This window comes from Amblyomma americanum, chromosome 7 (assembly GCF_052857255.1).
Source record: "Amblyomma americanum isolate KBUSLIRL-KWMA chromosome 7, ASM5285725v1, whole genome shotgun sequence".
Lineage (NCBI taxonomy): Eukaryota > Metazoa > Arthropoda > Arachnida > Ixodida > Ixodidae > Amblyomma > Amblyomma americanum.
Window position 1 is genome coordinate 3,565,551 of NC_135503.1, and position 525,613 is coordinate 4,091,163.

Here is a 525,613-nt window from a genome sequence, read left to right on the forward strand (position 1 = left end):
AAGGGGGCGCCTTCCTTCCCGCTGCGCCGTGGCCCGGCTGATGCATACGCGGGCCGACCTGCGCTGGCCCAGATATAATGAGCACCGCAGCCCAGTTGTGTGCAGCGGCGTCTCGGTGTAATGGCCATGTGCCCAAGACGGGACAGCATACGCTGAATTTCACACGAAGAATACAAGAAGCGACGACCAACAGGGCCTTGCATTTATGCCGTGAAAAAGTTGGCGCATTCGGACACACTACTCAGCAAGCATTACCAACTACGCAACTCTGTTGACATCGGAGGGAGCTGAACGGACTGCACGCTTGTCCTGTACGTTACTTAACAATCTTGCACAGTGCGATACAGCAGGCCTATGCATATCGCCACAGCCCCGTGTGGCATTGCCGGAGAAACGGGAGTTGTCATGGCTGAATGAGCAAAGGAAGAGTAGCGAGCATTGTCTCGAGTGGACGAAGAGAAGACGAGCCGGGGGTGAGCGGAATAAAAAATACGCCCCCGCACGGTAGCGCTGTCGAAGCCGCGCTGTCCGCAACTGGCGGCACAGGGCGGGCGGCGGCCCATTCAATTTGGACGTCGGGGCAATACGCTGGCCTCGATTACTAACGAGCCGCAGAGACAAAGGAGACGAACACGGCGCACACGCAGACCACGCCGGGAGGTCAGCCGGGAACGACGCGTAATGGGCGAACGCCGTGGATTAACCAGGGGAGGGGGGGGGGGGGGATGCTCTCGCACGCGCTGTCCTTAATCTATACGGGAGGGGCCTGCAACACCAACAGTCGTCCATTACAGCCGCCCGAAGAGGACACAGCCACGAGGGGTCACGAAATAACCCGATCGTCTGCGGTGCCGGAGCGACGATATACTCTGGCCGCAACGACCAGCACTGCAGCTGAAGGAGAACAAACCTTGCCTACTCGTGCCGCCATCGGGTCCATGAGAAAAGCGTTTTTGGTGCAGGGATCAGAACATGCCTGCTTCATCGTCATCAGCCTGACAAAGGCCTCTCCCATGTCCCTCCAATTAGCCCTGTCCTTAGGCCCCGGCTACGGGAACGCCAACCGCAGAAACTTCCCGCACAGGCGAAACGGAATGCTCAAGTGCGCACCCGACGTCAAAACTGCGCACCGAAATATCCCCTCGATCAACCGAACGCGGCACCCCCGCACACACACGCTCTTCCCAACTGACCCGCAACGGCTGCAAACTGAATGCACTGTTCCGGTTTAACACAGTTTTACGTTATTTTTGGGCGGGGTCAAGCCAGACGGAGCAATAACAGCGCCGCGCCAGTATGCGTTCATGCTTCCCTTGTCACCGGGTGAGAGCTCAGGTCGACTGTACACTGGAGACAGCCGTCGACCAAAAATGGTGCCGCGCCAGCATTCCCCAGAAGAAAGGAATTGAAAACGCCCTGTATACGCAATACAATTATCATTTAGGCACACTTGAGGGCGGGCATTATAGCATTGCATGAGAAACTCTCCATGATTCGACCACGCCTAGAGCGAATACTTTCCGCGAGAACGAGGCGGCTTCAGCTATATTTCTTTTCGTGAGCAATGCCAACTCGGCGATTTCGCCGATCGTTGTCTGAAGCCTGCTTGAGCTTGAAAACAGCAGAGCCTCGAACCGAGACCAACGTGAAAGCCGAGATGCCAGCGCACCTAATCCGCATTTCGCCCAACAATGCTAAATCGTCCAAGTCTGTCGAAGCGTCAGGGGCACCCGGAAGGACTGTACTCAGTATCCCAGTGCGGCCAATACCATGCAGCAGCCGAACGGGGTGCCGCTTACGCAGAGTACGCAGCTGGGCGCATGCGTTTATACAGCACTGCAGCATACTTGATCAGGGCCCGAGGAAAGCCTTCCGCAAAGTGCGGATATTGGTAGAACTCTTTGCCGCGGTAGTCCTCACATCAGCCGAGTGAAAATGCTCGAAGGGAGTATCGCTGATGCACTGTCACCTATAATGGGCCCAAAGCGGTTCTGCGAACTTTGCTGTCCCGACGATGCGTGGTATTTGAAGAGAAAGCTGCACCGAATACAGGGTGGCCAGGTTATCTGCACTGTCAGTAATATATATACAAAACACACACGCAGTTCATCATACAGCCGCACGGTTCATGTAGCATCCCAAAAGTTCCAAGGCCTACTTTGACTCGAAGCTTGCGAATTGTCCTCACGCTTGAAATTCATCCTGCCTCCCGCTCGTGGCTGAATGGACGCAAGGTATCGGGGTCCGACCGTGGTTTTGTCGCTGACAATTTGCACCGCGGCGGAAGCACTGACCGAGTGGCACGGTCGATTGTCTTCGACACTACCTTTCGATATTTTTTTGTGTATCAACGTTAGGAATCGCTTGCCAAAAATGAAAGTAATCGGTATGGAAAATACATTTTTAGTGTACCGTGTATATCAACGATACCAGATATTCGTAAAAAGAAGTTGCGCCGATTTTTAGGCTGCTGTGATTGAGACTTCGTGCCGGCGGCGCATCGGCAGCGCAATGAAACAAAGGGAATAGTTCGGAAGAGACGACGCCAGTGCAGTTGGCCTCGGTCTTTCCTTCAACGTTCGTTGTTTGGCAGATGCATGCTGCGCTTTTGCACACGGTGACAGCAGGGAGGAGGAGACAGTATGGAAAAAACAACACCCCTTCACCCCCACTGAATTTGCGGTGGTTGCCAATAGAAATGGAAGACTCTCGCGTTCATGCCCAGGAGCTTACAGGACATTTGTCGCTTACATTGTAACCACGATAAAAGTGACGCACTTTTCCACACGCGGACAATGGGGCCATCAGTGCCGGCAGCGTCAAATGCATCAGCTGACGCATTTTTTTTTTCCTTTGAGAAGCAACGCTACGACAAGGCGTATACAGTTGTTGTCAAGAGGCGCTAGTGAAACTTGAGTTTCCTAACTATGTCTCGAGGATGCTCGAGTCGACGTGGCTATGCTTCACTCTTATCCGTTGATAAAAGGCAGCTTCATAAAATACAGCATGGCAACGTGCTCGCGAGGTTTCTGTAGAGAGAGACTTTCTTTCTATTGCTTCGCTTAAACCACGGCCGCATCGTGGGCGTCTTTCAGACCAGCGGTTCGAGGAAATGCTGTTCCTTGCTACCGTTAAGTTAAAAAAAAAACATTGAAATAACAGAGGTCAGCAAAGTGTGCTCTACCTAATAAACGCTGTTCAGAGATTTCGTTGTTTGTTGTTTTTCTTTTAGCTTTTAACGAATATTGTTAAACTTCAAACGTCTGGTATACATTGTGCAGGTGAAATACTTGTTCGGCATTCCTAAAATTAGTAAGGAGCTTGCACTATTTAGAAAAGGAAAAGAGAGAACCAACCGGTAAAATACTGTCGTAACAAACGAAGAGTATTACAAACAGGTTCAAGTTTATTTGCGTAGAACAAGTGCTCAGAGGCCGGACGCATGAAGAACATTAGCTTCTAAAAAATTTGCTAGCCTGCTTACAGAAACAATTGTATCAACGTCCCCCATGGCTTCACTCCAATGCTAAAGTTTTAACGAGCTGCGCCTACAGTGTAGCTTAGTTGAATCCGCGCGGTCGGATTCGTTTAAAACGTTTTCAAATAACAGTGCGCTATATCATATACACTAAAAATTGCAGAACAACGGAGGAACGTTTTAACTTAGCTTGTCATGTTACTAGTTTTATTAATATTGTCGATTTCAGTGCTGTATCGAAGTATCGACGACAGAGTATCGATTATCAATACTGGAAATCAATTTTTGTTCGATACCGCGCATCGGTACCGGAAATACTATTTTTTGAGGATATCGTGTCGGAGATGCTTCTTTCGTGTATTAAGCTCAGCCCTGCTAACTAACTGAGCTTCCCGGAAACATCATAGGCACGAGCGAAGCTCGTCTCGCCTGTCACGGCTTTGGAGGTCGCCTGACGATGCTTGGGACAGGCTTACCCCGATCTGTCTGCACACGTAGTCCAGAAAGGCTGCCCCAGCGAACGCCCCGGGGGCTCATTCGAAGGTGTCTGATAGGTCCAATTCGCTGAGCGATTGCAATCTCTGGGCGCAGCTCTCCCCGGCTACAGTGGCGTGCGCAGAGCGTGGGCCGCTTGATCGGTGCGGCGGCATTGTTGCTGAGGGGCCCACCCCCATTGTTTCCCCACGGGTCGTCGGACCTTACGGGTCTCGCAAGCAGCGCCTGCAGCGCCGCCTGGGGTCCGCTCCCAGATTGCGCCACTCAAGGAACGCTGCCAGGACGTTGATCCGCCCACAACCTGCTGCTCACACGCTTCCTGCCTCGAAGGACGTCGACACCATGTGCAGTGAGGCTCGGGTGCACGCCCAAAGGCTTTGCGTCTTCGCCCACAATGACCCACGGCCACGAGAGAAATGCAAACACGTGCACTGGATCAGGAAAGTGAAGGCGCGCTGGCAACGAGGCGTCGATACAGGCCCCATTATTCTCCAGTTGGCGGTCGATGCACCGCCATGACCATTACATCTAAGCGTCTGACAAGCTCCCTAGCATAAGCAACGTCATCAGCCTCTTATTCCTCGTCCTTCTCTCCTGCAGGCGGATCGAGTAACGCTGCAGGCGTCCCCTTCTGCCCGTCGTTGCAGAGCCACCTTTTTGCAGGACGTCGCCTAGGTTGCCAAATGAAATAAGCCAGGACTTTGCGCACTGGAGGGGCGGGAGGAGATGCAGCGAGCATCAGCCGCGTCTCGAGGAGGAACAAACTTTTGCTGAAACGACTGTAGTTGTACCCTCCAGCAGCAAGCGCTCAACGAGGTTGGCACAGCCTGTGTCGTGCTGGCCGCGAGCTCTTGAGCTCAAGACAGCGGAAGCTGCTTGAGTGCTGTCACGCGACCATGCACAGATGGAGAAGCGCCTACCCCCGCCGACGACGGGTCAGACCGAGCTGGGTGACGCCCCTGCTTCTGATTCAGCTGCCTATCATCCGAGGCAGACACTCTGTATCGTTACCTGCGTTGTGCATGATCGGCCTGCAGCAGACGCTACGACGGCCAGCTTGCGCGACTTGTCGAGGTCTCTTGTAAAGACGCGTCTCACCCGCGCTCTCTCTGTGTAACCCCCATGCACATAATTTGAAGTCCCATTGTCCTCTCTTCCAACTAATAAAAGGCCTCGGGCTGTTCCGTCGATGCAGAGCCTGGACCCCAGCCTCAACGACTCATAACAGTAGGTTCCGGCTCATGAGTCAAGCACAGAAATGGAATGTAGATGCCAACTGAGACCGCCTGCAGCGTCTAGAGCAGTTTTCAAATGGCACGCGCTGCAGGTTGCGGGTCCGTTCCAAAGTTAAAATTCACGTCACAGGCCATCTCTGCGATGACTCGTGACGACCGTTATTGAAGGTGTTTTGCGATCGTTCCCCCTTTGATATAGCGACCCCTTCATAACTTTCAACGACCGGCCCCGGCGGCCCCACACCACCAGCGAAGAACTCCGGCTGCTCCGAGGGACGCCAAACCGAGCGAGCCCTGCCGACTGTTCGGTCTGCACTGGAGCACCGAGTCGACGCTTCCGGGCGCAGCAGAGGGGAGCTGCCACTGCGCGGCCTTTTTCGGGAGGGGCCGTCGATCGAAGTGGCTCGAGGGAAGCTTCCGTCCGTGCCTCTGCAGGCGTCTCGCGGCGCACGATCGGCGGGCCGTGCCAGCAGCTGCCCCGGATCGCTCCAGGTCGTCTTCGGGGGCGACGGAGGCAAGGGGAGAGGAGCCCGGCCCTTTGAATTGGGACCAGGACAGACGTTCAAGCGGGTAAATATCGTCGCAAATTGGGGCCGCACGCCGCCGCAGCTATAGCACAGACACGCGCGTTCGAGGAAGCGACGCGCTGACGTCACGCCTCAGCCGGCAGAGCTCGCCTCTGATGCCGCCGCCGTGCAGCTGTGCACGCCCGGGAGCACAGAAGGCAGCACACCACGACAGATTCGGGCGCACGCAACCCAAGGGGAAGAGAAGAACACTTCTGGCCAGTTCCGTGCAACGGTGCGCGCAGCTCACGGCGGTTGACTGCAATACGCGGCTTCGCAGAAACTAGCGCCGGCGGAGTCGAGCTGGCTACCGGCGCACTCGTCAGGGATATACCACGTGATTTCACCTTCACCAGCGTGACCTGAGGGTTGTCACTAACGCCCTTGAGGACTGCACACATGCGTGCACAATGTATGGAGCCGGGCTAGGCGGGCGCGACGCCTTTGAATACCGAAAACAAACGTAATGACGGGATAGCAGTCAAGACGAGAAGAAAGCCTCTTGAGCGCTCGTGTTGTGTGCATCTTGCCTTCTGATCTATGGCCACCGTTGTTCCAGCACCTCGATTTGAGTGCGCGGAAGCGCGTTCAAATCACTTAACGCCCTCGAAGGGCGTTAAGCGGACTCTTAAAAGGCACCAAGGTTGAACTGAAGTAGTCGGCCAGCTTGTCCTGCTATTCACTTCTTAACGGTGATCACGGAGTATTTTTTTCGCTGTGTACATGACACCGGTTCGGATCAAGTGGCGGGGAATTTTAGAGTGAAAGCTCTACTTCACGGCCAAAGCTGCAAAGCCGGGCCATCGCTGAAGCCTTGAACGTGACCTTGGATAAATAAATAAACGAGATAAATATTGCCGCGCCTGGGATTCAAACCTGGGCGACGGCGCGAACAGAACAGCTTCGAAGGCCACTGCACGAGTGCACAATGTTATCGTCGCAGCCTATCGCGCCGCGTGTTAAACTTCGACACACTCAGGCGCTGTGCATTGTACATCGTCGTCTTCATCAGCTTCCATCTGTGGCGCGAACAGTTTAGCCTCGATCAGGGCTTAATCTGAGTCTAATGTCGTCGCAGACGTGCCGACGGCCCAGCAAAGCAAAACCATGGGCCAACAAGGCTGAACACATGTCTATTCGGTTTAGCTATGTAAAAAGCCTACCATTTTTTTTAAATGCAACTTTCTCATCAATAAATGGGTATCCGGAGAAACATCAGCCTAGCCGGAAAGAGCCGTAAAACCGATTTTTACTAATGACAAAAATTGGACTTAAATTGCAGCTATCGATGCAAGCTAACGTCATTCTGTGCCCCCTTACAGAAAAAGACAGAGGTGGAAACATACTATCGCGGCAGCGGAGCAAAAATTGGATTTTCGCTTTGTTAATAATACTAAAAGGCGTAAATACTGATGGAATTCAAACTGTGCCCGTAAATATGTTTTCAGATAATACAGCGGCCGTGCCTCTAATCTATAACCTTGCCTGATCAACAGGATGCTTCCCCAAACTGGATCGGGTATCAAAAGTCAGTAGTTTTGTAAAAACGAATGAAAGAATGACATGTCCAATTATAGACCGACCTCCATTTTGCAGTTTTTTTTTCAGAGGTGTAGAAAAAATAACCTGCAAGAGAGTACCCAAATTTGCAGCATATTCCACTTACTGTGTTCGACCCACTAAGGCTTTCTTCAAGCGAGATCTACCAGAACAGCTTTATCGGCACAAGAAATAATTCTTGAAGCTTCTGAAAATCGAGAGATACGCAGTTGGAAAATTCATGCCCTTTTCAAAGGTCTTCGGTCGCCTCAGTCATTATACACTACTTCAGAAGCCTGAACTGTGTGGCATATGTGGCAAACAAACTCCTCCTCCTCGAATCTCATCTCGGTTCCAATGTACTGAAATAGGGAAATACGTTTCCTCATTTGAGGAAATCATTATAGGTGTCGCGGAGAAGATACACGACCATTACTCTTTATCCTCTACATTAAAGACATCGCCAACATAAGTGACGCTATAATGCGCAATTTATGCACTCGAAATCAGTATACATTTTCTTTAAAAAGCAGTACTATACCGACTCCCTAGTCCCAATCGTTAACACCGTTAATCGTTAGATGGTCTGAAATGTTGGAACGAAGTCCACTGTCCATAGCTGTAAATGCGAAAAAAAAAAGAAAAGCTGTTATTTTCCACTCGCGACGTCAGGATGCCATGTCAGAATTTCAGTTGAACAAGAAAAAATCTATTATAAAAATTCTAACTAAGGTTAAAACACTTGAGTATTTTTAAGCAAGAATATAAACTGCGACGCTCACGTTGCCGTGTGACCAAGGCAACAACAACAACAACAACGTTGGCCCAGTTTTACGTCGTCCAGGAAGTGTTTTGGAGCGCTAGAAAAATTTCGCTCCTTTCTTCCAACGTCTATAAAAATTATAATTTACAAGCTGCTTCTACACCATTTAAAGCAGTGTTTTTTAGTATGAGACAATACAACACAGGCCATTGTAAAGTGTATATATATGTATGCTGTAAAAGAAAGCTGTCTGACACAAAACGAATGTGGACTTCCGTGCTCATAAAGATGAATTGATTGGTTTCTTTCCGATCTCAGCAGCTCATGATGAACACAATTATTGTGTACCAATTAGATACAAAAAAAAATGTATCCGTTGCTATACAAGCATTTCGAAGTAAATCTGGTGCTTTCCGTTCTGCCGTACAGAAGCTCGATGTCGCGCTTTGCTGTTTCACATTTACTAAATAAATTGCGAAGTAGATAAGTGCGGAAAAGAGTAGCCCACGTGACATTCGTGACCATTCGACACACTAACTTTTGCACTCTACTTAACATCTGCGCTTAGGCAGGCTTGCATTTTCCAGTTGTATTTATGCGCGTAGCTGAACTTTAACGAATATATTTTCTGTCCCACCACGACACCATGCATATAAGCTTGCTGACCTGGTTTGTATGCGTATTGTCTCTTCTTTTTCTAACCCTCTGCACCAGCACTGTTCAATTATTGTGCTCAATTTATATCCTTTCATACCCAGCTAATAATATGTTCAAGCAGACATTAGTTATTCAACGCGCTCTTTCATGTCCGTTGTGTTTTGACTTGTACAAGAGGAACCAGGTTCCTTTGAAATGAAATTTGTTTCACATCTTTTCGTCCGGGCCTACACCGGCAGCATCCTGAAGTAAATAAAGACGACTGGGATGGAGTTCTCCTCAGTCTCCCTCCAGGAGGACACGAGTAAAGGACCTGAGCAGCTCGTTTAAGACATATTCACTAATAAATAGAACAATCTTTGAGACCAAAAAAAAAAGCTTAGGGACTACTTTATTACAGGTTCGTTCAAAACAGAGGGACAAGAGAATAACAGAATAACAGAACACACACACACACACACACACACACACACACACACACACACACACACACACACACACACACACACACACACATATATATATATATATATATATATATATATATATATATATATATATATATATATATATATATATATATATAGAGAGAGAGAGAGAGAGAGAGAGAGAGAGAGAGAGAGAGAAAGAGAGAGAGAGAGAGATTTAAGAGAAGTGGGCACTTCTACAAAGACACTTTTATTCATCAACGTTTCGACCGCGGTGCGGTCTTCTTCAGGAAGACACTTTTATTCATCAACGTTCCGACCGCGGTGCGGTCTTCTTCAGGACTCAGTCCTGAAGAAGACCGCACCGCGGTCGGAACGTTGATGAATAAAAGTGTCTTTGTAGAAGTGCCCACTTCTCTTAAATCTTTATTCTGCGGAGCCAACGCAACCTACGTTCGTAACAATATATATATATATATATATATATATATATATATATATATATATATATATATATATATATATATATATATATATATATATATATATATATATATATATATCGTAGCACACTTTCGAAGTTATGCACGTTGCGAGTACAGCCTAACGTTGAAGATATTTGCCAGCGCTGCATCCAACCACAGGAGGACGTGTGACGTCCTGAATTATGCTGCCCTGTGTCTCCCTCTCACAAGGCGGTTCACTCGCCATAAACTCACTCGCGCTCTAAAATATAACAGAATTGAATCGGTTTCACGCAGGCGCAGCAGTGTGTGTCCTCCTCCGCCGTTGAGCACACCTACCATGTTTAGACACCTCTAGCTTGTGAATGGTGTCAGAGAAACACTGACACCTTGTGCGCCTGCAAGCACGCAAGGTTGAGAGGTTTTTTTTTTTCCTGACCAACTCTCGCGCACCTGCCGGAGTGAAATTTTGGCGCTCTGTGAGCCCCTTCCTGCACAACGGCGCGCGGTGCCTGTTCGGCAGCGTCGCCGTCAAGCGCAGCCTAGCAGCGCGAGCATCGAACCTAGCGCCCCGCTCGGCAATGGAGCCGCGAGTTTCTCATCTCCTCTGTGTCGGTCGGCGCCGGGAACCCACGGCGTCAGTTCGTTCCTCTAGCATTCCCTCTGCCAGATCGCGTGCCGCGATTGCGCAGTTCGGTGGCGGCTCCGCCGTTAATGCGCCGCGCGAGTCCCCGACAAGTTCGGTCGCGTTCACCGACGCGCCTCCGCCGGCTCAACATTTCGGGAATGCGCGCGGTGCGAATCAGATCAGCCACTTGGAAAAGGGCGCGCGCACTGTCGCCAGGGCAAATTCGCGGCGTTCCTGCGCGCGGCCGCAGATTGCCACGATAGCCGCGGCAGTGTTATCGAGAGCGGACAGTGCGAATGGGGTGAACCGCTAATAAATGCGCGGGAGGCACGCGGAAAGAGGAAGGCCAACGTCAGCTCAGTGGTTTGGCTTCGGGATACCTCCGCCCGGCGTTCTCTCGGTGCCCTGCTCCGAGCACTGGGCCGCGGTTTCGAATTTGGGCCAGCTCTGCGAAGTTATAACAGCCCACCTGCACCGAACGGTTCAAGTCATTTCGGTGCTATGGGACACATTTATGGCTCCTTGTGAACGCCGGCTCTCCCTGCATTTCGCACCCGTCTCTCACAGCCGATCTGCGCCGAAGGAAGCGAAACCGCTTCTCCTGGAAAAGTGGGTAGAGCCTCATTGCAGCGAGTCTCATTGCAAGGGATCACCGCGAAACTTGCGTCCCACAGCCACCCCGCCGCCGTATCACAAACCTTGCCTCACCATTTTACTCACTGCGGTCACTCATATAGCCTTTACCTCGTTTTTTTTCTTTCGTCCTTCGCCAAGATGCACCGCAAATACAGCGCATGCCACTCGCGTGCTGCTCAGAATGCACTGCCAACACTCCTGGTTGTTAAAGCGTAGTAACCACTGTCCAGTGCCTCCAGGGGACAGGCCGAGGTAATGCCTATTTGTTTCTGTTTGTTCGTTCGCTCGTTTGTTTGCTTGCTTGTCTTTGTTTTCCTCGGTGCCCACAAAAAGCATTCCTGTACAGGTTGCGCTCTGCACAGTCAATAAACGCACAGCATGGTTTCGCCCGTCGGGCTACGTGTTTTTGCCGCATGTTCAAGGTCGCTCAGCACGGTCGCATTTGCGGTTTCCTTTTCCGAACTTTGTTAACGACCTTTTCTAGCGCCTCCAGCGGTATAAAAGTCAAGCCGAATTAATAGTTTTTGATAACGAGAGGCACTGAATCATCCTGCATGCTCAAGGCGACACCAAAAAGGAGGCAAAGGAGAGTTCTCCTCCTTTCCCGATCGGTGGCGTTCAGATATCAGAATATTACGAATGCTGCAGTGGCACTCGTACGTGCTTAGCTTCCGCACATCGAGAACAGAAAACTGGACGAGTTGGAATGGATTCATCTTTAAGCAGCGCGAAACACAGGACGTAGGGGAAGAAGCACGAGACGACACGAGCGCTCGTGTCGTCTCGTGCTTTTTCCCCTACGTCCTGTGTTTCGCGCTGCTTAAAGATGAATCCGCACATCGCCCAGATGATGCTTTAGCCCAGGGCATCTCCCAGCAAGCCGCGCTGCGTCTATACAATGCCGCAGCTTTGGGGGCGGTGCTCTATGCGCTGCCGCTCGTCACGGTGCGCAAGCCGTGCTGGAAGAAGCTCGAGCTTCAGCACCGCAAGTCCCTGCGCGTGTGCCTAGGCCTGCCCAAAAACTCGCAGTGCGCCGCAACGTTGGCCGAGGCAGGAGCGTGGCCCCTTGAGCTCCAAGCAGCGCGCAGGGCACTGAACCACATCGACCGGCTTCACCGCGCACCGGACGGCAGCTCGCTGCTGCAGCGTATGCGCTCGCACCCGCGCTCACGAATGGGCGCGGCGCTGCTCGAGTATGAGCAATTGACCCAAGGCCCACCCCCCTACGGCTCCTGCGCGCCCTGGCCTGCTGCCTCGGAGGTACAGCGAGAGATCGTCGGCATCGCGGGAAAGCGGAGCACACCCCTCTGCGCTGTGCAGCAGCTGGCCAGAGCCGTCATACACGAAGAGCTCCAGGACCATCTCCTCGTGTACACCGACGGCTCAGTGGCCCGCGACAGCTGCTCCCTTGCTGCGGCGGCCACCATCCCCGCCCTGCGACTGCACAGCCAGCAACACGCAACCTTCCTGGGCTCCTCCACCACGGCGGAGTTGATGGGGATCCGGCTCGGGCTGGACCTGCTGCTCACCCTCGGCCCTCCGCCGCCCAGGAGTGCTCTGCTGTGCGACTCCCGCGCCGCCCTCAGCCGCCTGCAATCTAACGGCCGCGGTACCCCACTAGTGCGGGAAATTCGCTCGCGCATCGAGCGCCTCGCGCAGAGAGGTTGTGCCGTGCGTGCACAGTGGGTGCCCGGTCACTGCGGCATCGCCGGCAACGAAGAAGCTGACGACCTCGCGACCGCTGCACACCAACTACCTGCCAGCGATCTGCCCCTTGCGCTGGAGGACGTGCGTGCGGCCATTCACGACCATGTCCGAAAGCAGCACCCCAACCCACGCATCGCGGGAGGTGAGCGCATCGACAGTGTCACCGGCTGTCGCGCACTTACACGGTCGCAACGTGCAATGATCCTCCGCGCGCGCATTGGCTGCGTGTGGCCCGGGGAACGACGGGTGCGGCACGGAATCGCGATGAGTGATGTGTGTGACGGATGCGGTGCAGTGGAAACACTAGAACATCTGCTCCTTCGCTGCTCCGCGTTCGCCGATGCTCGTCGCGATATGCTCGCGGCCTATAGGGCGCAGGGCATACTACCAGACTCCATCAAGACGCTATTGTGGCCGCAGGGCAGTGCGCGCACTCGTGAGCGAACTTTGGTGAGCCTCTGTGCATTCCTCGAACACACGGGCTTGACGTCCCGTCTGTTCTCCGTCAGGTAGTTACACGCAGTGACCGAACGCTCCGCGAGTTCTACCTTGAACGATTAATAACTGGACGCCCCACTCCAGTTGTAACCTACACAATGCTGTGCGCGTGTGTGATTTAATTCCTCTAAACTGAACTAATCACGCGCACAACCTGGACACATTACTTATTGTGTAAATAGTTTGTACATATTATTTCTCCCCCTGTCCTCTATTCCTGTCCCCTCACCTCTTTCATTTCATTTCTCCATTCTGCCTGCTGTCCTTTATTTCCGCTGCCCCAGCTCAGGTGCTTCAGTATCGATGGCAGATGCCGGGGCTAGCAAAAATCTTTTCCTTCCTTTTTACTATTATTTTTAATAAAACCACTACCACCACCACCGCATTACTCAGGCCTGCTTGCACAGGGGCGCAGGAAAATAATCACAGACGACCAATGCGACTGATGCGGTAGAGTATGCGTTAGCATTAGTGTTCGCCCGCACGGAGCAGCCTCTGCCGCTGACGGCTTCAGACCGTGCGCACGGGTGACGTGATCCAGTCACCGTGAGACACACCGTGCCCTTTCCGCTCTCTGCCAGACATCGCCTCGCCCACTTTCCTTCCGTTACCTTGAAAGTGAAGACGAAAAAGAATTCCCTCCCTCCGCTTTTCCACCTGTCCACTCGCACTCTCTTCTTGCCTCGTCTGACAGGAGAGAGGGGGATTTCCCTCTTCACTTCGCCACCTTGCCAGCCGACGGATGGACATATCTTTCCAATGTGAGGGTTTAATGCTAACGCATGAAAAAAAAAATTGCGGGACGATCAGACATTTGATGCGACGATTCTGCGAAAGCAGTTCGATGTACAGTACTCACGGATTGAAATAGGACATTCGGAGCGCGTGGCCGTCGCTTCATGGAGCGCCGCCCGTAGACGCTCATGGAACCAAGGTGGTGCATTGTGGTATAGCGTGAGAGGGAGAACATCTACAAAGCAGAATTGTTCCTTCCAGTAGCCAATCAGCCGGCCTGTGGTTTACCACATGCCTGCGTGGCACTGCAAGGCTAGCGCTCCGAATGTCCTATTTCAATCCGTGAGTACTGTACATAACCTCGACGATACTTTAATGCTCTGTTTCTAAATTGAGGTTTCGCACACACGGCATAATTTTTCTGGAGGGCGAAGGTAGGTGCGTGAGTTATAGTGGGTGTACGTGCGGTGGGCACTTGTGGGCAGCCCCCTAGCTTGGGGCTGGTGCGGGGATGGCTGTCATTCCCCCTGAGTCTGTTTCGTACCACTGCTGCGTAGCCTTCTAGTGGGGAAGGATTTGTGGATGGTGCAGGTATAGGTGGGCCGGTGGTGGATGGCGCCTCTGGAGGGTGAAAGTGAGCGGGGTGGGGAACTGGCTTGAGGGTGGCGGTGAGTGGGTGGGCAGCAGTTCTGGGCACGATGCTTCGAGAAGTACCTTCGATACCGACACCCTATACTCTCAATAATTGCATTTCCGATGCCGGTGCAAGAAAACCGGAATTGATTTCCAATACATATACTCAATACTGTACCATCGGTACTTCTATACATCGCTGAAATCGACAGTATTAATAAAGCAGGTAAAATGAAGTGAAGTGTATTCGATACAGTGCACTGTTTTCGAAAGAGCTTTTTTTTATTTCATACCTCAAAGGTTCCTGGTAGGAAGCATTCCATTAGATTAAACTAACTCGTTATTGGTTTAGGCTAATCCGGCCAAGCAGATTTCTTTGATCTCCACTGACGGCGCAGTTGGTTTCTTTAGAACTTATAGCAATTGTATGAAACCATGGCTACGCTGAAACGATCACTTCCACAAGCAGCCTAACGCTCTTTAAACCTGTGCGTGAGCACTGGACTACCTGAGAATAAGCATGAAACTTTTTCTGGCGCTTTTCGACTGCTATACTGCAGCCTTTAAGGGGTTGCCTCTGCCGCTTGTGCTAAATGGTTCGCCTGGGAAAACCGAGCGCTTTCCAAGATCGGGCGACGCGGCGGAGCAACTCGGAGGCCCACAAGTAGCTTCCGGACATCTGCTGATATAACATGTCATGTATGAAGTTAAGACACTATATAATACCCTTAGTGAACATCAGTGTTTTCTTTTGAAAGTTCTAGCTACAGCTTCACAAGGTATAGCTAGGCGTCGGACTTTTCGTTTCAAACCGAACAAAAAAATTATAAAAGTAAGCCGAATTCAAATTTCCGAATTCGGTTTTAACCGAAAGACGTCGGTATCCTTGACATACACACCGCAAATAGCTGGCCTTCTAGTAAGGCGCACACTCAGTCAGAGGAGAAAATTAAAAAAGTGCACAAGTCACGGGCGTGGTGAGACGGTGTACGTTAAGCTGCGCAGCTATGTGCCTCTGCAGACATCGCACGCTAACGCAGTGGTGTCCACTGTCATCATCCCATTACGGCAGTTACTTAGTTAAGCATGCAGGCTTCTCCTCTGTATCGAAGAACATTTAAAACCATGCATAAGCGTCACGAAAAAGTCTCATGTTCTTGATAACGCGACAGTTAAGCGACAGTTATATCTCCATCGTCAACTTGTAAACCATAGGGTGCCTCGATGCCCGCTTGACTCAGGGTGAGGACACCCTATGTAGCACCCCGCGCCGCCGTTTCCCCCTCGCAGCGGCATGTTGGGTCACACGCGCCGGTCGCGTATGCTGCGCGCTATGCATGCGGCGTCGTTTTTGTGCGGTTGCGTGGCGACTGCAATGATGCGAATAAACTGGAAATTGACGCTACATGGTTGCTTCGCTCGTGGCTGCAATGTTCTGCCAGTTTTGAATGTTTTTTACATGATGCAGTCGCTGCGAATGCACGCCGATCGAAAAGTTATGACTGGCCGCTGCGTTCCCCGCTCACTGGCTACACTGAAAAAGAGCCTGCGGTTATTGGCGCCTCCTTCGTAGTCATAATTTACGGTATCAGGGTCGCCGAATGCTGTTGGATTATGCTGCATTTGCTGTTCTAACGTAAAAACTGTTTACTAGATACCAAATTTCTCAGGTGTGCCAGCAGCGCGGAGGATGATCTGCCGAACATAACTATTTTTTGCGTGGTTAACACCCGCTTGTCCAACATTAACTGGGATGACTTTGTCTTATTACTCCGCCATATGTAAAGGATTCCAAGCAGTAATAGGAAATTTATTTTCCAAACGATCCGTCGCCGCACTCTTCTGGGGTGGACAACTGAGGACATGTCTGAAACAATACGTTCATATTTTCTCGTTTGCTGAAGGCTTGTTCCGCAAAAAAATTATGCACATGGTCAGAGTTTCCCTCTGAATAGTGTTGAATAGACGTTGATAGTACGATGCGACACCTTGCTGATTATTCAGCAAGACTTTTTCTTGGAAAGAATTAAAAAAAACGGTTCAGTGAAATTTTTAATTGAATAAGGCAGCATAGCAACAACAAATTTCAGTAGCTAAGTATACAAAAACGTTAGTTTTTTCTTCTGTTCAAAGCATGAAGGAAAAACAATAAAAGCGACCGATTCACAAAGAAACCTGAAAAATTCAACTCCAGGTTACGGCTTCATTTCAATGCCAGTATTCACGATAAACTCAACTAAGGGGAGTAGGAGCAACACAGGCCGCCTTTCTCGCTTCAGCAGAATTGTCTGCTCCAGTTGCCAAAAGACGCTGGCTTGCCGCCTTACTACATAGTCGCTGGCCAAGGCAGTAGACCTCTCATTATGTAATGGTCCGGGCTAGTTGTAGAAAGTGGTTTTATTAAAATTATAAAAAGGATGGAAAAGATTTCTCCTAGCCCCGGTATCTGCCATCGATGCGGAAGCACCTGAGCTGGGGCAGCGGAAATAAAGGATAGCCGACATAATGGAGAAATGAAATGAAAGAGGTGAAGGGACAGGAGGAGAGGATTTGACTCATGTTGAGCAGAAAGACTCGCGGAAGGCAAGCTCTCATCCCCGCTGCTGTCGTCAAGAAAGAGAAAAAAAAGTAAGCTCCAGGGCATGCCTGCCCAGAAGCACGCGTGACGAATTTTACTTATCTCGTGGCTATACACCTCCTGCATGTTTGCAAACAAACGAGGTGGCGCTGCAGTCGCTAGCGGGCTCGCAGTAGGCAAAAGGCCAGGGAGTGGCATCGCGGAGAGGTGCTGAGTGCGGGTTTTCAAGGCTTGTAGGCGCGTTTTCAGTTTCTGCGAATCACAGCAGTGGTTGATGCTTTCAACTTAGTAATTTCTCGAAGCACGCGAGCTCGCGTTGGCCACGTGTGGTGTATTCAGAGAAATAGTTCGCCACTGTGTATTGTAAGTATGGTAGGTAGTAAACGGAAACCGTTTCTGCCGTTGATTTCCACGCTAGGCATTGAATAAAGTAAGAAGTTTTTGGCACTCTGCTCTAGCCAGAATGATTTTACTTCGGGACAGTAGTGAGAGGAAGTGCTGGCGTTGTTTTGGCGGAGCAGACATGCGCTCACCATCTGCTGACATGCGTACCTGCCGTGCTGTGCGAAAGGGGGGGGGGGGGGGGGGGGGGGCAGCGTCGTGTCCCCGATCTCCTGTGTCTCGCTTAAGCGCTTTTTTTTAGCCGCGGGATCACGCACCAGCCAGGCCGACTTCTCTCTCCCCTTGTTAAACTGGTCGATTTGGTGGAAATTTTTTATTTTTGGAATTATTTTCTTTCTTAGCCCTGGGGTCTTCTGTTTCGTGACGAAAAATTATAGCAAAATATTCAGCAGAAATTTATAAATTACTTTTTTTAAATGTGTGGTCGTCAAAAATCGTGAGGAAATTTCTTTGATTTCTTTGAGGCTTTCTTTGAATTCAGTGCCGCATTTCTTTGACCAAAGCGCAAGCGAAGAGGCCAAAGACGAGGGAATAAACATTAAGGTTCGTTTTCTGACCTTTCACATTTCCTGCGATTGGCATCACTCACACCTTCGTAATTTCTTAACGCATGAAAATAGAAATTGAGGCGCGTAATAAATCTCTCGATTTTTTTTTCCTACACGTGCAGTACTATATATTAGTTATTTTGTAAGAAACGTTTTCATGTAGCTGTGGATGCATAAGTACTGATCATCTAAAAAAGGAACTAATAGCGTCATATACAGAACAGCGCTTTGTGAACATGCTGGCATAAAAAAAATTTGCTCTCTTTCGACTCAATTATTTAAGACCTTGAGGTAACTTGACGAAGGTGTTAATTATAATTACCCAAGAACTGCACCAGGTATAGCTAAAAATGAAACGCATTACCGCAACTAGCGTAGCAATTTCATATTTGCACCAAATTTAGTTACATATCGCATGCATAAATAACGAAAACACTTTTCATTGCCGCGCCCCCTCTCAATCTCGCCACGTGTCTGTTGGTAGCACGCCTGCGGCTGCTTCTTTCCACACAAACTTCGCGATCATGGACTGCATCATGGAACATGACACATGCATGTTGCAATGAAAAAGCATCTGGCTTTTAGCACACTTAAGGTACGCTATTCTAAGCCCGCCACGTGACCGCGCAAGAACTTACCAGACTTCTTTCTACCCGGGTCAAATAATTACGTCTGTCATATTAAGAAACTCTTTCAAGTAAATAATAAATGTAATAAAACGCGTCATTAAAGCGCTGTGGTGTCTTGTCTCGCTTCGTCCCCGTCTTTATTCGCGCTGTATCGCATTAACCAAAAGAACGCATCCCTTGGGGGCGAGTGAACCTGCCGGCCCAAAGTGATAAATGCGTGTGCAGCTACATATGTGCTTTTTTTTTTCCTTGCGCAGTTATAAGCGCACTATGCTGATGTTCAGGGGAATGGACGCAGTAACTTGCATGCTATTAAGTACATTGAGGGGCAATGCCGATCGACTCCCAGACTTCGCGCTTTACTACCGTAGCCCATTCCCTGTTAGCCAGTTTCGTAATGCGGTATTTATCTGCGAGAAATCCATCGAGGCTAATTTAATGGATTATTCTTGCTGTTCTGATATTTACGTGCTGTGTTTCACTCAGCAACACAGACTCCTATGGTGGGTGCATTTGATGGCCACCGTATTCCGATGGCGAAAAGTGCGGAGGCTTGGAGTAGCGACACACAAAATATATCTTTTAATTTGGTTTTGTTGAAGTGGACAGGCTGGTCATTACGAGCTGGCATTGCCTTGAACCTTCCCAAAACTGAAGTCAAAATTTCACGGCGAATAAGCAGTGGTTATGGCTATCACGCTCTTGTGCAGAGTGAATCACATACGCGCACAAGTTAATTGTAGACTACGAAAGAAAACCACGCAGTAGCAGATTCAACAAAGGTGACCGTTTCACACATTTCTTGAAAGCAAGACAAATTATAAAATACTGTGAGTAAATTTTGTGTTACCATTAAACAGTGAGACTCCTACACAGTTCAATGGTCTGTGTCAACAACACCCCAAACACGAGGTGAGCAGTGTATGTCAAAATCTTCTGACAGTTGTTATGCTTTCATATATTTATCTCTTATATACTGCCACTGCTTTGTCGCAGTAGCAACAGAGCAGCAAGTTAATGCCCAAACATCCTCGAAACTGTCGTAGACAGGAAGGCTTGATATTCTCATTAGAACTGCCCGAGTGGCAGTGCTTGGCGATTATGAAACTCCAGCTCTAAATAAGCAATTCTGACTGTTGGAAAAGCCATCGAGATGTAGAGTATCCGGGTGTACAGATAGCGCTGGAAATGTTACCACCGCTGTGAGAATGTCACGAATGTTCGCAAGGCGCCGAATTTCTCAGCAGATGAGCTGCGAAACATGACATATTTTAGCTTAACTAACTCCGATTCACTGTTTGAAACATCTCTGGTACCACCCTTTCTTGTTAGAACACCAGGTTTGCGGATTTTCACGCGGTAGTGGCAGTTTTGTCTTCCGAACGGCCCGCCGCCGCATTGCGCTCTATGCAGCCGAACGGGAGAGTGTGAACCAACATGTTGCCGTCGCGGGCAGTGTCCTCACACTGAAAGCGGAGGCGAGCGGGCATCGAGGCACCCTAGTAAACCACGTGACGCCCCGCCCTCTCGTAGAACCTATGGCAAAAACCCAATGATAAAAATGGCAACAGCACAATGATAAAAACCACTTACAAATCAACTTGTATTGGTGTTTTTACCTATATGTTCCATCGTTTAATTTCTGCAACTTTTTTTTGCGATAGCATTTTCTTCTGTAAGCACAGCTATAGGCTAAGCGCTCTACAAGTACCAGAGTCGCCTTGGCGTGTTCCTAACGCTGAAAGTATACAAGGGAAAACCACCTTGAGAAGACAGACGCCTTCCATAGACCTTCCATGTGCTGCGAGAAATGCACGGCGTGTGCCGAGATTCCGATCTGTACTTGTAATTTTCGCCGAGGCATGGAAAAGCGTGCGAAGTTTTTTCAATGGCGAAATATCGAAACAAGAGATCGACTCTGTCACGGACAAATAGAAGGTTTATTTTTCACGGGCTGTTAGAGCCCCAAAGCGGCTATCACCCGGAGATCATCACGCGAGCGGCCCGCTGGAAGCATCACGCACCATTCGGTTCGCGGGACTGGAAGTAGATAGAACGAAAGAGGCATGGAAGACAGTGCGAAACTCCGGCCAAGTTTCCGCCGAGTCACGCCCGCGAGACGCAATGCTCCCAGAAGAAATGCGGCCGTCGGCTGCCACCGCAGAAAGAGGCGCCTGTTTAGCTTAGCATGCGCAGCAGTTGCACGAGCGAGGAGGCTCAGGTATTTCGGGAAGAATGCAACCTTGGCCGGAGCGAAACAATCAGCCAACCCAACCGAAAGCATCCTCCCCCTTGTTTTTAAGATGCGCGCACTGCTGTGGTGACTGCTAAACATAGGCGCCACCTCCGCTGCCTCTCGGGAGCTCTCTTTACACTCGCTGCGTTTGTCAGGCGATGTGATGTGAAGCCAAGTGCAGTCCACTTTCTCGCACACATGTCCGCAACGTGTGGACTCCAGACGGCGGTAAGGGGAATATCTGAAGCCAGCGACACTCGGCGGCCATCAGCAATTAACCCGCACAGAAACAAGCCTCGCTAGAGCTTCGATGGGTGCAACACCACGCAGGTTGCGTTTTGGTCGCACTGGCGACGGGAGCGTTGGATTTACTTTACTGCAAGGAAGCGGCAAATGCGAGTTAACGAAAGCGCTTCAGTATGCGCCCGCCGCGGTGGCTCAGTAGTTAGGGCGCCCGGCTAGTGAGCCGGAGTGCCCGGTTTACAACCCGGCCGCGGCGGCCGTGTTTCAGTGGAAGGCGGTGGTGAAAACATTATACGCTGCACTGGAATAGTTTTTAGGAAAGAGTGGAGGGTTCCACCCCTGCCTTGCTTGGGTGGTGGTCCTTATTCCAGGAGGTCAAAATTACTACTGCGCCTCTTTCTTCTTTCACTGCCACCTTGCCCCCTTTACCCCAGGGCTCGGTTGAGGTGTCCACCGAGTAGTGCGAATTGTTACTGCGCCTTTCATTTCCTAAAAACTAGCTTTTCTTTTTAACGTGGTAGCATTTTGGCTGCCGTCATACAGTTTCCGGTATGTCCACAGCTTAATTTCCTGACTGGTGAATTGGCGTCACGTGACCCTGATGAGGACAAATAACCCGAACTGAGAAATCAGAGCACCACCAAATTTGAAATTCAATGATCGGTCAATTGCGAGATGATGTCATCAGGGTCACGCGGCCCGACAGGAACCATACAGATAGCAAGCATACAGGTCACGCGGCCTTGCGGCGTCGGCAGAACCTGGCCACCATGCCACGTGGCAACCTGCCCACCGGGCTGTGAGCTACGTGACCCCCCCCCCCCCACCCCCGGCCCGTGAAATGTGGCAATGAAATTAATTCAAATAAATTCAATCCAATTATCGCCAGCCATCGTGGCGCTGCGCATGAGCTATATGGGAGCTCGGGAAAAGCAACCTCGGTTTCACAAGCCCCACCGGTGGCTGTGATTGGAACAGCCACCATGCATGCCAGGGCAGTTAGTGGTACTGAACTCCCCGCGATCTATGAATGCGATTGAGGGTCGGGACGTTATCACTATCAGGTAGCCCAATCATAGGGCACCGCATTGTTTGAAAATTTGAAGACCCTCAAAATTTGGAAGTTGGCAACTCCTAAAAATTCCAACTAACCCCCAAAATTTTAGAAGTAAGCCCAACCCAAAATGGCTTAAGATGAATTAGCCGGGATTAGTTCGTGGATTAAGGTGGATTAGCTCGTTGATTACTATAACCTTGTGAGATAATCTAATGGAAGGTACTCGAACATTCTAGAAGATGATGACTCATGCACATCATATAAGGACAATGGATCCGTTTCCAACCGGAGTTATGGCGGGAAAAGCACAAGAATATTAGGTATACTCATCATAGACACCAAAGTAGGCAACCGAAATACTATCGCAGTTTCTTCTTTAAAAATGTAGTAACCCCCCCCCCCCCAAAAAAAAGTTGTTTTTTTTATTTTTATTTTTTCATGCACATCGATCCATTACAAAGACGGCTTGTTTGTGTGTGCGTGTACCTGACGAACGCCGGCGTTCAGAGCGGCGCTGAGTTGCATTCACTCGCACGTAGCAAGCCCGAACGCGGACCACAAACTCGGCAACAATCAGGCCCAGCGGAAGTGACGCGCTCGCGAACCACGCCGTGACGTAGGTCGCTAGGAGCGCCGTCATGGATCGCAGGCGTAGAACTGCCGATTGAAGTGTTGTTGACCGGGGGCAGCTTTGCTCGAGGGCTGCACGCTGAGGAAGCACTGCGAGAACGAGAGGCGCCGACGCTCTATTTAGGCTGCTTGCCAGGCCCGCTGCGCCCTCGTCACGTGCCAGTGAAGCTGTCGCCGCTAAATCCGTGCAGCGAGCAGGCTCCGCCGTATACGGGAAATCAAACTTAGTGGGTTATAACCCTTGCCGCTCTTCCAAGGCTGCGTCCGCTTCGCTGGGAAACGGCGCAGCAAACGCGTCGGCGCTAGCTGCACGTTTCGCGCAGTTTGCGAGGCATGATCAGAGACGCCCATGCCTGGCGCTGCTTTTCTGCCCCGCACCGAATTTGCCGTCCGAGCGCGCCTCGCACTACCCGCGACGCTGCACGGTTCAACGTTGAGAGCGGCGCCAGCAGCTGCACCGCTGCACCACAGTGGGGGAGGGGGCGTGACGTCACCAGCGCCGAACGACGTGACGCAGCCCATCTGTCTTCCCCCTCTTCGCCAGTGGAACAACCCAGGAAAGTATGAAAGTGGCTGCAACAAGAAGAGAGTGAAAACGAAAAAAAAGTTTGGAGTTTGGCTGGGATGGGGCGAGGAACTGAGTTTAAAGAGAGAGCCGAGTACGAACGGGGGCAGAGGTGCAGCGGAGGTGGAAAAAGTGTGAAAGCTGTTAGTCCAAGGATCTCAGCCCGCTCGCTTTACGGTCCGAAAAATCAATACTGGCTCGACGAGGTGCTATAAGGGCGCCCGTTCACCGCGGCGCGCATCGGTGAGGAAACAAAACAGAGGAAAAAGAAAGGCACGTGTCGGAGTGGGGAAGAAAGTCAGGAGTGAGTGAGAGAGGGAAGCCGCAGCCAGCGCTTTTCGCGATCGAAGCAGTCTGCCCCGCAACGACTCCAGTGGTGAAAAAACAGCGCACAAGCAGACACAGACAGAAAGAAGGGGACAAGCGCTTGTCCCCTTCTTTCTGTCTGTGTCTGCTTGTGCGCTGTTTTTTCACCAAGATGCAAAACCAACTAGCCCATTCAGCTGCTTTACTGACTCCAGTGGGTCAGCCATTTCACTGAACCAAATGTGCATCTATTCACGTCGGCAGTATGGTCAGCCTTTCGCCCAGGTGTTTCGGTAAGGCCCACGTGATGGCAGACGAATTTGTGGATTGTAAAAAAGCAATTAGCCAGATTAGCAATTGCGTACACCTCTCTGTCTTTCTGGAGAAAGCGCTTTTCTCGTTCTTCCTCATTAAAAGTCTCTTTCGTCGCCATCAGGCCACTGTGCACGACAAGATCATTGACCACATGACGACTGCGTGGTGAGGAATAAACGCCGGCACATTCAGCAGGCGAAACCTAAGAGGGGCAGCAGCGCAATGAAAGGAAATTCACAGGGGCACCTATCACCTTTTTTGCTTGAAATGCGACCCCATTAGAAGCTGTGGAAGCTGTCACATCGAGCTTATGTCGTGCTTTCCCGGTTGCCTTTGCGAACCTCTACGCACGTCGGTCTGCCATGCGTTTGCATCGGCCATAGTTATTTCCTTAGCGCACACACAGCGACAGCATTGCATCTACGCAGCAAGCATCGTAACGTGTGCTCCGAATGGCGCTATCAGGAGCATAGAGAGATAATTCCGTTGGCCACTTGCGAGCATATATGGTCCATGCTCGACGGGTTCTCACAGCGCACCAGCCTTTCTATCGTCTCCTGCGCTGTTGCCACGCGCTGAGCATGCGCCACCTAGCCCAGCTAAATGTTCCAGCTGCCGTCGTGCAACGTATCAGACCGGGCTCCAATGGAATGTAAACAAGCGGGAGGTATTGGAGTGCAAATGTCGGGAAAATACAGTGAAAAGATCGACCCGCCGGCCTTGCATTCCTCACGTAGCACTAGCTTACCGCACAGTCCTTCGGCGCTACTCATCGATCCACTTGGCTTTGCGCCCTGCCTATGCACCGTTGCTGTAGGCCGGCCGCCGAGGGCAATGACGAAGCTCGCAGGCGTCGTCCATTTCCAGGCAGCTTCTACATACGAGGCCAAAAAAGCGCACGTACGAATTGCCGCTAACCACCAGCATATAGCGTCCACAGGATGTCAACGCAAATCCTGGAGTCTGGTGTGCGCCAGCGGCTCCACAAACTGCGACAGATTATCAAAAGCTAGGCTTTCATAAGAGGTCTTTCACCTGAAGCACTTCGCAGCAGCTTTCCCCGCAGTCGCGACGTTATTCCGTTCCCGCGGCTGATACCAGCCCAAGGAGAGACGACCGCTTTGCACGCGAAAGCCCGACGAGCACGCGTAAACAAAGCGACGCGAAGACAGGCCTCAGCAGCACTCATTGCCGTATTTCCCGTGAACCTTCGCGCGTCGACAGTTTTACGATAGTGGCTTACACGCCCTTCAGCGAAGCCCGCCAGGAATTAAGAGAAGAAATGCTCGTTGCAGTACAAAGATGCCTTCTGCGGCATATATTAATGCGAGTGACGCCAGTGACGATAAGAGTTAATGGATATCACCTCCCTAATCTGCTATCCGCTGATGACAGGACCAATCGCAAAGCATGATCCATGATCTAAACAGACAAAGCACAACGGCGGACCTAAAAATTAATTCGCAGAAAACCTAAGTAGCGTTCAACAGTGTCGAAAGGCAACAGCAGTTGACGACAGGTAGCGAGACGCTGAAAGTAGTGAAGAAATACAGCTATTCAGGGAAAGTAGTGCCCGCAGATCCGAATCAAGAGTTAAAAATATATGTGTGTGTGCGCGTGCGTGCGTGCGTGCGTGCGTGTGCGCGTGCGCGCGAGAGAGAGAGAACCGAAACGTCGTAAATTAAATCATGTTATGTTTTTTTCTATTTCTGGTGACTGCATATACAGGGCGTCCCAGCTAACATTAGCCAGAGTTTAAAACTTTTTCTATTTCTGGTGACTGCATGTACAGGGCGTCCCAGCTAACTTTAGCCAGAGTTTAAAACTATATATGCTGCGGCACTTTAAGACGACGCGACCAAATGCGTTTCTGGCTATTGTATGGAGCAACTCACACTATTTTTGCATCGTGCTTAATTGCATAATTAGTTGAAATTAATTAACCAACTTCGCAAGCAATGAAGATAGGCGAAAAAGTTTAATGACAAAGTTGTATAACGGCCCGCGAAACGTTCAATTTAACAGTTTTTAACCACCCATCTATCACTTATCGGCTTTTTTTCGCTCATTGCAAATGTCCGCGAAATGCAAAAAATTCCACGTGACAAGCCCGCTTGCGCGCCGCGATTGCGTTGTTCTCATACGTTCTGTGTAGGAACGAACAGATCATTTAGCGCGGCGTGCTGCTGCTTAAAAAGGTGACAGGGCTGCGACGCAGGCGCCGGCTGTGCGATTTACGCGAGCGCAAGCGATAAGGACTGTGTCTGCTTGTCGCAGCCAGCTGCTGCGTCACTGCCCTGTCACCTTTTAAGCGGAAGCACACCGGGCTGAATGATCTGTTCGTTCCTACACAGAACGTTTGTGAGCACTGCAATCGCGGCGCGCAAGCGGGCATGTCACGTAGTATTTTTTTTTGTGTGTGTTTCGCGGGCATTTGCAATGTGCGAAAAAAAAAAAAGCCGATACGTAATATATGGAAAGTTAGAAACTGTTCAGTTGGACGTTTCGCGGTCTGCTCTACAACTTTTTAATCGGGCTTTTTTCGCCTATCTTCGTTCCTTGCTAAGTTGGTTAATTAATATTGGCTAATGTTACAATTAAGCACAATACAAAAAAAAATAGTGTGACTTACTACATACAATAGCCAACAGCATGCATTTGGTCACGTGGTCTTAGAGTGCCTCAATGTATTTTAAAACCCTGGCTAAAGTTAGCTGGGACACCCTGTATATATATGATACTAATTATGTACACTGATCACATGATACCAAGAAAAGTACAAGTGTTTCTTCACCACATTTTTACTTATATTTTTCCTTCTGTCCACTTATTTCTGCACTCCGTTTCTCGCTCACCTGTTGTGTGTTCAACCTCTATAAAAAGGGAAAACACCACAGAAAACAAGTCACTCTTGAAAAAGATCGGTCCTCCGATCGAAACGTCGAGTGAAATAAAAATGTTTCCTTTAACGAAGCGTATACTGCGCTATATACTCTTTAAGCAGTCAAGCACGTCATGGTCTCGCAATATATAACAGCTGTATCTTACCGGTACTCGCCTATGGGCCTGAAACGTGGAGGCTAAACGAGAAGGGTTGAACTTAATGTGAGGTCCACGCAGCGAGCTATGGAAAGAGAAACGATAAGTGTAACGTCAAGGGACAGGAAGAGGTCAGAGTAGGTGAGGGAACAAACGCAGGTTAATGGCATCCTAGTCAAAATCAGGAGGAAGAAATGGGCTTGGGCAGGACATGTAATGCGAAGGCAAGATAACCGATGGTCCTCAAGAATAACGGACTGAATTCCAAGAGAATGCAAGCGTAGCAGGGGGCGGCAGAAAGCTAGGTGGGCAGATCAGATTAGGAAGCTTAGGAAGGGAATGAGGTGGCACAGTACCGGTTTAATGTGACAGCTATGGTAGAAGCCTTTTCCCTGACGTAGTAGGACGCAGTTAGACGGCTGCTGCGGATGCATGATTACTACGATTATGATTTATCACGTTTAAACGATAAACACGGCCTCCCTGCCGCTGCTCCGGATGACAGGCGACTTCGTTCAGCCACCAGTATACAATCGAAGATGTGCAGCGAAACGAGAGCAACTAAGCATGAGTGCGTCCGGAACCCCTCTGACGTCGCCCAGAATGGCCGAAACCATAAGATGAACTGCGGCGTCGAGAGAGCGTGGCGCAGCGCTGCTCCGCGAGGAGTGACGCGTAGCCCCTTTGGCAGCTGCAGTGGAATGCTTCCATTGCGGCAATTCTGGAACCCCCTCCCTCGCTCAAGGTTCAACAGACTGTGCACGATGCATTCCTCTCAGCGGCCGCCACAAAAGACGGCCGTGGTGCACCGTCGCTGCAGCCCAAGCGACGGCTGCACCCCGCGGATTTCTCATCCTCGACTAACTGTGCGCTGGTCAATCGCCACAGTTGCTACAACCCAAGGCGTCAGCCAATCACGAGCCACGTTCACGCGCAGCTGACGCGATCCCTGCCACTTTCTGCGATGCAGACCCATTGTAAGTGCAGCGGTGGTAAGATGTACATGACATCGTGCTCACCGATTTGGAGCAGGCTTAGAGCCATTTATGGGCTATTTCGGACCACTTCTGGAGCAGGCTGACGGCATTACATGCGACTGAGCTCTTTTTTTTTATTCGCAACTAAATAGTTCAAAAACTGCATGAACTTTTGTATCTCGTTGTCCAAAATTACTTAGAAAGAGCGCGATGGTTCTAAAGAATTTTGCTCGAGTTCATGAAAGAAAGATAGACAAATGGCAGCTGATACAAACAGTAGTTGAACTAGGTTAGCCGCTATTAATTTCAGTTGAGAATAACAAGAAAGCACATGATGGGGACAGAGTTTGATGTGCATTGAACAAAGCCATTGAACTTCGCACTAAAAACACCCCATAAATTACTGACAGTATTGGTAAACCATTTGCCGAGGCATTTGAATGGTTTATTACTGAATGTATAAGAGTAAACATAAGTTCAAAATGATTCACGGGTGGTAATTCGCTTGCAGCAAATGTAGTGACTAGTAGCAAGGTGGACTAGAACTATAGCTACTACCATACAAAGCACAAAGACCTTGCCGCTAATCATTAAAAACATGAATAGAGCCGCGTGAGGGCGTTCGCACACAAACATCACTTTAACGAAGATTCAGTTGGTTTTAATAGACTGAAGAGCTCACTCAACTGTTTCGATTCGTTCCAGCACACAGGGAAGCTTAGAGTTTAGAAAATATTGCCACTCTCTGCCTTGCACATCATGTCCCTGGCGGCCAGACCTTTGACTATAAGCTCTTGTGCACTTGTAAGTAAAGCTTTGAGAGACGACAGTCGGTGCACTACGAGTGAAGCAAACTGTCGTGAATAAAGTATTTTGATAGTATTCCTCCGTTGAAGTCGAAGAGTAATCAGCCCGATTATTCTGCGCGCCGACTACTCGCGGCATTTCACAGTTTTCGCCAGAATCAGCCGCTGTCTTGGGACATACTGGAAAAAGTTTTGTGAAACTCCGCCTCGCAATTAACTGCTATTCCTTCCAGCTTAATGAAAGCGAGATCTAGGTAGTCTAAAGCGACCTTCATGTCAACAGAGTGCTCTGCAAGCACTCGGCCAAATGATGTGTTAAGCTTAAGAAAGTGTCAGTAAGACATAAGAGCAAGTTGAAAGAGCATACTCGATGGTGGAGAGCAGACGCGGTGGAAGCGCTCGCGGATGCTTCCATGAGCTTTTCCCTACTATTTTGGGCAATGCTTCACTGAACAGTGAGACCGCCTGGAGGCGTTGGACCCACCTCTTTTCACAACACCGCTGTAAGCGGCAGAAGGATATCGCGGCGTTCTGAAGGTGCCTCTTCAGGACTGCAGCTTTTTTAGGCGATCCCCTGAAGAAACCGCGAAATTCCTTGATTGCGCCGAAGACACGTTGAATGTCTAACATCCGGGGCGCCGCTCAGGCAGCGACTGAGGGAGGCGATTAGCAGTGCGTGTACAATGCAGTTGGAAAATCCTTGCGAATGATCGCCTGCACTCCACGGAATGCTCCTCTCGCCACCGCCGCGCAGTCGCAGCCTCGGCCTTTTATGCCTCTCAGCTGCATAACAAGCTCACTTTTCAGCCTATGAGCTAAGCCAGAACTTCTTCCACAGCTACAAAGGACAAGAAATTCTCTTGAGTGCACAGAGTGTTGGGGTCAACGTATCGCATGCACAATGAAAATTGTTCTGTTTGAGTTACGTCTGATGTTTCGTCTGCTAGCATGGAAAAAAACTTTGCTTTGTTAAACTCTCTGACTATTTTATCGTGGATTAGCTTTCCAATAATGGAAATGGTCTCATTTTGTGCATGTGGACTTGAGTAGATCGCTTTGTTTCTAGCTGCTCCAAAGTGATCAGACAACACGGTGTCCCCTCCATTTGCTAAGCAGCATAGAAGCGCCCTGAAGTTGCCGTCGTTTTTCATTGGCTCTTTAAGGGTACCCTTGTCGCCCCCGAGAGCGAGCTCTCGTCTTTCGAACAGCACGATATACATAGTCTCGACGAATGGACACAGATTCGCCTTGCTGTCCTAGCTCACACATGTCCTTTACTATACTAGATGACACTATCCACTTTACCCCTCATCACACCAAGGAAGATTTGCGCTTCAATAGCAGCCCTCTTGTCGTAACCTGTCCCCGAATTGTTTTCGAAATTTTCAATCGCATGTTTCCATTTTCTAATGGAGTGGTCACGAGTCTTTTGCACGCTTGCTGAGCACCTGTACCAGCTTCAGTTTTAGCGCGAAAAACCACGCAAGTTTCACAAAATTCCCCCTTTTGAACATAAATAAACATGCCACTTATATCGTTGAAGCCAGTAGGACTGAAACTTGCGTCTTTTTGACATCTTTAGACATCGAGAACTCAAAGTCGCAGCCAGAAGACGGCGTCAAGCAGACTTCGGAGTATGCCCGCTCTTCGACATGACCAGGAGCGTCTGTGGATTTAACATTCAGTCCAAAGTCATATATTCACTAACTGGGGTGGCAGTTTTTTCTGCCTCTTCGGCGCTTGATGCGATCTCTCGGAATCGCTGCCTGTCACTGCTACTTTTCCTCTGAAGAAGTAGAAGCTCACGGCGAGCTAGGCCGTGCCTCCCAGTAAAAAAAAAAAAAAATGTGTTCAAAATTAGCCCCAATATATCTTGCACCGTTTAGTGCATGTAGGCATCGTTTAAAGGCTTTTTTGGGCTGCGATGCTCATGCATGGATCACCCAATAAGTGTTCATGGCCTGACCGCTGATCGCCACAAGACAGCCGCATGTGATTATCTTAGAATACAGTGTACCAGTTTTCTGGACACGTAAATTGTGCCTTTTTATACAGGTTAGAGCATTTCAGATGATATCATGCAAAGAATAGATTATCAGTATTTTCGATTTACCAAGTAATATTGTGTCACGGCTTGATGATCCGTAATAACGGATCTGCAAAACATCGAAGCTGAAAAACTTGATCTCGAGAGCTGGACTCCTGCACTTACGGGCGCTACTGTTGCTGCCAACTTTGGGAAATAGCGAAAATTTACGGCGAGAAGTTGCCTTAAGATCTATAGAGGGAATTTTTAATTACTTCACCACATAAAAACCTCACGCATGTGCGCTGTCTTCGGTGTTGCACGGAAGAAAAATAAATGGCCGAATACGTAGAAAATGCTTCAGATTGAAGCTTCGGCTGTATATCTTGAGATGCGCTAAGCTATGACGCCCATTAGAAGGGGGCGGGATGCTATAAGTTAGGTTTATTATTAAATTAATATTATGATCCGCATAAAAAACAACTGCTCGCGTTTGAAAGATGTCCCATAAAATTGCTTTCTTCATAGGTACAAGTTAGGCTGAGGCCTTGTAGAAAAGTCTCAGTAGAGGTGCTGCGTAGTACCATGTAAAATTTTTCAATGCTTTAACTCTGTCATTTGATAATGACCTTCAAAATTACAAAAAAAAAACTTCCTGCATAATAGGTGCGAGAAATTTTAGAAGATGATTATATTTCTGAAATTGCCAAGAACATCTGAGCGCACTCCGCAGCATCAAAATGCCCGAAGTAGACGGTTCTCGCAACTATATCCTTAACGTGTTCTGTCCTCCCGTACCTTATCGTGTCAGTAATCGGCCACGGCTGGCGTGCGACTTCACGCAGGTCAACCTTCCCGCCAACCTCTCCTCCCCAGCTGAAAACCGGCGGCTGGCAAACGCGATCAGTGCAGATGCGGAGTGGATCAGTTGGCCTGCTCTGCAGACACTGAGCGAATAACTCTCGAGGCAGCGCTGTATGCGAATTCCATCATGGAAGCCAAGGGACCGCAGCTTCGGCCGAAGGGTCACTGCTTCGTCACATGTTTCCGCTTACCGTCCCTGAGCGGGGCGCTCTTCTATCGATCCCTCTTCGCACTCCTCCCGAGGAGTGCATATAAGACAGCCGGGCATTAAGCAGCGTCACCCTTAGCCTCCCTGCTTTTTGCTTTCCACTGTCGCCCCTTTTACGTCACGGTTGGTCAGAACGAGATAGGTACGAGCAGCGGGTCGATCTGAATCCAAGCCGAGTTGTACGCGCGCCGGTACGGTACACGTTCGCATACGAACGTTGCCTGATCGCAGAAGTCGCCGCTGCTCGACCTCGGTCGCGCGGGGACCCGCCAAGCACGCTTCGTTAGCGCGCCGCGGCGACCATGGGCAAAGCGCTTCCGCTTGGGCAGGTGCTCCGCAAGTCTGCGTAAAGGGAGCACTCGCGCAGGGATGTGTGCGCTCGACTCGCCCAGCGCGCCTCGCACGTGCGCCGTGCAGCATGGGACAGCAGCTGCGCCCTCGAGATATATGCCGCTAACTCCGCGCCGTGCGAACGGCAGGAAGTTGAGGGGGCTTGCATAGCACATGCCCGGAAGCAGAGAGGCACCCGGTTTCGAACGAACCTTTTGTACCAGCGGACGCGTGATGGCGGAGCGCGAAGCGATAGAGAGAGGCGGGGAACAAACGCGGCGGTGTGTATACGTGGACGAAGGCGTGCGTGCGAAAGATGGCCGGGTCTGTGATAGCGACGTAAAAGTTCATGAAATTTTGAGGCGCTTGAAAAAAACTTGTTTTTTTTTCTTTTTTTCAGAAAAAAAAACGAAAAAAAAAACATTACGCAAAGAGTTGTACAATGAACAACATGTTTATTTCTTGAACATTGAAACGAATATAATTCTTATATTTTTGCACGCCAAAAGTCCCAACCGAGATTTCTGGTTGAACATCTACGCGGAATTTCGCAACAGGACGTTCTGACCGATCGTCATAGACATACCAATCTGAGTCCGTGTCCGACTGATTTCCACCATGCAGACAGGCCCATGCTTCGCTGTGCAGCGGACAAATCCTTCCTGGCATTTAGATTAGTACGCACGTATACAAGTTTTTGCACTCGCTCCCCTGTGAGGCTGTTGCGCAGTTTAGTGCGCACATTACCAAACTCAGACCAGTTCCGTTCACATGCCGCAGAAGATGGGGGAATGTGGAGTACGCGACAGGCGAGGGGGTTCAAGGGTTGACTGGAGCAGAGTCCTTGCCACCATGTGGATGGATCCAAGTGTTTCGCAGAATCCCAAACTCCTTTTCTTGACGAAATTCCCTTGCAGGCTCTGTATTCTGCGACGTTAGAGAGTAGTTTCCGGACGTCCAGCGATCGGTGCACTGCCTGGCCGGAAATCCAGTCGAACGTGACTGCAACCTGCGCGCCACCTGGGCTTTTGCCGCCATACCTTGGGTCTGGGAGGTTGGCAGTGATGTGGGTGGGTCGTACACAGAACTCCTCACTCTCGTTGATCACGTGCATTACTTGAGCCCTTTCTTCCTGCGTCAATGCGCTAGTTCCCAGCCACGCCACGACTTGCGTTTTAATAGACTGGAACACTTTGTACACGTCCGACAACAAGGCCTTGTCAGATTCAAGCGTAGTAATCGCCGAGGAGACTGGTGTCACCAGATCTAAGCAGCATCGCAATTGCATCCAAAACACGTCCTCGTCCAAGACTGCCTGCCGTATCCATTTGTTCACCCCGAGTTCTCCCATGATTACAGTCCGCTGCAGTGCCTCCTTGTTGTTGAGAAGGCTTTGTATTGACAGGGTGAAGCCACCCCATCTTGTCTTGCTAGGCAGTTTGAGTGTTGTGAAATTGCCTTTCCCGCACCTTGACTCCTGCTTTTGTTGGAGCGTAGCAGCAACTACGCGAGTGTTTTTCACATATCCGATTATTTTTCTGGACGTTTCGTGGACCTCTTACAATACATTTAGGCGCATGAGGTCGTTGAGGAGCAGGTTCAGCCCATGTGCTGAGCAACTAATGGTTGCAATGTGCGGAAATTTGTAAACAACTTTATTGCATGCTGCCTGCATATTGCTCGCATTATCAGAAACCAGGGCAATTACTTTGCGTGAGCAGGATGTGTTGCTGGGCTTGTTGGTTTGACAGTCTGAACATTGTAGCGCTGGCAGACGACAGACGAAGGAAAGACGAGACACGCAGTGCGCTGAGCTAACAACTTCAATATCAAAGGAAGGCGATCGGCACGTTTTTGTACAGTGACTCAAGACAGCAGTGATTACAGGGCGCATGCGCAATTCAAAGCCAAAAAACACAAGCAAGAAAGCAGGGGCAGTGCGCAGGCGCATTTTTTGAATCCACACCATGCAGAACCAAAAGACATATGGGTGCCCGACCCACTCCGGTTGTCCAAACATCAGGCACACCCCCATTCAAACCGAAATCAAGACGTGGCAGCGAAGGGGACAGGGGGCGGTGGAAGGGGCGCAATAAGAACTCTTGGCAAAAAAAAAAAAAAGAACTATCTACACACACCGGCAGCCCTGTGCGGCCGGCGATGACAGGGATAAAAAGAACAAAGAAAAGCAAAAGGTAAAAAAAAAACGCGAAACAGACATTAAAATCGCGGTAAACGGCGTGAAGACATGCATACTGAGAATGGGATGAAAGGGTGGTTGGAATGCGAAAACAATTAACAGCCTAAAAGCGAGCGATGAAAGCCAACGAAGAACACGGCCTAAAAAGATGTTGTGCTAGCCAACAAAGAACACGGCCTAAAAGAGGATGAGGGCTAACCATAAAATCGACCTAAAAGAGCAAAGCTAAGAGAGGGATGAAAACTAGAAGAAAGGAATGGAAGTGGCGTCCCTAAAGATATTTAAAGAGTAGTGGCGAAAACAATCGGCTGTGAAAAGGAGCCGCGTAGGGAACCACGGCACCAAGAAATTAAAGGGAATCGGAGAGAAGCTCAAACTCTCTTTCCCAACAGGGCTATTGAGGGTGTACTGACGCAGACGTCTTGTTGCTTGTTAATGAAACCGGCCTCAATTATCTCCCGAGTGAGTTGGTTGCTGCTCTTTGCCAGAATTTTTGTTGCCTTATACATCGGAGGGCGACAAGGACTGCAGTCACGAACGTGGATGGCTAAGTTGCTGGACTTACAGCTGTGTTCGAGCAGTCTTTTATTAATGCATCGACCTGTCTAGCCGATGTATTCCCTGACGCAAGATAAACGGATGGAGTAAACAACTCCTGTGCAGCAACCTACGAAAGGATCACGATGCCGAACTGTGCATTCGCGAACTTTATGCATGTCTTCACGCCATTTACCGCGATTTTAATGTCTGTTTTGCGTTTTTTTTTACCTTTTTGCTTTTTTATTCTTTTTATCTCTGTCATCGCCGGCCGCACAGGGCTGCCGGTGTGTGTAGATAGTTCTTTTTTTTTTTTTTGCCAAGAGTTCTTATTGCGCCCCTTCCACCGCCCCCTCTCCCCTTCGCTGCCACGTCTTGATTTCGGTTTGAATGGGGGTGTGCCTGATGTTTGGACAACCGGGGTGGGTCGGGCACCCATATGTCTTTTGGTTCTGCATGGTGTGGATTCAAAAAATGCGCCTGCGCACTGCCCCTGCTTTCTTGCTTGTGTTTTTTTGCTTTGAATTGCGCATGCGCCCTGTAATCACTGCTGTCTTGAGTCACTGTACAAAAACGTGCGGATCGCCTTCCTTTGATATTGAAGTTGTTACTTCAGCGCACTGCGTGTCTCGTCTTTCCTTCGTCTGTCGTCTGCCAGCGCTACAATGTTCATAATTTGCCTGGTTGCAGAGACTCACTGACATTACAGATCCCGCTGCTGATGTAGGCCGCGATTTGCCGATGCGTGCCTGCTTCAACCGATTTGTAAACCACAGGCTGCGGTGTTGCGATGACGAAGTTCACAATTTACTCGGTGCGAATGTTGGTCCACCCATCTGTGAGCACGGTAAGGCACGTCGAGTTGGTAAGAGCCTCTTCTACGGGAGTTTTTGCTCGCTGATACTCAGCGTCAAACGGGGGGCCGCTCAAAAGGTACCGGCTAGGCGGTGTGTATGAAGGCCGAAGCATCTTCAAAGTAGCGAGCCAGTGCTCATTTTCCGATAGAGAGAACGGCGTGTTGTATACACAGCCCTGGCCAAGGTTTCATAAATTGTTTGTTGCATTTGAGGCGTGATTCTGTCGACGAAAGAGGAGACGCTAGCGGAATTTTTCATCGAAGAAGGTTCCAGCGAGAAATATACTTCAACAGGGTGAGTTGTTGGGCTAGTTGGTGTTCGGATTTTACAGGCATATTTTTAGCGCAAAGGACGGGACGAGATACAGACAAGACGAGCACGGGCGCTACTGACAACTGCTTTATTGAAGAAAGATCGAGGCATATAAATACATATCTGGCCTGCGCCAGCGCTACCTAACAAGGAACTTGGAATCACAGCAGATGACGCGATAGGAAATTGATCTCAGCATTATACAAAACGACAGACGTGTCACTAACGCAGTTCTGACCCCCTTTCCTGATAAAGAAAGCTTCCAAAGTTTCACGGGCAGTTTTTTGACAACTTCTGCCAAGGATTGAAGCACTCCGGAACCGTGGCTCACACTTGGTGCAAGCAATGCAGTGGGCAACTAAATTGGTGCGTTCCTTATTGTAGATATCTTTAGCATGCTCCCGGAGTCGATCGTTTACGCAGCGCCCTGTCTGGCCGATGTACACCTTGCCACATGACAGGGGAATCCTGTACACGACGTTCATAGCGCACTGCACAAACCGTTTTTCGTGGTTCTTATGACAGCCCCTTTTTTTGTCTTCGCAAGTAATGCGGCGGCTCAGCTGAGCAAGTTTCTTAGGGGCTGAAAAAACCATAGGCACGTCAAACCTATTAGCCACCTTTTTCAGGTTGTGGGATACCTTGTGCAGGTACGGTACCACTTCCGGCTTTTGCTGACCATCCATAGTCTTTGCTGCAGATGTGCGCTTACCAGGATTCATTTTCTTGAGGAGCGTTTCCGCGACTGCCATCACGACCGACCCAGGGAAGCCGGCTGAAAACAGCCTACCCAATTGATGCTCAAAACTTGCCTGCATCTCATGGACACACGACTTTCTTAGCGCCAAATCCAAGCAGAGAGTTGCTATGCCTCTCTTTACTATTTTCGAGTGAGAGGAGTCGTACGGCAAGAGCTCTTTTTGTGCTCGGGGAGAATACGCCCAGCAGACGTGCTTTTCCCTGAACATAAGCCTCAAGTCTAAAAACTGAAGAATCCCTTCGACTCCTCTCATTCGAAAATAGTAAAGAGAGGCATAGCAACTCTCTGCTTGGATTTGGCGCTAAGGAAGTCGTGTGTCCATGAGATGCAGGCAAGTTTTGAGCATCAATTGGGTAGGCTGTTTTCAGCCGGCTTCCCTGGGTCGGTCGTGATGGCAGTCGCGGAAACGCTCCTCAAGAAAATGAATCCTGGTAAGCGCACATCTGCAGCAAAGACTATGGATGGTCAGCAAAAGCCGGAAGTGGTACCGTACCTGCACAAGGTATCCCACAACCTGAAAAAGGTGGCTAATAGGTTTGACGTGCCTATGGTTTTTTCAGCCCCTAAGAAACTTGCTCAGCTGAGCCGCCGCATTACTTGCGAAGACAAAAAAAGGGGCTGTCATAAGAACCACGAAAAACGGTTTGTGCAGTGCGCTATGAACGTCGTGTACAGGATTCCCCTGTCATGTGGCAAGGTGTACATCGGCCAGACAGGGCGCTGCGTAAACGATCGACTCCGGGAGCATGCTAAAGATATCTACAATAAGGAACGCACCAATTTAGTTGCCCACTGCATTGCTTGCACCAAGTGTGAGCCACGGTTCCGGAGTGCTTCAATCCTTGGCAGAAGTTGTCAAAAAACTGCCCGTGAAACTTTGGAAGCTTTCTTTATCAGGAAAGGGGTTCAGAACTGCGTTAGTGACACGTCTGTCGTTTTGTATAATGCTGAGATCAATTTCCTATCGCGTCATCTGCTGTGATTCCAAGTTCCTTGTTAGGTAGCGCTGGCGCAGGCCAGATATGTATTTATATGCCTCGATCTTTCTTCAATAAAGCAGTTGTCAGTAGCGCCCGTGCTCGTCTTGTCTGTATCTCGTCCCGTCCTTTGCGCTAAAAATATGCCTGTAAAATTCCAGCGAGACACTGGAGCTCTGGTACTCACTTGACGAGACCGCCGAGGAACTTCAGTTGGCTTGTTTTGGGCTGCGACGGCATACACCTCCTTCACCTTTTGAGGGAACTTTTTGTAGGGCACAAGAGATTTTTAGCGAGACGTGTAGCGACAAGGAAGCCATGTGACGCGTCACGGTATTTGCAAAACGCTTGCAGCTTTTTGCCTGCAGTAAGCGAGTGTCATGCATTAAAATGTTTCCACGCCTGCGATCGCGGACGAACCATAGCGAAACTTGCAATACAGTCACGCCACGACGAAGTACAGACGGTGGAGACCAATAGTCGAAGTTATAACGTTTCGGGTATGTCGAAGCGTGAAGAAACACGACACGCCATTTGAAAACGGCAATGGCGATCCTACGCCGGTTCGGTCGCGGCCCTCCAGAGAAACTAGAACTCGAGAGACTCGTTTTCGCCGCCAGTTCTGGTTTCGGTAAAGCGCCCCGATGCCGGGTTGCAAGAAAAATAAATCCGTTGGGAACTTTTCGTTTTTTTCATGGTCACTCTGATTGAAAAAAAAAACGAAAAAAGCTTGTTTTTTTTAAACCAAATTTTCAGTGTTTTTTTCGCCCCTTCACATCTCTAGTCTGTCAGAGCGACTCGGTCGACACCGAAGAAGCCAGTGGCAGCAGAGGCGGAGTGGCGAGGTCGGAAGGTTTACACTATGTCGGGCGAGCTAGGGCACGAGTACCGCGAGAGGGAATTCCATTCTCCAGAGGTGGGCTCAATTTCTATAACGGCGAGGATAACGGAAACTTGGTTAAATGCCCGCTGGAAGCGCGGTTCACATGCACGTGAGACTTTCAGGCAATGCCTCTGCTCTTCGCTCGCGTCACTGTCGATCTCGTCCTCCTGCCGGTCGTGTTCTCAGCTGCCGAGCTAACAGCACAGCTGACTCCCCTGTCGGGTACCGAGGCAGGCCGCGCTCTACTCTGTCAGCTAGGCATCGCCCCCATCACCCATCCTACCGAGGAGGTTCCCCTACCTCCAGGCCTACGCTCCCATCTCATCATCCTTCCAATCCCTAAGAACGTGCACCCCGAGCACGACGGAGAACGCAGGACAGCCCGCGCCTAAGCTGTACAGCAACAGTTCCGAGGTAGCGCACGTGGAAGCAGCAGCGTACTCGTCGGGCTCCCGCATGGTTCTCGCCGTCGCTAAATATCAGGCCCGACTAATCGCATCAGGATGCGTCACCACAGACTCATCGGAAATTGCAGAGGAAGCGGCTATTGCACTCGCTCTCATCTCCACCTTTGAAACCAAAATTATCTCCGACTCAAAATCCGCCCTATCCAATTTCGCCAAAGGCCTGATATCGCGCACTGCGGCTCGGCTTCTACGCTTCTGGCACCTCACCCACCCGTAACTCTTATATGGACCCCCGCACACGCAGGCCTCCCGGGTAACGAGGAGGTTTACTCCCTCGCCCGAGGTCTCACTTTCCGGGCCGGAGTTGGACCTCCTCCGCCATCCCGGGAGCGTCTGCTTACGTTCAGAGACATTCTTACTTACTACCGAGTATACCCGGCGTGTTTACGCACCGCCGGCTCCCTCCCTAACCTTAACCAAGGCCTCCCACTGGCGCCGACTCCAGACCCGAACGCTCCCTACCCTATTCTCCTTCATGCCCGCTACCCCGCTCAATTCCTCCCCTCCTGTAAGCTCTGCGGGAAACCGGGAGGCTTTCTTCACGTCCTCCTCACATGTCCTACCTTCCCACAACCTCCATCCCCAACCACGGCGGAGTCATACTGGGAGACTCTCCTGGCCAGCTCCGCTGCTGCTACCCAGCGCCGGATAATTATCGAGGCCCTGAAGAAATGGATAGCCCTCCAAGGGCTGCCCTTTGCCCTGTTACAGGGCAGCCCCCTAAGGGTTTCTTCGGGCCATGTTGGGGTTCCCCCCTGCCCCCCCTGTATTGCTTGGCAATAAATGTTTTCCACCACCACCAGGAATCTGCTCGCGCAAGAGAGCGCTTTTCCAAGCGCGACCGCAGACCAATCTCGCCGCGTGCGAGCATTCCGCAAGGCAGCGAGTTTTAACCAGAACAGGCCAGGATGCAATGCATGAGAGGCCTGGGCGCTTTCTGGCGGACTGCCACTATCCAGCAGAGAAACTCGGCATGACGGAGAATGGCACCTCAAGGTGGAGCAACACGAAGTCGGAAGTCATGCTGCGTGGCTGCTGTAAAGGCTCCTGTTAGCGGTCTTCCTACGGTAACCGAGCTTCACGTCTCCTTCCTCGGCAGGCGACAGCGATTCCCTACTGCCTGAAGGAAACCTGCCGAGCCATCCGGGGAAAGCAAAATGTTTTCGCAGCAGCAGCAGATATTTACAGCGAGGTTAAAGGAACCCGCTGCGCCGTCACCATTCCCCAACCACGCAGACTCCGCAAGTCGTATACGCAACAGCCTCGCTCCCACGCAAGAGCCAATGGCCCTCTACGAGTGATCCCTGCGTGGAAAGTGCTGCATGCCGCCATGTATCCCTAAGCGCGCGCGCCTTAATTCGGCGCAAGTAAAGCCTGGACTCCATGTACGCGAAAACTCACGCGAACGCAAAGGCGACGGCGGCAAGCGACGAGCGACGCCGTCGCGCGAAGCAAAATGCATGTGTCGCTTGCCGTGTCGCTCGGATCTGCACCCACAGAAAATTTCGCTCGTCGCCCGGAAGTCCCCCACGCGACTGGCCAATCAGAGCCCCCCAAAGCCGTTTCCGGTTTGTCCGCGGTTTCTCACGGGTACATCTCACGAAACCCGCCCGTCGTCTTGGTCATCGCCACCGTCGAGAAAATATTTGGTTTTGTAGCTGAGAGGCAGACCCGCATGATTTAAATAATTAAAACAATCTACTTGTTGGGTGCGGAAGGCTAACAGCATTTGGAGCGGGCTACGCGAGCGGGCGTACTGGAGGGAGAGATGCGTGTCGAGCCGCGGGTACCGGCGCTCGATCCACCGTGCCGCTGCGCTCCAACTTTGCAGAAACACTCGCGGCGCGCATTCTCAGTGGTATATTATAGTTAGCTCACTTTACAATCAGGTTGCGGCGACAGTTTATGGGAGTGTTTTTACTAAGCCGGAGTGCACAGGCACCGAACGAAAGCACACCTCCCCCGTGAACCCGTGATGTGACTTCGTCTCCGCAAGCACGCCTTTGGCTATCTCCACTGCCGCTACACCGCTGCCGTAGAGGAAATATTCCTTTGGCCCTGACTATGAGGCACACACAAAATTTTAAGCGAGAGAACAGGTTACGGGCGTGTTTCTAAGCTTGAGTGCGCAAAGCACGGAATCCGCTGCGCACGTCGCGGGTTCGCGTCGCCTGCCGCCTTCGCTTGCATGGAGGTTGCCCACAAGCGACCGAGCGAACGCCAGCCGTCGCCGCCGCCGTCGCCTTCGCGTTCGCGTGAGTTTTCGCGTACATGGAGTCCAGGCTTAAGTCAGCCCGGCTTCAGGGCACCGCTTTTCGCGCGAAGGCCGCATCCAGCGGCGGGGCCGGAGGCTACGCGACCGAGACGGCGCAGCCGCCAGACAAGCGGCGCCAGCTGCGACGGGGCGAAAACACGCCGCAGCGGCACACACGTACGTACGTACCGATAAGCTGGAATCTGCTCGGTCTCCGGCCCGCTTTCTTCTCGCCCCGCGGCAGCTGCGTGACCCTGACCAACTATGGCGCGAGAAAAGATTTCGACGACTTCCTACGGCCGCCACCCCGGGCAATGCGTCTTCCCGTGGAGCCACACCATTCGTGCAGGCAGTGTTAAAGGGAGCATGCGAGCCCGTGGCAATGAGGCCTGACCTCTAAACACTGGAGGCCAAGTTTTAGAACTTTTTCATGCCAAGCTTCCGCAATGCTTTCAAAATAAGCTGGCACGAAAGCACTATTCGCGAGCCAACTCAACTTCAGGGGGCACTGCGAACTCTGGCAACATGGCATGAGTTGACTGCCACGCATAGATCGTCGTTTATGAATGTAAGGGCGCTGCTTGCTTGTGCTGTTTTGTGGGGGATAATCGCATTTTTGACTTAACTTTACATTCTCTAAAGGCACCAGAGACTGTCAGGCAGAATTTGTGGCGACGGCGTGGCTGTCGACCCTCGCAAAATCGCGCTGCCGGACGTATACGTCCTTACGGAATCTGCCGGGGAGAAGCTCCTGTGTCGCCGATGTCTGTGACAAACGGAAAGAAACGTGTTGGAGCCGTGCTTATCCATTACTATAGGTAATAACCGTGTCGACTTTCCCACTATTTAGCAGGAAAGCAGCGCCGCGCTCGCCGTAGGCGACTCTGTTCGTCGCGCTTTTTGTGTGTTGCGTGAGTTTCCGGGTTCGAACCCGACCGCGGCGGCTGCGTTTCTATGGAGGCAAAACGCTAAGGCGCCCGTGTGCTGTGCGATGTCAGTGCATGTTAAAGATCCCCAGGTGGTTGAAATTATTCCGGAGCCCTCCACTACGGCACCTCTTTCTTCCTTTCTTCTTTGACTCCCACTTTTATCCCTTCCCTTACGGTGCGGTTCAGGTGTCCAACGATATATGAGACAGATACTGCGCCATTTCCTTTCCCCCAACACCAATTATTATTATTATTATTATTATTATTATTATTATTATTATTATTATTATTATTATTATTATTATTATTATTATTATTATTATTATTGCCGCTAACTTCTTGGTAGCAGTCGAGCATGTCAAGTCGACGGTGGGCTGTGTCGAGAAGGGGCAGCAAATGAGCCCGGACGTGAATGTGTGCAACGCGATTACACAAAGATAAATATGTTTTCGAAGAGATTCAGCCTTGTGCGTGGATAGATCGCTCACAGTGCATTTTCGCCAAATTAGTCCGACAAAATTTTTGAGTGATCGATCTGTCGGTTGCCTCTCTCGGTGTCGTGAGTTTGCCTGCGCTAACGCTAAAGCCGAAATGGCAACCCTTCAATGAAAGTTGAGAAAGCGGAGGTGGCGGAGGCCAGTCTAGATCATGTACGCCGGCGGGTACCGTGACAACGCGAACGTGATATTCTCCAAAAGTCGGTGTGCTGCATAGCCTTCGCGTGTGTGTGTGTGTGTGTGTGTGTGTGTGTGTGTGTGTGTGTGTGTGTGTGTGTGTGTGTGTGTGTGTGTGTGTGTGTGTGTGTGTGTGTGTGTGTGTGTGTGTGTGTGTGTGTGTGTGTGTGTGTGTGTGTGTGCGTGCGTGCGTGCGTGCGTGCGTGCGTGTGTGTGTGTGTGTGTGTGTGTGTGTGTGTGTGTGTGTGTGTGTGTGTGTGTGTGTGTGTGTGTGTGTGTGTGTGTGTGTGTGTGTGTGTGTGTGTGTGTGTGTGTGTGTGTGTGTGTGTGTGTGTGTGTGTGTGTGTGTGTGTGTGTGTGTGTGTGTGTGTGTGTGTGTGTGTGTGTGTGTGTGTGTGTGTGTGTGTGTGTGTGTGTGTGTGTGTGTGTGTGTGTGTGTGTGTGTGTGTGTGTGTGTGTGTGTGTGTGTGTGTGTGTGTGTGTGTGTGTGTGTGTGTGTGTGTGTGTGTGTGTGTGTGTGTGTGTGTGTGTGTGTGTGTGTGTGTGTGTGTGTGTGTGTGTGTGTGTGTGTGTGTGTGTGTGTGTGTGTGTGTGTGTGTGTGTGTGTGTGTGTGTGTGTGTGTGTGTGTGTGTGTGTGTGTGTGTGTGTGTGTGTGTGTGTGTGTGTGTGTGTGTGTGTGTGTGTGTGTGTGTGTGTGTGTGTGTGTGTGTGTGTGTGTGTGTGTGTGTGTGTGTGTGTGTGTGTGTGTGTGTGTGTGTGTGTGTGTGTGTGTGTGTGTGTGTGTGTGTGTGTGTGTGTGTGTGTGTGTGTGTGTGTGTGTGTGTGTGTGTGTGTGTGTGTGTGTGTGTGTGTGTGTGTGTGTGTGTGTGTGTGTGTGTGTGTGTGTGTGTGTGTGTGTGTGTGTGTGTGTGTGTGTGTGTGTGTGTGTGTGTGTGTGTGTGTGTGCGCGCGCGCAGGCACTGTGCTTACGCAGGCACTGTGCTCAGAAGCGCACCAGTGCTCACATGCGACTTGAACGACATACGTCGAAACACATGCCGACAGAAGCTTACGGTAGCAGAAGTCGATTGTCTTCATCGTGGGCCTGCGGGGGCATAGGCTATTGTCTTACTTTAATGAAACTTCACATATTTTTGGTGATGAAATTAAAGAAATAATTTTTTCACCGATTTCGCTTGGTAACCCCTTTGTGCAGCTTTGTGTAGACAGGTTACACGCCCTGATGCTTTGTCGAGGCTTTCTTAGCACGTAGTTTTATTTTATGCATTTTCTGCAAACCCTAGTGCTGCTTCGTTTACAGCTAACAATTTTCACTGCTGTGATGATGTTTTTCTTTTGAACAGTGCAAGGCCTGTCATCCATGCCCAGCCACTTTGTTGGAGGTGCCTATAGTCGGGTACAACTTAAGTCTGCAGTGAATTTCTACCCACATTTAGGACCGGCGCACAGAATTCCTCCACGTCAAAAAGTAGTCCGTTGTTAATACTTCTCTCGTAACCTAAATAAGGAGCTAACCACGAGAAAATAGTTATAAGCTCTAGAATTTTGATACCTGGTTTGTTTAATAAAGTCAATCATTAAACATCAGATTTCGTTTACTTTTGCGACTGGCTAGCGGAATAATACAGTACGCCGCGGATCGGCGTACTGTACTGCTGTTTTTTAAGTTGTATCCTACTACAGGCACCAAGCTAAATAGCTCATGCAGAAGGCTGGAAGGCATCCTCCAGAGGCATGTATGTGAAATATATAGCACACAGAGTGTGGCAAGAGACAAATCCAGTCGGTGACACGCAAAATTCTCTGGAGGGTGATCCATAACAGCGCGACAGACGGGACAAAGAAGAGGAGACACAACACACAGCGCTGGCGACTGTCTCCTCTTCTTTGTCCCGTCTGTCGCGCTGTTATGGATCATCGTCAGCACCAACTCGCCCAACAACTGGTTTTGTTAATCTCTGGAGGGGCTCAGATATCAAAAGACCCCCTTCATTGCAAGTATTGCTTGTACATCTGTAGTCTGTGCAACTGCTGTTCATGCAAAATTCACATTTCTTCTTTGTCTTCCGTCCCTTTCGCGCTGTTTTTTCCACCCAAAATGAACGCATACCAACTCGCCCAACTTTCCATTCTTTCCAGGCCCGAAGGCATTACAGAAAGGAGTGGTAATGGTACATAACATAAACAGTGAATATAATGCAATATTATTTTACAAAACAGCAGAAAATACAGCTGTCGTGAAATTGTTAATGTCAGAAATGGCAGCGATGGAGGGAGGAATGTCGTTCCAGTCTGCGCTAGTTTTGGGAATAAATGAATTATGACACACTTTTGTTCTGAAAAATGGGACAGCAACTTTAAACATGTGGTCAGAACGGGAGGATATGTATGATGGGCGAGCAAAAAGATGGTCCTTTAACGCAGGGCTGTGATGATACATTCTATGGCAAAGACAAAGTCGAAAACATTTACGGCGCGAAGAAAGGTCCGGCAGGGCAAGGGCGCTTTTCATGGAAGTAATGCTGGCGTGACGGGAATAGTTAGATAAGATGAAACGTGCTGCGCGGTTTTGAATGGACTCAAGTGTGTTTATTAGTGTGATTTTACTGGGATCCCATACTGCGCATGCATATTCTAGCTTTGGCCGCACTAATGTTTCGTAGAGTGTTAGTTTTATCGGCAGAGGCGCAGCATAGAAATTTCGACGGAAGTACCCAAGAACCCGGTTAGCGTTATTAGTGACGTGTTCGACGTGCATATGTTATAATAGATTACGTAAAATATGAACACCTAGGTATCTGTATGAGTTGACGAATTGAAGGGAAGTGTCGCGAAGAAAGTAAGTGCGCGTGTTGTCGGGGGTGTTAGTGCGACGCGATACATGCATTGTTTTACATTTGTTAGCATTTAGTCGCATGAACCATTCATCGCACCAATTAGATATGCTTGTAAGATCTTCTTGAAGCTTAACAGAATCAGTGCGGTCAGTTATTTTGCGATAAACGACGCGTTCATCTGCGAAAAGCCTGGCAGATAAATGGGAAATGCATTTAGGAAGGTTGTTAATGTAGATAAGGAAGAGAAGAGGTCCCAGTACTGATCCCTGGGGTACGCCCGATGTTACGGAAAGGTGAGAAGATGAACAGTCGTTAGCAGAAACGTGCTGAGTTCAATTTGACAGAAAGCTTTTAATCCAGTTTAGAACATTTGGATCAACGTTAAGCATGCTAAGTTTAAAAATTAGGAGATCATGTGAAAGAGTATCGAAAGCTTTCGCAAAGTCCAAAAACACGCAGTCTACATCGAAGCTCATGTCAGCATGGGTAAATAGGTCATTAGTAAAACATATAAGTTGTGTTTCGCATGAGAACGTCTTTCTAAAACCGGGTTGTTCAGCCGCAAAGAGTCAGCTGCTAAGAAGGAATTAGACTAAAGAAAATTGACAAGATGAGAATATATAACATGCTCCAAAAGTTTACATAGAATACTTGGGAGTGATATAGGGCGATAGTTATGGGAGGAATGAGTGTTACCTGATTTAGTGACCGGAACAACCTTGCCAACCCTCCAATCGTTTGGGGGTACTGAGGCGCCTAGAGACTGTGAAAAAAGCATCGAAAGCATAATTGCAGAATAGGGTAGAGTAATTTCGAGCATTTTACAATTGACTGAATCTTCACACGATGAAGAAGATATTTTCAGGTTTTCAATAAACTTTGCTGTGCCGGCCCAATCTATAGAAATAGAATTCATTGGCAAGTAAGAGCAATTAGGTACAGACGGAAGAGCAGTGGAAGCACTTTGGAGGAAAACGGAACGAAATTCATCTTTTAAAACGGAGCAGCACTGGTTCGGAGGAATCGGGACATTGTCAGAACGGGCTAGTTTGATTACTTTGATTGCTTTGCCACCAACAATATTCCAGAATTTGCGTGGATTAGATTTTAGAAGTGATGGAATGGTGTTATCGAAATAAGTGAGTGAGTGAATAAACTTTATTGCTCTAATAAAGGAGTCTTGCTGCTTGCCCGAAGATTGCCGATGTCTTCCAGGCTGAGCGTGGTTGGCGCCCTATAGTCCAAGGCACCACTGTCCCTGGCCATCCGGCATGCGTGGCTCACTAGGTCTCTTTGGACCTTGAGCTGGCTGCTCGTTAGCCGGTCCTCCCACTGCTCCGCATTTGGCTCTTTGTTACCTCGGAAAGCTACATTGTGTATGCATTCCCATGTGATATGATACAGCGTGGGGGTTGCCCCGCACCACGGACATGTGTCCCTATACTGCTCCGGATACATCTTATGTAGAATGTGAAGGTTGTGGAAGGCTCCTGTTTGGAGACTTCTCCAACATGTCGCTTCATATTGTGTTAGCAGAGGATGTGGCTGGGGATATTTGCGTCTTCTGCCTTTGATGAGGTTGAGGATAGCTGCGTACGTGAGCTCTACCGTTATCTCCGGGCCGTCCGAGGCGTTTGACGCACCAGCTCGGATAGTAAGCTCGCGAGCTAGCTTGTCCGTCTTCAGATTGCCTTCGACTCTGGCGTGTCCTGGTACGCAGTAGATCCTATGTTGGATCTTTTCGTTGGTTCGCTGTGTTTTCAAGAGAATCCTTAGTGCTGTCTTGTTGATTCCTCCTACCATGTAGCGTCTGCACGGTCTGCACGCTTCTTGGGAATCTGTTATGATTGTGAGAGATTTGTTGGTGCGATAACCCTCGGCTGCCGCTAGAGCTACGGCGATCTCCTCTGCCCCAGTTATCGTCCCATCTCTCGTGGATGCGCCGCTGATGAGGCCACCCTCCTTTGTAGTGACAACCGATACCGTTTTCTTGATGCTTTGGCTACGAGTCCACGGGTACAGAGTGATGTCAGTGTAGACTACCTGATCTTGTGTGGCTATCTTCGCCTCTACATATTCAGCCCTTGCCTGTCTTCTGGCTGCGTGTAGATTTGTATCCATATTCCTGGGTATAGGGCTAGCCTGGTAGGTTCGACGTATTTCGTCTGGGATCTTTGCCTATCTATCCTCTATGTCCAGGACCCCCTTATAGTTCAGCCTTCTTAGGAGGGCCCTCCCTGTTGCCGAGTTCCTTTGGATCTGTGACATGACTTGTGCCCTGCTTAACTCGTCGAACGTGTTGTGCAGCTCCAGTTCTGCCAGCTTGTCGTTCGACGTGTTTCTGGGTAAGCCCAAAGCTGTCTTGTAGGCTCCTTTGATTAGGACCTCTGCCTGATTTTCTTCACTTTTCATCATGCTGTGATATGGTAGTGAGTAAGTTATTCTGCTGATTTCTAGGCTGCTCACCAGCTTTAGCGTGTCGCCTTCCTTCCTGCCGTATCTTCTGTATGATACTCTGGTTATCATACGGCAAACTTGTTCCGTTGACTTTTTAAGGAAGCCAATCGTGTGGTTGCATTTGTCGTTGCTCTGTAGCCACACGCCTAAAACTCGAATGATCTCCCTTTCCGGGATGATCTTGCCCTCTAGCTTTATCTCTATTCTTGCATCCGTCGGTTTCTTTCCTATCCTAAGGATTTCCGATTTTTCAGTTGAGCAGGCTAAACCACTTTTCTTGATATATTGCTCAACACAAGTCGCTGCTTCTTGCATTTGTTGTTCCATCTGCCCCAGAGATCCCTGATTCGGCCATACAGTTATGTCGTCCGCGTATATGGCATGTCTTATGCCTGGGATGCTTTCCAATTTTCTTGCCAGGCCAATCATGGTTAGGTTGAAAAGGATTGGCGATATGACCGAGCCCTGCGGCGTGCCTTTGTTTGGAGCGTCTATGGTCTCGCTTCTTATATCTCCCAAGCCCACTGTGGCCGTTCTTCCTGTCAAGAAAGATCTTACGTAGTCGTGGAGTCTCTTCCCGCAGTTGGTGTTGTTGATGCCTTCCATTTAGCCGCATGGCTGACATTGTCGAAAGCACCTTTGATGTCGAGTGCCATAATTAGATTTTCTCCTTGTTGCGGGGCGTTGGCAATAACCTCGTGTTTGAGTTGCAGCAGGATGTCCTGCGTTGACAGGTTTTCCCTGAACCCAAACAGGCTATGAGGATACAGCTCGTTATCCTCTAGATAGTTTTGAATTCTTTTGGTCACAATTATTTTGTCTTTTTGGCATTTTTGACTGCGATAGCGTAATCTCCGTGAATGTGATGATATGCAGCCCATTCCTTAATAAAATCCTGAAAAGCAAACCTATCTGCACCCCAACCATGGTTACGTGGACAACGAAAGATGACAGGGTATCTGTTTCATACAAAAATGTCAAGAAATAGAGCCACTTGAGACGCGACAGATATCAATTCACACCAGTTCCCTTTCATAGGGTGCTCTCCTCATGGCATTGTCCGTTCCTCGTGTATGTGCTGTGAGGGGCAAGAGATGGTTTAGAGACCATGTGACCAATGAAGCCGCGAAATTTAAAAAAAAAATTTTGAAGCACGACTTGAACGACCGGCAGGTGACGCAGCTCGCCTTAACACGATATAAAAGAGGCCACTTCGCTTTTGCAGTTCTGACTTTTTTGCTGTATTAGTGAGCATTATGAGGCCGCTACATTCCAGACATTGAAAGACTTGAATGATAAATGATCAAATGTACATCGCACAAGTCATATGTCACAGTTCCTCCAGAAAGTAACGTATTGGGCATTCCTATTTGACACCGGCTTTCACACAGACAGTTCATAAACTATTAAATAGTCACTCACCATCCTGCAGTGTAGTATATCGTGCAGCCACATTGGCAAATACTGCTTAAATTTGCCCTAATGTACAAAAATTGTAAACTATGGCCACAATGCACATAAGAGTTAAATCTGTACAGCATACAGTGAAGCGCCACCAGAATGAATGCTTGTTTACCAGTTGTACATTTTCTGGAGCCTCATGTCCACGATGAATTGTATCTGGTAGGTTTCGGTTTGGTTTCATAACTTGAATGACTGATGCTGTCAAGAAGGCTTCATGTGGCTTTATGAAAGCTCCTATCACTATACCACAGCCCGCATTTCATATCTCATTTAGATATTTAGCTTATTGCTTTCAGACCAGTTGCTGCTTGTACTCTGTAGCTCTGCAGGGATTCTCATAAACAAGGTTTTGTGTAGATGTTCTCTAATTCATTCATTCGAGGTTTTACTCTTCGTAGATGTTCAACAGTGCTGGGGGAGGTTGGTACGCATTTTCTACCCTAGGCGATAAGGGCGATAATGTTCTGCAAATGAATGTGTGTCGTGGCTGTGAAGTAGTGGTTAGAATGGTCGTGATAGGCGAGTCCCACAAGACGGCAGTTTCATTTTTCAACAATTAATGCCACTTCGCACTTACCGTGAACACTAGTGTGATTTATTTATCTACTCTGGTGTTTGATACGAATGACATCAATGACACTGAATGGTACTGTTCCCTTCCTGCTGAAGACTAGGAGAGGGCGATGGTGTGTTTGGCATAGCTGTTTGAAGTGAAAAATTGTGTGTCATTCTTCTGTGGTCTATATAAACATGTTTCATGCATAGCGTCAGTGTGAGTACGCTTACTCATGGAAAAACAACGAAATTCCTTCTCAGTGCAAGCTCATTATAATGATGCTATGGCTGAGGCAGAAGGATCGACATTGCTGTAAAAAGATAAAATTCAATATAATATTCATGTGCACACCAACTACAAGCGAAGGCATGAAGCGCAGCTCCAGTGGCGGTGCAATGACTATCTGGGTAGCAGACAATAGCTATGTTAATAGCCTTGTCAGTGTGTGTGTGTGTGTTTTGCATTTGATGTAAGCTCCACTCTAGAGCAAGCCATAACACATGCTTGTGAGTTATGCCGCACGGCTCATATATTTTTGCTCTGATCATACCATTTTATTTTCTGCGCAACTCGAACATTGCCACACTTGCTGCTGTTGCCTACTAGCCTTGGGGAGGAGTAAACTAAAAAAAGTGAGACTAGTGCAAGGAGCAATATGCAGGCGCACCATTATATGTACAGTACGTCCCTATCACGAGGAAACTGAAACATCAGTGCCTTTTTATGACAGCGTGCAATTACACGGAAAGGATTTCCTGACGGCTTTCTCAACTAACTCGCTGCTGAGCCTGCGTGGAATATTAGTCAGAGCTTAGCAGGTCTCAGCAGCAAGTGCGGCTGGGCATGAATGTCTCAGCAGCAAGTGCGGCTGGGCATGAATGTTAAAACCCCTGTGCATGTGGATGATGCATGTGGACGCACATCAAATCTAGAAGGAGCTCCTCCATGCCAACGTGGCACCTCCTTGCGAGCGACCAACGACGCATACATGCCTTCAAGCGCGCGTCTCTGCTTACCCGCCGCTGTGTGTGCGGACTTGGCTCGTAGGCGTACGTGCGCCGTTCGCGGGCCTTACTCGGAATGAAGGCACTTGTGCAACGGTTGCCGTGCCGGCCGGTCGTCGCTTCCTCGCAGTCCACGCAATACAAATACCGGGTTCACGCCTCAATTGCATGCATTTACAGTCCGGCGAGCAGCCCCGAACAGGCGAACGATTGCGCAACTTACCCATGCATGTCGCAGTAACACGAGGGGCCCAATATTGAGCACGGTGCCACTCGCCCGTGAGAAAAGATGCGGCGAAAAAAGCCGACAATCAAAGATTGCTCCCCTACAAGCGTTCAGTGATAGCTTTAATTTATAGCACGAGCTTGACGTGCGCTCTGATCCCAGCTGTAGCAGTTGTTTACGCGTGCCGACGTTGCGATAGCAAAGTCGAGTACGAGCACAACAGCTGCGCAGGAGTTTCTCACCTCAGTAACTTTAGAGGAGATATTAGATACAAGGAAAGACGAAATCGTACGACCACAACTGGCAAAAATAGTACTGCCGATGGGACTTTTTCAGATCCGCGGAGAATCGCAATACGGGCAATCCTCCGGCGCCGATCGTAAGAGCACGAAGGAGATTTATGAAATGATGTGTCACTGCGTTGGCAAGGGCTGTTCAACGGTGCATATTTGCTTTCCCGTTCGCATTTTTCGGTTCTTTGGCGGCTATATGAGCGTTTTGCTAACTTGTTTCCATTAGGTGGGGAGGGGCGTCTGATACTGGACCTCCACTCTTCGTTTCTTGCCTGCACCGGCAGGTGCCGCATGGAATGGTTAATTCGTGAATAGGAAGTGCCTCCATTGTCTACAACAGCCACAGAAGTGCGCCAACGACGCGCATCTCCACGCTAGTCCACGGACTCGCGTGTTGCCTTTTGTATTGCTTCCACCGCTAGGTACGTGCACACTTCATTTTGCGAGGCCATGGGCCCTTACAAAATTTCTTTAGACAGTCTATAGACCGTGCATAGACTTCTGTCAATAAAGTATATGGACTCTCTATAGACAAACCCTAGAGAACAGTCTATATATATAGGCAATACAAATCCTTTAGACAGCCTATAGACAATCGATAGATTTATGGCCATACACTTTTAATACACTTTTGTCTATAGACTATGAATATACAGAAATAAATATCTTCGGGAAGGCAACAGTGTCTGTAAGAAGTCTATAGACTGTCTATAGACAATTTTTGTAAGGCGGGACTGCGTATCACTGCGGTGAGGCGGCAATTTCTTTAAATGTGACGGCGGCATATGCTCTAGTCCACTCGTGAAAAAGGAAGTTTTGCTAAATCGGGAACGACTAGACCGCCTGGCTTGGCCTCGTGGATGAATAGCTGGTTCGTTGAATAATGATCTTCGTGAAATGGGTATAATCGAGTCTGCACATTTTTGGACATGTTTGCTCTTTTCGGGATCTAGTGGGTCCCTGCGAAAGAGGGATGTTAACCACTTTCAGGTACGCTTTCTTACACCATTCCCGCCCCTTGCCCCCTGCAGACCCGCTGCCAACGCTGGTCTGCGGTCTCCTCTATTCCAGCCTTTACTGCCCTCGAATAGTTGCATCATCATGCCCTTGTTATCTGGTACTGTGTTATCACAATAAACGCAGCCTCCCACCACTTGCACTAGCTACCAGCGCCATGTAATTGAGTACCCCACGCTAACACGTGACCCCTGAATGGACAACGCCACGAGGCAACCACTTCGCTCTTTTCGCCGCCGAGGAACAAGCCGTCGTGGGCCTTTGCCAACTTGGGCTTTGCAAACGCCAGCTTCTTCACACTTCACTCCGACACCGGACCAGGAGCTCCATTAAAGACTCCCTCTCACCTTTCTCATCTAGGATCAGCGACGGATCTACGCAGGAATGCCTGTCCGTCTTCCTTCATTAATTATTGGGGCATTTCACGTAGGACTTTCAAGCGAGCGCCACGGTTTGTTTGCTTTTTTTTTCATTTACTGCTCGCTCCATTATGCGCAAACAGGAGAAAACATTCCAATGTCTAGCACAGGTCACAGCGTGTAGTACGCTCCGGAACGACGCGTCACATGCCTTCGACGAAGACCATTCTGGGCGTTTGTTTGGGCGGCTCCTTTCAGACGCCTGCCTCAGTCCTTAGCTCTGCCGTGCACGCACGCCCACGCACCCATAGTGACGCGCTCTTTGAAGAATTGAGCTAAAAACACAACAAAGCTGCCGCGCGCTGTTGTGTTAGCACTGAGCTCCATTTAGACGGGCAACGCACGTGCGTATAAATACGAGTCTCCTGACGTCGTCGTCGTCGTGAACACGGAGGCGCAGCGTAAACAAGGGGCGTCACGCGGCCTGTGGCGCCCCCTGGCGATGCTTCCAGCGCCTGAGAAGGGGTATTTTTGGGGCGAGTACCCCACGCGTCCCGAAAAAGGAGAGCGCGACGTCGCCTTCGCGGAATTCGCCCCGGCGGCAGGCGCGCACGCGGACGCTTCTCGGTCGGGAGAAAAATATCCGTTAGCGCATGAAGACAGTGACGGGGACATAGACGAAAAAACAGCGCGCGCTACAACAAAGCCTAAGAAGCGGCAAAGCGGCGGTGAAACAAAATAGCACATGGTGACAGCACAACGGCAAAATGAGTAGTAACGGCTACCTCTGAAGTGGAGGAAAAGCCACGCGACAAGGTGTAAGGCCTTCTGCCACAAGAATGTGCCCACGTGCATTTACTGACTGCACGCAAGCGCTGCTTTGGACAGAAGCGTTTGTTCCGCTACTACATGCCATCTGTGCAGGGAGTGCTCGCCTTCCGTGCAAGGCTGTAGACCCGCGGCCTTTCTCCGCTGCGACTCCGAGCGGCAAGAAAGCCGCAAGAAGCCCCGCAAATTTCTGGGCTCCTTACAAAGGGTGCACCCACTGCCACGGAGAAGCCAAAAGAAGAATGCAAGAGACAACAAACTGTGGTGTTGACGGACTGTTGATAATGATACGGCGTCTGCATTTAGTGGAAGCCCATTTTAGGGTTCTCGATTGCATTAATGCGCTTAGCTTGTCCACAGTAGCATGCACAAGACTGGCGTTGCCTGTACGTCCTCCGACTACTCCAGAGTTTCAGGCTGCTTTTCATCCACTGGACATATAACCGGACGAAAATCTCGTTATACAGGGTGTTACACCTAAGACTTTACACAATTAAAAAAAAACTTTTTCAGTTACAAGAGCAATTTTTTTGTCAGCGGCGTAATACATCCGAATAAAGCTTAGGAGTGCTAAGCAGCAGGCCGGTTAACCAATAGTGAATAGTGAACTTTTTAACTATTACAGCTACGCTGCTTAATTGCTGAGTGGCGTGTAGTCCACCATAAGTAACATCCGATAAGTTTTTTTAAATTTTCAAAAACGCGGCTACCCTCGGCGCTGTGGCCCAATAAATTTTGGCTACAACGCGCGAAAACACATGCACTTTCTAGAAGCTTGCAACCTCTCCAGCGCACATAAGCGCACATAACCTCTCCAGCACACAGAAGCAAAGCAACCTCTCCAGCGCACATAACTCGTCGAAATAGCCAAAGGTTGACCACATCTTCAGTGCAGCCCGTGAAGGCCTCGCCCGACTACTGCGAACGTTCGCGCAAGCGTTGCGCGGTCGGCACGTAGCTTTCGGACAGCAGGACGACCGAACACTTCGGAGAGGTTGCTCTTGAATGTAGAGAGATGTGCTCCGTGGTTTCACGCCTCCGGTAGCTGGCGCACTCTTACGAGCAGCCTTTGTGGCCAGCTGCTTGCGGGGGGCCTTGGATACCAGAGGTTGGCAACGGTGGTCAAATAGAAGATAACGTTGTTCAATTTCGTACCGTCGTCTCACTTGTTATTGGCGCTCACCCGCTCGCAGGATGTAAGCCAGTCTTCAGCATCGTCGTCCTCAGTTCCGCTGAAGAGGGCAGGGCGCCGCGGGCGGAGGGAACCGGAACTGCGCGGCCCACTTGCAAGGCTCGCTGGTTGGCGTCTGCGGGCGTACCGGGGGTCGGTATGTAGGGTGCGGCTGCGGAGTTCCAGGGCGAACGGGGCACCAAAACTCCACCAAGTGTAAGAGTGGTTTATTTAGCAACGCTGTGGCAGACGGAAGCAGCTGTGAAGCACAGTCCGCCGTCGGTCAGGCTGAGCACGGTCTCGCCCGGAGCGACGGCAGTGCGGCTAGGCCCATCTTCTTCAAGGCACTATGCTTGAAAGACTGGCGATAGAATACAATTCAGCGAAAACACATTCTGAGGATACCGGGTAAACATATATTCTATGCGCAGGCCAATTGAAACTCTCCTAAGTAGTTTCTAAAGGACTGTTCTCTGCAGTAGGTCATACCAACGAAACTACCGACTTCGTCATCAGCAGTACCACCTCTTGTGCAGTTGATAATGCAGCTACACTATAGGGGGGGTGCGTCGATCGACAGAGTGTGCATTAAGCTTTCGGACGATTCCTACATTGCGCTGAAGAAGAACGCGCAGAATGCGCGCGCGAACGTAGCCCAAAAATGCGGCATTCGCTCACACTCCGAAAAGTGCTCTGGCGACAGCGGGCGCCTTCCAGTGAGCGAACGGAAGTGGTAGGGGGCACTTTCATCCAGTGGTAGAATAGTTCAGCCACAGCGAGCGCAGTCGAGGAAAGTTTGTGCCCTCGTAAAAAGCGGAGTGCGATCGAGGAAATCGTACGACATTAAAACGTCATGCCAGATGGCGCCGCGAGCGCGCAAAGCGCAGTAACCGTCTCACATATCTCGGTGGACACCCGAACCGCGCCGTAAAGGAAATGATAAAAGAGAGAGGGAAACGACAAAGCGCGCAGCGCACTCACTCTCCTGCCCGGTTGCCATGGTATCGGCGCATGCGCACAACTTTCCTCCCGCATGTACCATGGTGGGCGCATGTGCACAACTGGCGTGTCGCCTGTACCGCGAAATGCTCGACTGGTAGCCTGGTGTAGCTCCCGCTGAAAAAATGTCTGTTTTTTGTTGGTTTTTTTTTTTGGGGGGGGGGGGGAGGGATGGCGCAGTATCTGTCGCATATCGGCGGACACTTGAACCGCGCCGTAAAGGAAGGGTAAAGTGAGAAGTGGGTTTGAGTAAAGGAAATGGCGGAGTAATTGTCTCTCATATTTCGATGGACTCCGGAACCACGCCGTAAGGGAAGAGATAAAGGAGGGAGTTAAGGAAGAAAGAGGTGCCGTAGTGGAGGTACTACTACTACTGCTAATGGGAAGAAAAACGGCAGTGTCTTAGCTCGGCTATGCCAGGATATGCGTAGCGAAAGCAAATGTGAAACTCCCCGGTTGGCCTTGTTCACATATTCCACAACGTATGAAGCACAGGCATAAACGTCCAGCATGACCTGTAGGTCCATGTTTGATTTCAGCACCGAGGCTATCTAAGGATTAAAGGGGTCGCGTCACTCTTACGCCTATTCTCTGGGCTAACGGCACGTTGTTCTTCGGTTTCTCGAGCCCGCCGCTGAAGTCTCTTGGTCGCATTCCTTCGTTCATCACGGGCCGTCTTCAGCGAAGCAGGACTCGGGTCTCTCCTCCGGCTGCTGTCGCTGCTGCTAGCGGTCGAGACACCGGACGTTAAACGTGCCTGTCTCGCGGCGGTATATTCACGGCGGCGTTTAGCCAGTCGTTCGGCGCGCTGTTCGTCTGTTTCCTGGGCGATCCGTTTCCTCTTCATCTCGTTCCGCTGTCGATTCCAGGCCTCCCCCAGCTTATCAGAATTGTCGCCGTCCATACTGTCGCCTCAACTGTGGTTGCGGCGCACGCCAGTTCTCCTTTTCAATCCTGTGACATCTTATCCCATGCTACTCTCGCCTCAACTGTGGTTGCGGCGCATGCCAGCTCTCATTTTCAATCCTGTGACATCTTATCGCATGCTACTCTCGCCTCAACTGTGGTTGCGGCGCACGCCAGCTCTCCTTTTCAATCCTGTGACATCACGCATGCGACGCAGCTGTCGAAGCGAGCGGAGACGTGCGCAACGACGAGGAACTCGGTGTCACGTCCTACCAAACAGCGGCGGCGGCGAGCGGCGCGGTGTGACGTCACGTGCCTCGATGGAGTACCGCCAAGGTGAAATTGTGAGTTCGCGGTCAATAAAGCTTTCGTTTTAAAAGTACTGGCCACATCGGAGAAAGCAGGGACAATCAGCGAGAAACGCCGGTCTATACGCGATATCAGCAGACTGGCTGTCAAGTGTTTATCAGGCCAGCGATCGCAGCGGCGCTTCTTAGAGTTGTCGCATTGCGCAAACAAGCAAGGGTTCAACCAGTGAAGAGATTATGTAACATAAGTATTGCGCAGCTCGCGTTTTACGCAATACCCTGTTTGTACACAGCTATGTAAACAAGATTACTGCTGGAGTGCAGTCGTCGTCATCAAAACATTCCTGAATAAATTTCGCGCACACGCCGTGAATTCTGAATGGCGTACTCTTATCTCTAAGCGCTCATTTAGCGAAGTGCACGAGCTATTTGCTGAACAAGCAACGGAAAAGAGCGAGCAGCAGATATAGGAATCAACAACCACAGAGCCGAAGCAGGCACGCCGCATTGATGTGGACGGGTTGATGCGATGGCGACGGCTTTTGGTCGGTGGGACCGTGTTCACGTTTCCAAGGCATTAGAAAATCTCGAATGCTTTCGTGGCACTCCGTCGACTCGTCGAACATCGTCCGAACGGAATGCCGTTGTAAAACAACACCGTGTAGCAGCGCAACTTGTGCAGTCGAGTCGAATCACTCTGGGTTCGAAGACGTTTGAAACGCCCAGCACGCGCGCAAAGCACAGTGAGGAAGCAAGCGTCGCCACTTCTCTCTACCGTTCCCCGGCGGCGCTACTGCTCTTCTCCTCCCCGCTCAGCACGTCTGCTCCTGGTCGTCCACAGGAATAGAGCGCAATCACTCACTCGGTTCACTCACTCAAACAGGGTGCATTCGCTCAGTGAAACACTTCACTCATTCAGCCAACCTCCAAACACCATGCACACATCTGCGCAGCAGAGAATCAGCAGGCGATTTCGTGCTCCGATGAGCATGAATTCCTTGGTTCTGCCCTGCAGCAGCACCCGCAAGAATATTCTTTTCCTTTTAATTCGTTTCCAGAGCGACAACCGGCTCGTCGTCCTTTGAGGCGCTGCACAGAAGGCAACTCTCGCATGGTACTCTGAATGAGAGCGCGAGGAACAGAGCCGCGAAATGAATGCAATTCTGCGGCGCCAGCTGCGCTCATTGCGTTAACCGGCGAACGGCTGCTGCTCCATTCCGGGTGCGATGACAGCCAGCATCTGTCAACGCCCCTGCGCGCAGGCTAACCGAGAGAGACACCAACTCATCGGTAACTACGCCGCTTTCGGCTTTGACAGCTGCTTCCAGAAGACGTGCACGGGTAAGATGCGCAGCTGCCAAACCGTTAGACGGCCGCCGGAGGCCACAGTGCGCAAAATCTCCATTCAGGCTCGTTAATTCGCAGCTGACTCTGCGTGCGTTCTTTCCATCGGAAGAGCCACAACAGTGGTCAGTAACGCGTTCAGTGACGTGGCCGCAAGTAGCCCAGCGTACTGCCACCATCACGTCGCGCTAGACATCCAAGTAGAGGGAGTGAAAAGTTCCATTACCTGTTCCCTCGCGCTTCAGGCGGTCTCGTTCGTTGAAAGGGTAACAGCAAGGAGTTTTGGGGTGTCTGCCTTAAAATATGCCTACAGGCCTAGTAATCATGAAAACGAGCCCGCACACCAGTGCTCAGCGCGAATATTAATTACAGGCGATTTTGTACCGGCAGCTTCGGTCAGCTCTGACCCTGACCGGATCGCCGCTAGGGGGCCAACGCGAGCGGATGCCTGCAATGTCGGTTCCGGAAAACAGTACGTGCTACTCCTACCCAATCGCTCCTACGACCGCTAATCTGCACGAAAAGCGACATAAGTGCCTAAAGAAGACAGGGAAGTCGCCCATTCCGGGCAATGCCCCACCTTTTCTGTGCTAAGAACGATCATCGGGCCGAGGCGCTCAGCCGCCGAGCTAAGCCGAACTCGGACTACGCGTCACCGCCGACACCGCCGGCGACGCCAGCCGTTATCATGGAAGTAACGGTTGAAGGCCGCACCATAACCGCACAAGAACTAAATTCCAACGACTGGACGCCAGTTCTGTATAAGGCCTACGCCTCCCGCCCGGTCAGCTCGCCGAGACCGCCTTACCGCTCCGAGAACGCTTCCTCCGACGCAGATAGCTCGAACTCCAAGAACGCGGCCCGCGACGCAGCAGCCGCAACGGGCAGCAGAAAGACGCCAACCCGCCTACCGCCTGCCACAAAGGAGGCTCGCCTCACAGAGCAGCGCAGCAAGCAGATGCCACCGCTCCCACCCAACGCTATTCGAGTAGTCGTTCGCCCGTGAGGTGAACTACCACTGCAAGACATCCCAACATCTCGACTCTTGAAGGCATTGCAGACCCAGCTGAAAATCATCCCGCCGGACGACTTCTGCCTGCGTATCCACCCGACCAACAATACTTTCACCATGGCAACAACACACTTCCCAGCAGCCGAGCTTCCCAAAACGCTGACCCCCCTCACAATTGGAGACCACACCTACCCGTCCGCAGCTTACGTGGCTCCCCAACCGGGGCTACCAGAGGAGTGATCGCGAACGCCTATGATGATGAGACCTCGACTCAACTCTATCAAGACCTGGTCAGAAGAAATCCGGAGTACAGCATACTAGCAGCACGCCGCATGGGAAATACGCACTCCATCTTTATCACATTCGGCGCAACTACGGTCCCTCACTCAATCAAAGCACTGGTAGCAAAGGTCCGTAGCTCAGGGCCCCCACGCCCTCGTTACCGCTCCCTCCCCTAAAGACTCTCATGATGGCAGTTCCAAACCGTAATCTTACACTCTGGCAGTGGAACCGCCGGGGCTTTCGAAAGAGGCGTCACGTGGTCCACGAAATGCTGCCCTGCGCTACGGGACCCGGCACCCTTGCCCTGCAGGAACCCTCAAACACGCTTACGTTACCCGGCTATACTGCTGCTCTGTCCCCATCCCCACAACCTCTAGGCTAGCATTTCTAGTTCGTCACTCAATCACCACCATCTCCCATTCCATAGTGACTGAAGGTATTGATCACCTTCTAATTGAGTTTGTGCCGCAACACGCTCGAGCGAACAGTCTCTTCATCCTAAATGCATATAGCCACCCTAAGTGCCTACAAGGTAACTTCAAACGCCTCTTTACACTTGCGAAGCGCATAGCCAACAAGTGCCCTTTCCTCGTCGTAAAAGACTTTAAAGCGCCACATACGGCCTTTGGTTACCCACACGACTCACCGAAAGGACGCCAGGTTTGGTAGGCCGCGCAACAAGCCGGCCCCTCCTTGCTCACCAACCCTGCCTTTCCTACACGCACGGGAAACAGCGTCTGTAAAGACACTAAACCAGGCTTCAAGTTCGCACATCGCCTTCCTAACGCCACATGGTGCAACACACAAGATAATCTAGATAGCGATCACTGTATTATCGAGATTCTCTTAAAAATTCAACTACATCGCAGGCCTCCCAGGGGCACCACTTTCACAAAGTGGGACTCTTTCCGCTCACTAGAGCAGCCCACACTTTCGCCCCCATCACGGTCATCACCGAATGGTCCAGGCAACGACAAAGCGATGTCCGATCCGTAACTCGCCCCCTACAAGAGGACTGCCCAAGCGACACAATTGACTCCCGCCTCCTACATTTATGGGAAGCTAACGGAGGCCTAGAGCGACGTTGGCAAAAGCAGCGTTGGAACTGGTCACTTAAGCGCCGCCTCGCCGGTCTTAACAAAGAGATAGAGACGCACACATCGATTCTTTCACCCAAGAACTAGGAATCACTATGCAACAAGATAGGTGGTAATATGAGTATACCCCTGATCTGGAACCCCTTTAGGCACTTAATAGACTCCACTCACTCTAAGACTACCCAAAGACACAACCTCACCAAACTCATACATACTTCCGATACACCTCCAACGGAGCTCCTCCAAGAACTTGGCAATCAATACTTCCCCGCATAACCTCCTGTAACACACCCCGACTATGCAGGCCTCCCTAACGACCATGTTGACCAACCCATTACAGAAGCAGAGGTTCAGGCTGAACTCCAGAGACTTAACACGTCCTCAGCCCCGGGCCCAGACGGGATACATAACAAGGCACTCAGAAATCTCGAAGCACAATCTATTTCCGCACTTACCCAATACTTTAATGAGTGCTGGAAAATAGGTACCCTCCAACCACAATGGGAAGAGGCCAAAGTCGTCTTCATACCCAAACCTGGCAAACCTCTGCTCATCTCTAAGCTCAGATTCATCTCCGTGACATCTTTTGTTCGCAAACTCATGGAGCATGAACTCCAGACAAGGCTTTGCCAATACTTAGAAGGCAAAAATCTCATGCGCACTAGCATGTTTGGATTTCGTCCTGGGTTTTCCACATTGGACGTTTTTCTACAGTTAAAACATCACATTCTCGACTCGCAAACCTCCGACACCAAAGCTATTCTAGAGGTGGATCTCACTAAGGTCTGATAACGTTGCACACTCAGCTATCCTCCAAAACCTTACGACCCTGGGAGTCGGCACGATGATGTACAACTCATCCGAGACTTCCTCAGCCACCGCTAGCCGCGCGTACTTTCGGCGACCACTGCCTCACAGATATCACGCAGGGAGCACGGTGTACGCACCAGGGAGCCGCCCTGTCCACTATTCTCTTCAACATAGCACTCCTGCACCTACCTCGACAGCTAGCTCAAATCCCTAACATCCATTTTAGCCTCCACGCCGACAACATCACGGTCTGGGCAAACCGCGGCAGTGATGCCGAAATAAAAAAAAAACACCTACAATTGGCCCTAACCACCATCGACACATGTGTACGGGAGTACGGCCTGACCTGCTCCCCTTCAAAATCCGAGCTCTTTCTCTACCGGCCCAAACAACACTATTCAGTCAATGCACCCATCTCCCTCACCCTAAGTACCCACCCCATCCCGCTAATAGACAAAATCCGCGTGCTTGGGCTAGTTATTTAGTCTCATGGCGCGCACGGAGAAGTCATAAAGACACTCCAAACACACGGTCAACAGACTGCCCGACTGATTCGCCGCATAGCGAACCGCCGGGCTGGCCTCCGCGAGCGACACACCACTCGCCTCACCCAGGCTTACGTCATAAGCCGCACCACATATGCCCTTCCATACCTACCCCTCAAACAGAAGGAGAGGGACCGGGTAAATGCGCTCCTCCGAAGTTGCACGAAAACTGCTCTACGTACCCCCCCCCCCCCCCAGCACATCAAAACGACTCTTCAAACTCGATGTCCATAACACGTTTGAGAAACTCAAAGAAGCTACCTTCACGGCTCAAATATCCCGCCTATCCAACTCAGAGGCTGGCCACACTTTATTATCCCAATTAAACCTCACCCCAACTACACACCCTACCAAGGGGGTCCCCCTTTCTCCTATCCTCCGCTCTAACCTTAACGTACCCCCCTTACCCAAGAACATGCACCCTGAGCGGGACAAGGACCGCAGAGTAGCAAGGGCTCGGGTCCTCCTCAAACTGTATGGCGATGACAATGAGGCGGTCTACGTGGACGCTGCGGAGTACACGTCAGGCTCCCGTATGGCCCTGGCAGTAGCCGACACTCAAGCAAATCTGACTTCCAGCTCAATAATCACCAATTCTACCACAGAGGAAGAAGAGGCCGCCATCGCGCTTGCTCTCATTTCTACATCTGCCACCAAAATTATCTCTGGCTAAATCTGTCATTCTCAACTATGCCAATGGCTACATATCTCGCACTGCTGCTCGTTTACTACGCTTCTGGCAGCCCTGGAGCCCTATAAGCCTTATCCGGACGCCAGCACACGGCGGCCTCCCTGGCAACGAGTACGGTCATTCTTTAGCCCGAGGCCTCACATTCCGGGAGAAAATCGTGCCGCTTGTAGGGGCCGAGAAGCGCCTACTTTCCTTCCGTGATATTTTCTCGTACTACCGGGAACAACGAAGGGAGTACATACCCCCAGCCACATCCCTCAGCATAGCGCAAGGACTCGGACTGCTCCATACCCCATACTACTATATGCCCGATACCCTGACGAATTCCCCTCGTCATGCAAACTTTTCGGCAAACCTCACACCGTGCTCACATGCCCCACCTTCCCTCATTCCCCATCACCGACCGTGGCGGAGTCTTACTGGGAGACTCTCATGACCGAAACTTCTCAAGACTTCCCTCATCCTCCATCACCGACCGTGGCGGAGTCCTACTGGGAGATTCTCATGACCGAAACTTCTCAAGACTTCCCTCATCCCCCATCACCGACCGTGGCGGAGTCTTACTGGGAGACTCTCATGACCGAAACTTCTCAAGACTTCCCTCATCCCCCATCACCGAGCGTGGCGGAGTCTTACTGGGAGACTCTCATGACCAAAACTTCTCAAGACTTCCCTCATCCTCCATCACCGACCGTGGCGGAGTCTTACTGGGAGACCCTTATGACCGAAACTTCTCAAGACTTCCCTCACCCCCCATCACCGACTGTGGCGGAGTCTTACTGGGAGACTCTTATGACTGAAACTTCTCCTCAAGACTAGCACCGGCTCATCTCCAGCGCTCTGAGAAGGTCTGCTTTCCAAGGGCTATCCGCTTTGTAGGGGCGCCTCCTCATAGTGAGGGAGCATCCAAGTATCATGTAGGGGGCTTCGTCCCCACCACTGATTATCGTTGGCAATAAAAGTTTCCAGCACCACCACCTGACCCTGACCATCACAATAAATGGGAAAAGAACACCCTGACGTCACTCGCACCTAACGCCTGCGACTGAGACTTGCTACAAGGCATCTGCTTGCGCCCATGAAACAAATGTATCATTTGTTTGCGTTCGAAATTTTGTGTCTGCACCCTTTTATATATACTCCACTCGCTCTAGTGACAGGACGCTTCGAGCCTGCTTTCAGCAGTCATTTCGGAAGCCGCCAGCGACAGAATGGGTTGGGAATGGACGAACTTTGCGATACCTTGCTGCAAAGAAACTTGGTGAAATTGAAAATTTGTTTTTATGGAAAGGAAATATAGCAGTATCTGTCTCATATATCGTTGGACACCTGAACCGCGCTGTGAAGCAAGGGATAAAGGAGGGAGTGAAAGAATAAAGGAAGAAAGAGGTGCTGTGGTGGAGGGCTTCGGAATAATTTCGACCACCTGGGGATCTTTAACGTGCACTGACATCGCACAGCACACGGGCGCCTTAGCGTTTTGCCTCCATAAAAACGCAGCCTCCGCGGTCGGGTTCGAACCCGGGAACTCCGGATCAGTAGCCGAGCGCCCTAACCACTGAGCCACCGGGCAGGTAACTTGGTTCTGCGCTGCTCCGGAATGTCTAACAGAGAGGCCGGGAAATAAATGAGCGCCCACCGCGCACAGTAGGCACTCATCTCAGAGCAGCGGGCTTTGATGCGTTCATGCAGGCTTTCTGCAACCTGTGCGGCAGTACTCCAGCAGATGGTGGTGGTGGATCCTTTGGGATATCTTGGGGAGAATATTTTAGACGCAGGTGGTTTTGCCATAAGTTGCGGGAGCACTCTTGGCGTCTAGGGGGAGGAGCAAAGGTAGGTTTCGGGGTGGAAAGAATCCCTGCGCTATTGCCCAGCCTCGGAACACGACACCGCCTCATGGTCTTCGGTGATTTACCGTGCCTCGTCGCTCCCCGCCACGGTGGCTCAGTGGTTAGGGCGCTCGACTACTGATCGGGAGTTCCCGGGTTCGAACCCGACCGCGGCGGCTGCGTTTTTATGGAGGAAAAACGCTGAGGCGCCCGTGTGCTGTGCGATGTCAGTGCACGTTAAAGATCCCCAGGTGGTCGAAATTATTCCGGAGCCCTCCACTACGGCACCTCTTCTTCCTTTCTTCTTTCACTCCCTCCTTTATCCCTTCCCTTACGGCGCGGTTCAGGTGTCCAACGATATATGAGACAGATACTGCGCCATTTCCTTTCCCCCAAAACCAATTATTATTATGCCTCGTCGCTCCCTCGCAAATGACATATGGCCGTCCTTTTTCTCGACTCGCATCTGGCACAGAGAAAAGCAGGCGGCCATCGCAGCAACAGTCTGCGAGAGCATGCGTGCCTTCGGGTACCGACAAGTCCTCTCATCTGTTGTTGCTATCGGCCTCCATAGCACACATCCACGAGAGGGGATCGCCCACGGATCTGGCGATCATTATGCATCGTATAGGGAATGAAGATCAAAGGGCCGACTGTTTATGCTCTGCTGCGTAACGCGCTAAACTCATCGCTGTCCACGTGATGCTGCCTGTCTTCCGCGTAGGACTGAGAGTCGCAGTAAAGTCTAAGACCTGATGGGTTCGTGGCAACTTGGGCAACCACAACGATCGCAACGGGGGCACCCTCACGTACCTGGAGGTGTGAACGGCTGTTGACGGTCTACGCTTTGAATTCGTCGGGCAGGTATCGGTATAACAGCTTTCTCTGTAATAAAAGATGAAAACTGTCAACGGCGAAATAGAAAGTAGCAATTAAAACTAAAAATGCAAACAAATAACTTGACAGAAAGCTAAACAAACGAACTTCTGCCGGTCGCCCTCACACGTTTTTTTGTCCTTCGCATTCTTTTCCTCCGTGGTGCTCCACGCCGTCACCCACTTATTGCCCCCCCCCTTCACCCGGGAGTGCGAGGCGAGCCCCGCGAGGAAGAAAGAAGCCGCCCCATCGCGGCGCCATCTCCTCAGCAATCTGGAACGCTCCTCCTACACGCCAGGCGGCCGCTCCGCTAATCGCCGCCGCTCATCGCCAGATTGCGGAACGCGCCTTCGATTCCCTGTTGTCGCCACCAGTCGAGGGACTTCCTCCGTGACGTCACAAGCGGGCGTAAATCTACCCCACATCTGCGCGCACTTAGTAAGAGCCTCCCCCCCCCCCCCCCGAGGCGTCCGACACGCGTTCCCACTGCAAAGGCAGCATATATGATGCGCGCTCGGTCATGGGAGAAATGAAATTTGTTTTTTAGGAGAGGAAATGACACAGTAACTGTCTCACATATCTCCGTGGACACCCGAACCGCGCCGTAATATAATTAATAATTGGTTTTTGGGGAAGGAAATGGCGCAGTATCTGTCTCATATATCGTTGGACACCTGAACCGCGCCGTAAGGGAAGGGATAAGGGAGGGAGTGAAAGAAGAAAGGAAGGAGGTGCCGTAGTGGAGGGCTCCGGAATAATTTCGACCACATGGGAATCTTTAACATGCTCTGACATCGCACAGCACACGGGGGGCGCCTTTTGTGTTTCGCGTCCACCGAAATGCGGCCGCCGCGATCGGGTTCGAACCCGGGTACTCCGGATAAGTAGAGAGCCGCTGGCGATTTCAGCTGGTCGTCACCGGTTACTCTACTACAGTCACGCACTAGAGATCTCAGCTTCTGCCACCGCGCATTATGGTGGTGGTGGAAAGCATTTATTGCTAAGCAATACGAATGGGGGGGGGGGGGGGGGGGGCAGGGCAGACTCTCTCACATAACACGAGGCACCCCTTAGGGGGCTGCCTTACAGGGCAAAGGACAGCGCTTGGAGGGCTATCCGCTTCAGGGCGCCGGTAATTATCCGGCGCTGGTCAGCAGCAGCGGAGTTGGCGAGTATAACCGCCGTGGTTGGGGATGGAGGGGGGTGTGGAAAGGAGGACACGTGAAGAGGAGGTGAAGAAAGTTCCCGGTTTCCCGTAGAGCTTGCAGGAGCTGAGGAATTGATCGGGATAGCGGGCATGAAGGAAAATAGGGTAGAGAGCAGTTCGGGTCTGGAGTCGGCGCCAGTGGGAGGCCTCGGTTAAGGTTAGGGAGGGAGCCGGCGGTGCATAAATTCGCCGGGTATCTCGGTAGTAGGTAAGAACATCTCTGACGTGCGCTCCGCTGAAAACCTTAAAACAAAGTGGGCAAGACGCTAATCTGTCTATGTCGAAATAAAGCTTCACTCTAGCTTCGTCTCACTGCGGCAATCCATGTTGAGCGTGTCATCAGGGAAGTTAAAAACTTCAGGATACTCCGTGCTGTCTTTCCTAATGTTTGGCAGAGAAGCTGAACAAGATATGGAAAATTTGTTGTTATCTCAATAATTTCATGCATGAGCCCATTCTAAACCGATGAGCGATGGTGGAGTTTTTAATGTTTTGTATGTTTGCATGGTCTACTGTAACGCAGGAGTGCTCAAACTTTTTAGCGTTCTCAGTTGAAGAAAGACCAACTTTATTTGGCTAAAATGCAGTCGGCTTCTAACATGTTTCATTAATGTTTTGGCCAGCTTCGGTCACGGAGCCTGTCTTGAAAAGATTTGCTTTATGGGGGTTTAACGTCCCAAAGCGACTGAGGCTATGAGGGACCCCGTAGAGAAGGGCTCAGGAGATTTCGACCACCTGGGGTTTTTTAACGTGAACTGACATTGCACAGTACATGGGCCTCTAGAATTTTGCCTCCATCGAAATTCGACCGGTGTGGCTGAGACTTCAAAAGGTTCTGGCCGACATATTTAAAAGGGGTACGCAAACTGCACAGCACCTGAACAAATACTTAAATTCAGTTATGACTGGCTGTATACTAAGATAGCAGTAAGCAGCTACAGCATTAGTCCCAAAATACTTAGCTAAGGCGGATAAAGACATGCATGAACATAGGTGCTTGGGGAATCTAGGAAGTGCTCCAAGAAACCAGAGAGTTCCACAAAACGCAGTTTGAGAATCCCTGCTGCAGTGCAAGGCATTGAACTTGCGTTAAAGTACGCTACTTCATGCACAGCAGACTAGAGCAGCATTTCTTGCTCTGCTGAAGTCTGAAGTCACTGTACAGGCTACATAGGGCTGCAATGTCTTATTTTTGTGTCAGTGTTGTGCAAATGATTTGAGCATAGAATGTGGCAGTACTATATCCGAGTCCTGACTTGAAACCGAATGACCAGTCTCATTGCTGAACTACACAGACAAGATGGAAAGTTGATGTTTGTAGTCATTGTCTTTTCTACCACAGATTGTCTTTCCTAACTTTTTGGAATGAAATCTGTAAAATGAATTTCCCTTTGTCATTGTTATATGTGTTAGTGACGTGCTCTTATGTTTAAAAAAAATTGTGATATGTATATGTATTGTACATTTGTATATGTGTGCACTGTACATGTAAAAAATTTGTATATGTATGCGAGTATTTCATGCCAATGAAATTTGAGAGCTTTATTATCAACTCTTATGTAATGTCCTGCATGGAACCCTTGAGAACGAACTTATATGAATCAATGCTATCGCACTCAATATCAGCTGCAATACTTTAGATGCGGCAGGTTTGAGCTTGGTCGTCAAAGCAGTGCGAGCCCAGTGCTGCTTGGAACTTGTGCATTAACCCCTAAGGGCAGAGTTCAAAGTATGCTGAATGTGCACTTTGGGCGCTCTCTATGACTAAACATTGATTTACTGTAAAGCATAAGCCTTCGTTGGTTCACTCCACCTATGTTACAAGTCGTATTGAGTGAAAGAGTACGTACACTATGGAGAACACACTTGTCACTTTGCAAAGATTTTGCTTGCAACTTTCAATGTGGTTTCCTTACAGAGACCAATGTGAGGTCACTATCATCATCAAGTATAGTTAATGTTGAAGTATGTAGCTGCCCAGGTTCCTGGGACTAAAAGTGCATTATGAATGTGTTCAATGACAGGGCAGCAAGACGTGTGGTGCTTGACATTTACTTTTTGCACACCGATTAGTTGCTAGTTGCACACACATATAAATCGGTGGGGGCAACACATGCACATGGTCATAATGATATTACACAGAAAAACACTTTCTTCCTTTCTTCATGGAGACTAATTCCATACAAGATATTTAAAAACCAAATATATGTAAGTATGAACACATGCCAAAGCATGTTATGAATCCAAGCATCTTTGTCCTGCAGAGCAATGTAACTGAAATAAGTCATTGAAATTCGCACACAAGCACAGTGCTCTTGGTAGTTCTTGCAACATTCCAGAAGACATGGCAGCATTTTGGAAATCCATAGCGAGCTGTCAAAAGTGATCCTCTGAAAAGTGCAGTTTGTGCCATTATCAACCACAAAATCACACCAGGAGAGTCCATCAAAGCCATTTGCCCCTGGACCTGGTAAAAGTACTTGTGCGTTGGTTTAAGAACTCCATTCTTCAGGTAGAATGCCGTATTCACAGCATTTTCTCGTTCATCACCCCGCTCCTTGGCAGCTGAGAGGGTCTTAACTTCAAGGAGACCAAAATCTCCTCCCTCCTCTACAACACGGTCAGGCGTTGCACCAAGAACAGGGACACCAGGGTTGACACACAACCCACGACAGTAACTCCTAACTGGCACTGTTCTCTTCCCTATGTAACGCTGCACGGCTGAATCTTCATTCCATAAACCATCAGCCATGTATTTGGTCTGCATCTGGCTAGACCCGAACAGCCTCTTGAAAAACTTCTCGTCAGCTGGCTTCTGCCCTGACACCACATATCCGAAGTGTGAAGCAGTCAGGCGCTTGGATCTCTCGAAGTTCCATGTTGTAGAGCCGCTTTGCATCCTAGTCGCTGCTCAAGGGCCCATGAGTCTTCTAAAGTAAGCTCACAGGAGCCGAACTTGTACCCTGCTGGCACATGCTCAACCTACAGGGATTGCACCGGTAACCTGATTGGCATCTGGCTAAGAGCCTCCTCGTGAAGTGTTCTTTTCACTGGTACGAGCAGAAAGTGGTTGTCCTCCAGCGTCTTGCATAGCATGGCGTTTGGAATATTTTTCTGTGTCTGATGCATTCTCTTAATATGGTCTTCTGTCACACTCAGATTTCTTCAGTCAGATGCCTGCCAGCTTTCATTGGCATATGTTTCACAAAACGTAGTTGTGAGAACTCGCGTGTGTGCACGTTGGCCTTCTTACACCCAGTACCCCATGCTCTGGGTTTGTCTGTACACGACTGCGTGTCTCGCACGTAGGCTGCCCCAGAGCGCTTCAGGTCTAGTACAAACCATAGTAATGCAACTACATGTTTACAAACACCTGCAGCTCCAGCCCGGCAGTTGCGGGTTCCTTCAACCACAGTTTCATTTCACGAGAGTACAGCAGCAGTGTTATATGATTTTGCCAAAGAGAACGATGCCTCCACGGTTGCTTTAACAAAAGTGGACCTGTCAGCCTTGCAAATAAGAACATTGCGAACCTTCGCTGATTTAAACATCCTGTATCCGCTTACAGTATGTTTCTGAGCACCATGTGCATTCTGATGTGCCAAGATTTCTTGCTCTGAGAACCCATCCGGCACGTCTTTTAACTGCTTTGTCCATGGTCTTTTCGGTAACCTTTCTTGAAGAGGAATTGCATTATGAATGGTTCGTAGTGGTACCTGCACCATGGGTATAAGCAAGTGTCAAAATCTTTTCCTTGGCACTCCACATATAAACAGAGCATGCAAGCATACACAGCTGACCATGGGATCACCAATGCGATCTTGAAATAAAAGAGTATTCACACATTGTGTTTTGTTCAATTGTGGCAAGCATGCTTGAAAAGCAACGCTGAACACGCCTCGTTTACTACGCGCGGCCGTGAAGAATGTTGCACATGGACGGGCTCGGTAAACCACTAGCTAACTTAAAACTCTGAGGCCGCCCTAGTGCAAAGTACTGGCGCGTCCATGTTTTTCAGGTTAGTCAAAACATCAGGCCCAGTTTTTTTTTTCGACCGCGTTCGCGTTACTTGTAGCCACCGAGGCACGTTCACATTTTGGCTGCGTCTATCTGCACTCCATAGTAGTAAGAAATGGAGACCGCGACCGAGATTGTATGAGCTGTGAAACTCGTTGAATGTGGCACAAACAGCAACTGCTATCTGTGTCGAGATGCTATGCTCAGCTACACAGAATGTAAAAGTGCTGATACAAGAGCTTGGTTGTGCTTCGTACTTGCTGCGCGCTATTGAAACAACACTACAGACAAGAAAATGCGCTGGCACAAACTAAGCGCCAACTCAACTACTTACTTCTTGTAAGATGTAGTACGTTATTAACGTATGCTCTGTCCAATTCTTTCGACCATAAACTTGTTTCAGAGTCGTCCGTAGAATAAATATAGATTAAATAGCACGCTGTAACCAAAAGACTCAATGGGCAGTGCTCGATAACGACGTATTTTGCTAAAATACAGCGCATACGTTCTCGCAAGAGGGTTTCGCACTGTTGCAACTAACATGAATGTACTGTACGCTACGTACTACGCCTGCCGCCGGTACAGCCGCACAAACTTGGAAGGTTCGCGACGCGCGACCAGTAAATAAATGCACTGTTAGCGCGTGCTCGCCGGCAAAACACGCCTGCTAGCCGTAGGATCGCGCTCGTGCCTTCTGCAGCATAGATATATGAAACGCTGACAACGGTGTTGCTATGCAACGTAAGCTGCGAGCGCGCGACACTGGCACATGTGTGCGCTTCTCGTGCGCTCACGTGCGAAAATACTCGCTTCGCGCTCGTAGCGTCGGTTGCATAACCACAGAAAAGTTGTACGGCAATGTAAAGATCACTTGTGCGGCGCAAATATGCAACAAAAGTATTACTAGCGCTCCAAAAAACGTTTTTTTTTTTTTGCCTGCTGTTGCACGGCGTCCATAGCGTACCACTGCTCCGGCGGATCCTGTCCGGCAACCTTGCTCACAATTCCCAGCCTGCTTTGGAGGTCGCCGCAGTTGAGGCCCGCGGCGTCGCACGCGTCACATGTGTTTTCGGGGACACGGAGCCGCTTGCACCACTGTTGCTGCACTGTATGAAATAGCAGCGGACTTGGGATATCTCTTCGCCCGTTCCAACGGGTCGACTCTGCCACGAGTGACTCCGCTGTGCTGTGCAACTTTGGTAGGTTCCCATCTTGGAGAAATGTACCTCATGTTGGATTGGCCACCGCCTGATGAAGGGGCGGAAGGTTATGGGATTCAAGGAGCGTGCTGAGCGAGAAAGGACGCTCTGGGACCTCGCGACGAGGCTCATCCAGTCGTATGAACTCTGCTATTTCTTCGATATATAAGTAAGTTTCATAAATATGCAATTAAACCCTCTCGTTTTCGTTTTCCCAAACTTGAAGCTTCAGTCTTCCCTCAGTCCGAAGACTCAGACACGCTACCAAATGCAGCCCGGGTTCGAGATGGAGCCACGACACACGCAAGGTGTTGAAGAAGCCGGCACATCAACGCAGAACACTGACCCTCACTCAGCGAAGAACGCATCGGAGGCGCTCTTCAGACGCGGCCCAGGCTACGCATAAACATGCACCTGCAAAGGGTTCCTGCGATGGGTGAGGTTTCAATTAAGGTCGCCCGTGCGAGTGGCCAGCTGGCCCTAATGCATGCACATAGCAGCAGCCAGTCTTGACGCCTGTCCGGGGCTTCTCTGCCTCTTATTGACACCTGCGACACGTATAACCCACGCTCTTGCTCAAACCAGCAAGGAGTGCGGGAAGCATAGCGCTGCGTGTCTTCTTCGCTCTCGAGATGCGACTCAATTTTAAACTAGAGTTCCCACCCTCCCGTGGCGCCGTTACATTTGGCACGCGCTGCTCATCTTCCGCTGACGCCCTTGTACGAGTTGGCACTCGCTTGTTTCCTTCAACATGTGGAAATATGGGGAAACAGCCTACCGCACCCCTCCCCCCCCCCCCCCCCCCCCGCACTCCCACTCCGCGGAGGCAGCGCTCCCGCTCGCTAACTGCGGAGGGGTTCGTGCTCGAGAGACAAATGGAAGGGACCACAATAGCGTTAACACTCGTATGCTATTTATTACACTTGCAATTAATACGCAGAGCGAGCCAGCTAGCTACAAAACATCAACGAGGCATTCTTTGGAAGTAGAAGGCAACGTAAGAAGGACTTCCGACTTACCGACTGGAGCAGGGGCGCGACTTCGGAAGTATCGGCGGCGAACGTTTGTATGCCCCGACAATGGCGGCCGGGTTTTCCCGTGCGCGCCGCGTTCTTTGGGCAAGGCCATTCCCTAGCATTTGCCGAGGAAGGTGCCGAGAGCGCGCGTTTGCTGCGCGCGCTTAGCTGCCTGGAACCAGAAGTCCAGCGGCAAGGCACAACGGATCCCCGTGCGCCTGCCGCGGAAGGTGACGAGAGCGTGCGGCTGCAACCGCTCACGACGCTGACTGGATCCCGAAGAGACCCTGTCCGGTCCCGCAGAACTCTGCGTAACCTATGAGGTGGCGCTCCCGTCGCCGTTCCACTTCCCCCCATGAGGGAGACTTCCCTCCTCTCCCAGCCGGAGCTTTCCTGACGCACACCGATGGAGATGGTCGGCAGCGTCGAAATGGAGGGGGGAAACAGGTTTCCACAAACTTTACCCCCTCGCTCCAGTTTTTATCTTCGACGACGGCCGAAAGTGCCCGGTATCCCCATAAAGGCGCCGCCAGTGGTCATTAATGAAATAGGGCGCGCGCACAGCGCCTCAGGTACAAAGGCTGTTGACCAGTGTTATGCAGTACGTGTACAAGCCATCAAACCGCATATTCAACCCTCACCGGACCTTGATGCAGGGGACTCGCCATAATTTCGCCGTGGCTTCAGGTTACAGTGGAAGCAGTCAGGTCAGTCCTGGAGGCCCAGCATGGTCGATGACCCTCTGCAAACCACGTGCTCCCACTGTGCTTCGGGCGACACCACTCAAGAATGTGTTGGTTTCTATACGGTATTGGCGGCATTCTCTCGAGCGAGAAAAGAAAGAAAGAAAGAAAGGAACGTCGCTTAGCAACTCGAAAGCGCTCAGCTGAGCGAAGCAGCCGAGTCTCTGTTCGTGAAGCCGCAGGGAACAAAACTAAAACGGCGCTCCCCGCCTTCTACAATGGCGCACCAAAACAGGGTGTTTCACGTCTTCCGAGTGCAGTGTGCGCCTGCGCATGCGATGCAAGAGACGGGCTTTTTTATCGTGGGAGGCCTCTTGTGCCACAAGGGAGGTGCGGCACGTAGAAACAAAGTGAAGCAGTATGCCGTGAGCTGCTTTGCAAAACAGGACTCTCGCCCAACGCAATTTGTTAGGCGACTCCGCTGTGAGTGAGAGGGATTCCCTGTAACATCCCGCGAATCAAAGCTCGATCGTTTTTTATCCGAATGAGAGATAAACCAGGCAGTCCGACGGAAACCCGCGCTAGAGGCGCTCTGTGCTCATACTCACTAGTCGGGACCGCGACGACGCGCTCACGTTTTTCAGAGAGAGAGAGAGAGAGCTGTTTCATTTCGCTGCACTGGCCGCAGATTCAGCCGCAGTTGAAGCTGGACCGCGCCCAAGACGGACACTTGCATTGTCCGGCATTTCCAGACGTCAGCGCCAATTCCACCGTTGCAATATCTAAAAACAAACAACTGCATCGCCTAGCAGGGTTCGAACGAACCACCTTCGGCGAAAACAGAGCGACCGGCAGGAATTATTCATGTTTAAACGTCACTTCTCCTCCAGTCACCAGGTGTGCTGAAGTAGTTGAAAGCGACACAAGTGCAGCGGCACACGAGTCATCAATTCTGCACACACGCATCTTCAGTGCAAGCGATCGCTCTGCTGTGGACTTGAACCATTTATTTCGAGCAGCGACCACCACAAGGTCAGACCCCGCGCACGCTTGGAAAAGAGGACCCCGTTGGCGCATTGTAAAGGTCGCCTTGGATCGTCCTAATTCTCACTGATGGCGGCCGGCGATGGCCTTCTGCTGCGCGGTGATGCAACGGTTGATGAAGCTAAAAGAGCGTCTAACTCTGGGCCTGAAGGCTCGCTCTAACGGCGCCTGCAGGGCTAGCTGACACCGCAGCTCTGTGGGTCACCAGCTCACTTCTGCAACCAGGAGGTAGAAGCGGAGCGGTGCACATCTTGCGTAGATATACGATCTGTTCCACCATCTGTCGGGGCTGCAGACTCCTGAACAATTAACGTACGCGCACTTGGTAGCTCAGCATATATACAAAAAGTGCCTCAAAATGGCTCAGCGCCATTATTCGCAGAGTTTCCACGCGAGACGAGGCAATGCAGCTGCCTCTGTCGTAGCTTCCGCTTCCTGTTTCTCAACTCGATACAAAACAAGAATGCCCCGCTCACGCGCAAGTCCTGGACCTCCGCCTGCATATGCGGCGCGACAAGAGTTTTAGTTTCACGTACGTAGAGGCTTCACGTACGTAGAGCTCTTACGGGTGACCAGTGCGCATGCGCCGAACGCAAAGGGTGTGCGCGAGTCTCACGTACGTACGCGAGATTCGGATTTTTACGTTGCGCTGTTTGCGTTGCTTGCGTACGTAGCGTTGACAAACATGGCGGCGCCCTGCCCGCCGCTTCACAGCGATAACAGATTCGTCGCTAATCCCTCGGCGCGATATCGTGTTCTAAACTGTTTTATTCGCCTCCGATTTGCATATTCTTACCCTAGCGTAAGGTTTCAAGCGACAAATAGCTTTTGTTTTTCAGACAGAAGGGCGATTTTTCAGCTGTTAGGCCTGGCGAAGTAGCGTTCGTCGTCGTCATAGCAGCGGTCTCGCGAGATCTCGAACTGAGAGAGCCCCAAACCAGCCAAACATAGTCAAACCGCCTAACACGAGGACAGACCGAATTCTTGGATGATTTAGGCTACAACCAGTGTCCTTGATTCTTAGTAGATGGCGCTAGGAGTAACGCGCGGCGTGCTCGCGTACGTGTTTCAACCGACCTGCGTGCAGGCAACGTAGACTTCTCACGCTTGCGTACGTGAACCCTCTACGTACGTGAAACTAAAGCTCTCTAAGTCTGTGCATTCCCAAGCGTGCACCCGATTTGGATTTCGCAAACTTATCGCCAGTACTCGGATAAACGGGACGAGTCTCACAGACGCGTGTCCAGGAAGCTGCTGGCATGTATGCTATATACGGGCGCTCGGCTCGGACGTGGCGCGCCTGCTGCTGGATGAGATAGTACTCGTCTGGCTTCGCTTATCACTTGTCCGACACATGGCCTTTGTTTTTTAGTACGATTCTTTTAGTAGGCTTGTTCCTGACAGTGTTTTCTTTTTATTTCTAACCGCCTAAGTTTACAAATCTTGGAAAGCGTTACATGAATCAACCCTACGCGAGTTTCATTCCCTCCTTCCGATACACGAGGCAAAGGCTTCCCTGAATCGGTTTGGTTTATGGGGGTTTTACGTCCCAAAGCAACTCAGGCTATGAGGGACGCCGTAGCGAAAGGCTCCGGAAATTTCAACCACCTGGGGTTCTTTAACGTGCACTGACATCGCACAGTACACGGGTCTCTAGACTAAATTCGCCTGCATCGAAATTCGACCGCCGCGGCCGGGATCGAACCCGCGTCTTTCGGGTCAGCAGCCGAGCACCATATATCCACTGAGCCACCGCGGCGGCTTTACCTGAACCGGGAAGTTCAACTCGCGTACAGCTGACGTGCATTCGGTACAGGGTGTTACATCGAGTGGTTCTAAGACTCTTAAAACTGGCGAGTTAGAATTAAAAAGAAAATATTGTCAGGGTCCATGTGAATGCGCCTCGCGTACAAGCATCGTCTCTGAATCGACACTCCTCACTTTCTCTGCTGCGCAGGCCCGGGAGCCGTTCGCGCGCTCCACATGGATGTGGCTGAAGGCTGCATGCACACGATCAGAAGGGCAAACCCCTTCAGAACTCGTGTCTGGCAGCAGAGAAACTGCACTATGCTGAGGCTCGTTGTAATTGCACAGATGCGGGTCCGCCCTTTCGCACAGATTACTATTTGCCGTCCTGTTTTCTTCCGAATCCATGCCTCGCGCTTGCGTTCGGCTACGCGTCGCACTTCTGGCACTCGGAAGTGGCCACCGATACTTTATTCCTCCGCTGCTTATTCCGGACAGAGGCTTGGGAGCGACTAAATGCCCCTTGCCTTTGCTCCGAGGCAGTGGTCCCAATCAGGTTCTGCAAATAACCCTCGCCGCGTGGGTGGGTGGGTGGGTAGTCAGTCCTGGCAGCAGCACTCCACCCAGGGCACTAATACAGGTCGTCAGCCACTCTCGCCTACCTTCAGCGAAACAGCTGAACATGGCGCCGCAATTATTCAACCCCATCTCCGCATTCTCCAATAACGCCTACTCCTGATGTAATCGAATCGAACACAAATACGCCACGTGTATGATTGCAATTGCTGCGTTCTTCCCGCGACGTATCGCCGGCCCGCACGCGCGCGCAGAAATAACCTCTCTCTTCCTTCCCACTTCCGTATTTCCCATTCTTGTCATTGGCGGAGCCTCACCACCGACGCCAACAACTTCCTCACTGAGAGGAAAATAGAGGGCGCTCAGCCAGGAGGAGGCTTCCGTCGACGGAACGGGCAACTTCCTGTTTATTTCCCCTCCGCCTCCTTCTGCTTTTCCTCCAAGACTGGCCGCTCGGATCGAGCTTGCGCCGGGAACATGCCCGTCGCGCGAAACAGCCCCGCTCGACTCCGCCGGGTGATCGTGGCTCGGATATGCCCGACTTGGTGAAGATAGCTTGCACGTCAGCGCGCATTCGTACTGCTCACTTCACACCGGCAAGACGGAAAGAGCGGTTTCTGTGCGAGCAGTAACTACAAAGGCGCTGGAAAGACACTATGGAGACGAAGCCGTTCTGAAGGCATTCGAAACGTGACATGCGCACAGTGTTCGTGCTAGAAACCGGAAGACATTTCTGCAAGTGTTAGCGGGCTTTTACAAAACTTTGAGTCGAAACCGCGTTCGCCGTAAAAACTCGGAAGCTATTCTGAATAGCATGCAGCGCCAGTTCAGAGAGAGGAGATGCTAGATTGTCGAACCTCTCGCGATACAAAACAAGACAACGACATACGAATAATAATAATTGTTTTTTTGGGGAAAGGAAATGGCGCAGTATCTGTCTCATATATCGTTGGACACCTGAACCGCGCCGTAAGGGAAGGGATAAGAGAGGGAGTGAATGAAGAAAGGAAGAATTAGGTGCCGTAGTGGAGGGCTCCGGAATAATTTCGACCACCTGGGGATCTTTAACGTGCACTGACATCGCACAGCACACGGGCGCCTTAGCGTTTTTCCTCCATAAAAAAAAAAGCCAAAGAAATCACTGAGTGTGCAACTACTACACTTATGCTAGTGTCACCACAGATCTCCACTAGGTGGCTGTATGCCGCGTTCCCGCTTTCCGAGGCGAGCGCGAGTGGAGCCACCGCAAGTTGGACCGCATGTCCCGGAAGTCGGGTGTCTGCTGGGTATTTGAATGCAAAAAAAAAAAAAAAATCGTGTTTTTCTTACTTTCGTTCCCAGTTCCTTGCGTTGTTCGCGTGTAATGTCTGCTGCTATATCAAAGGAATCAGCAAGCTGAACGCAAGAAATACGAGCATTGTTTGGATAACCATGTAGTTTCAGGGAAACCGACAAGAACAGACATGCAGGTCTGACCCTAGCGCGGTATAGGGGTACGTATACATGATACACTACGTTCTAGTCTGGTTCTTGTCTTCCGAGCGTAATTAGGAGCACTAGCGGAATGACGATGAGGCTACGGTCGTCTTAAAACCAAATTTTCGCGCAGCAATGAAAATGCGAACGATGGCAGAAATCGTGACACTCGTCCCACGAAGAGCCGCTCGTTATCCGCCGGCTGCTGTTTCAGTTTCGAGTAGCAGGCGGCCGATCTCGTCTCATCGTTGGCTTATCACCCTACAGGACGTCATTTACCTTCCAGGCGTGCTTTTAACCCAATTCCATAGCGCAGCCACTTTTGACAGCGGCACCTTCAAGAAGCACGAAAAACAATTTTCGGGCTAGTCATTACTGAACATACATGGAGATGCACAGCGTGAGAGAAAGGACCGACGAGAGAGACCAACTGCAGCGCGGGAGAAATTGTGGACGAGAAAGAGGAATGGCTTCATCATGAACTAATCGCACGCACAACCTGTACGCATTTCTTATTGCGTAAATAGTTTGTGTATATTACCCCTCCCCCTATCCTATCTTCCTGTCCCCTCACCTCTTTCATTTCATTTATGCATTCTGCTTGCTATCCTTTATTTCCGCTGCCCCAGCTCAGGTGCTTCAGTGTCGATGGGAGATGCCGGGGCTAGCAAAAAACCTTATCTTTCCTTTTCCTTATTATTTTAATAAGCCACTACTACTACTACTACTACTACTACTACTACTACTACTACTACTACTACTACTACTACTACTACTACTACTACTAAAGAGGAATGGAGGACAAGCGCTCTTGGAAGTCAGCTGCACCAAGCATCACGAATAGAAAGCCCATTCAGGAATAATTTGCTACAGTACGAAACAGTACATTTGATACACTCCGTCGAAGAAGCAGTCTATAGCATACCTTTTGGAGGCGCTGATGTGAACCAGAACACCGTCGGCATCTCAAGTTCGATCGAAGCATAATTCTGTGAAGCGGTCATTGCAAAGTCGGCTGCCTGGTTTCCACCTTCCCAGACTGATGGTATAAGTTAGAGCGCGACAAGGGGCATCGCAACAAAGAGCAGGGTTGGTGACGCACAGCTGAGAAGACGATCGGCTCCGTACCTACAAGTGACGAAGGATTAATTTCGGCCACGTGGGGCACCAGGTGGCCGAAGCTAATGCCAACTACCGTGCACTAGCACACGGGCGACAACGCGTTTCGCCTCCATCGTACCGTCACGTAGAAGTGACGCCGTGCAGGAAGAGAGCGAAAAGGGTTTCCAAGCGAAGCTCTTTATTAGGGCGCCCACAATGGACTGAATCACTCGGCGTAGCTGATAGCGAACTTTCGAGATACAGGCGTGCAAAGTTACCACGACATTTTGGAACAACGTGGAATCGGCTCCGCCCGGATGCGATCAATCGAGATAAATCTGGCCGCGTCTTGCAAACAAAGCGACAAAGCCGCGTGCCGGCAACTTTGAAGAATGAACAAACACTGCAAAGTTTCGCCGTAGTATAATGGCGCGCATTTAGCCTGTTTCTAACCCTGCATCTTCTACGGCGCTTGCTCCATGCATGCGCTCCGTGCGTAAACTCCACAGAGCGTTGAAGTGTTCAATGAATGAATGAAAAATACAAAACGGCCGACGCATGCACAAACTGGGAGCGTCTATGGTAGTCATTTTCTTGCTTGTTCTTCGGCACATGCTTTTTCTAGTGTTATTCACATGCCGTCAGCAGCAGACGGGTCACGTTCACTGCAAAACAGCGCACGGGCTAAACCACAATGTATTCCTCTGGGCCAGACGTAGACAAGTCTTGCCGGAGCGTTGGCCGAGGATTGTTCATTTTGTGCTGTGCAGAAGGCACACTGTGTTCGGCTAATACTTCGGTGCATTTTCTTGGAAAACTTGGGCATCGCTTGTTGCTGTTGATCCAAACAACAAATGGCTCACATCGAAGGATCGGCCGAGATGGTATCATAGAGATCGAGGCTAACCAGCCGAAGAGCTTTGGGACGAAAAATAGTGAGAACACGCAGCTGTCGCTGTGTTCCGGCTCACACACTGTTCCTCGCTGAGCTACAGCATCAGCTCGGCTCCGCTATCGCCGGCGACTGCAGCCGACGATATACGCTGGCCCAACACATGCGCTGCTGCGTCGGCCGACTGCGTCTCTTATCGGCCAGTCTCATGGCGAAGCGACGCAGAGCCATTACGTGCTGCAGGAAATGCCCGCGGCGAGTGATCTCCCGAACACGATCAGCATTTTAAAGCGACAGCGTTAACGGTGCCGTGTCGCCGGCGTCGCTTGCCGTGAGCGAAAAATCCCGATGGAGGCAAAGGATTAAAAGTTCGGTTAACTTGGGTCTAGGTGGGAATGGAACCAGAGGCTTTCAAATTTCGAGGCAGACACTTCAGTGCACGCAACTCATAAACCACGGAGGCTCGTTGGTACAAGCTGAATAAAAGTGGACCTATGCTGGATGCGTTGTGGTCTTTGATGTAGTGAAACGTCTTGTTGGAGACATGTACTGATGCTTAGACATGAGTATGCAATTATCAATTAGACTGCTGAGTAGGGAAGCTTAATCGTCCCCCGATTTTTATTGTATTGTATTCCATTGTAATGTACTGTATTGTACTGATCTGCAGTTGCAAGAACTGTCGGAAGCTGCACTGAGCAGCTTCAGTGCCTCCAGCAAAATGACTGTAGGGCAGACAACGAATTAATACGAACCATGATGGGAAATAGCGAAGGCTAATGTCACTACCTGAGGCATATCCGGGCACTACAGAAACCTTACCGAGAAACTATCCAGGGCTGTGGTGCGTGCGGGCTCAAATAAGGGCTCTGAAAAACTGGAACTGGGGTAACAAAGCTCTGCATTCGCCGTCTGTCTTTCTTCGGTCGGGTATAAGCCCGAGAAATGCTTGGGTTTAGATTCTGCAACTCGGTTTCAATTGGGGAGGTATTTCCCCTGCAGTGCAATTGACAGTGCTGACGATGGCGACCTTCAGCGCTCAAAGCTGCGCAACAGAAATCCGAGCGACTCCCTTGGGCTGGGCATTGTGCAAAGGGATCCGTAAAGCTTGATTCGTCACCCCGCAGTGCGACAACAGCTCGATCAAATCGCAGTGCAGCAGTGATCGCTCTTCCGACACGTGCTTCACAGAAACGCGACTCTTCAGAGGCTGCCTCTGATTAACGCCCCATGACTATCTTCGAGCGATAGGTGATTGCTGATTAGACCAGCTTGTACGCAGCACGGGGTTATGGCCATCATGCAGGGGGCAGCACTCGCTGTGGACAGGCAGCATTGCCGCCAGTGCCATGCATGGCTGCCGCAGCAAATGCGTTGAGAGAGTCGCGCCAGGTCCGGGCGGCCATGGGAAAGCTTCGTTGCAGCGAGGTGGCGGCGGTTTGGACCAGCGGGCTGACATGCCCAATTACCCTTTACTTGACATTGTTCCGACATTGGAACGTATAAAATCCAACCCTTTATTTGCCTTCAGGATACAGCTTTTTTCGATATTTTTGTTTTCGCAGTGATCGGCAAATCATCGCAACTGTAATATTTATGACCTTTTGTAGCGATAGCTACATTGCGGTAGCATTTCAAGCCGCCTACAGCGTGGCGGCAGCACGTGACAGTGGCGGCGGCACGTGACCAGCCACGTGGTGCGGAGAAGCTGCTGCTGCCGGCGGCACCGAGCTGCACCGGCGTAACCGAGCTGCTACAGCTGTGCGTATGCGCCGTGTCAAATGGGACGAAGATGAAGATGAAGGAACGCCCAGTGAAACGGAGGGGCGGAAGAATGACTTTGCAATTCAACTGAGCAAGTTCCACTCGGCCGGCTGTAGCTATCGCGTCACCCCAGGTTTAACCAGAACTAAACCACCGCCAATTTGTCTTTAAAGGCTGAATTGTCACTGTAAAATTGACATATTTTAGCCGTTGTCAGAGCCGAGTGTTTGTTGAAATCAACAAAACATAACAAAAGTACCGACAATACGGTTGCTGATTGCGTGAAAGAAAAATGTGTGCCTTTTACTGAGTTTTCGTCAGCTTCCCATATTTCAATGTGCAATTTGCTTATTTCTCTTTCTTGCTTAAAACTGTGCCCTGAATTTATTTTGCGGTTTTTTTTTTTTTTGTGCCCATGCGCCCCCGTCCCCTTTCGTTTACTTTCCCGAGATGCACCCTGCAGCAGCCTCGCCTCGAGGAGGGGCGCGCTCCGAGGCTATCCCTGGTTATTTACTGTAACTAACAAGGGAGGGCGCCGGTGTCTCAGCGACACTAAAAGGCCCCTGTATGTTCCAGTACAGAGACCTTGAGCGCCACGGACGATGTGACTGCTGCGCGCGGGGAAGACGACACACAAAAAAAAATGAAAACTGGTTGTTGGGGAAAGGAAATGGGGCAGTCTCATATCTCTGCGGACACCTGAACCGCGCCGTATGGGAAGGGATAAAGGAGGGAGTGAAAGAAGAAAGAGGTGCAGTAGTGGAGGCCTCCGGAATAATTCCGACCACCTGGAGACATTTAACGTTCACTGACATCGCACAACACACAGGCGCCTTTGCGTTTCGCCTCCATCGAAACGCAGCCGCCGCGGTCGGGTTCGAACCCGGGAACTCCGGATCAGTAGGCCAGCGCCCTAACCACTGAGCCGTCGCGGCGGGTGAAGAACGTCATGCGACGAAATCTGACGTTGCCTGGTCACAGCCCGTCGAGACGACAGCCACACACTGTTACCGTCGCTTTGCTTCGGACAGCTCATTTGAGGACGTTAAAAACTTTGTCCTTGGCGAGTTCAAGAATGTGCTATTGCAGATTGCTACGCAGGAATTAATCTGAGACAGGAAATTGCCGCAAATAAAAAGAAAGAATTCGACGTGCGCCTGAGCAGTTTCGCTGCTTTTGTGGCGGCGCGGGCATCACCCAACCGGCCTGCCCCGTCCGTAGCTCCTGCACGAAGCCCGCTTCCGGCGTTGGCGTGCATCTCAAAGCTGAGTTCGTTTCCGACCAACGTACTAGGAAACATATTACGCAGTGATGTCGACAATGTTCCAGCTTGTTGTATGCCGCAGCCACGCATCCAAATTACTGGAATCGTGAGTACAACACACGACGCGCTTCTCCGTTTGACGCGCACTTGACGAGGATTGTCCTCTCCCCCCACCCCTTTTTTTTTTCAACGAACGAGGGGACTTGGCCCGTAGCTTTGAGCACAGTCTGGGCCAGCCAGAGTAGGCGTAGCGAAGCGCGCACACATCATCAGCCAGTGTTGCTGCTCGCCACATTCGAAATCTGTTTCTGCCCCGCGGTTGGCCCATTTCTCGCACCCTCTGGCGGAAAAAGCGGCCGCGTGTCTGGCGTTGTTGACGTCCAGCGGGAGCGAGTTCAGTACGTGGTAAGAGGAGACGCAGTAACAACAATGCAGCTGTTTGCGCAGTCTGCTGCCGCGGGACAGGAAGCCGGGAACGGTCAAGCGCGGAAACTGGCTCCGACCGGTCCGCCGGCACCACGCGATGCGAACCGGTTGCTCGGCGTTTCCCCGCGTCTCGCCCAACGCGTGCAGCGCCGCGGACGCTACGCCGAGCGGCCACTCTGCTGCTGCGGGTGCCTCGAAAAATCGACGAAACGCCCACGCTGCTAAGCCAGTCGTCGTTCAGGGAGCCATCGCCATCAGCAGCATCCGTTGCAGGAAGATATCCCTCCGAACAACCCAGCTCTGCCACCTTATCCGCGCGAAAGTTTCGCGGCGTGATAACCACGCCGCGTTAATTCGGACGGTTCGATTTTCAGCCTCACGGTGCTACTCTGAAGGGCCGTGTGTCCGGCTGTTGGGACCAGGCGCAGGTCAATATTGAGACGCTCCACGCGCCTACCAGAAACCTACGCAGTCCTTCCGAAACTAAATGGCGCCCCCGGTCTGATCAGAGGTGGTCCTCATCCTAAAAGGAAACTTTAAATAAGTATTTAACTCGCTTCCTCTTTTTCCTGCTAAAGCCGTCACCATACGCTCATCCCTGCCAATGACACCTTTCCTTGAAAAGCGCTTAGAAACACCGGATACGTCACAGAAAAAGATCTGGAAAGAGGGTTGACGAGTGGTCCTTTTCACCAGAGGCTCTTCAGTTGGTAATTACCAACTTTTCCTGGCTTCTTTTACATGGCAGTTTTGAGCAGAACCGCTCCTAGTTCCCTCCCCTTTTTCAAATCTGGCCCCTGAAAGAGAAAAATATTGTCAACGCGCGGCCCGTGTTGTGAGACCCGACCCGTGGTGTACGCGCTGCGCATGCGCCACGCCGTCTGTTCTGGAAATCAACGCCTGCTCAGGATGCCGTCAGCGCTAGGTTTCGCAACGCTGCACGATACTCGTGGGATGAGAGAGAGGACGGCCTCGCAGTTTCCTCCTCGTCCACGCAGCTGCGGCAGCAGGATCGTTGAACGCGACCCCGAGCGGAGGGCCGCGTCTGGCGCTGCCGCTGGGGAGAAATTCCCACGTTTCGGGGATCTGACAGTTTGCAGTGGGCCGTCGGATACGCCGAGTTGATTGCGTACGCGACAACAATGCCCATAGAACCTGTTTGAGCCTCAGCCAGAAGGGCCCCGGGGTAGTGTCGAGTGTGCAGATATCTGCCTTTTACATCATTTTACAACCCGCCGCGGTGGCTCAGTGGTTAGGGCGCTCGACTACTGATCCGGAGTTCCCGGGTTCGAACCCGACCGCGGAGGCTGCGTTTTTATGGAAGAAAAACGCTAAGGCGCCCGTGTGCTGTGCGATGTCAGTGCACATTAAAGATCCCCAGGTGGTCGAAATTAGGTCTCCTCGATTTGGCTGCACTTTCCGCACTAGTTCACAAAAGTGCCGTGTCAGTGTAGTGCCAGTTCTTGCGGCGCGAGTGTAGCCCGACACTAGTGCTCTCGGTGCAGCGGCCAAATCAAGTGCAAAAGTGCAGAAACTTTCGTCTGCTGCGGCCATGTACGTGTTGGTGTTTGTCGCGTGTTTTCACATATGCGCGAGATTGTGCTAGCTGCATTGCACGCTGTGTATTTGCTCAAAGTGGCACATCTCGTGGAGCGGCTATGAACTTTGTTAATTCTAAAAGTAGCGAAGAATTTGACACCGTTCTTTCCGTTGCGTTGTTTAAAGGGGCGCAGGCCGGTCGACCGTCACTGATTCAACGGGTACTTGGAAGAGGCAACAATTAATTAGACAGGTTATTCAGACTACCGCTCGAGACGATCTTTGACAGCCCATACGCGTGATTCAGGCTGCTTTCGTCCTATCGAAAAGAGACTACGGTTGTCCGCAAAGAGTTGCCTGATCTATATTTGAACTCAATCGCGTTCACTTTCGGCGGGCGGTGACGGCGACCTGACTGTCAGAGGCTAAGTGGCAGGCGAAGGTGTGGGCTGACAGCGACCTCAAGCCCAGTCGCTGTCGTAAGCGGAGGTACTGATGTCGCAGCGAGCCACAAACGTTGCGATCGCCCACGTATTATAAAACATCTCACAATCTGCCTCTTATGGAAGCGCTCCATCGTGCTGCGTCTATAATAATAATTGCACACAAAAGAGAAATGGTGTAAGCAACGTGCGAGGCTGGACAGAAAGATGCGAACCCATACGCAGTACGTACTTCCGTACGTGCGCCATGCCAGCCAGTCGCTTACGCGCGTACACAGACACGCGCACACGCGCGCGCATACACACGTATACGCGCACTGTCATTTCAGCTGTTTGGTACGTGAGGGCCCGGCGCAGATGCCGCGTCAACGCCGCTCACAAAACAAGTGGCCGCGGAGCCGTCTGCTACGGAGCGCGCCAAGCACCTTGCACTACTTGCACGAGAAGAGAACTCGCCGGGAGGCTAGTGCAGCAGTGCAGAAGAACTCGTGCAGCACGAGGCCAAATCGAGTGCCGAAGTGCAGGCGGCCCTAGCTGCACTGTCAAATCGAGTGCGAGAGTGCCGCGCTTCCTGAACTGGTGCAGAAAGTGCAGCCAAATCGAGGAGACCTATCATTATTCCGGAGCCCTCCACTACGGCACCTCTTCTTCCTTTCTTCTTTCACTCTCTCCTTTATCCCTTCCCTTACGGCGTGGTTCCGGTGTCCAACGATATATGAGACAGATACTGCGCCATTTCCTTTCCCCAAAAAACAATTATTATTATTATTATTATTATTATTATTATTATTATTATTATTATTATTATTATTATTATTATTATTATTATGGTGCGCGCTCGGTCATGGGAGAAATGAAATTTGTTTTTTTGGGAAACGAAATGGCACAGTAACTGTCTCACATATCTCCGTGGGCACCCGAACCGCGCCGTAGGGGAAGAGATAAAGGAGGGAATGCAAGAAGGAAGGAAGAATGAGGTGCCGTTGTGGAGGGCTCCGGAATAATTGGTGACCACATGGGAATCTTTAACATGCTCTGACATCGCACAGCACACGGGGGGGCGCCTTTTGTGTTTCGCGTCCGCCGAAATGCGGCCGCCGCGATCGGGTTCGAACCCGGGTACTCCGGATAAGTAGAGAGCCGCTGGCGATTTCAGCTGGTCGTCACCGGTTACTCTACGACAGTCACGCACTAGAGATCTCAGCTTCTGCCACCGCGCATTATGGTGGTGGTGGAAAGCATTTATTCCTAAGCAATACGAATTCGGGGGGGAGGGGGGGGGGGGGGAGAGACTCCCTAACATGGCATGAGGCACCCCTTAGGGGGCTGCCTTACAGGGCAAAGGACAGCGCTTGGAGGGCTATCCGGTTCAGGGCGTCGGTAATTATCCGGGGCTCTGGTCAGCAGCAGCGGAGTTGGCGAGTATGACCGCCGTGGTTGGGGATGGAGGGGGGTGTGGAAAGGAGGACACGTGAAGAGGAGGTGAAGAAAGTTCCCGGTTTCCCGTAGAGCTTGCAGGAGCTGAGGAATTGATCGGGATAGCGGGCATGAAGGAAAATAGGGTGGATAGCAGTTCGGGTCTGGAGTCGGCGCCAGTGGGAAGCCTCGGTTAAGGTTAGGGAGGGAGCCGGCGGTGCATAAGTTCGCCGGGTATCTGGGTAGTAGGTAAGAACATCTCTCACGTGCGCTCCGCTGAAAGCCTTATAACAAAGTGGGCAAGACGCCAATCTGTCTATGTCGAAATAAAGCTTCACTCTAGGTTCGTCTCACTGCGGCAATCCATGTTGAGCGTGTCATCAGGGAAGTTAAAAACTTCAGGGTACTCCGTGCTGTCTTTCCTAATGTTATGGCAGAGAAGCTGAACAAGATATGGAAAATTTGTTATCTCAATAATTTCATGCATGAGCCCACTCTAAACCGATGAGCGATGGTGGCGTTTTTAATGTTTTGTATGTTGTGCATGGTCTACTGTAACGCAGGGGTGCTCAAACTTTTTACCTTTCTCAGTTGAAGAAAGACCAAATTTATATGGCTAAAATGCAGTCAGCTTCTAACATGTTTCATTTATGTTTTGGCCAGCTTCAGTCACGGAGCCTGCCTTGGAAAGATTTGCTTTATGGGGGTTTAACGTCCCAAAGCGACTGAGGCTATGAGGGATCCCGTAGAGAAGGGCTCATGAGATTTCGACCACCTGGGGTTTTTAACAAGAACTGACACACAGTACATGGGCCTCTAAAATTTTGCCTCCATCGAAATTCGACCGCTGCGGCTGAGACTTCAAAAGGTTCTGGCCGACATATTTAAAAGGGGTACGCAAACTGCACAGCACCTGAACAAATACTTAAATTCAGTTATGACTGGCTGTATAGTAAGATAGCAGTAAGCAGCTACAGCATTAGTCCCAAAATACTTGGCTAAGGCGGATGAAGACATGCATGAACATAGGTGCTTGGGGAATCTAGGAAGTGCTCCAAGAAACCAGAGAGTTCCACAAAACGCAGTTTGAGAATCCCTGCTGCAGTGCAAGGCATTGAACTTGCGTTAAAGTACGCTACTTCATGCACAGCAGACTAGAGCAGCATTTCTTGCTCTGCTGAAGTCTGAAGTCACTGTACAGGCTACATAGGGCTGCAATGTCTTATTTTTGTGTCAGTGTTGTGCAAATGATTTGAGCATAGAATGTGGCAGTACTATATCCGAGTCATGACTTGAAACCAAATCACCAGTCTCATTGCTGAACTACACAGACAAGATGGAAAGTTGATGTTTGTAGTCATTTTCTTTTCTAACACAGATTGTCTTTCCGAACTTTTTGGAATGAAATCTGTAAAATGAATTTCCCTTTGTCATTTTTATATGTATTAGTGACGTGCTCTTATGTTTCAAAAAATTGTGATATGTATATGTATTGTATATTTGTATATGTGTGCACTGTACATGAAAAAAATTTGTATATGTATGTGAGTATTTCATGCCAATGAAATTTGAGAGCTTTATTACCAACTCTTATGTAATGTCCTGCATGGAACCCTTGAGAACGAACTTATATGAATCAATGCTATCGCACTCAATATCAGCTGCAATACTTTAGATGCGGCAGGTTTGAGCTTGGTCGTCAAAGCAGTGCGAGCCCAGTGCTGCTTGGAACTTGTGCATTAACCCCTCAGGGCAGAGTTCAAAGTATGCTGAATGTGCACTTTGGGCGCTCTCTATGACTAAAGATTGATTTACTGTAAAGCATAAGCCTCCGTTGGTTCACTCCACGTATGTTACAAGTCGTATTGAGTGAAAGAGTACCTACACTATGGAGAACACACTTGTCACTTTGCAAAGATTTTGCTTGCAACTTTCAATGTGGTTTCCTTACAGAGACCAATGTGAGGTCACTATCATCATCAAGTATAATAAATGTTGAAGTATGTAGCTGCCCAGCTTCCTGGGACTAAGAGTGCGTTATGTATGTGTTCAATGACAGGGCAGCAAGACGTGTGGTGCTTGACATTTACTTTTTGCACACCGATTAGTTGCTAGTTGCACACACATTTAAATCGGTGGTGTCAACACATGCACATGGTCATAATGATATTACACAGAAAAACACTTTCTTCATTTCTTCATGGAGGCTAATTCCATACAAGATATTTAAAAACCAAATATATGTAAGTATGAACACATGGCAAAGCATGTTACGAGTCCAAGCATCTTTGTCCTGCAGAGCAATGTAACTGAAATAAGTCATTGAAATTCACACACAAGCACAGTGCTCTTGGTAGTTCTTGTAACATTCCAGAAGACATGGCAGCATTTTGGAAATCCATAGCGAGCTGTCAAAAGTGATCCTCTGAAAAGTGCAGTTTGCGCCATTATCAACCACAAAATCACACCAGGAGAGTCCAGTCAAAGCCATTTGCCCCTGGACTTGGTAAAAGTACTTGTGCGTTGGTTTAAGAACTCCATTCTTTAGGTAGGATGCCGTATTCACAGCATTTTCTCATTCTTCACCCCGCTCCTTGGCAGCTGAGAGGGTCTTAACTTCAAGGAGACCAAAATCTCCTCCCTCCTCTACAACACGGTCAGGCGTTGCACCAAGAACAGGGACACCAGGATTGACACACAACCCACAACAGTAACTCCTAACTGGCACTGTTCTCTTCCCTATGTAACGCTGCACGGCTGAATCTTCATTCCATAAACCATCAGCCATGTATTTGGTCTGCATCTGGCTAGACCCGAACAGCCTCTTGAAAAACTTCTCGTCAGCTGGCTTCTGCCCTGACACCACGTATCCGAAGTGTGAAGCAGTCAGGCGCTTGGATCTCTCGAAGTTCCATGTTGTAGAGCCGCTTTGCATGCTAGTCGCTTGCTCAAGGGCCCATGAGTCTTCTAAAGTAAGCTCACAGGAGCCGAACTTGTACCCAGCTGGCACATGCTCAACCCACAGAGATTGCACCGGTAACCTGATTGGCATCTGGCTAAGAGCCTCCTCGTGAAGTGTTCTTTTCACTGGTACGAGCAGAAAGTGGTTGTCCTCCAGCGTCTTGCATAGCATGGCGTTTGGAATATTTTTCTGTGTCTGATGCATTCTCTTAATATGGTCTTCTGTGACACTCAGAGAAACTGTGGTTTCTTGAGTCAGATGCCTGCCAGCTTTCATTGGCATATGTTTCACAAAACGTAGTTGTGAGAACTCGCGTGTGTGCACGTTGGCCTTCTTACACCCAGTACCCCACCCATGCTCTGGGTTTGTCTGTACACGACTGCGTGTCTCGCACGTAGGCTGCCCCAGAGCGCTTCAGGTCTAGTACAAACAATAGTAATGCAACTACATGTTTACAAACACCTGCAGCTCCAGCCCGGCAGTTGCAGGTTCCTTCAACCACAGTTCCATTTCACGAGAGCACGTTAAAGATCCCCAGGTGGTCGAAATTATTTCCGGAGTCCTCCACTACGGCACCTCTTTCTTCCTTTCTTCTTTCACTCCCTCCTTTATACCTTCCCTTACGGCGCGGTTCAGGTGTCCAACGATATATGAGACAGATACTGCGCCATTTCCTTTCCCCCCAAAAACCAATTATTATTATCATTTTACATGGCTCATGGATACGGAAGCCCGGCCCACATCATTCCAGGGGAGGATGGTACACGGCCGCAGTCATTCACGAGGGAAGACAGGTGAACGGTCTCACTTTTAAGGCACTTAGCACAACCCACGCGGAGGAGGTAGCTATCGCCCTAGCGGCCTCCCATGCTGAATCTAAATTCATCATATCTGACTCGCGAGGGGCTTGCCAGAATTATGAACTGGGCTGGATAACGCCAACAGCGCAACGAATACTTCGGAGAGCAGCTCGGGATCAGGACCCCACGACCCGATTTGTCATTTGGACTCCAGGCCACCAGGGCCTACCAGGGAATGAGGCCGCCAACTCGGTCGCCCGCGCACTCACTAAGCGGGCCCTCAACGTAGACCCTACCGATCTGGACCAGGACTCCTATCCCCTGTTGACTTTCAAAGATATCTCTGCTTATTACCGGGACTCGCACCGTCAGTACACGGCTCCTCTCAAGGGGCTAGGGAAAGCGGACGAGAGAATACTGCTTATACTTTTTACTAACACTCTACAGTGCCCGGAAGTGCTCAAACATTTCGACACTTCTTTCTCTGGCCTCTGCTCTTCCTGTGGGGAGGTGGCTGGCACTTTCCACATGGTCTGGACATGTGAACACAGTCCTTCTCTTCCGCCCCTAACCCCTTCCCCTACCGGAGAGGACTGGGAGGCGGCCCTGCTCAGCTGCCTGGACCTACCGGCCCAACAAGCTCTAGTTCAGCGAGCTCGAGTGGCGGCCCAGGCCAATGGGGTCCCTGAATAAGGGACTCCATCTAGTACTGTAAGGGGGAGCGGCCCACTAGAGATTGCTCCCCACGCAACCTCTCTGCAATATTCAAATAAATGCTTTCACCCCCCTAACCACTGAGCCACTGCGGCGGTATTTCAATTGTTTAAGGATGCGGTTTGGCACCAAAAGAAGAGTGGCTTGGCCAGGGGCTCTCAGTGCAGAGTAAAAAGTTGAAAATTGGTTTTTGAGGAAAGGAAATGGCGCAGTATCTGTCCCGCATCTCGGTGGACACCTCAACCCCGCCGCAAGGGAAGGGATAAAAGTAGTGAGAAAAGCAAGGAAGAAAGAGGTGCCGTAGTGCAGGGCTCAGGAATAGTTTCGACCTCCTGGGGATCTTTAACGTACACTGACATCACATAGAACACGGAAATTGAAAATTGGTTTTTGAGGAAATGACGCAGTAACTGTATGGAAGTTAGCAGCACTCACCTTGCTAATTTGTTAATTTTATGCCAACTAGCGAACGCAGCAAAAAACATTTCGCAAAAAGTGAGCTTGGTAGACGTTTGGTAGCACGTCTTCCGCCAATTTTTTGGTGACAGATTTTGCCACCAGCAATGTCTATGTTTTTCCCAGATGTCTTGGGTCATGGACACCGTCGAAATACAAACTTATTTCATGATACCTAGGGTGTTGATTTGATAAATGCCGGTTTTTTTAATATTCGTTTTTAACTATTTCGTTACTTTGTAAAAAAAAAAAATTCCCAAAACATTCGACCAACACTGTTCCCACTTAGAGTTATTGATTATTTCGCTCTCGCCTTACCATGTATTCTAGCCATCCCAGTTATCTCGGTTGGTAGTGCGACTGATCCGGCGAAGCAGTAGTCCCAGGTTCGAACCCCGGACCAGGACGAATTTTTCTTTAAGAAGTTTCTGTGGAAGTTGTATAGCTTTCCTTTGTAGCCGTATGGCTTCACTTCGGTGGATGCAAATAAGTAATTTGCTCCCTTATTAAAAAAAAAAAAATGAGACGTACGTGTAACAAATCTCCTATTCGTGTTTTCCGTTGTAAAACTAAGGAAATTGCTTTCTTGGGGCCTGGATATGCTATTTAGACCAAAAAATTTGCAATTGGAATGATAAATGGAGCCTGGAAGGGCTAGAGAAATCTAAACCAGCACGGCTGACGCACCAGCTTAAGTCTCCTGCAGCCATTTTTTACGACGACAGCAGGTGTAAAGGAACTTCAGAGCACATTACTTAACTGCTACAAGAGATCTGCAATTCGCCGGGCATCATACGTACGTCGGCATTTTAGCAATGCGGACGACATCTGCCGAAAGAGCTGAGGCGTCCTGAACATGTCATTCATTGTTATTTGCAGTAACAAGAAGATCATCGGGTTAAATAGCGCTTTCCTTTCCAAGTGAAAGCCGAACACCACAAGGCCGACCTCCGTGAACAGATTAAAAAAGCTGAAGCACTCTTAGCGTTCACAGAAGAAAAGGGGGAGGCAGAAAAAGTGCAATACTGAATGCCAGACAGTAAAAAAAAAAAAAGACTTGCGCAGTCGACAGGATTCGAACCTGTGCGGGGAGACCCCAATGGATTTCTAGTCCATCGCCTTAACCACTCGGCCACGACTGCAACGACGGGAACGCGGTCGCAAATGTCTATGTTATGCACGTAGCACAGTAAACTACGCATTTGTAGTATTGGTTCGATTTGGACTTCCTAGAGAAGAACTTGTGTTGCTCTCCGAAATAACAATTCCTCAGCTACTTCAGTACTTGAAATACACGCCGCTGTTGAAAATTAATCCCCAAAGACCGTGGCACTGCGAAACACACAGCCGAGAACTCCTTTAGGCCTCGGGTTTTCTGGTTTTCATTCGACGAGTTGCAGGAACTTTCGCAGTAATTGTCCCGCGCTGAGTCGCTTATTTGAGTTGGCTGCCGTCTTTATTATGAAGTGGCATTCGCAGTGACAAACCAAGTGAACGCGCAGCCAAAATGTACGAGAGATTTACACACAAAACAGAAATAATGTGAAATTTCTCTACGTCTGAAGTATTAAATGTTACGAACCGCGGAAGCTTTTTCTTTTTTTATTGCAACATTTTCAGTTTTGAAGAGCTCTAAACAAAAAATGAAATGCGCGAACAAAAAAAAAAAAGAACGCAGCCGACAGGATTCGAACCTGTGCGGGGAAACCCCAATGGATTTCGAGTCCATCGCCTTAACCACTCGGCCACGACTGCCGCTTCAACGCGCATACCAACATGCTCAAGCAGTGCCTTCTGGCCCACGCCTTGCGTTCAGTAATCTATCTGCAGTATTATGGACAGTTTCTTTTCTTTTGTCCTGTCGTGAGAACATGCTGGAAATAACTGGATATGAGTGCAGCTATAATCACTAGCTCTAGTGAGCGCACATACACTAAAAAAAAAAAACGCCTCGCAAGCGACTTCTTCGACAAACCTGTGCAGCAATAAACTCGAGGTTGCCAGAACATGTGGTGAATACAGACAAAAAAAAAAAAAATCTCAAAGTTCTCAACCCCGCAACTACAGAGGAAGAAAAGAAAAGATGAGAGAACGGTGAATGCGTGCGCGCTCTCTCATCAGACACGTGTTTCTGTCATGCGAATCCACCTTGGGGTCCTCAGGGCATCAATTGCCACTCCGTGAAACCGAATTTAGTGCATATAAAATCGTTATAAGGCAAGGAGAGGCGCAGTACAGTCTCACTCTAGTTATGGTTGTTTTTGAAGTGCAGACCTCAACTAAATATTTCTAGGGACCATACTTCAATCGCGCCGTAAGGGAAGAGAGGAAGGTAGGAATGAAAGAATAGAAAGAGGTGTCGCAGTGGAGAGCTGAACCTTGGCCAATCCCCCTGTGTCGGTATGCGCCATGCTTACTAAGGAGTAGAAGAAGAGAGCTCCAGAGTAGGGTAACAACAACAATTTCGACCATCTGAGGATCGTTAACGTGCACTAACATTGCACAACACGTGAGCGCCTTTTGCATTTCGCCTCCATTTAGACATGGCCGCTGTGAAGGAAGGGTGTTGGTGTAACACGTTTGGTGTAACATGTGGTGTAACACAGCCTTTATATTAGGCGTTTAACAGGTCCTGGGCCAAGGTGACAGGTGCGTTGCAGGTTCAGGCCCCGGGAGATGAGCCAGATCGGCCACGGTGGGGGTGTGGGGAAAGGATTGGCGGGGGTCCGGAAGGCCGAGTGGCACTGTGTAAGGCAGTGTTCTATACCTGCACATGTGTGTAGACAGTTTGAGGTTCACACTGAGGTGTGGAAGTGTACCGGTACAAATAAAGTTTGGCTGGTGTATGAATTAAGGAGATTAAATTGTATTCGGCGAAGAATGCGAGCTCCACGGATCGATAAGGCCGAGTGTGGCGCTGTTAATTCAGCTAAGTCCAGTTTTTACTGCGTGTAGTAATCGTCGACAGCGAGTCTGAAGCCCTGACTGTGTGCACCCTCGGTGGGCTCGTCCATCGGAACCTCGGCGCCCGGTGAATAGTACCGCAGGCAAGCCGGTGAGCCAGCTTATTGCCGGGAATCCTCATGTGACCAAGGATCCACCGAAGGGTCACCGGTCGTGGGCTCAATGCTGTGAGAGAGGCATCTAATGCCTGTCGGGTAGGGAAGGGGGGGGGGGGGGGGGGCTCTCTCGTGAAAAGCACGCAGAGCTGCCTGCGAGTCTGTATAGACTATGTATGCGGGTGCAGGCGTAGGTTGGTGAAGCGTGTGACGGCATCGGCGATCTCGTGTATTTCTAGGGCGAGATAGGGAGGTGTATGGACCGGCTCAGTGCGTGTGCGTGCGTGCGTGTGTGTGCGCGCGCGCGGAAAAGACCTGTTCTCTATAGGATGTCAGTAGAAACCTGAGGTGGGAGTCCTAGTGTTGCTTTATATAGTGTATTGAGGGCCCGGATTAGTTTGTCTTGTGTGCCTGTGAGGGGGGCAGTAAGGAATGTAGTATATGAATTTGTTCAGGGCCAACGCTTAAGCAAGGCGGCTGGCGTGTGTTAATGAGAACGGCATGTTTTAAAGGGGCTCTGAAAGGGACTATAATAAAGTTTCAGTATGCCCGGAATGTTAAAGCACGCCGCTTCACGAATATTATCCATCAAGAATTTTTTTAATGCGGTTTCTAGAAGCTGAGTTATCTAGGGCCAAATTTTGAATTTCAGCGTCTTCGCGCCTTTCCCTCTCCTCTCGTCACTTTTTGCACGCTGGAAGGTCGGCACTCCTCCGCCGGCCCCACATATGGGAACAGAGCTTCCTGACTCGCCTGAGCTACGCGGCTTCACGGTAGCTGCCTGATGTCCGAAAGAATCTAACCAATACCCACCTCACGACTTGTATACGCAGGTGCGAGCGACGGAGGAGGGTGCGAGCATGAAAAAGACGCCGGGAAGGGCTCGCCAACTTTAGCACGTGATTGTGGGTCCTCTGCTGCGTGTAGAAGTGTATTATTTTACTCAGGCTTTCACGACAACACAATGGAGTGATTGGGCGAGCACATGTGCTCTGTTCGGAAGGCGTTTCAGAGCCCCTTTAAGACTATGCGGCAAAGTGTGTGATTGAGTGGCATGTATGTATGGCCTGATTGATGGCAGACGTAAAAGTCAGTGGCATTCCCACGACGCGACAAGGGTCGATGAGGGGGATGCGCTATCCGGCCAGGGTGAGGGAGATGGAGGGGTTCATCGTCCGTTGATATTTACTGCGTGCTACGAGTATAGAAGATAAGATTATCCGGAGCGGGTTGCAGGCTCGCTCGGGAGAAGTGTGTGGAAAAGGTGTTAAGTGCCTGTTGGAGTGTGGGTTAGGCCTTTCCCGGTGAGGCAGTGGTGACCTTCAAGGTGAGACCGTCTGCACAGAAGAGGGAATGAAGTTCGGGAATGTCGGCTAGCTAGGGGAGAGAAAGGCACCTTACGGAGTGCCACGGGTGAGTGGGATGGGATGACAGCTCGTCAAAATAGCGGATACAGGCGGAGCGGTGGGAAAAAAAAACTATGGTGAGGATGTGGCCGTGTAATATGCAGACTAAAGCCTTGTGCATGCCAGCTGTTATTAAGACTTTGACCTGTGCAGCGTGTGGGGCATTTGTGTTAGAGAGGGTGTGTTGAAGAAGGAGGAAAAGGTCTTGGGTGGATAGTGCTCAGCGAAAGCAAATGAGAGTGGGGGTGACGTAGTCAAGGTGGGGAGTAAGGCGGACAAGAACCATATGTGCTCCATGAGCTTGTCCGCACAGTAGGTGACGGAAATAGGACGGTGGTTATTGATGGTGGAGGGTTTATTGGGTTTGGTATGAATGAGACCAGGGACGATGTCCAGTCCACTGGCAGGGTGCCAGAAGTCCAGGCATCGTTGATGTTACAAGTGAACGGCTTGAAACTACAACAGGAACCTAGAAATTCATGGTCTACCGTCAAGTGAGGATGAAAATTTACTCCACAAAGTTAATTAACTGACTAAGGACATCGGTCTTGATGGACTGACCAACGCTGATGCAAAAGGCCTGCATAGACTACCGAAAAGAAAAAACCTGCAGTGCTTGTTCGCTTTTGTATCGAGCGAGACCACCGGATGTCAAAAAGGAGTGTTCTGGGGTACAGTGATTCCGAAGCGTTCTCTCTGGACTACCTTACAGCAGAAAATAAGAGGCTGCTATGGGCTGTCAAAGGACAGGCAAAATAAAATGATTATCAATGCGCCTGGCAAAAAGGTGGCAAGTTGTTCGTGCGCAAAGCCTCAGGCAAACGGGCTATTCGCATTCAGTGCGAAGGCGACCTCGATAAGATAGTATGATTGGAGACGTCCTTTTCGAAGCGTCACCTGTTTATTTTCCTTCCGCACAAAGATGGCTAACCTTTCCGACATGTATAACGATAGCCTGTCCTTTAACTTTATCCTGCAAAGTCCTTCTTTCAACCCTAATGGCAGTGTGTCCATTTCTCATGTGATTAGAAGCTTGAAGAAAAACAGTTTGACATAGAAACATCTTTAGATTCACTGGATCACAAGTTTGATCTCTTTGCATTTACGGAGACATGGTTCTCAAGCGATCATGATACTTTAGGCATGCAGGCAGGCAGGCAAACATATCGATGGATACCGGTCTGGAAGTGTTTACAGATCGCAGCGAAGAGGTGGCGGAATCTCACTTTATGTAAAAAATCATCTTCATTACGATGTTATACCTGAGGTGTCAAAAATAACCGTCCATCATGAGTCGTTGACTGTCAAATGTTGTGGGTCCATAATTTCTACAGTTTTTCGTCCGCCTTCTGGCAGCCTTGCCGACTTCATTAATCAGAAGTCTGCTGGAATATGCATCTGTGTTATGTATGCCTAATGTCCAGATTGGTGACTTTAATATCAATGTGGCAGTACCAAGTTCTCAAACACTGTTGTCCCTTGATGTCATTGCATCTTACCACTGTGCCAACGTTATCCACTTCACGCGAACAGCACTACGCAGTGAATCGCCAATTGATTTATTTGTAACCAGTAATCCTCAAACCGTTGTTTTTTAGGCATTCCGCCATTTGAGTGATTACTAGCCGATTTTGTTTTTTCCCACGCGTACACAAGGTAAACAAGTGCAGCCACGAATTCCCTGTCTTTTAAAGGAAAATTAATCCAAACACAATAGCTGTTTTTCGGGCCTTGATAGAATCAGTGCAATGGAAGCACGTTTATAACGAGAAAAATACTAGCTTGTTTTACAACTTCCCTTCGCGCACAATAGACTGCGGCGATGAAGCCTTACATTTGGTTCCGCTCAGAAAACACAGAAAATCCAGGAAACCGTGAGTCACTCATGAGTTATGCACACGGATCAAGGAAAGAGATAAATTATACAACACATTTATTCGCTCGAGAGATGTTGCCAAATTATCGTAGCATAAGGAGGTTCGAAGCAAGTGGAACTCTGATCTTAAAAGGCCAAGACTGAGTTTTACAAACGAAAGTTCAGTTCAATGTCTTATGATCCTCGGAAAATCTGGAACGAAGTCAGAAGTCTTAATGGAAACACTAACAATACGATCCCTAGCACACTAAGATTTAATGGTAATGAGTACTGCGATACTCCTCTAGCCGGAAAAATTCAATGGCCATTTCTTGAATGCCGGAGCACCACATTTCTTGCGGTGCTGGTCAAGGAGTAGAAAAATACATACGTGTCGAGAGCCGAACCTCGATTTTTCTGGACCCTTGTACGGAAGTTGAAATTTTCTCCTTCGGCACGTTTTTTAAAAAAAGCACAGCGGCTAGGGGACGACGTCAAAGCCGAGCCCATTATAGCTGTCGGCGATATGCTACGTGCTCTATTGCAACGTATTTGTAATGAGGTTTTAGTTTGCGGTCATTTCCCTAATTGCATGAAAATAGCCAAACTAGTGGTTATACACAAAGGAGGCCGGTGTGATGACACAAACAAACCACCGACCCATCTGTCTTGCCTGCGTTCTCAGAAGGTTTAGAGCATCTCCTTAAAACGCGATTAGTTAGGTTCCCTGAAGCAAAAGAAAGTCCGCGCTGAAGAGCAGTATGGTTTTCGTGTAAAAATTCGACTGAAATAGCATTACTGAATGTTAAAGAAAAACTGCTGCATAATTTTGAGCATAAACTTTTTACTATCGGAATGTTTTTAGATTTCAGAAAGGCCTTCGATTCAATTAAGCGTCATATTCTGTTCCAAAAACTCCCATTTTGTGGAATTCGAGGCGCAGCTGTGCTCCGGCTGATCCGCAACTATTTATCCGGAAGATCCCCATACACGTGCATCAATGGTTTTCGTTCTCATCTTAAAGAAATAACATACGGCGTTCCACAGGGCAGTTGCTTTTTATCATCTATATTAACGGCATTGCACATGTTCCACTCACCCCAGAGCTGACGACACCAGTTTGTTTTTCTCGGACAACAATTTGGGCGCTCTTGCATGCCGGGAAAATACGTGGTCGAACGAATTACTGTCATGGCTGAGTGCAAATCCACTGCAGCTAAATGTTCATAAAACGAAATAAGTCGCTTTTAAACCTAGAAATAAACCTGATGACACATTAATCAATGCTAAATTCAATGACACTGTAATAAACAGGGTATGCTCGTTCTTGAGTGTTCACTTGGAGGAGCACTTGAGCTAGACGCCTCACATAAAAGGATACACGCGAGTGTATCTCGATCCGTTGGCATGCTGCACAAAATTAGGCACTTAATCCCTGTTTGGTTAAAGAAACAGTTTGCACCTCGCCCTTATCCAGTCTCATATTTTACTAGTTTGGGGCTCTACCACTGAGGCTAACATTGACAGACTTTGTTATTCTCCAGAAACGAAAAGGCTGGAGTGGCTGGATCACACGGCCCAGGCGTTTGAACTGCACAATTCGTGCTTGAAGTTTATACGAGCTGAACCTTGCCACATACATTAGAAATCAAGCTATACGAGATTCATCTAGAACATACGACTTGCGCTTGCCCCAGTAATACATGCATCATGGGAAACAGCTTCAAATTCAAATTCTTTATTTATCCAAGAAAACACAATAAAAGTTTCTTTAAACTTCCCGCTGTGAGAACAAGTTATGGTACCCAAGCAATGATGTACTTAATCGCTAACTTTCTGAACACCCACCCATATTTCCCAGATACAATAATTTAGAATGCCTGGGGGCTTTAAAGAAGCCTTACAAACTTGCATGCCGTCTTATTCAGTCACGAGTACTTTGTCTCCTTTTATGCCCAAAATGTATACACGTTCAAAACTTGCGTTTTGTGTAGTTGTTGGTGTTTTTTTTAATTATTTATTTACATTACCATTTGTATAACGATTTAATCTATCACTTAAGCACTTGCCGACCAGTGTGTGGGTGACAGGGCCCGTGTCAGGCAGAGAGAATCTGCCTTTAGCCCTGTTATACAAGACCAATTGTGTCTGAAATATTCTTCCAAACAAATAAATAAAAATAAAACTATCACGCGAGATGATTTGTCCTATATTTGTTCGTTAGGTATAACAAACGCTAGTCAATAGTTCATTGTTCACGTCGTTAAGAGGATTTGGCCGGCTAGTTGGTTATGAAGCATCTTGAAGTTAGCAGCGCAGTCTCAGACATACACAGAGGACGAAGCAGGGGCAGAATAGAATAATATAAAGCCGCAACGTACGAAAACAAAACGTGCATGCACGGTTACCCAGCTCCCGCACTTCTAAATTTAAATAAAATAGGACGACGCCAAGTGACAGCGCAATTAAGAATTACTTGGATGGAGACTATGCACGAAACTAGTTTGTTACTAACAATAGGAAAAAGAAAAATTGCCATAAAAAGTATGCAATTTTTGTTTTTAGCGTTTACAGCTTTTTTTTTTTGCAAAGTCTCATGCGCTCAACAGGAAGTGCGCGAGAGCCCCGGTATAGTGCCTAGAATCCCAGGTGCAGCGTTGATGAAAGCAAATTAAGTTAGTGCCAGGGAGGGTTCCGCCTTTGCCAATGATGTCTTCATCATCGCCATCAGCCGCAAAAGTGGCAGTGTTCGATATCTCCAGCCTCCAGTGCGATACAAACAATGCACAATACTTTGATAGCTCACTCACAGCATCGGGTGCTCGAAACAGAGCATCATGCGATCGCAATATCTGAGTTCGTTATAATCGGGTTAAAAACCAAGGATGTGATACAAGAAGAGCTCAGCTGCAGTGGAGGAGGAGGAGGACTTTAATGAATACAGGAGAGATCTGCCTGCATGATTGCCGGCCTGGCATGCTACTCCAGGTGAGGGTGAAAGAAGAAGAGAAGAGGATGGTGAAAGAAGGAAAAGAGAAAAGGAAAGGATGAATGGTGAAATCAAGCACACTCATGCGCACACAATTGTCAAAGAATGTCCACCAAGCCTGTGTCTTAAAAACACTAAAAATGCTTCGAAAAGGCCCTTTGGACATGCGTCATTTTAACGGGGGCATGACTGTTCGTTCAGCAGCGGCCAGCTTGCTCACTTGGTTCTCTAGATGCGAAAATAATAAAGCCTCGCAATGACTGCAAATTTTACCTTGTGCCGCCGACGTGCAACGGTCTTTCTCAGCTTACCGCACGCATCACCACATGCCGAGCGCCGTAGCTGAACAATATGCTTCATGTATAGTGGATGGCTCCACCGTAAATCTTAACAGAGGCGCTCCAAACGTCTCGTCCGCGTGACGAAACTTTCACCACGCCAACGCTTCACGTGCCGGATAATGATTCCTTCAGATTTTTTTCTTTTTAGTTTGACAACGCACAACCCGTTTTGTTCGCCACGCGTCGCTTCCTGGAAGCAGGAGTGACTCGATACCAAGAGTGCCATTCCTAAACCGTTAAGCGGAGAAACGAGTTTATTGCGAACCCAGCAGCTCCATCCGGCTATATACCGCGCTGCTTTGTTTGCCGCCCTGGAAATATGGGGAGCGGCGCTCGTCCCATGGTTGACACACCGAGCTGGCCGCTCACGAGTCCGGGTCACTGAGTGGGCTCACAAGGTCGCCGAGAGCCACGGGCTCGAAGTCATCTAGTATAGTGCCCACTAGGATTCAGTGCTCACAATAAACGTTTTCCAATGAATTAAGCCACGTGAAAATTAAAACCAGCACCAGCCACCGCAAAGAACCAAAGGAACCAGAAGCGCCGCACTAGGAAGTCTTTCGAAGATGCACAAGAATGAAAAAGCATGCAATATTTCACATTGGAGGTTACCAAAACAAGGCATCTTGTCTGAAAGCGCACATAACTTGCCATCCTCAGTCTCTGTTTCCGTTTTATCTGTCAGCTTGGCCACACGGAAGAGAGGATACATCCGCACAATTTGGCGCCGAAGCCGTAACAGCACCAGAGAAAGACAGCACGCGGGCGGCGGCTGCTTCGTTTCCGTGAAGGCCTTGGTGACCTGGAGCCCAAACGAGAGATCGGTGCGCGGGATCCGAGCCTCGGCTACAATTTTGGTAGATACGATAAGCCAGGGGAGTAGCCCAACCTTGCTCGACGTTTCGACAAGCCCCTCGCGAGTCGGTGGTTATGTATTTGGAGGAGGAGTCGGAGGCTGCCAGGGAGATGGCAACCTCTTCTGCGTGAATTGCTGACTGGGCCTTGAAAGTAAGGGCGTCTACTGTTTTGCTCTCGTGGACGACCACGGCCGTGTGCCATTCCCTGCGGTCCGGGCTGGAGGCATCCACGTAGAAGACTCCTGGTTCGCTCCCCAAATGGCTGTCCAAGGCTTCCACCCGCGCCAGGCGCCTGTCATCATAGTCTTCTTTGGACATGTTGGTGGGTAGAGACCGCACGTGGAGGGCACGTCTCCAGTGTACGGGAAGGCGGCATCTCTCCTCTGCGAATTGGGTGTGCTGGATGTGAAGACGGGCTAGAAGGCGGCGACCCGACCTGTCTTTGTAAGATGAGTTGTTGAGGTGGGTCTCCCGAAGCTCCCTGAAAGTGTCCCGGCATTTACCACGGCACCCGAACGCCGACCAGGACTGCGATTTCAATCCGGTTTACACTTTTCAGGAAATATGCGATCATTACAAATCCTAGCACCAAACTCTTCCCGCCCCGTGCAAAGGGCTGGGGAAGGCCAACGAGCGGGTACTCCTGCGCCTGCTCACTAACACGATGCTGTGCCCGGCAAATCCAAAGCATTTCAATCCTCAATTCGACGGGCCGGTGCTCGCACTGTTGGGAGGTGTCTGACACCAACCACATGGTGTGGACCTGCAAGCAGAACCCATCCCTACCCCATCCGAGACAACTGGGAGGCGACCCTGTGCGGCTGCTGCACCCTCGGGGTCCAAAATGTCTGAACGCAGCGCGCCCGGGCAGCGGCAACCGCCAATGGGGTGCCTGACTAGGCATCCCACCTAGTGGTTGTAAGGGCGTGACCCTTCAGGTTACGACCCCCAACACCTCTATGTTTATATAAATTTTATCACCACCACCACCCACAGCACCAGACAGTACGAGAAGAGCGCGGACAACGTTATTCAAGAACGAAACTTCAGTGCGGTCAACTTGATTAGTTAATACCCAGACAACTCCTAGCCGAACAAGACCTTCTGGTTAACATCCCTTCCACCCCCCCCTCTCTCTTATCTGTCTATATATCCCAGCGGAACTGTAAGGTAAATACTAAATTATTCACGCAGAATCTGAATTATTTCCATGAATTGTTCAAGTCACGGCAAGTGGCAGACTTGCTAGACGCGAAGTCAAAGCATAGAGCAGAAATCTCTATGGGTAAAAGCGAAACTTACTGGGCCTCGGTCTTGATTACATGGTGGTTAATATTACGGTGGTCGTAATGCCATAGTAGACGATCACCTGACGATGATGACGTTGTAAACTAGGAAGCGCAAAAAACTGGACGACGGACAGAGTAAGGGACACAAAAAACAGGTTCACGAGCGCTACTCAAAGCCCCAATGTACGTTGGGGTTTTGAGTAGCGCGCAATTTAAAATTAAGAGCATCACAATACTCCAGTAAAGTGCGCGTTATTGCTAACGAAAGGTTGAAAAGCACAGCATGAATGCGTTTTTGAAGCAGGGTACTCTCTTTCCACTGAAATCATTTGGAAAGTCGTGTGGCTTACTGCATACGATCACATGCGCCGCTTGGAATACTTCGTTTCGCAGTGACTGGGGGCTCCCACCACCAGCACGTTTTGCCTCCTGGAAAGCTTTTTTTTTTTATGGAGTGGTTATTGCCGGACAACAGTACACTCTGATTGGAGTATATCTTGAGCCAGGCACGCCATTTGATGCTTTGAGACTTGAAGACTTGATAGCAAGGACGCCCTCTCCGCATATTATTTGCGGAGACTTCAATGCTCATAATGAAATTTGGGGCAGCTCACATACATGTGCCCGAGGTGCCAAGCTTGCAAAACTTCTCTCCAAGCATTCAGTTCAGCCATTAAATGACGGCAGCATCACCTACCTCCGAGGCCCGACGACTACCAGCAGCATCGACGTGACATTTGTCACAAGTTCATTCGCCCACAACTTTGGCTGGTGCACTGATTTGGAGACACGTGGAAGCGACCATTACCCAATCCTCATATCGGCTTTCCATGCGCAGAGGAACCCAAAGAAATTCCTTATAAAATCTACAGACTGGGACGCATACAAGGACGCTGTAAGCAGAGGAGTTACTGCGGCAACTCGCAATGAGGAATTAGCATCGACAATTGCGTATTGCCTGAGGGCGAGTACACAACTTACAGCTAAAAATGATAACCTACCTTCAAATGATGACACATTCCAAAGGCTTTGTGCTATACGCAGGCGAGCTGAAAGGAAAGCTCTGCGCACAAAAAGCCTCGATGACCTACGTGCATGCCGACGGGCACAACGTCACATTCGACGCTACATGGATAAACTCAGTCGGCAAAAGTGGCGTGACTTTTGTTCTACGCTGGATGTGCGCAAACCAGTAACCAATATTTGGCGGATAGTTAGAGGTATGCGCACGCCACTTCAACAACTCCACCCCTTCGCTGCACTCTCCCTTCACGAACAAAAATCTATAAAAGAAGTCTCAGAAGAATACTGCAAGCTGCTGTCGGCAGGGTCAGGGCATTCGACACTCTCCGCAGATGGTCAAACAGGCATCCCAAAGGCGGCAGTGCCAGCGTTAGACCTGCCTTTCACAATGGAAGAACTATCCACAGCTATCGCGGAGACAAACAGGCACACGTCTCCGGGTCATGATAAGGTGACCTATGACGCCATTGCAAAGCTACCCCACACCTCCCGTCTTCGATTCCTGGAGTATTAAAATTCTTCCTGGATGGCTGGTGAGGTCCCCACGGAATGGAAGCTGGCGAAAATCGTGCCCGTTTTGAAAACCTGTAAGCAGCCAACAAGCTACGCATCATTCCGGCCCATTGCCCTACTGAGCCGCGTAGGTAAGCTCATGGAGCGCATGATCTGCAAGCGCATAACTTGGTTCCTAGAAAGCCGAAATGAGTTCCCCCAAGAAATGAACGGGTTCCGTCAAAACAGGTCTGCGACTGACAATATCATCGCCCTCGTCTCATCAATTGAGGAGTACCTTCATGCTGGGTACATCCCAGCAGCCGTTTTCCTAGACATCAAGGCCGCTTTTGACTCAGTCTTTCACCATGCAATTCTCGCAGCCTTTGGCAGTCTTGGCCTTGGAGGAAGGCTATACAAGTGGATTGGGCATTATTTAAAAGAACGACAAATTTTTATTACCACTCCAAACGGTCCAACACGCTTTCACGCAGTGGAGAGGGGCGTACCACAGGGAGCGGTGCTCAGCCCTCTCCCGTTCAATATTGTCCTTATTCACATAAGAAGACACCTTCCGCGAGGGGTCCGCATAACAATTTATGCTGATGATATCTGCATCTGGACCGCGTCACGTTCGCGCTATATTACCCAGCAACGTCTTCAGAGAGCACTATTGCACATTTCGATGTACCTGGCTTCCAGAGGTCTTCGTCTCTCGCCAGAAAAGAGTGTTGCAATGGCGTTTACAAGAAAAACGATGACCCGATATCCGCTGCTCCTAGGCGGACGATCGCTGCCATATGTACGATCTCAGCGATTCCTGGGTGTTGTAATCGACTATAATCTGTCATGGTCACCTCAGATCAAAAAAACTCCGTGCGAGGATTACTGCAGCATCGCAAGTGTTCAGGTTCATGGCGGGAACAAGGTGGGGTAGCAACTGCCGATCAATGCTTCTGCTTGAAAAAGCCTACGTTGAAGGAACCTTGCGCTACTGTCTACCAGTGCTTCAAAGATTATCTACATCAAGCAATAAGACTCTCAATGCCGCACGGAACAACTGCCTGCGAATATGTCTTGGCCTCCCAAAGGGTTCCTCTGCATCAGGAACAGTAGCGGAGGCAGGATGTCTCCCACTAGAGGTAATTGCCGCCCAGGAAACTATGCGTACCCATCTCCGCCATGTCCTGCAAGGGAAGAAGCACTTCCTACACCGTGTCCACCTAACTCACAGCAACTCTAGCTTTGGCCAGGCAGTGCAGCTCCTGCCCCTTCCTACTATTAATCAGCCTCAGAAACTACTACCTCTGGCCTTTCCTCCATGGACACTCTCTCCTCTAAAGGTGAAGAAGTCTGTTCCAGGTGTGAATGCAAAGAGCCGCATGCCACAGGCAGCACTTCTGCAAGCTACTCTCGCCTACTTAATCGAAGAATATACGCAGCACACCCATATCTTCACCGATGGTTCAACTACTAAAGAAACTTCTTCTTGTGGCCTTTATGTGCCCTAACAGGCCATGCCCTTTCTTACCGGCTGCAGCGGAGGACCTCCTCTACAACAGCTGAGCTTCACGGCATTAAGGAAGCTGTTTCTTACATTCTGCGCCGAACCGCCGGCCGTTGGGTTATCTTCACCGATTCAAAAGCATCTCTGCAGATCCTGGCCAACCTGCTGAAGAAAACGAATCACCAGCCAGTTTCCCTGGACATTGGGTATATCCATCATTTAGCTATTGCCGCAGGCCACTGCATAACATTTCAGTGGGTACCTGCTCACTGTGGCATTATGGCTAATGAAAAAGCAGATGAAGCGGCCCGTAAGGGCCATCAACATCAGAGATACATTCGAAGTTTTCTCACGAAATCTGATGCGTCCCAAATGGCTAAAAGTTTTGCGTACGAAGAAACGTATCGGCTTTGGAGTTTGCCGACACATCAGTACCAATTTCTTCACTCAATCGACCCACATCTTAGATCAAGACTCTCACCCAGAATTCCTCGACAACTCGAAACACTTTATCACCGACTTCGTCTGAATGCTGCATATACAAATGGCCTGCGATACTGTTTTGGACAAATGAACAGTCCGCATTGTGACAACTGTGCTTCGATAGAAACTGTGGAACATATCCTGCTTGAGTGCCCTGCGTATGCTAACGAGCGTGCGTACTATGAACATTGCATGCAGAAGCTCTGCCCAGTGCCCCTAACAATGGACAAAGTTTTAGGCTCCTTAGCCTGCTTCAGGCAACAGAGACTTGCAATGAACTTTCTTTTTACATATTTAAAAGACATTGGACATCTCGATAAGCTCTAAATTCACTTGCAGGTTACCTTCATGCATTCTTCTTGCAGTGAACTTCGTCAGCCCATTCGTCGGACTATGCACTCCATCATTCCATAGGTTACATCAATACTCGCCACTGCATCCTTAGTACCCATTTCATGGCTGCATTTTATCTTCGTTTTTTTTCCACCTCTTCCACGCTGCTCTCCTTCAGTCTTCATCTCCCAAATTCCCCTCCCTACGCAGAGTAGCATGCCAGCGATATTGAAACGCCGGCTAAATTCTGTTTCTTCATTAAAGAGTCTCTCTCTCTCTCTCCCTAATAGGTAGAGACGTCCCCTGGTTTGGCGCTCAGCCTTCAAAGGGGTCACGTCTTGTAGACGATGGCCAAGAGTGACCCTGAGCACCGTTGCCAAAGAGGATAATGGGCGCCCTTTCCCCAGCATCATCATGGAGCGCCTGTCATGGGTGTCGCCGGGTGCCTACCAGTAACGGGCTAACCCTGCCTTACGCCCGGCCCGTCGTGTGGGGCTCCAACTCTCGGAACCCTCCCAAGCCAATAGTGCAGGAGGCCCGCAAGTCGGAGCATCAGGCATGGTCTCTGGGAGTGCCAAAGAGCCACCGACGGGAAACCCACTCGCCTAAAGAGCTACAGATGTCCTCAGGCCAGGTGCTCGGCCTATAGAGTCACTGGATAATTATCCCGTGACTCTAGCTCGGCTACTCAAGGGACGCCATCTGGTAGAGGGGTCCATGGCGCTCCCTTCTACGGGGTTTGTCGGGCCTCCCTGTCCAACCACGGTTGACAAGGACGTGGGAGGCACTTCGGTGTCGCCGGGTGCCTACCGACGAAATAGGTACGAGGGCGCTCCCGACTCCTCGGTCATCACGGGAGCTCAACCCTCGTTGAATGACCCAGCTCGTTCTAAGAAATTCCCTTGTTGGTTGTAAAAAAACAGAAGTGATGGCCTTGCGGTAGAGCACCCGCCTCGCATTCGGGAGGTGCTGGGTTAGATTCCCAGTGCCGCAGGGTATACCACCCGGTTTTCTAGTGTGAAGATTTCTCCCGTCCTGGTACTCGGCTTTTCTGGGGTGAAGTACTTGGGAAAGGGGTATTCGACCAAACCGTTGTAAAGTGCACTTGTGGCCACTTTAGGCGCAAGCCTTACTTGCCCCATTAAGCGAAAATCCGCGCGCACGTGGGTGTGCGACACTCGACGGTACCCATAAAAGGCGGCGTCCACATGCAACCTGTCAGGTGGCGGTTAAATTAATGATTGGTAGCGCGAGGTTCGTCGGGAAGGGCAACCTGTATCTCACATTCCGTCGGCGGCCGCGCCTGCCATCCCAGGGCAGTGGCGCACCGCTCAACCGCTGCGCCAGGAGTGGCATGAGAACTGCCAGGCATCTGTAAATGTTACGTAAAGAAAGACCAATTCTAAATATATGGGCGTCAACCCATTAGCTATAGCGTCATGCCAGGGGCGTAGCCATCAGCCCCCCCCCCCCCCCCCCCCCCCTCCCCGAAAGTTTTTTGAACTGTCACGCACCGCTGACCAAAACCACCACCAGCGCCGGGTCATTCTGGATTTTGTCACCTACAATGCCTTTTCCGGACAAGAAAAGACATTCCGGCGCGAACGGGCAATTACGAAAATGTATGACTGTCCATACCGCAGAAATTTCTCCCGTTAATTGTAATAGTTAGCATCATGATCAAAATTACCATGCGAATACGAAAATTCTTGCCACCTACAATGCCTTTTCCGGACAAGAAAAGACATTCCGGCGCGAACGGGCAATTACGAAAATGTATGACTGTCCATACCGCAGAAATTTCTCCCGTTAATTGTAATAGTTAGCATCATGATCAAAATTACCATGCGAATACGAAAATTCTTGAGGACATCAATAACCGATTTTGATAACCTTGCTCATTGAAAGCCCTGTCCAAGCGGTGTTTCCCAACCTACACACTCGTATATTGGTTATTTAAACTTGCGGCATCATCCGTGGTTTTCGTTTGTCCTTTTCTTTCCTCTTTATCTACCTGCTTTCACTTTTCCTTTGAATCAAAGGTATACCCTTCTGTAATTATGGGTGCAGAATAATTGTCGCCGTGCAAGCAGTTAAAAAATACACCCTTTCGTATTGATTTCTGCATTGTTCCTCTATTATTCTAACCATATTGTGCTGTCGCGACCGCATCATGGCCCAAGTAAATATCGCGATTTCTGCTGTCATAGTTTTGTTCTTGCCTGGATCGTCTGTCTTTCCGTGTGTAATGTTTACTACCCGCTATTGCGCAAGATGTTTATTTGCCCCGTTTGACGCATTGTATACAGTGACTTTTGCTTAGATATGTAGATTTATGGGAAACACATGTATTTAAATATCTTGTTGCGAAGTTTTGTGCATACATACAGTGACTTGTTTCCAGTGGCACTTTCTTGTCCTTTATCAATTTGTATCTTCGCATTTCTAATACTCCGTTTTATCTTTGCACTTCTAATGTATATTTTGCAGAACTCCTCGTTTATACATGTGCTCGCTGTTGCGAATAAAATTACGGTGCAATTACTCGCAATACATGACCGGTGACAGTTACTGCTGTGCAGTACACTGGAATGAAGGACAGCGTCATTGAGACTTCCCTGGCCGTTGGACAAGTACAAAAATCTAAAGGTTCTTGAACGACAAAGGTTCATTAAAATGTTTGTCCTCTGCTTGCTCATTTCATGTCCTTTACGTTTTTCCTATCAGCGCCATGCACTGCTTTGCTGGTTTCGGACTGATAGTTTTAGACTTAGTGCGATATTTTCTTTACTAACTAAATACGCAAAAACATGGAACTATTGGTATCAGTTATGTCTGCCACGATTTTTTAAGACATACGAATACATTCTTTTATTTAACGAATACATAATTCACTCGTCTAGACAGCCCCCCCACCCCCGAACAAAATTTCTGGCTACGCCATGAGTCATAGCCTTAAGGCGGTGCGCAGGCCGCGGTAGGGCGGCGACTGCCTAGCTAGCGCGTATATCAGAAAGGGCGCGGCGGTGCAACGGCATCGTATACTTGAAGCAGTGCAGACATAGAATCGCCAGCTGCGTGACGTCGGGTTACATCGCCTTACCTAACCTAACCTGTGGGTTTTTGAAGGCGCAGGACCCTGTCCCAAGCCATCCAACCCTGTGAGGTCGAGCACCAGGCTATAGCTTTCGCCGAGGGTATACAGTAAGCGCGAAACACGAACGGCCGGGGTACGCACAGCGAAGCAATTGGTATTCGGCCGTCGCGCACCTGCGGGCCGCTGGCAGGCAACGCACATACGTGCCCCAAGCGCATGGGCCTCAGGAGATCCGGTTTTGTTTAGCAAAGGATGCGGAGTTCGCGAAGGTCGTGCCTTTTCCGGCCTGACGCGGCGATCACCGCGGGTATACCACGGACGCGTCGGATATTGCGCGGAGCTGCAGACGAAACAAATGCCAATGCCGTGCACGCGACGGCGAACCTTGAGGAGACGTCGAGCTCGGCGGCGGAAAACAGCAGCTGACTCCTCCGGTAAGCGGGGATACATGTGCCGAAAAGAAACGTACGCTGCCATATACTTCGATTGAAAAAAAACCGGTGTTATGCTCAATTAAGCGAAGAATTTTGAGATTCTCCCGACACAGTATACTTTTCCAGTGCACTGTAATTAATCACGACCAGTGAAAAGGCTTGCTTCTATGCCACAGATCAACAGGACAAAAAAAGTAGTCCCACACTTTCTTTCCCTTTCCTCAGGGGGTAGTGGCTGTGGTGACTTGTAAGTGCACAAGCTTCAAGGCCCAGTTGACGTTCTTACAACGGATGGCCAATTCCCAGGACTGCAGACACACCCATGTCTCAAGCAACCCTGAGTGACCAACTTGTTGGACACGAGTGTTTTTGCTTGCAACACTGTTTGCACTGCAAAGGTGACATACTATTTTATCGGTGCATGGCACAATACATGGTGCAGAAAAATTGTTGTAAATAAAAAGATTACCCCTCAACACGAGTGACAGTAGAGGTGAGGAATCTTCTATATAAAGTCTCATATCGGCAAGAGGAGCAGTCTGAAGCCACTAGCGTAGTTAACATGCCTCCTTTTGGCGTGGCATGAACTGGCAATTTTATCGAAGTAACATGCACGGAACATAATGGGAAATTACTAATTTGCACAGTTGACAATAAATGACACATGAAAGTGCAAGCATGTGGCCCACATAAAATACTGCATATAGGTCGAGGTCCACGTACTATTCCAATATACAGAAATACTTTTTCGGAATGAAATAACAGCGCAGAAAGAGACACTCACGAAAAGGCCGAGAAAGACAAGGACACGGGCTACAAGCAACCAGAATAAACACTTGTTCACATTTCTTCACTTGCCCACAGGAGGAAACCACATGTTTTATGTTTTAACAAACAGAACCATGCTTAGTGAACAATAAGCAATTGGTTACCCATACATGAAATGCTAGACTTGAGCAATGACACATGAGAGATGGTGCCATTTAATTTTTCCTTTGATGTTTTATGTATGGTGAGAGTACGGTGGAAGATATTGGGCGAGTACGCAGCGGCCTGTACCGCTCTCAGATAAAGTCCCCTAGTTTCCAGAAGCGCCACAACACAAGATGGCTGTTCGCTTGGTGGCCCGGGCCGTAGTGAGAGGCAAAGCTTTTTTATGGGGAATGTGCGCTTTGTGAACGCCATTTTCCTAAAACCTGTTGCCGATGGAAAGAAGAAAACACTTTTGCCGCTTTGTTTCTGTACCGCTTCGTTGCCAACTGCAGTTTTGTGAAGCAGCGGCTTTGCGCTGGTTTAGTTGAAGGCGATGAGTTCTGGCAGGTTTTTTGAACCTGCTACACGAATAAGTGCCACACTCAGCTTGCTTAAAGTGCCACGACGATGCTGCTGGTGACAGCGCCATACGAATGGCTTTTGTGACGTAAACGAGCCATGCGATATCTGCATGGTTGCTATCGCAACGAGACAGTTCATTTATGTTTTCTTTCTTCTGGTGAAGCTTCACCGCTTCATCGACACTGACGCTGCAATCAGCGGCTCGGTTCGGATGACGCGGCTGGTACTTTATCTGGTAGCTTGCAGCCAGTGCGTCGCCCGCACAGCGTCCTCACCTATATGGTGAAAGTGCATGGCTTTGAAGGTGGTATAAAATGAGCTAGGAACGCAAGCCCTCGTTTATTAAAACGTGCAGATACCTTGCAGATGGCTGAGGCAGCAGGCTGGTATTATCACATTACATTCACTGCCACTAATACGATGTGTGTTGTACATACAAGAATAAAGGCTGCTCAGTTCAATTGAGCCTATGTGCTATACTGGTCCGACACAATTCAAGAATGAGACAGCAAATGCCCCTCGAAGGAAGCATCCCACTGCCATAAACTTTTTGTCTTAACATCGCAGTCAACTATACTGCATTTGCTAGTGCGCAAACTTCCGTGGCAGGTGCAAGGCAGCTGATCGTCACTCCCTCACAATAGGTCATTGCCACTGCTTGCACAGCCGTGGCAAACTTGCTTTGTTCTTGTGTCAGACTATAAGCCTCCACTTTGGGCTGTTGCAGACCAGTTCCACTGCCATCTCTACGATGCTAGCACGACGTGCTTTTTACAGCGCAGTGAGCAATACAGCAGCACCTAGGGAACCCTTAGTGCAAAGGTCTATAGTAGGCCCTTGAACATGATAGCATACACTTTTTTTAATTTGTTATCGTTGGTATGTATAGAAGCACCTGCAAGTAGGGTAAGACCAAAAACCCATATATTTTCAGTAGCTGGAAATGCTGTTAGGTTGAGAAGTACACAAGGTCATAAAAAATATACAATGCAATCACTATTTGCAGAAGCTAATATCACAGCTGTACATGTCAACTATAACCAACATCATATCAGTCACCTTAGCTGTGCAGCCAGGAATGTGCTTAGATGCTGTACATTAAATCATACTAAACGTCAGGAAGCTTTAACTCGATACAAACTCATATCTAAACATAAATGCAGTTCAAGCCAAGGTTGCCTCTTACACTAGGAAGAGTCGCTATACAGCCCAGTTCAATGAGTATATACAAAGCACCACATGCTAGGAATAAATACCAAGATTATCACGTACAACCAAGACGTGACGTCCCTCAACAACCAGTGCCACTTGTTGTGATAAATGGAAAACAACAATTACGGTTGACTAGAAAATTTGCATTACAGCATGCTTACCCACGCCACATCAGCTATGTCAATGACTCAAAACCATTCAAGTTTGCTAAAGCCACTATACATTTTTGGATAATAAAATTTGCAGACATCTCATGCCAGGCATTCAGAATTCCATGCCAGTTACACAAACGTGATGTCGGTCACACTTCAAGCCTGTTTAAAAAAGATTATTTTGGGACACTAAATTATGAAAAAAAAAAGTGTTGTTCAGGATTTTCAAAGGCGTCATGATAGAAAAAGCGTGAGGCTGCAGTAATGCTATGATGGGTAGCAGCATAACTATATTATGTTTTATGGTTTGGTTTATGGGGGCTTAAGGTCCCAAAGAGACTCAGGCTATGAGGGGCGCCGTAGTGAAGGGCTCCGGAAATTTCGACCACCTGGGCTTCTTTACGTGCACTGACATCGCACAGTACACGAGCCTCGTGAATTTCGCCTCCATCGAAATTCGACCGCCGTGGCCGGGTTCAAATCCGTGCCTTTCGGGCCAGTAGCCGAGCGCCATAACCTCTCAGCCACCGCGGTGGCTAATATTATGTTTTATGAAGGTTAGCGACATAACAATGCACTTATCTGAATAATTAAATGTTTTGAGTTTGGCAGAACAGCAGTTTACTTACAACGAATGTGTTTGCAAAACTTCATGCCTAAGTAATGCAATTGAATTCTCAATGTGACACTAAATGAATGACCTTAAAGGTGAAGAAGCTGGGCACTCAGCGCTGTTTGCTCTGCCTATGTGGCATGAATATCGCAAAGGCGTTGCCCGCACAGTGCCCTTGCCTTTGGTCCACAGCAGGAGGAGAGACTGCAAGAAGCAGAGAGCAGATGCCATGCAGATACAAAGCCATGACATCAGGTGGCAGCATGCCATTCCAAGCATCATATGAATCTTTTGCTAAACACGACAACCGCAAAAAATCTTGGCTAAAGTAACCTAAACACAGCCTAAAATAAAATAACCAGTGTCACAACAGCTGCCGGTTGAATAACAACCGGTATCACTTGATGTGGCTCACCACAAAGACCTTCCTTTGTGTTTTTCATGGTGCCAACTCACATGAGCTGGCAACAACATTAAAAAGCCACAATGAGCACAGCGACAGAAAAACCCCAACATGGTATCCAAAGGTTCACCTAGGCGGACTGTTAAAGCTCTCCAGTTTGCATGTTACAAAACAAAAATGCACAGAGATGGGGGATTTCAATTATACACTCTTCTGCTTCCTTCCTGTACACAAGTGCCGATGCAGGTCTATTAATGGTGCAAGTGTACTATTTTCTATAGCAATTAAAATGGTGCAAATATACATGAAAGTATTAAAAACCAAAACCTAGACATTTTTGAAGACACCAGATTATATGTGAAGGCTGCTTTAAAGTCTCTTACCAAGAAGCAAACAATAAAAACGGCCAACTCAACAAGACAGTGCAAGTATTAAAAGGCAAAAGAAAGACCTTAAGTTGCAAACATTAAGTCACTTTTTATACTCCTGGCATTCTGATGCTAAAAAACTTGTAGAAGAACTCTCTGTACAAATTACCTATCAAATATGCCTTTAAGTCGGCAAACATAGATTGTAATTATCTGACATGAGAATTAGTATTACTGATTTCTGCAATGTCCTCCTTCTATAACTTAATGACCACCAAATTATTCTTTTGTTTTTCAAATGGGACAGCATACGATGAAACTGTATGCTGAGTAGGAACACAATACAACTGGAAAAAGCTGTTGTCACATCCCTTTTGAAAACTAGCAGTTATCAATTACAAAGTGATAATTTTCGCAAAAATACCATCGCCATTTTCTATTCTTTTCCATTTTTTTCTTCCTCTCACACATGTAAGATAAAAAGAAAATGCCTGAAACAGCTGCCACGCAGCCACAACAACCACACACAAACTTAACATGTGCGTAAAAACAGACATACTACGTGCAGAAACAGCCAACCAGACAGCCGACAAAAGAAGCTGAAATGGAGGGTACCCACAAGTTCCCCTTCTGACTAAATTGTCTTTTTCTGTCCCTGTACTAGCTGCACAGCCAGATATCACATGGGAACCGGTCTGTACACAAACTTTGTGAATGCAAACATGCACACAGTGGAATTTTTCAGCTTTGGTGGCTACTGTCCCTCTCCAGGATTGCCCTCAAGGCACATAAAAGCATAGGTCTGTCTTTAAACTTCAAGCCTAGAAGCCAGAAGCGGCTGCCAGCAGGTCCATAGCTGACAGTTCGGCTTTGCCGCCCATGCTAGCTATGTCCGCTCTTCCAGGCACAGTGGACTGGTGCTGCAGGGTCTCCCCCTGCAGAACCCGCTTCTCACTTCCCGCTCTCACACTGGATGCAGCCGCTGCTGCTGCTGCATGCGAAGTGGGCGGAAGGGGGGCCTCGCTCTGCAAACATGGAAACGGCATGCTCAGCAGCAGCGCAGTGCTGGATACAGCTGACAGCAGCCCCTGTGTTATTAACAGCAGAGAGAGAGTGTGTGCAGAGATTTTTTGAAAAATAGCACAAAAAAAGGCACGGACAACACAGATGTGGATGGGACAATCGTTGTCCGTGTCCTTTTTGTGCTATGTTTTCAAAAAACTGTCACCAACTAGCCTAAACCAAGCTACTATGTGCAGAGAAACAGAAAAAAGGAAGAAAGAACAGACAAAACTTAGGAAGAAACATCAATGGTTAAACCGTTGGTTGCTGACATCAGAATGGTCCGTGGAGACAGCCAAGACAGAAGCAGGGCAAGAAGGCGGTTGACAGGAAACGTTACTTAAAAAGAAGGCACACGCACAGGACAGTGACCAAACAAACAATGCTCCATGACACTATACAGCACCACACAGGACTTTAACCAACAGAAATCTAGAGCCTCGAAAAAGCTCAGTTGTGCCAGGCAGCTGGAACAGCTTTGGTTTTAACAGTGGTGGGTATGGCACCGAGAACTTTGCAGCAGGCTTTGTAGTGAGGAAAAAGTCATATGAACTGCTTTCTTAGGCTTTATAGAAAATTTTGATGCTAAAAAAATGGGGCAACAACTGGATTTTTATGTTCCTATATAGAGGTGTGTTCTGACTGCGACCAGAAAAATCAAAATGCCTCAAAACACACAATAAGCAGAACACAAAATGGAAACACTTACAAGCACGAATTCAGAATGTTATAATATTAAGAATGTGACGAGAATCTCAACATCACCTGCCAGCAGCAATACCCCACCCTCCTTTGTTTAACAACCTCTGAAAGGATTGTGTACCTACAGCTTGAGTCAAAACTGCTCAGCTGTTTCCAGGTCGAAATGGTTTTGGAATTTCATATACCCCAGTGGGTGAATCACTCTGCATTCCAGCACAACAATACTTCCTGGACAGCCACCTCTATACAACTCTCCATACGAATAGTCAAACTTCACAGGTGGTGTTTCTGACGCATGCCAATGATGCTGTTACAAAAAAACTCAACCAAAAATTATCAAGGATGACTGCCAGGCCAACTCTACACGGAGACAGGGAAAATCGATACATGTGAAGCCCGGGACGGCAGACAAATGAGTCAGCATGAGCGCAAGGCTCGAAAAGAATATAGAATACAGCTGAGAGTGGCTAACAACAGAGTGCAGCGGCACTGGTGCTAACATCGAAAGATGATGACACATAAGAGCAGCACGCCACAAGGTCAAACAGCAGGAGCATAAAGCTAAGGAAGAGGCAGAGCATCTTGTTTGGGATCCCCAAGAAAAAGCAAAAACACAAAGCCGCTCTGAGCTTGCCCCTCTTTTTTTTTTCCTTTCTCCATTACCTTAATTCATGCGCCCAGGTTTCATTTTCTACTTATCAGCATAACAGTGCAAGGCCCATTCAGTTCAGCTCCAGAGCCAAATAACACATTTAACAATGCCATACCGTTTTGGTTGAGTTCTGAGCACCTCCAACATTCTCTCCACTCTCATTCTTGGAGTGAAGCTTGATATGCTGCATGATAAAAAAGAAAAGCTGTTATCACTTTTACTATACATAAGCCAGAACAATCAAGAATAAAACATTAAACAGCTAGAAAGATTAGGGTGAAGAAAAGTCAACAACAGAAACGACAGGACAAATGCTTGCTGCTGTTGCTTCTTCATCGCTCTTATTTTTCATGCTGTTCAATGTTTCATGGTGTGTAATAGACTAGCCCAGATCAAGACATTAATCAAGAATGCTCCATTTTGAAGAAACTAGTGACCAAGCTTGTTTGTTCCACAGAATAAATGATTAAATGGGCAGTGAAGAAATATATCAACATAAACAAGAAGCTACATTAGGCCAACAAATTACCTTTGCAGACAATGCCGACACTTTTTTTTTTGCCCCAAAAGATTATTGTTCTGAGAAAATCCTAATAAATGAAATCCCCAATTTAATTTTCTGTTTGCACTCCGATGAAACACGGATAACATTACATCATTTTTATGAAGTGCCTCCTTCCAGGGTCTTTGGTGAATCAGAGAAAACAACCAAACACAAAAACAACGTGCCACCACAATACTTACCAACAGATGGTACCACCTTTCATGCTACGAAGCAATCTTCTCAAGCCATCACAGACTAATCATTAGAAAAAAAATTTGAATGATCCTCACGCTTGCACTTTTTAAGTAGGTTTTTAAGCTCATTTTCACTAAATATGAAGGAGTGAAAATGTTCGCCACAAAATGCACAATATTATAGGCATTCAATTTCAAAATTTTCGCTCCCAGAGGTTTTTCAGGTTAACACAATTGCTTACACTCTGCGACACGCTGAAAGAAGGGCTGGTTGGCCTCGACACATTATAAAAGTTAAAAAAAAAACTTTTCTTCTTACAGTGAAGATAAAAACAGATTATGCCAGCACTGATGTCATTCATATAAACATGGGCTGCATCAGCTGCAGCCCACATTTTCATGGCTTGTGCTACACTACTGATTCAGTGCCCTCACTGCGAGCCAACAAGACTCAAAGTTAAGAGTTGATTAAAGGAATAAACTGAAGAGATCAAATGCCACTGTTACCAAGGAAAGCATACATACATACTGCATAAACGCGTGTAAGGGCCATACTTCTTTTTCCAGATTTGAGGGCCAATTTTTGGGGTGCAGCTTATACACGCGATGTGTGAAGAAAATTTTTTTAAAGGAAAAAACGCAGCAATCAGGGAATGAGCAGCATTTATTCTACGTTCAATTGTCTCCCATGGATATTCCGACTCCAAGCTGGTGCTGTGCTTTGGTACATGCTCATTCCACAAGAAGTCGCGCAGCATGTCCGCTGTCAACGCATAGCCGTTGTTCCGCGGTTCCATCACTTAGCAAAGCAGCTCTTCTTCGTGCAGGAAACTTCCACGGCTTGCCTCGGAGAGCGCGCTTTTTTCAGCTTGTGTTCTTCAATGCATCCTTTTGGCTGCATCATCGTCGGGCGCACTTCTCGGCCACGCACGCTTGCAGTGTTCGACAGCAAACTCCCAGCCGTGTAGCTATTAAGGTGCTTGCCCATCGTGCTAAAACTGCAACGCTCGGCGGCGGCATGCAAACGCCACAACTACGGTGAACTAACAGGCTAACCCACTACCACAGCTCCCGTGCCTTTGACAGCCACAAAAGGATGGATATATGAATGGTAATGGCTTTACCCTTTGTATCGGGAGGCAGCTTGCGCCACCTAGCCTATACTTCCCCCCTTGTTAACTGATTTTCTTTTTTCATTTTCCTTCTATTTCACTCTTAAAACGCCTAGTTTGACTATCTTTTTCCTCTCCAAACTCACCCCTCTCTTGATTTCCTCCACCAATCTTCCAACCTTCCCTTCGTCAATGTCACGCTTTTTTCATCCACTCGCCCATCCTTCCCAGAAAATCCCAGCGCGCTCTCTGTGTCTGTTGCTGTTCCATCGGGGAGGGCTGGGCAGAGCTTTGCGCACTTGAAAACCATGTGCTCTATGGTTTTCGTTTCCGTTTTACAGACAGAGCACAAAATATCCACTTCTTCAAATTTGGACCTATACATTTTCGTTCCCAGAGCCCATGTCCTAGTTTCAAAAAGCAATGAACTGACACTCGAGTTATCAAATAACCGCTCTCTTTTAATGTCCTGTTTTTGTGTCCTTTAAATACCTAGTGCAGATTTTTCCCGCCTTGTTTCTTTCCACAACTTTCTGTCTCCTTTACCTTCGCTTTCACACTAGTATTTTGCTGAACCCTATCTCTCACCTTTAAGTACTTCATTCTTAGCTTTCGGGTTCTCTTCGTCCTTCATGTATAGATACTTGTACACCTTTTTTGCCCGCCTTGTTTCCTTCATTTGGGTTAGTCTCTGATCATATTTCAGTTTGCTGATTGCCTCTTGAACCTTGAACGACACCCGGCCCATACCTCCATGGACTCTCTCATTCGGAATGTTCCCATGTGCTCCCAGAGCCTCCCTTCCTACACTTCTTTGTCTGACTTCTAGACTTGACTGTATTTCTGATTTCATGCACAGGACTGAATTTCCAAATGTGAGGCCTGGTACCACGATTCCCTTCCATACTGATGGAGCTGGTTATACTGGACAGCGATGAAGGTGATACTTATGCCAATATGAATAGCGGGAGCTCGTGGCGGAGGAAAAAGTTGATGGCGATGACGATGAACCGCAGCCTTGGGCGCCATCCGTAGGCGGCACCTGAATGTTCCTGTGCGCATGCATCGCCTCCGCGATCAAGCGCTCCGTTGCTCGCGGGTGCGGCCCTCACACAAGTTTATACGGTAATTATAATACTCTGACTGAAAGCAGACATCTCCTTTTTCCACTTCTATCATGGAAAAAGCAGAACAAGACTAAAAAGGCAGCACACAACTGCCGAGGACAAAATCCAGGATTTCCTGAACACACTCTGCCTTTCAGTTTCCTCCTTCAAGAGTACATGGTAAGGCTAGCTGGTTTGTCATCTCATAGCGCGAAACAGTGCAGCTGCAAACAAAGAAGAAAAGGATGTTGTCCTCTCCACTCTTGTCACACACATGTGCTGTTTGTGAATGATGTGCTGATTAGGTACAGTAGCATGGTAAGAGGCATCTACTGCTTGACTGAGAAAATGTTTCTTTAGCCTTTAGTGCGTGGCCTTGCTCCTGGTGTGTGTGAGCCTCATCTGACGCCAAACTGTGAGCCACCATGTTCACACACGCACACATACAGTTGTTACCACATCAGTGTGCGTGTATGTCATGAGTAATAAACAATCAGGCGAGGACCAACCTTATAGCATGCCGACATCTCGGCAAACGTCTTGTCACAGTATTTGCACTCAAAAGGCTTGATGCCGTAGTGCCGGTTGGTGTGCTCGTTGAGAGACTGTTGCCGTGTGAACTTCTTGCCACACAGGGTGCAGCCATAGGGGCGCTCGCCAGTGTGTGTTCGCTCGTGACGCAGCATGTCGGCTGAAAGTACAAGAGGAATGCCATGTTTGAAATGACGATGCACGCTAAGCATGCAACAGTTGAGTTCCCAGCTTAAAACATTACTCTTGGTGCCACTGATTATTGCTTAACCTCTTAAGTCACTTTGTACACAACTGGGTACACAGCAAACTACCACCTTTTTTAAGAGCGGGCTGCACCAGCACTAGTTTTATTGTTTCGGACGAATTTAACATCCTTCTTGTCACAAATAAGATGTTTTTAGTGTCATATCATGAATGCGTAGTTTCACAAAACAGTGAGCTGATTAGCACGTTATCTGCCATTTTTATGCAGAAAGGTTTTACTGCGAGTGAAAGCATAGACTATTCTTGCTCAACATTGATCATAATGATCACAGAGTGATTCAACGATCCCTTGAATGCTTACTTGACAAATCCAGGCATTTAGATGTTACTATTTTTAGCCAGTGTAACGCTATGTATGAAATTTTGCACATCCTTGTTTCACACTGGAGAAATAACACATTCCATTTCTAGAGGTCTATGCTGTTTAGACGGGAAAAAAAATTGTTTTGGATCAAAACAAAAAATGACGCCTGAAAGGGTTAAATTACCAAATAAAGCACAAATCCAAGACAAAATTATTACTTCAATAGACGATATGCGAAGCTGCTTGGCAGTCTGGCAAAACCGGGCCCACAGCTTCCAGTTTCCATCTTGGCTCGGTCAAGCTTGTTGAGCTGGTGCATTATTTGCTATGCGTGCTTTCTTGATACCGGTGTAGCTGTCATGAATATCATGACTGGAATTTCAAAAGCCAAACTTCACCCGCTGCCCCGCAGCTTGCACTGCTCATCTTTTACCAAATGTAACTCCTTTGAGTAAGCACCAACATGCTCCTACCACGTTCTTTAGCTTCGCTTGTGGGGACCTGCCCTGCAGCCCCCTGAGTTTGCTTTCCCGCGAGGCACCGTGCCGCAGCAATCTCACCCCGAGGATGAACGCGTTCCCTTGCCAGTTACATTAACTGGCAAGAGAGGGCGCCAGCGTCGCTGCGGGGGAGACTGCTGAAGCCCGCCCGCGGGAGATGGGATCTCTTGGGCTGGGATAATCGCCGCGATCGGACGCGTCGCTCGCGGCTCCGCTCTTCGCCGACGGGGCGAAGAAGCGACGGGGAGACAGGCTCCCGTACTCGTCCCGTCCGGCCTGCGGAGTTTATATCCCTTGCCCTAGCGCGGGCGAACATTCGCTCGGAACCTTGCTGGTGAGTCGGACGTCCTTGATTCATTAGCGTACCTTGTTGCTAGCTGGCGTTATTGTTTCTGTAGCAATAAATGCCTGTTTGTGTCAGCCAATGTGTCGTTCCTTTGTTCCCCCAGAGCAAGGCCCGCCGTGGTCGGCGAGCGCTCGGTAGCGTACGCGATCACGGGGTGGGGTCCGGGCGGCTTTGAACCGTGTCAGCCGCGATTGAGTGGGGAGAAAGTACTTATCTCCCCATGTCAACCCCACATCTGGCAGCCCAACGTGGGGCCTGCTCTTGGAACATTGGACGACTGTCGGTTCGGTTCGAGGAACGCTCTTTGTCCGGACTTGACAAGTGCTAGGCCTAGAGTGAATTTTGATCGCTAGGACCTGCGGCATGCTTTCTTGAGTGCGAGGTGTATTGCGCTGCAGCATGTTTGAACTTTTCGACATGCTCAGCACATTTTTTTTCCCTGGAGTTTCTTCGTGAGAATGACTTGGTCCGCATCGAGGGAGTTCGAGGCCTAGCGCCCGCGGAGTCGCCGAGCCCGAAGCGAGTGAGTACGGAAGCCGCGTGGGTGGTCCGAGTTTCTGTATATATTTTCTCTACTATCTCTTTTTCGACTCTGGGAGTCGCGGCTCCGGGAGCCGGGTGGCCTGGGGCCACGGGTGCCGCTACGAGCTCGCTGGTATTGCAGCTCGGCACCGGGCGCTCCGACACCGTCCGATACGGTGGGCGCCGACCGCTCAGAAGCTGCTTTGTGCAGTGAGCGGGGTAGGACCACCCCACAAAGCTGATGTCTCCTCGCGGCTGCGCGCACAAAACCCGTTTCGGGTCTTTGGTGTGGTCACGGTCGTTGTCGGAGTGGTCGTTAGGCCTGAGGCTTTTCGGAGCTGCCTGCACCACATTAAAGGAGACATGACCACCGGACCGTGACGTTGAGAGGGGGCGCACTTTGCTGCCCGTCCGTTTTTTTGTAACCTCGCACGAACTGAGCAGTCTCGTTCAACTCAAGAAAGGGCTTTGTTCACTCGAACTTTGCGTTTGCACAGCCGCCGACACGTTTTGCTAGCGAGTTAGGCATTGTGCCACGAGGCCCTTGCGGATGCCGTTTCCCCTCCCGTGACCTACGTTAAAGGCACGCCGAGAGCGTTTCGACAATTTTGCAGATCCGGTGGAGCCACCCAGGCTTGCTGACCGGTGCATATCGTCTCGCTGCCACCTGCTGCGACGGAGCGGCCTGTATCCTGTTCGCCGCATCCATCCGGGGCAGCTGTGGCGAGACCAGTCAGCAGTCACCTGCGGCTGCTGCTGCCCTGGCGACTACTGCAGGATCCTGGCCTGCAGTTTTCCCACCGGCCTTCGATTCGCGGGCCTGCGGACACGGTAGTCCGCGGGCCATACGAGTCATCCCAGCTGAGACCTTCACGCCGCCTTCGGAATACCGCGGAAGTCTGCGTGGACGCTGTCGGCGTGACCTCAGCTGCAAGACGTGTCTCAAGGACATGAAGACAAGGAGACTCCTCCATAGCATGTACTTTCAGGCGCGTGGGTCTATTTAAGGTTGGGGGGATGTGGGGACCTGCCCTGCAGCCCCCTGAGTTTGCTTTCCCGCGAGGCACCGTGCCGCAGCAATCTCACCCCGAGGATGAACGCGTTCCCTTGCCAGTTACATTAACTGGCAAGAGAGGGCGCCAGCGTCGCTGCGGGGGAGACTGCTGAAGCCCGCCCGCGGGAGATGGGGTCTCTTGGGCTGGGATAATCGCCGCGATCGGACGCGTCGCTCGCGGCTCCGCTCTTCGCCGGCGGGGCGAAGAAGCGACGGGGAGACAGGCTCCCGTACTCGTCCCGTCCGGCCTGCGGAGTTTATATCCCTTGCCCTAGCGCGGGCGAACATTCGCTCGGAACCTTGCTGGTGAGTCGGACGTCCTTGATTCATTAGCGTACCTTGTTGCTAGCTGGCGTTATTGTTTCTGTAGCAATAAATGCCTGTTTGTGTCAGCCAATGTGTCGTTCCTTTGTTCCCCCAGAGCAAGGCCCGCCGCGGTCGGCGAGCGCTCGGTAGCGTACGCGATCACGGGGTGGGGTCCGGGCGGCTTTGAACCGTGTCAGCAGCGATTGAGTGGGGAGAAAGTACTTATCTCCCCATGTCAACCCCACACGCTTTGGCGCTGGTGGTGGCAAGGATCGGCACCGGAAAGTGGGTTGGAAAGTCAAACTTTGTGCCGCTGTCATTTTAATGCGCCGGTTTAAGCATCTCGCATTATCATCGATATTTTATTCTGAAGTGGACGCAAATTCATCCGGTGGGGTAGCGATTGGTTATTTTGCGCTGAGTGCACAAATGTGTTGACCAACTTCTGTGACAGTGCGAGCTGTCATGCGCGCCGACAGTAGCAACTGCGTGCATTGCAATATAATCGCACAAGACCTTCGGACAGCTGCATAATGCCATTCCTTCCACTGCAATGCGCAATGCCCATCTGGTGTTCTCAACATAACTGTTTCAGAGCCCGGCGCCGTTGCTAGTAAAATAAAACACTTTGTAGGGCAAGTTGGTGCATAGCTTCCAGAATTCAAGCGCAACAAGGACAGCTTATAGAAAGGAGAACGACGAGACATGCACTTCCCGTCGTTCTCATTTCTATATGCTGTCCTTGTTGCGCTTGAATTCTTGAAGCCATTGCGAGTGTTGATTTAATGAGGCCGGCATACCCCTAGTTGAAACTGTGTCTTACATTAGACGCAGTTGTAGTGAATATTGCACTGTTAGCACTCGATATTAACAAGAAGAAAAGAGACATATATAATTCAAAATTATTGCAAGCAAGGATGGAGATTTTTTTTCATACTTCCTACTTGCGATATTAAATTGAATTGCATTTTTATTTTGCAACACGGCGTAGCTAAGAAAGCCAGGGAAAATTTTGCATAAACTGCTTGAGAGATCCTGAATTCCTCTTTACACAACAACATTGACAGTAGCGTGGATCCTTCCCTCCTACCATGACGAGTGCATTCGATTAGAAAAAGAGCCTACAGCACTAGGTGCATGTATAGACTCGATACGCTGATTGAACTGTGCTTGCAGGTGTGAAATTTGCATGTTTGGTTGCTTCCAACACATAAATGACTTGCTACTAAAGCTGTACAAATGACTTTGTTGCGGCAGAAGCTGTTGCAGCTTGCCACAATGATAATAAAATCAGGCGGCCTAAACCTTTTTCGGCACACTGCCGTATACGTACTTTCTAACTTAGGACTGCATCCTTCCTTCACAATAGTATAGATACATTATTTACTAATTAAACAAACTTCAGTCACCGCGGATATCGAATGCACGGATCCTGAAAAAACTAAAGCATTCACACATTTTTTATACATAGTGTGTATTACGTCTCAAAGGCACATTAACGCGCAAAACATGCGGGCACGATCGCACGACATTAGAGGAAAACAGCACGTGAGACATTGCAACAGCTTTACGATCGAGAGAGCTCCACGCGTTAGTTGAGTCCTCCTACATTCGGAGGTGAGTTCAAAAAAAGAAAGGCAGGAGCTGGGACATTTAATTCGATTTAATAGAGAAACCGGCCGCACAGGACAATAATTCGAAGTTTCTAAGAATGCTTGGAGTGTGTAGATCGAGTTCCCAGAGTAAAAAGACGAGCTCAGAATCCTCTTAGGTGCACCTTTAAAGAGGCTTTTTCAAAGAAGGTGCCTACCCTTGGTGAGGAACCTGGATGGGCAGATGGTGCAGGAGTACCGTCGCAGCCCCTGGTGTCGCTGCATGTGTAGGCGCAGCTGGGAGCGCTGGCGAAAGGCCTTGCCACAGTGCTCACACAGGTGCGCCTTGTGGCCCAGGTGCACCGCCATGTGTGTCTGCAGCACTCCAGACTGAGCAAAGCGCCGCTGGCATACCTGGCACCTGGTTCAGCGGGCAGACAATGTACCGGCCACAAAGCCACTCTGGGTCTCTTCTGTCAGTGGCCCAGTGCCACTATGCACTGAGGCAGATTACCTCACCTCAAAATATTCAACAGTCAGTGAGAGTAAATTAGAGTAACCTCTTTCAACACTCACTGGTAGGGCTTCTCTCCCGTGTGCCTTCGCATGTGGGCCACCAGCGTTTTCTTCTCGGTGAAACACTGCTCGCAGTGGCTGCATTTCCAGGGCTTGACACCCGTGTGGGTCTTCACGTGCCGCTTGAGGTTGCCCCTCGTTGAGAAGCTGGCACTACACTCGCCACAGGCATATGGCTTTTCCCCAGAGTGAGACCGCTGGTGGACTGCGTCACCAAACGCATTTCATGTCAACTCTGAGCAACCTCACATGCACTCCTCCAGCCTTCGAGCAATGATCATCCACTCCAATCTCACCAGAACGCCAGTGTGTAAATGTGTGCGATCCATTACGTGCAATCTCTTCCAAGCAACCTGTCACTGAAGAGCCACAGCTCATGCCACTGAAGCACTGCACAACCTAGGACATTTTTCACGATTTGTGCATCGTGCTCAATGGTAGACCACATTTGCTGATGCATGCACTGTAATGGCAAAGCGGCAAATTGTACCTAACACTAGCCAGTGACTGCAGTTGTCCCAGTAACCAATACTACACTGGTACACTGCTTCAACAATCTTTGTGGTGCGAAAAGGAAGGCTAAGTCTGAATGAAGCTTATTCAAAAGGAGTCAGCATGTGAAGTCTTGTTCTCTTGAGCACACACATGAACTGGCTTTGAATTGCTTAGATGACAATAAAGTTTCAGTTCGAGAAAAAAATCTCGCTAGTGCATGTTGTACTTCCACACTCATAACAGCCACATTCATGAATCGCTTTGGTCAGGCAACTGTGCTCCTTGTCCAGCCCAGCTGCCACTCCAAACACTTCCAGTTTGTAAACATGCTTCAGGTAAAGCTGCCACTGAGACCACAGTACCCTCCTACAGAGTGAAAAAGCGACTCATATGCCAGCCCCATCTGGTTGACACTCTTGTGCAAGACATACAATGGCAACATCAATGCCATTAACCCGAAAGAAGTTCTCCCGTGCAGCATGAAATACAGTCTTGGTGCTGTCCACTGTTAGGGAAGCGATTAGAGCAAACCAAATGCTAGACATACCTCACTTTATCTACACATGCCAACATATGTTAATTGGACACCTCACAGTACAAACACCATAAGAAATGGGGCAAGAGCACAGGAAGTATGCAGGTCTTTGCAGATGTCTCCACCCCTGACTCATGCAGAGTCATTCGATGAGTTAGCAGTAGCACAAACCAGAGTTTTAGTTCCACATCTGTGAATACTTGTGTGCCAATTTTTGACCGTGAATAACCTGAACCACAAAGCTAAATGAGATCAGACTGAATGGGAAGCACTTACCAATTAGGTTGTTTTTCGTAGAAAAACAAGCACTGCACTCTGTACACGCAAATGGCTTTTCATGAGTCCACATGTGGGCTGCAAAGAAAAGAGGAAAAGAGGAAACTACTGTCACAACTACCACCTTTCAACACAAGGAATGAAACTGACTGCCAGCCTCATTCACAGGTGCCAGGTTTACAATATGCAGGCTGCATGCAAGTGAGGAACTTCAGTCTTAACTTCAGGGTTGCTTCACAGGAGCACAACCGCCTGTAGCACTGCTTCTGCTCATGGCTTAAATTCTCATTTGTGCCCGTGAGTACAGCAGACAGGCATAACCATGTACTTTCTGTACTCTCATTCTCAGAGGCACAAATTACATGAAAACAACATCCACCATGGTTTTTCATATACAAAGATAACGGCCTTATTTGTGCAAGGTAGACTGTAACCCATGCAACTTAGTGCCAGTGCTTCCTGCAGCCTTATGCCACTCATAGTATGCCCATAACATGTGCAAAATTTCACTGCATATCATGTTTTTTGTAGAAGTGTTACCTGACGCAAGCAAACAAAAAACACTTGCTTGTCAATGAAGAATTGTTTGGCAGCTCTTTCAGGCAGATTTTGCACTGCTTGTCTTTCCCTTCCCTGGTTTTCTTAGGTCGCTTCCTGGTCTGAATCACTATCACTTCAGTTGTCTCAACGTTCTGGAACCCAACCACCAGGCTATCATTACTGGGAGAAGCACAAGCAACAAGGGCAAAGCAAAAGAGGAAAGACATTTTCACCAATTGCAAGAAAAGAAAAACAAGGAATACTGCTTGCTGACATCACATTCACTAGTGATGAATGTATTTTCATTTAGTAGAAGAGTCAGCTGTCACGAAGAACACAGGTCCCTCCAAAAGACACACACATGAAAATGCATAAGCGTAGAAAGCATAAATCATTACCACAACACGCTATGGCATGCCACTTAAATTTCATACTCAGCCAGCATGGTGCAGACTTTTAAACATCAGGGTCAACTGCAATCTATTTGTAGCCTTCCAAGGCGTACGTGCTGACCCACAACTAAAATACCAAGTCAGAAAGGTGCATCAGCTAAAGCGAGAACACAAAATTTCTGCATGTTACATTAGCTTTTTGTAGTTAACAACTTAACAGCTCTGCAAGCGCCTCACCTGAGCACCTTGCAAGCGGCCATCTGGTGTTGAAAGATCAGCATGGCCTGGCTCACTGAAAATTGTTGCTCCTACAGCCCTTTTGCCACCTAGAGTAGCATTTCTTTTGATGTAGCCTTTCGGAGCAGCCTTCTTTGCAGAAGCACGTCTTTTCCTTTGAGGCTTTGCTTTGGGCGCATATTCCAGGCAAGACTGCCACTCTTCAGACTCATCCTTGTGCTCTTGAAAGCTTGCTGTCTTGCCACCTATCTAGGAGTACAATAAGGAAGCAGCAAAACAAGCAAAAAAGCTGACCACATGTAGCTTTCCATTACTAGTGGTCACATTTTCGTGAATGAACCCCCATTGCAAATACTGTATGAACTTTAGGCAGTTGAACTATTGTACTGTCCTATTTGCAGTTTCTCCTAAAGGTGTTAAGAGTGGCCAACCAAATGATGAAACATGAAAACATGAAACATGACCTGTGGCAAAAAAAGCAACACAGCATGCCTATGTCTCAAACGAACAGTAAAGAGTTGCAGCATTCCAGACTAAATGAAAGAAGAACCCACACCATTTTATCTCCACAAAAAAAAAAGTGCAAGCATGACAGAATATGCAGTGACAGTTCGCACCATCTGGTGGTATGCAAAGAAAATTAGTCCTGCTTCCACACAGTGTAGCTGCCACATAAGCGCTGCACTGCAACTCATCCATTTAACACACTGAGTTTGGGTCACTGCTTTCTACCACAACTATGATAATACGCAGGCCAAGAGATCTTAAAGCTACAGCCACAGGTGTACCAGTGAGCTGTTAAAAGAGATTATGGTACATGTGATTATCGGTATACTATAGTATGCCATCACAGTAGTGACATCACCCATGATAAATGAGAACAAGGGAGGAGAAAGCCTCAGGGTGCTTGCCAACATTTCGACAGGAGGATTTGTCTTCGTCTGGGTAAAGTGTTCATCATTGGTGGGGTTTAAATAGGGTCTTCACTCCGAGGAGCAAGGCCCGATGAGGGGGAGAGGAGGTGAGTGTGAAGGGTATTAGGTTGGGGAGGGTAAACCTTGTCCAGGCATGATGGCTGCTGAAGAGAATTAACCGGTTGACCTCCAAAACTGTAAAATTGAAAAGGACAGCTCAGCAGAAAAGAATCCGGGGGACTAGAGCGTGGAGAGATAGCGAACATGGGCTTGAGTGTGTCCAGCCACAACAGGTGGCTTGGTATGACTGGCTGCATTGAGCTGAAAAACTCAGATAAAGGAATTAAGCAGCATCATAGTAGAACAAAATATTGAAGGGGGGGGGGGGGGGGGGGTTGGCAGAAAGAAAGAAAATTGAAGGACATGCACTCGCAGACTTTTGGGGAGGAGCCCTGGGTCCATAGGGTACAGCGTTGTCTACTATACTGTGGTGTGTGTACATGCTGGAAAAAGGTACAAGCGTTGGGGAGCAAGTAAGATATGCCACTGCCTACGATCACGAACACTGAAGACACCTGCTGGAGTAAAGGGTAGGTGCATGAGCCTGTGGTGGAGACAGAGACAGAGCTGTGAAAGACCAGCCAAGCCAGCTCTCGGACTGTACACTGCGCTCAAGTGAGAGATTGTGCACTCTCTTCGAGGCTCGGGCAGGGGTGCTGCACATGAAGAAGTGGCAAGCACGGATTGCCGGCCACGACAATGCAGACATCATGTGTGGGATGTACGGGCGGGAAGAGTAAATCATTAAACATGTTGTTCTGACATGTCGATCGCTCCAACCCTGCCAACGAGATGGGTGTACCCAGCCACAAGCACTGGGTCTCGAATTTGGACAACCAAGAGGGAACAATGGGGCTGGCAGTGAGGTGATCGAACAGGAAGCCATTTCCAAGGCCAGGGCAGTCGAAACTACAAAACGGCACTTTGAAAACTGGAATAGGCTTAAATATTAGGCGGTGTTGACGACATGGCAGGACAGACTCTGCCATAGCATCTCAGACTTGGCTAAGGCGTTTCTTTAATGTTTGCCCGTTATAAAGGGATAAGCCCCATATCCAATCCAACCCAAGGAGAAAATAGGGAAGAGTTCAGAGAAAGCACGAAATGCAGTTGGAGGGAAGGAATGCAGACGCCAAGGGTTCCTGAGACATGATAGCAGGAGGTGCAGGGCATAAGGTAAAAGTAGAAGAATAAATTGAACGAAGAGAGAGAGAAAAAAAAGGAGGGGAAAAAAGGTGACTGAAAGAGGGGAAGGAAGGATAGGGTGATAGAAATGATAAAGCGGCATTATGAAGCACTGGGAAATGCTCTCATCATGTGCACGACCTTTTTAAAGAATTACACAAGTGCCGGAATGTACCTGAGAGATTCTAAGTTTCCTCTGGATATGCTGATCCCCGCAGGTTGTAAGATTTTAAAATTTGCGGATTGAAAATTCCTCTCTGGTAGACTGAAGAATGAACAGTTTAAGTTCATCGAAATTGTGACCGCGTTGATTAAGATGTTCGGGACACTGTTCTGCATCCAGTGTCCACATGTTGTGGGCTCTGAGAGCGATAGAATTAAAACTGGCCGCATCAGTTTGGTGAACATGTGTTGACCATGTGTTAGAGGCTGTAGGTAAATTTGGAATCGGGTCTTTTTTTATTTTCAGTGAAGTACTATTTACTAATATGCATCATCCAAGACGTCATCACAACAACATCCATTGTATTATCCAAGACACCAGCCATCATCCAAGACGCTGTAAGCAAGGCATATTTGTAGGACAGGCAACACACCTGAAAAGAATATGTACTGACAACAACTATTTGAAACATCTCCACTCATTAAAAAACACCCTAAGTGATAGAAACCATCCCTAGAACTGCCTTAATAATGCTTTCCAACAAGCAACCCCTCTAAAACGAGGTCAGGCATTTAAATACAAAAAGAAGTTAACAATGAGTGGCCTCCTGCACTTATAACGAAATATTCGAACGGCCTTCCAGATATAAACAATATTCTGTGGAAATACCACCCCATTTTAACTAGCAACGATCGACTAAATAAAATATTTCCTGGCGCACCAAGGTTAACATACAGACGCAACACAAACCTGAGATATCCTAGTACTATGCTAGGCTCGATAAAAACCTCCGCCAACAGTAAGCTCATGCTCTCGACCTAAATGCAAGACATGCAAGCGTTTACATAGCGGCACTGCTGTTGGAACACAGCAAGCTACTTCATCTTTGATATAAATATTAGCTTTAACTGCTCGTCGTCTGATGTTATCTACATGCTGCAATGCTCCTTTTGGCAGAAACAATATAGCGGAGAAACCGGGCAATCAATGAGCGCCAGACTAAATAGCCATCGAGCTGACACAACAAAGAACATACAGAAGGTAGTGTCTGAACATTTTAATCAACATGGTCACAACTTTGATGAACTTAACGGGGCCCCGAAACATATAATCAGTGCATTGTATTGCCTCTTGGTTGCATAGAATGAGTTATAGTGATGCTATTAGCATCGGTCGTACCGCGTATACTCCCGTTTTTAATATTTTATTAGCTCGCAAAAACAAATTCATGGCGCTGACGAAGTCACCATACAGTGGCGGTTTTTAGCAGTGGATATGACATCACTTAGTGGTAGCTTTATGATTGGACAAACAGCAAATATACTTCAAATTGGGTTAATAACTAGAGATACGTTTTGTCAAGTTTTTGTGTTTTATATTACATCAACAAAACCAACTTGTTTGCCTTAGATAAGAGCGCTGTAAAGCAAGTAAAACAGATATACGCCACCAGAGGCTCTGGCTACATTTAGCATCGAAGGACTTTGCGCTTCTCTGTAAACATCCTACGACCTAGCACACAACACTTATGGCTACTCTCTATGTATCTAAGGACGGCTTTGCGGAACCGATCTGATTGAGCCATTGCACAACGTTCGTTTCGGTCCCGAGGAAGGATGCAAAGAAAAAAGCCATTCGTTTCACAGTTAGCAGTCCGCATCGTGAGCTTGTGGAGGATCACCGGGCGGCAACGCCAGATGGCGCCACATTCCCGTCAACAGCGTGCGCTCCTTGCTCGCCGTGACCAACCAGCGTGCTAGGAGCGACAGGCGATGGTAGCCAGTAAGCAGTAGCGGTACGCGCCTTTCCCCTGCCTTTCGCGCTTTCTCTAAACTCACCCCCATTTTCTCCTTTTCCTTCAATTTTTCGCAGAAAAGGCGGTGTCGTCGGTGTCGGCCGTGAGCGAAAAATCCCTCCTCCTCCTCCTCGCAATGTACACCACTGCCCCAACAGATAGCGCGCGACAGCAGTGCCTCCCGCTCATCTCGTTCGGGCGCAGTGGGGCCGTGCGGGCACGCGGGAATCGCACGGTGAGCGGCAAACGACGCAGCGCACATCCAAAGCACGTTCACCACGAAGCTTGCGGCTTGCTGCCCGTTCGCTCGGCGCAGAAGCTATGCTGGCGTTCATGGCATCGGTTTTGTTGAGAACGATGTGCCGACGAATTACGACTGCAACTTGAGTCCTGCACGTTTCGGCAAGGAGCCTGGCAGCGCTTCTACGTGGTTGGCCGCTCTGCGCGTCCATTTCAACGTACATAGCAGAGTGATTTGTCTAACGGGCAAGGCGTCGCGCCGAACGGGCGATGGCGTTCCGTGGATTCCCTGGCAGTGCTGCAACACGCTGTCGCGTTCCACTTTTAAAGGCGAAGCTTAAGCGTTTTCCAATTTTTTAAAATGCCCTTGAAGTTGAGGTTCTGCCGTAGAGTGCTCCCAGAATGACGTCATCCCCAGGAATGGCGTGAACTCAAAAAAATCTCGCTTCATGCAATTGTGCTTCGTCTGCAGAAGATTTTTTTCAATGCATCAAGTAGCAGTCACTTTGATGACGATATTGCATCATCAAATTTTGATCATTGGATTTTGAGAACAGCCATTTTCATGCACCACTGCCCTGTTGATATGGTTGATGACAAAGTCAGCTTGCCAAAACAGTTTCACCCTTAACACGATAGGAACTCCATCGGTACTGCCAGCTGTTGACAAAAAGAGCATAACAGGGGACCTTCTTACTTTTTTCTGTGGTTTGCTGAGCCAGGACAGAGCAAAGTCACAAGTGCATACCTGACAGGCCGACATTACAATACAAATATTAATTTGTTTTTCCTTGCAGTCATGCCAAAAGCATGTGTGCAGCTCGTCACACATGTCACATATGCAATAGAGAGAACAAATAATCAAGTAACACCTTATATGACAGAAGACAAAGGTGGGGAAATGAAGTGCTCGTAATGATATACATATTAAGGAAGCTAACAGTCATCAAAACCAAGAAAAGCGTAGGGATTTTAAAAAAAATTTCCGATGTTGATTAATGGTAAACTGGTAGCGTACGTACGTTATGGCTAAAAATTCATTGCAGCGGACAGAGTATTCGGTGAGTGCCACATGGGTCATGGTAGAACAGCGAGGGCGGCAGCTGAGTGAGAACCCTCATTTATTTATTTATTTATTTATTTATTTGTTTGTTTATTTATTTATACCGTCTGCACAGGCCAAGGCAGGAGTTGCAGTTTTGCAAATACACATGTTTTCGGAACTATATGCACGTGAAATACAACAAAAATAAAGAAATTACAAACACTTTGAACATTAGCAATTCTTGCATGCAAGTGCCAGCACATGATATGACAAAATGCTGGGAGACACAAATGTAAGCACACAAACGAATATTTGAAAAGTGCACAAATCATCAGTCTCAGTGGAAAACTTTCGATGTGAAAAAAAAAAGCCATGTGGCCAAAATAACAAAGTACAAGCAATTGTAACAAAGAGCAAATCCCACTGACAAACTTTAAAGGAAAAGAAACAGAGAAGCAATGCTCCCAGAACAATTAGAGCATGACATGTATCAAAGGCTGGTATGCAAAATATTTTTATGTACTCGTAGAATATTCCCACAGTGAAGCTTCAAAGCCATCAGCCTCAGAATTTATAAGAATATCATTGGGTAATTTCTTCTAATCATCTATTGTTCTCACGACAAAAGGATAACAAAAAGAATCTGTCCTGTAAGTCAATGATTTGATATGTTTGACGTGTTCTGCCCCTGACTCGGTAGAACTGTGCTATAATGAATCTTATGAGGTTTATTTTGTAATAGCCAAGTAAAACATCATAGAAGAAAACGATCCTATAGTGTTCCATTTTCTTCTTAACAGTCGTTAGTCCAGCCTTTTTCTTAAAGGTGCACTAAAGAGGAATCTGAACTCTCCTTTTTACCCCGGGAACTCTGGGCATTCTTAGAAACTTCGAATTATTGTCCTATGCGGCTGATCGCCCTAATTAAATTGGATTAAATGTCCCGGCTCCCGCCTTTTTCTTTAACTCAACGCGGTAGGTAGGAGGAGTCAACCAACGTGTCAGCCAGTCCTGTGGCGACTTGCCGCTCTGCCATCGGCGCAGTGACGCGTAAATCAAAGAGTCCCCGTGTATTTTTGTTTCCGTGGGCCTAATTCGTGGCTATATTGTCTGTGACTGAAACTGTTTATTCACAGAAACCTAAAAAACAAAATAAAGCAAAAGTGCAGCCGCCACTGGACTGCCTGAAAGGCACTCCACCCATTGGTTGACTCCACCTACCTACCGCGTTGAGTTGAAAAAAAGACAGGGAGCCGGGACGTTTAATCCAATTAAATTAGGGCAATCGGCCGCACACAGGACAATAATTCGAAGTTTCTAAGAATGTCTGGAACGTGTAGATAGATATCCCGCGGTAAAAAGACGAGTTCAGATTCTTCTTTAGTGCACCTTTAAGTTCTGAAACTTGGGAAAAAGGCTGGACTAACGATTGTTAAGAAGGAAATGGAACACTACAGGATTGGTTTCTTCGATTATGTTTTGCGTGCCTATTGCAAAGTAAACCTCGGAAGGAAAACCATACTAACTACGGCATCAAGACTCGACAGAACCGAGGTCCTAGTTAGCTACTGAGGAGACAAATGCACAGAAAAGAGGGGGCTCGCTATGACATACATATTAAGGAAACCAACACTCATCGAATTTACTGAGACACTTCATTTAAAATCCTGCACATCATATACCTTCATCATGAGATGGATTCTTCATTTACTAAGACAAACTGTGGGCTGATTTCTGAAAATAATGTAAAATTATTTTCAGTCAATGGCATGTTAATTTTGCACAAGAATAATTTTGATCAGATTTCAGCTGAATTGAACCCTATACTTAAGCTGTTCAGAGGTTATTGAAGCTGGCAGCACCACGTATTAATACTACCCACAGCAATCCACGAAACATCATTAACTCAAGGAACACTAGGCTTAAGACTACAGCCAAAATTGGCTGCACAGTTGTGCCTAACAAGCATGCAATTTGAGCTTAGTGGTCAAATCAATGCTTAAAGTCACCACATGAAACAGAGGTACAGCCAAGGGCATATGTAATAGGAATGGGCACCCAAGAGAGATATTTTACATAAGAAAACCATGCAAAAGCACAACTTTTGGACCAAAAAGTAGATTCAAATAGGATGCCACCCCACCCAGCCGCCCCCTCCAAGAGTGACCCATAAATCCGCCCCTGGGTACAGCTCTCTAATCTTTCATTTCACGATATCACAGTAACATTGACCAGACGGTTGTTCAGCATCCAATGAAGGACCACTGTAGCGAAACACAATGAACACAGCAGGCCAGCTGAGCAGACGACCCTGTGCATACTCGTAATTCCCATCTGTTTAGCCACTGCAGTCCTTCATGGGATCAATGGTCTGGACTCACGCTGCCATGATATTGGTGAGAAACTGGAGAGCTGTACAATTTGAAAAGCGATTCGAAAATGCACTATCAGAGATTCGCACCATGCAAATACCTGAAGGACACTGCCATAGTCTTGTTGCGGTAGAACCCCGGGGCCATGGCTCTGCTGGGGTGCAGCATCAAAAGAATCCGGGTCATCAGCTGCCTGGGTGGAAATGAGGAGAACAGCCGAGTCCTTAGGCAACGACTCTGGGGTCACACCGAGGTTTTCATGCTCCAGTGGAACAGCTCCAAAATTTGCTTGTGTAGGTGGCTGGGTGGGCCCCACTTGCTCCAGCTCAGCAGACAAGGCCAACAGTTCTTGCTGGTGACCTTCCGAAGCATCAGCTACATCGAATCCTTCGATAGCTTCTGAAAGCACCAAAACATTCGTAGGATGTCATGACTCCAATGACACGGTAAACATAAACCCTATAGCCATTAGTCGAAAACGAGATTCCTGTAAATGCAAAGCTTAGGTCTACTTATTTTATGGCAGCAAACTGCTCTCGCTTATTCTCTGAATGTGATAACCTATCTTCCAGCAATAACAAGAGTCATTAGCTGCTGCCTGCAAACATAACAATGATGTGAAAAGCATGCAAAAAAAGTGTTTTCCAAGGGCAGCAGCTATTCAAATTCATACTGCACCCTGGGAAATCTGGTGTTCTCAGGAGACCAGTGAATGGTAAAAAATATAAAAATTAACAGAAGTGAGATTTGCTGTGGCTGTGTCCATTAAAAAGTAGGTGAATAACAGGTTGCAGCAGGTTGTGCATGCAGTCCAATAACATTCCTCATGCCTTAGCTTACTCACTTCCACATCCCCTTTGTATCGCATGCATCATGTTTTCCTTCTGTTGTTTTTGCCCTGGATGCACTGTAGTCTTTTAAGCACCAGATATCAAATTTTCCATTTATTCAAATAAGGGCTCGGGGAACCCCAATGTCTTACAAAAGGTGCTAAGGGACCCCACATGCATTAGCTTCAATGCCTTCCTGCCTGACATGCAGGCACAAAAGGGCTTTTACATTCATGGCCTCAAGTACCCAAATCCAATTAATAATGACTGGCTGTGTACTGAAACAGTATGCTATGAGCAATCATGATATGATCAGACTCAATATAAGATGGGTAGTGAAAGTTGGGGGTTAAGGCATGCATGGGCTTAGGTGCTTGGGGAGCCAAAAGCGCTCCAAGGAACCCAACGGTTCCACAGAACCAAGTTTGATAATGCCTGATTTAGACGCTTGTAGCTTGTAGCCAAACCCACCATGTGCAGACAATGCCAAGGTATATGAAAGTGCAGACAAACAACAGTTGGGCTATTAAGTTCATCATTTGCGAACTCGCCAACTGTGCCTCTCTGCCACAACACCGTTCACTGCTTTACAGCCGCAAGTTAACCCAATTAAGTGCTTTAAATTTCATAGACCAGACCTTCTGTAACTGTCAAAGCCTGCACATGATGTCATAAACATTTAGAAGTATGCTTAAGAGGTACTACAACCTGGACAGTTAAATGTAAGCAAACGCCTGCAAGGCTCGAATGCAGAAACAATACATCAAGAGCCTTCAGCAGCATGAAATGGATATTACCTTGGCACTAACCTCACACAAGTACATGCTGTAAATTAGGGACAATCTCACTTCTAAAAACCATAACTGTACAAACTTGCAAATGGACATTTGCCCAACTCTAATGAACATATTATAATGCCTGAAATCTACAGGATGCAGTAAGCATTCCTCACCTGTGTACAAGCTTTCAGATCTATATGCATGAGTTTCCATGTAGGGTTGCGACATCTTTGCTTGTGCTTCTTGGTCATCTAGAGTGGCCTTCAAACACAATGGATGAAGTGTTAAGCTAGCAAAACAAAGCGAAACAGCAGAATTCCAAGCTAAGCCTGGCACAATAGGTATTTACTAGCACCACAAAGAAAGCATGGCAAAACATTTTGTGAATTTTATTTCATCAAAAAGATGTCAGAATTAGGCATTATTGGTTGTGTTGTGTAACTATTTCATATAATGCACCTGCCCACATGAGCAATACAAAATTGGAGGGGGCATTTAAGCACCACCTTAGGGGTATGATATGATGCGATAGCGTCAATGGGTTAATGCCCATATATGCAGAATTGGTCATTCTCTACCTAACATTCATAGATCCCTGGGAGTGCTCATACCACTCCTGGCACAGCGGTGCAGCAGTTAAGCGATGCGCCACTGCCTTGCGATGACAGGGACTGCCAAAGGGCAGGGCTTAAGCAACCCAGGATGCTCTTCCCGAGCAACCTCTTGCAATCAATCATTAATTTAAATGCCACCTGCCACGGTGCACAGTTTGTGAAGACGCCACAAGGTTATATGACCTAGGTGGCTCACCTGCCTCCAAGGTTGCTCCTCTGGGTAGTTTTCACAGATTTTTCGCTCACCTTCACCTAATTTTCGATCTACTTGAGCACTGTTTGACCGTGTGCTATGTGTATTAGATGTGTTTTATATGTAGTGTTTTTACAGTTTGTTTTCTGTTCAGTTTCCACATTTGCTGTCTGTACAAGATGTATGGTATATGCTTGCAAGTTTTGTGTGAAATTGCATCCCGTCTACCGTTACTCCTCGAAAGGGCATGAGCCCCTGTCAGGCTACGCCTCTAGCTCCTGCTTTATTGCGAGTTTACCTCTATAACAAAGTAATGAATAAACTTCAAACTTCAAAGTGTTTCCTGGCCATGCTGTAGCACAAAATTTAATGCACAGCCAAGCAGTCAGGAAAAGGTAACAGCCACCATATCCAAAAACAAAATTTAATGAACGATATTGCAGCAATGCTAGAGTGCCAACTGCACAAGTCCTCGCTGTGCAGACGATAAATTTGCCAAGTTAAATTAACGCTGAAACAGTTTAAACCGTCCCGCCGCGGTGGCTCACTGGCTTTGCAATTCGGCTGCTAATCCCAAGGTCACGAATTCAGTCCCGACCACGGCGACCGTATTTTGGTGGAGGCGAAATATAAATCTGCCCACGTGCTGTGCGATGTTATGTTAAACCCCAGATGGCCTATATTGATCTGAAGCCCTTGACTACAACGTCCCTTATAGCCTGTGTGTCACTTCGGTACGTTAAACCCTACAATTAACAATTTACATATTAAATTGACTACTCCTTGCCAGGCACAGCAGATGCGTGTTAAAAAATTTTAGCTACGGCAAACCCTGCAGGCCAAGATTCTGAGAGCAGCTTCGTACCACACTGATGTCTTCACTGTGCATGTTGAGAGCCAATGCATTGATGTCAGCAGCACTATCATTCACGATCTGTTGTAATCTCTCCGAGACAACATTCCAGAACTGCACAGCTTTGAGCTTTTCCTCAGCCACCATGTCTGGAACCAAAGCTACGGATTCTTCAATCTGAAATAAAGTTGGCAAGTATGCACTTGAACGCCGCTGCCACAAGAGGACGAATTGTCGTCGGTAAAATTGATAATTTACAAAAAAATGTTGCGGATGCTAAAATCGTTTCACTCTATAGCAGTCATGCTGCACACTTATATGGCTGGCAATTTAGCATTGCTAAGCACGAAATATTGAGCGAAAGCACGGTTTTTTGCAGGCGCACACCACCGCCACGTACCTCAAAGCGCGACTGACTGACCCAGGGAGCCAGTTACGCGCATTTCCTTTACTCAATGCCAACGCCAATGAACGCTTCTGCCACAACGTTGTCACGCTCACGGAAATATTTACGCTACGCTCTTGATACAAACCCACAAACATCGCAGCATCTTGCTCGGAGCTTACCCATCGTAGTGCTTTCGCACCAAAAACTGCAATACGATCAGTAGCACTGACAACTCATGGAAGGAGGATCGGGGAGTTCGACGGCAACGTTTGAAAACTCGAGTTTTTAGCGCGCGTCAGAGACCCAACGAACGAAACCCACCCCGTTGCTGATGCGCTCATCGCGCGGAGCGACCAGGAAACCAGGAGCAACTAGTCCATATCGCATTCCATAGCAGATGGACATCGAAGTGGGCACAGCGCGTCATGCAGCCAGCTTCGCCGCTGTTTAATGGCGCGTTCAACGGCGTCAGCTAGAACAATACATACACCAAATCTAAATCGGCAAGGCAGCGTTTTGCTCCGAAGTTCGCGTCACTTGCGCCGAAAACAGCTTATTGACGGCAGCGGCCATCTCACTGAACATTACTACCGATCACCTTGGAACGCATACGTAGTACACTCCAATGCTCTCTCTCTCTCTCACCTTTGCTTTGAACGCAAGCAGCAAAGATGATGCTCGTTGTACTGCCATATCGACCGCGTGGAGCACGGCTGGTCAGTTTTTCGGCAGTTTAGGAGTGTGGTTTTGGTGCCGTATATCAGTCCGACAGTGCTTCCGCCATTAAACAGAGTTTGATCCCCCTAGCGGTTTGCCCTTGCCGATCGGGATCGGCGGTGAAAATGTCGCAGCTGCCGAGCCATCGTCGAGCATGTGTGCGATTCTGCAGTTTGTATGCGTCGCGTGAGAGTCCCTTGTGAGCAATTTTCGTTACATCATCACCGTCGCTTAAATTGTGTCTGGAGTTGTGTGTTTTGACTGTTTTCGTCCGCTCGAGACAGTCATGTCAACAATGGCCAAGTTCTGCCTCGCGGGCTCCGTCGCGGTGTCTGCAGGAATTGTTTTCTATGTCCACTTCAGGCAAGAAGTCGAACGCAGTCAGCTTCACGAAGGTGTGATCAAGGACTTGGAACGACAAAGGATGCGACAGATAGAAAACATCACTGTTCTGCAGAAGCAAAGGGACTTGGAAAAGCAACTGTCTCAAAACGATTAACCGCACTACTTTTGCTCTTCTAGTGAAATACAGTCCAATGAGCACGAAATGTCATCGAGGAGTACATTCACGGGTGCGTAACGAACGTTTGTTTATTGTCAACAATCATCAATACAGCAAAACAAGGTCACCCCTAGGAGGGCGCTTTTCACAGCAGCAACAGATTACACTCAACGGATGGTTTTAATTTTTATAGCAGATAAACCACAATTATCATTTCATTCAAATGCAGTGCTTAACATGGCGGCGCTGGCTAGCGCACTATTCTCGCATAGTTTTATTAAGCTCTGAACACAAACACAAGTGGAACGCTCAAGCTCTTGCTAGTCACAGCTCCTCACTTGCATGTGTGGCCAAAGATGAGTCATTTACATCATAATACACATGAAACATAACACGTGCACATATATACGTTCGAACCATGAATACTGATTGAACACGTCTACAAAAAAAAAAAAGACATGGTTGTGCTACCATTTCTGGGCACATTACAGCTTACATCAATTACAGATATGGGACCTGAGAGGTAAATTTTCAAATCGAAATTTATTTCTCTGACCTGTGGTCATCACCAGCTGTCAAATTTTTGCAAAAGCATGCCATTTTATAGAGTGACAGTGTGTTGTGTGAATGCAAATAGCAGTACCTGGCTCCTCCAAAAGAAATGGAACTTGGGCACTCGCTTTGTTGAGAACTAAAAGCATTCGAGTGTGAAACCTGAACCCATATAAAGCCGAATGCCGCTAAACAGGCTCTTGCGCAAAGGAGACCATAAAACGCCTTTTGTGTAAGGTGTTCAACAGCTTGGGTAGAGAATTTTTTTTTTTCCAAGCCAGCTTCCTCTTCACATCGTGAAAAACATCAAGTAGCTAATATGCTGAAAACAAAAAACCAGTATCGCAGCATAAAGTACATTTTACATAACAAAATGCAAAAATGCGCCTATTATATGCAGAAAATTAGGTGTAGAGAGGTTGGAAAACTGTTCTTTTGTGTTATAAGTTGTCATGCAATAACTGATATATGAAGGGGTGCTGATAAGTATTCAGCCTTACTAGCCTTATCAAGAAAAAAATTGAGCCAGGAGGCTATAAATTGAATGGTGTACTACTTGAAGGATGCAGCGGTAGAATAGAGGTAGAGCATCCACCTCACAAGCACGAGGACCGGGGCTCAAATCCTAGTGCCACACAATTCTCCACCGGAAAAAAAATGAAAAGTTAGCGCGTAGATGGAATTGCATAACCAGGCCTGGGGCACAGCCTGGTCTCGGTGACCAGAACCGACAACGCACTTCCTCACCAGAACAGGTTCAGCCACCTTGGTGTAGTACTTGACCACAACCTCCTATATGAACAAACCAATTAACCATCGACCCTCAGTCCCGAGCGGCTGGGAAGCAACTGACCAAGTCTGCGATCAGATCTGTGGTGCAGCAGAGGGTGCCAAGAATCTCTCGCTCCGGATGGCCGCCATTGGAAACTGAACCTTGCGACGTTTAACACCAAAACCTGATCCAGTGAGGCTAGTCTGGTAGTGCTGTTCTAGGAATTAGCAGGTATTAAATTGGATGTCATAGTTCCTAGTGAGGTAAGGACAGATAAGGCGTATACAGTACTAAAGGGCGGGCACATACTGCGCTATTGTGGGTTAGCGGACCAATGAGAACTAGGGGTGGGATTCCCCATCAACCAGGATATAGCTGGCAACATAGAGGAATTATACAGCGTTAACGAGAGGGTGGCAACTATCGTATTTAGGCTTAATAAGAGGTACAGATTGAAGGTGGTGCAGCCTATGTGCCTACATCCGGCCATGATAACCATATTGTTGAAAGCTTCTATGAAGACATGGAATCGGCAATGTGCAAAGTAAAACACAGTACACTGTACTGATGGGCGACATTAATGTGAAGGTAAGCAATAAGCAGGCTGGAGACCAGGCGATAGGTGACTATGGCATAGGCTATAGGAATAGCAGGGGGGAGTTACTAGTAGAGTTTGCAGATAGGAATAATTTATAGATCATGAATACCTTCTTCTGCAAACGAGAACAGGAAGTGGACATGGAAAAGCCCAAACAGTGAAACTAAAAATTAAGACTCCATACCATGTGCTCACCGTGGCATGTGAAGGATGTGGAGGTCCTTGGAAAGGTGCGTTTTAGTGACCACAGGATGGTGAGCTCTCATAGCCTAGACTTGAAGACGGCATGGAAGAAACTAGTGAAACACAAGCCCATTAATGAGTTGGCAGTAAGAGGGCAGGTAGAGGAATCCAAGATATTGCTGCAGAACAGATATTCGGCCTTAACTGAGGATGACGACCTTAATGTTCAAGCAGGGAACGATAATCTCGCAGCTATCATTACGGAGTGCATGTGTGCAAAAGTAGGCAGTAGTATGGTTAGACTGGATGCTGGCAAGCTCTCTCGGGAGACAAAAGATCCGATTAAGAAATGCCAAAGCATGAAAGCATCTAACCCCATAGACAGAATAGAACTGGCAGAGCTATCAAAGTTAATAAGCACAAGGTATTCGACATTAGAAAGTTCAATACGGGGAGAATTGAGCATGCTCTAAAGAATGGCAGTAGCCTAAACATAGTAACGAGGAAGCTAGACGGAGGCGAAAATCAGATGCATGCGTTAAGAGACAAAAATGGCAATGTCATTAGAAATAAATGATAGTTCAAGTAGCCGAAGAGTTCTACACAAATCTCTACAGTAGCCAATGTAATGAGGACGTAAATGAGAGAGGCATTAAAGCACAGCAATCTTACATCCCGCCAGTGACGAAAGAAGAAGTAAAGAAACCTTAGGAGCAATGCAAAGGGTAATGCAGCTGGTGATGATCAGGTAACAGAAGATCTGTTTAAGGACAGAGGGGAGATTGTGCTAGAAAAACTAGCTGCCCTGTAGATGCAATGCCTTATGACCCCAACCGCACCAGAAGCTTGGAAGAACGCAAACATAATCTTAATTCATAAGAAAGGAGATGCGAAGTACATGAAAAATTACAGACCGATCAGCTTGCTGTCTGTTGCCTACAAGGTATTTACTAAGGTAATCACTAATAGAGTCGGGGCAACCTTAGACTTTAATCAACTAAATGATCAGGCAGGCTTTCGTAAAGGATATTCCAATATAGATCATATTCACACTATCAATCAGGTGATAGAAAAATGCGCAGAATATAACCAAGCCCTACATATAGCCTTCATAGATTACGAGAAACCATTTGACTCAGTGGAAACCTCAGCAGTCCATAGTCATACAGTCATTGCGGAACCAGGGTGTAGAAGAGCCTTATGTCAAAATACTAGAAGATATATATAGCAACTGCACAGCTACCATAGTCCTACAGAAAGTCAGCAATAAAAGGGCTTCAGGCAGGGAGACAATCTCGCCAATGCTATTGACCGCCTGCTTACAAGAGGCATTCCGAGGCCTAAATTGGGAACAGTTGGGGATAAGAGTTAATGAAGAATACCTAAATAATCTGCGATTCACTGATAACACTGTCTTGCTGAGTCACTCAGGAGGTGAACTGCAAAGCATGATCAGTGAGTTAGACAGGCAGAGCAGAACGGTGGGTCTAAACATTAGCATGCAGAAAACCAAAGTAATTAATGTTCAACAGCCTAGCAATGGAACAGCAGTTAACTGGTAGCAAGGAGCTGGAAGTGGTAAGGGAATATACCTCTACTTAGGGCAGGTAGTGACCGCTGATCCGGATCATGAGAGGGAAATAAGTAGAATACGAATGGGGTGGAGCACATATGGCCGCTTCTCTCAGATCATGAATAGCAGTTTACCAATATCTCTCAAGAGAAAAGTATACAGCAACTGTATCTTACCAGTGGCTATGGGGCAGATATGTGAAGGCTAATGAAAAAAGCTCAGCTTAAGGACAATGCAGCGAGCAATGGAAAGAAAAATGACAGGTGTAGGAAGAGGCAAAGTGGGTGAGCGAACAAACGCAGATTAATGACATCCTAGTCGAAATCACGAGGAAGGAATGGGCTTGGGCAAAGCATGTAATGCGAAGGCAAGATAACCGATGGTCCTTAAAGGTAATAAAGTGGATTCCAAGAGAAGGCAAGCGTAGCATGGGGCGGCAGAGAGTTAGGTGGGCGGATGAGATTAAGAAGTTTGTAGGGATGCGGTGGCCACAGCTGGCACAGGACAGGGTTAATTGGAGAGGCATTTGCACTGCAGAGGATCATTTGACTGTTTGTCTGTATTCAAAGCTCAAAAATTAACTATCTATGATTATAACTTATTCTTTTTCGCGCTGCACAGCTAACTTGTCAGCATCTCCCAAGACATTCAGTGCAGAAGAGCATAAGACCACAATCAAGTTTCTGTTTCTCCGAGGGAAAGATGCAAAGCGGATTCATGATGAAATGTCACAAACTTTGGGCAACAGCGGCCCTTCATATGCAACAATTGAACATCTGTAAATTTTAAAACTGGTCATTTCGCTGTTGAAAGTGAGAAACCCGGTAAAAGGCCTGTCTCAATCTCTTTGCCTGCAAATGTGAAAGCCATTCATGACATGATCATGGAGGATTGCCGAATATCAGCCAAAAGTATTGCTACATATCGGGAGATATCACATGAAAAAGGCGGTGCCATTATTCGCAACGACTTAGGAATGACAAAACTTACTGCCAAGTGGATCCAGAAACTTTTGACAACCGAACAGAAGAGGAGTGAGTGGCTGCTTCGGAGCATTTTGCAAGAAATGAGTCAGATTTCCTGGAGAAAGCAGAGACTGGTGATGAGACATGGATCTACTGTTATGACCCAGACAAAAGAAAAGTGTAAACAACGGAGACACAGTGGTTCCTCCAGGCCAAAGAAGTTCCATGTGCAAAGGCAACTACTTTTTGGAATAAGAAGGGAGTTCTGCTCGTGGACTGCCTCCCAAAGTGTTCAACCATCAATGCAACCTATTACTGTCCGTTATTGGAAAAGTTGAGGCAAAATATTAAAGAAGAACATGGAGGAAAGCTCTCCAGAGGTGTCATCTTGTTTCATGACAATGCGCCGTCACACATTGCAGGTGCCAATATTGCAAAAATGGCCTCCTTAGGATTTCAACTGATGCCCCATCCAACTAACCGCCCGACCTGGCTCCGTCGGACTGCCATCTATTCCCGAATCTCAGAAAGCACCTCAAAGAACAACAGTTGGAGAAAGTTTTGGAGGCAACTAATGCTGCGAATGGGTAATTTGACCAGCAGTCGGAAGAATTCTATTTTCAGGGACTCAAAAGGCAGTAGGAGAGATCTGGCAAGTGAACTGACATCCTGGGGGAATATGTAGAAAAAAGTGTGCAGTTTGATCTTCCTAGCTCATTTTTTGCTGGGTAGGGCTCAGTACTTATCAGTACCCCCTCGTACTTGAGAAACTACTTTACACAAATGCAGCATTAATTCACAAACATGACAAGACACCAAAGTACTGTACTACCACTGTTTATTTGACAGTGTTGCAGGAGGATACCGTATCACCCTGCAGCAAGAAGTAGAGCAGAGCAAAAGAGGCCAATAAGACTTACAGCTACCGACTGCTGTGTTGATCAGAGAGGATTCCTCTCTCAGCTAAACCACTGTCTTGTTTGTGCTCCAATTTCACACACAGGTGGCATTTGCTGATCAACTCAGTTTTATACTACGTCTGGGTGTTGCCCCATTTGGTCAAATTAGTTGGCATCTACAGCAGCACACACAAAAAAAAATCACAGGATGATCAGACATGTGATGCAACAATTCTGCAAAAGCAGTCGGGTTTACCCTCCATGATTACTGATGCTTTTACTCTAATGTTTTTACTGTAAGCTAAGGCTTCACACACAAGACAATTTTTCTGGAGAGTAAGGTGGACTGAGGTGGTTGCTAGGGGATAGAGTAGGGTGTGTGGTACTTCTGGAGGGCAGCTGCCTTTCCCACTGGGTTTCTTGTGGAAGGTGGAGGTGGGTGGAACTTCTGTAAGGTAGAGTTGGATCGATGGGGTGGAGGCTTCACTTCAACAGACATCCGGGGAGGGGGGATGACCAGGTTAACTACAGCCTTTCAGCAGATTCCATAGCAGTGTGCCCATTCCCCTCACATGGAAGAGGAGGCGGCACTACTGATGCACTTTTTTTTGTTCAGTGTTTCTGCACACTGTGTATACTTCTAATTCTGGCCAAACAGGCAAGTACCCTACCTAAATAGTATAAAACAAAACTGACCAGCAAATGCCACCTCTGCACAAAATTTGAGTGCAAGCAATCTATAGGCTTAGATGAGAGCAGCATTCTTGGCATCTCTCTGAGCAAAGCAATGGTCAATATGGGGACTGTGTGAATAAACTGCACTGAGACCAGCAAAATATTTCAACCTGTCGGAGTGCCCGGACATGGCTTTATACAGCGCTAATGGATCTGGGCATTTGGCCTTCTATTGCAGGCAATGCAAGTGCATAACTCAGCTTGAGGACATAAGCATTTTGCACATGCAGAAAAATAAATAGTAGACAAAACAATATGCTTTAGTTTAAACATGTTTGCTATTAAAGAATAGAACAATAAGTGCATTGGCATTCCTTGTATTGCCTTGATGGAGAATGAAAGGTACCAAGAAGCAACACCGTATAAAGTCATGCTCTAGCACCCCAGAACATGAAAATTCTTTGCTGGTCTTGCCATGATTTAAAATCACACACACCTGATATCTGCATGACTTGGAGGTGATCTGGTTTCTTCCTGCAGCATGACACTGTAGATCCAATGAACAAGCATTTGACAGCGCAGTGTTTTGCTTCTTTTGCTGTGTGTTCTAATGCTGTTTGCAGAAACAACCTTATGCTGCTGTTGTCAGGTATACATGCACTAGGCACGGACCTGTTACGGCTACTGTGTATTGCTGTCTCGTAACAACAAAAGTGAATGAAATGAGTTCAGTGCTGGGCGGCATCTACGCGACATTTACATTCAAACTATACGTATGCTTGCCACTTACACTGAGTTTGTCCTGCCCACAGCATGTAGTATTTGCATCTGTTTGCAAGCCTGCATAGAGCTGGTGCGCTCACATAGCTTACAAAAGCAGTGCTGAAGAACTACCTTTTCAAGCACAGGTTTCATGACAGCATATGGAGGGCAGTGCAAACACAAGAAATAACCCAGCCAAGCTTTGCTTGCTGTCACATATGGAAGATGTCACATACATAAGACCAAACAGCGTGAAGTAACCATGGTTCATAACTATTGTATTCTTCTTGCACTTGAGAGGAAGCAGCACCAAGGCCTCTTCCCAGTACAGGTCCTGAGGCGAGTAAACTGAATTTCTTTTGCACTGTTCGAAAAAAGGCCTCCATGCAAAACACATTCTGTACAGTCTAGGAGATGCCTCAGAGGAGCTAGCCAGGACTAGCAAACTCAACAGAACAAGAAAGCACACTGGTCGAACTTGCTCTGCACACACACACGCACACACACACGCACGCACACACACGCGCGCACACACACAAAAAAAGCAATGAAAGGGAGAGCAGCCAAATCCAGAGAGCAGCTGCGAGTGCCACTTTCCCCGGTAGCACAACCAACAGTGTGCTGTAGAGTTCCGCGCCTGCCTGCTGTCTGGAGGCTTTCTAATTATACACAACGCTGAAGCACAAACCACACGAAAATAAGATTAGCTGTTGTTTCAACATAATACATGGCATACACTACTCCTTCCTCACTGCTATTCTTATTACACATCAACAGAGTGAAAAGATTTTGACTAGAATGAGACATGTCTAACACAGGAGAGTTTCATACCATGTAACAGAAAGAAACACGGGGGTTTTAAAGCTGTCTGTCACCTCTCCGTCATCTTTTTTTTTATTGGCAGAAGCAATAAGATAATCATGGGCATTGATATAGCCCCTGTAGGACAGTTTATATGATTTTTTAGGCACCAAACTGAAAGCAGCAATGACAACAATTTCAACGACACCAAACTGATGTCATCCTCTATGTTTCAAAGAAGGATAGTGGCGATTCTAATCCAAGGTTTCAAAACTTCCCTCACGGTACTAGAGGCAATATCAAGGTATTCTGGTAGCGGGCTGGCTATACTCAATAACACAAGGAAGTATGCAACATTAGAGATTGGTACGTTCATCTGTGAATAGTGCTGCAGCTTTGTGAAAGTAAAATATAGACGCACACACCTAGTACACAGACCTAACACATTTAAATGCATACAATATAGTAGCAGCTACAGGCCCTGTACTGAGATTAGAGAAGAACAATGTCTGCTGTACATATATCACATGGTCCTACACAGAGACAGGATGCATGTTCACCTGCCTTCTAAATTATGCTCTCAAATAATGTGACTAGCAGATTCTAAAGAGCTGTTCACATTGCCATTTAAGGTTTGCTACAGGCAATGCAATACCTCAACACGTGCCACCTTGAAAAAACCCTCCACCTTTTCTTTTTTTGCTTCCCTCAAACACTATACGTAAACACACCTTCCAATCAGTCAGCATCACTGTACCGTGGCAAGCACTCCTGAAGAATGTATCTCTGCACTAGATGAAATGCACTCAGACAAGCTTGGGTCATCCTAATACCGCAAATCAAAAGAACCTCACACATGAAAGATCTGTCCGAAGGCAACCTAAAAAAATGCTTTCCAACTCACTCAGACATAAATTTGAGCCCTTGCCACTTCTGCATCTCAAATATGTCACTCCGAGCATCATGAAAACAATATTCCGTAACTGCCTGCCTTCCTTGCTTGCCTGCCAAGAAACCTAGGTGCTCCCACTAGCACACTGCATAAAATGCCCAAAACAGCAGGCTTTTTTGAACAATGAATGGGAAGCACCAAAACTGACAAATTTCTGTCCAAAAATGAATAAACCACCGGAAAATAACTGCAGCATTCGATTATCTAAAAGCTATAGGCAAGTTATAAAAAAAATCCTCGACAGAACATGCATTAAAAGGAATCTTGACAACACAGATTGATCCGCTCTTTAGGGAACAAAAGCAAGCCTTTTGCTCTTTCGTTAAATGGATTGTGGATTGTAGGGTTTTTATGTCCCAAAGCAACTCGGGCTATAAGAGATGCCACAGTGGAGGGCTCAGGATTAACTTAGGCTACTTGGAGTTCTTTAACATGCGGTGACATCACACAGGACATGAGCGTTTTTGTAGTTCTATTGTAAGCTATCTATGTAATTAGACCCCCCTAATCATGATAACAAAGTAGGATAACAACAGGGCTATGGAAGGGAAAATGACAGGAGTAGCATTAGGAAATGGAAAGAGGGCGGCCTGTATTAGAGAACATCTGTGCTGAAAGTCGGCGCAGACAATGGATCTAAACAGCATGTGTAGTAAGCTGAACAAATAATCAATGGCCTTGTGGGAAGGGAAACATAGACATGGGTAGCAGAAACGTTATATGGGAATGGGAAATTTACTTAAAGTATAGCCGTGCCTGACAAAGGAAAGGGCTAACAATCAGTGAGAGAAGAGTGCCCTGCAGTAAGCCTAGTCTGGCCGATGATGACAATAAAAAAACAATCGTGATTACCAAGACCATAGACACAAAGTGATGCCACAGCACATCAAGGACTTTAAATCACTACACTTTGTTCCCTTGCGTCCATTCAATGAAATCACACCTGCTCCCAGTTCAGTAAATGGAAAATGGTGAATAAACGTGCTTAGCCATTAGATTACATGATAATCCACATTTTAGCCAAATATACTAAGCACTATGAATATTAGCAGAGCTCCTACAAGCTTCCCTCGAAATTTTCTACTGCTTTCCTGTGCCTGTTTGAAAGCGTCATCGATAAGGTGGACTGTCACGGATAACAGGTGCTGATGGGAGCAGAGCAGCAGAGAAATGATGCCAAGCAAATGGAGCTAGCTGCAAGCCTGAATCAGCAGTTACCTGCTTATGCACAGAAGGATATGAAAAGTGCAGTCACCAGACGGAGCATTATGAGCATCGCGCAATGCCAGTACAGATGCATAGCTTCCAGCACAGCAGGAATGATGTGCAGAAAGGGAATGAGCTCAGAGGCACCAGACGACAGTTTCTGACTGCTTGCTCCAATGACACAAATTGCTCTAGAAAAATTCCTGCCGCAAGTAGAGGCACAAGCTGTGCCCCTTCACGTTGAACGTATTTTTGCAGTTCTCTTATAGGTGATACCTTGGGGCACCATTAATGTAGACAAAAAAAAAAAGATAATCGAAAACTGCCCATGAATCTTGAAAGGCCTTGACTTCAGTTCTCCCACTGCAGCGCCATTTCACCTGCAGACAGTGCAAAGTCCTCAGAACTCTGGACACTATTTCAGCAAGAATGCAGAGATATCTCCTCAGACCCAGTAAAAACACAGGGAAGCACATTCGTAACACGCTCAATTCAAGTCACTGCTCCAACTATAAGAGCAGACTGGCATTAATGCTTCTGCTGCTAAAGCTGCTCGTAATTGGGACTCACAATTCGCACAAAGATGGCACATGGTTGAAGACTTTGGCCAAAAGCAAGTTCATGGTGCCTGGTTAATTCAAATAAGACTGAAATACCGTAAAAATCGGAATATAGGTCGAACTTTTTTTTAAGAAACCATGGCGAAAAGTCGACCCAGTCTTATATACCAGTCACTGGCGAAAAAACTACGCAACTCTTGCAACAATGGGCGGCTGAAGTCAGCAGCCTCCATCAGCATCGCCACCAGCAGCAGTGCGGCGTGGCCAGTGTTACTAGAACCAATTCAGTTCTCAAACTGCGCTCTGATGCGCGGAACTGCCACCGTGCATGCGAATCAGAGGCGCTGCAGTCGCAGCAGGCTTCACATGCTCAGGCCAGTCACGCTAGCCATGCTCTCGACGACGCGCAGCAGTCGGCATTGTCGAACCTTGGCGTGTGTTCGGTGCTGTTGTGTTTTATCACTGCTGGTCTTATGAGTTGGTAGGCTTCGTGTGTACTCAGCGAAACCATGCCGACGTGGTGAATATCGGGGTGACAAAAGCAGCTCAGACCGGCATTTCTTTTTTGCTCCAACCTACGAAGGACTTCTCTCCGCATGGAACAGGGAAATTCCACGAGCAGACAAGGCCCTTTCAGCAAAATCAAGAGTGTGCGATCTGCAATTCCACGAACAAGACATCCTGAAAACATACATTCACATTATTGGAGGCAAAACCGTAGAAATTCCTCGAGGCAAGTGGAACCTTGTGAAAAATGCCATCCCGAAAGTGTTCCCTAATTTGCCATCATATTATCAAAGCCGCCAGAAGAAGAGAGACGCAGGAAAAGGTGGGAAAACACCAGTCTAACCTCTAAAGCACACAAAGAGCATCGGGATGCCCAGTGCGTTGAGATTCAAGCGCCATTTCAAGGGTCTCCCGCTGTTGACTTGCAAGATGTAAGTGTTGATGAACTGAAATATGTCGAGTTGCCTCCCCGCTGGCGCATGATCACACATCATGACAGTGATGACGAACACATTGCATTTTTCACTATGGAAACCTCAGAGTATGCTTTATAAGTTGAAAAATGTGTTGTCGTGAGCAGTGACAAGTTGGCGAGAGCAAGTGCCTGCGGTCGTCCAGCGAAAGCTTTCACTAGTGTGGCCGTCCACACACTGGGTGATCTGGCGGCTCTCTTGAAGAATGTCGATAAGCTTCATGCATGTGACAGAAGTCGAGGTCACTGCATGCACTGCAGTCCACTCAAATGCAAGGCGCTGTCACCACAACCAATGTGTTCACATTGCCAGATCCGAAACAGAAGACTGCTGAGAGAAAGCACTCGGAAGAAAAGTGGACTTACCCGAAAACATAACAAGGTGAGAAATTTGCAGAAGGTTATGAGAGCTGCAGCCAAAATAGTTTCCTTCATGCAAAACATCAAGGAGTTGCAAGATCAGCTCACAGCTGAAATGTCCAACTCAGTTGACAAGGCATTGGGTTCACTGCCACCTCTTCAGCAACTGGCATTTCAAACTTCACTGAATCAGTTGAAAACAAAAGGCCCTAAAGGAATGAGGTACACCAGAACATGGTCCGTGAGCTGCCTGCTCCTCTGGATAGCAAGTCCAAAAGCCTACAACATGATCCGGAACATGAAACCGCTTCCCTTACCAATGTGTAGGCGACTGATCCAGATTATTTCAGGTGTACCGAGTGACTATGGCTACAACGAGGTTGCCTTGAAGACAATTCAAGCATTCTTCAAAAACAAGTCCAGTGTTGAGAGGCTTGGCACACTTATACTTGACAAAGTCAAACTGAGAAAGTCAGTTGACTTCACCAAGTCAACGTATAAATTTGATGGATTTGTTGACTTTGGAACAGTGTCGGCACAGGGCACTGCTGTGGCAGCTTACCATGCACTTGTGATCATGTTTGTACCACTTTTATCATATGCGGGTACAGCCTGTGGTAAGTTTTGCTACTAGAGGGGCTGCTCCCGGCTTTGTTCTGGCAACGATAGTTTTTGAGTCTGTACTGCAACTAGAGTGGCATAGTGCTTCAATTATTGCAGTTGTAAGTGATGGAGCCGGCAATAACTGGTCAATGTGGACACATGTAGGGGTGTCAGGAAAAATCGATCGGGTGGTAAACAAGATCCCCCACTCATCACTTGAAGATTGACGCTTTCTGCACTTCCTGTGCAACGTGCCTCACATCATGAAGTGCATGCGGAATAACCTACTGAATCACACCTTTGCAAAGGTATGAAACATTTGTGTTCTCATGCACTTTTCTGCGTAACTGCATCCTTTTTAGTTCTTTAGTCCTTATTCGCTGCAATGCTTTTATTTATTTTCTCAGACTGGCACAGATCTGATAAACTTCAGTCATTATCGGCTACTCCATGACACTCAAAAGAGCAAGCAGATGAAAATATTGCCAAAACTCGCTGCATCCCATGTAAATTCAGGGAAGTTGGAAAAAATGAATGTCCGGCTGGCAACTCGGGTATGGCACCAATATCTTTTTTTATCCCTGTTGAGCAAAGTCTTTTTCCTTTCACAAAAGGAATTATTCACTTCGATCTTTATGCATCTTAACACATACTCTTTGTACAATTTCACTTGTTCAGCCGAAGCATTGCCATTGGCATGACGTAGGAACAGCACCTCTCGCTTTTTCAAGACACAGTGGGCACAGAACACTTCATTCTCCGCATGAACAACTTGTTTGATGTGCTGAATGCAAAATGCCTTGTTGAAGGAATTCGCAAAGATTCTCCAAAAATACAGGTGAGGCAAATTCACTTTGGTTTTTACATTATCTAGACCCCGTGATTATTCAGACAAGCATATCTTGCTTCATTACAGGTAATTAAGGATTTCCTTAAGAAGCTACTGAGAGGTACAGCATTATGGAAGACACAAGAATGTTTGCCTCACAAATGACTATGGAGCCTCTCAGGGTGACCTTGTTGTCAGTCTCGGACATAATTGCTCTACTCCATAATCAAAATGTTGCATACGTGCTCATTGCGAAACTCAACCAGGATACCTTAGAAGTATGTGTCCAAATGCCTTTTTCTTGTGAATGCCTTATTTGTCCAATCACAAAACAGATGGTTGCTGACATCATACTTCTATGGTACAACAAGCTTAAAAGTTTGTTTTTTTTCTATTCTCGGGCTCCTTTGGAGTGGTGAGATGCTTTGGAGGCCATGAAGACCATCCGACAATAACTCACTTCGGCCAGATTTTTAGGCTTCTCAGGCTCTACACGCCGCTCAAGATGGCAACAAAAGGCAATTGCTTAGGCGAGCCGGACTCGATCCTAGTTGCTGTTGATGAGAGCTTAAACAGCATGAGGCTGGCTGCACTTGCCAAGAAGCAAGCCCCGTGAGGAAGAGTTAAAGAAGGTCATCAACCAAATTGGCCTTCAAGAGCCAAATCAAGAGCAACGACTGAAGACAGACTCCAGCACAGCTACAGCTGTCCCACTTAAAAGAGAGTGCCCTGTATTACACTGCAGGGTACACTGTAAAGAAAATTCGGATATTCACAGCTTGTGAAAACTGCCTCATGACCTGTGAGTCAACACATCATGTCCCGCCAGCAGTCGTACTGACTGAAATGCACTCATTCAAGCCTGGAGCTCTACAGGACCCATCGGATGCATTGACTAGTATTGTCAATGGCACTGAATGTGTGATAGAAAAAAAGGCAAAGTACCATGAGGTGTTTGGAGATAAGTTTTGGTCCGTTTTAGAGGAACTGTCAAAAAGTTATCTAGTTCAGGTTAGGTGCAGTATTCATTACGAGGAACTGAGTGCTCATGTGATGAAGTTTCTACTGACCACACGTATGCATTTTTATACGAGGTTCCTTCACCAACATGAAAACTCCAGTGCGCAAGTGAAGGCAGAGAGAAAGTGAGCGAAGCTACAGTAGGAACAGCGTGAAAATGCCATGAAGTTGTGCACACCATGCATGGTGTTGTGTAATAAAATTGTGGTATGCCCAAGGCTAGTGTTTTTATGTACGTGTCCGCATGTTATGCATGATTCCTGTGAAAATGAACGTGCGCATAGTGCTCAGTTCAGTAAAAAAAATGAGAGCTGAGCTATTGGCCTGAACTCTTAGAATTTTCTGCAAGAATATAACTGCGAAGAGCGGGGGCTTTTAGTTTGTATCCTAGCACTAGCATGCTTGAACAACACAAGGTAAGCAGCATGCAAGGTGAATACTGTATATTCTCACTGTTGCTTTGTTCTGGCCCTCATCCTTTGTTTTCGTGGAGGTTTGTGTGCTATTGTACAAACTGATCCAGCACGCTATACTGCGGTTTCCTTCACAAGTTCTGATTCTCTGTGACCTTTGCCGTTGACTTTTGAAATCGCGCTCGTTTGCAGTCAGTGAATACGAACTCGAAGGAGCAAAGCACTGCCCACTGCGGTGGCTCAATTTGGGCGTCATGAGATCTTTGGTTCAGTTCCCGGCTGCATTTCTATGGGAGCGAAATGTAAAACACACTCGTGCGACATACAAAGCGAGTCCACTTTGTTCAAAGTTAATCAGGAGCCTCTCACTATAGAGTCTCTCATAGCCTTAGTTGCTTCAGGTAGTTAATCACCGCAATTAATCATGCAACCAAACAGTTGGTTCAAGCAATGCATGAATGGGACAGATTTACCAAGAGGCATCTCACCTGCATGCAGATGCGCCTCATTCACGGTATGAGCGCAGGCAAATGAGCATAAAATTTGTGCCTATTTGTTCCCTTCTCAACGCACTCAAATATGCTCAGCTTGCTGGTCAAAAAAGAAATACGGACCATTGGTCATATTTTATAAATAAAGCGTGAAATAAGGTTCCTTGCCACAAAACTACTCGTCCACCGAGCAGACGACGCGAATGAGTTGGAACCTGTTGCGACACTACTGACGTCTTTCGGCAAAGCAAAATATGTGCCATTTGCTACGCATGGATCTTATGGGGAGTTCGACAACTCCGGAATGGCGACATTGTGGCACCGCCATTTTGAGTTTCCGTTGTCGCAATGTTATTTTGGTTATAGGCTACCTTTTCACCTTTTGTTTAAAAATGAGTGGAAGCCGACAGAAATTCATCATCACCTTCAAGGAAAACGCGATTGAGTACACGGAAGATCACGGTAACCTGGTGGCATAGCGTGAATTTGGTGTATCCGAAAAGAGCATTCGGTACTGGCGGAGGCAGAAGCTGCATATTACAACTTGCAGCAACCAGAAGAAAATGTCATTTCGTGGGTGGACTGAAGCGTATCCAGAACTGGAAGGCAAGGTTGCGGAACTCATCTGGGAGCTGGATGTAAGCGCTGCCTGTGACTGCCGAATGCATCCACGTGAAAGCGATAGAGATTGTGCGTGCCTCTGGACTCACGAGGGCGCAATTCAAGGGCTCACAGTCCTGAGAGTGCAGCGATTTATGAAGAGGAAAGGCTTTGCACTATGGCGCCGTACTTCTGTGTGCCAGAAGCTGCCTGAAGAATTCGAAGACAAGTTCATCGAGTTTCAGCAATATGTAACTTCGCTCCGGCACCAGCGCGACTGCGTGATGGGACAGATTGGAAATGCCAATGAGACGGCAGTGTGGTTCGACATGCCCTCAAGCCAGACTTTTCTGAGAAAGGAGCTGAGCAGACCAAGCTTCTAACAATGGGCAACGAGCACTCACGATTGACTGTGATGCTCGCATGTACAAGCGATGGGAAGAAGCTGCTCCCTTTCATCATCTTTAAAAGGAAAAAAAGCTGCCAAAAGAGGAGTTTCCACGTGACATCATCGTCCGGGGTAATGAAAATGGTTTTATGAATGAATCGTTAATGCTAGAGTGGATCCGGCTCATCTAGAAGCGGTGACCTGGTGCTCTCTTTGAGCGAGCGAACATGTTCGTTCTTGACTCGTTTCGAGGCCACCTCACAGCCAATGTACAGCGGGCCCTGTGCGATGGCAAGACGGGTCTCGTGGTCATCCGTGGTGGACTGACATCTGCGCTGCAGCCACTAGACACTGTACTAAATAAGCCATTTAAAGATAGCCTGCGACGTCCACTGCTTGCGACTGTTTGTGGCTGGGTGTCGTCGGCATGGAAATCGCTTCCCGGTGAGGTTGTGCACAAGCCTTTCAGAAAATGCAGCATAAGCAACGCACTGGATGGCACACAGGATGATGCTCTATGGGACATGGGCAGCGAGAAGCACTCGTCATCAGACTCGAGTTCGGACGACTCTGATGGCTTGCAGTAACGCTTGCGTACTTAGTGCCTTTCTGTGTACTGTACACCCGGCCAATTTTTTAAAAGTATCGCGCGACCATCGACCCCCGTGTTTGTCGGCACCTTATCATCACGGCACGGAGCGGTGAAAGAAGCGAGAGTAAGCGCATGTATCTCGTTCGTTTCGCCACTCAGCGCCATTAATAAGGTGCTGACAAGCATACGCGTCGATGGTAGTGCGATACTGTTAAAAAATTGGCCGGGTGTACATACTACGTGCCGCATTTAAATGAAAATAAATACTGTCACCAATGCAACCAGTTGAGTCGCATTTGTTTCAAGGTAAGGGTGTCTTTCGGTACTTTTGCCATTGAAAAAGACCTATATTCCAGTTCGACCTATAGTCTGGTTTTTATGGTACAACATTGTTTGTGATCATGCCTGAAAAAATTATGTAGAATTTCTCACGTGATGGAACTGTAGCATACCACGCGTTCCTAAAAGCAGAAACACCCATCAGCAGCACGTAGGAATGAAAGGATCATGGAGGGGCTCTGACGTCACCTTTTTCAAAGCCGGAAGTGAGGGCTTCGTCACGCCAGTTGCCAGCAACCCAACCAATCAGCAAGCCAAGAGCGACAAACACCTCTGTTGCTATAGCAACATCTAAGCATGCACTTTGGGCAGCAGCTACAGCGGAAAATCTCTGTCAAGCTTGCTGCAGGTGCTGTTATCATGACTACGGGCCAAAGAATCTCGGAATTTCATGTGAAAAAAGCATGTTCCTTCCAGCACGCTTTCTGCAACACAATTCTGATAGCCGACGCTTCCCCCATATTTTCCGTCCTCCACACACCGGTAAGGAGAGGGAGCTTTCATTAGCTGCGGGAAATTTATACATTTGGCCCAGCACTACGACAGAAAACATAACATTTCTAACAAAGCATCATACCTATATCAGCCAAAGAAGGCCGAGCAACACAGTACAATGCAGCATTATACAAGCCCACTGCCAGATGCCACCTCTGAGCAAGATTTGATTTAAATGGATACTGAAGGGAAACATTTAAATCCAGCTAGATCAGGAGATTAGAGTCGCAAGAAAGCAATCATGTCATTTTGAGAACGCAGCTTAGTTAAGTCGAGAAATTACATGAAAGCAACAAAAAAAAATGTAACAACACCTCTAGCAAATTCCGGTAGCAGAGCCTGCTGAAGCATTTCCTTTGCTAGCCACAACAGGTTCACTGCTTTCTCAAGCGACATTGTATCACAGTAGGCTGAAACAGGAAGAAAGCAGTGCAGAGGGAAGTGCCGAGATGCGAGAACGCAGTGTTACTAGCTTTACATGCCACCCGCTAGGCCTGCGCAAAGCTGCCAGGCGCAAGCTCCCAGTCATTTACACTCTTGCCATATAGTGACACCACCCTGTCTCAAAAAGATGGCTTCACCGCATGAACAGCAGTGCCACCTGTTGATACATATTGCAACAGGAGCGCATCTGATTGGCGGGTCAAGCAGATTCATGAAGAGCCGTTGTTTTTATATCGTCCCACTGCTTGCATTGCAAGCTGTTGGAGTTCTGGCGCAAGTTTTTGCTGCCTCATTTGTTTCCCTTTAGTATCCCGTTAAATCTAGCAGCAACTTTGAACTGGAAAAGTGTTTATATCATCTCCACTGATGACAAAACAGCATGTACTTAAAAGGCTGCCATTTTGTGGTGGTTCAGACGCAACTCAGCACACATTTGAGGAGTTACCTCGTCAGGGCCTCAAAGATGCGGCCAGCCTGAAAGCTGATGTCTTCGTCCGCCCTCAGGACGAGGGTCCGGGTCTTGGCCTGTAGGTGCTCCTTGGAAGGGGCACCCCACAAAGCGGCATACAGTGTCTCAGGCGCAGCAGCCCTGTACTCAGAGGGCAAGTCCAGAAGGCTGAGCTTTTTCTTGGCAGCACAGCTGACAATGTTTGCCAGGTAGGTCAGCACCCGAAGAGTCACCTCCCGATTCGAGTCCTCCAGCAGTGAGAACAAATTCTGCGGTGCCTGTTGAGCAAGAGACGTCATATACAGCTTTAAGGAAGCATGACATATCTCGATAATAAGCACGAAAAATAAGGCAAAGGCAGTGATATAAGAAGCACTAAACCTTCTGGCACGGTTCTTAAACAGGCTCTGAAAGGGGCTTTAATAAGGTTGCATTATACTTGTGTTGTTAAAGAATACCACTTCACTAATATCCTCCCACAAGAATTTTTTTTTTATGCACTTTGTAAAAGTTGAGTTATCTGTAGTTCTGGATGTCACCATCTTCGCGCCTTTCCCTCTCCTCACACCACTTTTTGCATGCTGAAAGGTCGGCACTCCTCTGTCGGCCCCATCACCAGGGGCGGAGCATCGTGACCCGCCGGAGCTATGCTGCATAATGGCTGCGTCCATTGTAGCTCCCTGACGTCTGAAAGAATCTAACCAACAGCCATCTCTCAACTGGTATATGTAGTAACAGTGTGTCAGAGAAGGGTGCAAGCATGAATAAGTCACCGGAAAGGGCTCACCAAGTTTTGCGCGTGGTTGTGGGTTCTCTGCTGCATGTAGAAGTGCATTATTTGGCTCACTGTGTTCATGACAGCACAACGCAGTGATTGAACAAGTTGATGCGTTCTCAAACAAAAGTAATACCTCAGCATGACATAACCAAAGATTGTCCTCATGCAAACACAATCGTGTGAGAGACTATTACAAAGCTAACTGCACTCATGATTGAGGCCAATGGAGGCAGCTTACTGTAATGATAGAAATCTGGAATGTACAAACAAGGGTTCACTTTAGAAAAGGGTAGGCTCAAGATGTAAAACACTGAATGCATGCAACTACAACTAGAAACAAGGATGGCACTGCTTAAGTGCAACCAAGTTGCCATGTCTGCATGCAAAGAAATGTCTTGCAGCTACTTGCAACAAAGTTACGGCCTTCCACTGCTAATGCAGAGCAATCAGGCCTTATCAATATAACCACCAACGACTTGAATTATGGATAAAATTTGGGGGACCAATCTTTTTCACTGTATCTTCACCTCTTTAAAACAGAGCTTGCTGTTCGGACAATAGGCAGGGTTAAAATACACCAAATCCATAAAAGACCAAGTATTTTAGCGCGCTAGCACTTGTAGTGGCCATTCCCCACATTTAGACGTTTTTTGCGTGTTTGTCTGAAGCCTGCTTTGTGGCAGGCTGCCCACCAAGTTGTGGGCAACCTGCCTAGGTTGTGCATGTGTGCGTGCATGCATGCAAACGTACACACACACGTGGCAACTTGCCCATCAGATCGTGAGCAAACTGCTCACTGTGGCAGGTGTGGAAGTTCAATTAATGACTGGTCGCGAGAGCTTGCTTGGGAAGAACAACCTGGACCTCACAAGCCCCACCGATGGCAGCACCTGCCATCACTGCGCCAGCAGTGGTATGAGAACTCTCAGCAATCTATGAATGTAAAGTTGAGAGTTACCAATTCCACATATATGGCCTTTAACCCATTAACGCTATCGCGGTATACCCTTAAGGCGGAGCTTAAGTGTCCCTCCAGCTTTTTTTTTCCGTTTCATTTATTTTTCTTTCATCGCACTTCGCTGGCATCAGTCGACGGATGGTTTTTGCAACAATAGGCCCTTTAATTCATCTGCATTAAAAATGTGTTGATCATGAAATTCACCCAATGGCTGTAGGGAAGTGATGTCACTTCTGGTAACACCTTCTAATACTATCACACTGTCAACACATAAGGCAATGTAGGTGTCCTTGCAAATTTCTTGTCTTGTTTTGGGGTTCTATGCATTACAGTGATGAGCTACCTGGTCGATGCATCTTTTCATTTTCCATATTGTATGAGTGACTGTGAAGGAAGCTCCCACAACAGCTGCTGTGACATTGAAACAGGTTTAGCAGCTGTCAGCCAACAGGGTATAAATGTGTACTACCATTTTGTGAAATGTGAACAGTTGCAATAGGAGGCACGTCATGAGACAGCATCATACACTTCCTGTTAGGAAATTCTAACTGCACTGCACGGCATTTTGTTGCGATAGCTACATTACAGTAGCATTTCAAGCCTTTAGCGTGGCGGTGACAGCGCCGCCACGCTGTCACGTGGTGCAGAGTAGCTGCCGGCGGCGCAGCGCCATGGCTGATCACGCGGTTTGTCATGTGGTTGGTCACATGACCAGCCACGTGATGCGGAGCAGCTGCTGCTGCCAGTGGCGTGGCGCGCTGGTGAAACCGAGCTGCCACAGCTGTGCGCATGCGCAGTGTCAAGCGGGACGAAAATGAAGAAGGAACGCCCAGCGAAATGGAGTGGCGAAAGACTGACTGCAATTCAACTGAGCAAGTTCCACTCGGCCAGCTGTAGCTATCACATCACTCCAGGTTTAACCAGAGCTAAACCACCGCCAATATTTTTTAAGACAATGGCGACCGAGATATTGCGCTTGGAGCTCCAAAGACTGTTAAGTTTGCAATCTACTGTACACTTCTATGCAATGAAGCAGACCGCATTCACAGTGTTTTTTCTTAATAATCTTTTTCCTCTTCTTGCTTTATGCACATTTTTTTAGAGAACAAATGTGCCTAAATTGAGAACACACAGCTGTATTTTATTATTGTGCTGTGTATCGAGCAAACCTGTCTTGCCACATTTTAGCCCACTACATGACATGCTGCATTTGTTTGGTTGACTACAAAACATTGAAAATCAAATTGAAACATTAATCCTATGTTCTATACTGTGGTTTTGGCTGTTCTCAAGTATGCACATATTCAGAAGTCAAAATATGCAGCTACTACTGACTAAAATTTTTTTCAATGCATTTCCACAAAAAGAGAAGAGAAACAAAGAAGCTTTTTTGGGTTCCGCACCTTGGCTGCCAAAAGGAAGGGAACCATGCGGGAGTTGCAAGACAGATTCACGAGGAGCTTGAGCGTCTGCAGCCGCACGGCATCATCTGCCGTCTCAACCAGAATGCAGAGGTGGTGCAAGCGGCCCCGAAACGCCTCATGCGTATCATCACACAGTGCCAGGTTGGTCAGGCAGAGCAGCGACACCATCTGCAGGTAGCAGCCACCATCCCGGGATACCGCTGCAGACAGCAGCAGTGGAATGCAAGGCTGCAAGGGTGACCAGCCCCATTGATAATTAAGCGTTTCACACACTGAGAAGCACCTTGAGCCACACCAAAATGATTTACACTTTGAGAAACAAAAGAAAAATTTATCCACATCCAGACTGCCACAACAGCTCCAAAAACAAGCGTCTTTCACGCACATCGAATGGCAACTAAGGCTGTTAAGGCTAGAAACATCAAGTTGTAAACTCCCGACTGACTCCTTTTTCACAGACTTATACGAGACCTAAGCACAATCATCCCATGAAACTGGCTGCCAATCACTGAGAGTACTAGTGAAAAGAGCCAACAAAACTGTCAAAATTCTAGACATGCTCTGATACAAAGCAGAAGATCATAGCTGCTGTGGCATCCAAGCAACGCCCAATTAGCACTGTAACTGGTTGTACAAGCCGCACACATATCAAAATAACTCATACTGGAAATGTTGCTGAGTTCCCCATTCACCAAAACCATGACAGGAGCGCAGGTGAAAGCAGTGCTTAATTCTGCTGCACGTATCTGCTGCATTCTGGCCATGGCAGCTCTCTCTCTACCCACATGACTTAATTCCTTGTTATTCTTAGTGCGCAAAGAATGTGAAAGACAAATACAAGGATAGGCAGTACAGGTGTTAATGTCGAATAAAAGGGTTACTCAAACATACGAAGAATATGTACCTGTTACAGTGATGGCTTCGTATGAATGATGACACTCTCTTGCTCAACCCAAGCACTTTTCAATAAAAGTCATGCGTTATCTAATGTGCTCAACTTGCATCAATTCTTTCAGAATTTTCAACAAAATTTATCCTATTAGCTTCATCACTTTATCTGCACAACAGAGTCCTCCTCACTGGATATGGCAGCTAGTATACTAGCATCAGCCGAGTAAAGCATGACTGAATACTTGCCTATCCTTTTGGATCTCTCATAGGCTCCCTGTGAGTATGCTTCTGTGCTGCATCAAGAAAGATTGCTAAACAAAAGAAGATGCACTTGCCTGCAACAGTGTCTGGTTCCTCTCGTTAACAGCCATGTTTGCGATGGCCTGTGTTGCTGCCACCTGCACTGCAAGGCAGTCGTGGTCCAGGAGGTCCTTCAGCAGTGGCAGGCACCCAACATCACACAGGTAGTCCTACACGAGGTCAAGGAGTAAACACAAGGTCACACCAAGGCCGGGATAGCACCTGCCCCACAGTCTCTTGTTCAGCATAAGTCACTACAGGTGGCCAGGTAATGAAATGTAGTTTTAAAACTGTCACGGAACTCTGCATATTCAATTTGTCCTGTCTTTCAGTTCCCACTTTACCTTGTAATTATGCTTCTGCCTTATTGTATAATGCTCTTGTTTTCTTTCTCCAGCTATGTACAGTCATGGAAAAAAGTTCGCGGGATGCTGATTCACGGAAAAAAATTTACTGCTGCGTTGCCTCGCTAGCCAGTCAGATTGTATTTCCTAGCAGATGGAGCACACCTGTCTTGTCATGCTTCTATGTATTTCATTTACCTGCTATGCCTAACTGCGCCACACTAAATTTTTTTCGCGAATCCGCATCCCGCAAACTTTTGTCCATGACTGTAGTCTAACCGGTGCATCAGATTTATGGCTCCCATCAGGCAAAGTACATCTGCCCTTTGCTCACTATCCAAGAAATTGTTGTCTCAATAAAGAAACATCAATAATATGTTGGCTGAAGTGCTGTGAAGTCTCAGGAAAAAAAAAATTTCTCAACTGCTGTGCAAAACCAGACAAGTAAATTTTAAATGAAAGCAGTCATAAGTGCAAAACAGCAATGAAATGCTGTGAGATTTGTTTTTCAGGCTTAGCTTTTCACAACAATTTCACAATAATTCACACAAACCTTCAAATGTACTTTTAGAAGATTTCGGCTGATGTCACAGGCACCTGGATATTCAAATTCCGTATATGCGACAGCATAAACTGTTTGTGAGACTGAATTTTTCAATACAGTTGCTACATAGATGAGTTGGTAATAAATTATCAGGGGTAGCAGCGCAAAAGACGGGGACAGGGAATTTCACTGCAGTGCTCATCCTGTGTTCTTTCTTTCATCCCTGTCTTTTGCGCTGCTACCCTCAAGACTGACTTTTTCCCGAACTGCAGACCATTCATAGAGTTATACAGTAGACTCGCATAATTCGTACTTTTAGTTAATTCAACAAGTTTCAAAATTTTGGTTATCTGGCTATATTTACAATGCATTTGAAAGCTACTTAATTCAAAATTTGATCTCTATTAAATTCGGTTAATTCAATCTTTTGTCTTGCTCTAACAGTCCCGCCATGCAAAAGAGCAGCGAGTGAGGTCAGAGATGTCAGGTTTGCAGCTCTACATGAACTGAAAATCCAGCCCCCTCTACCGGTTAACTCTGACGCGGTCCGAAGGGCAACCGTGTCGATCGGAGTCACCCCGTCGCAACATAATTTCTTTTTCTGAGCTTTGCTACCAGCCTGTGACGATTACGGTTGCTGGCCACACATCTGCGAGCTAAGCCCAGCTGTGCCCCGTTCGGATTTGCTAATTGGCACATTGCTGGCCCTTTTTTCTTTATAGAAGGCTTCTCATTCCGGCACAAATGTGCGTTCCCTTCGTCCTCGCATCCGTCTGCATGGTCCTGTGAGTTGATAATGCGCGCTCATCACGAGCTGCTCACTGTGTGGTGAAGCCTCCTGACTTACATGGACACCGCCGCCTCTGAGGGGGCTTCACCACTACTGCATTGCACCTGTGAAGGAGGTCGTGGAAGAGCTTATTATTTTAAAGCATTTCTGCTTTGATATTCCTGACAGGGGACATGCAGTACACCATGAAGGAATTCCTAAAAATCACCACTGCCACACAGTTTTCATTTAATAGCAGACCACCATTGCCTATTTTTTCATCAATTAAATTTGCTGTGGTGCGAAACTGTTTCTAGGAGTTTTTTTGAGGCCATGCGACCTTTCTCCCAATCTCTTGAGGTTTTAATTAAAGGGGCTGTGAAAGGGGGTCTCAACAAAGATGCGATGTGCCTAGGATGCTAAAAGGCACCGCTTCACTAATAACCTTCAGCAAGAAATTTTTAGATGCGTTTTGTGGAAGCTGAGTTATCTGTAGTCAAAATTTGAATTTCCGTGCCTTTGCGCCTTTCCCTCTCCTCTCGTCACTTTTTGCACGCTGAAATGTCGGTGCTCCTCCGCCAGCCCCTCGCACTCGCCCCCTCCACTGGCTGCCGAACCAATGATAGCAGTTTGCTGCTGACGTAACGAGCGCGGATGCTGATGTAATGAGCGTGGATTTGGGCAAAAGCCCAGCACCGCAGGTCGCCGCTAGGCGCGGAAGCGGGAGTTTTATAAATTGTATTGAAAATTATTCGCTCGCTTTTTATGGTCATGTACACGGCATTAACGCTCGATGGCCTGTACTCTACATATTGCGAACATTTTATAGACAACCACAAACATCCTTTTCAGGGACGCTTTAATGTGGTTTTGCTCTGTTGCGAAACCAGTACATGGATAGATGGTCGATAGCGTTTTTTCAACCATACTCGAGTAAACAAATCGCTGCCTTTCAACAGTATTTTATGTTCTGCTACACATTTTAGCTACATCTGCATAAAGAAATAGATCCAAAATACTATTTTTATGCATAGATATCCATAAGATCATATTAAGGTGTGCTCCTGATAATTCAAACAAAAATCTCTGGTCCGTTAAAGTATGAATTAATGAGTCTACTGTATTTGCAGTACCCAGACACTCTCTACAGCATTCATAAAGCTTCAATTTAGTATACTCATTTGGGAGTATGGGAAATAACTGAGGAACACTGCTGTGCAGGCTATTCTAATAGTCCACTCTTACACTTTTTTTTTTTTCGGTTTTGTGTGACAGGGCAACTGCATAAATGTCTAGTGTTGGCCTGAAGAACTTGTCTGAATGGTCTCTTCCAAGCGCCAGTTCAACAGTAAGCAATGGTCAAGACTGCGGGAAACTTCATGGTATTATATCTGTCTACAGACCCACTCACCCATCTACCATCACATATGCATGCTCTTCTATCCAAAGCATGAAATCATCTGCACTAAACCCCTCACCATAAGCGCAGTCACAACGTGAAGCAACATCTTTCATTGAAGCAATCATATCATGCCAAGACCAGGGAGCAAAGAAGGTACAAAAAGGAAGGCTTGCTCTCTGGGATGGCATGACAGTGTCAAAAGTGGTTCTGAACGAACTGCACACTTCCAGCATCTACTAGTGATAAACAACCATACCTGTGCATCTGATTCATCTCTGGTGGTGCTGATTTCACCGCAAAATATTTCGTAAACATTTTTACCAACGTATAGATATTACAACATGCCCGATGGCCTGTTCTGTTATTACACCCACAGTGAAATTCAGCAAGGGAAAGCTTTGTTCCATGCAACTACCCGTTACTACTGCATGTGCTCCGCACACTGGTGCCTTCTTTTTAAGCTACCCTATCTGGCAGCCTGCTTTCCCTGACAATCAATGCTTCCTCTCCTGCACATTCTTCCTCTAGGGCTAGGACACCCGCATTTAAAACATCTCCAAGTCCTGCTTTAACGCACTAACGTTTAAGGGGGTCATGTTGCAGAAAAGCCAGCGCCATCATCAGCGTTGCTAGCCGTGAGCGAGAAATCGTGATGGAAGCAAAGATTTAATAAACTCCACAAAAAGGTCTAAGAATGTTCAGATTGATGCCAAATTTCTCAGGGAGGCTCCTGTAACCAAAGGAAAGTAATTGAGCGGAAAAGAAAATTGGGTCAATTTGGGTTTGGGTGGGAATCAAACCTAGGCCCTTCGGACTGCAAGACAGATACGCTACCCAAAGGCCACGAACACTCATTAGTTCATGCTGAATAAAGGTGGACCTAGTCAATGCGTTGTGGTCTTTGACGTAGTGAAGTGTCTTAAAGACATGCACTGATGAGTACATGAGTAATTATCAGTATGCTAATAAGAATTAGATCGCTGTATGAGTGTTCAGTAGGCAATGCAGACGGGACCGGGTAACGCTATCATGTCCTACTCTTAAAGGTGAAGCTTAAGCGTCCCCAAAGTTGTTTTCACATTCAACGAATTAAATTCTCTGCTATAGCCTAGTGGATAAAGCAAAGGTTTCATGCACTACAATGTAGAATTTTGTGAGGGGAAAAAGCAAACTGCAATAGCTACTAGTGCACACTTGCATGCAGCTCTCAAGAGAAAATGACTATTGTGCAGCTAGGTCAGCATATACTCTTTAGCCGTCTAGACGCTCAAAGTGGTTATTTTGAATAGAGTCACTGCTTTATAAAGCAACGCCTGGCGGCAGTACCGGGCATTAATGAATTTATAAGGTGCATAACATGCAGTAGGCTTCGATTGCGTCGCTTGCTACACATGAACTAATTTACGTTTCAATGAGCCGCGTGCATCGAAAATGCTTTGCATCACAGTGGTCTATCGTAAACAAAACAGACACAGCAGGAAAAGTTAAGCCAATAAGAGTAGACCAAACTCTGACACATGTTGCACGCTGATTCGCACAGAATTTAATTTCAAAACAATCCTAAGCAACCTTTTTAAGCTGCTTCTGGCTGCACGCCTAGGAGGAGGCATTTCCTGAACCGGTTATATAATATTAGTGCCAGCTATAGTTTTCCTGCCGTACAGCTTTAGTTCGGGTGCCAGACAGGCAAACTTAACATCACTTAAACTTAGATCAACCTCGGACGGGTAGTTGCACGCTTGACAGAGGCCTTGCAAGGTCTCACTACACGGCAAAGAAAAAGCTGCATTCGAAATTAACTTTTGTGTGCGCAGGCAGCTTGCTTCATGCCAACGCCGCTAAACCTGCCCTTTCACGACAGAAGTTTCCTCGTGACAACTGGAACTGTGAGCAATAGACTGTAAACAAATTTATTTTCGCGAGGACCTAACTTTCTAATTTTTTGCGAATCACAAAGACCTCCCGAAAAATTGTTCACGCGAATAATTTGAGAAAAAGTAGCTCTAAGGGACGTTACACCTGTGCTTCGCATAATTTAGTACTCGCTGAAAGACCATTTGCTAAATCCCAGGACGGCTGACTTACAGGATGGTTTTTTGCCAACAAAAATCCTTGTTTACAGACTGTGCTTTCATTTCCTACTCTGTCCATAAAAAAGGGTTAGTGCGAGTGGAGGTGCGTCTGTCACCCTTCAGTGTATCCCTTTTCGAAAACGAGAGGGGAATGCCCTTTAATCTGCCTGAACCTGAAGTCCGGCGGCTGCCACCAGCTTTCAAGATCAAGAGTAAAGGGCAGTTGTCGAAAATGTACAATGGTGCATTCCTTCAACAAATAGCAGGCTCTACTTGCTTCATGCATTCACACACCCACAAACACTCTGAACAGAAAAGGGGAGAGAGCTAGTCACTAAAGATTGTTGTGATGCACTTAGCAAATGATACTACGATCGAGTGTCACTCACTGAAAGTGACGCAATATTTTCTCACGTGTCAGGAATATAGCAGACGCAACTGCCCATATCATGATCAGCAAGAGCCTGGCCAAGCCCACTGCAGGGCAAAGGCCTCTCCCATGTGTCTCCAATTAACCCTGTCCTTTGCCAGCCAGCTGTGCCCACCGTATTCCTGCAAACTTCTTAATCTCATCCGCCCTCTGTGAATTCAAATGTTCCATCTCAAAGACACAATGCACTACTCCCAATACGAAAGAATTCGATGCAACGTGTTTGGTATTTTACGTTTGTAACGGGGCTTCGAACTGTTTCAACGATAAAGCATGTGGATACCAAAATCTCTGTTGTCCACAGTGCGATATTGGTGAACAAGCTAAATAAAAACTATTCAAACTGCAAAATGTTAATGCTTACAAGAAAATGGGTGAAGCGCTATACAATAGCGTTACTGTTACCGGAACCGCATAACTACGTGTGGCATGTATAAAAAGCACCATAGGTATTGTGGCTTACTTCGCAGATCTCCGTGTTGTCATTTGCCTTCCAGTCTTCATGCTTCACTTTCGCCTCCCACGCTATTTTCCGTGTCTCATCCCGTGGAAGACAAAAACATTGGGCGCCTGACTTTGCCAAGCCAGCACACAATTGAACCCAACAACCCGGCATGGTAGTTTTCACGATATCACTGTTCAATTGCCCAGCATCCAGCGCACAACACAACAGCTTCGCACACTTTGCAGCAATGGCACGAAAAGCGACCTGCCCTAAGATGGCGACTGCGGAGAAGGCGGCGGCGCAGCACATGCCAAAGGGTGTCACCACCCAGTACGGCGGCGCTAGCATCAAGGCACTGTACAGTCAGAACCTGCCACATTCCTTTGCTCTCGCCATACCCTCCTCCTTCCACTGAGGGTGGTTGCCGTGGAAACCACCCTCCTGCGCTCGCTCATCTGGTTATACTGACAGCCTACTACAAAGACACCGACGCCTGACCCAAGGCACGGGTGCGTAACAGTTGCAAGGTGTGAAAGAATGTGCTACTGGTGGAAATGTAACCCATGCCTTCCACATCCCATGCTGTTCTCAACCAAATGAACCATGGCAGCAGCTGTCTTGCTTTCTACTTTCGTGACCCTTTATATGCAGGTTATATTTTTTTAGAAATTTTGGGGCTCAAAATCAGGTACTACTCTTTGAGTTCAAAATTGGGCACAAGTCGTGCTTTAAGAATTAACTATGTACACTCACTTTAATGCAGCATACAAAGTACACTTTTTTTATTACTGTCACAAGTACTCTATTGAGTACTCTATTGAGTACTTGTGACAGTAATAGCAAGTTGCATTAAGAAAATGTTTATCAAACAGCCTTCTATTTCTCTCTTATACATAGCTACGTTGCCCCTTTCACTACCATCTAAATCCACATCATTTGTTTCCAAGCTAGACAGCCCCCCTCTCTACGTATATACTGTGAAAACATTCTTTTAACATCACAGCTACCATATTACATGGACATACAGCAAAACATTATGCTAGTACTCATATTCTCGGGGCTTGCTTTTAGCAAGTACCTTTCAAACTTATCCTGTAGTAGTCATTATCCTGTAGTGAAGGCACACAAGGGACAACAAATGTTAGAGGACATTTACAACCATAAGCCACCTTAAAAGGGGTTAACTGTCTGCCAGTTTTCTTTATGGCATTGTCTGCTTTTTTGTATCACAAAGAAATGTTTTAGGAAAGTCTTGTTTTAAACATCGACTAGGTTTAGTGTGACAGTAATGAAATTAGGTCAGAACACTGTAATCGGCAACAGCAGGGTTTTACCCAAAAACCCCTCACGCGAATGGTTACTGTGTAAAGTTCAAAAACTACCCACTGCAACGTTAATAAACGAAAATTTTGCTATTGGTTACGCTTAATCTTGAACAAAGGCACAGCTGCTACACACCTGATTAATTGTGAATGCTGCACAATTGGACATCGTTGTGAGGGTCTTGACGAGAATGTCTTCGTTTCTTGACGTCAATAACGTCCTGAGACACTTGGCCTCATACAGGGTCATCACTCGTGCCTTGTTGTACAGCCCATGAAGCACTTCTTGCAGGAGCTCGTCAGTTTCCTTCACAACTGCACAGTAGAGAGACTTCTCTGTGATGTGGTTTGCACTCAGGTCGTTGCACTGCCAGTGCTGAGAAGCACGGGATGATGACCGGCTTGAGTTCTTCCTCTTCAGTGGTGAAGTTGGACTTGTGTGTACATTTTCAGCCGAGCGACTCAGGTAGCTATTATTGCAGCTTTTATCGGCAACTGGGCTCAAAGCCTTCGGTGAACCCCATGGGGAATTTTGCAAGCTCCGCGGCTTGAAGATGCGTGCAAAGTACTGATCGTCAAACATGCGAGCTTTGAGGTTCAGTTCACGCACTTTGTTACGGACAGACTTTGGAATGAAGTGCAGCTCTGCTGGAGAGTTTGTAATGTAATCCTCAGGAGGCACGCTCAGGTCAGTCTGACTGGAGCGGTGGCTCATGTCATGCTCTGAAATCCAAGATAAGAGTGAAAGACTTGAGGGATCACTATGACATATACGTGCGCCATTTGCACATAAAAGGCATGCTGCAATAATTGTATTCTAGAATACAAATCATCTTGTTTTGGCCAAAAAAAAAAGCACACCTGATTTTTTTTAGCTTGTTGACACACATTCACAACAGCAAGCCAGGATTAAAACCACGTTTCTTCATGTAAGCTGTACCCTTGTAAGCTTCTTCACGTGCTCTGTAACATGCTGGCACATAATGAAGCCGAGGAAGCTCCCCTGTACCTTTATTAATGTGAATTTACCAAACAAATACACAAAATGACAACAAAATGGGCGAAATTTATGCGCTATGCAGTGAATGTTATGCTGCTTGTGCTCGAAAAACATACGTGACAGGCTGCGGATTGTACACGAAACCAGAACACCATCCAGACTTGAGCTAATATTTACAGCTAAATAATAGCCACCCGATTCTTGGCCGATCCCCCAGTGTGGGTATGTGCCATCTTTTGATAGGCTAACAACAACAACAACATAAATAATTAAACGCAACTCACAACATACCTGCCTGTTCTCCTTTGTGTTTTTTCTTCTTTTTCAACTTCACCAGTTTACGCGATCCTAGAGCAAGGACAAAAAATTGCCTTATTCAACAGCTCGTACAACACATGCATTCTCACAAAATGTCAACAATTGAATCGGCATGGCATATGCGAAATGCGATCATGAAAAGTGGTACGTAACGACGTGCAATCACTGTAACCAACACTACAAAGCACAAATCATTGGACCTTTTGTGATCTCAAGCATGCGCCGCGTAGAAAATGCAGCGAAGAATTAGAATGAATGTAAGAATTCTACCACACGACGCCTTAAGTACTATAGAAAATATTGACGTCCAGCGCACAGTTATCGATTATCTCCACGCAAGGTCACTCGTTTTCTAGGGCATTAGTCCGCCGAGCACAATTTTCCGGCAAAGATGCTTTCGTTTATATAAGTGCAGAAACAAATATCTGCACCATCGATATTGCTAGAAATAAGCAACGGCACACAACTGCTCATTTACACTGCGCGACAGATCGCAGTTCTAAAACACACGGCAAAAGATCTAATGTACTGTGAAAGCGTCGAATGACAACCTTCTCAATGTAAACCTATGCATAACACAAACCTCCACATTCGGACAGATTAATTCTCAAGCAGCAGTTTAACACAGATTAATTGCGCGAGAAATGTGCCAGCAAGCAGCAACTCCAAAACAATCTCGCCTGTTACAGCATCCACTCACCCTTGTCGTCTCGACCGTTGCCCTTAAAGCAAAATGCTGACTTCAAAATCGAGTAACCGACGTAAGCAAAGCCAGCAAATACAGCTGAACACAGGGCTACTCGCTTTACCGCAACATCTTCGCTAGCCATTTTCGCAGTGCGCGAAAGCAAACCAAACGAATCAAACTCGAGGTGCTCGAGGCTCGAGGTTCGAGACTACCTCTGCGAGTCGACGATGGCGCCCCCATTACCAGGAGTTTCGATTTCGGGTTAGCCGCGTGCGTCTGTGGCCACCGTGCCAACCGTGCCACAAATGGCATCTTCTTCGACAGTAGCATGAAAAGAATGATTTCCGCGCTGGTGCGACAGGCTGAATCGCGAGAAAGCCGATTTGCGAGCTGACCTAGTCCCAACCAGCAGCCCGGGCCCGTCTTCATGCCACACAACGTGAATCGCGGCAAAGAACCGAAACGTAGCATGGACTGTAGATAGCAGTGAACTTTGAAGAAACAGCTGCTAGGACGAGTCAAAACACATGGCCAGGCTTAATTCCTGAAAGACAGGAAATCCCTGCTGCCCTACACTTCACGATATCCAATTCATGGCGCGCCGTCGCGGCCGGTGGTCGACAGCTTCAACTGCATGTCTAAATTTGATGCCTATAAATTAAGAATAGCATGCAAAACGTACGTTGATAGCATTGGAAATTTCGAGCGGTAGAAACCAATTGGAAGCTTGCAATGAATGCCTTGAATATACTGCTGCATGCAAGAAGACGCCAAAGATGACGAATGGGTCTATCGAGCGCGAGATTGGAAGAGGAAGAGGCCTTCCTTCCTTCCTTCCTGGAAGAGGAAGAATAATTAAGCTGAAACGCGCGGGCACTCTTGCTGGTTGACCAGTAAACCGTTTTTCTGTAAGCCCTCCTCGGGGTTCTACCGAGTCGCGACACTGGTGGAGGTGCTGGGTGCGCATAGGACTCCTTCCGGCAGTGTACAGCAGGTCCTGCGGACATCGACACGCGTCCGTCGCGCAAGCCGCCGCCGTTTAGGCCTTGTCCCGGAGTACAACCATCTACCGGGCGACTCTTCAAACGTCAAAGCTCGCCATGTCTCCCAAGCCACGGAACCTTCGACCCCTACGCCGGTGACTCTTCACAACCCCAAGGTGCCAGAGTGCTTCCGCTTGAACGCGTTTGAAGATGTGGAAGACTGGCTCGACCAGTTTGAACGAGTGGACAAGTTCAACCAGTGGAGCGCGGACCAGAAGCTTTGCAACGTTTATTTTGCCCTTCAGGATAGTGCTAGAACTTAATTGGTTTGGATCGAACCCAGTCAGAAAAAAAAACATCGGAGCCAATTAACTTCCAATTGGTTCCAATTGGACCTGTTCATTTTCCAGCTGGCAAGTGTGCCAACTATACTCCACAAGTACGTATATCAGTGCAACCGGGAGATTTTTGAGTTAACTTCTCGATACTTTTTTTAAAAATTTCCTTCTCTCAAAATTATTTGCTTTCTTATCAATCCTCAAAATTAGTAATATATTCTACTCACACAGCTTTGTTTCCTTGATTTCCAAATCAATTTCCTCATGCTCAATCAAATTAAGGATTTCCTTTTCACTCACAATCATCTTAATTGATAAGCCGGTTGAGATTCACTTGGATTAGACATTCCCTGTTTGGACCTGCACCAAACCCTGGCCAATCCCCCACAGTGGGTATGTGCCATCATCTTTTCAGGCAACAGCAACAACAGCAACTGGACCAGTTTGGTTTCCAACTGGCTCCAATTGGAATGCTGTTCCAAATGGATAGTCCAAATGGACTAACCAGTTGGACCAAGTAAGATTCCAATTGATGAGTCCAATTGGTCATACCCATTGCATCCAATTGTTCTGCACAGCTGCACCCCCAGTATCCATATTATTGTTTGAATATTTGGTTCTTTTAATAAGAGCTATCAGCAGTTTAACCTATACTAAAGTGTATTTATCATCTCCATCACTACTGCGGTCAAAATTAAATTAAATAACTGCGCTCAGCGGGCAAGCGCCACTGGCCCCAGCATGAGAGCCATATAAAGGGGGTATATAAGTTGGAGCAGAAGTATATATTCTCCGGCCGGATGTATATATTGAGCTAATATATGCTACTAGAGTCTGAATTTGTAGTGTTTCTCATGTGTGATGTATGCGTGTATGAAGGCCTTGAATTCCATAAAAGTATGCTAATTGCAATTCCGCAGTAAAAATGTTGATTTGCACCATGCAGACACACTATATATAGTGTCTCCCTGCAGTCCCCACAAATCAGTATTCCTTTAGCCCAAATAATACTGCAGAAATATTTCTCACTCTACGTAAGTTCCGAAACATAATTGTGAGTCATATTTTTGTTGCGTCAGTTGACTCGTACAAGTACCTTGGTGTTGTGTTTTGGGATAACGTAACAGCAATCTTTATTCTCCTGGGTTACACGTTGCACAGGGCCGGCGCTGGCCGTACACACACACAGCACTTGCTGGGGGCTTTCTGCGGCGGTGGCGCCGTCTCGTGCCACGCACTCATACACGCACACACAGGCGCTGGGATGGTGGCGTCATCTCTTGCCACACACTCAATACACATACACAGCACTCCTCCTTCCTTAAGAAGGTTATCGGTAACGTAGGGGCTTGTGAACAGTTCTAGTTGAACGTCTCACAGATGGCATCGCCGCAGCCTCCCAGATGCTTGCGGTGCTGGCTACTTCTTCCTCGGTGCTTGCAGGTGTACCCGCTGTACTTGGTGCTGGAGTGGCCAAGTGCTTTTTCACTTGGTTGTTGTGACGGCGAACTTTCCCTTGAGGGGTTGAAACCGTTACCATCGAAGTTCCGTTCGTTTCATCAACTTCGCCCAACCACCATTTAGCTCCTCTGCCGAAATTGCGAACTGCAACCTTGTCGCCTTTCTTGTATTTGGGTCCCTTTTTCGTCTCTCCGCAATGCCTCTTGGATTCTGTCAGCAACTGCTCGGGTGCACTCTCATTCTCCCTTCTAGGAATGCAAAGATCCAGCTTCGCTTTCATTGGGTATGCCAACATCAGCTCAGATGGTGACGTTCCATTTGGGCGGGGTGCTCTACGGTACATAAGCAGCCATCTCGCTAGCCGGAGCTTGAGATCTCCACCCGTGGTTTTCTTGAGGCCGTCCTTTACAGTTCGAACTGCTCTCTCAGCCAAACCATTTGATGCTGGATGGAAAGGAGCTGTCCGTAGGTGCTTAATGCCATTTTCCGAAAGGAATGCCTGGAAAGCTTGGCCAGTAAATGGGGTTCCATTGTCTGTTACAATGCACCTTGGCAGCCCAAACCGTGCAAAAATATCCCTCAAATGCTCTACAGTGTTTTCCGCTGTTGCACTTGGCACGATGATAACTTCAAGCCACTTTGACTTGGCGTCTACAAGTACAAGGAGCATTTTACCTTCAAATGGTCCGGCATAGTCCAGGTGCACACGTTCCCAGCATGCACCCGGCTCAGGCCATGGCACTGGTTCAGACTTTGCTGGCATTGGAGAATTCTGCAGACACTGTGTACACTGTCGAGCGCACTTTTCGATTTCAGCATCCATACCAGGCCACCAAAACAAAGACCTTGCCATGCCTTTCATGACAACCACTCCCTGGTGCGTTTCATGTAGCAGTTCCAAGATATGCTTCTGGGCAGGAGTAGGCACCACGATTCGGTTACCCCAGTACAAGAGATTTCTGTACGTGTTCAGCTCATCACGTCTTTGCCAGAATGGCTGTAGGGCTTTGTCCGGGGTGCTTTGTGGCCATCCGTCCTTGACCCACCGCAGCACTTGGCTTAGGGCTTGATCACAACTCGTGTAGTGCTGAAGCTGCTTCACTGACACTGTCAGTTTTTCCATGCTTGAGACTGAATTCACCAGCTCTGGTGGTTCAGGTGGATCAACAAAGAGCACTGCCAGTGGTAGCCTGCTCATGGCATCTGCATTTCCATTGAGACGTCCAGGTCGGTGCTCAATAGTATACGTGTAGGCACCAAGTGTGAGTGCCCAACGCTGGATACGTGAAGCAGTCATGGCTGGAATTGCTTTATCTTCACGGAAGATGCCGACCAGTGGCTTGTGATCAGTGATGAGGATAAAGCTGCGACATAGCAAGTAGTCTCTGAAGCGTGTGACACCAAATATAATGGCTAGTGCCTCCTTTTCCAGATGTGAGTAGTTCCGCTCCGCAGGTGTGAGAGTTCGAGATGCGAATGCTAGTGGGAATTCAACCCCTTTATCACGATGTGAAAGCACCGCACCTACACCATACGGCGAAGCGTCACAGGCTAGCACGAGCTCCTTAGATGGGTCATAGTGTGCCAACACTTTTGCCTCCATGATGGCTTCCTTGCTTTTGACAAAAGCTTTTCGTTCTTCATCTGTCCACCTCCAGTGACTGTTCTTGTGAAGCAGTGCATACAACGGTGCTAGTAGTGTGGACAGGTTCGGCAGAAACTTTCCGTAGTATGACAGGAGTCCAATGAAGGATCTCAGCTCACCAACGTCCTTGGGCTCGGGCGCTTCAATGATGGCTTCTGTGTTTTTCTTTGATGGTTGAAGACCAGTGGCATTGATCTCGTGGCCCAAGTAAATGAGGGATGGTTTGAAAAACTCACACTTTTCCTGTTTGAGCTTCAACCCTGACTCTTTGACTCGTTGCAGAACTTTGCGCAGATTCTGAAGGTGCTCTGCGTCAGTTCTTCCTGTCACCAAAACATCGTCTAAGTAGACTGATGTGCCTGGGATGTCACGAAGGGTTTCTTCTATTCTTCTCTGGAAGAGGGCAGGTGCTGATGAAACACCAAATGCCAGACGGTTGTAAGCAAAGAGACCTTTGTGTGTGTTGATGACCAGTAGCTTACTGGTTTCTTCATCAACAGGCACCTGATTGTAAGCTTCGCGGAAATCCAACTTGGAAAACTTGACTCCGCCTTGCAAGGATGCGAATATGTCTTCAACTTTTGGCAATGGGTACTGTGTCGTTACCACTGCTGGATTCACACCGATCTTATAGTCTCCACAAATCCTGACACTTTGGCCATCTGCTTTGAGTACTGGTACAATCGGTGAAGCCCACTCAGAATGGTCCACTGGTGTGATGATGTTTTCACGTTCTAGACGCTGAAGTTCATTTTCAACCTTGGCCCGAAGTGCGTAGGGTACCGTGCGAGGTCTGAAGTATCGTGGCTGTGCATCCGGTCGAACGTTGATATGCACCTGTGGTCCTTTCAGTGTCCCGCAGCCTGGTCTGAAGATCTCTTCAAACTCCTGCAGCATTTCTTTCACTTTCCCTTCAGTGGTGCTTTCGAGCTGTGTCGCATTTACTTGGCGTGGTAGCAGGTCAAATGCTGTAAGCCAATCCCTGCCGCACAGGTTAGGGCTCTTGCAGGCTACTACAAGCAGTGTCTGCTGACATGTAGTCTTGCCAAGACATACGTCAACCACCAGCGTTCCCTGCACCGGTATTGTTCCACGTATGCAGTTCAGCTTGATGTCTGTCCGTGAAAGCTGCGGCAAAACACCTTGGTGCTGCCGGTAAGTATCTTTTGAGATTAACGAAACGGGAGAACCTGAATCCAACTCCATTTCCAGTGGCACTCCATTGACTATGAATGTCACTGTGATTGGCTTCAGGGGTGACTGTGCACGCAAAGAATGCAGGTAGTACTCAGGTGGCTTCTCGGTCGACTGTACTGCATTCACTGCAGTTGCGCTCAACTTCTTCCCTTTCTCAGCACCAGACAAACAGTAGTTCGCCAGGTGACCTACTTTGTCGCACTTGTAACACCTTGTGTTGATGTGCTTGCATTCCGGGGGCCTGTGATCACGGGATCCGCAGCGTACACACGGCCTGGACTTCTCTTGGCGTCCGGGTTTGATTTTGCCTTTAGGCTTCGGGTCTTGCCCTTTTTGGCCACCGAGCCCTTGCAGGTGCTGCTTTTTCTTGTGCTTGACATAATTCGCTGAGCCTTCTTGAACCGGGGAAGTCGGTATGTCCGCGTGGCCCTTTCGCAGCTCGTTTGCGTTGAGTTCCACCGCCTCTGCCGTTCTAGCAATCTCCAGCGCTTTATCTAGGGTGAGGCTCTTCTCAACTAACAACCGTTGCTGCACGGCTCTGTCACGAATTCCACACACAAGTCTGTCTCTCAGCATGCGGTTCAGCGCCGTACCGAAGTTGCAGTGTTCCGCCATTTGCCGGAGCTCGGCGACGAACACCGCGACGCTTTCATTCTCGAGCTGTACTCTGGTGTGGAAGCGATAACTTTCGGCTATTTCCGATGGAGCGGGGCTGAAGTGGCTGTTGAGAATAGCCATGAGTTCAGTAAACTTCTTTTCTTTAGGCTTTACGGGCGCTAGCAAACTACGGAGCGTCGCGTACGTGCTTGTGCCGACCGTCGACAAAAATACCCACTTTTTCTTATCGTCGTCTTCGATGCCATTTGCCTTGAAGAACGCATCCAGCCGTTCCGTGTATGACGACCACGGCTCTTTGTTGTCGTATTCTTCGACTCGACCAAACGTCGCCATGTTTGCGCGGGAACGAAGCGTGCTTCACTTCACTGGCTACTGGCGCAAGTTCACTTGCCTGCGTGCATCACGATGCGATGTCTTCGCTTGCGTCCGGGTCACCGCTATCCCATCCTCGTCGCCAGTTGTTGTGTTTTGGGATAACGTAACAGCAATCTTTATTCTTCTGGGTTACACGTTACACAGGGCCGGCGCTGGCCGTACACACACACAGCACTTGCTGGGGGCTTTCTGCGGCGGTGGCGCCGTCTCGTGCCACGCACTCATACACGCACACACAGGCGCTGGGATGGTGGCGTCATCTCTTGCCACACACTCAATACACATACACAGCACTTGGTATCCATTTAAGTAAAGATTTAACCTGGTCTCTACACATTCACAACGTCACTAATTCAGATAATCAAATTCTAGGGTATTTACGTCGTAACCTTTCCTTAGCCCCCTGTTCCATAAAACTTCTTTCTTACTTGACATTTGTACGTTCTAAACTAGTGTTCGCATATGCCGCGTATGATCCCCACTATGCTATAACCTTATCACCACGCTCGAAGCGGTCCAGAACAGCGCTGTCAGATTCATTTGCTCGGACTACTCTTATCACACTAGCGTATCAGCACTAAAATCACAGCTCCATCTTCCTACTCTGGCCTGTCGCTGTAAAATCGCCCGTCTTTCTTTATATCATAAATTTTATCACACTTTCCACCACGAACCTCCCCCTGTCGCGCACGCGCCCATCGGATTTCTCGTCACAGTCATCCTAATGCCGTCTACCCTGAACAAGCCCGCACCGAAACATATCATCAATCTTTTTTCCTTAGAACAGCCAAAGACTGGAATGACCTTCCGTCCGAAGTGGCAACCATCATCAATCCCGTTCGCTTCAAATCCGCCATCGAAGACCATCTGTATTCATTCATTTAAAACCCTTTTGTTTGCCCACCCCTCATATAATGTCCTTTTTGGACCCTTGAGGAAATAAATAAATAAATAAATAAATTACGTGGGTGCAGTAACTGCCTAGCCAAATGGGTCCAACTGGTTGGTCCAATTGGTAGGGTGGCTAAAACACAACTGGAACCGATTGGTCCAATTAGAAAGACCAATTGGAACCAGTTGGAATGTACAATTGGTTCCAATGTTTTTTTTTTTTGACCGGGAAACCACACGAGGCCAGCTTAATTCTATGTGGAATGGCTTCCGCCACCAGCTGGTGGACACGTACTTTTGCCAGTACTGATCGAAGAGAGAACTCTGCGCCAGCTGCTTGAAGTGCGCATCCAGAAGCCGAATGAAGGCGTAGCTGTTTGCCGGAAGACATGGCTCGCCTTTTTCGCCGTGCCGACCCCGACATGAGTAAGCAATTATAAGGCATTAACTCATGCGTGGTGTCAAGTAGCGCCGGCCGCAGCTGCAGTACGTGTTTGCCGTGTTTTTGCGCAACCCACCTCTAACCGTCAGTGAGGTCGTCAAGGACGCTATACAGCTATAGAGCGAGCCCTCCAAGAGCGGTGCATGCTGCCAGTACAGAAGAGCGTGTTGTCGGGCAAGTTGGCTTTGCATGATATGGAAGAAGTTAGCGCAAAACTTAGACAGAGACCGAGAAGAAACACACAAGACGAGAGACGAGCGCTACTACCAACTGTTTATTGGGGCGTAACACCCGGAATACATAGCCATGCAGACAGTTGGAGGCACACACGTCATACACCAGCGTTGTGACAAGGCAAAAGCGTATCCAGAAACGCACATTCAGAAGAATAAATCTGCAAGGAAGGATCACTCGCGCAGCGATCAGATAGCCTTTTGATGTGGAAGAGCACAAGCCGTGCTGTAACATTGGCGCTCCTGCCCAGAATCTTAGTTTTCTCAAAACGTGCCCTACACGTGCGGTCACAGGAAGAAATATGCCGTACAATATTAGCCGTTCTGTCGTTGTTTTCTAAATTTATATCATGCTCCCGTAGCCGGTCATTAATGCAACGGCCAGTTTGACCTACATAAGAATACCCACAAGAAAAGGGTACACTGTACACCACCCCTGTAGCGCATTTGACATAAGAAATGCCATGTTTCTTTTTGCAGCCACCCTCACAAACGCCAGTAATGCGTCGGCAAAGCTTTGAAAGCTTGTTGGGGGCAGAGAAGACTAAGGCACCTGGTGACTGCCGGCAACCTTCTTGAGGTTGTGTGACACTCGGTGAACATTTAGAACAACCACCGGCTTTGATGTCGAGAAATCTGGACTTCTTTTCTGAGCGCCTTTTTGTCTTTGCAGGAGGGTTTCAGCGACGGCAGAAATAACCGGACCAGGGAAGCCTACCGCCAAGAGGCGGGAAACCTGATTATTGACACTCTCCTGCATGCTATGAGGGCACGACTTAAGAAGGGCAGACTCCAGGCAGAGTGACGCAATAGCTCTTTTCACAACTTTCGAGTGTGAAGAGTCGTATATCTCAACAACTCTTTGTTGGCACGGGGGGAGTACATCCAACACACGTGGCTACTACAGAACCTAAGCTTTTGGTAATAGTTCAAAGAATTCCTTGTCGGTCTTTTTTTCGGCTAGAACGCATAAACCAGATATGCCGTTTAGGACTATTGTAAGTGAGAAGGGATCATGGCAACACCATGTCAGTCGATTTCTTCTTTCCAAGCTTAAACCTAATGATCCCTTCTGGGTAAAGAAGTCAGCTGATGTTGCCGATTTTTTGAAAAACAGCGATCAGATATGTTCTGCCTTTTCTATCGACATTGAAGATTTGTTTTATTCGATACCACATGCTGAGTTGTTAGCCTCTGTTAGAGAGTGTATCGAAAGCTCGGGGGACAATGCCGGCATTTCAACTGATAATTTTCTAAAGCATTTAGAGTAATTGCTTGAATGTTACCTTTATCTTACATGACAACCAGTTTTATCTGCAGCGCAAAGGTATATGTATTGGTTCTTGTGTAGCGCCAATTTTATGTGATATTTTTTTAGCTTTTATCGACCGCTCATTGGAAATTGCCTTACGTGATGGATCCGGTTTTAAAAGTTTTTAGATATGTAGATGATTTTTTAGTCTTTTTAAGGGCTGGGACCTTTACATCCCTCGACCCGGTTGTTTCACAGATTTTAACTGTTTTTAATCAATTAGGACGAGGGTTAATTGGTTTTTACACATGAATTGCCTGATAATCAACAGTTAAGGTTCCTGGACTTAAAGCTTAGGTTCTGTGGTAGCCACGTGTGTTGGAGGTACTCCCCCCGTGCCAACAAAGAGTTGTTGAGATACGACTCTTCACACTCGAAAGTTGTGAAAAGAGCTATTGCGTCACTCTGCCTGGAGTCTGCCCTTCTTAAGTCGTGCCCTCATAGCATGCAGGAGAGTGTCAATAATCAGGGTTCCCGCCTCTTGGCGGAAGGCAATTCCCTGCATGGTCCGGTTATTTCTGCCGTCGCTGGCTGAAACCCTCCTGCAAAAACAAAAAGGCGCTCAAAAAAAGAAGACCCGATTTCTCGACATCAAAGCGGGTGGTTGTTCCATATGTTCACCGAGTGTCACACAACCTCAAGAAGGTTGCCGGCAGGCACCAGGTGCCCTGTCTTCTCTGCCCCCAACAAGCTTTCAAAGCTTTGCCGACGCATTCTGGCGTTTAAGTGAGGGCGGCTGCAAAAAGAAACATGGCATTTCTTATGCCAAATGCGCTACAGGGGTGGTGTACAGTGTACCCTTTTCTTGTGGGTCTTCTTATGTAGGTCAAACTGGCCGTTGCATTAATGACCGGCTACGGGAGCATGATAGAAATTTAGAAAACAACGACAGAACGGCTAATATCGTACAGCATATTTCTTCCTGCGACCGCACCTGCAGGGCATGTTTTGAGAAAACTAAGATTCTGGGCAGGAGCGCCAATGTTACAGCACGGCTTGTGCTCTTCCACATCAAAAGGCTATCTGATCGCTGCGCGAGTGATCCTTCCTTGCAGATTTATTCTTCTAGTTGAATGTGCGTTTCTGAATACGCTTTTGCCTTGTCACAACGCTGGTGTATGACGTACGTGTGTGCCTCCAACTGTCTGCATGCTCGGCTATATATTCCGGGTGTTACGCCCCAATAAACAGTTGGTAGTAGCGCTCGTCTGTCGTCTTGTGTGTTTCTTCTCGGTCTCTGTCTAAGTTTTGCGCTAACTTCTTCCGCCAGTACGACTGACCCTTCAACGGTCGCCGTTGTTGTTGAATTGTTGAAGGGTCAGCGCAGCTGCGCTGACCCTATAGGGTGAAGGGCGGCGCGCACTGCAACCGATAGGACCACTCTTCGAGAACTCATTCGAGAAATTGTCCTTGAGGAGCTGCAACGAAGTACTTCTACGAGCGTTCAGTCACCCGAGGCCGTCGCAGCAATTGTTAGAAAAGAGCTCGCGGTACTCCCTGTCGCCGTCTGCACCATACCACGAGTCTCACCTATAGTTGACAACGCGGCAGCCATTTGCGAACCATACCACGTGCCACAACCCGACAGCAAAACGGCCATCATTACTGCACCTTACGACCGAGCCGCAACCCGCGAGCTGCGGAAGTCCTTCGTCGCCCGCCGCCAGATCACGCGCCCCACCGAGCTCACCGAGCTGTCAGCAGACGCGATTCTTTCAGGGGCCTCAGTGGGCACCTCCCGGCCCCTCTCATTGCAACCACGCTGAACTGACCTGTGGCGCTCTTACGACAACCGACCACTCTAGCTGCTGCTTCTGCGGACAACCTGGCCATGTGTATCGATCGGTACTGCCGCTATCGCCAAGAGGGGCAGACCTTTCCTCCTGGTTCTGTTCGCTGCCATTTCGACGCTGGCCGTGCCCAAATCGAGGACCCGCCGCTCAGCAGGGAAGCCGACTCACCGGGCTTCCGCCGCCGCTCAACATCTCCACAGTGTTATTCTTCGCCGACGCGACTCGTAGCGATGCTGACGTTAGCGGACGGCGGACCCCGAGCCCTCGCCGGGGAAACTAACAGCCGCAACCTCGCCAGGGGAAGTTGCAAAACCGGTCGAAAAGTTTCAAAGCACTCACTACCGCCGCAATTAACTACGATCGCAACCCGTGATCCTGCCGCCGCTGATCACATTGACACTGCCGCACTACCACCGAAAATACCGCCGAAAATACCGCATCAGATGAGCAGCCCCGACGACGAAACTGACAACGCCGACCTTACCACACTTCCGCCACAAATGCCGAAAGAGACGCAACCCAGACGACGTTGTTGGCGCTGACCTCGCCGTTTGCATTGATGGGCTGGAGGTACACTGGATACTGGGGCGGATTTTTCAATTATTAGCCAAAAACTGGCTGACACGCTGCGCAAAGTAAAAACCGCAAAAGGACTGGGCCAGTAATAAAAAGTGCTGGGGGTCAGCTACTGGCACCGACTAGGAAGCTTGCACTGCCCGGATAGGAATAGGAAACTCGGTGTTCGTTGGCAGCTTCGTTATTCTCTACTGTTGCAAAGACCTCATCTTGGGCATAGACTTTCTGCTCCTTGGGGCTGTAATCAGCATTCGGGACAACGCATTGCCTTCACTAAAAACATGAAGACCTGGGTTATGCGGAAATACCACTGTTGCCCTTAAGCGTCGCCAATGAGACGGTGACATTACCTCCGCGATCATGCTCTCTTGTTGAAGTGAAGTGCGATGAGCAGTCACCCCGATACTCAGCCAAAGTGTTTCTATAGCTCGAGGGCTAGTCAGTTTGGCCAATGGGCACACCCAAGTGCTCCTTACAAACTTCAGCGACAAGCGTCAGCAAATTCCGAAAGGCACAACGTGGCCTTTTTCGACAGCTTCCCAAGTGCGCAAGATTGTTTTGTGCTGCAAAAGGAAGGATCAGTGAGCAAGGCGCCTGCAACCATCATCGATGTGAGCCCAAATGTGTCGTCTTCAGAACGAGAATGCCTTTTGGATCTCATAGATCACTTTGGAGACTGTTTTGCTTCAGAATCGCGGATTGGCCAAACGCCTTTGATCAAACATCGAATTATCACGGATGAAGCGATTCGCCCGATTCGACAAAATCCTTACCGTATGGCTTCGAAAGAACGCGAAGCCATTCAGCACCAGGTGGCCGAAATGCTTAGAGACGACGTTATCCAGCCGTCACAGAGTCCCTGGGCTTCCCCCGTGGTAATTGTTAAAAAAAAGGACGGCAGCTTACGGTTTTGCATTGACTACTGCAAGCTCAATCAAGTGACCAAAAAAGACGTGTACCCTCTCCATCGCATCGATGATTCCCTTGACCGGCTACGAAATGCACGTTACTTCTCTTCAATGGATTTGAAAAGTGGATATTGGCAAATTGAAGTAGATGAGAGGGATCGCGAGAAGACAGCATTCGTCACTCCCGATGGATTGTATGAGTTTAAGGTTCTTCCATTCGGTTTATGCTCGGCACCAGCAACATTTCAGAGGCTGATGGACACTGCTCTCGGGACTCAAGTGGCAAACATGCCTGGTGTATCTTGACCACATGATCGTGTTTTCGGCCACCTTCGAGGAGCATCTACGCCATTTGCTAGCTGTCTTTCGGGCAATACAATCTGCGGACCTCACACTAAACACTAAAACACTGAGAAGTGCCATTTCGGTTACAAGGAGCTGCAATTCTTAGGACATGTCGTTAGCCAAGAAGTTGTCCGGCCTGATCCCGAAAAGCTTGCCGCAGTCGCGAAGTTCCCAACACCTACAGACAAAAAGACGTTGCGGCGCTTCCTGGGGCTTTGCGCCTATTACCGTCGATTTATTGCTGGCTTCTCACGAATTGCCTGGCCATTAGCTTCACTGACATGCGACAACGCTGTCTTTCGCTGGGGTGAAGAAGAGCACCAAGCTTTTAGTGAGCTCAGGAAACGTCTACAGACGCCACCTGTCCTGGCGCACTTTGATGACGACGCCCCTACCCTGCTTCATACCGATGCGAGCAATGTGGGTTTAGGTGCTGTATTGGTGCAGTGCCAGGATGGTGTGGAGAAAGTGATTGCTTATGCCAGCAGGACTCTGTCTAAAGTAGAAGCGAACTACTTGGCAACAGAAAAAGACTGCCTTGCAGTGGTATGGGCGGTTATGAAATTCCACCCTTACTTGTACGCTCACCCCTTTCAAGTCATTAGCGACCATCACTCTCTCTGTTGGCTGACGAACTTAAAGGACCTTTCAGGGAGACTCGCGCATTGGAGCGTTCGGTTACAATAGTTCGACATGATGATTTATTTACAGATCCAGAAAGAACAATGCGGATTTTGACTGCCTTTCGCGAGCACCGGTCAAACCCTCCACCATGACCGATGAGGACACTGCTTTTTTAGGAGTCATAGATGACGCAACTCTTTCTCAACAGCAGAGAGAGGACCAGGAATTACTCCCTCTAATTGATTTCTTGGAGAAGCGAACTATGGATGTGCCTAATATTTTCGCAAGCAGCCTCTCTTCATTCTTTCTTCGCAACAACATAATTTACAAGAACTCCGGTCCGGGGGGGAACAGCAGTCATCTACTCGTCGTCTCAACAACTGTTCTCACGTAAGTCTTGCAACAAGCGTGCCACGACGAGCCAACCGCCGACCACTTAGGCTACAACCGCACGGTGGCTACAGTACAGCGCAGATACTACTGGCCGAAACTACCGGTGACAGTGAAGCACTACGTATGGACGTGCGTAGACTGCCAATGTCGTAAACCACCCCCTGAAAAACCAGCCGGCCTTCTCCACCCTCTTGAAGTGCCAAAGACACCTTTCAAGCAAATTGGCATGGACCCCCTCGGACCATTTCTGAGGTCTACTGCTGGGAATGAATGGATAATTGTCGCCACTGATTATCTAACTCGCTACGTGGAGACAAAGGCTCTGCCCAGGGGCACCGCCGCCGAAGCAGCTTGGTTCTTCGTTGAGAACATGGTCCCCAGACATGGCGCACCGGCACTCATTATAACTAACCGAGGAACTCCATATACGGCCGAGCTTTTGGAAACCGTTCTCCGCCTCAGCGATACCAGTCATCGTAAAACGATGGCCTATCACCCTCAAACCAATGGATTGATGGAATGCCTCAATAAGACCATCGCAGGCATGCTCTGTATGTACATCGACGTGGACCACAAGAATTGGGATGAAATTCTTCCCTACGTCACGTTCGCCTACAATACGGCACAAGACACTACTCGCATGACGCCTTTCAGCCTTCTTCATGGGCGACCAGTGACAACTATGCTGGATGCCATATCGCTCCCGAATGCCGACGGCGACGATGTCAATCAGGACGCCGAGGAATTCGCACAGCGCGCAGAGGAAGCTCGCCAACTAGCGCGTGTGCACATCAGAATTCAGCAGGAGTATGATGCACGACGCTACAGTCTTCGCCACAGACATGTCATGTATGAACCTGGCGACAAAGTGTGGGTCTGGACGCCTATTCACCACCGTGGACTCTCCGAAATACTATTATGGCGATACTTCGGGCCCTATATTGTGCTGAGATGTTTAACCGACGTAACGTATGAGGTGGTGCCAGACGGGTTATCCACATCCAAGCGATGCCAGCAACAAGTTGACGTTGTCTATGTTGTACGTATGAAGCCATACTACTCGGACCGATCTTGATCTCCTACTTCCTTTTGTGACCATCGAGACTATGCTTCCTGAGGAGGGGGGCAAATGTCACATGCAAGAAGGCACCAAAGATGATGAATGGGTCTACGAGTGCGAGGCTGGAAGAGGAAGAAGCTGGAATGTGCGGGGGCTCTTGCTGGTTGACCAGTAAACCGTTTTATCTGTAAGCCGTCCTCGGGATTTTACCGAGTCGTGGCGATATGAATATTTATTAACACAACAGTGAACTAATGAGGTCTTTGTTAAAAGATGTGAGTAGCTAGCTTTATCTGCTGAAAATTGTTTTAATCATATCAACCATCACTGTGGCATGAATCAATGAAACAACTTTGTTCAACGGACAAGCACCACTGGCTCCAGCAGGAGGTTCTCATGAATGGGGCCTATATAAGCTGGAGCAAAAGTGTGTTCTGTGGATATATATATATTTGACCGTGTCTGTGTTCCTTCTGCGTGAATTTGTGCACTTGTTTGTCTTCACTGCTCTAAAAGCATGGAATTATAATTTCAATTCCCATGTAGAAATTTTGGCTCTAAGCATGGAGCATGAAGTCCTGGGAGCAAACCCAATTGGTTTGACACCATTCGAATCAAACTGGAACCAACTCAATGTGAAATCAACCAATTGATTCGCTGGTTTTAATGCCAAAACAAGTGCGCTGATGATAAAGGCCGGGAAAGGTCTATTGAATCAGACCAACTGGTGTCTTCCAATTGGAGTACACCACTTGTTGCCTGCCCATTGGAGCTGACCATTTGGTCTCAGCTAATTGGAGTGGTCCAAATGGTATTCTCCAATTGGTGCTCTCCAATGGTAACAAAAACACATTTGGAAATATCTAATTGGTGCCTATTGGTAATTTCCAATCACATGCACTAACTCAAGTGAGTGCAAGTAGGGCAGTTCAATGTATTGATCGAACGAGCTGTTATGAACTGCGCTGCACGCGGCTTTTATAACGTGCTTCGATTAAAGCAGTCTAGACACACTATACCTGGATGCACGTGCGCCACTCACCATGTGCATTGAGGTGCTTCATCATCACCATCGTTTATTTTATCTTAAGGGCCCTTGATGGGGCATTATGAGGGAGGGAGACACAAGGTGATCACAGGACACAAATAAATAAAAGATGAAATATAAATATCAGTGCAGTGCACAAAAGTAAAACACAGTTGTGTGTTGTGACAACATATATTGTAAGAAAAGCTTCGGAATAAACAAGGAATCCAGTAACTAATATTCCTGTCACACGGACACTGTAAAGGTACTTTGAACTAATGCTTCATTACTCTAAGGACGAACGCGCGCTGCCACACGGACGCGCCAAAGGACACCTAGCTCAAAGAAGCTTCGAAACAAGGCAGCTCGAGTTCGTCCTTTGAGGCTTCAAGGGAGTACTCTCTCTCCCAGCGAGTTACAGCATAAATAAATTGAAGAAAGAAACGTTCAAGTTTCGTTTTATAAATTCACTTCATAAGATTAGTAGTGTTTTAAAATATAAGATCATTTGTTTTGTGGCAGTCTCACCACGCCATGCTCTCGTTCCAGATATACGAGCGAGTTGGGCTCAGTGTGGCCAGCACTGTGATGTTATGCTCTGTATTTGGAAAATCATGTCATTATTGCAGTTAAAATTGCGTTGCTTTAACATAATACGGTTATAAAACTAATTAACTAAAAAATGTGACATTTATGTATTTACATGTGCAGTGAGGTTTGCAATTTAAATAACGCTTTTCGCCGATGAGGGAGCTAAAAACTTCTTGCGAAGGTCGTTCCGCGACCGTGTAGCACGGACGAACTCCCTTGAAGTAGTGCTCCTTTGGGAGCGTAAAGGAGCATTAGTTCAAAGTGCCTTTAGAGTGCCCGTGTGACAGGGGTATTAGTCAATAAGAGGTCATGGTAAAGGAGCTATTGACAAAAATGATGTTAATAGCTGTTTAAATTTTGTGAAATTTAGTTCAGTGGCACAACATGGTCAGGATTAAGTTTGTTCCATGCACCCATGATAGCAGTCGGTAGGGATAATTTATTGAAGGTGTTAGTTGAATTTTGTATCTGCTGAACACTTAGCTTAAGAAATGAGCTGTCATGCAAGTAGAGAAAATTATAATATAGGTAACGAAAAGTCTTGATACCTTCCGTCGAGATGCCCAGGGTGCTAGACCAATGGAAGAATGTCTTTACTTCATTCTTAATTCTAATTCTTGTGCTTACATTTGTATACCCAGTATACCTTTTGCTCTCCAATTTTTTGCCCTTTCCTGCAACAGCCTCTGAGAGGGTAACAGCATAATCTAAATGAATAAATAGATTTGATGTCAGTAATGCCCTGCCTCGAGTTATACTATTCAGGTGTGATAAAACAAGCAGCCTGATTGTGTATCTTTTCTAGTGCCTTGATGGGGATCCAAAATAGCTGATACATACTCTAGTTAGTGCAGAGGAAAGTTTAAAATGCAATTTTTCTAACGGCAGATGGTGACAGACGATCACCTAATGAAACCAAATGATTAAGAAACCTTTGTGGAAAGTGACGAGATTGATGTGTACTCTGACCGGGTTGTTTGACGCGCAATATTAATAGGCACTTACATGATTCTGCTAGAGGTAGTGCAACTGTGCATGGCACGTATGAATAAGGCATGTCAGACCATTCAGGTGACATGTGCATGAATTTGCATTTTGATACATGCAGCTTTATGACCTACATACAACACCAATTTTGAATAAAGTCATCCTGCAACGATGACTGATCGTTTTTAGTAGAAATGTGGTGATAAAGGATACAATCCTCAGCAAACAAACAGATGTACGATGAAATTCCAGCAGGAAGGTTGATGATGGTGTGTTGCGAATTATCATTCAATAGTACTGAATCCATGAAAGACAATATCAGCGAGTCCAGGGAAAGACAAGAAACTTCACTCATGAGGTGAGCTTGGGGAACATGATCAAGGCCCTTTGAGAACAAGGCATGTGATGCCTGAAGTGGAGGTCAGTTGCGAACTCAATGAACAGCCCAAAAGAAGTCCGCGTCGGTTAGCGACAAAAAAAAAGTTGCTATCGAGATGCTTTGCTGTATGGGAGTAAAGCGCATGTTCTAGAAATTTGCATTGAATGCACGTCAGTGAAATGGGACAATAATTGGATGGACGAGTGCAGTTGCCTAGCTTGAATGCGCGTACAATTCTGCTTATTATCCACGGAATTTGACTTTTAGAGATAGACTGCTTGAAAATGATTTGCAAGATACGGCTTGATATTTCTTTATTACCTTTAGGAGCATTAGATAGCTTTAGATTGTCAGCGAGTTTACTAATTCCTTCGACTGAAACACTAAATGGTGGTGGAAACACTAACTAGTGACATCCAGATTTAAGTATTTGGGTGTCATAATGACTAACAATTTATAATGGAATTTACACATTGACAATATTTGTTCTTCGGCCTTGTGTAAACTATATTTTTTGAGACAAACTTAAGAACTCTCCACCTAACGTAAAATTGCTTGCTTATTATTCTATAATTAGACTTAAAACTTGAATACGCATGCATTGTTTGGGACCTGTTTACTAAGCAAAATATAAAATGTCTCGAAAGGGTACAGAGGAAAGCTTTGCGATTTATCTATTCAAAATTCTCTCGATATGACTCCCCTTTACAAATGATGCTTGATAATGGCATTGAGCTTTTTGAGCAGTGAAGGAAAAATCTAAGATTGCGGTAACTTTCCATGCTTTTTAATGGAGATTTAGCAATAAACTCATCATATCTGTTTCGTTCAACGTCCAGGCTTACTTGACACCATCATCTGAATTCAGTAACCCCTTATATTGCACGACGGATGTATTCATTTCCATTGTTTCTCCGAACTATAACAGATTGGAATGACTCGTTGCTGCCTGTTTCCATTGATTGATGCACTGTTTGTTTGTACTCTTGTTTTTACCACCTTGCTTAGATCTGAACGAGGTCTACAGTATGGAATAAGTAAATATAGAAAAATTTGACAAATTTAAGCTTTTCAATATGGATGGTGCTGGTAAACTTTATTAAATAAAGAGGTTTGTGCCCCCCCCCCCCTGACTGGGAGGGGACCTTAGTCCAAGGCTCCTATGGCCTTAGCTGTTGCTACACCTACTGAACCAGCTGTCTTTGGTCCTCTAGGCTTGAGCTGGACAGCACAGCCTCCCATTGCTCTGGCAAATGTGGGTTTAGGGTTTTCGGGGCAGCCTGAACGCTTTGGCAAACCTATGTAGTGTGATACAGTGCGATGCACATTATACCCAGACACATGCCCCACATAGCGAGCATGTGTTTGGGTATAATGTGGGGTGTATATGCTGTAAGAGGCTGTTGTCTGGGCATGTGTTCCACTGTAGCTGCCTCCGAGCTACAGCTTCTTCCCATATCAGCTTCTTATGTGGTGGTGGGGGGTATATTCGCTTATTTAACTTGTGGTAAGTAAGGATCTCATTGTACTGTTGTCGAATCGGCTCTAGGGCCACAGAGTCTTCTATTGGGGCCCGGTTAATGACACTCCAGGCAATGGCATGCATGCTCCAATTACCGCAGAGACATGTGGCCTGGTGTCCGGATGAGTAGAGTTTTAGAAAGTTGGCAGTTTTGAGTCGTTAAGAACAAAGGTAGGGAGTGAGTTTGCTGGTATGCGGAATGAAAAAAAAATGAAAATTGGTTTTTGAGGAAAGGAAATGGCGCAGTAACATACCTCTGTGAGGGAAGGGGTAAAGGAGGAAGTCAAAGAAGAAAGGAAGAAAGAAGTGCCCCAATGGGGGTCTCTGGAATAAACGGGCTCAAATAAACGGGTCCCAAAGTCGGGCTCAAACCCGGGCACACCGGCTCAGTAGATGGGCGCCTTAACCACTGAGCCGCCGTGGCATGCTGGTGCGCGGCCATTTGCGTAATTTCTACATGCCACTTGGGAGTCTGAGATCACGTAGATTTTGTCTTCCGCACAGCTAGAGGCCATTGCTAGAGTGATGGCTGTCTTCTCTGCTTCTACAGATTTGGAGGTTCATATTGTGATAGCTGACAGCATCTGCAGGGAGTGGACGACGCAGGCAACCATAGTAGGTCGGGAGGAGTACTGCGCTGCGTCTGTGAATTTGACGTTGGTGAGGTTTCTGTATTTTGCCTGAAGAAATTTTGTTCTTGCACGCCTTCTCTTTGAATGATACTCTACATGCATGTTTCGTGGGATTGGGTTGAGTTTGATTTTTGTCCCGAGGTCAGACTCCACTGCGACTGTTTGACATGTTACCGTTGTGTTCCGAAAGATTTCCTGCACTCTCGAGAGTGAAAAGAGATGAGAAATACGTATTCATTGCATCAGAATGACTGTTCTTAGGAACTTGAGATCTGTCTTCATCTATTAAAGAAGTACTGTTAAGCGATCACTATGATAGGGAGTTAACAAATTCCATTTTTTTGGGGGGTTAATATAACGGATGCTAAGTCTTGGCTGTAAAATTTTCCTTTAGTGCTCCTCAACAAATTAGTACAATTTTGACAAAGTACTTTTCCCATTTAGATGTTGAACCGAATTACTGGCTTCCCTGCGAACTTGTTCTCATTGCATTTTTTCCTGCTGCATAATGTTCTTCAAGAAAACTTTGTGCAGACAAAATGGGACAAAGGGGACAAGAGGTACAGACGAGTGCAAACTTCCTTTCGCCCCGTCCCATTCTATTTGTGCAACATTTGTGCAAAGAGGAGAAGAGGTACAGATAAGCGCAAACTTCTCTCTTCTCCCCTTTGCCCCTTTTTGTTTGTGCATTTTCCTTGAAGTGTTTCACCAACTGGCTCAACAACCTGTATTACTCAACTTTCTTCGGAAGTTTGTAAACTATAGTTTTCCAGCATCACCGCAAATACGAATTTCGGGTACACAGGATTCGATTGGTGAAATAACTCCATTCACGTACAAACACCAGTTCTCAGTGATTTATCTGTTGGAAGTGGACTGTTCAAAGCAGTGAAAGAATGTAGCCAGGTCATCACCGATTTTTGAAAAATTGACTTTGCTACAACGGCAGATACTCTTTACAGAATATTGTTGAGAAGGAACAGCAATGGAGTTGTTGAACACTATGATCGCTTAGCCCATCGTAGCATTCAACACCTCAACTAGCCCATCGATGCATGACAATAACTCGATTAACTCTGGATCAGATACAAGAGTTAAGATCAAGAGGTCGAATCAAGCCACCATGACAAATTAAAAGCATACTAAATTGCAGAAGCTGCGAGGAATGAAAAGGGCAAGTGCAATACCAGTCTGTTATCTTTTCTTTTTCCTTGGCTCAACTGACAGTAAAAGTATTTTTTTTGGGGGGGGGGGGGGGGGGGGGGGGGGGCTTTTTCATGAGGAGTGTATGCAATGGCTTGATGAATCCGAGTTCTAGAAGAGAAACAAACGACAGATGCCAAATAATAAATACAACACACTTTAATTTTCATGACTGACATGTCACTTGTGCTGCAATGGACACAATACACTTTCAAATAGACACAAACACACAAAAGTGCTAGAAAAGAAGCTAAAAAAAAAAAAGAGTCATCTGTGTAGATACCCAATAGCCAGTACAACTCAAGTCACAAAGGCAAAATCAACAATCTCTATGTTTCTTTCAATTTTGTTATCTATGGACACACAAGTCAGGTTTTGTAGTGCCATATCACAAACACTGCTTTAAACAGCTTATTGGAGCACCAACATATTGAGAGGGTACAGCTTAGGAACCATGTGATGAGGTTCATAAATTTGGTAATGCATGATGAAAGGTTTAGTAAGCTGGTGTGGATTAAAAGAAAAGAAAAGTAATGGTGATAGGTTCCTTGCTTCCCTCACGACCATTAACAAGCCCCGACATGGTCTCCTGTGCTGAACCGTCCCCCAGCTGTGGGCAGGAGGTGCCAGGACAAGCCACCACACCATTCCATGGGTGGTTCTTTCCCACTGTGGCCACTTTTCTGTACTCGGCACCTATCAAGACCTACAGCCTTCTGCCTAGTGATGGCAGAATGCTGACACCCACTCAATGGGTTTCTGGGTGACAGAGTGTGGCAACAGTTTCCAGCTTCCCCAAACAACCAGAGAGATTAGGGAGGCCTTGATTCCAAACTTCAGCACCTTGGACGGTAGCGAAGGCTCTGGAACACTGCAAAGAATGTGCAAAAACTACTTTAATGAGTGCTTATTTGATTTGACCTTTATTCAACATCAGGTGACGTTGGGTGCACAGGCAAAAAGCCAGAAGGGCTTGACTAGGCCAGTGCAGTTTATGTAAAGGATGAGTGACCGCAGTTCTCTGCCTTGAAACCTACCCCCTCTACACAATCATTCTGTAGTCCTATAAACTGGTTCCGATCATGAATGCAATTTGCCACGGTATTACTGATGGGCAATCGCAACACGCACAAGATACAGAAAACTTTGGCTTTGCCTGCAAACCTTCTTTTTATTACATTCTGCAGCTTAGCATACACTGATTGGCAACACCACTGATACCAACTCTTAGTATTTGGAAAAGACGTTGGGCATGTTGGTATTGGGTCCTTTTGATGGAAGGACAACTCAAAAAAGGATGACACACACGACAAGCACTTCCCAGCAACAAAGAAACGTTAATACAGGGCAAGAAAAACAAGACAAAGAAACTAAGGAACAAACACAAAAACCATTTCAAGGAAAATCTCGCTCCCCATCAGCCCAAGGGATGGCTTGCTGACACAATGATCATCTTGGAAATGTAGAAGGCTTCTACAATAGCCCAAGTCTTCCGATCTTGATGAGTAAAGATTACAGATGTTCCACGTGGGCTTAATAGGCTTTATCTGTTTCCCAGTGTTTTCACACATGAAATGCAATTGTGAGTGCTTGTGCCTCCCCACCCGCCCCCCAAACAATGGCACAGGCCTTGCATGTCATGTGTGAAAACAGCAAGGGGGGGGGACATATAAAACCTCTGATGCTCACCTGGAGCGCACATCTCTAATCTTTACAATTCAGGATCAGAAGACTGGAGATTGTAGAAGCCTGCTACATTTCGAATACAAATCACTGTGTCAGCACTGACGGGGAAAGAGATGACAGGAAAGAGATCTCATTTTCAGATTTAACAGCTAATCTTTGGCTTTTATTCCTTAGCTTCTTTCGTTCCTTAGAATCAGTGCAGGTTCTCTGGAACAATTCTGACAGCCTCCATTGGCACCATCAGTCACCCTACTTGCCATTATGATGGCAGGCCGATGCACCACTGCCTGGTGCAGATGCTGCGGCGGACAGTCCACTGAATGCACTCAGATAAGTGGCAAGTGCCATGCTGCATTGCCGTCTGCATGATTAGCTTAACTGCCGTCACGGTGGTCAAGTTGGCCCTGCTGTTTAGCTCACTTCAGGTCATGCCCACAACAGACCAAACACAGCCAAGTCAGAGAGCGCCAACAATGCCAGCCCACTCACCTCATTATGGGAGGTATGTCAGAGTCGGATACCTTGTCCCAGTTCTCCACGATGCCGGGGACATGGCCAATGCCCACCACGCCAACCACGACAGTCGGCTGCATCCCTGCATTCAGGGTTAACGCACCACATTCAGCCCACACACACACACACGCACAAGGTCCTGTCTAAGCTGCCTACGGGTGCTTCGAAATAAGAATGAAAGGGTGAAGAATTTAGTTTTGTAACCGTGAGGTCTGCATGGTAATCTCGCTTGAAAAGAGCAAACTGTGTATGCAGAAGCAGTAGCACAAAAACCCCAAAATAGAGTTCTACTGCTAATGAACATAAACTTCAAAGTATGTTTCCAATAGTTTAACGGGGAAAAACGCAGTTATGGCCCACTAATATTCTGAGATACTGTATTTACACGATTGTAAGTTGACTCAAATGTAAGTCGACTCCCCAATATCGCATGTAAAAAAAAAACGCTTGGAGGTTGCTTAAGCTTCGTCTTTGAGAGTAGAATGCGATGGCATTATCCAGTCGCCGCTGCTTATCCTCAGCTGCATACGAGCATGCCCGTGGGCACATTCCAAAACTAAAATATATTAGACCCGTGCCACGCGTGCACAAGAAATGGCAGTAAATGGTTAAGGCTTTAAGTTTGTTAATGTAATTATTTTTGGAGTTGGTGCTACACGTCCACATTTAATGTAATTATACGAAGGTCACAATGACGATAATGCTTGCATTATTAAAGAATTAAGTTGGGCTAGTTGGTGCTTTTGATTCACAGACGGCCATGTATCTCGACCATGCGCAGAAGCACATAGTATACCTTCTCATGCGTGTGTAATAAACGGCAGTTGAAGTCTAGCGTCTGTCCTGTGTGTTTCTCCTCTCTGTCCTTTGTGTTTATTAACGCTAGTAATATGTCGCCGTCTGTGAATTAATGCTTGCAAGGCAGTGAAAAATTTTGCCTTAATATAAACAGTGGTAATGAGCACAGTATCTCGGGAATGTTATTCAAAGGCAATATAAAAGTTATTTCGCAAGAAATTGTCATTGTTCCCAAATCTTAGACATGAGAAGGCTGCTGTGGTTGCGAGTTTGTGCCAAAACTGCAAGAACTTCTCCACAGACAGCATAAAGGGCAAGAGGAGGAGGAGGAAGATGAGGTTGTTAATGGCAGGAAATTTTAGCCTTGTACAGCAATGGCACCAGTTGCTAGGACAGCGGGAAGTAGAGAGTGGAGCTGGGCTACACATTTTAGTGTTGAATTTTACCACACGCTGGTTACAAAGTACAAACGCCAAGCTGCAAACCAAGTTGGCTCTTTATATCAGCTGCACTGCATTCAGTGCTCTGCTAGAAAAACGAAAATTGATCTCTACAAAGCACTGAAATACAACACTTCCGAACTCGTAACTATCAAAAACCCACGGTACAAAAAGCAGCCCCAATATCTGCAATGCTAACAAAAAGCAACCATTAAACCAGCTGCTTGCGATGCTTGCTAAAGACAAAGATAAAAATTAGTGCAAAAATGGTACATGAAAACTGTTGCACCAATAAGGGTCTGTTTAACCTTGAGTCAAAAGTGAATATGTCTCAACAGTGAGAGACATCACAGAGGATGTAACCACTCCTCTTGCATTCCGCCCTGTGTGAACACAGACTGCCGCGTTTCTGTTACAAAGATCATTATCTCAATCATGCCATTTTCCACGCGCACCTATTTTCCCACTCTCCTCAGCACTGCTAGGGTGCTGGAGGGCACAGATCCTGGTTCAGCAGGGCATACGCGATGTCCTCGACAGAAAAGAACGTAACACCCCGACCAAAAGTCTCATGTGCAGAAACCCAATGTTTTGGGGCTGGCTTGGCTCCTTTTTCAGAGTTGACAAGAGATCTGTCCCTGTCTGGTCTACTGCAACAATTCCAGAAAAAGGATCATCGCTACGTGGAAGTCACATGTGCACATGCACGTTTGTCCTTCGTGATGCAGCAGGGTTCCGTACCTGCTACCCTGCAAATGTCCATTAGGCGAATATGACTCCCACCTGCCCCCACTCAGGTGATCCACAAGGCCAATTCGCCCTTTCCTAGAATTGTCGCAATAGACTCAAGACATCAGTATGTATCTTGTCAGCCCTGAAGAAAGAGCCAAGTTGGCCCCATAACATTGGGTTTTTGCTCATGAGACTTTTGGGCATTCTTTTCTAATTCACCTCCTTTCCAGTCAAACATCCCCCCACGGTGCTGTCTTTCTTCACTGACAATGCACTTACTAGCGGAGTCATTTCTTTTCTCGCATAAAAGACTGTTCAGTTTATTTGCACTACTGCTAGGCATATGAGGAGGCTGCAAAAAAGTGGCGTGCAGGATTTACTGAACACTAAATTCAAGAAACAAGGACAAAGAAATGCCTCAAGGAGCAGAATGCAAATCAATGAACTTATGCAGCAAGATAAGAGTCAATGCTCTCAATCGTAGCCACGAATTTATCAACAGTGCACATGCATTCTACCATAATGTTACCATCCTGTCCACTCACTCTGATGACTGCAGGAGGAAAAAAATGAACACGGGACTGCATTACTTTGAAACTGCTATGAAATTAATTGAGGAACTGCTGTGCAAAAGGACAAGAACTTCGAACGAATCACTAACAACACACACAAACGCAGACCCGGACAGACAAGTCGCCGCGGCAATGAGACAAGCATATGAGATTGCTGCATAGGAAAGAGCCCGTAAAACTAGAAAGGTGGTTCAATGTTGCCGCGAATATTTCCAGTGTTTGTTCGTTTTTCAAATCTGCCGCTTCAGGCCTGCCAGCACTGTATCCATTCTTCGACACGGCGCCCCCGATGTGCTCATCACGGACAGAGGAACAGCATTTACGGCGGAACTCACGCAATCCATCCTGCGCTACAGCCAAACCAGCCACCGGAGGACAACTGCATACCATCCGCAGACCAACGGACTGACCGAGCGCCTGAACAAAACCATCGCCGATATGCTCGCTATGTATGTCGATGCCGAACATAAAACCTGGGATGTCATCCTGCCTTACGTCGTCTTCGCCTACAACACCGCAGTGCAGGAGACCACCCAGATGACGCCTTTTAGGCTCGTCCATGGCAGGGAGGCCACGACCACGCTAGACGCAATGCTGCCCAACGTTACAGAAGAAGAGAACGTCGACGTTGCCGCCTACCTTCAACGCGCAGAAGAAGCTCGAAGGCTTGCCCGATTACGGATCAAAGATCAGCAGCGGTCCGACGCCAGACGCTACAACCTACGAAGACGCAACGCGGAATACAAGCCAGGAGACCAAGTCTGGGTGTGGACACCCATTCGCCGCCGTGGATTGAGTGAAAAGCTTTTGCGCCGCTATTTCGGCCCGTACAAGGTTCTTCGTCGGCTGGGTGAACTGGATTATGAAGTCATCCCTGACGCAATGACTGCATCCCAGCGACGCCGCGTACGACCAGAAGTTGTCCATGTAGTCCGTCTGAAGCCGTATTATGCGCGCTAAAGGCCGCTGCATTTCCATGCTCTATTTTCGCAAGATCCGTTTTTTTTTCCCTTACTAGTCGCATTATTTGTTTTAATGCATCGGGTCGATGCTTCTTTGAGAGGGGAGTAATGCCGCGAATATTTCCAGTGTTTGTTCGTTTTTCAAATCTGCCGCGACACCACCTTATCGCTTTGTTTGCGACGCAAGACGCGACTAGATTTATCTCGATTGATCGCAGCCAGGCAAAGCTGATTCTACGTTGTTCCGGAATGTTCTAGTAACTTTGCGCCCTTTATCTCGAATGTTCGCTATCAGCTTTAAATTGAGCACGGCCGACAGCGGCGGGCATTCTGTTCGACGACCGCCGAGCACGCTTGTCGCTTCGCCGCCGCCGAGTGATTCAGTCCATTTTGGGTGCAAGTCAGCCCAATAAACAGTTCTTTTAGAAGATCCTTTCGTCCGTCTTCATCGCTGCTTCGACTGCCGTCACCACTACGTGACAATATAGTAACTTGTTGGGCTAGATGGTTCATTTTAGATGCTTAAAAACTGCTGCATAAAAAATCAGACTATGAAAGAAACACAAATGACACACACACAAACACAGACCTAGACTGGCAAGTCACCATGGCAATGAGACAAGCACATGAGATTACATATAATAAAAGGATTCTAGGGCCAAGACGTACAACACACAAGACAGAAGACAACATAACAAAGCGCCCGTGCTGCCTTCTGTCTTGTGTGTTGTACGTCTTGGCACAAAAATCCTTTTATTATGTCTGACAACTAACTAGCCCAGCAGCTAACTCTCTTAAAAGCATGAGATCACTGCATTTGGTCTTGCCTGGCTGAATCTGCCTGGTCTTGCCTGAAAACAAAGATAGCTTTCGTCCTGGTGTTCGATTTTTTACGGAACATTGCTGTAATGCAAGGAAGCCACCCAGCTGGCATTTGACCTGCCATCGCTGAGTGCTGGAGCGCTGCGCGAAGAAGCGAACTTAACTAGCGTTTATCACTCGGCTTTTTGCAGCCGCTGCAATCGCCACAAGCGGCTTCGAAACTGTGCTGCAACTACAGAAAATGTCTTTCCCAGTTCCCGTTCTTTCACCAACTAAGTTTCGCTTCTCCAGCACAAGTTTTTTATGAAATTTTATATTAGGAATTTTGGCTACATCAAACTATTCTACGATTTTTTACCAGTTCACTATAATGAGATTTAAGTGTATTAAAGCAGGGTGCTGTTTGATAATCCATGGGGCAGTCTGCACATTTTCAGGTGTCTAACTAAAAAACGGCTGAATGATTTCTCATTAAGAGCAGAAGCAAGAAACCCAGTGCCATGAGACGAGTTGCATGCAGCTCCAGAAACCTGCTCTGAAACAGAGATGAGGCCAATGCGGCAACAGTGCCAGTTAACGTTCAGTGCTGCCCGAAAACTCGCCCTGATGCGAGAAAAGCCATGATGGGGGACCCTAAGAGACTGTGACGATCTATTGGTGATATCACACTTACCTGAAGGGTCGCCCATGCAGGGCATGGGATTGGCAGCCAGTCGTAGGGAGTAGGCCAGGTAGATGTCCCTCTCCCGCACGAACACCTTGCTCAGTGCTGGGAACTCGCCGGTCATCTCGGCCAGCATCTCTTCCAGCAGGTCCTGCTTCTTGCACCGCTCCACCTCTTCCTTGCTGCACACAGCCAGTCCCATCATGACGGAGGTGACGAGAGAGAAAAATACTCCTTGGGCCTGTCACCTTGCTTACAACTGCTCATAGTGATTTAAACACCAGAACAATGACCACTGCATAGCATGCTCTGTACAGACAGCTCTGTTAAGAGGAGATGACGTGGGAATCGGAGGTGTAGAGCAATGAAATTTGGCATGCTTACTGGTAAGTCAACTGAATGTTTAAATACAAAATTTGAATGAAACATCTGCTGAAGTAGTTTTGACATTATAAATTTTTATAAGCTTCACTGCTATACCAGACTTGCAGAAAGCCTGGCGTGACAACAAAACATGGTAGGAGCTTGCAGTCGCTCTCAAGTTTTACCCAGAGGAATGTTGGATGCAGTAACTTATAATATTTTTAGCAGCCTGATTTTTTCTATATGGAATGTTATACCCACGCTTGCATAATGCACTCATTATAGTCATGTCAAATTAGTGACAGAGTCAGAAAATGAGAAAGTAATTTAGAAACATAGGAGCATCACTGCGTAAATAATTTATCAAGGAACACAATGCAACAAACTGCATGAAGTAAAACACGTTGCGGGGCTAGTTGGTTATGCATATTCTTTCGTTAAAATTTAAGCAGCGCTAACTTTTAGGACGAATACACAGAAGACATGACAGGACGGGCGCTGTGTATTCGTCCTAAAAGTTAGCGCTGCTTAAATTTTAACGAAAGAAAACTGCATGAAAGTCTGTGAAGCCACTGTCATGGTATATTTTCTACAAGCAGGAAAGTTTGGTCAAAAAACATTTGTGAGGAAACTGGCATTTACATGGAGATTTCAGCCAGTTCTGCCTATGGTCACATAACATTTTTTAAAGTCACTTTTGGGCTGTTTTCGGGGAAAAAGTTTTTGGGGTGCGATTAAAAAGACCTTAAAGATGCCAAACCTGATGTTTTCAAAAATTCACTTCTTTAAAAATATTTTTGCGATTTGATCCCCGTGTCCCCTCTACAGCAAGAGAACAGTGAAAATATGCAGTTATGCAGTGCTGCCGTCTGACTATGGGAAAGAAATGACCAATAAGCAAAACAGGGACTGGCAGCCAACAGGCGGCAGCATTTTCTCAGAGCCTTTAAGAGAGAACTTCCGGGTCTGGCCTTGCTCAACATTCACAGGTTTATCCTATACAGTTCAGTAGAGTGACACAACATTAGTTATTAGAGTACCAGATTCGCTGCCTTGAATGCAAGAGGCTTCTGCGGTCAGACACAAAGCTTTGGTGTCGGCAGTGCAGTTGGCTGACTACAAAATGAAATGCCGCATTTCCACACGGATACCGACAATTTCAGCTCACATGTTTAAACAGACAATCTTGCCTGATGGGATCTTTGGCGGTGATCATGTGCCATGCCAGACGCAGTTTCTGCCATACACTCAGTGCGGCCAGGGCCCTCTGGAGGGTGATCTGCAGGGGACGATCTCCAAGGTGGATCAAGCAGCCTTTCACCTTCTCCGCCTGCATGGCCAAGAATGAAACAAAATGAGCGCATTCACAACAGGGCAATGTTGGCTTGGCACTTACAGAAAGGCAATGAAGATACATTATCACAAGAGGGTGAAGATTTTTCAGCCAGCCTTCACGGGAGACAGGCCGAAGAAGTCACACCTCCTTTTCAGAAACATGCTCCTTCTGTTGCACGAGGTAAAGGCCAGGACGACAGTGCTTACTCTAATACAAGAAAAGTTAGTTTATTCAAATATTAAAAAACAAAAAAGTTCGAATTAATGAATGACAGCAAAAAAAGAAAAGAAAAAGAACAAGAGCCACTTGCACAGCGGAAAATTTATTTGGCCCAAGATTGGGCAATGGCTGCCTGCTTTTGAGATGAGAGCAGCATGACAGTTACTATTTTTAAGAGCGTTGGCTCTTACTCATCACGTTTCGAGATTTCGTGGGGTCTACTACAACCCTTGATCACAGCGTCATCTGTGGCAGCGACTACTCATCACGTTTCGAGATTTCGTGATGTCTCCTACCACTCTGAGATAAAAGCGCCATCTTGGGCTGCTACTAGAAAAGAGCGCATCTCGCATTGAGACTTGTAGCGCCATCTACAATAGCACTGCAGAAACAACCCCCTGCCGCATGCCAATGATGACGTCACGGTCCAATATGGAGGATAGAGGTGGAACTATACGAGTATGACGTCAGCGGATGAAATGGCGGCATAGCTACAATTTTTTTAATCCAAGATGGTGGCCATTAAAATTGGTTTTTATGTAGTGCTTCATCATTTGTGCTCCAAGTCCGGTAATTGACCGGCGCTCGTTCACGGCTACATTCAAGATGGCTGTAATTCTTAACGACAAAGAAACGAATTGCGCTGCCGGACCGCAAGTTTGACGTTCGTAATGAGCGATACAGGTGAGGTAGCTACAGCGTGGCAAAATTTTCAGCTGTTCCACGCGATGTCGTGATGTGGCTGTTTGCGAAGTGTGGGATTTCGCTTGGACAGTGATGTTAGAACGATGAGCTGTGCGACTGCAGCAGCGATCACGACAGCAGCGCTAGTGAAGACGGTGGAGTAATAGTCAAATGCGGACTAGTAGTCCAGTAAATAATACATTTTCATTTTGGAATGTGCCCATGGGCGCACACGCGCGCGGCAGCCGATACTGGCTCCAAATAAGTGGAGGACACAGGATAGTGCACTCGCGTTCTATTATTAAAGGCCAAGTGTAAACGACCTCCAAGTTTTTTTTCCAGAAATGTGAAGTGGGAGGGTTGACTTACATTCGAGTCGACTTACAATCGTGTAAATATGGTACGCACCACTGGGTGGGATACCACAAAGATCGGTATGAACTATTTGCCTCTAGAAGGTTTTTTAATGATTTACTCATAGGTTCTAGAAAAATAAAACTAATTATAATGCCCTCAAGACTTAGCTTACACCTCTTTTCTGAACCTTGCACCCATGCCACTTGACAAAACATATATAATGCTAAGTGGAGCTTGGCCCGTTTGATTGTGTGCATTAAGTAAAAAAGTAAAATAAGAAATTAGGCAGGGAATTACATTAAGCACAAAATTAAGTCATGGTCCCTAGCCTACTCCTATTTCACATCTAGCCAGAGGAAACCATGCGCACACTATTCCACATTACGGCAAATGATGCGCATTTTTGCTGGCAGGATAATGCCAAAGTGAACGCTAATAGACTAACTTTCTCTCCCTTTCTTGCTATGCCTAATGGTGAACATCTCAAATAAAAAAAAAGATTAACTTTTGACTTTAAGTATACACATGTTATGGTGATTCAAACAAACAAGTCTGTAGCATTACACACAAAAAATGTGCAATATCATTTGCAATCATACATAATTAATCAGCGTCTTTAGAATTCTGACATAACTCTTTCTCAGCAACTATGTTGGGCATTATACCTTTTGTCCATCCCCTAAAAGCTCATCTGTCTGTTCTCAATGGCCAAAACACAGTGGCTGGTTCTTCGATGCAAGGAACACAAGGCTGTAGGTAGCAGATGCTGTGCTGATAACACAGCCATTAAGTAGAGTCTACAGCTTGCCAAACGCACATCTGGCACATGCAGTGCTGCAAGTTCAAATTTGAAATCTGCAGTTTAATTTTTGAATTACATAAAACTTAAAGATGCACACCGGTTTTTATACAGAGCCGCTAAGAATCAGCAGTTTCAACATTTAACTCTTCCGTTGCCACGCCACTAGTCATCGATGACCAGTGATTGAAAAATTCAAACTGCTACGCAAGTGTGACCGCGGCCGTTACGGACTTGCTGAGTCATCTGGTTTGTTATTCACACATTGAACTTTCATTTCCTGCATAACTTGTATTTTTGCCAGCAGTTGGTAATTTTTTAAATGCGTGTGAAGTTGAGGGTGCGACGGCAAACGCTCCGAGCAAGGCGTCAAAGTCGGGAACGGCGCGCACTCGAAAACAACCCCGTTGCACGCAATTTTGCTGCGTCTACAGCATTTACTTTTGATGCATCGTGTAGCAGGGACTCCGACGACAATGCCACATCATCAGATTTTGTTTCCAAAGCTTAAACTGCGCAACAAGAGCCCAGAACGCTGGCCTGTTTGTTTATTTTCTTGTTTCCGGACCGTTTGCGTGGACCGGAGCACACCTATGCAGCTGCTATGGTGATGCTGCGCCATCTAGTTACTTCTTCAGAAACTACAGTTTCGTTTTCAGCGTAGACTGCAATTTTCTTGTGAGGCGCATATTTTTTAAATGCCCTAGAAGCGAAGGTTGCGGCGTAGGGAGCTCCCAGCACGGCGACGGTGCGCGCTCGCAAAAACCCCACTGCACGCGATTCTACTGCATCGGCAGCATATTTTTTCGATGCATCGAGTAGCAGGGCCTCTGACGATGATATCGTATTGTCAGACTTTGGTTCAGGCGCTCAAAACTGCGGAAAGAGAGCTCGGAACATTGGCCTGTTAGTTTCGCTTTCAGTTTCCATTACGCTTGTACAAGCGGAGCGCTACTATGAAGCATATGAAGTCTCTGCGATGATGCGGTGCCATCTGGTTTGTTGTTCAGAAACCGATTTCATTTTTCTGTGTAGACTGCAATTTAGCCATGAGGCGCAAATTTTTGCAATGCCCTTGAAGCGGATGCTACAGCCTAGGCCGCTCGCTCCACACATGGCATCGAGCACAGGGAAGGTGCACGCACGAAAAAAATCCTGCTGCACGAGATTATACAGCATCGGCAACAGATATTTTCATTGCATCGAATAATAGGGCCTCTGACGACAGGATTTTGGTTCGGATGATGGAAAGACGCAAATGTAGCCCGGAACGTTGGCATGTTAGTTGTATTTGTATAAAAACAAGCGGTGGTCGAAATTTCCGGAGCCCTTCACTACGGCGTCCCTCGTAGCCTCAGTCGCTTTGGTACATTAAACCCCCATAAAACAAACCAATTTTTCTCCGGTTTTCCTGAAATGATATTACCGTATTTACACGATTGTAAGTCGACCCTTTTTTTGAAATTTAAAATTCCGAAGTGGGGGGGTCGACTTACAATCGAAAACGAAACCTTGAACTGCCAATAAAAGCAAGAAAAACAATCTATCAGGGACGCTACTGCGGTGTTAGAAGTTTTTGTTTGCTCTACGGCTCCAAGTGTAGCATTCAGGTATTCCGCGGGCTTTTTGGCCAGGATTTTTCATTTTTTATTTTTACTGCACACACCGTTACCCACCGCGATGGTTCAGTGCTACTGAACAGGATACCCGGGTTAGAACCCGACCGCGGCGGCAGCGTTTCGATGGAAGCGAAACGCAAAGGTGCCCGTGCGCTGTGCGATGTCAGTACAGCAGGTTAAAGATCCCCAGGTGGTCGAAATTATTCCCGAGCCTTTCACTACGGCACCTCGTTCTTCCTTTCTTCTTTCACTCCCTCCTTTATCTCTTCCCTTACAACTGGGTTTCCGCCGATATTTGAGACAAATACTGCGCCACTTCCTTTCCCCCAAAACCAATTTCATTTCATTTCACTTGCAGGAAAGGCCGCTGCCCGCTGTTCCAATCGCGGAGTCTGCGCCAGCACCCGGGAGTGTCGCTAGCTGATGGAAGAGCCGCTATTTCAGTTGGTTGCGCAATACGTAACAGCGGCGCTTCTGGGGAATGCCGATGTTTGCTGGAAGAGCCGACGCCCCGACACCGATCACTCTTTGTTTGGTGGTGCTTGGAGTTGGTGCTTTTGACTCGACTGCCGGCCGCGTGCTTCGCCATGAGCTCTCCAGGTTCGAAAAGCATTCGGCGCTCATTCACTGCAGGGTTCAAGAGGGAGGCCATCATTTACGCCGAAGAAACCAACAACTGCGCGGCGGCCCGCAAGTTCGACGTTTCTGAACGGTTGGTGCGGGAGTGGCGAAAGAAGCGAGACAAAATTTTCGATTGCGACTCCAAGCGAACAGGTTTCCGCGGGCCGAAGTCGGGACGCTTTCTGGAGCTGGAGGTCAAGCTTGCAGCGTATGTCACCGAAATACGTGATCGGTCCCTTCCAGTGACATGCGAAATGATCACGCAACAAGCCCGGGTCTTTGCTGTGGAAGCTGGAATACTCCGAACAGACTTCAAAGCCAGCAGGGCTTGGGCTTCGAAATTTATGAAGAGGGCTGGCTTCTCTCTTTGTCGGCGTACTAGTGTATGCCAGAAGCTGCCTGCTGCTTATGAGGAGAAAGTTCTCGCCTTCCATAGGCACTACCTCAAGCTCCGCGACCCGCGGCGATACCTGCTAGGCCAAATCGGCAATGCGGACCAGACTCCCGTCTACTTCGACATGACGAGCAACACAACAGTGAGCGTGAGGGGAGCTCGCGAGGTTAAGCTTCTCACGACAGGAAACGAGAAACTTCGGTTCACTGTTATGCTATCATGCTTGGCAGATGGCACAAAGCTCCGACCGTACATCGTCTTCAAAATAAAAACTATGCCAAAGGGAATTGATTGAAAGGTGTGATTGTGCGAGCGAACGAAAAAGGCTTTATGACGGACGACTTAGTTATTGATTGGTACCGTCGGGTGTGGCTTTTGAGGCCAGGGGCATCCCTCAAAAATCGCAATCCGAACCTCCTCGTGCTGGACTCATTTCGCGGCCACCTTACCGTGAAAGTGAAGGCAGAGCTCAGAAAAGATACCAGTACAGATATGCTGGTGATTCCCGGCGGTCTGACGGGGCAGCTGCAGCCGCTAGACGTTAGCATTAACAAACCATTCAAGGACTTGCTCCGGCGTGAGTACAATGAGTGGCTGGCGGCAGAAGGGCGGGAACTTACGCCAACGGGGCGCGTGAAGAGAGCCTCCCTGGCGGCTGTGTGCGGGTGGGTAATTTCCGCTTGGGCGGCCGTTCCACGCGATGTCGTGGTGCGGTCATTTAGGAAGTGCGGGCTTTCCATGGAGGACGACGTGCTGTGGGATCGCAGCGGCGACAACGACGACGACGACGACAGCAGTACTACTGAAGATGACTCAAGTGAGGATGAATAGCCCATCTATGCAATAAATTTTCGTTTTTGAAGCACTCCACCGGTGTTTTGTTTTTTTTTAGACATGCAATTGGGGGGGTCGACTTACATTCGCGTCAACTTTTTTTCTTTTCGGACATGCGATTTGGGGGGGTCGACTTACATTCGAGCCGACTTACAATCGTGTAAATACGGTAGTTGCAATTTGTATTTTTAAAAAGCACGCTTATCAAGCTTTATTTTGGCACATAGCATAATAATTCCAATTGTTTTTTTGTGAGACTGTAAAAATCATATCTAGGACACACTGAAATCAGCCTTTTCAAAGAGCAGGAAGAAAAAAATTTTTAGCTCAAAAAGTATTTGAGTTATAACTTTTACATTATAGTGCCAAGTTGTTAAAATAATTTGAATCATTTTGCAATTGCTATAATTTTTTAATAAATTACTTCGGAGAGTTAGTGTCACGTGAATACAAATTTTTTTTTTCATTTCTAATTTTTGTTGTTTTTCTATTTTTTTCACAACTTTTAAAACAAGTATTCCTGTTGAAATAAACTTGACTAAAGAGTGCATTCTATTCCAATCATTGTTATGCATTTTGTATACCTTTACCTAGCATACTTTTTCGAGACAAAATGTTTGTCTGAGACCTATGAAAAACAGTCCTTTTTCCCGTGGTAACGAGAGTTGAAGACACTGCTCTTGTATTGAGCACAGCTTTTACTGCAAACTTCACGCATGAGACACTGCAAACCTTTTTGTTGGAGCCACCTTCACACGTGTCCAAACAGTTAAGCCAGTACAGACTGCTATGAACAACAAAATATGGGTCATTAGGCAAGGGAATAGCTGGACTGCTAACTGATCTTCAAGGCAGTGAAGAATCATCGCTTGCTGCTCATGATTTAGTGGAGACAAGGCAAAGCGAAAGCTTAATATATCATTTACTGCAAAACATAATGCATCGTGTAGTGCAAATACCACAACAAATTTGCTTTGCATCACATGACTCTCACTTCAAACAGCATTACCAAGTATCCAGAGGCCACTTGACTGGAATCCACAACTCTATGTTCTGCTTAATTTCATACCCTTTCAATGTATGTGCAAAAAAGGCCCTGGTGGGGCTTTCAACAGTCCATAAACATCTTCCGCCAATCGTCATCATCATCACCAGCCTGACTATGCCCAGTGCAGGGCAAAGGCCTCTCCTATGTCTCTCCAATTAACCCCGTCCTTTGCCAGCTGCACCCACCGTATGCCCGCATACTTCTTAATCTCATCCACTCACCTAACTTTCTGCCGCCCTTTGCTACGCTTGCCTTCTCTTGGAATCCACTCTGTTACCTTTAAACACCAGCGGTTATCTTGACTTCACATTACATGCCCAGCCCAAGACCATTTCTTTTATAAACAGAACGATTAGCCCTCAGCCCTCAGTCCCCAGCACCTGCGGAGCATCTGACCAAGGCAGCCATCAGACCTGTGATGGAGCAGAGGGTGCTAAGAATCTCTGGCTCTGAACAGGCTACCAATGGAATTTGAACCTGGTAATGTTTAAAGCTAGAACCTTATCCACCAATCATAAACCATCAAATTTACTATACTGGTCTCTTCAGTGTTATCGTAAAACAAGTAACCTGCGTTCAATTAGATGCTTGTACTATGATTACTTCTTATATTATAGCTAACTACACTGACAAACTTGGGCCTTCCACGCACGGCTTTACTGCATGCACAAGAGTCACACAAAGGGAACCAAAAATTTCATTGCATTATAGTGTGGAGTTTTAATTAAGTTTTCTTCATACCCTTGGCATTGAAACAACCAAAGCACTAGTTTGAATAAACCGGCTGTTGCAGTAAGAAAGTCTGAATCAACTAGAGTCTGCTGTATGTGGTTCCCCAGTGTGCAGTAAGATTACGACACTGTCTGTTTGCAGGAATTAAATCACAATTCACTTCTTAATTGCAAGCTAAGGCAATAAAATGAAGTCAAAACTTCTTTAATGAAGCCCGAATTTGCAAATTTTGCAACAAACCCTAAAATTGAATATGCCGTGGCCATTTCAGACCCTGATCAAGCGAAACTTTGCAGAGCCATGTTATTCATCTCATATTTTCAGACTACTCACCTTTCACAAGTGTCGCAGCATTAAAAAATCCTGCTGAACTGGAAGACTTATCACATCGCCCTAAACTTGCTTGTTTAAAGGCTTTTCGATAAGCTGTAGCACCAGCCATACCTTCGCAACGATTTTCTTCAGTCACCTCAAGTCATCTTTCCACGACGTGATCACTTTTTCAAAGTTAAACACATAGAGTTCACCTCAAGTCATCTTATGCCAACTCATTAATCATCATACTATCAATGAGTGCATAGTTTGCAATCAGAGATCGCTACACAAACACGAAAAATTCCAAAAAATCTCATTCGCTGTGACAGAAATGTGTAGTGATTTCTTTGTTGTCCCCCCCCCCCCTCCTTTTCTGTTTTGTGTTATGCATTATGTTCTAATTAATGTTTTTATTGCTGCACTTGTTCTTCCTAAAATGTAATCCCTCCCGTTGAGGGTATTTAGGGGCAATGTTAAAAATAAATAAATGACTGATTGCCAACGGTGCCACTGGGGTATTACTTATTTTTTCGTTTTGCAAATAAATGATGTACCGCATTTACTCGAATCTTAAAGGGCTTGTTGAATGCAACGTTGAGCGGTTGTAGCTGGCTCATCATTCCTGCGGGTGTCACCGCAATGTCCGTACCGCCTTTTGAGAGCACTGACTTTATGGTATCTGTCAAGTGGCTGCGGTAGGAGTAGAGAACTAGGAGTGACTCTTTGGACAATAGGGCCCCAGAACGACATTGCCAAATGCACTAGGCCACCACTCGTCCATCCACTCTATTGTGTGCGCACAACGACTTTTTTGGGGTAAACCTCTCCGGATGGAAGTGTTTTCCACTTAAAAATGAAATAAGGCGGCAGTTTTCGCCCATCGGCCATACAACATAATAACATCATGATAAGACGTTGCTTCTGTTTTGCGCCGTGTTTTGTGCCCTTCTCATTGACTGTGTATGCCACAGGCATGTCGAAATACACTGGGGTCTGATCGGCGTTACCGATTTGGCCCAGGCTGTGCTGCTTCTCCAGCCACTTCTTGATCACAAAGCACTGAAATGCCACCGGCTTCTCCTCAAAATCAGGTGGTATATTTTGGCATATGGAAGTCCGCCGTCACAGGCTGAACCCGAAACGCTTCATAAAACGCGTGACCCAGCCCCTGCTTGCTTTAAATTGGGTCCGTGGAACGCTTCTAAAGTTAGCGACCTCCCTCGCCTTTGCCTATATTATCACCGTCGTCACGGACATCGCACCTTCCCTTTACATCCTGATAAAGTTGGAGACATCCTTTTCCACCTTGTGGTGTCACCCGCTATTGGGTCCAGGGAAGGCCATTCGCTGTGCAGCGCAGCTGAAGAGCTCGTTCTACTGCTTCCACCACCGGCGCACGTTCTTCTCGTCCACACCGAAGTCACGCTGGGCCTGTAGGCTTGAAGTGCTTTCCGCCGCCAAAACTACTTTCCGCTTAAAAGCCGCGGTGTAATGGCATCGCTTGGCGGGTTCCATTGCGCTGCAAACACGGGCATTTCTCGAAGTCACATGGTGACGAACACAAGCAAGTACGGGACAGCGAGACCTTTGTTCCCAACGTTCGAACAAGCCAGCGCCAACAAGCAAAATGGAGCCTGCAAACCTGCAAGCTGCAAGCAGCGGCAAGCTGTGGCCGCGAAATGGCGTTACGTGTCTAGCGGTTGTGGGCAAACCGCATCCTCAAATCTAAGCTGACCCCGACTTTCGTAAACGATAAGTACTGGCCTAGATTCGAGTAAATGCGGTATCTGGAGCATAGAGTTGAGCTTAGCACAGCTTGTCTTATAATATAAAGACATAATCAAACTTCTGCAGCATGCAGAAGCAAAACAGAGTTCACAGCTCACCTCTTGAACTGCCCGGCGAAACTCTCCGCCAGGAGCCATGCCCAGTTGCCGTGTAAGGTGGGCAGACATGCTCAGCAAGAGGATATACATGATGCCCTGAACAAGACCATTCTGGAAGAGGAAGGAATACTGAGCAAGCAATGTGACTATATCACACACACACACATACAACATTTTTTTTTGCCAACAGTCCCTCCTACTGCTTGCGCAAGTTTCCACACAAAGTAACCCAGGCTTCCACAATGGCAGATCAGAAAAACAGATGGAGCTAATGTTGCAGCACAACAGTTCGATGCTACAACTTTTTCACACAAGAAAAAAAAAAACAACGAGATGAGCTTGTAGGAAGCCTTGACAACAGCTTAAGTAACCAAAAACATGAAGCAGCTTTCCACATAACAAATGGATGATCCGAATTTTCCAGGCACAAAAGGTAGGGAATTTCAAACTCCATTCTTTACGGGCACACAAAGCATACACATATGCATGGCTAAATGCAAGCACCAAGACAGCAAGAGATTTCAAAATGACCTATTTACTCACCTGTTTGATGGTTGTCATCATTTTCTCCATGTTCATGCTCTGCGACTCCCTGAGAATAACTTCTTCATCAAAGGACAAGATGTTTAACCGACTCTTGCACAGCTCTATCAAAACAATGTCCGGCTGAGTTTCTTGTATCGTCTAAAAAATATGAAACCCAAAGAAAGCAGAAATGAAATAACACAAACAACTTCGTTGCAAAAGGCTGAGTCAGGAGATTTCACATAATGTTCAAAATGGTTATCACAGCATGCAGCTGGCAAATTTCAAAACCCTGATGCCCACACAGATCTCACCAGATATCTAATGTGAATCATCTGAGCAAAGACCTCCATTATGTTTGTAACCATGATGTCACCATTTCTGACGCCTTGTGAAAAGAACTTTGCCTTTTGTTGAGCGGTACGCCAAAGTTTATCTCGTTATGGTTCTTTCATTAGCATAGTAAGTGATGAAAATATCCTGGCCTCGCTATAATATCCTCGCTACATTTCTGACCGGTTCTGCACGAGAGACTTTGGAAGTGAAAACCTGCCATCTGTGCAAGTCCCCTTTACTTCAGGCAACCTTCGTGACTGGGCCAGCACAGACTGCTTTCGCCTGCGCTTGAGTAACATCTTGCTGCATTCCAACACGTGACCTGAGCCTACATACCGGTCTCATGAACTGTGACTGCTCAAAGGGCATGTGTGAATAGTGTTTTTTTTTTTTGGTTCAAAGCAAAAAGAAATTTTATTCGAATAATTTTAGAATATTTTCAATACTTGTGGCACACAAAAAAAGGTTGAACGGCCCAATAGGCGTTTCCAAATCATCTATTTTTCAAACACACAAGGCCATTACATGAAAAAACAAAAAACTAAGTGCATCGAAGCTTTGCCACACTTATTAAAGCTATGTCAACTTTCTGCAAATATGGCTATCGAAAATTGGGGGACTGACCTACATGCAATGCAACACATAAATGTGGGGCCTCTAACTGCTGCTTTTAACTGGGACTGCATCGTTGTGCAGCTGTTGCTTTTAAGTGGCGTCAGGCATTGGAAATGGGCACCCATGTGTCTCGTGCTAGCTACCTTTTGTGCTCGCGTCTGTTTAGTGACTTTCACGCAGAGAAGAGCAGCTGTGGCAGTCAAGAAAGCTGCGTGTCCTCTGATTAGAGAGATTTAACATCTGCTTCTGCGGGGAGCTACTGCACAGGCCACCCTGAGGACTCCACAAGGCGACAGATGCTGGCTAGCTGTTTGCACCTATAGGGACAAACCAGCACATGCACACTGGCCGCATGCGGAAGTGGATCGAACGATGCTAGATCCCTCTACTGATGCACGCTGGTTATGGCGCGAGCAGTACAAGTAGCGCGGCCACCTTGCAGATACACATCTGGGCGCTGCGCTTCCGTTTGCTCATGTCTGTTGCCGGGAGCATGCGCAGACTGGCTCCAGCATAGAGGCGGGAGCGCGGGCACGCGGTATGGAGTAGGAGCTTTGGTTGCACACGCGCTGCAGTGCCATACAGGAGGAAATGTACACTGAACCAAAACCGCTCGCAGCAGAAGTTCCAGAAAAGTTATCTCGAGAAGAATGCTTGGAGATTTCGAATACCAAACCTTCGGATCGAATTGAATACTTTACTATTTGACCGAATATTCAAAATGATCGAGCATTCACACATGCCTAGCAAACACTTAAAATGCCTGTACGTGCAGTGTTTGACTGCTGACCTCGGGCCTCCTCCTACACAATGAAGCAGGAAATTACTTGTACAAATCTCACGGTGTGGTAGGATTCGTCCAAGAACACTGGCAGTTGTGGCACCTCACCTAAATCAACCTGCCCATAGCCAATGCAAGCAATGTCGCATCCTGTGACACCTTGTGACAAGGCTATAGAGGTCTCGAGCAAATGCTGACCACAAGTCGCACCTTTGAGGGGGGCTCGTCCAAAAGGCAGTTAAGCACAATGATGTGCAGAACACTGCTCGCCTGCAGCAGGGAAGAAAGTGATGTCAATCAAATCACATCACTCCATGTTGCACGTGCTACGCAACAATCTCTGCTTCACCCATGCTGGAGCAGCAAAGTGGCGAGGAGCGGGGAGCACTGCAGCACGGGCCGGGCAGAGATTACCACGTAATATGTACATCATGGAGTGGCAGAAATTGATTTACATCGCTTCACACCTTCCTGCAGACGCGTAGTTCTTGAATGACAAGAGAAATGGCCCAAATTAGATGAGCCGCCGCATTGAGGGTAATCGCGTTTTCGAAATCCCAAAAATTGATATGCCTATTACAGTCGAACCCCGCCACAACGAACGCCGCTTCAACGAAATATTTCAGATTTCTCATGAGCTAGCCATAGAAAACAATGTATGCTAGTTCTCGCCACAACAAATTATCTTTTCAGGTGCGTTTCCGCTTCAACGAAATTTTTGTTCAGTGGAGATGGGCTTAACATTTATTTTACTACAAAACAAGCATAACATTACCCATCCGTACATTGATAACATTTAATTTCACCGAAAACACTTGCTGGAATCGATGTGTGCGCCATAGTGCATCGAGTACAAATGGGTGGCGCCATTCTATATCTTCCGCCATCCGTCATATCGGATGTCGACCTCGATGAATACATCGCCGTTGATGCGGACGTGGTAGCACACGAGGAGCCAACCGATGAAGCAATAATTGAAGGGGCCCGCCACAACGACGCCTCGTCCGAAGATGAGAACGATGTACAGGTTGCACCAGCCCTGCCGTCTGCATTGCATGCGGCCGACGCACTTGACACCATTCGCACTTTCATTGGTGAGCATGACGACGACATCACGATGCAGTTATTGGCCGAGCGCGAAACTCGCGCCACGACGCTCATGTCCACTAAAAGGACGCAAGCCAAGATAACCAAATTTTTTGGAAATAAATGATATTTTTTAACAGTGCAGTCAGATCTTAGATTTTTTGGTTTGATTTTGCCACAACGAAATTTCTGCTTCAACGAAACTTTTCGCGCACCCCGTGAATTTAGTTGTAGCGGGGTTCGACTGTACTAACATCCAGCTACAACTCACTAATTGCAATCGGGTACCTATCAATAACAGTTAAAAAGTTAACTATTAGAATTTAGTCAGTCACTCTGCTAGTTAACATGATTTGCAGTTTTTTTACGTCCGCCAACACTGGTGTTACTATGCCGCAAAAACGTTCTCTTTAGTTCAAAAACCCTATTTCTAAAAATTAGTGGCCTGCTTCCCTGAAACACCTGGTATAGCGCATCAGGGCTGGCCCCACGCTCTCAGGCCTGCCTGCGGAAGTGACAGGTAAAACCTTAAAGGGAGCTTCAGCAGTGTATTTCTCAGTGTATTTACATGAAATTTTTTAAGCATACTGGAAATAATTTTATGACTACTCTCACAAAATTTTACTGTTCTATCTCGAGAAAATTGTTTTCTAATACTTATTTTTCTTCTCAATCTTGTGAAAAGGCTGCAGAGTTAGGAAAATGCTGCAGAAGACTAGTTCAACATTCATTGAGTCCCTCCTGGCTTGCCACAGGTCAAGACCATTCTTGGAATTTTTTTTCAAAAGCATAAATTTTAATTCTGAATTTTCGCAATGCAGTGTCCCTTGACATATCTAGCGTAACAAAAAATTTCATACAAGAAATTTAAAATGCACAATTTTTAAAAACCAAGAATGTCTTGACCTACACTATGGCCCTAGGAGTGCAACAAAAAAAAAAAAACAAGAAATCTCCTTCGCGAGGCGAGCACCTAAGCAGAAAACCGAATGGAGAAAAACGCCAATTGTTCGAGAGTTTTCCTGCAATGCACAGCCGCTGCAGCTCACAAAACAATTTTTTTAGAGTCCTTCTAGGCCATTTTCAGCAATGAACTTTGGGACAGCATTAAAAATGAGGTATACAAGCAGACAAAACAATTATATAAATTTTTTTCAAATTCCTTGGTGATTTCAAAGCTGTGTCCCCCTTAACTTCCTGGCCCACAGCAATATGAAGACAGCTATGAAGGCATCACGACTTTGCAGCACACGAAAAACTCCAAAAGATGACACAAGTGACCGGCTACCCTAGAGAGGCACAAATCCTTCCAAAACCTACCTTGGCTACATCTTCCTGGCTCTCTAGGCTAAAATGAGCAGTGCCCACGAGGTAGACGACCGACCCTTCCTGCGTCTTCAGCACGGTCACCGTCTCGGGAAGCTCTGGGTTTGCATTCCGAACTCTCTTTACGGTCACTGGCAGTGTGTGCCCGGCACCCCCAGTGATGTGGCTCAGTTCCAGGCCCTCACCGATTCCTTCAGAATCAGTCTCCGACTGCACGTCTTCTGCACAGAGGGAAACGTCATAAGTAGGGGCTGGGCACTTCAGTTTCAACCGGTAAAGACCGATAAAAGTACGGCAAATTTAGTTTTAGAAATTTGGTTTTAGCCAAAAAAGGTCAGTATTCTTGGCATGTACGGCATAGCTGGCTGGCTGTTGATGGCTGTTGAGTACGAATTACACTCAGTCGAAAATTAAAGCAGGGAAGCCAAGGGCATGATAAGACGGTGGCACTGCTGGATAAGCCGCGCAGTTGTGCGATTTGAGATATTATTCCGGTTGTTCGCACTCCTCTGCAGACCAGGAAGCACCACAGTCTTGCCATCTGCTAGCTGAGCACTGATTGTTAGGTTTATCAAGTGCCGAAAAAAGTCAGTAATTCATTCGTTGAAAATAATATTCACTAAAAGAAAAAGAGAACGAAACTTGCATTCTGAAATAACACTACAAAAAAGTCCACCGAATTTTTGAAAAATAAAAATCGAAAATTCCAACCCCTAGTCATAAGCGATGCTATGTTGTGGCAGCTATTCTCAAATATGGGAGCACGATAAGGCACACAGGGCACACATACATGACAGATGATGCACAGCTCAATGGTAAAGCTGATGGTGAGTGGTAATGCACTCTTTAAGTGACTTCGTTTTATGCCACAAACCAGCAACGTCATTCCCTATGAGAAAACAGCAGGAATCTTAAAAGTGCACTAAAATCTCTACACAAGTATTCGTACTTTCTCTCTCACTGAAACAGATCTACTAAATGTAGTCGCTTGCAATCTCATGCAACACTACCAAGCACCAAAGTTCTTCAACCAGCACAGTGACTCGGCATAAAACAGATTTTCAGTGGGTGCTGTATTTACACGATTGTAAGCCGACCCATCCTTTTTAAACTGAAAATTCAAAGTTTGGGGGGGGGGGGGACTTACAATCAAAATAAAGCATGACATCATCAATAAAGGCGAGAAAAACAAGATATCAGGGGCACTGCGGCATGGTTGCAGTTTTGTGTTAGCTCTACAGTTCTACCCAGTAGCATTCGGCCTATTACTCGGGACAAGCTCCTCACAGCACCACTGAGAGTGAACATATCAAATATCAAACCATTATTGAAAGTACTCCAAAGTTGCTCATCTTCTTCCTGTGCATCTGTAGAGGAACTGCAACAGCATCGATACAGACATAGGCTAGTGTGCCTTGCTAATGCTGGCACTTATGTTCGTTCTTAATAGAACCCATGCCAATGTGGGGATGATTTGAGTAGAAAGAAAAGAACGGCAATAATGAGGTGATTTTCAAAAAGGTGCGCCGGAAAAGTACACTACACTAGCAAAAATCCTGATATGCAAAACAGCAGCAATTTTTATTCCTAATCATTGTCTTGACAGCCTATCAATGTCTCTAGCGGAATATCTTGACAGTTACTATATTTTGTTCTCAAAATACGCGTGTATTCAAAATCCACTTTACAGGGGCCAAGACATAATTAGGTAAACATGCCTTTTGTCTTTGCCACCTGGAAAGTAGTTGTTTTTCCTGCAAATAAAGCATTACTGGCTGACTGACTGGCTATTTTCATCTTTTATTCCATTCTCATGCCTAACCCGAGTTCCTTTTGTCGTCACTGCTCAAGCTACCCTAGCTGGTGCTGGTGAAGAAAACAGTGAAAAAGAGGAAGTGGCACCTGTGTCTCTCGAGACAAAGCTGTCCTCTTCGGAGTCGCCGTCTGCGGTCTCTTCCCCCATGTCCCCTTCATCAGCCGTGGAAAAGTGCTCGGGCGAGGAGACCGTCTTGGAGTAATCCCCATCCCCATTGGTGGCCGTGAGCAGCGACAGGCTCTTCTCAGAGTCGGAGGTCTCCTGCCGTTTTGCAGGGCTGCCATTCAAGGAGCCAGACACCTTGGCTTCGACATTCCCATTGCCATCCCCAGTGAGCGACATGCCGGAGAGTGCCTTCAGAGTGCCCGAGGTCGGCCCATTGGCCCTGGCATCACCAGCCACCTTGTCGGGGGGTGCCGACACGCCTGGAGCTACGGTAAATATGTGCAAGATACAATGAGATGCAGCGAGAGAGCAATGTGAGGCGGCAGGCTACAATGAGCTCAAGATTTTCAGCATTTCGAACATGCCGTTTAGCATCTTGAAGCTACATAAGAGCCATGACCATCACTTATTTCATTTTAATGTGTTAACATTACAAGTGTCTGTGCAAGCGGAAGTGCCGACCGCTTGCACAGTGGGATTGCTGAGGGTCAAGTGTGCCATATTAATCCTAAAGTGACCGTGAATTACTAAGAAGAGAAACTTCAACCTTTTAACATTTCATCTGGTTTCAAGAGTTTCAAGCTTTGCTAATTTAGAAAATGTTCTTATTACACTGGCTAGTGTAAACAAATCTATATAGTAGCCAATGTAATGAGAACATTAATGAGAGAGACAGTAGCACACAGCAGTGCATCATCCCGTCACTACCAAAAGAGGAAGTAAAGAAAGCCATAGGAGTAATGCGAAGGGGAAATGCAGCTGGTGAGGATCAGGTAACGGCAGATCTGTTGAAGGACAGAGGGAAGATTCTGCTAGAAAAACTAGCCACCCTGTATATGCAATTGCCTTATGACCTCGACCGCACCAGAAGCTTGGAAGAACGCAAACATAATCTTAATTCTTATGAAAGGTGATGCCAACGACTTGAAAAATTACAGCCCAATAAGCTTACTGCCCATTGCCTAAAAGGTATTTACTAAGGTAATTGCTAATAGAGTGAGGGCAACCTTAGACATCAATCAACCAAATAATCAGGCAGGCTTCCGTAAAGGATGTTCCACAGTAGATCATATTCACACTATCAATCAGGTGACAGAGAAATGCGCAGAATAGAACCGACCCCTATATAAAGCCTTCATTGATTACGAGAAAGCATTTGATTCAGTGGAAACCTCAGCAGTCATGCAGGCATTGCGGAATCAGGGTGTAGAAGAGCCTTATGCAAAAATACTGGACGATATCTATAGCAACTGTACAGCTACCATAGTCCTCCATAAAGTCAGCAATAAAATTCCGATAAGGAATGGTGTCAGGCAGGGAGACACTATCTTGCTGATGATATTCACCGCCCGTTTACAGGAGGCATTCCAAGGCCTGAATTAGGAACAGTTGGGGATAAGAGTTAATGGAGAATACCTAAATAATCTTGCTGAGTCACTCAGGAGATGAACTGCAAAGCATGATCAGTGAGTTAGACAGGCAGCACAGAACGGTGGGTCTAAAAACTAGGCATCTTTAGCATACCGTGTACCATGTTACCGTTACTGTGACCAGAGTATCGAGAGCCCTCGCGCCGCCACTAGAGGCCGCCAGATGGTGCCAGGTACCCGGCAGCTGCGCGCAAGCCTTCCGTATCGTGACCATTCAGCGCATGCTTACTGCCGGTTGGTGGGATTCCGGCACTCCAGTCATGGTAACACTAACACGGTACACGGTATGCTAAAGGTGTCTATTAACATGCAAAAAACCAAAGTAATGTTCAACAGTCTAGCAAGGGAACAGCAGTTCACAATTGGTAGCAAGGTGCTGGTAGTGGTAAAGGAATACACCTCCTTAAGGCAGGTAGTGACTGCTGATCCAGATCATGAGAGGGAAATAACTAGAAAAATAAGAATGGGGTGGAGAGCATATGGTAGGTTCTCTCAGAAAATGAATGGCAGTTTACCAAATCTTTCAAGAGAAAAGTATACAACAGCTGTATCTTACCGGTAGTCAACTATGAGGCAGAAACGTGGAGGCTAACGAAAAGAGTTCAGCTTATGTTAAGGACAACACAGCGAGCTGGGGAAAGAAAAATTATAGGTGTAATTTTAAGAGACCGGAAGCAGGCAGAGTGGGTGAGGGAACAAACGCGGGTTAACGACATCCTAGTCAAAATCAGGGGAAGAAATGGGCTTGGGCAGGGCATGTAATGCGAAGACAAGATAACCGCTGCTCCTTAAGGGTAACAGAGTGAATTCCAAGAGAAGGCAAGTGTAGCAGGGGGCGGCGAAAATTGCCTGCAGCAGGCAAGCTGTTCATAAAGTAACTGAAAGGCTGCACTACTTATGAAGGGCTAGCAGTAGAAGCAGTGAGCAACAGAAGCCTTGAAAGTGAAGTTATAATCACTGCTTGCAAGAAAATCTAGCAGGTACAGAAAAACATCAGAAGTGTTGCCAGAAATATGATCTCTGTACACTATTTATTTGTAAAAAGTTGTTCGCTACCACAACTGCTGCATTTCTGCGACAGCAGTGACAAGCAGTTTTAATTTCAACAACAGGACTCTACTCTATGTGAATGATATCTCTAGAGACTATAGAGAACTTGAACTCATTCAGCACACATTGGAGTGCATAAAAAAACACTACAACAGCCGCAGGCGGAGCTACAACAAAGTGTTGCAACACACCATAGTGGGCGAGTTGGTAATGCATAGTGAAAAAACAGGAACAGTGCAAAAATTGTGGGACAAGATAAAACGAGACAGATGAGTGCTGAACTCAAAACTGGTGTTGTTTATACCTGTAGCAATATCACAGCGCTCCTTTCGCGATATCCCGATTTTGTTTCTCTGTCAACTATATCGCAAGCGTGTTCTGCAACACAATGGTATTAAAGTGTGCATTTTCTGAACAAAAAACGCCAGTTGTGAGTTCAGTGCTTGTCTCTTTATCATGTCCTCTGTTTCTTGTGTTGTTACCATTTTTCACAACAAAGCATGATAAAAAATTTGCACCAATGGTTTTCCATTTCTGCACCTTTGTAGTAGATACAGCCAAAAAGTTGGTACCACACAAAGTCTTACCCTTCTGCCACTATTTCTTTTTTTAATTTTCGTGCACACACGCGTGTACAAGAAACACTAATTAACGCCCGCACATGAATATACTATTTGACCACAGTTCTCATGTGCCGAGAAGGACAAGAGCTAGGTGGCACGTCCATCACAATCTTGTGACACATTAGCACATACTTGATTCGTGCAACAAAATGAGAGCATGCGCACATTTTGCATAAAGGCATTGAAGTAAAAGTAAGAAAAAATCACATTGTTGAACCACCACACTCCACAACACCACACACCATGCACAGCAGAGTTAGTTGAATTAGCATCCACATGGCGTGGAGCCTGCCCCAATGAAATTTCTATTACAGATATGTCAGCCAGCATAATGTACAAAAACAGGATGACACTGAGCCACATTGTAAAATGAACTTCAAGTCATCTGATCTCTCATTAAGCTTATAATAGGAAGACAGATGAACAGGCTGCTATGTTACACGTTACAGATAAGAAAGAAAAGATAAAAACTCCACCTTATGTGAAGCAAATAAAAAAGAAGGAAAAAGTCAGCTCTACTGCAAGCCTAGATTTGTCTCAAATGACTAAAATGGTTTGCAAAAATGCCGGGAAGCTACTCGTACACCCAAGTGATGCCACGTCTCACCGCTACGAAGAACTTAAGTGTTTTAGAGCACTACAAAAGACCAGATGACTGCTAAATGCATCAGTAGTAAGCTAATTTTGCTAGTCCATGAAGTACAACGTGTAACGGGCTTCAAACCAAAGTACAAACATATTTAAAGTTTTGCCACTCGTACCAACTGTTAAAAATCGACACAGAACTTGTCGGAACGCCGGCCGCGAAGTCAGCCGTAAATAATCATAACTTATGAGCCTCTTCGTTCACTGGGTAACGTTTTCCAAATGTAACCAACGGTTCGCCATGGAAAAGAAGCAACAAAAGAGTTCGCTTTTTGATCCTGAGAAACATGTAAAGGTAAAGCCGTTCGTCATCAATACACTGCACCCGATAAGGACAAAGCCAAACTGATGTCTTTCAACGTCAATTCTCCGGTGCCATTTGCGGCATGATTCACGGACTACTGTGACAGCAAGGAACATCACCTCCGTTCACGCGCTGTGTGCCTCAATAATTTAGCCTGCGAACATATGGCGACGATTGCAGCGCATTAGTAAATAAATTCACGAACAGCATAATTATGGTCCACGTCGCAAACATAAACACACATATTTTAATACGCATATTTCTTAGCAGTCTATCTTAAAAAACGCAGCGGAATGTCACGATGAGCACGCTACTCAGTGGGGGTACTGTAATGACGTGTAGTGTGAAATATATTAGATTAAACGCGCACTCAACGTAACCAAAACTCCTGCTGCCACACAACATTGCTCATTTCTACAGAACTTTAAACTTTATAAATAGCATGAAAATTGAAGAACTTAGCCATACGATTGTCTTTCTACACACTCGTGCGCTCCTTGGCTAGCAAACTAGTTAAATTTCAGAAAAAAAATCAGCTGCAATTTTCACCTTCTGCTGCCGCCGAGTCACCCATGTTTTTCTTTGCATTGCAGCATGTGAAGTAAACCACCGATTTAAAAGCCGCAGTTGGGTATGCTGTATGTAGACCGCATAGACAATGCGTTTATGTAAATTATAAACGGTTATAAGTGCAGGCGTTTTTATTCTCTTTCAGAATATTTTACGTGTTAATAGTTACTAGGTTATCGAACAGTACAATGCCGCCAGATACCGGAAGCAAACACACCACTGCAAGCAGAGTGAAAAGACCCTTTTATCCAGCTGGTTTTAATGCGCATCTCTCCATCGTTATATCGATTGCGGCGAGTTCGTGCGTGGTGCCGAGAAACTTGCGTCGATTTTGATCACAAGTTGAACAATGAAGATAGAGGAAGTTAAAAGCACCACTAAGACTCAGCGGATTGCCGCCCACAGTCACGTCAAAGGAATCGGCCTTGACGAAAATGGCGTGGCGATCCCTGTCGCCTGCGGTTTGGTCGGCCAGGAACAAGCTAGGGAGGTGAGCTGCCATCGCGTGGCTTCAGGTTTTCAGCCGCTAATGTTTGCGTACATACCTCGTTGTCGACGGCTTAAAACGAGTATTTAAGCAGAAGAGCACTCTTGGACTCATGTAATGCATTACCTTCATATCCATGCTGTCATGCTGTTTGTTGTCCTCATAGGAGCCTTGCTGGCGTGATGAAGCACTCTTCGCTTACACCCCCCTCCCCCCCTTTTACCCCCTTTTTTTTCTCTTGTAATAAAAAAAAGGATCCACATGGCTTCTTGTGCCAGCCTGAATACGAATGAAATCGGTGCTGTTTTTATGACTTGGTGCTCTTGAAATGCTAACTCCGGCCCTTTATAACGGGTGCCATTGACGTGCGTTCTTATATGCATCCACGCTACGAAAGATGCTTTAGGATATGCTTCGATTTCACCAAGTACCGCGTTTTCATTGTGCAGGCAGCAGGCATTGTTGTAGAGATGATAAAGTCCAAAAAGATGGCTGGAAGAGCTGTTTTGCTTGCTGGACCGCCTGGCACTGGAAAGGTGAGCCTTTGGAAACAACAGTATACTGTATGTACTACTACGTCCCATAGCCGCACAGCGCGTATAAATGAGCATCCATCTAGCAGGGCCGCCAAGATGAGCGAACGCCTCTGCCATGCCTGTTAAATTAGGCCAGCAAAAGTAGCCAAACTCTTGGGTGCATATTTGGAACGAAATATGTGTATTATATCTGGCTGATTTTCATTAAATATATTGTTGGTTTTCATTAAAGGTATGGTTGCACACGATTAACTGTGCAGCCCAACGTCGCACTGATGCCTGAAGTTGGCTGCACATGTAGTGACTTGGCCTGTAATTTTTTCTTGCCATAGCTGTGCCCACTGCTCAAACCTTTGAACACAGCTTGTAGTGACAGCTGCAGAAATGATGGGCCGATATTGCGGCCCTTGGAGTGTCATTTGTTATTCACAGATGAAATTTGTTTTTTGCCGCAGCAGTGGCCAAGTGGTTGAGCATGCGCCTCGCATGCGGGAGGTGCGGGGTTCGATCCCCAGTGCCGCCGTATGTTTTCAGCCTTTTTTTTTTTGTGCCACTCTCACCTGATAGCCAGCCCGCCTACATCGGAAGGATAAGCCAGCAGAAGGCAATCACAGCTGAAATAAAATCCTTGTAAACTGGCCCTTTTTTTTCATGCTAAGGGGTAGATTTCTTTTGCAATAACCAGAGCATTTTCTTGAATGAACCTGGTGTAAAATGTTAAGCAGGATAGCCTTTGTGCCTTGGTAATAGAAAACATTTGTTTTTCAAGCTTTAATGGTGCCTTCTTCCAAGAACTTCAAAGCTCATAGCTTGGGTTTTCTGAGCTCTCATCTTAACCCATATATGCCGAAACCTCAAAAATTTGAAAAATTAAAATATTTTTCAGTTCAAAATGTTTATTTCAACTTTCAATTCAGAATCAGCCTTTTATTATTGGAAATACTAATCTCACTGCTGACTTGTGAGCAGTGCTGTAATGTAGGATACTAGGCAGTTTCGCTACCTGTTATGCGTGGTAAAGCTTCAAACATTTGACATCGAGTTTAGAATCACATTTCTCATCATGCAGGGTGGTTTCCTTATGACAATGCGCAAGAATTATTTCTTTTTCCTGCAGAATCACAGTGTAGTCGATTGGGTCAAATTTATCTTTCTGAATGCCTAAACGCACAAAACATGCGTTTAGGCTTTACCGAAGCGTGGCCTTGTGGTGGAGCATCCGCCTTGCATTTCGGAGGTGCTGGGTTCGATCCCCAGTGCCGCCAGGTACTCCGGTTTTTTAATGGGTACAAGGTTTTCCCCGGCCTGGTGCTCAGCTCCTCTAGGGTGAGATGCTTGGGAAAAGGGTCCTGGACCAAACAGTTGCCTTGACGGATTAGAGATAAGTTCCGCCTGCAAGCAACCCCAAATCCGCTTCGTGCGGTAGAAGCCCAACTTGTGGCCCTTTTCTTGCCTAACGGTAATGCCTAAACGCACAAAACTGAGTGCACATAACACAACCCTTGAACAAGAAAAGTTTAGACCTTCTTGAACCTATGCTTGCGGGTGCAAGCTTTTGCACAACAAATTTTTAGAGTTCCTGCGCAGAAAAGCGGCGTCCCAAATATAGTATGCTAGGCATATATGGGTTGAAAAAGGACAGCAGATTGGGCGAGTTTTTTTCCATAGTTACTTAAAAGTTGCTTTAAAGACAACACCGTGTGTGTCCTTTTTCTTTCTTTGTTCTGTGTTCAAAGCGCTGTTTTTTAAGTAAATATATATGGGTTGATGGCCATTTGGCTTTTTGCAGACTGCCATTGCCCTCGCAATATCTCAAGAACTGGGTAACAAAGTGCCATTCTGCCCGATGGTTGGCAGTGAAGTGTATTCATCAGAGGTGAAAAAGACTGAAGTACTAATGGAGAACTTCAGGAGAGCCATCGGTAAGTGCAGGAATGCAGGAACATACAATAGTTGTTTGTTGCATGCATCATAGATGTTCTTGGTTTCTTTATTTCAACTTTGATCTTCTTGCTATTTTTTTTTTTTTTGTGCATAGGCGGACAAGATTCTGGCTTTTTTTATTTCAAGCATTCATACATTTTAAAGGGTGTGATGTTGCTGGCTGCTACGTTTGCATTTACAGGGTTGCGAATCAAAGAAACCAAGGAAGTGTATGAAGGTGAGGTGACGGAATTGACACCCTGCGAAACTGAGAACCCAATGGGCGGTAAGTTGTCTTCAGTGTTGCCTTATCACTCTTCTTTATGTACCATGTAGTGCATGCAGGAAAATTTATAATCCCTTTCTGCTGGTACCAGAAATAATGTTCTAATCTAGGCTAAGCTGCAAAAGCTAAATAGGAAACAATGAATGAAACTTTGCTTTTGTGGAAAAATTAATTGATGGCAACACAGTAGACAAATGAAGTGTCTAGAAAATGGAATTATGTTAGCTTTCATAATTGCTGTTTGTGCAAGTCACTTTAGAGCCCGAAATACTCTGCTCAAAATTTTGCTGTAAAATTAGTTTTCACTGTTTGAAGTAATTTCGGGAACAGTGTGGCTATTGACAGCCAGTAGCTGACATCAGCTTTAATTTTTTCATTGTTCACTGGCCTTGCTGGAACATTGAACTGCCAATTAAACCAACCTTCAGCTTTTACAAAGAGTGTGCCTTTTCGTGAGCTTTCTCTTTTGAAAAAGCGGTAAAGAGTTGCACGCATCTTTTTAATTCATCCTTATATATTGTGTTACTGAGAAACTTATAATTGCAATAAAAACTTGCCTACGTGCGGCCATCTTGAGGGCCTTGAGAAAATGTTTGCTCTAGTTAAAGCTCGCTGAATGAAAACATGGTTTCTTTTGATGAACTGAAGTAAATATCAAACATTCTAATGGCTCCTAAAGGCATTTATTTCTCAACACCTACAACTCAATATATGATATGCCTAACACATATCGTAACGTGCAGTAATTTTCTGCAGGACATTGGGATGTAGGGCCTTTTCTACCACAAATCACTGATGAGTAGCAAAGGCTTTTACCTTCTTTAGACAAATGAATTAGTGCCTTTATTGTTGAAATTCTCGTGAAGCTATGACAAGCTAGAACAAGTAAAGCTATGGCAGGTGCATTGGCAAGCACATGTGGCTACTGCTGAGGCTACTAGCCAGGTGCATAGCCATACTACCTTAAGCAGATAATGTGGCATCCCAATAGTTTCATAAGGGAAAGGGTGATACTGTGAAGTTTGGTACGCTGCGCACTTTGAAGATGTAGTGCTCGCAGTTTTGTGGATGAAAATTACTGTGTCTGCCAAAATGATGCATTCTGACTGAAAAGCAATGCTTTAGTGCTTTCCAAAATGTTTGCCGAACTAATTCTTGTGATGTGATGGAATTTTTTCAACTGAAAGTCATTTACATTAGATACAATAGTGTTTTGTTGGGGGGTTTTGAAAAAGTTCAGTTATCTGAAAATTTTATGCAAGTGATGTTCTTTCAAGTAGTGTTTCACTGTACCATATTTTCCAAGTGTATAACTCACTTTTTTTTTCTGGATTTTTCGTGGCTGCGACTTGTATATGGAAAAAAATTACACGCCACCACGTGCCATCTTTTGCCATGCCCAGTTACTATTTTTGAGCAGAAAATCTATCTGTAAAAGAGAAATAATTGAGTTATAAGAGAGCTTTAGCGCAGCGCGATCCGTTACCGTCATCCATTCTCGTGGAGACATAACTGTGTCTGTGGCAGGTGTGTGACCCTGCTGAAGAGGTTGAAAGTAGTGAAACATGAATATGGCTTTATGTTACTTTGGTTTCAGTATGGTAGAATCAATCATGCACCACAAGCGGATGCATTGGCGGCACAAAGGATGCGGTGGTGGCACGAAGCACGCACCGCTGCCATATCCAGTTTAGCCGGTTCAGCTATGTTCTTCATCTGTGTCGTTTCGCGTGCCATGTGCATTGGTCTTGCTCAACACGACTCCGCTTGCGACGCTGTCAAGGCGAAGAAGCTACGATGTGAAATTCAAATTGCGTACCGTTGAATATGTGCTGGAGAACAGAAATTGGTCAGCAGAGAGCCAGTTTGACGTGAGCGAAAAAATTATCTGGGACTGGTGCAAACCTGTAACATGCTTCCGGTTGATGAAGCAAAGAAAAAAGGCAGGCCGCAGAAAGAAGGCACGCTTGTCAGGGCTCGAAGTTTGTCCGTATGCGGCAGCTTCCATAAGTGTGAATTTTTATCGCACTCTCTTGACAAAGAGATCCTTAGCACGTTTTTATAGCGCTTAGTGAATGAGCAGGTGCCTGTTCTACATTGGTGGAATAAGTTCCGTTTACAGGAGGGTGTGACTTATAGACCAGAAAATATGGTATATGTATGTAGCTTTTTAAACATCTTTTGGGACCACTTTTACCATGCAGAAAAAAATTATTCCTTACATGTACAGAAAGATTTATACTCATTGCTAATCTTTGCTTTGAGATGCAATTTCCTTTTATTTATCTAATTTCTTGTGGTAGCTAGCTTTTGTTTGAGCTTTTTGTTTCAAATGTGTTTCAGGCTACGGCAAGACCGTGAGCCACGTCATAATTGGTCTCAAGACTGCCAAAGGGACCAAGCAGCTAAAGCTGGATCCCACAATTTATGAAAGCCTGCAGCGAGAAAAGGTGGAGGTTGGTGATGTCATTTACATTGAGGCCAACAGTGGAGCTGTCAAGGTGAGTCTTAGCATCAAGTACATGCAATATGCACCTTGGGCTTACTCTCCTCATTCATTTCTGGTTTATTTCACTAGCCCATGCATGCATTGCACTGCAGTTTCACAACAGTCAAATTTTGAGCAATTGGTCTAGAATTAGTCTCTGGCTCGTTTTTCAGACTGTACAGTATTTCAGACCTCATAGGAGCAGGTGAGGGAGTAATTTTCTTGCTTGAAATTACTCCACCTAAATTACTGCCCTAAGCACATTATTCTTGTAAGGAACACGAGAAATGGTTAAGCTGGCTCTTAACGGGTGGAAAAGTATGTTTCACTGTGAAGCAGGAGTGCGGCCTCGGGCTCCTCTTCTCAAGCTCGATGCACCTTTTTTCGCTTCATGGTGAAACCTATTTTCTCCACGTTAAGAGCCAGTTTAACCATTTCTCATGTTCCCTCTAAGTATGACACATACCGTATTTACACGATTGTAAGTCGACTTGAATGCAAGTGAACCCCCCCCCCCCCATATCCCATGTCAGGGATATAAAAAACTTGGATTGAGTGGTTGAAGCGCACAAAAGACACGGCACATAGGCAAAGACGGACACGACACAGGCGCTACTTGCAACTGTTTATTGGATACACGCACGGCTTATTTATAGCCAAGAGGTAGGGGTGATGGAAAAAAACACAAGCAAAGGGTAAAAGATACTGGCGATGGTATGGATACTGCATTGTAGGGAACAAAAGTGACTCAAATCTTTCTAAACTTATCTAAAAATATACTCTCATTCTTATGTATGACTAGCGATGGGGTGCTGATGCAGGAACTCCCGCCTTTTTTCATCCGGTGGGCTTCTAGCAGTTCTCGGGCAGTCTTATCTTTACTTCTGCAAAGGATTTGAGTTTCCTGGAGCTTTGGTTGACAATTCTTCTTCTCTTCTTTGCCGCAGTCCTTGCAGTGATGCGGCAAATGTGACCCGGTACCAACTCTTAGTGATCGTTTGTGCTCGGTTAAACGTGCATTAATACATCGGCCTGTCTGGCCGATGTACACCTTTCCACAGGTCAGCGGGATGCTATAAACCACCCCCACAGCGCATTTCAGAAACAGGTTTACATGCTTAATTTCACATTCTGTTGATTTGGCATCATCATTTCCAATCTTTCGACACAGCGATGCAAGTTTTCTGGGTGCAGAGAAGACCACTGGTACTTTGTATTTTGCAGCAACACGCTTAAGATTATGAGCCACTTTGTGGGAGTATGGAATCACCACCGGTTTGATTTTCTTTTCAGATACTTCACCATCTTCGCTCTTTCTTTCTCTTTCTTTTTTTACTTTTTTCAGTAATTCTTCCGTGACAGAACTAATCTTCGGGGAAGGAAAGCCTGCCTGTCTAAGCTTTTGTATCTGTATATCAAAGCTTTCCTGTACTTTATGACAGCACGATTTTTTTTAGAGATATCTGGAATCAGAGTGAATTGAGGTGTTCACGCAAGCGAATGTTAATGCATCAACTGGTTTGACCTATGTAGAACTCATTGCATGATAGTGGAAGTTCATAAACTACTGAGCAGGCGCAGTCCACCAACCTTGACCTGTGTGATATCTGGAATTTAAATGGACTAACTTCTATGACCTTTTCATGGCAGTTCCTAAAGGCACAGCAGAGCCCACTCAATTTATTTTCCGCCTAAAAAAATGACGTCTACGTCAAACCTTCCTGCCACATTCTTTAGTTTATGCACTACTTTGTGTATGTATGGAATAACCGCCATTTTCTTACGTACGTTGTTCCTTTTTTTTCTAATTCACGAAATCCGCCCTTACCATTCGCAGTAACATTTCAGTTGTCGAGATAACTGAATCCGGAAAACCTGCAGTTTTCATCCTGCGCACCTGTAACAATACACTATCTTGGATACAATGATGACACGAGTTCTGTAGGCTCGAGCAGATGCAAGACATAGCAATAGCATTTTTTACAGTTTTTGAGAGTCCAGAAGAACAGTTTAATATTTGTTTCTGGGACCTTGGGGAATAAAGCCAACATAAGTGGTCGTTCTTGAAAAAATAGCTTAATGCTTAAAAACTGGAGAGATTCATTCAAAGGAACTTCAAACGTAAATGACAAACCGTTAGCACACTCTTGAAACAACTTCAAGATGTCTACCATTCTCCTGTTGAAGTTGTCTTTTTTAATCAGCACAAATCTATAGATCCTCAAAGCCATTCCATCGCTATGTTTGCTAATTTGTCTGTCGATTTGACCCAAGAAAATATTGCTCAGTGCAGGCACCACCTTTCGATCCAATACAAATTCCTTTTTTTTTTCCACACAGACATCACCTCGCCAACCTGCATGAGTTGACTTTAACTTAAAGGATAACAGTTCAAGAAAGGTGTCAGCAGGCACTCGCACTTACCCATAAAGCCAACTTCATCATTGTCGTCAGTAATGTATTTTTTCACCGCTTTCATAATCCCCTTGTGAGGAAGAGAGTAGTAAACATCTCCAATGTCAATACTGAAGCCAGAACAAAAACCAGGATTATTATTATTTAGAAAATGGATTACCTTGTCTGTATTTTCAACCAAGAAAGGATCGTCCACAACTAACACTGAAAGATGCCTCTGCAGATAACTAGACACAGCATACTGCCAAGTGCCAGCTTCCAATTTGATGGCTCTGAAAGGGATATAATTTTATGCTTCTTTGCGGAGAAAAACAGTTCTAATTTATCACCTTCTGCTTTCTGAACGGCCGTCGCTAACAGAGCAAGATTACAGTGGTTCAGTAACGAAACAGCCTGCTGCTTAACACTCTGGCAAACTACACTAACACGTTCAAAGCACTTTTAACGTCCTGTGAAGTTTTGCGAAAATACCTTCCGGGGTTACAACAAAATGACCCTCTTTATCCGACAACACAAGCCGCGAATTCTTACGCTTGAAATAATGCACTAGGAAAGGTAAGTCCTTACGGGTTGATCATGTTTTACTGTTATGCAATTAGCAGCTGGCATGTTTGCTTCATTTCCAAGCATTTTCCAAGGTTATGTGTTTTTACTTTCCAGAGGCAAGGAAGGTCCGATGCTTATGCCACCGAGTTTGACCTTGAGGTGAGACTGTAGAAGCTAAGTATGTTTGCTAGCTATACTACAAAGAAATTTTTGTAATCAGTGAGCACTGTACCGTGTTTGTTGGATCTGGGAAGCTGTAGTTAGTTTGCCATGGCTACGGCTGGACATATGCTAGAGGAATTGTGTTATGAAATGTTGCACTGCTTGGCAGAGGTTAGAAGGTTGGTAGTTATGCATGCTGTTGTTAATGCGAGCAATGGCATCAAATATATAGCTCTGCTGAATGCTGAAAGAGGTGTTAGCCCAAAGTGGTCTGAGAATGTTTGCAGTTGCTGTGTTCTTCCAAATCAGTTATCGCTTCTACCTGCCCTGCCATTTAGACTACTTCAATATTTGTGATGTTCCCGAGGCCTGACAAGCTGTCTGCATCTTGGTTTTTCCATCTAAACAAGTCTTTCTGGTTTTTAAAGTGTGTGCCTGATAGTCATGCCTTTGGCTGATGTCGTTCATTTTCCTCCTCAAAAGTTCATTGTATTCCGTCCAGGCAGAGGAGTATGTGCCGCTTCCCAAAGGAGATGTCCACAAGAAGAAGGATGTCATACAGGACGTGACTCTGCATGATCTGGATGTGGCCAATGCCCGGCCTCAGGGTGGCCAGGACATTCTGTCCATGATGGGTCAACTCATAAAGCCTCGCAAGACAGAAATCACAGGTGTGGTATAGTGTTCATGTTAAATGTTTTTATTCATTAGTTTTTTCAGCTGAGCAATGAACACCTGAAGTGTGGAAGACTAGCACAAAACTAGCTCAGTCTCGGAAGCAGTCCTTGCATAGTGTAGGGCCAATGCCTGCATTGCATGCATATATTAGTGCGTTAGCATTAAAGCCATTGTCACACCCAAACCCTTCCGCTGGATGTCAGGAAATTTCCTGATTGGTGGGGACAATGATAAAGTCATGCGTGTCACGTGACCACCCAGCACCAGTCGCAGCGCACCACGAGATTTGAAGGTCCATCACCACCGAGAAAGCTGGGAGGCTGTGACAGCATCAACATTGCTGCTGCAGAGGGCAAGTGTAGCAGGGGGACGTCGAGTGTCAGATGGGTAGATGATGTAATAAACACTTAATGGCCACAAACGGGACTGCAACGGCGTGTACAGAGCAGCTTCGCTGGCCACTGCATTAGACCAGTACCATCGCCGTAGCCGAACATCCCATGTGTTTACTGCCAGTCGCGCTGCACATTGGATGTCATCATCTTCACCATCCGTGCATGAACTTCCATCCGTGTGCGATGGATCCAGAACACATCACTATCGCATTACCCTCTTGACTCTTTCTGGAGCTATGAAAAAAACGGAATTTCAGAGTGGTGCTCATAAATTTTTTTTTCACCCATTAATTTAAAAATTTTTCTTTATTGTAGCACATCATAGTATAGCTAACAGAATTCCCTTGAAACCAATTACTGGGCTAGCTATAAAGGAAAAGTTCCTCAGTGCTCGTATTTTTTAGGGCTGTGGAACTTTTCCTTTATTCAGAATTCTCTTTTCAGTTATACACAGAAAAGGACAGTATGTGCTGCTTATGAAAAGAGTAAATTTTTGATTGGCAAAATTTCAGAGAGACGCAAGAAGTCACAAAAACATTAAACATATCCAGTCAAAATATAAAGGAATAAAAAAAATCTAGGATATATGTTTTTGTGTGCTGTTACAGTAGAATCTCGATCATATGAATCTCGCAGGGTCATAAAAAGTATTTGCACAATTCAAAACAATTCCTATGCAGAGTTCCGCAGATTTGTTTTCGGCTGACGGGGTTTTCTTAAGGCTGCGCACTGCCAGGCTCACAACTTCGGCACTGTGACAGTCGTACGCCGCCCTCACTGTTGTTAACATTGTGCACCGGCGACTGATGATCGCAACGTTGGTGATGTATTGGCCGCATGCCACCGCTGGCTCGCAACGTCGGTGCTGTGCTGGTCGCGCGCCACCATCGCTGGCTCGTATGTGACTGGGGATCGTGACATCGGGGTTGTATGGGCCACGCGACGTTGCTCACTACTCGCAGTGCGCACGGCGCAACTGGCGGTCCCACCGTCAGCAGTCTATGGGCAGTAAGTACTTGGTGCTCGAGGGCACGGTCGCGGCTCGTGCATTCATGCCGCCTGCAGTGGGGCAGCGTGTTGTTTGTAACATCCAAACTTCTGCCCATTGCACGCAATGCGCTCTTGCCAGGGCATTTTACGAATTCACATCATCCTGAAATTCGTATAAACTCCGTAGTGCAGTGCCGAGGTGTACTCTGAGCCATTTTGCAGATAACTACCCGCTACACTTTTGGCGTCATAGAATCACTAAGAACATGCCCGTACCTGCAGAGATGCCCAGAAAGCAGTGAATCTCCTCGGAAATGGCAGTAACGAAAGTTACAGATGGGCGATGGGCGTCTGCCGATAGTCCGGGCTGGGAGGAGCAGTCATTTCTGTCTGAACTAAAATAAGACAAATGGACACCATCTTTCCACAAAATGCTGTCGCTTGCACTTGCACAATCAAATGTCAATGCAGTGAAATCGCGAGAACACCGTTGCTGCTTAGCAGGCTCAGTGCGAGAAGAGGACGTCACCATGGGCTTGACAGGTTTCATGCGAAGTTTAACAATACTCTCTCATGTGGCTGACAAAAAGCAGATTCCCAAACTGATGTGCAGTTCTTCTGCAACATACTGAATGGCGTTACTTGTCCAGAAGCGGCACGAATTTCTCAAAATGAGGAATATTGCACCATCGTTCACATTGAATGATTTGATTAGGCACGGTAAGGAAAGAGGGCTGCTTAAGTGGCCCTATAGCTTTTTTTTATTCAAGCATGGCTGAAGACAAAGATTGGCATAGGCTACAATGGCATAGGCTGAAATTTTGTTAGGACATTGGTTTAACCCTTTGCGGTCCAAAACATTCACCCACTTTGTGGCCGTTCCACTCCAAAACTATTTCGTCAGTTTTGGACACCACGAAAGAAAGCGAGAACTGCATAAGACCAACTCATGGTACGTTTATTTTTGGTGTTTTTTTATGTGTCCAAGTCTTTCAACAGCATTTGGTGAGCGTGTGGTTTAATAAGAGGCACCACATGCGCAACGAGGAAAACATGTCCAAGTCAACCGCGAAAAAGCTTGTTGTGTTGCATAGTTGGGTGGGGCCCGACTAGGAACTGCAAAGTTGACTTGTTCATTTTGGCACCCATAAAGAGCGCTGAATACTCAGGAGGGATGAGAGAAAATTACGGAGGGCACTTAAGACTACTTACGTGCTTTGAATGCAAAAGCATTTAAAAAAAATTAATTTTTTCTTTTCCTTTTAATTACACACCTACTTGTTAAGTCATAAGGCAGCGCATATACTAGGTTCACCTTTTTTGGCCCAGAAGCAGCGCAGTATTGCGGCCTGAGGGTTGTGTGCTCGCCTCACAATCTGAAAGTCTTGGGTTGAATTACCCACACCTTCGGAAGCAAGATTAACGCATCATAAACATTCCTATACACTTAATGAGTGTCATTTTCATTCTGACTGCTTTACTCATTTTTCCCATCGGCGACTAGAAAATGGAATCATTTAAATACTTCAATTACTAACAGTTTATCATGACAAATATTTACCACTGCATTTGAGAGCATAATACATTATTAGCAAATGATTCTCCTAGTATTTTTTCGCTGCTAATTGTGCACTTTTGCCAGTGTACGGTTATTCATATTTTAACATTCTAGTCAACTGTGCAGCTGTACACTAACTACCAATATTGCTTTCGTATCTCTTACGGTGCATCTTATTGTATTCAGCTTCATTGTACAGTGTTTAAAGAAACTTCGTGTCTTTTCTGTTGCTATTCTTAAACAAGATGTAATGCATCATTATGTCATTTTTTTAGTTATGTTAGAGATTTGTTTTACTAGATTAATTGCTTCTTGTGGTTCTGCTTTACCCTTGTCATTTGTTGTTTTTCATTTAAATGTTCTCCAACTCAATGTATTCTTTTCTATTGTTCTTATTGACCCTGTAATGTCCTCCTGCAACAATCCCAGATGGGATGAGCAGTATGTATAACCGAATAAGTAGAAGAAATTTTTTTTTCTTTCATACCACGGAAGCGTCATAGGGGACGTTATGGTACCACTGCTGCAACGCTGGCACCAGGTTTCGTTACCGATAAATGGTTTCGGATTTAAAACATGCAGCGGATTTTCAGCTAACTCCCTCACCGTGCTCAAAATACATTCTGCAATTGTCAATGCCTGTCAACATCTTAAGTGCCACCGTCACTGCATTTGCACACAGTGGGTTAAGCTGCTAAATATTGTTCCTGGCACTCTGTCTTCGCGTAATTTGATGTCAGGCAGTGTAAATCTGCACATATTTTATGCTGTCAGCAATAGCGTGACTTTTCGCCAGATCTTCAAAGATTTTTGCAATAGTAGGATGCAACTTAAAAAAAAAAAAACGCAGTTGCTAACACTGGGCCACGGCGTAGTGTATTACTCTGCTGGCCTATCACAGTAGTAAACGAAATCGACTTTTTAGTAACTAGCTTCTTGTTTAGGTAACAAGAAAAGTTTTAACAACGTACTACTTCATTGTCGTGGAGGAACTCTGTGCGGCAGTCCTGAATATGGGCGGAGATTCTCTGCAGACTTACGTATGGCATGTGATGTGAGCTCTTAATAGTTTACGTCAAGTACCACGAAGACACTTGCTGAGCACGTGTTGCAGTGGACGCACAAATGGCACTTTTGACTGATGTTGCTGCTGCAGCTAACTGGCCAGAGTGCAAACCCTTATATGTAGCCAACGAGACTTTATTGTACTTTCAGACAAACTGCGCAAGGAAATCAACAAGGTGGTGAACAAGTACATTGACCAGGGTATAGCCGAGCTGGTACCAGGTGTGCTCTTTGTCGATGAAGTGCACATGCTGGACATAGAGTGCTTCACGTATCTCCACCGTGCGCTTGAGTCCTCCATAGCACCCATTGTCATCTTTGCTACTAACCGTGGGCGCTGCACCATTCGGTGAGTGGCTGATCTGACTTGCTGCCAAATGCTTGCAGTGGGTAGCTCAGCAAGGTCTGGTGTGATGCGAGGAAACTTGGTTACCTACAGATTCAATAAAATTTCTATAGTCCTACTGAGCCTTTCACTACTGCATTCATTCGGAGCACTATTGGGTGAAGTTTCTACTCACAGGTCGCTATTTACAGTCGACCACACAGTTCTTTTCAGCAAGGCCTAGATTCGACTGGTGAAATGGCATTAATTTTGCACAGAGTTTATTTGGTACACGTATGGTTCTGGTGCAGTTGGTAGATATGGCGCTGTGCTTTTTCTCTGGAACATTAGAGGTGTTCTTGTTTCTTTCCGGTGAATAAAAAAAATGCACCAGCCTTAGCACTCCTTTTTTTTTTCATCACTCCATGAGCATTTCCATTTATATAGCACATTGATGTGCTTTTCAAACAGTCTTCACACAGTGTTGCATCTTTTGTGTTTCAGGGGAACTGAAGATGTTGTTTCTCCTCATGGAATTCCTCTGGACTTGCTGGACCGATTGCTGATTGTCAGAACAATGCCATACACACGAGAAGAAATGGTTCAGGTTGGACCTTTAACTCTCACTCCCTTTTGCAGCGTTGTACTCCACTCACGCATTGTTCTGTCTTTCAGATTCTCAGAATAAGGGCACAGACAGAAGGCATTGAAATCGATGAGGAATCCCTGCAGGAACTTGGCGAAATAGGCACACGCACCACACTCAGGTATGCCTGCTAGTGTGTGCTTCTGGTATGCTGACATGATAAGGAGTGCAGGAGACTTAGGTTTGGTGCTGTGGTGGGATGATGTGCTCAGAAATCAACCGCCCTTTTGCTGATGGGGTGGTGAAAAATGTTGCCCATCCGTCTCATTATATGAAACAACAGAGCATAGTATGCCTGGATGGGCCAGGCTTTGTATTCTAGATTAGCTTGCAGCCCTTAGACCACAGCCAAATTTTAGTGCTAGAAATTTGGAATGTCTGACAGCATTGTGCAACAAGAGCACCACTCTTTAATACAAGAAACCTTACTAGCCTTGCTATACAAAAGCTGTGCTACTTGATTGTCGTATCTAAAATGTCAATATGCAATAAATGACCCCCTTTCGTGTCCTCAGGTGTGTGCAGCAGGTGAAGTAGTACACACAAACTATCTCTAATATGGAAAGCAGTCCTAGTGATGTTGAAACCAATGGTTTGGGAAATGGTTTCCACTATAGGTATGCTGCACAGCTGCTTAGCCCATCGAGCCTGCTTGCCAAGGTGAATGGTCGCACATCTATTCGCAAGGATGATGTCAAGGAGGTCAACGATCTCTTCCATGACGCTAAGTCCTCGGCGAAGATCCTGGCAGAGAATAACGACAAGTACATGAAATGAAGGACGTGTCCCCATTTTGGTTTTGTTACACCAACCACATCACCACTACCATGTTGTTTGTGTTTGTCATTAAAAACCTTTGTCATCTTTTCTGCTTATAGGCCTCATTAACTGCCAACAAGCATTTATTCTATGTGGAAAATGTCAAGACTTGAAGCTTGAGGTGCAAGCTCTGCATTAAAGTATGTTGAAACCATAGCTGTTAATGCACTGCAACCTGTCTATCTTGTATCTATCGGAATTATCCCAAATTCTTTGCTTATTCCTATGCAGAAAATCTGAATCAAGCCAGTTGTGGTATCAAATTTCAGTTGTAGTTCGTTTGGAATAACAAAAAATGTCCTTTCTAGTAACAGCATTGTGTCTGATTTGCACACTCACTTTAAACCTTCAATTTTCAGCCTTGCCAAGAGATTTATTAGCTTACCCAAACAGCTGTGCTTTTGCTTTGAAGTCACTTGCATGGCTAAAAGCATAACAGACCACCAGCCTCAACTTTAAAAAGCCTTGCATGTGGACAAGTGACTTTTTTTTTTCAGTGAAGAGCGGTACGACTTCCAAGAGCGGTGAACAGTGTGTATAATTAAGAAGCAGCGCGAATAGACAAGGACAGACATGACAACAGGGCTGGTGCTGATGTGTTAGTCCTTGTCTATTCGCACTGCTTCTTAATTGTTATGCATTCTGACCAACAAGCCCAAATCAGGACTCTAGTGTATGTCAATGTCCTTGCTGTGCGACCAGGCAATTTTAGCTTGTACACTGTCCGTTTTTAATACCCCTGAAATGTCGGTACTTACTGTTGCATGTTGTCCCCACACCCCTAAAGTTAAATTTTTTTTTTAAGGAAAGCAAATGGCGCAGTAATTGTCTCCCATCTTGGTGGGCACCCATACTGCCCCTTAAAGGAAGGGAGGAACGTGGTAGTGAAAGAGGTGCTGTAATGGCAAGGGAATAATTTCAACCACCTGGGGGTCAGTGCAGAGCACACTGTGCATTTTTCATTTCGCCTCCATCGAAATGAGGCTGCCGTGGCAGAGTTTGAACCCGGGAAATCTGGCTCAGTAGCAGAGCGCTTTAACCACTGAGCCACCACGGCGAGTAAAGTTTCAAAATCTGGAGCTTTGCAGTAGGGCATGCCTCAGTCCATTGTTGCTTTGGGCTGTGAAGCCCATCAATCTCAAGTTTCATGAATGCCTTCTAATGGAGGTTAGGGTAGGTCCTGAACTTTGGTTGTATGCATTGCTCAAAGTTATAGCCACACAATACAGAGATGGAGGTACCTTTGTGCAAAGGGGATCAGAAGCACGCACTGATCTGCTTGCATTTGATAGAAATTCTCAGAGTAACATTTTGCTGCAAGCATTGTTTGAAAGCATCAGCTGCTGGTGGAGTTCAATGTTCATTTCAAACCTTTCTTATTTTTGTTCCCCAAGGGAAGGGAGCTTACATTATGAAGCAAGAATATACGTGGCAGAAACATTATTTTTGCCTAGTTTGCTTTAGCAACATTTCGTGCAGTGTACTGGCAGCATCTTGAGGACAGAAGGCAGCAGCCGCCTCATTTTCAACCATAACGGTGGCCCAGTGGTTTAATTATCCACCGCACATGCGGGAGGCATGGTGATGAAAAGCATTTATTCTATATATATACAGAGAGGTGTTCGGGGGCTTCCCCTAGTGGGAAGCCTCCTTACAGTCTGGGACCCCATTGGTAGAAGCCGCCGTCCGGGCCCGCTGGGCCTGGAGGTCCGAGCAGGGCCGCCTCCCAGTCCGCTAGGGGAGGCTGATCTCCAGTTTTGCCGGGTACCCACGGGGTTACAAGCTTTCCCCTTTCCTGGTGCTCGGCTTCTCTAGGGTGAAATGCTTTGGAAATCAGTCCCCCCACTTTGTGCTTAATAAAACACGTTGCGGGGCTAGTTGGTGATGAATTTTCTTTTTTTTTTTTTGAAATTAAACAGTGCTACATATTTAGACACCAGGAATACCTTGTCATGGTGCTCTTTGGCCAAAGCTGCCCTTGCACTGTTAAATATAATCAACCCCTCCACATTTCTCTTCGGTGACATTGCATTTGTGAAGGATTTGGGTGCACTCAAGTATCTTAAATTGCACTCAGGACACTGCCTTACAGAGAAAGCAGAACAAAGGACATTGTCTTGAGCAAACGAGCACTGCAAGCGTAGCATGTCATAACAAGAAATTCCTGCTGACCAGAGGGCATGACACCCCGGTGGGAAAAGTGGCCTGCAACCGATTTGTGGACAGGGAAGTGGAGATGCTCTCAAGAACGTGTCATCCGTGGTCTAGTGTGAGCCAGGCAAGCATACTTATGGCTGCTTCACTTTGGGCAAGGGTGAAAATCTTGGGAGTTTGTTGTCAACTTGCTCAGCAGAGTGGAGTGTAAAAAGCGCATTCTGTGCTGTTGGATTGTTGTCCTCATTTTGTGCTCTCGGCTGATTTTGCAACGGTGGTCGAGAGCCACTACACAGATTTTCATGCTGTACAATGGTATGACCAGTCCTGGAGGGGCCCTATTAATGCCTCTTGATGCCTAATATGTTGCATTGCGACAAATGTGTAGGAACTAAAGAACTGGTGCACACAAACAGTATCATTTATTAAGTGAAAAGATGCGCGTAAAGAAAATGATTTTTGCTTAACTTTTGAAGGGGCCTTCAACCTTCATTTCACACTCCCGGTGATGTGAACACGCACAGTGAATTTAAAAATTCAGTGTAGCAATGCATTCATTTCAAGGTTGCTTGTAACTATGAGCTCATTTGCGCGAAAGTTTGTGGCATAACAAAGCCAGCACCTCTGTTGGATTTTTTTTTTAAAGTTCAGGCTTTTTTAAGGATGCAGTCTACAAAGCTATTTCAGAAGGGAAGTTTTGAAAGAATGCACGAGGAAAATTCCTGGTGCACCTGCCCTTTGCCCTATCACCACAAGACTGCTTACAGATGATCATGGATTGTGTGCTACTGAAAACCCACAGTTGAATGACGACACTGCGGGTGCCAAGATTAGTGTTGAGATCAATGCCAAAAGCTTCATAACATTCCACTCTGTCCCACAACCAAAGAAAATGTGGTCAGTTTACATTGAAGGCTTCTTGCAAGTTTCAGGTGCGTTGCTACCCACTGATGCTTCCAGACGATGCACATGTATTGTGCCCGAGCTTTGTTGCACCTCTGCACTTTCATACATGCAGTCAACATCTCGTTGTCAGTAGCGCGTCGCCTTGTCTTCCTTTCACGTGAATGTTTTATGTGGCGCTAACGTTTACCGAAGAATCTCTCATAATAACGGGCAGGATTGCTGTTTAATAAAACAACACTATGTACACATGGGAGCTGTGTCCAACAAGCTGCTGCAGACATTCTGAGGAGGCAGGCTGCAGTTCAAAATGTGAGATCCTGTTAAAGAAAAAAAAAATCAAGGCTACCCATAATTACAATAGCAAGGAGTTAGATGCTAAGGAAGGTAAACACTTGCCTGGTTAGGGAAAGTTGTGAAAATGACATTCTGTTGTGCTGTTGGCTCCTGTGCAAGGATGCTGGCTGCAAGCATAGGAGGAAAATTTTTCAAACACCACGTGACAGATTTTGATCATGCAGGAGGGGCTTCCTCTGATGGATTACAAGAATGTGCAAATACAAAGTACAAATGAAACAAGAAGTTGTTCTAACAGTGCAAACCAAGAAGGGAGGTGCTGCTCCAGTTCGTATCCAACATAAATTGTTTAAAAACATGCGAGAGCAGAGTGTACCTTTCGGACAGAGTTCTACGGATATAGCAAATCTGAAATGCACTTTAGCAAAAATTGGCCGCGCCAGTAAGTGTATGCGAGTACACCTTGTCTTCCTTGTACTATTAGCTCTAACAGATCCTGGCATGTTTGCTTTTACAGAAAGGTGAAGCTATTCATTTTTCTGTGAAATTCCAGACTGTGAATATTATGTCGCCTAATAAAGAAAGATCAGAAATGTTTTATACTTTGCTGGAAATGCACTGCCATCCTTGGGACGCACTCAGGTAACACAAATTACAGGATTACACTTGCCTGCTTATGAGCGGAAATGTGAAAGCCTTTCCCTGCCCTTTCTCCCTTCATTTCTTTTTTTTATTTTATCCTTTATTTTTGTTTTTCCAACTTCTGCTTTTTTATTTCATTACACATATGTTGCTTATTAACTGTTGCTTAATCAACTTTTACATTTTATTTTATTTACCATACAACTTATGATGACAGTTCGAGCAGACAACTTCCGCCTACAACTTCAGTCCACACCACTCATGAGCCAAGAAAGGCTTACGCCCTAAAACGTTTCCTGTTATGCAGGCGTCACTACTGCTTATCTGAGCTGACCACTACTGTTGAATTATTGGAAAATCTGGATCAAGTTTTCTACTCTGTTTGTAGCAATCGTATTTTATTGGCAGAATGGGAAGGTGAGTTTACCCATGGCAGATCGGGATCAGGCCTCGATCCCGAATCGCTCTGTGGAGCAGCGTTAGACACCTTTAGCCATTGAGTTTATAAATATTACCTACTACCTGGTGTTCTTTAACGTGCACTTACATCGTACAGTACGTGGGCCTCTAGAATTTCGCCTCCATCGAAATTCGACTGCCGCAGCGGGATCGAACCCGCGTCGTACGGGTCAGCAGCCAAGCACCCTAACCACTGAGCCACCGCGGTGGCCCCATAACTTCTGAAGCACTCATGAAAAAATAGCATACACAGGTGCTTTGACCAGGTTAGTTTATTAAATAGCACCCCCACAAGGTACCTGTATGTTTGCATTTTAGATAAGCTCTTATGGACCTCCTGCATGTTTGTAAACAAACGAGGTGGCGCTGCAGTTGCTAGCGAGCTCGTGGTAGGCAAAAGGTCGGGGAGTGGCGTCACGGATAGGTGTTGAGCGCGGGTTTTCAAGGCTTTTGTAGGCCCGTTTCCAGTTTCTGCGAATCATAGCAATGGTCGATGCTTCCAACTTAGTAATTTGTCGAAGTACACGAGCTCGCGTTGGCCACGTGCGGCCTATAAAGAGAAATAGTTTGGAACTGTGTATTGTATATATGGTTAGTAGTAAACATGTAGAAAGCGTTCCTGCCGTTTATTTATGCGCTAGGCATTGAATAAAACAAGTTTTGACACTCTGCACTAGCCGGAATGATTTTACTTCGGGACAGTAGTGAGGGGAAGTGCTGGCGTTGTTTCGTCGGAGCAGACATGCGCTCATCGTCTGCTGACATACGTACGTGTCGCGCTGCGCGAAAAGTGGGGACAGCGTCGTGTCCCCGATCTCCTGTCTCGCTTAGCGCTGTTTTTAGCCGCATGACCACGCACCAGCCAGTCCAACTTGTCCTCTTGTTAAGCTGGTCGATTTGGTGAAAATTTTTGATTTCTAGAATTATTTTCTTTCCTAGCCTTGAAGTCTAGTTTCGTGACGAAAAATTATAGCAAAATATTGAGTACAAATTTATAAATTACGCTTTTTAGAAGTGTGGTCGTCAAAAATTGTGAGGTAATTTCTTTGATTTCAGTGCCGCATTTCTTTGACCAAAGCGAAAGCGAAGATGCCATAAACGAGGGAATAAACTTCGTTTATTCGAGGGAATAAGGTTCGTTTTCTGACCTCTCACATTTTCTGCGACTGGATCACTCACCTTCGTAATTCGCATGAAAATCAAATGATTCCATTTGTCGCAAACTATTCCTGAGACGTTGAGGAGCGTAATAAATCTCGATTTTTTTCCCTACAGGTGCAGTAATGTGTTAGTTATTTTTTGTAAGAAACGTTTTCATGTAACTATGCAAGCATAAGTACTGATCATATAGAAAAAGAACTAATCGCGTCATCATACAGAACAGCGCTTTATGTACATGCTGGCATAAAAAAACTGCGCACTATCTACTCAATTATTTGAGACCTTGGGGGGACTTGACGACGGTGTTAATTATAATTACCCAGAACTGCACCAGGTATAGCTATAAATAAAAGGAATTACTGAAACTAGCGTAGGAATTTCATATTTGCACCAAGTTTAGTTACATATCGCATGCATGAATAACGAAAACACTTTTCATGCCGCGTCCCCTCTCAATCTCGCCACGTGTCTGTTAGTAGCACGCCTGCGGCTGCTTCTTTCCAAACAAAACTGGACCACCCAAGAGTGCAGAGCATGGAGTGTGCGAAACAGACGGTGCAAGGGGAGCAAGTTGGACCCGAAAGCAGAAGAGTACATACTGGTCAGCTACCCAGAAGGAGTGAAGGGGTACAAGCTGTGCGACCAGAACGAAGATCGCTTTTTTGTAAGTCGGGACGTTACCTTTGAAGACGAGTCCTTCCCATGCAAGCTTAACCAAGTTGCAAGTCGCAAGACTGAAGCACGTAGCAACACTTACTGCACAATCACGTTACAAATTGAAGACAGCTTGAACAAGCCACATGATGTTGGTAGTTCAGATCACAATGATATTGATTACAACTATGCTGAAGAGGTTGGCTTATCAGCTGATAAAGACGAGGCAACTACACAGGACAAAAGAGCTACACAGCGACTGTCCAGCGTGACAGATTGTGGCACACAGGCACTAAGACGGTCGGAAAGACTAGCAAACAAGAAACCGCGTCAAAGTTAATGTCACGGCTGCTGCATAGCCAGACAAAACAGCCAAAGAGATCCAGAAACTCTACACGAAGCCTTATCTGCACCAGACAAGGAGGAATGAAAAGCAGCTATACAGGGTGAACTGGACAGCCTCGAAGCTTCCAATACATGGGAGCTGGTGCCACGATCGAAAGACAGACAAGTCGTAAAATGCAAGTGGGTGTTCCGCAAGAAGTACAACGAAAATGGTGACCTAGAGCGATACAAGGCATGGTTGGTTGCATGCGGATACTCACAAGTGAAAGGTGCCGATGTGAAACAGACAAAGAATATAGCACTAGTCTACCAGAGAACTGGGAAGTGCATAGAAGCCTTTTGCAACGCAGACTGGGCTAGCGACAAGACTCACAGGAAGTCATTCAGCGGGTACGTGTTCACGCTAGCTGGTGCTGCAATTTCCTGTAGTAGTAAGAAGCAGCATAGCACTGCACTGTCAACAGTCGAAGTGGAATATGTAGCAATGTGTCATGCTACAAAGGAAGTAATGTGGTTCCAAAATTTCATGAAGAAACTTGATGCGCATGAATTCATGCACGAACCACAGATTTTAATGGCTAACAACCAGGGTGCAATTTTGCTTGCGAAAAACCAAGTTACTTCAGATAGAAGCAAACACACTGACCTCAAGTATTATTTTCTGAGAGAAAAGGTCGAAGAGGGAAAGTTACAACTCCAGTACGTCGAATCGTCAGACAACTGTGCTGACCTCTTCACTAAGGCTTTGAATGGAAAATTGACTCTCAAGCGCTGTGAATGTTTGGGCATCAAAAGTGCGGACGCAATGACAGTCCATTAAGGGGGATTGTCAGTAGTGTAATGGCCAGTCACAAGATGGCGCCATATATCCGTTTGCACCCCATCGTCGTTTCACCTTTTCAAACCCACTCTTGTTTTCTCCCTCTCGTTTTCTTTGCTCTGTTATATTAAAACCAAAATGGCAGCCTGACAGTTTGTGTCGTTTCATTGGCTTCATACCAAATCCTCTCAATCTGTGACCCCAAAAGATCTGGCCGCCCTGCGTACTCAACAAAGCCAACATAAGGCGCATGATACCACTCACGGAAAGTGTCATCTGCAAGCTCGTCAAGTGAAGTCTCGGAAGCAGATGCAGTCCCAACGTTCTTCTCACCTTTCATGGCCTGTGCAAGTCAACAAAGTGCCTTCAGCAATGCATGCTAAGAGCAAATGATCACCACGGTGCAACACAAAGAAACTGCACTCACCACTTCACGGTACTTTTGGAGGTACAGCTTCAATGGTTCTATGTAGTTGTCAAATCCCAAGGTTGACATGGCGAAAAGGATGTCTTCGCCGTTGATAGTTTTCCTCTTCTCTTGGTGGCAACGATCGCTGGCTCTGTGTTGGCAGGCTCAGGAATAATGCATCTTATTTCTTTTCCACAAACGTGCAATGGACACTGGTGAAACACACGCTGCTTTTAATGCCTAATGTGCACCCCAAAAAATCGGCATGTCAGTGCTAAGCCATTGTCTATGGCTAAGGATTTTTAAAATCTGCCAAGCTACCTGAACACCAAGGGTAAATATGAGTGATGGTTCTGCTGTAGGCAGCTTAGCACCATCTGGTGCCAAGGAAAGAAACTTGGCTGCAATCCATCTTCTGCCACTTTCATGCCGCTAGTTGCACTCTACAACCACCTAAACCCCATTCAAATTTTGTTCTTGGTAAAAATCGATCCTATGATTCTTTCTGGCTATGCTGATCTTTGTCCAGCAGCAAAATATGCATTTATTGCCATGAAAATTGAATAAAAAAAATAAGGACGATTACGATTTTTCCTCATGCAAAATTTGAGCGCAGCTCTGGCGGTGTCTCAGGCTCTGTAGACTCACTGTTTTGTTTTGCTCAGTCATCGCCACATCTGGCGACAATATTAGCTTGATTGTAGTACGAGTCGAAGATGACTACGTGCAATGCACAGCGCACGAGAATGTGTATATTAGTCCGATAGCAGTATTAGATGAAGACGATGACGATGTGCAATGCACAGAGAGAGTGTGTCGTAGTTTAACACGAGGCGCAATCGGCTGCGGCGTTAAGCATAGTGCTATCGTGCAGTGGCCAGCGAAGATGATGTGTTCACGGCACCCCGGGATTGAATCCCAGTCACATCACTGATTATTTTTATTTATTTATGGTTTGGCTCGGTTACACCAATGGTGGCGACATGGCTCAACCCATGAGCAGCTGTGCTCTAAAAATTTGCCCTCAACTTTATATAAACTCGTGACGGCACGACCAGAGGACTCTATGATCACCATCTGCTAGCAAATGGCAGTGCAGCTCAGCCTTGGGGATCCGCACTTTTAGTCGAATACAAGTCAAGAAGGCAGCGGCAACTGCAGCTCAAAGGAGGCCCTCCAGCTAACTGGCGTCGACCAGTCCTCGTGATGCTGCAGTTGCAATGTAGCAGAGCAGTAGTACTAAAACATTTATTTGGAAGAGTTCGGGCATAGGGGGTTGGGGAGAGACAGATTTGGAGCTTCAGTGGTCGGTTCTCCCTGTGGAAAGAAAAGAGACAGTCCTTTGTCCTCATGCTGTGGGGAAAGGGTTGCTCGGGCAAGAGGTGAAGGGGGAAGTTGGAGAGAGCACACATGAGGAGCCCACTCCCTACTCCACGGGGACAAAGGACCATCTCCTTCCCTTTCCTGCCTAGCCTCTGCTGTATTGCCAAAAAAGTTGTCTGCATAGCATGAAATCGCAGGTGACCGGCAAGTGCCTCTGTGAAATGGGATTAACTGCGATGCCGTGACATTATTGGCTGGACGGCCTCCTTTAAGGGGTATTTGCCACTGCCTTCTTGACTTGTATCCTACTATACAAGTCCCAACATACTGCAGTATGCTTACAAGAACCTTTTCTAGCTTTTAAAAGCTCCATTTTCAGCCAAAGTAGCCTCAGTGTCCCCTTAAACTACCGCACCCTGCAACTAGCCAGTTTGATGCCTACCTCTTGGAACAATCCTTAGCAAGACTCCCAGACTGGTTTTTAAGCAAACTGTCACTGCCCTTGTAGCACAACAAGTGCATGAGAACGCACAACCACGCAAGGATACTCGCTGGTGATGAAACTGACAAACTCGGAAACGCATTCTTGAACACACTCCTTCGCATCTTTGGCAATCTAGGTCAAAAAGAAAAAAAAGTGAGACAGCTCATGTCTCGCGGAACTGTACCACGTATGTACAAGCAGCCACAAAGCGTGCATCATTTAACGGAGACGATGTGCAGCTTCTGGAGCTTTGGCAGCAATAAAAGAAAAACAAAAGAAATTTCACAGCATTATAAGTTTAGTAACAGTGCACAAGCACACGGAGATCTAAACTCAGTACTCTGGCTTGTCACACTGGGTATGTCAGGCCTGTTGCATAGCTGGGACAACATGAGCAACACAACAAATAGAGGTAGCTCACCTTTCCGCTTTTAGGAATGGCATTCTTCATTATTCGAGCAACATTAGCAATAGGGAGAAAGCGATCCTGTAAGGTAAGGCACAGAAAATAAGTTTTATGGGCCCTGAAAACACACAGGTGTGAGCAACACGCGACAGTAGTTGCCGAATAGAGTGAAGGTACCTGTTCCCGTAAAGGTTCAGTGTCTTTCTGGCTGTCACCTTGGTCTGAGCCATCACCAGCAATTCCAAGACCGTCCTCACCTTCTGTGCCAGACAAGGACCCTGAACAGGAGGAAATGCATAGGTGATAAGTTCGAGCAAACATCTGGCAGATGTGTGACAATTTAGACAGCAACACCACTCCAGCTTCCTCCATCAAGCTAGCGTAGTTTACAAGTGAAGCTGGAACCTATAGATACTGACCACAAGTGACAGACAACTGAAGCAAGCCTTTCAGCAGGCGCTACAAAAATTTAAGGAAAAAATATTGACAGACTACTGCAATTAAAAAAAAACTACAATTAGGCAACAAATTTATTTCTTAACTGCGTTATAATCATTACAATTAGCCTCCCGTAACTTATCCTATTTACCAAAATTGAAGATCTGGTTAAATGGCAGCAAAATATTCAACAAGGTCATTATCACCAGTCAAACCATAATTTGCACAATATATTGAGAAAGAGAGATTAACAATTACAATTTTCTCTCCAATGACGATCGCAACAATAACTGTTCACATACTGCTAGTGGCTGTTGAATTGAACAATGATAGTTCCTTTGACAGAGCATTCTTTGAAGCCTGCACAATATTCATTTCTCTTCCCACTCACGAATGTGAGATGCTATGCTAATGTCAGAGTTGCTCTACCATTATGCTTAGCTCGAATTTATTTCTGGCATAACAAGGAATATAACTGCGCTGGTCTATGGTACAGGGAAGCATTAACAGCACAGTCCTAGCGTTGGCTATGCAACAGTACAATTATCCCCCGGTGAAAAAGGATGCATTCTGCCAACTTAGGGACTGGAAGCAACCGGTGGATTGCAGTATGGCTTCAGGCAGTTGATGTGCACAGTGTTTCAACCACGACGACGCAGATGTTGGGACGGTGTAACTGGTTCAATACCATAGTTCACATGAGAGGTCTGGCAGAGAACACAGTATGGGCTGCGGTGTTACTTAGGACGTTTGTAGAAAGCCCAGTACTGGTGGAAGGAACCCAAAGCCACACGAGGGAACCTGGAGAATAGGACAGAGCAGGCTCGGTGGTGGCTCGAAGGTGTTTTGGCGATACTAGTTCTCTGTCATAAATGATGAGGCTAACTGGCAGCATTCTTCTGCGTATGTGGTGGCTTTCAAAAGGGACATGGATTCGAAATTGTCAGGGTGATAGGGGGAGGATGGTATCCATGGTGCAGATGGGCTCTCATTTGTACAGGAGAAAGAAATGGGAAAAGCCGGTTGTGCTCTGTGTGCCACTTTTACAGGCATAAGTCACAAATGGCAGAATCCAGTCTCAATTCAAATGGTCAGATGTGATGTACATGGCGAGCATGTTACTCGGGGTACGGTGAAGCATTCAGTCGTATCATTCATCTGATGGTGGAAGGCCACTGTCGGGTGGTGAGCAGCACAGCACTTCTGAAGCAGTGCTTCAATGGTTTCAAAGAGAAAGATACATCCCTGGTAGCTCAACAGTTCTTTGCATGCATATTTAGAAACTTGTGCACCACTTATGCACCATGGTGAGAACCGGATGGTTCAGAATGAAATTGGCAACATCAGGCGCTGAGGAGGACGGCAACGGCAAAGTCTCAGCATAACATGTGAGGTGATCTACTGCCACAGTGACCCAGTGGTGGCTATTCAGAGTGATGGGAAGTGGCCCACACAGGTCAATGCCCACATAATGAATGGTCAGGCTGGACACAGCAAGGGCTTTATGGCATTGGCAATTGATGCAAGAGTGGACATGGTGACGTACAAAGTGGTAAATGCCGTGTCAGTAGTCGCATAGTCAAAGATGCGTTTCAGTTTTTAACACGCCAGCGTGGGCACACTTAGGATCAGCATGGAAAGAGGCAAAGCGAGCAGGGCAAGGAGGGAAGCAATCCAAGTGTTTTTGAACTGTTCAGATGGCATGTCAGCAATGCTGAGCAACGTGAAATCATAAGTCGAGAGAGCTGCAGAGCCAGGGCCGCATGGCAAAGGTGAGCGGAAATGCCGATGGCCAGACCCATTGAGGACTCGAATGTCGCACTCCTGTAAATGAAGGTGCAAGGTGACCCGATAGATCTTTCAGTGAGGATAACCAGCAAAGGGTATGATGGTGTGTAACTACGGAAAATGGGTCGCCATATATGTACAGGTGAAATTTGCTAATCGCTCAAATGATTGCCAAGAATTCCTTTCCTGTAGCGGGAAAGAAATCCGCTTCTCCGTGTTTGTCAGAGTTCACCTGACATATGCAAGAACATATGCATCGAGGCCTGACCTTCTAAGCAAGAACTGCGCCGAGACCAACATCGCTGGCATCAGTGCGAATTTCAGTGAGTGCGTTGGGGTCAAATCGGCAAAGGATGGGAGGAGATACTAGAAGGCGGTGGAGGGCAGTGAAGGCTGTATCGGAGGCGAGCGACCAAGCCAGGAGGTCAGAGCTAGTAGGTCCAGGCGGCAAGGATGGAAGCAAAATTAGGGACGGAAGGACAGAAATAAAGACAGAGTTCAATAAAGCTGTGCAGCTCTCTCAGGAAGGTTGCTTGGGGGAAGTCAGCAACAGCACGTCGTTTGGTAGAATCGGGGAGAATGCCATTCTTGGAGGCCATATGGCCGAATATGGTTAGCTGATGGGCAGCGATACAGCACTTTTTCAGGTTGAATTGCAGGCCAGCATCAGTGCGACACTGCCATACTTGCTCACTGCAATACTTGCTCGAGGCAGACCAAATGGGGGACCAAGCCTTCCGAAAATGTGACGACATCATCCAGGTAATACTGGTACGTTTGCCATTTTAGCCCGCTGAGAATCGTGTCCATCACATACCTAAATGTTGCAGGAGCATTGCAAAAGCCAAAGGGCATGGCATTTAATTCGTAAATGCCAACTGGAGTGACAAAGCCAGTTTTCTGGCGGTCAGCAGCAGCCGTTGGTATCTGCCAGTAGGCAGAGCGCAGACTGAGAGAAGAAAAGAATTGCTCTTCTTGAATGGGAAAGGGTATACAGTCATGCCTCATTTATATGGATACTTTGAATCCCATACAAAACTGTCTATAAAGCAAGTCATCCATAATAACGAATCGTGAAGAAAAGGTATGTTAAGAAAAACATCTTATGATTAAGGTCTGCTTCTACACACTGTAATGAACAAAAAGATATGACATTTTCAATTTTTTCTTATAAATTCAATATATCACAGATGTAAAAGGGCCTATTTGCTATTTCTGAATATATTATGATGCAATAATGTTCTCTCCATCCATCAGGAGTTGTTGAGGACATAACTGTTTGCCTTCAGTTCGTTTTTCGTTTTTGTCCTTTCATGGGCGCTTCCCATTGCGTTCATTTTCCATCTGTTCTAAATTATTTACAACTAGCTGTTACTTTTGAGGTGACATATCCTGCGGCTTATGCATTACTGCATATTTTTATAAGCAGTGGGCGGAGTGTGAGTTTAACAAAACGTCATCAAGACTGTTCAAATTGCAATTACCCGCGGCCGCAACTATGGGATGAAACACCATTAGCTTTCACTGGATTTCAGGGTAGTGCGGTCCACACCTTCACAGGTACTGAAGAGATATAGGTTCAGGAGAGGTTTAGCTTTTTGATTTTCACAGGGGACACACCAGAACACCCAACCAAGTTGTCGATAAAGACACTGCAACTATGGGATGAAACACCATTAGCTTTCACTAGATTTCAGGGTAGCGCGGTCCACACCTTCACAAGTATTGAAGAGATATAGGTTCAGGAGAGGTTTAGCTTTTTGATTTTCACAGGAGACACACCAGAACACCCAACCAAGTTGTCAAGAAAGACACTGTTCACGCGAGCTTAAAAAACTCTGGACAGACAGTTATCAACATTTTCGAACATTTTACACTGTTATCAGTCTCTAGAGTAACTCCATGGACTGTGAGACATCAGGTGTAATGTGCTGAACTAAACGATGGGAGCCGAGCTCAAACCCCGCACATATGTGAAAAATGTGCTCCCAGGATAATGTAGATAAAGGAGCACCTGGTGTGGATAGGTCGCGAATGGAAAATACTGATTTCATTACGCGATTCAAAGTTCTTGTTTTGCTGGAATGATGAGATTCATTCTATTCTCGCCCCAAATGCAATTTATATGGACCTCGTTATCAACTTCCCACGTTAAACCACAGAGGCTCGTGGAGTTTGTCCCCTTGACTGAATTCAAAGTACCATGAGTGAAGTGGTTGATTAGGGGATTCTTTGAAAGGTTATGCTTCCATAGGCACGCAAGAATCTGGATTTGGATATGTTTTTCAACAGAATTACGACTTGAAGCACTCTTCTATGCTTCTGACAAATCGGATGAACAAGAAGACGGTGGACTGTATGGGGTGGCCAAGCCAGCCTAATGAGAATATTTCAATTTAATATATTTGGATAAGCATCGCGCACTGTCTGAGGAATAAAAAATGCCAGCAGCACCAAGCAGAAAGTCAAGCAGCTGCTGCAAAAGTGGAGAAACATGAACTAGACGTTAGCTGATAGCTTCCTGGACTCCATGCTTCGGCAGAGTCGAGCAGTGATTGCCGGAAAGGGCTTGCGTGTGAAGTACTGATGCATTGGGTTATTGTGAAAAGACATTCATGAAATTTTTGCCTCATTTTGTAATAAAAAACATATAATCACCAATACATTCACGCAGCGCAGAAAGTAGTTCTTCAATAAATTAGCTGTGGGTACAAACTGTCGTTTAATATGGCAACAAACATTGGTTGCGATTGTGTAAAAAGTGTGAAATTGTCATCTCACAACCTCGTGCGCAAATTTTAGCGCAGTAAAAAATGTTAAATTCGAAAAACTGAAAAATCATATCTTTTTGTTTACTATATACATAGTGAGTAGTGAAGTTGAAAGCAGCCAAAATCTTGCAACTTGGAACTGCATTAACTTAGAACTGCATTATCTTAAATATAATGTGGGGTGGTTTGATATTTGCCTTGTGGTACTCGAGATGCATGATGGTGCCTCACGGCGGGATGATTTATTGCTGCTGTTCACATATCCCACAAACTGATAGCTGTTCTCAGTTGACCGACAGCTGCTGAGTGCAGCTTCCACCATAGCGCAAGCTGCAGAACAGTTTTTTTTCACAGCCATTCATGCAGTATGGCAAATCATAAGGCGCGTCGGCTGGGATCCTTAGCACTGTAAAGCATGAAGACAGAGAAAAAAAGAAAAGGCACTATTCAGGCATTTTCACTTTTGCACTGCTTCTCTCTAAGGTCTGGTTGGGGCAGTCGAGGTTTTCTTCTCATCACTGTCATGAGGTGAAAATACATGGGCCCCAATGGCCTCTGTGCATTTCCACTCTGTCCATTGTGAATTTCCATATTAAAGACGCATAAATACATTGAAAAAGTTTGATCCCTAAAAAGCTTTCCATAATTTGAGTTGTCCATATTAACGTGGGTCGTTTTAACAGGGCATGACTGTACATCTGTCAGCATAATCTTGTTGAGCCTGATGGTAGCCAATGCAGAATTTGACAGATCCATCCTTCTTCTTGACTAGGACCACAGGGGAGGCCCACGGGCTGTGGGAGGGCTGGATGACACCACTGTGAAGCATACTGTGCACTTGCTAGTTGATGACTTGGTGCTCAGCGGTGGACACAAGACACGGGCACCGATGCAATGGGGTGTGCCTACCGGCGCCAATACAATGCGTGGCAGCAGAAGTGCTGCCCAAGGAGGTCAGTGTGAAGTGGGACCCTCCTGCTGGAGCCAGTGGCACTTCTTTGTTGAGCGAAGTTGTTTCATTTAGTCATGGCCACAATGGTGGTGGAAATAATAAAGACAATTCAGCAGGTTAACCTGCTGACATCTTTATTAGGAGAAATCTAAAGTTCACTATTCTGTATTTGAAAGGAGAAATATGCAGACCCATTCAAGTAAAACATTGGATTCCAATTGGACTACCAATTTAAATGTTCAACTGAAAAGTGTAATTGGAATCTAATCTTTTTTGCTTTTTTACTAGGACGCCAACTGCAACTAGGAACCATTCTGTGACCACCAGCTTAATTGCTTGGATTTCCTAACCTTGACACCACAGCTGTCATACACATAGAATTCTTTAAGTGAAACTCAAATTCCAATTTTTTTTTGTGCATAAAATCTGATCCACATATAGGCAATCCTAGTTGAAGGTTCACTTGAAACTAATATTCTAACTGGTAAACCAACCAGAACTTAGGAAGCAATATTAAAAACATTGAAAATTTACAATCTGTTTCAACTATGTGCAGCTCAGATTGAGAATAAAACTACGAGCGCAATTTCTAGTTTGGAAGTCAACTGAAAACTGGAAGGTTGACTGATACAGGAAATCCATTTGGGCCTATCAGAAAGCGAACTGGAACATGAAAGACTGTTCGACTGGAACTAGGATTCCAGTTAGGAATTTACATTCCATTTGAAAAGTCAACTGGAATACTAGAACTGAAATTCGGGTACTTGGCCTTTTCACTCAAGCCAACCGACTGAATACTAATACACTTCAAACCTTTTGTACGGCTGCCGATCACACCCTCCGTGTCATAGGGCGCGTGTCCAATAAAAAAGGAGAGGTCTCCGTGAATCAGAACTTCGTCTTGTCCAGGCCTTTGTCCTTAGCAGGCTTACCTACTGACTACTGTACCTTCACCTCTCCCGCGTGGAAATCGATGCCGTGGACATTCTTGTCCACCTATTTGTCCACCTTGTCCATAAACACGCTCTTGGTATTCCCTCTAATGCATCCACCGAATGTCCTCTTCAAACCGGCACCCTCAACAAAAGCTCATCTCACCTCACAGTATGCCCGCCTATTCTGTGCCATCATTGGTCGGCATATACTTCAACCCCTACCCATCGATTTTACCTCAATTACTCATTCCAAGCAGACTATCCTTTACCATATTCATCAACACCTACACAACCCCCCTTTACCCAAGAACATGCACCCTAATCACCATCCACAACATTGTCATAAACGGGCAGAAGCCCTTCATAAACACCTTTCCAATGCCAAGTATGTGATCTATGTCGATGGATGCGGCTGAATATCCCTCAGACCTCTCCTATGCCCTTTCAGCCATTGATACGAGCGGCTGCCCTAGAAAGGCTGCCAACGTACACACCTCCTCTTCGGAGGAGGTGGAGTTAGTGAAGGAGGCGGCTCTCGCTCTTGCTCTGACCACTACCAATATGACCACCATTGTTTGTGATTCTAAATCAGCCAGCCACAATTTTGGCGCGTGTTGGGTACACCCGACCAGCCGTTTCCTTTCTCCTAATACATCCTCCAACCCACTCTGTCACCCTTCTTTGAACCCTCCCCCCGCACACGCAGGCCTAGCTGGTAACGAGCTGGGTCATGCCTGCGTTTTCATTCTCTGGGCGCCGGCCATAAGTACACCTTCGGCCAAGTGGCCCCGCCTACTGCACGGGACCGCCTCCTCTCCTTTCATAACATATGTCACCACTGCCGCCTCGTATACCAAATCTTTCAGTATCGCGAGATTCTGAGACGTCAGCTGCAGACTCGCACTTTTCCCACTCCTACCTTCTGCCACCTCATACAACCAGCTATCTACCCCTCCTTAGCTTGTAATTTCTGTCCGGCCAGAGCCAACCTCGACGACATCATGTGGGGCTGTGTTCATCACCCCTCACCAAAATCCCTAAATATTCATCCAAAGGAGCAGTGGGAGGCTGCCCTGCGCAGCCCAGTGCCTGATCTCCTGGACAAGATCCTGAATTGGGCTCGCAGGGTAGCGGAACCTCATCCAGCATAGAACCTCTCTCCCTCCCCCGCTGTCCCCTTCCCTTTTGGATAAAGTTGTCACTCACACACTCACTCCAACTGAAGCTGGAACTCATATTGGGAATGCAAACTGCAATTCTAAAGCTATTTGGAGCTTAAAAGGGCACCCACTGATCTGGAACAGCAAATGGGTGTGACCGATTGGGACTGAAAAATCCAACTAAAACCAGTTGGCTTTCTGCTTTTCAAACTTTTTTCTACTGGGTGGGCACGCAGGAACAGCAAGTAGAAGCCTGCTGTTTGTTCAAGACATCATAGCTTTGACACAGCTTAATGACATCGGCAACTGTTTGGAAGTTCTTGGCAAGTAACATCTGGAAGGCATCGTCAGATATGCCTTTCAACAAATTGTTGTCAACCTCCGACATAGATGGATTTATGTGCTTAAAAATATCAATGATTTGATGTAACTCGTAAAGGTCTCGGCAGGCACCTAAGCACGAGCACGGAGGCACTGCTGGTGCGTATTTTGCGAACGGTCGCCAGGGCGGCCGAAGACTTCTACGAAACTGATTTCTAATGAAGCATAAGTAGGCTTCCTCGTGGTTGCTGAACAAGCTGGCAATGTCGGTAAGATAGAAGAGGAGACTGCCGAGCTTGGTGGCATCATCCCACTTATAGTAGGCACTTCCTCGTTCACATGACGAAACCCGGTTGTTGACATCGTGGTCGTCAGCTCCACTGAACATGCCGGGGTCGCACTGGAGGAGCGCACCAGAACAGATGATGGCATGAGTAAGGAAGTGGGCGATAGTTGGGCTGGTGTTGTCGGGCACAACCGATGTCGGGGCAAGGTGCAGTTTAGAAGCGCCAGCGAGGGAGGAAACGCCCGCAACTCCGCCAAATGCAACAAGGATTATAATCGCGCTAACCTCTGGTATCGGGAAGTGTTAACAGAACAGCCCTAGCATTCGTTCAGTAGCACAGCAGCGTGGCTCGGGGTTGTCATCTTCAAATCCAAGCAAATGCGTCGGCTATGCTACAGTACACTGGTCATTTTTTTTAGTGCGCTAGCACTTATAGTGGCCATTCCCCACATTTAGCCGTTGTCTGTGTGTCTGTTCGTGTTTGTCTGAAGCCGTGCGTGTGCGTGCTTGTGTTAGGCATGCCACTAGATTAGCTGGCAGCCATTTACTCGTGAGAGGATGCTCAGGAAGGCCAACCTGGGTCGCAATCCAACCCCAGTTCCGTCAATGGCAACACCTGCCATAGAAGGACTGCGGCACTTCGCTTGACTGCTGCACCACTGCGCTAGGAGTGGTAGGAAGACTCCCAGGGATCTATGAATGGAGAGAGTGACCAATTCCGCATATATGAACATTAACCCATTATCGCTATTCGAACAACTTCCATCTGTGGGCACTAGATCTGAACACCGGAACCAAAGGGAAAACCATACTGCTAGTGCACCTAATTCACATTTGGCCTAACTATGCAAAATGGCCATTCTTTTCCCAAAAGGCATAATTGTGTGCAAAAGAGTGTACCATGGACTGACAAATGACCAAAGCATTATGAGATTAGGCAGAAGTGAGACCTCATTTTTAATGTGCCACCATCTGCCAAATTCTGACCATTGATGTTGTCTGTCTAAAGCCTTGAAATTGGTGGGAGTCAGGCGGGTGGGCGAGGCATGGCACCCAATCAGAGAAGGGAAGAGGGGGTGGTGTGAAAAGGGATAGATGAAAAAGAAGGGGAATCACAGTTGGAGCATGGCAGCCTTCAATAACGGCACCTTCATGTGGCCATCAAGCTTTTTGAGGTGGCTGCAATATTTATCCTTATCTATGCACTACAGTTAAACCTGGATGTAACGAACTTTCTCAGTCCCCCAATGCCGCCTCCATTGAAGCGCGAGCAGTTGAGACATCCATGTAACGAAAGTGCTGCAGCGGTTGACCTTGATATAACGAACTCTCTACGCTGGCTATCTGTTAGCTTGTGCTGAGTTACGAAACTTGGCAGAAATTTTCATGGCGATAAAGCACGAACTGAAATGAGAAGATTTTCTGTGACCGCAACGAGCGGCCGCTGTTGACGCAACGCGCCATCCTCCAGCGCCATAGGCACATCACCCCTGCTTTCGATTTTAGAACGTCACACCACGTGGCATAACAACAGTTCACGCTCAAAAGCAGTGAAAAATAACAGGTCATAGCAAAAAAGAAATGGCACGAGCAGTGCACACCCATTGCCGTCGCGCAGTTGCTCGCGTGATTGCTCTAAGGCTTTGCTTTCCTCTAGCTTGGCCTTGGTGGCCTCGCCTCAGCCCACCCTCCCCTCCCCAGCCCTCTCGTAGCGGCGTCGCACGAGCCATGGCGGAGGTGTTGGCAGTCGTGCCGTTAACGTGATCATGAAACATTTCTCCGCGTTTATGACTTGGAGTAGCACTGTTTTCTGTAACCATTTTCAAGGTGATTTCACATTTATTTCTTATTTTGATTTTCGTTCTGTATTACATTCTCGCTAAAACTGCACGTAAGGAAAAAAATTTTTTAAAAACATCCCCTATGCTCCGTGGTTTCGGTGACTGTTGGCTACCGTTTCACAGATGGGTCCGTAACTGCTCTGTCCACGCTCCCCCTCTTCGCTGTCCATCTCTGGGGCATCTGGTTCTCGTCACACAGTATGCTACTGCAAGTGCGGCATTCCCTGCTTGTCCCCAAACCAGAGGGGACGCCGTGTTGGCTGTGCCTTGCAGGAAGGAAGCGACCTTTCAAGGCCATGGTATTCAGCTGACTGCCGTTTAAAGCGTCTGTTTTCAAATAAACCCAAAGGAATAGCGCCGGGGTGGCAGCTGCACTCTCAGCCCGAACAAACAGCTAAACAAAACACTGCGTCAACAGCGTCCAGGTGTGGACTGCTTTATGGCCCTCTGCATGAGGGGCCACCACTTTGAAGGCTGGAGCCTCCCGGTCTGCAGAGGCATATGAAGTAGTGCAGTAATACTTCAAAATACACAACAGCACTACTTAATCCAACGGTACCACTGTGTCCCCATGTACCTGTCTTCTGTAATGTGTTTATTTTTTTCTTTTGTCAGTGTGTAACTTCTATCAATAACCAGCTAGCTGTAGCATGTATGTTAAAGAAAACTGACCCTTTTCGGTTAAAATTGAACTTCGAAATTCAATCCGGCGTACGTTTATCGTTTATACAACAGTCATGGAACGTTGACCAACAAGGGTAAAAACGCACCGTGGTTTTTCCGTTCTCGCCATTGCATGGTACTGTGGAGAAAAATCCCAGACACAACTCACTGCCTGATCTCCACAAATATATTTCACAGGACACGCTCAGCCAGGCGGGAGAGGAACGGTGTGCCGCCGGCATTCGGCTTTGCAACCACCGAATCTAATCTGTTCGTGCTCGGCAGGCGTGCTGGGGCGTGTCATCATCTTCCGCCAGACCACTATGGAAGGCTACGGTATTCATTTACTATTATTGCATGTCACCACTGCACTAATTTACCAATATTTTCAGCATCAGAAAGCATAAAAATGAGTTATAAAACATAACAATTTGTTATGGAAAGGTCTTGCAGTGTTCTTAATGCAATTGCTGTGGTTTCAAGCACTTTGGGCACCAAGCTTTTTGATGTGCTAAAAAAAAGAAATCAGGGTCCTTAAAAATCGGCTGCCAGTTCCTTTGAGCTCTGGAACAGCAAAATCAGTGAAGGTATGGAGCCCCAACTAAGATATGTCATTGTAAAAACATACACACACACCCACATCAGAAAAACCAAACAAGAGGAACCGAGCAGAGATGACATACATACCTTCCGCATGTACAATGTACTGGCCACTTGCAGTGAGGAATGAGTCGGAAATATTTCCACCATCATTGTCGCCGTTTTCCATCCTAAGGAGATGAAAAACAAAACAAAAATTACAACAAATCTTCACCAGCTATGAACCATAGAATTACAAACAGCACCATTTTCAGTAGTGTCAAATTTTTTTTGCTTTTAGAACACGACACTTGCAATCACAGACAGAGCTTACTTAAAAATCACCTTGTGGCATGAAAAAATTTATATGATTCAAAGTGGGTCTTTGCCATGGCAAATGTGTGTATTTGTGACACCCCTGGACAGGCACATAGCCAAATAGGGGTCTCGAGGGGCCCCGCCTCCTTTCCCTCCAAAGATCAAGCTGCCCACCTCACAGTCATCAAAATATCCTGAGCACCCCCCTGAAAAAAAATCCTGGCTACACTTGCCCTTGCAGCAAATCAAGTAGTCACAATGAAAAAAATTAAGAACATCCAAAGTAAAAGTACCCCAAACAAATAATCCCTATGATTGAATTTTAACTTATTTAGACACTAGATGGTGAAAAATCTCATCAGGAGCATGGTAAATAAAAAACCGTTGCTCACTGCATTATCAACTATTCTTAAATGTACAATAAGCATTTCAAGCTGCACAGTCAGCTCTAACTGATACATGTTGTAATTCTAATGATGGCAGCCATTAATTCTTAAATATATGATCCCTGAAACCGCAAATTAAAACAGGGGAAGAAAATTAAACTGCTCTGATAAGCATGGGGGAGAGGATTGAAAATATTTTCCAGCATGTCAACCATGTGAACAAGCAGCACAAGATGCAATGGGGAGGAGTAATGGTCAGCCATGAGTGAATAGCCTGAATGGAAAATACCACAGCAGAATACCAAAGAACACAGGTTGCAACATTTCACTGATGCTAGCTTTGTGCTATGGTCATAGCAGACAAAACAGAGTCAAAGCTCTGCTTCATATTGTTTTCATCCCACACATTCCAGCTTTATGCAAGTTGGTCCTTTGTGCAAAACCAACTTGACCAATGAAGGTGGTCTGGACAAATTACAGTGAACATACCCTTGCATGTAGCCAGCTGTACTTATGGTGCAATATTTCAACACTCCGAGTTCTATCATTTTGTGTTATCACTCTAATGGAGATGGTGAGATACTTGCGATGCTTTATTTTGTGTTACCAAATCTGAGCTTCTAAATGAAGAAATTTTCATGTTATGCTTGACCTGAACGGTGTTGCACCATTAACAAGAGCCTATTACACCCACCCTGCTACAAGAAAGAGAAATGTTAAATGCTCAAGCATCTGTTGTGTGAGGAGTTTTTTGTTTCGAAATGAGCTAAATCTAGAACCAGAAACTAACAGAAATTAAGCTTTAAATCCATTCAAGTTTTCTTTGTAAAAACAATCAAAACAAATGGGGCCAAATAATGCCTGTAAAATTTGCATGTAGAGCCTATTTCAGATCAAGAATGAGCCAAATTCAGTCGCCCGATAGGACAGCGCCTTGTATACATAAGAGCCTTCTCGTAAATTTGCCCCTCAGCGGTGAAACTGTTCGAGTATGGTTTCACTTCTTCCTTCTCCAGCTCTAGCACCTTAGCAATTGCAAAGAATATAAAGAGACCAGCAGATCTGAATCCAGATGACTATTACAAAGCGATCAGAGGCCGCGTCACTGAACGAAGGATGAACTGCTGCTGCAGTAAATTGTGATATATTCTCATTCCCATGTCCTACAGTACGTTGCTATAGCAAAGTTGAAGGGGCCCGGCAATTACTTCATTATAGCCGTAACTTCTTTATAGATTCTGTTGACCAAGCTTCCAAGGGGAATCGTCATTCCTTCCTATATCCATTATTTCATTAAAAACCATTTCGCTGTTATATAACAAGGTTCGACTGTAGTTCATTTTACCACTGTCTAAGTGTGAACAAAAATAAAGGAGCTGAACACGTACCAAGATATTCTTAGTCATTACAGATTAGGAAGACAGACACTATCTCGAGCATGCAAGAGCCTCAGCAAAAAGGAAGAGATCATGTGGACAAAGTTACAGGTGGGGGTTTTTCCCAACCCATCAGCACTAAGCAGATGGCATCCAGGAATCCATGGCCCGAGGTGTAAACACTAACAAAATTGCAAACATGCAAAATTGCAAACACTGGCTGGACTGATGTATGCAGATGACATAGTACTACTGGCAGACAAGCGAGATAGGCTGCAGGAATTAGTTAAGATCTGTGGTGAGGAGGGCTACAAGCTAGGGCTGCATTTCAGTAGAGAGAATTCTGGGATAATGGTATATAATGATAAAAGGGGAAACCCACTAGAAATACAAGACATCATGACAGACCATGTGAGGACCATGTCTAGGCATATGGCTAAATAAATTAAGGGAAAAAATATCTGGAACAGCATGAGAGGATTCTGAAGGATAAATGACATTCATTCAGACATCATTTGATAACTTGCGAGGCAGTTCATTGCTTTTTGAGGCTAGGGCAGGGACTCTGAGAACAAAAATGTTAGTGTCCAAATTTGAAGCAATGGATATTTTGTGCTCTGCCTGTAAAACAGAAACGGAGACCATAGAGCACTTGGTTTTGAGGTGCGCAAAACTCCGGCCCGCCCTCCCCGAGGGAACAGCAACAGACACAGAGAGCGCACTGGGACTTGCTGGGGAGGACGGGCGAGTGGATGAGAAAAGTGTGACATTGACGAAGGGGAGGTTGGAAGATTGGTGGACGAAATCAAGGAGGGGTGAATTTGGAGAGGAAAAAGATAGTCAAACTAGACATTTTAAGAGTGAAATTGAAGGAAAAGAGAAAAAATAAACCAATTAACAATGGGGGAAGTATAGGCTAAGTGGCGAAAGCTGCCGCCCGATACAAAGGGATCATCCATCCATCCAACATGATCCACATGGTGTGGACATGCCCTAGCTACAATGAACCAGACAGGAATATAGAGTCCTGGGAGGCTTAAATGGTCAGCCAGAAAGAAGAAGACCAAAAGAAAGTCATCCATCTGGCCCTGGCAATCCCAAGGGATCCCAGCCTGCTGAAAGGAAGACGACAGCGGTCTTCATCGCCCTCAGATTCTTTGACAGGTGCAAATAAAGTTATCTCATCATCAACTCTCATGTCGGTGCTTAATTGTGACAGAACCCTGGCTTCCACAGTTCAGTGCCCCTGACTGCACACATCAAATTTTCCAATAGTTTTTTGGTCAAATTCAGAGCATGACCACTTTTAGGCTTTGTCTTCGATAACAGAGCTTGAATATACTGCTGTTTTTGAAACGAAGTTGGGTCAAATCTAGTGTTTCAATTAGACAAGGGCCAAATCTCATTTACATCCAGATATTGATTAAATTATAATCTCCATACTATTAGTTGTTGTAGACTCCGACAAATATGCAAAGTTTGTCACACAGCAGCTCAAATAATACAAATAACCAACTTGGCATTTTTCTTACTTGGACTTGACTCATCTCTCTCTTTCTCACACACACACACACACACACACACACACACACACACACACACACACACACACACACACACACACACACACACACACACACACACACACACACACACACACACACACACACACACACACACACACACACACACACACACACACACACACACACACACACACACACACACACACACACACACACACACACACACACACACACACACACACACACACACACACACACACACACACACACACACACACACACACACACACACACACACACACACACACACACACACACACACACACACACACACACACACACACACACACACACACACACACACACACACACACACACACACACACACACACACACACACACACACACACACACACACACACACACACACACACACACACACACACACACACACACACACACACACACACACACACACACACACACACACACACACACACACACACACACACACACACACACACACACACACACACACACACACACACACACACACACACACACACACACACACACACACACACACACACACACACACACACACACACACACACACACACACACACACACACACACACACACACACACACACACACACACACACACACACACACACACACACACAAAACACATCGTTTGTGCAGGAATGAAAGCCAGAAATCATGGTTTACTAGGCATTCATGTAAGCGCAAAGGATGCTTGCTATGTCCACTCTCCCATTTCCTGGTATTGCAGTCACTCAGAAGAGAGCATCAAACATTACATTAGCTTTTGCTTCCACGTAGTACTACTTGCACATCAAGGCAGTTCATAAGTTATTCCAAAATCACTCTGACGCTTCACCTTTACTGAAACTTTATTTAAAGGCAGTCAGGCACACACTCAACCAGGCCAAGTTGGAAGATGGCCAGCAGTGGCGCGATATCCGAGCCCTCTGTTTTCTGGAGGCACTCGTTACACAAAGACAAAAAGAAGTGAAAGGGCTTTAATTCCGAGGTAAAAGTTGTGCTGGAAAGGTGTTAGCAGGCCACTACGCCTATGTATAGACGTCCAGCTTAAAATCAAACAGGTCATGCTCAAAATAGCCCCCGGCAGACCGGTAACCCAGAAAGGGACTAACGGGATGCCGCTCTCCGGCTATTGTAACGATGCAGTTGCTGAGCGTGCAAGAAAAGCAAAACAGGAAAACGTGTTCTCGAAAGCAGCCAAGAGGGCTAGGCCTTTTTCAGAAATGACGGCGCAGTCGTCAAACGGTACATTTCTGTTCAATGTAATTACGTCCAGAGAGCAATATCGAGCACGGTGACACAAGCTCACACAGGCCAACGCCACAGTAGATGCGTTGGCGAATGGCAGATATTAAGCTCGCCTGCCCCGTCATTTACTTGTACGACTGAAACATCGCAGCCACTTTGACGACACAGCGCCTCGCGAAGACCGAAACAAGCTTCGCCGCAAATGTTACCCCAACTTAAGCACGTGTTTCGCATCGCGGGCAATGTTTAATTCAGTCCATCAGCTTCGAATGACGGCCCAGAGAACCTATTGGTCAAAGTCACGATAAAAGGACAAACCTGGAAGCGACAGCCACTTGGTTGGTCAGCCCCGAACCAGTAAGCGACGAGCGCACAAAGGCTTCGTTAGAACTTAGCTAATCGGAAGGAATGGCACCGTCGACGGCCACGGGACGGCCACATGAATCGTCAGAGAACCTCAATCATTCGTAGTACCAAACACACCGCTGAAGGAGACAAAAACGTGTGTGCGTGCACGGCTCAATACGCCAGTAAACAAACCTCAGTCCCGATACAATGGCTACTTCAAGGCAAACCGCGATGCGGGGAACGAGAGGAGGACGTAATCTTGTTTCGAAACCGGTGTTTTATTTGTTTCTTGTTTATATGAAATAAAAATTTTCAGTCAGTACATGCATCTTTACGTCGTAATAAAAGCTCTTTTTCTTTTACTAACTATTTTTACAGTCTTGGCAGCATGCCGCGTTCTTGGTTACTTGCCCCTAAATCAGTCGCAAAACGTACACGCACTCTCCACAATGGGCGAGCTGCAACGTCATGCGCTACGCTGGCGACGTGGTCACTTCTTTTGCTCCGGTGTATGCTACGCTATCCGGTTGTTAGCTGTCGCTGGCGGCCGTGTGTGCGTGGAGGAGCAGTCAGTAGTCGGTCGTCGTTTCCACATTACACACACTTAAGCAGTTGTCTCTGAAGTGAACAACATGGGAAGTAAGTACGCCGTCTTTCTGAGAGTCTTCAGACAATACCTAGCTCGTATTTGCTATTTACACGAGCTATTCAGCATCCCTTGTTAGGATTGATATTTAGCGAGCAAGATTTAAGCACATTTTACCGGCTTTTGGAGCATACTCGCTAAGCATTTTAGCTCATAATTTAACAGTCATCGTGTGACTGTGTCACACTGACAGACAGTGTTTTTTTGCAAAAAGTGTATATGCTCTTAACGTGATCGCTTAGATGTTTTGAAAACACGATGTTCACTGAACTTTATTTTTGGGGTCATCTTGGACAGGACTTCATTGTCAGCCTGGTGACGTTGACACGTTGCCATTGCCCTGCAACAGCCGGTTTGCAAGTTTAGTTTGTCCATTGTTACTGATTTGCTCTGCAGCTTATTGTCTTTGAAGCTGGTACTGACGACATAGTCGCACGTCTGGTACTCTGCGAGTCGGGGGTCATTTGTGCCCATGACCGTGAAAGCATCGGCGCCAATAAGCCCGACGATGTAGCGTTTGCGCTTTAATCTAGTACGTTTCGTTAGCTTGTTAGCGCAGCCATGGGCCGGGGTGTCGTATTTATACCTGTAGTTAGGTGCACATGCTGAATCTCCGTTTGTTTCGAGGGAGAGAGAAAAATGCGAAGCAATAATGCAAGTCTGGCCGGGCCGACTATGTTAGAGAGTGTCTGTAACGTTGGATAACCCTATGCGAGGTACACTCCGCGGTAGAAAGCAGTATAGCAAACGTACTGTCATTTCCACGGATTTTAGTTACAAGCGCTGGTCTCCACCACTTTGTCTTTGCAGTAAAGTTCTTGGAAGTTATAAAACCCTTCTGTGGAATCCTGCCAGAAGTGGCAAAGCCAGAACGCAAGGTGAGTATGACCTTATGGTTCACGTTGTGACTGTACTTGTAACGCTGCATTTTTTCCTTTCTTGGCATTCCAGATTCAGTTCAGAGAAAAGGTGCTATGGACAGCGATAACTCTTTTCATCTTCCTTGTTTGCTGCCAGGTAAGCCTGAAAGTTTTACTACGATAAGTGTTGTGCCACTTATGTGAACCGCACACATGGTATATGATTTCCAGGTTGGTAACTGTAACCACACTGAAAACTGAACTGAACCAGAAATAAGTTTCTGTTGAGAATGATGCATGCTATGAAAAATTTGAATTTAATTAAATATAGGCTTGCTGGAACCACCAGAACTGGTTAAATTGCTGACAAAATCTGTAAATAAGAACCAGATTGACATTCCTTTCAGTTTTGCGGTGTTTCATTATTGTATGTAGATAACTTGTATTAGTGTCTAGTTAAGTTATTTAAGGCACTTCATTATCATCATCTGCCAAGCTTAGTCCACAGCAGGAAGAAAGTGTCTCCCAACAGCACCCAGATTTTCCTGCTTAACGCTAGTCGTGGCCATGCTTTTCTATCACTTCATCGCATCAGTCCCAAAATTGTCACTTCATTGTACTGCTGCAATCAGTATAACACATAGGCTTGAGAAGCTGCTTGTCTTACCTGCGGAAGCAACTGATGTTGAATACAGTGTTTTGACTGCACACATTGAACAGATCACTGTGCCCTTCTCAGTCTGTCTGTAATGTTACAACAGCTTGTATTAAATATGTGGGTTATAGCTACCTTGCCTGCTTGGGAACAGGCAAAACCGCGGGCCCAGCAGTAGATTATTATGTACAGTTATAACTTTTTTAATGATGAATATTATGATTTGGATAAATTCAGTGCTTTACTACACTGGTTTGCAGTGCATGCATATAGTGATTGTTCTGCAACTTACTTTTCCTTTTTTCTTCTTTGTAGATCCCACTTTTTGGGATCATGTCTTCAGACTCAGCAGATCCTTTCTACTGGATGCGAGTCATTCTTGCCTCGAACAGGGGCACCCTCATGGAGCTTGGTATCTCGCCCATTGTCACATCAGGTCTCATAATGCAGCTGCTGGCCGGAGCTAAGATCATCGAGGTTGGCGACACTCCTAAGGACAGGGCACTCTTCAACGGTGCACAGAAGTGTAAGTGCTATGGTGCACGACTTTGAGAAGAGTTATTGCAGCACATTGCATCCCAGGGTATATTTGTCAAACGTGTTAAAAGAGCAACTCCAGGGATTTCTTGAACATTTTAAGTTGATAGGTGCGTAACATTTTAGTCCCCTCTTTCTGCCACAGTAAACCATTTTTCTAAATACTGAGCAGAACTACTTCAAAACAGCGAAAACTGTTAACTGAAACCAAAACTTAATCCATGGCCAGGGGCGATGCTTCGCATCTGGCAGCAATATGTCGCAAAAATTACTAGAACACTCGTATGTACATTCAATGACTGAAGTAGCAACCAAGAAGGATGAGTCCTTTTTAAAATGCCTGAGATGACCTAATTCAAGCCTAAAATATTTGTCAGTGAAGTGGGAGGCAAGTATTAACGTGCAGGTAATGGCTGTGACATTGAAAGTGCCGTGTTGCCTGTAGAAATCATCTGAACCGAGGAATTGGAAATCGCAAACTTTGCACAGGTATGAAATGTCTCATGACTTCCAAACTTGGTGGAAGTAATTAGGAACGAAAGAAAAACACTCTGTGCAAGTTTCATTAGAATATGTTAACCTTGAAAAAACTCGAGTCCCCTTTAAGCTTTATTGAAGAAATCATCCATTTGTCAGGCGCATTCATGCATCAAAATGTCTGGTGTGTTATCAACAATGGATCAAGACGAATGTCTGAACTGCATAATTTATTGCTGAAAAATGCAATTTAGCATTCTCCTTTTCCTTTTTTTGCTCACGCCTGCTATTTTTCTGTGAGTGACATTTGACCGAAGTGCATGTTGCTCTGAGTATAAGTTAATTGAGAGCAGGACATACCAGATGTGATGGCTGCTAGCTGGCCAGAGGTTAGCCAAGCTTGTTAGAGGTGCTGTGCCATCTTCATGTGTTTTGTTTTTGCCTCCCAGTATTTGGCATGGTGATCACAATTGGCCAGGCCATCGTGTACGTCATGACTGGCATGTATGGAGACCCAGCGGACATTGGTGCCGGCGTCTGCTTCCTCATCATCATCCAGCTGTTTGTGGCTGGCCTCATTGTGCTTCTGCTGGATGAGCTGCTGCAGAAGGGCTACGGCTTGGGCTCTGGCATCTCCCTCTTCATCGCCACCAACATCTGTGAGACGATTGTCTGGAAGGCCTTCAGTCCGGCCACCGTCAACACGGGCCGAGGTAGGCCTGGCCTTTGTGAATTTTACAACTCTGACGTGCGGCTAAGGCTGCTTCACAGGGTGCGATTTTCAGCAAGCTATACCACACTTTCTTCCACTTGTCTATTGGAACAACTGTTGGTCTTGTTGAAACCATTCTGTGATTGGATTTCAGCAAGCTGGTTTGTTTCGCATACTCATTGTGGTTGCTTTCACATGGGTCGATTGGAAGAGTGTGGTGGCACGTTACTGTCCCCAACTGATTTTTCGGACTAGGCGGGACCTGGTAAATGGTCCGAATAATCGAACAGTCCTAAAGACCCGTAAACATAAAAAAAAATAAACTTTTTGCAAAAAAACAACTTTAACAGTCGCATTCTTTGCCATTCCCCGCATTCCTCTTGCAAGTGATATCAGACTTTGTCTGAGCCATAGTCATGCTTTCGTCATGTCTGCGCCACCTTGCGTCACAATACCAGATAGTGCGACACTGGTCATGCTGCGAATGGATGCAAGCTCCGTGCGAGGAAAGAAGCCAGTTTTCATGGGCAACACACTTTTTATAGGCCGTCTTGACGGCAACGGAAGAGCGTGCCATTATCTCAAGCGGCAGTGATGAATAACAACGAGCTCTGCCTATCCAAGCCAGTCTGTCTGATTGACTGAGTTTAAATCCATGATGTTGCATTTCACAGTGGCAGAAACCGGTTAGTTGTGACAGCGATGCCTGCTTGCATAAAAAAAAGACTAACTTTCGGTTGAAAAACGATCCCCCACAGCATTGCTAGCGTCTATTTTAGTCTGAAAAATTGAACTTTTAAAACCAATAGAATCTGAGATATCAGTCGTGAAAATGTGCATGCCCAAGTGAGGTACCTGACGCTCAGTAAAGTCTGAAAAATCAGTCACCTACTGTACATGATGAGTAAAAGCTGAGGGAGAGGTCGTCATATTGGTGCACTGTTGGCGGAATTTATTTTGCTGGGTGTCGCCAAAGCTGGTATTTTGTAGGCCTTCACGCCTTCAGTATTTAGAACATTGTGTAGAAAACCTAATTAAGATCTTAAAGTAAATTAATAAAACTTATGGATATACATTTTGCCTTTTACATGTAACATGAGGAACTCTTGGGTTGTGTGTACTGCAGATGATCAGCGTACTGGCAAAAGTTGGCACAGCCATTGCTGCATGTAAACAGTCTGTATCTGGACAGATGTGAAGGTCGAAGGATAGCTGCTTGCCCACACCATTAAGTGCTCTGTGTCCCAACCAAGAAGCAGTGCACTACGAGAGCCAAAGTTCGAGAACAAGTGTTCAGGAAGCACCGGGGTGGTAGCCTCCATAATAAAGGAGGGGGTGCCAGCACATACCATTCGCTGCATTCAATGTACTGATGCAGTAGCCTCATCCAGCAGTTGCCAACATGATTGCAAATTTTCTTTATTATAAAGATGAATAATTGTCGCTTGTTTTCCAGACAGGCTTTTAAAAAGCATTTTCAATGCACAGCTAGAGGAAACCTCTTTTTGAAGCGTGTTGGAAATGCCGCTGTTCTGCTTTTGTATCTGCACATGTGTGTTTATTGTGTTATTTCTCTGTGCAGGCACTGAGTTTGAGGGAGCTATCATTGCCTTGTTCCACCTGCTGGCCACCCGTTCAGACAAGGTGCGTGCCCTGCGAGAGGCCTTCTACCGTGCCAACCTGCCAAACCTCATGAACCTGCTGGCTACAGTACTCGTCTTCGCCATTGTCATATACTTCCAAGTGAGTAGCCTAATGGCACATATGTGTCTCGGATGTCACAAGCACTGCGTAAGGGGGGAGCCCACTTGAAATGTTCTTTTCCACTGGCCCCATTATGCTTCTTCCATCAAAATTTATTGGTGTGAGTCCCCTTTCTGCAGGGCTTTCGTGTGGATCTTCCAATCAAGTCTGCCCGTTACCGTGGACAGTACAGTTCATACCCCATCAAACTTTTCTACACATCCAACATCCCAATCATCCTGCAGTCTGCACTTGTGTCCAACCTGTACGTCATCTCTCAGGTAAGCCAGAGTTTTTTAGGCAACTTAGGGTGATGGTAATCCAGAGTTCCTCACCTTGAATGTGCACCGTCTTCTGTTCTTTTGTTCATACATCCAGATGCTTGCTGTCAAGTTCAGTGGAAACGTCTTTGTGAACCTTCTGGGAGTCTGGGCGGTACGTCGGCTGTTCTTCTCTCCAAACGAACATCCTTTATACCTGTTGTGTGCATGACAGCCTGGATGGCAATGTCAGATGAGCAAAGTAGTGTCACTTTCGACAAGTGCATATTGCCTTGTAAGATGCGTCACATTGAAAAAGTGGAAAAAATATCATTGGTGTTGATGATAGTTGGTAAACCTAATGTATGGTGCTGTAAATTTCCAACAACATGTTGAAATTTTCTATCCACATTATTTTTTCATTATGAAAGTGCTAATGCAAGGCGATTTTTGGTATACTGCAAGTCACCGTGCCTTCAAAATAGTGGAATATCTTGTTTGCACTTCGCACAAGTCCTGTGAACTAAAAACTGCCTTTTAGCAGCAAAGTTTAATCTCGTATAACACACCAGCACATTCGTTTCAGATGTGGTTGTTTTAATGTCCAAAACACCAGCGTCTAGGCTGTGCACATGGAAACCATAAATTGTGTTCGGGCTGAGTGAAATGAGTTACGTTCACTTAATGGTGAGCATGACCATCAGCAAGTGTCACCAGAGTTTGCGATGTGATACTGCACAAATGACACTGAAGGCATGCATCACTCATGGAAGGTAATGCTAAAGTCACTTGTCTAACAGGGGTACCAATTTTGTAGTGTAGTATTAAATATGCCAGATGCAAAAAAAATGCTGCTTGTTAATTAGTTCAGCTTAGCACTGAGAACAGCCTTACAAACAAGGGTTAAGAAAGTTGTGTGCCAGATAAACATTACATTCCATTTTCTTGCTCACTTTGGTGAATGGCTGTGAGCTGTTCTCGCATAAAGTACGCATTGGTTCCCCCCTCAATTTTGCCTCAGGACGTGGGTGGTGCTGGTCCTGCCAGGGCGTACCCCATTGGGGGCCTATGCTACTACTTGTCGCCACCAGAGAACTTGGCTCACATCTTGGAAGATCCCGTCCATGCTGTGCTCTACATTGTGTTCATGCTGGGCTCTTGCGCCTTCTTCTCCAAGACATGGATTGAAGTGTCCGGCTCCAGTGCCAAGGATGTGAGTTCCACTCAGCCCTGCCTTTGTCCTATGCACTTTGTGCAGCTCCTGGTTTTGTTGTTCTTTTCGTTAGCTTGACATTGTAATTCATTATACAGTCGATCCCGGATATACTGTACTCAAAGGGCATTGCACTGTTGCTGGCTATATTGATAATTCGGTATATAAAACATGTCAAATATCAGCTTACCTGTAAATTAGAAGCAAGAATACAGTGCACCCACACCAGTGACATGCCACCCACCAGTGTGCTGGCAGCATGCTATGTTCGCGTTGAAGCTACAGTGGACAGTGCTTTGGAACTAGCTGCCACCCATCATAAGAGGTCTAATCCTGTTACCATTGGACTATAAATAGAATAATGGTTAATTAAAATTAAGGTGCAGTTGGTTTCCATGACGCCTATGGCAGCGCAGCATGCCAGATGAGGGCCGCTCTTTGCCTTTGGTCCTCTAGGCTGGTTTCACCATATGACAGCTGTGTTATGTGAAAAAAAGTACGAGACGGAGGGCTACCATCACAAGCATTCCACATTCACCTCGCCACACAGTTTTACAGCGCTGGTACTGCCAGCAGGTGTCCAAGGCCACCCTGCTGGCCCGGTTTTGTGCACAAAGAGGGATTGTGTATTGTGGAAGCACCCTTTGGAGGAGGGCCAGCTGCGCCACTTGCAGAAATGCGGCGCGCTGTTCGATGTATAGAATATTCCACTGAACATGTGTTTGATCAACACTAGCAGTAGTTCTAAACATTTAAATGAGATTATCAAGGAGATGTTCTGACTGTTCGATATGAACTATAATCCGATGTATGTGGGATCGACTTGCAACAAAGGCCAGAGTGCGGAAATACGGGTTTCATGCATGGAAGTTGTATTGTGCCGCGCAGTAATGTAGAGAATGTGATTCAGTAATACCCTAGTCACATGGGCTTTCACCGCTTCAGTCACCGCTTTCGCGCATTTCGCCACCGTTCTAGGTGATGGCAACCAACGGCCTGTTGGGTGCAACAAACAAAGTGACGCGGTGGTCAGCAAAGCGATGCTGCATTTGCAGATATCTTAGTTATTTACAATGCAGTCTGACAGCGCGGCAACAGTGCGCTCAAGCAGTCTCCATCAAGCCAACACCAACACCCTCTCTAGGGCAGACCCCTGGCACCAGCATCAGAAAAGAGTGTTCAGATTTGTTCTTATTGCGCGACAGCATATACAGCTTGTTCGGTCAAAAAGCCGTCAGCGTAGTAGTAGTCGGCACCACGTGTCGGATATAATGGGGGCTGCATAAAAAAAGTCTTATCATGGTAATTTGTGGTTCTGGTGATTGATGATTGATTGCTGTGTGATAGGCGATGGCGAGTAATGAAATCATTGTAAATGGTTGATTAATTAAAGAAATGAAAACATTGGAAAAGGGGAGGCTTAGAGGTGTCAAAATGTTCAGAATGAAAAGCCAATGCTTGGTGATGCTAATTAAGAAAATTTAGTGCATAATTGAGCAATTAATTAATTGAAACAGTAGCAAAATGCATTCAAAGGTGTCAAACTGCTCAGAATGGAAAGCCTAACCCACTACGCTATCACGGCATACTTAAAGGGGCCATGACAGCCTATTTTCACGCATACCCTGCTTATCGTCTTTAATTCCCAACAGATTAAATTACAATTCCCCCAATCTTCAGTTGATTCTGTGCGGTAAATATTTTTAAAAATGAATTTTTTCGTTTATTTTGTGAACTGCTTGCTGGTCTGGCAACCTCTGATTGCCGACGTCACGAGAGCACACACGCCACGCGTCGTCTGCTGCACGCTGTTGAGGTGCTTGCATGCACACCGCAGACGGCGGTCGCTCGAGAAGTTTTTTTCTTTAACCTAGCAAAATAAAATGCATTTTCCGTGTTCTCTTTTGGGAAGCCTTCAACTTAGTACGCGAGCTGAGTGATCCTTGGGAAAGCGGACTTGGTCGTGGCACCTACTTTTTGATTGTTGAGGAAACAGAAATTGATGGACCCCTGCTTTATTATTTACGCTTAGAAGCATGCTGTTCGTGTGTTATGAGTGTGGTCTGTTTTGAGCAGTCAAGTGCTCCCACATGTGAAAAGCGGCACGTGCCGTGCATGCCTTCGCCGACGTGCGCCGTGAAAGCCACGGCATTTTGTAGCTAGCTACCACCACATGTGAAAAGTGGCACGTGCCGTGCATGCCTTCGCCGATGTGCGCCGTGAAAGCCGCGGCGTTTTGTAGCTAGCTACCAAGTTCTTGTCCGCTATTCATCGCTCGATAATTAAACTCAAAGTATCAAAAGGTGCGCTACATTAACCTTGAGGCACGAAAGGAGCAGAGAAAAGTGCCGAGTGCGACGACTTCCGCGCTGCATGTACGCATTTGTAAGTCGAACATGCATTTCCTTCGACCCATAGAACCTTTTTGCTGGAACCAAGCTGCTTGCAAAACCCTACGTGACTCGAATGCTTTCACTGTCCGGATCGATGAATAGTCGCCGCCGTCTAAATGAGTGCTTCAAAATAATAGTGCAGCATTTTGCTGTGCGTGCGCATTGTGCCCCAGGAGTGCTACGATTACGACAACTGCAGCCCTGCGCTGAGGTTGTTTTCGTGGCTGTGCACAAACAGTACTGCTCGTTTGCGTGGTATAAAATTCCTGGTGGGTTATCCTTATCTTAAATATTACGTACTCTTGTTCACAAATTGCACTTTTACTCATTTACACACCATGATAACACGCAATAAGCGCCGATGATGCTATATCGCCTGCTTGGGAAACGCTTCGCGTAGGATACCGGCGCTTTCCGCTAATTGTATCTGCTTTCTTTTATGTCACCAAAATTTAATTTTAGATCGGAGTTAAAAATACGTTCGGACATTACTTGAATTAATGAAAACAACCAGATTTGTTGTCCACAGTCGACGCCGACGGCTGCTGCCGGCTGCCTACTGCACATGCTATGCAGACCAGGTCACATATACCGGCACTTCCCCCTTATTGTACTTGTGTCCTGCAATGTAGGCAGTCGTCGCTTTGAGGGCACTGTAGCCAAAACTACGCTCGACAGCTATTTGCAGGCACTAAAACTTGCGAATTCGCTTTCCTCAATCGCCGAAATCGCACACACGAATCCTGCTTACTCGCTAGGCCTCGTCACAAAAGGGGCCGGCGGTCCACCGTCAACCGAAATTCAAGAATATGGCAAAAGTTCCTCACTGATTAGTAGCAAAGTGTGAAGATATGATATGTAGCCGCTTGTTTCGCTTTTTTCTATACGGATAAGGTACACAAGCGCAGTTTTTCTGGCCGTTGCCTCACCGGGCCTGAAGCTTTCGCTCGGCCGCAGAAGCCCAGGCGACGGCGGTGAGCGGCACCATCGTGCGCCGTTTTCTGCCTGTGTCGCTTGCCTCGCCGATCGGTTCTATGTGCAGGCACCGAATGAAAGAACATCTTCGCTGGTGCACGCACATCGCGTATGTCGCCGTGGCTAGCATGATCAGGTTCAATAAGTTTTAAAATTCTTAAGTTTATAGAATGTCATACCAACTAGTCCCCTACCACTCTCTTCCCACTAAGCTGACTCTGTAACATTACTACGATACGCGATGGTTGATCGTGCTGGCGTCGTCGTCGGTCTAGCGTGACAGACCAGTGCGTCAGCGACGGCATTTGCGTACCGATCAGCCCACCGACCTTCGATCGCCGTTGCATCGGCCTGTAGTGGGGCCGGACCCTACCTGTACCGAAGAAAAACTGCGTTACTCTTATTATCGCTTTTGCGGCACGAGTTATTCATATATGGGGGACAACTGCTACTTCGATCGCCCGTGAAAGTACAGGGGGGAATGAGACCTCGCTGCACATATTGCAGAAATGAGAGCAGACGACGTTGCTCCGTGCATGTGCTAGTGACGTCACGAGAGCTTTCAATATGGCGGTAGCTGCCGGTGGGAGGAGTCTCCCAGTCTCAATTTCGATCGTATTTTTTGGAAGATACAGCGCGTCCAGGGTAGCCAAATTTCGGAAATTGAATCGTAAGCTCTTGCATTAGTTACTAAAGCAGAAAACTGCAATATGAAGAACGACCATGTCATGGCCCCTTTAAGGCAGAGCTTAAAGGTGCACTAAATAGGATTGCCCTATTGCCCTATTTAATTCGATTGCCCTATTTAATTCGGATTAAATGCCCCGGCTCCCGCCTTTTTTTGAACCCAACGTGGTAGGTAGGCGGAGTCAACCAACGCATGGAGTGCCTTTCAGCCAGTCCAGTGGCAGCTTCCCTTTCGCTTGTTTTGTTTTTTAGGTTTGAGTGAATAAACAGTTTCAGTTGCAGACAATATAGCCGAAAACTAGGCCCACGGAAATAAAAATACACTTGGACTCTTTGATTTACATATCACTCCGCTGATGGCAGAGCGGCAAGCCGCCATGGGACTGGCTGACGCGTTGGTTGACTCCTCCTACCTACCGCTTTGAGTTTTAAAAAAAGGCGGGCCCGGAACATGAAAAATAAAATTCCCGCGGTAAAAAGACGAGTTCAGATTCATCTTTAGTGCACCTTTAAGTGCCCTCTTCAGTTTTTTAATAAGCCATAGGGTAAAGGAATGTCTGTAATAAATTCTTGAGTATCGCTGACCTGTACTTAGTTACTGGTTGGAGTGTTAACCGCGATGCAAGCAAGTTTTGCTCAGTTTTTTAATAAGCCATAGGATAAAAGGATGTCTGTAATAAATTCTTGAGTATCGCTGACCTGTACTTAGTTACTGGTTGGAGTGTTAACTGCAGTGCAAGCAAGTTTCGCTCATAACTGCATCCTAGCAGCTGCTGCTGCTGCAATATGGCTCACCCGGTCTGCTTCTATGCTATAGCTCCGCTGCCAAGGCGTCTCAGAAATCAGTCGTACAGTAAAACCTCGATAATTTGAACTTGGATACTGTACTGCGAGGAATTTCGGCGGTCACATAATTTCTAATGTAAATTTGATTGGATAACTCGAAGCGATGGGAAGCACCAGCCCAATTAATTCAAAGATCTGAGCCTGCTATGCTAGGATGTCCGATCCTGATTTCGCCGCAGACTGATGAAGCTGTGGCCCCTCGGGAGTCTCAAGGCGACGCTTCATGATGATTAATAAGGCCAATGCTTTATATGCGAAGCATCCCAGCCCCGTACTCTCAGCACAAAAACCAGTCTGATATGGCTTGCAGACAGCTGAAGCACGCGCCTGCAGTGGAGAAGACATGCTTCACTGCAGCGCAGGCATGGATGCCGGTGTCAAAGTAATGTACCGTCAGCGCTTCGTCAAGGCAAGGCCAGGCTAGAGGCAGTGGTTCGCACTCTTGTTGTTCCTCTCTAGACTGATAGTGCTGAGGGCAGTGTCAGCTTACGCTTACAGACAACTTTCTTTTGGCCAGCAAGGGCTACGAGCTGGACGGTCATCTTTTGCGTGGCAATATACGGTAACCCCAAAGTTTGTCCAGTAAAGGTACCTCATTCCTGCGATTTTTAGTGGAGGGCTCCGTAATAATTTCAACCACCTGCGGATGTTTAATGTGCTCTGACATCGCACAGCACATGGGCCCCTTTGCGTTTCACTTCCATCGAAACACAGCTGCCGTGGCCTGGTTTGAACTCTGGCTCAATAGTCTAGTGCTCTAACCACTGAGCCACTGCGGCGGGTCCATGTTTTTTTGCCTGGGTCCATTTTTTTTTTTCTATCATCGGTTAATTTGAAAACCCGGTTACTTCAAATATTTTTTGTGGTCCCAATGACCTCGAATTAATGTTTATTTTATTTTATTATGAGACAATGCAGTTTAGTGAGGCAATGCCATGAGTAGACCATTTACATTAGCGCTTTCCAATTCTAAAGCCCTGTCCGCTGTGACTGATGTGAAACTACCTATATGTATTAGCAACTACCAGGGAGCAGCGCACTGCCACAGTGCCGTTGTCTGCTGCGCCATGCTGCGCTCAAAGGCGATACCATAGTGGTAAGCTCGCAGCATCCAATGCTGCGGGCGTTGCAAATTTGTCGCCTGCTTTCATGGTATGGCAGCGACTGGACCTGTTCTGACGTTACTGTGCTAAAGTGCATGCTTGAGCACCGTGGGACCGTGCTGCAGTACGTTATCGCTGCGCCATTGGATGGTATGTGAAGGCTGATTAAAAACACTGTCGGATATCACTCTAGATGCTGCCTATAGTAATGAGTTGCTTCAAAAAATGTTCTCATGTGGAAAATGTACTGTTGAAGCAGGCCAGCTCGTGCACTTTTCGCTCTCTGCAAACGAAGTGCATCTCCATCCACTGACACCGCCACTTTCTCAGTTAACAACTCGAACAGAGATCACCAAGCTTGGTTCACGATAACTGCGGTTAGCAGTGTAACCAAAATCGGTTCCGCTGTGTGTACAGTAGTGACCACATTTAGCAAAAACTGTGGTTACTGTAACCCCAGTTAAGTGTGCCCATGTGACTAGGGTAGTCATCATATATACGGTTTATTTTTTTTTTTTTGTCACAGGTTGCCAAGCAGCTAAAAGAGCAGCAGATGGTGATGCGTGGTCACAGAGAAAAGTCCATGATCCATGAACTCAACAGGTACATCCCAACAGCTGCTGCCTTTGGAGGCCTCTGCATTGGAGCCTTGTCTGTGCTGGCTGACTTTCTGGGTATGTGACCAAGCTCAGTTTTCTCTTTTCGTTGTAATGTTGACCCTCTCAAGTTAGGGAGGTTGAGCCCTGCTATGATGAAATTCGATGGACATGCTTAAAATTTTACTGAAGCAAACTATATTCCTCTGAAATCTTGCCAGAACAGTTTCAGGCAGAACTAGGTGTAGTGTAAGAACATTGTGCATTTCATAACTCAGCTTTTTCAGCGTTTTTTATTTTGAAACTGTCATGGCACAGTTTTATTGTACTTCGTTGTAGTGATACTTTGTGGCAGCGGTGATTTCACTGTAGGACCCCGCTATAGTAAACTCTGTTATAGTACAGTGAAACCATGGTCTAATTTGGCCTTCCATAGACGACTGTACATATTTTTTTCGGTTGTCTTTAATAAACAGTTAAAATAAAAAGCTTCTGACCATGTGCTCTCCGTGGGAAGATGACATCGCGGCACGCATACACACTATGCACTGGGCAGTGTGAAGCACGAAACAGCAGTGGCAAAAAGTGAAGGCGCAGCGATAGTGCGTGGATGATTTTTGCCATTCTCGATTGTGTCACGTGCATTTCTCAACTAATGCCTCTTAATTGACACTGAGGCTGCGCATGACGCTGCCGTGTTCTCGCAAAGCTTTAGTTTACATATGGAATCAATGCCCGCTTGCGCTAAATTCGTACAAATGAGGTACATCCACAAGACCTGGACGAAATCGAAAACATAACAGCATAAAATGTGATAATGTGAGCAGGCTCGTTACTCGAGTAAATAAGGAAACTACTTTCACACTGAGAAGTTAGTATCGCAGTGACATTTGCCATTTGTCACATCTGCTTTTGCATCTGTGAATGCACTTAGGTGATTCTGCTTGGTTGCTCAATGTGTCGCCACACTGTAGATGGTGGTTGTCAAGCTGCCATGGCTTCTTTTGAAGCATGAACATTCAAAAAAGTTTTTCGTGTAGCAGCCCTTAGTGTCTATTTCACAGCCTACATGGGATTGAATCCCACTCACAGTGGCCGCATTTTCATGGTAGCGAAATGCAAAAGCACCCTTGTGCTGTGCAATGCCAGTAATCTCGGGTGGTAGAAATCAAAACAGTGAAACCTCGTTAATGTTTTCAGTTCAGGTTCCATAGAATGCATATTTTTCTCCTGGTTAATATGTTCCCGCATAACATGATTTCTCGTCTTGTACTCAAATTATAGACCTCTCGTTTTCTCTTCCTTGCACACAGGTGCCATCGGCAGTGGTACTGGTATCCTCCTTGCTGTCACAATCATTTACCAATACTTCGAAATCTTCATCAAGGAACAGGGAGACATGGGCGGCATGAGCACGCTGCTCTTCTAGGTCACCCATTGCACTCTCCTGTGTGTTTTTTTTTTTTGTCAGTGTACATGTATTTAAAGACATTAAAACGACGACCACCTTGTTCAGATGGATGCATGGCAGGTCCCCTACATGGACATCGGAAGTGGTGGGGTTGTGATGGCTGCCTTAAGAACTCCAAGAAAGAGGGAAGTGACAGAGGTGTCTGTATGCTTGTGTCCCCCGGAAGAAGCATCAGCATGCCACGAGAACGTTCACGTCTTTTCTAAAGCTTGAAACCACCTTTGTCAGAGCAAGCATGTTCTCTTCTCCCCCTTTTTTTTTTCTGTACTTACTGTTTTTCATGTACGAATGTATGCGAGGCAGCAGATTGAATTTTTATTGTACATACTTATGGACTGTGCTGCGGGAAGGATTTTTGAGGATGTCACACTTGTGCAAGACTCTGTGTCATTGCTCCTTCGTTTTTTTTTTATTATTATTGGGGGGGGGGGGGGGTTCCTTTTTACCCGTGCCCATTGTTGCTGTATAGTTGCTGCTGCACAAAAGTTGACCTTCGCTCATAGGAAGCTGAAAACTGCGTACACCGGAGCTTTGAACATTTTTGTATGAACAATACTGAAACAGTCTTTCGAAAGTCGTGAAATTGCAATTGGCTGACTGATTTGTTGTGTATCATATGTGCGACATGCGCAAGTGGAAAATATAAAATAAAGAATTCTTAAGCAATAATATAGTGTGTGAAGTATACTTCAGCACCGGTACACAGTGTGAGCACATTAAAACGGTTATTCCTATTTGCCATGACAAACAAGAAGAAACCAGAAACCATGCATTTCCCAGTCAAGAAAAAGAATATGGAAGGGGCCAAAAAGAACTGCTTGCAATTAAATTTCAGTTGGTTTGAATTGTATTTTTGGCTCCCTGGGGTCAATTTTTTGCAGGTTGGAATAACCTGTGCAATGTGTGTAAGCTGACGACATGGCTTAGTTATTATGAAGCTCAGCTGCTGACCTGAAGGACACTGGTTCAATTCTGGCTGTGGCAGTCAAGTTTCGATGGAGGTGAAATTCTAACAGGTCCATGAAACAGTGCGATGTCAGTGCACGTTAAAGAACCCCAGGCAGTCGAAATTTCCGGGGGCCCTTCACTACGTTGTCCATCACAGTCCTCAGTCGCTTTGGGACGCTAAACTCCCATAAACCATAATTGGCTAAAAGATTATTCGTAAAGAATTATATATATATTTGTCATTACAAATAGATATCTATAGATAATCAACCTTCAGACTTATCACAGGTATCCTCTGGAGTCCATCATGGTACAGTTCTAGCGCTCCAATTCTCTTTTTGGTTTTCATGCATGATATCGCTCAAATGCTGATGCTACTGTTCATATGTTTGCATATGAATGCATCATATTTAAGGTAACAAATAGTCCCAATCAATGAGCTATAAACAATATACTTTCGCAGATAATCGGCTTGGGGTGAAACCTGGCAGATGGCCATCAACGTAACCAAAATGGACTGCATGATTACAACTACAGTAATAGGGCTTTTCTTTTTCCACTGTGACCATCAGGAGTCCGAAGGAAAGAAAGTATATGAATTTAAATATCTGGGTATATTTATTACTGGAGACCTGAAATGGGAGGGATATGTCTATGTCAATAGCAAAGTCCTCTGCATTCTTTATTCCTTGAAACTGACGTTAAAAGCCACCTCTCCAGGTACAAAACTCCTCGCATATAGCTCACTAGTTTGATCTGTGCTTGAGTATGGCATAGCATCTTGGCTCCCATATACAAACACAGGCATAGCTAAATTAGAGAGCATTTAGCACAGAACATCCAGATTTATTTACGACAAACACAATTGTTAAACTTCACCTTCAGAACTCCTGGCTATGGCAGTTTACCCACAATTAGCAAGTGGGCTAAGTTCTTGCACTTAAAACTTCTTTACCAGCTTTACAACATACTGTGAATCGACAGTAGCAAGCATCTGTCTCATTGGCAAGAACCAATAGGCACAAACAGAAGAAGCACCTACAAGAATACAAGTTCCACATAGATGCACTTTTTTTTTTCATATGCAATTTATAGAGCGCTTCGCCCCAAAACTTTGTCGCTTCCCCCATCTACTACCACATTCCTGAGCAACGTTTTCTACGTTCATAGAAATTTGAACCACCATTCTAGGCTAGGGCCTATGGAGAATGTCTACAACAGCTCAGTGCATTTTTTTTTTTTCATGGAGGGGGGGGGGGGGGGGGGGGGGGGGGGGGGGGGGGGGGGGGGGGGGGGGGGGGGGGCTCTATCAATTTTCCTTGTTTTCAGAATCTTGTGATCATGCATTTATCCAGCCGAAATTTTTGTCTCAGTCTATGTCCTGGTTGTGTAAAAAGTGCACCATTCTTTTTTCTGATTGTTGTGAGCATGCATCTTTTTTACTGCCAACTTGCCACAGCCTCTTCAAAGAGGCTAGCAGTATCTGTAAATCAATTAATAAACGATATTCCCTGCACTGATTTGCCCTACGTCATATGCGAGGAAAAACAAAAAATTTTTGCCGAAAGGATTAAACAGCGCAATGCAGATGTCTGGCGCACGGGGAACGCAGCATGTGACCAAACTGAACCTCGAGAGAAACTGCTACTCGAGCATCTGCCGCACACGTAATAGACACAGGGGGATGTTAATAATTCTCTCGGCACACCAAGATCAACGTGGAATGCTCCAGCCTGCCACATAATCGGACAATGCCAAGAATCGCGCCGCACATGTATTTAGGATCCAGCCACACCTAGCGACGTCACATAAACTGGGCTGACTCGGAACCTCCAAGTATCTTTGGACTTGATAATAAAGGTAAAGTTCTACACCGCTAAAGAAAGACGGACACACAGAAGACAATGGACAGGATGGGCCTCTGGCTTGTTTGATACAGTCAAACATTAAAAAATTGATTTTGGTCACTGTTTCGATTGACCAGCAGAGTAATACAGGACACTGTTATAGTGCTTTATCCTAGCTACTATAGCAGGGGTGGCCAAACTGTGGCCGCATGCGGCTCGCGGGTCCAAGTGCAGCTTGCGGCTCTCTGGAATTAGTACACGTTGGTGTCCCGTTATGTTTTAGAGCTTGGCCTGGGAACCGCTTGTTTCCCAGTTATGTGGTTCCTTTACATATCACACCTGTAAACTCTACATGAAAATTTGCATCATACTCGTGCAATGTAACACCCCATGGTTATCTCGTAAAACCAGGTAACACTTGGCACATCCCAAGAAAAATGCTTTGCACTTTTGTTTCACCCGTGTTATGCAGCTTCATTCATGTGGTACTTGGAGCAGTACTAAGCAATTAATCTAAAAGAACACCTACATTCTGCAGAGTTGTGTCGATATGTTCATCACTGTTTATCTTCCAAGGTTTTCGTGGTGAAAACCAAACGATTTAAAAGTATGGCCTGTGAAAACCAAACACACAAAAAGCAGTAAACGTTTTATCGGGGCCCGCATGGGTCAAACCAAGAAGCACGAGCAATACTGTCTACCAGCTAGTGTGGTGTGCGCCGCTCACTGCCGCTCTTCTGTACTTGGCGCGATTTCATTGCTTCACAGCTTAAAAGTGCATGGTGGACTGAGCCCCATTTTCAAGGCAATGGCAGCTGGATACACTGAAAAAGACACTAAGTGGCAAGCACTTTTTACCACATCCTCTTGGCAGAGATGGCGGCAGGCCATGCTGCATAAGCAAAGCAATGGCGCACTCAAGGCTTACGCACTCTACCTTGTCGGCTGTTTTTGCACTGCCATCGCACTACACAAGACTACTTTTATCATTGCTAAATGCTCAATTTGTGCACTGAAGTTTCCATAGCAAAGCAATGTTAAATATAGAAATTAAATTTTTTTACTGCACGGTCAAAACACCAAAGAAATTAGGTGCTTCCATTTATTTCGAAACTCCACTTCTATTGAAAGTTTTCTCAATTTTTAAGACTTCAAGAAAGCTAGATTGTTTCACACCAAAATAAATTTGGCATGTTCCTCGACGCATTGTGCGCAGTATGTAATGTCACGCTGCATTTCTCATGTGTAGAGGTACATGTGAACTGCACTTATACATTTTTTTTTTTTTGTCCACTCAAAATGGCTTTCCTTTTCGGGCTACCCTACCCCAGAGCTTCACGACATACCGTCACAGTGCAGATGACTGGCCGCTGCCAAGGCAGCTGTGCGACATCTAGAAGAATCTGACCATTAACCATTTCTAAATCTAAATACGCACACGCATGACATGGAGGAGGGTGCAAGTTTGAAGAGCCGCTGGAAAGGGGTCGCCAACTTTCAAGCATGGTTGTGGGTTTTCTGCTGCATGTAAAGCATATCTGGCTCGGATCTTTCTCACAACACAATCTAGCAATCATGCGAGTTTACATGCTGCGTTCAGAAGGCATTGCAGGGCCCCTTCAAAATAAATGCATACAAACGTGGTGCTTTAACATTTCCTAAATGAGTACATGAACTATAGTCCGTTCCATACATCAGGTGCAACGGTGTGAAAGGTACGGAAGTAGTCCACACGGAAAAATAACGGTGCCGTGTTACTCCCCGCTTGTTCTGTGGCCGAGTGGCCTAAGCCACGAGAAAGTGATAGCGTGTTGTCAGTAATAAGAGTGCATTAAATCAAGCTCATAACAAATGTGTCATGTAATAACTCTGAAGGCAAAGTATTTACTGTGTTTCGTTCACCACAAGCAACGCACTACTTTTTGGTCGCGGATGCAGGCAGTGCAAACGACAGCGCTAGCTTTGACAGTGTTGCACCTGATGTATGAAACGTAGTATAGCTTGCAACATTCCTTCACTTTAGAAATGACATGGAAGAGAACCTTTTCTCGTTTAAAAACTCCACACTAGAAAACGACCATTCTTAATGCATAAGATGCAAACAACGCCAGCCCTTCACTCAGCCACCACCAGTTCAAAGTAGAGGTGGCTGCACCCAACCTTTCCTTGCACACTGTCAACATGAGGACACAATGCGCTACAGCAGTTGGACTCCAAGCTGTACTATGCCAACAACCACTGATCATACAAGCACAAGAAAGCAACCGCACTAAGAATAGGCAACAAACAAAATAACATTTACATACCATACACTCCACAAGGGACTTCAGCAATGCTGAATCTTTCTTGCATTTCAGAAGCAGTGTTGTTTAGCATGAGAATCGAGGGGAAAACCTAAAATGTGCTGACACACTTATACATTTACTATAAACACCGCAGATCTCGTATCCCCCAGTGAAAGCAGCAGCTTTGAGTACATATTATTCCATGCAAAACAAGCCACACTTACTAAAGGAATCCTATGGATTATGCACGGCTGGCACTAAATAACTTTGACGGGAATTGTCTGGTCTCCAGTGGTTACAAAATCTGTGATTAATTGTTAGTCATGCTAGCTAAGTCTTAAAAATACTTACCAGAAAAAACAACGAATAATAATCAGAACAACCCAAAACAAATTTTTTACAATAAAAAATTGGCTTGAGTTCTGCGAGACACTGCGGAATGCCACCAGCCACCATCTCGCTGCTCATGCACATTATATTATCCATGCAAAATTCTAAACCTTAAGCTCCTGCTAAATGTATGTGCCCCACAACGGCAAATTCTAGCATTAAAGTCCATCCACCTATTGGGGAGAATCAAACTGAATAAATGAGCCTAATGCATCATGCATTTGTATATTACAGCCAATGACATCTAACGACTGCAGCACTACACTTCCATTACTCTGCATTCTGAAACTCTACCCCTTTCTTCTCATTACGAGTAAATAAATATATACACTTGACAGCATAACTAAAAAAAAAAAACCTGTGTCGCAATCATGAAAATCTACAAAATGAAATAGGCACGAACACAAAAATGCTTAATGAACTGTTCCAAAGAAACAAAAACTGTTGCGCAGGTTTTGAAATAATGAGCACAATGCACTATGAGAAATAAATGCTGCATTTTATATGTGAATTACAGGCACCATTACGGCTAATGCACAGAGCAGATGCGGAACAATGCTTGCTCTCGTCTATGGCTCTAACAAAAATTTTCAAAATCAATGCACTTTAAACACAAGCCATTTTGAACAGGTGCCACAATGCCAGGATCAATGAAAAGAAGCTAAACACTGGCTGTGTCAGCTTTGCTACAGGAAATCAGATTAGAGCAGGATGAGCTCCGGACTAGATCCTGGAGAGATTAGGCTTTACTATTTGGTTTTGTACAGGACTCTGTACCTCTTAGCGTGTGAGGCGCCCCATGAACGAATGTGTGATGTGATGATTCGTGTGAAGTCTGACTGGACAAAAAATAAAGAAGGCAGAACGTAATGAAATGAAAAACAACTCGTGTGCATGGGATCTCAAAAAACAGAGGTGCTGATGGTGCTTAATCTTCAAGCTTGCGCTTGGGCTTTTTAGGATTCCTCGAGCGGCTCTTTGCCTTGCACAGAGGGCAGATGGGTGCATTGCGATGAATCTGCTGGTGACAGGACAGGCAAGCCTACAAGAGCAAGTGGCCAGGTTAAAAGCATATTAGGATCTGTGCACAACGGACACAAAAAGTAGAGAGCGCTTGCCAGATACGATGACAACGTGCAGTAAAATGTTGATGAAAGCTTATCTTTAACATCTCTGCAATATTTAATATGAACAAAAGTGAAAGCAGCAGCACAACGTCAAAACTAGAAGCGTAAAAATTTCTTGACTGCAGACCACACTTCCTAAGTAATTACTTACCTCTAATCCAGCTGAATTCCTGCCTCTGATGAAGTATTTTATCCATATTTACTGGTAAAAGGCAAGTCGCAAAAATCACAACATTTCTTAGCAAGTACGCCATGGTCAACAATGTATGCCTGTATTTCCCTAGCCATGTGAATGAAAAATATAAGAGTATGAACAAGTTTGAGCGTCCCTGCCAGACTGTTCTACCCCAAGTGTACTAACGACTATTTTCACCTGTTCGATATATAATGACAGAAAGGTATATGCAAGACACAGTTTCATCTACATGCCTTTTTATATCTGCGTGCCTTTTTTAATCTGCATGCCTTTCTTCAGTTTCATCTGCATGCTTCACTCACTAACCACTTTTGTCAGCTTGACGTGTAGACGGAAGCCATCAAATAAGATAATGTGAGATGTCGGCAACACATTCACAATAGCATGGCAATCGGATCATTGCCTTCATAAGAGGCTGTGCTTTCATATCAGACAATTATCATCAAAGACTGTCGTATTGCTTTGTAAAGACAAGTCCCTCAGAAAACACATGAAATTCTAGCAGCACAAGTTTAGAAATGGCTGCAGCGGTGTTGAAGTAACACGCATCATGGGGAGCTCTTCAATGCTAGACTACCTGAGTCACTAACTGACCGTAAGAGCACTCGAAGGAATGTCACATCTGAAATCTTGCTGCAGTATTTCAATGCAAGACAAAAATCATATACTAAAACATCAATTTCTAGTTTTATGCAGCAGCAGCAGCAGCAGAAGCAGGAAGATTTCATGCTGAAGCTGCACAGGACTTGTTAGAAGCAGCTGATGACTTCTGATGCCTGACTATAATGGCTGAGATAGGGAAACAAATGCGCAGGGGATGTCATTTTTATGCGTTGCATATTGCAATCACTCAGTTCAGCCCTTGGGCGCGGCCGGGCAGCCACCAAACCACGTGACGTGACGTCACGACAGCCGGAGGAAAAGCTGGGCCCCAACTCGCGCGGTCGCGCGCGGCCGCAGCCACCACCTGACTCCCGCTCCTCCCGCTAGGGGCGCTGCGCTGATTGACGTCACGGCATATGTATAAAAGAGCTGTGCTCCTTCGCCGGGACAGTCTTATACCCCTGTCACACGGGCATTTTGAGGGCCCTCGAACCGATAGTCTATCGACTCAAAGGCGATCGAGCGCTGCTACACGGGCAGTTTCAATGGCGATCGAGTCAATAGCCTATCGAGTCAACGGAGCAGCACGGAACTCCATCGAGATATGCAACGCATTCTTGGCTTAACCAAGCTAAGCCTGGCCATTTATTAATTTCATTTATGAAACAAAAAAGTTGGACTTTTTTTAGGCTTATCACAACACTGCTCCGTCAGTTAAGTCCTGCACCGGACTGCTTGCTTTTTGCACACACACTTGCAACGAGTATGCACTGTTCAGAGTCTGCAAGGCAAGACGGTAAAGTGTGGCCACTGCTGAACTGCAAAGACAAAGCCACGTGCTTTGCTGACCAGAAAGAAGGCAGAGAACAGTTTAATGGGTGTCACAGTCTGTCCTCGAGTAAAGAATGTAAGCTCTCTCTACTGTTGTGGCTTCGGTTGAATGACAGCACCTCTGCCAACTGACATGACATGTGCTTACCCCTTGAATATGACACTGGCTACAGCTCGACATGTAGCCTCTTACAGCCAGTGAACCATGTTTACTGCGATGCTCCTTCTGAGGTACACAGCTAGACCATGTGCACTAAAACATGTTTCGCTGCAGGGAGGCCTTACACCAAACGTTGCGCCGTGCAAAACCAATAGCGACTGCTTCAGAGCACAGTCCAAAGTTGAGCATTCTCAAGCACAGGTGCACTCCCCATGCATTAACTGCAGTTTCCCAGCAGGGGGTGTCAGATTCCCTTGCCTTCATGGGTGGCGGCTGCTGGCGGAAGGCCGAGGGCTGCGGGCGTTCGGCCAGAGCCTTGCTCCTCCCCGGCTGCTGCATCTGCTGCACCGCTGCGGCCAGGGACGGGGGCAGGGCTGCTTCAGCCATGTCGCTCTGGTGCCACTCGGTCTTCTGCTTCTCGAAAAACCTGTTGCACACAACACCACCACCACCCTGCAGTCGCTTCCATCTAGCCCGCACCTAGGCTACTAAATAATGCAGATACGATTTTAAGGAACGATTAAAGCAGTGCCATGCAAAGAGCTCCCAGACCTCTTGCTCTCCGCTGCAGTGATCCTCTCACCTCTGCAGTGCATGAGCTAATTTGGCTATAGACGGTGAACTCTTGAGATGGGCCAGAAGAGACCAGTGAGCTGGGTCACATTAAATTGTCAGGGGTGACCAATACGGAGTTTTCATTACAGCATGCTACACTGACAGCGGCCAACTGACACATTCAGGAGAGCATATAAGCACACTAAATGCTTAGCCCTATCGAAACAGCACATATGAAATAGTATTTTAGCTGACCAGAGAGAGGCAAACCGCTGAGGGTGCTTACTGGTTATAAAAGGTTTGGTTTATGGGGTTTAACATCCCAAGGCAACTCAGGCTATGAAGAATACCGGGGTGAATGGCTCCAGATAATTTCCACCACCTGGGGTACTTTAATGGGACACTGAGGAGAGCCCTATCAAATTTTTTTTGTTAGCAAAATCTGATAGTTCGGCATGTCATGACTTTGTTGCCGCTTGTCCGGGAGCGAAAGATGCATTTATTTCAAAGAAATTTGGATTCAAGTTAAAAAAGTTTTTCCCGCCGCTCCGATTCAAACTCGAGAACTCTTATGACGTCACGGAGAACTCTTATGACGTCACAGGACGGAGTGACGTGAAACGTGACTTAAACGGAGACTCCGTGATTTCTGGCGGCTAGCGGTGCGGTCTAGCAGCTGCCGACATGAAAGCTACCGCTGCCGCACGCTGAAGGCATCTATCGGGGGTCGCTACCACCGCTTCGTTTACGTTTGCACCGGCGTCTTGCCAGCATTATGATGGATCCTGTTCCCGAACCCGAATACGTAGTTCTCGCAAAAACTCCGGCCTGCATTTCAGCGACCTCAGCTTAACAGAGCGTGCGATGCTTTTGAGGGAGCAAGGTTAGGTTAGGCGCCGGCGGGTCGTTTCCCCCTTCCTCGTTGAGCAGCCGTTGCAAACTAAATATCATAACCCCAGTGTGGGGAGTCGCGAGGGCACCAGGACAAGGTCGGCGCCTTGTGCCCATCGGAGGCTGGCCGGGGCTTTGGGGCCAACGGATTGTGATTCCTTGAATGGCGCGGTTGCACGGCGCAGCAGGCGGCGTCGAGGTCTCCCACGGTTGCAAGGGCCAAGTTATTTATTTGTTTTTTCTGCCACAAAAAAATGGATGGGTGCTCAAGGGCGGTCGCGTTTAAAGTTGGCGCCTTGAAACTAAAGCCGGCGCACGACGCTTCAACGGCTTCTGCTAGATCCAACGGGTCCACTGGATCGGGCTCTCTCACCCACTTGCATGTACCTTCAGATATGAACTGTGAATGAATTAAATTACCCGAGCTCGAAAAAAACAGTTCCGCCCAACTGCCGAAGCTATTGAATTACGTCACAACGCGCACCTCGCCGTGGAACCGAATCAGTCTGGCCGGGCTGGCGGCGGTTGGCGCACTCAGCGCGAAATAGAGACATGCTCCAAGTCTTCCCGCCAGTGCGGTGAGAGTGCGCCGAAGCCGCCGAACGCGTCGGCGGTCAAGCGCAGTGGGAGTATAGAGGGTCTCGCTTTGGCCAACGTAACGTCGCCGTGCAGCGCGCGCGCGCGCGCGCGCGCGCGTTACGTTGGAGCATAAACGTGTATTAACAGAGCCTGCGCTTAACCGCTAACCAACGTATTCGTTGGCGGTATCCATGGGAGCCACTGAAACCCCCCGCCCACTCACTCACTCACTGAATAAAAAAAAGAACTCTTGTGCCGAGGTTCGGAATCGAACCAGGGCCTTTGGCGTTTGAGGCGGAGACGCTACCACTTCGCCACGACGGCTCAAGTTGTAACCATCAATAAAGGCGCATCTAGTGAATGCACTCTTCTGATGCAAAAATTTTCGCGCTTTCGCTAGGTATATCCTGGCCTAACAGAGCTAGGCCATCAGCAAATTTTCTGAACTGCCTTGTACCTTGTCTCCCGTCCCTAATAAACGATTTCAGTTAAGTAGTTTGAAGTTGACTGGCACAACTGGGAATGTTTCGCCGGGCGAGCGTGCGAATACACATGTGCTGCCTTGTACGATCACCGGCCATCGTGCCATCATAGTTTTTCATCGACCATGGCGATCATCTGGCAAGCCTTAACAGGCTCCTTCAAAGGTTAACTAGCACTTGAAGCGGCACTAGGAGTTCCTCTGCTGTTCGGCGCTTGTAAATCAGAAGCGCGTCAAAAACACAGCCACGGGGCATGCAAAGCTCACAGACGCAAAGCGCCATAACAAATCGAAACTCTCCTAGCCGCCTGTGGCGCCGCAAAGCATCGGTTTTCTTTGCTTCCAGCATTCAGGTTGTCTTTTGTCTGCCTTCCTTGTATTATAATAGTGCACTATCGGTTTTAAAACAAAACTTACTTCAATATTGAACCGTGCAACCTTCCTTTGTCAGCCTCAGAGATTCGCGGCTCCATGTAGGAAGGAAAATTCCTCCAAGGTGGCATCTCTTGTCCTATGGTGTCACCACGCTTGTACTTGCGTGATTGGCCTGTGGCAGCGATACCTGTATTTTGGTTCTTGCTATTTTCTACCTTACAAGAGCTTTGTTTTCAATAACAGTGGCGTTTTTGTAATCAGGAGCTGTTATTCTACTGATACAAGCCAACTTCAATTTCTCCTCAGTGTCCCTTTAACGTGCACTGACATCGCATAGTACATGGGTTTCTGGCATTTCGTGACATATAAAAGCTGGAACTACAACAATAATAAAAAAATAACAGTTGCTATCCTTAGATACGAGTAATCAGGGCTAGCTGGTTTGTCACACTGAATCGGACAGCACCAACTTTGGACAAATTTGGACGAAGGGCGGGGAAGCAAACAGAATAACGCTACATCTATCGCCCAATTTGTCCAAGTTTGCACAGTCCAATTCAACACTGGCCCAATACCACGGGTGACTGCCACTGCCACCAAACTGTCACTGCCCTACACCACAGTCTGAAATGGGGGCAGCAGTTTTGAATTAGGCTGCCCATGCTGGCCTTCATCGAAGGGTGGAGACAAGGGTGCAGTGGCCATGCCCCTGAGCTGGCCACCTTTTTGCTCCGAGTCTGCCTGTGCTGGCGTGTCCAGACGTGATGACAACAATGTGAAACCAAGGGAACTAGGCGTTTCAAGAAGCTCCAACAGATGGCACAGCTATACCAGCAGCACCATGGACCCGCAGTGATCAGAGCAAAGCAACTGCGAGCAACGCATCAGGCACATTGGTCCGCGGTCGCAGTCTTTCTCCCCGCCCTCAAGTAAACATGGAGCAGACGATTCACCTCACAAGGCGTTGCCTCTCAAGCTGCTTCACATCAGACACATCTCTGTATTCCTCGCAACCATACATATGTAACATAGACTGAAATAATACCTCAGTTATTCCCAAGTGAAAGAAGTCCTCAGTTCATTAAGCCACCCAATAATAGGCAGGCATGAAACACTAGGCTGATACAAAGGTGCTGCAAATAGTTGATTGTCCCACTGTGCTAAGAAATAATTGCTTCCTTCTAAACATTTTACAACAAGAAAAACAACATACTTCCGGTGTAATTTACTCTCAAACACAAATGCATAAGTGAAACTACAAAGTGGCAGCTGCCATACTGGGCAGGCCGGTTCAAGAGCGCCATGCTCCACTAGTGCACTCCTGCCTGATCGTTTCATGCACGTACAGTAATAACCGTGCCATTAAGTGCTTACTGCTTTAAGTTTTATTGGCATTCGTGCGGTGCCATATGCATAAATTTAATGGCATTAGCCTTACTGCCATTCGCGACCTACAGAGTTTGCCATACTCTCGTCCCCATTCCACACGCAGAAAAGCACGCAAATTTGTTACGAACAACTTCCAAACCATTAGTAAGTGGTTAATTCATAACAATTCAGTCAGATGAGGCATCTCTACTGCATTTTTGATGCAAAGGGTGACACTTTTACCAGCACCTCTGAGTAATTCTGACGGATAATCTCGGCTTGTGTGCTGACACGCGAGTTTATGGCTACTTTTTCGAATTGTCAAGCAAGAGCAGCAGTATTTTCTGTGAAATAATTTTTATATTGCATTTAAATAACATTCCCAAGATACTGTGCTCATTAGCACTGTTTATATTTAGGCGGAAATTTTCACTGCCTTGCAAGCATTATCGTCATCGTAACTTTCGTATAATGACATTAAATGTGAACATGCAGCACCAACTCCAAAAATAATGGCATTAACAAACTTAAGGCCTTAACCATTTACTGTCATATCTTGTGCGCATGTGGCATGGGTATAATGCTCCCGCTTGCCCACTGAGTAGAGCCGGTGCGCGATCATGCTCTGCTAAAACTCTCCGACATCATGCGCACCACAGGAAGTGTGACATGCAGTTATTGCTGTAAAAAAAACATTAGAAGCCATATCTTGGCAGATAAATCACAATCATGAGCACCAATGTATGTTTTTGTATGAAAAGCATCAACAATTTAAGGGGGGAACACGGGAATTAAAACTGTTTTCATTATTTATGCATGACATGTAATCAAGTTTGACACAGATATGCAACCTTTTATGCCGATTTTAGGACTACAATCGTTGTTCACCGCATCTAGGGCCCCAAGCCTGACACTTAAGTGGACACCTTTTTTTTAAGAAGTACTTGCAACTGGGCTTGTTGGTGCATATTCGTGAAAGACATAAGAGCGCAAACTGGCAACACGGACAAGGAAGAAAGCGCTCGTCCTGTTCCCTTCCTTGTCCGTGTTGCCAGTTTGCGCTCTTATGTCTTTCACCTTTTTTTTCCCCTCATATGTTTTCTCCCTCCAATTTCCGAGCTTGTTCAGACTTTTTTTTTCTCTCTCCGAATTAGACTGTCTCTTTTTTTTTACATGCGGCTTCGTCTTCTCCTATTATCCCACCAAGGGTAGCATCTGGTGCAGTACGAACCCAAGTCCTGCAGTCTTCCCTCACATTTAACACCCTCATAAAGTCATCCTCCGAGCATTAAATAATTAAGCAGAAAGTACGCAAGTATGTAATTTACAAAGCTGTTCTGTGCAATTAAGCGCCATGATTACTACTATAGTTGCATACAACTTAAGTGTGCAGTGAAGCTCCGCCCACATTTAGGACCGCTGCACAGAATTCCTCCATGAAAAAAAAAAAAAAAGTGTCAAAACTTTTCTTGTTACCTAAACAAGAAGCTAATCACACGAAAAAATTATAAGCTCTAAAATTTTTCTGTGTCTGGCTTGTTTGGTATAGTCAAACATTAAAAAGCTGATTTCATTTACTGTTGCGATTGCTCAGCGGAGTAACAAAGGACAACGTGTACCATGGCCCATTGTTAACAACTGCTGTTTTTCAAGTTGTATCCTACTATAAAATGTTCATGGTATGTTCTCTGCAGCCTTCGGATCTTATATGCCAAATTTTGCTCCCTGGTACTGTTTCGTTGCAGCGCAAATTAATTTTTAAATTTCCCATCTTGTGGCCTCAATTAGGACAAATTTTTTTGTGTGCACTTGTGGTGGCAGAGTTTGCACAATTTTTTTCATTTCCTCTGCGCTCTGAGCTTCGTTTGAACTTATTTTTAGCCATTTCAGAAAAATAATGATTCAAGCTGTCAATTATAGTTGCCAGTTTAACCAATCACTGTGCACACGATAGGTTTCGTGACAGTATCCGTGATGTCATTCATAGTCTGGTCTGTCGTGATGTCATAGTTTGGTAGAAACCCAGTCTAGGTTTCAGTTGCCCTATTTTCCTGTTTTAAAAAACTTCCACTCGATATTTTGAAAATTTTTTTTTTTCGTGCTGGAGAGAAGGCAGCTCTGAAGAATGTCATGTGATTATCAACCGAAAATGTTAACAAAAAAACCTCGTAGCTACTCTTTAAATTTCCTCAAGAAACTGCAAAAATGGTTCCAGAACAACTGCACCCATGCAACCCCCTTTAGCAGCATGTATGTGTTCACAAACTCTGGCTTGAAGGTCTGGTCTTCCTCATGCAGCTCAGGCAGCTTGGACAGGCCAATCTCCAGCCGGAGCCTGTCGACCAGGTCCTTGAGTGGCTTGTACTCGTGGTGCATCTGCTTGGCCCCATCTAAGTGCTTGTTCCTGTCTTCCTCAGACTGCTTGATCACAGTCTCCATCTGGGGCAGCCAGGCAGCAGAGAGATACCCTCATGAAACCCAGAAACAAGGCAACAGCAGAACTGCTTCCCACAAGAAAAGCTTATTAATAAGGCAAAACCGTATAAAGCACTTCGGTTCAGGAATAAAGCACTTCGGTTTGTATATTCACAGTATTCACGTGACGTCAGCATAACTGCACTACCAACCAGAGCTATGATTAAAACCTTGGCGATCTGGCGAAGCGTTGCTGCCTTAAAGTTTCTTTTCCTCCTTTATCATGACTGCATTCATATCAACAAACACGAGTACCTAAAGCCGCCATACCAGCTCTCATCCAAAACAAACCAGGACAAGAGTATCAGGCCATTCATTTCCCACTGTAACACATTCAAGTATTCCTTCTTTCCATCAGTCATAGAATTATGGAATAAACTGCCACGCGACTTTGTGACCTCGGTACCTACCGATGCATTTGTCGCTAAGATTGAAAGCTTCTTTCAGGAACAGGAGGAGTCTTTATTGTGGCCAAAAACATTTATTGTGGCCAAAAAGCAGTGTACCCTTTCCTGTGAATACCGCTCGTAGTCAGTTTTGTTAATTAGATGTGAATAACGTGTACCCTTTTCTGTTAGTCTGTACTGTTTTATTTTTGTATTTTATTTACATTTAGATGTATTGTTTGAATGTATAGTATTGCTAGAAATGTGTGCTTTTTGTTCCCACTCCTGTATGAGCCTGTCAAGGATTACAGTATTAATAAATAAATAAATAAAATAATATTCACATCAAAATGACAAACAGTTTCTGATACTTACCACATTGATGTCAGCATGAATTTGCCTCAGTTCCTCCACATGGGCCATCTTCTCTTGCAGCAACAACTCCATCTCGTGCCTGTACTCTTGAAGACATCTTTCTTCATTCTCTGTGGCCTCTATTTCATTCCGAAGTCTTGATTTCAGCTTTTCCATCTGAACTGTGCGTGCCCTGTTGGATAAGTGTTTTTACAAATGTGTTTCATGCACCCTTTACACTCTGCCACGGTCTCACGATGAATGAAGCATGCAATGGAAAATGTAGTACACGCGCACACATACCACACAGAGAGAGGGAGAGAGACTGAAGCAACCAGCAGCCACTGTGATCGAAGGGCAATCTATTTCGTGTGTGCAGATTAATTAATATCTGAAAGGTCAAAAACGTGTAATCACAGGCAATAATTTTGTTCGCTTCCTATGCAGTGTCAGTAAATGCTACCTTTGGCGGAACTCTAGCAGCAGTTACATCGTTCTGGTGAAAATTCAACGTGATTCCACGTGAAAATGGAGGAAATCGATCACATGAAAAGAAGTATGGAGTGGCGATCCAATTAGGTTGCTTTCTAGCATCCATAAAATCGAGTTTACTGCCGCTCTAGGCAAGGGCATAAAAGCGAAAATGTGTTTACCTTATTTCCTTGAGGCACTCTAGTTTTCCCATGATTGTTGCTTCATCCGTCATGGCCTTCAATAATCTGCGATTGTGGCCTATTGGTCAAACGTAATGGCTGATTTGAGAGTGGGCTTTCCAGTGCGATCACCATAAAACTGCAAATGTTTGCAAAGACTGCAGTAAATACACCCCAACAACGCGCAGCAGCAAGCAACCAAGCCAGCCTATCCACCAAGCTTTATTATGATGATGATGATAGTGCGACATCACCCTTTGTAGCGGGCGGGCACAACATTCGTATCCATGCTGGAGTAAAAAAAAGAAACGAGAAAAAAAAAATAAAACGAAGCGCACACAACCAGAAGTGACAGCACAGGCGCACTGTGTCGCGTCATCTGCCACCATAGTTAAGGCGGACGGCTGGGGCTGCGTGTATTGCCAAAGGTAACCAGCTGGACCATAGAAGCTGGACGGTTGGCCTTAAGCTCTAAATCTGTGTATCATAAGGAGAACCCTTGTCCTGACCTTCCGAAACTTTTTGATCTTTAGGGAAGCCGTAAGGGCTCTACAATTGGAATTAGAAGCAAACCATGCAGCCTGGTTACTTTTGGCAAAGGCTGTACACGGCTTTTTGTTGTTGTTACCCTCATACAATGGCACATGCCCACATAGGGGGATTGTCCAAGAATTGGGGGGCACACAAAGTTTTCAGGTAAATATTTCCTGGACGAAAATAAAATGAATGCTGAGGAAGGGAGAAGTAAACAAAAAGGAACAGCGAAATGAAACTGGAAATGCATAACGCACGTACGCAGGATATCGACACTGAGGTTTAAAGCTGAGTGGTTAAATGATAATGATAATTCTAAGAATCAAAATAATACTGAAAAAAGTTACAAAGGTAGCCGATTTGATTCCATTAAAAAAATTTGGACGGCGGAAAAAACAGACTTGTGGCTGCAGACCCAAGTATGGTGGCTCCAAACGACAATATGTCTGAGCTGCTCAAACAAAGGCCAAGCTGTTGTAGTGGCTTCTCTAAAAACCGTCTTCTCGTCATGGTGTAGCGGCGACAAAACAAAAAAAAAAGGTCTATGGTTTCGTGTTCACCACAGAATACGCAGACGGGATCAGGCGCCAACCCAGACCTGTGCAAATAAAATTTTAAGGGTGGGATCCGGCAGCGGAGCCTTGATAGGGATACCTCAAGCTGCCGTGAATGGCATATGACTTCCTGCTCCACGAATACCTGAGGGTGCAGGTAATCATCAGCTAGATCTTAAAAGAGATCCAGTTGTCATTCTTAACAAATATTGTCTTCGAAACCTCGCTGCTGTGATGTACGCTCTAGCCGGAACGATAGGTAGCACGGGGTCATTGAGGGACGCCTTTGTCAGGCAGACGGCTTTTTGGTTGCATCTATAGTTGCATCGCGCTCTCCCTCGTCTTCCCCTTCTCCTGCCTAAAATCCCAACGCACGTGGGAAGGTGGCGCCATCTGCATGTGGAGCACCAAGTGCCCCGGGAGCTCCGCGGCGGCTGCGTTTTATGGAGGCGCCAGTGTGCTGTGCGATGTCAGTGCACGTTAAAGATCCCCAGGTGGTCGAAATTATTCCGGAGCCCTCCACTACGGCATATAATCTTCCTTTCTTCTTTCACTGCCTCCTTTATCCCTTCCCTTACGGCGCGGTTCAGGTGTCCAACGATATATGAGACAGAAACTGCGCCATTTCCTTTCCCCCCAAAAAAACAATTACTGTTATTATTTCCGCAGGCCACCACAGGCCCTGCAGAGAGCGGCTTGCACGTCGGCGGAGGGATGGCTGTGGCGGCGGAGCGCGGCGGTATACGAGTGTGCGCAGCACACCAGCACGCGCGCGCCTCGAAGAGCAGAGCGCTACTGGTCCGGAGTACCCGGGTTCGAACCCGACTGCGGCGGCTGCGTTTCGATGGAGGCGATAGGCAAAAAGGCGCCCGTGTAATAATAATAATAATAATAATAATTGGTTTTGGGGGGAAAGGAAATGGCGCAGTATCTGTCTCATACATCGTTGGACACCTGAACCGCGCCGTAAGGGAAGGGTAAAGGAGGGAGTTGAAGAAGAAAGGAAGAGAGAGGTGCCGTAGTGGAGGGCTCCGGAATAATTTCGACCACCTGGGGATCGTTAACGTGCACTGACATCGCACAGCACACGGGCGCCTTAGCGTTTTTCCTCCATAAAAACGCAGCCGCCGCGGTCGGGTTCGAACCCGGGAACTCCGGATCAGTAGCCGAGCGCCCTAACCACTGAGCCACCGCGTGCTGTGCGATGTAAGTGCACGTTAAAGATCCCCAGGTGGTCAAAATTATTTCGGAGCCCTCCACTACGGCACCCCTCTCTTCCTTTCTTCTTTCACTCCTCCTTTAGTACGGCGCGGTTCAGGTGTCCGCCGATATCTGAGACAGATACTGCGCCATTTCCTTCCCCCCCCCCCCCCCCAAAAAAAAATCAATTTTTTCTCCCGCCGCCGCATAGCTATGATAAGGTGGCTAGAGTGGGCTAGCCACCCTAGCTATGATCCACACAGGGTGCCTTTTAGCAAACATCCAGTGACGATGTCCGCTGGCCTTCTGGGGATGACAGGAGCAACGTTTATAGATATACTTCAGTTTCGAAACTCCTCGGCGCGCCCACGGGGAGGAGCCGGCCCACCGCGGTTCCTGCCACCGCGGCGCTGCGGTCGACGGTGGAGCTATCGGAGCAAGCGTCGTCTGCTAGCAGCCAACGTTTCGCTTTTCATTTTTTATTTCATTTATTTTCTCCTTAAGGGCCCGAGGGCATTACATAAGGGGGGGGGGGGGCGAATTAACATGATGTACAAAATCTTGAACGTGGAAAAATGTGAAGAGCAAAATACAAAATACAATGAAGGCAAGCAAAAACAAAAGCAAGGAAAAAATACAGTAAAAAATGCAGACATACATCTAAGTCAAATAACAGCAAACAAGCAAGCGCAAAAGAAAATTACACCAAGGCGCAGAAATGGAACCAAACTAAGTAACAAAAGAGTACAAAGGGGACAGTCTATTCAGGATGGCTGAAGTTTTAGTTTATTGCGGAATTGTTTTCTGTCTGTGCATTCGGCTATGTTATCGGGTAAGGAATTCCATAAGACTATTGTATTATTGCATGGCGGAAAAAGGAGGTACTCATTGCAAGGGTACGGGTGGAAATTCGTGCTAGAGACTGGCTGTGGCTTAAACGGGAAGATCTTCTTAGTGGTGTTGTTAGTAGCTCATGTCTGGACCGTGGGTGATAATAGAATGTGTGAAGAAGGCACAAACGAGATATGATGCGGCGTGATGCGAGGGACGGCAAGTCGAGGTCTCTTTTCATTGAGGTGACGCTGGAATTTCTTGAATAGTTCGAGGTGATAAATCGTGCTGCGCGGTTTTGAATGGCTTCGAGATTAGCGGCGAGGTATGATTGTGACGGGTTCCAGATGGCTGATGCGTATTCAAGCTTTGGTCTGACGAATGTGAGATATGCTAGTTTTTTAATGTCTGAGGATGAGTCGGAGAGACTACGCCGCATGTAGCCGAGAACGCGTGAGGCTTCGGAGCAAATGGTTTCAATATGTGTAACCCATGATAGCGATGGTGTCATGTGCAGGCCAAGATATTTGTGTGATGATGTGTAGGCAACGGGTGTAGAGTTGAGGTAGTAGGGTGTCTTAACGTTTCGCTTGCGCAGCGGTTTCCGAGTTTGCTGGTAGAATGTCTGTTCAGTGACCCTCTTCGACAACTAGGCATTATTTCAATAAGTGCACGCTTGTTTTATCGCGTGGATAAAAGTTTGAGTCGGGTTGGCTTGTTTTTTTTTTTTTGTAGCACTACATACGTTGCGCACTCGCTCCTGCTAGCACACAGCAAAGAGATGCGTCTGCATGCGGCGTTCACTGTGCTGACATCTGCGACAAGAGTACCCACGAACTAGTGTGCATTTGACGCTAATTTAGGCTGGTTGCGTTATAATTTAAAAGGCACTTGCTCGTCATCTGTCGTGTCGGGCCACCGTAGCTTCGTGCACACATGTCGCGACGACGTCCAATAATTTTTAAGTGCGCTCAGCGCCCCGTCCTTCTGGTTTACGTCGCTGCTCATGATGCAACATTCCTCAATGTACTTATTCATGATATACTCTAACTGCAGCACTGGGCAACGTACCATCGTTTTAATGCGAAAATTTCTAATGAAGGATCGCGTATGAGGGCAAGCAATCGCCAAAAATAAGTGGCACCAAGAAAACTATTGAGAATATTAAAAGTACGGTATTAACACTATTAAAAATGAAAGGAAGCACTTGAATTTATTGCCAATTTATTCTGTGGGCGGATTTAGAGGTAGACTCCTACGAGCGTTAATTCTTTTTATTTTTCCAGGTGGTGTTAAACTGCTCCAGTCTCGCTCTGGGCCCGGGCGACCTAGCACCACAGGAGACGCTCTCCTTTGCACGGATTTTTTTTTTTTGCATCTTACTTTTGCAAAAAAAAAAATGCATGTGTGTTACCGAATAAAAATGAACCAATTGGGCTCATCTAGCCTTCCATGCTTGTCGGAAACTGATGCTCAATTCTCTCGAACATAAACAGCCTCTTCTTTCCGTTTCATAAGAAAATGCACTTGCAGAAGAACAGGCTCCGGTTCTAAAAGCAGCATTAAAGTAATTTGACCTTGCGAGGTCTTCAAATTCTGAGGAAGTCGCAAGGTGGGAAGTATCGATCGTTTTCGGTAATAGCTGCGAGATAATTCTTTCGTTAAAATTTAAGCAGCGCTAACTTTTAGGACGAATACACAGACGACATGACAGGAATTTTAACGAAAGAATATGCATAACCAACTAGCCCCGCAACGTGTTTTACTAAGCTGCGAGATAAGTGCTCTCCAAATAATCATGTGGCTCATCTTTCTTAACCTGACATAAAAGATACTGGTTGCGCGCTGCTATAAACTCCGTCCACCCTCCTCGGCGATAGTCGCTTTTTTGAAGGCAAACGACAGGTGGATAGGCAGCAAGACTTTCATTTGAGCTAGTTGGTTGTAGCTTGACATGGTTTACGCAAAAAGCGTACAGGCGCTAAAAGACGAAGACAAGCACACTCAAGACAGGACAGGCGCCATTGATCAGAAATCGCGTAAGAACGTATTTTTTCTTCAGTGCGCCTTGTGTATCTCCACGACGTCACCATTGATGTCTACGCTTTTACGCTAAGTGATTGTCTGAAACTTAATCATATATATTGTGCGTTTTCTCGAGCAGCCTGACAGAGCAGCTAGGGATTTTCCTGTTTTTCACTTCTTCAGGAACAGAGGGTCACATGAGCAAATTGCGGCCATTCTTACATATCCTCAGCCGCTAGTGCAACCGCGTATGAAGCAGGCAGTCATATTTGTTGATATCAGATAATCGGAGAGTATAAGGAGTGCCGCATTACTTAAACGCTCGGAAGTTCAATAAGAATAACATGCTACTTCCTGGTCACAGGAATAGATATCAAACTGCGAAGTAGAACGCTAGCCGTTACTGTAAGCATGAATGGAATGACATCTCGAGAGAAAAAAAAAAACTGGACGTAAGAGTAAACATTCTATCACCATATCCAACGAAATGAGCACTGTCGCCCGCACCAAGGTAGATGTATACTTTGCCCGCACCGCGCAACGACCACATCTACCTTGCAACGACCACGACGGCGCAAGCGTCGACTGCAGCGCCCTCACACTCCCTAGGAGCAAGTCGCGCCCGGCTCCGGCGGGAGAGTTTCGAAACTCAAGTACGGACGAATGGATGAGAAAAGCGTGGCCAGCGTGGCATTAACGAAGGGGACCTTAGATGATTGCTGGAAGCAGTCAAGGGAGCGATGAATTTGGACAGAAAAGATAGTCAACCTAGACATTTTAAAAACGAAATGGGTGCGGGGATAAGCGGGGGAAATTAAATGCTGAGTGGTGCGAGCTACCGCCCGATACAAACGGGAAAACCATTACTATACATCCATCTATCCATCAATGCATGGCTTGCTTGTTACGTGGCGCCATGCGTGGCGCTCTGGTGGTAGCATTCTATGTGCACTGGTAGTGTGGCGATTTCACGTGTGTGTGTGTGCTTGTTTTATGTTGTGTATAAGTAGTGCATGCTTGCTGTGCTAGCGAGGTTCAGGAAATTTTAGTGTGTCCAATCTAATCTAAGCACGTGCGTGTAATTCATCTAGTGCATTCATCTGCTTTTGCTCAACTCCTGTTCGAGACTGTGACGCGCTTGTGGTTAACACGATGCGCTTTTCCGTTTCTCTCGCTTGTCAAGGCTGCAGTGGCCGCTGCGGTGAGATATGGGCGCTGAAAGGCGCTCCCGATGCAGAGCGGCTCTTGACACCAATGTGCCTGCTGTACACGCAAGCCGGTAGCGTACCCCACTTAACGTGCGACATGCTTCGCAAAATCAAAGACGTTGACCACCAGCCGGCATTATTTCCCTTGCCGCCACTTGTGAGCTTCTCCAGTTCTGTGCAAGAGTTCGGCGGCGGGATTTCCAAATTCACAGGCATGCCGACGCATCCGGCCTTCGTCCGGATCCAGGATCCCATGAAGAGCACGCCTTCCGGATTCAACGACAAGGCCGGCGTGTCCGTGTGGGACCAAGGCGGCCGTGTCCACCTGAACGCTCCGAGTTTCACGCGCGTTATGGAATCGTTCAAGCCATCGTGCTACCAAGCGCTGTGCGACAGCGACACGCCCAAGGATGCCACAAAAAAGAGGCTGCAGCGTGCTGTAGAAAGAACCACCTCCCTGCTGGATCAATGCATAGCTGCGAAATCCGCATCGAGCGCTCTCTCCGACAGCTGCATCCTTGGAACAGTTGTCGGCGGATACAGCAGAGAGCACCGCATTGCTTCGGTAAAGGAAATTGTAAAACGCGACGTCGACGGCTACGTCATCGAAGGCTTCCACGTCGATGGTCCAGCGTCTCAAAGCCTCAAGTATGAAGAGATAAAGGATCTCTTGGAGGAGATTGTTTCCCATTTGCCAGAGGACAAGCCAAGGTTCATGCATGGCATTCTACGACCAGAGTTAATACTGAAAGCCGCTATGAATGGCGTCGACATCTTCGACACAGCTTTCGCAAATGCTGCCACTGATGGTGGAATGGCCTTGTCGTTCCATTGTAGCTGCAATGAGGACCTTTTGCTTATGCTGAAAGGAGACCTGCTGGAACACCAGCTTGCGCTAGACATGAAAAGTTGCAGTTATCGGGACCAGTTCACACCACTTTTGGAGGAGTGTACGTGTTATGCATGCAAACATTTCACGCGAGCCTACATTAACCATTTGCTTAACACAGGCGAAATGCTGGCTTATGTGCTGCTTAATCTACACAATATACACCATTTTCTAAAATTCTTCGGTTCCATCCGAAAGTTCCTAAGACAGCTGTGCTCTTAGTTGGCACATTAATGGGGATACAACGTTTGCATCATGCAGGGTACGTTGCTGGGCTAGTTGATAGTTGTCAAACATCATGGAATCGCAGCGCTGGCACTCAAGGACACAGAACACACACATACAATTGTGCGATTGTATGTGTGTGTTCTCTCTGTGTCCTTGGCTGCCAGCACTGCGATTCCATGATATTTAAAATTTGCATCATTGTCAACATTCAGATTGGTCAACTGAAATACATCGCTCCAGCAGTGCTAAGGCAAATAGGTATTGCCACACTGTAAGCACGAAAAGGGAGTAATAGTGCACTCCCTTTTTACTCGTTTGTGTTTAGAGTGCCTATTCAGAATGTCTGAGCTTAGTGCAAAGCATTGTATCCCGGGCCTGGAAAGCATCCTGGCATCAAACTTCAAAGGCTCATGGATAACTCAGCCCCCCTGCTGGGTTTTCCAACCTTCTGTTTTAGTGGAAGATACCTAGTCTCGCAATTGGCCTGGCTTCAGAAAAAGTGCATGCTCATTGTGCTTTGCTGTGCTTAAGGGGACACTGAGGACAAATCAGTTCAGTTGTTCTTAGTAAAAAAAAGATATTCTGTGACTCTTTCTGGTTATTTTGATGTTTATCTGGCAGCAAAGTACACATTTGTTGCTGAGAAAATTGCATTTCGAATTCTTCTTGCCCTTTTCTACCTTATAAATTCTCAGTTTTCAGTTAAAGTAACATCTTTGTGGTTAGAAATCTGTTGATTCGGGCAAACTTAGTTTACCCTTAGTAGGATGAAAAGTTTCATTAGGAGTAGGGAACCTTTGTCCCTGCACTGTTTCTTTTTGAAGAATTAGTTTGCCCCTGGTGTCCCTTTAGCAAAACAGTAAGCTAGAGGATAATACAGGTGTCATGCATGCACCAGTCCAAGGCTTGCAGATTCATGGATCTGTCATTTTCGCATGCAATTCCATTGCGCCACATACAGCAGCAGCACTCTGCGGCAAACATTTCTGCTCAAGCATAGTTGCAGAAACTAACTCAATACGCTGGCTCCATTTGTTGACGTACTGGCTGAAAAGCCTTCAAGCTTTTATTGCTTAGCATAAGTACATTGCTCAAGGGAATAAGCATATAATTGCCATGTGCATATTTGTGACGAGTAAATGGACATCACAGGCAATGTTGCTTTTAAGCAGTTGCGAGATGGAGAATGGGGATTTGAACAGTGAATGTTGGCGTACAGTAACAAATGTGTGCCCAAGCAGCACTGACCTACAGAGCCCAGGTCACACTCAACAGTCGGCAACCCATTTTGCTGCACATGCTTATCAGAAACACTGGTTTCACCGACGTAAATGGCTTGTTGCCCTTGTCAAACATGGCTGCATCTAAAGTGATCTTGGAATGTACGCCGCTGCAGTCAACCTTGCATGGCATGCATGCAATACAGGTGTTTGGAATCGGGGTGAAGTTGGTACACGTGCACGTAATATGATATACACAAGTCACAAGAAGGCTGTGTAGTCTACGCTGGTGATAAACCTTGTGCTTTACTCATGATCAATTTTTGAACCTTTCAGGAACAGTAAAACCATTGGCACAGCTTCCATTACTTTCTATTTCGTTGTTCGTTTCCTAATTTGTGCTGCATACAAGACAGTTTGTTAAAAAGTGAAAAGTATGGTAGAGTCAGAATTTGTTCTTTGCAGAAGTTGAGAGAAAAATACAAATTAGCTTAATTTGAGCTGCTTTCAGTATACTACCTCCAGTATGAGAAATACAGTGCTCAAGTGCGTGCACATATACTCATGTCACAGTGTGCCGCTGTTGACACACAAAGAAACCATTGGTAAAAAAGCGCAGAACCAGCAAAAACAAGCAGTTTCCTGACTTTGCTATTATGCAGCACTTGCATTAGGTACATATGCTTGCATGTGCGAATTGCCCTAAACAAATGAATGAAATAGGCTGCAAAAAGCTAAATCATGTCACTTGTTCCTTCACATTAAAATTTTGGTTCTTTTTGCTATTGCATGTTACTCCTGGTTGCTTAGAGTGCCACCGTTGTGTTAACCAGCGCAGCAGAATATTTTGCTCATTCTGCAGATTTCTAGGTCTAGTGCATGTGCAGACCATGTGCCCAGGTGTTCGTTCAAAGCTTCGAAGTGTATATATGAAAAGTAAAGGATGTACTGGATCAATAAAAGGACTCATTCTAACAAACTTACTATGTAAGCAATAAATTCGACAGCTTATTCTTAGGGGCATGTTTCTGATACTGAAATAGCTTGAAGAAAGAGTAAAGAATGAAACCAAGTTACAGGGCAGTCGCTGACAAGTTTAATAAAGGCAACTTGACAAATATACGGAAACAGTATATCCGCACGAATCGTGCGGAGACAAAAAAATATCCCGCTACTACCCTAAATTTGGGACAGGACTTTTGAGACATCAAGCATGGCAATAGGCCTGCTCAGTGTTCAAAAGGTGTCATTTCATTAAGTGCCTACTTCTTGTGGGTACAAATAGGCTAAATTGGCACGCACCTCAAGAGCATCTGAACTCCACTGATTGCTTCCACCTTGCAATGCACTAAAGAAAAAATTCAAGTGGACTCCAAAGCTCGAACTGATATCTATGCTCACAGAGATCAGTCTGACAAGAACTGGCTCAGCCCTTGTGCGTTAAGAAAAGGTCAGATGTGCCCACTGGTTTCCATGCACAACAAAGAGGGGTCTTTGCTGGTTTATGGGGGTTTAACGTCCCAAAGCGACTCAGGCTATGAGACGCCGTAGTGAAGGGCTCCGGAAATTTCGACCACCTGGGGTTCTTTAACGTGCAGTGACATCGCACAGTACACGGGCCTCTAGAATTTCGCATTCATCAGAATTTGACCGCCGCGGCCGGGATCAAACCCGCGTCTTTCGGGCCAGCAGCCGAGCGCCATAACCACTCGGCCACCGCGGCGGCGGGTCTTTGCTGGAGCCAATAGCACCAGCAGGAACTTGGCTGATTTTTTTTCTTGCGTTTGTGAGTGCACTTCCATTTTCTTGTGTTCAAGTTTATCTTGACAATATTGTAAAGTTTCTTTGGTGATGTTTCAGACCCAGGGCTCTTTCTTCGTGGCTCGCACATTTTTCAGTTTGTCGAGATGGTTGCACACCAACTAACCAAATTTGCTACTCTACAAGAAACTATCTTCAGTGGGCAGACTTTGCTACAAACCATGTGAGTGGCACGGAAGAATGCATGACAGGTTGAAGACTTGAGAGCAGCCAAATTACAGAGATTAAGTTACCTGAGAAAAGAATCTCAAAGATGTCCATGTTGTGCCACTCTGTCCAGAACATGTGCACTTTGGCAACAAGAAATCTGCAAGTTTGCTTTGAGACGAGACGTGGTACACTCTTTGCAAAATATACAATTCACAAACATGCTACATAAGTGCTTCAAGACACCTGGCTGCAACTGCTTCACAGCCAAGAGGTAACAGGCCAAGATTTCATGGAGACTGATCCAACTTGTGTCAGTCCTTCACATTCCAGTTCTAAATATTCACTTCCATTTGCATGCATAAAGAGGAAGCTGTTTTTCCAGCAAAACTAACAACAAAAAAAGACGTGACATGCCATCTGCCATAAATAAAGGAAAACTGCACTGCCCACAAATATATAACAACCTACTGCAGGTATATGGTTTGTTGTGTCACAAGTGCATAGAAGGCGGCTCATTATACAGAAAAAGCAAATGGCACTGCACTGCACTTGCAATCAAGATGCTGATCACAACCATGCCTAGTGGTAGCATATAAACCTTTCTTCCAGCTTGTCAGCTACAGTGGGAGAAAAAGTGCGACGCCCATAGACCACGTGTGCGCAATCCCTTGCCATTTTGAAGCCTGCTCATTAGTGCTCACTATACCAAAATTGCTCATCATATCCTTTGTGCAGTATTTAAAAAAAAAGCGGTGGTCAACTGGATGCAAAGGAAATGCGACGGCATTTTTCCTTCAGTCACAATTTTATTCAAATTCTGATTCCATTGTCTTTCAATCACCAATCTATCCCAAACTGACTATTCTTATTCCATTTTTATACTTCGTGGCGGATGGACACCACCTGCCACTGTTGGCAGCAGTGAAAGCTTCAAATAGATGCCGGCAGACAGTTTTTGCCTTCATGGCCCTCCTAATGCTATCTCATTAAAGTGAGAGGGGATTAGAAGACAACTCATAGCAACACTCAAAAGGACTTGATATAGCAAGAATGAATAGACAGATGTAAGCAATCAGGTGGTGAATTCAGCTTTTCAGAACTGCGACATGAAACCTTTAAACAAAAACTGTGCTACCTGCCAGTATATTTGAAAACATGCAGTATGTAGCATTGGATAAAGCACGAAAAGGCACGTGCAGGTCACACATAAACCTCTACAATGCAGATTCCTTGCAAAGACTGGAACAACTATGAATGAGAATAAGCATTAAAAAAAAAAGGTCTCCACGTAACCATTCTGAAATGTACAAACTACTTATGTTTTCAAGGAATGAAGAGCATGTTTGTGAAATCTACACGATGATGTCTCGAACTTCAGTCCTGTCTATGATGCAAAACCACACTTTTGTGGTTTTAGTCTGGAGAAGTAACAAACGCAAGACTAAAGAAAGAGAACATCACACTAAGGTACTTTCTGGTCTGTATATATACAAATCTACTACAAGTACAGACACAGAAACATGCCACAACGAAGGTTATAGTTACCATATTTTCTAATCACACCTTAGTATAAAGCAAATCTCCCCATATATGGCTGCATTTTCAGATAAGGTGTTGCACAAGTTTGTGTTCTGCACAAGCAGTAAACTAAAACTTGCATCTAACTATCCATAGTGTCATAGGGATGTAATGTGTACACCATTCTTAGCAGCTGCATTCTAATGTACACCTTGTTTTTGCGGTTAGGATGGCATTTTCCATGTGTTCTGTATCTTACTTCGTCCTCGTGGTCACTATAATCGGGCACCAATTTCGGAACAGATTTAGAACAATTCAAGAAGGCCAAGGTAAAGGTTGCAGTTTGTGGGGACCATGGCACCGTCGTGCCACTGAGATGTCCTCATCACAGCTTCTCAAAATGCAGCCCCTGCAGCTGTAACTAACCAAGACAATAAGCATCTTCACATAGTGTGAAACATCATAAACGTGGCATCCTCACCATGGAGACTACCACAACTTGTCCGGTGCACAGTTAATTTCAGCAATCTGTCACTTCGGTTCATCCTTCTTCCCCTAAAACAGGAATTCTCAAAGTGGATTTTTTGGAGGGCTTCATAGGTTCCCCGAAAACCTAAATCCATCTATGCTTCAGTCCCCTGCTTTCCTCAACCCACTCTGTTATGGGACTAATCTTTCTGTAACTGCACACAGAATACCGACTACACAGCCAGTCATCAACAATTGAATTTGGGCATATTTTGGGGGAAGTGTATGCCTTATTTTCTTGGCATGCATGTTAGAAAGGGAGGCAAACAGCAGACACCCAGAGTTCATCGCCTTTTGAAAGCCACTGGGATTCCACCAAGGCTAAAAACATTCCCTAAAGAAACAAACAAAATAATGAGACTTTTTTTTATGACACGGACTGAAAACAACAAGGGGGAAAGGGCCGTCCTTTACAACTGGAAAATATGGTACTTAAAGACCCACACACACACAAAAGCACTGCTTTCATTCACACCAAGGACAATGCAATGCAAAACCAAAAATTCAAGCGTGCTTTCTCACTGTTACAGAAAATAGTTGCTTTCCATCACAGCAAATGCAAGCAGGTCACTACCGGTTTACAGTGCAGTCATGTTTTTATGTACACAAATGCAACAGTCAGAACTGCTGCACATATTTGAAGCTTGCAAACCTTGCAGCGAGCAACAGCACAAATGAGTGCCATGGGTTCCTTTTCAATAGCACTTGTTTCCCAAACATTTAAAGCTCGATAAATGCAAAAGCAGATGCTGTCACTTCTTGCATGCACACTGTCGTGTGCAGAAAGCACATATACAGTAGTGAACAAAAAGATGATATTTTGCATTTTTTTCGTATAAATTGAGAATACCACAGACATAAAAGACCTATTTGCTATTTCTGAGTATATTTTGATGCAATAATGCCCTCTTCTTCATCCAGGAGTTGTTGAGGGTTTAACTATTTACCTCCAGCTCTTTTTAATTTTTGTCCATTCGTGGGCGCTTCCCATAGCATTCAGTTTCTGTCTGGTCTAAATTATTATTAACTTGCTGTCACTTTCAAGTGACATGTATCGGTGCATATTTTTACAAGCAGTGGGTGGAGTGAGAGTTTAACATAACGCCATAAGGCTGCTGAATTACCTATGGCCGCAACTGTAGGATGAAACACCACCAGCTTTCACTGGATTTCAAAGTAGCGCAATGCACGCGTCCACAATTTTTGCCGAATAGATAGATTCAGGGAAGGTATGGTTTTTCAATCTTCTTATGAGATGCACCAGAACAAACAACCAAGTTGTGGAAAGAATTATCGCACAAGCCTAGGAAACTCTATAGACTGTCTGTTATTGACAGTTCCAAAAATATGGCCTGTTATCAGGCTCTACAATGACTCCCAGGACTGTGAGATGTCATGTGCTATGTACTGAACTAAACCACAGGAGTCCAGCTGAAAACCCGCTTGCCGGTTAAAAGAATTGGGCGTCCTGGATGATGTAGGTAAAGGAACATCCAATGAGAATATGAGATGAATGGAAAAGAGTCATTTCATTAGATAAATCGAAGTTCTTGTAGTGTACGAAAGTTGGGATTCGTTGTGTGCGTCATCTCAAACACAATTTATAAGGACCTCGTTATCAGCTTCCCACGTTAAACAGCATAGGCGGGAACGTAACGGTACAGGGCTGACTCCTCGCTCGTGGAGTCTGTCTTCTTGACTGAGTTTGAAGTGCCATGAGCGAAGAGACTTAACGGGCATTCTTGAAAAGGTTGCGCTTCCATAGGCAAGCGAGAATGTGGGATTTGGATATTTGTTTCAACAGAATTACGACCTGAAGCACTCTTCCATGACTGTGAAAAATTGGATGAAGTTGATGGTGGACCTTATGAAGTGTCCAAGCTAGTCAGCTGAGATTATTTGAATTGAACATCTTTGGATGAGCATCGCACGCAGTCCAAGGGAAAAAAAGCCATCACTGCCAGGAAGAAAATAAACCATCTGCTGCAAACGTGCAGAAACACGGATTAGACATTCATTTACAGCTTCCTGGGCTCCTTCGACGGTGCGAAGCAGTGGACGACGGAAAAGGCTTGCATAAAAAGTACTGATGACATTGGGTTATTATGAAAAGACATTTTTGAAATTGCTGCCTCATTTTGTAATAAACACACACATTATAGCCAATACCTTCACACAGCGTAGAAAGCAGTTCAATAAATTTGCCGTGGGAACAGATTGTGGCTTAATACGATGATAAATATCGGTTACTAATGTGCAAAAATTCGAACATTGTGTTCCCATCAAATCTCGTGCAAGTTTTAGAACGGCAGAAAAGTCACGTTCGAAAAACTGAAATATCACAACTTTTTGTTCACTACTGTATATTTCAACCAGCTTGTCAGCCACAAGTGCTACTCAAATCCACATGCTCTCTACAGCAACGTCGGTCATTTGTACGGGTATCCAATGACTAGTCACAACTAGAGGCACTAGCAGTGCCTAAAACATTAGAGTTGTTAAAAACAACTGCTTTTCAGACTCACAGTATGCATAATATGGAGAGAGAGAGAGAAAAAAAATGTCTACACCTAGTGCAAGGGGTTAGACTACCACAGCCAAGCGCTCTATCACAATAACCTCTAACAGCATGTGCTACATAAATGAGCAATTTAAGGTGTGCATGTTGCTAACTTGTTGCACATGTAAATCTAATGTCTAATAGCGCCACAAGACAGCCAATCATCAGCAACAATGGTGCCTTAAGAATGTGGCGATTCGCAAGTAAGCAGAATGGACCACAAATCACACGCACAATGTGTGCTGTGTAGAAAAACTACCGAAAATTCTGTAGTAGAGGCAATAGTGAAACTACCAGCTACTAGAGAGAAAGGGCATGAAGATGCCCTAGAGTAATCAAAAAGTGGAAAAAAATTGAAGTTTTCTGCAGCACTGCTGGACACTGCTGTAAGGTGTGTCATCTTTTCACTTCATCTTCATCACAACTTTGCCCACCCTTTTCTCACTGAGATTCTGAAGGGCATCGGGCACAGCCTCAAAAGGAACTGTGTGGTGGATGTTCGGCCTGCAAAGGCAAGTGGAGAGGACATTGTAAACTGACTGAGTGCAACTGCTTTCTGCACAGGCCGGCATAATACTTGCAAACTAGAAAACTAAATAACTACATGCACCACTACGTTTGCAAAAAGCTGTGGACTGTTGCACTTTCACCATCCAGTCAGATAACTCGCCCAACAGTTCATGCTGTCAACAGCCTCCTTATACTACAAAATGAAAATTTAGAGAAACTGTGTGGCATAGTATCTTTGTTTAAGTTCACTGTGGAGCAAAGAAAATTATGTACCACTTAGTGCATGTCTTTTTTCAAGATAATCGTGTGAAAAGTGCTAGAAAGAGTGTGTATACTTCACTCACTACCAAAAAGAACAAGGTAAACATAGTTTTTCAGCAGCGCAGCTGACAACAGCGCCGTGTCTGTGCACTTGTCACGTCCTTTGTCCCCTGCGCTGCTGAAAAACCATGTCACACCAACTTGCCCAAGCTTCTACAGTATCAGGTAAACATAGCACTAGTATCAAGGCTCTGATAAACGTTAGCAGTAAGGCTGTGAGCAAATACAGCCATTTTGGCCACTGGAAGAAAAGAGAACACGTGCAGTAAGCATGGTGAATTGGGCCTACTACAGTCAAGCCCAGATATATCGAACATGTATACAGTAAAAGCTTGTCAATTCGAACTTTCAGGAACCTGAAAGATTGTTAAAATTATCAAATGACCTCACAAAAAACTGTTAAAGTCTGCTGGCAGCACGGTAAATTTGTTTGGTGAAAGACTGGGCAATAGTTGCCTGATGTGAGAAAAACGCAGCAATGACTGTCCTTCACGTTTTCATCAATATCGGGAGCATCGAAGCAGAACTGCTCCAAAATCGTGAAGGCCTCCCGCACCCTTCACTGTGCAATGTGGCAGAGCTGCACTGCTACCATGTCACACCCTTCATAAGCGGCAGTCGCGTGTGACGAAGCTTCACTGCACAAACTGCAAATGGCACGTGAGGAGCGCGCAGTTCCAGTGCTCTGGAAGAAGGAACCCACGAGGAAACAAGCGAAGGAAATAATGCCGAAGTGGCAAGAAAAAAATGACAACCGATTTGCATAGTTCATCAAATGCAAAGCAGGTGCACTAGCACTGCACTTCGCTATGCACTGTTACACTTAGTTATGCATGAGCAAAGCAGACACTAGAGTTTCAGTATCACCACTTCTGGAGCAGTGAGGGAGATAATCCAAGAGTAAGGAAGTATGCTCGAGGGCACACAGGGGAGCAAAAGCTGCTTCACCATGCGGTGAGCGGCGCAAAAGCACGGGTGCTCCGCGCTGCATAGAGAAGATGGATGTCATGCAGCGTGGAGCACCCGAGGTCTGGAGAGGAGTCCTACAGGTGGCACACATCACCAAGCATACTTGTAAGACAGGCGAACTTACAATCATTACACTACAGAGAGAGGATGAAGTTCATGTATTTACTCTACCATAATAAATTAGGAAGAGAAAAGAATATGTACACTGAATCAGTCAACAGACAACCAACACAATCACACCATTAAAAAAAATTAAAGGAATACAGCTGCAGAACAAAAGCTTTCAAAAAATCCAATTTCCCACGAACAATCTGAGATGTTGGACTTTTTCTTTTACAGCCGTGGTGTACAAGTAGCTCTGATTTCTTTCCATTTTTGTGTGCACAACCTGTGTTGAGAATGTCTTACTATGTATTCATACTGTGTTCTGTTTAAACATTTTCTGTATCGTCCACTCCTGCATACAGCCTTGTCACTCCTCCCGTCTAAGGTCCCTATTGTCTGGCAGCGTCTTTTAAATAAAAAAAATAAATAACCGCGCATACACATCTGCTGTCTGTGAAGGCTGAGCGGCGACTGACTCAAAGGGAGAGAGGCCCACACATTGGCTGCAGCTGTGTGACCATGGCAGCAGGCAGATCGAGTTATCTAGATTTCCGAATTAACGAGCTTCTACTGCATTTCAAATTATTGGCTATATCAAATTCCCAGACTGTTTCTTTGGTAATCCTGTGTAAAAATATAGGAAGGTCTTGCACTGCAGTATATCGATATATTGGTCACTCGATATATCGAACATCATGCCACATTCCTGAAAGTGGTGCTTCTAACGGCACTCTTCGATCACTTTTCGCATGCAGAGACGAGTCAGCTGCATGGGCTTAGCCACCTGCTGCTAGCGCTAGCTGCTGTGAAGCCATGTGACGAGGTGAACGCAGGATGTGCTTGACGACGGTTTTCACTCTCTTGTACTCATTTTCTACATCACATCTCTGTCATGCAGTGAAACTAAACTAACTGACTAAAGCCTAGTGGTGGGCCCTGCCTGGCGTGCTTTGCTCTTTGCTGCCAAAACCAACTACACCTTCATTTTAATGAGCGATTACAGAATTTATATTGTACTGGTAGCAGAATCAGGCGTCTTATGATAGACTGCAGATAGTTTCAAAGTGCCATCCACTGTGGCTTCTACGCGAAGTAGGTTATGCCTAGCAACACCCAACGAGCGGTGCACTGCCAGCACACTGGCGGATTTTTTTATACATTAAAAATCAATATTTCGAACCATTTTTCGATCCCCTTCAAGTTCGATATATCCAGGTCCAACTGCACTGACCAATGCAAAAGTATAACTTCGGTACTCAGGAAAGCACAGGTACCTGATCACTCCACTAGAAACTTTCTCCATTATGTCCATCAGGATGTCTGTTTCAATAATGTCAAGGAGGTGATGGCCAAATAAGAAAACACATACGGACTGAAATTACTCCTCAGCAAACATGCAAGAAACTTGTTGGTTTCAATTCAAAGTAAAAACTTTCAGAAAACAAGGTTTTTCAGACAACTTTTAACTTGTTGTACAAGAATGTAATGAAACCTCACAAGTGAATCCACGCCCCGGTGCTGTCCGAGCCTCATAGTCACCAAAGACATTACCTTTCCCCTTTATTTTTAATTTTCTTGGCCTGCATACAAGCTTTGTTTTTTCTGCTAATAAAAATAATTTCTGTTGTGCAGTATTATCTTCACAGTTTTTTGCAGCATAAAAGTGCTTTGTAACATTCGATAGGCTGGGGCTGACCAAAGTGATTGAAAAATAATGAGCCCCCACATGAAGATGTTTTCCTAATAGTAGCAATTTGATTACATTAGCCAATATGTTTTCATAATCACCAGTTGGATTTGTGACCGCACATTATGCTGCAGGAACATGAGCCAGAAATAGGACAGAGGAAAATGCTGCAATGCATCATAGGAAGTTGGCATTGCAGTTGCTTGCAACACTCAGGCAAAAAAACAAAACAAAAAAGCTGTTAGGTGCCATTGCTAACATATAGCTGAAAACCACAACCCATGCCTCGCAAGCGCAGCCTAGATAATATGTGACACTTGAATTGTTCAAGTTTTCCTTTATTTATGATCTTTTTCCCTAGCACTTTTCTTTAACAAACACACGGAATAGAAACGCAGACCTGCCTGGGCTGCTAAAGATCATGATATAGCATGGCTGGTATATTAAAGCCCCGCTACAGTAAAGAAACTACGGATCCATTTGGCCTTCCATAGATACAGTAAAGAAACTACGGATCCATTTTGTCTTCCATAGATGAATGCACATTTAAAAAAAATTTTACAGTACAAACATCTTTAATAAATAAACGGTTATAGTAAACAGTATCTGGCAATGGCGATGCGCTTCCCGCAAAATGATGAGATGAGAGCAACAGACTTGCAACGGCATTATTGCAAGGCCAGCAGTCAGAGGCAAAGGGATACCAAAGATGGATAAAACTGCGCTTTTTGTGACGGCTTGACCACCATGCTTGTTGGCTGTGAGATGAAGAAAAGCTGGCTATGAACGTGAAAAGAAGGCGGTGCGGGCAGTTGAGAAAGGGCGGGCAGGCAGTGAAACGGTCGTGAGGAGTAGCAAAAGAAAAAAAATGGCGAAAAGTTACAGCAAGAAGCAGAAAAACGGCGGTATGGTATGAGGGACTTTGCTGTGATTGTGTCACGCACAGTTCTTAACGTACTGCCTCTTAAATCACAATGGCCACAGAAAATGACAGTGTGGTCATGCAGAGGTTTCATTTTTGTATGAACTCCTTTCTAGCATTACATGGGTGCAAATATGGTACTTCTACAGGACATCAAAATGTGATGATGTGATAGCACAAATTGGAATGATCAGAGCAGGGTGGAAGGTATTCCTATGAGTTTCCTTTCTAAGGCAACACTGTGTGTTCAGTAATTAGCCATATTGCCAGACAGCATCCTCAGAGTCATGCCACCACCAACAAACCGCTACAGTAAAGACATTGATATAGTAAAGAGTTTTGCTGGTCTGAGCGACTTTAACAAAGAGGGGTTCTACTGCATTATTATGCCACTACGATTTCTTTTTAATTTTTTAAAGTTGTTTTTAGAATTTTCTTATTACTCAAAGCTCACTCCACATAAAGTGCCCCAAGGAATAGCTATGATTAAGACTCCTAGTTTTATGCGATTTCGTGAGAAATCCGATTTAAGCACTTTTCGTGGGATAATGTGTTAGCAGCCACATTCATCTTTTTTTTTGATGATATAACGTGTTTGTGGACATCAGTAGGAATGTAGAAGGATCAGAATTTGAGTAATTTCATCTTCTGGATTCTCTTGAAAGGTAGAATCTGGTAATGAATAAGTTCTGCTGATCCCTTTACATGCTTGCTCCCTCATCCACTAGCGCACACTAGCATGTCAAGTGCTGCGGCTCTATCAGGGCAAGCTCACACGCTTGTATGGGAAGAGTCACGATACTGCCGCCTGCCGAAAGTTATATTGCCATACTCAAGATTTTCCTTAAATAAATTGCTTCAGAAAGCACCCTGCATTATATTTTAACCTTTTCCGGTCAGCTGTACTTCCGGTCAGCCCACTGACTGCTACACACCAGCCAGCATTAATTTAGGCCTTCTAGCCCCTTGCAAATGCCGTCTGATGTCGACGCAGATGGAATTGCGTGTCCGTTCTCTATGCCCAAGTTGCTGGATGCAATAGATGATGCGAAACACAAAACAGCGCCCGGCCCGGACAATATTCAGTACGAGGTGTACAAGAACCTGAGTAGCGCTGCACTCCCTCAACTACTAGCCACCATTAACAAAGTACGGCTGGATGGCGTCGTGCCCAAGAGCTGGAAATCCGCTGTCGTGATTCCTATCCCGAAACCAGGAAAGCCTTCGACGGACCTTGCAAACTTACGACCTATCTCCTTAACTCCTACGCTGTGCAAGCTAGCGGAGAAAATGCTAGCCACATGATTGTCATGGTGGCTAGAGCATCACGGTTTTTATCACCCACCACAAATCGGCTTTCGACCATATATTGGTACAGAGGACGGGTTGGCTGTCTTGGCATCTGCAGTTTTGTCATCTACCCGCAGCCGCAATGTGCGTACCGTTTTAGCAGTGGACGTTGAAAAGGCATATGACAACATCAGTCATGCAGCCATTCTAAACTCCATCGACATGCTTCATCTCCCTCTGAGAGTGCGTAGTTTTGTCGAATCATTTTTGGAAGGCAGAAAATTTGCAATACGCCTCAGTGGCGAAGCGGTCGGATCATTTCTTCCTCTCTGCAGCGTGCCCCAGGGATCAGTATTGTCGCCGACGTTATTTAATATTGCTTTCATCCTGCTGGCTTGGCGCTTACATGACATCCGTGACATAAAATTTCTTCAGTACGCTGACGACATCACGGTGTGGAGTACTCGCCAAGTTCTCCGTACTCAGGAGGCTGCCCTTCAATCTGCCTTGGATGTTACCTCTAATTACGCATCATACATCGGACTTCAGCTATCCGTGCATAAAACAACATACATGTCGGTCGCCAACCGCTGGGGACGCCGTAAACTTGCTGCAAGTCCAATCCGTCTTTGTCTATCAGGCACCCCACTACATGAAAGTCCGAGTGTAAAAATCCTTGGCTTAATGATTCACCAATCAGGATCAGCGACTGCATGGCTTTCTCAAGCAAATAACCAAGCTATTCAGACTTTGGCTTTGATTAGAATTGCTCCTAAAACGGGTGGAGCAGGCTCGTTAGTTGCACTGAGGACTTATGCAATGACACACTCTATTCTTCAGCCGCCAATGCCAGTTCTTCCCCCATGGAAGTTTGTACAGCTCAGCGACAACAAGCCAACAGATAATCGCCGACCAACACCTGCTAATTCAGCATCGCTGCTTCGCCAGAAATTTGAGGAACGAGATGCTTGCCTGCCTGAAGGATCCATTGTTGTCTACGTAGACGCAAGCATACAAGCCTGTGAAGCAACAACAGCAATCTACTGCCCATGCACACCTGCCCTGAAACAAACATCTAGGCTTCAGCTTACAGAACCCCCTTTGTCCTTTTGTGCTGAGCTCATTGCAGTTCAAGAAGCACTCTGCACCGTGGCCACCATAACTATGCTCCCTGCGGTCCGCATTGTAATCTACACTGACGCCCTTCAAGTTGTCCAGTTCCTACGACGTGTTAGCCGCTGTCCAACGATACGTCAGGACATCCACCGGCTCACGGCATGCATCCCGCAGCCAGTACGTATTGAGTGGGTCCCACGGGATCTGCTGACCTATCAAAGCCAGGCAGATTTAGCCACCCCGCCTTGCGAATCCAAACTCATCACCGCTTCGGCTCCTTCATTTGGACAATTTTACCCTCCTTTCATCAAGAAAGGAACTCCTCCGGCGCCGCACACGTGCTCTCATCCCTCCGTGTGTGGCAACCCTCCCCCGTGGTTTTACCCGTGCAGAGGAGGTTGTGTTTAGGAGGATCCGGGTCTGGGTTGCCCTCACACCAGCCGTCACTCGGAAGTGGCCTCAGTACAGAGATTTGTTTCCTCGGCCAGGGTGTCCGATGTGTAAACACGAGGACATTGAAGCCGACATTCACCACTTGCTGTGGGACTGCCCAGCTCTCAAGCCTACAGGGATCCGGCACCTGAAAGTAGCAGGTCTTTCACCAAGCAACCCTGCTTCATACAATGCCTGGGCGCAGGGACCATACCATCGTTCTCTACTGGACTTCATCAAATCAGCTAGCCTTTTTTCATTCATTTAATCACTACTACATCTTTCATTACACCTTCCCCCATCATTGATGCCTTGAGGCAATAAATTTCGCTTAAAAAAAAAAAATGTCTTGCAAAAAAATATGCCTCCCTCCTGCCACCTTTCATCGTTCTGTCACTGCAGACAGCACACAATCCTTGGCAAAGGAGGCACATAGTTGTCTTCATCACTAAAGTCATCTTCGATTTCTACAAAGTCATTAGGTAACTTTCCATAACACACGCCTGATGGTATGGAAGTCAAGCCAAGAATTTTTAGCCCCAATTCAGGCTCTCCAAAACCCTCGAAACCACATGATCAAAAAATATTTAGGCACCAATATAGTGCTCCTATCCTCGGGAGGAAAGCCAAATAACCAATTTGCAGGCTACAATAAATCCAACCAGATGGCAGGCAGTTTTTCCTACAGAAATAGCAGGCAGAACGACGTGTTGGGCCATGCCCAACAAATGACCGGATGCCCATTGTTCCGCTGTCGGGCGCTGCCTGACAGATGAACGGAAAGGGTTAAAACAAGGTACGAAAACACAGATTTTTTTCTTTGCTGTTCTTTGATGTATCCACAGCGTGCACACCCACTACACCCGTAAGCTGAGAGAAAAAGCCAACTTCTCGACGACCCTGAAAGAAGAGAAGCCACGAGGAGGAGGGAAGGGAAAAACAGATGCTGTGCAGCTTGGAACACAAAGCAGCGAGGCAGGAAGTGCTAGCAGACGGCTACTACTGTGCAAAAGGAGGCATGCCTTAATGCGGTGGAGGATTCCCGCACAATATTGCAGATTCTTTGTTCTTAATCGGAGATTTTTAAATTTCCTGCAACAGAAAATTAGGGGCCTTAGCTATCTTTGTTTCCCAAGTGTTTAGTTTCTTACAAAAAATTTAGGAGGCTTTTAATTACAAACAATTAAACAGTGGAATCTCATTAATTCAAACTGTCAACTCTGGCCCTGTCAACACAAAGCACATGTACTAAGGGGGGCCCAAGCAGGCTCTCCTTATTTCAAGCCTTATAGAGATTCGACAGTAGTTCCATGACAGGGTTTCCGCTTTTCCTCCAAAACTTCACAAAGCACTCCAATGTAAAAAGGCAAGCAACTGTTGACAAAAGTAAGCAAAGCTATAAGGCCTATGGGCAAACCGCAGCTACACAAAATTTCCTTGGTAAAGGATACGCAAGTAACGGCCTTGCTGTGTAGAGGACAGAATCCAGGCTTGCTCAAAGAGAAATCCAATTGAGGCACACTTCATGAACATCATTTGGGAATGTGGGGGGTCCAGCTGGAACAAATGGAAGGTTTGCAAAAATTTTTATCAGCATTCCTTTCTTGCTTGCAACACGCACAACATTCCAAATTTCCTACAGCTTCTTTCTGGCATCCCACAGTGTATCGGGGACTTACTCATATGAGCTGCCTACCTCCCAAACCTAGTTAAGAAGAGACGCTATGAAAAAATGTGAAAATTTCAATTTTTTGAAGATAACACATTCGGGTTGAATATACTATCGTATTTATTCGAATCTAGGCAGTTAGTTTTCTTCAAATAATCATATTCCAAATTCTAGGGTCGGCTTAGATTCGAGGACTTTAAAAAACGTGCCAGTTTTTCATTGAAACTGCTAAATATGGTGCATATCTAGCACCATCTGGAAAAGTCAGTATCGCAGTCGCTACTAGCCGTGCCAGTAGCCAACCGTACGCAAGCGAGGCCTGTAGAGTGGTGAGCTGGGCGAGTCGGTACATGAATGCAGAAAGAAAACCAGCGCAGCACCCAGTGTTCCTGTTCTGTGTTTCCGTCTTTTGCGCTGGTTTTGTTTCTGCAATTTTGACCTGTGTCGTGTCGGCCGTATCAGTGTGCGGCGTGGTGTTACCGCGATGGCACCAAGCAGGAGATACCACTAGAGTGCTGCTTTCAAGCGAAAAGTTATGATAGCTGCAGAGGCGTCGTCGAACCTTCAAGCCGGGCGGCACTTCGGCGTCGACGAGAAAAACGTCCGTCGTTGGAGGGAAAAACGACAGGATTCGTTAAAACGGATGCTTGGGAGAGTTGGTAAGTCACTTTAAACAGAACAGCGTGCACTTTGACAGGGACTACATCTGTGTCGTGTCTTCCTCGTAGCCCCTGTCAAAGTGCGCGCTGTTCTGTTTAAAATACAATGACAGCAGCTTTTTGCGTGTGCCGCAACGAGGATGCATTTAGCGGACCAAGGAAAGGCCGTCACCACGAAGTGGACAGTTTTGGCCAACTTTTTTCGGACGCAGAGAGCAGCTGCCATTCCAGTGACAACAGAAGTGCTCCAAGCGAAAGCTAGGGAACCTTCAAGGGAGCGAGGCGCAACGCCAAAGGAATTCAAAGCCAGCTGGGGCTGGCCTCAGAAATTCATGAAGCGCTTCGGCTTCAGCCTCCGACGTCGCACTTCAATCACCCAGAAGCTGCCAAGCGATTTCGAAGAAAAGCTGATAGCTTTTCTGCAATACATGCTGCGAAAAAGAGAAGCGGCAGGTTACAACCTTGGGCAAATCGGCAACGCCGAGCAGACGGCTGTGTATTTTGATAAGCCAGTGGCGTACACCGTGAATGAAAAGGGTGCCAAGGAAGTGAAGGTGCGCTCTGCGGGCTACGAGAAGCAGCGCGCAACTGTGATGCTGTGCTGCACAGCTGATGGACATAAACTCCTTCCTTACATGATATTTAAAAGGAAGACACTGCCTGCTCGAGAAACTTTCCCAAGAAATGTCATTGTGCGGGCAAATGAGAACGGGTGGATGATGGGTGCGAGAGTGGGTTAAGATTGTGTGGCGACGGCTTCCAGGAGCCCTTTTGACAAAGAACTCGCTCCTTGTCATCTACCCTTACCGTGGGCATTTGACCGACAACGTGAAGGCTGCGCTCACCCAAGCGAACACAGACCTCGCTGTCATACCTGGCAGCATGACGGGCCAGTTGCAACCACTTGACGTCTCATCAACAAACCTTTCAAGGATCGTCTGCGAAAATATTACACGGACTGGCTGACTGACGAAGGCCGCATGCTAAAGGCTACGGGTCGCATCAAATGTGCATCGCTATCGCAGCTGGCGGGCAGGGTAGCTGCAGCGTGGGATGACATCCCAGGTATTTTGATCGTGCGCGCCTTAAAAATGTGCAGCATATCTAATGCGCTTGACGGTACCGAAGATAGTGCACTGTTTGAAGGTGACAGTGACAAGAAACACAGCGACGAGTCTAGCAGTGACGACGACGTTGAATGAGCTGTGCACGTTCAGATTCAATAAATGCTGTTTGCATTTTGTGAACGCTGTCCTCGCTTTTTTTGTTCTGCCTACATTCGAGGTAATACTGTATTTACGCGCATAATTTGCGCACCAACTTATCACCCGGGTTTACAAAAAAAAACATTTTTTACTCGCATATTTTACGCACCGCGCTGCGCTAGACCGCCATCATGTACACAGGTTCTACCCTATGGCTCCAACCAGTATCATTCGGCTATTCTGTGTGTTTGTTCAGAAGGCTTTTTGAATCTTTTGTGCACTGGGCGTTCATGGTAGTGTCAGAGGCCGCTGTTACAATCGCGGCAGCACCAGCGACATCGCCACTCAGAACGGCCAGCAGCGCTTCCGGGCAGGATCGGCAGCTGATAGAAGAGCCAACACCGCTGTTTGTTTGGCTGATGCATGTGACTCGACTGCCGGCTACGCTTTTCTTGGTGGCTCTGACGGCTTGTGTTTGGTTGTTCGGTCATGTCTTGCAATGGGATATCAACTATACGGCAAGTTTCAAACTGCTTGTCAGCGCCTTATCATGCGGAGCTGTGAAGCCAGAGAGAATAACCGCGTGCGTACAAGTTTGCTCATAGTGTCGGCAAACTTGTGCGTACGTGGTTATTCTCGCTGGCTTCGCCGCTCCGCGCCGTGATAAGGCGCTGACAAGCAGTTCAGCGACGCTCGTGCGGTACGGTTAAAAAATTGTGTGGTGTGATAATTGATTTATTGATTCGCGCTTGCAATCCCGGACGAAGTTGTGAAAGCAAACTTACGGAATCTGGAACTACTGAACAATTGGCTAGGCCGCGAGCGATGACGCTGTTTTAGCGTCTTATTCAGCTTCATGCATGCACCTTCATGTCATCCCGCAAAAGGGGGGGAGGGGGGGGGGGGGGGCGGCTTTTCATTTAGAGTGAACTTTTTTTCGGGGGGCGGCCAGCGTAGGGTGCTGGTCCGGGTGCGTTGAGTTGAGTTTAATGGCGCATAAGCGACTAAGGCTATCATGCGCCAAGCTCAAGGTATAAGAAATTGTTTTCTGGATAATTTTACAAAGGTGTAAAAAATATGGGGGTGTAGAATGCCTAAAAGGTAATACCCTTCTGCCCAGTATTGAGAGCAAAACAAGATATTAAAGGTCTCAAAGGAGGCTGGTTACCCTCATCAGCCGTCCTTGGCTGGGCAAGGACTGGAGGCCCCCAACCAATCAAGATAAAAACCTCAGCCCTTTTCTGTAGAATGCAAAAGTGGCTGAGGTGCATCAGGCAAAGTACTGGGTCATGTTTTACATATCTTTAAGAACACCAGCTTCTGTTAAAAATCTAAAAACACAGGACATGTCCACAATTGCATTTTCACCTAAAATCAGTGATGGATGAAAAGGGATGCATTGGATATAAAACGGAGAGAAGCACTTTTTCCGTAGCTTTTCTAGTTTAGAACATGAAATTAAAATGTGACTGACTGTAAGTTCGTCTCCACATGTACAAACTGGTTTGTCTTCTTTTGTTAGCAGGAAGTTGTGAGTAATGTGTGTGTGGCCTATACGGAGGCGACAGATAATGACTTCGTTGAAACATTTCTGATGCACACATGACTTCCATTCACCGAGCACTGGCTTTATTAAGTGCAGCTTGTTATTTAATTCGCTGCCCCAAGAGGACTGCCAAATTTTCCTTGCCTTACATTCTAGTAATTTCATGCAATCTTTATAGGGCACATTTGCATTCTTTATTAGCTTGCCACAAGCTTGAGCCGCAGACAAATCTGCTCTTTCATTGCCCTTTATGCCGACATGACTTGGCACCCAACAGAGTCTAATGTTTTGTCCTTTTGCTATGGCTGTTGTAATGTTGTGTATAAGGTCCCCAAGCAGCGGAGTTATTGCATTTCTGGAATGAATGGCTGTAAGCACACTTAGTGAGTCTGAGTAAATAATACTGTTGGTGAGGTTCTCATTTACTATTTTTTCTACGGCTACACAGATAGCGTAACATTCCGCAGTGAAGATTGAAGCACACTGTGGAAGTCTTACTATTTTGTACCAATTCCCATGTACCGCTGCACTTCCAACGTAAGCATCTGTTTTTGAACCGTCTGTATAAAAGGCTGCGTAATTACTGTATTTTTCTTCAAGTGTGAGGAATTCTTGTATATGTTCTTGCGGGATTTGTTTTTTACGGAAGCCTGTAAGAGTGAGATCACAGATCTCCGGAAAGTTGTACCATGGCGGAAGTGGACCTCGTGTTCGAGAAATGCTTGGCAATATGTCTAGTACGCCAAGGTTCTGACATATGTCTTCGAAACGTAAGAGCAGTGGACGGGTAGCTTGTGGTTTATTGTTAAAGAGTACTCTGGATGGGCACTCTGTAGCGATGGGGTAACAAATATGTTTGTGCAGTGAACGAATTTTTAGAATGTACGAGCATGTGAGCATGGCTCTTCTGTCTGTAAGTGACGCGTTGGTTTCAACATACAGACTGCTTATAGGTGACGTCCTGTAAGCACCAGTTGAAAGGCGTAAACCTGAATTGTGCACTGGGTCGAGTCGTTTCAAATACGATGGTCTTGCTGAACCATATACTATACTGCCATAGTCTAAGCAGGATCGTACCACAGAGCGGTAGATTTTTAGGAGGCTTGCCCCGTCAGAACCCCAGTGTTTATGTGAAAGGACTTTGAGTATATTCAGTGACCGGGAAGTTTTCTTTTTTAATGCATTAATATGACGCAGGAAAGTGAGTTTTTTGTCAAATGTTATACCTAAAAATTTGTGCTCATTTTTTACGGGCAGCTCTGTGTCGTTCAGATGTAGGGTCGGATCTGCCTGTAATCCTCGTTTTAATGAGAACAGAATTGCCACTGATTTTTGTGGGGAAAACCGGAAACCATTTTTATCCGCCCATGCTGCTAGTTTATTTATTGTCAATTGTATTTGTCTTTCACATGTCGATACATTGGAGGATGTGAAAGCTATTTGAAGGTCGTCTACATAGACCGAGTGCATAACGGACCTTGGGATTATTTTCGTAAGAGAGTTCATTTTCACAACGAAGAGAGTTGTGCTTAAAATGCAGTCCTGAGGTACTCCGTTTTCCTGAATGAAATTTCTCGAAAGGGTTGTACTCAGGTGGACATGAAATGAACGATTAGATAAGAGGTCTTTTAGGCAGTTCAACATTCTTCCTCGGATGCCAAGCTCGGCAAGGTCTTAAAGAATGCCGAACCGCCAGGCCGTCTCGTATGCCCTTTCTAAATCGAAAAATACAGCGAGACAGTGTTTCTTATGAATGAAAGCTTCTCGAACAGTATTTTCAAGACGGACTAAGTGATCTGTTGTGCAGCATCCCTTTTTAAAACCACACTGATGGGCATCAAGAAGTTCACAGGATTAAAGAAAAAACGTTAATCTTATATTAAGGACACTTTCAAAAGATTTTGAGAGGCAACTAGTCAGGGCTATGGGTCTGTAGCTACTAGGGGAGGTTGGCGTTTTTTCAGGTTTAAGGAACGGTACAATAATAGCTTTTTTCCAGACTTCGGGTATTTTCCCTGATACCCATACTTTGTTAAAGAATCTTAAAAGTGCCTCTACATCAGGCTTGGAAAGATGGGCAAGCATTTCATAGTGTATTTGGTCGGGTCCTGGAGCAGTTTTCTTACCGGCAGACAGTACAGCGTTGATTTCTTGGAGTGTAATAAGAGTATTATATTTTTCATTAGTATCTCCACTTGTTGGGAGCCTTCGTTTTTCGGCTATATTTCTGTATTTAAGAAATGACTGCGTAAAATGTGCTGAACCGGAAACTACAGCGAAGTGCTCCCCCAGTATGTCTGCCTGTTCCTCTAAACTCATTTGCGTGCCGGGTGTTGTGAGAAGAGGAATTGTGAAAGGTGAGTAGCGGCCATTTAATTTTCGAACTTGCTCCCACATTTTTTTTGATGTGGTTGAGCTGTTCATAGAAGAGACGTAAGTTTGCCATGATGTTTTCTAGGCCTTGCGCCGGATACACCTCGCATGTGGTCTCGCCTTTTTGAAAAAAAGGTTCTCATGAGTTCGGTATCTGCGAATGACTCCCCAGGCTTTATTCTGTAGTTTTTTTGCCTCCTTGCATTCTAGTGTGTACCAAATTTTGTGGTTTTGGCGCACCACTCCTGTGGATTTAGGAATTGATACATGTGCAGCAGAAAGAATGCATGTTGTGAACATTTCATTTATGTAATCTATGCTGTGGTTTTCTAAAATTATATCCTGTAAACTTGCTTTTTCTTGAAACAATGCCCTATCAGCTAAATGTAGTTTCCAATGCTGTGGTTTTGTTGGAATAATTGTTGGCGAGGATAACAGACCTATTAAAACAGGGAGATGATCGCTTCCATATGGATTGTCTAAAACACTCCAGTTAAAATCGCTAAGAACAGACGGTGAACTAAAAGACAAATCTAAAACACATTCTTCTTGAGGATGGGGAACAGTATGTGGGTTTACCCGAGTTCAGCAAACAGAAATTAGTAGATAGAATAAAATCCTCAATGAGCTGCCCTCTAGCGTCCGTTTTCTCGCTTCCCCAAAAACGAGAATGTGCATTAAAGTCACCAACTACCAGGTATGGCTCTGGTAGCTGATTTAAAAGGCCCTCTAAGTCAAGGAGTGTTAATTTCAACTGTGGCTCAATATATACAGAGCACACTGTAATCGTTTTATGTGCAAGCAGAGTGGCTGCTACTGCCTCAAGTCTTGTTTTTAGTTTAAGCTCACTAGCCGGGACACCGTTTCTGACTATAATTGCCACACCTCCTGACAGCCTGCTCGCCTGTTCTCGGTCGCGGCGAAAAACAGCATAATTCTTAAGAAAATTATTGTTTTGAGGCCCTAAATTTGTCTCTTGTAGACATAACGCAACAGAAGCGTATGCTCCTAGGATATCTTTTATGTCACTGTAGTTATTCATAAGTCCTCTACAGTTCCATTGCATTATGAAAGCCATCTTAATTTTGTTTTCCTATGTAGTTAAAACTAGATTAAGTTATTTGTGGCCCTTTGATTCGGGGCCTGTCTTTTTTTGACCGATCCAGAGAGCTTTGCCGACCACCCGACGTGGATGGCACGGGGCTGCCCTGGGTCGTGTCCATCGCCTATGCAGAGGCACTGGACGACCGTGCGGAGGGCACGTGGACATTGGAGTTGGGCCTCGACCTGTGGGAGGAGGTCTTGGGGGCCACGGACACGGGGGTCTGCGAGGCCTCTTTTTGGGTTGGCGGGGTAGTGTTACCTACTCCACCTGGGGGCGCGGATGGCCCCACCACAGGCTCACTGCGAGTGGCCTGGGCAGGTGCCGAAGCCTGTTGTGGTGCGCCGTGCCCACGCACCACATCGGCAAAGTTTGTTTTGGCTGCGAAAGAGAATGTGCTTGTTTGTGTGCATCGCCTTCTTGCTTCTTTGAACGAAATGTTTCACCTTATAAGGTTTTCACCTTATAAAGTTTTCACGTTATAAGGAGACAATTGCCCAGGTTTCCACATAATAAATTTCGCTTTCACACAAACTCTTCTAGGCAGTTTGGGGGGCCATTCGATAATTTGACATTAGGATAATTTGGATGTTTTTCCACTCCCATGAAGTCTGAATTAACAAGGTTTTACTGTACCTAATTAGGCTTGCTATTTTCTCATATGGGAACTAGTTGAGATACACTAAAACTACATAATTTTTTTAAAACAGGAGGAAAAAATACATATACGCATCTAATTTCATTACAGTGTGTTTAGTAATATTTTGAGACCTGCATCTATCCACAAGCAGGCGTTCACATGAAAACGTTGAAGTGTAGCTGTAGCTAACCCCACAATATCACATGACAATGCCTGCCATGTAGAGCAGCTCTCACTACAAATAGAATAAATCGGATGCTCTGCTCAAACAGCAATGTTTTTCATCGCTCCTCAGCTCGGCTTACAGTTCACTCCACAAATGCGATGACCTGCACCTAGCACAGTCAGCACAAAACTGCCAGTTTTTTTTTTTATGTCTAAAGAATAATGCCAACACTCTTTGGTCAAAAGCAAAATCAGTAAAGAAACAAGGCATACTTCCTAAATGCCTCTACTTTAGCGATGTAGCAAAAAAAAAAACTGCCTCACAATGGCACCGAAATGATAATGGCTACTTTCTAGATGTCTGCCTGAGGCTGACCTTTGGCAAGGCGCGTGAAGGCACATGTGTACAGGCATAGTCAGGCCAGATGATATCAAACATGAAAACAACAAAAAGAAATGGCAGAATAGGCACAAGCAATACCAGAGCTTTGATACTTTTGAACATGGCCGCAATGTCCTCCTGGGAAATGAAAAGCAATGCAGTTCAGTGTAGAACACTTTGAATGACTGCGATGTACCTGGAGATCGCTTTTGCAAGTGATCCAGCGGCCACCAACTGCGAGGCAGGAGACAATGTCATGCTTGCTTGGCACTGGATGCTCATAGGTGTCCTCCAACAGGATACGGCAGCTTGTTTCAGCAAACTGCGTCACACCATTGTCCAGCACAAGATCTATCCCAAGGCCTCCAGATTCCTAAATGGAAGGAGCAAAAAAAAAAAAAGAGACTGCTTCTTTATACAACACCAGATGCAGCACTTCTCTTTATAATCGTGATGCTACTACTTTAAAGAGACACTGAAGATAACTCCATCCAATTACTGCTCTCAGCAAAAATTGATTCTCTGGCTTTCCTGGCTATGCTGACATTTGCCCAAGAGCTACAAACGCATTTATTGACCAGACAATTGAATTTAAAAACCCTCCCGCCAGTTTATTCAACTTCATGATGTCCTTGCTGAAAAGGACAGTTTGCCACTGTTTTACCACGACAGCGTAAGGGTCCTGTTCGAAGGAAGGCACAGCGTTTGTTTGCGCTGTGATGGGAACATCTTGATTGGTCGAGAGGGTCGTGACGTCCCAGCCAAGCCATTTCGTTTAAAAAAAAAAAAACTGGTTGTTCAAGTGCTGGAATTGAACCTGTCCTTTGGGTTACAAGCCGGGCATACTACCTCTACGCTAACACGCAATACTCTTAAAGTAAACTTAACATGTCCCCTTCAGTTTTGATGTGAACGGCGATGGACCGTAGTCTCTCGGATCCACGGCCAAAAAAACTGTTGATGCACATTTTATTTGTGAAATTGGCCAGGGGCGGCGACATCTGTATTTCATTTTTGAAAGTGTTCTAGTTTATAAAAGCTGCGTTCTTCGTAAGAGTGGTCTCTCTGCAATTAGAATGCAGCGCCCTATAGACACAGGCCAACTTCGATTTGTCCTCAGAGTACCTTTAAGCATGAGCTAGCTTTGCTGCAACTGTTGATCACAAGTTAACAGCTGCAATGGTAAAATATAATAAATATCAGGAAACAGTAGAGACCACAATACAAGTCACCTACACTTAATGCAGTTTCATTGGCGACGTCCCACATTACTTAACGCAACAGCTACAAATGTATTATAAACGCAAAGGTAGCATACTCCTAACACGTTTGATTTTTGCATTTGTTAAAGTGCTCAATAAAACAGATGCCAACACAGTAATATGGTAAGTAAAAAGCTGCTCGGTAACATGGAAGCTCTATCGGTGTGTGCAGAGCCCAATTAGTTAACGGCGACAGCATTGCGGCGCTCTTGCAACTAAAGATGCAGGGGGAAATAGGGAACCAGCTGGGCTCGTCCCTAGCGTGATTTGACCCACCTTACAGGGAAAATACAGCGTTTGGAAGCCCGTTTCAAGCTCCCTCTGGCTGCAAGGGATGGACAGGAGACAATGCAGTGCACTTAAAAAAAAAAAAAAAGTCTGAGCCAGTCCATGTGCTAGCTAGCTTAACCACAGCTAGAAGCCCGACGTCTATGCCTGCTTAAACGCTGCCCTCGATGCAAGGTGGCTAGAGTGGCAACATTCCAGGTACCCTACCAGCGGCCCTAAACCCAAAACGGAGGGGTTTCTTGTAACACCGTGCAAACGTATTCTTGCCCTGCTTTCTCGTCATGTTTCTCGGTCACGAAACTGCGCCATGCAGTGGGCACTGTGCAGGAGCACCATCTACCGCGTGCCATGGAAACCGACCTCCGTCACTCCCTATCTTCCACTCTGACGTTTTCTGGTCATCCGTGCCGGCCATGGGCGCCTGGAGTTGCGCCTCCTAAAAGCCTTTTATCTCCATTGACCAGGTTCACTGCTTCAGTCTTGATTTCATTTTATTTATTTGTTTATTTAACCATACTGCAGGCCAATGTTTTGGCCCTAGCAGGAGGGGCATTGCAACAAGACTATTAGAGTACAAAGCAAATACACAACAAAAAGAACAAAAATTAAAGGCACAATTTGAATTCTGGTTGAAATTCAAAACTAAAGAACACAGTGCAATTCAAGGCGCCTATGTTCGGATAAAAAGACATTCCAGTTCTTTCAGGAAGTCGTTTGACTCAAACGATTGGTGGCAGTTGGTTTTATTCCTTCTCTGTAGTTTAGGAAAAAAACTTATTATAAGAGTTTGTTTTTGCAAAGATTAAAGCTAGCGTTTGTTGTGAAGTGTGCCTTGCTCTCCTGGTAGTAGCCTGTTGAACACCTGCTGAAGCTAGCACACATATGATAAAATTTTCTGAGGGTAGCAATAAAATTGTGCATGATGGTCTTGGTGTGAGAGAGAGATAGAACCTCTTCAATTGAAAAACAGGGAATTTAGTCACCGTTTAAATCAACTGACTTGCTGCTCCACGTGAGGAAGAGATTCAGGAAAAGAAAGATGGAATGATAGAGGTGTAGGAATTGGAATTACAAAGATCACTGCATAGTGATTGCGCAGTGAGACGTCTTGGTGTGCAAAACTCAAAGAGCTCTTCAGTCACCTGCACATTACGGTGACCGTGGCTGGCAGCATAGTCGAAATTGCACAGAGCAGGAATCGCAAGGCTAACTGCATGTGCTGGGTGCAGTACTAAACTGGAAATTTTTTCTTTTTAATGTGATAGCATTTAGGCTGTCATCTTGAAAAAACCACCTGGTTTCTCCGTAACAAAATTCCCTGAATGGTCAGAGGGTTACGACGTCATCAGCACCGCCAAATTAGATATCTGAGGACTAGAATGTTCGAGTATCTTTCGTTGAATTATCATATGGTATTATACTAACCATATCCACTAATCCATTTTAAATCCCCCATTAATCAACCTCAATCTGCCCACTAATCCACCTACTATTCCCAACTAATCCACCCTAATCCATTTTCTGGGGTGGGTCTACTTCCTAGATTTGGGGGGGGTCCTTCGTAAACCTGGCGTGGACCAACTTTCAAATGAGTGCATTTTCTTCTTTTAAAATGCGTTTAAGACTGCCCCAAGCTTCCTTTTTTTCATCTCGCAGAGCGAGCACCAATAAGAAAAAGTAGGAGTGGTGGGCCAAACATGCACCCTGACAACACCACTCATGTTCTTTGTTGGTGGCAGTGTAATTAACTTCCAAAATAACACTGAACGAAAAACAAGTGTTATGAGTTGAACCCAGCAACAAAAGTGGAGTCTTTTAGCCTCAATTTTTTTTTTCTTGCGGGTGCATCCAAATGTCAGTCCCTTCAAAAATATGACAAACATTTCACCTGCATGCAAGCGGGCAGAAGTGTGGAGGCACTGCCCCCATAATTGTTGTTGACGTTGTTGTTGTTGCTGCCAATCACATAACCAGGGCGGAAGTCTGAGCCACAGCCAGCATTATCCGTCTTACGGAGGTCCACCACTCGAGCAACCTGGCCTTTAAGTCCCTCAAGGTAGAGGACCTCGTCATCTGAACTCGCTGTGGTGATCACCTGCACGAGAGTTTTCAGAACCCATCCTTGTCACAAAGTTTCCTCTCTTTCCATGTGCTGAAGTCTAATAATTTTTTTCTTCTGAAATTTTCACAAAAATCTTACATTAAATATTTGCACAAAAACAACTGTACACTTTGAACTCAATTCACATTTTGCATAAGCATGCAAGGATTGCAGAAGTTCACAGAGTGACACCTTATATAATTGGAATCTCAGTGCTGACATTTTACCAGCCCAATTTAATGAGGTTGTAGCCAGACAGCAATGAATTAAAGCAAGCTTGCAAGTTATGTATGTGCAATGCAAACAAAAATACACTGTAATTAGAGCAGGGTAGACTGTACAAAGTGTATAGTACCTTTGTTTCATGCACAGTGATATTTACTCCAAAGTGAGAAATTCTATATGAAAAGCCAATATGAAGCAACATGTTGCTTCTCATGCAAGCAACACCTCTGCGTAGTCTCATATGACATACTCGCTACTGCATCAGAAAGGCTGCTCAGGCAGTTAAAAAAGCTAGCAACATGGAACCATCAGCCGACTACACCTTTGTCCAATAAATTCGGAAAGTTTCTTGCATCCTTTAGAGTGCACCTAGTTTCACATTACTTGAAAAAGGTTTATGCAAAGTTTATGTGTGTCTTAACGTCCTAAAGCAACTCAGACTATGAAGGCCGCTGTAGTGAAGGGCTCCAGAAATTTCGACCACCTGGTGTTTTTTAACATGCGCTGACATCACAGAGTACACGGGCCCCTAGAATTTCTCCTGTACCGAAAATCGACCGCCGCGGCCGGGATCGAACCCGCATCTTTCAGGTCAGCAGCCGAGTTGGTTGAAGAAAATTGCAGGGTGCTATGACACTGCTAGCATCCTCACGGAAAGCAAAAGAACTCCCGACCATCTAGAATGCAGTCCCTTCCCAAGGCCCACCTTGATTATATCACTACACAAACCACCACACTCGACAGTGACCACTCTCTGGACAAGCTTGTTCTCACTGGTCAACAGGTAATCATGGGAGTTTGCGAGACAATGTGCTCAAACCATGTCCCCAAATACAGCTTTACTGCAGTGAAAGCTTGGAGGTGTGTCTGCACCACAGGTAACGTAGGCAAGGCAGGGCCTTCCTACTATAAAATTCCGTGAAATTTTCAAGTACTTACTGTCAAGCTCTACAATGGGAACTAATACTGAGATTGCTGATACTGACGTCATATTGTAACAGTTGTTACACTGAAAAGGAACTGCAGCGGCTGAACGAGGGCACCAGAGAAAACGGACCTACACTTCAGCGTCGTCTACTTCTAGAGGCTGCGATCTCTTTCTTCTTCTACTTCCAATCCTCGTGTCACTGCCCCCTCTTCAGGAGCATTGCCACGATGCGGTGTTACCGCCAGACCGAATAGCAGGGAGAAAAAGTGTTCAAGAGGTACACCACGAGTCTGACACCACGGAATATGACTACATGCAGCCGGAAAGTCACTCGGGGGGTCGCTCGTAGTACGGCTTCATTCGCACCACATGCACAACGTCGCTGCGCTTGCCGTTGTGCGATGAACGAGCTGGCGAGGCTGGTGCAACTTCGTACGTTACGTCGCTGAGGCGGCGGACAACAAGGTAAGGGCCGAAGTAGCGGCGCAGTAACTTTTCAGACAGCCCGCGACAACGAACGGGCGTCCAAACCCACACATAGTCGCCTGGGTGGTAGGTAACGTAGCGGCGTCCAAGGTTGTAGCGGTCAGCATCGATCTGCTGCTGACGGTGAATGCGGTGTCTGACCAGTTGCCGTGCTTCTTACGCGCGCTGAACATAGGTGGCGACATCGACAACAAGTTCACTCTCACTGTCAGGGGGGTCCACGGGTAGCAGAGCATCGAGGGGGGTGGTAACCTGTCGACCGAAGACTAATTCGAACGGAGTGAACAGCGTCGTCTCTTGCTGCGCGGTATTATACGCGAATGTTGCGTATGGGAGAATTTCGTCCCATGTCTTGTGCTCGATATCAATATACATGGAAAGCATGTCGGTCAAGGTCCTGTTGAGGCGTTCTACCAAGCCATTTGTCTGCGGGTGGTAGGCTGTTGTACGTCTATGGCTGGTGTGCGTGAGCTTGAGTACAGCCTGAGTGAAGCGGGCCGTAAATGCAGCTCCACGGTCAGTAATGATAGCTGCAGGAGCGCCATGACGCAGGATGATGTTGTGGACGAAGAAGTCGGCGACTTCAGCAGCAGTACCGTTTGCAAGTGACGTGGTCTCAGCGTATCGGGTCAAATAATCTGTCGCGACTGCAATCCACCGGTTTCCTCTGGTCGACTTCGGAAAAGGGCCAAGGAGGTCTATGCCAATTTGCTGAAAAGGGGTCTTTGGTGGTGCTATGGGCTGCAGAAAGCCGGCTGGCTTCAGAGGAGGAGATTTGCGCCGTTGGCAATCCCGGCATGTTGTTACGTATCTACGCACGGATGGGAGTAAATTGGGCCAGTAATACTTAAGCCGAATCTTTGCCAGTGTGCGACTAACCCCCAAGTGGCCGGCGGATGGTTCATCATGACAAGCGCTTAAGATTTCGGAGCGTAACTGGGATGGCACAATAAGCAGAAACGTCTCTTTGTTGCTGTCAAAGTTGCGCTTGTAGAGGACTCCACGCCGCAGAATGAAGGTCTGTAGTCCACGGCGAAACACACGAGGTACATGAGGATTCAAACCCTTCAGATACTTAACGAGTGGCGCCAACTCAGAATCTGCTCGTTGAAGCTGCGCCATACGGGAGATGCTAATGGCACAAAGAACAGGGCCATCTTCGGGGATGTCTTGCGTAGCCGGTTCCACGGGCGCACGTGATAAACAGTCCGCGTCCTGGTGCTGCCGACCCGATTTATAGACGACCGTAACGTTGTACTCCTGTAAACGGAGGCTCCATCTGGCCAACCGGCCAGAAGGGTCTTGAATGCTGGCCAGCCAGCATAGCGAGTGATGATCGCTGACAACACGAAACGGTCGGCCGTAGATGTAAGGTCGAAACTTACTCAGAGCCCAGATGACGGCAAGGCACTCTTTTTCGGTCGTCGAATAGTTCCGTTCCGATCGAGAAAGTGTGCGGCTCGCGTAGGCGATTACTCGCTCTGCGCCGTACAGCCACTGTACGAGGATCGCTCCGAGGCCGACATTGCTGGCGTCAGTGTGGACATCAGTCTCTGCATTCTCGTCAAAATGAGCTAGTATTGGTGGACTTTGAAGGCGGCAGCGGAGTTCCTCGAAGGCTGCGCCTTGGGCACTTCCCCATACGAAGGGTGTGTCATCTCGAGTCAAGGCAGTCAATGGCTCAGCTAGGCGAGAAAAATCTTTAACAAAGCGGCGGTAATACAAGCAGAGGCCCAAAAAACGTCGGAGGGCCTTCTTGTCGGTTGGGCGTGGGAAACTGGAGACGGCGGAAGTCTTGTCGGGGTCTGGAAGAACACCTTGTGCGCTGATAACATGTCCTAAGAAACGGAGCTCCTCGAAGGCGAAATGGCATTTCTCTGGCTTGATCGTTAGTTGTGCAGACTGAAGAGCTTGAAGGACAATGCGCAATCGCTGCAAGTGTTGTTCGAAGCTAGACGAAAAGGTGACCATGTCGTCCAGGTACACAAGGCACGTCTGCCACTTCAAACCAGCTAAAACAGTGTCCATCATGCGTTGAAATGTGGCCGGAGCGGAGCGGCCTTCCCCAGCATATCGTCGACATCACCTGTCCTTCATCATTTGCAAGCAATCTAAACAACATTTTTTGTTCATGATCACTAATGGCATTGTTTTGTGCCTTTTCTGCTAATCCCACCCCTTATGTAATACCCCGCGAGGGGTCTTTAAGTAATAAAATGAAATGAAGTCCAAACGGGAGCACCTTAAATTCGTACAGACCGTCGGGTGTCACGAAAGCCGTTTTCTCGCGGTCTCGCTTGTCCACCTCGATCTGCCAATATGCGCTTTTCAGATCTAAGGAAGAGAAGAACCTGGCATCCCGGAGTCGGTCAAGGGCATCATCGATCCTCGGGAGTGGGTATACGTCCTTTTTGGTAACATTATTCAGTTTCCTGTAATCAACACAGAATCGCAACGTGTTGTCTTTCTTTTTCACCAGGACCACCGGCGACGCCCACGGACTTGTTGACGGCTGTATAACGTCGTCTGCAAGCATTTCATCGAATTGCGTCCTAATAGCTTCGCGCTCTTTAGGCGAAACGCGGTATGGACGCTGACAAACTGGTGGCGTGGCCGAATCGGTGACAATGCGATGCTTGGCTACCGGCGTACGTCCGACCTTGGAGCTCGCCGCGAAGCAATCTTTAAAATCAAGTAGCAGCGACGACAGAAGGTTCTTCTGAAGAAGTGACAACTCCGGGTTGATTTTAACCTTCTGAAGGGCGTTACTTGGTGCGGCATTGTCGTGAAGATTCACCTGTACGGGGCACAGATTCGGCAACCTATCCACGTCGTCGAGGAAGGCGACGGCCGTTCCCTTGGCGAGGCGCTGAATTTCGTTCGTGAAATTCGTCAGAAAAACTGCCGCACAGCCGTCATTCAGTTCAACAAGACCGCGCGCGATAGCCACACCCTTCTCGAGCAACAGCGAAGGGTGACTGTCTGCAATACCTTCGTAGTCGTGAAACGAGTCGTTCCTCACTAACACCAGCACACTGGACCGTGGTGGCAGCATTACGTCGTCTTCGACTATACGCAGAGCGTTGACTCCTGGGCCTTCTGTGTTACTGTGCGCCACGGCTTGCTTCGTCGAAAATGTGACTCGCGCCTCGTGTAGATCGATCACAGCACCGTTTGCCTGTAGAAAGTCGAGGCCCAGGATCAAATCTCTCGAACACTCGCTCAACACGACGAATTCACCCACGTAGACGAAACCGCGGATGCCGCTCGGGCTGTGCACCTTCCGGCCGGGCTAATGAGGTGACCCCCAGCCGTGCGAATGCTAGGGCCCAACCATGGTGTCAAAACTTTGCTCAATTCCTGGGCGAGGGTGTGGCTCGTCACGGAATAGTCAGCCCCAGTATCAAGTAAAGCGATGGTGTCAGTTCCGTCAATCGTCACACGCAAATCAGAAGTAGCGCGTCGGATGCTGTCGCTACCCTGCCCCGGTGAGGAATCAGCGCATCGGTATATCGGCGGCGGAGGATCTTCAGTTTTCCCGACAGCAGCGGCCTTGCCTCCGGAGACCGCTGGAATTAGTTTTCCCGGCGTGGACTGGGAGAACGCCGCTCAGGGTAGCCGGCGTCTCGGCGAGGGCTTGGGGAACGGTAACGCAGCGGAGATGACGACCTAGGATCGTAGCGACCGCATGTCCCAGGCCTCTGACGGGCCGACAGATGAGCTTCAATTTCGAATGGTCGTTCGCCATTCCGGGGGCAAGGGTCGTCTGGCGCGAAACCACGCAGACCCACTCGGCGGTACGGGCAGGCCCTGTAAAGATGTCCCGCCTCACCACAGTGGTAGCAAAGGGGCCGCCGGTCCGGTGCACGCCACACTTCACATTTCCGTGGCCGCTGATAAGCTGGTCGAGCAGGCACACGGGAAAGACCAGACTGCTGCGCTGCGTGAGTCGCGGTATTCACGCCGTAGCCTGGCGTTGGGGCCCGGCAGAGGACAGATGCATAGGTTGGTCTGACCTCAGTCTGTCTTGGGATCTCAGGCAGTTGTTGCTGCTGTGCTGCTAGGCGCACCTCGTCCCGGACGACTTCAGACAGCGATGTAACAGACGGCGCGCTGGGAGGCAGCTGGAGGGCTTGTAATTCCTCCCTGACTATCGACCTGATTAGGTCCCGTAAAACGGCCGCATCACTCCCTAGCGGCATCGAAGAAACAGCGGGCCCAGGCGTGCTTACATCCCGATTGTATTGCCGGGCTCGTTGCAGGAGCGTCGTCTCCATGGTAGTCGCTTCCGTGAGGAATTCGGCAACAGTACGCGGTGGACTGCGCACAAGACTGGCGAAAAGTTCCTGCTTGACTTCGCGCATGAGGTGGCGAAGCTTCGTCTCCTCCGCCATGGATGGGTCAGCACGCTTGAAGAGGCGCGTCATGTCCTCTACATACATGCGGACGCTTTCGTTAGTCCGCTGGTTACGGGAGCGAAGCGCAGCTTCAGCTTTCTCCCGGCGGTCTGTGTTGGGGAATGTAGCTGAGATTTTGGCGAAATGTCTCCCAGGTGGACAGGTTGCTCTCGTGGTTCTTGTACCATGTCCTAGCGGAGTCCTCGAGCGCAAAATACACATTATTTAGCTTACAGTCGTCGCTCCAACCGTTGTAGCGGGCGACCCGCTCGAAGGTGTCCAGCCAGTCTTCCGCATCTTCGTACACGTCGCCGTGAAAAGATGGCGGTGTTCGCTGCATGTGGTACAGGATGGGCGCCGGGAACCTACTGTCTGTGGCCATTTCCGGTGGGACCGTAGGTCGAGGCTGCGTCTTCCTCGTCGGGTTGTCAAGAGGCCCGAACTCAGGTGTCTCACCGCGGAGGCGGCGGCTTGGGCGCTGATGGAACGGTGTGAGTGCCGTCTTTATCTCGTAGGCGTACGCAGGTCGGGAAGTGTACCCAGCACTGCTCCACCAGATGTGTAACAGTTGTTACACTGAAAAGGAACTGCAGCGGCTGAACGAGGGCACCAGAGAAAACGGACCTACACTTCAGCGTCGTCTACTTCTAGAGGCTGCCATCTCTTTCTTCTACTTCCAATCCTCGTGTCAATATTACATGCTTTGCCACTGCAACAGTGGTGTGCTGAAGACGTGCTCTTTCATGCACACAAGACATCCATCAAGCTGAGCACCTGCATACCTTGTTGCACACCACACATGCTCCACATCAGCTCTTGTTACTTTTGAGTCATTCTCCTTGACAAACAAATTTTTTGCCACACTAAAAACTTTGCGAGTACCCTTTGGAAGAAAAAAATCCAGTTACCTCCTAACCTAATGGCCGGAGCTAAATAGTAGTGCCAATGTAACCATAGGACAAATTTCATAAAAGGTTTTTTAAAGAAGCAAGTGTTTTAAAAAACTGGCACTTCAATAGATTTAGTTACTTCACTGCAATGAACAAATGTTCATAACACTGCATTTAGCACACGACAGTCACAATGCATCATACAACACACACATAACTTCTTTTCAAACCACACGCACACAAAAAAATTGGAGGGCTGGCAATAATGCAAGCTAATACTTACACCCAGGAATAAGAGCAACAACCAGCACACTTTCCAATTCAACATCCAAGTAGGCACCATGTGAGCCAATTGACGGTGCACTGACCTTTGCACCCCAGTGCTGAGCCAGCTGAATGGCAATAGCTCCAAATGAGGATGCACCATCCATAACTAAAACAGTGTCGCCACTTGTCAGGCGCCCAAGGTAGTGCAACCCCGTGTAAGCCTTCACAGCATCACCAATGCAGCCAGCAGCATCCACAAAGCTAACATTTTGTGGCTTCTTTGCTGTAAAAAAAAAAAGACAAGAAAGCTGTGACAGCTGCAATGGACATCCAGTTTCAAAGCAACGCCTACAGTGAAGTACCAAATGCAAGCACTATGCGAGCAAAGATGGAGGAGACCCTGCTATGAAGAGGCAATTCAGAACTTCACAAAAACAAAAAAATGCCAACATTCTATCACCTTGGTACAGCCTTCAATCAATATCAAATGAATTCACACTTGAGCACAGGCTTTTATAAATAAAGCTGCTCTTCATAACTATGGTAGTAGATAAAGTCTGGAATTTCAGTACAGCAACACCAGGGTCTCAAAATTCTAATACAGCAACACCAGAGTCTCAAACGCAATCAAGTGAACTTGCTTCACAAGTTTGCTCGAGCCTCCTCAGCTGTTTACAGAAAATAAACTAAATCTGAATCTTGAAGGGGTGACAAAGCTCCTTGTCAGACATAAAGCAGCTCAGTCACAACCTGAGAACAGCGTGCAGTTGGACCAGTCAGTGCGGATTTGAAAACATGAGAAAACTGTGTGTGGACACGAGACAATGGAGTGCCCGGTGTTGTGTCCTCCTTTTGTGTTCTGTACCAACATCCTGTTTTCTCAGCCCTTCTAAATCTCCATTCCTCTTTTCTAGATACCTATTAGCCCCAATACATGTACCACAGCTCAACTGTTGGGGACGTATTTTGCCAAGAATGGAAGTTGTGAATGCTTGCTCCATAAACCAAATAGTGACATGGATTATTTTCTCCCTAGACAGGCAGTTGCAGGCGCTGCACAGCTTATTTCCAAACCAAGAAGAACCACACAATAACATGAATTATTCAGTCACACCTTTCAGAAGCATAAATTGCAGGCCTTGGAGATCGCTGTAGCATTGTCACACCAGATAATTCTCCCTCTCCATTTTTAATTCAGAGCAGAGAGAGAGTGTGTACATGCATGTACGTGCATGCATGTTAAAACCAGCATTATACGGCGTTGTACCTTTCAAAACCTTTCAGGTACCTGTCAGGAACCTTTCAAAAGTGAGACTCTGGTAACCATGCCGCTAGCAACAAGGTACCAGTGCAAGATCAGTCAGACACCGCAGAACCAGCTGGAACTGAAAGAATATTCTCTATCAATAGATAACTTGTATAAATGACAAGACAGATAAGCTTAGTTGACGCTGCTGAGAAATTTCATGCCACACCAACCTAGTGTGCTGTTGAGGCAAAACGAAAATTTTTTAGAGCAGTAACTAAGGTAGCAGCTGCTACCTTAACGTTGCTGAACAACTTTTTTTGTTCTTCAGATAGTATACTGAAATTTAACAATAATACATGTAGTTGGAACCCTAACCCTGCATATTTATATAGCACAAAACTAAGGCATCCTTTTTTCAGTCGCGGTGCTACAAAAATTTGAAGATGCACTATAGCTGTAAGACTCAAACATGAAATACTCAATAAATAGGCAAAGTATGCTCTAGACATCTCTTCCCTGCTAAGTAATAAGCCTCTAGGTTTGCATTCTATAAATGATGTTAAGTAGCATACTTACTGACATCATATTCATTGAGACGGACATATTCAGCGCATCCCGACTGGCCATAGTCTAAAGGAATCAAACCTGAAACAATGAAAGTTTGAGAAAAAAAGGCATTACAAGAAGAGAAACTAAGAACACAGAACAAAATATGCCGTTTCCATTCCAGCAGAAACCACTCCTAACAAAAGTAAAAGGAAGTCTAGGCTCAAAAATAAATTAAGGCTAAACGGCTACGTTATTAGGGCTAAACATTTTTTTCTCCCCTATGTCCTGTTTTTTTTTTTAAAATCAGAAGAATAGTACAAATGACCCCACTTGAGTTTCAGGCAGAGGTTTCAAACAGAGTGTACCAAAATGATCATTAAAATGAGGAAAACTTCATTAAATTTGGCACCCAATCTCAGAAGTGTTCAAGTCATTTTGCATCCAAGAAACATACCTACAACTTCATCACCACGGTCCACAGAGGTCACCCAGTCTCCAACTTCAACCACTACACCAGCCACTTCATAACAGACTGGATATTTGATCCTTGACTGGTCTTTGTAGAGGACTTTTAAAATCTTTAAAAGAAAATTGGATGCATATCAAAGACTGCCCTTGCCTGCACTTAGTGGTGGTCTTGTATAACCATCCTTGCAACCATTTTTGGCAGCTATGAATGTTGTTAGAGTCTAGAGTTAAAGCAAATGCTGTCAATGAACTTCAGTCTACATGGACACTGCAAAGCTTACGGGGCATTATTTCGTGATATGGACAAACTGTGCCACAGCGGCCATAGCTCAAAGGCATTTACTGATTAAATTTTTTTCACTTGGTTGTCATATAGTGTTTCAGAGCAATTAAATGCTTGGTTTATGGGGGGTTTTAACGTCCCAAAGTGACTCAGGTTATGAGGGACGCCGTAGTGAAGGGCTCTGGAAATTTTGACCACTTGGGTTTTTTTACCATGCACTGACATCACAAAGAACAATGGCCTCTAGAATTTCGCCTCTATCAAAATTCGATCACCGCGGCCGGAATCGAACCCGAGTTTTTCGGGTCAACAACCGAGCGTCATAACCACTGAGCCACGATGGCAGCGAGCAGTTAAATGTGACATGCAGCGCTTCAGTGCAGAAGCATAAAAGAAAGCACCATGGAATGTTAATTTCAGCACATGCACAGGTAGACCAAACATTAGCTCAGAATTTCATGGCTAGCTATGCCTTTTTATTATGTTTCAAAGAGTGGGCAAGCAAAGTTGCCAAGTGCTGAAGAGTGAAAAATAAGGTGTCACCTACTTTGTCTTCATTGCAGGATAAGCCACATGCTTTTACGCTTACTAAGACAGCATATTTGTCAAGTTTTGGAATGTCAACCTGAAAAAAGTAAATGAAAGTTACGAATGCTATTCAAAGCTGTTTCCAAGGTTTTTTTTTTATCATGGCAAAAATATCTACCAACAAAACTCGCAGTATAACGAAGACGACAAGCATATGCGCAAGCCGCATGGTCATCGCCTGGTGCACGCTCCTGGCTGGACTAGCTGACCTCGGACTGCTGTTGGCCCTGCTCCCGTTAAGAAGCTTCTCAGAATAAACCCCACCTTACATTTGCTGGAGGTGCGGGGTAACGTCCTCTCGCCCTGGAACTCCGCAACCGAACGCTACCCCCTACCACGATGCCTAACCACCAAACCGTACAAGTGAGCCCGGCCGCCGTCGTCTGTGCTGGTTGTCTCCGCCAGCGAGACCCCGCTATCTTCAGTGGCACAGACGACCATGATGTTGAGGATTGGCTCGCATCGTATGAGCGGGTGAGCGCATACAACAAGTGGGACGCGGAAACCATACTGAACAATGTGATTTTCTATCTGACGGGCGTGGCGAATCTGTGGTATCGGAACCATGACGTGGATATTACATCATGGTCTGTTTTCAAATCTAACTTCTCAGAGGTATTCGGCCGCCCGGCAGTCAGAAAACTCTGTGCTGAACAGCGCTTGCGTGCGCAGTCGCAGCAGGTTGGCAAGAACTTCACGAGCTACATCGAGGATGTCGTCGATCTGTGCAAGAGGGTGAACGCTCAGATGCCCGAAGCCGACAAGATCAGGCATATCCTCAACGGCATTGATGACAACGCGTTTCAGATGTTGTTGGCGCGAGACCTGTGCACCGTCACGGAAGTCGTCGCCCTGTGTCAGATCTTCGATGAACTATGCAAGCAGAGGGCTCTGACACGCGAACACACCACGAACGTCGACTCGCTTGCTGGCCTAACGATGCACGAGACCAGTCATCGCTCCTACCACACATCAAGAGCTTCATCCATGAAGAAGTTGCTCGCCAGCTCTCGCTTATTTCACGCCATCAAGAGCCATCACTACACATAACCCCGAATTTGCGGCACATCAATTCCGTACAGCCAAATTTATCAAGAGTCCAGAGGCGTGGCAGAAATACCGCATCACGTCCAAATTATATAATTCGGAAATTAATAAATCTAAACGTTCCTTTTATGAAACCACCCTGCCTAACTTACTTCGAACTAACCCAAAACAATTTTGGAAAGCAATTAATCCCAAAGATAAAGACAAATCAGTTTCATTAATGGATCAAACAGGACAGCCTGTCCCCAGTGACGAGGTAGCGGAAATACTAGATCTAACCTTTTCTTCTATTTTTACAAGAGAACCAGATGATAACCTCCCGTATGTTTCCTCGTATAACCATCCCATCATGCCAGATATCACATTTTCTCCCCAAGGAATCTTGAAACTAATCGAAACTTTAAAATTGACTTCATCAGCTGCGTCGACGGCATCAATGCCAAAGTCCTCAAAAGCACCAAGGAAATCACCAGTGTTATTTTGTCCCACATTTTTCAGCAGTCATTGTCATCCAGCATCGTCCCTCATGATTGGAAGGTGGGTAAGATTGTTCCTGTTCCAAAGCCAGGTTCTACTAACTACCGGCCCATATCTATAACCAGCATCTGTTCCAAAATTATGGAGCACATTATTTACTCGCAAATCACAAATTTCCTTACATCTGTTAAGTTCTTTCACCCTAACCAGCACGGATTTCAAAAAGGACTTTCATGTGACACTCAACTTGCCTTATTCCTTCACGACATAAGTACTAATGTAGACCTTAACATACCTGTTGACGCTCTATTCATCGACTTCGAGAAGGCTTTCGACAAAGTCTCTCACAAACGCCTACTACTAAATCTTTCACAACTAAATCTTGACCCGCTCGTCTTCAACTGGATACAGGCTTTCCACCCTAATCGTCAGCAGTTTGTTGAAGCCAACAACAAATCTTCTTCACTCTCTGACGTACTCTCTGGTGTGCCGCAAGGTACAGTTCTTGGCCCTCTCCTTTTCTTAATTTACATCAATGACTTGCCTAATAATATCTCATCAAACATCCGCTTATTTGCCGAATTAAGGCTGGAGGAGTGGTGTCGTAGATGGCTGATGGTCCTAAACACTAACAAAACTGCGCTTGCTTCCTTTCACAGACAACAAAATTACCCTACCCCAAATTATCTTCTGAACGGTTCTAGTGTTTTACCCCGCAACTGCATTAAGTATCTTGGTGTTGACATCTCGGGTACCCTTAACTGGTCTACCCATATAACGCGGATGATTAACAATGTTAACAAAACTCTTGGCTACCTACGTCGTAATTTACGTCTAGCTTCACCAGCAGTTAAATTGCTAGCTTATAAAACATTAATTCGGCCAAAGTTAGAGTACGCATCAGCCATCTGGGACCCTGCTCAACTTAACCTAACCCACTGTGTTGAACTTGCGCAAAATCGCGCCGTTAGATTAATCTACTCAAACTACTTATACTCCACCAGTGTTGCCTCCCTGAAAAATAATGCATGCCTACCTAACCTCAAGCAACGCTGTATTGTTGCAAGGCTATGCTTGTATCACAAAATATATCATAACTTTACTCACAACTGTCCTATCCAACCTGCTCATCGTTCTTCAGCCCGCACAAGCCACCACAAGGCCGTTTACCCACCTCCTGGCACGCACAGTGACCCATCTTCATTCCTTCTTCATCCAAACAGCGCGTGACTGGAACAGTCTTCCCACCAGTACCATCCTTCTTACAAACCCGGACCATTTCAAGAAAGCCATCGAAACTATGTTCTATTAACACCAGGTTGTTAGCCCACCCCTCATGTAAAGCTCTCAAAGGCCCTTGAGGTATCTATAATAAATAAATAAATAAATAAAAAGAACAGGTCGCTGAGGCTCTCCCGCAAGCCCCTCAGCCCACACCTTTTGCGGCCCCGCTGACATATGCGGACGTTGTTGCGCGACCTCGTCCACCTACCTATGCTCCGCCTCCTGGTCCCGTTCGAGAGCCCGCTGCTTCTATTCCACTGCTTGCTCATCTGCGAACCTCCTGGGGCACGCCTGATAATAATCGACCGCCTGCTCAACCGGGAAACTCCTGGCGCACGCCTGACAACAGCCCGATCTGCTACTTCTGCGGCTTGGCGAGGTCATGTGGCGCGGCTTTGCCGTCGACACATAAACGTCTCACAAGCACCTCCTGAAGTTTCCGGTTACTAGTCCCAGCGTCAGTACTCACCTCCTGCTGAGCCACCCCTAAGCCGCTCTCTGTCTCCTGAGCGCACCCCCTTCTCTGGACGCTGTTCGCCTTCTCCACGTCGGCGCTCCATCTCTCCGATGCGACGGCATCCCTCGACCACTCAAGAGGCAAACTAGGTGCCGCAGTTTCCGAGGCGAGAACTGCGCAGCCGTCGAAATTTGAAAGGCCCCGTCTGTCTGCCGCCAATTTAACTGAAGTTTTTGTAGAGGGCGTATCTGTGATGGCACTTGTCGACACAGGTGCTGTGGTTTCTGTCATGGATGCAGCGCTTTGCAGATCTTTGAGGAAAGTGATGACGCCCCTTTCTGGCCTGCCGTTACGAACTGCAAGTGCGCAACTCATCCAGCCGTTAGTAGCGTGTACTGCTCGAGTAGTCATAGAAGACATTCTATATTTGGTTGCATTCATCGTTCTGCTGTCATGTTCGCATTCGATCATCTTGGGCTGGGACTTCCTATCGCTTCATGACGCGGTCATCGACTGTGCTCGGGCACAAGTAGCACTCTCCACGTTGCCGAATCCCGTGCCAGAGACTGAAATTTGCGGTGCCCCTGTTCCTGCCAAAGCTTTTGTCGCCGACAATACCAATATTCCTGCGTGCTCTTCCGTGATTGTGCCTCTCTCCTGTGCTTGTGTTCGCGATGCCAGTGTCCTCTTCACGCCGTCTCCTACTTTTCTGCGTCGCCATTGCCTGCTGCTGCCTTATGCCCTGATCACTTTCTCCGCCGGCCTCACTGCACAGTGGGTCTCCAACCCGTTTTCAAGCCCTTTCACTTTGCGCCGTGGAGAATGCGCCGGCACTGTGCAGCTCTTTGATTCTGTTTTCGACCATCCCGACGCTGCCGCAGAATCACCGCAGGTCGCCATGGACGCCCTCAGCTCACCTACTCCTGCGCCCGCCCCATTGTTGACCGACCTATTCCTTCGCTCTATCGACGCCACTCTACCTCCAACTCAGCGAACCCAGCTTCTTGCGCTTTTTGAGGAGTTTCGCTCCTCCTTCGATTGCCACCAACGCGGTTTGGGGCGCACGTCAATTGTCGAGCATCGCATTGACACCGGCGCCCATGCTCCTCTGCGACAGCGCCCATATCGTGTTTCCGCCACTGAACGACGAGTTATTGAAGAACAGGAGGACACCATGCTTCAGAGCGGCGTTATTCAGCCTTCCACCAGCCCCTGGGCCTCCCCGGTTGTCCTCGTCAAGAAGAAGGATGATTCCGTTCAATTTTGCGTCGATTACCGCCGCATTAATAAGATCACACGCAGACGTCTACCCTCTGCCCCGTATTGATGACGCTCTGGACTGTCTATAAGGCGCGGAGCTTTTTTCTTCCCTTGATTTGCGCTCTGGTTATTGGCAGGTCCCAATGGCAGCTGCAGATCGTGCCAAAACCGCGTTCGTGACCACTGACGGCCTCTACGAGTTTAAAAGTCATGCCTTTTGGCCTGTGTAACGCTCCTGCTACTTTTGAGCGAATGATGGATACCGTTTTGCGTGGCCTCAAGTGGAAGACGTGCCTGTGCTACCTGGACGATATCGTTATCTTTTCACCAGACTTCCGAACGCATCTATCTCGCCTGCGGGACATCTTGACATGCCTCACAAACACAGGCCTGCAGCTAAACTTAAAAAAATGCAGCTTTGCAGCCCGTGAACTGACAATTTTAGGTCACGTTGTGTTGAAAGACTGTGTACGCCCTGACCCAGTGAAACTTTGTGCCGCAACTTAATTTCCCAAACCTTCCACCACTCAGGAACTTCGCAGCTCCCTAGGGCTCTGCTCTTATTTTAGGCGTTTCATTCGCAGCTTTTCCTCAATTGCTGCCCCTTTGACTCAGCTGCTCGGCGCCAATGTCGATTTTTCGGCTTGGTCACCCGCCTGCGACGATGCCTACAACACCTTACGTCGTCTCCTCACGGCACCTCCCATCTTGCGCCATTTCGACCCGGCGGCCCCGACTGAAGTTCACACGGATGCCACTGGTATTGGTCTCGGTGCAGTGCTCGCTCTGCGCAAATATGGATACGACGAATATGTCATTGCCTATGCCAGCCGCACACTTACAAAGGCTGAGTCTCACTACTCTGTGACTGAAAAAGAGTGCCTCGCCATTGTGTGGGCCTTAGGCAAGTTTCGCCCTGACAAGTACGGCCATCCTTTTGATGTCCCTTTGTTGGCTTTCTTTTTTGAAAGATCCTTCCAGCCGCTTGGCGCGATGGGCGCTGCGTCTTCAAGAATATAACGTCCGAGTCCTGTACCGGTCGGGCCGCAAACATCAGAACGCCGACGCCTTGTCTCGCTCCCCGCTCCCCGCTGTACTTGCCAGCCTCTGCGAAATCAGAGCCCCTACACCATCTCCCACCGTCAGTGACATGCCTTCTGAACAGCGCAAGGATTCCTGGATTCGTGCTCTTCTGGACTTCCTCTCCGACCCATCGGCGGTTACGCCATCCCGCGCGCTGCGCCGTCAAGCTTCATATTTTGAGATCCGGGATAACCTGCTTTATCGCCGTAATTATCATTCTGATGGACAGAAATGGCTCCTCATCATTCCTCGCCACCTACGGTCCTAACGCAAAACTTATGGCAGAACTAAATTTTTCTCCCTTCAAGTTTTCCTTGGGGAGAGGCTGCACTATGAAATCTTTATTGCAAATAGTGAACATTAATAGGGGTTTTTTCTTTCACCGCTAATGAAGAGCCACGAATCACGATCACATCTTATGCAGTCTTATCAGACCCAAAGCACTTAACAGAATGACGACAAACCAAGCTATTGCCGCCATAGTTAGGTAACTACAATATTCATCAGGCCCGTCTAAGCCAATAGTGGCTCACGAGACTTGGCCCGGCAAGCTGGCTTGGCAACACAAAAATTTTCATTGCATTCAGAATACAGGAAACTAAAACAATTTAAAAACAAAAAAGGTCACCTATTCTTGGCAGGCAAAGTGAATGAAAGACAAATACAAGCACAAAATATTCAAATCAAACTAAGTAGATTTTGCAGCACAGTTACAGAATTAACAGAAAAAATTTCATCCAGCAAGTCATTAAAAACTTTAGGCACAAACACACGGAAGATGCACTCTTGTAATCCGCGCTCTGTCCTGTTGGTTTCTTCCTCGTCCCTTGTCTTTTTTTGTGCGGTTTCAAGATGCACTCTACTAAACGTCACCAACTAGCCCGTCTCTCTCTATTATACCGATTACAAACATGGGCCAACGCATTTTTCAAGATATACTCAATTCAAAGAGCAATCCCATGTATTTTATTGAGAGGACATATGCAACTGGGGAGCAACAGCACGGCAAACGACGATTGTTATGGAGAAAAATTGTACAGTCAATCACTGTTGCCTTCAAATGATTTGTGAAACAAATTAGTTTAGTTTTTGAAGAATTTACTAGGAGCGAATTCATGGTAAACCACTCCATGGCTTTACAGACACCATTTTGCAGCACGCATGATGACTGCTGCATTATAAAATAAATGACTAGAAAGGAGGACAGTGTCCTCAGCGTACTGGAAGACCATGCAATTTGATGCAATAGAAGAAAAGTTATTAACAAAAATATAGAAAAGCAACAAAGACAAAACTGAACCTTGTGGAACACCAGTGTACTAGATACTCTATTACTATAGTATTCCTTGTTCAAGAACACTATTTGTGATGGACCAGAAAGATAGCTTCTTAGTAGGTCATAAAATGCTTTACTAGCATCCGAAAACAAAGCTATGCTGAGTAGGTTATTGTCTAACGCAGTATATAATACATATGCAAATTCTTCCAAACGTTTCCCGCGGCATTACCATACTGGTGAGGAGACAGAATGGGAAACTTGTTTATGGAAATCCATGATTTCTGCAAGAAGCGTTGCTATTATTTAAGATATTATTGGCAGAACTGAAATTGGCCCGTAGTTTTCCATTCGATCCCTTTGTCCTGGATCCCCTGTGCAAAGGTCGCACTAGGGCAGTCTTCAATTTTTCTGGAATACAATCGCTACCTAATAAACCGTTTACTATGAACAAAAGAAGGTCCAAAAATGCAACAAAGTGCCTTTGCAAGAGACAGACTGATAAGCCATCTATACCAGGTGGTTTGTTCTGAAAGAAGCTGAAAATAATTCTACCCAGATGAGATGATAACATGGGTACATGATAGCTTTATTTGCATTCACGAGGGGTGGAACCAGGCACACTGGACCGCGAAAGGCCGCTAGGCAGCATTAAGAATGAGTAAGGTCGCCGTGGCATTCAGGCGGAAATCTCCTGGTCAGTTCATGAAGAAGCTGGCGCCACAATGCACCAAGCCCGGCCGCGGCAACCAGGAGGAGCCGAGCCCATCAGAACATTCCGCTTCACGCACTAAACCCGATTACCATCTCCATAAAATTTACTAGCATACGTTCTGGAACTCGCGTTTTTCTCGTTTCAAGCTACGCCCGGACACTTGGAGTGCGCGTTAAAATAAGGTTACCCACGAACTGAAATAACACGGACGCACTGTACGTACTACATCAGCGATGACATCTGCATGGAACGGCGCGGCGAAAGACGTAGGAGCTCGCCCGCGCGGCCTTGAATCGCATCGAGCGTGCGCTACAGCTACGCCGCGCTATCGATTTTTCCTCGCATCCCGCAACGCACATTCGGCAGACGCAGTTAAGATGCAAAACTATAGCAATGACGACTCGTTCATTCAAACAAAATGAAGCACAAAAAAGGTCGTGAAGGCTCGCGTGGTCATGAGGAGCAGAAGCGATCAGCTGTCAACTCAAGTGCCGCAGAGAAGCAGGGCCGCGACGTCAAGCGTCCGTTCAGTTAAATTCCCCAAGACTAGGAAGAGAAAACAGTAACAAGCACGACACAATTAACTGGCACTACGCATAATCCCTCTGACCGTTTTTAAGCGATTTGAGTGAAAACAAACGCATCAGCGCCGACTGTTTACATCGCTTCGTACGCAACACACACATACTTTTGTATGGTTCGACTGCTCCCGATTTGTAGGAACCGTCAAAAGGACGAGGACGAGGCAATTTAAAAAAGCGTCGTGCAGGACACTTTTAAAGGGGTTAGATGGGCTAGTCTCAATACTCACGTCATTCTCGATGAACACCTTTGACTGTTTGCCATCTTTTACCTCCTTGAACGCCGCCTTCATGACTTTCTTGGACTGCATGGCTTGTTCATTAACGTCCAAGACGCCTCATCAGCCTAAGGGTTCCGAATTTCGGCGGCGCCAACTGCGAGCACCGCCCTGGGACTCCACATCTGAACCCGTTCCAGTCGGTCAGGGCAAAACCCGCAAGACACGGGGAGAGTGGAGAGTCGACACCACCGCAGACCGCACCACCAGCACAGCTTTCAAGACGCCGAAGGGGGCGTCTGCACCTCCCGCTCTGCTCTGGGTAGTGAACGCTCTGGGGTAGTTGTTGGTAGTTGTCCTATGCGGCGATGCTGCACTGGTTGCCTCGAGATCAGTGGTTGCCTCACGCGGCGCTGCAGGTTAACCAAAAGTGATGTTACTCACGGCGCTTTTAGTCTAGAATTACGGCAATTTAAAAACAAACTACAATGATAATCATTTTAGCGGAAAAATTGGTTTCGAGAAGAGGAAATGACGCTTACTCTCATATCTCGGTGGACACCAGCAGGTTCGGTTTCGACACTTGTTGCTCTCTATCGAGCATTTAATCGCAATTTTTAGGTTGCTAAAAATAGGGAATATCTTTTTAAATGTACTACAGTGCAACGAACGCTTGAAATGTGTAATATTGCTATCAGAGGGTGCTGTAAGACGACGACCAGATTCGGTTTCGAAAACTAAAAGCGGCTTTGTTCGCCGTCCGGCGATGCTTTCGCTTTTTTTTTTTTCAGAGTTTTCAACCTCTAATTCTTGATTTACATAAACAGTGATTATATTTTTGAGTACTTTTTGTGTAGAAAAAGCTTAAAAAGTGAAATTAGTCAACAGATACTGCTGATAAAAAGCCACAGGGTTCGGTTTCGAAATCTAAAAGCGTGTTGTGCTCCGTTTGATCAGGCTGCTTCATCTCTCTATCGAGCTTTTGGTCGCAACTTTTAGGTCTTTAAAACCAGCAATAACTTTTTAAATATACCACAGTGCAACAGATGCTTAAAAAGAGTAATCTGGTTACCAGAGGTGCTTTAAGATGACCAGGTTCTGTTTCGAAATCTATGAGCGTGCTTTGTTCCCCGTTCGACGATGCTTTCTCATCTTTTTCAAAACTTTTAACCTCTAATTCTTGGATTTTTATAAACAGTGATTATAGGGAGCTTTAGCTCTACCGTACGGTAAACACCGCAACTACGGAAATTGCTACCGTACGGCAAATGCATGGCTATGGGGATGCACTGCAAAAGTACTCAGAATGTCCTGTCCGGGACGAGTTCTGACCATCTGAGAACGTTCTCAGGGCATTTGGTGTTGGACAGCTTAATTGCCTTAAGGCAAGCTCTCCACATCCTGGGGCACACTATCCAACAAAACCAAATTACCTAGGGTATGGCTAGAAACATCAGGACCAATACCGTAGCTTGTGATTATACTTGCGTAGCGGGGCCTTTTCAACCCGAGCTCTGCCCTCTATCCATCCCATATCTACCAACTATGCCACACGACTAGAAACTTTGCGTCTCAGCAGGCGCATATATACCCCCCACCTACCCCGGAAGACTCCTACCTTCTCCGGTGAATTCAGACCCTCACAGATCCTATAATCTCCACCACCTCCATAGCCTTCACCCAGCACTATATGCAGATGCATGTCCTTGGTGTGGCGACACCCCTACTTTCACCTGTACCGCATGGACAGGTCCACACAAACCTGCCAATCTAGCCACCTTAACCCAGCTATACCTTAAGTCACCTAGCTGATGTGGCTTTGGACCAATGGGAAGTGAAGCCGGCCAGAGTCTCCCTGGAAGACTAGGAGGCGCTGCTCACCATTGCCAAGAAGTCAGCAGAAGTCCTGGACTAAGGGCCCCACCCACCACTTCTGCCAATAAATGTCCATTCATTCCTCAAGCACCGCAGCGGTGGCGAACTGGTTCATCCACCTCGTATGCGGGAGGTGAGGAGCTCGATCTCTGTTGCCGCTGAGTGCCCGCCGATGATACAATGGGTATACAAGCTTTACCCTGCCTGGTGCTCGGCTTATCAGGGTTAAATGCTCGGAAAACGAGTCTTCCCCACCTTGAGTAATCGAAAACACCTCCAAGGCGCTCTTAATTTGGCCATAGATGCCCTTGAGCCATAACAAAAAATTAATGTGGATTAGCTGCGCAGCTAATCCAGGGTATGCAAAGTGAAAGATGTCGGCGCTCACTGTGCTCATTGGCGTTGACAATGTTCTAGACGACGATGGCTTCGAGCGAAGGGCGCATAACTGGCTCCCTGGATATGCAGACGCCTCATTCGTGCTTTGATACATGTGGCGGTGGTGAGAGAGAGATGTGTCCTGAATGCATTAGCGCTGACAGCGTTGTGGCTGACATTCAGCACTGCAGCAATAGCTATAGGCCGCAGTGTTCATTTGGTGATCATAATCGCTCGCGATCAACCATTAACTGCAATGTGCCACCTTCCAGGGTGGCTGCAGGGAGGGCGCGCTGCCTATCTAGTGTGCGGAACGCAATCAAAGCAAGCTTTTGCAGTCGGATACCAACGCCACTTACATGAAAGCGAGATTGAGGTCTCCACTGACCCACGGAGCCGGTTGTGCGCATTTCCTTTCGTGAAAATGAACGGCGATTGCAAAGCTGTCAACGCCAATGAACTGTATGAATGCCGTCGGCTCACTTGTTATTGCTTTTTGAGGAAAGGAAATGGCACAGTAACCGTATCACATATCTCGGTGGACACCGGAACCGCCCCGCCATAAAGGAAGAAATAAAGGAGGAAGGGAAAGAAGAAAGAGAAAAATGAAAATTTAAAAGTTGGATTTTGAGTAAATTTAGGCACGGCGCTGCGGCGCAACACCTGACTAGGGAGCGAGAGAGAGAAACGAAAGGTCAGGCGACGGAGTCGGCGGCGGCCACCTGCGCCGTGCGTGACATCACTCGTGCTCCGATATACACCGGCTCGCGCGGTGTTGACTAGCATAGTGAAGCTTTTCGCTTCAAAATCCATAAGCATCATCATCATCCTTCTTTTCAAGCACCGTCGGCAATTTTTAGTTGGAAGCAGCTTTTCGTGACATGAATGACATTGGAAAAGCCATATGATTACACACAATCAACCAGTGATGTTATTGATATGAAAATGCACTTTGGAGCAGAGGAACATCGATTTAGGAGCAGTCTGGCACTAAAATTTCAAATCTGGAGCACATGAGAGCATTAAAACTGGTTTAGAAGCTGCTAGTTTCAAAATCTCTTAGGTTGGCAAAAAAAAGTCGCTAGAAAAGTTTGAGTGCAGTGTAAAGATAATAAAGATGCGCTACACCATTAAGATTGTAATTACTAGCACATGGTTGCACCTAAGACATTTTAAATTTAAGTTTTACGCTCTATAATTGAAGAGGAGACGCCTTTGCGAAATATGCCATACAACTAGTTGAACAGCTGACGCATACATTGCATAATGTGCTCATGTACATGAGGCTCCTCACTTTTTTTTTACAAAGCTTATAAAGCTGTATCATCTCCTCAACGTCAAAACGTCTACATTTTTCCTCTAGCCAGTTCAGTCATGCTTAATTGCTTGCACACTTGCGCTTGCCTCACTCAAAAGCAATTAATCCGACTCAGTCACCTCCTTATCCACATGAGCTAGGAGCTTTGATCAGCCCCTGTGCTCACTGAATCATTGTCGACATTTCTGCCTGTAGTGCACACAAAGCCTGCACTTACCGTGCACGATGTACAGAGCTCCAAGTTTTAAACAAATGGCAGAGCACCGGGGTCACCACGTTAAATAGCTGCAATGAATGCCAAAGTGTGATTGCAGCAACACGAAACACTGGCTTAGCACGAATGAGATCGACACGGCAGTCACAATGTACATTGTGACTGTGGCATTGAGTCAGATAGAAGATCCCCGGATGGTGGTGCTAAGTTGCAACGAAGACAAGGTGCCAGAAGTCCACGTGCAGGAACGCGACAGGTGGCCGCGATCTTCATCATAAGCATGAGCGTCAAAAATATTCAGCGCACAACGCAAGAACGATGGGCACAACAATTATGTGACAGAAAGCAGGAAAAAAATCCTCCACACGAGTCCAACACCCCCTCATGAAGCAACAGAGTTGCGTACGTCAATCTCGCAGGATGTAAATTTTTTTTGTTAACGACTGCGCAATGGTCGTCTGCTGTTGAGATGGGCACAGCGTGATAGTGACTGTTGCTTTTCACATGCTATAATGTGCGCCCACTGCCGGGAGCATCAAAGCAGAACAGCTCCAAAATGATGAAGGTCCCGTGGCATTTTTCACAGCGCAACGCGGCACTGATGGAGCCCTCTCACAAGCGGGCATGTCACTGAGCGAGAACGGCGTGGTTTTGGCGCCCTCACTGGTGGTACGTGGTGGTAGCGAGAGATGATTATGATAGGAAAGGGGGGACGCGCGATTCTCCTGAGGGAATTAACAGAGGAGACAGTTAATGCGCCGAGTCACCACTTTTAAGGAAGAATTATGTGAATTGGAGCGAGGGGAACGAGCAGGGGCACTAATCAGCGTTTGAAACAGCGTGCAGCTGTGCTCTGTTCGCTGGCTAATGCGCGGCCGATAGCCGCCGCCCTCACCGTGAAGCGAGGAAAGGCGGAACTGAGCCAACTATGGCACCATACTAAAATCAAGTGCATATACCCTTATAAATGGGGCTCCGGGTAATCGGAGGTCGAATTAATGGGCTTTCACTGCAATGCATTATCAATGCTTCTTGTCCTTTCCCATCCCTTCCCTTCCAAAGTTGAAAAAGCTTGCCGCAAGACCTGAGCAACCACATGGACGGGTGGGAGCATGTACAAGAGCATCACAGCTAGCAAATACAATATTCTGGTAGATCTGGTATGCTGTAGATGTGGAAATGGCCATATCTGCCTTATCTCTGCTGGCCCATCGTAATAGTAAACGAAATCAATTTTTTTAACGTTTGACTATATTAAACAAGCCATGTATCAAAATTCTAGCTCCTAGAATTTTTTCTTGTGATTAGATTTTTGTTTAGGCAACAAGAAAAGTTTTGACAATGGTCTACTTTTTTGTCGTGGAGGAAATCTGCGAGGCGGTCATGAATGTGGGCGGAGGTTCACTGCGGACTAAAGTTGTATCCGACTATAGGCGTAATCGGCCGACGAGTCTGAATCACGCCAATGGAAGATCGATTCTAAAGATCAGCCTAGCTCCATCTTTACGTGTGTGCTGGTCATGTTTTGCAAGCGAAAGAGAAACGGGTGGCGGTTCGAAAACGGGTGCCAACAGCCCAACACTTTGCTGGTCCGAAGCTACCTAAGCATGCACACAGCATAAAAAGTTCACCATAGAATTCTGCGCTGCGACAATCATTTTTGTCCATTTACTGCGAACTCGGGACATGGAAAGAATGCCACGTGACAGTCATGTTCGTTGGCTTAAATGGACCTTGACCTTTTGAAATAGCAGCGACATCTAACTTTATGTCTGCCTAAACAGTCACCGCGCCGCACTGAACAAATCGAAAGCACCGAGTTTGGAGCAATTTGGTGCTATTTTTGCAGTTTTTATCAGGATGACGCAGCTTAAATCGTTTGGCGCATTTGGCGAAACGGTGGGGTCACTGATTCACCGTTCATCTCCTACACTCCCACCCCCTCAACGCGGGGTTTACTCCCCCTCCTGTCTCCTGTAATCAATGTGGTAATAACGCCACTTTACCCCGCATTCTATGGTCATGCTGTTAAAATACTTCACCGGGATTGCAGCTCTCAAAACCCAAACAGTGGGAGGCCGCACTGCTCGGCTCCAAACCGATACCCAACTCCGGGCCATGAGACACGTCTTAGAAGTCAATGAGCGCCAAGGGCTCATGACCATTTGGTGGGGACACCTCCAACGTAAGTGGACTACTGAAGTTGACCATAACTTTTTGCTCCTCCACATGCACCAAAACAACGCTTGCACAGCAAATAATAAACACATCAGTAGCTGTAGCTTCAGACACAAGTATTTTATTGACTCAGCCAAATCGGAGAATGAAAAATGCTTCTACAATGAAACGTGGATGAGTTACGATTTGCCTGGATCTAAATTTTTAAAAGCTTTAATTCAAATGCATTAGTATTGACTGTCAATAAAAATTGAGAAAATGGCTATAAATTTACATTTGCACAATCGATAAAAATTGATAAAAAGAATCTCAAGCTGGAACTGCCTCCTCAGGCACGTCGCTTTGCACAAGAACTCGTGGGTTCACAGTACACGAGTTCGTGCAGTTGTGCACCTTGTAAATTCCTATCAAGCGGTCAGCAAGTTCAAACATGTTGTTCCTGAGTGAGATGATGATGAACTGAGCGTTTCTCGTTCGCTCCTGAAAAAGATAAGGAGAGAAAAGTGCGGCAAGGTTCAGATGCTAACAGTGCGGCAATTCTTCACAAGGTATCACAATAACGTCAATAAATAGTCATTAAAGGAAGAGTCTACTGATTTTGTCCACTAAATATTTTTTGCGGTAATCAAAAACATGACCAAATAAACGAATACCCGGCTGTGGCGCTGTGAAACACAGCAGAACTGTGTAAAACCTAATTTTCCGTGTGGCAATCTCATTTTCTCAATGATAGATTGCGTATGCCAGCCCTGACATCAGGGAATCAAAATGTAGTCAGTACAGTGACTCTATGCAACTCTTCAGACACTATGCATGCTGCCACACAGGCGGCGCGCAATGGCAGAAATGAGAGCAACATTAACTCAGATGCACAGGTTGTATTAAAATTACAGTTGAGAGCCCTAAGGTGGCTTTCAAAATACTCATCAGCATCATCATCAACCTCACTACACCCACTGCAGAGCAAAGGCCTCTAGCATTAACCCTGTCCTTTGCCAGCTGTGGCCACCATATCCTGGCAAACTTCTTAAACTCATCTGCCCACATAACTTTCTGCCGCCCCCTGCTACGCTTGCCTTCTCTTGGAATCCACTCCGTTACCCTTAAAGACCAGCGGTTATCTTGCCTTCATATTACATGCCTTTCCCATGCCCATTTCTCTCTATTGATTTCAACTAGACTTTCATTAATCCACATTTCTTCCCTCACCCACTCACCAAATAATATCAATAAAATAATACGTACTGGCGCTTTCTATCACTGATGCCAGCAACAACTTTTGCCGGAAGCGTCGCTGCAAGCATAGTGACGGCATCAGAAGTGAGACTTCTTTTTTGAAAACGTTTGAAAAGATTATCTAGCAAGTTTAAACAATACAAGTCGCAGCTTTTTGTTGAAAGAGCGAAAGATACGCTACCTTCAGTTTATTAAAAAAATTAACAGCCTGTATGATGCTGGACCATAGTCATGAAATGAGGTATATTCACTCCAGCATTTACTATGTCAGCCGCAACGAAAGATAACAGCATGGCATTGCCAACCACTCAGATTTTACTTTATTTTTCAATTTAAGAGATGAATTCCTGTCTAAACTGCGAATTCTGCCTTTGGTATTGTCAGCGTAGGGCAAAAACTACTAGAACATGCTAATATTTGTATACTCTCCTCTGACAGTAATGTTTCTAACTATGCTACAACTACTAATGCAAAAAAAAAAAAAAGACACAAGGAAGTTGGCTACTTATGCTAGGATTGCTAAAGCACATCAGCATTCCTTGAAGTAAAGGCCCAAGCAAAATTGTCCTTTTCTGACTATTTCGTTCATGTTGCACCAATGGGTTAACGGCAATTTTGTAACAAAAGAACTGTAGCGCAACCAAGCAAATACAAGAAAGAGGCACACAGGACTAGCACTAAAGGTTAACGGCAAATGACAAGCATTCAATTTCACTTACACAAAACTTTAACACAAATTTCATGTGTTTAGCAAAAACCTTACAAAATCTGAGCTGTGAATTTTGTCTCCTTCATAAGTTGTAAGAGGTTCAGTTTATAGGACTCCGATGTGCTTTTGTTCTGCAGTTACACAGTTTGAATATGTAAAGATACAAAATTTCAACATCTGATATTTCTGGTAGGCAATTTTCTGTAATAATAAAAAGAGAAAATCAAATTTAATAAATTTCATCAAAATCTGGACAATGACTGCTTCGCGGCGGCATAGTCGAAACAAATCTCAGTAAAAGAACAAACACTGGGCTTGAACTAAAAATGGCTTTTTTATTGTAACGTCCAGAACAGGATGCAATGGCCAATCTACAACACTTGAAGTGCCCAGCAAGGCTGTCTATCTACCATGTAGTGTAAGCATTTTTTTTTAATTTGAAAATCCGAAGTTGGGGGGGGGGGAAGGCTTTCAATCAAAACCGAAGCACGACACCATCAATAAAGGTGAAACAAATGAGGCATCAGGGGAGTGGTTGCATTTTTATGTTTGCTCTGCGGCTCTACCCAGTAGCATTCGACTATGGTTCGGAAATTTTTATTTTCTTTTTTTAACTTTTAACAGTACAAACTGTGCTCCTGGGAGTGCCGATAGCTGATGAAGGGCCGCTGTTCTAATCTCAAAGGCACCCCCACTCGAAAAGGCAGCGCTTCTGGGGAATGTCGGTAGCTGATGGAAGAGCCGACACCGCTCGCACATAGCTTTTCTCTGGCTCTATTTGACGCATTTGACTTGACTGCCAGCGATATTTTAGTAGTTTTTACTGTGACAGTTCATCAATCGTCACTAGTGCTCCGGGTACAGTTAGCGTTCAGTGCTTGTGCACGGCTACATTCAAGGTGGCTATCATTCTTTGCGCCAAAGAAACGAACTGCACACTGCTCCGCAAGTTCGGCGTTTCGGGATGGCTTATTCAGGTGTGGCGACTGCAGCAAGGCCAAATTTTCAGCTGTTCCACGCGATAGCGTGGTGCGGTTGTTTGCGAGGCGCGGGATTTTACTGGACGACGATATCAGAACATCGTGCTGTGGGACTGCAGCAGTGATAACGATGGCAGCACTAGAGGCAATGAAAAATTTCCAACTTGCTGGAACCTCGTCGCTATTGCCGCCTAAGCCGCCGCAATGGCTCAAAAGAGGTCTTTGTCCTGCAGAAGTAGGAATCTCAAGCGTTTTCACTTGCAAGTGAAACAGGCTTGACGACGATGGCGTAAGTGTGGACATGTAGTCCAGTGAAAGACATTTTCATTGTAGAATGTGACAAGCGACCCCCCCCCTTTCTGACATGCGATTTAGGGTGGTCGACTTACATTCGAGTCTACTTATTACAATCGTGTAAATACGGAATGCAAATGCTTTCAGTTGTGCAGCCAAGAGCAGCAGCCCAGTGTTTTCAAAACAACTGCACGCATTGACTCAAACAAGGGCAGTTCGAAAGAAAGGGCTCATTTCTGCTTAATCTTTGAGAAACCTTTGAATAAGGCAACATTGACCATACCTTAATGTAGTACCCAACAATTGAGACATTCCTAATGTCCAGTGCAGCGTCGATCTCGTCCATCACATAAAAAGGTGTTGGTTTGTAGTAGTGCAAGGCAAATACAAGTGCCAGGGAACTCAGAGTTTTTTCACCTCCAGACAAGTTGGAGATATTCTTCCAAGATTTCTTTGGAGGCCGTACGCTGTTTGGAGAGAAAGGCTGTTTACACCTCATTCAGCACAGGCGGCAAATGCAGAGGCATGAGATCTCTACATCTGCATAGCTTTCAAATGAGAGTCTGAAAATCCTAAAGGGTCCCTAAACCACAGCTCCGGAGGTCTTGGGAGGTTTCCAGAATCTAATGACACTCTTACTATACGTTTTTCTCTAGTTCCTGATAACTTCACCACATATGGCTGCCATGCGACATTTCAATTTGGCACTAATCAATTTTAAAGTCTGCCATTTCTGCGGCCTCAGTTCAGATCATTTCTATGAGCAACACTGCACTTCTATGAGCATTTCTATGAGCAACATTCCATGCATGTTCATACTCAATTCCCTTTTCAGTAACAAAATTTTGAGGGCTACATAAGGCCCTTTCAGGATTTTTATCAAAGGAGTCATCATTTTCAGTCACTACTTCCGCCATGCAACCTATGCACGAATGTATTTTGAAAAGCTGTTTGTTGTGGTGGAAAGGGGACCCTAAGAATGTGGTTGTGACTACCAACTAAAAATGTTCGAAAAGCCTCCGGACTCGCCCTTCAAGGCTTTCACTACAGTCCTTGAGGCTCTTACTTTAGGATGAAGTCCCATAATATTCGTAGCTGAATGAGAAAACCTGACAGAATCACGTGTGCTTCTTCGAGCATGTTCACTCATACTTACTCAATGGCATGAGTATATCAGGAGTGACTATTTAAAGTCCAGAGCTGCAACATAATAGCAGAACTGGCACAGTGATTCTAGATTTTTTTTTTATCCATATCTATACCAGTATAACCATAAAACAAGCCCATTCATGGTCGAAACTATAGCAAAACTGTCCTTTGCCGCCTGAACACTACTACCCCTAGCAACTCAAGTGGTGCCCACGGGATCCCTGGCCTAGCCATGGGCTCATAGCAGTGAATCACAGCTGTAATCTGCTTTCAGAATAATTTCTTCAATGAACTGGAAACCAACTTGTGGGGTTTTGGCATATAGCATACTAAGTCAGTTCAACATGGCAGCAGTTTTTTTTTTTTGTGTGCTAGCTCACAGGGGTGCATACTGCCATGATGCTGCCTTTACGGCTTCTTTGGGATTACTTTCCTGTGGCTCAGTAAGTTTGTACTGTGCGGTGCGGAGGGCATCGTGCCCAATACTCAGTTCCAAACCTTCCTTACTACGACTTTGAAGGCCTTACAGACAGGCATCCGAACTATTCATCAAACTTCATGCTGGCCTAAATGCACTACTTCAAAGCTCTGAAATACCACCCCTAGGCACTTGATGCATAGCAGAGCAAGCAAAACAACCGTTCCTTTAGGGAATCGCTCAGAGTGTCAACGCTAACCAGGAAATATGGCTTGAAGTTGTCTGCTGGCCAAGTCGGTATAACAGAATGGGATAGTGCCTGTGCTGTTCTCTTGTCCTTTGTCTTTACCTGCAGTTTCAAAATGCTAGCCAAGAAGCTGCACATACCTGAAAATAATTCCTTCTGAAAAGGGGTCCAGGGAGTCGACCAACTCAAGCTCTGCATCACCGCCCAAAGTGAGCATCTGGTACGTCTCCTTCAGTTTGTTGCTGATGATGCCGAATCCCTTCATGAACTCATTAAGGCGCTGCTTGCGCAAACTGTCATGGTGACGTCGCTGTTCAGCCCGCTTCTCTGTCACTGCTTCCAGCTCAGTAACACGCTGCTTGTATGCTTCCTCCTATAAAAACAACGTCACTTTCAAATCAGCTGAGCTCTTTGGCTAAGACAAGCAGGCTAATCTAGCCAGAATAATACAGAGCAGAAAACTGAGCTAGTTGGTATACGTTCATGATAAATCCAGGCGCTCACAAACAACGACACAGAGGGGACACAGCGCTTGCTCACTGTACTAGAAATTAGTTGCAACAGGGTCGTTGGTATACGTTCATGATGATAAATCTAGGCGCTCACAAACAACGACACAGAGGGGACACAGCGCTTGCTCACTGTACTAGAAATTAGTTGCAACAGGGTCGTTGTTGTTTGTGAGCGCCTGGATTTATCATCAGAATAATACCCCTGCCACACAGCCATGCTGAAGTCCATTTGCGGGTTCCTGGTGTTCGACTGGGCTCACTGACTTGGTAGGCATGGAGGTCAATACTCAAAAGACATTTTCTTCGAAGAATTTCTCCAGTTTGTGCTCAATTATCGAGCTACTATATGCAAATAAAAATTACCTCCACTGGCTACGGCAGTGCCCTGTTCAGAGAACCCTCTGCTATCCTGTGATGCCACTTCTGGCTGAGAAATGATGAACTAGACAGACAGAATAGAGACCACACCCCATGACTGCTCCTGTGTTTAAGCCCACCATCACTTGGCTTACTATCATTCGCCATTGCAAGCTATTGCTGTTGCCTCTTTGTACTGGAAGTGGGTGGAAAGTCTGGGTGTTATCTGCTGTCGCTACTATGTGCAAGAGCTACGAAGGTGCGTGTATATGCCTGCTGCTTTCTTGCACACCATGGTGCTCATATGCAAGTTTTTCTCATTACTGACTCTTTGCTTTGCTCTGCTGATCCACTGTTTTACGCTCAGTAAGCATGCTACAAGACGGCTGCGTTGTCTCTGGCTGCTGGTCCAAGAGGAGGTGCCTCCCGACCAAGCATTTTGTGCAGAGGGCATGTAGGGCTGGACAGGCGGCAGGGAGATGCTTCAACATCTGTGTAAAAACTGGAGCACATTACACTGCTGCCGTTTCCAGAGTGACCTGCAGAAATTGCAGAGATTCATAAATGCAAACACTGACCTGAAAAAACTCAACTGACAGATGGTGCTGGCCCTGAAGAGCCCAACGCTGCCAGTGTGATGGTTTTAAAATCTTCAGTAATGTGCTTTCTTGCCTTTTAATGCACTGCTTGTTCTTTACAAGCACACAAAACCCAGAGAAAAATATTCAGGTGTTATTTAATGGGATTTTTGTTCAAGCATTAAAATTACCAAAACCCAATGAGTACCTGATGGCACCGGTGCAGAGCTCCTTCAGGCCATGTGGCAGCAGCAACCATTACTTTGAGATGAAACTCCACTGACAGCACTGTGTCAGTTTAGTTCATGGGAGTTACATTATACACTGCGTTATTTACACGACACAGTCTTGACCCGTGCAAGAAGAGCATGGGCAGATGCCTAACAACGAGAAAGTGAGGAAGTGAACATGTGAGGGATTGGCAGTCTTACATTCCTGCAGCCAGGAACACTTCATCAACAGTCAGCATTCATTAGTACGTATTTACACGATTGTAAGTCGACCTCCCAATTCACATTTCCGAAAAATAAAAAAACTTCTGAGGTTGTATAAGCTCGGCCTTGAGTACACCTGAATGCGATAGCATTATCCAGCGGCCGCCGTTTATCGCCAACCGCTATCAGCTGCCGCGTGCGGGTGTGCCCGTGGGCACATACCAAAACGAAAATGTGTTAGTCACTGAACTACTCGTCCAAACTGGCGCCATCGTCCTGCACTAGCGCTGCTGTCGTGATCGTTGCTGCGTTCCCACAGCACGTCATTCTAACGCCGTCGTCCAGCGAAATCCCGCACTTCGCAAACAACCACATCATGACATCGCATGGAACAGCTGAAAATTTTCCTCGCTGAAGCTGCCACACCTGTATCACCAGTTGCGAACGTCGAACTTGTGGCCTGGCATGCAACTGTTCGTTTCTTTGGCGCAAAAAATGGCAGCCACCTTGAGTGTAGCCGTGAACGAGCGACGGTTGCTTGCCGAACCTGGAGCACAAATGATGACTGACGAAGCATTACATTAAAAACTTGTGAAACGTGGCCGGCAGTAGTCAAATGCGTCAGAGCCAAAGAGAAACTACGCGTGAATGGCGTCGGCTCTTCCGTCGGCTACCGACACTCCTCGGCACCGCTGCCGTTCCGAGTGGGGGTGCTGCCTCGATTGGAACAGCGGCCCTTCCATCAACTATCAACACTCTCCTGAGAGCCGAGTGCGCATTTAAAAATAAAAAGAAAACTTGTTGGACGCTTGAGCTTCCCATAGAACGTAATTTTGTTATCGGGCCGCCGCCGCTTATCAGCAACCGCAGTCAGCAGCCACGTGTGGGGTGCCAGTTTGCTGTCTATCGGTAGGCGCAATTGGCCGCCGCCCACGTGCACGGGGAGGAGATGCCAGTTCTGCGCGTTGACATAGCAGCTGCTTAAGGCCAGCACCAAGAGCGATGTGACCGAGCCATGCAGCAAAAATGCAGCCACGCTGTAGCATGCCTGATATCTCATTTGTCTCGCCTTTACTTATAGTACGATGTTTTCGTTTCGATTGTAAGTCAACCCCACCCACTTCGGATTTTCAAATAAAAAATAATAGGTCGACTTACAATCGTGTAAATATGGTATATTTGACTATGATGGCCCAGTAGAGCTTGCACTCGCTCAATTACACTGCTTCATCTTTTACTGTTGAATAACAAGTCTCATCAAATAAATTCTAAATGAACACGACAAGCAGCCTTTACAAAAACCTATTTCAGTTAAAAGCAAGACACCACTCAAATATCAGCTATTTCATGATGCCAGTGGAACAGCGGAAGGCACCGCAGAGCTGTGAAAGACCAGAAAATGAAAGAAATTCAGTATACTGCCCTTAAGATGCTGCAGTAGGTAGCAGTAGGTTTTATACAATCCGGATTTAGGTGAACTTGTTCGATATTACAACCAGTTTATGCTTTTAGACATGGATGGTCAATTTCACAGTGACTAGAAAAGGTTTCCACAGCCATGTGGTCATCTTCACCCAGTACACATTTCTATCCTCAACTGTAAAAGAATCAGTACAGTAGACCTGCTGCATACTCATCCATTTTATCTCCATGAGGAGGGAACTAGAAAGCTTACTTTTCGGCGGTACTCCTGTATTGCAGCCATGTTTGGCTTCATGGCAGAGAGGTTCTCCTTCAGCATTGTGGATTTCATCACTTGTGCTTCTTCATTCACCTCATCCAGGTGCTTGTCCTCCAGTTCCGGCAGCGTAACTTCAGGCTCACCATCAATTGTGTGGCACTTCAGTTTTTTTATCTATGAACAAATATGAAAACAGCGTTTTCCAATTATGTATGACAAAAAATGCTCTGACCCTTGATAGTCAGCGAGTGCTTCAAAACAGAAAAAAAAAACGAAGTGAGTTGAACGTCCTGAAGCGACACACAGGATATGAGGGACACCGTTGTGGAGGGCGGGGTCCAGATTAATTTAGAACACCTGGAGTTCTGCACTGACATCGCACATTGCCTCCCTCAAAACACAGCCACAGTGGTCGGGACTGAATCCAGGTCCACCAGTTCATCAGCCAAGCGCCCCAACAACCGAGCTACTGCGGCAGGTAAAAGAAAAGTGGCAACAGCCAGACGTTTTGGCAGCACATAGTTTCACTAGTCAATGTGAGCTAAAGTTGGGGACAACTTTCTATGGCTATGCATATGCAGTGGAAACTATGAGTGCCACGTGCTGGCTTCCAAAAGCAAACTCTTGTCACGCGCTCACGAGACAGAGACACAGGCCTGTAAGCTGGTGGCTTCCACTGCATAGTCACTGAAAGCTTGTCGCTGAGATTAGCAGAAAATCTGAGTGAAGCGTGGAACAAAGCTGAAAGGCTGCTGAACAGAAAATCCTGCAAAAACCCAATAGATAGTACCTTAAGGAAGATATGTGCTGAATTCTCGCCTCTTTTTTTTGCCTCTTCAGAAGTGATGGCGACTAAAGTTTTGCTGAAGCTGCATGCTTGCGCAGAGGCTCGTTCAGGTTTATTCCCAAACTAAAATAAGCATGTGATTTTGATCATTTATGACCGATCTCCCTCACATCATGTCTGGAAAACTGTTCGAGAGGTCGTGAACACCCGACCGAAGAGACTCCTGAAGAATGATATTCTACCGGACATGCTATATGTGTTTAGAGAAAAGCTATCTACAGAGGATATTCTCCTTTGTATCAGAGAGGAGATTTTGGACAACCCCGGCAGATGTCAAGTCAAGGCCATCCTTGCGCTCGATTTAAAGGGGGCATTTGACAATGTCACCCACCAGGGAATACTGGAGGAGCTTAACAGAGTCAACTGTGGCAACCGTATATACCATTACATGAGGGACTCTCTCTCCAACAGGAAAGCGTCAATAAGCATCTATGATCGGACCTCCTCTCCGTTCAATCCAGGTTCCAAGGGCACTCCGCAGGGAGTGGTCTTGTCTCCGCTTCTCTTCAACCTGACCATGCATGGGCTACCACAGAAGCTAGACCACATCCAAGGCATTGCAATAAGAGAGCAATTACTGGCATCCACTGAAGTGCAGCCATAAGGCCACAAATAAAAGTTATACAGCTTTCTCAGAAACTTTGTAGTTAAAGAAAAATTCGTCCTGGTATGGGGTTCAAACCCGGGACCACTGCTTCACCGGAGCAGACGCTCTACCAACTGAGCTAACCAATGAGTAATTGCCCCCTTTTACAAATCTACTCCACCTTGGGTGATTCCCCTAAATATCTCACCATCCAGGGCATTGAGCACGCTATGTACAGGTGCCCCAAAAGTAATACGAAGCGCGCGAGCGGTGGCCGAACTGGAAAAAACTGCATGCTAGCGCACTCTATCAGCAGATGTGCGGCAAAGAGCGAGGGTAAGTCGGCACATCCGGCTGACCTATCTTGATAACTTGATGCTCGCGTTATCGCCGTCACGAGCTGCGCTGCGCTGCTATCATCCCTCCCCGCCAGGGGCAGGGAAAAGCAAAAAGCGCAAGCTGCCGAACGCCAACTTTCTGCACGGCCCGGACGAACAACAAACCTTTGCATGAGGTATAGAAAGCGCCCCTGGCGGGCACTGATGGTAGCAGTTCGTGGCGGCGATAAAGCGAGCATCAAGTTATCGAGATGGGTCAGCTGGATGTGCCGACGTACCCTCGCTCTTTGCCGCGCATCTGCTGTTAGAGCGCGCTAGCATGCAGTTTTTTCCAGTTCGGCCACCGCTCGCGTGCTCTGTATTACTTTTGGGGCACCTGTACGCAGATAGCATTATGATCTGGTGTTGCAGCGGTCTGTCTGTTGCTGCCAGGAAGAAAGAAAGGAAAGTGCACAGGCCTGCTCACTGGCTCAAGCCGAGCCACAATCACTACCACGTGCTGATAGAAGGAGAGTTGAAAGAGGGGATAGAAAGAAAGGATAGTAAAGACGCGCTAAAGACAGGGCCAATCCCGGAGGTAGTGCAATACCGGGCCAACCGGTGGCGGGAGTGAAGCATCCTTCAAACTCACCGCCACATTTCCAAAAGTAAGTCCAACTTGGACTTGTAACGAAGCAGTAACGAAGCGGTAACGAAGGAGAAATTCAAGGCCGCCTTCAAGAAGCAGCGAACGTCGCGTGCCAGCATGCGGCGAGGCATGGTTTAACATGCTCTCCCGAGAAATCTGAGTTACTCCTGACCAACCGTGGCAAGAAACAGAATCAGGCACTTTTACCGTCCACTCCCCCTGTCACTATTATGATCCAGCGCATGAGCATTCAAAAAAAAAAAAAAATCAAGATCCTGGGAGCCATATCATGCCCAGCGGCAACATTAACACCACAACATTCAGACAGCTCCAAGCCTATTTCGAGCAGCTCCAAGCCTATTTTGAATCTCCAGAACACTACGCCGGGAAATCAAGAAGTGAAATAGGCTAAGAGAGGAGGAGGCCCTAAGATTAGTTCAGGCTTTCGTTCTATCCAAGATAACATATGGCCCCCCCATACTTGCGGCTTAGCAAAAAAGAAGAAAGAACAACTGGATGTTATTGTACGAAAGGCAGTTAAGAGGGCGCTGGGACTCTGTTTATGCACATCCATGGAGCGCCTACTACAGCTTGGGATCCACAATACCATCAAGGAACTAATGAAGAACATCTGAGCCTGGTGGGAAAATATTACAGACGATGATAATTAGTCTACCCCGGGAAGTCGCCGACAAGATCGACATGCCCATGCAGATGAGATCACACACGACTCAACCCGTACCAAAGTGCATTGATGAGGAACACAACAGAGGACGCAGACTAGACAGAGCTAGACACCTCTCTAAGCATTCGGAAAGAAGCAAGGACATGATCTAAGTCGATGCGGCTGGACCCATTAATGGGGTCGCGGCAATTGCAGCAGATTCACTCTGGGGGGATATAATCGCAAGCAGCCTTATCCAAGCGGTGGATACCACATCGGTTGAAGAAGCAGCTACCGCAGTCCAAGTATAGTGAGGCAATAGTTATGTCCGTCTCACAAGCAGCAGTAAGGAATTATTACCTCAGGGGTCGCATTGGCGCTCAGTGTTGGGAAATTTTGGAAACGTCTAATCCCTCGAATGTCCGGATCTTCTGGACACCAGGGTACCTCTCAATAACGGGAATTGAGGCAGCCAACACAGCTGCTCGAGCTCTCCTTCCCCGAGCATCTGACACGCAGCCTCTCTCCAAGACAGCTAACAACCCCTCACCCTTACTAAACAACCGTAAAATTCCGAACAAGCGACACCACCCATGCAAGGCAATTAAATATAACCTATAAATATTTGAAAGGAAACACACTTTCAAAAACACTGTTTTCAACACATAGAGAAAAAAAACACTTGAATCAACAACCCTTTGTTTTGAAAGAAAAATAACATATTTCGTTTTTTCAGTGCTTAAATCTAGATGATTATTACGAAACTAAGTCGAAATACACAAGAGTTAATTTTTTATAGCATTTTCCATTGGCTGAAGTGAGTTGCTGGTAAAGAAAAGTGCAGTGTCATCCACATACATTAAAATTCGAGAACACTGTAGCGTATTCGGGAATGTCAATAATAAAGAGTGAAAATAAAAGAGGTCTCAGAACTGATCCTTGTGGAACACCACATGTAATATGTCGGTATGTGGACTTGAACTGCTTAAAGACAACTTGCTGCTGTCTGAGGATAGGTAACTTTTAACGATTTCAAGTGCCCTGCAATGTACACCATGTGTTTTCAGTTTCTTTAAAAGAATGGAATGGGTAACACAATCAAAAGCTTTTTTTTTATGTCTATAAATATGTTGATAGGCCATTTTATCATGGGCGCCTTTGGAAGCTGACGCCCTCTAGTGTCTAGTCTGGAAACGACTGCCATGTTGGTATGTGCAATCGCATTCGCGGTGCACATACCAAACAGTATGCAAATGGCACAAAGTGGCAGTTCGGTGCTTCCACATTAATTTTTTCGCATTCTAAAAATGTGCGCTGGTAGACAAAGCTTTTCAAGCAGCAGTGAGCCCGTTCGGTCAACAAATGGCAGGAACACTGGCCAATTATGGCGCCGCAGGCACTTTTATAGTCGTGATGACGAGTGACATAGGTCAAGAATATCTGAGGAGTTTAGGTAACCCTTGTGATGAAAAATGGCATAAGCGTAGCACTTGTTGCACCGGCGGTCGAGGGAGTGATGCAGGGCAACTCTCACGCAACTTTCCGTGATATTTGACTGAGTTTGAGCGATAGATTTGGGTAAACAGCTAGGAATATTGCTGGAAGCTAGCGAAGCTAGACACTTCTTGACGACTGTTTTAAGTGTAATCTTACTCGCAATTAATTTGCCAAGTGTGTCTAATATGTATACACTCAGTTCACTATCGAAAAGCTAACGGCGATAAGTTTTTTTCGTGAAGAGCGACGTGGATATCTGAAAGCGAATTTTTCACCTTTGCCATCACTTTTACAATGAAACAACTTGCGGTCACGAATCGATTGTCGCACCGGATAACGGAAATCTAGACCTGGGCTCTAGGCAGGGGATAAAACACGGAGGTAGCTCGACAACCTTAGGACTTAATTCGTGGCGATGTCGATGCAAAAAGCTTTTCAAATCCTTCGCTGTGCAAAAGACCCCGTAGCACACTCAAATACTGTGCATCACGCCTTGGTGTCCCTGCCGCCGGCACATACCAGACAGGAGTAGTGGCGCTGTGCACGCCGAATTCGAGGCTATTTTCCTCCTCACCGCAAACACTGTCGATAGCAATGCTATGGATATGAAGAGCAGATAAAATAAGTTGTGAAAGAGTAAACACAGCCATAGATGTGGACCTGTTAAAGACACAGCCATGCTGTTTAGGACAAATAATACTATTAGTATCAAGAAAAGTTTTGAGTTAAGCAGCAATTAATTTTTCGAAAAGCGTATTGATGACACTAAGTACAGGTATTGGCCTGTAGCTAGACAGGTTGTTAGGGTCACCAGTTTTAAATACTGGAACAACTTTTGCAGCTTTTAAAGGTCTATTGCGTGATTCAATATTCAGCATAATGGCATGCAAAGCAAGTCAATGTTGTCCTTTATTATATCTTGGCCTGTATGCCATCTGGCCCTGCTGCTTTGTTCGTAGTCATGTTTGCTATAATACTTCTAACTTCAATGGACCTCTGGCCTTGCTCACTTACAAAGGCACCTGCGACACATGTGCCTTCCTGCAAATGCTGCAGGGTTGAGCTGGACACACTGGACACACAAGCTTTATGTGCTGCTACTGGTTGCCACACTAACATGATAGGCTGCTAGCGGAGGTGTGCAGTACAGTGAATTGCAGGCTGTTCGTGAGCACAACATTGCTAATATCCTTTCTCAACACGTTATGATGCCTGAATACAAAGCACAGGCTGCAGAATGTCACCCGTATTTTAGAACACTAGCACTTTTAACCGTCATATCTCAGTTTCACCGTACTGAAAGCCTTGTGAAAATCCGCTTCCACAAGGATTACAGCAGCAATATCAGTAGGTAATTTTTTTTTCAGCGCAGCTCTTAGGCACCCGTTCCTGGATTCCCCTTCTTTGACGGCGGTGGCGTGGTTGGAGTAACATGCCACCTGACAGTTGGCATGTTGGCAGGTAGTAGAAACCAAATGAAATGTGCAGTCGGTAATATGAACCGCATCTTTCCAAAGTTAAACAGGCAATGAAAACAGACCACAATAATGAAATCCGATGCAGAAATCAATGCAGAAGGACAAGTTTTGTCGCAAGTACAGAGAGGCTTGTTCCGGACACCACTGTTAACACCACGCCATCCATGGCTAACCTAAAGTTTACGAATATTAAAGCGAAAGCTTTACTGGCCACGAACTTGCGATTTCGCTGTGGCGGTGCTCTGAGGAGGCCCAGAGACAAACATTGAGCCGTTGCCTAGCAACCGCCGCAGCTGGGCGGACGTCTGGCATGACGTCACCCCGCGCACCTCGCCGCCCTTACCCTTACCCGCCGCTAACCGCTAACCAACATATTCGGTGGCGGCATCTATGGGAGCCACTGAAACCCCACACACTCACTGAATAATAATAATAAAAAAAAACCTGTGTCAAGGCTGGGAATCGAATTAGGGCCTTTAGCGTTTGAGGCGGAGACGCTACCATTCCGCCACGATGGCGCAAGGTTTTATCATGAATAAAGGCGCATCTAGTGAATGCACTCTTGCGATCCAGAAGTCGCCGCGCTTTTGCTACGTAAATCCTGGCCTAACAGAGCTAGGCCATCAGCAATTTTTACACTAGTTTGTGCACGACTTTTACACTTCTGAGGATAAAATATGAAAAGTGCCACTCCTAGTTCAAGAAACTGAAAAAGGATGTGAAGATCTGTTGTATACACAAAGGCATAACGTTCCCAAACTAACGTGTGAGCTAAGTAAATGCCACATACAAAATATATAATTAGTTCACTTAGGGCACATTCTCAGACACTTAAAATGTCAGCACGTAGGCTTTTTACATGTAATTATATAACAAAGAGCGACTCGAGACCCAGGAAAGAACTGATTTTGCAAAGAAAGCCAATATTACAGATAGTCAACTCTCAATTTGAAAATAGAAGAGAGTTTGAAGCAAATTTCTTTTGATACACTTCATGCTAATGGTAGCAATGATTTAGCGAGAAATGACTGGCAGCTTGAATTAACGGAAGAGGGTCAAAAAGTTTTATTAATGAAGTTGCAATTACAAAATCTTCAGGGAACATGTAATTTTGTGTGCTGATTTGAAATATGCCTTAATTTTATGTAAAACGAGTCCATGCGCACTTAGGAAATATCTTATGAAACTTTTTACCATGAGCTCTCAAAAAATTTTGCTGTAGGGAACTTGCTAACAGTATGCATACCATTGGTTTCTTTTCACATAAGGTATGCAATAAGGGTAAAATTATTACACTGCTTACTACAGAAGTTAAGTTACAGGGTTTTGAAGCTGTCACTTCTGAAAGAGAAATTTTAATTTTTCTTCCGATTTCCGAAGTGACAAGTTCCTGTTATTGTAATTATGTTTTTATATTATGTTTTTATAATCATGACACCCCTTATCTCTTAACAGCGCTTATTGGAACCTTTAAGGTAATAAAATGATATGAAATATGTTCCCTGAAGATTTCATACATGTAATTTCATTAATAAATTTTTTTGAAGACCCTCTTCTGAGTTGATCACGTTCCACCCAACTCTCCGATCCTTGCTAGCCAGCAAATGCTTGAAGGCAACCCACATGGGACGAACTTTCATGGCGAACTTCGTGCAGCAAGCACTAGTGCCGCGGGATGTTGACGCACTGTCGCTGTGCTGCACCACATACTATGGGGAAAAATAGGCGGCTGCTGCCAGACCGCTGCCGCTGTGATTGCAGTGTTGCTAGAAACGACGCGATTCTATATGCTCAGTAAAATTCTGAAAAGATCACGTTTGCATTTAGAATCAAGCCATTATTTATTTAATAGCAACAAAGAGGAATTATTCTTTGTGACCCCTTTCTAGACCAAATCGTTAACCTGTTTTTACATCCCGTGCTTTTCCGATGTCAAACGACACATACTGGCTTAGTCTAGAAGCTTTGAAAATCCAGAAGCAATGACAACTTGGAGTGTTTCATTGCTAAAATTTTATGGTGTGGGCATCTTCAGACAAAACGAAAGCTTCCTGTGCCTTTGATGGGCGCAGCAATGTAGTAGAAGCGGAAAAATTTAAAATTGGTTTTTTGGGGAAAGGAAATGGCGCAGTATCTGCCTCATATATCAGGGGACACCTGAACCCCAACCCCATCAAAGCAGTGCTAAAGCAGGGAGTGAAAGAAGAAAGGAAGAAAAATGAGGTCACGCCTTGATTGGTCCGCACTGACAACCCATCCTGGCCACTTCCAGTGGGCGGCGGCGAACATATCTAGCCCGGCTTGATCAACGCCGGCCGTTTGCCAGTTTTTCGCAGGGCAGTCGCCCCTTGTGGAGTTACAGCAATTCATAAGTTTGGCCCAGTGTGTGCACACACGGTGACCCACCTCCTTAGTCCAGCGTGCCACTTTGGCCTGGCGCTCCTGAAACGCAGCCTCGCTTTGCTCTAGCTGGTTCTTGACTTCAATCTGCCTCGAATTGAGCGTATTCTCAGCAGACTTTTTGCTGTCAATTTCCGCCTGCATCTCGGCCAGCTTCTGTTTCATAGTTCTCAGCTCATCCTGCAGAAGAGGAAAGACAAAGGCAGTGATTGAGTTGCACTTGTGAAAAATAAGTCTTGCTATGAAACTTGGACAGGACATTTTGAGAAAAGGCTGTTCAATTACGGAAACAGAACAGGAAACAATGCTATCTAAGATTCCCTAAGGAAGTGATTTTCCAATCTAGAACATGCAATTTTAACAATAACTTTTCTCTTACCACTCAGAAAAATTTCAAGTCTATCTTGTCGTTGAGAGTAGGTGCAAGCATCAAACAAAACACAAGAAAAGCATCATATATCTAGGATGGCAGATAGAAGGAAACAGCCGCACACTGGTATAGGAGAGTACGTGTACCATATTTTTTCTTTCAAATTCTAAGCTACTATCTTCTTACTTCCTTTAACGCTACTGATCTCTATGCAGTAAGGCAGTGCCACCTATCCTTTTACGCAGAAAATGGGCAGCAAGTGGCAGAATCCAGTTATCTCTGCACTTGTTCATTGCAACTACTGTACATGCCCGTGTATAAGACGACCTCGAGTATAGCCTGCACCCCCACTTTCAGGCACAAAAATTTGAGGAAAAAAACAAAAACAAACTAAAACACACCAAGTCGCACAAAAGGCTACAAGATGGTGCCAGTTTGTTTTTCCCACACCACATCCATTATCATCATCGTTGCACAAAACAATGTTTCCGTGGCTTTCTGTTTCTCGTTTTCATGGTGCCTTGCCCAGCGCCATTAGGTCTTTGTTATCCGGTGCTTCGTTTGGAAGTGGAATCTGTTGTGTTGCGTGCGCCGTCATGTGGCAGGCTGCGTGCTTTTGAATGCGAACAAAAAACAATGGGCACGCGCAGATGGTCCTACACTGCAGGCTTCAAACTTCAAGTGGCAAGATACACTGAGAAACACTGTAAACGTGAGGCCAGGCGCAAGTTTCGTGTCGAAGAAAAGTGTATTCGCTGCTAGAGGATGCAAATGTGAAACCTCGCCGTGACTACCTGAACCCGGAAGGCTTTTCGTCGGAAACAGTGCAAGTTCCTAAAACATGAAGAGGACCTCATTGAGTACGTTCACACAAATGCAGCGATGGCGTAGAGGTAGAACATCCGCCTCGCGTGCAAGAGGACCGGGGTTCAAATCCTAGTGCCGCGCAATTCTCCACCGGGTTAAAAAAAAAGAAAGAAAAAATCCGCGTGTCGATAGAATTGCATAACCAGGCCTGGAGTGTGGCCTGATCTCGGTGACCAGAACCGACAACGCACTCTCTCACCAGAGCAGGATTTGGCCACCCTGGTGTAGTACTTGGCCACAACCTTCTATGATCAAACCAATTAACCCTCGGCCCTCAGTCCCCAGCGGCTGCAGAGCAACTGACCACGGCGGCGGTCAGATTTGTGACGCAGCGGAGGGTGCTAAGAATCTCTGGCTCCGGACAGGCCGCCATTGGAATCTGAACCTGGCAACGTTTAACGCTAGAACTTTAGCTAGTGAGGCTAGCCTAGCAGTGCTGTTTGAGGAACTAGCGGGAATTAAATGGGATGTGATAGGGCCTAGCGAAGTTAGGAGGACAGGTGAGGCATATACAGCACTAAAGGACGGGCACATACTGTGCTATCGCGGGTTAGAGGATAGACGAGAACTAGGTGTGGGATTCCTCATTAATAAGGATATAGCTGGCAACGTAGAGGAGCTCTACAGTATTAACGAGAGGGTAGCAGCTATAGTCGAATGTACTTACTCGAATGTAAGAAACCTTCCCATAAAAGCAGGAAGGTGCAGGCAGTCTACCGATTCTGCACTGTAACTACCTCTGCTGAAAATGCGAAGCCTGTAGCACAACGAAATTGCACTGCAAGGACATTATTCCATGAATGATGTTGCTCCCTTGACAACCACATCCTACTGAATAATGTCAGAACAGAATGCATGGGACAGAACGCGCTTACCTTAGCTTGCTGCGCAATCTCATACATCTCCTTTCCAACGCGTTCTACCTCAGCGCACTCAGCTCTTGTAGTCTCAAGGGTCTTCTTGGCCTCCTCCAGTTCAGCTTCCGCAGAAGTGACTTTACTCTCAGCTTTGCTCAGATTTCTGAGAGAGAGAGAGAGAGTACACGGACACATAGTCAACAGAAACCCCTGGAGCATAGGCCCCCGTTGAAAGTGCAGGCAAAATTTACTTCGCTGTAATGAACCTAATAAGAAGGTATTCTACGGACATGAACTTACAATGCTTCGTTACATGAAGGATTTCGCTACACTGGAGTGCATTAAATCGAGGTTTAAACATACTGTTAAAAGGCAAGGTCATGGAGTCAACATCAGCTTTCATCCTTCTCTTTTGGCACTCACTTCTCGCCCCCTCAACTGACACATTTGGGAGCCCTGACACGTTGAACATGGTTGGGGGCGGTGCCCATGACAACATGCCTTCCACTACGACCTTCAGCACCAAAGCCAGCTATTGTGGCCACTGAAGCATGTGCACATAAAGCAGTCTAACAGGTTCACTCGCAGCACACACTACATTAAAGAAATTAATCTGTTTTTTTTTTTTTACAGCAACAAAAACAATAATGGGGGACTAGCATGATCAAGGCATCCTAAACACTAGTGTATACTTATTGTACAAACTCGATTATAAAATTACAGCTGATACAAATTCGTAATATTTCGAGGCTGGAGTGCATTGTGTACAAGGTGCAAAATTGCGGGTGTTTCGAACAATCTCCTGCGCCACTACGGATGATATGAACACGTGAGGGGCGACTACACCCTCGAGCACTAAGCATTATCTGTACATCGCCGACGCCAGATTTCCAGTTCCGAGTTACGCATCATGAACAGTGAGTGGTGGTGCACCACCCACACTTTGCCTACTCCGTGAGCACGCATGCGGTGGCACACGCCACCATAAATCCTCATAATAAATCTTCAAAGCTCATACCGCTCAGCTGTCTTGGCGCTAGACTGTGCCCTTGTGATCTCCATAGACGTGGCGTCCAGCCGCTTTGTGACACTCTCCACCTTTTGCTGGACAGAGCCCATGCACTGCCCGGTGACGTCCATGATTTTTGCATGAAGTCTAAGAGCAGAAAACAACACCAGTGGCATGAAACAAAACAGCTGCTCTAAGCAAAAAGAAAATTCGGCAGTGACACTTAAGACTGCCTTATTACAAATCTACTCCACCTTGGGGGGATTACGTGTCATAATGGAAAGTATTAAAGTGTTGAGTCACGCTGCGTTGAAGACTGAGTGAATCATGACCATAACTACGAGGCATGACTATGCATACTTTGTGCAAACTCTACAGTCTACACACCTTACATTATGTTACTTGTAAAGTGCTGAGTCAGGCTGCATTGCAGAATGGTTATGGGTCATGACTATGAGGAATGACTATGCATATTGTTTGTACAAATCTAAACACCTTACCTTAAGTTACTTGCAAAGTGCCGAGTCATGATATGTTGAGGAATGATTATGAGTCATGACTGCATACTTTGTACAAACTCTATACACCGTACATATACTGCAGAATAACTATGAGCCATGACTTCATAGGTCACAGTACGTTATGTTTCACTATTCATGACTATACCATATTTACACGATTGTAAGTCGACCCCCCTACATCTCATTTCAGAAAAAAAAACTTGGCAGTTGTTTAAGCTACGCGCGGGCATGCCCGTGAGCACATTCCAAAACTAAAATATATTAATCACTGGACTAAACGTCCAGACTTGCACCATCCTCCTCACTCGCGCTGCTGTCGTGATCGTTGCCGCTGTCCCACAGCTCGTCATTCTAACATCGTCGTGCAGCGAAATCCCGCACTTCGCAAACAGCCACATCACGACAACGCGTGGAACAGCTGAAAACTTTGCCTCACTGCAGCTGCCACACCAGTATCCCCTGTTGCGAACATTGAACTTGCGGCCCGGCGCACTGTTGTTCGTTTCTTCGGCATAAAGAATGACAGCTATCCGGAATGTAGCCGTGAACGAGCGAGCGCCAGTCGCTTACCGGACTCGGAGCACACATGGCTGATGAAGCACTACATTAAATACTTGTGAAACGCGACCGACAGTAGTCAAATGCGCCAGAGCCAAAGAGAAACTACGCGTGAGCGGCATCCACTCTTCCCTCGGCTCGTGACACTCCCCGGTGCCGCTGACGTTCTGAGCGGCAGTGCCGCCGCAATTCAATTGAAACAGCGGCCCTTCCATCAACTATCAATGCTCCCTTGAGCGCCGAGCGCGCATTTGAAAGTAAAAAGAACACTTATTGGACACTTGAGCTTCCCATAGAACGCGAATGCGTTACTGGGTCGCCGCCGCTTATCAGGAGCCACTATCTGCAGCCACTTTGGGGGGCGGGCCACCGTCGGCGGCCACGCGCGGGTAGGGGGTGCCGGTTTTGCGCGTTGACATAGCGGCTGCTTAAGGCCAGCACCAAGAGCGATGCGACGGAGCCGCGCAGCAGAAATGCAACTCCGCTGTAGCATGCCTGATACCTCGTTTGTCTCGCATTTATTTAGGGTGCCATATTTTGGTTTCGATTGTAAGTCGACCCCCAACTTCGGATTTTCAAATCTTGAAAAACAAGATCGACTTACAATCGTGTAAATATGGTACATGTTTGCTTACATATGTTGTGACATTGTACACTGATGTACTGCATCATCCGAATTTCATGCCACAGACGGCGATGGACGGGTTTTGAGATGCAATGTTTTCACATTAAAAACATTTTCATGCAGAACAAGTAAGCCTTCCAACACTCCTCCAATGCAGCCAAAGTAAACAGAAGCCACAACATACTAGTTGAATCTCGACAATCCGCAGAAGCCACAACATACTAGTTGAATCTCGACAATCCGAACTGAAAGCGGACTGGCACTCTTCATACTATGCAAACTGCAACCTAAAGCGAGTCCAATCAAAATGAGGGACTCACAAACTGCGTCACATGGGTAGCTGCATTGGAAACGCAGCAGTGCGCACTACGCCTTTTTGTGCAAACGAGGCCACCCAGTACTGAAGTAGGTAATGTGTTTGCCGTTGCTTCCGATGCACTAGCACCATACCGGTGCCACCGGCATGCCATTTCCACATGGCCGTCAAAAAAACAAAAAAAAACCACAAAGGGTGTGTCGGAAAGGAAAAAGCATGAAAAAAGGAGTGCAGTGATGAATGCCATCATTCTAGAAGTAAGGGCACCTCATCAAAATCATTCTGCTCACTAAATCAAACCTCTACAGAGACTCCACCAATCAAGAAGAGCAACGCCTAACTTGATTTGGATCAACCAACGAAACAAGGATTATATGATCCATAAGGCTAAAATATCTACTCCGGATTTTCAGCAGAAATCACCGCAAGCAACTAGAGCTGTGCGGATATCCGCAAGTTTCGCTGCATTGCGATGGCCTCGTACTTTATCAGCAGTGAACTGCCAACTCCGGCCATGCTTTGCTGTTTTGTCGGATGATGCAGACATGAGCGATGCTTGGGTGATGAAGACACCATAACACCGATACCTCCCTATTCAAAAGCTGAAGGCCGACTGATCGCAAACTCTAGCTGTATTTACATGCATACAACAGTGGCGCTTCATATTTCCTAGTGTATCTCCCAGACGTGACACGCTGCTGTTTGCATGTACCACATCAAGTCAGTGGGGACAGTGGCATCTCACCCAGTGCACTAGGCAGAGGGGGCCAGCCAAAGTAAAAATCTTAAGCCTGGTCTGCTTTGTTATCCAAGTGAGGGGGTATTGTATAGTGACCCCAGGGAGGAGGAGGGGTGCCCCCAAACCTGTTTCCATTCATCCCAGAAGTTTACTTGCCCTTCTCCAAGAGAGATAGTCCTATTGATGATGATGACATCACTCGTGTGTGAGGTCTCTGCCAAGCGTGCCTGCCACGGCTTTCTGGCTATGGCAGAGTTTTCACACAACGAGCCAAGTAATGTACTTGCATCAAAAAGGGTGAACAGCAGCATGAAGCACAGGGAAGCAGCGGCAAAAAAATGGAGGCGTGGTGGCACTGCATGAGCAGTACTGCCGTGCCTAGATTGTGTCACGCGCGTTTCTTAAAGGGACCCTGAAATGATTTCGATGGGCACATTCTAGTGCAACAGATCTGTAGAAGTGGTCTTTCTGGGTATTCACGTCAAATTTGAAAGCTCTGCGTGAACCCTGTAATTTAGAAATAATTTCAATAATGATTGCTCGTAGTAGCTCGCATCTGATTAAGGCGACACACCTCACCGCGTGTTTCCTACCTCGAGGACGTCAGTGGGCAGATGGGGCGAGCTTGAAGGGCGGCTCTTCTGCCCACTGACGTCACCGGGGGTAGGGGACGCACGGTGGGGTCTGTTGCCCTAATTGGTCGCGAGCTACTGCGAGCAGAGATTTTAAAGCGAAAGCTTTACTGGCCTAGCAGGAGCGAGCAAACTCGGCTCCGTGAAATGTGATGTCACAATCACATGACTCCACATGATGTCGCAGCTGCCATAGCAACACATCACGTGACTTCGCCGTGCCGTCGAACCGAATCTTCGCCGTCGCTGCACCAGGGCTCCACAGCTATAAAGTGGCTGCTGCCTGACCACATGATCTAGCCGAGCCCCAGCTGGTTAAAAAAAATTAGCTGCGGTTTAAATTCTGCTGAACCTGGTTAGACAGTGAAAGCTATGGTATATCGGCAAGTACACGCGGCCTGGCATCTGTAACATTGAGTGTGTTCCGCACACTGGATAGGCAGCGTGCCCACCCTGCCACCCTAGCAGGTGGCAGTTAATTTAAAGGTTGATCACGAGAGGTTGGTCACCCAGTGAACACTGAGGTCTATTGCTGCAGTACCACATGTCTGCCACAATGTTGTCAGCGCTAATGCATGCAGCCCACATCTGTCTCTCACCACAGCCAGGTACCTCAAAGAATGACTGAGGCTTCCACTGACCCGGGGAACCAGTTATGCGCCCTTCCTTTCCTCAAAATCATCCGAGACTAGAACATCAATTAACACAATATACGCCAACAGCTTCCACTTTGTATATCCTGGATTAGCTGAGCAAATCCACAGCCAAATTTGACTTGTATAAACACAAAGACCACCTCTACAGATCTGTTGCACTAGAATATGCCCATCAAAATCATCCCAGAGCCCATTTACTGATTAGAACAAAAGCAATACCCCACATGTGCCAACTGTGAGCAAAAACTTTGTAATCTTGCCTTGTCTTGAGCTCGAGTTAGTTTGGAGGAACGTCACACGAGCTGTAGCCAATGAGAGGAAATTCGGATAAGTTTGGAGGAATGTCGCGCGAGCTGCAGCCAATGGGAGTCCAGTGGCAGTTAATGATTGGTCACGTGAGGTTGCTTGGGAAAAGCAGCATGGGTTGCACGATCCTTACTTGTGGTTGCGATAGAAACAGTCACCTGCCAGTGCAGTGGCACATCGCTTAGCCGCTGCGCCACTTCGTTAGTAGTGGTATGAGGACTCATTGCGATCTATGAATGTTAAGAATGGCCAATTCTGCCTGTATGGGCATTAACCCACGGAGCTCTGAATGGTATGCAGTTTGGTGACCAACACGAACTAAGTTACACAAACACACAAACCACCAATGCACTAATGAAAACAGCTGTAGTGCATAGTGCTTTCGCATTCATAGCATGTAAACAGACTTTAGTGGCCCCAATATTTTTTTTTTCTCTAACCAATCTGTCCAATATAAAGCTACCTCCTTATAATTCTTTCCCTTTGTTTTTTAAGTACAAAATTTTGACTTCTGTGCTATCAATTTTGAATCCTGAACTTGTACCTTTAGGTCATTTCTCTGCTTGTAGGAGTGACCTTTGTCTTCGAAAAAATATTTTTTTACTAATAAAGTCGCAGTTATGCAGTCTTCAGGTAACATGTTTTTGCATGCCGGTTCCAGATATACCATTTAATTTCATGTAGAATAAGTCCTTGTGCACTTACGCAATATTTTATGCAAGTCTTTTGGAGAGAGAATTTAAAAAATTTTGCATTTGTGTCCCGGGTCCGGTGAGCGACCGGCGCTCGTTCACAGCTACATTCAAGGTGGCTGTCATTCTTTACACTGAAGAAATGAACAATTGCGCGCCAGGCCGCAAGTTCGACGCCCGCAAAGGGTGATAGAGGTGTGGTAGCTGCAGCGAGGCAAAATTTTCGACTGTTCCACGGATGTCGTGAAGTGGCTGTAAGCGAAGTGCGGGATTTCACTACACGTCGACGTTAGAATGACGCGCTGTCGGACCGCAGCAGTGATTACGACGGCAGCACTAGTGAGGACGGTGTGCAGGTGTGGACGTGTAGTCCAGAGACTAATACATTTTCGTTTTGGAATGTGCCCACCCACCGGCATGCCCGCGTGGCGGCTGCTGGATAATGCTATCGCGCTCTATAATTAAAGGCCGAGCCTTAAATGACCTCCAAGCTTTTTTTTTTTTTTTTTGAAATGTGATATTGGGGGGACTTACATTCCAGTCGACTTACAATTGTGTAAATACGGTAGTAAAAAACCAATTAATTACCAAAAAGCACCTCATGAGCCATGCCATCACCAACAACTGATATAGTAAAAACCGTGATACAGTAAAAATTTTTGTTGGTCCGAGTCACTTTACTATAGAGGGGTTCTAGTTTATATCCAAAAAATTGTTTTCTGATGTATGTTTTCCCCTGAATTTTGAGCAAAGGCTGCAGAGTCAAGAAAATATTGCAGAAGGCTGGTTCAATGGTTACTGTGCTCCTACTGGCGTGGTTTGTTTGTTTATTGGTACTGTCAGCCCAAGAAGGGTTTTTACAGGAGTGGAGAAAAAAATTTACAACAAAAAGAAGGAAATTCCCGCTCCAAGTCGACAACAAAAAGACAGCTAAAGACATTCTTAGAATTTATTTTTTTGCAAAGTACAAAATTTGGGGATAACTTTTTGCAATGCAGTCTTCGTTGAATATTTTTGAGTGAGAAAAAAATTTCATAAATGAAATTTAAAAATGATAAAATTTGAAAAACAAAGAATCTCTTCACCTGTACTATCGTCCGAGGAGTGCAACAAAACAAACAGGATCAAAATAGATACAACAGTCATAAAGAAATATGCTCCACAAGGGGAGTATCTCAGCAGAAAACCATAATAAAGAAAACCGCCCACTGTTCAAGCATTTCCCCACAATGCGGAGCCACCGTGGCTCATGAGACTATTTAGAGTACTTCCAGACCGATTTCAGCAATGAAACTTCGGGAGACCATAAGAAATGAGGCATACAAGTGGATAACGCAATTTTGAAAAAATAAATCTTTTGGCCATTTTCTGGGATTTCAAAGCCGCATCACCCCAAAGTCATGATGAAACACAGAATACACATTCTGGGTACACACACAACCTTTTGATTTAGTGAAGTCTAAGGTCCAAACTAATAAGTAATGCTTACTCGGCGACTTTAGCTTCCACTTTGTTCCATGATGCCATGGCTTCATTGTACTCTGCACAAAAGACAAGGAAGAACAGCCATCATCACAAATCAGAAAATGCAATCTCATAAATACAGAAACTGCCACTGAGAGCAACAATACATAAGAAGCACTGTAAAAGCCTGTGCAAGGTTACTCAACAGAGTAAACAAACTGAGCTTAATGGGGTGGAGGCAGAAACCCAAGCAACTTCTCCCAAGAAGCAGCTCGAAGTGCTGGCGGCAGAGCGAGCCCGAGGGCTTTGTTGTTGTTGGCACGGGCGCATTGTCTTTTTCTTCATTGCAAAACCATTACCAGCTCAAGGTGTCAACAAGACAAGGTTTGAAGTAGAAATGGCTTTTTAAAATGTGGCATCTTCACCTTATGATGCTGTGCCATTCAGCAGAGTGACGTGGCACAACCAGTGGTTGCCAGGGCCATCAGTCCAGCTAGAGCACCACTGATAGCTTGTGCACTCCGCCTCTACTTATGTTTCGAAGCTGATCAAATTAGCTTTAAAAGTTGGTTTGCTTTGTGGGGGTTTAACGTCCCAAAGCAACTCAGGCTATGAGGTACACAGTGGTGAAGGACTCCAGAAATTTCAACTACCTGGGGTTCTTTAATGTGCACTGACGACACACGGTACACGGGCCTCTAGAATTTAACCTCTATCGAACTTCTATCGGCGCGGCCAGGATCGAACTCGCGTCTTTCAAGTCAGCAGCCGAGCGCCATAACCATTGAGCCACAACGGCGACTATGAACTTAAAAGTTCTTTGAATAAAAAACAGGTGTTAGCTGATGCATCTAATCTCATACATGTGCTCTCTTCCATTTCGAGTGGAGTGCTGGAGAAAAAGTGCTGTACAGGAGGCCTTGATCAGTCATGCAAAGCCAGTAGCACGAAATGCACCTGTCCCCAAGTGGCAAGCCCGTTGTGCTAATAGGCGGTGTGGCCAGGCCACTAATATTTTTATTTCTTTTTCTGGCCCATCCGAACATATGTCCCCAAGTTGCGAGCATACAAGAACAGTTCCAAGGGCAGCCCTTTATCTGCCAAGTTCCACAGCAGTGCCGGTCCAGAGGAGTGGGGTTCACCGCTCCAAGTGCACTTGGGTATATATCCCACTAGTCCCACCTGTCTGTAATGCTTCAGTTTTTTAACAGGTGCAAGCATACCCCTTGCATGGAAGTGCTCAGGGGCCGAATTAAGGAACTCGCTCTAAAGTTGTAGAGCGTTACGTCAAAATGATGACAGCATGACGGCAAGGCGAGACGTCAATGCGTGACGGAACGCGGAATCAACCAATGGCTAGTAGGGTGCCGCCCCGGAAGAGTTTATTTGCACGACAAGAGGCCTATTTGCACGGCAAGGGGCCGTATGCTAACTCTTTTATAAGAACACACAGTGAATAAAATAAACATTGTTTTATTCTTTCATAAAAGTGTATTTCACTCTCGCTGCCATGAAGCAAAACAAGAACATTCACTTTTGCAAATAACTGCTTTCGTGGGTAACTTTTGTTGCCATGAGGGCGCGCTGGCAGATGTAAACAGTGAACATGGCGGCCTTCAAGAAAACAGCTGATCCCACGGCTAGTTCCTGCTTTTTTAAGCGTCGTCTGAAATCAAGGTTCTATTTGGTTGTCCAAAGTGCGCGGATAACAATTATCGAAGCCAGTGAAGGCCACGGGCCTCCAGAAAGGAACCTGCACGAAACGTCGGGCCCGAAAATCAACGAAGACAACTTGAGGTAAGCCTGTGCTATTGGTTTAAAGATGCCATATGCCAAGAATATGATTTGGGCTCTGTTTCTTTTGCTTTAGGAAATACAAGACGTCCACGAAGCACAGCTTGTTGGATAAAATCAACTTTCTTGGCCTCATAAACGTCTGGCACAAATGATTCTGCTGGGAAGGAGCAAGAACCGAGCAAGGCAGTTGGGCGCACACTAACAAGTTTGCTTGTTTTCATTCGTTCTTGGCTGTGCTACAAGTTGCTGCAGAGCAACACACGCATATGCTCCTGTAAAAACATATTAGCCCGAACTCAGAGCAAATGTTTTTCCCTGTTATTCCCTGCTTTCGAAAAGCGGAACAGAAACAATTGCCTGTTTGTTTTCCCCGCTGTGTTCGCTGCTGCAATTCTCTAAGCGGGAATTATAGTCTCGAAATGGCACCAACACGAAGAATGCCGAGCGAGCAAGAGCTAATCATAATAGAGTCTATGGAGAGCCATCCGCTCTTGGCTCGGGCTTCTGCCGACCTAACAAACTCACACACAGCTGTTGAAAAGCGCGAGCTGTGGAACCAGCTTGCGTCGATTCTCAACAACGAGGGGTCGGCCGTTTAAAAACATGATGTCTGTGCCTTGCGCCTTAATAGCACTGTTTATTCCATCTGTGGTGTGTTTTAGTCTCGGCGGAGGTGCAGGAAAGCATAGACAAGTGGTTGAGCATTATTGATTGCTTCTCTTTTGCTAGTGCTCTTTTAGTTTCATGGTTTGCCGGTACCAATGAGCCGCACCTTTTACCCTGTTACCGCAGAGGAGATGAACAGAGAGCCTCAGCAAGTTGTCGACAAGATACACTGAGCCCCACCGACCGTGAGTTGGCTTGCCATTATTCAAGCTCCATACTACCCTTTCTGGCAGCTGCTTGAAAGTAATAGCACTATACTCTCTGGCAGCATTTGCACCAGTAGCCAAAATACAGCAGTTTTTCTACAGTATACACAAAACTATCTCTCTCTGGCTTTGCCAAGCCGTGCAGAATGTTTATTTCTCTTGCAGTGAGGCTGTGATATCTCCTAGCAGTCTAGCAAATGTGCACATGAAATATGCTACAACAATGCTGCCCAAGATTGCTGTCTTGTATATTTATGTCAAGTCCTCTAACACATTGTACCAAATGTTTTGCTTATTCCACCACGTGATGAGCACATTTTCTTTCTCGACAGCTACACCGGTGCCCTCGCCGCAGCCCTCACAGCAGCACACACCAGAGCCCTCACTGCAGCCCTCACCGCGCGCCATGCCTAGCGGGGCCAATGAGGTGCTGCACCAGACGCTGTATGAATCGCATCATTTGGATTCCCTTACTGAGGCCCGGAACCGCCAGGACGCTGCTTTTCAGCAGAGCATGCTGGAGGTGTGTACTCGTTGCGCACACTGCACTTTGCAGAGTCGAAGCCGTCACCTGAAGCATAAATATCAGTGCTCTCTTTTGAGCACCTCTACTTCTGTTTTGACGCCTCTTGTGGGAGGTGATTGGGACAGCTGAGTTTATGAAATTGACACGAGTCTTCTACAACCATACTTTGTCAAAAATATCTCTAGCACCTGACATTTTACATAAAACTTAAGCGAGATCTCAATATTGGTTGTCAGTAATAATTTGTAATTGGAAGTATTTTTACATGCAGGCTATACAGGAGGTGACAGATGCTGTGCAGGCGTCAAATGCACAGCAGGAGCTGCTCATCTGGAACGTGAACCTACTGGCGCTAATCTTACAAAAGCAGCTTGAGCCACCTGCACCACATTGAATTGTTTATTTTTATTTGAATTATTTGCGTGTTGTTATATTTATAAAAGAACAGCTTCATATGTTTATATTTATTCAAGAACATTATTCACTAATCTGCCAGGTGCAGACTCACTGAACTATTTTTAGTTTGCATGTTAAAATTTCCGTTTTGTTTGTTTATTTTTATTTACATTGTTTGTTTCTCTGTCAGGTTTCTGTTTTTGTATTTATTCAAGATCATCTATGCCATGTGTAATAGCATCATTTTTTTATTTCTTGTAAGCTCTGCAGGCCCGGATGCTTCACACTGTTTATTTTCTTCCAGTCATGTAATTTAAGCTCTGCCAGGTGTGGAAGCCTCCTATACTGTTTTATTTTCCATTCGTTTCAAATGTTTACCTGCAGCTGTGGCAGGTGCACAAGGTGCAATTTCTAGTGCTTGTTTTCTTTCATTGCAATATGTGGACAAGTGCAATATGTGGGGCAAAGTTGTTCTGAAGTGACTGTAGTTATGAAGGGCATCATAATATGGGTATTCTGGATACATTCTGAACGCTTCGATTTTGTGCCTGTTAAATTTGTTCGCATGTTACTGAGTTGTTTTTTTTTCCGCATTACTTTTCCTGCTTTTCCGTACAGTGTCCATTGTGTGCATTGTAACATGTTCTATCCTCAATAGACCCGAGGAAAAATGAGGCTTCCCAGCATTCGTCCAAAGTCACTTCTGAACTGGTGTTGTATGCAGGCAAAAAAAATTTGGGGGATGCTTGAGCTCCGCCTTTAAAGGTATGATGCAACAATGTTAATGGCTCTCGTTTGTGGGTCCCTTTACAACTTCAAACGCAGCCATGTGGGCATCATCGTCTGTGATACTCGTGTGTCTTGTACACGTAACATGTTTTTTTAGTCCAGTAAAATCTACGAAGAGCAACGTCTTGTGTAGCACTTGCTGTGCATTCCACCAGTTATGTAATGTGTTTCAGCAAAGTGCAAACCAGGGCTACATCGGGCCTACAAGTATGCACAACATGCCAAACCTGTGATTATTACCATTTAAGCTGGCAGTCAAGATGAAGCTTTTTTTTTTTTTAAGGGCAAACAGCGCGTAAGACTTAGACGGAAAGCGAAGAAAACATAGGACGAGCGCTCATCCTGTGTTTCCTCTGCTTTCGGCTATGTCTTTCGCACTGTTCGCCTTAAAAATGTACAGCCAACTCGCCCGTTTGGCCACAGTGTAAGATACAACTGTTCTTGTGCAATCTCTGTGCAGCACTCGACAAGGCATATGCAAATCACTGTTGATGCTGCATGCTTTTGTTTCCCTGCTGTGTGTTACATTTGGGAAACTGGTATGAACAGCTGTGGCGAAAAAAATTATTGTGACCAATAAATAAACGTGGTGCAAAAACAAACGCTTTACTGGTACCTAGCAGTCTCCACACCACACTTCTTCCTCGTGCACTTTCATCAAACACATAGTGACCGCAAGCAACTGTTTGCCTAAATGGGCAGGTCGACGTAAGCAACGGCGAAAGACAGTGTACAAGGATGCATTTCACCTGTTGGACGAGCTGTTTCGGCGTGTATTTTGACTTGAGAAGAAGAAAGTGCAGTAGCTGTGCGGCAAGCTTGCTGATGCACTGAAAGGCATACTGGTGACCACTGTCGGTGGAGCAGCAGTTGGTGTGTGCACTTCATATCTTGCCACTGGAGGCTTTCAAGCACACATAACAAAAAGTAATTTACAAATGCTGGAATGTGGCTACCAGTGGCCAAGGGCATCATATCACACAGGGGCTCACGCACTAACATAGGGCAATGGCACTGCCCGTAGCAAGAGTGGCTGTGACAACTCGCCACGCCAGCACGGTGAGTCATTGCAGCCATAGCTGCCAGATGGTGCAGGGCTTACTGCCGGTGGTGCTGCTGTTGCCGCTGCTGCTGCCGCTGCTGCTGTCGCCGCACCATCTGCAGGTGTGCCTGCCTCTGAGGACGGGTTGTGCCAAAGACGCCAATGATACGGTCTCGCATTGTTCTACCACGCAGGTAGGTCATGCGGGATCCTGTCCCCGCCAACTACCCAGCAAGCAGAGGTGGCCCATTGTTGTCAGGGTCATCAGTAGTGTCGTCTTCGTCTGCAGCCAGGGCTTCTTCAAGACAGATGTTGTGCAACGCAGCACACACTGCAATGATGACCACCGCCCGCTCCGGCTCGTAGTGGAGTGTCCGGTACCTTTGAAAGCACCGGAAGCGGCTTTTGAGAACACCAATGCAGCGCTCCACAACACATCACACTGAGGCATGTGCTGCGTTGTACTGCCCTTCCGCAGTGTTTGCACCAGGATGCCCTGACACTGGTGTGAGCAGCCACGGCTCCAGTGGATATCCACTGCCTCCTGCACAACCAAAATTTGCAGTAAGTGTGTTGTTGCCTATGTAATAAATGATTCATACCAAGCAGCTCAAAACCAGTATGCTGAACCAGAATTCATAGGCATGCAGAAGATTCATGACTAAGGGGTACCTCTGTAAGCACAGCCTTCTAGGTTAATGATGTACTGTGATATCCTACACGACAATAGCTATGTGCACATCTCTTTTGCCTTTGTGTTTTACGCTTGAAATACGATTCACTTTATAACAACGTTTCTTGTGCCTCTGCACCAGCAGTAACAGTAAATACACAAAAATAAATACGATACATGATACTGTTGCATGTCATCCATGTTATAACCCGCCTCATTTAGGTATGAGCCACTGCTGTAGCTTAATACGTGCTGTCGAAGTGGCCCGATGATCAATAAACTGCTTACCCAGAAGAAACTCTCCATCCTCCAGCAGCCCGTGCTCCACCATCCGACGCAGCCGTGAGTAGTGCCAAGAAAAGGCATCATGACAAGACCCCGGGCAGCGAGGGTCGACCGCAAGGATCTTCATGTTTGCGTCGCAGATCTGCGAGAAACACAGGCAGACAATCTTGGACGTGAACTTCCATTGTCGAGGTCGCGGCTTTCGAACCCATGCGGCCAGAAAACCAGTCTACTCACAATCATGGTGTTCATCGCGTAGTATCCTTTGCGGCTCCAGAATGCTGCCAGGTTTGCTGGGTCTCCCCGCGGCGCTTTTATGGCAATCAGCGTGCCATCGAAGCAACCGACGCCGCCGGGGATGGTGCCGCGGGGAAGGAAGGTCGCCTTCGCTGCCGCTTTTTCCTCGGGGTGCGCCGGGAAACGCACACATCCTTTCTGTGCGCCGACTTTGCAGATGGCCTCAGCCACACGCCGCATGCACTTGCTCACCGTCGGTTGTGCGAGGCCGACGGTCTGCTCGTTGCCGACACACACTTGAAAGCCCCCGGAGGCAAAAAAACAAAGAGCGCACAGCACCTGCCGCCGCACCGACAAAGCACTCGTCCGTGCGCCTCGCAGTTCGTCTGCAAGTTCGCCGCACAACCACTCCACCTTCTCCTTATCGAGTCGAAATAACCGACGGAACAGCTCGTCCGGCAAGTCATACGCGTCCTCGTACACTGTCCTTCGTCGTTGCTGGCGCCGACGCTGCCGCCTCCGCCACCAATAAATAGCAGACGCCGCCGCCGCCATTTTCCCTCTAAAACTCTTTAGACCTACTCTTTGCGGTCGCAAAAAACAGTCTAAAACCATAGGCATAATTAGGTGTGCAACGTCATGCATTTTTTCTTGTCCGTGACGCCATTGCAGCTTCCCGTGACGCAACTTTTCAAAAGGGCACCGGCGACCAATAGGAGCGGGCATTTTAGAGCGCTATCAATTGTAGAGCAGTCAGAGCGAGTTCCGTAGTCCGGGCCCAGCTCTCTAAGGGAAAGAGACACTTTGAAAACGTACCACATGCCTTCACCTCAAAGATGAGAACGCATCAGAAAGTGGATCAGGCAAACCTTTTTTGTAGGCGGCCACAGTTTTCTCTAACTGGGCGAGCTTCTTCTTGTCAGGAGCAGCTTTGGTGACTCGATCCTTCTGCTCCTCCAGCTGGGTGGTGAGGGAAGCATGCTGCCCCTTCAAGCCCTGGACAAGACAGAGGTTGAAAACAAGAAATAAAAATCCAGGTCAATCTGCCTTTAAAAGGACCTGATCATAAAATGAATGTAAAGCACATATTTTACGAAACAACGAAAGGTTTGTTACTTATCCATGAATGCACATAGTTCAGAGACGACACGCCGCGGTGGCTAAGTGGTTAGGGCGCTCAGCTACTGATCCGGAGTACCCGAGTTTGAACCCGTCCGCGGCCTCCACTACAGCACCTCTTTCTTCCTTTCTCCTCTCAGTCCCTCCTTTATCCCTTCCCTTCTGTCTGCCGAGATGTGAGACAGACACAGCGCCATTTCCTTTCCCCAACAACCAATTTTCGGAGATATGGACAAGGACCTAACTACATCTGACCCTCTCAACATCAGTGAAACTGTGGCAATACAAGGTCCAGTTAGTGGAGATGCAAAGTACTGTACATAATCGCGTAAAGAACCCACTTCAGACCGCATTCCTCGGTTTTCGCGCCTTCCGCAGCCCAGCAGCCCAGAGGTTGGCAGTGCACCATGATGCTGTGCACCAATAACATCACGTCATGCTTATTTAGCTTTTGATGAGAGCTCCTGTAGGGGCTCAGTGAACTTGGCAGAGTGACAAGACGCTGCGTGCCCTTGACGGAAGCGGCAGGGGTGATAGCTTGCTCAATGCACGGCTCTTCTACTATATGTTTACAAAGCCGGCGAGCGCACATGCATCGGAAAAGAGCGTAGCAGTTTAAACCAGAACCCTATAAAACATCCTCTACACTGGAATGGTATGAAGAAAGGAAGACCTTCAGACCCCTAAACGATTTGGCAAGCTCGAGATCGGGAGCGAAAATGCCTCACCACTCACCATCCTGCACGTTTTTTTCAACCTTGCGTAAACAATGCACACCTGACCTTGAGGGCCGGTGTTCAGCACATTCAATTTAGCGCCGGCTATCACAAAAAACAATAATACAATAAACACCTTTCGAAGTGAACAATGCTAAATAAATACCGGCTACACGCACACATCTGACCGCGTGCTTTTGTTAACGGACGGACAGACGGGAGGGTGGGCGGATACATATGAAATTTCGACTCTCCCAAGAAAAACTGCTGAAACTGAAAGCCATGATAGACTATTCCACCTGCTCTACTGCCAAGCATGACATGCCCATACAGACTCGGGCACTAGTACTCATGACAGCAGCTTTGCAAGGGAAGTTTATCTACTTCCGACCATCCTCCAAATCAGCAAACAAAATGAAGCACTTAAGAACGTTAATACGGCCGTACCATACTGATTTGTGCTTTTGCATCTCCCGCACCACAACCCGCCGTACGGTTTGTTGCGACTATCATTAGAAGTGGGGACTGTATTCCACCACCAGATGGCACCAGGAGTCTGAAGCATCTATTCTGTGGTGCCAGCACACTTTCTTCCTGCATATGTCAGTAGCTGAGCGGGCAGCATGGTTACTGACAGGCAAGGGCAGTGCGGGACGACATGGTTCTTACAGAAGGAGGGTGTGAGCTGTCTGGTGGCTCACCAGCGACTTGTGGCAGTGTTTGTCGAGCAGGCAGTATCCCAAAGAACACTCTACTACTGGGTTGAAGGCTGGCAACTGTGGTGGCTTGCACCCACGTGGTATTGGCTGGCGTCATAACAGTTGGCAGCCATCAAGAAGATGGTTCTTCGGGACGCTGTCTGCTTAACACACACTGCCACATGTCTGTGGTGAATCTCCGGGGAGCTCGCACCTTCTTTCCCCAAGAACCATGTCGTCCCTCGCTGCCCTTGCCGTTCACTATCCATGCTGTCTGCTCAGCTACTGACACGCACAGGAAGAATGTGCACTGGTAACCACAAAATGGATGCCTCCAACTCCTGCTGCCATATGGTGGTAGAACACAGTCTAAACTACTAATACAGGTAAAACAAACGATATAGCAGACCATGCTGTGCGGGAAGTACACATGTGCAAATAAGTATGGTACAGACCTCGTACGTGGCACACTAACTAAAAGTGTAATCACTGATCAAACAGGAACATTTCTTTTTCTCAGTTTCTTCAATCATGACTTTCTTTTAGTGAGATAACACTCGTACATTCCCCACATTTAGCCGCTGTTTGTTTGTCTGCTTTGTGGCCCCTATAGCCCATCAAGTTACGGGCCAGGTGTGTGCATGCGTGCGAGCGTGTCAGACAACGAGACAACGAATGTGATGTGGGGCTTCCTTGCTGAAATGCTGAGCCGGAAGCTCTGCTTGGTGATCCTCTGAGGCACTGCTATAGCTTGTACTCGTCATCACCTTAGTTGTGCGATATCCTCCGTTGCCTGTCTGGTCCATTGCAGTATACCAGGTGCTTCAGGCAAGGTGATCACTCGTGTTTAGAAATAGAACAGAAGTTTTTTCCGGCATAGTAATGCCAGCGTTCATGGATGCCAAAAAACAGGCAAATCACCTTAACTAGCTAAGTGATTAACTGAATTCTAATACAGTGGGCTCTCGTTAAACGGAACCTCAAGGGACCGGGAAAATATGTTCCGTTTATCAGGAGTTTCGTTTAAAGAGAGAATAGGTTCAGCATTGCGCAATCCGCTTCCGCGTGAACCCTATGCGGCTGGCGCGCGCGCGCGCAGTTGGCAGTCTCAGCGTATCTCAATTTGCGAAATCTAGGTAATAAGGAGAACGGTACACTATGAGAACAAACTTTATTAGAGAAAAATAAGCAGTGAATTTTTGTTCCAGTAGTACTAGTACTGAAATTTAAAAAAAAAATGTCAAAAGAGTGGGAATTACCACTTATTGGCTAGTGAAAAAGGATTTTATATTTGCTTGTTTGAGCTCTCGCAGTCGTTTTCTTTGAGGACCAAAGCGTGACGTCTCGAACGCCTCCCGCAGCTTGTCCTTGTCCTGAAGAATTCTTGTTAGGCTGCTTTTGGGGACGGCGTACTTCGTCGCTAGCTCCGTTTTCGTGAAGCCACCACTCTCGAAGTCGTTGATGATCTCCATCTTCCTTTCCAACGCAAGTGCATTGTGCGGTCGTTTTTGCGCTGCCATCGGACCGAAGAAAAGCTCTAGGGCTCTAGGGCTTAGGCCTAACTGAACACAACCGCCGTGAACGCGAGCGAGCGATGCGGAGGGCAGTGTACGAGCAAACCGGAAACCGCCGGAGACGGAAACCGGAGTGGTGACGCGGGGAGGAGAAGGAGGGGAGCATTGATGCGTACCGCGATGGCGCTGCGCTTGTCCAACTAGTTGCGGTTTCGAGTTTTTCGGTTCCGTTAACGCGGTGGTCGCAAAATTTGAGTTCCGATTAACGAGATTTTTTTTACATTGGCTTAATACAAAACCAACCAATCGCGAGGCGTTTGTTCCGTTTAAGCGGTAGTTCCGTTTAACCGATTTCCGTTTATCGAGATTCTACTGTAGTTAACCTTTTAACTATTACCAATAGGCATCATCATCATCATCAGCCTTACTACACCCACTGCAGGGCAAAGGCCTCTCCCATGTCTCTCCAATTAACCCTGTCCCTTGCCAGCTGCATCCACCCTTTGCCTGCAAACTTCTCAATCTCATCCGCCCATCTAACCTTCTGCCGCCCCCGGCTACGCTTACTTTCTCTTGGAATCCACTCCATTACCCTTAAGGACCAGCGGTTATCTTACCTTCGCATTACATGCCCCGCCCAAGCCCATTTCTTCTTGATTTCGACTAGGATGTCATTAACCCGCGTTTGTTTCCTCACCCACTCCGCCCGCTTCTGGTCTCTTAACGTTACACCTATCGTTTTTCTTTCCATGGCTCGCTGCGTTGTTAACTTAAGCTGAACTCTTTTCGTTAGCCTCCATATTTCTGCCCCATAGGCACGGAGGAAGACTATATAGGAGTGGAAACTCCGCTGTTATCGGCGACCAGAAAAGGTCGCAAGCCCGCGGCGCCACTATCATGCTGGCGGCGCCTGGCGGCCTGGAAAGAAACTACTGCCGTTTCGGTTGCCAAGGCAACCGGTCGAGCATGTTGCTCCCGTTCGGTCGCGCGCGCCTGACTTCTATTGAGGGCACTCTCGCGTGCTTCTTTAACGCTGGTAGCCCGAAGAGCAACCGGTGCTACGCTTCAACCATTTGAGCAGAGTAAAAAATAAAACGCGTTCTTTTCCATGACCGCTATAAGACGATCTATAGCTTCTGGTTGTAGGCAGGGCTTTTGTTTGACACACGTGATGACTTTGATTGGATGGGTATAAACGCTGCTGGCATTCGTCGAAGGCAAACATGCCTTCACGTTCGTCGAGTATGTGACCACGCTAAGTTTCATCTGCTAGAGGAGAACGCGGGCGTCGTGCGGCACAGCGTTTATGACTACACGTCAGCCGAGAAGGCAACAAGCAGCAACAACTTCTCTCCTTGCTCACCTTCTCCCTGCAACACTTGTAACCACTTTTGCAATTTCGAACAAAACACCTGCGTCCCATCTTAGTCTAGCAAATTCCGAAAGAGGCCGCATTGCGCGTAGCAGCGCTGTTAGTATTACGGCCCTCCAACAGACACCGGCAAGAACTGTTGCTGTTTTGACATAAGGGCGCAGAAATACAATGTCACGGCGTGCCTGCTGAAGCAAACACCCATCTCGTTTGCTTGTTGTCTGCTTTGAGCGCGCGCCACCTGCCTGGGCGCTGCATTTTTTTTTTTCGCTGCGGATTCTACGAGACGCCGTATGGCGCCACCACTGCATACGGCCCCGTCGGCGCATACAATTGTGACTTTATCTGGTCGCCTGCGCTCACTCGCGCTGACCGGAGTTTCACCTCCTATATAGTCTTGCTCCGTGCCCATAGGTGAGCACTCGTCACAAAGTCGGACACAAAGTCGCTCACAAAGTCGGAGAGCTGGAAAAACCGGACTTTCCCAGGACCGCAGTGACACTCTGAATCGCTTCTTACGAAGGACCTTAGTGTTGAACTTGACGCTGGTTAGAGCGTACGAGCCTTGAGTCGAACTCTTCACTTGAGAGTGAAACACGAACCACCTTTGCAGGCTGAGTTGTTCGAAACCAGGTTTGCCCCTGAAGGGGCGCAGCGGGGTTTGCGGAGCCTCTTTTAAGCACACAACCCGAAGAAGCCGGGCGCTGGGCCGGGGGTGGCTTGTACCCATTTTTACCGGTGGGTGTCTGGCGGTGTGTTTCGAACTAACCACCTCCCGCAGCCGAATTGATTGCAATTAGAGATTTGTAGCCGGCCGCTAATAATAGCCATATCAGATTTTAGAATTTTGAGAACGCCGCTACTCTCGCCGCTGTGGCATGACAAAATTTGGCTACATCATGCTAAAATACATGCACTTTCAAAAAGTATGCATGCAAAGCAACCCCTCCAGTGGTCGTAACTAGTCGAAGCAGCCAAATTTTGTCGTGCCACAGCGCCGAGAGTAATGGCGTTCTCGAAATTCTAAAAACTGATATGGCTATTACTAACGGCCGGCTACAAATCTCTAATTGCAATCAGGTGCCTACTGATAGTAGTTAAAAAGTTAACTATTAGAATTTAGTAAATCACTTAGGTAAGATGATTCGCCTGTTTTTTGACGTCCACCAACACTCACATTACTATGCCGCAAATTGCTTCTCGTTACCTCAGAAATCTTATTTTTAAAAATTAGTGGTCAACTTACCCGAAACACCTGATATATATACATGTATACACACACACTACCCACTGTGGCACGCGGCAGTTCAATTGATGATGGTCGAGAGAGGTTGCTCGGGAAGCGCAACCTGGGTTGTTTAAGCCCTCCCCTTTGGCAGCACCTGCCATCGCTAGTGCTAGCGCACCCAATTTGCATTTGGCCTAATTGATTTGGTTTATGACGTGTAACAGCACAAAGTGACTCGGGCTATGAGGGACGCCGTAGTGGAGGGCTCCGGATAATTCTGACAACATGGGTTTTAACGTGCACTGACATCACACAGTACACGGGCCACTAACATTTTGCCTCCACAGAAATGCGACCACTTCAGCCAGGATCAAACCCGCGTCTTTTGGGTCAGCATCAGAGCACCGTACCTACCAAACCACTACGGTGGCGCATGTAGCTTAACTACACAAATTGACCACCTTTTTCTTTTCCTCCTCCTAGCTGCTTTTCTTCTGCTCGTACTTCTGCAGAGTCACGGCATGTTACCACACGACAACGCACTCTTAGTTGTAGGTCAGTGCCTGCATTGTCCTCCTGAGTTCAGTTGTTGGCAAACATCGCAATGACCATTACCTCTAAATGCCACAAAAGAGGGCTCCTCCTCACCTTTACTTCCACCTGAAACTTCTGCAAGGCATGCTTCGAGGCTGTGACATCCTTGCGGAGAGAGTTGATCTTGTCCTCCAGTATGGAACGGCGCTCATGGAGGTCTCTCGCCTTATTCTCCAAAGCTGTCAGCTGGGACGTCAGCTGTTCCACCTGCTCCGCATTCATGCTCTCATCGAGCACCGTCTGGCCCATCTTGCCACGCATCACACGCCCGCCTCCGCCGCTCATGGTTCCTGCAGCAATCATCACGTTGGGGAGCACACAAACACATTCACAGGCCATGCAGAGCAATGCTAACGAGTGGCACTTGCGCATGCCCACTGCTAAGGAATCCATGAAAGTGAAAATAAGCTGCTGCAGACGCTGTTCACTCTGCACAGAGTCCTGAAAATTCACCAGAGCAGAAGCAATTCGCCACCTTTTATTAGACTATCCCAGCAAATTTTATGTACAGGGTGATCCAAAAGATAAAGTAAAAATTCAATCATTCGAAAACTATAGACAGTAACATGACACAGCTCTCTCACAAGTGCCCAGGTGGACATAGAATTTTAGTAACAAAAAATTTCATTGGAGAACAATTACGATTAACGTCACCAAGCAGCAACATACCACCGCAAGTTACGAGAATGGGGTAATAAAGAGCTTTCAACGTAAGGTCAGAGAGATAGAGATTGAGAATGGATTAATTCAGAGGAAAGAAAGCAGACTGTGGACATGCAGACAAATGAAAAGCCTAATCAGGAAGAAATTCTTCCATCATAATTCAAGAGGCAGCGCCCTGCTGTTTCAACTGCGATCAGTGTGTCTTAGAAAGTGAAGCTACAAAAACAAGTTTAACCAATATGATGATTAATGTGCAGTGTGTAGTAAAGCGGGGGAACAATTAAACATATTTTGCTAGAATGTAGCAGGGTTAATCCATGCCAAATGCACTACAGTAGAATCTCGATAAAAGGAGGTCGGTTAAACAGAATCAACGCTTAAATGGAACAAACGCCTTGCAGTTGGTTGGTTTTGTACTAAGGCAAAGTAAAAAAAATCTCGTTAATTGGAACAAAAATTTTTTGGCACCGTATAAACGGAACCGAAAATAGGCTCGAAACTGCAACTTGACATGAACGCGCAGCCCCATCGCGGTATGCATCTCTGCCCCCCCCCCCTTCCGATTTCTGTCTTTGGACGTTTCCGGTTTTCTCGCAGTGAAGGGTGGTTGACGAGATTTAAAGATCAGAATGGCATAGTGTGTCATGCCGTTTCAGGGGAGGCTGCCGCTGCAGACACGACAGCATGCGGGGACTGGCGAGCAAGGCGGCTCCCCAAAATTCTGCAAAGTGAGCAGCCTGTCTAGTATAGGTGGCGCCATCCAAAGAAAACGGTTCCGAGGGCTAAAACAAGGAAACATAAAGTCCTTTTTCACAAGCCAATAAATTGCAGTTCCCAATGATTTCCACGGAATAAGTGGGCTATTGACATTTTTTTTTAAATTTCAGAAGTGCTTTGAAAAAAAAAAAAGTTCACTGCTTACTGCTTTTGGGCAATAAAGTTTGTGCCCATAGTGTACCGTTCTCTTTATTATCTAGATTTTGCATTTGAGATCCGCTTCCGCGGAGACAGCCAATTGCGTGCACACCTGCCTCGTCGGGACCAAGCAGAGCGGAACGGATTGCAAAATCCGGAACCGTCTCTCGCTAAACGAAACATATTTTCCCCGTCCCTTGAGGTTCCGTTTAACAGGAGTCCACTGTATTTTGCTAGAATGTAGCAGGGTCAATGTATGCCAAATGCACCAATGTTTGCGCTCGACCATCTTGGATTTCATTAAAGAAATTTGGCTTTTTATTGAATCATCAAAAGCAATTTCCCTTAATATCTAGCGGCAAAATAATTTTCCCGTCATGTGACAGCCCTTTTAATTCTCCATACTGGTGCAAAACTAGGTCTACATAAAAAACTCATAATTAAATGTTTATTTCCTTTTTTTGCCCCCCAAACTTTTCTTAAGGACAATGTATGAGTTGTATTTTTTTAAACATGTGTCAAGAGATTTCCTATACAAGGTTTTCTTCATGCTTTCATGTCCATGATGTAAACCATAACTACGACACCAGTCTCCATTATTTCGCACAAGCCCCAACTCCTGACCATGTTCAACGGTTCACCGGACAAGTATCCTGAAGAATGGCTGGACCTGTTCGAGCGTGTCGCTGTATTCAACAGTTCGGATTACCAGACGAAAGCGAGGCACGTTTCATTCACCCTGGAAGGCCCAGCGAGAATTTAGTATGAAAACCACGAAGCTTCTCTGTCAATATGGGAATCATTCAGACGAGAGTTCCTCCAATGAAACTTCGATTGGGGCTAGTTGGCGCATGATATTCTTATGGTGAACGATGAGCTCAAACACTAGACAATCCAAGGAGAAAAGAGACACACGAAGTCAGGCGCTATTGTCCTTGCGTTTCTCCCTTCTTCATGGATTGTCTAGTGTTTGCATTCATCGTTCACCATGACAGTTCCTCAGAGCATTCACAAGCATCATCAGGAAAGATAGAGTGCAGCTCCTTCTACAGTAACACATTTAGCACCCAAATGAGACAGTGACCGCATACGAAAGAAGAACGCATATGTAGAAGACAGTGGCCGCATACATAAGACGCGGAGACAAGATTCCGGTCCCTAGGTGATTATATTCGCTTTTGTGGATTCCCCATTGAGTCACTTGATTCTGTCCTCGCACCTCGCAGAGCATGGCTTTTGTAAACACAGCACGCGAGAAGTGTGATGTCGCCTTCACTCAAAGCGGATGTGCAATGACTGAGCACGCGAGTGCATAAAAAGAGAGCAGTCTGAACAGTGCCAAAGTTGTGGCACCACAAGGACAAGGACGTAGACAGAGTCCTTGTGGTACCACAGCACTATGAATTCGTACCAACTCGTCCAATTTTCAACCCTTTTCCAAAGCTGTGTTGTGCAGTGAAGTGACAGTACGGGGCAACCATAACCGGCACTGCAGCTTTCAAAAATTGTTTTCTCAAATAAAACAAAAAAGACCTCGATTAGAATTGCTGAGCAAAATTAAAATAAAACGAGCTATTAGAAGAATAGTGTTACATTTTTGCAACTTTGGCATTTTTTTTTTCTGACTTTATTCAGTTAAATTTTAATGTACAGATTTTTTCCATGTAGTACATGCTATAGCGAGCCAGAGAAAAGTTTTATATTGCTCAAGAATGTTGCGCGACCATATAAAAAAAAGTTCCAAAATGGAGCGTTTTGAGCTGAAAAATCAAACTACAAAAACATAAAAAAAACTTGCGCAGGCAATGTCTTGACACATGGTTAAAAAAAAATACAACTCATATACATTGTACACAAAAAATTTGCAGGGCAAGAAGGAATTAAACATTTATTCATAAATTTTTTATGGAGACAGTTTTGCACTTGTCAGGAAAATTCAAAAGGCTACCATATTATGGGAAAAATTTTTTGCACTAGATATTAAAAGAAATTGCTTTTGATGGTGCAATAAAAAGCCACAAATTCTTTGACCAAAATCAAAGAGGTTTGGCTGCAAACATTGGTGCGCTTAGCAAGGAATGACCTTGCAGTCTATATCCAGATGTTAACACAGGCAAAGTCGCTATCCCTGAGTCCCTGTTATTTATGAATAGTGAAGGTAATAAAAATTTATCAGCGGTATACATTAGTAACAAACATTTGGAGGATTAGTGACTTAAGACAGACCCTGGTTGTTGAAAAAATTTGCATTAATGAAGTCACAATTATGCAATCTTCAGGAAAAAATTAGAGCCTTAAGGGTATGACATGACAGTGTTAATGGGTTAATGCCCACATATGCAGAACTGGTCATTCTCGACTTTACATTTAATGATCCTTGGGAGTCCTCATACCACTCATGGCGCAGTGGTGGTGTGGCGCAGCAGTTAAGCAATGTGCCAATGGCCTGCGATGGAAGCTGCTACCACCAGTGGAGCTTGCGCAACCCAGGTTGCTCTTCCCGAGCAGTAACCTCTCGTGACCAATCATTAAGTACCACCTGCCATGGAGATCAGTTAGCTCAAAATCTGATGGGCAAGTTGTGATGACACCATAAGGTCACACGACCTAGGTGGCACACCTAGGTTGCTTCTACGGAGGTTTTTCCCTCACTCACTTTTTCACTTTCACTCACAACGCCGACTCCAGCATCTCTGCAGAACAGGAGCCCTAACACTGTCGTGCTAAAATGTATTTTTGCATGTCGATTCTAAATGCATCGTTTAATTTCATGCAAAACAAGTCTTTGTGTAATATGTTAAGTTTTTGGAGAGAGCATTTAGAAATTTTGCTGCAAGGAACTTGTTTAAATGAATGGCACTACTTTTTTCATGATATCAAGGAATGCAATAAGAATAAAATTATCACCCTGACTGTCACAGAACTTGACTTATTAAAGTGTTGAAGTCACCACTCCAGAAACAGGGGACAACTTATCTTGCCATTTCTGAACTGGCGAGTTCAAAACCTCAACTCAACTTCTATGATAGACAGGATGATAAATTTACCTTTATTGCATTTCTTGATGTTAAGACAAACCAGTGGCATGCATTTCAGCAAGTTCCCTGCAGCTAAATTTCTTAAATGCTCTCTTCAAAATACTTGCATAACATATTGCCCAAGTACACAAGGACTTAATTAAATGGCATATCTGGAACTGGCGTGCAAAAACACGTTACCTGAAGACTGCATAAATGCGACTTTATTAGAAAAAAAAAATTTTTTCAAAGGCCAGGGTAACTCCTTAAAAGCAGGAAAATGATATAGAGGTACAAGATCAGGATTAATAATTGGTAGCACAGAAGTCAAAATTTGTACTTAAAAACAAAGGGAAGGAATACCAAGGTAGTAGCTTTATGTTTGACAGATTGATTAGAGAAAAAAAAAACTACCGGGGGCACTTAAGTCTGTTTACGTGCTATGAATGCAAAAGCATTATGCACTACAGCTGTCTCCATCGGTGCATTTGTGGTCTGTGTGTTAGTGTAACTTAGTTTGTGTTGGTCGCCAAACTGCATAACCATTCGGAGCTCCATGGGTTAATGCCCATACATGCAGAATTGGCCATTCTTAACATTCATAGATCGCAGCGAGTCCTCATACCACTACTAACACAGTGGCGCAGTGGCTAAGCGATGCGCCACTACACTGGCAGCTGGCTGTTCCTGTCCCAGAGAGCGGCGGGGATCATGCGACCCATGCTGCTTTTCCCGAGCAACTTGTTACGCAGCTGGCATGACGCTGCTCCGAACTTACGTGAGCTTGCTCTCATTGGCTGCAGCTTGCGCGACGCTCCTCCGAACTTGCCTGGTGGTGGTAGGTGCCACCAGACTACTTTTTTTATTAGTGCTTAAGCATTACTTGGCTCATGCATGGAAAGTGTGTACAGGAGGTATGGACACTTGCCCGAGCTTACCTGAGTAAGCTCCGGGTAAGTGTTCCCCATTTTAAAGGGGAAGATGCGTCTGTCCGAAAGCTACTGATACAATTGAAGCTGCCGGTAGCAAACTCGAACGTAACAAGAGTTCTTTTACCAAAAATAGTAGTGAAAACTCACCCTCGCATCATAATGAATATTATGTGGCGACAAAAGGCACACTATCCCATATTTACTAGCATATTGGTCGATGCATCGTGCAGGTTGGCCCCAACTTGTGGACATGGAAAAAGAATGCCGTATTGGTTGACCAACGGAAGGTCTCAAGGTCTCAGTCGCAAGTTTTTAGCTGTGGTGACCGGAATTTTCGGCGACGTCAAAATCGCATGGTGCTGTGCAATTTTCCGACTGCTCTGTGTGCAAGACAAATACTCGTTTAAATGCTGCCAAGTGGCGTTCACCGACATTTGAGTAACAGAAAAGTTTTGCTTTTATGATAAGGACAGCGCAGCAGGACTGTGTGTTTGTCTTTGTAACAGTCTTATCCCACGGCTCTCTTGAAAAAGAAGGGTTGTGTGAAACCTTCCCGCGATAATAGTGGTAACAGCTGCCGTGCAAAGGCATCTTCCTATGAAGAATAGCTAAAGGAAAGCCAATTTTTTAGGTACTACTGTCTGTAAACTTCTACCCAACTTCCTGTATACTGCGGCATCGCTCCCCTGCTTCATTTATATGCTTTTTTTTCCCTGCCTCATGCCCGCAAAGTTAAGTTTCATGTTATAGACGTTGTTGCACAACATTTGAGAAAATGCGGTATTCTTGCAATAAAATTTTTCATTACTAAACAAAGATCACGTTTTTCTGTGCATTACTGGGGAAACTGCATCGTGCTAGTGTGAAACTTTATTCTTTCTGTTACTTTTGGATCATCCTGTATGCTTGTATTGAAGGACAGCTTCTTGTTCTTTCAAAAAGCCATCCTCCTGGAGTCACCCATGCTAAAGATCTCACCAGACACGTCGACAAGTTCCCCCTGCAGAGTGACCACACGGTGACGTGTTGACCCCTGGAGGCCAATTCGGGTGGCCTGGTCAAGGTCGTTGGCCACCAGGGTGTCTCGAAGGGCAAAATAGAAAGCTGGCAACACACTGGGGTCCTTCACCGACACCAGGTCGAACAGACGAGGCACATTTTCAGGCCTGCAGAACAAACATTCATCAACTCACTGCAGGATGCATCACTCATAATAAATAGAGCACATAATGCTCGGAGTTTGAATGAACAAAGACACGGAGTAGTTAGGTGGTAATCATGCAGGTACTCGCAAAAGAAGAAGTGCCAGTGGAGCTGTGCGTTACTGCCACAAAGTGAGTGTAGTAGTTTAAAACCAAAAGCGGGAGCCTGTAAAGTTGAGCATTTGATACATCTATGATACTGCGCACTGTTGGATTCTTCACTAATTCGCCAACTGGCTTCTTCATACTCAAGATGCACAGCAGCCTTCTGATACCAGCTAGCTCCCATGTTCCCATCTCAGGACCACTAAGACACGAGTAACAAAGACGTGCACAGTGCAGACAACAAAGCAGGGCTCCAATGGTGTTTCGGTATTCTACAGGGACTCTTGCAAAACTCGTGGTTTATGTGGTTTATAAGGGTTTAGCGTGACAAAGCGACTCAGGCTAGGAGGGACGCCGTAGTGAAGGGCTCCAGAAATTTCGACCACCTGGAGTTCTTTAACATGCACGAGTCTCCAGAATTTCGCTTCCATCGAATTGCGACCACTGTGGCCAGGATCGAACCTGTCTCTTTTGGGTCAGCAGCCGAGCACCATAACCACTGAACCACCACGGCTGCTTTCTTGAGAAACTCAGTACAGTTAAATCTCGTTAAGGCGTACTCACTTAAACGGTAGTTCCGGTGCTCAGGACATATACTCAGTTTCAGACATAGCAGGCAACGCTGCCAAAACTTGCGCCTGTTCACGCAAGCAAAGTCTGCGCCTGAAAAGTAGTTTGCCATACAACTGAAGAGAACATATTCCATTTCGACAAATATCAAGTACCTCGACTGGCAACCTCCAGCACTTCATTTAACCTTTTGCCACATTTTCGTCCTGCGACTCAGTGATACTTCAAGAAGTAAGAATGACATGTGGTGGTATGATATGCGGCTGAACGGGCAAATTGCTCAGATTCCATCTGCACCAAAAAAAATAGTGCACACTAAAAATTATAGCCAGAGAGCCCGAATGCTGAGCACCTCATAGCTTCGACTGATTTTCAATGCTAACTCTTCGTTTTATGCCACTCTTCATTTTCATCCAAAACACATAACAAGGCTTCGAGAGGAATGAATATGTGGCGGAACAGTACAGTTCAGCAGGCACCCTACTACCGCAGCCTCCGCAGCAAAAGCCTGCTATGTATGAAAAGGAGTATAGTCACGTGAAATCTCCAAATCAGTTTCCATTAGACCTCTTGTATTTGGTGCCCGCTTATGACAAGGTGGCCTTTTGTGAACCTGGTTAGCGCATACCTGTCTTCATGTATGATGCTGAAGGTGTCTTACGTAAAGCAGCCATGAACTACACAGTGCACTACAAGAGAACTTCACGGGTGCTTCGAACATGTAGACCGCAGCGACGCTTTAAGAGGTGCATGGCGGCAGCGGGCATAGCACGCAACGATAATGTCTGTAACTGCTGACAACCTCCGGAGAGAACTCCCCCCTCCTGTTGCTGGGGGCACAATGATACCCCACCACACCCCACCACCACCCCCTTCAAAGGCAATGGTGTACAAGCGTGCAAGGGCCCAGCCACATAGGTGTGCCCATTGACATAGCTATCACGTATCACTTTCACATAACTCTGCTGGATGCAGGACACTAAATTTCCTCCAAGAGCCACAGACACCATTCCCACGTTCCTGGCTAACCAGCATCATCAGTGCACATCTGTGATTCCGCCTCATCTCGTTGTGTTGTCACATTATTGGCATTGCTATGGACCATGTGCTTCACAAGTCCAGCGCTTCCCAAGTCACATCACTCCCCGGCACAACTGGCGCTGAGGGCGAAGGTCCAAGTGTTGAACTTCACTGGAATCGCCGCCTGTGAAGGACTCTTCACAAATATCTGCAGTGGGAAGGCAGTGTAGGAACCGTCGCCTTTAGCATGTTCAGGGTCATAGACAGTGCAGCTGAAACTTCTCCCCGTGGGTCGATACTGACATTGTTGCCTCCATCACTGGCGAAACGTCGTCCAATCCAAGTGGTGGCGATGAGGAAGCTCAAGACAGCGCAGGCCCTACTATTGGAGAAATTGCATGCATGCTCTAGCCCGAATACAGGGCCTCACCCGAACGGGACCTGCTTTAAGGGGGGAGCCTAATCTTGCAAACAAAATTTTATTAATGTAGTCATAATTATGAAAGCTTCAGGAAACATGTTTTTTTGCACGCTGATTCCAAGCATGTCATTTAATTTCATGTAAAACAATTTTTTGAGCACTTATGCCATTTTTATGCAAGTATTTTGCGAAGAGCTTTGAAGAAATTTTGCTGTGGTAAACTCACTGAAATGTATGCCATTGGGTTCTCTTGATACCAACAAATGCAATAAGGGTAAAATTATCATCCTGGCTATCATAGAACTTGAGTTATAAGGTATTGAAGCCCACTTCAGAAACGGGATAATACACTTTTCTTCGCATTTCTGAAGCGACAACTTCAAAACCCTATAACTTAAGTTCTGTGATAGGCAGGAAGACAGTTTTACCCATATTGCATTCCTTGATATCGAGAGAACCCAATAGCATACATATCAGCAAGTTTCCCGCAGCAAATTTTTTCAAAGCTCTTCGTAAAATACATGCATAAAAATTACACATGTAAGTACTCAAGTAAGTAATTGTAAGTAATTGTTCTACTTAAATTTAATGAGATTTAAAATTAGCACGCAAAAATACATGTTCCCTAAAGATTTCTTACCTGTGATTTCATTACTAAATTTTTTTTCTTCAAGAGCAGGCTCCCCTTTTAATGCTGAAGCTGCACTAGTAACTGTTAGGCACAAATGACATTTCTGTAGTCCTAGGTAAAAAAAACCTGTGCTTTCTTTCAAGAAATACCTCAGGTATCGTCTTTTCCCAGTTGAGTGGATATACTTAGGTTATTTTCAGTTCAGGCATACTGCTGTCTTATACAGCTTTTTTTGCAGTCTTACAAGGTTCACCTTAACGAGGTTTCATAGTAGCAGCCAGTGACATCTCAAGACAGGCAAGGCGAAAAAATGAATTAGAAGGCAGACAACATGCGTGCGCTGTATATGGGCTTGCTGCCTCCCTTCAGGCGCATGTCAACTGACGCAATATGTACATTGAACACGCCTTTCCAAATAAAGGTTTGGAAGCACAGTTATGTGTGCATGTGTCATCTCACATATGTTTCTTACAATACTTCTTGTCTCCAAAATAAAGAACCACTAAGCCCTACCGTCTGCACTAACACAGGTGGCGACAACTTGCACAGTGATGAGCGAAGTGCACAATTGTCAGTTCAATCATGACCCGCATAATTAGGCTGCAAGAAGCCCATGTTTCTACCAGCTGCATTGCTCAAAATACGTGCATATAGTATCAGATCACTTTATCATCAGACTTACGTGGTAATTTTCTTCTTTGTATAGGGTACCCAGCGATCCATCTAGAATGCATAAAATATATTTAAAAATTATTAAAAATTCCACAAGATACCTTTACTATTATTCTTTGCTAGCAATTCATGATGATGAGCTGTTTAACTAACTAACTACAACGCTGCCATAATGCTAAAAAAGCACCATTTTTGGCGAGCACCATGGCCCAACGTATTTTAGTGTGCACTAGGTAGGTCAAAGACCCATTTCCCAAACATTTCACCCCAGATAAGATGAGCACCAGGTCAGTAGGAGGCCTGTATTCCCAGTGGGTACCCAACGGCACTGGGGATCGAACCCATACTGCATGCGAGGTGGACGCTCAAACCACTAGGCCACCACTGCGGTCGAAATCGGCATATTTGGTGGCACTGAAGGGCAATATGTCCATTTAGGTTTATTTCATTTTGTGTTTTGGCACATGTTTGGTCTACAAACACTTAAGTACCATTTTTACCGTGTGCTGCAAGAGCTCTCAGATTGGCACACTTGTACACATGACTACTGAATATATGAAATTGGCCCAATGGAGCTATGAAACGATAGCTGAAGACCTTGTAGCCACCTTCAATGTCAAAAACAGACAGCAACAGCAACCATTTTGTTCCCATGTTCACTCCTGTGAAGGGTGTAGCAGTAGAGAAGCTTCGGCAACACACAGTGTGCTACGATGCATGGATGAGGCAAAACTGAGCATAACTATTCTTGCACTGCCCACTCCACACAATGTGAGTGAAGTCACTAGCCAACACTGATGTACCACTGAAGGAGAGAAAAAGAAAATGCCACGTTACCCAACAGTCACAAGTAATGGTAACTATGCAAGGAAGCTTCATTTCTGCACCAACTGACATTCGACAATTCAAGTGCACGAATACTGTACGAAGGTTCTCATCTTATCTGGGTGTCATAAGCAGCATTTAAAAAGACTCCTGTTAAATTATAAAATCTGATAAAAGTGCAATTTCAATTTAGGTGCCAAGGCTCAATACATTGCTTCCAAGAGACCAAAAATTTAGAAAATTTCGAATGCTAGTGCACAGTAGCCCTGGAGCAGGAGCACAGGTCAGAAAGGTAAATAATGCTTGTGATATAGCCTGCAAAGCAGAAGTAGTGGACAGAAAAATTATTTCAAAGAAAACCTCCTGAGCAGAACTTCTGCACAGCGCACATGGCCAACCTAAATATTTCACAAGGAATGCTGCTTCGCATGCAAACTGTTCTGCTTTAATAAAAGTGCTAAATGAAGGAATTTACTAACAGCCCATGTTATAAAGTTATGAGGAAGAAACGCAGGGGTTTCCTGGTTTCCCCCCCATGGCTCTCGAAGATCACAAAACTATAAGGCCGCTTAGTTAGTTAAGTGCGACCGCCACTCCTCAGAGCAGCATGTTGTGGAAGGAGCACCTCTAGGATCACGCGGGTGTTGCAAGTGTCTAATTTCATGAAGATTGTCAGAAGGAGAAAGGTGCATGTACAGTAAAACCTCATTGATACATTTCCAGTTCATCAGACTTACCAGGTCATAAGCTCAAAGTTGTGGGCATTAAAAATGCTTCATAGAGTTACTTTGTTTTTTCTCCCAGTAAATACGTTCCCAGACAACACGATATCCAGCCTACTACGTTTAAAATTAAGACAAATCCTGGTAGTATAGCATGTTTAGCGACCGAAAACACTTGTGCAAGCTGAACATAAGAGCACACGACACGGTGGCTTCTCTGCACTGTCTAGATAGCACTAAAAAGAGAAATGGCTACTACTCATACCACACAGAACAATTTGATACCATTAAGTGCTTGCTGCCTCAAGTTTTAATACCGTTTGCATGGTGCCACACACAAAAATTTAATGGCATCAGCCTTACTGCCATTGGCGACCTGTTAAGTTTGCCACAACTCATTTCCTCGAGCAATGCGTATTCTCGTCCAGATTGCATACACAACAAGCATGCAACTTTTTCAGTAACAACTTGCTATCCATTAGCAAATAGTTCCTTCGTAACTTTCAATCAGATTAGGCACCCTTACTGTATTTTTAATGCGAAGGATGCTATTTTTACCAGCACTTCTGACAGATACCCTCAGCTTGTATTTTTGAACAACATTCCTGAGATGTGCTCATTATCACATTATATTCAGGTAAAATTTGACTGCCTTGCAGGCATCATAGTTACCATGACTTTCATATATTGGCATGAAATCTGGACCTGTAGCACCAATTTCGAAAATACTGGCATTAAAAAACTTGAGGCCATGACCAGCAAAAACTTGCAAGATGGCAATGACCACGACTGTGTCCTTCTCTCAAGTTGTAAGAGATGTCTCATGGAAAAATAAATGTTTTTTTGCATGACTGTCTTCTGAAAAACATAATGGCAAGCTAAGATCGCACAGTGATGCAGTGCCAACCTACATTCGGAGCCAAACTTTTTTTGCCAAGAGGTGGTCGCAACTTGAGAGTCGACTTGTAATCAGAATTGACTTACAATAGGTAATACAGTAAAAGCTCGTTAATTCGAACTGAAAGGGGACAGGAAAATTGTTCGAATTAAGCAAGTTCGAATTATCGAATTGGCGCTAGAATGAGCGGTTATAGCGCCCCGCCGCATGGGCAGAACCCGAAGCAGTCACATCTAGACTCATTACCGCGAGCTAGGCGCTACTACATGTTTGTGGCGGGCATATTCTGAGAATTAAATTGATTCGGTCCTAATGGCAAATGAAATAAATTGATTGGCCAGTTATGCGCCAGAAGCAAGTACTGGAATGCATTCATGTGAGCAGCGAGCTTTAGTGCTGGAATATATGACGCTATTTATGCTCCAAAACATGTTTATTTATAGGGTGGGGTTGTAGAAATTAAAAGTAATCGGCGAAGTGCATTTGCTTGCGTTTCTTCTGCCGAGACTCCATCAGCATCATCTGCAGCTTGCCCAAAGCTCATGCACAACGTCAGAGTTCTGACAGAAAAGTGGCGTGCTGCAACATCGAGCGCCGACGCTACTTCATGTGCGCTTGGTGGTGGCATAGTCTCGTCACCGCCATCGGGCTAATCACTGTCGGCTGTTTTCACCGCACGTGAGCCCTGCGACGTCTGCTGGGAGCACGCAGCCTCAATTATATCGGCATCACTAAAAAGGGCTCCAACGTCTCCACGCTGCTGTCCATGTAGCTGGAGCTCGCGGCACCAACAAAAGCTGTCATTGCCCGAACCGCCATTGCCGCCATACTACGTTGTTTGCACCATGTGATCACGACCCAGCAACAGCGGCACAACGAAAACCTGGAACAGCTTGCACCAAGGCATCAGTGGAATGGGCGAGTGATCCTGCAGCGAAAACCTGCTACGGCACGCACCGGATCACGGGTTCCGTGAGACTCATGCACACGGCTTTTTTTTCTTTTCCATTGTTTTACATCACTGGTAAATTTAGAGCGTGTTTTACTTGCTATGGGTCAACTTCAATCTACGAGGAGCAGTGTCAGCCAGTGGCTCCTAGTTCGAATTAACCGTAGCGGATGCCAACTTGTTCGAATTATCGGGAGTTTTCTTGCATAAAATTCTTCACATTTTCTTTTTAGATACAAGTGTGTCTTTACAGGCCTTGTTCAGTTTTTCTTATAATCTTAAGAGTTGAAATAATTTCCTTTTACCCCCAAAAGTCATGTGCTTCCTCAAAGACATCAAGTGTCCTAAACTCATGCACTGCTTTGTACTTAATAGGCGGTGTAGTAGGCACTGAGTTCACTTTTCAAAGCGTCTTAACATGTCAAAAATGCGCCTGTAACCATGACCTCTAAATCTAAACACCTCGTGCAGTAATACAACAAAACTGTTAGCATAAGCTTTAATAAAACGGATACAGCAAACAGAAAAACTGCCCTTTTTGTCCTTCAAGAACACTTCAGGTATAACCGAACTATCTAGTTGCAGATGCAAACTCTCAGGGCAAGATATGGTACTTCTTTTTTTTTCTGAACCACAACTCTGGCGGAAGGAATTTCATAGACACCAATCACATGACAGGGACAAATGGCGCAAAGTTGCAAAATTCACTGGCCTCACCTTTTCGAGGGCAATGAAGTTGGCAGACCCAATGTCATGTTTCTTCAGATACTCAACACAACGTTGGGCTGTCAGAACGGTGTCTGTAACTATATAATCTAGCTGACCGCACGCTGTGGATATGGCCACATCGTATTTCTCGTCGATCGCTCCAAGGTCACCCTGTGTACACAAGTAACCAAACCACAACACTGTGAAGCTCTTGCAAAAAACTTGAATTCCACATTGCCATCAACAGCTTCATCTGTTAAGACTTCTTTAGAACTTAAAAGAAGAATGAGTGAACAAGCTTATGTTTTCGGATAAGCTTGGTGCATATTCTACTTAAAACCTACACAACTTAAACCCTCTATGACCTATGAAACAAAATTGTAGCTTGATGACTGTAAATATGTAACAAACTCATTTCATTTACACAATGGTTGTAAATGTATAACTATCAGCATGACCTTCTAAAAACAAATCAGCCGTGGAGTGACACAAACAAGGCATTTCACCATGTTTTGCATCATTATATCGAGCACAGTTCACATGACACATTAGATTCCCCAACAGGAACTCAATAAAGCAAGAGAGTACAAAAACCATTACAATTTTTTTTCTCAAGCTTAATGAACTGAATGTATAGCAGTGAAGCAAAGAAAAAAAGTTGAGGACAATCAACTGGATTGATGCGATGTAAATGCGATAGCATTCTTCTTCCACTCGCCAATCTCTTCCAATTCTGATTCTATTACAATCACGATTCTACTTTTATTCCGAGTCCACTGTCTTTCACTTCCCAATCTACTGCAATTGTAATTCTTTTGCAATGCCGACTATGCAACTATGCAAAATGCATCACATTGTTAAGATCGCTGCGAATCCTCATGCCACTACCAGTGCAGTGGCACTGCGGTTAAGCGGTGCACCACTGAACTGTCAGGCGGCTGTTACAAAAACAGCTGCTAGTGCGGCTTTTGAGACCCAGACTGCTCTTTCCAAGAAATGTGAGAAGGAATAGCACCTGTAAGCCTAATTTTTTTGCAGAGTACTTCGGGAGGCTGTATATATTGCACATAGGCCTGCTGTTGTCTAAGTCATTTTTTAGAGCCAAATATTTGAGTTTTTGCTGGGTCATTCTCCTTCTTCGCCCCTACAAGCGGAGAAGGGCAAAGGGAGAGGGGGACGGTTGATAGGTGGAGGTTTCACGCAGGCCTTCCTAATGCTATTGCATTAAAGAAATGTTCAGCGCCTTTCGTGAGTTGACTCACCAGTCGCCCAATGATACCCGGCAGCTCGCCTGATCGCTTGGCCTGCAGAAGCGAATCGAGGACGTGCGACCTCGACCTGTTGGCCTGGGCATTGGAGCGCAGCTCTTCCACCCGGTGGCGATCGGCGCGCAGCTGCTCCTGGGCTTCCTGGTGCTGTTGGCTCACCTGTGCCAGCTCAGACTCCAGTCGCTGTAGCTGGGACTCCTTCTCAGGGACGAGCTTTTCCAGCCTGCTCAGGCAACTGCAGGAGATGTTAACAACCATGGGTCTGATTGGCAAAGATGCGCATCGCATACGTAAGAATACCTCAACAAGACAGATGTGATAAAAAAATTATGATTTTTTATGACGCAAGGGCATCTTCATGGTGTTTTCGTCTACCCATTTCCAAAGCAATTCACCCTAACGAAGCCGAGCACCAGCCGAGGGGAAAACTTGTACCCATTGCATCACCAGTGGGTACCCGGCGGTGCTGGGGATCGAACCCTCAACCTCCCGCATGCGAGGCTAATGCTCAACCACTAGGCCAGCACTGCAGTGGAATGTGATAGAAAGACAGTCAGAAAAGGAACAGAAAGGTGAAATAAGGCAAGCAGTTGGATTAACATGAGAACTCGATCCCAAACAGAGAAAGGGAAGGTGGGCACCACACGCACCCATCTCCCTTAAGGTTTATGGGGCATTTAACGTCCCAAAGCAACTCAGGCTATGAGGGATGCCGTAGTGAAGGCTCCGGAAATTTCAACCACCTGGGGTTCTTTAACGCGCACCGACATCGCACAGAACATGGGCATCTCCCCTAAAGCCATACATTAGAAACATGAGCATATCCGCCACAGCAGTTCAGCAGTTATGGTGCTCGGCTGACTCTGCTGGCCCGAACAATGTGGGTTCGGTCCCGGCAGCAATGGTCACATTTCGATGGAGGCAAAATGCTACAGACCCATGTACAGTGAGATGTCAGTGCATGCTGAACCCCAGGTGGTCGAAATTATCCAGAGCCCTCCAATACGGTATTCCTCAAGGCCTGAGTTGCTCTGGGATGTTAAACCACATAAACCATCAAAACCAAACATCCGCTTGGTTTGAGAGCTTCAGAAGCACTAGCTATAGTGTAGGGGAAGAAAAAAACGAAGTCTCATTCTGCAATCATCGAATGTTTCTGGGTTTGCTGCAATAAAAGTTGTGCACAGCAGTAGAAAAGGTGCTGAGTACGGAATAACCTGTTAGCAGGTACATAATGCAAGGCGTGAGAAAATGCTAATCTCAGTGCTGATGTCACTATCATTATCATCCCTAGCAGAAGCAGCCTAACTATGACCGCTGCAGTACAAAGACCTCTCCTATAATCCTTCAGTTAGACCTGTCCATCACTGAAGTGCACACAGTGCATGTAGACAACTCAGCATTTTTATTACACTTTATGTTGATGGGAACAAATCACCAGTACAGGTAAACCGGATGTTTAAATTGAGCTTGAATTAAAGGTAGTACATTTCATTATGCGTGTACCAAAAATACACAAAAATTAATCTCCACGACCTCACCTGGCCTTGTCGTTCAACGAAGCAGTCACTTTATCGAGGTTGATTTCGATGTCGTTCAACCTTGCACTCTCTCGCTGGTACGTGCTTTTACAGAGGTCCAGCTCCGATTGGGTGATCTCGTACTGGAGAGGAAAAACAAGCACAACAGTGTTAGGTGCAAAACAGTCAGGGATGCAGGTGGGACAGCCGGCAGACCATGATGCTCAGTTTCGTTCTAAGCACTTCTGCCACGCAAAAGATGGCAGCACATGCCATGGGTGGTTACGCTGCGAGCCCATGACCAGCTTTTATAATACAGATGCATTACTAAAAGTATCTTTCAGGCACAGCGTTCCACATAACGAACCATAGGGATAACGCAAATCAATTTAAAAGGACACTTGTATCAAGCTGGCCAGCCCTAGTGACACTGCCATGTCAAGGAAAGCACCAGTTTCACAATGAGTTGTGTCTACCTTTGACTTCTTCTCACTAACTCCCTTCTGGAGGCCAAGAAGTTCTTGCTCATGGATGGACTTCTGCTCTTGAAGCTCCACAGTCTGCGTCTTGAGGGATTCCATGACCTGGAGCAGAAACAACCTTTGTGTGGCAACAGCATCTCGCTCTACTGCCCCAATGCAGGAGCAAGATTTTCCATAAAATGCGGAAGCTTAAGACCCTGAAATCCATGCTTCCAAAACCTAAACTTTGTTAATCTGAACTCCAAACAGACTGAGAATTTGAATGACGCACAGTTCATATGAGATGAGGGTCACTTGCAGAGAAAAGAGTCTCAAAATGGTAAAAAAAATGCGAACGATTTTTTAAAAAATGGCATATTCAGGATCATTATATTCTAAAGCACTTACCAAGTTTCAAGGTCCCATTCGACCTCCAACTACTAAAAAAATGATATATCTGATGCCTCCGAAGGGCCGAAATGGGAAGCTTAGAGCAAAATGCGGTAGAACTTCGCACCCGTCACTTCCCTCAGCCACGTCCCGTTGGCAACCGTTTTGGTCTTGTTTGAAAGCTGGTGCTCTTGTCTACATCTTGGTATTACTCACTATTGTGAAATTCTCTAGGGGTGTCTACATTCCACCATTTTCTCAGGCCCCAACGGCGGCCTCCAAATGGCTGGTGCGTGCGCTTCAAATGCAATTTTCTCAACTTTGCGTTCTTTGCCAACATGACTAGCCTTATGGAAGTTGTTTGTTTTTATGGTGCAATTTCAATTAGTCTTATACCACTGAATTCAGAAAGAACTGAACTATGAAGCTAGGCTTTTTTTTCATGACTGAGTCAAAGATATCAAATTTTCTGAACACGATGACACAAGACGGTGACAATGCCAAATGGCCCAACAAGCTCTTTATGCTATCACATAATATGTGTGACAAGTGCAACTGTTTTCAAGCTACTTTTCCTCTAGGTATTTAATATCCTAGTCATTTTCAACTGGTTGTTCCCTTTCCTCCTGAAGCAGCCTCTATACAGGGTGCCTCAGATAAGATGTACCATAATTAAAATGACCTAAGTGTTCTTATGAGCTGAAAGGAAGTGCGTATTGTTAGAAGCTATGCAAAGTATTTAAAGCTCTTCAAACAGTGCAGTCGCCAAACCCAGCGATACCAAAATCACTCCGCCTGCTGCACAAAATACAATAACATATTACAAATCAGTGTCCTTTCCTACCTACCTCACTGCCCTGGATCATACGCATACTTGAACATTGCCTCTACACATTCATAGTGGAGAATTCAAGCGTTGTGTACCAGCGAACGTGAACAAACTTGCTCAACTTTTTCTGCCTTTTTGCAATTAGCCTCTAGACAAGCAAATAAAAGCAATCTACTTCTTGCCTGGTAGATCCCAGATCTATTAGAACATCAGCAAATGACGTTAATGGAACAAGCTCGTTCCCTCCTCTGTGACAATAGCAAAGTTATCAAATCAAGTGCTTCCTTTCTCTCTAAAGAAACTAAATGAAGCATAAACATCGCATTTCTGCAGATTGCACAGGCAAAAAAAAAAAAAATAGGACAACAACTGAACATCAACCGAACGGAGCAACAAAAAACACCAACGGAACATCAAGTGCTTAGCCCGATGTGGGCGGCATCACTTGGTTACGAGGCAGAAGAGTGATTGTTGCCACAGAGGCAGGTCGTGCCGGCTCTTATTTCCCGCACCGAAATTGCAAGCTATCAGCAGCTACACCTGTCTGCTCCCGTTTGTCGACAGTTGCTTTTGTGTGATGATTCATGGTTGTCTGGTATTTTCTAAAGAGAAATTAACACAACCAGTCGCCACTTGGTGATCGATAGTAGGCGACGACCGAGAACACAGACTAAAGTTGTCCTTGATTTTCGAGCTGAGCGCTCCTTGTAAGTTGATCTCCGCAGGCCCATAGCATTCACTGCCTTCAAACAGATTTTTCCGCACAATTAAGACATCCGCAAAGTACTTTGATTTTAGACGACACGCAAAAAAACAGGAACTAGCCGTGGAATCACCTGTTTTCTTCAGGCCGCCATGTTCACGCTATACCACTGCCAGCGCGCCCTCATGACAAGATACACAATAGTAAATTTAATTGCAAAACTGAGAATGCTTCTAATTTTCCTTCATGCAGCTGAGTTTTCAACACAGTTTATCCAAATAAAACAATATTTTTTTATTCACTGCATTTGCTCTTTTTAGGCTGACAAGTCCACATTTTACCGCTGAAAGCACACCTTCGCAACAACAAGGGTGAATGAACAGCAAACTTAAATGCAAAACTGAGAACACTGCTTGTTTTGCTTGATGTTGTTGAATTTGAAATACAGTTTCTTAGCAAAACAAAACAATGTTCATTTTATTCACTGCGTCTTTACAGCAAAACGTTAGCCTACGGTCTCTAAATGATTCAGGGGCGGAGCCCTGCTACTAACCACCGCAAACCTTGCTGCTAATTGGTTGATCCCGTGGTCGGCGTCTTGCGGTGCCATCATTTTGACATCACGCTCCCAAACTTGAGAGCGATTTAGAGAGCAGTACGTAATTCGGACCATGGAGTTGAAGCTATAGCTGTCAAAAGACAACACTGATCTCTCCAAAAGGGCACACAACACAAAGTCGGTATATCAATTCTATGACTGTCATGTTGTATGCATAGGAAAATTATGCTTTATTACGCTGAAGAAAGCGAATAACTACTTCCACATCTCAATTTATGAGGGGAACAGAGTTTGAGACATGGCCTCCGATGTCGAGCACGAAGGCTAAACTTGGCTAGACCCTATAGCATCACTAGTCTTGTTATTAAAGAATTAAGTTGGGCTAGTTGGTGCTTTTGATTCACAGACGCTAGACTAGTTGAAGTCTAGCGTCTGTCCTGTGTGTTTCTGCTCTCCGTCCTTTGTGTTTATTAACGCTAGTAATATGTCGCCGTCTGTGAATCACTAGTCTTGAAGGCCAAATGTACGAATATTATGAATGCCACCACAAAAATGGACTACATCACGACACTGAACCCTCTATCCCACACAGACAAGTCATGGCAACAAGGTACGTGAAAACACCCCATGTCAGAAGCTCTGTTTAAAATGACTCACACCGAATGTCCCGATGCATTTTGCTGTGCCGTTTGCCCATTTTCAACATCCCCGAGTTTGATAGCCCCCCACACAATTGCCCCAGTGCATAATATACCGCGGCAGTAAATACTTCATACTGGTGTTCCAAGTGTGGGCTTCGTGGTTCTAGCACTGGTACCATGGTTGAAAATCTACGTTTCACGACACTCGCATGTGCTAAAAAAAAGAACTAGTATAGCAACTGGAACATAACATATTAAGTGCACGCCCATTTCACTTTGCATCATGCTAACTGCATGATCAGGGTGTGTTGCTGGGCGAGTTGGTTTGACATTCTGAACACTGAAGCGCTGGCAGACAACGGACAAAGGGAGGACGAGACACACAGTCATGATGTTGTGAGAAGCGAAATCTTAGCCTGCATGCAGTAACCTCACTCGCTATGCTGTCATCGCACAGTTCGCAAGGTACTGAGAACGGGCATAGCACGGGCGGTTTCTGCTGCAAGGCTTTTGAAACGTGGGCATCATGGCACAGGGCAAATGCTCCCGGCGCTTTTATGACATGGAGTTAAAGGAGCTGTGAAAGGGGGGTCTCAACAAAGATGCGATGTGCCTAGGACGCTAAAGGACGCCGCTTCACAAATAACCTTCAGCAAGAATTTTTTAGATGCGTTTTGTAGAAGCTGAGTTATCTGTAGTCATAATTAGAATTTCCGCGTCTTCGCGCGTTTCCCTCTCCTCTCATCACTTTTTGCACGCTGAAATGTCGGCGCTCCTCCGCCGGCCGCTTGCACCCACTTCCTCCACTGGCTGCCAACGCGCGCGAACCAATGCTAGCAGTTTTTTGCTAACGTAACAAGCGCGGATGCTGATGTAATGAGCGCGGATTTGGGCAAAAGCCCAGCACCGCAGGTCGCAGCTAGGCGCGCAATCGGGAGTTTTAAAAATTGTATAGTAAATTATCGGTTCGCTTCTTAGGTCTTGTATGCGGCATGAATGCTTGTTGGCCTGTACTCTACATAAAGCAAGCATTTTATGACAACCTCAAACAGCATTATCAGGGGCCCTTTAACAGCAATGGGCATTTTGCACGCAGGGCAATCATGCTATAGCTGGGCAGCATACTGTGCAGCGTCAGAGCGGGCGGTGTTTTGTAAATACAGTTAAACCTCGATGCAACGAACGAAATCCTCGGTATTCCAGTTTTCATAACTTCGCGTTCATAGAACACCATGTATTTTTAGCCTCAATATAACGAAGTTGATTTTGGTGCACTTTCACCACAACGAAAATTCATTGCTGGCTGGAAACAAACCTGCAGAAAAATCGTATCACAGGTGCGAGTGGTTGAGCGGAGCACGTGCCGAAGCGCGTACCGAAGCGCGTATTTGAGCGCGTCCATAATATGGGCGCCACACTGCTCTTACATACAGAGCGCATGGCAGACATAAATACGACGATGATCACAGTGGTGAGCGTGCCAGAGACTGCACCATCTGGGGCAGTACAGGTGAGGCTGGCACGACCATCTGCGCACCATGGCAGCCTGCCAGGCCAGCCAGTGGCTCTTGCTATCTATTCCAAAATTGGCAAATCGGCGCAAAATGTGATGCCCTGCTCGCGCTCGAAGTCAGCGCGCCGCGTTTATCATGTTTACAGATGCCCAAAGTTTGGTAAAAGGACTGGAAGGTCAGTGCCGTCGGCACACCTGTCAGCTGTGAAGCCTGTCGCGCGCTTCACACTTGAAAACCTTGCTTCTAATTCGGACAATGCGCGTATGTGCAAAAAGCACACATTCGTGCTTATGGCAGAAAACGAGGAGCGGGACTGGCCTGATTTCACTTCATTGGTTGGTGGTTTTAGGACACTCTCTTCGTTCTCGCCGACATGAAGAAAGAAGAGTAAGGGGAACGCGAGGGAGGGGGCTGACGGCATGGCCCATCGCGAGACTGTTGTCGACAGCCACGAGGTCGCAGCGGTGACAGCGGCGGAACGCGACGTCGCATCTGCGGTGTGCTTGGAGCACTTACAAGAGGATGATGATGCAAGAAAAACAATAACTTGAGATGAGTGCGTCGTTCCCGTCACCCACGAGGTGGTTAGCGCGATGGACGTGCTGGGGCAGCTCGCGACATAAGACGCGCGGAACGCCATTGCTGCTGGCGAAGAAAGGGCAGAAGAAGCATTTTAATCGCAAATGAAGGCTTTTCCTGTGAGTTATCCGCAGCGCATTTTGGCGGATTCTTAGCATGCTAGGAGGCGAATTTCTATGTTGTGAAATTTTAATATTACAAAATAAACTGCAGGTTTTACCAACTTTGTAATATTGCTACGCTACTAACTACTCTAGTGGCGCCATGCAGCGGCTAAACTGCATTTCCTGGCAGTTGGCAAGCCTTGAGCCATCTCAGGGCTAGACGCTTCGTCTTCTTCATCTCTCGTGCGGCCTGCTGCCTTGCGCGTTCCAACGTCTTGCGCGTCTAATTAAAGCAAGTAAAACAGCCCTGCTTACGCCAACCGTTTCTCAGTGACATATTTGGTGGAGGTGCTGGGTAACGGCCCATGTACGTTGACCTCGAGGACACCTTTGACGTCAGCTCTCAACGCGTGGCTACAACACCGGTCCACAAGGCGAGCCACCGTCTGCGAGACCTACAACCCGAGTTCGGCCAACTGACAGCCCCGGTAAGGGCCATGACATCCACCGCGGCTAGCCAGACAAGTCAGCACTCTGGGAATGCCCCGCCATTGGTCCTTCACGCACCTCGATCGCCGTCACCGTTCCACAGGGACAGGTTCGAGGACGTCGAAGACTGGTTGGCCAGCTTTGACCGAGTGGCGGGTTTCAATGAGTGGGACGGCGAGCGCAAGCTGCGCAATGTCTACTTTGCGCTGCAGGACTCGGCCAAAACGTGGTTTGAGAACCACGAAGCTTCCTTTACCACCTGGGAGGCTTTTCGTCGAGAGCTGCTCGCGACATTTACTAGCAGCGAAAGAAAAGAGAAAGCTGAAATCGCCCTGCGCTCGAGATCACAGCAGCCGAACGAGGGCGTCACGATGTTCATCGGGGACATGACCCGACTGTTCAATCGGGCCGACCCGGCTATGCCCGAAGCCCAGAAGGTACGCCACTTATGCGTGGTGTTAAAGAGCAGCTGTTTGCCGGACTGGTCCGTGACCCGCCACGAACAGTGTCCGACTTCACCAAGGAGGCAATGGGTATCGAGCGCTCTTTACAGGAACGGGGCGCCCACTACGGACGTCAGACTATTGTAGCAGCCGCTTCCCAGTCCCAGTACACGCCTACGTCGCTGCCCGCCGAGGACCTTCGAGAGCTTGTGAGAAGCCTGGTGCGCGAGGAACTGGCGAAACTTCGCTTTGAAGCTCCACAGGTCAGCGTCGCTGCCGTTACGGACGTGGTCCGCGAAGAAATCCGACGAGTTGTGCAGCCACCCCCAGCTCCACACCCGGCGCCCTCCGTTATGACGTACAGCGAGGCGCTAAGACGTACAGCGAGGTGCTAAGACGTACAGCGAGGCGCTAAGAAGTCCCGGGCCAGCGATGCGAGCCTTTTCCCCCATCGCTCCTGTGCAATACCTGCAGGAGCCAATCGCAACAGCACCCTCCGTGCCGCAGGAGTTCAGGCCCCCCGTGAGCACAGCGCACGTTTGGCGTACGCCAAACAATCGGCCGCTCTGTTACCACTGCGGAGAGCCTGGCCACATCCTCCGCCACTGCCCCTACTGCAGGATGGGTTTAAGGGGGTTTTCACCTGACGCACCTCGACCACGCTACGGTGAAAGACCACGGTACATCGAACAGTACTTGGCTGAAAACGTGCAATCTTTGACCTCGCAGCGACGCCAGTCCCGATCGCCATCCCCAAGCGGAGGCAGTTCTCTTTGCCCGGCCGCCCGTCATCCTCTGGCCAGTTCAGAGGTACGTCCCCACGTCGGGAAAACTAAAGACGGCGTCCTCTGGCGGTAGGGCTGCCGCTACTGGACCGAGTCAAGAGCCTCCACCCGACGATTCGCCGCGACGCTCCGACCGACGACGACCTGACCCGACGACCTCGACGACGCACTGCGACCGACTGGCCTCCGCCGAAATTCCGGTATCCGCCGACAACCACGACGTTACCGCACTCGTGGATACCGGCGCCGATTTTTCGGTAATGAGCAGACGGTTAGCCACGGTCTTGAGGAAGGTTCTGAACCCTTGGTCTGGGCCGCAGATCCGGACAGCTGGTGGCCACGTGGTAACTCCGATCGGTGTATGCACTTCGCGAATCCAGATCCGCGGTGTTACTTTCCCTGGCTGCTTTGCTGTGTTACCCGAGTGCTCCAAAGACCTCATACTCGGTTTGGATTTCCTTCAAGAGTACGGTGCCGTTATCAGCCTCCAGGAGTTAATCGTGTCGTTTTCCACCCAAGGTCCTGTCGACGACGATACCGAGCCACGCAGGGCTAAGTTATGCAATTGCTACCACACCGAGTCGGTGTCTTCAAGAGAGGGGGAGCAATGCTACGCTACTAACTACTCTAGTGGCGCCATACAGCGGCTAAACTGCATTTCCTGGCAGTTGGCAAGCCTTGAGCCATCTCGGGGCTAGACGCTTCGTCTTCTTCATCTCTCGTGCGGCCTGCTGCCTTGCGCGTTCCAACGTCTTGCGCGTCTAATTAAAGCAAGTAAAACAGCCCTGCTTATGCCAACCGTTTCTCAGTGACAATATCAAGGCTTAACTGTAGTTGCAGAAAAAAAAAAATGCAGCAAGCCCTATTAGAAATTTGTGCCAAATCTTCGAAAACTATTCGAAAACTTTAAAACATTCGAATGGTTTCAAATAGCTTTCAACATGCAGAATTTCATTCGCCCATCGAATTGAATTATTCGAAAACTTCAAATATTCGCACAGCTCTACCTATGTTCCGTGACCATCCCCATATGCAGAAAGGTACACCTTTCTTTTTTTATAGAAGGCGATAGGAGGGACACTCACACAGTGGCCTCTGGTGCTATTAATTCTTAAAGGGAAGCTGAAACGGTTTTCAAATCGCATGATACGCTGCGGTTGGGAAGAAAGGACCTTGAAAATCATGTGTGTAAATTTTTTTGCGATTCTATCCGAAAACAGAGCTGCAATCGCTTCTTAAAAACCGGCCGCCGGCACGCCCTCGTCGCTTCCGGAAGCGCCGAATGGGGGGACGGCAGAGAGGGAGAACTGGCGGAAGTGACTCCAATCACAGAGAGTCGGCCGGTCATCCGGCTGCGCTTGCTTCGCCGCGGCCCGCGCTTTGGCGAGCCCCAGATCAACGTAATTTTCTGCCAGTGCCGTTTACTTCCTCTCATTCGGCCGTTCCGTGTAATGCTTGAAGCCTGTATATTAACCAGTTTTAGTATGGTACTCCTTTCGAACAGTGCTCAGCACACGGCTTGGTAGAATCCGTCGGTTGTTCTCCCCCAGCCTCTTCCGCATTAACCAGACAATCTGGTGGTACGCAGCACGCCGAAACTGCCTGCACAAAATATGCGCATCAATATTTCTCTTTTCGTCATATTATTTCTTACCAGTTTGTAAACTCTGCTTTTCCCAGCTGGTTCACATCCACGCTGAGCTAAGGCCACTTCCAGCACTGTCGTTAAGGCACACACTCTTGAACATTTTTTCAGCTCGTTACGCACTGTGTGCCTTTTTGCTTTTTCCTGATTGCTTGCACCTCATGGCAGCACAAGAAAATCTCTTAATCTTTCATCATTGCGCAGCACATGCAGCTGCACCTAACTGGACAAAAAATCCCATTATATAAGCCTAGTATTCTTGAGCAAAGCAAACATTTGCATTCATGAGCGCTTGCGGTCATGGCTGACGATCGACAATGGCACCAGAATACATACAAATTTGTCCTTGAGTCAGAGCGGCAAAGTGGTCGAGCAGCGGTACGAATATATCTGCCACAAGTAATTCTGCTTGTTATCTCGATATGCAACAACAGCAAGTATATCTCGCAGCACAGTAGTTTTGATGAGCAGCACTGCGAGCTTCAAAACACAGCCATAATTATGGTTAAAAACGTGTTCAGCATGCAAAAAAAGAAGGTTGAGGTTGAGGTGTTGAATGCTACAGGTGGGGTTAGCCTTGCTTTGTCTGCCGGCAATTGCTCCACCGCAGCGTCCCTTCGATATTAACAATGCCGCATCTACACCGCAAAAAAAAAACGCAGGAGGTTAAGTGCAGAAGTTTCATGGTTGAACAGTAGCCCAAACATGCGACAGAAGGAAAGCGCACACGGGAGCTTCCACCCGGTCGCCTCGTCTCTTCGCGCTGCAGTACAGCAGTGAACCCACTCCAACTCATCTAGTTAGGCATTATTTTGTAGTTCGAAAAGGCCTTCGGGGGTAATTAGGCAAGTAACTATAAATAAGTGTACAAAAATTGTTTGCCTCGCGCGACTGGTGTAAGCGTGCCGGTGATCTGATTTAGACCAAGTTTACAGGCATTACGAGCAGTTGGTGGCCAGGCTTTTATGCAGCAGCGGTACAAAAGAAGTTTCGGCGCAATTTACTTTTTTTTACTGCCACTTGCACCTACAGAAAACATATACACGCGCATGCAACTACGCAAAACATACGTATCAGTCGACATTTGGTTTTCGTGTTACCCTTGTAGGATGTGAAAGGCCTATACTGAATAAAAGAAATTTCCGGCATGCAGGCGCCGCCATGCGGTTGCTTCTCTATTACTTAGCTTCTTATCAGGTGGTGGCACCAGTTTTCTGTTTAGTCTGTAGTTCTTAACGATTTCGGAATATGTTTGCACGCGCTCGTCCAGGTTCTGACAGTCCGGCGGTTCTACGATTACCAGGAAGCAGAGAATATGGGAATGCGCCGACTACCCCGGAGTCGACGAAGATATTGATAGCAGAGAAAACTGGGAAGCCCTGCTGCGCAGCAAAGAACCCACTCGGCAGAAACAAGCCAATCCGCCTGGCTGCTTATGCCGCAAAGAGATAAAATCTCTTTGTTAACCTTTAGTCATGGAGGCTCCGGCCCCCCACCCTCCAGGCCTAAGTGCGGGGGGCGGTGAGTAGTAAGGGGTCTCCATTTCTGGTGGAAATAAAAGCTGTCATCCACCTATCCATCCAGTCGAGATTTCCAACACGTGAAAATGTCGCGACTTTCGCTGCCGGCGCACTGCGCGGCGTCGTTGGTTCCGCCGTTTTCTGAAGCTGCTGATGGCTCGAACATGCCTGGTGAATGTCCAAACTGTTCAACACTGCTTGAATTACCCATAATTTCCAAAATGCAGTCCTTAAAAGCCCGCTAAAGCAACGCGCGACGCAGCAACGCCGTCGGTGCCGGCCGGAGATCCCCGTGGATGACGTCACGACGGTCCCGACCAATCGCGGGCAAGAGCGGCGTTCGCTCGGCGCCCTGGGGCGATGGGGCGCGTTTACTTCCAAAAAAGAGCTTTTTGCGTTTATTTCCGCTCGTTTTGAATGAGATATTCTGATTCAGTGGACTAAAATCTACAAAATGACATAAAGAACTCATTTTTTTTCGAAAAGTGCTTCAGCTTCTCTTTAAGTAGCCATGTCCCCGCTATGGTTCGGTTGAAACAACTCAGTAAAGTGGCCATGGCAAAGATGGCTGGTTTGGGGTTCCCACTTGCACCCTTGTAAAATTGATCACCCAGTGATGGCATAACATTGGCTTAGAGCACGGGAATGTGCATCACAATAAAGCCCAGCTTGCACGGTGACCACAAACTCTCCAAATACTTAACGGAAATTCATGCTTGGCTCATTGGCTTATATCTGGTCTTGCTGGCTCATTTTTAGAAGGGCTTTTCGCAGTGCAACAGTATTACACAGAGCAGACAAGTCTCCATACATGTTGTGGTGTAGTGACGTCCTGCAATCTGCTAGTATCGTCCGGTTGCATTGCAAGAAATCCTTCCTTTTGAAAGGTCTTTCCCAAAGACTTATGACCTCCTTGTGCAACAGGTAGGCGTTATTGTGGAAAAAGACAAGAATGACGAAAAGACAAAATGTGAAGTGAATGAAGCATGAAGTGAAACTGAAACTAAAAACTGTGCTAATGTCCCATTTAATGCACTGCCGAAGGCTGCTGAAGGCAGACATCCAGTGGCTTCATGTTCAGGTGCCCGATGTGCCATCCAGCCCTTTAGTGGAGACCAGAGGTTCCGCCAAATAAAGGAGTGAATGGTGGAGTGCTGGTGGATGCTCAGGCATCAGCAGCCTCCCTCTCCCCTCAGCACACACGCATGCACACATCTTGCAAAAAAACAAACTCCAGGTACTTGCACATGAGGTAATGTAAAGGCTCCTCGATAACACTGACAGCATGATCCATGATGGACACGGAACGAAATAATAAGAAAACGGCGGAGTGAATCATGAAACAAAAAGCCATTGCGAGAAAAACTATGAGCAAAACAGACAGGATATAGGAGAGGAAAAAACAGACGAGCACAATCGTACAACAGCACTGAAAGAAAACTGAATCCCCCGGAGGAACTAAAAAGCGCAGGCGCAGAGCTTGCGCTCATCTTTTTTTATCTTTTCTGTCTTGTTTGTTTTGTGCAGTTTTCATTGAAGTGACCATTAGCAACTGGCCCAATAGTCTCCGCTATGCAAAAAATCACTCCTCCTAACTTCTGGGTTGATGACTGTAGTGATGAGCATGGGGCCTTTACATATCCCTAGGACACCAGCAGTACTCATGCTACAGTGGCCAGAGTTCTCATTCTGCCACTCACCATCATTATCCCCTCACCTCTTGTGCCCCAAGCATATTCACTCTCCGCCACCTGTCCAAATTAGTGAAGTGCGACCAAATTTCACCGAATTAACAGGAGTACATATGTTTGACGAGAACGGATGAGTCCAAACTATTCAGTTTTCCAAATTTACGAAGTCGAATCAACAAAGTGTTACTATACCAAACCTTCACAGCAGCATCAGTGAATTTAAGAAATTACCTGTGCCAAATTAAATTAGAATCTTGGCTTAACTGGTAATACAGTAGAACCCCTCGATAGTTAAGTAGCTCGGACCAGCAAAAATCTTTACTATACCAGGGTCTTCACTATTACTATATCAGGTTATTTACCTATATCAGTTGTTGGTGATGGAATGGCTCTGACTATGCTCTCTGGCTGTTTACTAAGCACAAAGTGTTGGTTTATAAAACAAACACTCAGAAATACCTCACATCCTGCTCTTACCATCCCTTTATGTGATAATTATTTATTATCAGTTATCACATGCTATCACGTTCTTGACATTGTTTATGTCTTGTGGAATTAATGCATTTACATGAATACAACGTGGCTACAAAAATAAAGCGAGCTTGATTTCATGTGAAAACGAAAATTTTTCATGAGCACGGCGTCGTCTTCTGCGGCCTCAGCATCATTTAAGAGGCAGTAAAGAAACGCGCGCTACACAGTCAGGTGTGGCAAAACCGCCTCTGCAGTGCTGCTGCGCTTCCGCTTCTTGCCGCCGGTTCGTGCTTCGCGCTGCCCGAACGCATGCCCCCTTTTCATCCCTTTTCTACTCCTCACTGCACTTTTGATGTCTTTCCTTTCTCAGCAACCCGCGCCGCCTTCTATGTTCAAAGCCAGCTTTATTTTTTCCGTGCGCGCCACACGCTTTGCCTCATGGCCGTCAAAAGGTTGGTTTCTCCTCATGGCACTCGTGCCTAGTGGTGAGGGCACCTCATTGGGCACATTCATTATCTGCCTTGTGATCCCAGACTTCGCACGTGCCGCGATGTCATCATTTCACGGAAAGTACATCGCCAAAGTTAGACAGACACTCTTTACTATAGCCGTTTCTTCAAACAAAAAATCTTTACTATAACTGGCAAAAAATGTAGTCGTCTATGGAAGGCGAAATGGGACCGGAGCTTCACATTACCATACCTGAATTTTTACTGTAGCCGAGTTTGCTATAGCAGGGCTCTACTGTATGCCATGCGCAATTCTGCCAACAGAAAGCCAAACCTTCCAGTTTCACTATAAACTCGCAGCCTATTTTTTGATCATTCATTGGTCCCTTAAGGAGTGCGAGTTGAAGCCCATTGAAATATGGACAAACTCTGATAGGATTTAGGCATCAGTTCAAATGATCTTCAATTTGATTAATGAGATTAGAATGACATTCCATAGTATGTTGCTGAAACATCCTTACATGCAAGCCAATGCAAACACAAAGGTAAAAAGTGGCAAAGTGAATCCACAAGCCAAATCCAAGTTGCCTGCAAGTGCGTTCTGTAGCTAATAAAGCCTACCTCATCAAGCTTCTCCTCAGCTTCGACCTTTTCCTTTTCCAGTTTATCTTTCTTGGCCTGGAGCTTTTCTATCTCCTTCTGAAACTTTTCTGGCTGGTTTCTCAATTCTTCAACCTGGAACAGAGGAGAAAATTCACTCAAGTAGAATAAGAGTAAAAGGTTCTCACATAAAGAAAGCAAACAGTGCAATATATAGAACAACAATACAAAGGAAATCTTATTCTAGCCAGCAGGTAGCAGCCTGCACCGTTGAAGTACATTCAAAATCTACATTTGACCACAGGAAAAAACATACAGGAGGAAAAACTACCCACAGGCATTATTAAGGCCAAGGAGCCAAAACGTTACACGAAAAGAGGAACTAACAAAGGTATGTGAAAGAAAAGGGCACCAGTATAAAAGTCTCTTCCTTGGTCGCAGAAACACGATATGTGTTTGTAATGGCTTTATGTGCACAATGGAACAGTAGTTTTAGGCAATTTTACATTCATTTCTAAAGATATTTTTGGTTCAACAACAGTAATGCTGAAATATAGTTTTCAATTTTCTTCCATGTATCCCTGTATACAATGGCATATAATATATAATTTAATATATATTTCAGCCTAGAATACGGGCATCAGTTCAATCAGCTGAGGACCGTGGAAGGGCAGTGCTCAGGCTTTTGCAAAACTGGCGCCTGCTGTTACTTTCGTCGTTTCCCTGTACAGTAGTTTTAATAGCGTATGCATGTTTATGTGCGCTAAATGTGAGCATTCTGCGGGATGTTACGCTGCAGTACGCATCAGTACCTTTAGTTCAACTGCTCAACATAGACAAACGCAGAAAAAAAAATTATAACTCCAGTCTGTGGCATCATCTTGTTTTGATAAAAATGAGCCATTTTAGTGCGTAAGCAGCAATCCGATGGGTACCAACCCCGAGCAAAATCGTCAGTTGTTTGTTTCATTGCCTGTTCGCTTAGCGCAAGCACTCCATCCCGCGGCACTGACAGCTCTTCATCATTTCCTACGTGGCACTAATCTGGTGGTTCTGGCCCGAGCAGAATCCCCTCTTGCATGTCTACAGCAGGCCTAGCGCGAGCGCTCTGTCCTGCGGCACTGCCCGCTCATTGTCGTCTTCTATGTAGCAAAACTCCGCGCTATCACAGATTCAAATGTAGTAAATATTCCGTGGTTTTTTAGTCAAACTGACATCTCCCACTAGGCCTAAAACCTGCCAAATCGTCAAATGAAATAAACAATAGGGCAAATTTATTGCCGATGATTTTTTTTATAGGAGAGATTAGATGAAGAAAAAAAAACAAAAAAAAGCTTTGTGCACCATTTCTAGCCACTGGCCCTGTTCAAAAAGGTAGTAGTAGCAATGATGAATTCACCGCGAAGCAAAGGACCCTCACTGCTTCAAAGCGCGTCACCATGCTGGTACGGACTTTGCCCTCGCCATCGCAGCTTCTGATCTCCGCTGTGTAGTAGCTCAGTGCTCTTAATAGATAACTACCACTATTACACTAATGTTGACTGAGTGGTTCCTTATAGTTTCTAGAAAGCATTTTGTTCCCACTTCAACTCACGGCATGCCACAGTCTTTGTAGGGATGCGTCAGATCAGAGTGAGTAGATGAAAAGCAGACTTTAAGGTGCACAGGGACACTTTTACTAACTCTGCACTCTCCCGATTGGTTGATAAGGCCTGTAACCTACACAATGCTGAAGGTTAGTGTTAAAGTGGAGTAGTAAGTATTCAGCAAATTAAACTGGTAGCCATTAGTTTGTAAGCAAGAGAAACTAAAAAGGTGAAATTTCAATTAAATTTCCCCTAGACCACGCTAAGACTGTTTTCAGCAAGTTCTGGATGCGATCTACAAGCATACTTTGCCATGCGCTATAGTCGGATACAACTCACGAATGAAGTGGCTGATGCCCCTCAAAGGAGATACTCCAGCCAATGGCGTCGGCCATTTCCAGGACACTACGGTTAATCCGACTAAGCCGTGGTTATTCTCCATTCACCTGCCACTCCCAGCGATTTCACGCCAGCAGGTCCAAAGAGGATTGGCCAAGGGGGAGGGGCATTTGCCACTTCGTTCTGGAGTAGCACCAGACTATGGTACATGATGTTTGCGATGACAGTATCCCTTAAACCATTTTTGTAACAACAGTAAAAAAACATGAAAAAGAAATGAAATTTGCTAGAAGCCTAATTTTTGGTTGGGACTTATCAATGCTTTCAGGCACCAATTTTCATTTTAAAAAGTCATTTTTTATTAATTACAAACTTACACTTCCTTGGGCCAGTTGCTCTCATCAACCGCTAGGTGTGCTAGAAAACTGGGGTCTGTCCTCTCTTATTCGTTCTTTCTTTACGCAGCCTCCGGAAGGTGAGGTGGGCTAGCACCCTCACAAGTGCAGCAACCATGTGCAAGGGGTCTACAGAAGAGAGCGCACCTTCTGCCTGTACGTCTCCAGTGCGTTCTCCAGCTGCTTGCCCGTGTGCTTGATGTGCTTGATGCGCTCCCTGCATTCCAGGTCTCGTCGCTCCAGCTCCTTGTACTCCTGCCTCCGGGCCTCTTCCTCCTTCTCTTTCTTCTCACACTCTCTGGTTGGGGAGAAGACAGCACAGACATGGGGGACCAACAAACAGTGCTCAACTTCCACAAGGTGAATGCTTACCTGCACACAAGTACAAACATTAAAAGAGAGGAATCCCCATCTTCGAGTTACCATGGATTATAAAACCGCCATTTTTGTGACACAGGAGGCTCATTATTGCACAAGTTGCCTTTTTGCTGCCCCATGAAGACCTCCTGCTTTTGCTTCTGGGCACCTTTATGAGAATGTGCTGATGAGAAAAACTGGCTGCTCAGTCCTCGTTTCACCGAGCTGGCATGTTCATTTAAATCTTCCACCGACCGTATCTGCCTATTTGCCCTACATAGCACAGTCCATAAAAGAAAATGTTTGTAAACAACTTTCCCGCATGCTGTGTGAAGCCAGGCATTTTCCTACCACAGGACTGGCTTTTGCTGATTGCATTGATCACTGACTAGCCAACTTGTTGATGGTGCTGGAGATGAGCCTGAAAAATATTAAGAGTGTGCCAGCACTAGATGCCTTGCATAAAAAAGCCGCCTCGTCTGTGGATGAAGCCTCCACAGTTGGCAGGTGGGGGTTGGTGGCAAAATGGGGAGATAAATACCCCTTCCCTTTTCATGCACTAGGTGGGTCACTAGTGAAAAAGCCGTTATGTGTCCCAGTGAAGCCTGGCAGTGTCCTGGTGAAGGAGGAAAACCGGTTTCGCAGCAGCTGCAGCTAAGTGGAATGGAAAGTGGCAAGCCTGCTGCAGCCTAGTGGAAAGGCTGTCACACCAGCTGCTGCTTACATTGTCTGTAAACTAAAAATCAGAAAAATGAACATCATCTTTCTGCACAAACCTGTTGTTAATATCTATGAAGTCAAGTGCTGGTGCTGCGAAAACACCACCGCTACCGAGCAAGGCTGGTGCTTGATGAAAACGCCACCTTTGAACGCCATGCTCGCTGTGCATTGAGATGTTTCGAGAGAAGTTAAAAAATACGTCCTCATATGGCTGACAAAAAATAACAGTCTAACTAAGTACAGTTCTTTTGCAATATACCGAATGAAGGTTGCTTGTCCAGAAGCGGCTTGGATAATGCAGATTGGGCTATTTCCACCATTGTTTATACTGAATGATTTGTACAGGCGTGGTAGGAAAACAGTTGATAAGACACCTCATGTACAGAGAGAACGACAATGATGACATTCTAGACAGCTTGAACAGTGGATGGTCATGCCACCCTCTAAATGAAGGAATTCGTGAAGCAGTATCTCCCGTATCTGACAACACCCATATTGGATATCCAGCTTCATGCAGGCTGCTGATCTGGCACTTAAAGCTGGACTGCACCATGCAGCATCCAAATTTGGTGGATGCTGAATGCATGCAGGCATTCACAGTTCTCTTTGAAACTACAGAGTTGGCAAAGGAATGAATAAAAGAACAGCTATTTAGCTCCGACAAATGCGCGCTTCCAAAACTGATAGTGGAGGTACACTGAAGAGAGATACTAATGAAAACAAGAAGCTACGCTACCAAACTGACAACCCCTCAAGAACACAACTAGCATTTTTCCCACACAAGAAGGCACCTGTATCACTGAGAAAATGAAATGGATTCTATGATTTCGCACCCCGTTTGCACCTACATGCAACACTACAGCATTATCAAGAAACATAACCTGCCAAAATCATGGACTGCTGATGAGACAGCCCTTTGTTAGAACATTCTTCAACACATCATATGAAAGAATGTTCTGCATGGCTTGCACTTTTGAAGGTGCTGTGCACAATGACTTGATTCAGGCCAAATGGGCAGCATGTGAAGTGAGCAATGCTTCGCTTTCTCATATCTGAGCAGCACACTCACCATACTGCTGTCCTCTTATTTGGACAGCTGCGTGTGAAACCAAACATGACCAATGGCGGATTCACTAGACCGGGTACAGTTACTGCAAGTCTCAAGGGACACCACTACATGTCTTTTGCTTCTTAGTTGATAAAAGCACAATCTTTCCATTCTTGGGACACTAATCTGTCAATCTTGGTGAACCACAGTGTCCCTGCAAAAACCTTATACTATTACAACTAGGGCGTCTCCTAAGTCAGCTATAATTTTGTTAGTTCAGAGTTAAATGCACAGAAATCATGTCAGTCTGAAGACATCCTTTACTGTGGTCAATCCTCTAACGCAAATATTTGCAAGCCTCCCCTTGCTGTGTCACTAGGAGCTCATAATAATGATAACAATAAAGAATAATACAGCATAATTTTGATGACGCAAATCTCACAAGGTAGACAAAAATATTTGTACCATCCGAAATTTTCTTTCATGCAAAATGAACAAAATAGGAAATGCATTCACGCAGATATGCTTACGGCTGACAGGATTTATTTACGTTCCGTGCAGCCGCAGCTCAATATGCTTAGCGTGTAGAGCACGACTGGCGATCGTGACGCTGGCGATGTATGGGCAGCGCTTAGTGCTCGAGGGTGCGGTCACGGCTTTTGAGTGTTTTGAACATCCAAAATTCTGCACATTATACACAATGCACTTCACGCTGGGAATTTTATCCCAAAATTTATATCAGTCATATTTCATCATCATCATCAGCCTGATTACACCCACTGCAGGGCAAAGGCCTCTCCCATGTCTCGCCAATTAAAGGGGGACACGGCTCTTTCGGGCTGAAAATTCGCGAAAAAAATTGGTTTTTCAATTTTGTCATATTCGGATTCACGAGGTCATTCTACACCTGACATCGAATTTTTAGAAAGATAGCCAGTATTTGCTTAGCAGTGGTGCTCCATCTGCGCCACTTGCGCCATTCTGATACATTTACATTTTCCTGCGCCATTCTCCTCCAAAAATGGCAAATTGATCAATATTGTGCCCTAGCTGTGCCAAAAAGACGACACGGTCGTGGGAAAGCAGCTATTTTTGGAACCTTTAAGCTTTCAGTTGGCAACCTACTAAAACGTTTCCGCAGTTGGCAACGCAGTGCACTGGTGGTCCGTGGTAGAATTTAGCAGCTACTACCTGTTCATTCGCGCAACTAGAGCTCACTCTTAACGCAAACGAACACGTGAAACGGGGCAGCGGTGCAAGTGCGACCTTCAGCATCAGAATTCCCCGCTTCTGCTATTGTGACCGCGGACGTCGTTTATGTGACATCGTTCGTTTATCAGCTCTTCGTAGGATCACTGATAATGAACAAGCATAAGTAATTTTCTGCACTTGTGGGATAAAAGTGGCGTGTGTGCGCAGGTGTGGTTTATCATTCTTTGTTTGGGCAGTTTGTTAGCACTCTTTGGAGTTTTATTAATGTGAAGCTTCATTAACGTTAGCACTCTTTGGAGTTTGAAGTGAAATACATTTACGCCATTTAAGCTGTTCAGGTTAGAGTTGTGTAATCATACAGTAAGAAATTGCAGTGCGAGAATCGGATTGTAGTTTTGACAGCGCGGCGTAGTTTCAACAGGTTGGAAATTCTCCGGCGATTCGCGCTGCAGGTTCTCGCGTTCGCTCAAACGCTTGCATGTGAAACAGGTTTTACGCGGACATATTGAGCTTTCAGAATACGCATTTTGCCACCACCGAATGTCTTTACATGCACAATCAGACGAGTATAGTGGGAACCTTGATTAACGACCAAGGGAATGGCCTTGGGCACGTTCACATTTGCGCGCTTTCGCCGCTCAGGGGTTAACCATTCGCGTTTTCGAAGTTTGCACTTTAACATGCGCTTGCATATTCGTGGCTATCGAAAGAGGAAGCTAATGTGTCCGTTAGCAAGACTCCACGCAGATGCTCCGATTTTTTTTTCTTCAGGAGATTTACTTCGGGCTAATGTTTCTTGATGGGAACATGTGTTCAGTGTGGAATTATTTATTTTCTTCATTGAAACGTGTTATCCTGTTTGTAATGCAAATTTAATGTTTTTTCATTTCTAGGGCAAAGCACAAAATTTAATGAATCCATCCTCAATGAAGTGGACTCCAACAATGATGTCATTAATGTGCGGTGCAAAAGGGAACTAAAGAAACGGATGCCATTTGTGTGCTCTGCAATACAGTCATTTCATATGCTATGCATATAATTGTAGCCATCAAAAGCTATGCAACGCTGAAAAGACACATTAAATTTGCTGCAAAGCACAGGGACAAAGATGGAAACCTGCAGCCACTGAAGCTAGTGCAAACTACGTTGGTCTTCTCACATGGGACAGCTGGCATATCTGTCCAAGATCAAGTTATGAAAGCAGAAGCCATTTTTGCTATGTCCGTCGTCTGCAATTCTGTACCTTTTCCTGGGGAGACACAGCAACAGAAATGTACCAGTCCATGTTTCCAGATAGTCAGGTTGCAAAGGGGTTCAGCTGTGGCAGGACCAAGTTGTCCCCCATTGTTTCTGATGGGCTTGGTCCTTACTTCAAATCTCAAGTAATAAGTGAACTGTGCCACCCAAATGTCTACTTCTCAATAATGGCTGATGAAACCCCGAAACCTGAGCAAAGGGTGCAGCAGCTGGATGTACTTGTAAGATACTTTTCTAAAAAGCAGCAACAAGTGGTTGTTGACCACCTCCAATCATTTCATCTTGGACGTGGGACTGCAGAGAAAATTGTTGAATGCATTGAAGATGCTTTGACAGAGCTTCCGAAGCAAGGGCTTATTTGCTTCTTTAGCGACGGCCCTAAAGTCATGAAAAGCGTCAGAAACAAACTTGACAAGTACACAACGTCAGGCCTGGTGGACGTTGGCCACTGCAATTTGCACAAAGTGCATAACGCTTTTCAAAGGGGCTGGAGGCATTTGGTACAGACGTCAAGGAGCTTGTGCGAAGCATCTACTACTACATTAAGGGCACTGTCCACAGCAAAAGCATTAAGGAATGCCAAGATGTGCTAGGAATTTCTTCCCATGTGTTTCTTAGGCACGTCTCAAATCGCTGGTTGACGCTTCAAGATTCTCTTTGTCGCATACAGGATCAATTTCAAGCACTCCAGACATACTTCCGCAAGGATTATTTACCTGGACGGCGCTTGGAACCTCAAAACCTGCACGACAAGCTTTCTTCGGCATTTGCAGACAAATCCCTGTATGCAAAGGTGCTGTTTTTAAAGAACTGTGCAGACCTTTTCTTGTGTTTCCAGAAGTTATTTCAAAGTGAAGAACCACTTCTGCACGTGCTTCACTTGGAGATGATGTCATTAGTGAAGCGAATCCTCAGTCAGTTTTTGCGAAGTGAAGCCTACATCAACAAAAGTGCAGATGACTTGAAAAGTCTCAATGTGGAGGACCCCGCGCTGTGGAAAATGAAACCCAAAGTTGGTGTGGACACCGAGCAAGCTATAGTGGTGTGGGATGCAAGTCAAAGAAAGCGATTGCGTCTTGGTGCATGGGCATTCTACATGGCTTGCTCGAAGGACCTAATGCAGAAATTGCCCCTGAACAAAGCTCTTCAAAGTGCAAGTATTCTTGGACTTGAGCTTGGCAGGGTAAATGCCGAAGTGCGTTCTTTACGAATGCTCGCCTGCGAACTTCCACAAGTCATCCAAAGTACTCGTGTCTGGATTAGTAGATGAGTGGCATATGCTCAAATGTGACTTGGCTAACGATATTCACCTAGCAGAAGGTCGTATAGATGATTGGTGGGCAAAGCTGTTTCAACAAAAGAGTGCGGCTGGTGAAATTAAGTATCCATTTCTTTCAAAGCTGGTAAAAGCGTTGTTATCTCTACCCCATGGCAATGCTGACTGTGAGCGTGGCTTCAGTCAAAACAAACCAATGCTTGAAAGTCGAGCTTCACCATCCATCGAGAGCATCAATGGCTTACGACATGTGAAGACATATTTAAGAAGATATGGCAGCGATGCCATGAAGGTGCCTTTGTCAGCACAGCTTCTTCAAAGCGTAAAAAGAGCACGAGCCAGGTACGCAGAAAGAATTCAGAGCCGAGCAGCAAACCTAAAAAGAAAGACACTGAGAATTCAGCAGGTGACGGAGATCACTGACGTGAAACGGTCATGGAAATTGAAGAAAAGGTTGCATCGTGTCGATCAACCCTGAAGAGGGCCGAAGAAGTCATCTCTTCTGGGTTGAAGAAGAAAAGCTTGGAGCAGGTGTAGCGTGGTCAAGCTTTCTTGGAACAAAGAAATTGCAGCCTTGCTGATTCACTTCTCGAGCTCGATGAGTTCGTAAACAGTTCCAAGAAGCGTTAATACAGTGCCGACATAAAAAAATGGTTATAGTAAACATGTTCTTTGGACTCTAGTACACTTGACTGAACACGCCTGCAGGACAGTGCCAGCAATAATAAAATGTTTTTGTCACTGTTTTTTGTGAATAACTTGGTTTTTTTCTTAGCTACACATGGCTGAACCTGATCTCGTTAATAACAACCGCTTCTGGGTGACTCCTTTATTCCGTTCGTGCTACTTCGGGGTTGCTCTAGAATTATTGTTCTGATACAAAGGTGCTCCAGAATGGCTATTTGTCTGCTCCAAAAATTGCTCCAAAACATGAAATGGCTGCACCACCACTGGCTTAGTAATAGCCATTTAAATTCCCGAAAGCGCACGATTTGCCTTTTAAATTGAGGTCAAATTATGTCTCGCCATTGCTCGGTACCTCCGCGCTCCCCCAACACCGTTTTGGTCTTGTTCGAAAGCTCGCGCCTCCAGCTTTTTTTTTAAATCGGTAAGCAACGCTGGGATTTTTCCGTTCATGGACAAAATGACAGCAAAGAAAACGTGCGCGCCGCGTTGTCATTGGTTAGAAAAGCCATGTGATCAAAATGGCGCTCTGTGATTGGGTAGGCCTCGGGTTAGGCTTGTCTGCTCCAGAAGCGCAGCGCCATTTTGAGTCTGCCGCGCGGTGCGTGTGGATGGAGTATCACTCGTTTCATCGGTTCGGCGCCCGGAAACGGCGAAAATGCAAAAGGCACAAGGAGCCTGGACTATCGCAGCCTCCGCGGAGCGAAGGTCAAAGTGCGGATGGCGCGCTGCCAACCGCACCGTCAACGACGACGCATCGCTAGTGCTGTTACCGGCTCCGCTCCTGAGCAAAAACGAAGAAAACGCTGTTTGAATTGACGCAGCCTCAGCAGGGCAAAAGTGGAAGTGTTATTGGAGCGCTGCCAAGCGAATCGTGAACGGCCGTGAAAGCGCCTCGCGGACGCGCGCCGTCAACGGCGCATCGCCAGTGCCGTCGCTGGCTCCGCTCCCGTGCAAAAACGAAGAAAACGCAGTTCGAGTCGACGCTGCAGTTGACGCAGCCTCTGCAGGACGAAGGTCAAAGTGTGGTTGGCGCGTTGCCAACCGCGTCGTGAACAACCGCGAAGTGCGTCGTGGACCCGCGCCGTGGACGACGGCACACCTCTAGTACCGTCGCCGGCTCTGCTCAAGGGCAAAAACGATGTGCAGCTCGAGTTACGCCAGCCGCGTATGCATCGATGCTGGAATTATGACCGATAGCAATGTGGTGGAAACTAGTGGCCGTGAACGAGTGATACTTCGTTTTGAATTGACGCTAGCGACAACGCGAAAGACGAGCATTTCGTCGCGTCTGTTTCTGAGGCCCCACCAAGAGGCAAAAGTTACCTGTTGGCATCATTATGATGGCAAAAAGGTGGCAGAGAGATGAAATGCATCCTGACTATGCCCCTGGTGCATTCCTCTGAGTTTGAAGTTGTTCCTGTGGCATAAAGATGGTCGGAAACGTTTTTTGTCGTTTTCTCAAAACACCAATTTTGACACATTTGCAATAGTGCAGGGATGATATCTCTGGTTCTGGGTGGGCTAGCTTCATAATTCCTTTTTTGTTGGAAAGATGAACTCACGGAGAGTGAAATAAGACTAAATCAAGACCAGTTGCCAATCAGCATAATTTTAAAACAATACATTTCGTCTGAGCCGCCATATTGAATTTTCCCTGGTAAAGTTTAATGTGCTGTAACTTCTGCTCAAGTAGGCCTCAAACATTCATATTACCTTATTTCACACAATGGACATTCTAGAGCATGCCTGTATGCTAAACTTCACTGTAGCCTTTACTGTTACATAATTAAATTACCTGCAAGTTTCAAACAAGGATTACATAATATTTTGAGAACAACTTGTTTCACAGAAAAACGAAAAGCATATTTAAAATCAGCATATTGAAATACATAAACGTGGTAAGTTTCATGAATATCTATCAGGAAATAAGAAAAATAGTTCTAAGAGGGGTGTCCCCCCTTAACCCTGTCCTTTGCCAGCTGCATCCACCCTTTGCCTGCAAACTTCTTAATCTCATCCACCCACCTAACCTTCCACCGCCCCCTGCTACACTTGCCTTCTCTTGGAATCCACTCCGTTACCATTAAGGACCAGCGGTTATCTTGCCTTTGCATTACATGCCCTGCCCAAGCCCATTTCTTCCTAGGATGTCATTGACCAGCGTTTGTTCCCTCACCCACTCTGCCTGCTTATGGTCTCTTAACGTTACGCCTATCATTTTTCTTTCCATGGCTCACTGCCATTCATGATCTGAGAGAACTTGCCATATGCGCTCCACCTCATTCTTATCCTTCTAGTTACTTCCCTCTCACAATCTGGATCAGCTGTCACTACCTGCCCTAAGCACACGTATTGCTTTACCCATTCCAGCACCTCGTTGCCAACTGTGAACTGCTGTTCGTTTGCTAGACTGTTGAACATTACTTTTGTTTTCGGCATGTTAATTTTCAGACCCACCGTACTGCTCTGTCTGTCTAACTCATTAATCATGATTTGCAGTTCATCTCCTGAGTGACTCAGCAAGGCAATGTCATCAGCGAATCGCAGAATATTTAAGTATTCTCCATTAACTCTTATCCCCAACTGTTCCCATTTCAGGCCTCGGATTACCTCCTGCAAACAGGCGGTGAAAAGCATTGGCGAGATCATGTCTTCTTGCCTGACGCCCTTCCTTATTGGAATTTTATTGCTGCCTTTATGGAGGACTATGGTAGCTGTGCAGAAGCTATATATATCTTCCAGTATTTTGACATAAGGCTCTTCTACACCCTGATTATGAATGCCTGTATGACTGCTGAGGTTCCCACTGAGTCGAATGCTTTCTCGTAATCAATGAAGGCTATATATAGAGGTTGGTTATATTCTGTGCATTTCTCTATCACCTGGTTGATAAAGTGAATATGATCTATTGTGGAATATCCTTTACGAAAGCCTGCCTGATCATTTGTTTCATTAAAGTCTAAGGTTGCCCTGACTCTATTAGCTATTACCTTAGTAAATACCTTGTAGGCAACGGACAGTAAGCTGATCGGTCTGCAATTTTTCAAGTCCTTGGCATCTCCTTTCTTATGAATTAAGATTATATTTGCGTTCTTCCAAGTTTCTGGTACGGTTGAGGTCATAAGGCATTGCGTATACAGGGTGGCTAGTTTTTTATAGCAGAATCTCCCCTCCGTCTTTCAACAGATCTGCTGTTATCTGATCCTCACCAGCTGCTTTTCCCCTTTGCATTGCTCCTAAGGCTTTCTTTATTTCCTCTTTCGTTACTGGCGGGATGACACATTGCTGTGCGCTACTGTCTATATCATTAACATTCTGATTACATTGGCTACTGTATAGACTTGTGTAAAACTCTTCGGCTACTTTAACTACCTTATCTATATTGCTAATGAGATTGCCCTCCATGTCTCTTAACGCATACATCTGGTTTTTACCATGCCTAGTTTCCTCTTCTCCGCTTTTAGGCTACATCCGTTCTTTAGAGCATGCTCAATTCTCTTCATCATCATCAGCCTTACTACACCCACTGCAGGGCAAAGGCCTCTCCCATGTCTCTCCAATTAACCCTATCCTTTGCCAGCTGCATCCACCCTTTGCCTGCAAACTTCTTAATCTCATCCACCCACCTAACCTTCTGCCGCCCCCTGCTACGCTTACTTTCTCTTGGAATCCATTCCGTTACCCTTAAGGACCAGCGGCTATCTTGCCTTCGCGTTACATGCCCTGCCCAAGCCCATTTCTTTCTCTTGATTTCGACTAGGATGTCATTAACCCGTGTTTGTTCCCTCACCCACTCTGCCCCCTTCCGATCTCTTAACGTTACACCTATCATTTTTCTTTCCATGGCTCGCTGTGTTGTCCGTAACTTAAGCTGAACTCTTTTCGTTAGCCTCCACGTTTCTGCCCCGTAGGTGAGTACCGGTAAGATTATGCTGTTGTACACTTTCCTCTTGAGGGAAATTGGTAAACTGCCACTCATGATCTGCGAGAATTTGCCATATGCGCTCCACCCCATTCTTATCCTTCTAGTTATCTCCCTCTCATGATACAGATCAGCTGTCCCTACCTGCCCTAAGTAGACGTATTCCGTCACAATTTCTAGGCTCTCGCTGCCAATTGTGAACTGTTGTTCCCTTGCTAGGCTGTTGAACATTACCTTGGTTTTCTGCATGTTAATTTTTAGACCCATCGATCTGCTCTGCCTGTCTAACTCAGAGATCATGAATTTCCAGTTCAACTCCTGAATGACTCAGCAAGGCAATGTCATCAGCAAATCGCAGATTATTTAGGTATTCTCCATTTATTCTTATTCCCAACTGTTCCCAATTCAGGCCTCGAAATGCCTCCTGTAAACACGCGGTGAACAGCATTGGCGAAATTGTGTCTCCTTGCCTGACGCCCCTCCTTATTGGAATTTTATTGCTGACTTTATGGAGGACTATAGTAGCTGTGCAGTTGCTATATATATCTTCCAGTATTTTGACATAAGGCTCTTCTACCCCCTGATTACGCAATGCCTGTATCACTGCTGAGGTTTCCACTGAGTCAAATGCTTTCTCATAATCAATGAAAGCTATATATAGAGGTTGGTTATATTCTGCGCATTTCTCTATCACCTGGTTGATAGTGTGAATATGATCTATTGTGGAATATCCTTTACGAAAGCCTGCCTGATCATTTGGTTGATTAAAGTCTAACGTTGCCCGGACTCTATTAACGATTACCTTAGTAAATACTTTGTAAGCAACGGATAGTAAGCACATCGGCCTGTAATTTTTTAAGTCCTTGGTGTCTCCCTTTTTATGAATTAAGATAATGTTTGCATTCTTCCAAGCTTCTGATACAGTCGAGGTCATAAGGCGTTGCGTATACAGGGTGGCTAGTTTTGCTAGCAAGATGTCCCCTCCATCCTTCAACAGATCTGCTGTTACCTGATCCTCCCCAGCTGCTTTTCCCCTTTTCATTGCTTCTAAGGCTTTCTTTACTTCATCTTTCGTTACTGGCGGGATGACGCATTGCTGTGCACTGTTGTCTTTCTCATTAACGCTCTGATTACATTGGCTACTGTACAGGTCTGTGTAGAACTCTTCGGCTACGTTAACTATCTTATCCATATTGCTAATGACATTGCCCTGCTTGCCTCTTAATGCATACGTCTGGTTTTTACCTATGCCTAGTTTCCTCTTCACTGTTTTTAGGCTGCCTCCGTTCTTTATAGCATGCTCGATTCTCTCCATATTAAACTTCCTTATGTCGGCTACCTTGCGCTTATTTATTAACTTTGATAGCTCCGTTAGTTCTATTCTATCGGTAGGGTTAGATGCCCTCATGTTTTGGCGCTTCTTAATCAGATCTTTCGTCACCTGAGATAGCTTCCCGGTATCCTTTCGAACTGTCCTACCGCCTACTTCTACAGCGCACTCCGTAATTATTGATGTCAGATTATCGTGCATTGAATGAACATCAAGATCATCTTCCTCAGTTAAAGCCGAATATCTGTTTTGCAGCGCTATCCTAAACTCCTGTGCTTTCCCTCTTACGGCTAACTCGTTAATGGTCTTCTTCTTCACTAGCTTCTTCCGTTCCCTCTTCAAGTCTAAGCTAAGTCTAGACCATACCATTCTTTGGTCGCTGCAACGCACCTTTCCGAGGACGGCCACATCCTGAATGATGCCAGGTTTAGCGCATAGTATGAAGTCGATTTCATTTTTAATCTCACCATTGGGGCTCTTCCAGGTCCACTTCCTGTTCTCTCGTTTGCGGAAGAAGGTATTCGTGATCCGTAAATTATTTCTATCCGCGAATTCGACTAATAACTCTCCCCTGCTATTTCTAGAGCCTATCCCATAGTCACCTACAGCGTGGTCGTCAGCCTGCTTCTTGCCCACCTTCGCATTGAAGTCGCCCATCAGTACAGTGTACTGCGATTTTCCTTTATTCATTGCTGATTCTACGTCCTCATAGAAACTTTCAACGGTCTGGTCATCATGGCTGGATGTGGGTGCGTAGGCCTGGACCACTTTCAGCTTGTACCTCCTATTCAGCCTAATTACTATAGCTGCTACCCTCTCGTTAATACTGTAGAGCTCCTCTACGTTGCCAGCTATATCCTTATTAATGAGGAATCCCACACCTAGTTCTCGCCTATCCTCTAACCCGCGATAGCACAGTATGTGTCCGTCCTTTAGTACTGTATGCGCCTCACCTGTCCTCCTAACTTCGCTAAGCCCTATCACATCCCATTTAATTCCCGCTAGTTCCTCAAACAGCACTGCTAGGCTAGCCTCACTAGCTAAAGTTCTAGCGTTAAACGTTGCCAGGTTCAGATTCCAATGGCGGCCTGTCGGGAGCCAGAGATTCTTAGCACCCTCCGCTGCGTCACAGGTCTGACCGCCGCTGTGGTCAGTTGCTCCGCAGCCGCTGGGGGCTGAGGGACGAGGGTTATTTGGTTTGATCATAGAAGGTTGTGGCCAAGTACTACACCAGGGTGGCCAAATCCTGCTCTAGTGAGAGAGTGCGTTGTCGGTTCTGGTCACCGAGATCAGGTCGCACTCCAGGCCTGGTTATGCAATTCCATCGACACACGGATTTTTTTTTTTAAACCCGGTGGAGAATTGCGCGGCACCAGGATTTGAACCCCGGTCCTCTTGCACGCAAGGCGGATGTTCTACCTCTACGCCATCGCTGCATCAATTCTCTTCATACGAAACTCCTTATGTTGGCTACCCCCCCCCCCCCCCTTATTTAAAACTTCGATAGCTCTGCCATTTCTATTCTGTTGGTAGGGTTAGATGCCCTCATGCTTTGGCATTTCTTAATGAGATCTTTCGTCACCTGAGATAGCTTGCCGGTATCCTGTTGAACCGTCCTACCATATTTGTACCATCGATATTCCACTGTAGTGATTAACCACATCCAAGAAACTGTCGTTCGTGCTGTAAATGTCTTGGAAGCCCACTGCTCCATGCTGAACATTCACTTCATGGTTGCTAGCTCAGCACTGTCAGTCTGTGGTCTTTATTTGCCCCATATTTCAATGCCAGTTTCCATTCCAAGAAAATTAGTGCTGCAGCACAAGTGCCATTAATGGGTTTAATGATATGTACTGATGCCGAGATGCCTGCACTGTTTTCATTCATTGTACTACTACAATGTGCTGCCCCCATTGTTTTACAGCACAAGCGGCGCCATCTATTGCATGCAGTGAACAGATCACCTTCGCTTGACACATAATGAAGCATGACAAGTGCACTGCTATCATCCACTTGCTTTTGCATTTCACGGAGCATCATGACACCCCAAAGGCAATGCTTCGCGGCACTTGCAACCAATGGGGCCACCCACATTTTCAGACAAGGCAGCAACCTGCATGTTCATGGTGTTCTGGTTCTGCTTAAGGTCTGCACAAAATGTACAACACACATATTATTGCAGCCAAATTTCATTTCAAAGGCAATGTGACTATTGATAAGCAATGCTGGCATCAAACGGGGCATGGCAGGAATGTGAACAGCATATTTCTGCTCAGCTTGAAAGAGTGATGAAAATAAGACACAAAAATGGGAAAGTTCAAATTATATGCACACACACACACGCCACTTACTTGCAGGCCTTCTTGAATTCGGCCAGCTGTTCCTTCTGGCTCTGCTGCTGCATCTCCAGCTCTTTCTTGAGCTCGGCAAGCTGCTCCTGGGCATCCTTGACCTGCTTGGCTGCCTCGGCTTCGGATGCTTTTTCCTTCCGTCTGACAAAGGCAAACAGCAGATGAAATTGCTAAAAATTTGAGAGCTCTGTTAGCAATGAAGAATTAAACTCAAGTACAGTCGCATGATGGAAGCACCTGTGCAATTTTCAATACGACAAACACTTAAACCTCACTAAAAACTTGATCTAGACACTGTGAATGTCCGAATAATGAAGACAGACTTCATGTCATCATGCATTAATTTGATCAGGAACCAGAGTGTCATTTTAGAAGAGGTTTTGGAGCGGAATAAAAAAAAATCTCGAGGCAGATATTTGCACTAAACATTGCAAGACTTTCATGCAGAACAAAGGAGAGGTTTTTGGTTAACTACAGCAAATGAATGAACATTAACCTGTAGCATTTTAGCACGCAAACAGAATACACCTTTTGTGTGGCCAACCTGCACATGCACAAACTCTTAACGGTGTCATTCCCTACCATAGCAAACGCACAGAAAACAATGAAACTGACACTGCTGTTTCCAAGCAACTGCATGCACTTAACTGGGACCACCATGTGAATGGCGATGAGTTGTTGCAACAGGATAAGCATGTGCATTCGTCACTCAGTGAGGCACGGTGAGCAACAGGGTAGCAGACAACACAAAAGGAAGACCACAAGCTGATTTCTTCATCGCACTATAACGACACAACACTTCACCAGCCACACCACCGAATATTGATCACAGTCTTCACTCGGCTTCGCATAAGGTCACATTAATGTGGCCACTTCCGACTTCCGTAGATGCTCCGGTGCCAATTTTAATATGCGCTGGTCTTAAGACTGTGCCAATGATAGTTACAGCACATCTGTAACATAGTGCATACTGGAAGCCACAAGCTTGCTCTTTGCTTGACACAGAACACGAGATACGCTCTGTTCAAGTTACATAATGTTTTGACTTTTGCAGTAAACCATATTTACGCATTAATGCAGTGTAATAACACTATGACAAGCACTGATGAGTGCGATCACACTCGTGGAAAATGTTCAATATAGATAGACCATGCAGTTGCTGCGTAGGAACGGCTCTTCTCACTGTATTTGCATCCTTCGATACAACTACAAGTTAATTTTAAATTATGTTAGTCAAAAATATATTTGACAAGCACCTGCAGCAGTTAAAATGGCCTTCTTTGCTTGACATCAACAAGTGCTCAAACGATTTACTTAGTGAAAGTGCAGCCGCAGAAAGGAAACTCAATGATGGCAGTAGCAGCAAGTGCACTCGATGGTCGCCAAGATAACAATGGTAGCATTTAAAGATCATGAGGAGCTTTCCAGATGGCATTCCTTCATCACGAGAACAGCATCAAACATCGTAGAGGCAGCTGCATGTGATAGTGATCCTCCAAGAATGAAGTGGTCACATTAGCAAGCAAATGAACGACCACTTGCTTTATGTTTCAACAAATGACAAGGAAGCATGCATTTTCAAAATTGAACACAGCAAAACTAGTGCCAATACCAAGCTAAAGATGTGCAAGAAACCAACTCAAAAGTGCCGCAATTTGCAACACAAACGTTAATGTGACAAAATTGATGATGGCCTAGCTCTATTAGGCCAGGATATACGTAGCGTAAGCGCGGTGACATCTGGTTCAGAAGAGTTGATGTATGAAAGGCGCGCATTCAATACATGCGCCTTTATTCACGGCTAAACCTTGAGCCACCGTGGCGGAGTGGTAGCGTCTCCACCTCAAACGTTAAAGGCCCTGGTTCGATTCCCAGCCTCGACTCAGGGTTTTTTTTTATTCAGTGAGTGTGTGGGGGGTTGACCACGTGGTTGGCCACGGTCGGTCACGTGGTGCGGAGCAGCTGCCGATGGCGCGGCTGGTCACGTGGTTCGTCATGCGGTTGGTCACGTGACCGTCAAGTAGTGCGGTTTTCTGAGAATGCACAGACCGGCGAGGCGCGCACGGTGGTGGCGGCTCCAGCGCGCCACTGCTCCTCACGCACTGCTCCTAGCGCATGCGCAGCACGGCTCTCCAGGAGCCACGTGAAACTGCTCAACCTTAGCCAGTGTAGCTTACGCTACAAAGAAATGTCAGGTGATATCTGCAAGACAGTGTGATGCTTAACATTAAATGCTGACATTGTGCAAAAACACTGCAGGCTTTCTCCTGTGCTGGCTGATAGGTACCGCATACATATTGTGAAGTATAAGTCAACTCCAAATATCAGTCGACACCTCAACCCCTTGGCAGATGCAGCCAGTCAAAAAAGAAGAATGTATGCCTGTACTGTGCTCTTTGATATGATTCTTCGCAATCCCATCCTCGCTCACCTTCCCTTAATCACCTCTCTGCACAGTCGCAAGCTTTGCCTTCAATATTTCGGCAGTGTACTTTCCACAGGGTGGCATCACGCCAGGCACGCAGCTCAAAGCAACACATGTCCAAGGACAGAATCACAAGGCTAGCCACAGACTGACACAGATGGGGGTTAGAGTCATAAAAAAGTGCAGCTTCCATGCCTTCCACACTCACACGGCCCGGCTGCCTAGCCTGGCAAGAAGAAACCAAACTGCCAACAACCCTATAGTTTCAAATTCTGGCACAATGCATGCTCTCGAGGTTACTGCAAGTAACTGGAAACAATCTCGCATTACCTACCGCTCATCCAGGAATGAGGTCACCAGTGCGAGCGAGCCGGGTAAGTGCCGCATGGTTCGAATTTTCATTAATGGATGCTATTTGTGTGCAAATTGATTTTAGCATTTGAGTTGTCGTCACACCAAATCTCACCATAGCCTGGTGCAATGAAATTCGCAGATTGGTTCAGAGAGGTCACATGACTTTGTTACTGTATCACAACCAGCCTTCGTGGGCCCCCGATTGGTCGAGAGATTGGTGACAAATGATATATTTGACGCCTCTGAAGCATTGAAATGGTGATTTTGGAGCAAAATGCAGAAGAACATTGTGCCCGTTGCTTCCCACAACTGTGTCCCCGATGGCCACCATTTTGGTCTTGTTCAAAATTTGGCACTCTTCTCTATGTCCTGGTATTACTCACTATAGTGAAATCCTCTTGGAACGTACACAATTTGAGTTTTTTTAGGCCTCTACAATAACCTCCGAATGGCTGGCACATGCACTTTAAATGCACTTTTATCAACTTCATGTTTTTGCCAACATCACCAGCCTAGTGGAAATATCCATTATGTTTTTATGGCACAGTTTCAATTTTATACCACTGAATTCAGAAAGAACTAGGCTATGAAGCTATGCTGTTTTGTCATGGCTGAGTCGAAATATTAAATTTCGTGTGCAACGATGTCACCAATTATATTTCACAATTCTGGTGCTTGGACGTAACAAACATTTTTATATGATGATGTACCTCAAAAACAATATATATAGCATAATAGCTCCATAAGGCAAGTCTTTGGATGCAGCCCCATTCAAATCAGGACCAAAAATTATTAAGGAAAAGTTTCTTAATGACTGGTAAGAAATTACCTAATTAGGCTTCAGTCATTTTCCCAGAATATGAGAACTAGCTGAGCTATGCTGACACAAATTTTATTTCTGAAAACAGGAGGGAGAAATACATATACATTCATTACGACATCCATTATAAAAATTTTCATTTTTAAACCAGCACCTCCCCTTAATGATTGGTCGAGGGGTCACATGACCTCGTGATGTCACCACAACCTGCCCACCAGGTTGCAAGCAGGCTAGTTTCTAGACAGCAACCTAGACAAAGAATCGAAACCAAAAATCCGAAAAAAAAAGTAAAACCTCGTTAAACCGTAGTTTGCCACAGCCCGGAAAAGAACAGTCCACGTCACCCTTGTGTAGAGCGCTCGAGCAGTGCGTACCTGGTAACAAAAACAAATTAAAGAGCAGTCCCCGATTTCTGGGCAAAGTGGACAGGTCTACTTTGTTTGCGGGTATATCTGGCACTACTTCGGCGCAAGTGTTGCCTCTGGGACCTAGCGGCTGCGACAAGATCTGGATTGGTTTGCACGGAAGTGCACCGCCCGAGCGCTCTACACAAGGTCGCGCAGGCTGTACATGCTAAATGGTAGTAAGGCTTAACCGAAATGGCATAAGATCACCCACTAATAGTATTTCCTCGTATAACTTGCGCACTTCTTTTCTTTAATTTAAGGCTTCAAAAACGTGGCAGCAAATTTCGCAAGCACATCCTAAAAAAAACTGTACAAAGGTCATAACGTGCAATATGTAATGTATATAAAGTAGACTCCAAATATAAGTCGACGCAATACCCCGCACCTCCTGCACCGCCCTATGTTATAGCACCCCACAGAATGACGTGACAGTGTGTGCGCAGCTTAAAGCACTAAATGTGAAATGATACAGTCGCAATGCTGGCAGTCAGAGGCAAATGGAGATAAAAGGCAATAAAAAAACGCCCTCCTGTGCAGCCCAGCTGACTGGAGGCAAACTGAACAGCAAATGATACAGCATTTTTCTGATCGCGGCACATGCCAGAGAATACCTCTGCAACTGTTAGTCCGATAAAGCGACCGCAAGCACGAGCAAGCTGGGTAAATGACGCGCAATTCGTTTTCTTTACTAGAAGCAGGCATCGACACGAGGCACATACCACCCATGGCTTGAGAGAGAAACTACATTGGAGCCCGCATGTAGGCAGGCGCCGCGTGCATGACGACCCAATTTCAAATGATCATTTTTGTAAAAAAGATCTGACTTATACGTCACAGCCCTTTGTACTACATGCCATAAACCCAGATTCCATCAAATCAACATGCTAATTTTTCGGGGAGAAGGCCCACCTGTAACATATGGTATGGGCCTGCCAAGAAAACCAAGCCACTGACATTGTAATTCAGCCAACAAAGGAGGAGTGGGAGCAGCACTGTCTAGCTCTGACTAAGGACGTCAGAGTCAGCTTATCACTTGAGCAAGGGCAGCAGCTTACAGCAATGAAGTCCCACACTAAGGACACCATCCTCCTCTTCCCCACCCTCTACCTAAACTACAATAAATATTTTCATCATCACAGCCGGCAACACGTAGTATACAGTCATGACTCCTTAATGCGGTTCCTGAATAATAGTGCCCATAAAGTCTTCCGTAATAATGAATCATAAAAAAAAGGCTATTATTACGGACTGTTTCTATGCATAGTGGCGGACAGTAAAGTGGGAATCGGGCAAGCTTTAAAACTCCATGTGCGCATTATTCGGGTCCTGATTGTATATAAAATTACGCAATGCATGTTTTGAAGAAAAAAAGCTTCACTACACCAGCTTTTAGAGCAGCAGGGCAAGGGTCGCAAGTATGACATTGAATGTAGATGGAGGTCAAACAAGGAAATGACTAGAGGTCAAACAAGCCCGCCTTGCATATCTCAGTGGACACCCGCCCGAATGGCATCTGGCATCTGGTGGGACACCCGAATCGCCCCTAAGGGAAGGAAAAGTTGGTTTTAAGGAAAGGAAATTAGGCCTGTCTCACATATCTGGGTGAACACCAGAACCACAAAAGGAAGTTGGTTTTAACTAGGGGTGTGCGAATATTGAAATTTTCAAATACGAATCAATCGAATACGAATACGAAGATAAAATGGCTTTGAATATCCAATCGAATATCGAGTACCTGGTCAGCAAAAAAAAATAAATTAAGGAAAGATAAACACGCAAACATTGTTGCTCATATTTTTTTCAAAATAGTGTGTGGCCTTTGCAATTGAAATAAACAAAATTAGATTGGCTGAGCACCGTTATAAAAAAAAAACATGATGTGCGCAGAAATGTATACTACTTAATTGAACAGCATAACAGAATCCAACCTGTAATGTGGTCAGGCAAAATGAAATCCATAACATGACAAGACTGGAAACAAAAATAAATTACATGATGGCTAGTAAAACCTCATTAATTCAGAGTTCAAAGAACCGACAGAAATGCCCGGCTTATTCTAAGGTCAATTTATAAAATGCCTGCAGCCTTGAAAAAAAATAAAGAATCTACCGAAAATGCGGTAGTCATATGAGGAGGCTCTATCGTGCAAACACCTGTAGTCCCATGACAAGCACCGAGGCTTGGCAAGCTGGAAGACATCGCGAACATAAACGAGATGGAAACGCACATTGACTTCGGAATGGCAAGACAGATTTTAAAAAGGAAAAAAAAAAATGAACAGTGACGCGTCAGTCAGTGCCTGAAAGCGGCACGGTACCGAGATTGTACTACTGGCGAATGCGCGGGCCGACAGTTGCCAGTGCCACGGGCGAGTGGCGAAGCTCAGAAACCAAAACTACGTGGCCAGGTTACTTTTTTGACCTAGTGACAGAGGCCCTCCGAACGTTGTCATGCCTGCCGTTATGCCCACTTAAGAGGTGCATGGGTTACAGTGCACCATGCAATAGGCGGGATTTTTAGAGGATCGCTTGCCCTGTTGTGACACCTCGACTCGCCCCTTCGAGAGCCTCACGCAAAATTCCGCAAGTAGGCTTTTCCGCATAGCGTAGTTGACCAAAAACAAGATGGCGGTGGTCACGCTCAAAGAGTTAAGGTGACAGAACGAATGCCATGGGTGTGGGAATTAATTAGATAACATATTACGGAAGGATAAAAATAAACGCGCTTTTGCGTTGCAATTGTTAGAAGCGAGTCGTACCCCATCTTGATCGCAGCACGTGTGGTATGTGAAAAAGCCCGCTTGCGGAATTGCGCGCAAGGTCAAGCCTAGCGCCATCGGAATGCGATCGGTCCACGCAATAAACGATGGAGAAGAAAGAGCAGGGCCTTTATAGTGTTTCCCTGGAACTTTGAACTCTATATTCAGATAATTTGCCCAGATATTGCGCTTTTGCCCTAATCAAATTTATTAAAGTCGGCACAGTATACAATGGCTGCCGAGTATTCGGGAATTTTCGAATATTCACACCCCTAGTTTTAATATTTCCTTTCCCAAAAAAAAAAAATTTCTTTTTCAATTTGGGTTTCTGAAATTATCTGCAGGGTTTGGGCGTCGTTTGGAACCGGATTTGATTCCATATCTCCGCATACAACGAGTAATAATACAATTGTAAATGTCACCGAAGCTATATTAAATAGTATATATTGTCTTGTGTGAATGGCATTAATGTCGTTTCGAAGAAAGCAAGATGTTTAACAAATAAAAAAATGTTTACTACAGTGTGTGTGTGTGTGTGTGTGCGTGTGTGCGTGCGTGTGCGCATGCGTGCGTGCGTGTGTGTGTCAGTATGGCTACCTATAGAAACCACCAGTCGCTCAACCACAATCGTAGCCAGGGCGATGCAGCTTTTCGCTTTCAACCAGGGTTAACCAGAGCGAAACCACCAGCAATTTTTAGAACGTTTGTAGCGACTAGTGGTCCATATGACGTGTGATGGCGCCTCCTGGTGTGATGAAGTATCTCCTACTACGATTGTTCACATCCCAAAAACTCTGTGGTCACTTAGATGACAGCTGCTTTATGTGGTTTTCAATGTAAGGTGCACAAATAACTTTTTTCGCAACCATTCATGGAATGTGGCAAATAGTAAGGATCGTCGACCAGGAACCTTGCAACTGCCAAACATGAAACCGCATGCACATAATAAGGCCATTACTACGGCATATGCACTTTCGCACAGGCTTTCGCTGGTGTTCTGCACTCAGAATACAAGGGGCGGAACTTCTGGCAGAGGCATTCGGGATTTTCTTCTCATCACTGTCCAGATTAACCATACATAAGTCCCAATGAGCTCCATGCATTTTCTCCCTGTCCACTGTCCGGAAAGCGAGTTCCCATATTAACGAGGCGTAAATACATCCAAAAGTTTGGTCCTCAGAAAAATTGTCCATAATTCGAGTCGTCCATATTAATGGGGCACGACTGTATTACTCGTCATGCCCTTCCAATTCCTAAGCCAATTCCTGGCCAATTTCTTCGTGCCATGTTGGACAGCACGAACGATCTGCAACTTTTCTCTTGTGCTAAGCACCCACTGTTTCTGTCCCAGCTTCAACAAGATGCAGATGTCCAACTCGCTGCATACTCATTGCTGAAAGGCCACTGCACGGTTAGTTCGTGTTGCGAAGAGAGCCCCAAGGATGGCGTTGGTCATCACCACTGCGGCTCCACTTTGCTACGCTTAGCTACAATTTTCCATTGGCAGTATGACTTGCCGTCATTGCGTTCCAATAGCCTACCGGGCCGCCCTTGGGAACAACACAACCACTGTGATTTCATTGCACTGGCGTACAATAAAAGGTGGAAACAGTATGTGTTAACCGATGTGTATGTGATAAGCTGGTGCAGTTTATGCAGACATAAAATGCATTATGTTCAATGGGAGACAAGTCGAGGATTTGTTTTTACTGCCTTTAAAATAGAATCACTGTTTAAACGGCTGCATTTTAACAAGGTTTTACTGTATATGCAAATGTCGGCACCGTTCCAGTATAGCAGATACCTGCTCCTGCAGCTAGCAGCCTGAATATGGCGGAGTATGGACCAACAATTGCAAAGAAACTGATGCAAACTCGCACAGAAGTTGCAACAGAAGCTGCGACAAATGCAAAATCTAACGCCGTTGCATTCCACACTTAAAGGTGCACTAACGAGGAAACTGAACTCGTCTTTTGACCGCGGGAACTCGATCTCCATGTTACGTGAATTCTTAGAAACTTCGAATTATTGTCCTGCGCAGCAGATTGCCCTAATTAAACCAGATTAAACATCCTGGCTCCTACCTTTTTTTTTTTTAACTAAACGCAGTAGGTAGGAGGAGTCAACCAACGCGTCAGCCAGTACCGTGGCGGTTTGCCGCTCTGCCATCAGCGGAGCGATATGTAAATCAGAGCCCACGTGTATTTTTATTTCCGTGAGCCTAATTTGTGGCTATATTGTCTGTGACTGAAACTACTTATTCACAGAAACCTAAAAAACTAAATAAAAGCAAAAGCGAAGCCGCCACTGGACTGGCTGAAAGGCATTCCATGCGTTGGTTGACTCTGCCTACCTACAGGCAGACCTCTCCTGTTCCATTACAGTCCCTCCTCCTTCCCCTACCCACAGCGTCGAGTTCAAAAAAAGGTGGGAGCCGGGACGTGTAGTTCGATTTAATTAGGGCAATCTGCCGCACAGGACAATTCGAAGTTTCTAAGAATGCCCGGAACGTGTAGATAGAGTCACTGCGGTAAAAAGGCGAGTTCAGATTCTTCTTTAGTGCACCTTTAAGGTGACTTGGGCATACCCATAGTTCTTTAATGGATGAAGCTTTTCACCTTCTATGTACAAGCTTTTAGAACCCCCCCAATCTCATATGGTCACTTATGTAAAAAAAAAAAAAGTTTACTTATATGCAAAAAATCTAGCGTAATCTAGAACACGCACCACTCACCTGTAGTACTGGAAGAGCTGGTTCTCAATTACAGCAATGTCGTTTTCCAGTTTCAGGAACTCAACAGCTTCATCACGCGACCCTTTCAGCTCTTCCATGTCCTTCTCCACCAGCTTGACACGATTGAGCTGCAAATTAGTAAAATAGTAACATCAACACTTGCGCACTCGAAAGTACAAGGTATGTAAATAATTTCCAGGCTACAGGACCTGCTTTTCTTGAATATGTATTCTGGCTCTCAAGATGGCTATGAAACTACCCAGGTTCTCAGAGGCGAAAACAATATCCCCAGCAGAGACTGAGGTTCAGGTGTGTCGTAAATGCCCCTCTACACAGCAAAAAAGCAGAACCTGCGGCCTGGGAACTTTTGATGAGGGATGTACATAATTTGAAGAAGACAGAGCACGATGGGCTACATACTACCGTATTTGCAGGATTGTAAGTCAGCTCGAATGTAAGTCGACACCCCCAAATCACATTTCCTAAAAAAAAAAAAGAAACTGAGGTTGCTTAAGCTTGGCCTTGAATAGCTGAATGTGACAGCATTATCCAGCGGCCGCCGTTTATCGCCAGCCGCTATCGGCTGCCGCGCGCGGGTGTGCCCATGGGCACATTCCAAAACGAAAATGTGTTAGTCACTGAACTACTCGTCCACACTTGCACCACCGTCCTGACTAGCGCTGCCATCGTGATTGCTGCTGCGGTCCCACAGCACGTCGTTCTAACGTCGTCATCCGGCGAAATCCCGCACTTCGCAAACAGCCACATCACGGCATCGCGTGGAACAGCTGAAAATTTTCCTCGCTGAAGCTGCCACACCTGTATCACGAGTTGCGAATGTCAAACATGCGGCCCGGCGCGCAGCTGTTCTTTTCTTCGGCGTAAAGAATGGCAGCCATTTTGAATGTAGCCGTGAACGAGCGCCGGTCGCTTGCCAGACCTGGAGCACAAATGACAACCAACGAAGCACTACATTAAACATGTGAAACACAGCCTGTGGTATTCAAATGCGTCAGAGACAAAGAGAAAATATGCGTCAATGGCATCGGCTCTTCCGTCGGCTACCGACACTCCCCGGCACCGCTGCTGTTCCAAGTGGGGGTGCCGCCTCAATTGGAACAGCGGCTGCAGCAGCCCTTCCATTAACTATCAACGCTCCCTTGGGCGCCGAGCGCACATTTGAAAGTAAAAAGAAAACTTGTTGGGCCCTTGAGCTTCCCGCAGAACGAGACTGCGTTATCGGGCGCCACTGCCGCTTATCACAGCAACCCCAGTCTGCAGTCACGTGTGGGGAGTGTGGGGTGCCAGTTTGCTGCTTATCGACAGCCGCCATCGGCCCGCCACCCGCGCATTTGAAAGTAAAAAGAAAACTTGTTGGACATCTGAGCTTCCCATAGAACGCGATTGCGTTATCGGGCTGCCGCCGCTTATCAGCAACTACAGTCTGCAGCCGTGAGTGGGGAGTGTGGGGTGTCAGTTTGCTGCTTTTGATAAAAGCCGCCACCGGCCACCACCCGCGTGGGGAGGGAATGCAAGTTCTGCGGTTGACATAGCAGCTGCTCAAGGCCAGCACGAAGAGCGATGCGACGGAGCCGCGCAACAAAAATGCAACCATGCTGTAGCATGCCCGATATCTTGTCTGTCTTGCCTTTACTTATAGTGCTATGTTTTCGTTTCGATTGTAAGTCGACCCACCCACTTCGAATTTTCAAATTTTGAAAAATAGGTAGACTTACAATCGTGTAAATACGGTGTACTTTTGACCGTGACTGTACAATAGAGCTTAGCTACTCTATTACACGCAAACTTAAACCCACATGAACGCACACAAATGTCATGGGCAAATCACTGAAGAGCATATAGAAAACAACCAATATATCTGGTGATCAGTCTCATTGAGTCTCCTTATCAAAAGACAGTATAAAAGGTCGTTTCTATTGCCGCGAATATTTGCAGTGTTTGTTCGTTCTTCAAATCTGCCGCCACACCCCTTTATTGCTTTGTATGCGATGCAAAGACGCGACTAGATTTATCTGGACTGATCGCAGCCAGGCAGAGCTGACTCTACGTTGTTCCGGAATGTTCTAGTATCTTTGCATGCTTTACCTTGAAAGTTCACTATCAGCTTTAAATTGAGCACGGCCGACAGCGGCGGGCATTCTGTTCAGCGACTGCCGAGTACGCTTGTCACTTCGCCGCCGCCGAGTGATTCAGTCCATTGTGGGTACAAGTCAGCCCAATAAACAGTTTTCTTTTAGAAGACCTTTTTCCCATTTTCATCGCTCCTTCGACTGCCGTCACTACTGCGTGACATCTGGTGGAGGTGCGGGGTAGCCTTCCATGGTCCGGACGCACCCTTCAAGTCGTGACGCCAGCCCTCAGCACGTCGCGCTCGAGGATGAGCCAGCAGCTCAGCGAGCCAGCCGACGTCTCCAGGGAGAGGAGCCTGAGTTTGGGACCCTGCCGGACCGCACCAGACGGAAAAGATGCTGCTACGAGCACCGCAACCTCGTTGAAGATGTAAACACCGATCACACTGCAGCAGCTGCGGGTGCCGCCAACTTTCAATGAATCCCTAGGCGAAGACCCCGAAGAATGGTTGGACCAATTTGAGCACATGGCGTCATTCAACAAGTGGGATGATGCGGCAAAAATTGGACACGTATTTTTCTCATTGGATGGCTCCGCACGCACGTGGTACGAAAACCACGAGTCGTCCCTTACGACATAGGAGCTATTCAAGAGAGAACTGTTGAAGGTATTCACCAGTGTCGTGAGGAAAGAAAAAGCCGAACGACTCCTCGAGTCCAGGATCCAGCTTCCGAATGAGCCCGTCCGTGGTTACGTCGAGGAGATGAAGCGCCTACTTCGCCGCGCCGACCCGGAGATGACCGAGGAAAACAAAGTTCAGTTTTTAATGCGCGGCGTAAAAGAACAACTCTTTGGCAGCCTCGTCCACCAGCCACCAAAAACTGTCGAGGAATTCATGCAAGAAGCCTGCACGATTGAGAAGACCCTCAACGTCCGAGCTTGGCAGTACAATCGCCCTTCCTCTGCCTGTGCAATCCGTTCGGACACGACGGCCACCACCAGCAACAGCTTGCGGGAAGTTATCCGCGAAATCGTCTGAGAGGAGCTGCGCCGATTACTGCCATCCTCCCCACAGCCACAAGCATCAACTCTGATGGATGTGGTACGGGAAGAAGTGCAACAGGCACTCTGCACCCCGACGGCCACAGAACCCCAGGCCATGTCCTACGCCGCTGCAGTAAGGACTCCTCAGCCCCAACGACAACCCCTGCATCCTGTCCGACATGAACAACTTGTTCCCGAACGCCACCTCGCTGGCCCCGCCCGCCCAGCCTACGATTGACGCTCAAGCCCCAGGAAATGCGATGCCCGGAGGACTTCTAACAACCGGCCGTTGTACTTCCATTGCGGTGAGGCCGGCCATATTCTTCGTCACTGCCCGTACCGACGTATCGGTCTTCGAGGATTAGCCGTTAACGCCCCACGACCACGCTTCGGACAACGTCTACAGGAAATCGACGAGTACCTGCGTCGAGAGGAGTACACGCCGAACCACTTTTCGCGCTCACCATCGCCGTCAACCTCGCGCTTTGCGTCGCCACGCCGCAGCTACGCAGCCGCAATACGAGGAAGGTCTCCCAGCCCCCGTAGCGAAAACTAAAGACAGCAACCTCTGGAGGTGAGGTTGCTCACGAGCGAAACGCCGAAGATCCTCTACCGACCACTGCCCATGAAGACGCTGCACCCGCGACGCCACATGAAGAACTTACACTCGCTGCACCGACGCCGCACAATATGACAACCTCGACCGCGACGCAAACTGCCTTCAAAACGACGCCGTCACTCAGAAAAGCTTCGACTAAATGCCCCACCCGCGACTCGCATACGCGACGAAGCCGTGACCCGACACCGAGAGCGACATGCAATGCAAGAGCCAGGACCTCCGACATAGGCTGCGTTCCAAAACCCTAGACGTCAAACAAGACGTCTAGTGTGACGCCTAGGAAGCCGTCTACATGTCCATATATTGGAACTTGTCTACTGCTCACGCCGCCTCGCGGCATAATAATGTAACTAAAACTTATGAACACTTGTACTATAATTTTTCTCGAACTGAGCAATAACGATCATTAAAAACGTGTTTTCAACAAGTTTGCACATTTTTTATGCAATGACTTTGCGCGTAAATCGGACTGGTGGATGGGCCTATCGGTCAGTCTACTTGTAGCAGACGGGGCCGCTCTCCGAAGACGACGCTAAAGACATATGAGATTATTCTTTTATTATTGATGCTAAACTGTACACGCTCCTCGAACGTGCTCGTCCAGATGGTCCTATAAACATAAGAAAGAATACGAAAGACTGTAATCAATATGCGCAAAATGCAATACGGCTAATATACACTGCAACAGGAAAACACATGCATGCCATTAAACCTGCTGTCTGCCATACGTGGTACTCGGAGACGGCGAGAAATCCAAAGACAGCAGCGAGCTTTAATCCTGCAAAGACTAAAATCAATTCGCGACATGCCGGTGTGTTTGTTCTGAGACTGCAGAGATAAAAAAGAATGCACGCGAAAGAGTTGATGAAACTAATACAGCAACAGAAAAACACATTTGTTAACCGTCACGCCAGCCATCTTAACACCCGCCGATGAACCCAACGACAGCGACGAGTATTCATCCCTAAAATCAAGGTGCTAATTAGGATCTCGCATCGTCAGATGCCGGATCACGTAAACAGACCACGTAAACAGACCTACAGCGTCCGCTGCTGTAGCAGAGCTCTCAACTGCACGATTTTCTCCTGTGTGATTCACTGCTAGGAATCGCACGTCCACGAAGATTAATTAGCCACTAGTTTGCGTACCAAATAACATAATGGAATGACTCTCATTTTTCCTTTCCTATACTCCGGGTACAGTCCGACGCCCGCAAGAGCACGACTCACTCACCCGCGTACATCAGCTCCGCCATCTTTAGACAGCAAGTTAGCCTGCATCGATATAGACTTCGGCAAAGCAATCATCTTAGACGGCTTCGTGAGAAATGGAACGCGTCCCAAGATGGCAGCTGTTCGGCTAGACGTCTAAGTAGCCATCTACTTGGAGGTATTGGAACACACCCTTAGAAGTGACTATCGACGGCCGGAAAGTTACCGTTCTAGTCGACACAAGAGCCGATTACTCGGTGATGACTGGAATATTCGCTGCGCAGCTGAGAAAAGTCACAATGGCTTGGGATGGCCCACAAATTCGCACCGCAGGGGACCATCTCATAACACCATCAGGTCGATGCACAGTGCGAATGACTGTCAAAGGACATACCTATCCTGAGACCTTTGTTGTGCTACCGCAATGCCCCCGAGAAGTGATCTTGGGCATGGATTTCCTTAATGAGCATCAGGCGATCATCGACCAGCGATCCAAGCTGATCACGCTTTCGACGGACGAAGCTATCGCTTCTATGAAAACTCGGGAAAACCACGTTGCCACGAGTGTCCTAGAGGGAGAAGTGAGCGTCCCACCCCGTTCATGCGTTATCGTGACCGTAGGCACCACGAAAGCCATTAACACTGAAGCCACCATCGAGGGGAACTTGCAGTTGCTTCCAGACCGAGGAATCAGCATCGCAAGAGGCATCGCACATTTCCGCAATGGCCAGGCCGAAGTACTGCTGAGTAACATCAGCGAAGAATACCGGCACATTAACAGAGGAACGACGATCGCTTTCTTCAACGAAATATCCGATGTACGAGACTCCTTCGCCCTCTCCGACCACTCCGCAGAAGATTTGCCTGACCAAGAGAACTCACCCACTTTCGACATCAACCCAGCCCTGCACCGGAACAGACAAGACCGGATCCGCAATCTGCTTCGAAGCTTCTGTGAGTGTTTTTCGAAATCGCAGAAGGTCCGACAAACACCAATTGCCAAGCATCGCATTATAACGGACCAACATGTCCGACCTCTCCGTCAAAGCCCCTACCGTGTGTCACCGCGAGAACGACAAGCCATCCAGGAACCAAGTCGAAGAAATGCTTCGCGACAACGTCATCCAGCCTTCAAACAGCCTATGGGCGGCACCGGTTGTTCTGGTGAGAAAGAAAGACGGCGCACTTCGATTCTGCGTTGATTACCGCCGCTTGAACAACATAACAAAGAAGGACGTCTACCCCCTCCCCCGCATCGACGACACACTGGACCGCCTCTGCAATGCCAAATATTTCTCACTGATGGACCTCAAGAACGGCTACTGGCAAATTGAGGTGGACGAAAGAGATCGCGAGAAGACAGCATTCATTACTCCGGATGGGCTGTTTGAGTTCAAGGTGATGCCATTTGGTCTCTGTTCCGCACCAGCGACGTTTCAGCGAGTAATGGATACAGTGCTGGCAAGCCTGAAGTGGCAAATTTGTCTGGTATATTTAGATGACGTCGCTGTCTTCGCCTCGACCTTTGAAGAGCACCTCTAAAGACTTCGAACAGTACTAGACTCCACGAAGTCGTCTGGCCTAACCTTGAAAGCAGAGAAGTGCCACTTTGCCTACGAAGAGCTTCTGTTTCTAGGCCACATCGTTAGCAAGGAGGGAGTACGCCCAGACCCGCAGAAAACAGCTGCTATTGAACAGTTTCCACCGCTGGCTGACAAGAAAGCAGTGAGCAGATTTCTCGGACTGTGCGCATCGATACTGAAGTTCATACCGACGCAAGCATGGTGGGCCTAGGCACCGTCCTCGTTCAAAAAAGCGATGGGCTGGAGAAAGTCATTCCATACGCTAGCCGTTCCCTTTCCAAGGCCGAGGCTAACTATTCGACAACTGAGAAGGAGTGCCTTGCCATCATCTGGGCTATGTCAAAATTCCGCCCCTACCTGTACGGACGACCGTTCAAGGTGGTCAGCGATCACCACGCACTGCGCTGGATTGCCAATTTGAAGGACCCCTCTGGCCGACTCGCTCGATGGAGTCTGCGTCTCCAGGAGTTTGACGTCACCGTCGTTTACAAGTCCAGACGCAAGCACTCTGACGCCGATTGCCTCTCACGAGCCCCTGTAGATACACCGCCGCCGGACGATGATGAGGACGCCTTCCTCGGACCCATCAGCCCCAGCTTTTATTCTCAGCAGCAACGCTCAGACCCCGACATAAAACGCCTCATCGAGTACATGGAAGGGAAGGTTTCTTCACCCCCTGCTTCATTCAAGCAAGGACTGTCTTCGTTCTGTATGCAGAATGAGGTCCTTGTGAAGAACTTTGCAGCGAGCAAAACAGCCTACCTCCTTGTTGTACCTGGTTGTCTCCACGAAGAAGTTCTACACACTTCACACGACGAGCCGACAGCTGGATATCTCGGGTTTACCTGCACCCTCCGCCGCATTCAAGACAAGTATTACTGGCCCCGACTGTCTGCCGATGTCGCACATTATGTGAAAACTGCCGAGATTGTCAACGACGAAAGACTCCTCCCACACGACCAGCAGGATTTCTGAACCCCATTGAACCTCCCTCAAGGCCCTTTCAGCAGATTGGCACGGACTTGCTTGGCCCTTTTCTAACGTCAATGTCTGGAAATAAGTGGATCATCATCATCATCATCATCAGCCTTACTACACCCACTGCAGGGCAAAGGCCTCTCCCATGTCTCTCCAATTAACCCTATCCTTTGACAGCTGCATCCACCCTTTGCCTGCAAACTTCTTAATCTCATCCGCCCATCTAACCTTCTGCCGCCCCCTGACCCGCTACACCGAGGCGAAAGCCCTACTGAATAGAACAGCAGCAGAAGTCGCCAAATTTTTCATGGAGTGCATTCTTCGACACAGCGCCCCTGATGTGCTCATCACGGACAGAGGAACAGCATTCACGGCGGAACTAACGCAAGCCATCCTGCGTTACAGCCAAACCAGCCACCGGAGGACAACTGCATACCATCCGCAGATCAACTGACTGACCGAGCGCCTGAATAAAACCACCGCCGATATGCTCGCTATGTATGTTGATGCCGAACATAAAACCTGGGACGTCATCCTGCCTTACGTCGTCTTCGCCTACAACACCGCAGTGCAGGAGACCACCCAGATGACGCCTTTTAGGCTCGTCCATGGCAGGGAGGCCACGACCACGCTAGACGCCATGCTGCCCAACGTTACAGAAGAAGAGAACGTCGATGTTGCCGCCTACCTTCAACGCGCAGGAGCTCGAAGGCTTGCCCGATTACGGATCAAAGATCAGCAGCAGTCCGACGCCAAGACGCTACAATCTACGAAGACGCAACATGGAATACAAGCCAGGAGACCAAGTCTGGGTTTGGACGCCCATTCGCCGCCGTGGATTGAGTGAAAAGCTTTTGCGCCGCTATTTCGGCCCGTACAAGGTTCTTTGCCGGCTAGGTGAGCTGGATTATGAAGTCACCCCTGACGCAATGACTGCATCCCAGCGACGCAGCGTACGACCAGAAGTTGTCCATGTAGTCCGTCTGAAGCCGTAATATGCGCGCTAAAGGAGGCTGCATTTCCATACTCTATTTTCGCAAGATCCGTTTTATCTCTTTACTAGTCACATTATTTGTTTTAATGCATCGGGACGATGCTTCTTTGAGAGGAGAGTAATGCCGCGAATATTTGCAGTGTTTGTTCGTTCTTCAAATCTGCCACCACACCACTTTATTGCTTTGTTTACGACGCAAGACGCGACTAGATTTAGATCGATTGATCGTAGCCAGGCAGGGCTGATTCTACGTTGTTCTGGAATGTTCTAGTAACTTTGCACGCTTTATCTCGAAAGTTCGCTATCAGCTTTAAATTGAGCACGGCCGACAGTGTCGGGCATTCTGTTCGACGACCGCCGAGCACGCTTTTAGCTTCGCCGCCGCCGAGTGATTCAGTCCATTGTGGGCGCAAGTCAGCCCAATAATCAGTTTTCTTTTAGAAGACCTTTTGTCCGTTTTCATCGCTCCTTCGACTGCCGTCACCACTACGTGCTATGATATACATACTAGTATTGCAGTATTGATCAAGGCCAATGTTGAAATGAGAGGCTGAACAAAACATAAAAACTGAGCTTTGCATCCCCACTTGCCTTTTCAGTTCTTTCTTCGGTGAGTGTGTCAATACGCTTACTCAAGAGTTCAATTGGTTCCTTGTAGCGGGAGCTGCCAATAATGTCTTCTAGAAATTCGAGCATTCCTTGATCATGCTCTGTTTGTCCCTTGGGCTTCATCATGGCAATCTGTTCCACTTCTCCCTGAAAGGCAAAAAAGTACAGCACATGCAGCAGTTCGACAAGCTACTGCATTTGCGTGCATTTGGAGAAGGGCAAAGCAGAAGCAACATTCTGAGCATGGTTTTTTTAACCTCTTCTTTATCTGGTCTAAGTTCCTTTTCACATTCCGGTCAATTTGTAAGTGTGCAGCAATAATTATTGAGACGATGTCTGATCAACTTGAAAGCACTGTGTGCAACAACTGGTGCAGCATGAAAACAGAGCTGCATTCACAGGTTGCAAAAGTTTCAAGAAGCTGTATTTCTTTAAAAAGAAAACTACAAACTTTTCCAGACTCTGAGAATATTCAGATTCTGATCAACCAGTAATGCCACTTTGGGGCAGTAAAATGAGGCTGCAGGGCATATGTCCGTATACATCATGCGAACGTACATGACTACAGCCATAGTTAATTTTTTTTTGATAAGCTGTGAAAAATATGTCGTTCAGATTGAGCCAGGTGAACTGAAAGCAAAAGTGGACACAATGTCTGATACCGAAACGAAATGTATCACACACTAGCACTGTGCATTTCACTTCAACTGATACCACTATCAAACTGACTATGAGGTATGTGGCAGTTTAGCATTGCTAAACACGAAATATTATTCAAAAGCAGAGTTTTTTGCAGGTGGACATCACCACCACGTACCTGAAAGCGCAAATGAGGAGTCCACTGACTCAGGGAGCCAGTAATGAGCGCCTTCAACCTTTTCATCATCAATGCCAATTTACACAACGTGTGCTGGTGGCCTGTGCTCCAGTGCCACCTTTCTGCAGCAATGTTCTCAATGCCAACGCGTAAGCACACGCTGGCAAATTAGAAAAAAAAAGATAGCCATTTCTCTAGCCTCTTTCGGCACCAATGAAAGAAAATGTGTGCGCGCATGGGTGGTGTGCACGCACCCATATATATGCCACACACCCTGATCGGCTGCTGCCAACCAACCTCCTCGCGCTCGTCTGCACATACCATGCCCCAATATTTTCTCTTGCCCAATTTGGTCTCTGCCAATCCTCTATCTGCATTTTTCACAAATTCGAGGTTTACAAAAAATGGCTGGCAGTTTAGCATTGCTAAGCACGAAATATTATGCGAAAACACAGTTTTTTGCAGGTGGACACCATCACCACATACCTGGAAGCGCGAATAAAGTGTCCACTGACCCAGGGAGTCAGTTATGCACGCCTTCAACTTTTTCATCATCAATGGCAGTTTACCGAAAGTACGCCAGCGACGTGTGCTCCAGAGCATTGTTTCTGCAGCAATGTTGTCAACGCCAACCCATATTTGCTCTAGTGCAGTGTTTCTGCCATGTTGTCCACACCAACGTATGCAACGCACATCTTTGTCACTACTGCCACATACCTCAAAGTGAGTTTGATAGTAGTATCAGTTGAAGAAGAAGACTATATGAAATGCACAGCGCGTGAGTGTGTTGCAGTTTAACACTAGGCGTGTTCGGCTGCGGCAACAGTCTAGTGCGCTCACGCAGTGGCCAGCGAAGCTGATCTGTTCGCGCCGCCACAGGTTCAAATCCAGTCGCAGATGATTTCACTTGTCGCAAACTCACAACCACCCCAAGCATACAAACATCAGAAGATGTTGCCTGGCGTTTGCCCATTGGAATAGTGCTTTTGCACTAAAAAAACAAGGCAAAATTTTTCCTAAACTAGGCTATGGCTTAGCTGAATCGTTCAGTAAGAGCAGTCAATTGCAACTGAGCTGTAGCCTTGTTTAGCCAGTTTTCTCCCTTTCCATACCTCTCTACACTATGGCGTCCTAAATTTTCCCTTCTTTCTTATTTCTCCTTTTTTTTTCTCTCTCTCTTGGCTTGGGTGTTCCTTTAGCTTGCCTTGGCTAGGCACCAATCCACTTGGGCACTACGCCAAGGGAAGCCATATCAAGAAAGAACTACACCTACAACGAGCCTCAGTCACACGATGACTCCGAGTTGGATCCCATAAACTACCCTCCCCATAAAAGCAATAGAAAACACAAGCACCATTGCCCCCGAGCAGAACAATAACAATGATAAACTGCATCACTCAGCGTCAGTGAAACCGCATGCTCATTTTGAAACTTCTGGCAAATGCTATCGATCATTTTGGAGAGGACAAAGACACAACACACACTAGCCTGCCCTCCACACCTCAGGTCGACCATAGCAAGATCCTGATGACAGTTGGCCTGCTTCACTTTTGCTTTTCTTTTTCTGTGACACGCCCGTGACAACACAAGCACATGGTGCCCGACTGCATTCTAATCGCAGGCTGAAGCATTCTAGAAAAAATTAAGGTGGCCGCTAGTGCCACCTAGGACACACGAGATTCGATGTTGACGCTTACTATACTACACACAACGCTCAGGGACCTAGTTTTGCTGTTGAAACAAGTACGGAATTTTGGCGCAGGCTTGGAGCAGACTAATACTTTGCCACAATGTAGCAGCATATAGCAGGGAGTAGTTCGGCGCAGCAATCGCATTGCTGAATTCAATCCTTCAGACAGTATCGGGAAGCAGGGGGGCCATTTTCCTACAACTGCAGCAAAGATTTGGAGGCCTTTTTTCACATCAACTGTCTGAAATCTGGAAGCTTTTTTACCATGTTTTTTACACACCTATTGTGCCATGGGAAACATACTTCCTGGCAATAAACTTAGCAATGAATTTTTCAGACAGCACTATTCAAACCATTTCCAAATAGGTAGTCCTCCAGCTGCGCTGCAGATATGTCCCTGAAAGGGTTAGGTGACTGCTCCACAACTAATCAAGGTTAATTAAATGCAACGTCCCTCCCATTTCATGGATTAACAGGCAGTGACAAAAAAAGTATAAACCTGAAGAATGAGGAATCGATTGTGGTCAAGATCTATTCCAAATGAGCGTAGTATCCTTGTGGCTTCCTTGTATGTGCAACGACGACCGTTCACTGTGTAGTACGAGGAGTTGTCACGGTGAGCAGTTCTGCCAACCACAAACTCCGAGTCCGGAACAACTTCAAAACTGTTCTCGTCCTGTCGCAGACAGAGAAAGAGGGATGGGAGAGGGTAAGCAATACGACAGACCAAATGGTCTGCAACAAAATTTATAAACTAGAGATGCAGCAGAAGCATTGGTTTTGCTTCAACATACCACATCAATTATTTTCTGAAAGTAGACGTTCACTGTGCAGCTGTCCAGATTTGTGTGGTTTGTGCTATTGTGGATGAGGACGCCAACCTTCTTGGACCGAATCTTCTGTGCTCGGTAGCCGAAGACAAAGAGCATGGAGTCTATGACATTTGACTTGCCACTGCCATTTGGTCCGACAATGGCTGTGAAATTCTGAACAAAAGAAAATATGTTTAGATGTAATATGAAACAGTGCAAGAAAGATGACTACACTTTTCATGCATATCCTATGTGTAGGAGAAATTCTTGCAACTTAAAACACTACAAATTGAAGCTCCAGACTGCATTTACGAAGCAATTTTTTTTGCTGCAGCCATAACCAAATAAAATGCATTACGTAGCCATACGCAAAATGTCCATCCATACTGAAAAGCAACAATCCACTGCACAATCAGCTAACCTAGTAAATGAGTGCAAAATAAACCAAAATTACCCGAGAACATGCTTCAGTAGCAAACCACAAGAGAAAAGTAGCAACATTTAAAACTAAATACAAGCACTACAAAAACAGTTATGGGAAAACCAGAACGGCTTCCAGGTTACAATGTCAAAAAAGCCCAAGCAAGGCATACCAAATCTCAGAAAACAGAGCCTCAATATCTGATAGAAGTAGTTGCTCCCTTACATCTTGTGCCCCCTTGAAATTTGAACATCATGGTGCACCTTGTCATGCACTTACACACACCTTGTGAAATGGCCCAATTATTTTCTTGCCGGCGTATGATTTGAAATTGATGTTCTCAATCTCCTTTATCATGAGGCGGGGACCAGTTGGGTCAAATGTGCACGATGCTGGAGGTGGTGGAGGGACATAGATGTCGTCTATGCCTGTAGCAAGGTAAAATGCAACTTTCACACAGGCTCTGCTGAAATGGTTTGCAAGCTGTGCACATAAAATCACTATGACAATGCTTGTCACTGAGGCTGGAGTGTAAAGTACCAAAAAACAGCAATAAAGCACATACGGTTGTTCAAAACATTGCTCAGAACTCACGAAATCCTCCTTCTTCGTCTTCATCCTCCTCCACCTCCTCGGCATGGTTCTCGACAGCACCGTTCTCTGCCATAATCAGGCTGCCTTGGACTACAGCAGCCAAGCAAACAAACAAAAAAGCGAAATTAGGCAACACTAATAACCAGCACACGAAACCAGATGCACTAGCGAGCTTCTCAATGAAAAATGAAAAAGCAGATCTCTGCCAACGCATTTAGGCAGGAACCGCTGACATGCCGCAGTGCGTATGGGACGGAGCTTGAAGCAAGAACGACGGCTAAACATTGCGAAAAACTGTGAAATAAAAGGAAAAAAGTTGTGGCAGGGGTGGTTCCTTTTTGCAACATGTATTTCTTCGACTTCCTTGGCCGACAAAAAAAATGGGGTTCGACGCGATTTTTCTATGCAAAATTTCTCGCTTTGGGGGTGGGCGGGAGCGGTGCGACCCCCCTCCCTCTTCACAAATCCGCCCCCAAGTTGTGGTCGGGAATTCAGGTGTGACCCGCCGCGGTGGCTCAGTGGTTAGGGCGCCCGGCTACTGATCCGGAGTTCCCGGGTTCGAATCCGACCGCGGCGGCTGCGTTTTAGTGAAGGCAAAACGCTAAGGCGCCCGTGTGCTGTGCGATGTCAGTGCGCGTTAAAGATCCCCAGGAGGTCGAATTTATTCAGGAGCCCTCCACTACGGCACATCTTTCTTCCTTTCTTCTTTCACTACCTCCTTTATCCCTTCCCTTACGGCGCGGTTCAGGTGCCCACCGATATATGAGACAGATACTGCGCCATTTCCTTTCCCCAAAATCCAATTATTATTATAATTCAGGTGTCACGGATTTTGGGAGGTCAGGAAATCGAAATATCGCGTCCGTGGCGCGAGCGCGCGCTACTGCCATATCGTAATCGTGAGCTGTTCGTAAAATAAACGCGTTATTTGCTCATTCACGCGTCTTCCGAGACTGGACAGTCAGACAGCCCAAACGGCACTACGCAACGCTTACGGCATTACGCAGTGCCATAAGCGAAACGCCGTCCACAACATGACTGGGTACGCAGACCTGGTCAAGGGACAAAAAGTGATGTTTATCTTGGCATACAATAGGTTTGCGAAAGTGCGAGAAGTTTACTTGCCTGCGTTAATGAAAGTAGTGACGGATCTTTGAACCAAAGCAGTAAACTCTCCTCGTGTGAGATTTCGAGTAGGTTCAACGCTCATCAACCGACAACGGCCAAATCGGGACAAAACCGCGCGTTCTGGGTTGCCAAGCGCGGAATGCAACCGGCTAAACCAGGCCTAACGTCAAGCATAAACGCATGATAAAAAGTTAAAAAGTTTAACACTTGCAGCGCTTCAAATCACCAAAAAATTCATCGTTAATGTATACATTTCTTGAATACTGTGTAATTTTTGTAATAGTTGGAATCAAGGGATCAGCCATCCATCCATCCATCGCTCCATCCATCCTGTATTTACATAATAGGAAGGAGGATACCTGCCTAGGCACTATACCTGTACACATAGAGTTTCCTATGGCGATTTCCACTGCTCGTGCTGGAGCAGCTTTTCTTGCTCCGCGATGACGAATTCGAGTTCCACTGGTCGACCTGGACCGACCGCGCGAATTTCGCTGGTCGTTTGTAGCAACTCCGTTTCATACGGAGCGCACTAGTAAGGTGACTACATTTCTCCATGGGTGGCTACAATCTATCGGCTACAAAGCGATGTCGTCACTTCCGAAACACACATGTGATTTTTGTCGTCAGCGGGGGACACTGAGCGCTGTTTCGCGCGCGTTTTGCGCGCGTATGTCGTCTTCGTCACCTTCATCATAGCGGTTACAGCTCTCAATTATGGCATCGTATGGAATAGCAATAGCCCTCGTGTTGTCTGATGAGAGCTCGTCGGAATCTGAGTTCGCGCACTCAGACAGCAGCAGCGACAACGACAAGTACGTCTTCGGAGCATTTTTCGAGAAACATTTCGCAGAAACCCCTGCGAAGGGCGATTTCCTGGAAACTGCCCCGTAAGCACTCTGCAGACATGCGATATATATTCATTTATGAACTTACCTAGAGCATTACTGTGCTCCTCACTGCCTACGAGGTTCACCAAAATGCGGTGCACCTCAGGCGTAACATGAACAAAAACAATGGGCACTGAAACTCCCTTGGATGTCCTGTGGATGTCTGGGACGTCCATGGGACGTCCAAGAGAGTTACAGTGCCCATTGGGAAGCGACTGGTAGGTTCCATCGCGAAAGAAGTGCCTGCTCACCGCTATACTCGCCGCCTCTCGTCGTGTGCTTACGCGTATATAAAAATAATTGGTTTTTTGGGGAAAGGAAATGGCGCTGTTTCTCTCTCATTTATCGTTGGAAACCTGGACCGCGCCATAAGGTAAGGGATAAAGGAGGGAGTGAAAGGTGAAAGGAAGAGAGAGGACCTCACGCGTATTTTGGCGCCAGAATTGCCAGACCTCAACTTCCGGAACCAGTGCTTCTGCTGCGCGCTCTACATGTTCCGCTGGTCGACAACGGTCGCTGTGCTCCGAAGCGGTTTGGGGCGCTCTTTTGCGATTCAAGCGCCTCGCTTCGGATCCAGCAATGGAATTCGTCATTAATGTTAGGTCCGTTCGATCAATGCCTCCTGGAGAACATGCCTGAAGCGTCAGCTCGATTTCAATGGGCGCCCGAGATCGCCACGACAGTGCGCAGACTGGCCGCGAGGCGGCGCTAGAAAATGACCTTCGAAAAATATGTAACGAATAAAGCTAGTAGGAATGCAGCTGTCATGAAAAATAGGGCACTGTGGAATTACAATAGGTATGAGGTGGTAAGAGGGATCTGGAAAGGGGTGATGGTCCCTAGCCTGACCTTCGGTAATGCGGTCCTGTGTATGAGATCAGATGTTCAAGCAAGGCTGGAAATTAAACAAGGAGTAGGGAGGCTAGCTTTGGGAGCACATGGCAATACACCAAATCAGGGGGCACAGGGTGATATGGAATGGGCGTCTTTCGAGAGCAGAGAGGCTAGCAGTAAGATAGCATTTGAGGAACGATTGAGAAAGATGGAGGAAAGGCAATGGGCTAGGAAAGATTTCAGATACCTGTATATAAAGAATGTTGACACGAAATGGAGAAAGCGAACTAGAAAATTGACAAGCAAATATCTGGACCGCAGTAAGGGGGCAAATCAGCAATTATCGGTTAAGAAAAAGGTTAAAGAAACAGAGAGAGCTCTGTGGAAAACAGGGATGCTGACGAAATCGGCACTGGGAACATACCGGACCTTTAAACAGGAAATTGTCAAAGAAAATATCTATGACAATTGTAGGGGAAGCTCTTTGTTGTTTGAGGCCAGGACTGGAGTTTTGCGGACTAAGACGTAGAGAGTCAGGTACCAGGAGATAGACACTTTGTGCATTGCGTGCGGAGAGGAGGAGGAAACGGCTGAACACTTGATACTTTTCTGTAAAGGGCTTCACCCTACAGTGGAAAGCAGCGGGGCTGACTTACCCAAGGCATTGGGGTTTAGGAATAGTGAAGGGAAAGTGGATTTTAAGAGGTTAGGAGTAACCAAGCGAAGGTTATCTGATTGGTGGCTAAAAGCAAGACAGGAGTAAAATTTCACAAGACATGGCTAGGTGGCTTGAGCCACCACCCGATTTAAAAGGTTCAGCCATAGAGCTACTGGGTTCAGCCGTATCCATCCATCGATTTCGGTATCAATGGCTGGGAGACTGTGATGCGTGGCTCCCGACCATGCTGTCTCATTCTGTTTTCAGGCTTCGAGCAAGAACCTTTAGTTCGTTAACAACAAAAAAAAACATGTTTTTGGATGTCTTAGAGTGCAGCAAATGCTTAAAGAATCTAAGCTGACTTCCTGAAAGATGATAATCAGTTTCGATTTCGAAATCTAAAAGCGTCCTGTGCACCCCGTTCTATCATGCCGTTAGGACCTTTTGTCTGCTGCATAACCAGTAACTTTTGGACGGTTTGCAACAAAAAGAACACGTTCGAAAAATTCATATTCCAACAAGTGCTTGAAGTGGCGATAAATGCCGCAAAATAAGTATTTACATTGGATGATGCATGATTGTATATTGTAGTGCTGCCAATGGCAAAAAATCAATAACTACTTCGGACAAGCAAAAAGGGAAAAAAATCCACGAGATAGAATAAGGACAGGAATTACCTGAGCTCTCAACTGTAGCCAAATGACCCATAGCAAAGGAGGACTGCATATGGCGCTCAATGAATGGAAGCCGGAGACGTCGCGGTAACTTGCCTGGGGAGTCACTGGCCCGCAGGGGGCACATCCCTCATATCTAACGTTCTTAGAACTTTGCGAAGCCCGCGTCTGTTGCAATCTTGCTGCGGAGCATTGCGAGAGATGTTTCGATCGGGTGAGCAGATCTTGGAAGGCCCAGCCTGCGCTGTTTCTGGTTATTTTTCCGACGAGCCTTCGCCGAACGGTACCTCCTTGAATAACGTTGACGGATTTCAAATAAAGCCATGCTCTTCTTCATTATTTCCGCAAGAAACACAGCTCACTAGGTTCCTTTGTGATGCACACGCGCACACTGCAGTGACGTTTGGAGTAAAAACACAGCAGGCCTGACTGACCGGATTTCAAATGACAAGCACATGCGTTGATGAAATGACAGCTGGAACAAGGGGAGTATCAGACATGGCGAGCGACTTGTGAATATTAAAAAAAACTGCGCTTGAAGGCCCAGACACGTGCGCACTTACAAGGAAAAATGGCATGCGTCGGTGCGATGAAGGCGGCGGAAATCGTTTCTTACTGCAGTTTCAAGAATTTTCGGGAAAGAGGTTTCTTGTACATCTTTGCAACTGCGTTTTTGTCTCTCATGTCAAGTGCATGGTTTGTTATCAATGGTTTGATGAACTTCTTGCTTATAATATGCAGTAGTGCTTCTCTGTGGCCGCTTTCCATGTTCTCGCAGGTCAGGACAAGCAAACCCGTGATTTTATTCATACCATAGAGCAAGCATGTGTCCAGTGGCCTTTGAAGATGCATTCGGTCTTTGAGCATGATATCGACGAACTTCTTGGGGCCCTGTAACACTTTTAGGAGTGCTGACGTCGGGTAAGAGTCCACCCCTGTCTTGGTGGGCAGTCAAACTGTCTACAGCAGCGTTTCCTTTGGGTTTTTGCACCAAAGCCACACAGCTATCACATTCGACCTTCTCGGAAACCACACGAGCTATGTAGCCCCCAATAAGGCTGATAGCTGCCATTTCCGGAGTCGGCAGGAAAGGCTGCGACGACATACACATCTTGGAGTGCGTTTGTAGCCGGTTCTATAGTTTCGTTTTCAGCAGCAGTGGCGGGCCCAGCTTCAGTTAAATTCTCAATGGCACGGGATCAGACAAAGGAAGTGGAGCTTCTGACGTTGCTGTTCTCTGAGGCTGCAGCAATGCCTGTACGTAGCATTTTCTCCAACCCGCTTAAAACACTTCTAACATCTAGCATGTCATTACATCCTGCTGAACGCCACAGAGAGCCGAAGAGAGACTCAATGGGGTCACTTGAAAATTTGCGCGTCTAGACGAACTTGAAGTTGCACTCATTTAGCAAGAATCGGATGCAGTGCACATTTGACAGTGTCGTGAACATGAGGGCGTGGTAGGTCTCTTAAGCTAAGAAGTTCTCTTGGGTGCTCGCATTTTTCAGGCCTTCCATGTACTCAAAGAATTCGTGCTCCAGCTAGTGCATCCTTCGATCATCAATGTCCGAAAATTCTTTTGTGCCCAGGTATAGTTCTGATGAATGTGCTGGCTACGCGGTTACTGACGTCCATGGTTACAAACCACTTGTTCATCTTGCACATGAACCCGACTGTCGGGCCTACGTTTAAGAACTGATAGCTTCTGCCAGCACTTCGCCTGTGCATCCCTTGGTGAAGAAATACCCCACTGGAATTTTGAACCTGGCGTGCAGCCCGCAGAGCAGGAAACACAACAAAGAATTGGCGAGTTCACCCCTTCCCGCACTGGCAGGAGATGGTCAAGATCTGGGCTGATATCAATGTCTCCCAGAAAAGCGTCGCTCTGCCTGTGATATTCCAGCTTCTGTTTGATGTGCATCTCGTCTATGACTAGGCAACACACTTGATTGTGAGGTGACTACGCAATCTAGCTCTGTGTTCAACCTTCTCTTGACCAGGCTACTGAACCCAACTTCTCCTGAGCAGGTCCCCATGCATTTGTTAAGTGTGGTTCTACTAGGCAGGGCAAGGAGTTGTTCTGCTCTGAGATGCTCATAGCACCTGGGAGAAATGTTGTGCATTATGATGCAGTGTCGGACGGTGGTCTCACTCCACACTGGCTTTTTTGCCGTATAGTTAACAACCTGATCTAGTACTCCATGGCTTTCTTGTCGTGTTCGGAGTCTGCCACAATCCGAAGGAACGTTTTTACGTGGCATTTTTCCTTGAGGCGTTCCAGTCCTTTTTTGTATGCGTCAACAGTGCATTTGAGCCTTTCATTTCGTGACTTCCAAGCACGTTCCTTATCGCGCCACTTTTTTCGGTCAAGGAAAGCCGCTGATGATTTTTGTTTGTCTGTATGGGTGCCGGACGAGAGTAAGACGGACGCGGTCTGACGGACGGGAACAGGACACACTGTGCCAGCTGCATCACATGATTCGCTAGCCGCCAGGTAAAGCTCTACGGCCTCTACGGCGGTCAGGCCCGATGGTCCAGGTTCAGGAATATGGACGGTGCCCACAGGCGAGTCTTCGCGTTTTCGCTTTTTTATACTGCTGTCGTCGCAGGATTTCGTTGGTGCCGGCCTTGGGTACGACGGGTACTGATTGAAGATGCTTGGCACGACACCCTTTTTCGACATCGTTAACTTGGGGTCTTCCCGAAAGCCACTTGGCTGGAAATGCAAGCTACAAACTACAGAATAATATGATGTGGTGTTTGGCTGCCAGTTTTTCCTTCTAATTACCTTGAGCCATCCTTCCCAGGGTTCTAAGTCGGCAAGAATTTCATAGAACGAAAAGCCGGGCTTCTTGTTTCGCTGACTGGACGTGCAAAACGGAACGCAACAGCAACGCATTTTCGCTCGCTACTCCCTCCAGCAACTGCAGTCATCAACGTGTCACTTGTTAAACGGTGACACTAAACACTCCACACAAATAATATAAGAAACAGCGCACCAGAAGGCATACTTTTTGCTGAAACGGCAGTCACAAGAAATTTCTGTGCTGCCTACGAGTAGTCTGCTAGAGGGTCAGCTGACAGCGCCGCCGTACGGCAGGCAGAAAAACCCCTGACGCTTCAGGCATGTTCTTCAGGGGGCATTGGTTAGATTCACCTGCACTACGTGAACTGGTTCTCGCAGTGCTGCACTTTGCCATTCGTTTCAGCGGTGCAAGATGACGCTGTCTGCACGACGCCATTCGTTCCAAAAAAAGTGCAGACGTTGTGCAGGTCGAGTTCAGGAAAGTGCAGCAGAACTGTGCTCCTCCTCAATGGTCGGTGCCGAAATGGTGCAGCTGCAGCCGCCATATGGAAGCAGACGACGGCTTGCGCGACGATGGCTTGCGCTTTGCGATAAACGGCGGATATACGCAAATTATTCCACTCGTTGATGATAACAGAGCCTCACACGGGCCCGCCGACTTTCGTGGAACGTGAGTGACCACCCGAGAAGGCGGCGACGGAGGTGGACGGCGGCCCTCGCCAGCTTCTTGCAGCTCTCGACCATAGTGCTCTCGACGGACCCGTACCCGGCGTCTTTCCTTTCTACTAATAAAGTTATATTAGTACTCGAAGTCGGTTAAGTTAACTAAAAAGTAAACACATGCATGCAGCGCATGATGCACGTTGTTGCAACAACCGCTCAGCATGCTAGTCGGCGCGCCCGCACCTCATGCAGTCGTGTTCAGTAAAAGAACACACGTGCGTTTCGCTTAGCTGCCGCGAGGTTGCATCACTGATCTCTACTAGGTGGCTGGATGCCGCATTCCCGCTTTCCGAAGAGGGCGCAAGCCACCGGAAGTTCGAAGTCATGTCCCGGAAGTTCGGTGTCTGCTGTGTATTTCAATGCAAAAAGTCGCCTCTTTCGCCCTTCCGTTCTCAGTTTTTCGCGTTGTTTTCGTGTAACGTCTACTGTAATACCAAAGGAATAAGCAAGCTCAACGCGAGAAATGTGTGCATTGCTTGGGGAACCCTGTAATTTCGGAGAAACGGAAGAAAACAGGCATGCAGGTCTCACCATGCCGCGGCAAAGAGGTACATGCATTAAACACTATTTTCTGATCTGGTTCTTGTCTTACGAGCGTAATTAGGTTAAGTAGCGGAATGACGATCAGCCTAGGCCATCTTAAAAACAAATTTTCGTGTAGCAAAGAAAAGGCAATGGCGCGGAAATCCTGACACTCGAACTTCCGCTGTCTTAAGGTCTCCTCGATTTGGCTGCACTTTCCGCACTAGTTCACAAAAGTGCCGTGTCAGTGTAGTGCCAGCTCTTGGGGCGCGAGTGTAGCCCGACACTAGTGCTGTCGGTGCAGCGGCCAAATCGAGTGCAAAAGTGCAGAAACTTTCGTCTGCTGCGGCCATGTACGTGTTGGTGTTTGTCGCGTTTTCACATATGCGCGAGATTGTGCTAGCTGCATTGCACGCTGTGTATTTGCTCAAAGTGGCACATCTCGTGGAGCGGCTATGAACTTTGTTAATTCCAAAAGTGGTGAAGAATTTGACACCGTTCTTTCCGTTGCGTTGTTTAAAGGGGCGCAGGCCGGTCGACCGTCACTGATTCAACGGGTACTTCGAAGAGGCAACAATTAATTAGACAGGTTATTCAGACTACCGCTCGAGACGATCTTTGACAGCCCATACGCGTGATTCAGGCTGCTTTCGTCCTATCGAAAAGTGACTACGGTTGTCCGCCAAGAGTTGCCTGACCTATATTTGAACTCAATCGCGTTCACTTTCGGCGGGCGGTGACGGCGACCTGACTGTCAGAGGCTAAGTGGCAGGCGAAGGTGTGGGCTGACGGCGACCTCAAGCCCAGTCGCTGTCGTAAGCGGAGGTATACTGATGTCGCAGCAAGCCACAAACGTTGCGATCGCCCACGTATTATAAAACATCTCACAATCTGCCTCTTATGGAAGCGCTCCATCGTGCTGCGTCTATAATAATAATTGCACACAAAAGAGAAATGGTGTAAGCAACGTGCGAGGCTGGACAGAAAGATGCGAACCCATACGCAGTACGTACTTCCGTACGTGCGCCATGCCAGCCAGTCGCTTACGCGCGTACACAGACACGCGCACACGCGCGCGCATACACACACGTATACGCGCACTGTCATTTCAGCTGTTTGGTACGTGAGGGCCCGGCGCAGATGCCGCTCACAAAACAAGTGGCCGCGGAGCCGTCTGCTACGGAGCGCGCCAAGCACCTTGCACTACTTGCACGAGAAGAGAACTCGCCGGGAGGCTAGTGCAGCAGTGCAGAAGAACTCGTGCAGCACGAGGCCAAATCGAGTGCCGAAGTGCAGGCGGCCCTAGCTGCACTGTCAAATCGAGTGCGAGAGTGCCGCGCTTCCTGAACTGGTGCAGAAAGTGCAGCCAAATCGAGGAGACCTTTAGTTTCGGGTTTGTGGCGGACATGTCTCTTCTCATCGACAGCAGCTGATGTTCATCGCGTTAAGGTGTCATTTTCCTTCCAGACGTGCTTTTAATCTAACTCAATAGCACAGCCATGTTTCATCTACGCAGCGCGAGAGAAACGACTGACGAGAAAGACGAATGCTGCAGCGCATGTGACAACAAGCGCTGTTAGAAGTCAACTGCACCAAGCATCTCGAATAACAGCCCATTCAGGCATAATTTGCTACTGTGCGAAACAGTACTTGATACACTAGCTCCGTCGAAAAAGTAGTAGCATATACCTTTTGGACGCGGTAATGTGTACCAGCAGAACACCGACGGCACCCCACCAGATTGTGGCCTCGCCCCCACTCCAGTTCGGTCTAAACATAATTCGGTAAAATGGCCACTGCAAAGTCGGCGGTCTAATGAGGGTTTCCACCTATTCTTTCTTAAATTTAACCCCATTGACGGTATAATTTGGCCTTAGAGCGCGGCAACGTGCATAACAAAGAGCAGAGTTGGCGACGCAAGCGCAACGGGACGACAGAGCTGAGCACACGAGGCTCCGTACGTACTGTGTGTAGCGACGTTCTGTCGTCTAAAAATGTCGTCCCATAGCGATGCCATGGACCCTTAGTTTTGAAACGTCTTTCCCGAGGACTTTGCTGCTCTCCTCATGCAGTTCATGGCGCAACACGTAGGCATTGTCATGAAAAAATACGGAAACGTCGAAAAGACAAGGCGCTAAGTGGAAAACGGAAACAGAAAAACCGTGCTGAGGTCCGATTTCATTCACTGCCACAGGCTGACTTCCGGGGCATGCTGCCCGACTTTTGGTGGCTTCACTTTCGTGGGCCCGATGCGGCCTCCAGCCCCCTCAGTGGGTTGCATCGAGGCTGATTCATGGCAACACTTCGCTGCGATGTGCTGTTTGAAAATTCTTCACGCGGTTCGGGATGTTGGCGGCCGTTGAGTTGGGCGTCAAGCTGCTGGCTGCAATTTGGTGGCGACGCGAAGGCTAGCAGACTACCAGGCCTGCACTCGACCATTCGTTTTGGAAGTAGCCAGTGCCAATTGCAGCACTTGAACTGCTGGAATTGGCGCTGCACGCTCGCGACACCGCCGTGGAACATTACAGAACTGGTGCAGGGAGTGCATGCGAATCGAACGGACCTATATTAACAGTTAGAAACTCTATGCCTGTACATAAGGAATGTTGTCACGAAATGGAATTTACAAGCAAATATCTGGAAAGCAGTAGGGGGGGGGGGGGGGCAAATCAGCAATTATCGGTTAAGAAAGAGGTTAAAAAAACAGAGAGAGCTCCGTGGAAAACAGGGATGCTGACGAAATCGGCACTGCGAACATACAGGATCTTTAACAATTGCCAAAGAAAATATCTGTGATAACTGTATACTAGGTGGCTTGAACCACCACCAGCCTTATCCATCCATCCGCTCGGAAGTAAGCGGCCTTGGCCCGGAAGTAATCCTTTGGCAGTGAACGAAATCCTACCTCAGCCCGGTTCTTAATTACCTTACCCGTGCGGTGGCCGAGTGGTATAGAGCGCCCGGCTACTGCATGCTCCGGAGTACCCGGGTTCGAACCCGACCGCGTTTCGGCGGAGACGAAACGCAAAGGCGCCCGTGTGCTGTACGGTGTCGATGCGCGTTAAACATCCCCAGGTGGTCGAAATTATTCCGGAGCCCTCCTCTACGGCACGTCTTTCTTCTCTCAGTCCCTCCATTATCCTTTACCTCACGGCGCGGTGCGGGTGTCCACCGAGATATGAGACACATACTGCGTCATTTTCTTTCCCCCAAAACTAATTTTCAATTTTTTACATTTCCTTTCCCCTTCCCATCATAATGATCATCATCCTGACTATGCGCACTGTAGGACAAAGGCCTCTTCCATACCTTTCCATTAACCCTGTCCTGTGTCAACTGCGGCCACCATATCCCCGAAAACTTCATCTCACCCGCCAACCTAACTTTCCGCTGTTACTCTCGCCTTTTCTTGGTATTCAGTCCGTTGCCATTAACGTCGACCATCGGCTATCCTCTCTTCGCACTACGTGCACAAGCCCATTCCTTCGATTTCGACTAGGATGTCAATAACCGGCGTTTGTTCCCTGAACCACCCTGCCCTCTTCCTGTCCCTTAATGTTACGCCTGTCATTTTCTTTTCCAAAGCTCGCTGCGTTGTCCTTAAGCTGAACCCTTTTCGTTAGCCTCAACGTGTTGGAACCGTGCTTGTCGATTTTCCCACTATTTAGCAGGAAAGCAGCGCCGCGCTCGCCGTAGGCGACTCTGTTTGTCGCGCTTTTTGTGTGTCGCGTGGGTTGCACGGTTCGAACCCGACCGCTGCGGCTGCGTTTTTATGGAGGCAAAACGCAAAGGCGCCCGTGTGCTGTGCGATGTCAGTGCACGTTAAAGATCCCCAGGTGGTCGAAATTATTCCCGAGCCCTCCACTACGGCACCTCTTCTTCCTTTCTTCTTTCACTCCCTCCTTTATCCCTTCCCTTACAGCACAGTTCAGGTGTCGCCTAGATGTGAGGAAGATACTGCGCCATTTCCTTTCCCCAAAAACTAATTTTTCACGGCTTTTCAGTTTTTGCTTTCCACTTCGCATTTCGTCTTTTTGCCCTTCTCTTTTCCACGACAGTGCGTATACCTGTTGCGCCGTCAACTGCATGAGGAGACCAGCAAAGTCTTCGGGAAAGAGGTTTTAAAAAATGGCAGTTGCTTAACCCTGGAATTCAGCGAAAAGCAAGCACGCTTGCTAATTAAGCGTCGGAGGCTCGTCCATGTCAGCTCCGCTACAGGTTCGTGACAGCCGTTCTATATATATTCACACGACAACGTGGCTATGACGTGTATCACATATGGTCTTACGACACCCTCATCGGACGTCATCACGTACGTGGCTTCACATCACCCCGTCGGTTGTTCGTAAGGTCAAAGGCCACCCAATGTTAAAGGTCAACTAAAGGTGATGGGTCAAATTCAGGGGTCAAGTGTTCGACGTCATTATAACTGTACCACATATAGTCATATATACGGCTAACCTGGTTGGGCTGAAGGTCGTTCAAGGTCATTCTCCGGCCCACACGATGACTGCTTTACCTAGCGTAGGGAAGCTTTTCGTTTCAAAAACTTGTTCCCTTCGTTCACAATTCAGTGCACAGGTACGTAGCACAAGTTCCCGCTGAGCAAAACCCAGATTGCTACATAAATGGCTCCAAACGGAATTTAGGCATAGCAGGCACCAGACGCTGTGCTCAGCTCACTTCGAGTCAAGCGCCTTCGGATCTCGAACGCACGTACACAAACACAAAGCGCACAAAACATCAGCAAAACCTACATTACAGTGAACTAGTATACTACAGTGATAAAAACGAACTGAACAAAAAAATCCAATCCGTAGCACAATCAACAAGCCACTAAATGTCAATCCGATCTGCTGCCTTCCCAGCATGCCTCGGGTTTTTCTTTTTTTCACTCGCTGGCGCCCATCACACTTCCCCTTCCAGACACATTATACCTGGACAATTGGTTTTTTTTTGGGGGGGGGGGGAAGGAAATGGTGCAGTATCTGTCTCATATATCCTTGGACACCTGAACCACGCAGTAAGGGAAGGGATAAAGGGAGTGAAAGAAGGGAAAGTACGGTAGCTGACGGCTCCAGAATAATTTCGACCACCTGGGCATCTTTAAACGTGCACTGACATCGCACAGCACACGGGCGCCTTGGCGTTTTGCCAAAACGCAGCGCCGCTTTCAGCCTCGAAAGCGGCATGTTGGGTCCCACTCTCCCGTTTGCCTGCATTAAAGGGACTATGCAACGAATAAAGAGTCACTTGTAAATGTTTTCAATGCTAAGAAGCATTCACACCAAGTATGAGTCTTCAGAACTGAGCCGGCAATTTATTATGAACTTTTAAAAACCGTGTTTTTCAAAATTCGCGGGCCGATTGGTGTACTCGTAGTGACCGATTTTGGAACTAAAATCAAAGACGTCACTGTACCATGACGTCGAAAGGCCACCACACGCTCTCATTCGCTGGAGCCACGGCAGCCACGACATCACGGGCACACTTCCAGTAGCCGTGAAAATCATCTGCTCGTGCCGCCGCGCGACCATCTCGCGCAAGCGCGAGCCAGGGCATTGCCTTCGCGCATATGGTTTCAATTTTCCTCTGCCGCCTCCTTCTGTCGGGAGTTCCGGAGCCACTCGCACGGCTCTTCGTGGGCACGCATAGGGCTCGATGCCCATCACGGCCGTAAAAGCGAGCAGTCGCACTTCGACGTCCGGGTTTATTACTGCTAATTACCACAGATGACAAACAAAGAAACCCGACGCGCGCCGCAATCCAGGAAGGAGAAGAGACCGGAGAGATGTCGCCACGCCGCCGACGATGCTGCTGGGGGGCTAGGAGTTCAGTTCAGAAAAACTTTGTTTCTGGCAGATGGTGGTCTCCCTACCCCCCCCTCTGGCTCGGCCGAAGCCTAAGCCCGATCAGGAGGAGAGGCCGTCGGCTGAGGACGGTGTAGCTGATGCTTAACGGCCTCAGCCGCCATGCGGGTTGCTTTGCGCTGCGCGTTGGGGTCCTCGCTCCGCAGCAGCGCCTCCCAGGCTTCAAAACTAGTTGTCTTGTTTAGCCCCTGGTGAGCTACGACATTCCCAAGTAATGTGGTTTAGCGTACCTTGCCCCACAGTCGATGTATTTTTCGTCAGCTGGGTTTTTAGCAATTTTGGCTGGCGATATATACAGTATTGTGCGTTTTTATCGCGAATACTTTACAAAACTTCCCCGCCTCAACCGCTGGCTCATTTGCCGTGAAACTGCACACAGAGCTTGCGTATTATGGTAACTTTTGAATCGTAGCAAGTTTGACAACGCTACTTACTTAGTTGAGCCGTGCATGATGCGAAAACATAATCGTCTACGTAGAGACCGACAACCAAAACCCGCAGACGACGCTTTTTTTTTTAAGGGCGGCAGTGGCGCCATCTTTTTTCGTCAGTCGAAAGCGTCATGAAAAGGCCCCCGAGGCGAGCGTTGCAAGAAGCGCGGGCCCTTTGAATATGCCGTTCCGGCCGTTTCGTCCCCCCTCCAGACAAAAGACTTACTAAAGAACAAGAGGTTACGTGGCGTCGTCTACAGACGAGATCGATACGCACCCCATCACTCCTCGCGCACATTTATCCAGATCTTTACAACCCAAACTGCAAACACTGTGGCCAACGTGCTACCTACGATCACATCCTGTGGGACTGCAAAATAGAGCCACCTCCGGGTGATCTAGTTACAGCTCCTTCTCTCGAGCGGTGGGAGACCGTGCTGGCTAGCTCTGACCCCAGAACGCAAGTTTTGGCGGTGGAGTGGGCTGACAAAGTCGTCGAGGGCTATGTACTCTCGACCACTTAACGCGACTTCTTGCCAAGCTCTTCCCGGCGAATAAAATGTTTTACAATCAAGTCTGCTTCAACTGAAGCGCTTACATTTTCGGCTAACTGAGAGGAGAAAAAATCAGAACAGCTGATTTAACGAGGCTTTACCTTTCAAAGAATATTGTTTACAACGCTCGTCTCGGTGGCCTTGTCGTAACGCTTTCCACTGCCGAAAACAGATGGCGCCACTGCCGCCCTTCAGCGAAAAAGCGTCGTCTGCGGGTTTTGGTTGCCGGTCTCTACGTAGACGATTATGTTTTCGCATCATGCACGGCTCAACTAAGTAAGTACCGTTGTCAAACTTGCTTCAATACAAAAGTTACCATAATACGCAAGCTCTGTGTGGTTTCACGGCAAATGAGCCAGCGGTTGAGGCGGGGAAATTTTTTCAAGTGTTCACGATAAAAACGCACAACACTGTATACCCCTGCCTGGATCCTCCTCCAGATGTAAGTCTCTTTGCGACTAAGGATTACGTCCGGAGGAGGGTATACTCTTCTTTCTAATTTTTAATTATCCATAATTTCCTTGTATGTGATTGGGGCATCCTTAAGATTATTGCAGATGGGTTGCTCCGCTGCTGCCCAGATGTAGGTTACTCGGGCTAGCAGGTGAGCGGCCTCGTTACCAGCTATTTCCTCATGTGCTGGTATCCAGAATAGTACAGCGAACCTGTGTTTTGGCATGCTGTCCAGAATGCGTTTGGCTTCCCAAGAGACCAAGCCCTTACTAAAATTTCTGACAGCGGACACTGTCAAAAAGAATGTATCCTGCATTAGATCCTGCCAGGGGGAGCGCCACCGCCACTTCTTCAGCAGTTTCTGTGTTCTGACTGAGGCTGTGATCAGGAGTTTCCCCAGACCGTCTACAACGGCCGAAACCGCAGCCGCCTCTGGTCCCCCAGCGGCATCTACGTATGCTACCTCCTCGGCAGACAGCTCTCTGAATTTTTTAACCATAGCCTTGGCCCTATGTTGTCTTCTATCTTTGTTGAACTGAGGGTGCATGTTTTTCGGTATAGGGGGAATTTTGATTTTGGACCTGACGTAGAGAGGTATCTCTACCTCGCCTTCTATTTTGCTGTCAGGCTCTACCCCCACCCATGCCATAATTTTCCTACCTGTTCGGGTTTTGCTAAGTCGCTCAAGCTGTGAAATTCTAACTGGTTCCTTAAGCTCTGCCCATGTGTTATGAACCCCCATTTTTTCAAGTTCTTCAGTGGAGGTATTTACAGGTAGACTGAGGGCTCTTTTTACACTTTTCCTAATGATTATATTCAGTCTGTCTACATCCCCTTTGTTAAGTTGCAAAATAAACGTCAGCGGATGACGTATTCATGGGCGGTGCCCAGTCCCAGAGCTGTTCTCTTTATTTTTTTCTGGAGCTGCTCGTGTACGAGTTGAGGGGGGAGAGGAGGAGCGTAACTTTTAATCGTCTACATCTTTGCTGTTATTGATGCTAGCTCAAATATTCTTGCACTGGGGTGACGAGTGATTGAATACCTATCTCTCGTCTATTTTACGTAATCTCAATTAATTTATTGCATAGTCCCTTTAAGTGCAATGAGGCGGCGGCACGTTTCGAAGAGGAAACCGTGGCTACCGCGTGGAATTCTGCAAATTTTGTGTTCTGCCAAGTAAGGGTGGTGCCAGAGATTATTAAATAGTGAATCAGAGTTAGTTACACTGAAGTATATATCATCTTTGGCAGCTAATCTGCCGAGAAACTCGATTGGCGCCTTGTGAACAGACATTCTTACAACGGGCGCAGCATATTCCTGTGTACTCTGTTGACTTCCGGATACTCTACATTTCAGTTACTTTTCCAACAATGCGGATTACTTATCTCACGCTGCAGCTGCATATTCGACATGAAACCAAGTGCGATGCGATAAGTCACCTTAGACCGTTCCTAGTTTCTCTAATTATGAGGATGCAAAGATAACTGCGTTATGCCTCCACTCCCAGCTAAAATTGTTCAAGAATGCAAACGCTTTGCATGCCTTACTTCTCACGCTTTCAAGTTGTCATTTTGTTTCCAGCGCCGTTGTTTAACTGACCTGATGTTCCCTTTTTTTTTCTGCTCGCGCTCTCCTGAGCAAAGCGCAATAGTGCTGTCCTTTTCTAGTGTGGGCGGAACACCTAGAAACACAACAGCCCCTCTGTAGCTTGATCTCAGACTACTGCAACACACACAGAACACGAGATCGCTTGAAGCAAAAGGGGCATAGCCTGATGGGCGAAATTTCCCCCTTTCACCTCGGTTTTGTATGTTTTTACCATTCCTCCCCGCCTTTCTTCTCCTGATTACCGCTGCCTTACACATCGCACCTTCTGTACCCTGCCGTCAGAAGTCGCTTGTTTTGTCCACACGACCAGAACCACGTGCAATGACCTAAGCCGGGAAAGCTGAAAGGCAAGCGTTGAAATGGTTAAAACCTGCCAGGCCACACGAAAATTTGTCAAGCGCTTTCTTTAGAACCTGATGACAGAGCCGTTTCCCAATTAGCCAGGTTTAATTATTTAGGTGCTCTCGCTGTAAGCGAGTATGCGAACCTCTCGTGACTGCACTATGCGCAGCTAATTTTATTTTATCATTATGCCACATTCTAAATCCTCCCCATTTTGTTGTGCCAGCTCTGATAGATACCCTAGCACCGTATATACCCCTGCGTATTGTAAACAAAGAAGTCATGGTTGTGTGTCGCCGATGAAATCATCTGCATTATGCAGTCACATAGTAAAATTGTCATGTCATTTTTCTCGGCAGGCATGTCCTAAAGCTTACTTTTTTTCGCCTCTCTTGAGACAGCAGTCGAGATGATAGCTTGTCTGACGTGTTCGCTCGGCCGTGTCTTTCTATGCGCTTTACGTTAAATGTGGTATTCCTACTTGCCCAGACCCACCTTGATAAGAGATCTATTGCGTTGCACGACACCTATCGAGAAGAAATAACCGTTGCAATTTTACATTGCAGCTGTCGGTGCAGTATAATAACACAGCAGACCGTCATGACTTTTTGATTGCAACCGCACAGAAACCGCGCAACAGGCACAGCACAGTTCGCGACTGGCGCTTGGGACCCAACATGCCACCGTAAGGGGAAACGGCGGCGCGGGGTGGTTCAAAGGCTGTCCCCACCCCAAAAGCGGAGGCGAGCGGACATCCAGGCACCTTATGGAAGGTAGGAGCATCCCCTTTGAAACAGGGTGATGGCGGTTGCCAACATACTCGGCTTTTTTTTTCCCTCTGTTTAACCGTGCTGCAAGTTATTAAAAAACTCGCCATTTTCTTCAAATACGTCTTCCTACACTTCTAACCTTAAGTCACCTGTCTGCTTTTTAGCCACCAATCTTCCAATCGCTTTTTGCTAATTTCCACCACAGATTTATTTACATGCCTATGTTATCTCTAAACCCCAGGGCCTCACGAAGAGCGACTATGACTGCCTGCATCGACATCGGGATGGATACCATCACATCTGAGTATAAGGTGTTCTATTGTTTCTACAGATTTACCACACACAGCACATGTGTCATCTTCGTTAAATTTCTTTTTGTAGCTGCATGTTCTAAGACAACCCTGACCCCGGTAAAAGTGCTCACAAAGCGACATCTACATACCATTCCATATGGTGCACGTGTCACGTGACCTTCTCTCTCTGGAGGTTGGCTGGAGCCAGCTAGAGCATATTGGAGCATTGAGCACCGCAGCGCGGGCGGGATACAGAATGTTGCGTGACATATGTGCGTCATGAATATAAACGTGTAGCGGTGGGCAGTGTTTAGCGCGCGCTTTTTCGATAAGGTCGAGGAGTGGCCGAAATTTGTTGACCAACTGCGCCAACGGTAACTGCGTTTTCACCCGTTTCCTAACATTGGTATTACCACAGAAGCCTTCTAAAAATCTGCGTTTTTCACATAGCCACTCTGAGCATGTGTGCTAGCTTCTCCTCCAGCTCTACTGGTTAAATATGAACCATCTCCCACTGCGCATGCGCAGTTCATATTAGTGACAGGTTTATGCGAGAGATGGCGGCAGCTGTCAAGCACACATTTGCCACTTCGCAGGTGCAGTTGGCTCCTTGAAGAACCAGATTTCGCCTGCGTCTCTCGCGAGTTTGCTTTCTGCCAGTAGCAGGCGAATTTTCGCCACACCCCAGAGGGTGCAAATCCTGTGAAAAAGGCGGCTTCTGGTCTACTTACACTGAAACAGGCTGTCTACTGAAGTCTTACGCTTATGCAGTGCGTCCAGAAACCAAGAAATGAGCACAGTACAGATAGCAACATGCTGCAGCTGTCCAGGATACCAGTTTCAAGCTGACTTCAGGCCCCTGTGGAATGTTATATGTGTAGAGCGGATTATTGGCACGATGGAAGTGCCGGCTACGAAGACCTTGGCACAGGCAATCTACGAGGCAGAGAGCCGAAAGACCAGACACAAGCGGCAGTGTTCCATCCAGCACGAGCATCCAACCGGCGGCGCGAGCGCTTCGTCGTCGTTGGCTTCGGGGCTGGTTCATCTTCTTCATTCCAAGTGCCCCAGCGGAAATAGGGAGCCATCCTGGCGACTCAAGGAGAGGAGACTACGAGGGGGCTATAATACGGCTTCAAGCGGCTGGCGTGAACGACGTCGCGGCCACGGCGGCGATGGTCCGAAGAAGGTGTCACCGGTTCGATAATGTAGTTGACCGGTGACGTACGCTCCAAGATGCGGTAAGGGCCGATGTGCTTGGCCGAAAATTTGGACGTATTCGGAACAGACAGCCAGACCAGTGAGCCAGTGGAGAAGTGAACCGCGGGCGTGTCTTGATCGGAAGCATGGGTACGGAGACCTTGACGTTCGGCGGTGAAGGAGCGAGCCAACTGGCGGCACTGCTCAGCATGGCGGGTGATGTCAGAGAGGGAAGCATATTCCAAGCTGTCGGGGTTGTAGGGAAGGATTGTATCCAATATACAAGAAGGTTCGCGTCCGAATAAAAGAAAGAATGGGGAAAAGCCGGTGGTTGCTTGAGAGGCGGTGTTATATGCATAGGTGACGAACGGAAGAACCTGATCCCAATTGGAGCTGTCGGAGTGAATGTACATGGCGATCATGTCCCCAAGAGTACGGTTGAAGCGTTCGGTGAGGCCGTTGGTTAGAGGGTGGTAAGCAGTAGTGGTGCGGTGGACTGTGTGGCACGCAGCGAGAAGCTCGTGAAGAACTTCAGACAAGAAAACACGGCCGCGGTCACTGAGAAGTTCGCGAGGAGCGCCGTGACGCAGGACAAAGTGATGAAGAAGAAGAAGGCTACATCGCGAGCAGTAGCCGCAGGTAGGGCAGCGGTCTCAGCATACCGAGTGAGGTGGTCCACGGCGACTATGATCCAGCGATTCCCAGCGGTCGTGAAGGGAAGTGGCCCATATAGGTCGATGCCCACACGATCAAAAGGGCGAGCCGGACACGGTATTGGCTGTAACGGGGCAGTCGAAGGGCGAGGTGTCGACTTCCGCTGCTGACAGGCCGTGCAGGAGCGAACGTAGCGACGAACGAAGTTGTACATGCCCCGCCAATAGTACCTCTGGCGTAGTCGCTCGTACGTTTTCAGCGAGCCAGCGTGAGCGCTCTGAGGATCGGCATGGTGGTGTTCACAAATCTCAGTGCGGAGATGTCGGGGAATCACGAGAAGCCACCTGCGGCCATCTGGACGATAGTTGCGCCGGTACAGAAGACCGTCGCGAAGGGCAAAATGGGAAGCCTGGCGACGAAGTGCTCGAGGGAAGGAGGCCGTAGAGGGTGCACGAAGTACGTCGAGCAACGATGAAATCCATGGATCTTGGCGTTGTTGATGGGGCATGTCCATGGTAGTGAGCGCTGCGAGTAGGGATGCAGATATTGGCAAAGAGGGCGCAGGAGAGGGCAGTGGGGAGCGGGACAAGGCGTCGGCGTCGGAGTGCTTGCGGCCCGATCGGTAAACTACGGTGATATCGAATTCCTGAAGACGGAGGGCCCAGCGGCCTAGGCGCCCTGAGGGATCTTTGAGTGAAGCCAACCAGCACAAAGCGTGATTATCATTGACGACGGTGAACGGGCGGCCATATAAGTATGGGCGGAATTTTGTTAGAGCCCACACTACGGCGAGACACTCCTTTTCCGTCACGGTGTAGTTCGACTCAGCCTTGGTGAGGGCACGGCTGGCGCACACAACGACGTATTCAGGAAATTCGGGCTTGCGCTGGGCAAGGACAGCCCCGAGGCCGATTCCGCGTGCGTCGGTGTGCACTTCAGTAGGGGCACTGGGGTCGTAGTGTCGAAGGATAGGTGGTGAGGTGAGAAAACGACAGAGCGCAGCAAAAGCGTCGTCGCAGGCCGAGTTTCACGTAGACAGGTCGGCGGGACCATTAAGAAGTTTCGTCAGGGGCGCGACGATGGAGGCGAAATTGGGAACAAATCGCCGAAAATAGGAGAAGAGACCCACAAATCGGCGCACTTGTTTTGTAGAAGTCGGTTTAGGGAAGTCAGCGACAGCACGGAGTTTGTCAGGATCGGGCAGGACGCCGTCTTTGGAGACGAGGTGGCCGAGTATTGTCAGCTGCCGGGCACCAAAGTGACATTTTTTGAGATTAAGTTGAAGGCCAGTATTGGTGAGGCAGCTCAGTATCTGGCGCAAGCGCTTGAGATGCGTCGGAAAATCGGGCGAAAACACGACAACGTCATCTAAATAGCAGAGACAAACAGTCCACTTCAGGCCGCGCAAGATGTTGTCCATCATTCGTTCAAATGTTGCGGGAGCGTTACAGAGGCCGAATGGCATCACGTTGAACTCATAGAGTCCGTCAGGGGTGACGAACGCCGTTTTGGGACGGTCGGACTCAGCCATCGGGACTTGCCAATAGCCGGAACGGAGATCCAGGGAGGAGAACTCGGCGCCTTGCAAGCAGTCAAGGGCGTTGTCAATACGTGGTAGCGGGTAGACGTCTTTGCACGTAATTTTGTTGAGCCGGCGATAGTCCACGCAAAATCGTATCGAGCCATCCTTCTTTTTAACCAGGACGACTGGGGACGACCAAGGACTGGCGGAAGGTTGAATAATGCCGCGTTGTAGCATGTCATCAACTTGCTCAGTTATAACGCGGCGCTCGGGAGGCGACACACGGTAGGGGCGCTGACGGAGAGGAGCATGGGTTCCGGTGTCAATGTGCTGCTCGACAGTGGTCGCACGGCCCAAAGAAGTCGATTGGTGGTCAAACGATGAGCGAAACTGGTTGAGCAGGGCAAGGAGCTGCGCGCAGTGAGCAGTGTCGTGAGCGCGGTCAATGCAGCGGTCGAAAATGTCCGATGACAAAGCTGGAGTAGCACCACGTGAGGTGAGGGCAGCGACTTCGGCACTGGAGGAGGTTACATCAGTGTCGAAGGAAGAGATCAAAGCAGCGGTTTCAAAATGGCCGAGGCACTCGCCACGGAGCAGGGAGAGCGCGGAGAATGAGGTGTTAGAGACGAGGATGGCGGCAGCACCGTGGTGAATGTCGATGATGGCGAAGGGAAGACATAGGTGTCGGCGAGAGGCAAGTACAGGGGAAGGCATGAAGAGAACGGTGGCGTCAAAAACTGAGGCGGCGCAAACAGAAACAAGCACGGCACTGTCAGGGGGAATGTCAGTGTCCTCGGCGACAACAAGCTTAGCAGCACAACGAATCGGATGCTCGTCGAGGAGCGCATCGCAGAGTGGAGAGAAGACGACGTGCGCACGGGCACAGTCAATGACGGCACTGTGCAGGGAGAGAAAATCCCATCCAAGGATGACGTCATGGGAGCTGGCACGGAGGACTAAAAATTCGACAACATACAAAACATCGGCGATGACGACGCGTGCTGTGCAAGCGGCAGAGGGATGAATGGTATCGGCGCTGGCGGTATGGAGTGAGAGTCCAGAAGATGGTGTTGTGCAGAAGTTTTCGTGAATAACAGAAACGGTGGCCCCAGTGTCCACAAGCGCAAGTGTCTTGACTCCGTCGACAAAAACGTCAAGAAGGTTCGGCGGGGAAAGGCGAGGACTTAAGCTGGGAGATGAGTGCGCAGTTCGTGCCCCCGGAACTGCGGCTGCTAGTTTTCCGAATCGGCGTGGACGTTGCGACGCCTCATGGGCGACAATGAGCGGCGGCAAGGCGAAGGCGAGCGGTGGGAAACGTAGGGCTGGTGACCGTGCTCGCGGTCAGGAGAGGTCTCCTGAGGTTGTGGTCCGAAACGTGGGCAAAAGGTACGGTCTGCATCAGGGTAGTCTGGCAGAGGGTGGACAGGCGCATGCAGAGTACGTCGACAGAGGCGCGCGACGTGGCCCGGAAGACCGCAGGCGTAGCATATCGGTCGATTGTCAGCCGTGCGCCAAGGGTTGTAGGTAGGGGGCGTGAAGCGGGTCCGTGGAGCAGCAGGCGCAGGCACCACTTGAGGAACGTACGTATAAGCCTGCGGTCGCGGTTGTCGCGCGACAGCCTCGGCATACGTGAGAGGCACGGGAGTGGGGGCAGGCGGCACTTCAACTGGAGGACCGTAGCTCAACGGAGCAGCAACAGGCGGTGGCGGGGTCGGGGGAAGGCCGACCTGGGGATCCAAGGGGGCTGGTTGTGGAAGAGGAGGGAGGGCGTCAGCGACCGCCTGCGTGATGGCGTGCCGGATCTCAGCGCTGAGGGGGGTCGGTGTCTGATGGTGGCGAGATAGGAGCGAGAGCTGCCGGCCGACCTCGTCCCGCACAAAGTCTTTGATGGTAGCAAGTAGATCTGGATTGATGGCCAGGCCGGAGATGGAGTCGGCAGGCGGAGGAGGCCGACGAGCGCAAAGATGTTGCTTGCGCAACTCGTCGAAATTCTGGCAAAGGGTATACACCGAGGTAACGGTGGTGGGACTCTTCGCTAACAACAGCTGAAAAGCATCGTCATCGATACCCTTCATGATGTGTTTGATCTTGTCAGCCTCGGACATAGCCGGATCAACACGCTTGCAGAGGTCTACTACGTCTTCAATGTAGCTGGTGAAAGTCTCATCTGTGTGCTGAGCTCGGACGCGCAGGCTTTGCTCAGCGCGCAGTTTCCGCACTGCAGGACGGCCGAAAACCTCCGCAAGGGTGCTCTTTAGAACGGCCCAAGTGGGAATGTCGGCCTCGTGGTTGCGGAACCAGAGGTTCACGACATCGCTGAGGTAGAAGATGACGTTGGTAAGCTTGACGCGGTCGTCTCAGTTGTTGTGGCGGCTCACCCGTTCGTATGATTCCAGCCAATCTTCCACGTCCTGGTCGCTATGGCCGCTGATGACAGCGGGGTCGCGCTGCCGGACGGCACCGGAGCAGATGACTGGCTGCGACGTGGCGGCGGGCTGTTGACTGGCCTTGGTAGTGGACATCGGGATGGTGCGGCTGCGAAGGTCCACGGTGATGGTGAAAAGGGGAACACAGCAACCTCCACCAAATGTAGAGCGGTTTATTGGCACGATGGAAGCGCCAGCTACGAAGACCTTGGCACAGGCAATCTACGAGGCAGAGAGCCGAGAGACCAGACACAAGCGGCAGTGTTCCATCCAGCACGAGCATCCAACCGGCGGCGCGAGCGCTTCGTCGTCGTTGGCTTCGGGGCTGGTTCATCTTCTTCATTCCATATGAGCCAAAGTTGGTGTTTGCGTCAAGCATAATGCATTTGCACTGACAAGAAGGGCAGTTCAGTAAGCCTAGTCGTGCTTGACTTTTCCTGACTGTTGCAAAGCATGGGCCCACAAGTTTATGAATTTTGGAAGTGTTATCCTTTTATAAGGTCAACAAGTTCACACTCTTAAATGTGTGTTTAGTGCATGTGAGCATCAGTTCATTCTACTGTATACATCTCAACTGTACTATGCTTCTTTTCATGTTTAAAAATGACTAATTAAGGTGGGCAATATTCCACTGCTAGTGCACATCCATTCAGTGCTGCTGATGACATTTGGTGAATCTTCAAAAAGAAATTAGACTGACCTCATGAAGCCATTGGCTCCATTTCTAGAGGCTGCTTATGCACTTTTTTTAAATGCTATGTCAAGCCAAATTAGAAACATATGATCATTATTGATTTGCATTTGTCATGATGAGTAGACACTGCACTAAATTTTTTAGGCTTTCATATATGGCATCATTGCACTGGAAGTGGCATATGTTACAAGTGTGGTAGCTTGTTGGTTCTACGAACTGCTGGCTTTATAAATATGATTTGGCAGGTAAATTCTCACTCACAATTGTTGTTGATGCGTTACTTGGTTAGAAAGGGTGATTGAAATAAGCACTCGTCAAAAAAAATAAATTACACAAGACAATTACCCTAAGTGTGTCGCAAATGACAGCGGCGGCTGCAGAGCAGGATTAAGACATAGCAGTGAGGGATGCTGTTAAAAAAATGGTTTACTGAGAAATAGTTGACACACTGTTCTGTATTATTGATTTTTTTTTCATGTTGCTGCATCACTTCACCTGTTCTGCTTGGCGCGTTTCGCTCCACATTGCCAGTTCTCAAACAGCGCGCAAAGCTTGTATGGCCTCTGCATATGTGGTGAAATCCGAGTGAGCATGCACCTTGCCCCAAGTGGCACATGCGGCAGAGCTATCACGCTTGGTGCGGTGTTGGTGAACAGAAAGAGGTGAGAGAGCATCTTTCCTAACAGCAATTACAAGGTCATGCATGTGGTTGCGACAAAGAAAAAATGAAAATGCAGTAGTGGCAACGAAAGAGCAGCAAGTGGGTGCATTCCTGTGTCAGGAGACTTTTCCATTTTCTGTCTCCTTTCCCACATGCACAGTTTGCAGGAGCACAAAGATTTCAATGTCTGGGTCCAGATGCTCTGTTTCACCAAACCATCAATCACTAACCTGTAAAGCTGAAGAGGTACAGATTACAATGCGATGCATCAACACCAATGTGGTGTTACAGTGTAGAGTAAATGTTGCAGCACGATAACATTATACTGCACTGCCTTCTTTTACGATTATTGTTGCAGCTCTTAGCAGGCGGACTCGAGTCAGATTGACTACTGCATAATATGACAAAGCCCAAACTCTATCGAAACGAATGCATCTGGCTCCCTACTCATCGCAATTTTTTTTATTTCCTTAATCAGCAGAGATTCAAGACATGTCATGTTGCACTTCTACTGCAGCAGCAGTAAGTGGTACAACCAGTATAAGAGTTCCAGCATGCACACAGCTGTAGAAACTTGTGAAGTGTGCAATATGTCCAAATTTATCCATCAGGTGCCATAGGTCAGCACACTCACTCATGAGTGCATGCATATCGCCTCACTCGCACTGACGGACGAGTGTGAGTGATTGGTCATGTGTGGATGGTCCCAAGTGTGAGTGAGTGGATGTGAGTGTAGATGACTGCGAGTTCGAATGGGTGGAGATGAGTGTGAGTGAGTGGATGTGAGCATGAGTGGTCGTGAGTGTGAGTGCGAGTAAGTGGGCTTGAGTGTGAGGCATACCTCGGCGTCATGAGGGGCGGCTCAATCACACTCACAACCACTCACACACTCACAACCATTCACCCACACTCATGTCCACTTGCACTCACAACCACTCACACTCGCATTCATATCCACTCACTCTCTCAACCACTCACTCATGACCACTCGCTCTCACAACCACTCACACTCACAACCATTCACTTACGCTCATGTCCACTCACTACATTAACATTCACTCACCCCTAGCATAGCCTAGGTTCCACAGATTTGGCGGTGAGCTGCTCGGTGCTCTGTCGGCCCCTTTGGCCAATTTTCATAGTTTCGATGCTTGAAGGAAGTGGTCACTTATCATGCATCTTCCATGGCCCGAACATATTTTACGCTTCTGTGCTTGCAGCTAAGACAATAAGTGCCTGTTTAGCGTCAGCCAAGATGCTTAGACACGTTTTTGAACGTGTCCAAGTAACAATAATCAGTTTCCCTTGACAATGACGTGTCCGTGAGTATGCACGAACACCTTCGAGGAAAGTGGTGATAATGAATATACTTTTCGCGGCGCAGGAAATGGAGTGTTTTTGAAAGCCTCGAGCGAGTTCCTCATGCATAGGAAAATGGCTGGAATGGGCACGAAATACAGATTTGCCCTGAGGAAAAAGGATCCAAATGGGAGTTGCTATTATCAATCCCTTTACAGCAGCCTCCTGGACTTACTTTGAGGCTTAAGAGCAGGGCCGGCTTCGTCTAGTCGGAACTGGTACGTGTGGTCGATATGTGGACACACCTGCATTGCAGTATGTTGTCTGCAATGCACATAAACCCTGTCTGAAGGAGGCTTGAGAAACCAACGCAGTGTCCTCGCCTGAGGACGGTGCGTGCAGGGACCACGAGCGCATCTGTGTAGGCATAGAGAGTGCGCCAACATTGCACCTAGTTATTCTCCTGTAGTCTGCTGCATTGTTGGTCGAGGAAATGTCGTTTGTGGAAGAAAACGCATGCAACTAACTTGTGAGCTATTTTGCAATGCATGCCCTTCTGAAATGAACGTTACTGAGAAAAACCCTATCTAGAAGTTTTTAAAGACAACTGTACATATACGATCCGGTAAAAGGATTCTTCATGCTGTCCAGATATCAGAGGGAGTAGAATTGCTGATCTGAGTGCGCAACTAGTTATTCCGCTTACAATATTGACTGAGTAGATGAAGCACACAAAAGACAGCACATTCTTTGTCTGTGTGCTGTCTTCTGTGCGCTTCATCTACTCAAGCTATGCACCAACTTGAACCAGAACGTGTTCTATTACAATATTGAAAATGCCAAGATAAAACAATCTCATTTCACACCCCCATTTCACTTGCCCGGTGCCAAATATTGGGCCCAACAAACCAGAAACACGTCTTGCACGTATGCAGCGATAGCTTGCATGGATTTCTTGACTTGACAGGGCAGCTTGCGTTCCGTGTACATGATGCAGACAGGAGCCTTTTCATGACCCTAAAAAAACAAAAAAAATGAATTTTTGTACTCTGGGAGAAGGCGTGAGGGAGCTTAATCCTCAACTCTTTCCTGTTCTATTAGCAGTACAGTAACCAAATGCTGGCACCCTTCGACCTATTTATGAAAAGTTCCCCTGTGCCCCCCTCCGGCAACCCCTTTCTACCCCCAGCACCCACCTTCCTGTTCTCTTTTCGTCACATTTTTGGCTATGGTGTCCGTCGGGCGGTTTTTCTTCACTGCCTTCTCGGTATCGGCAGTTTGAAGAGCAACACTTACTTGCACAATACTTTTAGGTGAAACAAAAACTGTCGCCCCTAGCTTGGTTCTTATTAGCTTTCATTCGCATGTACTACTTTTCTTTTGAAGCCTTTTCTCAACCAAAAATTGACAATACTGACATATATTTTAGATCCCTTCCCCAAGTATAGAAGAATAAAGCTCGAACTGTACGTCCAACCAATCGAAAAGGGTGCGGCCAATTTGGTGGCCACCTCATATCCACTGCCAAAAATTACCACAAAGTTTCATCACCATCGGCACGAAACAAGCATTTCTGGAGCAGATTATAAGATCAAATATTACCACTTTGGCTATCTCCTCAGTGTCAAGGCATCACCATGTCTGATAATATGCATGCAAGAAATAAGAACCACATGCTTGATTTGCGACGGAGGGCTCCTTCAAGTACATGATAGAAACAAGAACCTCCGGTGTTACCTAAAAGCGCGCCTAGTTTCCACGTCATTTCAGGGCTTCAGCTGCACTTTTATAGTTCAAGGGTTGGGCCAAGTAGGTCAGGTTCTTCGCGTCAGCAATGAAAGGCTCTGCCGGTTCCGGGTCTGGTCCAATAAAAATTACGACCAGAGCAGAGCTCTACAATGCACACACCCGGGAACAGAAAAAGACCTACGCGTCCACTGCATTGCTCAAGATCCCACCCTACGCTAGTTATTGCTGAGAAGTGGGCAGTCATGATTTGAAAATTGGTTTTGGGGAAAGGAAATGATGCGGTAACTGTCACACATATCTCAGTGGAACCCCCCATGCTGTAAGGGAAGGGATAAAGGAGGGAGTGAAAGAAGAAAGGAAGAAAGAAGTGCCATAATGGAGGTCTCCGGAGTAATTTAGACCACCTGGGGATCTTTAACATGCACTGACATCGCACAGCACGTAGGCACCTTTTGCATTCACCTCCACTGAAACGCGGCCGCCGCGGTCGGGTTCGAACCCGGGACGGCTCAATGGACGAGCACCTTTGAGCTCGACCTGTGTAGGAGGCGTGACAAGAGACATCTAGCTTTTTAGTAGTGTCAATGCAAAATTCGATCAAAGGAACTGACACAACCCGTAGCACCTCATTGCACCAGCAAAGATCTTGGGCTCAAGCTAACGGTTAACTGGTAAGGCAAACAGTAATGAAAGATTGCTATTCCCACCCTAACGGAATCCTCTCCTTTGGGTGTCCAAAGACACCGGCATGATGCTGTCCGTTATGCTGCCTCGAGCGCGCTCGGCAGTGAATATCTGCTTGGCTCAGCTGTCAACAACATGAAAATAGCTAAGCGGATACTATGCTCGCGAAACACAAGTGGCAATCTTCTCTGTCATGTCTTTTTACCACTCGCATCCACTTACATCGATCCACATCCACTCACCACTCATCTCTACTCACACTTATCTTCCCTCACAGAGGCACGCTTATGTGCAGTGAAAAATTGGGCACCTTTTTCTCTATTGCTAGTTTAGCAAACAACACAAGAAATAACTCTCATCAAAGTGCACCTGGGGCCAAGCACAACTTGGGAAAAGGCATACTCATGATGACATCTCCAAAATGCTGCGTGGACAACTCTCTACACAGAGGTTCTGCCTTTTCAGTGAATTGTTTGAAGGAAAAAATTTCAAAAGCCTGTCAAGAATGCGTAATGCAGGTGCACCCATGAACAAGACCATGCCAAAGAGATTCTAACCTTGTAAATGATGCAGAAGGCACGGATAACAAAGGCGGAGCTTATATGCCGTCGTTTATTGGCCAGAAGAGGGCTCGCCACGAATGGCCTCGTCTGCTTCTACCACATTAAGTGCTTGCCGCACACTGGGCATGTCAATCATGCTGCCTTCAAAGACAAATGCACCCTGCGAGAAAACAGAAGGTAATGCTTGCACCATCATTTGAAAGCTTGAATTGTCGCATCTGCAACATTTTGATTGTTACCGACCTTTCCTTGTTCCTGATGCTGGTGAAACTCCTGCACGAGGCGGCGTGCCCTCTCCAGCTGAGTGGGTGTTGGGGCAAATGCCTCCTGGGTGGGCCCGACTTGTGACGGGTGTATCACCTGTTTCCCTGTGAAGCCCATGGCTGCCCCCTCTGCACACTGGCGCCGCAGCAGATCCTCATCTGCAAACGAGAAAATGCATACCTTCCACTTCGCCATTTACAAATTACCACTTCTACAATGCACAGGGCTTTAAGCATCCAAGTCAGCACACTGATTCTAGCACTTGTAAGGGACCAGGAAAGACTGTGACACACACTCAGAAATGGATAACAATGCTCCAGCTCTTGATGCGTGCCTGTGTGCAAAAATATCTCTAATGACCTTGAGGCAAATAGCCCCCTTGAAAAAAGAATCTATTTGCCTTTAACAGTGCATAAGTGCAAATTCGTCCTGGTCCAGGGTTCGAACCCGGGACTACCGCTTCACCGGAGCAGTCGCTCTACCAACTGAGCTAACCGGAATGGCAAGTTTATTGTAGGGCGAGAGCGAGCTGATCAATAACCTGAAGTGGGAACCGTGTTGGTCAAATGTTTAATACAAATTACAAATGTACTCTGCCTTGGGGGATTCCCCTTAACATTTTACTATCCTGCACACTGTTGTTACACACTTTCACATTAGCAAAAACTTTATGCTATACCATGCATCGACTCAGTAGCGTACATCCTGAGTTAATTAGTGCTCAAGTTTGGCGAAATGCAAGTATCCGTAGACCTGCCGGTACTTGCTATTGTGCTACCAGCCTTGCAGAAGTGCCAACAAAACTTTGGAAGTGCTTAAATCCCTGACTTCTACTTTATTCATTCCACCACATCCCACAACACAATGCAGAAGGCAGTGCTCACAAAGGCTGCCCCCCTCTGCTCTCTTGCTTCCTCATTAAAGTGGTGTTAAATCTGCTGAAATTACCATAAAAGTAAGTGATAAAAGAAGTGCAAGCCTGTCCCACTGTCAGGCACCAGTGGGGAAGATTTTATAGCAGGCAGACTAGTGTTTACATAAGTTGTGCAAAGTAATGGCTGTCCGCAGAAGTTTACTGGGCAGGAAAGCCATAAAAAATCAAAATGTCCTAGCTATTTACAGCTGCGGCCTCATACTGAAGCTTGCGCTGCGCAGGTGGCACAGGATTGTGCTCTCAACACCTTTGAGTTTGAGGCTTCACGATTAGACTGCCAAGGAATTAACATTTTCCATGGCTTCCACGTTTCAAAAAATTCTGTGGGAACCCGTACGTGCAAGAAAACTTGTGCAAAAATAAAAGATAACTAATATGACATCATTTATGAATTACTAGAGGCAACAACCCTGTGTTCCCTTGATAATGGAGTGTTGAAGCATTAAACACCAAGAGATTCTATACCAGAGGTCACTAAATCAAACGAGCTAATCAGGGCCTTATTTGGCACATCGGACTCAATAACGGAAGCTGATAAATGCCTCAGTAAAGCCACTGGGTTCTCTCAAACTGCACTCCTCAAAATCCACGGAATGCTGTTTTCAAGTGTCTTGCACTTAGTACACAGCTAGTGTTGCCTGTCTGGTGGAATTCATAGTACTTCAGTTCTGTTTGTGCCTTACTATACTCTAGGGCTGGCCAACTAAGAGGAGAAACTGCTTGGAAGCCAGCTGCAGTTGTGCATGCCCAAGAAAGCCTCTTTGTCAACAAACTGAAAACACCGCAGCAGTAAGTTGTGGCTTCAAAGGCACCTCCACAGGGACGCACTTTTCAAGTCAATGGTGACCATGTCGATGGCCTGGATGCCAAATGCCTTGGCGAGCACCACCAGCTGCTGACGCGCCATCAGCACCTCTGTGGCCTCTGGAGTGCGGCGAGCTCCTGCACAGGTGCACAAGTTCTTGCTGTAGATCAGAGGGTTTCATGACAATGACACCAGAGGGAATCTGTCGCCACTGCCTGTAGGTGTGTGACAGTTCATCCTGCATTTGAATGATTTGACGCAGATGAATCTCAACATAGTGAGCCTTGAACATTGTTGTAGAGTCTCATATTTGGTACTCTGGGGCTAGTTTATCACTACAACATATACACTTACCAATGAATCATTCATTTGCCCTCTGCATACCATTGCTTTCTTCAAATGAGTGTTATACTGCGCTGGCTGGCACACAGCTCAGAAGCAAAATGAAAATAGTGCTAAAATTAGGGCCAGCTCTTCACTACCAGCGTCCACATTTGTGGACACTAATTTAGAAGCACCTTCTGTTTACGAAATTCATTCAAAAGTGTTTAAATACCACACCTTGGTAAGAGCAGGGCATGGCTTACCTGCCGTGCAAAGGATGGCGCCTTGGCGGACTCGAACCGTGTGAAAACAAACAGTCAAAATGTCTGCTTCCTGTTCTCGCTGGGGGAAGCGACCAAGGAATAAGTTTTTAAAATATTCGCTTTGTTGCACATTCCTTTACATAAAAAACGTAACTGGAAGTGCAGTTGATGGGCCCATGAACTATTGTGAATAGGTTTTCATTCCGAGAATGGAAATCGTGGCCAATAACAGAACCTTCTATAACACGCCCCATTTGTGGACAAAAGTTGTGAAGGTGCGACATGCTTTTATTTGCTTGTGTCCGAGAGCAAAATTTCTGACCAAAGAAGAAATTGCTGCGATTCTTGAAGAAAGTGACACGAAGCTCTCAGAGGGCTCGGAGAACGGAGAAGAAGCTGTTTTGCCTCTTGATGATAGTGTCGATGTTTCCTCTTTTCAGTTACTGGGACAAGTTTACAGCGTCTCCTTGTTCACTACAACCGAGTGGCATGGCCACAGTTGTTCATTGTAACTGAGATGAGTTGCCATAATGCCTTCATGCACATTTTGACGATAGCACTGCACTCGTCCATAGTAAGTGAGTGATCATTATATCTGCAGCCGTTATGAGTGGACCTGACTGTAATTGCAAAGGGGATGGAATCAGACGCAGAGGGGTAACAACTCTGGCAAATAAAGTTTCAGGTCTCCTTTAGGTTTAGGCAGCAGTGACACCCACCAATGCTGGCCGTGAAGTCGTCCGAACCAAACAGCAGGCCAGCTAGCTGCAGTGGGCTGTGTGACATGGCGGAGGCATGTTCCAGCAGATGGCGGCAGTTGAGCAGGCCCAGTGCGGTCTCAATGCACACGATAAGCTCGAGACGGTGCTGCCTCCCACCTAGGGCATGCTCAACATGTTCTTTCACCTGGAACAGGGCGACAGCAGTCAGGCCTCTGATCCTGGCTGCCTGTGCCTCATATCCCACCAGGGTCCAAAGATATCAATGCTGTCATGTTTCAGACCATGTTTAAGAATTAACCAAGAAAATACCTGAACTGCACTGCTCATACCAACCTGTGAAGCGTTCTCCAAGATGCAACCAAACATGTGCTCAGGTCAAAACAGTTGAAATTAGGTAAGGGGCATTCACTTGATTATACGGAAAATAGACTCACGGATTCACAGAAAATAGACTCATGCCACTGCATGAAGATATTATTTTAAACTTGAGTCCTGTTGAAATAGTGGAGCAATTCAAATGTCTCGGGGTAATATTTTCCTCAAGTATGCCATGGGACTATCATGTTAATCACGTGTTACAAAAAATTACTACAATCACTGGTGCAATAGGTCATTTAAAATATATCCTTCCTACACAAACTAAAATGATAATTTAAAACTCAATCTTCAACTCACATTTAAATTATTGTCAGTTAGTGTAGGGTACTACGACATTCAATAACCTTGAACATATTTATTTAATCCAAAAAAGATATCTCTGACTTGCATACAATTCATCATACCGACACTCGAGTGCAGCCTTCTTTAGTCATTCTAGAGCGATAAAAGTACATGTTCTGTATAAACATCACCTTAGTGTTATCTGAAAACACAAATTAGGAACAATATAACCACCCTCAGGAAATTAGCCGAACTAAGGAAAAAAGCATTAGGCTATCCAACAAGACATGGCGAGGAATAGATAGTGCCGACACCTCGAGTGAACCCAGGAAAACAATGCGTTCATTAAACTCTTCCATCTCTTCTTAACAGTTATGCTCTTATTAATTTTGATCTGTTTTCCTGTTCGTGCCAAGAACTCCATACATTGTATTTAAATAACATGGCTTAAGTTTACTTCTGTGTACACATTGCTGCTTTGTATGTTCTTTGGTGATTCCTTGATGTCTTTGTCTTCGTTTTAAAATTGTGTAACTTTCAGTTCTGCCTCCCTGCTGAACATTAGGTTTGTAGACTCATCAAGCTGCTCAGTGGCAGCTTTTTTCTACAACCCCTTCATCTGTATTGCAAGATGGGGAAATAAATTTATTGATTGATTGATCACAAACTACACAAATTATATACGCAGTCTAGTATACATGAGTAATATATAATATTGCCACACTGTTAGCCATTTACTGGTGCTGCCATGCGGCTGGACTAGGCGAGTTGGCATTCGCCTGTCTTCTCATCTTCCCCTGCTCGAGCGTCAGTTGGCTGAGTCGTGCCTGCCGTACTAGTGCTTGTGCACCGTTTCTTTATGCTCTACTGGCTCTCGGTGAAACTTTTGAGGAGCCACTGGGTATTTGCTCATGTACATAGCGCTCCATGCTTTACCATGCTCTCAGTGACAATATAAAAGATACTTCTTAACATTATTTTAATGAAAACAGCATGTAAAGTAAGGCGGAGATTGGAAAGTGACAGGCCTAAGTGCTGATTTACCCTAGTGCCCGCTGGTTGTCTTATGCTTCCTCCATCTTTCTCTGGTCTGAGTCCTGTTTTTAAGGGCTGTTGTCGCTACAAGTCATATGCCTAATGGCCTGGTTACTTCCATTATGTACTGTTTTTTGGTGTGGATGAATCAAAGCACACATGCAAATGGCAGTTCTGTCACGCTCCACAGTGGCAGCTGTGCATAGCGTTGTTTCTTCAGCACTGTGTCTCATATACTGAAAAGCACAGCAAAGCCTGCTATGGAAATAAAGGGAGATGCAAATCAGTGACCGGAAGAGACATAAAGACAAGCAATGTCACAACAAGGCCAGAAAATGCAATGAGCACCTGCCTCTGCGCTCTGCCATAACAAATGCCTAATGTGATGAGAGTCTCTTGTACAGACCACCGATAGCGCTCCATAGCTTCTAACCTTTTTTGATACAACTGTGACGGCACTCAGGATGGAGATACTACCTTTCACAGAGAAATTCACTGAGTTCTGAATTTGTCTGATAAACTCCGGAAAACCTTTTGTACACTACCTCTCAAACTTTAAAAAAAAATTGTAGGGGACACTTAAACACAGCCTTAAGGGTATGACACGATAGCATAATTGGTTATTTCCCAAATATGCAGAAGGTCATTCCCTACTTTACATTAGATCCCTGGGAGTCCTGGTGAAGTGATGCAGCGGGTAAGCAATGCGCCACTGCCCTGCAATGGCAGGTGTTCCCAGCAGTGGGCTTTGTGTGGCCCAGGTTGGTCTTCCCGAGTGACCAATCATTACTTTAACTGCCACCTGCCACGGTGGGCGGTTCGCTGATTATCCGGTGGGCAGGTTGTGATGACGCCGCAAGGTCACGTGACCTAGGTGGCCCACCTGCCTCCTAGGCTGCTTTCTGGGACCTCCTGCCAGAGCCGTGCTTGTAATTCTTCGCTCACAACGGCAACAGCGCTGACAGTGGATTTTCTGGGGAACGGGGCCTTTAACACTATTGCATTAAAATATTGATCTATATTTCAATGGCAAAAGATATGCCTCGACCATGGTGTATATTGTAGCAGAGGTCTCCACAACACGAGGTTCTTCACTGTTCACAAAAATCTCGGTACACATGAGCGTCATTGCATTTCACCGCCACGAAAACTGCAAATTCCTGCTCTGCAGCAGAGCTACCTCAGTGGCCATGCTCAGACTGTGGTGCCACGACAGATGCACTCACTGTGCACTTGGCTTGCTGGTCAGCTTACATAGTCCAGCTGGCTGGCCTCTTCCACCTTGGGCAGCAGCAGTGTGCTCGGCAGGTGGCTAGTTCCCAGGATGCACTGCAGGTCATCGGCTGCAAGGCCCGTGCTGACTGCATTGACGCGCACTGCCAGATCCCTTCGCCCCTGTGGCCCACCTCCAAGAACACGGGACACAGTCTCTCGTGCCTCTTGCTGAAATAGGGACACCATATCAGCCCCTCATTACCTCGGTAACTGCTAATGAAAGGCTTGGCTGTTTGTTTGAAAGAATGACTAGTGTGAGAGTGAATAGAGGATAGCAAAATACCTTGCCAAAAAAGAGTAAGGAAGACAAATGCACAACTGGCCTTGTGATAGAACACAGCAGAAGACTACAGGATGCATGGCTGGTCCTTAAACATGAGAACCAAGAGCACAATGTTTTTCAAGCTTACTAAAAGATAAGACATGCTGTAACTTCTGATCTGCTATGTGCGTCCGATACCTTACCCCAATCTCGTATTTTTGAAATCATCCTTTCCCATCACATCGTCAAGCCTTGGGCATAGTCTTGTGCCACAAAAGCGGCATATCTATGTCAGTCCACAACAGCAGCAAGGAGCCCAATCTCGTGGCTGATTACCTTGCAGTGTGTGGACAATGTGTGGAATGAGCTTCACGGGCATAAATGTTGTGTAGTATAGCTGTGGTTAAAATGGTAATCAGAACACTTGGTGCTTTTCCCAAACATCTGGAAGAGTACTTGAGGCAAATAGACTGACAAAATTGTGATCTGCAACACTAATAAGACATCACATCATTCATTGATGGTAATGGTATCATATGTTCTAGGGAAGACCATAATACATTGTTTAAAATCTGGTTTTCACATTTTTAGCACAAATAATTACAATAACCCCATGCTACGAAGGTAGGTGCCATTCCATATATCCCCTTCTACCTTATACTTAAGCACACAGCTTAGCAAAAGGTAACTTCCCTCTTCAGGTGCAGATGCGCATTAACTGCACCCATACCTTCTTGCTAGCTGCCACGCCATCCTCACAGTCAAGAACCATGCAGTCCACATTCAGGCCAAAAGCCTTTGTTATCTTCCTCTCATCGTTGCCAGGCACATAGAGGACAGCACGACGGGGTGTGTAATGTCGCAACGCTGGATGGCAACCTGGAATTCTGGTTTTGTGCAGCAGCTTATGAAGAGAATGTGTCCTGCAAAATGTGATCAAAAGGACAAGCAAGAGGGCAGTCAAAATGCAAACGTAATGAAAAGACTGCGCAGACTTTTTGATACAAAAACCCAATAATCACACATGAACTAAAATATGCCTCGAATGAATTACTGCACGATTTCAGTGCACTCAGTAGTTCCTACAGCTCTGATATGCATCTGTTAAGGAAAATTCACGCGAATTATACAACTATTTCACACCGCGGCTTGACCTATATATATACATTATGCGTGCACGAATCCGTAAAAAGAAAGCTTTTAAAAATACCGCTCGTATGCAGCAAGGCCTCGGGGCACGCCAAAAAATGACAAGGTTCGAATCACACAGCCTGAACGAACGCGTTGCTTAGGGTAGGCGAAATGTTTTATTGTACGGCTCATGTAAGTACCGAGCTTCAGCAGTGCTTTTTATGACGAACCAATGTGAATAAAAGTGGTTGGCACTTATCACAAAAGATTCCATGCAAGTCGCTCCTCGTACTCGCTGGAAGCCGCCGCCAAATCCCACTATTTAGCGCTTCATAGCTTTGTTTACTTTTTAACCCAGACTCGAAGAGTATGGACTCGTCCACATCGGCAGGACGTGCGTCCAAAGCACGACCGCTGCACGCTTGTTGCCGCCACATTAACAGCAGTGACACTGCACGGGCCCGCGCCTCTCAGAGCTTTGCTCATGACAGGCGCTCGTTTTCAGGCGCACGAGAGGCTGGCTAGGCGTTAAGAGTTCGGTAAAACAAATTGTCACGCCGCGCAAAACAATCACCTCCGCAGCACAGTCCAAGTCATCAAGGCAGTCGACATATCTCGGCTTCTTATTATTGAAAAATACGACGGACAAAAGGAAAACGTCACACACGCCGCACTCCGTCAAGCGGCTACAATGGCGCAGCCTATGCGCTTTTTACTTTTTAGTTTGTGGTGCGTTGCGCATGCGGGTGCGCACAACGCAACGGCGCAGGGTCCAGGAGACTGAATTTGCTTATTGCTGTTATCGCGAATAAAGCACAGAAGTTTCTGCGCTGTTGTCCACTAGTTCAAATCTGTGTGCTGGCGCCACCATGGCCGGTGGCGGAAAATTTGAATTCGTTATAGGATCGAGTCATATTGCTGCCAGCAATTCGCGGCACGCTGCAAACCGGACAGCAAACGGGCATTATGCATTTTTTTTTTCATTTTGCGTGGCCGCCCCAGCTAGGATTAGATCCCGCATCTTCGGGCTCGGCACGCGGATGTCAGCACTAGAATTCTAGTTCACTATAAGCACAACTGAACAACCGCGGCGTTGAACGTGCTGCCATTACTGAAAAGAGAAGCGCCGCAGAGGAGGGCTCCGGATAATTTTAGCTACCTACACGGGTCTCTAGCACTTTGCCTCCATCGAAATGAAACCGCCGCGGCCGGGATCAATCTGCGTCGGGTCAGCAGCCGCTCACCATGACTACCCAGGTCATAGAGTTTCTTACCATTAACTAGAGGGAAAGCTGGCGCCCCGCCTATGGGAGTTTGCATGGAGCTTCCTCGAGACCACCTGTACCACCATGCGCAACAACAGACAGACAGACAGACTGCAGAACTACAACTTTTGGCGAAAAAATGAAAAAAAAACGTTGTTCGATAATCAAGAATGTCCTAACGTTCAATATCTTGTCTATAAATTGCAACAAACGAGCAGAAAAGCACGTAAATGCAAAGTTTGCCCAACATCAGCGATGGCTTGCTCTCCTATTGGACAAGCATTGCAGACTACAAAAGCCAATATTTCGTGCTTAACAGGCGCACTTTTAAAAATAAATATGTTTTTGAAAAAAAATGTCCCTTCAACATCTTAAAAGACTTTTCCACAGCATTTCGGAAAACAAAAACCTTTTAATGGCGTCGTGTGCTGTTGCGTTCTCGCTACTTTTATGCCGAAGTCGTCTGCGCGCGGAGCGCACCGTGGATACGAAATAAAGCCACTCTGTGTTCCTGAAAAAAAAAAAAACCTAATGTCCTGCACCAAGTAGCTCATCGCCCCATGATGCTTTGCGCGCCCATGGAGGTACAGGTGCAGTGCCGCCAGCTTTCCCTCTATTTAATAGTAAGAAACTCTATGATCCAGGTAGCACTGGAACATTACAACAACGTTGCATTTTTTTTCGGTCAAACATTGTTTGAGTGTTCTTAATGTTCTTTTTTTTTCTAACATTTTTTTAATGTTACAAATAAAGGAGGTAGCGCCGTCTACCTACCACGGCTGCACCACGAGCTCCGCATTTTCGGCCCCTACCATCGGAGCCAGATTTGATCATTCTGGTGAGTTACCACAAGCGATTCCTGAAGTTCCAAGGAATCCGCCGACGCCTTTCTTATCAAGGTCGATCATCGGTCGGCTCCCTAGGACCGTCTACGAAATCTAAGCGGCGCCAAGCCGCGCGTGCTCCGCCGCGGTGGCTCAGTGGTTAGGGCGCTCAACTACTGATCCGGAGTTCCCGGGTTCGAACCCGACCGCGGCGGCTGCGTTTTTATGGAGGAAAAACGCTAAGGCGCTCGTGTGCTGTGCGATGTCAGTGCACGTTAAAGATCCCCAGGTGGTCGAAATTATTCCGGAGCCCTCCACTACGGCACCTCTTCTTCCTTTCTTCTTTCACTCCCTCCTTTATCCCTTTCCTTACGGCGCGGTTCAGGTGTCCAACGAATATATGAGACAGATACTGCGCCATTTCCTTTCCCCCAAAAACCAATTATATATATAAGCCGCGCTAAGCCTGCGGACGCCAGTTGCTGCGTCTGCATTGGATGGGTGGATGCGCCCTCCACATCTCCACCGCCGCTCGCTCGGACGCTGTCGCCTAAACTAGCAACGCTCCCGCCTGCGACGTCGCCGCTTCTACAGGATCCTCTCCAACTAGAGAGGAGATGGAAAACTCGGCAAACAGGCACGCTCTGCTCCCCCCCCCCTCTCTCTCTCTCACACACACACACGCACACACGATCTGGACCCTGCTATGGATTTCGTTCCTTCCCCGGTCGATGGTTGGGAAACCGTAGGTGCTTCCCGCAAGAGCATGTAGGCGAAGCAACCTCTCCAGTGCACGTAACCCGTCGAAATAGCCAATGTTTGTTGTCTCACAGCGCCGAGGTTAACTGCGTTTTTGAAATTATAAAAACTGATATGGGCACTGCTCATAGTGGGCCACACGCATTTCAATAAGGAGGCTAACAGTAATAGTTAAAAGTTAACTATTCAACAGTAGTTATCCAGCCTACTACCGGCAAGCTGTGCCGAAGAAAGTGCTCTCCTAAAACAAAGCCTAGCTGCTTTTTAAATTGTAGAACGCTTTAGGTGAAATACCTGGTATGTAAGCCGTGCGGTTTTTCACACAGTATGAAAAGCAGTGTCCACGTGGGCAAGAGGAGCCGCTGCCAGGGCCCATTAACGCTGTCGCGTCATCCCCTTAAAGGCGGAGCTTAAATTTTAGGCGGTATAATTTTCTACTGTTCCTAAGACGACTGAAACCACGTCGCTCTTTGCACGAAGCCAGCGGAAAGCCCATTTCCACCTCATTTTTTCCCATTAAAATGGTGCACCAGGCGGCGGCGCCCCGAACTACTGCTCCTTGGAAGCTGTGACGTCCCGCGTCTCCGTGCCCGGCCGTTCTGGCCGGCACGGGGAACGCGCTGCAAGTGCCGCCGCTTGTGTACGGAGTCCTTTCAGCTCGAATTTGATCCACGCGGTTGCCAAAGGATGGGGGTGCCAAAATAATATTCCAAAAAGTTGTAACAGTAGTGCGGCGGGGGAACGCACACGCCATGGCATGCCTTCTCAAAGGATGCTAAGCTCTGAAGAAAAAAGCCGTGTGGCGCAGCTAGCCTTCACGACAAACCTTCCAGGTCCGAATTTTTATCGCGGCAATTTATTCGACGGCGACTAATATTTAATATTGCTTTCATCCCGCTGGCTTGGCGCTTACATGACATCCGTGGCATAAAATTTCTTCAGTACGCTGACGACACCACGGTGTGGAGTACTCACCAAGATCTCCGTACTCGGGAGGCTGCCCTTCAGTCTGCCTTGTATGTTACCTCTAATTACGCATCATCCATCGGCCTTCAGCTATCCGCGCATAAAACAACATACACGTCAGTCGCCAACTGCTGGGGACGCCGTAAACTTGCTGCAAGTCCAATCCGCATTTGTCTATCAGGCACCCCACTACAGGAAAGTCCGAGTGTTAAAATCATTGGCTTAATGATTCACCAATCAGGATCAGCAACTGCATGGCTTTCTCAGGCAAAAAGGCAAGCTAATAAGACTTTGGGTTTGATTAGAAGAATTGCTCCTAAAACTGGTAGCGCAGGCTCGTTCGTTGCACGGCAATTGGTGAGGGCAGTTCTGCAGCCACGTATTGTTCATCAAGGTAGTCTCAACATCTTACAAGAGCCCAATGGGATCGCCTTGAAGATGTGAACCGAGAGGCTATGAGGACCATTAAGTGCCTTCCACGCATCACACCGGTCATAGCTTTGCAAGAGAATGCGCAGCTCAATACCATTGATGAGCTGGTGCAGCAGCGCCGTGAAGCGCGCAGCCTTAAGGCCAGTCTATCGCACTCCACGCATGCTCTGAGGACTTATGCAACGTCTCACTCCATTCTTCAGCCGCCAACGCCAGTTCTTCCCCCATGGAAGTTTGTACAGCTCAGCGACAACAAGCCAACAGATAATCGCCGGCCAACATCTGCTAATTGGGCATCGTTTCTTCGCCAGAAATTTGAGGAACAAGATGCTTGCCTGCCTGAAGGATCCATTGTTGTCTGCGTATACGTAGGCATACAGGACTGCAAAGCAACAACAGCTATCTACTGCCCGTGCAGACGTGCCATGAATCAAACCTCTTGGTTTGAGCTTACGGAACCCCCTTCGTCCTTTTGTGCTGAGCTCGTTGCAGTTCAAGAAGCACTCTGCTCCTTGGCCGACATAACTATGCTCCCTGCGGCCCGCGTTGTCATCCACACTGACGCCCTTCAAGTTGTCCGGTTGCTACGACGTGTTAGCCGCTGTCCAACGATATGTCAGGACATCCACCGGCTCACGGCACGCATCCCGCAGCCAGTACGTATTGAGTGGGTCCCACGGGATCTGCTGAGCTATCAAAGCCAGGCAGATTTAGCCACTCGCCTTGCGAATCCAGACTCATCACTGCCTCGGCTCCATCGTTTGGACAATTTCACCCTCTTTTCATCAAGAAAGGAACTCCTCCGGCGCCGCACACATGCTCTCATCCCTCCGTGTGCGGTAACCCTACCCCGTGGTCTTACCCGTGCAGAGGAGGTTGCGCTTAGGAGGATCCGGGTCTGGGTTGCCCTCACACCAGCCGTCACTCGGAAGTGGCCTCAGTACCGAGATTTGTTTCCTCGGCCAGGGTGTCCGATGTGAAAACACGAGGACTTTGAAGCCGACATTCATCACTTGCTGTGGGACTGCCCAGCTCTCAAGCCTACAAGGATCTGGCACCTGATAGTAGCGGGACTTTAACCAAGCAACCCTACTTCATACATTGCCTGGACGCAAGGACCGTACCATCGTTCTCTACTGGACTTCAAATCAGTTAGCCTTTTTCCATTCATTTAATCTCTACTACATCATTCATCACACCTTCACCACCACTGATGCACTGGGGCAATAAAATTCGCTTTAAAAAATGCACAAATATAAGAACAATTGAGCGGAGAGGTTCTTCGCTCATGCCCGGGACCATCAGGAAGTAACAATGTTGACAATTTAATAACAGGCCAATGCCACGAAAGCCAGATCCCGTTCGTGAGAGTTACGCACGCAAGTCTGGCGGCGTATAGCAACTTTGCTCCAGTCACAAAAACTGCGTGCTGCCTACTTTTTCGCTACGCCGATACAATTAAGTCGGCTACTTTTATACGTCCGCTGTTCGCGCTGCCTACGTGATGTATAAGTCCTATTTCAAATCCCCCGCCCCATCACGGCGCCGCGGCTTTTGTGGCTGGAGCAATTAATGTAGCTGATGTCCTGATTTACCTTCGGCAAAAGAAATGTTTTAATACTTAATTCAGGAAAAGTTGTCTGGGTAATATCGAACTGGATTATAATATGCACAGCTACCACAACAGGGAGCGCGCCTGTGCAAAATGTTTTCCTCCAGGCTCGTTTTACTGGTCACTCGATGATGCTGCGGGGTTATACCCGTATCCCAAGTTCATGGTCATTTCGATATCTGAATGATATGTTATTACCACTACCACTTTCCAGGCTGTAACTGTCGAGCTGTCTCATGCTTCCATGCTGCCAACTCTGACCTTCCAGGCGTGACAGCTAAACCGATGGCACCACTATAGTGCCTAGAATATCCTATAGCAGCACAGTTCGACGAGAGCAGGCCGCCGCGAGAAGTGTGACGTCACGCACGCCTCCCACCTAGGCGGGCGGCAAATGGCGAGCGCGCGCGCACAAAACCTACAAAAAAACGCCATCCGCGTGAAAATAAATGAAGTTAAGACTGAAAGTTTAGATAATCGCACCTTTTGAATCCAATTTCGGCGATTTTACAGAAAGTCGCAATTTAATGCAGTATCCCTTTAACTGCACCCAATTTTTTTACCGCTTTTTGCGACACTCGAGGCACGTGGCTTTTGAGCTGTGGCAACTGCATGTGGGAAGAGGGGTTTTGTGCAGGCTTGTATCGGAAGCGCCGCCGTCCCTCAGCGGCCACTGAGGTGCTTGTAAAAAAAAAAAAAACAAGCCTTTCACAATACAGCTTCTGTGTTCAGTCTTATTTAATGCTCCTGTTCTTCAGCACCGATATCTATGGCTCTTTTTGAGTCTGCATCCGCGCGACATCAAGAATTCACCTTGGGCACTGCACCGGTTGGATCCAACTTAACCACATTCAGGATCCGTTGCACGAACAGAAGTCGCGCTTGAAGTGCCCTTTTGAAAAACACCATTCGGGCGTAGATTTCGTGGCGTAGCAGCAAGTGCCCCCATGCATGCGCAGTGTGTTCTGAAATCGCCACAGCAAAATGGTGCCGCACTGAATTATTCACGAGAAGATAAGCATATTGAACACTGATTTTTATATTGCTTTCGGAGCCTCATGACTGGCAGCCTGCGGTAGTGCTCAACTGAGCAGCTGCTCGTCCAGGGCGAGGCTGGCGAGGCCCGGCTCCTCGTCGTCCGGCCCCAGGAGCCGTAGCAGGAGCCCGAGCTCAGCTAGACCTGTGCTGGGAGGAGTCGCCGACGATCCTGCTGGCCCGGAGTACCTGCCGATGAAACGAACGTTAGGTTAGAGCCTGTCACTCCTTTTTGTGAATCCAGCTGTTGCCACCTACTACAGCGCTCTATAACACTGTAGTCGGTCACAGCCTCAGCCGCCAGGCTATAGAGGCTAGAAGGTTTGACTAGTGTCGTGAACGCGCCAGCGGAGAGAAAATAATTTGCAATGACGGCTCACAGATGGCGCTGTAGCTAGCAGGTGTGGCTTGAGCCACCGCCCGATTTAAAGGGTTCAGCCGTATTCATCATCCATCCGTGTTGTGCGCGAGCTCGGCAGCAATGCCGAGGAATGCATTTCGTTGCGCGCATCTCGCTGTAACGGCTGTGATATTCGTCTGGCCAAAGCACAAAATATAATACGAGTGTCCATATGTTCTGCGGTGCATGCGGCGTCGATCAGCAGTGATATTCTCAGCACACCACTTTCGAAGCTACTGCTTCAGGTTGAAAGGAAGAAGGAAAAGCTGCGCAATAAGACACTGACGAAGGGAAATGAACGAGCACAACACGGCATGCGTAGAAACTAGAAAGGCTCGTCATCCAAGAGATTGAGCACGTCTTGTATATAACGACCGAGCGAAATTACGGCCTCACGTGTGGAAGGCACCATTCACGGATGGTCGTTACAGGCCCGAATACATTAATGTAATCGCATAAATAAGGAAACAGAACACATTAATGCAATGTTTATTTACAGGGACATTTCACTGATGCAGTTTCACTGGCATCGCCTCGGTTCCCAGAGAACCAAAAATATTTAGAGGATATCCACAAATGGTCCCAATATCAAACATCATCTTGAGAGACCCATCAAACATCCGTGCGAGCATTTACAAGAGATCATCTGTTAGTGGACATCCATTTGACTTGCATTTTGTGATGTGGTCAGAATGTTACTTTGTGCACATCGCTGAGACTAACAGTGGAATTTCTGTGAACGTTCACAATTAGACACGATTAAATTAGGCAGGCTCGCGTGCTGTACCATCACAAGGAACTCGACTGCATGTGTCCCGGAAAGCTTTTCAAACGGTTTATGCTGCTATAAATGCACTAAGCTAGAAGCTCCATGAATGGGGCTCAGGAAGGCACCTTCTTTAGAAGCGCGTTTGTTTCCACCTAACGTGCCTACATAATGTTCGCGCAAAGACAGCAAAGAATACGGTATTTTTAATAAAAGGTATTAGCAACATGATGTGCTTACTTGGACTTCTCGTTTCTGCCGTCACAAGTTCATAATTGACCGAAATAACTTCGCTCGACTGGCAAGTGCCACTGGCGCTAACAGCTAGGAAGGCCATGTGTGGGGAATATATAAGCCCATTGAATGCCACTACCAAGTGTGCGTGTGTGCAGCTCGTCGATGAACTACATGAAGCCTTTTATTTCATATAGTGTTTGTGGGTACAGTGTTTCGAGTACGTATGACTGATTGCTTGACTGGATTGCCGCGGTAGCGTTGAAACTAGTTAAATCAATAAACTGTTCAAACAATCACACCTGTCCGAGCGAACCGTTTCCCTTGCGATTAGCTTATTGTATTTCAAAGATTTTCTTTTCGCTTTGCCTTTGCGGAATATGCAAAGAGGATCACAAATATTTTTCGCGCATGCGTGTTTTGCCCAACTGCCATCACAATTTCTGCCCGAAAAACATTTGGTGATATTCTGTAGATGTCCATTCCGAGGCAATAGGGACATCTTCTAGACATAGATTGGGCAAAGTGTGGTCATTAAGAAACATCCTCTGTACATTAAATATTCTGGGAGGTACATTCTGTCAGTGCCTTCTCAATCTAAAATGGTTGTCTGGGTTTGAGCAGCTTTAATTTTGCTTCTCGCGATTGGACGCCTTAATTTTGCTCATTGCCTTAATAAAAAAATGCAACCTCGTCAATACATAACACTTAATCACATCCCTTGTAACAGCGCGGGAGTGCTCGTTGCAGCCGACTTCTTGGAGCTCATGCCCTTGTAGAAAATGTAAAAACGACATCATGCTCCCAGCATGCAGCTCGTTTCTGCTGAAAAAGGCAGTGAATGCATTTTCTAGTTTAGTTACTAGCACTTCAATGCGCTTTGAAGCGTACACCAAACCTCCATGGTCAGCCTGCCTCGTCAGTGAGGCATTCTCATTTATCAGCCTGTAGGGGCAAAATAGCCAAGGCAGATGCACATGCGGGGCATGACAATCTTTTCAGTGATTTCCTGACAACGTAGCCGCGACATAAAAAATGAGTCGGCTGTTGCTTTTCTTTTCTACGCAGCCTTTATGGTCAAACATGCTGTCCTGCTCTAGCAGCACTGCTCAAGCATGTGCGAGGTTTCCCTCGTCCAAGAGGTCATCAATTAGGCTTGCTATCTGAGCCGCCGTTTCTTTCATTGCATCACAGGGCTGCAGAAGAGAACTCACAACCTCAGCTGGCGAATTTTCGTTCCTTGGCGGCTTTGCCAAATTGTAGAAGGCAAGGTTATTTACTATAAGCAAAAACTGCTCTGGAGAGGGGTGGTTATTGCAACCGAATGATTGTCGTACAATTCCAAATAAATTCTCCAATTTGTCTTGGCTCAAATTGGCTGTCAGGAGATAATTGTATTTTAGTGATGACGTCACATAATTCACAAGTGACAGTGTGCTTTTCAGCGTCACACGAAGTCCGAGGGCAGTACGTCCCTGCACTGAGAAATGCACCGCCGTGCTGAGCGGCATACCGTTCCCATTCATTCAAGGAGGTTAGAAATTCGTCTAGAAAGCTCGCACTTGCTGACTCTGGGCGAAGCCCTTTGGAGAGCACCCTTGATGTCATGACAAATATCAAGCGTTCCATGAGCTTCACAAATCGTTCTGTTGGCTCAGTTGTACGGAAAATTTTGTCTAGCTTATCCTTGTAAAAAAAAAAAAAGTCCTTTCATAACCTCATCACTGAACAGCTGGAAGGCAAGGCAGACACGCGCTTTGTCAAATGCATTCGGCTGCAAATGGGATAAAGTTAAATGTTGTATGACTTTCAATGTAAGCGCGTCTTTGTCAAACTTCCACGCTTCTTTGATAACGTCGACGTATGCATTACCACCTAGGATCTGGACACCCTTAGAAGTAAATGCATTCCTTATACGTTTTACGATGTTACGAAAATCAGAAATGAAATGAAGATTCCTTGTTTTGTCCACGGGATGTTGAACCTTGCACTTGATTTCCTGGGCTGATGCTGGAAAGATGGAAATGCGCTTCGATTAACACAATAAACAATATCGTGGTCACAATGCAGACACAGATTAGCGAAGCGGAAGCGCACCAGAAAGACGCGCTTTCACTCGACGAGCGACACGAGGAGCTGCGGCGGCGTTATCGGCTTCTCTGCTCGCATGACTCGCCTGCCGCGAACAGCGCCACCTACGCTAGCATCGAAACAGGCTTCGGCGCGGCGGCTGGCGAGGGCGCCTGCTCACGACACTAGTAAAAACTTCTAGCCTCTATAGCCAGGCTTTTAGCAGTGGATATGACATCACTGGGCGGGAGCTTGATGATTGAACACTGAATATACTGCAAATTGTGTTAATAAATAGAGATACGTTCTATCAAGTTTTTGCGCTTTATATTATATCAACAAAATAAACTTGTTTGCCTTAGATAAAAGCGCTCTAAAGCAAGTAAAACAAAAATGCACCACCAGAGGCTCTGGCTACTCTTTTCATCGAAGGACTTTGCGCCTCCCTGTACACATCCTACGACCTAGCACACAACACTTATAGCTACTCTCTATGTATCTGAGAACGGCTTTGCGAAATCGATCCGATCGAGCCATTGCACTCTACAAGCGTTCGTTTCGTTCCCAAGGAAGGATGCAAAGAAAAAAGCCGTTCGTTTCACATTTAGCAGTGCGCGTCGTCAGCTTGTGGAGGATCACCGAGCGGCGGCGCCACGTTTCCATCAACAGCGGGCGCGCGCGCGCCTTGCTCGCCGTGGCCAATCAGCGCGTTCCTACCTGCGGGCCATGGTAGGCGGTAAGCAGTAGCGGTACGCGCTATGCTGAATGTATCTAGTATCTTGCGCAGGGCATCACTCCGTCGCAGTATCTCGCGCTCGAGTTCGGATCCAGTTCGGATCGCCTTCGGATCCATAAGTCAGGGAACGCCACTGATCAGTGTTCCCTTCTGCGCCGTCGACGTGACGACGAAGCATCGCGGGTCATCTGGGCATTCACGTAGTTGTTGTAACCATGAAAACGGCGCTACCAGCTTTGGAAAGAACGAGTTACAGCGATTATGCAACCATGCGTGCAAACTTCCGTGACGTGCTCAGATAGGCTGTTTTGATTGGTCCCGCCCCGTGTAGTCATTGGGAGAGTGAACTGGGAATGGGAAGCCGCGCGAAAATCGAGTTGAGGGCAGCATTTTGTTTGCTTGTGTTTTTAAATTTTTTCATTGAGTAACTATCGTTCCTATGCATCGACTCCTGTAATTCTTTTTGAGTCAGCATCTGTGTGACATAAAGAATCCATATGAAGTATAGCTGGCATCCGTTCAAGCAGTGTTTCGCAGTAGTGTTCCTATATATGGAGCATATACAGGAACACTATTTCGCAGCCCCTCTAAAAGACCCCTGGTGGTCGGAATTTCCAGAGGCGGCGTCCCTTATAGCCTGAGTCGCTCTGGGACGTTAACCCCCCCCCCCCCCCCCATATACCGTATATTGTGGAGCCCTAGCCCCCATGGCTCCACGCAACAGGTTGGGCGCGCGCCGCGCCGCGTTTCGTAGCGTGAGCTAGACTGGCCGAGGTTTCGCGTGGCTCCTGGAGAGCCGTGCTGCGCATGCGCGAGGAGCAGTGACGTCACATGGCGCACAGCTGGCACGCCAGAGCCGCTGCCGCCGCGCGCGCCTCGCCGGTCTGCGCATTCCAGAGGAGTGAAGTCATAGCCGCGGCAGACGCACAGGCGTCGGCGCGTGCCCAGCTGTGCGCCTCCGTTGCGCAGTAGCCAAGTCTGACGCTGCGCCGGAGCCGCTTGATAGCGCCTTTCATTTTTAGGAACGCAGATATCTGACATTGCCGGATATCTGCGCCCTCCTCGCGCCCAACTCGCGCTTCGCGCATGCGCAGACCGGTTTTCCAGACGCTCGTGCGCGTAGGCGCTTCGCGTGTACGCCTCGGAATTGTCCATCGAGTTGGGGCTTTAGACAACATGCTGGTAGCCAAGGCTTTTAGATATTCGTGAACGACCTTCCGATATTTATTGACAGTGACCAGGAGTCATTTGAATCCGGAACGGTTAACATACTATGTTGAGACAATAGTTGAACCCGCTAGTTTTGACCTATCAGCTACCATCTAACCAGGTTGATATATGAACCGCGTTGCAACAAGCCTTTGCTACCCTTCAATTCTGTACATTACAAACTGGTCAAAAGGGCGATTACCAGTCTATGCTTTCAAAATACCACTCGTAATCTTGTCCTCATTTGATGTATACATGTAACAGTGCAATAGGTTGTTGCTCGCTGGGCTGGTTATCTGCTGATAGCTGTTGCAGAATCACTTTTGATAAAGGTAAACGGGAATAAGCAAGCTGCTGTCGGAGAACGGAAAAAAAAAACTTGCTGTTGTATCCCGCAATTTGAAGCGTATTGCGAAGCGGATGGATGTACAGTATTCGTTGTTTTTTTCAGCCCCTGAGCAGTCAGACAGGCTGTACAGGGTTAACAAACCACAAAGTCACGTGCCCAGGGTGTGCAAGAACTTAGCACAGAGTTCCCTTTGTTGAATGTAAAGAGGGTGTGGTGATTTCGCTATCGTGTGGGAAACAGTAAGCAGGACAGAGTGGTCGGTGTTTAAATGATCGTATCCGACAGCACCAGCGCAATGTAAAGAACAAAAATAAACAAAATGGGCTGCTTGTAGCGCACCTCTCTATGACAAGAGAGTTCTAATCGGTAAAAACAAGAATAAACGTACGCGGGAAATAACTGAATCAGAAAAGATAGATTATTAAGAAGTGCCTGCGTTAGCATCCCCTCTGTCAATCTGTCCCCCCAAAAATTTGCGTTAATTCGGGCTCAATAATATCACGTCCTGGTGATATCTCGGCAATGCAGCGTGTATACATAGATATGTTTGTTCACAATAAATGGTTGGCTTGGTTTACTGGGTTTAACGTCCCAAAGCAACTCAGGCTATGAGGGACGCCGTAGTGAAGGGCTCCGGAAATTTCGACCACCTGGGGTTCTTTAACCCTTTGTAAGGCAAGGTATATTTTTTCAAGAACTAAGAAAAATGTTGTGTTATCTGACTAAATGAAGCCAACAGAAATAGTTTGCACGAAATTTCAAGCCATAAGAACAAGTAGTTTATTCAGAAAAAGTGGGACAGATGTGTCCCACTGACACTCAATGAAATTTCAGAAAGTGGGACGTATTTGTCCCATCGCCTCTCAAGGGCTTTCAGTTCACTTTCGACCAGCATGAAAAGGCCCAAAACATGTTGCGCAAAGTGGCACATTGCATGCAGAGCACAAAAAATTGGTGCGAGCTTCTTTCTTGGCACTGGAGCACCAGCGACATCGCCTCCTTTTCGCGACTTTCTGAGGGTGGTGTCCATCTCCCAGAAATCGGACTTCGTCCTGAACTCCTACCATTTTTTGGCCATTTTTGGTGCCTTTTTTGTTGGCTTTATAAGGCCGATTGTTAGAGCCTTTGAAGGTTTGGCCGTTTATCAGCTGGCGACCGAGGACAAGCCGGAACCACAGGTAGCTCATTTGATTGTCTTCTTTCTTCTTTCACTTGGAGGAAAGCATTCACTACTGCTGCATCCAGCAGAAAGTAGAAAATCCAGGCTCCTCTTCGACTTCTTCTTCAGCAGAAACTGCAGGCGCTTTCGGTCGTTTCCTTGTCTTTCTCGTGTAAGTAGCCTTGCGCTTTTTAGGTCTGCTTGTTGAAGCTGCTGCTCCATCGTCGCCGCTTTCGTCATCAGTCTGGCGGAGCGAGCTCTGGTACGAAGTCGACGTCTGTATCCCCATCCGAGTCACTCGACGTGGGGTCGTCCGGAAGGCTAAAATATAGCTCAAGCGCTTCTGCTGCCGTCAGAAATCGATTATCTGCATTTCAAGAACAAACAAAATATAAAAGTTTGAGTAACGTATTCCTCAAAACATTGCCCCGAAAATCGGGAAGTTAGTCCTAGCATAACTCATGCTGTTTTCTAAGGGTGGTCCTATTTATACAAGATTTTCAGGCTAAATATTGCTTGTATTCCTCAAAAAACGCGATTCATACAAGCTAGTGGGCTTTGTTTTGAAGCAGAGAAACGGAAATGCTCACCTGACATCTCGAATTATTCTTGTTTGGAGACAAAACAAGAAAAAAATTCCTTCGCCTTCCCGAACGGAGACACAATTTTCCAAACAACGGACGCCTAGTACCACCTGTCGGAAAGCAGCAAAACTACTTTCAAAAGTAATTACAGTATTCGCAGATAGATGGCAGCACAGTAAAAAATGGGATGCATGCTTCCCAATGCCTTTGAAGAGCCCTTTTCGGCGGCGTAAAAAGTGGGATGTATATGTCCCATTGCCTTATAAAGGGTTAACGCGCGCTAACATCGCACAGTACAATAAAGTTGTTGGAGGTTAGCGCGCGGCTTCAGCTGTGACGAGTCACGTGGTACGTCACGTGGCTGACACACCTCTCCTCCACGATAATTGAGATTGGTAGGTCGCATTGGGGGGGGGGGGGGGGGAGAAAATAATGGGAATGCTCAGCCCAATAACCGTCTTCTTAAGTAGGGACCACCGCAACGGGGCTGAGCGAAGGAAAGGGATTAAAGAGATATGTGAGAGGAGGCGGGTCAGGAGCGGGGCATAAGGTGGCGGGTGACACGCACGGCGCGATGCAGCACTAAAATCGCTGTACTGTCAAGGTGGCATGCAAGGACCCACCTCGAGTTATGATTAGCGGATTGCGGGCAAAAGTTTTGCGCGCGATAGAAGAGATAAGATGCTGCGAAGCGGTTGCGGGCATGAAATGCTCGCAAAAGAGACGGATAGTCGGCCCTATAGACGCTTTACAGCGCCGTATCATGGGGGCTGCCATCTTTGGTCACGTGAGCACGCCGCCATTGCACGCCTCCTGACTGCTCCGAGCGCGCCTCGTCGCGATGGCTTCCGCGTCTGATGGTTCGGTTCCAACAGGCTGTGTTTCGGCTGATACGGTTGTAAAATAGTGGGAAGGAGACAGTATGGTTTGTCCAAAGATTCGAAGGACACGTGAGAACTCTAATTTGATCTCTTGTGGCCTTGAAAACGGTGTCCGGTTTCATAGCCAGCCGATGGATGGATTTCCTGATACTTGTCTTTGCGTCCGCAGAAGGCTTTGCTGAATGTTTTTTTATTGTTATTATCTTAAACGGCAAGGTTTAATGCTTCTGCGGCAGCGCAGGTCGTTGTAGTATTCTGTACATGCACGCAGACACCGCTCTAAAACGCTCGCATGCACATCGTACGCATTTGATTGCAACCTGTTAACGGTGCTTAGGAAACCGAAAATATTTTCTATTGGTTTGTTAAGCACACAAAGGTGACAAAAATAAATAGACACACAAATGTTCACTACCATGTATAGCAGTACCATTCATCAAGCAGCCTTCACAATCTGGCTCGCAATCGTTTCGAAGGATTCCGCGATATAATTGTTATAACGCGCACAGCAACGCATTCACACTACACGAAGTTCATAATTATGTCAGTCTCACATATGAAATTGCGGTACGCTCCACTCTCGATATGCGGACATGAAAATGCTCGAGGTCTCGTTGGTGGTAAGCAATCAGCTTCTCTCTGAGCGCTGGCCTGCGGGGTAACTTTTAGTGGCTGTCTCGCATGGACCGCGAGGAAGTGGCAATCATCCAGCCCAGCAGCCGTAACGCAAATGCTGTATTCCGAATCTGGTCCACGAAAAGCGCTCTACTTGGAGCGAAGTTCAAGAGTAGCACCAAGACGGCATACAATACACGGACGGTAAGCGTTGTCCGTTCGTACGGCTGTGCAGCGCACGATCTACAGTAGCGGCATGTAGGAGCATAAGTCGTCCTTCTTTTCCGTACCTGATCTGGCCTCCGGCGCTGCTGTTACTACAATTGCCGAACACCTTAACTTACGAGCAATGCGGCCTCACTACACACGTAGGCGCAACTGCACAGCAACTGAAAGCACGAAGTGACGGTTTCGGTGGCGGAACACTTTGATCATGAAGCAATGTTGCGCACTTGCCCTCGCAGATTTTCCAAGATCGTAACCTTTCTTTCTATATTGGCCATCTAGCACTGGCGGACGTGTTTGTCGCGTTCGCCCGTTCGGAAATGATGCATGGCAAACGG

General features: G+C 46.9%; 12 protein-coding genes, 3 long non-coding RNA genes, 3 other non-coding genes and 1 pseudogene across 28 annotated transcripts in view; 6 read left to right on the forward strand and 13 right to left on the reverse strand.

Annotated features, from left to right (window-relative positions):
• The window catches only part of LOC144098277 (uncharacterized), a 156,809-nt gene extending 127,342 nt beyond the window's left edge, over positions 1–29,467 (reverse strand). The window contains exon 1 of the long non-coding RNA XR_013307158.1: positions 29,278–29,467. This is a non-coding gene — a long non-coding RNA (uncharacterized LOC144098277). The remainder of the gene's footprint in view (positions 1–29,277) is intronic.
• Positions 1–55,425, reverse strand: part of LOC144098283 (uncharacterized) — an 854,931-nt gene extending 799,506 nt beyond the window's left edge. Inside the window, exon 1 of the long non-coding RNA XR_013307161.1 lies at positions 55,297–55,425. This is a non-coding gene — a long non-coding RNA (uncharacterized LOC144098283). The remainder of the gene's footprint in view (positions 1–55,296) is intronic.
• Positions 55,426–65,211: 9,786 nt separating this feature from the next.
• TRNAS-ACU (transfer RNA serine (anticodon ACU)) lies at positions 65,212–65,283 on the forward strand. Its single transcript has one exon. It is a non-coding gene; the product is annotated as a tRNA-Ser (tRNA).
• A 28,501-nt stretch (positions 65,284–93,784) lies between these two features.
• TRNAS-AGA (transfer RNA serine (anticodon AGA)) lies at positions 93,785–93,866 on the reverse strand. Its single transcript has one exon. It is a non-coding gene; the product is annotated as a tRNA-Ser (tRNA).
• Positions 93,867–94,397: 531 nt separating this feature from the next.
• Positions 94,398–94,479, reverse strand: TRNAS-CGA (transfer RNA serine (anticodon CGA)). The gene has a single exon. It is a non-coding gene; the product is annotated as a tRNA-Ser (tRNA).
• Positions 94,480–112,283: 17,804 nt separating this feature from the next.
• LOC144098284 (uncharacterized) lies at positions 112,284–142,030 on the reverse strand. 5 transcript variants are annotated; one of them, XM_077630796.1, is made up of 12 exons: positions 141,894–142,030; positions 140,873–141,037; positions 139,374–139,461; positions 137,692–137,990; positions 129,818–130,066; positions 129,217–129,340; positions 128,649–128,726; positions 127,343–127,547; positions 126,985–127,187; positions 121,854–122,035; positions 118,504–118,572; positions 112,284–116,997 (listed from the first exon to the last, which is right to left on the reverse strand). In XM_077630796.1, exons 1-12 carry the CDS (start codon positions 141,939–141,941, stop codon positions 116,794–116,796), a joined length of 1,914 nt encoding a protein of 637 aa, XP_077486922.1. In that variant the 5' UTR covers positions 141,942–142,030; the 3' UTR covers positions 112,284–116,793. The 5 variants fall into 5 exon arrangements, with proteins under 5 accessions (XP_077486922.1, XP_077486923.1, XP_077486921.1 ...); XM_077630797.1 differs by lacking the exon at positions 141,894–142,030 and adding an exon at positions 141,737–141,819; XM_077630795.1 differs by lacking the exon at positions 141,894–142,030 and adding an exon at positions 141,570–141,715.
• Positions 142,031–152,650: 10,620 nt separating this feature from the next.
• On the reverse strand, positions 152,651–174,874 carry LOC144098285 (armadillo repeat-containing protein 10-like). Its single transcript, XM_077630800.1, has 7 exons — positions 174,664–174,874; positions 173,937–173,993; positions 172,782–173,368; positions 165,353–165,487; positions 164,106–164,354; positions 160,964–161,244; positions 152,651–152,785 (listed from the first exon to the last, which is right to left on the reverse strand). Exons 1-7 carry the CDS (start codon positions 174,791–174,793, stop codon positions 152,782–152,784), a joined length of 1,443 nt encoding a protein of 480 aa, XP_077486926.1. The 5' UTR covers positions 174,794–174,874; the 3' UTR covers positions 152,651–152,781.
• Positions 174,875–196,327: 21,453 nt separating this feature from the next.
• Positions 196,328–225,928, reverse strand: LOC144098286 (traB domain-containing protein). Of its 3 annotated transcripts, none has more exons than XM_077630801.1 (9): positions 225,834–225,928; positions 221,154–221,498; positions 219,246–219,472; positions 215,126–215,266; positions 214,583–214,693; positions 204,929–205,068; positions 203,385–203,557; positions 198,362–198,467; positions 196,328–197,057 (listed from the first exon to the last, which is right to left on the reverse strand). In XM_077630801.1, the coding sequence occupies exons 1-9, from the start codon at positions 225,856–225,858 to the stop codon at positions 196,907–196,909; spliced, it is 1,419 nt and encodes a 472-aa protein (XP_077486927.1). In that variant the 5' UTR covers positions 225,859–225,928; the 3' UTR covers positions 196,328–196,906. The 3 variants fall into 3 exon arrangements, with proteins under 3 accessions (XP_077486927.1, XP_077486929.1, XP_077486928.1); XM_077630803.1 differs by having other exon boundaries at positions 225,753–225,865; XM_077630802.1 differs by having other exon boundaries at positions 196,506–197,057; positions 219,246–219,469.
• A 148-nt stretch (positions 225,929–226,076) lies between these two features.
• Positions 226,077–241,221, forward strand: pont (RuvB-like helicase pontin). The gene is made up of 11 exons (XM_077630804.1): positions 226,077–226,344; positions 226,791–226,877; positions 228,667–228,799; positions 229,003–229,086; positions 231,430–231,587; positions 234,650–234,694; positions 235,200–235,368; positions 239,534–239,732; positions 240,213–240,315; positions 240,384–240,475; positions 240,972–241,221. The coding sequence occupies exons 1-11, from the start codon at positions 226,204–226,206 to the stop codon at positions 241,129–241,131; spliced, it is 1,371 nt and encodes a 456-aa protein (XP_077486930.1). The 5' UTR covers positions 226,077–226,203; the 3' UTR covers positions 241,132–241,221.
• Positions 241,222–244,437: 3,216 nt separating this feature from the next.
• On the reverse strand, positions 244,438–268,464 carry Nf-YB (nuclear factor Y-box B). Its single transcript, XM_077630805.1, has 9 exons — positions 268,205–268,464; positions 263,073–263,155; positions 251,408–251,508; positions 251,246–251,311; positions 250,889–250,956; positions 249,036–249,168; positions 248,873–248,951; positions 244,630–244,694; positions 244,438–244,550 (listed from the first exon to the last, which is right to left on the reverse strand). The coding sequence occupies exons 2-9, from the start codon at positions 263,152–263,154 to the stop codon at positions 244,536–244,538; spliced, it is 609 nt and encodes a 202-aa protein (XP_077486931.1). The 5' UTR covers position 263,155; positions 268,205–268,464; the 3' UTR covers positions 244,438–244,535.
• Positions 268,465–268,687: 223 nt separating this feature from the next.
• Positions 268,688–284,077, forward strand: Sec61alpha (SEC61 translocon subunit alpha). Its single transcript, XM_077630806.1, has 11 exons — positions 268,688–268,873; positions 269,691–269,758; positions 269,832–269,897; positions 270,711–270,921; positions 271,859–272,122; positions 273,704–273,864; positions 274,005–274,145; positions 274,243–274,299; positions 275,146–275,337; positions 281,868–282,015; positions 283,251–284,077. Exons 1-11 carry the CDS (start codon positions 268,867–268,869, stop codon positions 283,364–283,366), a joined length of 1,431 nt encoding a protein of 476 aa, XP_077486932.1. The 5' UTR covers positions 268,688–268,866; the 3' UTR covers positions 283,367–284,077.
• A 1,570-nt stretch (positions 284,078–285,647) lies between these two features.
• Positions 285,648–300,144, reverse strand: LOC144098290 (zinc finger C4H2 domain-containing protein). The gene is made up of 5 exons (XM_077630807.1): positions 299,913–300,144; positions 299,281–299,452; positions 298,311–298,483; positions 292,054–292,222; positions 285,648–289,920 (listed from the first exon to the last, which is right to left on the reverse strand). The coding sequence occupies exons 1-5, from the start codon at positions 299,963–299,965 to the stop codon at positions 289,807–289,809; spliced, it is 681 nt and encodes a 226-aa protein (XP_077486933.1). The 5' UTR covers positions 299,966–300,144; the 3' UTR covers positions 285,648–289,806.
• A 2,896-nt stretch (positions 300,145–303,040) lies between these two features.
• Positions 303,041–304,482, forward strand: LOC144096911 (uncharacterized). Its single transcript, XR_013306866.1, has 2 exons — positions 303,041–303,596; positions 304,318–304,482. It is a non-coding gene; the product is annotated as an uncharacterized LOC144096911 (long non-coding RNA).
• A 1,452-nt stretch (positions 304,483–305,934) lies between these two features.
• LOC144098293 (queuine tRNA-ribosyltransferase accessory subunit 2) lies at positions 305,935–309,381 on the forward strand. The gene is made up of 2 exons (XM_077630810.1): positions 305,935–306,010; positions 306,240–309,381. The coding sequence occupies exons 1-2, from the start codon at positions 306,001–306,003 to the stop codon at positions 307,373–307,375; spliced, it is 1,146 nt and encodes a 381-aa protein (XP_077486936.1). The 5' UTR covers positions 305,935–306,000; the 3' UTR covers positions 307,376–309,381.
• Positions 309,382–311,358: 1,977 nt separating this feature from the next.
• On the reverse strand, positions 311,359–355,187 carry LOC144098291 (quinone oxidoreductase-like protein 1). 2 transcript variants are annotated; one of them, XM_077630809.1, is made up of 10 exons: positions 354,663–355,187; positions 346,212–346,289; positions 345,368–345,491; positions 344,941–345,009; positions 343,217–343,398; positions 335,710–335,916; positions 332,468–332,644; positions 323,982–324,087; positions 318,358–318,403; positions 311,359–315,682 (listed from the first exon to the last, which is right to left on the reverse strand). In XM_077630809.1, the coding sequence occupies exons 1-10, from the start codon at positions 354,741–354,743 to the stop codon at positions 315,583–315,585; spliced, it is 1,170 nt and encodes a 389-aa protein (XP_077486935.1). In that variant the 5' UTR covers positions 354,744–355,187; the 3' UTR covers positions 311,359–315,582. The 2 variants fall into 2 exon arrangements, with proteins under 2 accessions (XP_077486935.1, XP_077486934.1); XM_077630808.1 differs by having other exon boundaries at positions 318,264–318,403; positions 354,663–355,063.
• A 5,525-nt stretch (positions 355,188–360,712) lies between these two features.
• glu (structural maintenance of chromosomes 4-like protein gluon) lies at positions 360,713–473,105 on the reverse strand. 3 transcript variants are annotated; one of them, XM_077630812.1, is made up of 27 exons: positions 472,597–472,752; positions 471,472–471,561; positions 471,163–471,305; positions 470,439–470,630; positions 470,144–470,320; positions 467,120–467,284; positions 458,009–458,136; positions 448,511–448,651; positions 434,498–434,648; positions 432,052–432,165; positions 418,631–418,738; positions 418,176–418,297; positions 416,629–416,869; positions 415,376–415,537; positions 411,275–411,315; positions 407,622–407,809; positions 401,171–401,406; positions 394,745–394,871; positions 387,284–387,335; positions 380,759–380,896; positions 379,759–379,903; positions 377,653–377,826; positions 369,203–369,382; positions 365,787–366,019; positions 364,116–364,299; positions 361,859–361,907; positions 360,713–361,093 (listed from the first exon to the last, which is right to left on the reverse strand). In XM_077630812.1, the coding sequence occupies exons 1-27, from the start codon at positions 472,679–472,681 to the stop codon at positions 361,038–361,040; spliced, it is 3,822 nt and encodes a 1,273-aa protein (XP_077486938.1). In that variant the 5' UTR covers positions 472,682–472,752; the 3' UTR covers positions 360,713–361,037. The 3 variants fall into 3 exon arrangements, with proteins under 3 accessions (XP_077486938.1, XP_077486939.1, XP_077486937.1); XM_077630813.1 differs by lacking the exons at positions 361,859–361,907; positions 472,597–472,752 and adding an exon at positions 472,963–473,105; XM_077630811.1 differs by lacking the exon at positions 361,859–361,907.
• Positions 434,675–440,906, forward strand: LOC144096787 (uncharacterized; annotated as a pseudogene).
• A 24,515-nt stretch (positions 473,106–497,620) lies between the features above and the next one.
• Positions 497,621–509,880, reverse strand: LOC144098295 (citramalyl-CoA lyase, mitochondrial-like). Its single transcript, XM_077630814.1, has 8 exons — positions 509,729–509,880; positions 508,754–508,946; positions 507,741–507,929; positions 504,789–504,975; positions 503,506–503,619; positions 501,723–501,901; positions 501,474–501,639; positions 497,621–499,500 (listed from the first exon to the last, which is right to left on the reverse strand). Exons 1-7 carry the CDS (start codon positions 509,764–509,766, stop codon positions 501,529–501,531), a joined length of 1,011 nt encoding a protein of 336 aa, XP_077486940.1. The 5' UTR covers positions 509,767–509,880; the 3' UTR covers positions 497,621–499,500; positions 501,474–501,528.
• Positions 509,881–516,031: 6,151 nt separating this feature from the next.
• Positions 516,032–525,613, reverse strand: part of OSCP1 (Organic solute carrier partner 1) — a 66,928-nt gene continuing 57,346 nt past the window's right edge. The window contains exon 15 of one of the 2 annotated variants that reach the window (XM_077630825.1): positions 516,032–516,236. Coding sequence is in view for 1 of the 2 variants with exons in the window: in XM_077630828.1 (XP_077486954.1) it covers positions 516,095–516,236 (142 nt within the window). In the remaining variant the exon portion in view is untranslated. The remainder of the gene's footprint in view (positions 516,237–525,613) is intronic. The other variant, XM_077630828.1, reaches the window with a different exon arrangement.

Bases quoted from the DNA above. Each gene is read 5' to 3' on its own strand.
- LOC144098284 (XM_077630795.1), bottom strand. From the start codon at position 141,653: ATGTCCATCTGCTATGGAATGCGATATGGACTAGTTGCTCCTGGTTTC. The intron at 130,067-137,691 runs GTATTTGCATGG...TTGTACTCCTAG, and splicing joins ACTATGGCAGTGTCCTTCAG to ATAGGTGGCAAGACAGCAAG. The intron at 122,036-126,984 runs GTAGGCACCTTC...TTGTACTTTCAG, and splicing joins ATCCAGGTTCCTCACCAAGG to CCGACATGCTGCGTCACGAG.
- LOC144098285 (XM_077630800.1), bottom strand. From the start codon at position 174,793: ATGGCTAGCGAAGATGTTGCGGTAAAGCGAGTAGCCCTGTGTTCAGCT. The intron at 173,369-173,936 runs GTATGTTGTGAG...CTTGGATTTCAG, and splicing joins ACACAAAGGAGAACAGGCAG to AGCATGACATGAGCCACCGC. The intron at 164,355-165,352 runs GCAAGTGCATCT...TCACCCTTGCAG, and splicing joins GGAACCAGACACTGTTGCAG to CCTTGCATTCCACTGCTGCT.
- LOC144098286 (XM_077630801.1), bottom strand. From the start codon at position 225,858: ATGGGTGACTCGGCGGCAGCAGAAG. The intron at 219,473-221,153 runs GTGCCACTTCCT...CCCTCTGTGCAG, and splicing joins CTTTGTCTCGAGAGACACAG to AAGACGTGCAGTCGGAGACT. The intron at 198,468-203,384 runs GTAAGTGTGATA...CCCTGAATGCAG, and splicing joins CTGCATGGGCGACCCTTCAG to GGATGCAGCCGACTGTCGTG.
- pont (XM_077630804.1), top strand. From the start codon at position 226,204: ATGAAGATAGAGGAAGTTAAAAGCACCACTAAGACTCAGCGGATTGCC. The intron at 228,800-229,002 runs GTAAGTGCAGGA...TTGCATTTACAG, and splicing joins GAACTTCAGGAGAGCCATCG to GGTTGCGAATCAAAGAAACC. The intron at 240,476-240,971 runs GTATGCCTGCTA...TTTCCACTATAG, and splicing joins GGCACACGCACCACACTCAG to GTATGCTGCACAGCTGCTTA.
- Nf-YB (XM_077630805.1), bottom strand. From the start codon at position 263,154: ATGGAAAACGGCGACAATGATGGTGGAAATATTTCCGACTCATTCCTC. The intron at 251,312-251,407 runs GTACCTTCACTC...CTTACCTTACAG, and splicing joins CTGAACCTTTACGGGAACAG to GATCGCTTTCTCCCTATTGC. The intron at 249,169-250,888 runs GTATCCTTGCGT...CTGCCAACACAG, and splicing joins GTCAGTTTCATCACCAGCGA to AGCCAGCGATCGTTGCCACC.
- Sec61alpha (XM_077630806.1), top strand. The intron at 269,759-269,831 runs GTGAGTATGACC...TTGGCATTCCAG, and splicing joins TGGCAAAGCCAGAACGCAAG to ATTCAGTTCAGAGAAAAGGT. The intron at 274,300-275,145 runs GTACGTCGGCTG...ATTTTGCCTCAG, and splicing joins ACCTTCTGGGAGTCTGGGCG to GACGTGGGTGGTGCTGGTCC.
- LOC144098290 (XM_077630807.1), bottom strand. From the start codon at position 299,965: ATGACGGATGAAGCAACAATCATGGGAAAACTAGAGTGCCTCAAGGAA. The intron at 298,484-299,280 runs GTAAGTATCAGA...TGGCTGCCCCAG, and splicing joins TTCATGCTGACATCAATGTG to ATGGAGACTGTGATCAAGCA. The intron at 292,223-298,310 runs GTTTGTGAACAC...TGTGTGCAACAG, and splicing joins GACCAGACCTTCAAGCCAGA to GTTTTTCGAGAAGCAGAAGA.
- LOC144098291 (XM_077630808.1), bottom strand. From the start codon at position 354,743: ATGCAGTCCAAGAAAGTCATGAAGGCGGCGTTCAAGGAGGTAAAAGAT. The intron at 345,492-346,211 runs GTAGGTGACACC...TTTCTTTTAAAG, and splicing joins TATCCTGCAATGAAGACAAA to ATTTTAAAAGTCCTCTACAA. The intron at 335,917-343,216 runs GTCAGTGCACCG...ACTCTCGTGCAG, and splicing joins CTCAGCACTGGGGTGCAAAG to GTGATCACCACAGCGAGTTC.
- glu (XM_077630811.1), bottom strand. From the start codon at position 472,681: ATGAGCGTTGAACCTACTCGAAATCTCACACGAGGAGAGTTTACTGCT. The intron at 434,649-448,510 runs GTAAGTGGCGTG...CTCCCCAACCAG, and splicing joins GAATTCAAGAAGGCCTGCAA to AGAGTGTGAGAAGAAAGAGA. The intron at 377,827-379,758 runs GTAAGCGCGTTC...CCTCTTCTGCAG, and splicing joins AGATTGCGCAGCAAGCTAAG to GATGAGCTGAGAACTATGAA.
- LOC144098295 (XM_077630814.1), bottom strand. From the start codon at position 509,766: ATGTCGACTGCCTTGATGACTTGGACTGTGCTGCGGAG. The intron at 507,930-508,753 runs GTATGGGTGCAG...TCCCTATTTCAG, and splicing joins GCGTGGCAGCTAGCAAGAAG to CAAGAGGCACGAGAGACTGT. The intron at 501,902-503,505 runs GTGCGTCCCTGT...TCTCGTTTGCAG, and splicing joins GGTCACCATTGACTTGAAAA to ATGAGGATCTGCTGCGGCGC.